Consider the following 576716-nt stretch of genomic DNA (forward strand, 5'->3'; position numbering starts at 1 on the left):
TTATCTAATTCTGAGAGTGCAAGGTTGAGATCTCCCACTATTATAGTTCTGCTGTCTATTTCTTCTTATAGTTCTCTTTTAAGAATTTAAATGCTACACCACTTGGTGCATATATGTTTAATATTGATATTGCTTCATTATCTATGCTACCCTTTAGCAAGATATAGTGCCCCTCCCTATCTCTTTTAGATCCACTTTTGCTTTTGCTTGATCTGAGACCAGGATGGCTACCCCTGCTTTTTTTACTTCACTTGAAGCATAGTAGATTCTGCTCCAACCTTTTACCTTTACTCTGTATGTATTGCCCTGCTTCAGGTGTGTTTCCTGTAAACAGCATATTGTAGGATTCTGGCTTTTAATCCATTCTGCTAACCACTTCCTCTTTATGGGGGAGTTTACCCCATTCACATTTATGGTTAAAATTACCTAAGTATTACTTGCCATCTTGTTAACTCCTATTTATGCTTTTCTTCTTTCCGTCCCCCTTGCATCCCTCCCTAGTATTAAACTTGTGAAAATAGTGTCCAGGCTCTTTTTTTTTTTTTTTCATCATATTTTTCAGGGAGTCCAATAATTCTCAGATTGTCTCTCCTAGATCTACTTTCCAGGTCTATTGTTTTCCCAAGAAGGTATTTGATACTTTTTCCATTGTTTCATTTTTTTGGTTTTGGTTGACTGATTCTTGATGTCTCCTCAAGTCATTCAATTCCATTTGTTCAATTCTGATTTTCAATGAAGTATTTTCTTCATTCACTTTTTTATATCTTTTTCTAATTGTCCAATTGAGTTTTTAAGTGAGTTGTTTTGTTTTATGACTTTTTTTTCCATTTTGCAGATTTTATTTTTTAGAGAGTTATTTTCTCCAACTCACTAATTCTGTTTTTCAAGGATTTGATTTCTTTTTTTTTTAAACAAAAATTTTTAATAGGCATATGTTAAAAATTAAGATAATACAAAATTATTAATAGGCACACATTAAAATTAATACATAACATATAACACAAAGATTGTTAATAGGCACATATTAAAATTAACACATAATATATAACATAAAAGTGTTAATAGGCACATATTAAAATAAACATATATAACACAAAGGTTGCTAATAGGCATATTAATAAGGGCATTTTGGGTGGCACATTGGCTAGAAGGCTGGTCCTGGCATCAGGAAAACTTCTCTCTGGTTGTTGCTCAGTTGTGACAGCCTTGTCCAGCCCTTGTTGTCCCCATTTGGCCTTTTCTTGGCAGAGATCTTACCTAGTGGATCCAGTGGATCCACTTTGTCAAAGGTAAAATGACTTGTCCAGGGCTAGGCAGGATGTGAGGCTATATTTGAATTCAGTTCTTCTTGACTCCAGGTCCTGTGCTCTATCTCTTTTTTTTTTTTTTTTTTTTTTTTGTGAGTGGGTTGGGGAGGAGACATTTATTTGGTCACTCCAAATACAGGATTTGGAGGCACAGGAGTCAAGGGCATGTTACAGTGTGCCTGACCATGGGAAGCACAATGGCAAGTGAAAAGAACATCGACTCTGAAGATAGAGGACTTGAATGAAACACTTGAGTCTTGCAGTGTATCCTTCAATTTCTCATCTTTGTTGAAGTAGTTGTAGGAGGAGTTGGGTTGAACTGTATTCTCTTACTTTACTATGTTGTCTAGTTTCTCTTTTTTCTACTTCTCTTGATTCCTGTTGTTGGAGATCAAATTTTTTGTTTAAGTCTGGTTTTTTCCTTAGAAACAGATGGAATTCCTCTGTTTCACTAAATGTCCATCTTCTTCCATGGAAAAAAATATTCAGCTTAGCTGGGTAGTTTATTCTTGGCTGCATTCCAAGTTCTTTTGCCTTTCGGAATATCTGATTCCAGGCCCTTCGATCCTTTAATGTTGAGGCAGCCAGATCTTGCGTGACCCTTATTGTGGCACCTCAGTATTTGAACTGTTTTTTTCCTGGCTGCTTGTAAAATTTTTTCTTTAGTCAGAAAATTCTGAAGTTTGGCCACAATATTCCTCGGAATCTTTATTTTAGGGTCTTTTTCAGAAGGTGTTCAATGAATTCTTTCAATGCCTATTTTCCCTTCTGGTTCTATTACTTCTGGGCAGTTCTATTTGATGATTTCCTGTAAAATAGTATCTAGGCTCTTTTTTTCATCATAATTTTCTGGTAGTCCGATGATCTTCAGGTTATCTCTCCTAGATCTATTTTCCAGGTCTGTTGTTTTTCCAAGTAAATATTTGACATTTTTTTCCAATCTTTCATTTTTTTGGCTTTGCTGGACTGATTCTTGATGTCTCAATGAATCAGTCATTTGTATTTGTTCAGTTCTGATTTTTAGTGAGTTATTTTCTTCATTAGCTTTTTTTACTTCTTTTTGTATATGTCCAATTGAGTTGTTTTGCTCTGTGGAATTTTTTTCCATTTCACTAATTTTTTTTTTTTTTTTTTTAGGGAGTTATTTTCTTTTTCCAATTCGCAAATTCTGTTTCCCTGCACTTCTTGGGAGTTTTTTATCTTTTCCAATTCACATTTTAGGAAGTTGTTTCTCTCTTGCATAGCTTCTCTTTCCTTTCCCCATTTCTCTTCTAGTTCTCTTTTCAGGTTTTTAATAGTCTCTTCTAGGAGAGCCTTTTGTACTGGGGACCAATAATTGTCTGGAGACTGTCTGCTCTTAGTCTCTTCAGGGTTGAAAAGCTGTTCTTTTTCTGTGTAGAAACTATCAATCATTCTTTTGATTTTTTTTACTCATTTTGTTAAAGACTGTAAGGTTTGCCTTCAGAGCCAGGAGGTTACCAGCTTCCTCTGCAGAGCAGTGAAAGGTATATGGACAGGGTAGCTGTCCTGCCAGCCGGCTACAAAAAGCAGGGAGGTACTGGAGTGCTCTGGGAAAGAGTTCTCCACTTGAAAGTAACTCAGGCCGGCAGGGCTGGGCTGGGAAAGTGCCCTGCAAAGAACCCCCACTTTGTGAGATAACGACTGCCCTGGGGCTAGACACTTAGCAGTGAGAGTTTCACTGCCCCAAGCCAAACCCTGCCCTGGGGCTGTGGGTATTAGCAGCTGAGCAGTGAATAGATTTGCAGGGACCGGAAGTGTCTGCCCCGAAGCACAGTCAGCTGGGGAGGGTCTATTGCCCCAGGCTGAGCCCCCCACTCTGCCAATCAGAGGCTGCCCAGGCTTTGCCCCATGCCGTGCAGATTTGTAACTGCCCCCGCAAAAGCCCCGAACTGCTGGATGTGGCCGAAGGGCTGCGGTAAAGTCTGCCTGAGTCACTTCCGGGTTTGAGGGGTTACAGCCAGATCTCATTAGGTTCTGGCATTTTTTTGAGGACCCTTTGTTTCAGGCATTAATTTCTCTGCCAGTTTACTGCTTTGTAGTCAAGGCAGAGCAGTTAGCCTATAGCAGAGTCATCTCTATAACTTCTCTAGCCACAGAGATCACCCCCGCCCCTGGTCTGCTCAGGACGCTAGCCTCTCGCTGCCTGTGCTAGTCTGTTCCTGGCCCCTCAGGACAAACCTTTCCTGGTGAGCTTCCAGATTGACTTAGGCTGGTAAGTTGTAGTGCTTCTCATCTTCATGAATTTAAGCAGTGAAGAGTTATTTTTGAGGCTGGATTAAATAGTTGGTTATGAGGGGAAGGAGAGGAGCTTAGAGAGTCGTGTGTGCCTGCTCCGCCATCTTGGCTCCACCCCCAGAAGTCAAGGATTTGATTTCTTTATTCACTATATCTCTAAATGAGTCAGATGACTTATCCAGACTCTCTTGTCAAGCTTCCCTTTCCTTTTCCCATTTTTCTTCTAGCTCTCTTGTGAGAGCCTTTTTAATTACTTCTATGAGAGTCTTATGTGTTGAGGATCAGATCATATCTCCTTTGGGGGTTAATCTGGAGATAGTCTTTTTTTAGTCTCCTCAGGGTTTAAAGTCTGCTCTCTATCCATATAGAAGCTATCAATGGTTAGGGCCCATTTAGATTTTTTGCTCATTTTGTCAGAGAAGAATCAAAGAAGACAAACTAGCAAAACAAAAAAACAAATAACAAAAAACAAATGGGGAGGGGCTGGATGGTATTACCAAGCTTCCTCTACAAACTACGAGGGAGATGAGAGGGGCACTAGTAGGATTGCAGTGACTGTGCTGCATCTGCACTCTGAAACTCTGAGATTCTGAGAGTGTGCTGAGACACTGTGGGTGGGTATGGCCAGATCCTGAGAGCTGCTAGCTTTTCGGGGTTATAGTCTTCACCCCCTGTATTTTTAGCTTCTCTACTTGTCTACTGGCTTGCTGCCAGGGCAAAGTATCCAATACTGTAGTAAAACTCTCCCTGCAGAGATGACTGAGATCACATCCCACCTCTTCTCAGTGTGAGCTGCCTGCCATGCTCTCACTGCCCTGCTTGCCCTCAGCCTGTGCCCAGTTTAACTGTCCCCACCTTTGAGCAAAAAACAGACCTTTTCTGGCAAATTTCAAGGATGTCTTCTGTTGGTAATTATTTGTGTTTTCTTTTTTTTCAGTCAAAAACTAATTCCAAGGCTTGTCATGAAATAAATTCTCAGAGAAAATGCAGAGCTTAAGTAGATGGGTGCTTCCTCTCCACCATCTTGGCCAGAAGTGATTTGAATTGTATCTTGAAGGAAATTAGAGTGTGGAAGTATGGAGTGAGAGAAACACAAGTAAAGAGGATATATTCTATACTTCAATGAGAAGGCATGGACTTGAGAGATGGAAGAAAATCCTGTGAGGAAAAACAAAAATAGTATCTCTAGATCATAGAGATTACAAAGGAGGAGATGTATATTTGAAAACCAGAAAGATAGAAAGAGGCCAGATCGGGTAGATTTTTAATCCTAGAAGTGAGAAACAATTATTGGAAGTGAGTAGAGGCTGAAATATTCAGATTTGTCTTTTAGGAAACTCATATTTATGATGATGTGAGAGTTGCACTGAAGTGAGGCAAATTTGAGACAGGGAGACCAAGAAGGAAGCTGTTGTGACATTCCATTTAATAAGGCCTAAAATAGAGTTGTAATTGTGTGACTTGGGAGAAGGGGAGGGATGTTGTGGAAATTAAAATGACAAGATCTGGGAATTGATTGTATTTATTATATAAGAATAAAGAATAGAGAGGCAGCTACATGGTGCAGTGGTTAGAGCACCAGACCTGAAGTCACTTAACCCTTCCTAGCCATATAACCCTGCACAAGTCACTTAACCCCAATTGCCTCAGAAAAAGAAAAAGAAAGGGAAAAAAAGAGTAAAGAGTAGATTGTGACACAGAGGTTGAAAATTTGACTGGCCAGAAGGATGATGATGCCTTTGACAGTAATAGAGAAGTTCAAAAATATTGCTTGGGCTACCAGCACTTAATGAATTTCATTTTTGATATCTTGAGTTTGAGATATCTAAGGAACAACAAGCATATTTACATCCAGATAGATGTACACTGCTTTATACAGATCATATTAACTCAATATCTATTCAGCTGAGTTTTAAGCTCCCTTGAGGCAAGATGTATGATACAATGCAAAGAAAATTGGTTTGACCCATCTGGTTCCTGAAGGTAAGAAAATCAACTAATATTTCTGTGCCTTAGTTTACTTACATTAAAAAAAATCTGGATGATAAGGTAGCCTGGAGTTCTTGTGGTGTTATAATTTGTATATAACTTACCTCCTCCATTTGGCAAAAATTCTATAGGGACATTATAATCCCATAGTTTCTAAAACCATGATTTATTCATTATAAGCCCTCAATAAATACATGTGAAATAAGTGCTTTCTTAAGCCCCTTTATTTCGCTTGTAATTTTTTTCAAGAATATTTACAATTATCTAGCATATTAAGACTTTAAAAATCATTCTTCCCAAATGAGTAATTTAAATGTGACAATATTTAAGCAATCATAAATATACAAATATATGTATTATGTTTATATACATATATGTGTGTATATACATGTATATGTGTGTGTGTGTGTGTGTGTGTGTGTGCATATATACACATAAACAAACCTATTTTATAGGTGAGCAAACTGATGGTCAAAGAGTTTGAGCAATTTACTACTTTAATACAATTACAAGATCTTCATTCCGAAATTTTAAACCAGGTCCCCTAATTTTTAATGTAGGACTCTTTTCCTATCTACTAATGATTTTACACATATACCTTTTTTTTTCTTGATCTGAGATCTTGATCTAAGTCCTTATGATTTTTCAACAGTGGAAAGTTCTTACTATTCACCAAACAGGCAATTTGGCCTATAACTTCTAGACTTAGAAAATTGTTTAGAATTTTAAGAATTTCAGCAACTTATCAGTGTCCATATATATATATATATGTTTAAGGCCAGAAGTGAATTCAAATTTTTCTCATTTCATTTCTAACTCTCTATTGAGCCATATTGCTTTTCTGCACTATCTCTTTAATTAAGACAATAGTCAGTCATCATCTTTCCTTTGCATATTTAAATGCTACCAAAGGAATAGACAATCACAAGAATCCAGTAAGTAGCTACCATGAATCTATCTTTGTGTTACAAAGAGAGAAGAAAATATATTTGGTATCTTCTCATATAATGTTGAAAATCAGACTTGATGTACCCCAAATAGCAAGAAAATCATATAAAATCAATATATCAGCAAGTGTTGTCAGAAACTAAATTGTTTCTGAAAGATAGTACAATTGCTTTGGATTTTGCATAATTTTGTAGGGTGGTAGATAGATCGACAGAGATGATGTCAGTTAGCAATAAATACATAGTAGGAGGAACTTGTTTATGACCATTTATTAAGATTAGAAAGGAAATGTGGGACTTATTTTCTTTTCTCTCTACTGCTGGCCTGCTGCATAGCCTGTATATTGGCCTTCTTCCAAATTAAATGGGCCAAAAAAGTTGTATAAACCAAAAGAAATGGACAGGGCCAAAGGAATTTAATAGGGAAAAAAAGTTCTAATTTCTAAAATTTCAGTAATATTTAATTGACTGTTACTATCAAAGGGGAAATGATATAATCATTAACATTAACATCAATGGGCCAATCCTTAATGGCACTTTTTAACATATTGCAATTGATTTTTCCTTGCAAGAAAAATGTGTATAGTTGAAAAATTCTACTATATTTCCATATATTATATTGGCTTGAAAAATATGGGGTTTAGTGTTTTTCCAACAAACCTATATTAAAAAATAAATATTATATTGTGAGCTATATTTTGCCTTCCAGAACTTCTAATCATAAGTACTTTATTTCATTTTTTAAATAAACAAAACACTTTATTAGACTGTTAACTTTGGATTCATAAGACCATCATCTTAGGGATAGAAGGGATATTTGAGGTTGTTACAGATTATAGATAAGACAGTTGAGTTCTAGAGAGGTCAAATGATTTGTCCAAAGATCACAGAATTAGCAAGTGTCTGAAGTAAGTTGTGAACCCAGGAACATCCTATCTTTCTGACTCTTGGTTAGATCAGTGTGAACTCAAAGGCATTTTGTGGAGTTTGTAAATTTATAATTGTGAATTTATAATATTTGCATGATATTTATCAATACCTCCTTGATCCTTTAATATTGTGTTGACACAATAATGCTTTTTTATTTTATTCACTGTTTTGAAATTATGTCACATTTGTACATATACTATATACATTTCTGTATTATACCTCTTCCTTTCCCAAATATTGGAAAAGAAATGTGTGATTTGTGGGATGAAGTAATCAAAAGCAAACACTTTTGAGAAGATTCAGGGTAAACAGAGATAAAATAGAATAAACTGGTAGAAATACAGTTAGCAATAATAATTGTAAAAATAATTTTGAAGAAAGTTTCTCTGATAAAGGCCTTATTTCTCAAATATATAAAGAACTGAGTCAAATTTATAAAAATTAAGTCATTCATACAGTTGTCAAGTGATCAAAACATGGACAAATTTCAGATGAAGTAATCAAAGGTATCTATAATAATATAAAATATTCTAAATAAATTCTAAATTCTAAATAGGGAAATGAAAATTTAAACAATTTTGAGGTGCTATCTTATACCTATTAGATTGCCTAATAGGACAAAAAAGGAAAATGACAAATGTTAGAGGGGATATACTTGAAATGAAACATTAATGCACTACTGATGCAGTTGTGAACTGATTCAACCATTCTGTAGCAATTTGGAACTATGCCCAAAGGTCTATAAAACCATACCCCTCTTTTCTAGTAATACCACCAGTAATACTGTATCCCAAAAGATATTTTACCAAAAAAAAGGAAAAGAAACAATAGATACAAAAATATTTATAGAAGCTCTTTTCTGCAGCAAAGAATTGGAATTAAAGGGATGACCATCAATTGGGGAATGACTGAACAAAATGTGGTATGTGATTATGATGAAATACCATTGTTCTATATGAAATGATGAGCATGATGCTCACAGAAAAACCTATAAAGGCTTCCATGAGCTGATATAAAGTGAAATACACCATGTGCAAAGTAACAGCAATATTATAAGATGATCAGTTGTTAATGACTTAAACTATTCTCAGCAATGAGACAACGCTGAGGACCTTAGGATGAAAAATGTTATCCATACCCAAAGAAAGGACTGTTGTCTCAATATGAATTGAAAGATACTATTTTTACTTTGTCATCTTTTCTTGATGTTTTTAATTATTTGGTCTGTTTTCTTTCACAATATGACTATTATGGAAATGTTTTACATGGCTACATATATGTGTGTGTGTGTGTGTGTGTATATAACCTATTATCGAATTGCTTGCCTCCCTCAATGAGAGGGAAATGAGGAGGAAAGGAGAGAATCTGGAACTAAAAGTTTTTAAAATGAATGTTAAAAATTGTTCCTGTAACTGGGAAAAATAAAAGACTACATTTTTAAGAAAATGTGTACCTTACCTTCTTTATGTAATTTCCCTGCAGTGGACTGCCATTATCAACACATTGGAGATATTAAATATCTACTATTTTCTAGCATTGTGTGCCTACAAATACAAAAATGAAATAGTTTCTTTCCTACTGAAGCATATATTTAATATTTGAACCACATGCATACATCATCCTTGTAGACTATAGTGTAGATACTAGAAACTGGATTGTGGAATAAATTAGAATTTGTTACTGGTATAAAGAAAAACTCCAGAAATTCAGGCTGAAAACATAATTAATAGAAAAAAATATGATGAGGAAATATTCTGGGAAAAGAAAACTCAGGATAAAATTTCTAAAGAATAAATCAATATTATTTTAAGTACATAAAAAATCAAGCAGATGGGAAAGAATAAAATATATAGGTCATTAGGGCAGCAAGGGTAAATAAAAGAAATGAACAAAAAGTTAAATTAAGAAAAACTTAATTTGAGTAATTGGAAAGGAAATAAACATCTTTAAACAAAAAGTTCAAGTAAATGATAATAAAATTAAATAAAAGAGAATTCAATAATTTAATGAATTATTACATAATTCATTGAATTATTAGATCCAAATTAAAAGAATATAAAAATATGAAACCTAATGTCAAAAACAAGTGAATTGGAAAAAATAGATGAAGGGAGATAACTTCAGAAACATTGAATTACCTATGAATCATGAACAAACACACACATAACACACACAGAGACCTGGATATCATGTTATATGATGCCATAATGATGGAAGAAAACTGTCCTCTGTTAAAAAAAACAGGCTCTGTTAAGGGAGGCTCAGAGAGCCTTCACAGCCTGTTCTGACTACAGTCCTCTTCTCCATTTGAAAGTCTGCCTCCATGATATTTCACAAAATCAACACCTGTTACAACCATCTAGAAGTAATAGTGCTGCTTGCATTCCTCAGTGTGCAGACCATGCTGTGTGTGTGTGTGGGGGGGGAGTGGGGGGAGGGAAAAACAGCAAAAAAAAAAAAATGGGGAATTGTTAAAGGACGAGTCAATTCTCCAAGAGTCTCCACAGTTGTGGATCATAACATCTGAAGGAATTGCAAGGTAGTCTTTGCTGACACAAGTGTTGTGGACTGGAAATGGGATAAATTGGAGGCAGAGGGAAAAGGAGAGAAGTCAGACAATGCAACCAACTCTCAGTCAGAGACATCAGAGAACAGCAACTGCCTCTCACTCTCATATCTTCCTCTCACAAGAGGAGATCAATTCTACAGTCTGGTTTGGATCTCCAGCAGTCACTGTCATATGACTCCTGTGTATCCCAACAGTTCTCCCATGTTTCCAACAGTCCTCAACAATTAGAACATAAATGCAAAATAGAAAAAAAAATATATCTAGGCAAACTCTAGAACTTTTGGGTAAAAAAAAGTAAAATAATATTAGCAGATAATTAGAAAAAGATACAGTATGAGAGATTGACATCCAGTATCACACAAGATTATATAGCAGAAGGCCAGAGGAACTTAACAATGTAATATCCCAAAAGAAAAAAAAAGATTATGACCAAGAATATTTTAATTCTGGGAAGTCATGTCTAATCCTATAGGAAAACATATAACCCTTTATGCAGGATTTATACCCATTCAACTATTGGGCTGATTACTTGCTCCAATATACTATTATTATTACACTATTATTATAAGTAAATGCAGAAATAATCAGTATATCCCAGCTAACACATACATAAGCTTAGTCATACTTGCTTACTAATGCATTCCATATCTTTGAGGAAAAGATTGGAATTTTTTCAAATCTAGCATGGAGTCAAATGAATAAGGGAATCTCATATATTCAGATTCTAATCTCCATTCCTTGAGGTCATTGGTTTATTCAAGAACATTGAAACGACTGAAGTAATTTCCCACATTTGTCTCCTTGTGATGCATAAACCTTTCCTGTTGAATCTCTGTTAATCTCAAAAGGATGAAATTTTAACAAGTTCTTTTAATGCATAATCACTGTTAAAATATGTTGAAAAAGTGTTAAGATATTATTTTGGCTTAAAATAAAGCTGGCTTTCTATGAGAAAAAAAAAAAAAAAAACCAGGAAACTTTTCACTCACCACTAATCTACACACTCTCACAGACTGTTAAACTGGCAGTTCAACAGCAAATTTGCTGCAAAATCTAGTTTCCTTTCTGTTTTTCACCCTCTCCTTTCATATCAAAGAGGGTAGCAAAGTATCAAGGTCCTCTGAAAGGATTCAACTCTTACATTGTAGATGATGCAGATACATCCATCTTTCAATGTTAACTTGTTTTTCTTCAGGCAATGACAAATACACAATTGAAGTTTTTTGGTTAGTTAACTCTTGCTACTAATTTCTTCATATAGGTCTTTCAGGACTGCCTTTTCCACTCATTACTGAGATTTCTCACCTGATCATTCTTGACAATTCTAGGCAGGGTCTTCACTAATTTCACTGGCTGAAATCAGTAACTTTTCTGTTATGATGAAGAAAGAAATCACTAGTTCCCCTTTTTATTAGCAATAAAAGCTTATTCAGTAATCAAAATTAGCTATTCTATATCTATATCTACAATATATGTAGATATATTCCATGTATCTATATTCTATATCTATTTGTCAACCTATCAGGAGCAAAGTTTCTTGAACTTTCTGAACTGTGGATTGTGACCCCATATGGAATCTTATAACTGAATTTGGGGCTGTGAAATTATGATTTATTATCAGTAAAAGTTTAATCTGTATACCTATTTTATATATCTTTATACTCAAGGTTGTATCGAAATTTCTTGGGCAAAAAAGGGTTGCTATTGGGAAAAAAAATTAAGATGCCTTGATCTAGCGAGTTTTTTTCTTTTTTTTTTTTTACCTTTTAAGCCTTAACAAAAATTGTCTGAAGGATCACAATGTCCTACAATCACTGACTTTTCTTAATCCTTAACCTGGTCCTTTAAAATGGTCTTGGAAAACTGTTTCTTCTCATTTGAATTTTATACTTTTTTGATGATGACTTTTGTAATTTCTTTTACAAAAATACTTTTATAATTTCTGTCATTTAGTCATCAAACTATTCACTTATGAAAAGGAAATCATTGTACATTCTTTATATTAATACAAAAGTCCATTTTCTGCCATTTTGATAACCCATGACACTGTGAGCTAGGCTAAGTTCTTATGCCCTAAATGGAAGAGAAAGTAAAATTGTTTCTTCTAAATTAGTGTTTAAAATGCAACCAAAAAGAGAGAAGCTCAAAATCTTGATGTGTTTTAATTCTCTTTTATTTTGATTTAAGAGAGTAAAAAAAAAAAGGTAGGAAAAAATAAAATGTTATGGGGAAAAGGGCTGAAACTTATTATTTCTCATAATTAGGGCATATCTGATTTAGTATACAAAAGAATGGGGGTTTGGATAAAAAATAGGTATCCGAAACACACACAGGAACTTGAATGTACCCTTTTTAGAATTACACAATTCTAAGGTGAAAAAAAGATAGATAAGAAAGAAATTAAGGGCCTGCAGAAAAATTGGGAAAATTAGATAGCATTATTCTTGGGTAAGCCTACATCAGATAACATCAATGATAAATAGCATCAGAACAAAATGAAATTAATGCTATTAAATATATTAAACAACTTTAATTCATGATATTTAGATAAAATGCTATTCCTCCACTCCAGTACTCATCATGATAATCATTATATTAGGTCATAATGTTGTCAGCATTGGGCAGTGGGAATTTTTCTAAACCCATTTGCCATACTTCCCTGTATCCAGGATTTTTTCAGCCTCCAGGTAATATGGAGGTAAAAGCAATGATTCATCTCTGTATCAGCCAAATGCTATACTGATGATACTTTTTTACTCTTCAAGGGAAACCAGTCCAATTTACCAAAAAACAGGGGCTGTTCTACTAAAATTACAATATTTTAATAAGAATTGAATGAAAATCATAAGGAATTCGAACATTTCTCCACTTGTATTTCACCTTTGGCCATATTTTAAGATTTTAAGAAATCACAAAAGGAGCAAAATAGAAAAGATCAAATGGTAAGTAGGGAAATTCCAATCTGTACAAAAATGAAACTATGTGGAAAAACAGAAATATTATGCATATCCTTTACTACAGATAATTCAATAAAAATCAATGTGATAAATTTGAAGGATTCATACTCAGAGACTAATATAATCCCAAAGAACGATTAAATAAAAATAAATCATAGTAACCATAAATAATGCTATGAAAGAAAATTCTAACTATGAGACAATAAACCTAAAGTTATGAAATATAATCAAAGAAATGCTTTGGTAATCAGGTAATAGAGATGCTATGATTTTTAGCTCTAAGTGCTTTCAGCAACAAAGAAAGAAGAGATCAATAAATTGGACATACAACTAAGTAAACATGATATCATATAGTATATTCAAAAGGTTAAGAATATCTGGGTTAAAATCCCACCTCTGACACTTATTACATACGTGATATGGGACTTAACATCCCAATATCTCAGTTTTCTAATCTGTAAAAGTGATTGTATTACATGGTCCTTGAGACTCCTTCTAGTTCTAGATCTGATGAATAAAGCAACAGACCCAAAATGAATGTTAACACAAAAAATTAAAATTCTGAGAATCAAAGAAGAAAAAAAAATTTTTTTTTTGCCAAAGAACAATTAAGTTGATAAATAAAACTAGGAGCTATTTTTTAAGAGAACACTATTGATAATCTAACGGCTAATTTAATTTTTTATAGGAAAGCAAAAAGGCCATAATCAAAGCTAAAAAATTAGAATTCACCAAAAATAGGGAAAAAAAGTTAAAAGAAATTTTTTGTAAAATATTTCATTAGATTAAAATCTAACAAGATTAAATACTTAATAAATATTTACAAAACTATAAAATAAAATATTCAAAATGACAGGGAAAGTTATAGGACATTTAAATAACCCAGTTACAGAAACTACAATTGAATGTCATAAATGAATTCTCAAAATCAAAAAAGGGCCATTTGGAATTAAAAGTGAATTATAAAACTATAAGAAGTACTTAACACAACAGCATAAATTATTTAAACAAGAGAAAAAGAGCATTTTATCAAATTCCTTCTATGAGAAAATGAGTTTCTGGATAAGCAAACCAAAGAGTAATAAAACTGGGAAAGAAAACCTACAAATCACTTTTTCTACTGATTATTATGTAAAAAATATTTAATTCCATTATTTTCTAAATAGAAAAGAGGCCATAACATTAAATATATATTTAAAAACTATGATTACTTTGGATTTATACTAGGAATTCAGATTTGTTTTAACAATATGGACAGAGGGGACAACTAAATGGCATAGTTGATAGAGCACCAGCCCTGGAGTTAGGAGGACCTGAGTTCAAATGCAGCCTCAGAAACATAACACTTCCTACCTATGTGACCTTGAGTTAAACTGTTATTTAACTCCAATTGCCCATCAAAAACAAATAAGATAATAAGGAAAGGGGAGTAAATAGATCATAATATAATAAAAATTATAATAATCATATTGTTGTATCAGGACATAGCAAAATGTTTTTGAGAAAATGCAAACCTTATTTATGGTAAAATCACTGAACAGTATAAGAATAAATGATTCATTTTTTAATATGGTAAATATTGTCTTCATAAAAAGAAGAGCCAAAATTATCTGTAATAAGGAAACACTAGAGCCTCTTTCAATAATCAAAAGTAAATCAAGAATGGCACTTTTTGCAACTTTTTATTTGAAAACATTCAAATTAAAGAAATGAATATTGGCAAATGGGAAACAAAATTTTTGCTATTCATGTGATATGATGTTTTCTTTAAAGAACATTAGATATTCAATGAAGAAAATAACAATTTCAATAAAGTATCATGATACAAAGTCATAATCATCAGCCTCTCTCTCTATATGTATATATATATATATTAGTAATAAAGCCTAATGAGAAGGATAGATAAGAATCCATTCAAATTAATTAATAAAAATATATAAAACATGGAAGAGTCATAATATGAAGGTACAATGAGACATTTCATGAATTAAACTACAAAATATTCTTTACTGAAACAATTGAAGAGAAATTAATTGTCATGGTTGATATGCCAATATAACAAAAGTAATGATATTATTTAAATTAATTTTTCAGATTACAGTCATTTCAATCAACCAATGAATTAATTTTACAGCTAGACAAAACAATAGCAAAATTTGTCTAAAGGAATAAAAGATAAATATTCTAAAGGGAAATAATGAGAAAAAAATGAAGGTGAGCTAACTTTTTAGAGGAGGTTTTTAAAAAGGCAAGTTGACCAGTGTAACAGATTAAATAAACAAATACCAAAAATTGTTAAACCGAATAACATTGTGTTCCATAAACTCTTTCCTGTAGGTAAGAACTCTGTATTTGAAATACAAAAAAAACCTAAGAAAACTCAAAAGCTTCTTATACCATATGTTACAATAAGATCTAAATGAGCACAAGATAGAAACATCATTTAAAAATATAGAGAACATGATATCTTTGACAAATATAGCTGAGAAAATAATTCATTAACCAAGGATAAGAGGTGGATCATAGAAGATAAAATGGGCAATTTTAATCACATAAAATGAACTTTAACACAAGCAAAATCAATGCAATGACATTTAGAATTGAACCACTTAAAGAAAAGATTTGAAACAAATATTTCCAATAAAGATCTTATATCAAGGGTTCATAGCTAATTAAGACATTTATGAGCAAGAGCCATTTTTCAACTTATGAGTGATGAAAGGATATAAACAAAAAGAAATGAAAGCAATGGATAGCTTTTGTGTGAAAGAATGTGAAGGGAGGCTCTAATTAACTAAGAAAAATGCAAATAAAAGCAATTCTGACATTTCAACTTAAACCTATCATATTGATAAAGAACACAAAAGAGGAAAACGTCAAATGCTAGAAGTTTTGTGGGAGATCACTAATGCAATATTAGTGGCATTATAAATGTGTAATTATTCCCTAAAAGACACTAATTTTTGATCCCATGATACCAGTACTAAATATATATTCTGGCGGAGTCAAAGATATGGGGAAAGGACCATATGTTTAATATTAATAATAATATTGGTACTTTGTGTTTTAGTAAAGACCTGGAAATAAAGTATGTGACCACCATGTGGAAAATGGGAGAACAAATCCTGGTATATACATATAATGTAATATCATTACACTTTAAAACAATGAATGTGAAGGATTCAGAAAAAATAAGGGGAGGGGAGAGAGGAAGTGTTTGACAACAAGTGAAACAAGTATAACATAAGATCAGTTTAGCCTATTACTAGAATAATGTAATTGAAAACAAATTTGAAAGGTTTCAGAGATTTTCTAAAGAATTTCAATAAAATATTCTATACTTCTCACTAAAGGGCTGAGAATATTTTAATGTTCCAGTGATGATTCAGAAGAGACTTTAGTCAAGTGTTGTCATTTTATTCAGGGATTATTTCTCCCCCCCACACACAATTATAATGATAGCATTCTGGAAAGCAATTGATACATATCAGAAACCTTGGCCAAAACCACACATCTACTAGTAAATGATGATGAATATGACCTGTTTAGGGAAGATAAATGAGAGAGATTCTAAGAGAGAGGAAAGACAAACAGAAAGACACATACACATACACAAACACACACAGAGAAAGAGAGAGGAAGGGGGGAGGGAGGAAAGAAGAAGAGAAGGAGGAAGAGGAAAGGAGGGAGGGAGAGGGACAAGAAAAAAGAGAATATTGGAAAGGGAAAGAAAGAGAGGAAGAGAAAAAAGACAGTTGAGGAACATTTAGATAGAAGATCAGACACAGAGACAGAAAGAATGGGGAGAGTGTTAAGCAATCTTAATAGTGGAAGACTCCCAGAAATTAGTGGTGGTAGTAATAATGGTAATGACTTAGCAATTTTATAGATTCCATAAGCCACCATCCTGGGTTTCTTGTTATGTCCCCAATGGGTATTTGGATATGCTTTGCTTCCTGCCTTGTCTCCTTCCCTGAGGGCTTTTCTAAAAGAGACATCAATGGGATGTTGGGATGTGGGAACTGGTTTATGATTATCTTATTTAGGTTCCATTTTTAAAAATAATTGATTTTTATTTTCAAAAATATATGCAAACATAGTTTTCAACATTCACCCTTGCAAAAATCTTCTATTCCATTTTTTCCCTTCCTTCTCCCCACCCCTTTCCCTAGCCAGCAAGTAATCCAATATATGTTAAACATGTGCAATTCTTCTATATATATTTCCACAATTATCATGCTGCACAAGAAAAATCAGATCAAAAGGGGGGAAAATAAGGGGAAAAAAGCAAGCAAAGAACAACAACAAAGGTGAGAATACTATATTGTTTTTTTTTTAATTTTATTTTATTTAATAATAACTTTGTATTGACAGAATCCATGCCAGGATAATTTTTACACGACATTATCCCTTGCAATCACTTATGTTTCGTTTTTTCCCCTCCCTCCCTCCTCCCCCCCCCAGGATGGCAAGCAGTCCTATATATGTTAAATATGTTGCAGTATATCCTAGATACAATACATATTTGCAGAACCGAACAGTTCTCTTGTTGCACAGGGAGAATTGGATTCAGAAGGTAAAAATAACTCGGGAAGAAAATCAAAAATGCAAATAGTTCACATTCATTTCCCAGTATTCCTTCTTTGGGTGTAGCTGTTTCTGTCCATCATTTCTCCAATGAAACTCAGTTAAGTCTCTTTGTCAGAGAAATCCACTTCCATCAGAATACATCCTCATACAATATCGTTGTCGAAGTGTAAAATGATCTCCTGGTTCTGCTCATCTCACTTAGCATCAGTCCATGTAGGTCTCTCCAAGCCTCTCTGTATTCATCCTGCTGGTCATTCCTTACAGAGCAATAATAGAGAATACTATATTGTGACCCACATTCAATCCCTATAGTCCTCTTTCTGGATGCAGATGGCCCTCTCCATCATGTCTATTGGAATTGGCTTTAGCTTCCTTTATAAAAGTGATCTTGCTAAAATGGCTACCAGAAAGAGTTTCATGATCATCTGTAGAGGGTATGGAGGTTGATAGTTGGTGGTATAGAATATACAGTGTTAGCAGTATGGAGTAGCTCTTTGCTACTTCCTTCCTTCCTTTCCATTCACCATTCACTTCTCCTAGTTGCATGTAATTCTGATCCCTCCTCTTCCTGCCACTTCACTTTCTCCCCTAGTTTAAAGGCACCTTCCTCTTTGGGGGCGTGTAGGTAAATATTCCAAGTTGTAGACTATTGAAAATTATTCATAATGACAGAGATTACAATTTTAGCATTTAAAAAAATCCCATCTAGATCTTTTTTTTTCTTGTTAGTTATATTGAACAGAGGCACTTGACAAAGAAAAGTAAAAGGTGTAAAAATATTATTTCATCATCAATGATTGTGAAGTGATTCTTTAAGATGATTGACCTATGCTCAATAACACATAGAAATTGTAAAGGATTTTGATGGTAAGTTGTTGAGAAACACAGATTCAGTCACATTTCAAAGGAAGTTTGAGTCCAAAGTAGAATTCTACATGATTTACACAGGAAATTTGAATCAACACTACAGAATACAACTACCTTGGCTATATTCAAGTGTGATAGATAATAGCTAAGGACTTGCTAAAAATACTAATTGGTCATGAGATGTTAATCTTCCTTCTGAACTATTACTGAATAGCTTGTTTATTTAGCTGTTCTGATAGGGTCCTTTATTTTCAGTGATAAAACTATACCCTAAAATAAGAGTAATAGTATACATCATAAATAATAAAGTTACTGTATAGTTAGATGGATCTAAATTTTCTGAAATTCTGATTAGCTAGGGATATGAAACCTTTGATAGTTATATAACCTACTGTAGGAAAATCATTTAAAGATGTTTGATGAAAATGAGCATCAAATCTTTCATGCCTTCCCTATATTTTTTGAAATAATAAAAAAGATCAGGTGAAGATTATTTTCATAAATATTTCTTAAAGAGGAGATAAGAATTGGGTCAGTTGTTTTGATCACCTTGATTGAATTTTTTTGAAAGAAAACTGTCCTCAATGCTTCCTCCATAGAAGTACTTCTTTCCCCTCATTTAGATAGATAGAAAATTGGTACCCTAACATTTGCTAACTTATGTCATTTGTAGTACAAATTTCTTTTGTGTGTTCTTGGAATGGTCCAATTCTTTTTCTTGTCTTCATCTTGTTGTGTCATCTCCACCTCCTTATATAGCACTTTGGAGGCTGAGTTGTTAGAGTCCAAATGTGATAATTCCTCTGTCATTGATGATAAAACTTGTTATAACATTTTAGGTAAATTCTTTTTTTGGACTGCGATCCTACTTCCAGTTTCATCTATATATTTACAGATTATTTTGGAATGATAAAAATTAGGAAAGTCTCCTTCCTAAATTCTGCAGTCTTGTTTTCCCCTCCACTATTCATTTTTTGAGGGAATGAATGGATAAAAATCCCATTTATTAAGGGCTTATTATGTGCAAATAGCTGAAGGGTACAAATAAATAAGACCATTCCTACTCTCAAGTAGAAAACATCCACAAAAATTTTACAATAGTTTATCACAATATAGAGATGACCCTGTGATTCTATAAGGTATACCAATAGACTACAAAGTGTACCAATTTCTATTGTGTTGGAAAAGCTGATTCCAGGATCAGACTAAACAGAATCTGATGTCTGAAAATGAGTCTTATGTGGAATATATCACTAGTTCATTCATTAGGTAAGGAAATTGTCATCCCAGTTAATCATTGTGCTTTCAATGGACTGGTGACAGTGGAGGAAAATAATTTGAATCTAACGTTCCCTTTCTGGAAGCAAAAGGCAGGAGTTACAAAGATGCAATGTTCAGCTCAACATACAAGTAAAAAATGCCACCTTAACAATTAGAGCTATCCCAAAGTGGAGCTTTATAAGGGATGCTTACATAATCATTTTCTTGGGTATTTTTTTAAATTTTTATTTAATAATTACTTTATATTGACAGAATCCATGCCAGGGTAATTTTTTTTTTTACAATATTATCCTTTGCACTCGTTTCTGTTCCAATTTTTTTCCCCTCCCTCCCTCCACCCCCTCCCCTAGATGGCAAGCAGTCCTTTATATATTGGATATGTTGCAGTATATCCTAGATACAATATATGTTTGCAGAACCGAACAGTTCTCTTGTTGCATAGGGAGAATTGGATTCAGAAGGTATAAATAACCCGGGAAGAAAAACAAAAATGCAGATAGTTCACATTCGTTTCCCAGTGTTCTTTCTTTGGGTGTAGCTGCTTTTGTCTGTCATTTATCAATTGAAACTGAGTTAGGTCTCTTTGTCAAAGAAATCCACTTCCATCAAAATATGTCCTCATACATTATCATTGTTGAAGTGTATAATGATCTCCTGGTTCTGCTCATTTCACTTAGCATCAGTTCATGTAAGTCTCGCCAGTCCTCTCTGTATTCATCCTGCTGGTCATTTCTTACAGAACAAAAATATTCCATAACATTCATATGCCACAATTTACCCAGCCATTCTCCAATTGATGGGCATCCATTCATTTTCCAGTTTCTAGCCACTACAAATAGGGCTGCTACAAACATTTTGGCACATACAGGTCCCTTTCCCTTCTTTAGTATTTCTTTGGGATATAAGCCCAATAGAAACACTGCTGGATTAAAGGGTATGCACAGTTTGATAATTTTTGGGGCATAATTCCAGATTGCTCTCCAGAATGGTTGGATTCGTTCACAACTCCACCAACAAGGCATTAGTGTCCCAGGTTTCCCGCATCCCCTCCAACATTCATCATTATTTTTTCCTGTCATCTTAGCCAATCTGACAGGTGTGTAGTGGTATCTCAGAGTTGTCTTAATTTGCATTTCTCTGATCAATAATGATTTGGAACACTCTTTCATATGAGTGGTAATAGTTTCAATTTCATCCTCTGAAAATTGTCTGTTCATATCCTTTGACCATTTATCAATTGGAGAATGGCTTGATTTCTTATAAATTTGAGTCAGTTCTCTATATATTTTGGAAATGAGGCCTTTATCAGAACCTTTAACTGTGAAGATGTTTTCCCAGTTTGTTGCTTCCCTTCTAATCTTGTTTGCATTAGTTTTGTTTGTACAAAGGCTTTTTAATTTGATGTAATCAAAATTTTCTATTTTGTGATCAGTAATGGTCTCTAGTTCATCTTTGGTCACAAATTTCCTTCTCCTCCACAAGTCTGAGAGATAAACTATTCTATGTTCCTCTAATTTATTTATAATCTCATTCTTTATGCCTAGGTCATGGACCCATTTTGATCTTATCTTGGTATATGGTGTTAAGTGTGGGTCCATGCCTAATTTCTGCCATACTAATTTCCAATTATCCCAGCAGTTTTTATCAAATAATGAATTCTTTTCCCAGAAGTTAGGGCCTTTGGGTTTGTCAAACACTAGATTGCTATAGTTGACTATTCTGTCTTGTGAACCTAACCTTTTCCACTGATCCACTAATCTATTTCTTAGCCAATACCAAATGGTTTTGGTGACTGCTGCTTTATAATATAATTTTAGATCAGGTACAGCTAGGCCACCTTCATTTGATTTTTTTTTCATTAATTCCCTTGAGATTCTCAACTTTTTATTGTTCCATATGAATTTTGTTGTTATTTTTTCTAGATCATTAAAATATTTTCTTGGAAGTCTGATTGGTATAGCACTAAATAAATAGATTAGTTTAGGGAGTATTGTCATCTTTATTATGTTTGCTCGGCCAATCCAAGAGCACTTGATATTTTTCCAATTATTTAAGTCTGACTTTATTTGTGTGGAGACTTTTTTATAATTTTGCTCATATAATTCCTGACTTTCCTTTGGTAGATAGATTCCCAAATATTTTATGGTATCAACAGTTATTCTGAATGGAATTTCTCTTTGTATCTCTTGCTGTTGGGTTTTGTTGGTGATGTATAAAAATGCTGAGGATTTATGGGGATTTATTTTGTAGCCAGCTACTTTGCTAAAATTATGAATTATTTCCAATAGCTTTTTGGTAGAATCTCTGGGGTTCTCTAGGTATACCATCATATCATCTGCAAAGAGTGATAGTTTGGTTTCCTCATTGCCTACTCTAATTCCTTTAATATCTTTCTCGACTCTTATTGCCGAGGCTAGTGTTTCTAATACGATATTAAATAATAATGGTGATAGTGGGCAACCTTGCTTCACTCCAGATCTTACTGGGAAAGGTTCCAGTTTTTCCCCATTGCATATGATGCTTACTGATGGTTTTAAATATATGCTCCTGACTATTTTAAGGAAAAGTCCATTTATTCCTATGCTCTCAAGTGTTTTTATTAGGAATGGATGTTGGATTTTATCAAATGCTTTTTCTGCATCTATTGAGATGATCATATGGTTTTTGTTTGTTTGGTTATTGATATAGTCAATTATGCCAATAGTTTTCCTAATATTGAACCAGCCCTGCATTCCTGGTATAAATCCTACTTGGTCATAGTGTATTATCCTGGTGACGATTTTCTGTAATATTTTTGCTAATATTTTATTTAAGATTTTAGCATCAATATTCATTAGGGAGATTGGTCTATAATTTTCTTTCTCTGTTTTCAGCCTACCTGGTTTAGGTATCAGTACCATGTCTGTGTCATAAAAGGAGTTTGGTAGGACTCCTTCAATCCCTATTTTTTCAAATAGTTTATTTAGCATTGGAGTTAATTGTTCTTTAAATGTTTGGTAGAATTCACATGTAAATCCATCTGGTCCTGGGGATTTTTTCTTAGGGAGTTGATTGATAGTTTGTTCTATTTCTTTTTCTGAGATGGGACTATTTAGGATATTTACTTCTTCCTCTGTTTTTTTGGGCAAGCTATATTTTTGGAGGCATTTTTCTATTTCATTTAAGTTGTCGAATTTATTGGCATAAAGTTGGGCAAAATAACTCCTAATTATTGCTCTAATTTCCTCTTCGTTAGTGGCGAGTTCTCCCTTTTCATTTTTAAGACTAACAATTTGATTTTCCTCTTTCCTTTTTTTAATCAGATTTACTAAGGGTTTGTCTATTTTGTTGGTTTTTTCATAGAACCAACTCTTAGTTTTATTAATCAATTCAATAGTTTTTTTTTTTTTTACTTTCAATTTTATTGATCTCACCTTTTATTTTTAGAATTTCAAGTTTAGTGTTTGACTGGGGGCTTTTAATTTGTTCCTTTTCTAGCATTTTTAGTTGCAAACCCAATTCATTGACCTTCTCTTTCTCTATTTTATACAAATAGGCCTCTAGAGATATGAAATTTCCCCTTATTACCGCTTTAGCTGCATCCCATACATTTTGGTATGATGTCTCATTATTATCGTTTTCTTGGGTGAAGTTATTAATTATGTCTATGATTTGCTGTTTCACCCAATCATTCTTTAGTATGAGATTATTTAGTTTCCAATTATTTTTTGGTCTACTTCCCCCTGGTTTTTTGTTGAATATAATTTTCATTGCATCGTGGTCTGAAAAGGATGCATTTACTATTTCTGCCTTACTGCATTTGAGTTTGAGGTTTTTATGTCCTAATATATGGTCAATTTTTGTATAGGTTCCATGAACTGCTGAAAAGAAAGTGTATTCCTTTCTGTCTCCATTACATTTTCTCCAGAGATCTATCATATCTAACTTTTCTAGTATTCTATTTACCTCTTTGACTTCTTTCTTATTTATTTTGTGGTTTGATTTATCTAATTCTGAGAGTGCAAGGTTAAGATCTCCCACTATTATAGTTTTACTGTCTATTTCTTCTTGCAGCTCTCTTAATTTCTCTTTTAAGAATTTAGATGCTACACCACTTGCTGCATATATGTTTAATATAGATAGTGCTTCATTATCCATGCTACCCTTTAGCAAGATATAGTGCCCTTCCTTATCTCTTTTAATTAGATCAATTTTTGCTTTAGCTTGATCTGAGATCAGGATGGCTACCCCTGCTTTTTTGACTTCACCTGAAGCATAGTAGATTTTGCTCCAACCTTTTACCTTTAACCTGCATGTATCTCCCCGCTTCAGGTGTGTTTCCTGTAAACAACATATTGTAGGATTCTGGCTTTTAATCCATTCTGCTAACCACTTCCTCTTTATGGGGGAGTTTACCCCGTTCACATTTATGGTTAAAATGACCAATTCTGTATTACTTGCCATCTTGTTAACCCCAGTTTATGCTTTTCTCCCTTCTTTCCCCTTTCCCCCCTTCCCAGTATTAAGCTTGTGAGCACTACTTGCTTCTCACAGCCTTCCCTTTTTAGTATCCCTCCCCCTGCCTTAGAGTTCCTCCCCCTATCTTACCCCTTTCCCTCCCAGTTTCCGTATTCCCTTCCGCTTAGCTTATTCCTTCCCTTTTCACTTTTCCCTTCTCACTTTTCAATGAGGTGGGAGAAGTTTCACCATAGATTGAATATGTCTTAAGATTTTTCACTTAAAGCCAATTCTGAAGGCAGTAAGATACCCACTATATTCATCCCCCTTCATTCTTTCTCTCAGATATAATAGGTTTCCTATGCCTCTTCATGAGATGTACTACCCCCACTTTACCCTTTTTCTGGTACAATGTCCTTTCCACATCAATTTCTAGAACAAGGTATACATGTATTCTTTATACATCTATATAGTCAAAATATAGTTCCCAAGATTAATCTTTACCTTTTTAGATTTCTCTTGAGTTCTATATTTGTAGATCAAACTTTTTGTTAAGTTCTGGCTTTTTCATCAGAAATAGATGAAATTCGCTTACTTCGTTGAATGTCCATCTTCTTCCCTGGAAAAAGATGCTCATTCTCGCTGGGTAAGTTATTTTTGGTTGCATACCAAGTTCCTTAGCCTTTCAGAATATCATATTCCAGGCTCTTCGATCTTTTAATGTGGATGCTGCCAGATCCTGGGTGATCCTTATTGTGGCTCCTTGATACTTGAATTGGGTTTTTCTAGCCGCTTGCAATATTTTTTCCTTCATCTGAGGGTTCTGGCCACTATATTCCTTGGTGTTTTGATTTTAGGATCCCTTTCAGTGGGTGATCGATGAATCCTTTCAATGTTTATTTTTTCCTCTGTTCCTATGACTTCTGGGCAGTTCTCTTTGATAATTTCCTGGAAAATAGTGTCCAGGCTCTTTTTTTCATCATGTTTTTCTGGGAGTCCAATGATTCTCAGATTGTCTCTCCTGGATCTGTTTTCCAGGTCTGTTGTCTTCCCCAGAAGGTATTTCACATTCTTTTCCATTGTTTGATTTTTTTGGATTTGCTTGACTGATTCTTCTTGTCTCCTTGAGTCATTCAATTCCAATTGTTCAATTCTGATTTTCAGTGAAGTATTTTCTTCACTCACTTTTTTAAAGTCTTTTTCTAATTGTCCCATTGAGTTCTTTTGTTCTGTGGAATTTTTTTCCATTTCGCCAATTTTGTTTTTTAGAGAGCTATTTTCTGTTTCCAGTTCACCAATCCTATTTTTCAAGGATTTTACTTCTTTATCCACTCTCTCTTTAACTGACTTCTCCAGGCTCTTTTGCCAAACCTCCCTCTCCTTTTCCCATTTTTCTTTTAGCTCCCTTGTGAGAGCCTTTTTAATTACTTCTATGAGGTTCATCTGTGCTGAGGAACAGATGATCTCCTCCTTTGAGATCCCTTTGATGATCCCCCTCCTTTGGGGATTCACCTGGGGACTGTCTGTTTTTAGTCTCCTCAGGATTTAGAGTCTGCTCTCTATCTGTATAGAAGCTGTCAAGGGTTAAAGTCCTCTTCAGTTTCTTGCTCATTCTGTCTAATAATCAAAGACAAACTAGCAAAGAAAAACAGAGAAAACTGGAGTTTTTCTTTGGGGGAGGGGCTGGGTGTGTTACCGAGCTTCCTCTCCAGACTGCGGGGGGCAGCAGTGAGGCACTAGCCCGACTGTGCTGCGCCTGCGCTCTGATATCCCAGAGCATGCTGAGTCACTGTGGGGGGGGAAGGGTGGGTGGCCAGGTCCCGGGAGACTCCAGCTGTTTGGGGTTGTATTCTTCACCCCCGGTGTTTTTAGCTTCTTTGCTGGGCTGCTGACTTGCTGCCGGAGCAAAGTATCCAAACCTGTAGCGAAGCTCTCCCCGCAGAGACGGCTGCGATCACTCCCCACCCCCTCTCCAGTCTGCTCCTGTGCTCTCACTGCCGCTGCCCTCAGCCTGCGCCCGATCTAAAACCGTCCCAGCCCTCCAGTAAAGACAGACTTTTCTTGGCGAATCTCAAGGATGGCTTCTCTTGGTAACTCTTTGTGGGTTTTTTTTTTACTCAAGCATTAATTCAGAGGCTTGTAATGAAATGGATAGTGAGAGAAAGCGTGGAGCTTACACAACTTTGTGCCTCCTTTCCACCATCTTAACCGGAAGTTCCATTTTCTTGGGTATTTTGAAGTACACCAGTCTTTGTAAAATATGACTGCATGGCCAGTAAAATCTATTTCAAATCAGATTCTGTTATTCTATGAATCTCTCAGTTTTTAAACTATCTAAATAAAAAAAGGATGTAATGATTGCTACCATAGATGTGAGATGTTTATCTCATGATCAATGAGTTGATATATAATTCAATTCAATCAGCCAGTCTTATTAAATATCTATTAAGTGCTAGGCAATGTATTAGGCACTAGAAACTGGAGAAATTAAAACTATGCTATATCACTTAAAATTGATCCTACTTTACAATCAACCCACTTCCCCATATTGTCAAATTTCATATCTCAGTTAAGTTAAAAAATATAGTCCCTTCTAGTCCAGAATTAAAAGTGAGGGTTGAATAATGTGATCATGCCTAACCCTCCAGGATATTTGCCTACTAATCAATTTAGCCTGGGACCTTTATTTTGTTTACCTGTATATGGAAAACAATACAGGTAGAGCTGCTCACAATAGATAATTCTACCCTGTTCTCTCTCCGACTGGGGAATGGCTAACTAGGTGGTCCTGAAAGGGGTGGTTCTGATTTTCTAGCAAAGATTATTAGGGGCATCTGAATCCCATAAATCAAACATTTCTTAATTGTCAGGATGTCAAGCTTACTTGTACTTGAAGGCTATCCAACCAGAAACAGCTGTAGTCAATTATGACATTCTTCAACCACCTAGAACACCTCCATTCCTGCCACTCAATGAAGAGGATTTTTCTTTTTACTTCCTGGTCATTGACCTAACTGTGAAGTCCAATTTGACCCACTTTTTTAACAGGCACATATATCACTACTGATAAATTAGTATCTTGCTAGTAGAAAAAAACGCTTCAGTTTGTCTCAGTTTTATTTTGCTTGCCATAAGATCCAAAATCAAAAATGAAACAGTTCTCATCTTCTTATAGATTCAGAATGTAACAGGACATTAATTATACTGTGTATACACAGTAATTTTAAGAAAAAAGGAAAAAAAGGGGAAAAATAAAAAAGGATAAAAAAATAAAAAAAAATTTACAGAAAAGAAAAAAAGGAAAGCACTAGGAAGAATCAGGAGATGTTTCATATAGGTGTTGGGAACTGATCTAAACCATGAAGGAAAATTCTAATGATTCCAAGAGTGAAAAGGAAGAGGGAAAATTATAGGCATGTGTGCAAAAGAATAATGTGTAGCAAGTAGATTAATTGCTTTGAACAAATAGTACATAAAGTTGTGAAATAAGCGAGGAAAGATAAGTTGGAACCAGATGGTAAAAGGTTTTAAATTTTAAAGAGAAAAGTTTGCAATTTATCCCAGAGGCCATAGGGAATCTATTGACAATTCATAAGTAGTAGAGTGAATTGGTCAGATAATTTATCCAATAGTGTGGATGCTAAAGGAACCACAAGTTAAAGAAGAGAGAGAGGAGACAAGGAGAACAATTAGAAGGATACTTCAATAGTACAGATGAGAAATAATAAAATACTAAATTATACTAATAGGGAGAGATTCAAGAGATCTTCTAGAGGAAGAAGCAAGAAGATGAGTAACTTATTGTATATAAAGGAGAAAGAAGAACTGGAAATAATCTTGAAGTTGTGAACCTCAGAGACCAAGATGAATGATGGTGTCCTCAACAGAAATGACAAAATTAGGAAGAAACATGAACTGAGGGAGAGAAGGGTTGAGTTCCTTTTTGCCCATGTTAATTTTTAAGATACTTCTGAGAAACCTTCACTCAGGAAGTCTCAAACTTTTCAACACTAAATTTTCAAATGATCTATTCCTAGTAACTGTCTTTATCACTCCTTGAATTCAAAGATCTTATTACTGATTGTCCTGGTAAAGACTTCTCATGAGTAATGATAAATAATTGTCAGGTCTTTAGTATGGCATACCTCTTTTTCCTCCCCATACTGATTTCCACTATAATATAAAGGCAATTTTCATATTCCTATAATTATTTTAGCTGTTTTCTATTGTATTTCAGATGTAGAAACATTACAGTTTAGTACTGAGGTGGCATAATGGATAGAGTGCTAGGTCTGGAGTCAGGAAATCTCATCTCCCTAAGTTCAAATATACCTCAAAAACTTAGTAGCTGTGTGACCCTGAACAAGTCACTTAACCCTCTTTGCCTTGGTTTCCTCGTCTCTAAAATAAGCTAGAGAAAGAAATGCCATGTCCAAATATGGAATATATATATATATATATTATAGGTCTTTAGAAGAATAGCCATAGGTTATATAATATAATAAATAAGACAATGTCAAAGAATGTTCCAAAATCTCCTCTGTTCTTTTGTCACATATCAAAGAGAACCACATAAACTAATAATGAGAACCTATAAATATTCAAAATAAATATTCATATTTTGGCACTATTCAAGATTCTTTGTTCTTTCCAAATTAAGGAAAAAATCCCTATTTGCATTTCACATTGAGATATGTTCCTTCCTTGGGAAGGGAACTTTAAAAATCAGTTCCTTATTTTTATTGTCTTAGTAATAAAAATACATTCTATTTTTGCCTCTTGCTCTCAAACAAATATTACCTGAGATTGACTCTCAATTATTTTTGATTATGTGTGTCATCAATGGCTACATGATATCAGGGAATAAGGTAGATCTCATCCAATTTGAATGCAGCCTGAAAGAAAGCTTTATCAAGTTCAGTACTTTCATATTATAAGTAAAGAGTTGAACCACAAAGCTGTTAAGTGTTCTGTATAAAGTCAGGAATAAGTGGCAAAGGCAGGAATTAAATTTAGGGCCACTAATCTTTAATCCAATGCTATTTACTCCTCCCCTTGTGCTTTATTCTGACTCAAAGATTATTCCCAATAAAGTAAAAGATAAAAAAAAAAAGATTTCAAATGTAGGCTTATATGTCATTGGAGGGGCAGGAAGTACTTCATTTCTGATAGATTCATTACAGCAACTCATGAAACAGTGTAATATAGACTTGGAAGGCCTGCTTTGACTAAATAAATAACTTATCTGTGAAGTAGTAAATTTATTATGGATATATATATATACGCAAATATATTTAGATCAAAAACAAAGATAATCTTCAGAATTATGTTATTAATAATTTCTAATATAATAGGATATAACATGTATATAGTTATAGTTTTTATTTTAAAATTTGAATGCTATATTTGGAAAAAAATATATATATTGATATTTCCTACATACTGTTGATGATTTTAGATTACTTTTGGCAATTTAATCATTAAAAAGGATTTCTAGAATAAAAGGATTTTAAAACTATTGACTCTAATAACATTTTGGGACTTTAATTTTGATGCCAATTATTTAGGCTATTTCTGTCCCATTTCTCCAACTAATTGAAAATTGACTGCATGAGGTTACCTTTATTTGGAGACTATTTTTTACACTAATATTTTTAGCCTACTGGTATTTGGAAAATGATTCTTTTGCAATATTTTAAAACTATTATTTTTTGTGCTTTCAAATATAGTTGTACTAATTGAATACATGAAATTTCTTAGCTAGTAAAGTCAATGAAACAAATCTCTGGTATTTCCTTCATGCAGATTCACTGCAACTTTTAAGTAAAAAATAAAGATAAAATTTCCTAATATTAGTTTAATTCAACAAATATTGATTAAGCACCTCTTGTATGCAAGGCATAATACACTTAGAGAGACATAAAAGTGATATATGGCATAACTTCTGTTCCCAAAGAGCTCAAATATAGAAAGGAGGTGGATGTTGGCAACGATCAAAAGCTGTAAGGAACCTAATAGACTATCTAATGCAACAGTCATTTTACAGATAAGGAAACTGGTGTTCAGGAAGTATAAATGACTTCTTCAAAGTCACATAGGTAATATTAAAAGTGTGCTATGAACCACAGTCCTCTGATGTAAGAGCTAGTGATCTTTCTGAGAAGATGTACTGAAAAACTCCAGAAAGACATTTTTTTTTAAATTAGATATCCTAATTTCACCCTGGGTGGAAGTGTTGGAGCTGATCACAGGATCAGTCCTCTCACTGGCAATGAAGTTTTAATCTCCTATTTTCTATTTTGGGGTAATTCACCTTTAATTAAACAATCTGGTAGACTGTGGTTCCTACAAATTTACTATGTTAATTTAGAATTTAGTTTGGATTCTTTAGTACAGAATTTGGGAGTTTAAGAGACCTGCCAGCCTCAGCCTCCCCAGTAACTGGGACTTCAGAAACATTCCATTATTTATTTTTTTTTAAAGGAAAAAAAAATAGTTTGCAAACTATAGCTCAGAGAGCTATATTTCAATTCCTGGAGAAATTTAGAAAATATCATGAAATATAGGGTTATTAAATAGCTACAATAGAAATGTGTGACAGAGAAGCATTGTGGTTTCCTTCAGAAAAGGTCATTCCAGCTAATCCACACTCACACCCTCCTCAACCTCACCCCACCCCATCTTTTTTATTTTAACCACATTAATAAACTGGTTGATCAGGGCAATATTTCAGATAGAATCAACCTAATTTTTAAGAAAGTATTTCTGAAAATTTCTCATTTTATGTGAAAAAATGGAAGACATGGACTAGATAATAAATCAGATGGTTTCAGACTGGTTGAATGAGAGTAGTTTTAAATGGTTCCATCTTAATTTGAGGAAATATTTCCAATGGAGAATTCTAAAGAGCTCCAGAAATATATGTCACCCTGTGCTGTTTACCATTTTTATAATCATTTCTGTAGTACCATATCTGAGATGTTCTCCCAACTAGAACTTGTAATGTTGAAATGTGTCTACAGAAGTTGAATGCTATGACAAGTTTGAAGGGTTGCCCTATGGGGCCATTCATACTCTTTTCATATATATATATACTATATTCTTAAAATTATAACTCAAGACCTTCTACTTGTGTTCTCCATGAATAATTATCCAGTAGATAAAATAACTTTTAGGAAAGTAATTTTCTAAGAAAGCATAATAGAAACAATAGCTACAAAATTTCTCTCCCAAGGAAAGCTGGAATACACTGTCACAAATATTCATGACACCTGTGGGAAGAATGAGTATTGTACATAATGTTTGGACATCTGTTTGCTAAGATAACTCAAAATTAGGTCTACAGGGAGAAGAATTCTTTCCTCTACAGAATTTTCACAAATCTTTCCCTTTGATGCAATAGTTTTGCTGGACAATTTGTTTAACTAGATTCATAGCATCTACCTGCCTTCAAAAATTAGCTCTCTATTGCCAGTTCATTTTTTGAATTTGTAGCTACTTGATCACTCAAATGAATGTCTTTATATTTGTGTTTGCTGGAGTACTCATCTTTGCTTCATCAGTTGTGCATTGAATTTTCTTGAATCCAAAATGATCGATGTAGTATCTACCTTTGCACAAGTTGCCATTAGAGGTGGTTAATGAAGGTGAGAGGTAAATCTCTTCCTCACACATAGGAGTCTCCTCAACACAATGTTTTAGATCAACTTCCTTAAGCTTTTCAGAGTTTATCTCTGAAGAGCCCTCCCCTATGGGTATTATTAATTTCTTTCACTCAGATGCTCATAACTTCTAAAAGGATTAACAAGTATCATTTCATTTTTATAGTTAAATATCTTGTTATTGTATTAAAACTCCATCATCTTTGGCTAAGTCCTGCCACTACATCAACTAAGCTGGGGGAAGGAGGGTTTGCATCCACCTTCCTTACACATAGCTGAAAGTGAAAATTTCATGCATTGTAGTTGATGCAAATGTGGAGGGCCAGCTAACACTGTGTAACAAACAATTCATGATTTTGGACATCATGGTCTTATACTTGGGTTTTAAAAAATCACCTCCACAAATTCAAGATCAAAGAAATATGGTTTAGACCAAGGTTTCTTAAACTTTTTCCACTAGTGACTGATTTTCACTTGAGAAATTTTTAAGTAACCTATATATAGGTATATAAAAACCCAGCATTTACAAAGTAAATGAAATGTTTACTGCTAATAAATCATAAAGAAATTTATTTTAAAACACTTCTTTTAAATAAATATAATTTTACCATTTATTAAAGATGAAAACAAATTTGTATTCTAAGGAACGGATGTGCTTATTTTTACATAATTAAATCTCGGAGGAATATTTGATACCTTTTATGTTGTCAAATTTTTCATGACCCCCACATTCAGTTGTCTGACCCCATATGTGATCACAATCCACAGTTTAAGAAGCTTTGGCTTAGACCACACACACAAAGAAATCTATTTATTTTGGTGCATTAACAATCAATTTATGTCAGCAATGGGAAGTGGCATCTAAAAGAAGCTAATTAATCTTGGATTATAGTAAATGAGACATACCTACCAGGAACAATGTAATACCCTTGACTTGGCTCTGGTCAGACCATACTTGACATATTGTGTTTAACTTAAGAAACATATCCAGAGGAGGTCAATTAGGATGGTGAAGAGTACCCTTTTAGCTCATGTCATATGAGAAAATACTCAAGGGAGTTTTTTTTAAGTCTAAATGTATTTGAAAGACAACTAATTAAAAGAGGAATAGGACTTGTTTCATTTGGTCTGGGAGAATAGGAGTAGTAGATGGAATTTCTAAATATGAAAATTTAGTTTGGGTATCAGGAAAAAAACCCATAATAATTAGAACTTTAAAGTGTAATGGGCTGGCTCATATGGTAGCAATTTGCCATCCTATACATATAATCCTGTAAATACAGGATGGCCACTTGCTGAATATATTAAAGTGGGGATTTCTTTTAGGTATAGGTTAGAATTTAGAGCTATAGAAATTATGTTAAACTTTCAGATTCTATAATGCTAAAAATTCAGTTAAATTATGATGACTCCTGACTGCCTAGATACTACCATTGTAGTGCCACTTTCTTTCTATCCTACAATTCTATCAAAAGATAAACTATTATGTGCTTCCTGTGAGTCAACAATCAATGATTATGGAAATCAGACAATAAAATCTCTCCAAAGGTGTTAACAAATTAAACATTGCCTTCTTATTAGGTGATGTGATGGTTGAATGGGGTTATTTAACATATTAGTAATTTCAGGGAATTTGGGAGAGCAATTGGACAAAATGATTTATTTAGTTCACTTTTGAATCTTTAGTGTTAGAACTAAGCAGCCTAGGGGAAATTTGTTTTAATTTTAAATAGTCTCTAAAGAATTGCATTTGCTCATCACTTATCACAACATAGATGCAAAGAGAACATGGATATATGGAAATATGTTTAAAAGGAGTGCACATATTTACCTATATCAGATTGCTTGCTGTCCTGGGGAAGGGAGGGGGAAGATTCGGGGAAGAAAAATTTAGAACACAAAATTTTACAAAAATGAATGTTGATAACTATTTTTACATGTATTTGAAAAAAAAATACTATGGAGAACATGGATAATCTCTAATCAATGTAGCAGCATACTGGAAGAAATTTACCTGAAGAAAATTTAATACTGTGATTCTATTGCTCAATTTAAATTTTTATGTGGTGGTAGGGTTGTTCCGTATCATCTAATCTTTTTTCTCCTTAATTTGGAACTATAATGTGTCTATATGAAATGACTCATACAAACACACATACATTTGTACATATTGGTGAACACATAGTCAATATGAATATTATTTTATTTTTATTTTGCATTTCCCTGCATCCCCAGATGTGTTTCTTAAAAGTAAATGTATGTAAAAAATATGTTAAAAAAAAGGATGAAATAATGTATTTAGGTGACATAATCACATGTATTTGAATTTTAAGAATAAATATTGTTTCAGAAAAGTGAAAATGCACCCATTCTACCCAGCAAATAATTAAAGGAATAAATTTATCTACCTCCACCCACCAAAATGTGACCCTTTCAGTTTGTGTGGGATTTCCTATTTCAGATATGCAATTGTTGATTTCAGTCAATAAGGTTTAAAATTAATGCACAGAGAAACGCCAACATGAGAACAGGACCCCAAATTTAGATCCTCACAATAGTCTCAAAAAGTAAAGTTTAAGCTTTATAAGAAAAGAGAGTCAATACTGGGGAAGCTGGGTGGGATTGCTATAATCTATTATTAAACATTCATTGACTAGCTGCATTGCCCTAGGGCTGTATAGAACAGAGAATCAGACAAGGTTTCTACTTTGCAACAATAAAATTATACAATCTTATCCCTCGGTATTAGGGGAAAGATTCACGTTAATGTCTGTGGTTGAATCTTGCAGTCACTTAAGATTTTTTGGTCCAACGACTAAACGGGAAGAATGAAGTACGGTCTTCACTAGGAGATGAAAGGATGAAAGGATGAGGGGTCGGGGGAAAAGATACTATCGTATTGCCCCACTGACTTTTTGGTGGTGAAAGGGGGAGGAAAGGACAAAATCAATGTGGGGTAAAGGGTGAATGATATTCCATTTACTATAGACTTATCTTCTCAATGTGCAGTCTGAATTTCTTCCCATTAGCGATCCAGAGACTGTGTAAGGATCTGATGGGGATGGGGATTCCCTCCTGGACAGTAGTCCACTTCCGGAAGCTCCGCTGGGGGATAAGGAAGGGGAGTCGCTCCCCGACCCCCAACCTCCAAACCTCAACAATATATGGGCGGCTACTAGCTTCAAGACTCCTTTGTGATTGGGGCGGGGAAAAGGCTAGGGAAGAATGAGACAATAGGGCTTCCCTTTAGCTTCACTAGAGCTTGCCCATTGGGACTATGGTTCCTGTTGCCTAGTGAGCTTGGGAAGGCGGAGTTGATTCAGCTATAGGGACCCAGAACGCTAAAGGGAGTGAAAAGGGGGTCTTAGAATCAAGTGGCTTAGAAATCAGGGAGGAAGGAGGCAGAGGAAAAGATTGGGGGAGAAGGACCTTTGGAAACAGATTTGAGGCATTATTCATTTATTTTATGTATCAGACTCTTTGTCCAGAGCCTATCAGAGGTGGAGATGGGATTCGGGGGCTAGGAAGCAAGGTACTGAGTTAGTCACAGCTCGATGTCAATGGCTGCTGCTGCGGCGGCGGTAGCAACCACTGGGCAGAAGAGGTGAAAGAGGGGAGACTCTCTCTTTCCGAGAAGCCAGATGTGCAGCAACAGAGGCAAACGCCCTTGCCTCCACTATTGAGAGGATGAAAATCCTTTTGCTGATCCTTTAGTGACCAGGTTTCCTTACTCCAGCCCGAGAGTAGTTGTAGAGACACGGAGCTCTTCAAAGGCTATTGCTAGTCTCAGCCCCTCCCGCACCCTAGAGCTACAGATAGCCTTTTTTTTCTCCCACCCTCTTCCTTCCTCTTCCACTCCCCCTGGGGAGCAACGGCCAAGCTGGGGGCGGGGTTGTACGTAGAATAAGGAAGAGAGGGCGACTGGGTCCGTGTAGCCGTGGTGCCTGTGGGGGGGAGGGGAGGAGGATTGAGAGGAGGGGGGAGAGCTGGGTGCGTGGTGCAGCCGTCTTGTCCTCCTCCCTCTATTCCTCCTCCTCCTGCTCCTCCTCCTCCTCCTCCTCCTCCTCCTCCTCCTCCTCCTCCTCCTCCTCCTCCGCTCTCGGTCAGCGGCGGCGGCGGCGACGGCGGTAGCAGCAGCACCAGCAGCGGGGTCGCGGCGGCGACGGGGCCCCCCCTCCCCCCTTCCGGGGAGCGGCGGAGGGATGTGGGGCTTTGCAGGAGGAAGGCTTTTCGGCATCTTTTCGGCCCCTGTGCTGGTGGCGGTGGTTTGCTGCGCTCAAAGGTAAGCACCCGGGATGGAAGAAGAGCTGAAGCTGTTTGGTTAGGCAATGTGTGTTTGGGGTGGGATGGGAATTGGGGGGGGCTAGAGGATGCATTCTGACCCAGGATCTTTGTGTCTCTACTCTCCTATGAAATACCCCCTACCCCTGCTCCATAGTGTGAACGATCCTGGAAACATGTCCTTCGTGAAGGAGACAGTGGACAAGCTTTTGAAAGGCTACGACATTCGCCTAAGACCCGACTTTGGGGGTAAGTGGTACTTGCGCTGCTACTGTGGAATTAACCTACTACCCTTTGATATTGGAGTGTTATGGGAGTGAAGATGGTGTGTGTGTGTGTGTGTGTGTGTGTGTGTGTGTGTGTGTGTGCTTGGGGGGGGGGTATCTGTAAACTCCACTGGAAAGCAGTAGGATTTGGGGTGGGAACTGATAGATTCCATTCTTCAGATGTCTCCTCCCCTGCCCCCATCCCGAGATACAGACCAATATATACTTGCAGTACCATCGGAGGGTTTTTACTTTGTCCTGCTTTTCTGCAGGTCCCCCAGTCTGTGTTGGGATGAACATTGATATCGCGAGTATCGATATGGTATCCGAAGTCAACATGGTGAGTACCTTTCTTACTCTAGTTGTTTCCTCAACAAACGCATCCCCGGCAAAAATGTGCTCGAGGCCTCTGCTACCACTTTTTTTTTTTTTCTTTCTGGACTGACTGAGAGGTCCACAGGGGAGCTTTGGCTCTGTTCCGTGTATTCTTCATTGTTTGGCTTCCCCTACCTTCCCCCCCCCCCCCCCGTATCTTTCTTTGCTGGGTGACTGATCTGTTTGGGTTGCTTTTGAAAGCCCAGGGTAGGTGGGGTTAGGGCCAGGCTTTGTGCTGACTTCACTTTTCAAACAGATAATGCTTTAAGTTGGCAATGACTCAGGTTCTAAAAAAATCACTTTTCCCCTACTATATTTCATTGTCCACCTGAAAGGTGGATTCCTTTCAAAGTTACTTGATAATTTCCGTTTGTCTTAATTAGCTATCTTTAGAGGCTTTCGATTATAGGGGACGAAGAAAAGTGGAATGTGGGGAGATGGTTTCCAGTGTTACTTCAAGTCGGGGATTTTGGCTCTCCGTCGTTCCGGGGTGGGGGTTAGACTTCGAGAAATGGGGTGTACATTGAAATCCTGGGAACGAAACTTGTAGCTCGGACAGCCGCTGTCCGAAGTGCTGATAGTCACCCACCTGCTTCAAAACAGGCAAGCTAATGCTGCAGAACGAGTTTTCTGAAAGAGCAGCTGCTGCCAGGAGGGAAGCCAAAGGCGAATTAGGCGAAGTGTCACTTTAGGTTTATGTTCATGCTAACAGAGGTTTGAAGGGGGGAAAAAGCTTTTCAATGTCTTGACCCGTGGAAAGAGGGAGCTTTTTGCTGCTGATCTTAGCTGTCTGTGTGGAGTTGATAAAATGTTCTTCCATTTGGAATACTTTGGAAAAGCAAAGAAAGAAAAATCCTTTAAATTTCAAAAGCACTTTCTAAAATGACTTTAGAAAAAGTTAAAACCTTTGTATCAGAGACTGTTTATTTTTTCTCCTCTTAAATCTGAGTGATATGTCTTTTGGCAGAATCAATTTAAGCATTGTAGAAACTTTGATTGCAGACATACAAAGAGTTGAGTAAATAGGGAGCTACTTCCTTAGAGATATCCACCGGACTCTAGCAATGGGAATGTGTGGTTAATTAAAATTTTTGGTCCTAGGTAAACTACTTAGCTTAGTGCATTGAGTTTCTAAGAAATATTATTATGAAAATTTTCAGAAATAATTGAATATTCCAAGATTCACCAAATACTTGATTGTTTGATTGGAAGAAGTTTAAGTTATGATTTCTGGTATTTTAAAAAGACATCTGTTTACTGTAGAAATAGCTATAAATAGAACTTGAAATTCAAAGTTGAAATACAATGAACATCTTAGAGAAGGAATCAAAGGGATGGTATGAATTTCTTATTTTAATGAAAAATGGTGCATGCATATTTTTGCTTTTAAAAACCATTTTCAGTTTAACTCATATGTAATTTGGAGTTGAATTTCAAAGAACAGATTAATATATTTATTATTTCTATTCTATGATGTGCATTTTAATTTATATTTCCTATTCTCTAGAGTTATCAGTTTCATATATGATGTAACAGTGCTTGGGGATGAATAAAAATAGTGAATTGTTAACCTTAAGGTCAAGGAAAGACAAGTATGATTTTCTTTAAGCCTTTAAATCAATGTACAATATTAGCTAATAGGAATCGAAGAAAACAATCTATATAGTTCTTCTGATGAATTTTTAAAAATTGATCAGTTATTTTTACAACCAAATTATAAAGCATGCAACTATAAATGTTCCAAGTTTTCCAGGAACACATAAGACAAAGATAAAAAAAAAAAGATATGTAATATTAAACATGACAAAGGGTCTTTAGTAGATTTTTATATTTTAATCCAATTAATATATATTTTTTCAAATGTTCATATTATGCTACTTTTGCAAAATTAACATATGTGCATTATGGTATAATATACCAGAACTACATCTTTAAGCTACCTATCACATCCTTCTGCTTAAATATTTGAATGAATATTTGATTCACATATGATAAGAAGATGATAGTACTGAAGGCTGAAAGACACTTCCATAGGGCAATTCCAACAATCTAGCAATCCAGCAACTTCTTTTGAATCACTTATTGATTCTTCCATGTCATCTAGATAAATTACTTTTTTTGACCTTATATCTGCTTGTGATAGTAACTTCTATATTCAGATCCATCAACAAATGTACTTAGTACAAATCACAAGTGAATGTACATCATCTGATGATTACCTTTTGCTATAATCTGCATAGCATGAATATGTATCCACAAAATGCTTGTGAAGGTTTCCACTTTACTCAATTAATGGCAAGAATTTTCAAAGGCAAAGAATCTTTCAAAGAAAGCATGTTTCAGAGAAACATTTCAAAATGTTTCAAAAAAACAATATTTGTGATGGTATGCAAATATTCCTATTGATAATGGGAGGATTTTAGGAAAGACATTAGGTATTGAAGCCCAAAGAAGATAAAAATTAATATCTCCTTTAAATTCAGTTTTGATGAAGTTGACTGGATTTGAGCTAATGTGACAGAACATTCATCTATGCTTATGGAAGTTAAGGATTTGTAATTGAGAAGCTAGAACTTTTAATTGTGACAGATGAGTTTGGGGTGGAAGATAAGTACTCTATATAGAAAAATCCCATATTTTGAAAACCATCCATCAGCATTTTAACAGTAATCAATCATATGTCTCTTATAGTTTGTGATTCTAAGACTGCTCTTTCCTAATGCCAAGACAAGACAAGAGCTTCAAAATGAAAAAAAAAAAAGTTGCTGTGTCTAGATGATGTCAAAATAAAATGACGGCATAATCATAAATCTTAAGTTAGAATGCATCTTTAAAGTCATCTAAACTGCTACCTTATGCAGAAATCTCATCCAAAGCACCACTGACAGAAGTTTACTTATTTTCTGCTTAAATATATCCATTGATAAGAACCTCACTACTTTACAAAGCATCCCTTTCCAATCCACTTTTGGACAACACTGATTATTTGAAATGTTATTTATGTATTTGAAGTTGGGGGAGGGGAAGATTGTTCAAACCTGTGATTTTGTAGTATAACTAATACCTATTGTGGAAATCCCCCATTACTGCATTTTGATTAATCATTTACAAATTATTGTCTTAGAGAATGATCTGGGGACATTGAGAAGTTAAACAATTTGCCTATGGTCACATAGCTAGGACATATCAGAGTCAAAACAGGAACTGAAATTTTCTTGACTCCAGAGTTGGCTTTCTATCTACCATATCATGCTGCTTCTTTGCCTTACACAATGTAAAACCTAAATGAATGTTTGTGAAATTCAGTCAAAAATATTTTTATCATATTACATTGCATTTTCTCATAGTTCTAATCATTTAGTTTAATATAATCAGTTGATAACCATTTCAAATTCTTTGGTTATACAAAATATGTTGATTCCTTTCCAAAATATAGCAATCATTCAAATATATGAAAATAGTTGTCACTTCTCCTTTGCCTATGAAAACTCTGTTCTGATGTCATATTATATCATGGACATTTCTCTGGATTTTAAAGGCTACCTTTGTGGAACATAGTCTACAAATCCTACTAAGCTAGAAAGCCTTCAAATATGGACCTTTTACATACAACACAATAATAATATTATAGCTAAATTTGCAAAGGATCATCTCCAGTTTGCCTATGAGGTAATATATATGTCATGTATTGTGGAGTACTTGTGATGTGTATCAATGGAGGGAATATCATCACTCTCATGCCAATGGAATCATAAATCCATGAGATATTGGTGTATTGTGTCATATATATTTTTTAAATTTTCTGAAAGAAACTTTCCCAATTCATTCAAGATTTCTTTATGTGACACATGCTTCTAATAATTTAGTATATTGATCACCAATCTCTTAAAATGTAGTATCCAGAGCTGAAGACAATACTCTTGTTGATACAACTGTAATAATTCAGAATACATGAGGATATTATCTCACTTGTCCTGGAATAAAGTATCACTTTTAGTGCTGTCCAGAATTGTATTAGATCTTTTAGCAGACATGGCACATTGTAGCTTCCTATTGATCATACAGTCAAATAAAATTTATAGCTCTTTTTCATGAGAAGTGATGAAAAGCAGTAACTCTTCTATCATGTATTTAGTCATTTGATTTGTTAAACCTAACTTCAGATCTTACACCTGGCCATATTATACATTTAAATTTTAATGATAAATATAAAAATAAGAGCACAACCAATTAAAGCATTATATTTAAGTTAATTAACTACAATACATAAAATACCACTTTTCCTCAATTATTCCCTTAAATTTTTACCAAAATCTTTTGTCCATTCATTTACCTTATTTTTTTCTCTGGCACGATCATAGTATAAATTCTGTATAGGTTCTGCTGTTTTTTCACTTAGCATTATTTCATAAAGATTTTTTTCATATCCCTTTGTATTCTTTATATCTGTCCATATTAACTACATTATAATATTCCATTATTTTAATGTGCCACAAATTAATTAACCATTTCCATCATTGTGGGCATGGAGATGGCTAGGATTTGTTTTAATTATAAATAATGGTGCTATGAAAAACATTCAACTATTTTTTTTCTTTTTTGTAACACTTTCATGTTGTATTCCTAACAAGGGAATTGTTGAGTCAAAGAGTATAATGGTTTGAATAGCTCTTGATATGTAATTCTAGGTGGATCAAAAATGATTCTGTGAGTTTGTAATTCTTTTAGCAATGAATGAATATATCTATTTCTCCAATTCTTAACTTGCATTATGTCAAATAACTTTTTCTTTTCTTTCTAATCTGATAGATATGAGACAGTATCTCAAAGCTATTTTAGTTTTCATCTCTTTGAATATTACCAAGAATTTATGATGAGCATTTTGTTCTACTTATTATTAATAATTTTTGTTCCTCCTCTTTAAATCCTGTGTTTATGTGCTTTGAGTACTTATACATTAATTATGAGAATATGTTGTGGTTCACAAAAGTACGTGTTTAGTGACAGAATTATAAAGACAGTTATGTAAACACAAAATAAGAAAAATTAGTTGCATTTAAAAATAGCATATAGGTTAGCACTAGTCTTAAACACAAAGGAAAAACATTAGAATTAGATATAAATATATGGAATATTTTTAAATGAATTAATCCATCAATAAGATCTTCAAATTTAATTCTTTGTCAAGTATATTGCCAGAATTTTTATCTATGGCATTCTGGTCTTCTTTTTTTTCTTTTGGTCTGTTTCTGCAATTTATGAGATTTGAGGAACTCCTAATATGGAAATTTCATTTCCTGATTTAAATTGTGAAATAATTATAATTTATATATTTAGAGAGTTGTTTAGGGAAATGGATAATTAAGTAGGCTTACATATAGACACATAGCTAATATATGTCAGAGGAGGATTTGAATTCAGTTTTATTTTTTTAAATTCCAAGGCTGATCTTCTTTTCTCTAAACCATATTTCCTATATTTGTCTCTCAGAGCTTAATAATGTATGAAAATAAAAATAAAATGTGATAAGTTTGGCCCAACAGCCTGACATTTTTATCAATGTTATTATCTTTTTTTGTGTGCTCCAAAATTAACTGTTTAGGAAACCAGTATAAAGCTTTTGTTTCTGAAATCAACCTTTTCCATCTTTGAAAATTGGAACAACAATTCAATAAATATTTATTCATCTAAAAAATTATGTCCTAGGTGTTGGCTATAAAAATAGTTATTATTTGTGGAACTTATTTTGGCATAACGTCAAAGGAAAATGAATTAACACAGCTAAAATACAAATTAGAATATGATTGAGCACTTGGTGGCGAGATGTTAAAATAGAATGGCATAAGGGAAGTGTTCTTTTAATCTTTTTGAGCTTTCTGTCTTCTCTCTTGTTCTCCAAACATTTTTTATTAATACACTTATCATTAGTTTTAGTGTTATGTAGATATCATCAAGAAGCATTTTTAAAAAAATGTAACCATTCCAGAGGCTTGCCACAAATAATTACCTAGAATATAAGAATCCCATATTTCTAGCTCCTCACATATTTGCTAACCATTAACTTTTTCCTTTCCTCAAAAATAATATAGTTAATAACATAGCAAAAACAGTAAATGTTTTATGCACATACATGCATTTGTATACATAGGTGGGTCCTACCCCCAATTAAAGATTATTTAGTTTTATATAATCTTTGGATCTCTTAGTATTTATAAAATAAATCTTCTACCCTTTAAAAACTCAGTAGCCCATTAGTATTTTTTAAGTGCCTAATGGATTTAGGACAAATTGTTCATTCCTTAAAAGTAATCAGGTGGAAAATTGAAGGAGAGAAGTTATTTTTCAATAAAAACAATACATTTTTCTTAGTAATGGGCTAAAATTTTTAAATTGAAATCATGTTTATTTTTAATTGAATTGCTGACCTTTGAATATTTTTCTAGTTATTCGTTCAAAGCAGAAACTGATCCTGATAACTCTTTACATAATTAACTATAAAGTCTTCAAGTATTATCCTAAACACAAATTGTAGTAATATTGACACTTAATTTCTATGATTTAACCAAGACTTAACATACATATATATATATATATATATAATATATATATATAATATATATATATATATATATATATATCATATGATTAGATCCTACAAATTCAGCTTTACATTGATGATAACATATAGAGAGGATTTAATTTTTTAAATAATAGGTATGTTAGAAAATACTATCTTTTTAATTGTGAAGCTTCAAATACTCATATAATATAGTTCTTAAGATACTTAAAATGAAGCCATTTTAACTATTTCTTTCCAACTTATTATGTTTTTTCCTATAAAAGCTCTTGCTGTCTGCCTCATTTTGTCTGTCTTTCTGTCTCTGTCTTTATCTCTGTCTATCTGTCTCTTTGTTTCTCTCTTTCAATATAGGTAAATGTATAGCATTAACAAATGTGATTTTATGAATCCATTTAAACCAATGAATGGCAAAGAATGCATAGAATATTTTTTAGCCAAGAATGGCATCTCTATAAAGTGGAACTTTTTGGCATAATATCAAAAATATTGAAATGAAGTTAAGAAACTATAGTATGACTATTGGATTAAAACCTATACATTTTGTGTTTGTTTTCCCTAAAGAATGAATAAGGGGCTAGAGAAACTCTAGAAAGGGAGATGAAGGAACTCCCAAAAATGAAAAAGGCACATGACATTTCATTTGAAATTATAAAAATTATTAAAAAATTCTAATGTCATAGAATCTTGAAACATAAAGGTGGAATTAATACATACAAATTCTCCCAATTCTCAAAAAATAGAACTAAGGATTTCTCCTTCAAGTAAGTAGCTTCAGAGAATGTAAAAGGAGCTATATATTCATACAGCAAGTACAGATTGCAAAAAAAAAAAGAAGAAGAAGAAGAAGAAGAAGAAGAAGAAGAAGAAGAAATACAACTGAAATCACATTATCATTCCTTGGGAGATGAATACACAATGGATTATTAAATGAAGACAGAGTTTGTTTTATATATATATATATATATATATATGTATGTATGTATATATATATATACACACACACATATACACACACATATATATATATATATATATATTATATATATATATACATGTATGTGTATATATAAAATTATTATACATATATAATATAATTAACCTTTGACAGTATTGTACATAGTGCAACTTGAGCCTTTATGCTTAGATAAAATGCCAATTTGAAGTCATTCTTTTTCAGAGGCAGAATATAAGACTGGATATACCATTAGTCTGATCTAATATGTCAATTCTTCCATTTACTTTACAAATCAGTATATGTCCTAATGAAGAGAAAAAGCAAATAGTTATTTTGTCTCAAAAGATGAAGCACTTACAATCTAGTTTATTGTAGTCCATCATTCACAGAAATGCCAAAATAACCTTTTCAAATGAAAGGTCTGACCTGTCACTTCACACAATTTCAAATGTGTAGGATAAAATGCATGTTCCTTTTTAGCCTGATTTTTGAATATTCTTTACATCCTTTCTTCAACTAGACCTTTTCACTTTTATTTCATAGTTCTGTTCATTTAGTTTATCTTCCATTCAAACTCCCTACTTATATCTATCTGGTTTAAGCCTGAACTGTCATGCTTCTGCATTGGTCAGGTTTTTACCCATATCTGGAATGTACTCCCTTTTCATCTCTGTTTGTAGAAATACTTCTTTTCATTTGAGGTACAGTTCAGCTATCATCTAAAATCATGAAATGTTCTTGTTCTTCCCAGAAGAAAATCGTTTCTCTTCTCATATTTTTCTATATTTCTATTTCCCTTGATTTTTCCAGTCATTATCATAATGTATTTTACATTTAATTGTGTACTGTAACTTTGTGTTTAAAAGACTTAATCTAAGATGAATTTTAGGTTTTCTATGTGTATTAAAATTACTATCTTTGAGTATATTCATATGTGTTCCTTTTATGCCACCCTCCTTATACACTGATATACTTCATTCTCTCTTCTCCATTGTCTGTACTGTCCCTGAGGCTTTTGTTTTTGTTTTTGTTTTTTTTTTTTTTTTGTTTTTTTTTTTTGTAATTCTTTTATTTATTTATTTGTTTGTTGTTTGTTCATTCATTCTTTTATTTATTTATTTGTTTGTTTGTTTATTGCTGATGGACAGGGGTAAGAGAGAAGAATGAGCTTGGAAAAAGAGATATAGGAAAGAAGAAGATTGAGGAGTTTAGTCAATCATCTTTCCCTGGAAGCAGAGGAACCTGGTGTAATTGTAGATTTTTTAAATGTATGGCTCTGGAGAAAATTGATTGCAGAAACTTATCCATGCAAGCACATTTCAGTCAATAACCATTATTTAATTTGTACTAGCTGTCTACTTTGTGCCTAGTACTGTGTTAAGCTCTGTACCAAGAGGAGCTGAATTCCAAAAAAATTTCATGGCAGGAACAATAATGAATGAAATGAAATGAGGAGTCCACAGTTTCTGTTTCCAAATCTTCTGGGAACTTATTTACTGTCTAGCTTCAGGCAAGTAACTTAATGCTTGGTGCTTCAGTTTCCATCTTTGGAAAATAAGGATAATAATACAAGACTTGCAAATGCTTCCTAACCCATTGTGAGGATTGATAACATAATGATGTCATAAAGTGCTGAGCTTTACAGAGAAGATCCTATAAACAGGAGCAAAAAAAAAAAAATTAACATTTTTATTTTAGAAAAGTATTTCTTAGCACACTCCTGCCAGATAGGCATGAGCCAGATGCATAGAGTTTGACCACGAATTATTATGAGCATTTTAAAGGTGGAAAATTTAATTAGTTTTCTTGTTATGGGGAATAACTCTGAGATGACTCAGCAGCCTTCTAGAAAACTGTTCCTGACCCAGCTGTGTGGTTAGAAACTGCTTACACCGAAGGTATTTCAATGATGATGGGGGGGTGGGGGGGAGGGAAAGGGGATAGGAATGGAGAGGGAGATGGAGAAATGCATTGGTATGTAGAACTTCTAAGCCGTTGAATTGAGGAACTGAGACAGTAGGTGGTTTATTGAGGACATTACTTTTTCACTGGAAGTATGTTTCATGCATAAGTTATGATCATACATCAATGTTTGTGCATTGATAAGAAAGCTTATAATGAACTTCAGAGATGGATGAGCATAATACCTTATGTAATAGGCTCTTTGTGGAGAGAGGTTTAGGTTTAATATTAGAAAGAGGGAATGGGGGAACATGAAGAGGAAGCTTTTTGCCTTTCCCCTCGGGATGTTACAAAGCTTTTGCTACTGCATCTCTTTGAAGATGAAACCTTGGTAGATATTCAACAAATACTCATTGAGTTGATTTTGTGGCACAAATTTTGCTTATTTATATTTAATTAAGAGACATTTGGTAAATAAATCATTTTTCTGTTTTAAATTGTAGGCACCATTCTGGAAATGTATCTGTTTTCTTCCCAAGGCCAACTAATTTCTTTTTCTTTAGGGGTAGTAAATAAAATGAGGTCACATAAACAGCTCTTGTCTCTTGAGAAACTTGTCAGATGAGGTACTTTATAAAGCAGTTACTTTCTTTTTAAAATGGTATGATGTTGTAGTCTACAATTCTTTCTCATGACCATCTCGCTCTTTAGAGTGTGATATTCTTGAGGCCAGGGATCATATTTTTGCCTTTCTTTTTAGGCCCAATACATTGTACAGTACTAAGTTTATTGAATTTGGTGATTATTTATAGAATTCTGCTAATTAGGACAGTGTTTGGAGAATGAATGAAAGAGCTTTTTTATGACAAACACAGAATTCATCCTCGTAGTGACACAATTTTTACAATCAAAGTTACTTTATTAACTCTTAGAAAATTTTACTATTGCCCAATGCATATTCACATCAGTCCTTGGTTTACATAGAAGAACAAAAACAAAGGCAAATTTGGATTGAAATTAAATATATATCATTCATAGGATCATAGGATTTTGTGATTTAGCATTGGAAGGGATCTCAAAGGCCACCTATTCCAACCTCATCATTTTCATAGGTGAGGAAATTGAAGCTCAGAGAACTTAAGTGAATCCTCTTCCCTACACATATAGCTTACTAAGTGTTACTTATATTTATATTCATATAGCATCACATAGTATAGTATATAGATAGTATGACATGGTAAAATATATATACTATACATACATATATATGCAATATTGAAGCATTCTCTTTCTCTTCTCTTAACTGAATTCCCAATTATTAAAACATATTTCTGCTACCTTTCTTTCATTTTGAAATTCACATATTGATGGTAATAAAAGTAAATAAATAGTTGGAAAGTTTTTATTCTGGAATCTAAATAATTTCCCATCATGTGTTCACTAGCATGTTGACTTTGATAGTAGAAGCAGTGTGGCTATAGTGGATAGAATACTAAATTTGAAGTCAATCCTGCCTCTTGACCTTTAATAGCTCTATGTAACTTTGAACAAGTAATAGGATCACAAATATAATTTTAGAAGAGAACTTTAAAACCATGTAATTCAAAATCCCCAATGTATAGATGAGGGAATGAGGTAAAAAGGCCCAATCACTTTAAGTTCCAATGACTGCAATTTAGCACTCCAATTTCAATGTTCCTTTTTTCTCCCTGAGGCAACTGAGATTAAGTGACTTATTCAGGGTCAGTGAGCAACGAAGTATAGAATGTCTAAGTTCAGGTTTGAACTCAGGTCCTCCTGATTTCAGGGCCTGTGTTCTATTAGCTGCGCCTTCTAGCTGCCACAGTTTCATTGTTAGTTGCCTCACTGCTTCAACTACATTGTCAAGTAACTCCCAAGAATTTATCAACTAAGATTCTGACAACATGTCTACTCACAAATATAGCAGATTCCTTTTTTATGTTGAAGTTGAAAGGCAGGAGCAAAATTTTCCTTATAGACTAGGTTCTCTGTTAAATTATAGTGGATGTTGTTATTGATATAGGTAAAGGTGCTTTGACCAATGGCATATTACATTTTGCATAATAATGAGACATTATAACAAGGTCCTTTAGAATTTTTTGGTGTCAGTATTTTAGGTGGCTGACCCATTTTTGTCTTTAAATGCTCACAGTACTTTCACTGTTATGGACATTGAATTCAGTTGAAAGCCTGAAGCATTTCCAACAGGGTGCAATTTATGTTGCTATTTTCAAAAGGGAGAGTAGATAGTCTAATTTGCTTTAAATGATAGATTTTTGTCCCTCCTTTATATTCAGAACATTCTGTATGCAAGTGGGAAATATTTTTATTAAAAATTGTTTATTTTTAAACACATAAGTAAGCTTATCTTCCATAAAGCAGTGTCTCTTGGCATAATTAAACAGTACCTAATATATATGTGTTATACACACAGACTCACACACACACACACACACATATATCATATAATAGAAAGATTAAATATGAATCTGTTATAATTACCTGTTTACTGTTGGAGTATGAGATAGGTTTGCTAATTTCTAAAGTTAGAAAAACAAAACAAAACTTTTCACTTTATGACAACTTGATTAATTAATCCTAAATAAAGGCCAAAAGTAACACAAGAAAGCTTCTTTTTAGAAAGATGGATATTTGAATAGTGATAGTTTTGATAGTGAAGAAGGTGTAAAAATGTCTACTTTTGTTAGAGTATTATATTCCTGATATTCCTAAGAATCATTGCATGATAAAGTGGGAATACATAGCAGCTTTAAGGGGGAAAATAGCTATTTACAAAAATGATATGATGTGATAAAAATTTATTGTGTGGCCACCATGTGCCTTAAACTGGGCTAAGCATTAATGATATATAAAAGATAAAAGATAGACTTTGCCTTCAAGTAGTTTACAATCTAGTGGAGGCACACAAAACATAAAAGGAAACCTAAAAGAGGGAAATGATGATCTGATGATGGTAGTGATGGTGGTGATGGTGGTGGAATTAAAAAAAAAAAAACAGGTAGCAGAGCAGCTTTAGTTTCAAACATAAAGGAATTTGAACTTAAACTGAGGAAATTCAGGGCATCTCACTATCCTTCAAGTCTGTAATAATCAAAAGTAAGTTACTGTCAAGCTATATCTATTCAAAACTTAAATTGGCACTGGATAAAGAGTAAACAGTTCTATGGATTATTTCATTAAAATATTAATTTAGTTTCAAAACAAATAAATTTTTACACTTTGAATTTTGCTTCTTGGAACAAAATATATTGAGAATTTATCATGCATTGACATTAAAAGATAATGATGTTTGTGTTACTATGAATGCCTATATATTATACATACATACACACATTAATTAATTATACATATATATCAATATATATTAATTAATATACATATATAATATGTGTATTAAATAGCTATCAATTTCTAAACTTGGGAGTAATATATTTCTCATATTTTAGGGAAAATGATTATTTTTTGCTGTGTAATTCACACATGTATAATTGTTTCAGTTCAACATTACATTTTTTTTTGTTTTGTATTTTATTTTTTGAATAACTCAACTTGAAAAATGCTCACAATGGTAATCAGTTCCTGGTACATAGTCAGTGTTTAATATAAATTTGATGGTTGAATTGAATGAATGAAGAGAAAGTTGTCTGGGTCATGGATAGTTTTTTCTTTTTTCAAAGTTGGATGGATTTTTTTTGTTTCTTGTTCTTGGCTAGTTTTCTCATTTTATGAAATCAGATGATTTAAAAGATTTTACAAAGAAAACATTTTCAGGACTGTTTTATTACACTATTTTAAACATGTGTTTTCATATCTGATGACAAATATTCTTCAGAAAAAGAATATATGTAGAAAGCTGAGTCTAAAATCTATAGGGTTCTTTCTGGGATCTATATCTTAGTGTACTGCTTTATTGATTACACATACATACACACCCAATTTGTTTAATTAAATTGTGTTAGAGAAACTCTCTAATCATAAAGTTGTCTTGGTATATAAATCTCCTCAGATGGGGTCCACAATGGATTAGATCTCTTAAAAGAGATTTCATTTACACCAGATTTGATAGAGCTGTTTCCCTTCTTTGTGGCTATACATAATCTATTAAATAATCATCAATTACAATTAATAGCCTAAAAGTATGCAGATGGAAAGGATATTGAAGTCAGAAAACCTGGCTTTAAATCCCAACTTTTATACATGTCTATGTGACCTTGGATATACTACTTACCTTCCCTGGACCTTAGTTTACACATTTATAAAATATACAAGATGGTTTTCAATCCTTGATCTACAATTATGTTTGGAGAGTTAGTAATTATAACCCTTAAGAAAATTGGAATCCATACTTGCCATCTAGGGGAGTGAGTGGAGGGAAGGGAGAGAAAAATTGGGAACACAAGATTTTTCAAGGGTGAATGTTGAAAATTATCCATGTTTATGTTTTAAAAATAAAAAGCTTTAATTTTTTTTAAAAAGGAAAAAAAATAAAATTGGAATCCATAATCTTTGGTTTGCTCTGCAATTGGCCACTCAAACTTCCTAGGATTATTTCTGTACTTTTTTTTTCTGGCATGGAAATGTCTTAAACATTGACAATATACAGAGAAAAATATTATCACAAATGGACTGATAGAATGCTTGATTAAGTCAACATATAGTGGTTAAAAGCATAAATTTACTTAATAATAGCAAGCAATATTTCTTTAGAAAAGGAATAAATTTATTTTATGAACTTGGATATTTTATCTTTTTGTAAAACCTGTCTCTCTCCCCAACTTCCCCATTTTTGTTACTGAAAAGTCTCAGAACTCCCTGTCATCAGAATTGGAATTCTTGAAGTCAGCATTAACTTCATTTCTCATTGTTTTACTTCCCCTTACCTCTATTTAGTCACCAAAATTTTGTCCAAGTCTATTTTTTTCCAAGCTATCATTTCCATTGTACCAATTCATATACCCATGACATTTTTTTGCATGCATTCTTTTAATAGTCTTCTAAATAATGTCTGCAATCTTCAATTGGTCTCAGCTTCCAGAAAAATATTCTAAAGCATATATGTGATGATATCACAACTCTATTTAAAAAACCATAGGTTGTTACCCATTACAGTGGGATAAAATGCTTACTTCATCTAGAATTCAAAGCTTTCATGAATAGGGCCAATTTATAATCCTTCCCTTTTTTAGGTGATCCCCATCCTTTCCCTGAGACCTATGCTACAATCTACCTAGTTGTTGTTCAATCTTTTTAGTCATGTCCAGCTCTTTGTGACTCCATTTGGGGTGGCTTGGCACAGATACTGGAATGAGTTTGCCATTTCCTTCTTCAGCTTATTTCATAGATGTGGAAACTGAAGCAATCAATGTTATGTGATTTGCCCCGTGTCACATAGATAGTAGGTGTCAGAGTCCAATTTTGGCTCCCTGCCTAAACATATATATCCTCATTATCCTTGCAATTCTATCTACCAGGTGGATTGAGAGAACTTAACCAAACCCACCTATGAAAAATCCTAGCCTACTCATCCATTGCTCACATAGGCTGAATAACATTTATCATCCACATCAACCCCACTATGACTATCCTAAATCTCATCATCTACATTTTCACCACGTTCTCCAGACTCTAGATATATCTTATCTTCTCCTAGAGATTATTCTACCTAGAGAATTCTCTAATTCCTATTTTCATTCTGGCCTCTCCCTTCTCTCTACCACTGTTCATTGACCTTACCTCTTTTTATTCCTTCTTTCATCTCACGTTTTCTTCACCTGCATGCTTACCTTCACATTATCTCTTACCTTCTTGTCATGGAATCATTCCCTTAATTGAGTTATAATTATTTGTATACATCTCATTCTTCTGCTAAATTATAATTCATTTGAGAGTTAGCGTTTGCATAACTGTCAATGTCAATTCTTTAATGACTTGTGAGTTTCTGCATGTGGGAATTACCCTTTGTGGGAACTTTTTGTTCTTGTTCTCTGTGTAATTTGTAGTCCTATAATGTTGTTTGAGGTATAGTGAGATTAACTGACTCACCAGTGGTCTCATGTATATTTAGTAAATATCAAGAGGCAGAATATGAATTAGCTTGCCTGATGTTAAATCTACCCCTCTATCTATTACATAGAACATAAGATTTTCTTGCATAAAAGAGGTAAAGTTTGTTAAATTTCTTTCCAACTATAAATCTATTTTTAATTTTTTTATATTAAGTCCAAACTAGATATGTCTCTGTAAAATTTTACTGAAATTTCTGTTCTCATATTTTTGTATTCAACAGTTTTCTAAGAAAGTGATTTAAACATATATCCATTCTGGAGACTTCTTGTCCCCAGAATATTTTTTAAAGAACTCTGGAGAAAATGAGGTCATTACTTGTAAATGGTTATATCATATGGATAGATTTGGACACAGGAATGTTTTTGCCAGCAAATAATATCAATAACTTGATTACTATGTCTAAGTTTCTTAAGGGTTTGTGATAAGACAATTAAAATCCCTCTTAGGAAAAAAAATATGTAATCTGTGATTCCTAGAGATTTTTCTGGACTTTTAACAAGCTCATGTTAAGAATAATCAGTAAAGATTTTTGGAAAAATATGAATAACTTCTAGATTATTCCATTAGTCTTTCTTTCCCCAGGATTAAAATGTAGGGATATATTTTTAATCTAGTAATATGTATCTTTCTGGAGAATCAAGGTCTACTTAGTACAAGAATGAAAATTACTGACATTAGGTAACTAAAATGCAGCTTGGAAACTCATCTACAAATACAAAAATATGTATGAATAAATTTCAAGATGAGAATAATAATGATATTGATTGAGGGAAAGCAGGTTATAATACTATATGATATTCAGTAATAAGGGTACTTTAAATTAGTTTCCATTGTCCACTTATCATAGCTCTTCAAAATATAGTAATGTACTCTCTGTAGCCACTAATAGGAGAAAACCTCCATTGCTTTTTCTATTGTGTTGGGTGAACTGAATTCTTCATTCCTATCCAGACAGGCACAAAGTATCTTTGAAAATTTAAACTACAATAATCTCCCTATAGAAAGATATCCAGAGAAGTGCACATAATTTGGACCTAGAAGAACTAAATTCTAATTTTACTTCAAACATTTACTAGCTATGTAATCAGAGTGCTTCACTTTTCCTTTAGAATTTCTCTCTCTCTTTCTCTCTCTCTCTCTCTCTCTCTCTCTCTCTCTCTCTCTCTCTCTCTCTCTCTCTCTCTCTCTCTCTCTCTCTCTCTCCTCTTCTCTCTCTCTCCTCTTCTCTCTCTTTCCTTCTCTCTCTCTCTCCCCTCTTTTTCCTCAGTTACCCCATAATAGTAACACCAAGCTTATAGATTTAATTTGAGGATCAAATGAGATGAAACTATATAAAGTACTTTGAAAACTTTAAGGTGATTTATGTGCCAGTTATTATTGTTTGGAATATTGATGATAATCACAAGTACATTAGATGGATACCAGGAATATTTTTTACTTAATATTTTGGGGTAAAGACAGACAGAAACAGAGAGTGGGGTAGAGGGGTTATTTCATTTTATACATAAAGCAGTAGGACTTCCTGCACAGGAGTAATGAAGAGTTGATTACACAGTAAATTTATATCAATAGACAACTAATTTGTATTATTCCATCCTCTACATATGTTTTTCCTCAAGAGTATGAGATTTGCACTTGAATTATCTGGCTAATTGCTTTAATTCTCCACTAAGTATCTTTTCTGTATACTTTGAGAATAATACACATTAAATTCCATGGAGAAATACATTGGAGCAGGAATCATATTTTATCATTTAGTCACCATTACTTTGCCATTAATTTGTTGTGTGACCACGGACAAGTGGTAACCCATGTGGACTTCAGTTTATTGAACTGTCAAATGAGAAAGCTAATTCTCATTATCTCTAGGACACCTTCATGTTCTAAATTTTACAATTTTAAGTAAATTGCATGCTCAAAAGAAGGATTGTAAATTAGACCTCCTAATAGTAAACCCAGAATACAAATGTGTTGCCTCTTTTTATGAAATAAAATTTACCAATATTATTTGCATATATAGAGCCATATATGGCTCTTCCTGCCTACAACTTTGTGGCCGGTGATAGGCACTTGAAAGATGTCTATCTAGGATTGGAAGTTCAGCTGGTGGCCATGGAATAGTGTTTCTGTTCTATCTACTTATAGTGCCTAAGGCTGTAAACATTCCATTATTGTGAATGTAATTGAGTTAATGGTCTTTGCAAAAATACCTTATTTTCAGTAGTTGAGAACAAGCTGTACATTTCTTTGTTAATTTAACCTAGTCTATGATCATGAAGATTTGTTATAAAAAAAAAGTAAGAGAAACAACCAGGCTCAAATTTCTGCATTTGTGTTGGAAAGTTATCATCTCCCTAAAGGTTCATCTTTGTGTCTATGTGTATGTGTTTATGTGCACGCGTGCATAAGCGGATCAGAATTGAGGATATTAATTTATGTTTGAAACGTGGAGTAGAACATCAAAATCCTTCTGATGTCATGATAATATCATGCCATTAATTAAAATATGAGAGAAATTAACTTAATGGAAGTAAATGTCTTTGGAGGCACTATATAGTGTGTGAAGCTATAGATTTCCTCTGGTTTGCGCTTGATGTCATTTAAATTTATGGAGTTCTGTCTAGTATTGCATCATTGTTATTCTATTCTTGATTATTATGCAAAATCTAATGAAATTAAATAGAAGATATATGTAAATAGAATCTTTATATAGATACACAAAGGTAAATATGTGTAGTATACATATATGTGTGTATATATTTGTATGTATGTGTGAATATATATGTGTGTATTTGTAAGTATGTATGTATATTTAAATCACATACTCTCTTTTAGGTAAATATGAGCAGTAGATAGAGTGTTGCCCCTGGATTTAAATCTTACTTCAGAATCACTAACTGTGTGAACCTGGGCAAGTCACATCACCCAGTTTGCCTTCATTTCAAAATGAGCTGGAAAAGGAAATGGCAAACAAGGACAGTATCTTTGTCAGAAAAAAAAAATTCCAAATGTGATCACAAAGAGTCAAGCACAACCACACAATAACAACAGTATCTGCCCTTTTTGGCCTTGCTACCTAATATTGGAATTTAGTAGCATGTGTGGGAAAAAAAAAGAGCAAAATCCACGATTCAGGGCATTTTCTCTAAAACACTGAAAAGACTTTCCCTCATCATGTTTCATTCCAAATCTCTAGTTTCTTATAGACAGAATTGAGATCTAATTCTAGTACATTTAAATAGTTTGAGAGAGAAGTCAAAATTGGAAAGGGAAAGGAGAATTTATATGAATCAGGTTACTCTTGCTTTTATGAACAATGTTTCTCTTAATAGTGAGATATTTCATTCATTGGAGTGTAATTATTTCTATCACAACTTCATTACTTAAAGATGATATAGTTGTGGTTTTATAGATCAGAGTAAATCATTCCTTCTTATTCAGGAACAAAGAGTCAATGGCAAAATTTTTAAAAGAAATTTTGAAATGTTTAAAAGATACTTATTCCATTTAGTGAAAATTATATTAAAAATAAGCTTTTTAAAACTAATAAGAATTGCTTGTTGTCTTAATAGTGGTGAGTAATTGCTTTTGTTTGTTTTTGCTGGAATTCTTTCAGTCATTTCTTAGTTACCTAGTTTGGAGGCAATGGAGGTTTAAATGCCTATGGCAAAGTTCATATATGAAAGATAAGATGACACTTTGTCCTGAATTTGATTTAAATAGCAAGCCCTGCATCAGAGTCACTACCTGAGAACCAAATAGTAGTTGTCGAATGGGAAATATGACTAATTTGCTAATGTTAAGGAGAAAGGGTCAATAAGACCCATCAACTAAAGAGGCAGAAATGTCCTGGGTTGTTTTCCAGCTGCCTATCTGAATGACATTTATCTCCTTATATGAGATAGGTAATGACAGTTCTACCTATCCACTTCTCTCCTCATTTATCTTTCTTGGCTTTTGAATGAGGAGAATGGAGACCTCAAAAGTCAACGGGCTCAGTTTTTTTTTCTTTCTTTCTTTCATCATTTCCCTCAAGAGGATAGTGTTTGAAAGGAGGAATTATTTTTCTATTTTAGCAACCATTAGGAATATTGAAAGCAAAATTTGCTCAAGTATGACACTCAATAATACAAGTACCTATTAGTGGACATTTAATTTCTAATTCCTCAGCCTTTGCCCAGAACAAAATTTAATTATTTAATATCTGTACAAATAGAGAAATTAAAAACTTTGCTAGGCTACAGTATTAATAGAGATTGTCAGTTACCTAGAGAGGCAAATAAATCTCATACCTCTTGAACTTAGCTTTCTAGGACCATCATTATGGGAAATGTGTATGTATATATGTAAGCTTTTAAGGGATTATATTTGTGTTGTGTGTGGTAAGTGAAAGTAGACAATAAAACAGAAGTATAAAAACAAATGCCCCATGAATGACAGGTAAATTCTGAAAAGAATCAATTAATATAAAAGTAGAAATGTATTAAAGTAGAAATCATGGAGATGATGCTTGCAAATAATTGGTTTTGCAAAATACATGATGAGACACTATATTTGATGCTTCAGAGTGAAGTGCTGTGACTCTTTTACACTTACTGTAACAAGTTTGTTCAAAATAGAATGTGTCATATGGATAAAGCAATCAAAGGATTAAAAAAGTACCTTGTTGTTTTACAGTTTATCACTGTTTTAATCATATGTCATTTGTCATTCTTTTCCCCTCTGACCTGGAAAAATAGGAGTTACAAGGATGCAAGAAAAGGAACCATTCTCTCCTAGACCCACTAATGATCTAACCATTTAATTACCCATTTTGTAGATTTTCTAAGACCAAATGGCTCCCCCACAGCAAGTAGTGTAGAACATACCAGCTTAAGCCTGTGGGTTTAGGCAAAATGAAATATTTTTAGAATTAGCCTATATAAAACATATGTAGAAAGATTTATATGTTATTTAGGCTAATTCTAAAAATCACATGTAAAAAAAGTATGTGATACGCTTTAAATACAATGATTTGATATCTTTTATACCAATTTCCTATATCTATTTAGAGATTATGCTCCAGAGTTCATTTTATTAATCACTTGAAGTATTCATCTTCATTCTACTCTAAACACAAGTCTTTTGGGATTTAAAAACTGCTAAAAGGACAAATGAGCCAAATGAGCTCATGAGCATTCCTTCTTCATCTCCTCTCAAGCCATCCATGACTCCCTCTACCTCCACTTTCTCAGCTGAAAATCTTGCCTCAGATTTTGCAGAAAATAATCAAGACCATTATTTTCCATTGGATCTTTTTTTCTCTCTTCTTCCTTGTCTGGATCACTCAGGAATCTTTTGCCACTATCTCACTATTAAGTGACCTTACTCATTGCCAAGACTAATCTCTTTTGATTAAGAGATCTCATTCTATCCCTTCTCCAATTTATTGCCCTTTGTTATTCCAATACTTTAACGTATTTTCAGTCTTTCTCAGTTTCCTGGTTTATTCCATTCTCCTTACAAACATTTCCATGTCTTCCTCATCCTGAAAAAAATTCTCTCTTCATCCTAACATCTCTACTTTCATTTTGTATCTCTTATGTTCTTTGCAGTTAAAAAGGTCATCTTCAATAATTGGTGCCTCTATATTTCTCTCTTCCTGTTCTCCTCTTAACACCTCACAGTCAGCTTCCAACATTATCTTTCCATCAAAACTTCTCTCCCCCAAATTACTAATGATCTCTTAATTGCCAAATCCAATAATTTTCTCTCTATCTTCATTCTCCTTGATCTCACTGCAAACTTTAATAGTTGATCAGTCTCTCTTGATACTCTCATCTTTTTAGGTTTTCTGATACTCTTCTGGTTCTCATTCTACCTAACTTCCCGCTCCTATTCTTTCTTCTTTGTTGTATCCTCTTCTAGACCATGCCTTCTAACTATAGGTATCCCTAAGGGTTTCGTCTTGAACCCTCTTCTCCCTCTATGATACACTACTTGGTGATTTTATTAGCTTCCATGAATGTAATTACCAGCTTATGCTGATGAATCTCACACCTAATTATCTTATCCAGAACACTATTCTGACTTCCAGCTGTCTTATAGATATCTATAACTGAATGTCCAATAGTCATCTTAAATTCAATATGTCCAAAATGGAACTTATCTTTCCCCTGGCTGATCTGTCACCAAAGCCTGTCAATTTTATCTTTATAACATTAGATTGAAACAGATATACTTCCTTCTCTTTTCTGACACTGACATCATTCTAGGACATACCCCCATTATCTCATTCATGGACTATTGCAACAGCCTACTGGTGAGTCAGCCTTTCTCAAGTCTCTTCCTATCCTAATCCATCCTCCATTTAGCCACTGAAGTGATTTTGTGCCACCTCCTCCCCTTTATCAGTAAATTGCAATGACTTCTATAACCTCTAGGACCAAAGACAAAATGCTCTTGTTGACTTTCAGAAACCTTCATGACATAGCCCTACTTTTGTCCTTGTAGTCTTTTCACATCTTACTTTAAATAAATGTACTCTTTGATTCTGTGACAATGGCTTCCTGGATATTCCACAAACAAGAAACTCCTGGCTCTGGAAATTTTCTCCACCTAATCCTGTATGCAGTGATCTCAATCCCCTGTATGCAGTGACCTCCCTAGTTTCCTTTAAGTCTAAATTAAAACCCTTTTTTTTTTTTGCTATCCTCTTTTAGTTCTCCCCTCTGTTTATTACTTCCTATTTATCCTTTTCCAGGGGTCCTCAAACTAAGGCCCATGGGCCAGATGCGGCAGCTGAGGATGATTATCCCCCTCACCCAGAGCTATGAAGTTTCTTTATTTAAAGGCCACAAAACAAAGTTTTTGTTTTTACCATAGTCCGGCCCTCCAACAGTCTGAGGGACAGTGAACTGGCCCCCTATTTAAAAAGTTGAGGACCCTTGCGAGTTTATACCATTTGCTTTGTATATATTTTGTTAAACTGTTGTCTTCTCCTGTTATAGTGTTAGCTCTTTAAGGACAAGAAATATTTTGTTTCTTTTTGTATCCCAGTGCTTATTACTGTAACGGGACATAGTAGATGCTTAATAAATGTTTATTGATTGATTGCTATTATGGAGAAAGTATTTACAGAAACTTCCTTTCCCTTAAAAAATGCTTGTAGATGTGTGAAGAAATCTTTTGCTTTCTATTTCTTGCTTTTATTTTGCTTTGTTTGCTTACAAAGTTCTGAAAGAAGTCAGATTTTTTTCAAGTTAACCTATGTTACTATCTCAAAATTTAATGTAGGAAAAATATTAGAATAAGTGAAAACTACACACTCTTTTTACTTTTCTCTAATTTCTTTCACTTCAGAGTTGCAAAAAATAAATATAAATATTTCAAATGGTTTCATTACTAGATTAAAAATGTCAGTATGACATAATGAAAGGACTGTGAGATTTGTAATAAGGATAGTTGAGTTGAAATCCTGCTTTTGAGATACTGGGAAAGTAACCACTTCTATGTAGCCCTCATTTTCCACATCTATAAACTTGAAGGTATTGGACGGCATAAGAGTAGCTGGATTTGTAGATTTGTGAGTTTCACAAATCATTAATATCAGTTGTCACATCTTATTTGAACAATAACCCTGGAAATTAGCTACTACAAATATCTTCTTCCTTGACAAAGAGACTGAGCTTTGTGAATATAGAGTATCTTGGGCACTTTCACACAGCTAGTTAATGACAGAGATGGAATTCAAACCCAGGACCCCATTGTTGCTACATTAACATTTTTTAGCTACATCATGTTATTCTAATGTCCCTTCTAAACCTAAAATATTTTATTATGATGATGCTAATTAAATAATTGTGATTTTTCAAAAGGCAACTGATGAAATAATCAGAATATTTCTGAGAGAGTAAGGTAAGGATAGAAACAACTAGGGACAGGCGTGGGCCATTTTAAAGCTAATTGTTTTATTGGCATTGTTGACATAATAATAGACCTTATTTATAACCATGCTTGCATTTTGGTGTGTAGCTTGAATGGAAAGTATTAGTGGCTGTCATACAAACACAAAGTTTGTGAGATAGGAGGAATCTGACAAATGGTCATCTCTTCTGACAATTTCCATGTACTGCCTCTTATCTAGTATTCATTTTCTGTCCTGAATTTATTCTTTATTCTGATTATCCCTTGCTTCAGCCCCACTTTTCTGATACTGAAAACAAAGTCTGATACCAATTCAATTTGGAGACTTTGGTATATGAGCATTTGACTCCTCATCCAGGGCCATATCATTTCTCTAGTAAGTGATCACCCTTTCTTCACCAAAGTGTTTGTCAAGTCACAGTAGAGATTGTCTTTTGTCCAGGTAGTATATGATGTGTTTCTTTTTGTAAAAGGAACTTATGAGTCATCTGGAACATAAAGAGAAAGAAAAGGTAAGAAAGAGATAACTTAGGTGGGGGATAATTAAGAATCACATAATGACAAAAATTAGTATAGGAGAAAGATAGCAAGAATGTGACAAATATCTGTATTCTAAATACCAGCTGAATGACTGCTAGAAACATGAGATCAGGAGCCTTGAAAAAGACTTAGTTAAAAATAACACTTGTTCATATTTATCTTGAGAAGTTTAAATGTGTTCCTTTATTTACATAATGATATCATTGACATATAATTTAAATCTCAGATCTTTAGTCAAAAACTTTATTCTTTATTCTCTCTATATTTTAAACTCCTATTGGAATTAATTTTATACTATATATTTGAAAATTTGTAATAGAAAATATGTATACTGGTTCATAAATATAGGTAAAAAACTCCATCTCTTGTTTGAAGAAGCCCACTTCTTTGCCTTTGAAAGTAAAAGGAAAGAAATAGCAAAGAGAATATTCAGCCCAATGCTGTATAAGGAGTGTTGAATCAAACTACATCTTAAGGATACAAACTAAAAATGAAATAATACTTTTCCAAATAAGATTTTATTTTCCTTTGGAATGCAATATGTAAACAGATTAGTATACACATGATAATTTGAAAAGGAAAAATTGACCATTGAAACTTGTAGAAGATCCTGAAAGACTTTTCATAGGATTTGATGCAGGAATTGAGGTTTAAAAAATAAGGCTTCCAACAAGTGGAGGTGAAATGGGAGTTCACCGCAGTCACTGGGGAAAGATTGGATGAAGATAGATATCAGAAATAGGTTCTTAGATTTGAGGAACACAAAATGAATCAATTTGGCTGGAACAATAAACCTAGAAATAAATCTAGAAAAGTAGCCTGGAGTCAAAATGTGATGGAATTCAAAATGTTAGGATGAGGAAGTGACATTTTCTACTAGAGGCAATAGGAAGACACTGAATGTTGGTGAGAAGGGGAAAAGATTATCAGATATCCTTTGGGGGATTGTTTTGGGAGTTATGAGAGCATGAATGAGAAAAAAAAAGGAGAAAAATAGAATCCATGAGAACCCTTGAGCCCACTTCTTTAGGCTCGGGAATATTAATGTTCTGCATATTGTTTCTCTTCTTTCCAATTGCACCTATGAATGATACTTGATGCTAGTAGTTCATGCATGTCTATAGTATTCAAATTCATTTTAAATATTCATGCTGTTAATTTTATTTTGTATCAGAATTGATTCACACAGGGCAGCTAGATAGCACAATGGATAGAGCACCAGCTCTGAAGTCAGAAAGACCTGTGTTCACATCTGGTCTCAGACACTTAACACTTCCTAGCTCTGTGACCCTGGGCAAGTCACTTAACCCCAATTGCCTCAGCAAAAACAAAACAAAACAAAACAAAACAAACAAAAGAATAGATTGACAGATTCATTATAATCAAATCTGCTCCACAACCAATCTTGGAAGAAATTGTGTTTATGGGCAAGGAAAGGCAGGGGAGAGAAGAAAACAAGCAATAATTAAGCACTTACTATGTACCAAATACTGTGTTTTAGTATTTTATAAACATTATCTTATTTGATCTTCATAATAATCTTAGAGAGTAATTGCTATTATTAATCCCATTTTAATTAAGGAAACTGATTAGAGAAAGGTTAACCTAGAGTCTCACAGCTAGTGGCTGAAGTCAAGAATTGTCTCTAAATCCTGCATTTTATCTACTGCACCATCGAGCTGCCTTTATATTACTTTTACAAGGATACCCAAAGTGTTTTAGTGGTGGTAAGGTCATTCCTTTAGACATGCATAGGCACTTAAATTATTAGCAAATGCAATAAAGAAATGATCTTGATCTCAGATATACTGATATCAGGGCTCTGGTCATCTCCGCTTTGCCAAATAGTTGAGAACTGGAGGTATTCCTCAGCAATGAAATAGGATCTTAGTGGGCAGGTCACAAAGTGCAATGTTTCAAAACAAAGAAGAATTAGTTACAACTTATTAAGGAGGGCTAAATCTATTTCAAAGTATTTCACAGAGATAATTCTTAGAAAAGCCATCTGACACTAGAAAGACAAATAGCCACTGTTCTAGAAACCTAGGTGAAGAATGAAAGGAGAGAAAAAAGGGATAAGAAGACCATCACCATGGAACAGGTCAAATAATAGAATGCTGGTACAAATACACAATTCAAAAAAAACAGCAAAAATAAACATTATTTTTTCTGTTTTTTTTTTTTTTTCCACAAAGACTAATACAAATTTTAGGGAATGAGAAGATGAAATAAAAAGGAGCATCAAAAATAAAATACAGGAAAAGGAAGGATATTGTGTCAGTTTTAAATAACTTATTTCATGACCTTCCAGATTTAGAATTTTTAGTGTTTTTTATTGTTATTATTTGTGTTCAGTCATTTCAGTTCAACTCTATGACCTTGTTCGGAGTTTTTTGGCAACGATCTTAGAGTGATTTGCCATTTCTTTTCCTAGGTCATGTTATGGATAAGAAACTGAGGCAAACAAGCTTATGTGACTTGCCCAGGATCATGCACAAGTGTCTGAAGCCAAATTTGAACTTAGGAAAATGATTCTTCCTGATTCTCAGCCCAATTCTCTATTCACTGCACCACCCAGCTCCCCTATTTTTCTGTTTCAATCTAAAACTAATCTGAAGTCTAATCATTTTTCTATTACTTTTAGGTCTTATTTTGGAACCATAAAAATCCACCTCAGTGAATTCTGAATATGTTAGCTGCATATTTTTAATTTAAATATTAAAATTTAAAAATCCATGGCAAAATGGTTGATTATATTCTCAGCTGATATTTAAAAGGATATTATTTCATTTAAAAATAATATATAATTAAATGTATTATATTTGTGGCATTAAAAATACTATGTAGATTTCCATGGATTCTTTATTTTTCTCCTAAAAAGTTTTTTTATCAGTTTGTTTATCTACATAAATGAATATACAATTATGGGCTTTTAGATAGCAGCTAAGTGGCTATGGGCTAGATGGTGCAGGAGATAGAGTGCCTAACTAGAATCAGGAAGACTTGAATTAAAATTTGGGCTCAGTCATATACCAGTTGTGTGACTCTGAGAAAATGACTTAATCCATTTATCTTGGTTTCCTCATCTGTCAAATAAACTGGAGAAGGAAATAGCAAACGACTCCAGAATTTTTGTCAAGAAAATACCAAATAAGGTCACAAAGAATCAGACATGACTCAATAACAATCCTTTCTTGTAAACTGTGATTACTTAATTTCGTTATTATGGACACTTGAAGTTTATACCAGGAGAGTGTAAGTTTTGGCAGGTCTTATCAGGTAATAAAAATTTGATTCCATTTTAGAAAGTCTGTGATGCAAGAATCAGAAGAATTAAGTTTGTTACTGTTTATTGCTTTTCTTCTTTCATAGTCTCTTGCTCTTACTTTATAAGGTTTCTAGGTGGAACAATGAATTGAAGAACTGTGCCCAGACTTAGAAAGTTCAAATATGACCTCAGACTTTCATTGGCTATGAGATGCTGAGAAAGTTAGTTAGCCTGCCACAGTTTCCTTAGTTTTAAAATTGAAATCATATCTTATAGGTTTTTGATGAGAATTAAATAAAGTAATATTCGTGAAGTGTTTAGAACAGTGCCCAGTATGGAGTAGTTGCCTAATAAATTCTTATTCAATCCTATTCCTCTTTCTCCTTCTGCCAAAAGCCAGGTAGGTAATAAATGATTGACTTGCCTTAGTGATAATCCCATCTTCTAAAAGGTGAAGAAACCAGTAAGAAGTTAATTCTCTTCTAGAGAATTTTTAAACTAATGAAGAAGATTGGGTATTGGGATTTTAAAAGTTATAGACATTTGTAGAATATGATTTGAATCCTAGATAGAAAAAAGAATAAATATGAATATAATCTAATATCAAACCTAGATTTCAGGAAATCAAAATTCATTATTCAGAGAGAGGATAATAGGTTCTTATATCTCAAAAGAAATTCTAGAAATATGTAATGTAATCATCCAGAAATAGATGTAATGGTTAAAACAAATCAATATGGCTATGTAAAGAAATTATACCAGAGTAACCTCATTTCCTTTGTTCAGGATTACTAACTAGATAGATAAAAGAGACTGTGTGAATATAATTTACCTGGAATTTAACAAAATCTTTGATAACATGCTTTGTGCTATAATTGTGGAGAAAATAGAGTGATATAGATTAGATACTGAAAATCTGATGGACTGAGAACTGTTTATATATGGTAATATTCAGAGTAGTTGTTAATGATTCAAAGCTATAATGAGGATTTCAGTGGAAAGGCTATGAATCTCTGCTTACCCCTATTCTATTTAATCTTTTTTATCAATAATTTGGATAAAAACATAAATGATGTATTCATAACCCATAACCCATAACAAAAAGGAGTGGAAGGTCCAACGGATGCTAAAAAGAATCTTGACTAAGACATTAGGGTGAATATAATAAGATGAAAATCAATAGGTATAAATATAAAGTTTTGCACATGAGTACAAAAATTCAAGTCCACAAAAATAAAAGAGGGGAGACATAGTTAAGAGCAGTTATTCTGTAAAAGATATAAATTTTAGTTCACCACAAGTTCATTGAGTCAGCAAGATAAAGTAATGTCCAAGAAAGCTAATGAGATATTGGACTGAATTTAGAATGATGTATCTTCTAGTAATAAGGAGGTGATAGTATCTCTTCAATTCACCCACATCAAGCATCATCCAGAATATTTTATTTAGTTCTTAGAATCAACGACATTAATAAGTTTCAGAACATTCAGATTAGTGAATGAACTTTCTTCCATGTCTTCTGAGAATTGTTTGAAGAGTTTAGCCTATAGAAGAATCAGGGTCATGATTGTTGACTTCAAGTATTTGAAATACTGTGATATGGAAAAGGAATTGTAAATTGTTCTCTTTGGTCCCAGGGACACAGAACAAAAAGTTATGGGTGAAATTTGCAAAGAGGGAAATTTAATCCTGATTTCAAAAAAAAAAAAATCCTAATAATTAGAGCTGTCCAAAAATGAAGTAACTTGTCTCAGTGACAAGGAACCCTGCAAAACTCATTTAGTAGAGTGATGGATCAAAATCAAGATTACAATTAAGTCAAGATGGAGGAAATTAAGATAGTAAGTATAGGTGACTGTTTGTAGGAGTTGGACATTAAATGGGACAAGAGATATGAAAGTATCTTGAGGAGATGGCAGGGTAAAATAAATGTTTTTAAGAATGAAAAAGACATGCTTATGTCTTTAGATATATTATCATCTCTCTTCTTTGTGTGATTTTCTTCATATGTAAATACATCATATGTATATAAACATTAAAACACAAATATAAAACCTCAGATTTTGGAGATATCTTACAAAAATCCATAAGATTATTTTCAATATTAGTAATTTATGAGTTTTCACATTCAAAAGATGTTATTGTTAACAGGTGGCAAATTATTGTCTTGTACCTATGCCAATTATGATTACAAATTTAAAAGCATGTGAAAAGCAGTAATTGAGTAGTGAATGGTGCCTAAGTTTAATTCTTTAGTCAACTCTTGATTACCTATTCTAATTGGAGTCTTAGTACAGAGAATTATACTTATACCACTAAGGTTTATGGTGTGAGTTCTAAATTGTACTGGGGTGAGTAGATTGGATTCTATACTTAATTTGACACCAATATGGTGAAACCCTGGAAACAGGTGGCCATTAGTTGCCTAAGGAGGGGGAGGGAAATAAGCCCCCAAAAAGAAACAACAGGTCAAAGCTGCTATGCCAATCAGTCATAAAATCAGGCCTATGGTTAGGTACTAGACTTTTAGCCTGAGTGTTATATGGATAGCTGTAGCTAGGTGGTACAGTAGATAAATTGCTAGGCCTGGAGTCAGGTAAATCTGAAATCAAATCTGGCCTGAGGCACAAATCATTTGGCCCTGCTTACCTTAATTTTCTTATCTGTCAAATGAGCAGGAGAAGGAAATGACAAACTACTTTACTATCTTTGACAAGAAAATACCAAGTAGGATCACAAAGAGTGGACTGAAGAACAACAAGAAATCTAAAAAAAAAAAAGTAACCATCTTAGAAGAAAAAGAATAAAAACTTCACTTTGGCAGTAAGACATAATTATAAAGCTAACAATTTTGTTTGCAATTAATCTTGAAAATATGTAAGATTTGCGAAATTTTTATGATTTCTGGGATTTTTTTTTAAAGTTAATTCCGAATGAATTATAAACACAAAATGCTGTCCATCTGCATATATTTAGATAAACTAGAATTCTAGTTATTTTCTGTTCCTTCTCATTTCCTACATCATGTTATTTCCTTAGAAGCTTTCTACCTTCCATCCTTAAAACATTTCCTGAAATTTTCCTTACTTCAATAAAACTTTTTGACTGTTTAATTCAATATTTTTCCTCTATTGTGTATTTCTCCCTGTTCATTTATATTAGTTCTTTTATTGGAATAAGGAAAAAAAATTACAGTTCTTTCATTTAGAAAAAATATGTTAATATTTTCAATTGTCTTACATATCAGTAATGGTCTCTAGTTCATCTTTGGTCACAAATTTCTTTCTCCTCCACAAGTCTGAGAGATAAACTATTCTATGTTCCTCTAATTTATTTATAATCTCGTTCTTTATGCCTAAGTCATAGACCCATTTTGATCTTATCTTGGTATATGGTGTTAAGTGTGGGTCCATGCCTAATTTCTGCCATACTAATTTCCAATTATCCCAGCAGTTTTTATCAAATAATGAATTCTTTTCCCAGAAGTTAGGGGCTTTGGGTTTGTCAAACACTAGATTGCTATAATTGACTATTCTGTCTTGTGAGCCTAGCCTTTTCCACTGATCCACTAATCTATTTCTTAGCCAATACCAAATGGTTTTGGTGACTGCTGCTTTATAATATAATTTTAGATCAGGTACAGCTAGGCCACCTTCATTTGATTTTTTTTTCATTAGTTCCCTTGAGATTCTCGACTTTTTATTGTTCCATATGAATTTTGTTGTTATTTTTTCTAGATCAATAAAATATTTTCTTGGAAGTCTGATTGGTATAGCACTAAATAAATAGATTAGTTTAGGGAGTATTGTCATCTTTATTATGTTCGCTCGGCCAATCCAAGAGCACTTAATATTTTTCCAATTATTTAAGTCTGACTTTATTTGTGTGGAGACTTTTTTATAATTTTGCTCATATAATTCCTGACTTTCCTTTGGTAGATAGATTCCCAAATATTTTATGGTATCAACAGTTATTCTGAATGGAATTTCTCTTTGTATCTCTTGCTGTTGGGTTTTGTTGGTGATGTATAAAAATGCTGAGGATTTATGGGGATTTATTTTGTAGCCAGCTACTTTGCTAAAATTATGAATTATTTCCAATAGCTTTTTGGTAGAATCTCTGGGGTTCTCTAGGTATACCATCATATCATCTGCAAAGAGTGATAGTTTGGTTTCCTCATTGCCTACTCTAATTCCTTTTATATCTTTCTCGACTCTTATTGCCGAGGCTAGTGTTTCTAATACGATATTAAATAATAATGGTGATAGTGGGCAACCTTGCTTCACTCCAGATCTTACTGGGAAAGGTTCCAGTTTTTCCCCATTGCATATGATGCTTACTGATGGTTTTAAATATATGCTCCTGACTATTTTAAGGAAAAGTACATTTATTCCTATGCTCTCAAGTGTTTTTATTAGGAATGGATGTTGGATTTTATCAAATGCTTTTTCTGCATCTATTGAGATGATCATGTGGTTTTTGTTTGTTTGGTTATTGATATAGTCAATTATGCTAATAGTTTTCCTAATATTGAACCAGCCCTGCATTCCTGGTATAAATCCTACTTGGTCATAGTGTATTATCCTGGTGACAATTTTCTGTAATCTTTTTGCTAATATTTTATTTAAGATTTTAGCATCAATATTCATTAGGGAGATTGGTCTATAATTTTCTTTCTCTGTTTTCAGCCTACCTGGTTTAGGTATCAGTACCATATCTGTGTCATAAAAGGAGTTTGGTAGGACTCCTTCAATCCCTATTTTTTCAAATAGTTTATATAACATTGGAGTTAATTGTTCTTTAAATGTTTGGTAGAATTCACATGTAAATCCATCTGGTCCTGGGGATTTTTTCTTAGGGAGTTGATTGATAGTTTGTTCTATTTCTTTTTCTGAGATGGGACTGTTTAGGATATTTACTTCTTCCTCTGTTAGTTTGGGCAAGCTGTATTTTTGGAGGTATTTTTCTATTTCATTTAAGTTGTCGAATTTATTGGCATAAAGTTGGGCAAAGTAACTCCTAATTATTGCTCTAATTTCCTCTTCGTTAGTGGTGAGTTCTCCCTTTTCATTTTTAAGACTAACAATTTGATTTTCCTCTTTCCTTTTTTTAATCAGATTTACTAAGGGTTTGTCTATTTTGTTGGTTTTTTCATAGAACCAACTCTTAGTTTTATTAATCAATTCAATAGTTTTTTTACTTTCAATTTTATTGATCTCACCTTTTACTTTTAGAATTTCAAGTTTAGTGTTTGACTGGGGGTTTTTAATTTGTTCCTTTTCTAGCCTTTTTAATTGCAAACCCAATTCATTGACCTTCTCTTTCTCTATTTTATACAAATAGGCCTCTAGAGATATGAAATTTCCCCTTATTACCGCTTTGGCTGCATCCCATACATTTTGGTATGATGTCTCATTGTTATCGTTTTCTTGGGTGAAGTTATTAATTATGTCTATGATTTGCTGTTTTACCCAATCATTCTTTAGTATGAGATTATTTAGTTTCCAATTATTTTTTGGTCTACTTCCCCCTGCTTTTTTGTTGAATGTAATTTTCATTGCATCGTGGTCTGAAAAGGATGCATTTACTATTTCTGCCTTACTGCATTTGAGTTTGAGGTTTTTATGCCCTAATATATGGTCAATTTTTGTATAGGTTCCATGAACTGCTGAAAAGAAAGTGTATTCCTTTCTGTCTCCATTACATTTTCTCCAGAGATCTATCATATCTAGCTTTTCTAGTATTCTGTTTACCTCTTTGACTTCTTTCTTATTTATTTTCTGGTTTGATTTATCTAATTCTGAGAGTGCAAGGTTAAGATCTCCCACTATTATAGTTTTACTGTCTATTTCTTCTTGCAGCTCTCTTAGTTTCTCTTTTAAGAATTTAGATGCTACCCCACTTGGTGCATATATGTTTAATATAGATAGTGCTTCATTATCCATGCTACCCTTTAGCAAGATATAGTGTCCTTCCTTATCTCTTTTAATTAGGTCAATTTTTGCTTTAGCTTGATCTGAGATCAGGATGGCTACCCCTGCTTTTTTGGCTTCACCTGAAGCATGGTAGATTTTGCTCCAACCTTTTACCTTTAACCTGCATGTATCTCCCCGCTTCAGGTGTGTTTCCTGTAAACAACATATTGTAGGATTCTGGCTTTTAATCCATTCTGCTAACCGCTTCCTCTTTATGGGGGAGTTTACCCCGTTCACATTTATGGTTAGAATGACCAATTCTGTATTACTTGCCATCTTGTTAACCCCGATTTATGCTTTCCTCCCTTCTTTCCCCTTTCCCCCCTTCCAAGTATTAAGCTTGTGAGCACCCCTTGCTTCTCACAGCCCTCCCTTTTTAGTGTCCCTCCCCCCGCCTTAGAGTTCCTCCCCCTATCTTACCCCTTTCCCTCCCAGTTCCCGTATTCCCTTCCGCTTAGCTTATTCCTTCCCTTTCCACTTTTCCCTTCTCACTTTTCAATGAGATGGGAGAAGTTTCACCATAGATTGAATATGTCTTAAGATTTTTCACTTAAAGCCAATTCTGAAGGCAGTAAGATACCCACTATATTCATCCCCCTCCATTCTTTCTCTCAGATATAATAGGTTTCCTATGCCTCTTCATGTGATGTACTACCCCCACTTTACCCTTTTTCTGGTACAATGTCCTTTCCACATCAATTTCTAGAACAAGGTATACATGTATTCTTTATACATCTATATAGTCAAAATATAGTTCCCAAGATTAATCTTTACCTTTTTAGATTTCTCTTGAGTTCTATATTTGTAGATCAAACTTTTTGTTAAGTTCTGGTTTTTTCATCAGAAATAGATGAAATTCGCTTACTTCGTTGAATGTCCATCTTCTTCCCTGGAAAAAGATGCTCATTCTCGCTGGGTAAGTTATTTTTGGTTGCATACCAAGTTCCTTAGCCTTTCGGAATATCATATTCCAGGCCCTTCGATCTTTTAATGTGGATGCTGCCAGATCCTGGGTGATCCTTATCGTGGCTCCTTGATACTTGAATTGGGTTTTTCTAGCCGCTTGCAATATTTTTTCTTTCATCTGAGGGTTCTGGCATTTGGCCACTATATTCCTTGGTGTTTTGATTTTAGGATCCCTTTCAGTGGGTGATCGATGAATCCTTTCAATGTTTATTTTTTCCTCTGTTCCTATGACTTCTGGGCAGTTCTCTTTGATAATTTCCTGGAAGACAATGTCCAGGCTCTTTTTTTCATCATGTTTTTCTGGGAGTCCAATGATTCTCAGATTGTCTCTCCTGGATCTGTTTTCCAGGTCTGTTGTCTTCCCCAGAAGGTATTTCACATTTTTCTCCATTGTTTGATTTTTTTGGATTTGCTTGACTGATTCTTCTTGTCTCCTCGAGTCATTCAATTCCACTTGTTCAATTCTGATTTTCAGTGAAGTATTCTCTTCACTCACTTTTTTAAAATCTTTCTCTAATTGTCCAATTGAGTTCTTTTGTTCTGTGGAATTTTTTTCCATTTCGCCAATTTTGTTTTTTAGAGAGCTGTTTTCTGTTTCCAGTTCACTAATCCTATTTTTCAAGGATTTTACTTCTTTATCCACTCTCTCTTTAACTGACTTCTCCAGGCTCTTTTCCCACTTTTCTTCTAGCTCCCTTGTGAGAGCCTTTTTAATCACTTCTATGAGGTTCATCTGTGCTGAGGAACAGACGCTCTCCTCCTTTGGGGAATCACCTGGGGACTGTCTGTTTTTAGTCTCCTCAGGATTTAGAGTCTGCTCTCTATCTGTATAGAAGCTGTCAAGGGTTAAAGTCCTCTTCAGCTTCTTGCTCATTCTGTCTATTAATCAGAGACAAACTAGCAAAGAAAAACAGAAAAAACTGGAGTCTTTCTTTGGGGGGGGGCTGGGTGTGTTATCAAGCTTCCTCTACAGACTGCAGGGGCAGCAGTGAGGCACTAGCAGGACTGTGCTGCGCCTGCGCTCTGAGATCCCAGAGCGTGCTGAGTCACTGAGGGGGGGAAGGGGGGGGGGCGGCCAGGTCCTGAGAGACTCCAGCTGTTTGGGGTTGTATTCTTCAGCCCCGGTGTTTTTAGCTTCTCTGCTGGGCTGTTGACTTGCTGCAGGTTCCAAACCTGTAGCGAAGCTCTCCCCGCAGAGACAGCTGCGATCACTCCCCACCCCCTCTCCAGTCTGCTCCCGTGCTCTCACTGCCGCTGCCCGCCGCCTGCGCCCGATCTAAAACCGCCCCAGCCCTCCAGTAAAGACAGACCTTTCTTGGCGGATCTCAAGGATGGCTTCTCTTGGTAACTATTTGTGGGTTTTTTTCAGTCAAGCATTGATTCAGAGGCTTGTAATGAAGTGGATAGTGAGAGAAAGCGCGGAGCTTATGCAACTGTGAGCCTCCTCTCCGCCATCTTAACCGGAAGTCCGCTTATGTCTTTAGATATATTATCATCTCTCTTCTTTGTGTCATTTTCTTCATATGTAAATACATCATATGTATATAAACATTAAAACACAAATATAAAACCTCAGATTTTGGAGATATCTTACAAAAATCCATAAGATTATTTTCAATATTAGTAATTTATGAGTTTTCACATTCAAAAGATGTTATTGTTAACAGGTGGCAAATTATTGTCTTGTACCTATGCCAATTATGATTACAAATTTAAAAGCATGTGAAAAGCAGTAATTGAGTAGTGAATGGTGCCTAAGTTTAATTCTTTAGTCAACTCTTGATTACCTATTCTAATTGGAGTCTTAGTACAGAGAATTATACTTATACCACTAAGGTTTATGGTGTGAGTTCTAAATTGTACTGGGGTGAGTAGATTGGATTCTATACTTAATTTGACACCAATATGGTGAAACCCTGGAAACAGGTGGCCATTAGTTGCCTAAGGAGGGGGAGGGAAATAAGCCCCCAAAAAGAAACAACAGGTCAAAGCTGCTATGCCAATCAGTCATAAAATCAGGCCTATGGTTAGGTACTAGACTTTTAGCCTGAGTGTTATATGGATAGCTGTAGCTAGGTGGTACAGTAGATAAATTGCTAGGCCTGGAGTCAGGTAAATCTGAAATCAAATCTGGCCTGAGGCACAAATCATTTGGCCCTGCTTACCTTAATTTTCTTATCTGTCAAATGAGCAGGAGAAGGAAATGACAAACTACTTTACTATCTTTGACAAGAAAATACCAAGTAGGATCACAAAGAGTGGACTGAAGAACAACAAGAAATCTAAAAAAAAAAAAAAGTAACCATCTTAGAAGAAAAAGAATAAAAACTTCACTTTGGCAGTAAGACATAATTATAAAGCTAACAATTTTGTTTGCAATTAATCTTGAAAATATGTAAGATTTGGGAAATTTTTATGATTTCTGGGATTTTTTTTTAAAGTTAATTCCGAATGAATTATAAACACAAAATGCTGTCCATCTGCATATATTTAGATAAACTAGAATTCTAGTTATTTTCCGTTCCTTCTCATTTCCTACATCATGTTATTTCCTTAGAAGCTTTCTACCTTCCATCCTTAAAACATTTCCTGAAATTTTCCTTACTTCAATAAAACTTTTTGACTGTTTAATTCAATATTTTTCCTCTATTGTGTATTTCTCCCTGTTCATTTATATTAGTTCTTTTATTGGAATAAGGAAAAAAAAATTACAGTTCTTTCATTTAGAAAAATATGTTAATATTTTCAATTGTCTTACATATCATTAATATTTCCAACTATGTTTATCTAAATTTCCTTTCAAATAGCAATTGTCTCTGGATAAGGACAATGTCTTCTAATTCCCTTTATGTGTGTGTTAGAATACTGAATATAACATCTCATTTTTATTTAACACTTTAAACATTTACAAAGCATCTGTCAAAATAACTGTGTGGAATATGCAGTAAAAAAAATGATATTGTCCTTGTATTATATATTTAAAAAATAGCAACAACAAATTTTGGAGAAGGGACTGTTCTGGGGAAACACATATTTAAATACCAGAGTTAGGATCTAAATTCAGTTTTCCAGAGTGTTTTCCATTGTACCATGGTTCCCATTTCTCTTCTCTATTCTTCCCTGCCTTTCACCTCTCCCCATTGTGGGTAAGTATATGTGTGTGTGCATACATATGCACACAATTATAATCGACATGTTTATATTAATGAATTAATGTGTGTATATGTGTTACATATACTAACATTAGTATTTTCACATTATTATACAGTTTCACTATTGGATTTTAAAATATTCTACTCTGTATAACATTTACAAATTTAAAAGCATGTGAAAAGCAGTAATTGAGTAGTGAATGGTGCCTAAGTTTAATTCTTTAGTCAACTCTTGATTACCTATTCTAATTGGAGTCTTAGTACAGAGAATTAGCATCCACAGATAATCGAAAAACCTCATTTTAGCAAGTGGTTTTCACCTCTTCCCTTTACCAGAGTCACTATTGACTAATTTGAGTTCCATCTTTTTTTCTTTGCCTTCTTTTGGATGAAAGTATTTTTTGATAGTAAGGTTATCATGAGTTAGATAGTGTGAGGAAGTATTGATATAAAGACACTAAACAGCCCTTACATAATTAAGAATTACTATATTCATATAAAATGAACCTTGAGAATATACTTTAAAAATTACTATGTGAGTTTCAAAGTTTTGAGTTGATGATCCTGATTAATTCTATTGAATTCTACTGTTGTTAGGAGGCTTATGTTGACATTAATTCCCAAAGAAGTGATTGAAAACACTGATAACTGAATTGACTAAAACAGCAGTAAAGTAGTAAAAAAAAAAAAAAAGTTTTGAAATATCAGTAAATGTCCATGTAGTATGTCTAATTTTCTTAGAACTTCAACTGATTGATTGTGTTACTAAATATAATTAGAGAACCTTCAAGGCATTGAATATGACAAAATGCATTCCTTTGTGTTTTTAAACACTATCCATCATTTTGAAAACTTGACTCTGTGTAACATAATTTCTCTTCAGATCTTGTTTTGGTTTTAGAGATTTTAGCTTTTTACATCACCAAGAAAACATATGAATGGGAGGCAGCAACTGATGAATCTTCTTTGCCTCATTCTATGAACTGTCTGTTACATATAGTTTTTCATCTGTAAACTATCTGCTTAACAAAAAGCTCAAGTAAAACATAGAAGATATTTTAAAATGTAGCTCCAAGTTTTGTAGAATTAATCATATCACATATATAGGTTTTGTGGCTATTTACTTATGATATGATCAATCCAATAATTTCTCTGTCAGCTCTTCATTAAAAAAACAAAAATGGAGAAATATTTGTTATACATTATTGTAGTGATTAGTAGATTGGTAGGCAGTACTACAGATAGAGATACAATAGCCTATTCTGGGAGGGAGAGGGAGAGAATGTTATTATATATACAATATTTCATCCTTTAAAGGGCCTGACATAGAAACTGTTTAATTGGTATAAGGACTATTGCTTTTGCCCATTACTTTGGATTTGTCTGACCCTCATGAAGTATATTCATTAGTAAATTGCCTCCTCAACAGGAAAATCTAGATCTATGATGACATTGTTCTTTGATAAGCAGTTGTTGCATGCTTACTGTATGCAAAGCAGAGCATTGGTAGAAAATTTGGGGAGAGAAAGAAACAGTGAAATTATTTCTTTTATGAGTCTAATAAAGAAAATTGTCAGGTACCTAAATTGATAGTGAAATACGGAATTATATTTGAACTGATAACTTTAAATATCTGATAACGAAGTTAAAACTTGTGCCTAAGTATCTAATTGATTCTCCATTTTTCTTCTCTGCTAAGAATATGAAGAAATCACTAAATTGTGCTGTAAGAAAATCTTTCATAATAGTTTCCTTCTTCAGAAGGCTCTGAGGATGAAAAATCTTTTGATAATATTCTCTTTCTCTAATAAATGTGCCCTTTAAAGATATAGAGATGCATTGCCATTTTTCTTGTCCCTTTCCATGTAAATTTTCAAATATCACATTTCCAATTATCTTCTTGAAAACCCCTGAATGTAATTAGGGATAGCCTTTAAAGAAACATACTTGGAAAGAGAAGAAAGAGTGAGGGAGAAAAGAAAAGAGGGAGAGAGAAAGAAAAAAAGGAAGGGAATTAGGACAGAAGGAAGAAGAAAGAAAGGAAAGGAAGCAGGAAGGAGTGGAAAGAAGAAAAGTAGAAGGGAAGAAGAAGGGAAGGAGGAAAGGAAGGAGAAATAAAAGAAAGAAGGAAGGGAAGAAAGGAGGGACAAGAAAGGAAGGAGGAAGAGAGGGAGGAAAGGAAGGAAAGATGGAGTTAGAAAAGAAGGGAGAAAGGAATATGAAGAAGAGACAAAAGGAGGAAAGAAGAATGGAAAGAAGAAAAGAAGAAAGAAGAAGGAAAAAAGGAAGGGAGAGAAGAAAAAAGAAAGATCTTTTTCCAACATTCACCCTTGCAAAACATTGTAGTTCCAATTTTTTTTTCTCCCTCCCTTTCCCTCCCCTAGACAGCAAGTAATCCAACATATGTTAAACATGTGCAATTCTTCTATACAAATTTCTACAATTATCATGTTGCAAAAGAAAAATCAGATCAAAAAAGAAAAAAATGAGAAAGAAAACAAAAATGTAAGCCAACAACAACAAAAAGTGAAAATACTATCTTGTGATCCACACTTAGTCCACACTGTCTTCTCTTAGTGCAGATGGCTGTCTCCATCACAAAAGCATTGGAACTGGCCTGAATCACCTGACTGTTGAAAACAGTCATGTCCATCAGAATTGATCATTATATAATCTTATTGTTGCTGTGTACTGTGTTCTCTTGATTCTAGGCACTTCATCAGTCCATGTAAGCCTCTCTGTGTCTTTCTGAAATCATCCTGCTGATTGTTTGAAAGATCCTTTGTGAGGGAATAGCGTTTATGATTTAATAATGCCATTTCTATTTAGCAGAGTGATAATTTTAAACATTAAATGAAATGGTTTGAGTTTTTCAAGACACCGAACCTATGGAGAATTCTGTTTCATTTTAGTTGATAGAAAAATACCATCATCTACATGCTAAAATACTTACATTAATAAAGACAATATTGGATTTGGAGCTAGAAGTTCTGGGTTCTAATTCCTTCCCTACTATTTTGTACTTTTGTGATATGGAAAGACAAATCACTTGTCCTCTCTGATTTATAGCTGGAAGGAATATTAAAAGTCATCTAGTCCCCACCTACAACTTTCATTTTACAGATAAGAAAACTGGGATTGTATTTATTGATCACTTATTGTCAAGAATTTTACATATCTCTTTATAGAAATGATTCTTACTGGTTTTGTAATTCTATTTCATGGATGTTTCTGGCTGATACTCAAGATAGTGAGGCAGGCATGATATATGGATCTTGCAGACCCAGACCCACATCAAATATTGGTGTGATTTAGGGACATCAAAAGGAAGAAATTCTGTCTTGTCCGTACCTTTATGTAGATTTTCATAGAAAAACTGCACAATGAAACATGACTGGTCCTTAATGAAATTGTGAAGAAGGTAACTTTTCTTCTTGCCACTCCTTCATAGGAGTCCTATCTTTTCTCCCTGGTAGATATAAGTACTTGGTGCCCTTTTGTTCTCCCTTGACTACTAAAACCTGTTAGACATTCTAAGGTAAAAATGAGTTAATGCCAGGTTAAATGGCTGCTTCATTCAAAGTCTTCTAACAAAGCTCACAGCCTTAAAATTAAATGTATTAGAAGCTCACCATGTGAAACTGCAAACCTCATCTATTATGGAAAGAAAACATTTGTAGAATATACTATCCTATTTTTCCTTCTTAATCATTCCACAGCAAAGTTGATTTTTTCCCCAAAACACTCTCTCTCTCTCTTCCTTCCTTCTTTCCTTTTTTCCTTCTTTCTTTCCTTTTTTCCTTCCTTCCTTCCTTCCATCCTTCCTTCCTTCCTTCCTTCCTTCCTTCCTTCCTTCCTTCCTTCCTTCCTTTATTCCTTCCTTCTCACCCTTCTTCTCCTTCTCTTTCTTACTCTGCCCTTCTTTCTTTGTCACTGTTTCTTGTGTATCTCTCTCTGCCTTTCCTCCAAAAGTCATCAGCCTCAATTTGATTACAATCATACACCACAATGCCAGCATAAAACTTATTTTCCTAAATAGTTTTTTCTTCTAGAAAGAAAAAATACCTCTATTTTTCACATTAGAGGGCTAAATAGCTAATTGTATTAGGACCAGTGTCTGCCTGATAGAAGATTGCCTGTCTATACTTCTTTTGTTTTAATGAGTAAACTTTCCCAGGCACAGGGCTTGGAGACTAGATAACATTTAACTTGAGGCCATTATCTTAACATTATCAGTTTTACTAATTTCTAAACTGGGGATACATAATGTCTATTCTGGCTAACTCATGATTATCTGTAAATATTGAATGTTACAATGGTTGGGAAACTTCTTAGTACACTAAAATGTTATACACATATAAGGTAATTATAATTGTAATATAAAAGTATGAGGAAAAAGACAAAATTGAAAATCTAAGGATACCAATTGTGAGTTTGATGCTTTTCTTTTGAGAAAAATAAGTTGCTTTAGTAGATGAAAAAAAAAATCCACTCTCCTTACTTACCAACATTCTATAATTCCTTATAGGTTTAAAACCAATCTGCATTAATTAGAGAACATTGAGAAATGAAGGCTAATTATTTTCCAATCAGAAATCCTCATAATGAAAGGTATAAAGCTATTTTATGGGGGGATAAGGAACTAGGAATGGGATTGAGTTTGTAATGAGGAACCTTTCCTTCAGTTTAATTTAATCAAAATTGAGAGTTAGTCCGAGAGGTTACCATGTTGTTTAGAGGAATACACTCCAAAAAATGACTTTCTCTTTGTTGGCATATTTGGCTCTTCTATTTTGAACATGATCCTTCAATTCAATGCAATTCATTCCATTCCTTTAGTGTAAGTAGCTATCTTATAAGCCTACTATGTTAAGAACATTATGCTGTTGCCGGAGAATTTAGCAAATTTATGGTGATAAATGAATCTATGGTGATGATGAAAGCTTACTAAGACCAGGTGTAGAAATAAACTCATTAATATTTAATATTAATATTTTCCACTTTGAAGTTTTATGGTTATTTAGTTCCCAATGGGCTCTAATAGATATGTAGATGATTTGATTTTTAAGAAGCTCAGAGAAAGACAATGAATTATAATTCTAAATGTAGCATCTTTGGAGGGAGTGTCAACATCCATGAAATCATAGATCCATTGAAAGATCAAAATAATGTAACCTTAAGGCATTCTGGGAATGAGGAAACCCTAATCTCTTAAGATACATCATTCTAAAAAGCTTTTTGGAAAATAGCAAAGCGACTTTTCAGTGATAGCTAGTAAATTGACCCACATTTCTAAGATCTCAATGTTTAAAATCTCTCATTTTTCATAAATATGAATAAAAATTGAGAGTACAATGAAAGAAAAAAAATTATTAAGTCAACTCAAAACATTGTGCAAATACAGAATATACTGGGATAAAGGGAAAAACAAAACATTTCTTTAGGGAGATTATGTTCTTGGAATGGAGAGTGGTTGTAGAATTTATAAGTTAAAAGTATACACAAGAATATAAAAAGAATACTCATACCTAAAAAGAACAGGAAAAGCCTCAAAAAGGAAGTAAGCTATGCTTTCAAGGAAACTAAGCAGAAATGAGAAGAGCACGTTTTGGGGTGTGACAGGAGCAGGTGGCACATGTGTAAGGCCTGGATACTTCACTAAATTACAAAACTTTTCTCCTGGGACCATAACATCTTGATTGCTTGTAGCTTGCTTTATCTTGCCAGCCTCAAACCCAAAACATGCTTCATTCAGGCCATCTTCCCTGTCATATTACAAAGGGTAGGAGTTAAAATCACAGTCCCTGGGTTCAAATTTTGTTCTATTACTTACTACCAGGGTTAACTCTGGCAAACTGCTTAAGCTTTTCCAGCCTTAGTTTCCTTAGAAAATGAAGAATTAGACCACATGACCTTTCTTGTCATTTCAAACCCTACCCTTTGGGAATGAGAGAAAAGTGGCAGGTGAGGTGAACAAAATCAGTAAGCTTAGATAACATGTTTTTAGGAACTTAGTTCTAAAAGAGAAAAAGCAAAACTGTAGATATTTGAATATTTAAAAATCTTCTCTCTAAAACAATTTAAAAGGATGGGGATAGTATACCATGGAACAAATGTATGATTTTATATCAGAAGAGATGAGTTGAATATTAAATTCTGTCTCTTGCTCCCAGTTTTCCCAAGGGTGGCCCACTTAACTACTGTGAGTCTCAATTCCGTTATTAATAAATGACCACTAGCATCCTTTCAAGATTTAAATTTATGTTAATAAAATTAACCCTTTCTACAAATACATAGATAGCGCATTTGACTTGCAAAGCGGAAAGCACTGTAACAGTTTCCCCTGTAATTTATGGGATAAATAACTAAATGGGCATCAGTTTAGCTAAGATTGGTATAAATTATTGAGGATTAATTTTTTTTAAGTTGAATTACTTAAGTATTCACCAATCCCTCTACCCTAACCAAAAAAAAACAATCACTGACGTCAGAGTTCATCTAGTATAACCTCATCATTTTATAACTGAGGAAAATGAGGCCAGATAGGTTGAGTCATTTTCCCAGAGTTATAATGTTTGAAGAATAATTTCAACTCAAACAACCAGTATTTTGCTTTCAATCTAATATTTACGGCAATATAATATGCTACCTTCCAAACTTGTATGGTACCATAAGAGCATTGTTTGAATCACTTAGTTTATGGACAAAGGATGTCAGATTTTTCAAGATATTAAAATGCTTAAGGCAGCTATTTTCCCAACTAATATCTAATCTTGCAATGTTAGCTGCATTGATTTTATTTGTGAAAACACTAAAGGTGATCATTTTTGCCTTTTATGATCTCTTTAGTTTTGTGTCTAGTTAAAAATTATTCTAGTATGTATTAATTGTAAAAAATAATTTTGTTGAAAACGTATGTATTTAGATTATTTATTCGTTCTGAATATACTATAGGGTGTAACATAAAATATGATCTAAACCTAGTAAATCAGAATATTTGCTTTATTTCTCTTGATTGCATGGATGTGAATGGAGCTAGAAGACTGTCCATCCCTTATCCTTTATTAAGGCCACATAACTTACTCCCTCATTCTTTTCCATTCACATATCTCTAGTGGTATCCTTTATAATGTTTCTTCTGTGTTGTACCACATTGGCAATATTTTATGTCTCACACATTGCATATATTTGTTAGCATGTTTGTGTTATTAATGAATACTTGAAGACACAATCTTCTGGTTTGAGTTTTCTTAAAGCGTAGAGGAAAAAAATGATTAAATGATGCAAGATGGTGATAAAAAAAAATTTAACCAATTTTTGAATTTTCCCAGTTTTAGTATCCTTGGGTTTATTATTTCTAAAAGTGTTATATCTTTATGCTTGCATTTAAATTTTATTATTGTCTTAAATATAATTTATTTTCTTTTCAGTTCTTGGTATTTTGCAGGAAGATTAAAGACTTTCTAAGTTTATTTTGCTGATATTCTGATATATTAATGATCAAATTTTTGGTGGTTGTTTTTTTTTAGGATTCTTTAAATAAACTATCATATCATGCACAAATAAAAATAATTTTCATGATTATTTTCTCAACTTTTTTTTCCTTTTCTTTTTGTGACCTTTACTATTTTTATCAAAATTTCAACTATTGATGAAGGTGGTAGATCCCCTTGAATTATAATTGACCTTACTGAGAAAATTTCCAGTGAATCTCACAAATGATATTTGTATTTATGTGCACACACATTTATGTGTATGTATCTATGTGTATGTCAAAGACACATACATACATGTATGTATGCCATTAAAAGGTTTTTTTTTTCCTAAGTATTTCAGCATTTTGGGGGATGGGGGTGAGGTCATCAGGGTTAAGTAACTTGCCCAGAGTTACATAGCTAGTATCTAGTGTCTCAGACTAGATTTAAACTCAGGTCTCCGACTCCAGGCCTCATGCTCTATCCACTGTGCCAATAGCTGCCCCTATTTTAGCATATTTAATGTAAATGAGCTTTGTATTTGTCAGTTTTTTCTCCTCCATATATGAGACAACTAAATGATTCAATGGATATTTCACAAAGGTTGAAGGTAGGAAGACTCAAATTCCAATCCTCTCTTAAACACTTGCTAGCTATGTGTCCCTGGGAAAGTCATTAATGGCTTTTGAAGTCCCCTCTAATGATAAACTTTTAAATTTAATTTAATTTTTATTTATTTTTAATTGTTTTATTCTTATTTTTATTAGAATTAATTTTATTTAATATTGTACTAAGCATACTTTTTATGAACCCCATTTTGATATTTTCAATCATGAATTTATATACAATGTACATTTACGTGTATACAAATATGCATATAATAACATAAGCTGTAAGTGTACACATGTATATATGCATATGTATGTGTGTATGTATTTGGCATCTGTTTGGATTTTTGCATTATATTGATTCTTTTGTTTTGTCTTGTTTTTCCTCTGCTTTGTATCTTCCTGGTTTGAATATCATAAATCTATTTGCTTCACAGAAGAAATTTAAAAGACTTTTTTCCCTTATTTTTTATGTTATATAATATAGGGATTATTTGTTTTTTAAGTATAATTCTGCATTTGATATTTATTTGGTCCACAGTTCCATTTGAGAGTCCATTTCTTGCATGGAAAAGTGCCTTTAAAAAAATTGTCTTGCTGAGGATTTTTTGTTTCCTTATCTGTAATTTTGGTATTGTATATTTGGTAAATATGCATCCATTCATCTTTTCTAATTTGTTTGCATATAATTGCCTATAGTAGCTTTTAATGATTTTATTTTCCCTATATAATTTAAATTAACCTTTATAGCTTAATTTTCTTTTTTTATTTATTTTTATGTTTTAAATAACTTTTTATTGACGGAACCCATGCCAGGATAATTTTTTACAACATTATCCCTTGCACTCACTTCTATTCCGATTTTTCCCTTCCACCCCTCCACCCCCTCCCCCAGATGGCAAGCAGTTCCATACATGTTAAATATATCACAGTATATCCTAGATACAATATATGTGTGCAGAACCAAACAGTTCTCTTGTTGCACAGGGAGAATTGGATTCAGAAGGTAGAAATAACCCGGGAAGAAAAACAAAAAATGCAAACAGTTTACATTCATTTCCCAGTGTTCTTTCTTTGGCTGTAGCTGCTTCTCATCATGGATCAATTGAAACGGAGTTAGACCTCTTTGTCAAAGAAATCCACTTCCATCAGAATACATCTTCATACAGTATCGTTGTTGAAGTATATAATCATCTCCTTGTTCTGCTCATTTCACTTATCATCAGTTCATGTAAGTCTCTCCAAGCCTCTCTGTATTTATCCTGCTGGTCATTTCTTACAGAACAATAATATTCCATAACATTCATATACCACGATTTACCCAACCATTCTCCAATTGATGGGCATCCATTCATTTTCCATTTTCTAGCCACTACAAACAGGGCTGTCACAAACATTTTGGCACATACAGGTCCCTTTCCCTTCTTTAGAATCTCTTTGGGGAATAAGCCCATATAGTTTAATTTTCATAACTTGCTTCACAATTTTTTCAAAATAATTATTTAATGACTCATTTGCTTTATTATTCTTTAAAACAATATTTGTTTAAATTATTAAATCAGAAGTCTTTTTTTATTTTTTCACTTTATTTTCAAAACTTTTCTATTTTGACTTGGAATTTAATTTTTATCATCTTTATGTGCTTAATCTATTTTCTTGTATTAATACAAATACTCAAAGACTAACTTTTTTAAAGGAATATTTAAACTGTATCCATGAGTTTTTGTTTTTCTCATTACAATATTATTTTTATTACCCTTTTTTGTTTTTCTTTTGATTTGTTATTTGATCCACTGTTAATTTGGATAAAATTGTTTAATTTCCACTTAAACCAATGTCTTTCGCTAATATTTAACTTATATGTCACCATATTCGTTGTGCTATGGTCTATTTCAAAGGTTATAAATATTTCTCACTTTCAGAATTTATTTATGAATTATTTTTATTCATGATCTTTGTTTTGTGTAATGGGCTAAAGCTCGAGTTGATGCACTGAGGTCCCAAGCACGTGAAGCTAACTAGTAATTGGACCATACTCTATTAATATATGCTTGGAGAAAGAATGGCCCCCATCCACTCTTTGTGCAAGTCCTGATGTGTTGTATAGGAAATGACATAGGACGATTTTGGTGAGTGGAGGCAGAGGGGCAGGAAGAGAAGCAGAGAGAGTCTGCTGACTAGATTCCTATCACAGCTGCTCATATTGCTAATACCCCTTCCCCTCCATAGAGAATAAAGATCAAAGATTTTCCCTTAACCTGAATTCCTGATTCTGGCTGATTTTAAAATATGTGGTCATCACAGTTTTGCCCTGCCACAAGGTTGAAATGTGATGATGAAAAATATACACTCTAAGATTCTCCTTCAATAATAATTACCAGTTACATTTAGTTATTCTAACTAATTTAGTTATTGCAAATCTGTAGTGGTTATTATAACTTGGATTGCTAAAGCACCTAATTTCATTCTCTTCCTTCATATCACCTTTTCTAAAATAGAAGTTATTCACTAGGTCCTTTTGGGTTGATTTTCTGTTCATAGCTATGGGTTAATTTTATGTGAGACTTCAACTTCATTATTAGCTATCCCATCTCCTCCCCTGTGCTATGGTAGTCCACTATTCAATTCTTCTTAATGCACTATTATTGTCATTTTAATTCTCTTGTCTCTTCCCTTAATCCCATTTTTTATATTTGAATGACTTTAATGAATTATTCCTCAATTTGAATGTTGTTGCCTCATTTTTCCTATTGTTTGTATCTTAGTATCTTTGATGACTTCTAAGCCAGCTCAAATTAAGATGGGATGGTAGTTGTATTTTTCACTTTGTAATTACTGGATTATTTTCTTACTCTTTCTATTTGTGAAAATAGCTGATTTTCTCAAAAGAAAAATTTGGAAACCATAAATTTGTTAAATTTTCATGTTTTTCTCTGATGTAAGATTATGCTCAAAAAACAATATTACATTCTCTTGAGGATGATTTTTATTGCTTTCAATATATTATATTCCAATTCTCCCTTTGCTTTCACATTGATGGTAAGCAGTCCTTACAAATGTGATCTTTGTTCATTATCAGTCCGTTTTTGGTCACTTACTATTTTTTCTTTTATCTGGGGTGTTGGTAACTTAGCAATCAAATTGTTTGATAAATTAAAAATAAGGTTCTTTTTGAATGTTAATATGGAATGTATTTACCTATTCTGTGCTCTTTAGTTCCAATATTTGTAGATCTTGCTACGATATTTTGTGACTAAGCCATTTTTAAAACTTTAAGTCATTGCTTTTAGTTACTCTTAAAATATTTTCTTCCTCTGGCCTTATATTTGGAGAGTCTCTAAGCTATATTTTAATTAATTGTTCTGTATAATATTATCTTACAGATATTCATATATACAGTTTCAGTTGTTTTGGGGGAATTTAGTCAATGAAAAGGTTTTATCTCCTCCTATACTCCTGAATCGAGTAATTAGATCCTGTTCCAAACCTAATTTCCTGGGCATTTTATGCTTATATGAATCTTCATTAATAGATTAGGACTAAGAGTTTTTTGCAGACTTCATTGTCCCTAATAAGAACTCTAGTATTTTGGATCCTCTGGGTCATTTTCAGTCAGGAGACAGTAGGTTTCTAGTCCTCTAAAGCATTATCATATCCTTGGCCAGATGCTATGGTTAATTTCAGATCTATTTATTAAACTCGTGTTGACTTGCCTGATAAAACCCTCTTTTACTGCCCATGTCTTTTAACTTTCTCTTTGTGATACTCCTACAATAAGTGAAGGAGCTTACTCTTGTTCTTCTATTTATCAATTGATTGTTATTCAAAGTTATACAAAGTTTAGATCTTTTCTAGAACTATAATCTTATTTGAAGATCAAATACCCTGGTTTTTCCTCACTTCAAATGTCTCCTTCCATGTATTAGCTCCAATCACATTAACTTCCGTGCCTATTGTCATGAGAATATCACCTTGTTTTGTAAAGAATAAATTTTTCTTGGCTCATAATTTGATAATTACAGGATATTATGAATAATCATAATCTTGACCAGAACTTTTATGCTTTCTATCAAATAATACATTTGGAAATAATTACCTTACTGAGTAGTCAAATTACAAAATTCTTTTTATGTCCTATAGGATCAAGTTTGGTGATAGGGATTTCTATCCAGGAATTATAAATCTACTTTTGGAAGAAACATGAATGGATATAGACAGAGTATCCTCCCTTTAGCTCTTTAGGGGAATTTAGATGTCATCTAGAACATTCTCCTCACTTTATAGATAATGAATCAAACCCAGAGAGGTTAGTTTTTTTTGTTGTTGTTGTTGTTGTTCAAACTTATACAAAGAGTTACATTAGCTATGTTTTTAAGCTAGTTGCTCTGACTTATACATTTTTCCCTATAACATACTTCATTCCCCAAATCACCTTATTTTCATTCATTCTTAAAAAGAATTTGAAGGAAAAGATAAAATTTCCCCTGCCAATCCTTCATCAGCTCTTTTCATTTGAAATAATACTTATATCCACAAAGGATAAAATATGTACATGAATTGTCATAGCAAGAATCATTTGTGTCTGAAATCATTGGCCTACTTAATGAGAGCAGGATTTTTTAAGAGAAAGGAAGATACATACTGAAGAATAGGTCTCAGGACAGCTTTTTAAAATATATATATATAAACATCCAGACATTTATTCAATATTGTATTTCTCATATGCCATGTGAGAGCCCTCATTTTCCAAGTTAACTTTCAGAGATTTCTATCCAATAGATCAGAAATTGGATCAATGAACCTAAGAAAGTTTGGAGAAATCATCTGAACAATAACAGTGTCCTCAAAATAAATTCAAAATAAATTGTCTTCTGGATACTATAGGGACATTGGAAGAGAATTTGGACATCATGTAATCTAAACCCTTAACAGAATCTGAGATCTAAGGAGATAGCCATTTACCTAAAATCACATAGATATCAAGAAGCAGAGACAGAATTCTAATTCACTTCTTCAGATTTCAAATCTAGTGCTTTTCTGCTGTATCATACTATTCATTCTCTTTGGAAATCTTTTCAGAAATCTAAAGATGGAAAGGTGGTAGCAGGCCCAAAAAAATAATGGAATTGTTGTGGTGTTAATGGTAATAACATTAATAATAATGAGATGATGATGATAATGATAATGAAGTGTGGGGAGAGGAAATTTTGTCACTTAGTCAAGGAAAACTTTTTTTTTCCCTCACACTAGGCATATCTAAAAAAAACCCAAAAACTTCTAGTTGTGTATTGTCTCTATCATATCTGTGTCAGCAAGTTAATAGAATGTTTCACCTTCAGTTCTCTGATATTGTACCTTAGACTTCTGTAATAGTGAGACATGATTTCACAATGAAGTATATTTTGGGATATACCAGCATGGTAATAAATTTAGTTTGATTATGCATGGTAGTGATAAGGTTTACACCCCCTCCACTTTCCTAGGGGCAGAGGGAAGGTGGAAAAGAGAGAAAATAGATTTTTTTTCATTGAACAAAAGTTTATATATGCATATCTTTGAGAAAGTTTTTAGACTTTCTTGGCAAAAATGTGGTTCTTAGAACTTGTTATTGTGAAATACATTGAAGCAGGATTGAGAAAATGTGACTTTATTTCCTTCCTCTTCATTGGATTTATTTTCCAGCTATTACCAGCTCAGTTACTAGATGATGAGAGTGGCCTATCAATACTTAACTTTCCTCTCTATACTTTATTTTCCACTTTGGTAAAGTGAGTGATTTAGACTATATATACTTTAAAATGCCTTCTGGTTTTAAAATAATATAAGATGACAAAATTTGTTCTCATTTTTGTCTACAGAAAAATATCTATAAGAACAAAGGATAATGAGTTATACTTTTCGTATAAAGGAATAACTGTTTTTTTTCTTTTTACATGTAGAATTTTCAAATAAACTATGTCATCTAGTTTTTGCCATGATAGTACAGATTTGATTTAAATAGACTTATCTTTGTATAAAGTTGTGGTGATAGGAGAAGATGGAGAGGAATTAATATAAGTGAATGTTTCGAGACAGGAAATTTTAAGGTGTTCTTAAACAATGGTTTACAGATCAGCTTGAAAGAACTTGAAACTTTGTGTGGAGGAATGTGGAAGTAAAATGAGAAAATTAACCTTATTCCCAACAACATTCTCTGGTGGTTCCTACAAAGTTATCTTGGATAGGAGCTGAGATCTAGTCAGAGTAAGTAGTTAGAGTAAGGTAAATTATTTCTCAGTAGTAGAACAAAAACAAAATAGCAATTGTGTACAGATGCTTTAAGATAGGCTTCAGCTGGAATGATGTCTAGTGGGTGATTTGACTAAGGTGAGCAAAAAGAAGTGATGAGAAAAATGTGTATGTCTGGTTGTGTATGTATAGTTTCTTTACCTTGTCATTCTGAATTCCCTCCATTATTAATCGGAATTTTTGCTTCTTATATTCTGTAAATTTGTGCCTGTTCACTTTATGTTTCTTGACTTTTTGTTTAGCCAGAATGTGGACTTTCTTAAAACATCTTTTTCAGAATACAAAGCAAATAAATCCTTTGGAATTTTAAAAATTGATAGAGATCTTTGCAATCATTTAAAATATTATAATCAGATTTCCCTCTATTTTGGTGTTTTGCTTAAATTTTAAATGAGAGTAGAATTGTAGTAACTAAATCAAAAGGTAGTTATCCTTAGGACTTAAGGGAGTGGAGTTATGACAGTGGAGTAAAGTCAGGAAATTTCTCAAGCTCTTCCAGTTTCCCATGAAAACCATATGATACCAAGCCTCTAAACAATCTGATGGAATGAAATCATTTTCCAGTCAAGATAAACTGAAAAAACTTCAAGAAAAGTCAGTACCACTAAGATAAAAAAAGGCGTTCAGTTCAGCTCAGATAGATTGTAGGAAATCCAGTGACAGGGTTTTAAAACACAAAAATCACCAACTAAGACCCTCAGTCCTGGCTCAATAGAGAAGCAAATCATTGGAGCAACTTCCAGTCCCATCTCAGAAGGCAAACTCTGGTAAACCAGGGCTGCACCTGAAAAGGGCTGGTAAAGCTAACCCCAAGCAAAAACAATGCTTAAAGCTAAGGTTCAGAGTTGCACAGGAAGCTTGAGACAGTGCCCCTTTTACCCCAGGAGCAGAACTCAACTATAAAAGTAAAAAAAGAGGAAATGCTAAAAGAAAAGTAAAGAAAATCAGTAAGAAACAGACCATAAAAAGCTACTGGTGTCAGGGCAGATAAAAACACAAATTCAGATGGGGACAGAATGTTCACAGAGAACTTCTTAGAAGTGTTCATAAAAGACATTAAAAAGCAAATAACAGAGGGAAAAGAAAAAATGAGAAAGGAAACAAAAGGTATGCATGAAAGAGCAGCTTGAAAAAGGAAAGAAAAAAAAATGAAGAAAACTTCTTAAGCAGTAGAATTAACAAAATGGAAAAACAGAGATACAAAAACTAACTGAAGAAAATCACAATTAAAAACTAGAACTAATGGAAGCTAATGACTTTATGAGACAGCAAGAATCAGTGAAACAAACTTAAAAAAAAAAAAAGAAAGAAAAAAAAAAAAGAAAAAAATGGAAGAAATGCCTCATTGGAAGAACAACCAACTTGGAAAATAGATCCAGAAGAGACAGTTTAAAAATTATTGTCTTACCTGAAGACCATGACCAAAAATAGAGTCTAGATAGCATTATTTAAGAGATCATTAAGGAAGAAGTCTCTAAAAACAGAGGGAGAGCTACTGAGTGAAAGAATCTATCTATCACCTTCAGAAAGAGATCCCACATGGAAAACCCCAAGCAACATTTTTGCGAAACTCCAGAACTACAAGCCTAAGGAGCTGCCAGACAAAAATATCTGAAGCAACAGTCACAATTACCCAGTATCTGGCAGCTTCTACAATAAAATATGAAGGATCTGGAATACCATAATCCATAAGGCAAAGGACCTAGGGTTGAAACCTGTACTCAGTATCATCTTTCAGAAACTTTCAATCATTTCTATTGAAAAAAAAAAGAGAACTAAATAGAAAATTTAATCTACAAACACAGAACTCAAGAAAAGCATAGAAATATAAACAGGGGAAATATATTATGTATCAAGAAACAAGAGTCAAGATTACCCAGTATCTGGCAGCTTCTACAATAAAGTATGAAGGGTTTGGAATAACATAATCCAGAAGGCAAAGGACTTAGGGTTGAAACCCATATTTGATATCATCTTTCAGAAACTTTCAATCTTTTCTATTGAAAAAAAAAACACAAAAAAACAGAACTAAATAGAAAATTTAATCTACAAACACGGAACTCAAGAAAAGTATAGAAAGATAAACAGGGGAAATATATTATGTAAAGATAGGAAAATAAACTTTGCAGCTCTTGAGAACTGTACTGTCACTGAGGCATTCAGAAGAGGGCATCGCATGGACAGAAGGTGTGGTTGTGAATGAACTCTGATGTGATGATATCAAATAAAAAGATATTAAAGGGTGGGAAAAAAAGGTCTGTACTGGAAAAAAAGAGGAAAGAAGAGGTATAATGGGAAAACTGGTTCACATGAAGAGGTGCAAAAGATTTATTACAATCAAGGAAAAGAAGAGAAGGAAGGAGCATTTTATGATGCTTGATCTCATCAGCTTTAGCTCTAAGAAGGAACACCTTAATAATTCAGTTGGGTATAGATATTTAGCTAACCCTATAATGAAGTAAGAAGAGAAAGAGAAAAAGAAAGGGGAGGAACAGGATTAATGGGAAGGTAGAAAAATTAGGGGAAAATGTAAGAGAAAAGTTGATAGAAGATAAGGTAGTGGGTGGAGTTGATTAAAGAAAAATACATGACTGAGGACAGGGTGGAAAGAGACAACAAAAAATATATACAAGGGAGAAAATCTGATGGAGGGAAATAGAGTTTGTGGTCATAACTGTTAATGTGAATGGGATGAACTCTCCCATAAAATGGAAGAAAATAGCAGAGTGAATTAAAAATCAGAATCCTACAATATGTTGTTCACAAGAAACACATTTGACACACAAAGACACATATAGAATAAAGATAAAAGTTTGGAACAGAATTTATTATACTTTTTCTGAAGTAAAACAAAACAGAATTAGTAATTTTGATCTAAGATAGAGAAAAACTAAAAATAGATCTTATTAAAAGAGATAAGGAAGGAAAGTACTTCTTGATAAAGAGTGCCATAAACAATGAAGTAATAATAATACTAAATTTGTATGTACAAAGTGGTAGAGCAGAAAAATTCCTAGAGAAGATTTTAAGCTAGTTACAGGAAGAAATAGACAGCAAAACTATTCTAAGAGGGCCTTCCCCTTTCAGAATCAGATTGAATCTAACCACAAAAGAAACAAGAAAGAAATTAGGGAAGTTAATGGGATCCTAGAAAATCTAGATATGATATATGTCTAGAGAAACTTGAATAGTGACAGAAAGGAATATGTCTTTTTCTCAGCACTATTTGGCACCTAATAAAAATTGACTATATCCACTTTTGTAGAAAGGCAAAAATAATAAATGTTTCCTTTTCTGACCACAGTATAATAAAATTTATATTCAATAACGGACCAGTAAAAGATAGACTAAAAAGCAATTGGAATTAAATAATCTAATTCTAAAGAATGAGTGAATCAAACAACAAATCACAGAAACTATCCATAATTTCATTCAAGAGAATCTCTATAATGAGATAACATATCAAAACTTATGGTATCCAGCCATAACTGTCCTTAGAGGAAATTTTCTTTCTATATGTAGTTCATTAATAAAATGGTTAAAGAGGAGATCAATGAATTAGGCATGCAACTAAAAGAGCTAGAAAAAGAACAAATTAAAACCCCCCAATTAAATACCAAATTAGAAATTCTAAAACACAAAGGAGAGATTAATAGAATTGAAACTAAGAAAACCACTGAACTAATAAATAAAACTATGGAAGTTTTTTTTTAAATAAAACAACAAAATAGATAAACCTTTGGTTAATTTGATCAGAAAAAGGAAAGAAAAAAACAAATCACTAGCATCAAAAATGAAAAGAGTGAACTTATCACCATTGAAAAAGAGATTAAAGCAATAATTAGAAGCTATTTTGTCCAACTATGTGGCAGTAAGTCTGACAATCTAATTGGAATACATGAATATTTACAAAAAATATAAATTGCTCTGGGTTAACAGAAGAGGAAATAAATTACTTAAGCAGTCCCATTTTAGAAAAAGAAATTAAATAAGATATTAATGAATTCCCTAAGAAAAAAAATCTGCAGGCCAGATTAATCCATAAGTGAATTCTACCAAATAATTAAAGAAAAATCAATTCCATTACGATATAAATGTTTAGAAAAATAGAGGACTCCTGCCAAATTCCTTGTATGACACAAATATGGCACTTATACTTAAATCAGGAAGAGCCAAAACAGAGAAAGAAAATTACAGACCCATCTCCCCATTTAATGTTGATGAAAAAAATTATATAAAATATTAATGAAGAGATTATAGCAACTTATCAGCAGGACAATATGACCAAGTGGAATTTATACCAGGAATGTAGGGCTGGTTTGGTATTAGGAAAACTGTTACTACAATTGATGATATCAATTACAAAACAAACCAAAATCATATGGTAATCTCAATAGATGCAGAAAAAGGTTTTGAAAAAATACAGCACTCTTTATTATTACAAACACTGGAGAGCAATGGGATAAAGAAAGCTTTCCTCAAAATAATAAACAGCCTCTAAAACCAACAGCAAGTATTATTTGTAATGGAGAAAAGTTGGACACATTCCCAACAATATTAGGAGTGAGACAAAGGTTTCCTTTATCACCACTATTATTCAACATTGTACTAGAAATGTTGGCTTCAGCAATAAGAAAAAAAGAAAGAAAAGGAATTAGAATAGTCAATGAAGAAATAAAACTATCACTCTTTGCAGATGATAAGATGACATACTAGAAAATTCTAGAAAACCATCCAAAAACCTACTGAAAACAATTCATAGTATAAGCAGAGTTGTAGGATATAAAATCAACCTACAAAAATCATCAGCATTTCTATATATTAATGACAAAGCCCATCAGCAATAGATAGAGAAATTACATTTAAAATTACTAGATGAAATAAAATATTTGGGGTCCACCTGAAAGATAAACCCAAGCACTATATAAACAAAATTACAAAACACTTCTCATACAAATAAAATCAGATCTAAACAATTGAAAAAATATCCATTGTTTATGGCTAGGCTGAGCTAATAAAATAAAAATGATGATTCTGCCTAAATTGGTCTTCTTGTTCATTGTCATACCAATGAAGCTGCCAAAACATTATTTTATAGAACTAGAAAAAATAATAAAAAATTTCATTCAGAAGAACAAAAGATCAAGAATATGAAGAGAATGGAAAAAAAATAAAAAGAATGGTGGCTTAGTACCAAACCTAAAACTATATCATAAAGTAGCAGTCATCAAAACCATTTGCTATTGGCTAAAAAATAGAGTTGTGGATCAGTGAAATAGATTAGACACAGTAATCAAGGTATATAGCAATCTAGTATTTGATAAACCCCAATCTTTAGCTTCTGGAATAACTCACTATTTGAAAAAAACATTGCTGAGAAAACTGGAAAATAATATGTCAGAAATTTGATATAGACCTACATCTCATATCCCATGCCAAAACAAAATCAAAATGGATATATGATTTGGACATAAAGGTTGATGATATAAAAAAAAATTAGGAGAACAAGGGATAATGTCCTCTTTAGAGAAAGGAGGAATTTGTGATCAAAGAAGAACTAAAGAATATTATGAAAGGCAAATTTAGTAACTTTTATGACATTAAATTAATTTTTTCACAAACAAAACCAACAGAAACACGATTAAAAGGGAGATGTAAAGCTGGGGGGAAAATCTTTACAGCCAGCATTGTTGGCAGAATTGTGAAATGAGCCAACCATTCTGAAGAGTAAACTGAAACTATGTGCAAAGGGCTATAAAATGGTACATATCCTTTGACCCAGAAGTGCCATTACTGGGTCTGTATCTCAAAGAAAGCATAATGGAGGAAAAGGATCCATATGTCCAAAAATATTTGTAGCAGCTCTTTTGGTGGTATCAAAGAATTAGAAAATGAGTAGATACCCATCAATAGTGGAATGGCTGAACAAGTATTGACATATGAAGGTAATGAAATATGCTTGCTCTATAAAAAAAAAAAAAATGATGAACAAGCTGATTTTAGAAATGCCTAGAAAGATTTATATGAACTGATGCTGAGCAACACAAGCAGAATCAAAAATACATTATACACAATAACAATAAGAATGTGTGGTGATCAACTGTGAAAGACTTGGTTGTTCTCAGTGGTTCAATGATTCAAAGCAGTCCCAATAGACTTTGGGCAAAGAGTGCCATCTGCCTCTAGAAAAAGACATAAGGAGACTGAATGTAAAGAGATAAGGAGACATGCTATGGTCCACTTCTTTTTTTTTCTGTTTTTTTTTATATCTCTCATGGTTTTTCCCTTTTGTTGTGATTTTTCTCTCCCAATCTGATTCATTAAGCAATGTATGTTAAAAAATAAAATTTAAAAAGGAAAAGAAAACATTAAAAATGAAATATATCTTTATATTTATTTGGAAAAAATTTTGAAAACTTTTAAAAAAGCTATCCTTGTGTGTATGTAAAAAAAGGAAGTCCATGGTTCGTGTCACAACTACTGATTTCACAAATCTAGTATCTTTAACAGAGAAGAATGTTAAAGAATAATTTTGATAAAAATTACTATAATAGTCCCCAAAATCTCTTTTTATGGTCCCCTTTGAAATCCTTAATATTCTTCTTCCAACTCGGCATTTCAAATTTGACCCTTTTCTGAAACTTTTCAGATTGTAAAAATTCCTTGAAAGAAACTTACAATGCCATAATATATTATGTCTTTTTTCCCCCTTGGCTATTATTTTGCTTCTTCCAAACTGTTATGTCAGAAGTGTGAAGCCAAATAGATTTGGATGCTATTAGATATTCCATCTCTCCATTCTTCCCTCTAAAATTTCTATATCATTGAATTGTATTTTTGTGTGAAGGTCAGAAATGTAGAATTCCTCTGAAAACACTTAGAAATGACAAGAACTTGGCATTAAAGACTGTGGCCATTGTAGGGATTATTGTGCATGACTTTTGACACTTTTCCTCTTTTTTTTACCTTCAAAATTCATGTATTTGAGAATTGGTAACACCCTATAAAAATAGAATAATTTTATTCTATTTCTTCTTGTAAAGTGAGACCTGGAGTCAACTCATTCTACATTAGCTCTTCCTTTCTCCTTGTATAAGTTAAGATTTGTCTGAGTTAAAGGACTATTGGTTTTTATTATCAATCGTCAATCTATCTCTAAGAAAACTATTTAATTCCATATTGGTAGCAAACTAAACTAGATCTTGTTTATTTTGTATCTGTTCTGGAATGTGGAAGAATAAGAACAAGTTCTGATCTAGAATCAGAAAACATAGAATGAAATTCTGATTCTGATATTTGATAACTGTGATCCTGGATCAGTAGTTTTAGTTCTGAACTTCAGTTTTATCATCATTTCTATATACACATAAAGAAAGTTTTCAACATTTAATTTTGTAAAATTTTGTGTTCCAAATTTTTCTCCCTACCTCCTTACATCTCCTGTTCTCAAGATAGCAAGCAATCTGATATAGTTTAAATATATGAGATTTTTTTAAACACATGGGAAATATTTTTCATATTGTGCAAAAAAAAAAATCAGACCAAAATGGGAAAAAAAACATCAGAAAGAAAAAACAAACACACAAAAATGAAAATACTATTATTCCATATTTAGTCTCCAAAGTCCTCTCTCTGGATGTGCCTGGCACATTCCATTATCATCACAAATCTATTGGGATTGTCTTAAATCACCTCATTCTTGAAAAGAACCAAGTTCATAATATTTGATCATCACATAATTCTGTTGCTATGTACAATGTTCTCTTAGTTCTAATCATTTCACTAAGCATCAGTTCATGTAAATCTCTCTAGGCCTTTCTGAAATTATCTTGCTGGAAAAATGATATTCCATTACAGTTATATGCCATAGCTCATTCACCCATTTTCCAACTAATTAGCATCCACTCAGTTTTCAGTTCCTCATCATTACAAAAAGGGCTGCTGCAAATACTTTTATACATGTGGTCTTTTCCCCTCTTTTATGATCTCTTTGAGATACAGGGCTAGTAGAAACACTGCTATATTAAAAGTTATGCACAGTTTGAGAACCTTTCAAATTGTTCTCCAGAATGATTGGATCAATTCTCAACTCTGCCAGCAATGCATTACTGTTCAAGGTTTTCCACATTCCCTCCAACATTTATCATTATCTTTTCCTGTCATCTTAGCTAATCTGAGAAATAGAAAATGGTACATCAGAGTTGTCTTAATTTGCATTTCTCTAATTAATAGTGGTTTGGAGCATTTTTTCATATCACTACATACTGACTTTAATTTCATTGACTGAAAAATTATCTGTTCATATTTGATTATTTATCAATTTTGGAATGGCTTGTATTATCTACATATTTTATAAACCTTTATTAGAAATCTTAGATGTACACATTTTTCCAGGTTTACTACTTCCTTTCTAATCTTGTCTGCATTGGTTTTGTTTATGCAAAACCTTTTAAATTTAATGTTATCAAAATTATCCATTTTGCATTTCATAATGTTCTCTAGTTCTTCTTTAGCCATAAATTCTTTCCTTCTCCACAGACCTAAGCGGTAAATTATCTCTTGTTTTCATTTGTTGCAAAATGGGAATGTTTTAGAGATACAATATTCTTATGTTGTTGAAAAAATTCTGGAGCAATGTCGAATACAGATAGACTATAAGCTGCATTGGAATGCCAACATTTTATTTAAAAATATTAATAACTACTTTAATGTAATTGTTTTAAACTTTCCAAAGCACTCTGCAATTATTATCTCATTTCAGCTTCTTGTTAAACTTTCTAACTTCTATCCCTATAGCTAGTCTTTTCTCTCTCCATTGGTGTTACATAACCATAATGTGTGTGTATATAAGTGGAAATATTAATCACAAAAATTAGAATATAGGATACAATATAAATAAACACACACATTAGAAACTTACAGATCTGAGCATGTCATTGTTATGTTAAAAAATACTTTTACCTTTTACCTTTTTACCTTTAAAATAAAATAAAATAAAATATAAATACTTAGTCTTCTGTTTATGTTTCTTCAAGATCTTTTTCAACCTACCTTTCTAGCCTTGATTTATTCAAATCTCCATCATGGAGCTCTTCATGCCAGCCATGAATTGCCCTCTGAACTCCAATCTGATTGGTCAGATCTTCTGTTCTAGGCATGTGATTAAGCCAATCCTAATGCATGTGAACACTTTCCCTTCAACTTCTCTCTCTCTGTGTTCTTGTCACTATTTATCTTTTTCTCTGTCTCTGTCTCTCTGTGTGTATCTTCATCTCTTTCTATCTCTATCTTTTTCTATCTTTCTGTCTCTGTCACTGTGTTTCTGTGTCTGTTTTTGTAACTCTCTGCTTCTATCTCTATCACTGTGTCTTTGTCTCTGTTTCTCTCTGTCTCTGTCTCTCTATCTGTCTGAATCTCTTTTCTATCTCCTCTTGTCCTCTATCCCCTTTTCTCTCTAATTCTAGGAAGCAAAACCTCCATACATCATTATCTGATATCTAAAACTAAATATGGTAGCTCCTTCCTTAAATTTTCCTTTGCCTTTTGTTTAAACTTTTCCTTTCACCTTATGTCTGGAAGTAGAGCAGTAAAAATAACATGGGTTCTCTAGTCAAAGATGTGACTTCAAATCCTCAGAATTCAGATTCTTCCAATTCTGGGCTAGTATGTCAGACCCAGAAGAATGGGAAATTCTCAAGCATGAAATTCTGAAGGCATAAAAGAAAAAAAGATCTTAATTACTGAGCGAAAACAGGTATCAGCTGAAGATACTCATGTGGATGCACAGGGAACTCAGCAACAATAGATGTACATATGTAAACAATATGATGAAAATAAGGAAAAATAACAGTATGTGTATGACAATCTGGCTTTCTTCTGCAAGAATAAATTGTCAGGAGTACTAAAGCGCATACATAATGCACTGAGACTGGTTAGGAGATCTAAGAATGACAAAAATAACTTTCTTTTGTTTTATTTTAAACAATTATAGGTAAAAAGAAGTTACAAGAAATGAAGTAGGTGAAATAGATGAATGAAATGGATGAGATGATGATCAATGAAAATATTAGATAGAAGAGTTATTCAATTTTCACTTTGTTCTTGGCTTTCATTTAGTAGTTGCTGTGTAAATTACTGCAAGGGACAGAATTTAAAAATGACTAACCCAGATAGTTGATACTTAAGCAAGGAGGTAGCAGTTGACTACTTAAAATGCTCTTGGTGATTTCACATCTCCTGTCCCAGATGAAGTTCATTTTTAGTTGCTATAACCACAAAGAACATTTTTTTCAGTTTTTTTCTGATTTGCCACTACCATGAAGGAGGCCTTATAAATGGAAAATGGATTCCCTAAAGTTGATGAAGCACTCTTGTTTGAAGATGACATTATGCTGATTGCCCCGCAACCTAGAATATAACAAGGCTTTCTCATTCAGATCAGTGAACACTCAAAAGAGATTATCCTAAGAATTCATCCAAGAAAAATTAAATGAATGAAAATACATATTTTCCAGACTATGATATACAATTGGAGGACCAAACTATTGAGTTAGTATATCATTATGTGTACCTAATACAGGCACTACTGATAGAAAATGGATAGGAAATTGGACTGCATTTACAGTAGGATGTAGTGTTTCTAATCAAGCCAAGTTACCCAAAGAAAATCATCATTTAAGACAAATATTTTCTCAGTGTTTCTGGATAGTTATAAACATTTGAACACCACAAATTTTATGTCTTTAGTCACTGAAAGGCCAATTGAGAGTTATCAATGGAGATACTTGAAAGTATACTATAGCATAATTCTAGCTATGATCAATTAAAATAATATAAGGAATTTTTTAACATTAGATCTGTGATTTCATCAGTATAGGCAAATCTTTATGAAAACAGTTGATATTAAGGGAAATCAGTACCTTTCTGCAATACATAAATGTAAAGGCTTGCCTGGAATTTTGAGAGGTTAAAGGACTTTTCTAGTATAAATCAGTAGATATTAGAAGTGGGCTTAAATCCCAGTCTTCCTGTCTTTTAGAATTGTTCTTTTTTCACTACTCTGTCCTCATGGAAGAGAATTTTCATTCCCTGCTTCTTATACCCACTCTTCACTTCCCAAAGGTTATGAGTAGGCTTTCTGCACCTTAAACTTTGATATAGAAGTAGCATCACTTGGATTGGAAGAAATTCAACAATGATGATTCTTATAATAAGATAGAAAATTACCACATCTGACACACTGTCCTATAACTATTCTCTGTAGATCCCTAGAAATTGCTATCCACCCTGAGAACTTCTTTGCAGTAGAAATAGAAACCTAATTTATTTTTGCATGTAGACATAAAAATCATAACATCTACAGCTAAAAAGGTTTTGTGATGAGCACTACCAATTAACCCTAAATATCACAGGGTCTTTCCATTATCCCTTGAAGTTGACCTTCTTTATATGTTGTTATCCCAATATTAGCCTTGCTTTTCTATTATAATTCCAACAGTTAGCCCACTGCTTGGCACATTATAAATACTTTAAAAATGCCTTTTTAAATTCATTCATTCATTCATTTATGTGGTTGCTGTGCCATTGGTAGCATTTTCTCACTCAGATAAGAATAGGAAAAGTACCAAAAAAAATTAGCCAAGTGAAAGTGTTCTGTTTTCAAAAGGGGAGGGGAATAGTCTTCAAATTATGGATCAATATACATGATTCCATATTTGTGAAAAGGGTAGAAGAAGAAATGGTTAGTGAATCTTTAGAAAAAAAGTAACTTCTGATTACAAAGAGTAAGCATGGCTTCCTCAAGAACAGATCATGGCAACTGATGCTAAGTGAAATGAGTAGAACCAGCAGATCATTATATACTTCAACAACGATACTGTATGAGGATGTATTCTGATGGAAGTGGATTTTTTGACAAAGAAAAAATCTAATTCAATTCCAGTTAATCAATAATAGAAAGAAGCAGCTACACCCAAAGAAAGAACACTGGGAAATGAGTGTAAACTGTTTACATTTTTGTTTTTCTTCCCAGGTTATTTTTGCCTTCTGCATCCAATTCTTCCTGTGCAACAAGAGAACTGTATGGTTCTGCACACATATATTGTATCTAGGATATATTATAACATATTTAACATATATAAGACTGATTGCCATCTAGGGGAGGGGATGGAGGGAGGGAAGGGAAAAGTCAGAACAGAAGTGAGTGCAAGGGATAATGTTGTAAAAAATGACTCAGGCATATGTTCTATCAATAAAAAGTTACAATAAAAAAATTACTGTAGACAAAAGAAGAAAAAGAACAGATGCAATCTTTTATAGCTTTCATAGGCAATCTTTTAAAAAAATAATCTTCTGGAGTAGGAAAGTGATAATCCTTCTATATCCTGACCTAATCATATCACATCTGCATGATAACAAATCTTGGGCATCTCATTTTAAAAATACTGAAAAAACTAGACAGCTTTCAGGGGTGGACAAACAAAAAAGTAAAGGATTCCAGTAGTATGACTATTGACTGAAAGATCTGAGGTGTTTATCACAGTGAAGAGAAGACTGATTAGATGTCTTCAGAGTATGGATTATCACTAGTTATCTATGTATTTTGGGGGGTAGATTTCTTTTGGAGCTTGGATTGGACTAATGTCATTACTGAGGTCTTTTCAAACTCCAATGTTTTATTAAATGAATTTAATGAAATTTATACTTTATAGGTAATGGAAGTTGTATGACAAAGTAGGTAGAGGACTAACCTTAGAATCAAGATTTGTTTTCAAGTCCTGCCACTGCCTCCTTTACACTGTTTGTGTGACCATGGGGGAAATTAGTCAACTTTTTAGTGCCTTGCACAACTCCATAAAATTGACAGTGGGTTAACATTAACTGAACAATCTTGGCAAAGGGAGTTTTAAAAGTGGGAGTTCTTTACTCTAATGTAAATGTAATTCTAAAATAGCAACATCAAAATACAAAATATCACCATCATACAATTTCTCTTCTATTTGTTTTCTTTATTTATAAGGGTCTCAAATACAGACTCCTCTTTCCTCCCTCTTTCTCCCTTCCTCCCTTTCTCTTTCTCTCTCTTTCTCTGTCTCTGTCTGTCTCTGTCTGTCTCTCATAAAAATGAAAGGATCAGCATGGTGCTTAGTTGCTGAAAGCTATTTTATAATTTGTACTCTTTGAGCCCTTAGGGGAAAAATCAATCACAATATTACATTTTTAAGATGAGATTTTCTGTTTCCTTTTGTGAGTGCAGATATCGATCTGCTCATGTGAAGTCTGTGTTAAGAATATTTGTCATACAAGAAGGTGGTGAAGTTTGGCATGCTGCAGTTGTCCATCTTAATTGAAAAGCAGTTTCTGTTTTCACTACTTGAATGGGTATGAAAGTTTCCTTTAAAAAGATTATACCTTTGTTCTAATTATCCAGGTAATATGATTTTAAGATGTAATGCAAAATGTAATTTTGATCTTTTAAAAGTGTTTTATATAGAACATAATTTTATGCTCTGTAAGTTAGTCTTATAAATAGAGAAAATAACCTACGAACCTACAAACATCTTCATCAGTTCATTAACAATGGAAATAGTTTAAACAGGTAAATACACATTCTTAGGATAAACCTAATGAAGAGTGCAGTGTTGTATAATAATATGCCTTTGGGATTACTATCAGCAAATAGTCTTGGAAGAAAAATGTAGTTCCATGGTTTAGTAGATAAAACAGTGATTTCCCCCAAGCCATCCACCACCTAAATATTGTTAGACCAAGAATATTTTCTGTGCTTTTGGAAACAGTAATAAAATAGCCTAATTAAGTTGAGACTTAGAGGAAACTTGGAGGGCAGATGCCACAGAGAAGCAGTATGTGTTTTGGCTTAGTAATAGAAGGAATTTCCTACTTGGAGCTTGCAAAAATGGAATAAACTATTTTATAGAGTTGTGAGTTCCTCAGCACTATATATCTTCAAGCAGAAAGTGGATTGCTTATTTGCCATCTAAATTTGTGATAGAATTAAAAGAGTGCTGGATTTGGAATGAGAATCCCTGGATTTAACTCTTTGTTGGAGTGCAACTGGGTACCACACTGAATAGTGCACTAGACCTAGAATCAGGAGGACATGAATCCAAATATAGCCTCAGACACTTAGTATCTGTGTGACCCTGGGCAAATCTGTTAACTTTGCCTCCCCCTCAAAAAAAATCCTCCTTGCTCTGCCACTTTCTACTATCTTTGTGTCCTTGGATAATTAATTTCCCCTCTTTAGGCATTAGTTTCCTCCTCTATAAAATCCCCTTCCTAAACAGCAGGGTTATTATTAGGATCAAGTGAGATACTATACAAAACATAGTATGCAGTATAAATGGCAGTAAATATTGTCATGGATATATTAGTACTGATTCATACTTAATGTATTCTGTGAAAAAGATCCCCTTCAAGATGCTCTCAAATGCTATAATTCTATGAAACTTATCTATAAGGCTGTTAAAATTCATTCAACTTGGTGATCCTCTGGAGTGTTAGCATTGGATTCAGCACTTAGAGATTTATAGACTTCGTTATTAGAACGTTTGCTAAATATAACATTCATTGTGCTGATTTCCCTGGCTCTGAATGTTCTCTGTTCTGATCCATCCTACACACAGCTGCCAGGGTAATCTTTTTTGTTTTTATTTTTGTTTTTTATATTTTTAAAATTTTGTTTATTTAATTATTTTTAGCATTCTTTTTAAATTTTGAGTTCATATTCTCTCCCTCTTTTCTACCAAGACCTCTGTGTACTAAAATAGCAAGCAAAATTATATCAGTTTATACATGTGAAATCATGCAAAACATTTCCTTATTAGCCATATTTTTTTTTAAAAGAGCAGGGGAAAAAAGGGAGAAAATTCTACTCCAATTTATAGTTTATCAGCATTCTCTCTGGAGGTAATTAGCATTCTAGAATTTTCTTGGATCATTGTATTGATCAGAATATCCAAGTCTTTCACAATTGATCCCCATTACAGCACTACTGTTACTGTGCACAATGATCTCCTGTTTCTTCTCACTTCACTTTGCTTCACTTCTTTGCCATGTCTTTTTTTTGAAACCACCCAGGTCATCATTTCCCAACAGCACATTTTCCCATCACAATCATATGCCACAATTTGTTCAGACATGCTGTAATTGATAAGCACCCCCATCATTTTCCAATTATTTGCCTCCACAAAAAAAGATGCTATAAATATTTTTTGGTAAATTTAGGTTTTCTTTCTTTTTCTTTGATCTTCTTGGGATACAGACCTAGTAATGGTATTGCTGAGTCAAAGTACATACCATTTTATAGTTTTTTGGGCCTAATTCCAAATTTTTCTCTAGAGTGACTGGACCAGTTCACTATTCTACTGACAGTTCATTAGTATATTTATTTTTCCCTTGTCCTGGGATCCACCATTTGTCATTCCTGATAGGTGATATTACAGAGCTATTTTAGTTTTCTTTTCTCTAATAAATAATGATTTAGAGCATTTTTGTATGATTAGAAGTAGTTTTGATTTCTTCTTCTAAAAACTTCTGTTCTATTCTCAGTGTATGTTTGAGAAATTAGATCTTTATTGAGAAACTTGCTATGAAAATTTTTGATATTAGCTCATTTTCTATAGTATCTTTTAGCAAAATGTCATTTCCCTGATTTTCTCTATTAATTGGATTTATTTTTGTTTTTGCTTTGTTTGAGATCATGACGCCTTTTTTTTAGTTTAGCTGAAGTATATCAAATTCTGTTCTATACTTTATTTTAATTCCATGTGTGCTTTTTGTTTCAAGAGTATCTCTTATAGACAACATATTGATAGATTCTAGTTTCTAATCCATTTTGCTGTCCACTTCCATTTTATGACTGATCTCATATTCATATTCACAGTTATATGAATATGTGAAATAGACTCATCTATTTTGCTTCTAATGATTGCCTCCCCCTTATCTGTCTTCCTTTTTGTCATCACTTTTTTTTAATCTCCTTCATAAGTGAGGTTCAAGTATTGTCTGCTACACACACCCCATCCTATCCCCACTCTTTCCTCCACTGTAAAAATTCTTCATGGGATAATCTTTTATTAACAGGATTTTACTTATGCCATATTTTCTGCTCAGCAATCTAGAATACCTTCATATTGTTTCACTTACCACAATAAAACTTCCTGGCCTAGCAATCAAGGTCTTATTCTCATTGGTTTTCTGTTCTTAATGGACTTCTTCCATTCCAATTCTTTTATTTTTCTCCATGTGGCTCCAAAATTTTTATTTCCCTTCCAAAGCTGATTTAATTCTTTGTCTTTACTATTTCTCTAATGCTAAACTCTCATCATCCCCAAATCTGTGTCCTTCATTTCAGAGAATTCTCCCCAACTTACTATCTATTTCTTCTTAATCCTTTCTTTTGCATCTATGTATTTCCCTGAATTATATTATATTATATGTGCTTGTGTTTTGCTTAATATTTATTCTGCATTACTTTTTATACATGTTTTCTCTTTTTAGCCATGTTAAAAAAATCTTATTCTTACTAAGATTCCAATGACATATCATCAGTAAGCAACTAATACATACAGTGGCATTGAGATGAAAGTCTAACAGATTCTTATTATTAACTTGTAATCAATGGGTGGCTGGAGATTGATTTTTATTAGATATTCAGGTAGATACATCTTTGGAAGTGATGTCTTCCATGAGCCTAATAAGCATCATAGATATAGATGCAGAAAGGACTTCAGAGACTATTTAGTCCAACCTTCTCTTTATACAGATAGGGAAACTATTTCATGAAGCCTTTTCTGTCAGATGCCACCTCATTATTCCCTTCTTTGCTTCATGTCCTATCTGTATTCAGCATTAATTTTTAAACATACTTCATGCATTTTTCTTAGCTTTGTGGCTGATTCATGTATGTATAACGTATCTCCCAATTACAATGTAAATTCTACAAGAGATAGGATCTTATCTTTTGCATTTTAAATATAATTAAATACAATGTACTCTTTTTAGAATCGAAGCTCTGAGAGTACTTTTTAAATGAATGAATGAATAAATAAGCAGTAGCAGATTGTATAATATCATAAATACCTATAAGAAAAAACTAAATTTTAAAAAATATATGTTTCCTAGTTAGTATTTTCTAGCTTATTGAAAATCCTCATAATAATTAATTTCTCATTGTGACATCTTTTGTTAAAATTGTATTTCTACTTAAAGAACTCATAAGTATTTTTGTAATATCTGAACTGCTTCTTCTCATGAAGTTGATTTTTGCCTTGGGGGGGCACTGCCCTGCTTCTCACTATATCTTTTTGGGAGCTAATTAAAATTTTGTAAAGGTAAAGCTTCACTTCTATGTAACTCAAGTAGAGTCAGTGAGAGGGAGGTGCGTTGCCTATTTGCTTAGAAACAGCATTTGGTTGAAATTCAATCAAAATATAATGGTTCAAATGAGATTCCTTGTTTCATATGTTTTTCTCACTTATTGGTGAATCCAACTAAGTTTATTTCCTACTCATGAAAAATGTTTCTACAAGTGTCTATATTCATGTTTCTCAAATGATTGATGTTTTCATTTTGGTAGAGATTGTTCCTTTCCCCCAGTGGCTACTAGAAATATTTTCTTTTTCATACATTAGGACAGTACAAACTAAATGCATGGGTGCTGTGTGGGAGGATTTATATATTCCCTTTTGTAGCTCTATTATGGATTTAGAAATGAATCCAAATTCAACAATTATGTCACTATTGTAGATGTAGAATATAACTAACTAAAAATAAGTATTTTGAGTCTTTTTGTTGTGTGTTGGATCAGATTTGCTACATCAACTCTCTTTCTCTAGTTCTGGATATTAACATTTAACAGATGAAGTTTCTGACAGCTGAAAATAGGAGAAAATAAACATGACTCTCCTGAGCTGGAAACACATGGTATAATAAAGTTGAGCTCAGTTGAAGGAGAATATGGCCTCTTGAATATTATTCATCTCATGTCCTGACTCTCTTCTCTCTCCAGTGTATTGTATCCTTTATTCTCTCATGTCTTTTATTACCTGCTCTGTTTCTTTCCTTTTTTTATGTTCTCTGTTTTCCTCCTTTCTGCCCTATTTTTGTAGGCTCTCTTCCACTGTTTGTGCATCATGTTCCCTTGTCACTGTTTTGTTTATATTCAGGATACAGGTAGCAATGAAACTTGTTAGAATTATGATTCTTGGCGAGTTGTAAGACTGAGACTGCTTAGATGCTAATAAATTTCATTCTGGTATTCAGATTCAGAACACAAAATAAAGCAAAGCATGTGCTATAAACATATAGGCACATTTCTTCTTCCAACAGGAGATACACCAAAAGCTTTCCCTAAATTGTACTTCTGTGAAATCTTTGTGGAAATATTTTAGGGTTTGTTTGTGGTATAATTTTTCTCCCAGCTTCAACCTCCTCCCACCCACTTTTAGACTTGTTCCTAGTGTGGAATAATAGCCAGTAGTATTCGTCATGTCTATCCATCTGTCTACTCCTTTTCCCTCCTGTGATGACAATTATCTGGCAGTCATAGAGGTTAACCTTGCAACTTTACTGCTGCCTACACTGTGTTTTGCAGGTGAGCTATTTATTAGACATTCTGGTTCTGCAAAGAGGCTATATTAGTTGACTTGCTTTTTTTATGGGTTTACTTGTTCAGATATAGAAGGATACAGTTCACTTCATAGTGGTACTGAGGTGAACCAAAAGGAGAAAAAAAAATATCACTATGTCCTGCTGTTAGATTAAGCCTGATTGTCTCCCACCCACAGTTTGCATAATTGGACCCAGTGAAATCCATGAAGGAAGCTTTTTTGTAGGTTTATCTTGGGTAAAGAGAAAAAAAATTCAATCTTTCCTGTTCCCTGAAAGCAGAATGGGCCATCTTTTCTTACCACTTGCTTTCTCAATTTTAAGAGTACAGTGATTTTTTTTCAGGCTAGGTGTACTGTGGGATATTTCCTTAGAAGCATAGCAATACCCTTTAAATGGCTTCATTTCACTTTTCTACATTCCTTTAAAAGAAGGAGGTTGAAGCCAGAGGCCAAGTGAATGTGGTAGAGAAGGGTGAGTAATGGAGAGAGGGAGTGTGTGTGTGTATGTGTGTATACATATACACATGTGTCTGCATGTGTACATACATATATGTATATTGTGCATATATATACATATGCCACACATGTAATTTTTTAAAGAAAGGTTTTCTCTTCTCACTACAAAGCACACCTTCTTTAAATCTCAAAAGAAAATGGAATCAATTCCATCACTGATAAAATATATCTCTAGATATTGTTAGTTTTCAAAAAATCACAGTCTCAAGGAAGGTGAGTTTTTGGTTCTGAGGCATTTTCTCTCTACTCATGGATTAAATAATTAAATCTAAAAACGTGTACTTCCCTAGCATTTTCCACTCAAGTTAACTAATGTTTTTCTATTACCATAGCTGTCTGATGAAGACTGAGTGGGGATTTAATATAAATTGGGATATAAATGTATTCAAAGTCACAAAATTTTTTATATCACCTTTTATAAAACTTGGGATTTCATTTCATCTTTTATATCATTAAAATAAAAAAAATTACATTTCATTGTCCTTTTTCATTGAAGTGAGTGAAGCATGGCAAATTAAAAGAACACGAATGTTGTGGGTGTGGCTCTATAACCAGTGCTTTCTTAGTTGAGGTTCCATATTGGAACAAAATGAGGTCCTCACAAATCACTGAATATTTAACAAAGGAGAAGTTTTATTATACCCTAAGAAAGCAGAAAGAGACAATGACTGGAAGGTCCTGCTTGGCTCCATCTGGAAATGAGAAAGGTGAAATCAGTCATCCAAGTATAGTGACTTTCACGTTTTCTGGTCCCTAACAAGTGTGAGAGGCAGGAACTTCCATGATTGGTACATTTCATGTTCCTAGATGAGGAAGCTGCATCAGGGAAGCTGGGGAAAATCAGGGTGCATGAAGGGAGGCAATTGTGTCAGGATCAGGGAAGCTGCATCAGGAAACCCCTGATTCTACTACAATGAGATTTCTCACTAAAATGGGTGAATGGCCAAAGCTATCTATTAGAGCCATTTAGCAGGAAAAGTCCTTCAAATACCTCAATCTCCCTCGGTAGAAGTCTATTGATTCTGCCTGTCAGAATCTCAAGAATCATAATGATTGAGTTCTCCCAATGCATGTTATATGACTATAGCATTATTCAGTAAGCAGCTGATGGTTGGATTTTTTAGGCTGATGATGGATTAAATAAAGGGAAAACTGTGAAAATAATGTATAGTGCTAAATCTCCTCCTGTAGTAACCTTTCCTAAATTAGAGCTGATGTGAAACAAAGCTATGTGTGATACATACATTTGTGAGTGTGTGCGTGAGAGAGACAAGGAGAAGGGGGAGAGAAAAAAGAGAGAGAGAGAGAGAGAGAGAGAGAGAGAGAGAGAGAGAGAGAGAAAGAGAGAGAGAGAGAAAGAAAAGAGAGAGAGAATGAGAGAAAGAACACTATACATCTTCAGAATCCTCCCTCTGTGATTTCTGTCTGAGAGATTAGGAGACAAATCAGTTTTGAATTGGGTAAATTTAAAATATGTGTATGAATTTCTCATCTATTCCTTAGGGAAGCATTGGTGCTGGAAGCCATTTGGGTTACAATGCCATTCAAGCATGTAAGAAAACAGTAAGATATACACTCTTACAGGGTGAGGGTGAGGAAAAGGGTGCTTACTGTGATTTGAATGAATTCTTGGAGACATAAGGTGTCCTTTGCTGCAGAGTATTCTTGATGTAATTAGCTATTTAATTTCTTTGTGAAATATTTTTATCTGAAGACAATATATTTAATACATATTTTTATCTGAAGACAATATATTTAATACACACTTGTGTGTGTGTGTGTGTGTGTGTGTGTGTGTGTGTGTGTATGTAATAGATGTATACATGGAGATGGAAAAGAAAAACTACCTTAATATTGGAGAACTTGATAGTGTCCTTCAAATGGTAATATCAGATTCTCACTTACTAGTACATAAGTTTTTTTGTTTTTGTTTTTGTTTTTTTTAAATATCCATTTCATAAGCAGGCCATCTGCCACATTGACAGTTTCAAGGACTTGAATAAAGTCATGAAGATAATAAATAAGTGGTAAAGGAAGGGAGATAGTACCCTGATATTAAATCTTTTTTTCTTTAGCCTTCTTTCCATTACACCATAGAAGCTTAATACTGCTTCAAGATCTTTGGAGCACCCTCCATTTTTTCTTAATCTTATGACATTATGTTGCTTAATGTATTAACAATGGAATAAATGTCAAAAATGTAGCTCAAGAGAATGAGTCACAGAATATTATTTAATTGTATGATTTCCTTTTGGTTGTCATGAAAATATTTCCTAAAACACTAGTAAAAGTGTTTCAGTTACATTTCCTCATAGTAAACTTATTTTGGGAATACAACATCCCTGAAGGTTTTTAGCTTCTAAGAATAGAAATCAATTCTATTCTGTAATCTTTTAAAAAAAGAAACTTAATTACCTATTATTACGGTTCTTCTTCCAATAGATTCACTTAGTCTTTCTGCTTTTTGAGGTTAGGACATATTTTATCCTGTTGCTATTTGTGCTGCCTATTGTGAACCAGTATTGTAGAAGAATCTCTGAGAGGAAAAAAATCTCAATTGTATGAGTTAGATTTTTTTTAGACTATCAGGGATCATATCTTTCAAATCATAGAGTGTTTATTACTTCTTGAACTAACTTTCACTGATGGTATTCAGACATAGAATTCCCCATGAAACTTTTCCTGTTCTGTCCAACTGCTAGTGACTTTTCCCCCAAATTATTATTGTTTTTTTTTACTATTTACCATTATTATTAGTTCATATATGTTTATACACATACATTCTATTTTCTTTAATTCTTTAAAGTCCTGAGACTGGAGTCTCAGGTTTTTTTCATTTTTTGTTTTAGTAATCCCATGACATAACATAGTTCCTGGCACACAATAGGTACTTAATAAATATAAGCTGATTGATTTTTCTCTGTTGAATATAGGATGTGGTGGGAGGGATTGCAATATTTAACAGGTTGATCTAAAATGTGACTTCTAAAATAAATACCTAAGTCCTTTGATTTCCCTAGGAGTCTAAGATTTTTTCCCCTTTTGGCCAACTAATAGTGATATAATTTGAATAATTCATTTTACATATGTTATTTCATGTGTTCATCTTCAAAGCACTGCAAAATCGATTTAATAAATATTGTTATCTCCATCTTATGGCTGAGAAATCAGGTTCAGACAAGTGATTCATAAGTAGTCAAGATTATTTTTCACTGTGATAAATTTAGATCAAATCTAATACTTCCTCTAGAAGGATCTGGACATGCATAAACTTTGGAGATTTGAAGGATTTTTTTGGCTCATCTTTTAAGGCAAATAAATGTCACATAATTTGGGTTAGGATGGAACTAAAAGGAAAATGTAGAGTGGGGAAGTGGAGAGAATATAGACCTAAGAAGAATAAATGAAAGCTTCCTTAGGCTCTATTGAGACACTGGCAGTTCTCTCCCTCTTCCATGGATTATTGTTAGCATAGTAAGTGGCACAAAGTTGATTATTAGATTACAGAAGGAAAAATAGAGTCATAAAAGTAACTTCTGGCACGTGTGTGTGTGTGTGTGTGTGTGTGTGTGTGTGTGTGTGAAAGAGAGAGAGAGAGAGAGAGAGAGAGAGAGAGAGAGAGAGAGAGAGAGAGAAACATATACATATAGTTGTTGCTCTTAAGTCTTTTCAATAGTTTGACTCTTTGCGTCTCCTTTTGAGGTTTTCTTGACAAAGATACTGGAGTGCTATGCCATTTCCTTCCCTAGATTGTTATATAGATGAGGAAACTAAGGTAAATAGGGATAAATTATTTGTCCAGGGTCACATTGCTAATAAGGGTCTAAAGCTCAGTGCTTTATCCTCTGCAACATGTGTTAGCAGTTATTCATATTCTCCAGAGAAACAATAATGTATTTGATACCTGTCCAAAACAAATATTAATTTTTACTACAGACTTTTCTTTTAATAAATTTTATTTACTTAGAATTTTTTCAAGAATTTCAATTCATTTAGATATTTGATGGATTGGATAAACAATAAAAACTTTATTTAATGTAATATAATGATATTTTACTTGGTGGATTGGATAAATAATAAAAACTTTATGTAATGTAATATAATGATATTTTACTTGGAGCCATAGATTTTATAACTATCAATTTATTATGGCTATAAATAGCAACTATATTATAATTTATAATTATCAATTTAGGATCAATTATACAAAGTTTTCAGATTTAGCAGGCTATTAGTCATTTTCAGAACTAGTACAAAATATTTTATTGTCATTCCTCTCTTTGGTCTGCGCAACCTACTTGCTTGGAGAAAGTCAAACTTTCTCCATGTAGTCTCCATACTATAAAAACTAGAGTACAGAGTTTGGAAGAAACTCTTATGGGCATAGAGAGTTCTAATACATAGGTTCTAGTGCTGGTCACTACTTAGTAATATAATCCAATCACATTCTGAAGTCCATAAACTTTAAAATCAAGAAAATAGAATTATGGGGGCATCAAGTGGTACAGTGGATAGAGCACTAGGCTTGGAATTAGGAAGATTCTTCTTTCTTCTTCAAATCCAACATGAGACTGAGTTAAAAAAAAATTAAGAGCTAAAAAACCCAAAAATATTATCTGAAAATCCCTCTTTATTTTACACATGAATGAATTGAGGCTCATATAGGTGAGCTGGAATGTACAACTTATTAAAAATATAATTATTGAAAGCTGGTTTCAAACCAAGTCCCACATTCCAGGTAGAATTTCCTACATGTACTCATAATACAGACTTGTAGTTAGAACATATACATGCATTTTAATTTTGGGCAAAGATGTTCTTGGATATTTGTATTAATATTTGTAAATTGGTATATAACAGGAATTTTTAACTAATACATGTAAAATTACATTTGGATTTTGATCTCATGTGTTTGCAGCCCTGAAAATAATTTCTTCTGGCATAATCTGAACTACTCTGCTCTGTCACCATTGTAAAAATGATCTGAATATGAAATATTTTAGTACTGTCTCAGGGGAAAAATAACTCAGCAATCTAAAAGAATTAGTTGTTCTAGTACAGTAATCTGTATTTCAATCCAAATTATAAATACAAGGGCCTTATTTCAATAAACTTTTGGCCAAATATTAAAGTAGAACCAAAAAATAAAAAAATAGTACCATAAAGAATCAGCTCTGGAAACTCAATGTAATGCAGTGGTGAAACTTGAAAATTCAAAACAATGCATTTTAAGAGGAGATATGAGCAATTTCAGGGAAAAAAAATGATTGACTATATTGTCATAGAGTTGAAAGGGATCTTAGGGATAATAACTTTCAATGTCTTCATTTCATAGGCAAGAAGACTATTTGAATAGATGTAATGGCCATACATTATTAAAGAGGCTATAATTTTCTAATTTTACAAAATACTAGATCACAAGTTATTGGCATGATTTAGTATTCTACAAAGCTACATAAAAAATACTCAGGCATTGACAGCAATATTGTTTTAAGAACAACCATCAGTAAATAAATCATTTTGGCCATTTTAAATATCCAAATTAACTATAAAGGACATATAAAAAAGATCCTACTTGTATCCAGAGAAAGAATTGATTAATAAAAGTATGTATAAAATGATTTTTCAAACAAACACATATAAATGTACTTATTTTTGTCTGATGGTAGCCATTTCTAGGGAAGAGATGGAGCTGTGGGAAGAAAAAAAAATAAATTTACATGATAACTTAGTTGCATATTTTAAAAGAATAACAATTAAACATAGTAGATTTGAAATTTCATGTATAGTCATTCTTTAATATATTATGTTATGGAAATGCTTATTTTATTCCATAAATTAAAAATAAATAAATGTGTGTGTGTGTGTGTGTGTGTGTGTGTGTGTGTGTGTGTGTGTGTGTGAAGTACTAGAGTAGCTACATAGTGCAGTGGATAGATTGCCTGGTGTGGGTCTGGAGTCAAGAAGAGCTGATTTCAAAGGTGATTTCAGATATTTACTAGACTTAACTCTATTTGCTTTAGTTTCTTCATCTATAAAATGAATTATAGAAGGAAATGGCAAACCACTCCAATATCCTTGCCAAGAAAATCTTGAATGGCGTCACAAAGAGTCAGACAGGACTGAAATGACTGAATACCATCAACATAAAAAGTACTAAAAAGGAAATAAAAACATTTACATTTGATTCTAAGCATTATTTCTTTTATTTTGTATTTCCCAACAATGTAAAAAAGACCATTCATCAAATAGGAAATAATTATTAACATTCTTAGCCAAGGTTGCAATTAAACATTCCCAGGTATAATAGAGCACTTTTGACATCTAAAGGCATACACACACACACACACACACACACACACACACACACACACACAAGAAATGTAGGACAGGGACCAGTGCTTGCTTTGTCATTTAATTATTATAAAAATAATAGTTGCATAAAGAATTTAATGTCTTGTAACTATATATTTACTTCTTTATCCAAAGTATAATTTTGTATATTGGTAACATTATCTTTAAACAGAGACAGATACATATTCCAGTGGAGAGAGCTCTGAGAATTGAATCAGGAAGATCAGAATTCACATCCGGCTTTAAACTTCATTTACCACTTCCACATTGCATCTTTCCCCATTGTAGCTTCAATATATGGCAGGTCTGCATAAGAAATGAAATGGGAATTTGGGGGGAGTCTTGTGGAAGCTGTAGGCAACACATGCAAGCCAGGAAAAAGTTTAGAAACTCAGAAACGCATATATTTTATGCATCAGGAGATGACAGAAAAAGTTTGGAAACTCAAAAATGCATAATATACATATAATATTAACATAATTTATCCATATATATGTCCAATAATACATAATAATTCAGACTTCAGTTATGAAGGGAGTGTCAAAAAATTTTATAGGGATCTTTCAGATTGCCTCAGAGGCATGCCCCTCACCACCCAGCTCTTCCTATGATGTGGAAAGGATAACTGTAATTAACTGTGCGGCCCTGGACAAGTCAAGTCTGGACAAGTCTGCCTGCTTCCGTTTTCTCACTTGTAAAATGGGAATAATAGTGACACTAATCCTCTTAATGTGGGGATAATATTTGTAAAATGCTTAGTAGAATGCTTGACTCTGCCTGTTCGTTCCTTTCCACATAGGTCTGTCTATATCTATATATTTATATCTATAATTATGTCTATATCTAGAATTGGTCATTTCTTGGATTGTGCTACTATTGTTACTTTATAGAAGCAATGCATTCTGTTCATATCTCTGATTCTTTAGCAAGGCAGAACATACATGTCTAATGCTTGCAGCAAGGAACCTAAACAATTCAGTTTGAGTTTTGCTGGTACTTTATGGTTTGTGACATGTTACTTAATCTTTTTATGTTAAAAATTGTCTTTTATCTCTAAGCAGGTGTGATGAATAGCTTTACAGACAGAATGCATGAGTGAATTAAGTCATAAAATGCTTTGAAAAATTAATGCTCATACATATATAGTTTAGGGCATTTAAAAGACTGCTGAATTATAAAAAAAATATGAAATATCCTTTTAAAAATGAAGTCAAAGCCAATCAATTTTCAGGCTGAAAAAATATTTAAGACTGAATATATTAAACTTGACCTATCAGCATATCCAGCAAAAAAAAAAAAGGGCACTGCTTTGAGAACGACTTCTTAATCTGAGATCTGGAAGAATCAAGAATACAACACAGAGAAGAACTCAGTCTAATGACATTGCCCAACAATGGAATACTGATAATCTTCCTAGATTGTATGATTCTTCTACTAGGTCATGCAGTGTCTTAGTTTTATAAAGAAAAACTTCTAGAAATCTCTGTATTTCTGTGTGCTCTTTACTGGGTACCTTAAGAAGATATAGATGCACTTTCCACATGGTCCACAGATAATTGGTCTGTAATCAGACACAGTCTTTTGCTTAGGTGGCACTACTTCAGCACTTTTCTAGATAAAGCTGTTCTTGATATGAGTTGTCTCTTACATAGCAAAACATAAATTCCTATACCCTTTTTTGTTTTGTTTTTATTAAACATACTGCTTCCAATAGTATATTTTGCTGGTTAGTTATTGACATCAACTGGTTAATGCTATCAAAGGCAAAACAGCTTCTCTCATTGAGCAATATTAATGTCTTAATTTCATAAGTATTCTAGTTCTGATGCTGTTTCAACATCCTTCTTGGGAATAGGCCAATATAATATAAAATAGCATTGTTGATATTTTATCTTGGAAAATTGTATGAAAATTTCTTTTATCTACAGTATATTTCTACAAACTATTAAGCATAACTGTATCATTGAATGCATTGTTAACGCCAGATTGCAGCTGTCTGAATACCTTTAACTCATAAACACCTATAGTGTCTGTCAGCACTAAGAGTAAATATGGAATATTGGTAGTCTTTTAAAACATTCACTACAGTAATGTGTTTCACACTTGTCATCATATCCTTTTGTAAATCTTTATTAGTGGTACTAGAAGATTTCAAATTATAAAATTAACATAATATAACAAAGAGGCTCAAAATCAATTCACATATGACCATCTTCATTGTTGTTCAGTCATTTTAATTGTCTGATTTGTCATGATCCCATTTGTATTTTCTTGACACAGATACTAGAGAGGTTCTTCTTCAAATAATTTTACAAATAAGGAAACTGGGGCAAACAAGATTAAGTGACTTGTCCATAGTTATTATGTAAATAAGTGTCTGAGTAAGTGTTTGAGGCTAAATTTGAGGCACTGTAATCAAATGTGCTACCTTTCTACTCTTCCTTAGTGAAAAGTAATTCTTCAATCCTCCATGCCTGTATAATGAGCAGGGTTCTTTAAAGCTTGAGAGAAAAGAGATGCTGAATTTCTGAATTCCATTTTCTAGAGAGGAATCACATTCCAGACTCTTTATAAGAAATAAAGTAGAAAGTCTGCAATGGTGTGACTTGTCCCTCAAAACTGGCAGTCAAAAGATCAGTTTCCCTCTTCTCTCAAGCTCTTATTTATAGGCAAAGATAATTAAACTTTTCTATCTCTGCTAATGAGAAGAGTCTTTAGCAAATGGCCTTTGAACCATTACATTCAAAACGTTCTTGAATCCCCAGAAATAAAAATATAGGCAAAGGTATGGGTGTAAAGTTTACCAGACTGGTCTGGCACATGTTGAGCTGGAGTTGATAATAGGACATGTAGGAAGAGGTATCTAGCCAGAAGCTTTATTTGTAGTTCAGAAACTTAGCAGAGAAAGTCAGTCCAGGTACTTATTGGTGAGATAGGTACCTTTACACAAAGAACTTATAATTAAAGATCCTTGAGGCCAAGCATTGTTTTGTTTTTGCTTTCTATAACTACCACAGCCTCATACAAGTAAGCATTTTGTATATATTTGTGGATTTATTAATTACTTAAATTCAGGCTATTGACTGAATATCAGGGTGAGATTGATTACATTTTTTTTAAAAGGGTAAGAGGAAAGAATCTTTGAAATCATTAGAAAAACCATTATAATATAAAAAAATATGAAAAGATTAAGAAGGATGAGAATAGTCTTTTGCTCTGTTGCATTTTTCTTGAGGTGTAGCAACCAGAATTGAACTAAATATTATAAATGTAGAATAAAGATGGCTTTTATGCTGATGTGGGATATGATTTTTTCTTCTGTTTTTCTTCCTATCACAATAAAAATATTACTAATCATAGTAGTACAAAGTAATAACTAACATTTAACAATAATTGTTTACAAAGCATGCCATATATCTTATCATTTTTGATTTTCATGACATTCCTGTGAGGTAAAAAGGGTAAGTATGATTATTCCCATATTATGGGAATATGAGGAATATCAGACTTAATAAGATTAAATAGCTCAAAGACATATAGATAGTAAATAGAAAAGACAGCATTTGAATTCAGGTCTTCTGATTCCAAATGCAGTTCCCCCCCCCAGTATTCACTCTTGGTTTTAATTGTGGTGTCCTTACATGTAGATTTTGTTCTCTTCTTTTTAATTTATTTATTTGCTTTATTTTGATTTTACTGCATAAGACATGGGGAACCTTTTTGTTTTAACTGCCTTTAGAAGTTTAAGAATGTTACCAAAATTTTTCTCGTTTTATATTCACCTAGTATTATGACAGTTTGTAATTTGATTATCAAAAAAAATCTATGGGTGTTATTATGATATATCAAGAAATATGATTTTCTGCATTGTTATCAAAATCTGAAATCTAATTGCCTAAAATGTCCATATTATGTACAGCAATCTGTATAATTCCTGAGGTCATTATCATTGATCTTAGTTTGACAGATCTTAATTTTTTGGAGCTGAACATATTTATGTGTGCCCTTTGATATTTTTTCTGCTAAGTGCAATGCTAATATCCTACTTTATGGAGACATAATTGGACATTATATAGTGTAGTGAGATGAGCACTAGATAGAGGTTGGGAAACTTATGCTTTAGTTTTATGTGTCAATTTCTCCAAGTTGCATTTTCCACATCTATAAAATATGTCATAATATAGTTTTTAAAAGTTCTTGTTTGATCTGAATTCCAATTTCTATTGCTTTATGACTTTTTAAAATTAGGAGATTTTATGCATTCATCATGAATTATTAAAATAATTCCAGCCTCCCCCTTCCCCTAAATTGTATTATTCTGTATATTCAGAGCACTAGGCGAGGTTCATTTTCTCTCATTTTATTGTTATCACCATCACATAGTGTTTTACATGACTTCTTATTAGATGGTGAACAGATGTGACCCCAGTTACCATCTGACCTCAAAAACACAAAAAAGAAGAAATTACCTTTGCTCTTAGTGCCTTAGTCAACTTTTCCAGAAGATGAATGAATAAACTGCTCCTTGGGTACTTCTTTTTTTAAAAAAAATTTCCTTCTATGATGAATAAGAGGCCTTACCATCTACCCTTTGGACAATTTCTGGATGGATTTGTTCATGTATTAGGATAATCCATTCTTCATCTCCTATATAGGGCCTATATTATTTCACTTATTTGCAAAAGCATTTGCATCAAAATCTAAACCTTTTTTTTCCAACTGCAGAGTTTCTATGCAACTGATCTGAATTGTTTTTATATAAAGAAGTTAAAATTAATTTTAAAAGATCTATCGTATTTTTAAATTCAATTAATTTAAAAAAATATTATGTTTGCTATGTGAAAAAAAACTGTGTAGAGCATTGTCACCTAATGACAATATTGAAAATGTAAATTAGAAGGAAAATGATATTTGAAAACTCCTACCTCTAAAGTATTAAAATAGAACTTTATTTAGAATGTTGGAAATATTAAAGTTGACGTGGATTTTAATATACTACAGATGAGTCATTGCTGTCCCAGCAGCACAATACAGAGAAATTAAAATCTAAAGGCTAGATATTAACATCACTTGCTAGCTAAGGACAAGATAAAAGAGAACAATACATTAAAATCAGTGATTAGGTGAGAATATTGAAGAACAGCAATAATAGTAAGTGCACAGTTTAAAAAAATATTCTTTGCTTGTCTTCTTCACTGCCTAGGAAAATATGTCAATATTTTATCACTCCTGAAATAGCTTCCTCAATTATCAGGCATTTATATGTTGCATCAACTTGGGTGTGTATTAGCTGCAGAAGATAACACATAAATTTTCAAAGCAGAAGAGAAGTAAAAGATGTCATTAGTAAATGTGTAGTTGAAAGAGAAGAAGGTTTGGTTACATGGCCAGAGTGAGAGCTATGAGGTGTGCTTTCCAAGTGGTCACTATTATCTTTGTGAAATCAGGAAAAGCAAGGAATGCATTTGTAATCTAGAGTTGTGCAAAGACATCAGATATCAAGCATCTATTAAAGCCAAGCATATTGCTAAGCAATGAGAATACAAAGAAAAGGCAAAAACATACCCTGACTTTAAGAAGCTTACATTCCACTACAGACCATTTAGACATAAATTGATATTATATGTTAATTGCAGTGTGACTCATCTATGGAGGAAGACAGTAGACTTAGAACTTGTGAAAGGCTATAGGAATTAGTACTTGAGTTGAGTCAAAGTAATTTAAAGAGTCAAGGGTTAAGAGGGAGGCATTCTCAGTCTTTGGGACAACATTTGCAAGGCACAGAGACATGAGATAGACTATCATGTATAAGGAACAACAGTTAGTTCAGTATGACTGAATTGAGCAGTACATTGATGGGAAATGATGTGTCTAAAGATTAGAAAAGTAGGAAGGGAACAGGTTATGAGAAATTTTAAATAACAAACTTAGGAGTTTATATTGTAACTGAGAGACATATTTTACTAGGCAAGAAGGATAACATGGTCAGGCCTATGCTTTAGGGAAAAAATATGTATGTATATGTATATATGTTTTGTTTTGTGTGTGTGTGTGTGTGTGTGTGTGTGTGTGTGTGTGTGTGTTTTGGAAGGTTGTGTGGATGATGGGTTGAATGGGAAAAGATATAGGATCCAATTAGAAGACTACTGTAATAGAATTGATGAAAAGTGATGAGGTCATAAATTAAAGTGGTAGTTTTGTGTATTTATAGAGACAGCAGTATACTCAAGAAATATTGGAGGGGAATACATGGCAGGATTTGTCAACTAATTGGATAGGTTTGATGATCTAGGAAAGAATGGAGCTCAGAATGACCACCAAGTTGCCAATCTAAGGGTTTAGAAGGGGGATGATTTCCTTGGCTTTTATAAGGAGTTTAAGACTAGAGGAGGATTTGAGGAGAAAGTTAATGAATTTTATTTTGATAGGTTGAATTTGAGAAGTCTTTGGGGCACCTATTTATAAATACTCAATAGGCAGTTGATAATGCAATATTGGAGTTCAGAGAGCAACTAGGATTCAATAGATAGAGATCTGTAAATCTTGTGCAAAGAGATAATCATTGCATAGATGGGAACTGATGAGATTGTCAAGTGAGAGAATATAAAAAGAAAAGAAGCCTAGTTCCTGAGGAACTCCCAAATTGATGGGCTTCATGGCTGAAGATACTACAAAGGTAAGTAAGAAAAATTGGTCATATTGGTAGGAGAATAAGAAAAAAACAAGCATAAAAACCAGAATAGAGATGATGCCCAGGAATAGAAAGTGATTCACAATGCCAGTGTTGTTTCAGAAATTGAGAAAAATTAGATTGAAAAGAAGCAATTAAATTTGGCAATTGAGAGATCAATGGTAATTTTAAAGACAGTAGTTCTAGTTGAATGATGTTATAATCCACATTTCAGAGGCTTTAGATGACATTGAAAATGGATATACTGAAGGTTTTTTTAAATGAATTTAGCTGATAAGGGGAGAAGAGATAGAGAATTATAAAAATATCAAGAAAAAATCATGAAGGAACATGATAAGATATAGTGAAGTTTTTTAAAAGGTGACATGGATGGAGAGAGAGATGGGGAGAGAGAGAGACACAGAGAGACAGAGACAGAGAGAGAGAGAGAGAGAGAGAGAGAGAGAGAGACAGAGAGAGACAGAGAGAGGGAGAGAGAGAGAGAGAGAGAGAGAGAGAGAGAGAGAGAGAGAGAAAGAGGAGAGAGAGAGAGCATAAAGAGATAGAAACAGACACAAACACACAGAGACAGAGACAGAGAGACAAAGGGAAGAGACAAAGACCAGAGATCTAGAGACTAGAATTGCACAGGATAGACAAGAATTGATGGTTATATTCTGCACTACATTCTGCATCAAAATCCATGAAAGCATAAAATCACAGAAGTATTCATTTGAATTACAATTTGAATAGAATGAAGGGTTTTTTTTTCTCTTCAGTAATACAACAGGCTAATATTATACATAAAAAGGTAGGGATCTTGGAACATCTATTGCCAGTTCAAGTCCTTAGCTGTTGTATTCCTGCCTTACAGTAGGCACTTAATAAATGTTCATTGACTGACTGACAAGGTCATAAATAAAAAGCATATTTCTTTCCTGCTTTGGACTTCAACTTACTTACCACGTCTATATCCAACTTGTGTTACTTTAGCAAAAAACTGACTTCCAAAGATTTTGGTATAACATAAGGAATTTCCTTCTCAGTATGTAGTTGTATTTGATTTCATCTATACAAACACACATACACACATTTAGCAAGCAATTTGCTTTAATATTGTCTGATGATAATGATGTTAATAATGATTTTTATTTCTGTACTATATGCTTATCCCGTAGTCTTAAATATAATTTGTAGTTTAACCTGTCTCCATTATTATACTGACATAGCCTTGCTTAAAATCAAAAGTTATCTCTTGATATCATTGAAACCAATGACTTATTTTACAAATTCATCTTCCTTGACCTTCCTGTGATATTTGATATTATGGGCCATTGCTTCCCTCTGGATGCACTATTCCATTGACTTCTATGACACTGTCTTTTCATGATTTTCTTATATCTCTATCCACTAGTCTGTTTCTTTCCTGCCCTCATCCTGTTCTTGATCTCTGCAAGACTTTATTATCAATTCTCTTTTATTTATCTGTGTCCTCTCCCTTGGGTATTTTCTCAACTCCAATGGCTCAAATGATCACTTTTACAGAGATGATTTCTAAATCACTATCTCTCCTACATAAATGTTATCATGGGGTAAGTCTTTTTCCCTCTTTTCCTAAATGTTCTGCTTGCATCTTAATAGCAAAATATTCAAAACTGAATTCTTCATTTCCATCACAAAACTTGCATCTTAAATTCTCATTTTCTGAGCAGAACCAGGAGATCATTATACATTTCAACAATGATACTGTATGAAGATGTATTCTTATGGAAGTAGATTTCTTTGACAAAGAGACCTAACTCAGTTTCAGTTGATCAATGATGAACAGAAGCAGCTACACCCAAAGAAAGAACACTGGGAAATGAATGTAAACTATTTGCATTTTTGTTTTTCTTCCCGGGTTATTTTTACCTTCTGAACCCAATTCTCCCTGTACAACAAGAGAACCATTCGGTTCTGCACACATATATTGTATCTAGGATATAATGCAACATATTTAACATGTATAGGACTGCTTGCCATCTAGGGGAGGGGGTGGAGGGAGAGAGGGGAAAAATCAGAACAGAAGTGAGTGGAGTGGATAATGTTGTAAAAAATTACCCTGGAATGGTTTCTGTCAATAAAAGTTAGTATAAAAAAAAGAGAGAGAGAGAAAGAGAGAGAGAGAGAGAGAGAGAGAGAGAGAGAGAGAGAGAGAGAATGAAGGACAAACAATTGTCTGCAACCTACCCAAAAATAAATAAATAAATGAATGAATAAATAAATAAATTCTCATTTTCTCATGATAGCATCATCATCTTACCATTTACTCAGACAAATAACTTGACTCTTTCCCTGCATTCACTCTATGTAACCAGTCATTTGTTGAATCTTGTTGATTCTTAATCTAAAGCATTTCTGGCATCCTACCCTTCTGTTTCATTTTCACTTCAGTTATCATATTTCAAGTTTCTCATTTTTCTTGCCTAGCCTATTATATAGTCTTCTAGCCCCCAATTTGTTCTCTTACTCCAGTTCATCCTTCATATTACATCCTAGTATGAAACATATTAGTTGACTATCTTTCTAATGTGCTACTATAAACAGAGTATTCTATCACTAAAGTAAAAAAACAAAAATAAAATTCAAAGGCTTCTTATTAACTACTAAAAAAATTCAAAACTGGAACTAACATTCATGGCCCCCAAAATATAGTTATTACCTTCCTTTTCAAACCTATAACATATTGTCTTTTCCTCTTCCCATGTTCTATATTTTGGCTAAATTGAACTCTTATTCATTTAAATTGCTCTCCTTTCTACATGTCTATGCTAATCTTCCCCCCCTCATTTTTGGAATGGATTTCCTCACCCCCAGCTCTGACTTTGAAAGTTTTTTCACCTCCTTCCAGGAGCCAACTCAGGTGCCACCTCCTCCTGATAAATGTAACTGCTGTGTTTGTCAGTGATACTTGAAATATTGGGAAAATGAGAAGAATACCACAGAGGAGAAGAGTCTGAAAAATACTGGCAAATGAGCTTGACTTTGAATACTATGGAAAATTCTAGAACAAACCATTGAATAAATATTTCTTGAAGATCTACAAAAGTGATTGCAAAAAGGCAGAATTTCATTCAGAACAGGACATACTGGCTTCTTGTCCTCCTTTCTTGATAGGCTTACTAAAGATTAGTATATTAATAAAACACTCTATATACACTTTTCTTAGAATTTAGCTACCATTGGATATTGTCCTTCAGAGTATTTTGGTGAAAAATATGTACAGATGTGAACTTGGTATTAATAAAATTAGCTATTCTTAGAACTGCTTGGATAGCTGGAATTAAAGTGTAAGTCATTAACAATTCAATGTCAGCATGTCAGAATACCTCAATAGTGTGCTTCAGACACATCTGGCTCTGTGCTATTTAAACTTTGTTTTTTTCATCAATGACTTAAAAAATGCAAATGGCATGCTCACTAATTTTTAGAAAACAAACATTGGAAGGATGATAAAAAAATTTTATGACAAAGGATTTTTAAAAAATTCTTGGTAATTTTGAATATTGAAGTGAATCTAATAGGAAAAATTTTATAGAGATAAATGGTAACTATTAAATATGGGTTCAAAAATCAATCTCAGAAGTCCAAGATTGGGATGGGGCAATGTATGTTTAGATATCAATTTGTCATACAAGGATCTAAGGGTATTAATATATAGCACAAACTCAATATGAATTGGCTTTTTGTTGTAACAACTAAAAAATAATAATAATAAAAGCTAATATCCTAGTCTTTGTGGGAGGCAAATCATTATTTCTAGATTTTTTGAAGGACTATTGTGTTAAAGTAAAATCAAACGTGTTCTCTTTTGCTACAGATGGCAGAAACTACCAATGGGTGAAAATGACAAAGAAGTGCATTTTAATTCAGTACAAGGAATATACTCTGTTAGAATTGTTCATAAATGAAAGGGGCTGACTTGGAATACAGTGAGTGCTACATTTTTGTAAGTTTTTGTCCAGTGACTCAATGACCATCTAGTAAAGATATTGTAAAGAGGATCAGACAAATCTTTTCTAATTCTATAAATTCTGAAATTGTCTCTTTAGATGTTGTTATATTCACTTTATCCTTCAGAGGTTTTCTTAATGGCCCCCAAAAGCTACTCATAATTTTTTGACTGATATCCTTACTGTTCTTATTAAAGATTTCAGAGTATATATTTTTTTAAATCTTAATTTGCCCTAATTATAGTAAAAAAAAAAAAAAAACAGGAACACTGAGCTGAAAAACAGTGATTTTAATTTATTTTCTAAAATCAATGAATAAATAACAAGATATCTATACATCTACATCTATATAAATAACAAGATGAAACATTTAAGTGGATCACCAAGAGGACTTGATATTAATATTTTCTTCCCAAGTGAAAAATTTTCCTACCTTTTTAAAAATTTAATTATGGAGTTAGCAAATTAATATATGGTATTAGAGAGCTGGTTGTTAATGTGGCAAATACACACTTTCCTTCATATATTTTTTAACCTTCCACTCTCCCACCCCATATGACACTGTTTGTGGAGAGGATTGAACACAGTATTATTTTTTAAAGTAGTTTTGATGAACCAGCATCAAAGTAAATGAGAAAGAAGTTAAAGCAGGGCAATAGCTCAGAAAACATGATGCTTATTACATATTAATGTACAGTAGCTATTTCTGTTCACTTTATCGTAAAGAGTACTCATTCCCATTGGAATAGGTAAGGTTAATGTTTTCCCTTTGTCAAAATTTTTTTTTCCACTAACATTTTCTTTTGAATCTCAGGTAATTTTGATGGTATATTGACTTTTACTCTTTAGACTTAGAAATGTTACATTTACAAATAATTTGGATCACAAAGTGAAAAAAGTAGAATAGTCATTGGATGCCTTAGCCTATTTGCAGAGCTGCTTCTGGGCAAAGCTGGGAATTGATCTAGGCTTGTCTTTGTCCCCTGTCTCAAGCTCCCTTTTCTGAATCTTTGTCCTCTCTGTGAATATAACACTTTCCTTCTGCCTTAAGCACCTAGTGCTCTCCTACTTTTTATTTCCTATTTCCTGAAACTTTCTCAGAAAAGGTTTTGAGAAGCTTACTAAAGAGAGAATGACTGATAATGACTAATGATTTGTTGATAATCAACCAAAATACCTATAGATATCTATGATGGATATTTATAGGTATTTATATCAGGGGAAAGGGAGAATATGATCTGCTTAGCATAAGTTAAATGAATGAATGTTTAATCATGGAATTTTAAACAGCTAGGTAGAAAAGAGTTTTCTCAATAAGACTTTAACATCGCATAGAATCTTATCAGGTACTTAGTTGTTTTTTCCTGCTCTTGCTATCATGGATTAAAATTTCTTTTGTAGTTTATACTGGATGAAAAAGAGGTTTTGTGCCAAAGAAGAAACTGTCATGCAAAATAAAGGATTTTTTTTCTGAATAGCCTTATGACTGAAGATGTCATAATAAAATTAGATGATATCATTTCCTAAGATATGACTTGGAGGGTTGCAATGAGTGTTTGAGGTGTTTCTTCAAATATGTAAAACAGAGACTAATGCAATATGATCCATCTCTTTGATGTGACATTTTAACCCCCCCAAATACTGCCCTTTGTTCAAAAACAACATAAATTATGTAAATAAAATATTTGAGATGAGTAACAGAAATATCATAAAGAGTAAGATATAAAGAAAATACAAGAACCGCTATAATGGAACACCTTCTTAATAAATAATAAACTATTATCTGAGTGAAGTTATAATCCCTTCTGAAGGTTTTTTAGAAAAGTGATACCATTTTAGGAATAAGGCATTGATTTTGGGGGAAATCATTAGATCCCAGAAAGAAAATTTTACATGTGGAGAAACTTAGCAGATCCTAAGAAGTCTTGAACTATGACATGCCATTGAAGAGGTTGTGCATATTGAATAATTTATAGTAAGTTTAGTTCTATTAATAAATTTAATGTTAATGAAATAATCAGGAATCTGTATCCTCCCTATTTACAGAGTATTTATTTTATACATATTGACTAGAGTGTTTGGCTATATAAATTCATTGACAAAACAGTAATTTTACTTGGCTTTATTTTACTTAAAATATATTGTCTAAAATTATTTTGTGTTAAAAAACCTATATTGTAAATCTGGTCATAGCAAAAAGCTTCTATTTGTACTTCATTTGATAGCAATGATATATAGATGATTCATTGTTGTTATCTTGCCAGAGGAGACAATAAATGTTATTCTAGTATACTAACATGAGAATTTTTTTCTGAAGCTTTATTCAGTGTAATTCAATCAAACATTGACCAGACATAGAACAAATGGTTTGAAAGAGAAATTCTTGGTTATAGATGCCACAAGATAGTAAATAGCAGGTTAACACTTAAAATCAAATTATTTCTTCTTTGAAATACAAACTTCATGAAATAGATGGTTCCAAAAGCTCCATGGAAGTCTTTTTTTAAAAATTTAATTATTTGACTTGATTCTTTTCAAACAGATGGTTTCCTCAGTCTTATTTTCTTACTATGTAAGAAAATAAGAAAGGGGTGGGGGGTGGGGGATGTTTCAAAATCTGCCTAGTATTAAATTATTCTCTTGTTATTTAGGCCCATTAAAAAAAATCCTGAATTTGAAATAGAGCCCAAGAGGGAAAACAAACAAAATGAAGTTTGTAGTGTTCATATGTTCAGTCAATACATCCAAATCATTTAAAGAGTTTTACATTTTAATATCCTCAGTTGCAGTATATACCTGAAAAGTATCTTCAAAATATTTTTTCTCTAGAGAATCATTGAAAAAGTTTTTTCAACTGAGGATTTCTTGGACATATTGGAATCTACTCCTCTCATTTCACAGAAGAGAATAAGTGAGATCCAAGGAAAAGTAGATTGTCCAAGATTATGCATTTTGTTAGTAATTGAGCAAAAAACTAAAAATGAGGTCTTAGGGTCTGAGTCCAGTGTTCTTTCCACTATTCAATGATGCTTCTAAAGCATCTAAGATAAATAAATCCTAAATGGAATTAAGATTTTAATCCTTTGTGACTGCAAGTATCATTTCACTAAATTTTTTGTTTGTTTCTGATTCATATTTCTGGTCCAAGGCAGAGTAAGGAAGGAGTCCTCTGAAGTTCTCCCAAATTCCCCTCTTATCAACTAAAAAACCACCTCAGAATTGATCCAGGAGCAGGAAAGCAATTTACCAGTCTGGCTGGAAGGAGAATGAGGTGCAAGAACAGCAGCAACAACTGACAGCCAACCTGACAGCAGAGGGTCTGCATCAAGGGTCCAAGTCTGGAGCAATTAACCAATGAGATTCCACCCTTCTGCAAGTCAGCAGCCTCCTAAGAAAGTGGGCAGTCTGGGCAGGCTAGCAAAGCCTCACTCCTGTGACCCCACCTCCATGAAGGCCTTAACCCCATTGCTAATGTATTGGTAAAGCCACACCCCAGACTGGCCAACAGTAAGTAAAACCCTACTAGAAGCCAGACTGTTTTCATAGCAACCCAACTGCAGGGTCCCACCCCTGGAGCAGACCAGCAGCTAAACCCTACACCCTGAAAAAACCAACAGGGAGGCCCCACCTTCCAGTACAAGCCAGAATGGAAGCCTTCAGAAAAAGCTAGCAGTTAAACTCTGAAGCCCAGTGAAAGCCAACAGTACAAGAAACTAGGGAATAATGCAGGACCAGAGCCCAACTTTCAAAAAAAAAAAAAAGTCACGAAAAGGCAGGAAAAAAAAAAAAGCAAAGTTCACAAAAAAGAGCTTGAAAGGTACTTTGGTTATAGAGAGGATCAAGGCATAAAATTACAAGAGAATAGTATTGTCAAAATAGTTACATGTGAAGTGTCACAGAAAAAATGTAATCTGGTCTCAGGCCCAAAAAGAATTCCTGGAAGAGCTTTAAAAGGATTTTTAAAAGCAAACTGAAGAAGTGGAAAAAAAAATGAGAAAAGAAATAAGAGTAATGCATGGAAATCATGGGGAAAAGTCAACAGCATGGAGAAAGATATATAAAAATTTACCAAGGAAAGCAATTCCCTAAAAAATAGAATTGTTAAAATGGAAAAGGAAGTACAAAAGCACATTGAAGAAAATAATTCCTTTTAAAATAAAATTTAACAGTGGAAACTAAAGACTATGAAGCATCAAGATAAAATAAAACAAAATTTATTTTTTTTTAAAGCAATAGAAGAAAATGTGAAATTTCTCATTGGAAAAGCAACTGACCTAGAAAATAGATCCAGGAGATATAATATAAAAATTATTGTACTATCTGAAAACCATGATCAAAAAATAAAGGCTGAACAACATCTTTCAAGAAAGAAAACTTCCCTCTTATTAGAATCAGAAGGCAAAACTGAAATTGAAAGAATCCATGATCACCACTTGAAAGAGATCTTAAAATAAAAACTCCCAAGAAACATCATAGCCAAATTCCATTGCTCACAGATCAAGAGAAAGTGTTACAAGTAGCCAAAAAGGAACAATATAAACCTTGTGGAGCTACAGACAGGATTACACAAGATTTGACAGTTTTCACATTAAAGAACCAATGTTTGGAATGTGAAATACCAAAAGGCAAAGGCATTAGGATTACAACTAAGAATCACCTACCCAGAAAAAAATGAATATAATCTTTCAGGATAAAAAAAAATAGATATTTAACAAAATAGACAATTTTCAAGTATTTTTAAATAAAAGACCAAAGCTAAATTAAAAAAAAAAAACTTCCAATATCAAATTCATGGAAAATATAAAAAAGTTAATAAAAACACAAATAAGAAAGAAAACATAAGAAATTCAATAAGATAATTATTTTTATTTTCTATATTGGAAGATCATATTTGTGACTAATAACTTTGTTATTAAAAGAGCAATTAGAAAGAATGTAGAATATAAGGTAACTTTGTTGGAATGATACACCAAAAACTAAAATAAAGGGGTGAGAAGAAAAATTGTATTGGAAGGAGGGGGGAGATTGAATGGAATAAATTATCCCACATAAAAGAGGCATGAAAGAGCTGTTCTATTGAAGGGAAAGATGTAGGAGTTGGAAGGGTATGACACCCAAAACAAACTTTTCTGTCATCAAAATTGGCTCAAAAGGAGAATAAAGTACACACTCAGTTGAATTTAGAAATCTATCTATCTTACCCTATAAGAGAGTAAAGGGGAATGGAGATAATAGAAAGTGGAGGTAGGACTGATAAAAGGGAGGGTATGTTAGTAAAGTAATATATTGTGAGGAGGGAAAAGATGAAGAGAGAGTAAAAGAGAAGGGGAGATAATAAAGTAAAAAAAAAAAAATTAGCATGGAGGGAAATACACAGTTAGTTAATGTAACTACATATGTGAATGAACTCACCCATAGTAGAATAGATTAAAAACCAGGATCTTACAATATGTTGTTTACAACAAACATATTTGAAGCAAATAGATATACATGGGATAAAGATAAGGAGCTGGAGTAGAATCTATTATGCTTCAGTTGACTCAAAGAAAGTATAATTAGCAATAATGATCATGACAAAGCAAAAGCAAAAATGGGTCTAATTAAAAGAGATGAAGAAGAAAACTGTATCTTGAACAATGAAGTCATATCAATACTAAACATAAGCCAAGTAGCATAACATCCAAATTCTTAGAGGAGAACTTAACAAGAAGAAATGGACAACAAAATTGTACTAGAAGAGGGTTTCAACCTCCCTCTATCAAAACAAGATAAATCTAACCACAAAATAAACAAGCAAGATTAGTTAAGGAGGTAAGCAGAATTTTAGAAAAGTTGAGTGTGATAAACCTTTTGGAGAAATTTGAATGAATATTGAAAGGAATATATCTTTTTCACAGTGCTACATGGCACCTACAAAAGAAAATTGACCATGTGTCAGGCCATAAAAACCTTACAATCAAATGAATCTTTTTCAGATCATGATTCAATGAAAATTATATGTAATAAAGGACCATGGAAAAATAGATCAAAAATTAATTTGAAACTAAATAATCTAATCCTACAGAATGAGTGGAATAAATAACAAATCATAGAAACAACAAATAATTTCATCCAAGAGAATGCAACTTATGGGATGCAGTCAGAGGATTCTTAGGGGAAAATGTATATCTCAAACTTTTTATATCAATAAAATAGAGAAAAAGAAGATCACTTAATTGGGCATTCAAGGTAAAAAAAAATCTGTAAAAAACACAAATTTAAAATCCCAAATATGAAAAGGAAATTAATAATATTAATTTAAATTAAGAAAACCATTAAACTAATATACAAAACTAGAAGCTAGGTTTATATTTAAAAAAAACAACAACAAAATGGACAGATCATTGATTAAATTGCTTATTAAGAGGAAAGAAGAAAATCAAATTACTAATATCAAAAATGAAAAGGGTAATTCATCACCAATGCAGAGGAAATTAAGACAATTGTGCCAAATTATATGTAAATAAATTTCACAATCTAAATGAAATGGATTGTTTACAAAAATTTAAATTATCCCAATTAACAGAAGGAGAAATAAAATACTTAACCAACCCAGTCTTAGAAAAATATTGAATCCATCAATGAACTTCCCAAGAAAAAATTCCTAAGACCAGATGGTTTCACAAACAAATTCTATCAAACATTTAAAGAACAATCACTTCTAATGCCATCTTAACTGTTTTGAAAAATAAGCAAATAAGGAGTCCTATCAAAGTCCTTTTATGAAACAAATATATTACTGATAATCAGACCAAGAAGAGCCAAAACAGAGAAAGATAATTATATACCAGTTTCCCTAATGCATATTGATACAAAAAATTTTAAATAAAGTTCTATCATCAGGATGATACAAAATGACCAGGTGGAATTTATACCAGGAATTCAAAGCTAGTTCATTATTAGAAAAAACTATCAGCATAATTTGACCATATCAATAATGAAACAATGGATAGAGTATCAGCCCTGAAGTCAGGAAGAATTCAAATCTGGCCTTAGACATTTAACACTTCCTTGCTGTGTGACCCTGGGCAAGTCACTTAACCACAATTGCTTCAGCAAAAATAATAATGTAATAATGATAATGATGAAACCAACCAAATCATAGGATTACCAAAACAGAAGCTGAAAACATCTTTGATAAAATACAGCACCTATTCTTATTTAAAATGTTAAGAAACATAGAAATAAATAGAGCTTAGTTTAAAATGATGTGATATTTATCTAAAGCTATCACTAAGCATTATCTGTAATGGGGATAAATTGGAAGCCTTCCCAATACAATTGGAGTGAAGCAAGGATGCCCATTATCACCTCTATTATTGAATATTATATTAGAAATGTTAGTTATAGCAATAAGAGAAGGAAAGGAAATTACAGGAATATGATGGGTAATGGGAAGGAAAGGAAATTAAAAGAATATGATAGGTAATGAGGAAACCAAACTTAATACTCTGCAGATGATATGATGAGAAAATCCTAGAGCATCAATTAAAAACTACTTAAAATTATTAATAACTTTAGAAAAGTTGCAGGATATACAATAATGTCTTGCTACTGTCCATTGTGGAAAAGTTTAGGTAGAAATTATATTACAATAAATCATCATATTAATTTAGTATATGATAAACCGAAAGATTCAAGCTTTTGTAACAATAACTCATTTGACAAAAACTGCTAGGAAAACTGAAAAAAACAGTATGGCAGAAACTAGGTATAGACCAACATCTCACACTGTATACCAAGATAAGGTCAAAATAGATACATGATTTACATATAAAGGGTGTTAACAGAAGCAAATTAAGAGAACTTGGAATAGTTTATCTGTCAGTTTTAAGGATAAAGCAAGAATTTAGGACTAAGGAAGAGATAGAGAGCATTACAAAATGTAAAATAGAGATAATTTTGATTATATAAAATTAAAGTTTTGTGCAAGCAAAACCAATTCTACCAAAATTAAAGGGAAAGCAGAAAATTGGGAAGAAATTGCAATAAGTATCTCTGATAAAAGTTTCATTTCCCAAATATGTAGAAAACTGAGTAAAATTTATACAATTTACAATTCATTTACCAACTGAGAAATGGTCAAAGGATATAAACACGGAGTTTTCACACAAAGAAATCAAAACTACATATAGTCATATGAAAAAATGCTCTTAATCACTATTGATCAGAGAAATAAAAATTAAAACAATTTTGAGGTGCTACGTCACACTTTTCAGACTGGCTAATATGACAAAAATTTTGGATGTTGCACAGGATGTAGGAAAACAGAGGCACTGGTACATTGTTGGTGGAGTTGTGAACTAATTCAAACTTTCTGGAGAGCAATTTGGAACTGTGCCCAAAAGGCTATCAAATTGTGATTCCCTTTGATCCAGCAATATACTCCTAGGTCTATACCCCAAAGACATGCAAAAAATGCAAAAAAAAAAATCTTTATAGCAGCATTTTTTTGTGTGATGGCTAAGAATTAGAAATTAAAGGAATTCCTATCAATTGGAGAATGACTAAAGAAGTTGTGATAATATAATATTATGTGATGTAATATTATTGTGCTATAAAACATGATAAGCAAGATGTTATCAGAAAAATCTGTAAAAATTTATATAAACTGATGCATAGTGAAGTGGACAGAAATAAGAGAATGTTGTACACAGAAACAGCAATTTTTTTCAATGAAAAATTGTGAATGCTTTGGTGATTTACAGCAATACAATGATCCAAGACAATCCCAAAGGACTTATAATGAAACATATCCACCTCCACAGAAAGAACTGATATTGATTGAATACAGACTGAAGCTTGACTTTTTTTAGTTTATTTTTTAAATTTTATTCATCTTTTTGTATTGGAAATATCTTAGATAATTCCATATCTGATTGCCTACTGTCTCAGGATGGAGAAAGGGAAAGAAGTAGGGAGAGATAGGATTTAGAGGTCAAAATTTCAAAATAAAAGTGTTAAGAATTGGGAAAAAAAGAAAATTTGTGATATATCTTAAAAACATATTAATTTTTAAAAATTTTATCCCTTACTCATTTTCTGGCTTGAGAGATTTTAAGGCAAGTATTTTAAGAAGAAAGAGAAAGTTAGAAAAAGAAACTAATACCTTAACTATCTTAGAGAATACACACAATATCATATAACCATCATCCATCATAGATGCATAAACAGAAATACATTCGCTCAACTCTTATTCTTTTATTAAATCTTTTAATTTTCAAAACATATGCATGGATAATTTTTCAACATAAATTCTTGCAAAACCTTGTGCTCCAGTTTTTCCCCATCTTTCCTCCACCTTCCCCTTGTCCCTATTGGGCAAGTAATCCAATATATGTGAAACGTGGTAAAAATATATGTTAAATCCAATATATGCATCCATATTTATATAATTATCTTGCTGCACAAGAAAAATAAAATCAAAAAGGGAAAAAATGAGAAAGAAAATAAAATGCAAGCAAACAACAATAAAAAGAGTGAAAATACTATGTTGTGATCCACACTGAGTTCCCAGAATCCTCTCTCTGGATGTAAATGGCTCTCTTCATCATAAGATTATTTGCAAGTGATCGGGGTCATCTCATTGTTGAAAAGAACCATGTCTATCAGAATTGATCATTGCATAATCTTGTTGTTGCTAGCTCAACTCTTATTGATGAACATATATGTAGGTCTATCAATTAGACCATTTGGCATGGGTTAATATCTTCCATTATATGTTTTGAACAATTTGGGGATTTTACTTAGACATATTTTCCTAAGAAATCGTCCAAGAAATAATACCCTATATAACTTTTATAATCATTACTTATTCATTACATATTAACTAGTCCTGAATTTAAGATGTTCTAGTCTAGTGAAATTTTATCTCGTTCTTCAGTTATGGGGCTCCTACTTACTGTACACAACAAAAATATATTGAGGGTTTTTTTTTTTTTTGGATAGAAACATTAAACAATGACTGATACTTCTTCCACTTCTTTGTACCTCTGCATGACATCTGTTGTCATTTTTTTTTTTTTTTTGCTGAGGCAATTGGCTATAAGGGACTTGCCCAGGGTCACACAGCCAGTGCCTGAGACTAGATTTGAACTCAGGTCATCCTGACTTCAGGGCTGGTACTCTATCCACTGTGCCACCTAGATGCTCATCTGTTATCATTTTAATTGTCTCTAATTTGCTTGTAATAATTGCCTCAGGATATCAGAGATGAGTGCCTCTCACCAGTATACTTTCTATTCTTCTTTTTCAGAATGTATAGCTATCTTCTAAATCATCTTCTTTATCTATAATTCTTTATTGATCATCTTATCTCTGTTAAATGTCATAGAGCATGTCATAAGGTTCATCCAATGCAACAACAAAAAAAATCAGGATTAGAGGAGTAACTTTGATAGCCATTCATATCATTGAAGCCACTGGCATCAGTTGCCTTTTTAAATAAAATTGTACAAAGGAAAAATTCAAAGAAGTAGATTACTGAATTTCAAAACTCACCATATATGGTAATGATGACAATAACAATATTAGGAGGATTAATAACTAAGATGAGGATAACTCTTTAAAGGGGCATCTAGGTGATACAGTGGATAGGGTACTGGGATTGGAATCAGGAAGACTCATTTTCACAAGTTCAAATGTATCCATAGACATTTATTAACTGGGTTATTCTGGGCAAGCAACTTAATTTTTTTGCCTGAGTTTCATCATCTGTAAAATAAGCTGGAGAAGGAAATAGCCAAGCTCTCTAGCATCCTTGCCAAGAAAACCCAAATGGGATCACAAAGAATTGGACACCACCAAGCAACAAAGATGTTTTTTTGAGATTTGAAAAGAACTTGTAAGTATCTCATTTTATCCTCACAACAATTCTTTGTGCAAGATGGAATAATTATCTTTTTTTTTTTTTTAATAGATGAGGACACTTAGGCAGAGGCAATGAGACTTGTTCAGGATCACAATAAGTGTTTGAGGCTGAATTTGAAGCCAAGTTTTCTTGCCATTAGACCCAGGGTTCTGTCTACTACGCCATGAAGTAGTTTAGGGTAACATGATTAGCTCCACCAAAAATCATTTCATAGCCACTTTGAGATGCCACTGTTTTAAGAGATTTTGAATTCCATGTTTCTTAATGGGTTGAATTCAAATCTATTTCCAACTTCTGATTTTAGTGGTTCCTCCCTGGGACTTCCCTACCTTGAAGAAATAATATCCCAAACAAAAAACACTGAAAAAAAAATCTAGTATTCTTTAGAATTTCAAATTCTCAAATCTCAGAAAAACAATTTATATATATAATTTCATTATGTCTCTTTTTTCTTCCTCTAATCACAAACATCATATCTTCCTTCTGTTCATTTTTTCTGATATACAACACCCCTCCCACCCACTCTCAACTCAGTATCATTTGGCAATGGGGAGTAGAAACTGATTCCAAAATTAAGCTAAATTAGATTGGTTGGAAGGGGGCAGTCAGAAAGGCTAGCTTACAAAGTCCAAAAAAATGTATTTTAAAATCCATAGAAAATATAGAGAAAATTCATTCCTACCAAATATGTAGTTATCCTCACATCACAAAATTGAATCTTGTTTATATCTATAATAGAAAAGCCTTTGGTTGATACATATTAAAACAAATTATTCAATTCCTTTGTAGAGACAGGAGAGAGGGAAGTTTTCCCTCAGGAAAAAAATACATAACTATTATTGAAATTAACTATCAATAAATAGTCATTTATAGGAGCTCAATAATATTAAAACATTAAACACATTTTCCTTAGGAATATAACACTTGCCTATGCCTGACTGTAGTTTTTTTTTTCTTTTTTTTTTTTTGAAGCTCATTTTTTTATTATTTATTTTATTTTTTAATCTTTTTTATTTTATTTTATTTAATAATAAGTTTATATTGACAGAATCCATGCCAGGGCAATTTTTTTTACAACATTATCCCTTGCACTCGTCTCTGTTCCAATTTTTCCCTTCCCTCCCTCCACCCCCTTCCCTAGACGGCAAGCAGTCCTATATATGTTAGATATGTTGCAGTATATCCTAGATACAATATATGTTTGCAGAACTGAACAGTTCTCTTCTTGCACAGGGAGAATTGGATTCAGAAGGTAAAAATAACCAGGGAAGAAAATCAAAGATGCAGATAGTTCACATTCATTTCCCAGTGTTCTTTCTTTGGGTGTAGCTGCTTCTGTCCATCATTTATCAATTGAAACTGAGTTAGGTCTCTTTGTCAAAGAAGTCCACTTCCATTAGAATACATCCTCATACAATATCGTTGTCAAAATGTATAATGATCTCCTGGTTCTGCTCATTTCACTCAGCATCAGTTCATGTAAGTCTCACCAGTCCTCTCTGTATTCATCCTGCTGGTCATTTCTTACAGAACAATAATATTCCATAACATTCATATACCACAATTTACCCAACCTTCTCCAATTGATGGGCATCCATTCAATTTCCAGTTTCTAGCCACTACAAACAGGGCTGCTACTAACATTTTGACACATACATGTCCCTTTGCCTTCTTTAGTATTTCTTTGGGATATAAGCCCAATAGAAACACTGCTGGATCAAAGGGTATGCACAATTTGATAACTTTTTAGGCATAGTTCCAGATTGCTCTCCAGAATGGTTGGATTCGTTCACAACTCCACCAACAATGCATCAGTGTCCCAGTTTTCCCGCATCCCCTCCAACATTCATCATTATTTTTTCCTGTCATCTTAGCCAATCTGACAGGTGTGTAGTGGTAGGTCAGAGTTGTCTTAATTTGCATTTCTCTGATCAATAATGATTTGGAACACTCTTTCATATGAGTGGTAATGGTTTCAATTTCATCATTTGAAAATTGTCTGTTCATATCCTTTGACCATTTATCAATTGGAGAATGGCTTGATTTCTTATAAATTTGAGTCAGTTCTCTATATATTTTGGAAATGAGGCCTTTATCAGAACCTTTAACTGTGAAGATGTTTTCCCAGTTTGTTGCTTCCCTTCTAATCTTGTTTGCATTAGTTTTGTTTGTACAAAGGCTTTTTAATTTGATATAATCAAAATTTTCTATTTTGTGATCAGTAATGGTCTCTAGTTCATCTTTGGTCACAAATTCCTTTCTCCTCCACAAGTCTGAGAGATAAACTATTCTATGTTCCTCTAATTTATTTATAATCTCATTCTTTATGCCTAGGTCATGGACCCATTTTGATCTTATCTTGGTATATGGTGTAAAGTGTGGGTCCATGCCTAATTTCTGCCATACTAATTTCCAGTTATCCCAGCAGTTTTTATCAAATAATGAATTCTTATCCCAAAAGTTAGGATCTTTGGGTTTGTCAAACACTAGATTGCTATAGTTGACTATTTTGTCTTGTGAACCTAACCTTTTCCACTGATCAACTAATCTATTTCTTAGCCAATACCAAATGGTTTTGGTGACTGATTGTAGTTTTAAAAATAGCTAACTACTGTATAGCTACTTCTTAAAATTCTCATTTAATTTTTTTAATATTTCAGAATAAATTAAAAATGTCCATTTTAAAACTGATGAAATGCTATGAAGTCATACTGAGATTTTAGCACTAAAGTCAACCCAGAATATTAAAATAATAAATTTATAATTCTCTAATATTACTCATCCAGAAAGTACCCATAGCATTTTCTAGATCATATACCTTGTTAAAAATTATCTAGGTTTCCTAACAAATGTTTGACATTCTAAAAGAATCTAAGACAAAAACGCATTGAGCTTCTTTTGTTTTACTTCATAATTCTAAAGTTAATGTTCCCAACTTTTCTTTAATCCTTATTCCTGCCCTTTGCAGGTACAGTGAATATCTGCCTACTAAGGCTTATTGACTGGAGCTTTCCCATAGACATTTTTAAGTGAATTCAGATTTCATTGTGTATTTATTTGTTATTTGGACATCAGAAGGAGATTTTTTTCTGGCAAATCACTTACATCTAAAAAGAAAATACATTTCTTCATCTTCTTTTCTCACTTTGGAATGTAGTAAAAGATATTAAAAACATTAGCAAAAATAATCAAATATCTATTTTCTCCCCATACTAGGATATTGTTGGGACATATGCTCTTGTTTTTTTTTTCCCCCTTGTTTATAGTTTGAAAATTTTGCTTCTATTTTCTGTTTATTCTCTTTCTTTCCTCCTTTCCCCCATCTCCAATTGTTTTATATCTTGACATATACCTTGACATATAACCATACTTGGTTGCATCCTTTAAAAATTTATCAAAAGAAAAATTTTTTGGATTTAGAAGAATAAAAGATGTAGAAGTGTAAGATGCATGAGTGTAAGGTATAGAAGATGGAGGGAAATGAATAATTTTACTAGGGTCCTCAGATATATTTTTGAATTCTTATGAACAAATTATTTTATTTTTAGTTTATTGATATTTTGGGTACTTTTTTTCATATTACAGTAATCATACTCTTAATTCTTAAATTTTCTTTCATACACTGAGAAATCTATGCTCAAAGAGCTAATTCAGTTTTAATTGATCAAGGATGTACAGAAGCAGCTACACCCAAAGAAAGAACACTGGGAAATGAATATAAACTGCTTGCATTTTTTTTCTTCCCGGGTTATTTATACCTTCTGAATCCAATTCTCCCTGTGCAACAAGAAAACTGTTCAGTTCTGCACACATATATTTTATCTAGGATATACTGTAACCTATCTAACATGTAAAGGACTGCTTGCCATCTGGGGGAGGCGATGGAGGGAGGGAGGGGAAAAATCGGAACAAAAGTGAGTGCAAGGGATAATGTTGTAAAAAATTACCCTGGCATGGGTTCTGTCAATAAAAAGTTATTTAAAATAAAATATAAGAAAATAAAATAAAAGAAATCTATGCTCCAAAATCAATTGTGACCTTCTTCAAAAAAGAATCTCATTTCTTTATTAGTATCTATTCCAAATATAGAACCTAAAAAGAGAAACATGAGCCATCTTACCCACTGTTTTGCAGAGGTGGGAGCCCTATGGTTATAAAGCATTGAATACATTTTCTTTATATGTATTGATTGATTTTGATGATTTTTCTCTTCTTTTTCCTTTTTTCCTATTAAAGTATTTTCCTATTAAATTTCCTATTAAAAGTATATATACATATACATATATGATGCTTTCTAGAAGGTGTAGGGAAAAGACATTTAAAGAAATTTAGGTAATATAAAATAATACAACACTAAAAGTTTATTAAAAATAAAATATTAAAAATAGCTTCTTGATGGTGAGCTTTTTTCACTTATGTCTTTTTGCTTAATATAATATCATTTTTAGAGAGACTGAAATCTTCTAATATTTTATGAACAAGAATCACAAGTTTCATTCATATACATTTTGTTCTAGGTAGTCTGTTTTCAAGCTGATATGATATATTTTACCTTAGCAAATATAGTCTTTTTATATTCTGTCAGGGGTCCTCAAACTTTTTAAATAGGGGGCCAATTCACTGTCCCTCAGACTGTTGAAGGGCCAGACTATAGTAAAAACAAAAACTTTGTTTTGTAGGCCTTTAAATAAAGAAACTTCATAGTCCTGGATGGAGGGGATAATCGTCCTCAGCTGCTGCATCTGGCCTGTGGGCCATAGTTTGAGGAGGGCCTCTGTGTAGGATATGAAGTTTTAAATAGTCTCTTGATTTCAATAACTTTGGTAAAGAGGTTTTTCAACTGATTTTTTTCCTACAAAATATCAGAAATAGCATTTTTTACAAAATATATTTTCCAAAAGTCTGTCAACAGTATATGCCCAGAGCCAAATATATGTTGACCATTGTACTGGGCAATGTGAAGAAAAAATGAAGTAGAACACATGATTTCTGCAATTATAAGCATACAAGAGATTTATAATATTATCCCTGAAAACATGAACAAGAAAAATGCCTGGTCTACTTCCATCTTTTTTTTGCACAAGATGTATGATTTTTATTTCTATAGGGAGCTCTCATTATTAGTGCATACTGACCAATTGATCATGAAGAATTAAGATATTAAAGGACTTGGCCTGGGTCACAGTCTGCTGTATCAGAGTTGAGCCTTGAAACCCTACAGTCCTGATGCCAAAGTTTGCCTTCAGCTCTTATTTCCAGATACATATCTTTTTCAAAAGTATGACTTCTTTTATTCTAGAAAACTTCAAATCAGGTCTTTATAAAAAATTTTAAAAGCTAATATGTAGCTGATATCTGGTAGTTGTTTTGTTGTTGTTGTTGTTTGAAGATCATAATTGATTTTGGGGCATAGATTTCTCAGTATATGAAAGAAAATTTAAGAATTGAGGGTATGGTTACTGTAATCTGAAAAAAAGGAGGGACCTAAAATATCTATAACTAAAAATAAAATAATTTGTTCATAAGAACTCAAAACTATACCTGCGGACCCTATTGAATTCTTTGTTGTTTCAAAAATATGCCAAAAAATCAAAAACAAGTTGCAAAGTTATTTCTTCAAATTTATTAATTATTTCAGCCACTCTATGAGGCAGGTTAATAGAACATTTTCAATCATATCTGACTCTTCATGACCACATTTAGGGATTTCTTAAAAAGATACTATAAAGATCTGCCATTTATTTCTCCAACTTATTTTATAGGTGAGGAAACAGAGGCAAACAGGGTTAGGTGATTTGACCATGTTCACACACCTAGTTAGTAAGCATCTGAGACCACAGTTGAACTCTGATTTTCTTGACTTCAGGAGTGGTGCTCTGTCCACTGTACCACCTAGGTGCCATTGATTAATTCAACTATATTACTGGGCGAGGGGGGAATCCATAAATTTGAACTTTTAAGATAAAAAAAAATCGACTATAAATTTGAACTCTAAGTGCTGTGTATTATATTAGAAGTTACTCTATTAGTTTTTGATAGATTAGCATAGATAACATTGGATAATCCTAATTTAGCTGTCATTTGATAATGCTATCATGTCTCCTCTCTATAGGTGTCTTCTCACTCCTTGTGAGATTTCCTAATGAGTAAGATTGCCTAATGAGTAAGATTATTGCACGATCTTTTTAGAAAAATTCTCAAATTCTAATCTTTTTTCCTTCCTTTTTAATGATTATAAATAGTTTTTCTTCCACTTGTTTTCTTCCTTATAATTTCTGATTCCTCAAAATCAGTAACTTTGCTATAATATCTGAAGAAAGTAGTTTGTTACAGAAATCCTGAAAGCTATATAGATCTATAGATACAGAAGGAGGTAGAGAGGGAGCGAAGGAAAGAGGGAGGGAAGAATAAAGGAAGCAAAAAGGAAGGAAAAGAGGAAGTAAGGGAGGGAGGGAAGGACAGAAGAAAGAATAGAGGGAAGGAGGAAAAGGACAAAGCAAGGAAATGGGAAGTGAAGAAGGGAGGGAAGTAGAAAAGGATGAGGAAGAGAGAAAGGGAAAAATAACTATCAAATTACATCACCACTTTGGGCTTCCATTTTCTCATCTGTTAAAGAAGGTATCCTAAATGATCTTTAAGGCCCATTCAAGCCATAAATTTGTGTTCCTATGCACTTTGATCCCATGCTTTCTTTTGTTCCAAAACCTGAAATCTCCCTTCATCTCTTAAAGGGGTTGGGAGTGAAGATTTTTCATTAACTCCTTCCTTCTTTTGTCTCCTAATGGAGAGTTAGGTCCTAGAAGATATCTTCTGGAATGTTGACAAAGAGTGTACTTTTCAAATCTTGAGTCACTTCCTAATAATAAATTTTGTACTTAGAAGGAGAAACCAACTTATATTTATTAACTCTATCAGGAGATGCACTAAATTATTAATTATGATCTAAAAGAATAATGCACTTCAATAACCATCTGACTTTGTTGTAATGAACGTTTTTATCACTTAAAATGATTGAGATAAAGAATTCACCCATGTGTTTTTGGTGAACGAAATCTATATTACCTTTATTAATTTACTTTATAGAAAGTATAGTAATAAAATAATCAATTCTCAATTCCAATTGTTTGAGGAGTAAATGTAAACTACTCTATGCCTGAAAAGTTGTTTGAATAAAATAATATGCTACTTGAGTATAATGAAGGAGTACATTCTAAATAATACATTTTCCCCAAATCCTAAAAATAACATAACCTTCAAATAAATTATTGAGTAGTATCATAGATACCATTTTTTTGGCTTTAGTGGACATCTATATCTATCTATATTCATATATGTGGACATGCGCATATATACATGTGTGTAAGTATGTGACACTCAAATAACTACACACACACACACACACACACACACACACACACACACACACATTCTTTCTCCCAGGCTGTGGGTGCAGGCTTAATAGTATAACTGTGAGTTTTTTTGTTTATTTGTTTTTATGAATTTGTTTCAGTTGTCTGTGTGAAATTAACAGTTTAAGGTCTGAGAAATTTAAACTTTGCATGTTCTGAGATAGAACAAAAATTATATGCAGCCAAGCCCATTTTTCTTTTAAGTTTATTGTACAGGCAATTATATGCTAGTTTAATTTATATATGATGTCTTTTTCTCCTAATATTTTATCTTAAAAGAAGAATTCTTTGTGTGTATATATATATATATATATTATATACATATATATATATATATGTGTGTGTGTGTGTGTGTGTGTGTGTATCACAGTGATATGTCACTTTTCCCCATTTATTATCTTAGGTGATTCTTATAATCATTTCATAAAATAAACAAGCCTGGCTTTATAACCCCCTCCCCATTTTACAGGGGAGATTCACAGAGGAGAAGTGATTGGAATGAGAGTATTCAGCTAGCAAGTAGTAGAATTGGGATCCAATTATTTGTCTTTTCACTCTGAGTAATTGTGTGTGTGTGTTTTCCATTTTATCTCATATTTATTTTCTAGGAAATTGAATAATTCTAAGTTGTATTCACTGATATGTTCAGCTATGTTGGATTCATTTGTTATGATATGAATAAAGACGTAGGTTCTGTTGGGATTGATCATACTGGGAACACATTTGACACCTGTTTTGAAAGGATTCATACCTCTCCTTTAATCTCATATATTCCAATGTGTATTCTTTCCTCAAACCTCTCTAACTATGTCTTCTACTTCTATCCTTCTCAGCCAGGACTTTACTTCCTAGTTTGATTATAAAATTAGAATCCATCCATTATGTGCTATTTTCTCCAAACTGAACACTCAAAATCCCTCTACATCCAAGTACACAGTTAAGAGGCCACATGAATACTACAGCACTCTAAGTACACCCAGACCATATTAAAAATGTAACTAAGAAAATAACATTATCTCCCTAAAATTATTCTTCCCTTAAAATTTCCAGTATCTAGTGAGGATACCACAATTCTTTCAGTCACCCAAATCTTTGTAACCTTAGATTTTCTTAACTTTGTTGATTCCCTCTCCTTCATGAGTCTCCAAATTTAATCAATTGTCAAAGTTTGTGAAATCTACCTCCATAGCAACTCTCACATTTATCATGTCTTCATTTATCCTATCATCACCTTTTTTTTTAGCTTCCTCATCACTTTTTCCCCAGACTATTGCAATAACCTATTCATTATTCTCCATGCTTTCAGCATTTCTCTTCTCCAAACCATTCTTCACATGGCAACTAAAATTATACTCTATTCTGAACATGGTTTTCCCTGCTCATGAATCTTTACTGGCTCTCCATTACGAATAAAAGAAAAATTGTTCAGTATGTCATTTAAAATCCCTCATAATCTGGCCCCAGATTAATTTTCTAGAACTGTTTCATATGATGCCCCTTTCAGCATGCAATGTTTCAGGCAAATTTATCATGTGAATGCCTAAACTTCTCATCTTCTCCTGTCTCCCAAATCAGGAATATACTCCTTCTTCTTATTTAGGCCTCGTCAAATCCTTCATTTATGTCAAGACAACTCAATGCACCCCCCTAAGAAAATCTTTCCTTATTTTCATGAATGCTAGTTCTCTCTCCTAAGTTGTTTTTCTTATATTTACTTATCTCTTCTGTTTTGTTGAATCCCCAGCAGAATGTGAGCTTTTTGTAAAAGCTGGACTATTTTTATTTTTTTTCCTTCTCTATTCCCATTCTTTTTTTGGACATATACTGTCTTGTGATCCTGGACAAGTCATTTATACTGTTATACATCAGTCAATTCTTTATGGCTTTTTTGATCTTCCTTAATTCTTCCCCCACTTGACTTCCAATTTATCCTATATATAGGTTGCTTATGTGATGATGTCTGAATATTGTCACAATCATTAGACTGAGTTTCTCAGGACAATTGCTGCCTTTTGCCTTTCTTTATATCCTAGTACTTAGCATAGTGCCCAGAATATTGTAAGAGTTTAATAAATATTTTTGACTGAGTAAATGACTTACCGAACAGATGCAAACCTACAACATAGAGGGAGATTTTTAATTTTTGTTTTTAAATGGGAATTCCCTCTGCTAAGAAAAGTACAGATCTAATTTTTTAAAAATAGGTAAATGAATGAACAAACAAATGGGACCAACCCTGTGTCTTACACATAATAAATGTTTGTTTAATGCTGAATTATTTCAGTGTATTTCTAACTCCTCCTAATTCTAACTCCTCCTAATTCCCACACCCACTAAGGAAAAATGCCTTAAGAACAAAGATTCTCATGTTCTTTTCACTGCCTGCTCAAATGTTTACTAAGTATCACTGGAATTGAATTGAATTAGAATTAGAATTTCTATCAATTCTATCAGAAAAAGCAAGATGTTTTCTTAACTACTGTAGTTGAAATTCATTAAACTTGAAAGGTTGCATGGTTGATTGCCTTATCTCAATGGCAGTTGCTTTTCTTCTTCAACAGTGGAGATGCCATGGTGATATTGCTGCATGCAGCAATTAGGTGTAATTATTGTGGGGTTCTATCCTGAGTTATCTTTAACAGAAGTATCTGTAGCCAAAAATAGGCCCATTTGTTTTCTGATGCAGGTGTAACATCTGTGGAAAAGCTCCTGGCTGTGTAATGTGCAGCAGCAACACAGTGATTAAGAAAATTTGTGGTTGGACCCATCTACTGATGGAGATGTATTATAGTTGAACATTCTTATTTGGACAGGCATTCTCATTAGCACCACTCAGAAGAAAGCCAACAGTCTAGCTCTGACTAGCTTACTTTATAGTTCAATGAAAAGAACTAACCACTTAATATGTTTGAAGATTGTAATTTTGAAGTGCATGTTGCCTTTGTTGAAAAATATGGATGATGAAGGGGCACAGATAAGATTGTCAAGTAATCTGCATTTCTAGAGAGTGCACTAACTTTTGTTCTAAATCTTCAAGTCAGCTGAAGAGATAGTTTTCTGATAATTACCCATATCTGCATCTATGCCACAAAATAAATGAGATATTTGAGGCAATTCTATCAATAATTTATATTTTTTTAAAAGTCTCATCACTTGGGAGGAAATGGAATAAATTAGCCAATTATTCTGTCTACATTGGTTAGATACAATCAACAATTGCTCAGATCTTCATCTTTTTAAAATAAATATGATAAAATGTCAAGACTGATTTTGAAAATTGAATAGAAAACCGTCTTATTACTTTAAAATAATTCCTATATTTTAAGAATTGATGAGAACAACTTGTTTTATTCACATGAGCTAGTTATTCATGAGAAGTACAGGAAGAAAATAAAAGACTAAAGTTCATATAATTTAGGTTTTAGGCTTTACACTGAGCAAATGATATAATCAGTTGTGGACTGTGTAAAAATAAAATAAAATTATTTTTTATAATTTTATTACATTTATTTATTAGAATTTTAGAGCACATTAAAAATTGATATCTATTATAAGATTTCTTTTCTAGTCCACGTTTTTCCTTGACTGCTATCTCTTTCCCCTTCCCCCAAAATTCTGGGCATTTCTGAGATGTTTGGAAAACAGAGAAAGCCTCCCAATCCCCCATCTCTTCCCTTTAGGTTATCTATCTGTAATTCCAGTTATTTGTATCTAATTAAATATCTTGTATTGTGACTTTTTATTTTAGAAATGGAATAACTTGGGGAAGCAGGGAAATGATTCCAACTGTTTTATTAGATCTAGATTTACCTAGTCTCATTTGGGATTTTAGCCCAAACACTTTAGTGTTTTTGCTCCCCCTCTCCATCTTTTGAAAAAAATGTATTCTTCAGATTGCAAAGGACAGCTTCTAATTTATAGTAAGTTGCATATTCTTTTCTTATTGTGCTCTTGGGTTTGTAAGCATCTGTAAAAGTGGGGTGGGAGTTTTTGATGGGTTTTGGGTTCATGGCTTCTACAAACAAAAACATCATAAGAAACAGCAAATTTGTTAGAGGTTCTTGGGGGGAAGATTTCTGTGAGCTTTTTGAAAGACTTTCTTTCCCAATCTCCCAAAAGAGAGTGCAATGAATTTTAGAAACAGCAATAAAAAAATTGAGGCTTAATCTTAATTTTAGGAAGGGAGAGCTATGGCTTCTTCTATGAATTCAATTGAATTTAATTTCTCAAGCACTTATTAAGTACCTATTATATGAAAGACATTATACCAAACACTGGAGATAAAAAACCTAGTATAAAACTTGCCCTGCCATCCAAAAGTTTATGATCTACTTTTCTCTATTTCTGAGATGACAAGCTAACTCAGGTCATCCAGAGCAACCAAAAACAAATCTTTAAAGCTTCTCAGTTCACTTGTCTATCCCTACCTTAGCACTATAGATTTTAATTACATTGGATGTTACCCTCTCTATTGCCAATGGTATTTTTTCTTCAACTTTCTCAATGAGCCTGATATATCACAAAATTTTGTTTAGAATCCTCATTATTAAAGAATTCTGGCCATTGATGACTGCCAGGATTAATAAAGGAAAGTATCCATATAGTAAATCTGCCACTATGTTTGCCAGAATGACTCAAGGACTACTATGGTAAATTAGGAATTACATCTGAGACTTCTGAGTCAGTTTTTAATCCTCACTCCACATCACTTAATTTTATTATCACACACCTCTTCTTTTATAATATAGCTAGCATCTACTTTTTAAATTTCTATTGTGATGGCTATGATCTAGGTATTAATCACACTAACCCAAAGTCTTGATGGTCTTTCTACCTCTAATTTCCATTTCCACCAATATACTCTGAACATTTTTTTTGTAAAAAATATTTTTCTCAAGAATTATTTTAAAACTCTCATTTTAAATACCATTAACTGGCTTTCTCATTATTCTCAGTCTCCTTTGTTTGATCTTCATCCATCCAGAACACATCTTCTAATGCCACTCAAGATGACAGCCTCTTATCTTGACTCTTTTTACTATTTTACTGGATAATCTCATCAACTCCCATGCATTTAATTATCTTCTCTATGCTAGAGATTCTGGTATTTACCTTGTGTTCTTTAAGCTCTCTGTAGACATCCAGTCTCATACTTCCAAATATCTTTCAGACATCTCAAATTGGAAGCCCAGTAGTCATCTTAAATTCAACATGTCCAAAACAGAATTCATTATCTTTCCCAAAGAAATCTTTCTACCTCCTACTTTTTCTATTGTTGTTGTTGTTTTTCTCTTGTTCTGGTAAGAGAATCATGATATCAGGGAGGTGATGCCATAATATGAAAGTGAGTGACTGAGGAAGGGCTTGCAAAGACACTAACCTCACTTTCTACAGAATCATCTGGGTTCAGTGGCTAGATATAGATCAGAATGACCAGAAATGGACCTGAAGGAGACCTTGGCCTTTACTATAAAAGGTAATATCATCCACACAGTCTCTCAGGCTTATAATCTAGATGTCATTCTCAATTCTTCACATTTACCGCTACCCCCTTCCCATATCCAGTTTGTTTCCAAAGTATGTTGATTTTTACCACTATTACATCTCCCTAAAAATCCCCTTCTCTCCTTGGACACTGTCACCTCCCTGGGGAAGGCCGTCATCATCATCTCATCCCTGGACCATTGAAACAACCTAATTTTGGGTCTACCTACCTCATCTCTTTCCTTATTCCAATCCATCTTCCATTCAGCCGCCAAAATTAATTTCCTAAAGTAAGATCTGACTATTCCCTTACTGAATAAATTCTAGTAATTCTTCATCATCTCCAAGATTAAGTACAAAATCTTCTGTTTGGAATACAAAGCCCTTCATAATCTAACTTCTTTCTACCTTTCCAATCTTTGTACTTTGTACTTGATGCCATGTACTTTTTGATCTGATACCAAAGACCTTCACCAACAAACTCTTTATGCTTTGGAGCATTTCTTTGGCTATATCCCATTCCTGAATAGTTAGTGTTTCCTCTTCATCATAGCCTTCTGATTTCTCTGGCTTCCTTCAATTCACAATTAAAATTCAAATCTTCTATATTAAGTTTTTACCAAACTTTCTTAATTCTAGTGTCTTCTCTCTCTTGTTGTGTCATTTTTCAGTTTATATCTGACTCTTTCTGACTCCATTTGGGGTTTTCTTGGCAAAAATTGTGAAATAGTTTGCCATTTCCAACTTCATTTTACAGTTCATTTACGGATAAGATGACACCCTCCTATCTTCTGTCTTTCTCTACTATTTCAGTGGAGGATTTCATCAATTTATTTTACAGATGAGGAAATTGAGGCAGGCAGGATTAAGTGACTTGCCTTGCCCAACGTCACACAACTGGAAAATTATATTTTTTTTTTTTACCAATTTCCCCAAGTTTCATTGAAGAAAGAGATAAGGACTAAAGCTATCATTTCATCACTATAAGAAACTCCCTTCCCTCAATGAAGAACAGAAATTTATTTGTAGTTTGTTGCCTAGAGCAATGGTGGCAAACTTAATTTAAGTTTTAATTTAATTTAAACAGGGCCACTAAACCACAAATAAGGCTCCCTATGGGTCACATATTGATTTTAAAAACCACATATCAATATAACCTGTATAATACCTTAGTATTCCATCTGCTCCAGTGGGAGTGCCATGGGCCTCATACAGTTTATACATGGACATGTGTTTGACATATCTGTCCTAGAAGTTCACTGACTTATCCAAATTTTATACTTAGTGTGAATCAACTCCTCTCAACCTCAAGTATATACTATACCAGGCAACTTGGCAATAAGGAAAGTACAATTTAATTATGAAGTATTATGAGGCAATTTACAGCATTATTGTATACTTTTGAACTATTAGTGTCAAATAATAGTAGAAGAAAAAGAAATCAATACCTTTGAAAATTCTTTTGGTCTGTGACTGTTTTTAACATGCCACTTATCTCTAGACAGTATGGTCGAGAATGTGTGTTAGATTAAGGCTCAGAGTTCTAGTATTTGTTGTCATTGCTATGTATTTGACTTTGCTTAAGTCTTAATGTCTTAATGTCTACATTTGTAAAATGAGTGGTTGAGCCAGATGACTGATAAGGTTCCTTTTAACTTTAAACCTGTGGTCTTAAATGCTTGAATTGCTAATAGTAGTTCCACTCTTTCATTGCCACAACATACCTTTCTAAGTCCTAGGGCAGAGATGAGAGCATCCTTATAAAGTTGGTCATTGGGCTATCTTAAAGATATTTGCATAATTTATACATATTAATCCTCTTTTGTTAAAATGAATTCAAGTTATATAAACAATTAAACTTAAAAAAATAGATACCTAAATTGTAGTATATTCCTAAATTAACAATGGACAACAGTTACGATGTGTATTAGTGTAAAGTGGCATTGCATACTCTGCTCAGCATCAGATCATGTAAACTTTTTTAATGGACAAAATATTACATAGATTCAAATACACTATGGGCTAGTTCTCCTGAAATATATATGTATCTATATACATACAGTAAAGTAAAGACTAAAGTAAAGACTAAATACATACAGTAAAGATTAAAGAATGTATCACCACTATTCTAAAACTGTGAGATCTGGATTTGTAAAGGCTAATCCAGCATTATAACAGGGTTTGCTCTTTCTTGGTTATTCTTTAATGGAAAAGGCTTAAAATCATTTCTATCCCTTGACTTTCTAGCTGAGACCATTACCGTGGTGATCTCAAAAAGACAGCTTATGATTTTCATTATTAATGGCACTTTACTTCAGGGAGAATTCCCTCTTATTTTTAGAGGTCAACAGTTATTTGCTGATGAACCTTTTTTTCTTGACAAATAAGATTTATCATCTACCTCACCCCTATTGTCCTACATTCCTCGGTCTATTGCCCCCTTCCTATCTCTCTCTTTTTCTCCCTCTCCCCTTTTTCCCTCTCTATTCTTCCCCTTTCAACATATTTGGAAGGCTACCTATAACTAAACACCCAGAAAAAATAAGTTTTTATGTTAAAATCTGCCATTGTCAAAATTCTGAAGGCATTGATAATTCATTTCCTTTATAAAAAAAAAAGAAAAGTAACTCATATTCTTGAATAAATGAAAAACATTCTATTACCTGGATTCTCTGTAAGTTTATAACAGTCAAGTCTTAAACCCAATGTTTGTTTCTTTCCTTTTCCTTTCTATTCCCATCTCATTTTATTTTGGTTTCAGGTGCTACTTTATTTTGAGCAAAAGCCTTCTAGTGTGACCAGTTAAGGACTATGTAAAAATAAAATGTGGTCATTTCATTTCCAGAACATATTAAAGTTGATGTTTAATCTGGATTTTAGGAGGAGAGAATGATGGATTTCATTAAATGAGGACACTCATTTCAAATCAATTAACCTGCATTAATCTCCTGTTAGGTGCTAGGTACTATGTTAGTTTTGGGGTTACAAAAACAAAATACAACAGGCCCTGTCTTAAAACAAAAAAAAGGAGGTTTAAGTCAAAGAATAATTAAAATGATTCTCTTAGCAATGTTTTTTCAAGACTATCATTGAATACAAAGAGGAAGGAGTCTTTCCATTTCTGTTGTTTGAATGACAATTTGGGGGCATTCTGACAGATAGAAAGCATTTCTTGTAAATATTAACAAAGACTTGTCTCCATTTCTTTCATCTTCAATTTTTCCTTTTGCATTACTGACATCTTGCCTTCATGTGTGCTGCGTGTTCTACTAATCTGATAAATACACATATACACACACCTTGCTTTAGATCATAGAAAAATGAGACCTTAAAGAAAAGCTAGTGTTTGCAGTTAAAAAAGCAAAGCAAAACAAAACAAACACAAAAAAAACAAGCAAGCAAACAAACACAAACCTTGAGCTCAAGCTGCCTCAATCAGCTACTAATTCTTATATTCTTGGGCAAGTCATTTAAATTCTCATCCTTTGTTCTTCAGTCTGTAACATGGGCATAATAGAACTACTGAAACAATCAAATAGGACTGCTGAAAATAATAACATATGTAAACCTTAAAGTGCTATATAATTTGTAGTTATTAGTCCAAAATTTTCATTTTATATATGAAGAAACTTAGGTCCAGAGTAATAAAAGTAAGTTCATTAAGATCATATTTGTGGGAGAACTTGAATTTAAAAACGGATCTCAAAGTGTCTCCTGTCATCCCTTCAAGACATCATCCAATCTCAATCTTTCCATTTCTCTGCTAAACTTACCAAAGGAGCATTTTGACCTTCAGCCTTGTCATACTTGGTTCCCATTAAGTGACTGAGGAGGTGATCTAAATCAAGTATATAAATCTAGCCCAATGCATCATCATGACATAAGATTTTCTAGGTATTCCAACTCACTCAGGAAATAAATTTCATTAAGCTTTTTGCCTATTGAGACTTGCTATTAGATCTAACATTGAGCTAGTCCATGCATGTGTCCTCTCTTTTCCATTTCCACTACAACCCCCCCAAAATCAGGTTTGTATCACTTCTTATCTGGAAAACTGAAATAGCCTCATAACTATCTTTCTTTCTGTAGTCTTTCTCTCTTTTCTAATTTAATAGGTTTTTAGTGACCTCTGATTAATTTAATGACTTCTAGAAATTCAATCTTCCTTATACCCCATCTTGTACATTCTCTTCCTTTGGCTTATCAAACACTATTTTCCCTAAGCTTTCTTTCTATTTCTCTAACATGTTTTTTATTTCCTTCTGTGGGTCCATTTATTTCTTCTGCCCTCTTATTTACTTTTCTTCTTTTTTTGCTCTTTCCCCATATAATCTTATCCATTCAAATAGCATCATTTTATTACCTTTCAGAAGATAGCTCTAAACTTTGTAACTTTGTGAATTCACACCTCCCTTAAAGCTCTTAGGGCCAGAGAGCACTATGGGAGAAAACCCATAATCCCATTCTCTCAGAAGAGTCAGATATAAAGCCAGTAAAGAGAGATCTATTCCAGAATATATTCCACTTGGCTGGCTGGTGGCAAAAGAAGAGTTTTCAGAGGAAGAAGCTACGGGTCGAGAGTTCAGCGGACAACCAGATTCATCTTCATCTCACACCACTGTGGTTGGTGGCTGGGTTCCTGCACTCCCCCCGCTGAGACCCAGCTGGTCTGAAAGACTCACCAGAAAGCTAGCCGAGCCAAAATGTTGGAGTTCAAATGTTGGAGTTCTTGTTCTTCTCAAAACACAGCCAGTTTAGCTTAGAGCCCTCTGAATGTCTCCAAATCCAAAGGTTTTGTCCTTCAGCTTCTGCCTCTGCTTTCTTCTGCCTCCAGCCAGCACAAAGATGGAATGAATCTCTTGTCTCCTTCACTTGGGGCTCGGCTAGCTTTCTGGTGAGTCTTTCAGACCAGCTGGGTCTCAGTGGGGGGAGTGCAGGAACCCAGCCACCAACCACAGTGGTGTGAGATGAAGATGAATCTGGTTGTCCGCTGAACTCTCGACCCGTAGTTTCTTCCTCTGAAAACTCTTCTTCTGCCACCAGCCAGCCAAGTGGAAAATATTCTGGAATAGATCTCTCTTCACTGGCCTTATATTTGACTCTTCTGAGAGAATGGGATTATGGGTTTTCTCCCATAGTGCTCTCTGGCCCTAAGAGCTTTAAGGGAGGTGTGAATTCACAAAGTTACAAAGTTTACTTTGTGAATCTGGCAAACTTGTGAACTCCAATGAGTAAAGGTATAAACACAAGCATTGTACTAATAGTTCTACTTAGTACCTTGTTTCAGGTTCTGGCCCAAAACATCTTCTTGTAAGATCAGATCAACTCTAATGAGTTAGCAGTTTGTAAAGATTCCAACACCTATATTTTTATCTAGATGCTATACAATCCACAATTTTATATAAAATATACTTAAGGAGATTATATTGTCCTATTTCTGTAAACAAAGCATTTTTAACTGAAGAATTTGATAGGATGCTAAATTGTCAGTGTTTAAATTGAATTTTGTAGATAGACAAACCCAGCCATCTAACTTGACTAGTTCAATAATCATCATTTTCAACTGACCTCATTTAGAAATAAATTTTCAAGTAAACACCTAGTTTTTAAAAAATCAAACTATCTATCTATCTATCTATCTATATACATACATACATACATATATGTCCTTGTGGACAAATGGTTGATGATAAGGCAAAGCAAACATTATTGCCCCTACTCACAAAATACTGTTGAGAAAAACAAGAGGGAAGACAAAGATTAGTGTTCTTACATGTAGGTAAAATGCAAAAGACTACAAAAATGAACAAAGAACTCATCACAGACATTTCTTGGGTTGCCACATTTTGACATAGAAATATATGTTTCATTACTTCATTATATGTTTAATGATGAAAATTCTCATTCTCCTGTCCTCTGAGCTGATATAGACAATATCACTTGTACTATAGTAGCAATATTTGGTTCTGGGAAAAACATTTTTTATATAGCTAATAGCAAACTAGTATCCAGAAATAAGATAGGTAGGCATTTGATTGACTGACTGATTAATTGAAAGACTTGGGAGACACATGAGAAGTTGGACTCGAAAGACTGTCACGTGAAAGATGTAATAGATTTACTCTTTTATAGTAAAATTAGAAGCATTTCTTGCAAGTTTCAGATAGGAAGGTGTTGACTAATCTGAATGAAAATTCTCATCACTTAAAGCTGTCCTGAAAAGGAATGTGCTGCTTCAAGATTAAAAAGAGGTCTTAAAGAGAAATATATTTCAAAATGATGTCTACCTACATACAAATTGGACTATGTACAAGCCTTTGAGATTCTTAGAAAATATTTATCATAATCCATGTTTTCAGACCCAAAAATGTTGTGCTCTCTAATCCAAACAATGATTCTTTCCTCAAAAATCACAGATTGTCCCATTTACCTAAAACTGAAACAAATTTATAGGAGTTCTAGATATATTTGTATATTTGAGACAAATGTTTTGTTCTTTTGGCTTTTTCTGAGGTTTGAGTAGTTGAAATATTTACCACATAGACTTAGAGGTAAAGGCACCCAAGGGACCATCAAGTTTCACCCCCTTGATTTTACATGAAGAAATAGAGCCACAGAAAGATACCATCACTTGTTTAGCATCAAGCAATTATTAAGTATTTGAAGTTTGATTCAAACCCAAATATCCCTCACTCTTAGGTTGATCACTTTCTCTATTAGTAAATGTAGCATCTGAATAAACATAGATAACCACGAAGAAATGAGTCTCTAATAATCATGTTCTGTAGCAATTATTCTTACTATAAACTTCTTAATAAATGCCTTTCTTAAAAATTAAATCAGTATGACTGATAATCACTAATACATATATCACAGAAGACTCATGAGCAATATTATTAGAAACCTAAGCCTCTTGGTATTACCCTTAGAACACTAAGGAATAATAGTAGTAGACACTCTGTGACCATGGTGGGGAATATACAACCCATGAAATCATTTGGCTTGACCTTGTCAAAACAACCTCAGGCAATGATAAGCTGAATGCTAGGAATATCACCCTCCTACTGCTTAAGTTTTTAAGTTGATAATTTTGTATGGCCTAAGAATGGTATTATAAATATCCAGATGGTCTTTGGCAGAAAACAAGTCCCTACCCCTTCCCTACAAGAATTCATCATAGCCATTTGGAGTTGGAGATGAGGAAGTAGTTTTAGAAAAGATGGTATTCTATGGTTCTACATGTGAGTTTTTACCTGAGTAAACAGGGATTAATAAGATGGTATGCCTTGTGTTAATAGGATAATGGATTTAGAGCCAGAAAGAACCTTATAAGTCAAATCCCCTCATTTTACAAATGAGAAAACTGAAGTCGTTACAAAAATTGCTTTATTTATTTATTGAAAGAGAGAGAGAGAGAGAGAGAGAGAGAGAGAGAGAGAGAGAGAGAGAGAGAGAGAGAGAGAGAGAGAGAGAGAGAGATGCAAATATGGAGAAAATCTAGAACTGTTTTTAACAGTTTATGATAAGGCTAGGGCATAGAATCAAGATATTTATGATCTTATATATGTGATATTATATTAATTCTCTTAACTTTTTACTTAACCAGAATATGTTTTAACCTCACTATAGATTACCTTAATTTACTACTCATTTAATATTGCTAAATTGTTTTCAATTATGTCTGACTCTTTGTTACTGACACATATAAATATTTTTTGGTCCAAATCCTGGCGGTAGTGAACAAATTTATATGAAGATCATCTCTATCTCTGTCTCTGTCCCTTTTGCTAGGAAAAACATGACATCTTTTGTACCTTGACATCCTATTGTATCCAAGAATTCATCTTGGAATTAGTTTCCTTAGTAAACAGATTCGATATTCTTAGCATTTTCAGAAACACATTGAATAAAAATTGAAAAAAAGCATTAGGAAAATATGGTCTAGAAGTTACCATTCATCATGTTTTGCATTTTTGGCTTATTAGAATTTATAGTGCAGGTTGTATTTATTAATCATACTAATAATTGTGTAAATGTGACCTGATTGCATGCCTTTCCAAGCTGCTGAATCTATCTCCCAAACTTCTTGAAAATTGTTAATGGCCTAGATTTTTAAATCTGCATTTTAAATGTTTGTTAAATTGAAGATAAATTTCATTAATGGAAGTTTCTCTCACTTTTCTTATTTTTCCTATCTTTTTTCCTGTTTCTTAATAAGACTTCCTGTGGACAATACTCTTTCTTATATGTTATCTTCTGTATCCTGAAATTTCCTATCCTTACCTTCCACTAAAGTAGGCATATGCAGTTTCTTTTTTTTTTTTAATTTTTTATTTAATAATTACATTATATTGACACTCGTTTCTGTTCCGATTTTTTTTCCCCTCCCTCCCTCCACCCCCTCCCCTAGATGGCAAGCAGTCCTTATATGTTGGATATGTTGCAGTATATCCTAGATACAATATATGTTTGCAGAACCGAACAGTTCTCTTGTTGCGTAGGGAGAATTGGATTCAGAAGGTATAAATAATCCGGGAAGAAAAACAAAAATGGAGATAGTTTACATTCGTTTCCCAGTGTTCTTTCTTTGGGTGTAGCTGCTTTTGTCCGTCATTTATCAATTGAAACTCAGGTCTCTTTGTCAAAGAAATCCACTTCCATCAAAATATGTCCTCATACAATATCGTTGTCGAAGTGTATAATGATCTCCTGGTTCTGCTCATTTCACTTAGCATCAGTTCACGTAAGTCTCGCCAGTCCTCTCTGTATTCATCCTGCTGGTCATTCCTTACAGAACAATAATATTCCATAACATTCATATACCACAATTTACCCAGCCATTCTCCAATTGATGGGCATCCGTTCATTTTCCAGTTTCTAGCCACTACAAACAGGGCTGCTACAAACATTTTGGCACATACAGGTCCCTTTCCCTTCTTTAGTATTTCTTTGGATATAAGCCCAATAGAAACACTGCTGGATCAAAGGGTATGCACAATTTGATAATTTTTTGGGCATAATTCCAGATTGCTCTCCAGAATGGTTGGATTCGTTCACAACTCCACCAACAATGCATTAGTGTCCCAGTTTTCCCGCATCCCCTCCAACATTCATCATTATTTTTTCCTGTCATCTTAGCCAATCTGACAGGTGTGTAGTGGTATCTCAGAGTTGTCTTAATTTGCATTTCTCTGATCAATAATGATTTGGAACACTCTTTCATATGAGTGGTAATAGTTTCAATCTCATCCTCTGAAAATTGTCTGTTCATATCCTTTGACCATTTATCAATTGGAGAATGGCTTGATTTCTTATAAATTTGAGTCAGTTCTCTATATATTTTGGAAATGAGGCCTTTATCAGAACCTTTAACTGTGAAAATGTTTTCCCAGTTTGTTGCTTCCCTTCTAATCTTGTTTGCATTAGTTTTATTTGTACAAAGGCTTTTTAATTTGATGTAATCGAAATTTTCTATTCTGTGATCAGTAATGGTCTCTAGTTCATCTTTGGTCACAAATTTCTTTCTCCTCCACAAGTCTGAGAGATAAACTATTCTATGTTCCTCTAATTTATTTATAATCTCGTTCTTTATGCCTAGGTCATGGACCCATTTTGATCTTATCTTGGTATATGGTGTTAAGTGTGGGTCCATGCCTAATTTCTGCCATACTAATTTCCAATTATCCCAGCAGTTTTTATCAAATAATGAATTCTTTTCCCAGAAGTTAGGGGCTTTGGGTTTGTCAAACACTAGATTGCTATAATTGACTATTCTGTCTTGTGAGCCTAGCCTTTTCCACTGATCAACTAATCTATTTCTTAGCCAATACCAATGGTTTTGGTGACTGCTGCTTTATAATATAATTTTAGATCAGGTACAGCTAGGCCACCTTCATTTGATTTTTTTTTTCATTAATTCCCTTGAGATTCTCGACTTTTTATTGTTCCATATGAATTTTGTTGTTATTTTTTCTAGATCAATAAAATATTTTCTTGGAAGTCTGATTGGTATAGCACTAAATAAATAGATTAGTTTAGGGAGTATTGTCATCTTTATTATGTTCGCTCGGCCGATCCAAGAGCACTTAATATTTTTCCAATTATTTAAGTCTGACTTTATTTGTGTGGAGACTTTTTTATAATTTTGCTCATATAATTCCTGACTTTCCTTTGGTAGATAGATTCCCAAATATTTTATGGTATCAACAGTTATTCTGAATGGAATTTCTCTTTGTATCTCTTGCTGTTGGGTTTTGTTGGTGATGTATAAAAATGCTGAGGATTTATGGGGATTTATTTTGTAGCCAGCTACTTTGCTAAAATTATGAATTATTTCCAATAGCTTTTTGGTAGAATCTCTGGGGTTCTCTAGGTATACCATCATATCATCTGCAAAGAGTGATAGTTTGGTTTCCTCGTTGCCTACTCTAATTCCTTTTATATCTTTCTCGACTCTTATTGCCGAGGCTAGTGTTTCTAATACGATATTAAATAATAATGGTGATAGTGGGCAACCTTGCTTCACTCCAGATCTTACTGGGAAAGGTTCCAGTTTTTCCCCATTTCATATGATGCTTACTGATGGTTTTAAATATATGCTCCTGACTATTTTAAGGAAAAGTCCATTTATTCCTATGCTCTCAAGTGTTTTTATTAGGAATGGATGTTGGATTTTATCAAATGCTTTTTCTGCATCTATTGAGATGATCATGTGGTTTTTGTTTGTTTGGTTATTGATATAGTCAATTATGCTAATAGTTTTCCTAATATTGAACCAGCCCTGCATTCCTGGTATAAATCCTACTTGGTCATAGTGTATTATCCTGGTGACAATTTTCTGTAATCTTTTTGCTAATATTTTATTTAAGATTTTAGCATCAATATTCATTAGGGAGATTGGTCTATAATTTTCTTTCTCTGTTTTCAGCCTACCTGGTTTAGGTATCAGTACCATATCTGTGTCATAAAAGGAGTTTGGTAGGACTCCTTCAATCCCTATTTTTTCAAATAGTTTATATAACATTGGAGTTAATTGTTCTTTAAATGTTTGGTAGAATTCACATGTAAATCCATCTGGTCCTGGGGATTTTTTCTTAGGGAGTTGATTGATAGTTTGTTCTATTTCTTTTTCTGAGATGGGACTGTTTAGGATATTTACTTCTTCCTCTGTTAGTTTGGGCAAGCTGTATTTTTGGAGGTATTTTTCTATTTCATTTAAGTTGTCGAATTTATTGGCATAAAGTTGGGCAAAGTAACTCCTAATTATTGCTCTAATTTCCTCTTCGTTAGTGGTGAGTTCTCCCTTTTCATTTTTAAGACTAACAATTTGATTTTCCTCTTTCCTTTTTTTTAACAGATTTACTAAGGGTTTGTCTATTTTGTTGGTTTTTTCATAGAACCAACTCTTAGTTTTATTAATCAATTCAATAGTTTTTTTACTTTCAATTTTATTGATCTCACCTTTTACTTTTAGAATTTCAAGTTTAGTGTTTGACTGGGGGTTTTTAATTTGTTCCTTTTCTAGAATTTTTAAATGCAAACCCAATTCATTGACCTTCTCTTTCTCTATTTTATACAAATAGGCCTCTAGAGATATGAAATTTCCCCTTATTACTGCTTTGGCTGCATCCCATACATTTTGGTATGATGTCTCATTATTATCGTTTTCTTGGATGAAGTTATTAATTATGTCTATGATTTGCTGTTTCACCCATATGCAGTTTCGTTAACAGTTCTAGTTTACAAATAGGCAGAGATTAATTGCATTTAGTTTTAATCTGTAAGGTCCAGAAAGTTACATAACTCCTCTAAATCTTGTGAGAATATGTATCATTTCCATATGTTTAATTCACACACCAACACCTCTAGCAAGACCAGTTGGCTTTTGAGATACATGCCATTTGTGTGATATTCTAAACTAAAGATGGAAGCACCACAAATGAAAAATCATCTTCTCTCTCTGCCATTCCAAGAATGGCTTACATGTGTTTTTCTCTCACCTGATCCTTCTGCTTGCCCATATTTCACTGATCACCAGTAAATCTATTTCTAGACTAATCTACTCCCCTTTATTTCCAATTCTGATGATTTCTTTCTATTGATATTAATTATCTCCTGTGTTCCTTGGGAACTATATGACCATTAAAGCATTAATAATGCTTTATGTATGAGAAGTATTTGCACTTACAGTCTACTTACATTTTCTCACTCAATATTTATGAATACTCTATTTTCAAGATTATCCAATTGAATCTTCAGCTGGAGGTCTTCAATTTAAGTTTAGGGAATTTTTAAAAAGAAAATGCCTTAAAGTGAAAGACTTATAGAACATAAGCCTTTTTAATGGTTCCTGAGCTCTATTTTCTAATTTTTACCTAAATGTGTGATGTGAACCCGAATCATGTTAAAAGAATATATATAATATATATTCATATATACTTTGCAAATGAATAAGTAGATTCATCTAAACATTAAGTAAATTTGTTTTATTGTCTTAATTGCCAGCACAAGGGTAATTATTATTACTAATGCCTGTATTTATATAGTATTTTCATGGTTTGCACAATCATATATATATATATATATAATCTCTTATTTGATATATGTGCTGTTTAGATTATTTTAAAAATGTACTTATACTCACTCTCAAGGAACCATAAAACAATTCACAAAATTTTGTTATTGCTAGTGAAATATCCTGATTCCTTTGTTTTTCTTTAATTTCCAAGAATTATGCCTTTACTTAATTCAGTGACACCATGGTATCCTAAGTAAATGAGGAATTTCTTTAAAACTTGGATATAGGGTTAGCTACTCAGTGGAATAGCTGGTTATTATTTGAGAGCTCTAAATAGATTTTCCCAAACTCTTGTTAACTTTTTTATTATTGCTTGAAATTTTAAATTCTATTGGTAGATTCTATCCTTGGTCTCAGAAATATCTTTCCTAGTAGTAGTAATTAGAAATACATTTTATATAGTAAATAACTAAGAAAAAAGGTATAGTTACACAGACTTAAATGGAAGACACTTTAATAATAAGAGTTAAAAATGAAAGAAAGACAGGAAGAAAGGAAAGGAAAAGAAAGGAGAGGAGAGAAGAGGAAGAAATGAGGAAGGGAAGGAGGGGGGGGGGAGGGAGAAAGGAATTTTATCTACTTTGCAGTTTTCAAAGGATTATGCATTTATGGTAGAATGAAAGCTTAAGAGCACTTAGGTTGGTAGACTAGAAGGTTAGATCTAAAATTAGGAACACACTTGTATTTAAATCCTTCCTCAGATACTAGTTATAGGACTTTAGCCAAGTCACTTAACCTCGCTATACCTCACTTTCCTCATTTGCAAAATAAATTAGATGATTTTTGAGTTACCTTCCATCTTTAATCTATGATTCTGTGAGGTAATGGAGCTTAATTTTACATCTGAGGAAATTGGAGATCCAGAAAGTTTAAATAACTTCTCCAAATTTATACTGATAAGTAAATATTAGAACCAGGTTTAGAAGGCAAGTCTTCTGATTCCAAATCTATCATTCATACTGTACCATTAAGCTTAATTAACTGCCTAGGTCGATGAATCAAGGGGAAAAAATTGAAGGGAAACAGAACTGTTTTTTGTTGTTTTTTGTTGTTTGTTTGTTTTGTTTTTTTGTATCAGAGACAGAAGAAAAAGCATGCTATTTACAGACTGAATAAGGATCGTATTGGCCAAATGAACTGAGCCTAATGCTTGACACATTGTTGTTTGTCTTTCATCTTCTAGGATGGCATCACGATCTTGTGGTCAGGTGTTTGGCTGTGACTAATTAGTCCAGTATGAGCTCAAAATATTCTACCATAGGTGTCTTATAAATAGATTGTTAGAGCATTTGGGATAGAGCTGTCACTGAATTTACGGATCTTTATGCCAGTATGATTCTGCACCTAGCTGGTGCTTAATAGATGCTTGACTAACTGACTATATGTTTTCATTATATGCAATTCTTTGCAAAGTGTCACATAAAGATTCAATATTTTTTCTTGTTATTGTTTTCCCCTTCCTTTTCCAATTTCCTCTTCTATTAATTATTGGTATAGTGGGAGAAAGGGCAAATATTTCCTTCTAACAAAATCACATCATTCAGTCATCAGTGAATGGAAAGAAAGGAAAGGGAAAGAAGGAAGGATGATTGGTTTTATACAAAGCAAGAATTCTTTGTGAGATCAGATCTGGGCTAATGAAAGATAATACCACTTTCCCAGCCACTCCTTTGCAAAGCAATTCTAAGTTTGCTGGTACATAGTAAGCACTCAATAAATACTTGTTATCTGATAAGGATCATAGAATCTTAGAGATGGAAATAATCATACAACCTCTACCTAGATATAAATTCCACTGTCTTTAGAACACATAGACTTTTAAATATATATGATAAATATATTTCAGTATAATTGATTTCCTTTGTAATTTTATACATTTAAATGCATTATTTTATGAAGGGGAAAATAGTTTTCAACAGACTGCCAAAGAATTCTATAACACACACACACACACACACACACACACACACACACACACACACACACACAAATTAAGAACCTTTGTCTAGAACATGTCTGACAAGGGATTGAGTACCCTCTACTAAAAAGCTATACATGACAATATCCTAGTTATAGATAGGTTTCTCAATACATACAGAGCCCATTTCTTTCCTCACATTTGTAATACTTAACTTTATTGAGTTATTCCTAATATTGAACTGAATACTGGTTCCTTATAGCTTCCACTCATTAGTTTCAGGTGTTTCTTTCAGATTAAGATAAAAATTCTCTTTTAAATATCATGATATAATTGAATATGCACTGGACTTGGAAATATAGCTTCAAATTCTGTCTCTGACATGTCCTACTATGGGACCTTAGGCAAAATATTTCTACTTCTAGTTTATTCATCTGTTAAAATAAAAGATAAGACTTGATAGTCTCTAAGGTTCTTTCTAGGTATAAAATCTTATCCATAACTTATGAGTAACATAACTTCTAGAACATATAAAATTGATAGTGCCCTCCCTCTTGAATATCCTGGCAAATAACCTCAATTCCTTCATTAGCTTAATATTCAATATCTAGACCTAAAATCAAACTGTTTGAAAGATAGAAGCATTCTAGTATAGTAGATAATGTACTTAGCTTCAGACAGAAAGATTTGAATCTAAATGTCTGCTCCTGACTTCTACCATGTCATTTTACTTTCTGACCCTCAGCTTTCTCATTTATAAAATGAAAGGGTTGGATTATGTGCCATTTATGAGTCCCTCCTGCTCTAAATCTATGATCTTGTGATTTCTATGCAAAATTTAAAATCAACATAATGGAGCTAGGTGGTGTAGTAAATAGAATGGTAAGCCTGGAATCAGGAAAACATAGCTTCCTAAATTCAAATGTGACCTGAGGCACTTACTAACTGTGAGACCCTGGGGTCAAAAAAAGTCAGATATAACTGAACTACAACAAAGTCAATCCAACATGTTTCTGTTTCTAATTTTCCTATTTTTGAAAGGATTACTAAACTGTCTTTAGCCTAAATTTAGTAAAGTAGTTGATAAAGTTTTTCATGCTACTCTCATGGAAAATTTGGAAATATTGAATAGCATAATTATCTGCATTTGGAGCTGATGAAATGGCTGAACTGGAAAAAATAATCTTTAATGGCTTGATGTCTATTTATGAATTCATTGGAAGGAAGGAGCTTGAACCCATGTTGTTCAACAGCAAAATAAAACAATACCTTGGATAAACATATAGATAAGATGTTTATGAAATTTGCAATTTACACAAATTTGGAAGTAATAGAGATAAGATTCAAAAAGATTTTGATAGAATAAAACATTGTAGAAAATCTGATTAAGAAGAAATTTAACTGGAATTCATTTTAGTTGTTTTATTTTTTACTTGGGTTAAAAAACTTAACAAGTGTAAAAATAGAATTATACTAGATTATTATGTTTTTTTTTATATAATTTGAGATTTCATTGGCAAGTCTTTTTGGCTTCAATGTCACACTGTTGACTTATAAAAGACTTATAAAAGACTCGCATGAAGTCCATTAGAAACCCAAATCTTTTTATATAAAATATTGTCAAGCCATAACTGTCCATTTTCCTATTTATTCAGCTTATTTTTATAAAATTTAATTGTCAGACTGTACATTTATCTATAATACTTTATCTTATTAAATTTTTAGCCTTTCAAGATCTTTTTAGATACTGATTCTGTCATTTGATGATTTAACTGTACTTCTGATATCCTCATCATTTGAAAATTTGTTCTACATTTTTCCTCAAGTTCAGCAATAAAAATGTTGAACACTCTGTGTTCAAGGACAGTGCTTTGGAGAACTCTGTAGGAGATGCCTTCTAGTGGATAATGAACCATTAATAAGTCTTTCTCTCTGCCTAGTCTATTATTCAGTTCTCATCTCTTCATCTTGTCTAGGTAGATAATTACCATAAGAAACTTTATTACTAAAATCTAACTATATTTAGAGATTTTTGCTAATCTAAAAATTTTATAATCCCATTAAAAAAGAAAATTCAAATAATGTTATTCTGTCTATAACTTGCCACAAAACCAAAGCTATTAAGTAGGATAATCCAAATTTGAACCCGATTGCCTCCTGTCTTGCTCTTAGGAGGTTTCTACACCTGTAAAACTGATATAACAATATCTGTAGTACCAATGTTGTAAAGTGATTTTGGTGATCAAGTAAGATAATGTATATAAAGCTTTTATATCACTCTCATCTTCTGAACATGAAACCAAAGGTCACTAGAATGGTGTTAGTGTTTTTGGCCCTGCTTCTTCATTTTTAATTCTTTATCAGAATGATTTATTATTTGGTAATCAGAAATTCTTTCTTAACATTCTTATTTTGACAGTTTTACTTTTAGATTCAGAAATCATTAGCTTATACAAGGATTTACCTTAATATTTTGAATTTCTGCTTTTGAACTCTAATATACATATCTGATTATATTTCATATTCCCCTCCTTATGTATCATGAACAAAAAGGTGATTAGGCCACTTTCTTTCATTGATCTAGATTAGCTCCTGTTTTCTTTATTCCTTCTAAATTCAGAAAGAAAAATTCTATTTTGCTAGAAACTCTGACATCCAGAAATTATACAGATAGTTGAAGCCTCTCATCATAACCATATTCTTCCTTCATGCCAATTTTAGTGTTTTGTTTTAGGAATTCCACTTTACTTTGATTTTCATCTTCCCAGGTAGTCTGTAATGTATTCCCAGCAAGTCAATAAGCATTTATTAAGTTCTTATTATTTACTAAGCAATGGGGTATAAAGAAAGCAAAACAAAAACAAACAAACAAAAGTCTATGGCTTTCATAAACATAAAATCTAATAATAAAAAAAAACTGTATAAAAACAACTAGGTACAAAGAAAATATATCCTAGATGAATTGGGCTGATTCTTAGAGAGTGGATATTAGCCCAAAAAAGGATGGGATAATTCACATGAGGCCAGACCAATGAAAATGCAAGGAATTGAGAGATAGAGTATTTTCTTGTGTGTATGTGATGTCAGTATCTCTGAATTTTAAAGAATTGAAGCGTATTGGTGGAAGGTAGAAGAGATTGGAAGGGGGGAAAGATTGGAAAGAAAGGGTGGGAATTAGGTTATAAAGGGCTCTAAAAGTTAAGCAAATTTTATATAGCCATTGAAGCTTATTAAACGGGGAGGTGAAAGGGTCAGATCTGCTCTTTAAGAAAATCACTTTGCTAATTGACTGGAGTAGGAAGAGCCTTGAGTTATGAAAACTGTAATCATTGTAATCATTCAGTTCTGAGGTGATTATTTCTATTTGTACTTCCATTTATTTTTATTTAGATTCTCTTGACTTTTTATCTCCTTAGTTTCATGAATCTCTTCAGTGACACATATTACCTTGATACAGTCTTTAGTCCAGTTTATGCCATTTGATCTTAAATATTCTTAAAACCAGCTTAATTTTCATAACAATATCATGAATGAAATCAAGAAAAGATCCCTAAATTAGAGAACACATGAATGTTTGTTATTGAGGCCATCTTAATATTATCTAATTTTTTTTCTTCATGAAATTTGTCAACATTTTGGTTTTTTAATATTGTCTTTTAACAGTGAATTGAGGTGGTTGAAATGGTCCTTGAGAAAGATGACATGGAGTTTAAGAGATTGAATTGGTGGACTAGCTCCACAAGGATAGAGTCTAGTGTTTTGATGATATTTTTCTATTTCTTCATTTTCTAGTTTAGTGCTCTGCATATAATATCTTACATTGACATCAGTTTGTTTAAATAGTTAAAGTAAAATATCAGTAATGACAGTGTACCTGGATTGGATCATAGGAACATAGATAGTACTGGAAGAGTCATCTAGACACTTTAGTTCAAAATTCTCTTTTTACTAATGAGGAAACCGGGACCCAGAGAGAGAGTTATTTGTCTAGCATTATATCACTAGTAAGAATATGTGGTGGGACTTGAACCCTTAGCTTCCTGATTCCACAATATATTGTCTGAAGAAGAAAAAAATGTGGTATTTTCCTGAATGACTGGGAGACAAGGGATACTAACAACCAAAGAAAATTCCTAGAATCCACTATTTCAGGAAGATAGAATAGTATGCATATATTCAGAGGTGGATCCAAAAGGAGAAGAAGTGGAGGAAAAGGAGGAGGAAGAGGCAGAGGAAGAGAGGGGGTTTTCATTTGGTATTTTCTAAGTAAGAAATAGGATGCTTCAATTAGAGAATAGCAGTCTTTCAGGGTTATTTTCATTTGTATTTCCTAATATCCTGCTTTCTTCATTCTGCATCAGTTAATAATTAGTTACCTAGATTTCTCTGCATTCTTTGAATTAATGATTTGAAACACTTTTACTTTTACTTTCCAGAGTAACATACATCTGGTACTAATCTAAAGTCTTTCTCTCAAATCTTATCTTACTTGATCTCTTCACAACTGTAGACACCAGTAATCATCCTGTCCTCTTGAATAGACTTTCCTCCATCTGTTTTTGTGAGAGAGCTCCTACCCAGGGCTTCTCCTTTTAGTTTTCTCAGCCCATCTAAGTCTGCATTTGGAAAATCCATTTCCTAGCCATGCTGCTCACCATGACTGTGCCCTCCAAGGTCCTCCTTAACTTCTTCCTCTCTGTTATCTGTTTGGGAATCATATGAACTCCCATGAATTCAAAGAATCATTACTTGCTAGAGATAGTTTCTTTCCATGCTTTGTCATTTCTGCCTTCTCCAGTTCTTTGTTTAAATTCTGCCTTTCTCACTGCATCACATTGAACTTCCTGTAGAGTTAGAAAGCTCAGAAGGGAAACTTGCCTATTATGAACAAATATATAAAACTATGAAAAGAAAAAAAATGAAATTAATAAAGCTAGGAAGAAGAAACATCTTAGAATGGAAAGGAATACTAAATTCAGAACAAAAAGGTAATTCCAATATGAGAGCAATGTCCCATCTGAATTTCTTTCTTGCACTACTGATTCTGTTTATTTAGGAGGTTTAGACCTTTAATTTCATTTGTGAAGAGAGCTGTCCATGGAAACACTCTATACTCCTTCAAAGCTGCCATTCTTCTGTAATTTATAACCTTAAGAGTTTCTTGGGACAGTGGGTAAATAGTTTGTCCATGATCAAACATCTTTATTTGACAATAGCAGGATGTAAACCTAAAGCTTCCTGACTCCAAATCTGCCTTTCTTGAAACTACACTGCAATGTATCTGGCAGCATGCTGTGTTCCTACAATTACTTTTAAATGTCACTATAGTACACTTGATAGAGTGCTCAGCCTGGAGTCAGGAAAAGCTGAGTTCAAATACAGATGCAAAAACTTAATAGCTGTGTGATCAAGTCACTTGATCTCTCTTTGCTTGAGTTTCCTTCCCTGGAGAATAGAAACAATAATGGCATCTAATTCCTATATTTGTTATAAAGATCAAATGAGATAATATGTAAAATGCTTAGCACAGTGCCCAGCACATTTTTAGTTGTACCTGACTCTTCAGGACCCTTTTAAGATTTTTTTAGTCAAAGATACTGGAGTAGTTTGCCATTTCCTTTTCTAGCTCATTTTACAGTTGAAGAAACTGAGGCAATTTTAAGTGATTTGCTCGGGGTTACTTGGTTTCTGAGGCCAGATTTGCCTCATGACAAGTAGTCCTGCTTACTCCAAGCCTGGCACATAATAGATTCTTGATAAATATTTAATGAATGATTAATCAAGCAAAAGCACAAAGGCAGTTTAAGCACAGAAAGGCATTTTGAACACTATTCAGAGAGCTTAGGATGAAAACTTTTTTTTAAATAACTTTTTATTGATAGAATTCATGCAGGGTAATTTTTTACAGCATTATCCCTTGCATTCACTTCTGTTCTGATTTTTCCCCTCCCTCCCTCCACCCCCTCCCCCAGATGGCAAGCAATCCTTTACATGTTGAATAGGTTACAGTATATCCTGGATACAATATACGTGTGCAGAACCGAACAATTTTCTTGTTGCAGAGGGAGAATTGAATTTAGAAGGTATAAATAATCCGGGAAGAAAAACAAAAATGCAAGCAGTTTATATTCATCTCCCAGTGTTCTTTCTTTGGGTGTAGCTGCTTCTGTCCATCTTTGATCATTTGAAACTGAATTAGCTCTCCTTCTCGAAGAGATCCACTTCCATCAGAATACATCCTCAAACAGTATCATTGTTGAGGTATATAATGATCTCCTAGTTCTGCTCATTTCACTTAGCATCAGTTCACGTAAGTCTCTCCAGTCCTCTCTGTATTCATCCTGCTGGTCATTCCTTACAGAACAATAATATTCCATAACGTTCATATACCACAATTTACTCAACCATTCTCCAATTGATGGGCATCCATTCATTTTCCAGCTTCTAGCCACTACAAACAGGGCTGCCACAAACATTTTAGCACATACAGGTCGCTTTCCCTTCTTTAGTATCTCTTTGGGGTATAAGCCCAGTAGAAACACTGCTGGATCAAAGGGTATGCACAGTTTGATAACTTTTTGAGCATAGTTCCAAATTGCTCTCCAGAATGGCTGGATGTGTTCACAATTCCACCAACAATATAGGATGAAAACTCTTAAATTTTTAAACCAAAAAAATGTGATCAATTAAAACAATCTCTTCTAATACTGTAATTTATTATTTCTTTTTCCCATGATTTATTTGTTTATCTGTTTGATTTTTTTTTTTTTGTTAGCACATTTGTGATTTCATTGATGTCCTGAGGTCCAGGTGAGGAAACTACTGATGCAGGGTAATACTTACTTTTCCATTTATAGTCTTTAGAGTGCTGTTTAAAGGCAATGATAACAATCATAATAGCTAATATTTACATAATATTTAATGTAATATTACATACATTTACAAAGCACTATTTTTCTTCACTTGATCAAAGCAATGCAACAGATGGATGCTAAATACTCTCCTCGTTTTATAGATTAGGAAACTGAGAAAAGCGATTTGATCAGGGTCATATAGGAAACATTTTTCAAAATCAAGGCTTCTACCCAGGATTTCCTGGTTTAAAGGCATAACTTTTTATAGCTTGTCATCTCTATAAATGAAAGGAAATTGAAAGCTGTTGTTTGAAACCTCTATACCATTTCAGCTGACTTAGCACAACCTTATTATTCCTAGTAATAAAAAAAAAAATTACAGCAAATGGCTTTCTTATTAAATAAGTTTTTATTCAGTATATAAGAATAAAATTGATCAGAAAATATGATTTTTTTTTAAATCAGCCTTAAGCCATTTGCCTTAATACTAAGAAAAAGAGAGAGAGGGATAAAGGAAGAGGGAAGAATGGAAGTTGGGGGACTTCCATAAAGGGAGAGATTATTTTACAGTTATTAGAGTCTTATTATTAATCTGTCATTGCAAGGGTTCTATAGGAATATTTAAAGTTATAGTCTTCTGTGATGACCACGTATATAAAAACAGCCAGAGTCAGGAATTCAGGTTAGGGGAAAATTGTCCATCTTTATTCTTAGTGAAGGTGAAGAATGATCGAAGGTGAAGGAGAATCAGAGGTGAAAGGGGGATTGGAGGTGAAGGGCGGTTGCGAATAGCAATGTGTGCAGCTGCAACAAGACGTCAGCCAGCAGTCTCTCTTTCCGCTTCCTTCTTCCACCCCTTTGCCTCCACCCACCAACATCATCATTTCCTGTACAACACATCAGTACTTGCATAAAGAGTGGGCAGGGGCCATTCTTTCTCCAAGCATATATATTAATAGAGTATGGTCCAATTACTATTTAGCCTCATGTGCTTGGGACCTCAGTGCATCAACTCGAGCCTCAGCACATTACATCTCCCGCTTTCTTTTGTTTTAGAACACAAGTGGTCATGCCATCTCTGACTCCTCAGGGAGGTCAGAACCCCCAAGGGGAGGTGATCACACCCTCCCTGACTTCTCAGGAAAGGAGGTGATCATGACCCCCCTGACTTCTGAGGGAGGGAGGTAAAAGCACTAAAAAGGAGATAATCACGCCCTCCCTGACATCTCAGGAAGGGAGATGAAAAGCACCAAAGGGAAGTGAGGATTGCTAGCAGGTTTCTGGGCTCAAGGGTCTTATTATGCACAAACCCATCAGCATGGAAAGTATTACACAAGCACATAGCAACAATGCAGAGGCTATTAGTGATGACTCTTCCCACAGTCAGTGCAGGCTTGATGTGGTGTAACAAACATGAACTGTACATGCAAGTAATGGTATAACAAACAATATAAATCAACATGGTGTTGTAAAAAATTGCCAGAAGTCCTAGAAGGAGGGTATGTAAACAGCAGTCACATATACGCCTTCTTCGGTAGCCAAGAGATACTCCAAAACCAATCTATTGTCCATTGCTTCACATGTTAGGGAATCCAATGATTCCCCCAAGTTTTTGAAGTCCTGCAAAAATCTTTTTATGTGTTAGGGAAATCCAATGATTCTAGCAGATTTTGAAGTCCTGTATCAGTCTTATCATTTCTCAGAAAATCCAATAATTCCTGAGGGCTTTCAAGTCTTATGTCTCAAAGAATCTAATGATTCCTAAAGGTTTTCAAGTCCTACAACAATCTTATGTCTCAGAGAATCCAATGATTCCTGAGGATTTTCATGTCCAACAATCTTATCATGTTTCAGAGAATCCAATGATTCCTGAGGGTTTTGAAGTCCAACAATCTTCTATATCCATGAGTCAAACGCCATAACTGCCACGCTCTTTCAATGGTGAGCACAATCACCAACAGAACCATCCGATATTTCTAGGTTTCTAGACCCTAGAAATATCCTTCGTTTCAAGGGTCTGCTCCATCTCTCTGTGATGGACAAGGCGAATACGGCTTGTTGGCTCCCATCTGATTCCTTCTCCTCCTGTAAAAATACAAGCAAACCCTCTTCCTCAAGAAGTTAACTTTTCTAATTTCCTTCTATTACCACTTTCTGGATCTCTCCACATCACCTGGAGCTTATCTAAAGATAGTGGAGCTGTTTGCACTGGACACTGCCCTGTTGTGTTAAAAGGCCTGTAACCTCCCCAACTATAATCCTGATTGCTTTTCTGTTGGTTGATGACATCAGAGTCCTGAATTTCTAAAGACTCTCTGGGTGGAACCTCAGTTGCTATCATGCCCCACCTATCTTTTGATTGATACTTTGGAGCTGGGCCCTGCCTCTCATTTCTCTGGGTCAATCTACATTCAGAGGCCCAGTGAAAGCCTCGATTACATTTTGGACATGGGGTTTTGAGTTTTATTTTCTCACCTTGTCTTCTCATTCTTTCTCCATTTCTACAATGAGCTCTCAAATGTCCATCTTTTCCTCACTGAAAGCATCTATGAGTCTCTCTGGAAGTCCCTTGCCAGAAGGGACCATGTCTTCTGATGTTGGGATTTTGGGAAGTCTGCATCATAGCCTGGCTATAAAAGGCATTTGTGCCCACTGTGGCACAGCATCTTATGAGCTCCTCTAAAGGAGCATCCTTGTGCAGTTGTAGTATAATTCTTCTGCAACCTCATTAGCATTTCCTTTAGCAAGTTGCCTTATCAAAATGTCTGTTACTGAATTTTCCCCATTTGTTCTTGTGATAGCTGTCTGCAAATGTCACACAAAGACAGCAAAGGGTTCATTTGGCCCTTGTGTTATTTTTGTGAAGGCCTCACCCTTGTCATCTTCATTGTGGAGAGAAGCCCACACTTTGATAGCATTAGCAGCAATTTGCTCATATGCTGCTATGGAATAATTAATCTTTACTGCAACATCTGCATAGGAACCCACACCTGTTAGTAGGTCATAGGTGATTGCAGCTTGGACTATTTTGTTGGGCTTATATCCTACAGCGCTCTTTCAGAAAGCCACAAGTAGTTTTGTCCACGTTCTAGGCATACCCTTGCTATCGATTTCTAGTCATTAGAGGTTAAGATTTCAAAAGCCAAATTCTGTAATAACATCTTAACATAAGCTGATGTAGCCCCATAAAGAGTGCAAGCCTTTTCAGGTCTTTGAAGATCTCTATATCAAAAGGAGCGTATCTTCTACTTTCTTAACCTGAAGAAATGAACTGTTGAATTACAGGAAAAATATAATGTTGAAATTCTGATACATCTCTCCCTTCTGCCTTGACCTTAATTAGTCCCTTTTGCAATCTAATCATAGGAGCAGCTGGATGCTGGGGGGGAGGTACTGGTGCTGTCACTGCTCCCCCCACTACTACTTCTCTCTCCCTCCATCCCAGAGAGTGGAGTTGACAGAGGAAAGTCAATTACCTGCTCTTTAGGTGGGGCTGAAGCTGCCTTAGATTCACCACACCATTGAGCCTCACTTAAGTCTCCGTGCCCTGTGGGGATATGGTCATTATTCTGTTCATTATCTTCTTCCTTTATCTCAGGCTTCCCCATTTGGCTATTCCTAGAGCTTTTTTCTTTTCTTCTGTAACTTATCCGATTTCTTAAGGTCAACTGTATTATATTGTATAAATAGAATGCCTCAATGGAAATTGAATGAGGACCATTTTTGTTGTAATATGCGGAGAGCTGTTGCCCAATTAATGTCCAATTATCTGGAGAGATTTGCTCTTCCTCTAAGAACCAAGGGGAGGTGCATTTTAATGTACCCAGAAGTCTAGCTGTCTGTTCCCAAGTTATAAGTAGTCCTTGATCTTATATCAGCTTAAGCATGCTTTCTATAGTGCCACTCCTGGGTGAGGGTGGGGGTGGAGGGGGGGTTGGGGTGGGGGATGGAGAATCTTTAGCTAGCATCTGTCCCATTTCAGCCAAAAAAGGTCACTAGTTTAGTCTTTAAGAAAATAAGTTCCCTGTTTGTCTATTATACTCACCTAAGTTCCTGGTCACTGGAGACTTCTTCAGTGAAAGTAGGGTCCTTGGTTCCCATGCTTGGGCGCCAAATGTGATGACCACGTATTTAAAATCAACCAGAGTCAGAAATTCAGGTTAGGGGAAAATCATCAATCTTTATTCTTAGTGAAGGTGAAGAAGGATCGAAGGTGAAGGAGAATCGGAGGTGAAGGGGGATCGGAGGTGAAGGGGGGTTGCAATAGCAATGTGTGCAGCTGCAACAAGGCACCAGCCAGCAGTCTCTCTTTCGGCTTCCTTCTTCCGCCCCCTTGCCTCCACCTACCAAAATTGTCATTTCCTGTACAAAACATCAGAACTTGCACAAAGAATGGGTGGGGGCCATTCTTTCTCCAAGCATATATATTAATAGAGTATGGTCCAATTACTATTTAGCCTCATATGCTTGGGACCTCAGTGCATCAACTCGAGCCTCAGCCCATTACAGTCTTCCACTGCTGCACAGATTTTGAGAATCCCTGACCTGAGGAATTTCCTACAGTTTCCAAGTATCACTGTATCACAAGATACAAAAGAGAGGATTGCATTCAGAATCCTTTACTCACATAAGGGACAAGCTTGGAACAGTCAGAACAGTACATAGAATGCCAGGCGAGCTCAAAAAAGCAGCTGTGCCCTTTGGAAATGCTTTTTATTTTGAGTTTTCGAACACATCATGCTTAGATTAAGGCAGCTTCCTTTGTTCATTCATTCTATCTCCTTACTGGCAAAGGCACTGGTCTTAAATGCAAATGTATTTCTCATTATGGGCTCTGTAGACTTTTCTTTCTCCTTGTGTTCTCTAGTAGGGAGAACAATGTTTTAACTTCTATTTAAGGCTCAGAGTGATGATGATCTGGGCTTTTTGTAGAATTGTTGAGTTTCTTTGTCTTATGGGAAATTAAAGAGAATTGGTCCCTATAATGAATGCTCTTCCACCCTCACAAAGGGTGGGTGATCAGGGTTATATCAATGTAACTTAAGGGAGAAAAAAAAAAAGAGAAATAGGCCATTTTCCCTGTTTTTAATTTTTTCATCTACTTACAGAAAGAGAAGGGTCCATGTCTAGCTGATTAAAATTATGAAAGAATCTGATTTCACTTCCCCTATAATGAATTATATCTAATACATTTCCACTCTTTTAGAAAATATTCTTACCTCCATTATTTTATGCCTCAAAAAATTATAACAATTGCAATTTACCCATCAATTTTTAAATGATACTGTCAATTTACTAAAAATGTACACCATCAGGAGTGAAATCTGGATGCTTTTAAAGAGTGAGCAAAAAAGTTCAATTATACGAGCCCTAAGGAAGGTATGTATTATATATCTAAGGCCAGGAAGGACTTTTGGAATCTAATAATAATGATAACTAACACTTACATAATGCTTACTATGTGTTAGGCACTGTGCTAAGTGCTTTACTAGTATTCTCTCATTTGATCTTTATAACAGCCTTGGGCACTCTACCTAGTGCCCTACTTACCTGCCAGGGGAATTCCCTTTGTTTTGGGGAGATAGCTGGATGTCACAGTGGACAAGCATTGGACCTGGAATTAAGAGAAACAATTAGGTGGTGCAGTAGATAGAGTGATGTATCTAGAGTCAAGAACTTTCTGAATTCAGATTTGACCTCAGATACATGCTAGATGCGTGACCCTAAGTAAGTCACTTAACCCTGTTTACCTCAGTTTCTTCATCTGTAAAATGAGTTGGAGAAGGAAATGGCAAACCACTCCAATATCTCTGCCAAGAAAACTCCAAAGGGGTTCACAAAGAGTGAGACATGACTAAAATGACTGAACAACAACAACAAAGTTCAAATTTAGATCAGACACTTATTAGTTGTGTGATCCTATCAACTCACTTAAAACTCCTGGCAAGTCACTTAAAATTTCATATGCCTAAGTTTTCTCACCCATAAAATAGGAATAATAATGGCATCTACTTCCAAAAGTTGTTGTGGGGAATAAATGAGATAATAATAATAAAGTACCTAGCATGTACTTTGCATATAGTAAGCCCTTTGTTTCCTTCTTTTCGTACTGTGATACATCTGCTGAGCAGAGACAGAGAACAAGGAAAAAACCCAAATTCTCCAATACATCTTGAGTTAGAATGAAGCCTAGAAATGTCTAGTTTGAGCTTTAGTATCACAACTCTTACTCTTTTTGCTTTTTGGTTATAAGAATTAATCTTTTTTTTTTTTGGTTAAGTGATTTCCAGAGTTACACAGCTACTTAAGTATCTGAAAGCATATTTGAAATCAAGTATTCCTGACTCCAGCCCCAATGCTCTATCCACTTCCCTACCTAACTTCCCCAGAACTAGACTTCTTATAGCTATTCTTCTGACCCACTTTTATACATGAAATGGTATAATAGCTTTCTAGAAATGAAGCTTTTTTGTAAACTTTGTCTATTGTTGGTCACTTGATAAAGATAGATTTGATCAACATGGATTAACAACTGCTGTATGATTACCTGAAGGAGAGTGAGATGGGAAATGAATCATTTCAAGGACACACTGGAGCGTCATTTAAAGTAATGTATCTTTGGTGCCAGATGATAGTAGCAGACATATGATGCCAGACAGTCATGTTCAAATATGGAAAGACTTGTCATGAACACAATCATTGTGTTAATATGGAGGAGATGAAATGCAGCTGCAGAAAGCACCAGGCAATAGTAATCCAGGAAAGCGTGCAGTAGCAGTTAGATGTCTGCTGTTTTATCTATATCTATGCCCTAGGAAGGAAATGCCTCTTCAGCAACTTTGAATATAAAGGAAAACAATATTCATCTGTATATAAGTAGAGAAACAAACCATCTGTCTCTACTCTTCAGTTGAATATTATCATGACAGTTTCCCCCCCAAATGTGCAGCAACGAAATGATTGTCCTTCCTAAAAGAAATCTTTTGAGTTTTAAGTCTTTTCATGTTTTTGAGGCAGCATCCATATTGGCAGGAAGGAGCTGGGGTTGCAGTCTTTACTGACACATAACTTGGTGTGTGATCCTGGGCAAGTAACTTAATTTCACAGTTTTCAATGACTCTCTAAAATAAGGTTCTTAAAACTTTATTATTTCATGGACCTCCATAGAAATCCGATGAAAATTATGGACCCCTTTTCAAATTGATATTTAGATGTATTAAATAGAATTTTTAAGACTATTCATCTATTTATCTTCATCATCATCACCATCATCATCATCCTTATCAGCTACTTATCCATGCTAAGAAGTTCATAGTAATTAGGTTAAGAACCCTTGCTGAAATTATAACTTAGGCACTGCAGTTCACATTAGTAGAAGGAATTTTCTCATCAGAAAGTGCCCATACTTGCTATCCCTCCTTCTACTTTTTGAAGTTATGTTTTATCTTTAGGGCAAAAGCTATAAACATTTGCACTGATTTAAAAAAAAAAAAACTTTTATTCTCTTGGTTTTATTTTTCTTCCTTTGAAATAATAGTTTACATGTTTGGGGACTTTGTTTAGACATTCTTTTTCTTTTCTCTGTAAGTTATTTATGTGAAAATAATTCATTAAAAGGAAAACAAAAAAGCTAGTCTATCTTAAAACTTCTTTACCTTGAACTTATTGGAATTTCAATATTTGAAAACACAAACATTGAAGTCCGAACATATATCATCTCTATCTGTTCTTCTGTACTAAAGCAATCAAATCTATAAATTAAAAAAAAAAAAAAAACCTATCTATGGCAGAAAATAAAGAACTATAACAAAATCACAGGTCTGTTCATATATGCACACCCAAATGCATCTCAGTGTGTATATTTTGAATGTACATTATGTATTTGATGTCTCATATCATGCTTTTTCATGTTCAAATCATGTTTCTTTCATGAGCTTTTCCCTGCCCACATTAGTACATACTGATTTGTTTTCTTATTGAAAACATATCTAGTTATTCTCTGTATTAATGGTCACTCCCTTATCTTAGAGTCTTAATTTTGTCTCTCTAATCTGAAATGGAAAGTAACTCATCTATATCTATATAAAATCACTATATAGAAAATAAAATAAAGTTTATATGTAAAAAATATAAAAAAGTCACAATAATATATATATAAAAACTTATATAAAATATAAGCCCAGGGTCACTTATAAAAATCATGATGAGCTACCACGGAAGGAGTTCCTTAGAGGTATTGCTAACTGTGCTATATGAAATTATCCTATCTTATATTGTTATCTGAAACAATTAAATGACTTGCAGGGGTCCTCAAACTTTTTAAATAGGGGGCCAGTTCACTGTCCCTCAGACTGTTGGAGGGCCGGACTACAGTAAAAACAAAAACTTTGTTTTGTAGGCCTTTAAATAAAGAAACTTGATAGCCCTGGGTGAGGGGGATAATTGTCCTCAGCTGCTGCATCTGGCCTGTGGGCCATAGTTTGAGGACCCCTGAGTTAGTGGATAGAGTGTTGGTCTTAGAATCAGGAAGTCCTGAGTTCAAATACAGCCTGAGATACTTACTAGCTATATGACCCTCTGTAAATCACTTAACCTTGGTTTGTCTTAATACTCTGGAGAAGGAAATGCCATATCACTCCAGTATTTTGGCCAAGAAAATCTCACAGACAATATTAGTGTGCCATCATCCGCAGAATTACAAAGATTTAGACATGACAAAATAACAATATTGATATCTAGTGTGGGTTAATCTGAGTTTCAGTATAATTTAAAATTTTCTGAATACAAGGGCCCCAAATTGATATTCTTCATCCCAATGATTTAGTATCCCAAGTTATCTCTTGCTATATGACCATACTGATCAACTGATCAAGGTCATGAATGACTCTTTAATTGCAATGGCCCTTTTCCATCAGGATTTTTTTAAGTAGTTGCTATTTTCCATCATGTCTTTCTGGATCTTGTTTTCCCTTGTTTTCCTCTTACTTTAGTTTTCCCTTGCATTGCTTTTGCCTTGGTTCTTGCTTAAATGGGCATTAACTCCTAGTCTCTTTCATAACCTCATCATTCCTCTATTACCCCCTAACCTCACTGTTGCTCTACTACCCCCTAAAAATGAATGTCCCTAAAGGTTTTAATCTAGACCTATTTCTCCTTTTGCTATCTCTTTCAACTAACCCATTGGCTTCCCTGATGCAACTTATTATTCTAGTTCAGATGACTATAATGTTTATATATCTATCCTTAATTTCTCCTATGTTTCATATTCTTTGCTATATATTTCCACCTGAATATTCTTATCCCACCCTACAAACAGTGTGTCCAAAATTGAATTATTCATCTTTTAAGCTAAGTCTATCCTTCCCGAGACGACCTTTTCTATTTTACTGGTGATGGTAAACTAAGATATATGGTGATAGTTTAAGGGATACAGTAGTGAGTGCCACCTTAGAATGCTTTTTTGTGGATGCTTTTCTGTCTACACTTCCAGATTTGTATATTTCTAATTGGGCTGTTTAACCTCCTTTTAAGTGTTCTAAAATTTCACACTGAATGGCTTAAATTTTCACCAAAAAATGTATTAAACACATGTGATTCATGAAGAGAAATATAATATTAAGAGGTATGTCCTATAATGTTTCCTCTCTGGACTTTCATGACACCATACTGTTCTATGAACTTAATGTATTCCTTCAGGAGCACATTAAGTCCATGTAGATCATGACACATAGTTAAGTACTGTTTTCTTCTTGGATTTGTATATGCTCCTGGCAGACTGCATTACACACAATAGGAAAACTTCTGATTAATAGATTTCAATCTTGGCTGCTAATATCTTTGGTCATCTTCTAGATCTAGACCAGATATTTCCAATGATCAGATTTTTGTATTGTTTGCTTTGTTTTAAGAAAATGGAACACTTGCAGAAAACGATATAATCCAGTGTGGGACCATTTCTATGTGTTGTTGAGGTAGAGTGAAGAAGTAGGCCATGGCACTTAAGGAGATTGGGGAATTGGGAATTTAACACAGCATCAACTAGTATATTGAAGCCTCTTCATATCAGGGCAGGAGTTGAAAGAAGACAGGAAGATAGTGAGTGAATTTCTTGAGAAAGAAGGAAGGATGACTAAGAATCAATATAAAACATCCATTACAATTTGAATTGGGTAGAAAATTGTGATACTAGATGGAGTAGAGTCTAAGTAAGTCTGGGTTGGATATAAGATCCAAAAGGGGAAATAGTTTGAAAGACAGACAGAAAGATAAGATAAAGGCAGATTTTTTTAGGGGCTATACTGCTTCCTTATTAGAAGATTACATAAGGAAGAAAAAAATTCACAAATATATGAAGAAAAAAAGACAACAACAATTTGCTAAGGAACTGATCACTTTTTTAAAATTTTAAAAATGATCATTAGTTTCTTACCTTTCCTATCAGTATCTTTGTTGGCCATCTCTCCCAGGTTATTAAAGGATTAAGACAGGTCCTTAGGAACTTTTGTGAAGCTCTTAAATTTTTCTGTGACAATTTATTTATAATCATACAGTAAAATTTAAAGTAGAGTAATGGCTTCTATATTGTACTATCATAAAGTTTCATTCAAAATGGCACTGCTTCTAACACCTTCCTCCAACTCCCACAAAACAAACTAAAAAAAGTAAACAATCAATACTTTTTAATTCTTTGTAACAGCACAGTTGAAATCATGACCTAAACATAAATATAAACTTAATTTCAAAATTTTAGTTTTATTTTTCAAGATGAAGTCCCTATCAAACCTTCCCCTACCCCACTTTTCATTATGAAATATTCATCTCCATTCTATGTGGATTCTCTTTAAGTATTTTTTTTTTTGCTACAAATTATCCTTAAATAACAAGGCCTTCATTTCCAACTTAAAGTGATAGGCTTTGAATTGAGCATGGTGACATTCTATATTGTTTAAGGAATGGTTGAGTTAAATATGGAAAGCATCATGAACAAGTTGGCCATTAGATGTTGAGATTTCTTTTGACTGTGGATGTAATAGAATGGATGGATGAATGGATGGATGGATAGATGGATGGATGGATGGAATATTTATTAAGCAATTACCATGTAAAAAAAGTATTGTGTTTTGTGCTAGAGATACAAATAGAAAGATAATATAGTCTATGATCCCAAGGTACTTCTCTGTTAAAACAGGGGAGGTAACTCATAGGAAAGGTTTCAACTAAAGGTCATAAATAAAAAGTCCCATGGTATTTCAGGTATAGCAGTGAGTAGGAAAACCTGAAATAGTCAAAAATATAAAATTCCCCTCAATCTTTTATGGTCCCTTTTATCATCATAGGATACTAAGAAATATCTACATAAGTAATGTTGGTATCCTTCCTGTACAAACTTTGTCTAGGTACTAGATAATCAAATCACATCTAAATGATTAATGCCAATTTAAATAAAACCAGATGATATAAAGCAATTATTAACTTTAAAGGAACTTAATAGGCTCTCCCAGAAGAGAAGAACATAAGTTAGTAGGTTTCATTATGAGCCCAAAGTCAACAACAAATATAATTTCATGGGATGTTTCATCATTATCCTTGTAATGCTAATGAGTAAAACAACAGACTTCAGTTGAGATAATTGCATCTTATGTACCACCTTCTGTTGTAGATGATAAAGAAGCATAGCAGTTTTGTTAATAATTTGACAAGAAGATTCAGTGGCTTCAGTGAGAAGGTTGACACATGAAAGAAGAGTGAAACACTTGTTAAAAGAATTTTTAGGATCAATTATCAAAGGAGACCAAAGACTTATAGGCAGTCCAGAAGACTTCTCCATTTTTAAAGAACTTTCCTTGAGATTTCACATCAAATAATATATAAAAAAGAGAAATGATTACATTCTAAATAAAAATAAAATGACTAATTACAGAATAAATTGTCTTTCTGAAGTCAAATCATTAACTAGTTAGATTGAATGTTAACACAAATTTCAAATGAAGCTAAAGAATGAACATCAGAATACAGTGCGTGTGATTATAATGACACTAACACACAGCTTTTTAAAATTAGGCTTTTAATTCCCCCAAGAAAGAAACTGATAAAAATGAAGATTATATGAATGTGTGTGTGTGTGTGTGTGTGTGTGAGTGAGTGTGTGTGTTGTTTTCCCAGGTAGAGAGACATGCTAGTCAAGGGCACTGATTTACAGCATAAATTCATTATCATAAAATATAGATAAGACTTTTCCTTCTTCAGTCTATTCTCCACAAGGCTGCCAATGTGATATTTCTTTTTCAAATTTTTTTTATTATAGCTATTTACAAGATATATGCATGAGTAATTTTTCAGTATTACAATTGCAAAACCTTTTCTTCCAACTTTTCCCCTTCTTCTCCCCACTCCTTCCCCCAGAAGGCAGGTTGACCAATACATATTAAATATGTTGAAGCATAAGTTAATTACAATATAAAAAATTCAATATGCAATATATTGTGTAAATACAGTATATATGTCCATACCGTTATTTTGCTGTACAAAAAGAATCGGACTTCAAAATAGTATATAATTACCTTGTAAAGGAAATAAAAAACGCAGGGGGACAAAAATAGAGGGATTGGGAATTCTATGTAGGGGTTCATAGTCATTCCCAAGAGTTCTTTCACTGGGTGTAACTGGTTCAGTTCATTACTGCTCTATTGGAACTGATAAATCTCATTGTTGAAGAGGGCCACGTCCATCAGAATTGATTATTATATAGTATTGTTGTTGAAGTATATAATGATCTCCTGATCCTGCTCATTTCACTCAGCATCAGTTCATGTAAGTCTCTCCAGGTCTTTCTGAAATCATCCTGCTGGTCATTTCTTACAGAACAATAATATTCCATAATATTCATATACCACAATTTATTCAGCCATTATCCAATTGATGGACATCCACTCAGTTTCCTGTTTCTGGCCACTACAAAGAGGGCTGCCACAAACATTCTTGCACATACAGGTCCCTTTGCCTTTTTTAAAATCTCTTTGGGATATAAGCCCAGTAGTAACACTGCTGGATCAAAGAGTATGTATAGTTTGATAACGTTTTGAGCATAGTTCCAAATTGTTCTCCAGAATAGCTGGAGAATTCTAGCCATTCCACCAACAACGTATCAATGTCCCAGTTTTCCCACGTCCCGTCCAACATTCCGCATTATCTTTCCCTGTCATTCTAGCCAATCTGATAAGTACGTAGTGGTATCTCAGAGTTGTCTTAATTTGCATTTCTCTGATTAATAATGATTTGGAGCATCTTTTCATATGGCTAGAAAGAGTTTCGATTTCTTTGAGAATTGTCCTTTGACCATTTATCAATTGGAGAATGGTTTGATTTCTTATGAGTCAATTTATCAGAACCTTTGACTGTAAAAATGTTTTCCCAGTTTATTGCTTCCTTTCTAATCTTGTCTGCATTAGTTTTGTTTGTACAAAAACTTTTCAATTTGATATAATCAGAATTTTCTATTTTGTAATCAATAATGATCTCTAGTTCTTCTTTGATCATGCAATGTGATGTTTCTTAAGAAAATCTGACCACATTATTGCTCTGTTCAAAATCTTTCAGTGATTCCCAAAGGTGGTACAGTAGAAAAAGTTCTAACCTAAAGTCATAAAAACCCATCTACTTTTTCATATCTAGCCTCAGACAAGTATTAATAGTGTGATCTGAGCAAATAATCCTATTTGCCTCAGTTTCTTCATCTATAAAATGAGCAGGAAAATAAAATAACAAATTACTCCAGTGTCTTTGCCAAGAAAACCTTAAGAGAGATCACAAATTGGACAAAACCGAGAAGCAACAACAATTGTATCAAAAATAAAATGCAAATATCTATATTATATAGTGAAACATCATCATAATATAATTCCACACTACCTTTCTAGGCTTATTAAATATTATTCCTCTTATTTTACTCTTTAACTGGCCTACTTGCTAGTCTTCAAATATCTCCACTATTTCATGGTATAGGCTGTCCACCATGTAAGGTATTTACTCTATCCTCACCTTTGCATCATAAATCCCTATATAATTTCAAAATTTGACTTAAAAATCATCCCCATATATGAAACCTTTCTTGATTTGCCTCCAGATGTTCTATTCTGTAATTATCTATCCTGAAATTACTTTTTGTACAGTCAACAGGAGATTATCTATAAATATTTAACAAGTACTTACAATGTGACAGGCATTGTGCTAAGCCCTGTGGATACAAATATGAAAAAGACAGATTATATCCTCAAAGAATTTACAATCCAAGGGAGGGGGAAAAAGCATACTCTCCCTGCCTCCCCCGCCAAAAAAAAAAAAACACAGAAAAGGGGTAAGTGGAGAAGGTATTTTGCATGGAATGTGGTAAATTAGCTAAAGAAATACAAATGAGTTATGCAGGATGAGAAATGAAGAGATATCTTTCTCTGTCCCTCATTCTAAAATTAAGGTTTAAAATAGGATTAAATTAAAGTGGGTCTTAAATTAGATTTTTCCCATCAAGTCAGAGAAGATGTGAATACTGATGTGAAGTGAGGATCAAGGCTTAATAGATCTTGCAAGTTGGTAAGATTGCCCTATAATGTGTTTGCTAGGCATATAGTCAAGAAGCCAAAGCAGTCCAAAATATGGACAGCAAGCCTACACTTTTTATTTACTTATATATTCATGTTGTTATACACAAGCATGCGCACACACACACACACACACACACACATATGCACACACAGAGTAACACAGTCTCTGAAGAGAGCTAGCACATAGAACCAATACATAAAAGAGGATTGCCAAATGATTAATTATAAATGGTACCATCACAAAATAGTGCAAGATACTTGGTTAGAAAATGAGCATACAAAGAGCTTTGTGTTAAATCTAATTAAGCTAGATCATCCCTAGAGAATTCATGGATGAAAAAAGAATGAGGGCAACACACAAATATGAAGCCAAACAAATCTACATCATTTCTATCATGATCTCTTTTCATCAGTGATGACATTGGAATGCATTTGGGCTCCACGATCTACTTGATAGTCTTGCAATATGCAGAAATAGTAATAGGAATGAAGAAGATGAAGCAAAAGAGATTGACTTGTACAGAACTAAACTCCCATAGAAGAAATGTATGCTGGAGGTAATGCAATTTTAAAGACACTTTGGAGTGAATTTTCAAAACTTATCAAAAAAAGGAAAATGATAGAAAAAGATGACAGATTTATCTTTAAACAAAGAAAACTTATGGAATTGAACCTAATCATAATCATTATCTGCCAAAAACAACTGTGCTAGGAAAATAAAAATGTATATTTTAAGAGGTGAATATGAGGTGATGAAATCTGTGTTCTTTTTTCCAAACTAAATATATAACATAAAATACAAGTTTAAGGTCAGAGAACTTTACTACCCTGGATGCCCTCAGAGGTCTGATCTATTTTCTCTTATACTTACAATCAATACTTAATACCATATAGTAAGGTATTTACAATAGCACACAAAGAAAGGAGACAGGATGTAAGTTGAGTCTTTATGGTAATAGTAGTAATTAAGAAAGTTTGCTTGTTTCTGGGTGTGTACATGTGGGAGAAGGTGAAGGCACTGACTGTATCTAAAGTGACCAATCAGTATATTAGCTAATCTGGCAGAGAACTTTTTCTTTATATCATTTCTCATATTTTTTAAAATAAGTTTCAGAATAAGCAAGGAAGCTAGAACACACTAGCTTCAACATTAGATACTGTTGGTTTTGTTTTAAGTAAATACAATTCAATTTAACAATGATTTATTCGAGGTCTACTCTCATCCATGATTATCTCTTGACAGATTTAATTACCTTTTAAAGGGTGGATATTTACTGAAGTGAGATAGAAAGCATTGTACTGCATATGAGGTAAATAAAGATAAAAATGAAACAATTCTTTCCCACAAGTAGTTTATACACACACACACACACACACACACATACATACACACACACACACACACATACACACATACATAGTATGTGTGTGCATGCATATACACACCTACATGCATATATATGCCTATATTCTAAGAGTATAACTTTAATATATATTCTCTAAGAAAACTTCAATATTAACATTATGAATTAGTTGTTTTGAAAATAATTTTCATTTCAGATTTGAAATGTTTTCTACTAAAAGTCTTCCTTTAATTACTCATTAAACTATTGAGAGAACCCTGAATTCTTTTTTTAAATAACTTTTTATTGACAGAACATATGCATGGGTAATTTTTTACATTATCCCTTGCACTCACTTCTGTTCCAATTTTTTCCTTCCCTCCCTTCCCTCCCTCCCCTAGATGGCAAGCAGTCTTATACATGTTAAATATGTTGTAGTATATCCTAAATACAGTTCTCTTCTTGCATAAGGAGAATTGGATTCAGAAGGTAAAAATAACCTGGGAAGAAAAACAAAAATGCAAGTAGTCCACATTCATTTCCCAGTGTTCTTTCTCTGGGTGTAGCTGATTCTGTCCATCATTGATCAATTGGAACTGAATTAGATTTTCTCTTTGTTGAAGATATCCACTTCCATCAGAATACATCCTCATACAGTATCATTGTTGAAGTATATAATGATCTCTTGGTTCTGCTCATTCACTTAGCATTAGTTCATGTAAGTCTTGCCAGTCCTCTCTGTATTCATCCTGCTGGTCATTCCTTACAGAACAATAATATTCCATAACATTCATATACCACAATTTACCCAACAATTCTCCAATTGATGGGCATCTATTCATTTTCCAGTTTCTGGCCACTACAAAAAGGGTTGCCACAAACATTTTTGCACATACAGATTCCTTTCCCTTCCTTAAGATCTCTTTAGGATTAAGCCCAATAGTAACACAGCTGGATCAAAGAGTATGCACAGTTTGATGACTTTTTGGGCATAATTCCAGATTGCTCTCCAGAATGAGAATTCTGAATTTTAAAGAATATCAGTAAACTGCATGTATGGCAAAGTCCTAATGCAGAAAAACATTGACTATGGTCTGGTGACATATTTTATATCTACTATCCAAGGAACAACTCACTAAGTTCAGAGATTCTCATCAAATAGAAAAATGAATTTTTTCTGATCATGGTCCTGAAGACCTGGAAGTAAATTAGAGAGAATATGTGAATAAAAGAAGTAATTAGAGGATGAAGTCAGAGATGCTTGGAAGCACTAAACTATATGAAATGCATTTCCCCCTATCATCAAGTTTTATATGCTTACTGCATTTGGAAGATGAACTCTACATTTGGTAGGATGTACCCCAAACACTTAGGTCAATTGCTTAGCCATTCTTGAAGAGTAATGGGCTAGGGAGAACATCAAATGGCTTTAAAATCAAGAGATGGTATAAATATTAGGACAACTATAAATTTTATAGGTAATAAACTTCTGGACTTCTGGGCACATAGTAATCCAACCACTGTAAATCATATAGGAGCTTGAGATAACTCATCTAAACTCTAGTGGAGATAAAACAGCCAAATCATATTGCCTCTATTGAAAGGGTTCCCAAGAATCATACATTCAAACTGAAGGAAAGCAGGTGATGGATGGGAATGATACAATAACTATTATCTCCCTTTTTGTAGATGTGCCTTTACTATAAAAAGTTATTTACTTCATGATGGTAAGAAATCACTCACTTTTTCAACTTTCTGCTGGTTATCTTTAATTGTCATATTCTTTCTCACCAGGAGAATTCTCTGCCCTAAAGTACTTTTAAGAGCCATGCTTTGACGAATCCAACCATTCTGGAGAGCAATCTGGAATTATGCCCAAAAAATTATCAAATTGTGCATACCCTTTGATCCAGCAGTGTTTCTATTGGGCTTATATCCCAAAGAAATACTAAAGAAGGGAAAGGGACCCGTATGTGCCAAAATGTTTGTAGCAGCCCTGTTTGTAGTGGCCAGAAACTGGAAAATGAATGGATGCCCATCAATTGGAGAATGGCTGGGTAAATTGTGGTATATGAATGTTATGGAATATTATTGTTCTGTAAGAAATGACCAGCAGGATGAATACAGAGAGGACTGGCAAGACTTACATGAACTGATGCTAAGTGAAATGAGCAGAACCAGGAGATCATTATACACTTCGACAACGATATTGTATGAGGACATATTTTGATGGAAGTGGATTTCTTTGACAAAGAGACCTGAGTTTCAATTGATAAATGACGGACAAAAGCAGCTACACCCAAAGAAAGAACACTGGGAAACGAATGTGAACTATCTGCATTTTTGTTTTTCTTCCCGGGTTATTTATACCTTCTGAATCCAATTCTCCCTATGCAACAAGAGAACTGTTCGGTTCTGCAAACATATATTGTATCTAGGATATACTGCAACATATCCAACATATAAAGGACTGCTTGCCATCTAGGGGAGGGGGTGGAGGGAAGGAGGGGAAAAAAAATCGGAACAGAAACGAGTGTCAATATAAAGTAATTATTAAATAAAAAATTTTAAAAAAAAGAGCCATGCTTTGGATACATAATTATAGGCTTAGAGAATCTTGAAATTGACAGCAAAACCAGAAAACAGCTTTTCAAATTGTTACTTACTGGAAATCCCTACTTCAGGCCCCTTGAAAAAAAGAGTATTTATTCTTCAGCTGAAGAAATTTAATGCAGGTCTTTAATATTATATGCCATTTTTTTCCTGTTGAATCATTCAGTATAGAGACATTTTAAAAAAGCAAATAATAATATGATCTTAATATTGATTGAGAATAGTGACAACTTTGTGCACAGTGCCTTCCAGAGGTCAGAACACAATACAACTTGGTTCTAGAGTTTAATCCTATATTTGGAAATATAAATGTCCCAGAACTTAGGATAATGAAGAACATCATTATTTAGTGAAAGAATGGTCAAACTTGGGAAGCAGTAAACATAATTTGAATCCTACCTGAAACACTCACCAGCTCTCTGACAAAGATTACTTGATCTCATAAAGCTTCTATTTCCTTACAGATTAAATAGGCAAACTCATACTTGCTTTACCTATTTCCTAGGGTTATTTTTAAGGAAAAGTTTTTCAAAGATTAAAATCCTTTATGGAGATATTATTATTGTTATTATAATTATCACTATTATTACTAATAATTACATATATTTACTACTTTTACTATTACTATTACCACCACTACATAGCTCCAGTCTGTAATTCTACTGCTGTATGATTTTGAATCACTTAATAGTTTTCCTATCTGTACCATTATGCTCTCAGGGTTAATAGAATTAAGATACTTTTTAAAATCTTTTAAATTATTTCAAAAAAAGATATTTTGAATAAAGGTAATTTTCACTATCAACACATTTACTAGGCCATTTCATTTAATTTCCCTTTTACAATGATATCATTAAATGTGAATGTTTATATATGTCTCTGTTTACTCTTGCTATTTTTTATGTGTTGGTTGATGGATCCTTCATTACAAGAAGACAAAGAATGGGTTATTTTTAGTTTCGAGCTATAAAACTATTTAGCTGCTTGCCTTGTTCTGACTGAAGTGAATGAAATTCTATCATACCTCACCTCAGCCTGAAATTTGCTGAAACTATATCTTTGAAAGAAAGAAACATAGCTAAGCTAAGCTGTATAAGTGTGATACACTTTTCATTTTTACTCTATGTTGGGCTTTCATACTATGATTTTTGGCCAAAAGCTTGGTAACTAAGATATTATGCAGAAAGAAGTTTGAAATTTTTCACTTGAATTCCACTGAGCTTTCTCCTTATTTATTCAGTATCACTGCACATCTTGGTCTACTTATTCCCTGGACTTAGGTTGGCTAGCAAGAGCTTCTCATTGATAATGGCTCAAAATTTTGTTGGAAAAACTAATGCTACCTTTTAGTTGTGTAATCTTGGACTTGTTTCCCATCTTTAGCTGTCAGTTTAATCATCTGTAATATTAGTGAGTTGATCTAGTTGATCTCTAAGGCTCTGTGCTATCCAAATACCCTATGAATTGTCTATACAATATTGCCTTTACTAAGCTTATTGCATATAGTGATTTAATTTAAAATGGTTTAAAATCATAGAAGCACAACAATTTTAAGCTGAGAAAGCAATAAGAGATCAAGATGATATCATTTAAAATTGTTTAACAAATTTAATATTTTATATAGTGAAACATATCCTGTCACAAAGTCTGATTGTGTACTTGTCACTTTTTCTTTCTAGATGAATAGATTCACTTGTGTTTAGTGAACAGTGATCTTCTTGAATAGAAAAATGGCATTACCCATCTGTTATTGGTTCTTTTCCTTACATGTAGACGCAAAGTTATATACAGAGACAAATATGCACATTATATATAAACATTTATTTACATATATATGTATATACATATATATGATAAAACTTTTATTGTCAATTTCAAGAAATGGGATATTGTAGTTAATTGAATTCTGTGACTAACTGGATTCTGTGTTAGCCAAAAAGCCTTTTTTATTTTATGCTTATTCTTGAAAATATAAAACACATTTCCTTTTCTTTCTAAACAAGAATAATGAAATGATAAGAGACTTGTATACCAAACTTAGTGATGCTTTGTGTTGAAAACTTAATTTAATCTTAGAAAATCTTATACTACTCTTTGGTCATTATTCCAAATGTGAGTTCCCATCCTAGAATTATGGCCGATAAGAGATTGGCCTGTATCTGTACAAGCCTTGGAAAGTATACTTTTCTGGCAAAAAAATAATAATAATAACTTTTTGGTTGGTTTGTTAGTTGTTGATAGTGGGTTTTTGTTTTGTTCCACTTTTGTCACTTAGCTCTTTAAAATAAATAATAATTTGAAACAATGGCTATGAATTCTGTACCTATATCTGACCAAAACCAAAACTATATAATGGGATGACGAGTTTGGATTAGTTATATAGGACCCTCAATTTTGTAGGGGACCTCTAGCAGTGGTTGAAATTAAGGTTTAAGTCCTTAAGAAAGTATCATCGTTGTTTTTGCTAACAATGTCAACATTCTTTTAGTCTGCTTCCCTGAGAAACTTATTCTCCCTTAGAGAATCCCTTCTATTATATCTTTTTTTTTCCAGCACTCTCTTGGTGTTATTCTCCAGTCTCTCTACACCCATTGCCAACTCTTGACACATTCATTATGGCATATCTTGTGAGCATTCTTTAGTGCCTTAAGAGTACTTTGGTACTTTGGCCTTAGAGCCTCTTCCCTTTAAATATTTAGAATTATCCAGGTAATTTGTTGATTAGGATGATAAAAAAGAATGTTTTAATTAATTAAATTTGATCAAACTTATTAGATTCCCACACCAAAATGTTGAATGATGCACTAAACATTGTTTGCTCTCACATCAGGTAAGTCAGATTTGTCTTTATCACTTGAGATAATAAGAAACGAAGCAGAGCAATCTCATACAGTGAGAGAATTAATGAATACAAGAATTATTGACATTCAAGTACCTGTTTTTCTGGACTTATCCTTTTCCCTACAAGTTTGGCAGTAGATGAAAAGACTGAAAATAATTTTGTGTTAAATTTTATCAGTGAATGATGGGATTATATGTCATTTAACTTCTGTAATCATCTCAGTTGCAAAATTAAGAAGCTTTCTAGAATATCTAAGAAATACTATTATATGCATGCATCACCTTTTCCTGTATGATTGTATTCAAAAATGCATTTGCATCCATTGGTAAGAGGTAGATATAAATGGGAAGGGCAAGGAATTTGATACAAACATATCATAGGTGGATCACTTTGGTAATGAAGACCCATGGGATATATATTGTGATTCACTACCATCAAAAATCATACCAAAATGAATAAGACAGCTAGCACAGTCTTTTATGAGACAAGAAGGAAATGTCTGCTTTGAAAAGGACATTTGATGGTCTGCAATGACACATGCTAAGCATTATGAGACATGGAAAAATAAAAGTTCCTATACTCAAGAAGCTGACCTCCTTGGGAAGATAATATAAAATGGTGCTTATAAAATTCTGAATGAATGTTGGTCAGTAATAGTTGATTTAAAAAAAAATCAAATGAGGGAAAGGAAAAAGAGAAAGAAAAAGGGAAGAAGATAGAGAGTTGGTGAGCGATAACAAATCACTGATAAATACAGCGTAAGACAGAGAGACAGTTACTGTGTGTGTTACAACTGTCTGTTGGTGTGGGTGTGAATGTGTGTATATGTGTATGCATGGGTGACAGAGAAGGGGGGAGAGAGAGAAAGAGAGAGAGAGAGAGAGAGAGAGAGAGAGAGAGAGAGAGAGAGAGAGAGAGAGAGAGAAAACTTTACCTAGGATTTGAAATATAGGTAAGGCTTGGTTGGATAAGCAGAGAGGCTAGGAAGGACACCCCAAGCACCTGCAGAGCAGTGTATGTCAGGATTGGTCAGAAATATAGGTAAGGCTTGGTTGGATAAGCAGAGAGGCTAGGAAGGACACCCCAAGCACCTGCAGAGCAGTGTATGTCAGGATTGGTCAGAAAGCTGACCTAATTAGAATGGAAGATGCATGTTGATATGTAAAGATGAAATGTATATAAGTTAGAAGGCAAAGAAAAAGCATTAACCTGATGTGAGAAGGTCAAGATATGTAATAAGTAAAGAAATAATCTTATGGAAAGATGTGGGCAAACGCTGCATAAAATGGGTAACCATGGATGAATTATCATCTATGTCAGTGGCTTTACACTTAGAAAACCACAAATTAATATTATCTGTATAATATTATATTTTTAATTTATTTTGCTATTTAGGTGGCCACATGTAATTCATGGGCCATATGTCTGGCATCTCTGACCTTACTTTGGGAACAACTATAGTCATGAGGACATATCCCTTTGGATTTTCAGATTTGGTAATAGATCTTAGAGAACATTGACAGGTAAATTATGTAGTTTTCAAGGGATTCACAGTTTCTTTAATGTGTTTATTTCCTCCCACTACATCCTGGACTGTCTCCAGTCATCCTGATCTGTTTCTTGCCACTGGATCCAGATGATTCTAGAGGAGAGAATGAGACTAGTGACTTTGCACAGCACTGACTCACTTAAATACAATTTACTTGCAAGTCAAGACATCACATTCCTGATAACATTGGTCCTCTTTGAGAATGAAGGACAAACAAAAATAATACTGAGGCAGATCATGAACCAGCAATTTCTTCTCCTGTGTAGTTCTTGCCCATCTGTTTCCATTAATCCTTTGTACAGAATCTTCCCACCATGGTAAAAAGCTTCCTCTAAATCTTGAAATATTTTGCAAATTCTCATTTAACATTTGAGCTGGCTGTCATCTCAAAATCCTGCAACATGATAAGCCTAACTTCTTTTCCTGTCACCTAGATCCTCGATGGGTAGAGAGTCAAACAAACTAAAAACTGGAAAAGACCCTAACTTAAAAATAATCAAGGTCTCCCACTACATCCTGGATTGTCTCCTGTCATCCTGATCTGTTTCTTGCCACTGGATTCAGATGATTTTAGAAGAGAGAATGAGGGTGGTGACTTTGCACAGCACTGCCTCACTTAAATCCAATTTACTTACAAGTCAAGACATCACATTCCTGATAACATTGGTCTTCTTTGAGAATGAAGGACAAACAAAAATAATAACAATCCTTGATAGTGTCTTTTATATCACTTAATACATACAATGTCATTTCTGTAAATATAATGCAATCTACACACACCAACCATACATTATTTCACTACTGTTCATTGGGCAATCCATGAAATAAATAAAAATGTATCTGATCTGATTCAATAATGAGGATATGAGCAATATTGAAAGTCAAAATCATTGTGATCTTGTTGTCAAGTCAGATTATGAATCCCAGCTCTGATAATTACTAACTATATGATCATGGGAAAGTCACTTAATTGTTTTGACTCTTTCCAGGAATAGTGGTAGATAACTATGATATTTGAGTAGCAAGTCTGAACCAGATCTGGTATTATTATGGCGATCCCCATCCCCATACAGTGGGAAGGACACTAGGCTTCCTAAGGGAGGGCAAATTGGCACAGGTTGAAAATGCAGGAGGTCAAAGTTCTATGACTACTGTACTTCCAGTTTGGTAGAGATAATGAGACCCAGTCTCAGAAAAATAAGCAAATAAAATCTTCAGTTTCTCCATAAAATGGGGAGGGGATAATAGTTACATTACCTCTCAGAGCTGTTATGTAGAAATTTTTTTTTACCCCTTAAAAAACTCCATAAATGTGGACTATTATTAATAAAAGCAAACTCCATAAATGTGAACTATTATTAATAAAAGCAACCAATTGGAAGACTATAGTATGCAAACTATCCATTTATTAAACCATATATGTAACATATTTCAGTAAAGTCATGCAGTAAAAGAACCCATGCTTTAAGATGCATCTGGTCTAAGTCATATATACTTTTTATATTCAAGGCTGGTACTATTAATGGTGTTGTTCTCCATGAGTAAGAGTGTTGGCAGAGACCAGTATATAAAAAGCATCTTTTTCCACATTCAATATGTGGGAAGTCTGTAGTGGTTTGTGCCCACAGCTGCTATTTTCTAGACATTTTTTACTTTGCCCTTTAGACTCATAGGCTGCCTAACAGCTGTGCTCAAAAAGGTATACCCCAACTCTAACTGATATATATCATTTTGGTGCTATTTTCTAGCATTTAATACTACATAATTTAAAGTACATTGAAATTTGAATATTTAGTTATCTTTTATAAACAACCTAGTACAAGTCAGCGCTATGGGTAGTAATAAAGTGTCATATGTTGGGGCTTAAAATTTACTTATATAGAAAGATAATACAGGAATGATTAGTAAATGTGAATAAATGTATGGTGCTGACTTTAAGTGTAAGGAATTCAGAAAGAGGAGAGATCAGTGAATTCTAAAGTCATAAGTGAAGGTATGATGGTCATGTTGAGACATAAACCTTGAAGGCTAGGTAGAATTTAGCTATTCAGAAGAAGAGAGGGAAATTTTAGATATAGAAAGAGCATTATGAACAAAAGCAAAGAGATGGGAAAGAGCATACAGTATTCATGATACAATGCAGAGATCACCTTGTTGGAACACAGGATGAATGTTAGAATCTAATAGGAAAAATGATATCTTATGTATAGGGGTCGATTGTGGGTGGTTACTAAAACCAGACTGAGAACTGTAGATTTGAGTAGGCAGTAAAGAGTTACTGTGGTTCTTTTAACAAGACAATAATATTTTCTAATAAAATACAGAAAAGACTTAAGAGTAATAACATTCTCATTACATCGTGGGTTCTTTGGGGACAAAGCAGACCAAGAGAAATCTAGTTTAGCCCCATATTTAGCCACTGGACAGAAAGCATAGACATTAGAACACATCCACAGAGGGCCAGTCCATTCCAGTGGGATCAATTCTGTTCCCATAAGGCCTGACTACTACATGAACTATATCTTATTTAATATGTGAGACTAAATAGGATAATTGGCAAGATCTAGAGAGCAAGTAAGCAGGTCAGATTTGACATTCATCAGCTAAAGACTTTCCTCTGAAATTACCCTCTATTTATATTTTACATATCTTTTGTATAGATATTTATATGTTGTTTATCTCAATCGAATATAAGCTCCTTGAGGATTGAGACCATGCATTTGCTTTTGTATCTTCAAAGCTTAGCATAGTTCTTGATACATAATGAGGGAAGAATAAAAGTTTATTGAGTCACTAGCTGAAGCGAGCATATAGTATGAGAAGTATGATCAGTGTGAACAGTAAGAATTCATTCTTCTAAGGTAGCCAAGCAAAAAGAGATAAGGGTGAAAAACATGTGTAACGGATATACTTTGAGATTTTGAATTTGTGTCAGATAGGGGATAGAATGACTGCTGTAAAGAACAAGTTGGGAATGAGAAAAGGCACCAGGCATGCCCATCCAATAAAACTATTAGAATGGGACTGTCTTTCTCAGAAGAGGCTACCTACCTTCTCTGGTTCAAAGCAATCTCTTTCATTGGGAAAGGTTCTTAAACTGATGACTGGGTACAGCAAAATTTTAAGAGTGAGATCAGATGGATTTCAACATGGTCAGTGAGGGATTGTTGGAGCATTAGTAGCTAGAGGTAATGCATGCTTACCCTAGTGAAGTGACAAAGACAAAGAAGAAGAAATTACAAATTTAAGAGGCATTTTAAACAAAGAGATGATAGTATCTTAACCCCATCAGTTACAAGTCATGTTCAGCTTCTTTTTTTGTCCTCCTGAGCTCTTTCTTCCCCAGATAGCTAAAGATCAGGCAATTCCCCATTCAGGAAAGTGGCATGAGAACAGATCTGATCTATATCAGTTTTCATCTTTGTTAGTGTTTATAAGGAATACAGGAGAGGTGTGACTGGGACTCTCATCTGGTCTCTCTTAAATAAAGGTTCAACTGAAAGTCAAGCCAGCTCCATGTACTCATAGCCTCAACTCAATATCTTTCTTTCATCCTCCCATCCATTCCCTGCACATAATCTTTCTCTTTCTCTTTCACTTAATCACTCTCTACTCACTCTCATTAAATCTCATACTTACTTATCTCTCTGCTCTTCCTCATTTCATGAAATTTATGAATGATGAAACCACCTCATGCTAAACAGACTTAAACTCACTCTTTTCTTCCCTCAGTATATACAATTCCCTCATTGCTTTAGTTTCTCTACTGGAATATGCTAGTTCTTAGTCCCTATTTCATCTTTTACTACACCTAGAAATAATTTCTTTAAAGAATACATATTGATATATTTTATTTTTAGATCATTTTCATTCTCCAATATATCCCACTCCTCACTCAAAGAGTTTCTCATTCAAAGAGTCATTCTTCATTACAATGAATAAAAACATAAGGGGGAAGGGAAAATTAAGAAATTTCAGTTCAGTCATTTTTTAAATTTGAATCCAACTCTGTGGCTTCATGTCAGATTTTCTTGGCAAAATTACTGGAATGGTTTGCCATTTCTTTCTTCAACTTATTTTACAGATGAAGAAAGAGAGGCAAATGGAGTTAAGTGATTTGCCCAAGGTCATAGAGCTGTTAATTGTCTAAGGCCAAATTTTTAACTTAGGAAAATAAGTCTTTCTGATTCTAGGCATGACATACAATTCATTGAATCACCTATCTGCCCTCAAGAAAAACAACAACAACAACAGCAACAACAAAAAAAAAAAAAAAAAAAAAAAAAAAACTAAGCAAATAAGAAGAAGAAACGGAGACCCAAGATTGCTAAGTCATTTATATAAGATTGAATAGGTAATCATTGTCAGAAACATGATTTGGACTGAGGTCTTCTTACTCTTGAACTACTGTACTTTTTTTCCCCCTGAAGCAATTGGGGTTAAGTGACTTGCCCAGGGTCACACAGCTAAGTGTTAAATGTTTGAGGCCAGATTTGAACTTAGGTCCTCCTGACTTCAGGTTAGTGCTCTATCCACTGCACCACATAGCTGCCCTGAACTGCTATACTTTATTCTGGGCTACAGTGCTTTGAGTTTTTTCTAGGAAAGAAAAAAAGAAAAGTGTTACTTTTTTTTTTTTTTTTTTTTGCAAGGCAACTGGGGTTAAGTGACTTTCCCAGAGTCACACATTTAGGTTTGGTATTTTATGCACTGTGCCATTTAGCTGCCATCAGATAAAGTTACTTATTCTTTACATGACAGGTGAATATAATGATCAGAAGAGCTCATATATGTAAAGTGTGTTATAAGTCCTAAAACACTATTTACATGTAAGCCATGCAACTACTGAAAGTCTTCCCTATTTTAGGTTCTCAGGTTCCCTATTATCTTATTTGCAGACTAGGAGAAAAATAAACCTGGGTGATCAAGAATAGAGTTTATGAAAAGAGCACTAAATATGGAGTCAGAGAATCCTGATACTGCCTCCTTGTTCTCTGAAAAACCTTGGACAAAAGCTTACTGGGTCTGTTTTCTGATCAATAAAGTGAAGAGGCTGCATGTGATTGCAAGGGAACTTTCTAGTTCTAAATCCTATAATTTCTAAGTGTTATCCTTTAATATTACAAAGTAACTTCTGTTCTCTAAGGAAAATTATTTTTTGAGAGCTAATATTCTTGGATTTTTGCATTCAGAAACATAGATGATGAAAACTCAAGAAAAATTTTAGTAGAGAAAAAAATTGTGTGTGCAATTCATTTGAAATGACTTTTTGTTCAATCTTACATGGGTAACAGAAATGATACAATGTTGCCATTTTAGATCATGAAATTAAAAAATGGAAGCAAGTTCAATACTTCTATCAAATCACTGTATATTTTGAATGATAAAGATTTTACAACTTTAAAGGTGAAAAGAAAATAAGCAAGTAAATCATGAATCTGATCAAATTACGACATGCTAATTATTACATCAGTTATAAATTATAAACTCTGATTCTGATTAACATAGAATAGAATTAATTGACATCATTGGTTATGTTGCAGTGAATCTGGCATGCAAAGAAACAAATTTGTGTAGAGGAATGTGTTTTTATATGATGGATAATTAATTCTACAGTGACTGAATTAAATCAGTACTATTCCTTGAGAAAATCAGTAGAATTGCTTCAAATGTTAAGAACACTCTGTTATTGTCCTCCCCCACTAAAAATAGCCCAGCTGTTAGCTGTATAAGGCCATTTATACATGAAAACCTATATTTTAATATTTTACATTACTCACAAATTCAAGAAAATCTACAATTAAGTTGATACAAATTGTATGCTAGTCTAGCCAGTGCCTGGATAAAGCAAGACCTTCCTCTGCTTTGTCACCATCTGGATGCCACATAAATGTTATTTTCAGTAATGTATATTCTGCCCCATTGTATGGCCCTATGGGCCATAACTCATTTGACTGTGAATAGCATGGAAGAGAATATTTAAGTTTCAATACACCATAAATCCCAGCTGAGGGAACACACCTGCCTTATTAAAACAATGTTTTTCCTTTTGAATAATTTACTATTTCTTGTTTATTTACCAACTTCCACTATAAAAATTGGGCATTTTAACAATCAAATCATCCTTTCAGTGCTTCTGTTGGCACCATAGACATTTCACCTTCCCTTCATGCAGACCGAAATTGTCCATGTTTATGCATGCCATGCATACACAAGCACTGAAAGGTAATAATTAGGAACATCTGTTTACATTTACCAAGAGCAGATGTTTGATGAATTAAAATGAGCATAACTATCACTCAACATCATAAAGAAATTGAATTTATAAAAATTTTCAGAACACTGGCAGGCAGCTAAAATTTCTACCACAATTTATTTCTGCTCTTCCTGAAAAATGCTTATGTAAAATTCCCTTCTAAAGTCATTGAAAAGGGAAAGTGGTAGGTAGAACTATGAAAATATTCCTGTGGATCATTTACTACACATTCTATGCCATAAGTTATTTTTTTAGGTTGATGTTAACTTTGAGTGTTGACCCATGGGTAACAATGCTAATTAACAACTTCTACCATTAGTCAACAAAGCAGGGCTTATTTTAGCTTGTATCAGCTGAATCACCTGCCCTTACAACTTCTGAAGAAATCTGCATAACTTTGTTGACCTGTATCATCTATAAAGGGTTATATTTTTAGATACTCAATGTATAAAAACATTTTGTCAAATCATCATCTTATAAATGCTTTTTGAAGTCTGCTTGTAAAGATTGGCATTCAAGCCAGAATGCTTCTTCAAGAAATAGAATGGCAGATAAATTTTAAATTATATTCTTATGAATGTTTTCGCACATAAAAGATACTCCTTATTGCACTTAAGGCAAGCACAAAAACAAAAACTTGTGTAGAGGAATGTGTCCTTATATGATGGATAATTAATTCTACAATGACTGACTTAAATTAGTACTATTCCTTGAGAAAATCAGTAGAATTACTTCAAGTGTTAAGAACATCATGTTATTGTCCTCCCCTGCTAAAAATAGCCCAACTGTCAGCTGTATAAGACCACTTATATATGAAAAACTATATTTTAATATTTTACATTACTCACACTGAAGTGTGAAAATCTACAATTAAATTGATGCAAATTGTACTTCAATATTTTGGACATTCAGAAAAAAAAACAGAGATTACTATAAATCACAGCCATTTCATTATTTCATTTAAACTATACAAAGTTTCTAGAAAAAAGAGTTTATTAATCAAAATTTTTGAATATACTTTAAAGTTTCAAGGCTAATTTTATCCAAAATTTTCCAGGAAAATGAGTAAACTCAAAAATCAGATTTAGCTTACATATTTTTTTATCACCATTTATTTTGAATTCACAGCAATGGTATAGATGTTAAAAATATATGTTCTTTTGTTTGATTAAATTTAGTTGTTTTAAGGGTCATGATTTTCCCTTTATTTGCTGGGGATTTGAGAAGGAAAGCTAATGTTTGTATTGCTCACCAAAAGAAGAAAGAAAAATTGGAGTATCTTTAAAAATACAGAGAAGGGAAAGGAAATAAATTGGGAAGAAAACACAGCTAAGTAGGACAGCTTTGAAAGTTAATGTGATGGATTTGTTACTTTAAAAAAAGCAGGTTCTATGTAATAGAAATTTAGAGTTTTATATATAATGTTCTACTACTGTTTTATTGTATATGTGGAAATATTCTCCTTTTTGTATTCATTAAATAGAGAATAAAAAATATATAAAAGTGTATTGTTAAAAGAAAAAAAGCATAAATATAATTATAACTTTCTATATGAAATTTTGTTTCAAGTAACATGATATGATCATAAGATATAAAAGGCTGCTGTTAAGTGTTATTTTAAGATAAAATTTTAAAATAGAAATGCTTGGATCTATATCCTAACTTTGAAGTTACTAAAAGATGTAAATATGGTATGGTATAAGAAGTTCTTTTCTTGGAAAAAGAAGACAAGGGGTCAAATCCTGGTTCTGCTATTTATTATCCTTGTATAAAAATTATTTAACTCCTCTCTGTTTCAGTTTTCCCACTTGGAAAGTGAGGAAGTTATAGCATATGATCACTTCCAACTTAATGGTCCATGTTCTGGTTGCAAACAGTGTTGGCGTCTGACAACAATCATTCACTCTCTCAATAACTATCTATTGAACAACCAATCCATGCTGGACATAGCAGAACATAAAACAAATAAAATAATGTGGTATCTGGCAACCAAATTGTTGCTTGTTGGAAGTCAAAGCTTTGAAGCAATGGCAATATGGGATTCAAATTTCAAAATAAGTGCTATAAGCAATTTGTAGTATGAGTTCAGAGAAGGGGGAAATTCAAAGTTACTACAAGTGATGTGAATTAGGAATGTGTAAGAATGGGATAGGTGGAAAGAAAAATATAAAATTTTCTTACTAGTGGTGTGGCTAAAGCACTGGACTTGCAGTGTAAAAGACCTGGGTGAAAATCCTACCACAGAAAAACTTTACTGTGTCTCTTTTTCCTCATCTGTATTTGGGAAAAATATTAACCTCCTCATAGGGTGTTGGTAGGATCAAATTGAAATGAAAGCATTTTGCAAATCTTAAAGTGCATTATCATCATCTTCCTCACCCTCACTCTTCTCCTTATTATCATCATCATTTTGTAGGGAAAATAGTATAATTATAGGCATAAAGTCAAAACTTGAAGACGACATGTTTCAGAGATATTGAAGAACCTATTGTGGCTGGAGAAGAACTTTATGTTGAAGAAGAGGAGGAAGAAATGAAATTGAGTTGGGTAAGATATAGCCTGTTTCTGTAGAGCTGTGGATGTTAGATTTAATAATATTAGGGAATTCTCTTTCACATGAAAGAAAACTCTTAATATAGCTTTACTTTTGTAGTCAGAAATTATGAAACTTGTAATTTGGGGGAGATGTGAATGAAAATTATAATTTTATACAACACTGAAGAGTAAAATGTCTTGGATTTAAGCAATCCCCCAAATCCCATTTTCTCCAAAATCTTTCCCTAATCAGAGGAAAGGTCCATAATTCCCACTTTATTCTTTTGTTGCTGTTGAGTCATTTCAATTGTATCTAACTCTTTGTGACTCCATTTGAGGTTTTCTTGGCAAAGATATTGGAGTGATTTATCATTTCATTTTCTGATTCATTTTCACAGATAAGGAATTGAGATAAACAGGGTTATCCAGTATCACACAGCTAGTCAGTGTCTGAGGTCAGATTTCAACTCAGATTTCCTGACTCTAAGCCCTGAATTCCAACTACTGAACCACTTAGCTGCCCTTTACTTTATTCTATCTTATCTAAAAATAAAAGACATTTGCTCCTTAGGTGCTCATCATCTCTGTCTTTGTTCTAGCCTGCACTATATTTCTTTCTGCAGCAATATTGCACTTCTTGACTTCTGTGTTTCCAGTAGGGAAAAAACTGTTTTGTGAAATGTCTTGCATCAATAAGCAACAAAATGCTCCTGATGACAACAGTGCTTATCTGAAGAGTTAATCACTATCATAAGTCCTATTTTACACTATATGATTACCAATATTGATAATGATGTTTTAGTGCTGCTAATATAACAAGCTCTTATAAAAAATACATAATTAAAAATATTCTATAATGAGAGGGTTTTCCCTTTTAGACTGAAAGAACTTGGAAATGTAGAATTGCTTAGGTCCTATGACCATTGACAGCAAAGATTTCCAAATTTCTGACTACGGCATTTATTAGATTATAGGGAAATACTCAGAAAATGCCTACAGAGACAGAACTATTGTTGACTTTATGACTTAAGAGTCATCGTTACTATCCCAATGCCTAAGGATTTTTAAAAAAAAAAAAACTTTATATTATAGCTCAATGCATTTTCCCCAAGGACTTACATAACATAGAAGAACATAGACTCATAAGGAAAGCAAAAAATTAATCTGACTTCCCAGAGCTTCTCTGTTCTACTACAAATAGGTCTCTTTTGCCACCTGGCTCTCTTTAATTCTCTTTCTAAAACAAAGAGCCCAAACATCTCAGTATAAAAAGCAACTCAAAGGCACAGGCTCCTTGACCCTTTCAATGTTCCCTATAGGCAGCCAAAGAATGGTAAAGAGGCTGGCACATTTTAATAAAGTTATTGGTAAAAGCTTTTATTTTCTTCCTTGGAGGTAAACTATATTGCTTTGTTGATTCTGGCAACAGTGTATATATCTAAAGCCAGTCCTCCTTCATTCTCTCCCAGGAGGAGGCAAAGGTAGCCCTATTTCACCATGTTCTTTGGGGAGAAACTAGCTAATGGCCATAAAATTCTGTCCTCTTTTTGTCATTCTGGGGTAGTGACTATCTAATAGATTTTTTTTTTTCTCATCAATGATTATAGTTACAAAGGCTTTATGTATTCCACTTTGGCACAATTTGCTTTGTCTTTTGACCAGGCTTCTTTTATTCCCTTCTCCTAAATGGTTTATTTATCTTAATGGTCATTCCATTATTTGTTCTTCCTCTCTTTATACTGTTGGTACTTCTAGAAGGAGTTAATTATAAGTGATCTATACTCTCTTCTCTTGTGGCCTTTGACCCTGGACAAAAGGTTCTACTTAGCTTCATGAGAATTGAAAGCTTCCCTGTAAGCCAAGTTAATAAATGTTCATTCCACTGAACTCCATGAGTCAGGATTTATATTGCCTGGGGCATTGCAACCCAAATGTTACTCCTATCAAGGTTATATTGACAATTTTTACCTGATGCCAGGTAAATAGAATGTTTTATTACTATACCAACCCTCATTCTCTGAATGTTTCTTACATCATTGCAACATGCTCAACTAGTGACTTCCCCCTGAATGACATACAAACTTCCTACTAAAAGATGGACTACATAATACTGGTATCTTAAAATATATTTATGTATACACATCTGCTCTTTCTGATTCTCAAATTATTAGCTATGACTTCTTCTTGGGTCATAGTATCATTTATTTCAAGCTGGAATTCTCCTCAAAATTACCATATCTTTAATTTTGCAGATGAGGAAAGTCAAACCGTGAGATTTGGGGATAGTAAATTATAGAAGCCAAATTTGAACCCAGATCTTCTTATTCCTCTGGTTCATAACTCAAGGTTATTTCCTTTGTTTTATGCTGTTTTTCCATACTTCCAGGGCATCTTTCTTTTACCTGTACTATCCCCCTGCATTTTCACTTGAGCTCCCAAACCGGATGACCAAGCCTCCTATAGAAGAATCATTGTTCTACAAAACTTGATATAGTCGTATTTCAGGAGATTAAAGTCTCTATCTTCTCCTGACTCAGCATTAGCACTTAGTGTTATACGAGTTCACTGTTGTAATCTTATTGCTGAACCCACTGGTATTATTAGATTAGATGATCAAAAGGACTACATTAAATGAATGGTAAGCCATATATTGCTGCTCCTTAGGGAACAGCACTCTCCAATTTCCCAAAAGATAAATGGCTCTGGGACTTTTCTGACACCCTAGTGGTTTTGAACAGTCTTCTCAGTGAAAGAAAAAATTAGATCATCAGTAAAACTAACATTGAATGTGCAGGAAGAGACTTGGGTTTATTTACTAGTTATTTATTTACTAGTCATATGATCAAACAGATCAATTTACCTATTTGAATTTCATTTTCCTTGTCTATAAAATAGGTTAATCATATTTATATTTACATGGTACCTTCTGGAGTTGTTGTCCAGAGAGTACTTGTAACATCTTAAGAGATATGTAATTGTAAGTCAATGTTGTTATTCTTCCCAATCAACTCTTATTCTTTAATCAGTAATAATAATCAGTAAATAATCACCAACCCAATATGACAAACAAGAAGAGGATATTATAGATATTGGCTGGTTTCCCATCAGTGTACATAGAGAAACAGGACCATCTCTGTCTTGTCTTAGAAGAGAAAGAAGAATTGAGTTTATAACCTATTTGTTAGAGAGAATTAAGTAGGACATTAAATAGAGTGATGAGCCTGAAGTCAGAAAAATAGGGTCAAAACTGGTCTCAGAAGCTTACTAGTTTTGTGACCGTGGGTGAGTTACTTAACTTTGCTTCAGTTTCTTCAATTGTAAAATGAGGGTAACAGTAGTACACACCTCCCAGCATTATTATGAGGATTGCATGAAATATTTATAAAGCACTTAGCATAGTACATAATGCGTATTCCCTTCCCCACTTCTCTTCCTCTCTTCCAGGTAGTCATTCATATTCTATAATTAGAATAAAACAACCAAATATCTAGACACAGGATACTCTTATGTGTCAGTCATCTTGTAGTCTCTTCTACGAGAAGAGAGTAGTCTTGTTTCACATGTACTTTAATGGTTTTGTTAAGTTTTTAAGTCTATCTAACTCTTTGTGACTCCATTTTGGTTTTTCTTGACAGAGATACTTGAGTGATTTGCCATTTCCTTCTCCAATTCATTTTATAGATGAGGAAACTGAGGCAACATGATTAAGTGACTTGCCCAGAGTCACACAGTTAAGTGTCTGAAGTCAGATTTGAACTTAGGAAAAGAAAATTCCCTGTCTCCATCTCTGGGTTTCTATCCATGGTACCGCCTAACTGTATTCCAATGGGAACCAGCTAATACCTATATAATTTCCTCCTTCTTTGTTGTTATGGACTGATGACTGTCTACTGATTTCTTCTAAGCCAGTGACTATATAAAAAGACCTTTACAAATAAAGACTTTGTCTTTAAAAAGTCTTTAAAAAGACTTTAAAATATTTTTTTTCATTATCATCTAATTGTCTAGTTGAATTAAATCCAATAAACTCATCATGTAATAACTGATTGTATAAAGCAATGGACAGAATGTTGGGCTTATAATCAGGAAGAACTAAGCTCAGATCCCAAAACCTACTATGTGCTGTTATTTTACTCACTGAACAAGTTACTTAACCTCTGCCCTAAACATTCTTTGGCATTTATTTTTTAATTTAGGAAGTTTTCCAGACAGAGGAATTCACATATCTATTGTTCACATATGAGCATGTTACCAAAGCAAAACAAAAATAGGATCTGCCTTCAAGGAGCTTACATGGCTTTCAGTTAGTAGAAAGAATTTATAAAAACTATTTTTAAAAATCTGGTTGAAGTCTAAGCATAGTGGACACTATATCATGCAAGGAAATCTCACTTCAAACTATTGATCCATTGCCTCTACCTCCATGAAAACTGCTCAACAACTGGTCTTAAAGTCTTGGACTTCCTGATCCAGGAAGAACAGTTTTTGTTTCCTCTATTCTTAGAACACTAATTGAGAAATAGAAGATTGAGGCAGCAGCACTGAGGCCATCACTGAGATGGATGATCACCATTCATGGTCAATTGTAGGTAGAATATTTCATAAGCAACTATACTACAGCTATTCATTAGACACTCAGAACTTACAGAACACATTATGGGCTTCCATAATATGTCATTGCTTATTTACAACTCACCATTATCAGCAGCCAATGAAATCTGACATAAATGTCCCAGAAGGACTGGAAAAAGTCTCAGAAGATGGTATCCAGGAGCCAGATGTCAATTTTTTAAAAGTAGAATCAACACTGCCTACTTTTTTGGTAGATTTTATACCTAAAACTCCAAGCAACTTATCATAGCATATATCTATGCCAAAGGCTTCTCCTCAAGGACACGCAAAGCAAAGAATATATAGAAAGTCTCCTAGCCAATCAGACTACCCAACAGTGTACTTTTTTATCACCAAAAAATCTTCTATCATCTCCTTATTCTTTGTTGTTTTTTTTAAGCATACAACTCAGTCACCATAGTACAATAAGCCAACGTAAACATCATTCCATAAGTTCATTCTCTATATTATATGCACCATATAGATAGTCTTAAAGGGTCTCCTTTTTAAGGCCATTCGCAACAACTGCTGCTTTCCTATCTCATGAATTAAATCTCAAAATATAAGTAAGGTAGAACAAATCTGTCTGAAGTAAATATTGATCTATAGAACCACACTTGAAACTGTATGAACAATTGAATTTTCAAAGTGTGGGTGAGCCAAAAGAGAGAAGATTTCTTGGTTTTAATAGTAATATTTAGTGTTCTTGAATTTTCTTGGAGGAAAAAAATAAAATAAATCACATATAGTTTAAGAGGAAAAATAGACCTCAGTGTCCAACAATTCCAAACCATACCTATTGAATCCACACTGTAACATATTTGGGAATTGGCCATGCAGCCTCTGTTCAAACCATTCAAATGAAGGGAAATTTCCACTCACAAGGTACTACATTCCATTTTTGGGTAGCTCTAATTGCTATGGAATTTTGGGATTTTTTTAACCTTCTTGCCTAATAATAGCAAGGTGAAATTATCTCCCCTTACTCTGTATTCTGCCCTCTGTGACCAAAGAGAACATCTAAATCCTCTTTTATAGATCAACCTTTTAGATTCTCCATAACTCCCCCCTCAGCTCATCTGATTCTTCTCCTCTCGAGGTGAAATGTGCCCAGTTTCTTCCTTATATGATATGAACCTTGGATCTTTCTCATCCTAATAGCTTTTCTCTGAATGTTGTCTAGTTTATCATTGTCCTTCCTTCCAATTCCAGTAGTCTGTGAGCTGTGTTATCTGATTGTTATGGGGAAATTACCTAAGGAAAACTGTAAAAGTTTATGAAAGTTTTCATCATTATTCAGTTTGCATCTGAAATGTTTCCCTCTAATTGAAGATTTAGTGGTCAAATAGAGTTCTCTGTAGCTACACAAACTAAACTTTATGTAGCATAAACAACATTACTCAAGTTTCTTCTTAGGGATGAAAGGTCATATGTAGTGAAGTTGCCAAATGTGGAAGAAAAATGGTATTCCTGAGGAAGTGTCAGTTGGGTCTCTACTATTTCTCCCAGGTACTCAAGCATTTTTATAAATTGATAGATTGAAATAGGAGTAAAACCTGAACATTAGTTATGATTTGTAACATTGTACTCCTAACTTTCCAATATGTAAGCCTTCTCTATCATTGCCTTCATAAAAATATTCACTAGAAGATATAATTGGGATTAATTGGAAAATATTTCTGCAAAAACTATTAATCTATTTCTAATTATACTACTTAAAAATTTCATTGTATACTGTGACTTTTAAGTGAATATGGATCTCATTTAGATGGAGATTTCTAGGGCTACATACACAATATCATCCATAATCAAGCACATCTGGAAGACCTCAGCATCTAAGGGTCATCATTTTTTTTTCATTTTTTGTATTTGAATTTGACTTAATATGCTCTATGATAATAGCAAATGCTATCACTGACTCTGTCTTTATATTTTATGCCTCAACTGATAAAATAATCAAAGTGTAGCTGATCAAAGATATCTCTTACATTTTTAATGAATTTTGTGTGATTTTGACATATGTTGGAAGACTCTTTGAGGAAGAATTTTATTTTATCTAAATAGCTACATGCGAAAAAAAGAAGAAATGTATAGAACACAACTGGTATCTAAACATGGACAAATTAGAACAGTATTGTCTTCCACAGATCTTGTTATACATTGATCTATTTTAGATTTAACATTTACTGCAACCCCCGGCTCTTTCATAAGACTTAATCCACTCTTTCATGGAACTTCACCCTAGAGCTAGGCTATTCTAACTAAACTTTTTGTACAAGCCAACTAAATACAACCTAATTTACTAAATCTAACTAGCATGAAACTAGGCTACACACTCATTCATCTCAGACATCTTAGTGTTGGACTCTACTAAGTCAATATATTCTCCCTCCTCTTTCCTTGCTGTTCCTTTGCTTCTGAAAGCCATGATAACCAAGTAACTTATGCTTCATTCTTGTGATGACTCAAACCAAAATTTCTTCCTGATCATCATGCTTCTATGAATATTTTCTCCCCCCCCCACTTTGAATGCAAGCTTCTTGGGACCAGAAACTATATTACTTTGGTAGTTGTATCACCAGAGTCTAACACAGTACCTGGCACAAATAGTTAATGTGTATTGTTTTTTTTTCATTCATTCATTTATGATATGCAGTTGAATAGTCAAATAAAATAACTGCTCCAAATACAGTGAATGTATTTTCAATAGATGCTACAAATGTCCAAAGAATGTAACCAAAAATAGCAAGATAGAATGGTCTGAATTGACTTTTAGAAATTATCTCACACACATATTATTACATTGATGCTATGTATTTGCAAATCATGGAATATCTTAGTGTCAAAAATATTAATGTAGATGTTTATCTAAATGAAGAAGTGAATGAGAGAAGAAATCGGATTGTAAATCATCAGTAAAATATTACTTAGGTGAAGTGATGTAGAGGACGTATTATAAAGGATACATCAGATAGAGAGAAGGAAGAATAATCAGGGCCAGATCTCAGACTCCATTCATACCAATGCAATCTTGGAGGACTAATGGAAGGAAAATGTGTGGAAAATTTACAAGAAGACATTCAATTCCACAGAAATGGATGAGCTGCAATCTGTAGTTTTATATGGAGAAACCACATCAATGATCTTAGATACATTTACATATTAAAGTACTGGAACTTTATGTAACATATAAATAGAGAAATTTAATATTTTGCCAGTCTAATAGTGTTGAATATTATCTAAGTGAGCATGTCTAATTTATTTTAGTAACAATCTTAGATCCACATTTGCTAAAAAATTAAAATGGATTTTATAATGCACATATAAAAAGTTAGATATGGGTTCTAATATAACCCTACTTTACTCCCTGAGTCATCCAGGTTCATATTGAGCATGACAGCAATGAGTTTGTCAGTTAGCATTTATTAAATGTCTACTATGTGCCAGGCACTGTACTAAGCACTACAGCTATAAAGAAAGGAAAACAGAAAATAAAAACAAATAAATGATAACAAAATAAACAGTTCTTGTTCTCAATGAGTATAGTTTAAAAAGTTAGACAACACAAAGAGCTAAATACAAATAATATATAAATTGGAGATAATTAATAATTATCTGATAATCTGATATTGGAGATAATATCAGAGAAAAAACATTAGTATTAAGAGGGGCTGAAGTTTTAGCAAAAGGTGGAATTTTAGATAGGACATGACAGATGATCATGAAACTGATAACGAATAGAAGGAATGAATCTTAAAATCTAGCTCCTCTCCACTTTTTTTATATCTTTACTACAATGCCTAGATTCACTGCCTCCTGGTTAATACTTCGGTATCAATGAAAAGGCAAGAGGGGGTTATTTCAGTCACTCATGGGTGGTGGGTGGTAAAAATGTTTACTCCTGTTCTTGTGGTGTACTATTCTTCTCTGCATGCACTCAAATGATCTTTGGCTTCTTCTTGTGCATGGCTCCATAAATTGTAGTGTTTGATCCACAATCTTGTTGCCCTTTGCTTTTCCATCACTGCTAAAAATGAAACTGATAGTGGATTGTGCAGCTGCTTCTACTACAGGTAAATATCTCATTGTCTGCAGGAGAAACCTTGGGGAAAAATCGTTGACTCCAGGGTCATCTTTTTCCCTCACTCATTTTCCCATTTGCTTTTCCCCAAACTTCTGCTCTTCTCTTCAAATTCTATGTTTCTTCTCCATTTGTCTCTTGTGACTTCCAAGGTGATGTCATTACCTACTCATATTTATGCAGAATCATGAGAAATGTAGTTCCTGAAGAGACAGGGCCATGATTCATAATTATGGTTCTGGGATCAAACAATGAAGATTGGGGATAAGGGAAGGATCATGGGAAAGATTTTAGATGGATGTCTAAGGGAGAAATCTTGAGATTTCCTGCCTGCACAAGAGAGTAGAGGAAGACCTCAGGAGCTTAGAGTCAAGCTTTACTTTCACTGAAGTCAGATTAAAAGCACTATTAAAAGCACAATAATATGGTGGTAAAGTGGGAGGTGGAGGTGTAGCTAAACAATAATATTTGCTTGGATATTCTCTTCAATTATGGTTAACCCAGGGCAAGGACCCCATCTGCCTTAATGTCTCTGCAAAGACAACACAATTCCAGCTCAGGAAACACATTACAAATTAGATATTGTCAACATTTTATTTGCTAATAAATAAAAACAACCTTATTTCTGCTGACTTCTGGCTTTTCAAAATTTAGATTTGTATATTAAATGACCAAAGAAGAGAGCTATAGTAACTAGCACACTAGAAAACTTGGTGACTTTCTTCAAAAAAAAAAAAAAATTGTTCTGGGGTTGTGCACAATACCCAGCTAGAATTCAATATAGAATGATTATTTACCAAAATTACAGACACTTAACATTATATTGGGAATTCATTTTTCAAGCATTTTAGATTGCTTCTGCAAAATAAAGCATATTCTTCTTTGGCATTTGGAATATGATAGGTGGGAGGCACCCTTTGTTCATGAGAAACATCAGAATATCATGGGAAGAACACTAGCCCTTGAGCCTAAGGGATGGTGTTCCAATTTCACCTCTGACAGTCTGTGACCTGTGTAACTTTGGCCACCTCATTTAATTTTAATGCATTTAATGCTCTAATTTGAGGCTTTGTAATATTGTCAAAAGAAGAGAGACCTGGGATTCAAATACCATACCATTCACATTGACTCTGTACAAATTGCTCATCCTCTGTTTTCTCATTTGAAAAGTGAGGAAGTGTGACTACATGGTCACTGAAGTGCTTTTCACATCCAGATCTATGATCTTAACCTATGTATTACAGGAGAGCACCACGAAACAAGCAGATTCTTTTTTTTTTCACTAACATATATATATATATATTGCAATTCACATAAGGCAAGGCAACATCTATTTTTCATGGGCAATATGTGCTATTAGTTGTTATGTTACAGGCTAGAGATGGGGCTCTTTTTGTTTTCAGAGCAGACTGAGGTCAAGATTTCTAATTATAATAACAAATTGCATTTGTTCCAGAAAAAAAAAAAAAAAGCTTTCTGTCTCTCTAGAAATATCTATCTTTCTATCTATCTATCTAGGTACTGATCTCTATTCATATCTCCATCTTTTTCTGTCTATGTATCTCTATCTCTCTTTTTCTATACATGCATTTATCTACCTATCTATTGCTTTTTTTCTGTGTATCTATACACCTCCCTGCCTATCTACCTATCTACTTATCTCTCTTTTTCTATGTATCTATCTACTTATCTCATTCCATAAATGTCTTTTTGTCTATGTATCTATCTACTTATCTCTATTCATGTTTTTCTATGTATCTATTTATCTCTATCCATATATTTCTTTTTCTATGTATCTATCTAGTTTTCTATCTACTTATTTCTATCCATATCTCTCTTTTTCTGTCTACCTATCTCTATCTTTTCTGTCTATCTATCTATCTTATTTATCTAATCTATCTAGCCACATTTCTTTCCATCCTCTCTATCTTCATATCTATTCACCTTTATCTCTATTATTTTGTTTATTGCTCTGAATGGCATCAAAATTCCTATTGAAGAAACAGGAAAATCTCTTGTGTAGATTAGCAACTTACATTCTTAAAGAGATGCCTAGGGCATTGAGAGATTAAATGAATTTTCCTAGGTCATATGGGTCTGTTTGTATCTGAAATAGAAACAAACCCCCAGTCTTGTTGATTCTAAGGCCAGTTTTCTATCCACTATGACATTTGACTCCTATATTTCTTTTTTAGATGTTTATTTCTTTAAAATTTTAACAGCAGCATATAGACTATATCAAATGTATAAATAGTTTTTCAGTCCCTTAAAGCCCATCAAATCACAGGTTTTTTGCCAATGCAATCTCATAGTAATCATTCTATCTAATGGAAAGTGATAGGGGAAGGGTAGTTGACAGTGCAATTTTAGAATTATAAAGGATGTTTAAATTAGCTATTATTGTGTGTATTTTTCTATAGGTGACAAAGATCCCCATCCCACACCCCCTCCACACCCCCCCCCCCGCAAAGATCCAAGAGTCCTATCCAAATACTAAAGTCCCAAGACTATGGACCTATAGCCTGAATTAATTTAATATTTATTTATATGATTTAGTGATTACTGCATTAAGGATCAACTCATAGGTCGTCAAAAAAAAAAAAAGAAAGAAAGAAAGAAAAAGAAAGAAAGAAAGAAAGAAAAGAAAGAAAGAAAGAAAGAAAGAAAGAAAGAAAGAAAGAAAGAAAGAAAGAAAGAAAGAAAGAAAGAAAGAAAGAAAGAAAGAAAGAAAAAGACTTCAGGGGGCATATTATAGTAGAGGAATGAAGATGTTAGAAAATATATGCTGACTATGAGTCTCAGGGAAGAATTGATATACTAGATTATAAACATCCATTTTAAACACTGGATATCAGTTGCTAGGGTTCCCCAGTATAATCTTAATATCAGCAGGGCTTCTGAAGGAAGGCACCACCACCCAGAGATTGTATAAGCTCCTCAGAATAATTCTCCATCAACTCTACCCTGAGAACACCATACCTGAGACATTTTGCATCATAAACTTGCTGAACCAGATGCAAATGTGGGTATCCTATGGTTTTCACAGCTGCAGGTAAATATTGAAATTTGGTTTAGAGGTTGTATTACTTTCTCAGGATCAAGTTAATTTGTCTTTTTTGTTTACTTGGGAATCTTTCCAATTACTTAATCACAGAATAATGAGCAATATTTCCACTTTTAAAGAGAATATATATACAGACATATTTCATTTTAATGTGGTAAATACCACTGGATTCCCAGAAACTTTTTTTATATCTTAGTACAATATGTAAAAGATTAAATATATAAGAACTGCTTGAATCCTGGTTATTCAGAAGAAGAAAAACCACTACTCAGCTTTTCAGAAATTTGGATTTTGAGAATATGGACTCTTGAATATTTGATACAAAGATGATCCACTGATCTATCCTTGCTGTGAGAGAGATTATGTGTAACAGTGAATGGTGACCTGCACTGGTACTTAGGAACACCTGGGCCCAAGTCCTGCCATTGAGATATAGTAGTTTGTGATCCTAGACAGATAATTTAAACTTTGTATTGCCCTCGGCAAGCAACTCTCTAAATCTCCACAGACTGATGAAGGAAGTTTCCATATTGGAAATTCCTAGAAAGGAATCTATACCAAAAAAATGTATATCTATGCTTCCAGAGCTTTACACTGTTTCCTTCCCCTCCCCAAAGATGGATGCCTTTTCTCTATTCTTTCTCTTGGGTTCTGCAATTCCTGCCATTAAATCTCTTCTTCTAGTATTATCCAAATAAGCATTCACATCCCATTTCATCCCCTTGAAACATATGAGAGTAATGGGAACTCAAGAGGAGACAGAGAGGTGGGGGTAGGTTCTACAGTATGGTTTCAAAGGGAATTGATTGATGCTATTATTAGTAACTGAAATGTGAATAAATAGACCTATATAAACTGGTAAGAAGTTAGACATTCTATGAAATGTTATTGCTTTTATTAGAAATTTATGCAGAGTTTCATAAAATTCATATGGAAATATACTATATATTGCATATGTTATATTTAATATACCATATATGGTTATGTTACATGGTTGATTGTTGTCCTTTATTCTCACAGAGATCCAAATTGACATCACTATATTAGAGTCAAGTTAGTGTGTCCAGCTATGACTGATGAGATCAATAAGAGCTAGGAAAGCTATGTCACAGGTCAGACATAAATAATAATATGAACATTTGGGGTAGTTCCTCTACCTTTGTACATTTAATTTTTCTTCTTAGCTAAATCAATTCAGCTTTTTTCATAGATAGAGCACAGTACCTTCCCTGATGAGCGTATGCTGTGCTAGGTGATCCTCTGACAATATCTCTCATATTATACAATCAATTCTAAAATTCTTGAGAGACCTTGAGAATGTTTTTGTATCACTTTTTCTGACCATCTAGTGAATGCTTGCTCTGTATGAGCTCTCCATAAAATACTCTTTTTGGCAAATGTACATTTGGCATTTAAACAGTGCAGCCAGTTCAATGGAATTGCACTCTCTGCAGCAGAGTTTGAAAGCTTGGCAGATTCATTAAAAAAAAAAAAAAACTGTCTGGTATCTTATCCTGCTGGGTGATCATTAGAATCTTCCCAAGACAATTCAAATGGAAGCGATTCCATTTCCTGGCATGGTGCTGATATACTGTGCAGATTTCATAGGCAAACAACATTGAAGTCAGCACAACAGTCCTGTAGACCTTCAGTTTGGTAGCTAGTCTAATACTTTTTTTTCTCCCATACTTTCCTTTGGAGCCTCTCAAGCACTAAACTAATTCTGGCAATGCATGTTTCTTTTTCATATCTATTTTTTAAGGAGTTATATGCTTTTCCCATTTCATCAAATCTATTTTTTCAGGAGTTTTCTTCAGATTTCTGTTTTTCCTTTTCCAAACTCTCTTACAAAGTCCTCATTTCCTTTCTCCATTTTTCTTCTAACTTTCTGTTAAGATTCGTTTTGAATTCTTCCAAGAGAAACTTGTGAAATGGGAACCAACTCATATTACCCTTTGGGGCTTCATCTGGAGATGATTTTCTTTTAGGGTCCTCAGGATTAGATCCTTCTCTTGCCATCTAATCTGGAAAATTTTGTATGAGCAATGGACCCCCGTAACCTCTCCACACACACACACACACACACACACACACACACACACACACACACACCTTGTAAATCTCAGCTAGAATAGAATAAGCACTAGCTGTTTTACCATATGATGACATTCTTTATCAGTTGGAACTTCAGCTAGGGAGTGACTGATTTTAACCTGAGATAAGTGGTCAGTGACTAAAGCATTGATTGATGATGCTCTGTTGACACTATGAAAGTGTTCAGTCCAATTCTCTAGGATCATGTCCTTATCACAAAGCAATGTGGCTCCATCATTACTGAGTAGTTGAAATGTGCCATAGGTCTTTGGCCCATAAAAAGCCTTCATTACATCATAAAAAGGCTTTGGATTGTTATTATCAGCATAAAACAGAATTTTATCTGCCTTCTTATCTGCATCTCTCTGTTTCCATTGTACTTTACTTTTGATGGAAATTAATACTACCTGTTTTTTTTAATTTTAAAGCTTTTTATTTCCAATAGTTTTTATTCCACTTCCATAGTTTTTAACATTCACCCTTGTAAAACCTTGTGTTTCAAAGTTTTCTCCCTCCCTTACCCTCATCCCTCTCTTAGACAGCAATTAATCCAATATATATTAAACATGTGAAATTTTTTCTATACATATTTCTACAATTATCATGCTGCATAAGAAAAATCAGATAAAAAAGGGAAAAAATGAGAAATGAAACAAAATGCAAGCAAACAACCATAAAAAAGTGAAAATGGTATATTGTGATCCACATTCTGTCCCCACAGTTCTCTCTCTGGGTGGAGTGGCCTTCTCCATCACAAGACTATTGGAACTATACTGAATCACTTCTCTGTTGAGAAGCCATGTCCATCAGAATTGATCATTGTTTAATTTTGTTGTTATTGCATACAATGTTCTCTTGGTTTTATTCACTTCACTTAGCAACAGTTCACATAGGTATCTCCAGGACTTTCTGAAATCGTCCTGCTGATCATTTCTTATAGAGCAATAATATTCCATAATAGTCATATACCATATATTCAGCCATTCTCCAATTGATGGACATACATTCAGTTTCCAGGGCCTTGCCACTACAAACCATTTTTGCACATGTGGATCCTTTCCCTTTTTTTATGATCTCTTTGGGATATAGGTCCAGTAGAAACACTGTTGGATCAAAGAGTATGCATAGTTTGATAACCCTTTGGGCATAGTTCCATATTGCTCTCCAGAATGGTTGGATCATTTCACAACTCCACCAACAATGTATTAGTGTCCCCATTTTTCCACATTCCCTCAACATTGATCATTATCTTTTCCTGTCATCTTAGCTAAACTGAGAGGTGAGCAGTGGTACCTAAGGGTGGTCTTAGTTTGTGTTTTTCTGATCAGTGGTGATTTAGAGCATTTTTTCTTATGACTAGAAATGATTTTAATTTCTTCATCTGAAAATTGTCTGTACATATCCTTTGACCATTTACCAGTTGGAAAATGGTTTAAATTCTTATCAATTTGAGTCAATTCTCTATAAATTTTAGAAATGAGGTCTTTATCAAAACTCTTGGATGTAAAATTTTTATTCCCAGTTTATAGCTTCCCTTCTAATCTTGCTTGCATTGGTTTTGTTTGTACAAAGATGGTTTAACTTAATATAATCAAAATTATTCATCTTCTATTCCATAATGTACTTTAGTTCTTTAAGCATAAATTCCTTCCTTTTCCACAGATCTAAGATGTAGACTATCCTTTTTTCATCTTATTTTCTTATAGTATCACTCTTTATGTCAAAATCATGAATTTACTTTGACCTTATCATGATATAGAATGTTAGATGTGGGTTAATACCTAGTTTTTGTCATAATAATTTATAATTTCCCCAGCAATTTTTGTCAAATAGTGAGTTCTTATACAGAAGTTGGGGTCTTTTGGTTTATCAAACACTAGATTACTATAATCATTCACTATTGTGTTTTCTGAACCTAACCCATTCCATTGATTGACTACCCTATTTTTTAGCCAGTACTAAATGGTTTTGATGACCATCGCTTCATATTATAATTTTAGGTGTGATACAGCTAGGCCACCTTTATTTACATTTTTTTTTCATTAATTCCCTCGAAATTTTTGACCTTCTATTCTTCCAGATGAACTTTGTTATTTTTTCTAGATATGACATACTACCTTCTTAAAGATGGATGAACTATCCTGCTTGTACGTCTGTGGAGTTCTTGTTTTTCATTTAGTAGCTTCTGAATTTCCCCAATATTTTCATTAACCCAGTCGACATTTGTGAGTGTTCTGACCCAGGTGAGCAAATGCAGTGCTATACATCAAATCTCTGAAACCTGCCCACACATTTTCTGCTCCACTGTTACCAACTTTAAACTTTGTTGGTTTAGATTACCCTCCAAGTAGCAGCCCTGCTTGTAGTGGCTAGAAACTGAAAAATGAATGGATGCCCATCAATTGGAGAATGGCTGGGTAAATTGTGGTATATGAATGTTATGGAATATTATTGTTCTGTAAGAAATGACCAACAGGATGAATACAGAGAGGCTTGGAGAGACCTACATGGACTGATGCTAAGTGAGATGAGCAGAACCAGGAGATCATTATACACTTCGACAACAATATTGTATGAGGATGTATTCTAATGGAAGTGGATTTCTATGACAAAGAGACCTAACTGAGTTCCAATGGATAAATGTTGGACAGAAACAGCTACACCCAAAGAAGGAACACTGGGAAACGAATGTGAACTATTTGCATTTTTGATTTTCTTCCCGAGTTATTTTTACCTTCTGAATCCAATTCTCCCTGCGCAACAGGAGAACTGTTTAGTTCTGCAAATATGTATTATATCTAGGATATACTGCAACATATTTAACATATATAGGACTGCTTGCCATAGTGGGGGGAAGGGTGGAGGGAGGGAGGGGAAAAAACAAAACATAAGCGAGTGCAAGGGATAATATTGTAAAAAATTACCCTGGCATGGATTCTGTCAATACAAAGTTATTATTAAATAAAATAAAATTTAAAAAAAAATAGATTACCCTCCAAATTAGAAATAAACTGTTCCCTTTCAGAGAAGTATTCTAATCTGTTGGCATTTATCATTCTTGTAGTCTTTTAGCTTTGGAGTCAATGCTTTTGTTCAATGCAAATATTCATCTTGGAGAAGATAAGTTTATGATCAGTCCAGCACTCTGCACCATAACACCTTCTTCACTCACACATCCTGTCTGTCTCTTCTCCTTACAATCACATAATCTATTAAATGCCAATTTTTATTGTGAGAGTATATACATGAAATTATATTAGTAAATAGAATATTGTGCTGGTAATAACAAGGTTTTGAGATATATAAGTATTCAGTAGTTAGTTGCCAAGCTATTTCCGCTTCCATTGTTCCTAAGGATTCCCTGCTATATCTGGTAATCTGAGCCTTTTCTAGCAATAGTCACTTAGTTTTTTAAGATTGTCTTCCTTTGGCAATTGATGATAAGGGTCTCTAGGTCTTCATAATTTTTTTCTTTGATTTTAGCAGGGTTTGTCATGGTGGGATCATAGATGCTAATGAGGTGTGACATTTTCCTCTAAGTGACAATTATATTGTTATGAGCCTACTGTTCTTCTGGAAAGCATATATATATATATATATATATATATATATATATATATATATATATATATATATATATATATATATGTTTACTAGAGTAGTTGATTGCAAAACTTACAACAGTTTCATGACACTCCCCTTCACTGCAGCCACTTCAGAAAAATGTGTATCCAGCTCCAATTTCAGTAAGATGGCTTTCAATTTGTCAACCTTGTTTTACTCAAGGCTGCTATTTGGATGTAATACCTATTGACTTCTCTTGCAACAAGAGGTATTCATCCAAGTGTACTGGATTTTGTGTTATCTATAAGTATACCCACATTCCATATACCGATGGTGATTGGAATCAACTTTGCAGATGTTTTTGTACTTTTTTTTTTTATCATTTCAATCACATCATGGGTTCCCTGCCTGCTGAAGTAATCAGGCCAGGCACCTTTTCTAGTCTCTTCCTCATACATGGAGATGAGTAGTATTATCCTTAAAAGGCTTCTCAGTCACCCAGGGGTCTGCCAAGTCCCAATGCTACTTCCAGGGAGAAGGCAACCCTATGGCTTGGGCCACTGATGTACAGGCTTGCATCTACAACTCCCAGTGTATCCATACCTGGCTACTTTGTCATTCCCATTGCCACAGGACTTTGTGATAGGTAGAAATTATACATGCTATGATGATGTTTTTTGATTCATGGAAATATCGAGTTTAAGTAAGCCAGAGTTGTTCAAAGTTGTCAGTTTCACTCTTTCTTCCAGAATCATCACTATCCAATGACAGGACAGAGTCAAGACAACTGGTGATGATTTGAGATGCAGTAGATGACCTTGATGTCTTTGATGTCTAAACAAGCCCTAAGTGCTCCACAGCACCTGCTTCACCTGCCTTCATGGCCATTGGAACAAAAATTTCTCATCTGCCTATTCCATCAGAGAAAGTCTTAACATGTTTTCCCTAACTTACTGTATGGTTTGAGAGACCTTGATTACCCTCAACGTGGTTTAGCCAATCTGACGAAACAGTTACCAGAATATGGCCACTGTATATGCTGCAGCTTTTTGGAACCATAGATGAGAGGTAGGTGAATCAGGTGGCCACTAAAGTTGGAAAGCAGCTTTGTAAAGTGCTAATTAGCTCTCATCCTTGATATAATATATAATAAAATGGTATATATAGAATATAAAATACAATATAGTATATATTAAAAATACAATCCATTACACTAAAGCATTATTGGTAGAATTATGAATTGACTCATTCATTCTGGAAAGCAATTTTGAAGTATGCTCAAAGGGCTGTAAAACTGTATATATTCTTCAATCCATCAGTCAGGTCTGTATTTCAAAGAGATCATAAAAAAGGGGAAAAGATCCACAACTGTAAAAATGTTTTGTAGCAGCTCTTTTTGTGGTGGCAAGCAATTGGAAATTGAGTGGATGCCCTTCAGTTCAGAAATGTTCAGAAACCAATAAACCATGGTATACGAAAGTAATGGAATATTATTGTTCTACAAGAAATGATGAAACAAGCTGATTGTGGAAGAGCCTGGAAAGACTTAAATAAACTGATGCTGAGTGAAGTGAGCAGACCCAGGAGAACATTGTACATAGTAACAGCAAGACTGTGTGATGATTAGCTATGAAAAGCTCAGCTCATCTCAGCACTTTTCAGCAATGCAGTGAGACAAGACAATTCTAATAGATGTGGAATAAAAAATGCTGTCCACATTCAGAGAGAGAATGATGAAGACTAAATACAAAACAAAGCATACTATTTGCACTTTTTTCCTCATGGTTCTTTCCTTTTGTTCAGATTTTTCTTTTACAACTTGACTAATATGTATAATCTATATCAAATTGCATACTATCTTGGGAAAGGAAGAAGTAAGGCAAGGAGGAAGAAAAAATTTGGAACTCAAAAGTTTACAAAAGTGAATATTGATTCCCCAACTGATAAATTCCCCAATTGATGATCAAAGGATATGAACAATTTTCAGATGACAAAATTAAAGCCATCTATAGTTATATGAAAAAGTGCTCTAAATCATTATTGATTAGAAAAAATGCAAATTAAAATAACTCTGAGACACCACCTCACACTTCTCAGATTGGCTAAGATGACAGAAAAAGAGAATGATAAATGTTGGAGGGGATGTGGGAAAAGTGGGACACTAATACATTGTTGGTGGAGTTGTGAAATGATCCAACCATTCTAGACAGCAATCTGGAACTACGTTCAGAAGGCTATAAAACTGCATATTTTTTGATCCAGCCATACCATTACTGGGTCTGTATCCCAAGGAAATCATAAAGGAAGGAAAAGGGCCCATATGTGCAAAAATGTTTGTAGCAGCTCTTTTTGTGGTAGCAAATAATTGAAAAAGGAATGGATGCTCATCAGTTGGGGAATCAAAGTTGTAGTATATGATGGTAATGGAATATTGTTGTTCTTTAATAAAAAAAATTGAACAAGCTTATTTTAGAAAGGCCTTTAAAAATTTACACAAACTGATGCTGAGTGAAACAAGCAGAACCAGGAATACATTGTACACAATAAAAGCAAGAATGTGTGCTGATCAGCTATGAAAGGCTTGATTCTTCTCAGTGGTGCAATGATCCAAAGAAATCCCAATAGACTTTGGACAGAAAATGCCATCTGCATCCAGAAAAACATCTAAGGAGACAGAATGTAAATCAACATATGCTATGTTCACTTATTTTTTCTGCCTTTTTTTTTTTTTGTCTCTCCCATAGTTTATCCCTTTTGCTCTGATTTTTCTCCCCCAACCTGATTTATAAAGCAGTACAAAAACAAATAAATAAATTTAAATAAATGAACACTTTTTTTAAAAAAATGAGAACTATCTTTACATGTAATTGAGAAAATAAAATATTATTGAAATAAAAATACAACTTTTTCCCTAAATCGATAGTTTCTTATACATTAGTTTTTATTCAGAACTTAAGTTAGTGGTTGTGGAATAGTGAGAGAAACTGGTTACCAAGGAAATGATCTAAATCCAATTTCTCTGACTATTCCAAAACTACCATTCTTAAATTGAGACTAAAAACTAATGTCCTCTGAGATCCTTTTTGAAAGATTTAGCATCCTTTTTTGTCACATATGGGAAAAGATGCTAGAAAGAACAGGGATAATGTCATTACATAGGAAAAATGAAAATTAAAGATCAAAGAATTATAAAATCCTGTAAAATGTAGAACTAGAAATGGCTTTGGAGACCATTTAGTCCAATGTCTTCATTTAGCAAATGAAGAACTTGAGTCTCAAAGAGATTAAGTGAATAATTAACATTAACTTAATTTTGGCCCTGATTATATTTCCTCTTGTAAAGAAAAATAATTTTCAGTTTAATAAAATCCCTTAATTTTGCATATTATTCTTTGCAATGACTTAAGCTGGCATTTTGTCCTAATTTTTTCCCCTGATTGTGGCCACTTAACCTCAACCTGAAGGTTCAGCTCTATCCCTAACTTGGAGTATAGTACAATTGGTTGTAAACATAAGGAGCTATGGAAAAATAGTTCAAGTGGCTTAGTATTGCACCCAGCAATGATAGATATTACATCTTGACTTTGAATTCCCATTTTAATTATTGTTCTTTTGCATATTCTTTATGAACAGAACTCTACCTTGTTGTACCCCAACCCCGGAAGAATGTGTCTCTTTCTTGTTTCCTTCTGTCTGATTCTAAATTGGTATTCCACTCATTATCTCATTTCCAAAATAATTGGGGTCCTACTTTGATCTATTCAAGAAATAAGTAAAAATAGGAGTCTGCCTACAATACGGTGTTTGTTGTAAAAAAATTAAAAGCAATATTATTGTAGAATTTTGCAGTGGGAGTAAAATGCAGTTGTCCTAATGGTAAGAGATATAACAATGTAGTTACCATTCTACTGTCTAATTGACCCCATTTTTAAAGTCTAAGAACTAAAAGGCAGAGAATAAATTTTTAACTTAAAGGGAGATCAAAATATAAAGAGGACTATAAATTTAAAGGAATAACAGCAACTGTGTTGCAAAATTGATTATGAACTGACTTTCCTAGTGTAAGTGGATCCATGAATTTTCACTGGGATTCAGATGCCTCCATCTGGACAAAGTCACCTAGATAGGGAAATAAGTTATCTCATGAACACTGATCTTTTTAACTTCAGTTTTTCTCCATGAGCTTTTATAATGGTGAGTCTTGTGGTTTCTGAAAAAATTAAAACTGTGAGTTGCCCAAAGGGCAATGGAGGGACCTATTGTGGCTGTAAATAGACTGAAGGTGACAATTTAGTCAATAATGAGCTGCACGGATAAATCAATTGAACAAGCATTTCTCCATGTTATTTCCTTATTAGATTGTGAGCTCTTTGAGGGTAGAAACTGATATTTACATTACTTTCTATCCCTAGTAGGTACTTATGGCATACAGTAGGTACTTAATAAATACTAACAAAACTCCAGGAATAAAAAGAACAAAATAATGAAAAACAATTCCTATCCTCAAGGAACTTGATTCTTTTGAGGAATAAAACTTATGAATAGGTAAGTAAATATAAAATAACAGGCAGCAAGGTGTAATGAAGAGAGAATCAGCTTGAGAATCAGGAAGATCTGTCTCCCAATCTTGTTCTTGATATATTGAACCTGAAGGACTTTGATCAAGTTATTTAAACTCCTAATGATTTAGTCAATTCTCTAAAACTATAAAGTATGGAATAGTTGCAGATTTGTAAGAAAGTTTCTTACAGGGAAAGGCTCATATGAATGAGATAATAGCAATAAATCTCTCTGTGTTTCTTTCTCTTTCCCTTGTATCTGTCTCAATCTCCCAATATTTTTCTCTTCTCTATCTCTCTCAGGCTCTCTTTGTCTCTATCTGTTTCTGTCTTATTTTTTCTGTCTTTGTGTCTCTCTTTCAAACTCTGTCTCTGTGTCTGTGTGTCTATGTATCTCTCTGTGTATCTGTCTTTGTGTGTGTTTTTGTCTTGCATACATGTATGCATATATGTATGTATGTGTACATACACACATTTGTGTCTGTCTCTGTGTCTGGAACAGAAATAGAGACAAGCTAAGTAAAGGTACATAAGAGGTACTTTTAAGAAAAGCCTGAATAAAGCCAAAGATTCTAAAAATTGATTGTGAGGAAGGATGGCATTCCAGGTATGCAGGGCAGTCTGAACAAACATATAAAAAGGAAATGGAATACCAGGTTTAAATACCAGTAAGTAGGACTCTGGTTGGCAATTACAAAGTGCATGAAAGGGAATAATGTGAAATATATCTGGAAAGGGAGCTAGATTATTAATGCACTCTGTAAATTATATCATCACAGAGATTTGTAACTGGAAAAGTAGGTCATGTAAGTAAAAATGAAGATCAGTAGATGAAAAGTTCTTGTGCTCTTTTTGGTGCCACATTCTATAAGATGGTATAGAGCTAGGACTCCAACATATTAGGTGGTTGCAGTAAGAAATGGATGGAGGTTATACAGTCAATCAATTAATTAACATTTAGTAAGCACTTAATATGTGCCAGGCATTCATTGTACTAAGTTCTGGGGATACAAAAAGGTGCAAAAAGCAATCATTGCCCTCAAGGAATTTACAATGTAATTGGGAAGAATATAAATATATACAAAGGTTATATCTAGACTACATATAGAATAAATAGAAGACAATTAACAGAGGGAAGACATTAGAATTAAAAGGAGTTGGGAAAGATTTCCTGTAGAAAATAGGATTTTGTTTGGGAGTTAAAGGAAGCAAGTAAGTAGAGATACTAGAGAGAACATTCTAGACATAGGAGACTTTCAGAGAAACTGTCCTGAGCTAAGAAATGGAGAATCTTGTTGGTACAACAGCAACAGGACTGGTGTGAATGGATCAAAGAATCCACTGAATAAGAAAGTGTGGATGATTTATGATATAAACCACTTTAGGGACTATACATGTATAAGAACACAAACACCAAAATATATATATTTAAATGAATACCAAAGTTATCCATGGAGAAAAAGGAATCTTTGCTTTTGTTTTTCCTTCTGTCAGAAATTCCATCCCAGATTCTCAAAATCTTAACGATTTGTAAAACCCAGCTCAAATATCACCTGTATTCTGAAGCAATTGTTCTTGATCATTAACATACAACCTTTAGTAATAATAGTTTGCATTTCTATAGCGCTTCATCTTGTAATCCTTTTTTATTATTTTATTGTGTTGCACTTCTCTTATTAGATTCAAAATTCATACTGGTCAGGGACCATGCTATTTATCTTTTACCTTGTGACTTTTAGCACAAGATAAACAATCAAAGAACACTTGTTGACTAAATTAAGCAAGAAAGACTCTTTAGGTCACTGGTGTCAAACTCAAATAGATATGGATGCTAAGGATCCCTGAGGGCTACATATGCACTCAGAAAGCCAAATGTATTTATATATTTCTTTTTTAATAGTACATCAACACATTAAAATGAAATAGAAACTACATTTTCATCTGTTTGAGGCCACATTCAGGAATATTATGGGTCTGGTGCCTGTGATGCTTCTGCTCAAGGCAATTCTGTAAGACAATTAATTTGCAGAGAAGATGAAAATGGCACATGGATAAGGGAGGAAGGGATTTCCTCACCTAGACTTCTGTATATTAGTAAAATTGGAACTCCAGTCTTTACCCCATCACCTGAATTAAGATGAAACCAGAGGCATGTGTGAGTATGAGTTGGAGAGTGGAGATGGGGAGGAACATGCCAATATAGAAAGGGTAATTAGATCTGATCTGCTTAGGTGCTTAATAATGGTAAATTATAGGCTCTGCAAATAACTACAAACTAGTAGAGATGGAATGTTGTGGAAGGTTTTTTTTTTTTTTTTAACCAACTTCTGTTTGTCTAAAAGAAGAAATGGAAAACTACAAACTATACCAGCATATTCCCTAAGAAAACCCCAAGTGTTGTCACAAAGAGTCAGACACAGCTAAAATGACTGAACAACAACATGGAAATGAATCCTAGCAGAGCTATAACCAGCAATTCTAGACCTGGGACAAGTGATATAGGGGGTTAGGGTGCAGGGCTAGATCTTGAGAAGAAATTTCCTAATGATCAAGATTCTGTAGAAAATTTGATGCCACAAGTATATATTAATTGAAAAAATGGAGTACAGGACAATTAGTCTTATTCAATTTATCTTAGGAATTATCCAACTATTCCTATTATTTCCTTGTGCCTTCTCTAACATTACCTTTTTGTCTCACCTTCCTGTACTTCACACAAATATCTTTTCTACATAATTAGCCTTTTTTCAGAATTTCCCAATTAATCCAAGTGATAAATTAAAAAAGAGTAGTTACTAATGAAGTACAAACTGGTATTTTAATTTTAGTACCATAAGTAAATAGCAGCTTCAGTCTAAAGCTAAGTTGGGAGCTTCAAGTTTTTCTATTTGAAATCTTATTTAAAAGACAAGTGACTTCAGAACAATTGTTATATCTCTAAGACCCCAGACTGTTGATGGGTGTGGTGAAAAAAATAGCCAGTAAGATGCTGATTCTATTTGAAAATTAATCAAATTCACTTTTTAAATTAACTAAATTCATTTTTTTTCCTCTTTGGCAAAAGGTAGGTTTATTTAGGAAAAAAAACTTACAGATAAAATGAAGAAATACAGTAGACATCAGGAATAGTAAATATGAAATAGAGTTGGGAGGGCACATAGCAAGAAAGGAACTTTAATAATTAATGTTGAAAAAGACAAGTTCCCTAGTGGAACTTACAATTAGCCAAAAGATGATCTATGAGGTGGAATATACTGTTGACTGGCAGGCTAGTGCTAAAAGGAATTTAGCACTTTAAAAACATTAGTTAGTATAAGAAGGAGAGGGATATGAAGCAGTGGGGGAATGAGAGGAGAGACTCCATGAGACATGGTGGGGTAGAGAGAGAGATATCTCAGGGCAGTCTTTGTAATCAGATTTCTCATCAATTTTCACCTTGATATTTTCAAAAATAAATGATTACATCTTGTATTTAACAGTACTGTTTATTAATATCATTCTTGTATTTCTTGTCTTAATATATGATACTTCATTCTTCAATTATTCTGGGACTTTATAGATGTTGGGGCCATTGCAAAGATCAGGGCAGATAGCAATCTACTTATGACTTCTCATCCTGTGTGATTCTTATTCATGCTTTTTCATCAATATTCCATCAAGGATGCAATCAGTATGTTCTATGCTATACCCTAATATTTAGTTTTTTTACATTTCTACATTTCTGAAATACTAATAGAGCACTCAGGCTGTTTAAGTGAATAGATTGAACAAAAGTAGAAATAAAGAAGATGACTTTACAAATAAAATGTATTTTTATAAGGACTTATCCTTGTTTATAGATCTGTAATGATTCCTTATTGAATCAAATCTAATTTAAGATATGCCTTAATGTGACTTCCATAATTTGCCTTGATCTATTTGTCCAAATGTGCCAGCATGGAATGATAGGAGTCACCTATCCAATGGGTCAGATTCCTGAATGTGTAATTTACAAGCTATAACTCAGAAATCTGTGATCTTATATAGAGCCTCATCAATAAAATGGAGGCAATCCTGCCTATGACTGCTTGCTTCATAGAATTATTCTAGGAATTTGATCAAGATCATGTATGTAGCTTCTTTTATAAACTGTTCTAATTTTTTCCCACTATGTCCAAGAAAATGTGATCTGCAGTAATCTAATTGGTCATGTCTTATAAAAATGTCATTGTCATGCCTGTGTACAGAGTATAGTTTATGATGTTTTGAGGGCTCAGCATTTTTTTTTTTTGCTCATCTTTCAAGGCCCTGATTTAAGCCTATTACTCTCCATGAAGTTATTCTGGACTACTTCTTGTTCTCTAACTTCCATCAGTTTTAGGATATGCATACACACACGTACATCTATGTACATATATGTATTAGTGTATGTTCTTTACTTTTTCATATGTATTAATAAGAGCATGTTGTATATTCCTCAATATTAACTAGCAAAGTGCTGAATCACTTAAATATACATATCACATATAGTCATCTTTTTGCCAATTTTGCCTTGTAGTACTTTGATTTTGTCCATATGTATGATTTTACCAGCATAAGAAAATCCTTGTACTAATGTTATTGTCAATTCTTCTCTAAATCAGTCTTAGGATAGCAAGAAATTGAGTGACCCTATGGTCACAACAGTTAGTATGTCTCAGAGGTAGAGGACTTCAACCCAAGTCATCCCAACTTGAAGACCAGCCTTCTGTCTACTAGACCATGTTCCCTCACAAATTCCTAGAGAATTATATATATATATATTTTTAATTCTTATGGTTCAGAACTATGTTGTAGATATTTTACATACACTCAATTCAGTGATAAGAAACAGGTATTGAGAAGCTTACTTACAATAATCTTACAATCCAAGTAGTTTCATTTCCTTTGACATTGCTTGAGCTCAGATATTTCATTGTAACTCTCAAAGTCTTTTCTGACTTCATCAATATTTAAAGGTAATGTTGTGTTGAACAGTCCAAGTTTAAATCTTGTCTCTGACTTGGTAATTGTGTGAACTTGCACAAGTGATTTCTGTTTCCTTAGCCTTAATCTTCTCATCTGTAAAACTGTTTTATATATATATATATATATATATATATAAAACAGTTTTATTGGACATGTAATTGGTGAAAAATAAAATATTAAATTAATAAGTATTGCTATTGCTAAAACAATGGGATGGATTCTATTTTTTTGTATAGATTTTTGTCTCCTCTTGTTCTATTTTTTTCTTACTCTATCAAAAAACAATCTCGGGGAGTAATCTTATACAGAGGATTCTTTTTGAAGTGCTCAAAAATCTTTTCTTTGGGAAAACCCCATTTGACCACACAATTGAATTTGAATGCATGCATACACACACACACACACACACACACACACACACACACACACACATACACACTGCCTTCTCAGGTCTTCCCTTGTCTTCAGCTCAACCCTTTTGATTCCCCATTTATAATGCTGTGGAATTTGACTTTAAAACAATAACACAGGTGCCATATGAGAAGACAGGAGGCATAGTAAGTATATAAAGATGGGAGAAATGGGGAACGTTAAAAAGAAAAATCTCAGAGTAATGTTTTAGATCATGATGTATTTGAAGACAGGGTTTGTATTCGCAGGTTCCACAGAAGAGTGAAAAAGACAAAAAGTGAATTGAAGGAAGAGAAAAGTCAGATAAAAATTTATCTGACTTGGATTTTTTAATGCTATTTCTGCCTGAATTTAGAGGTAGTTTCAAGGGAACATTTTAAGTTTCTTCCCAGCTCTGTGATTTTACCATTGTTTTCTATCATCTTTATGTTCATACTCTTATTTTTGAAATGGCTATCTGTGTAGTCAATTTTTTATATTAGTTAGCGATAGGATTTATACACCTGGACACAGTTATTAAAAATTATCATTGAAGTGATAGGTGGAAATAGATTGTACCTATTATTAATTTTTACTTTATCCAATAAAATCAATTTCTTTGACATTGTTTTAATAATTTGTAATTATTTATAATAACATTGATATTTGTATCATTCTTCATCTATTTCTTTTTTATATTTTAAGTTAAAATTTTAAATTAAAAATCCATTTACTCTCTCCCATCTTTCCCTATCCCCAAGTTGAAAGGAAAAATGTAATATTATATATAGTCAAGCAAAACAAATCCTTCCATTTGCCATATTCATATATATATATAGCTTCACCTCTTTGTCAAGAGGTACTAGGATATTTCACCAAGGATCCTCTGACACCGTAAATGATACTTGCACTGATTGATAAAAGTTCTCAAGATTTTTGAAGTTTTTAAATTTATGTTGTTATATAAATTGTTCTTCTGGTTCTGTTCACTTTAGTTCAGTTCATACAAGTCTCCCAAGTTTCTCTAAAACTATTCCTTTCTTATTTTCTTTCAGCACGATAGTATTCCAGTATTCATATTTCAAATTTTGTTCAATCATTTCTCAATCGGTAGACATTCTCTTAGTTTCTAGGTCTTTGCCACACTCAAAAAGAATTGCTAGTAAGCATTTTTGTACATTTGAGTCTTTGTCTTTCTTTTTAAAATCTCCTTCCCACATACATTTTAGGTGACCATAATGTACATTTATTACAATGTCAATATACCTTTAAAATAACTAAATTTTAGATAAATATTTTAATCAGAGATTAATTGAAGTTTTTTTTTCCTTTCTATTCCAGGATTATACCTTGACCATGTATTTTCAACAGTATTGGAGAGATAAGAGGCTAGCCTATGCTGGGATCCCTCTGAACCTCACACTTGACAATAGAGTGGCTGATCAGCTGTGGGTCCCTGACACATATTTTCTAAATGACAAGAAATCATTTGTGCATGGAGTGACAGTGAAAAACCGAATGATCCGTCTTCACCCTGATGGAACTGTATTATATGGACTCAGGTCTGTCTACCATCGGTTAGGATGACTTCCTCACATGGTTATTGTTCCGTTAAATAAGGTTATTAAGGTGGGAGGTTTGGAGAAAGGGATTTTCAGGTAAATTAAAATACTTACATTAAGCATATCTATTAAAAATTTTTACACAAATTTAAAACTTTGAATATGATAGTTATTACTATTTATATTTACAGTGATGGAAAAATTGGTATCCTTAGGTTCATTTTATTCATTTAAATTATTCTATCAGGAAAAACATTATCTTTCTGGCCTGAATTTCCTTAGCACAATCTCTAAAGTTTTTCATCAATGTTTTAGTTGTTACTTTCAAAATTCACAGTTCCATCAATGAAAAAAATCTGTGAGTTCTCAATGCTGTCTTTAAAAAAAAAAAAAATTGATTCTGTGCATTTCCGTGAATAGCCAGGTTTTCATGTACATGCAATTTTTATTTCACTTTCTTCTTTGTTTAGAGTCTACAATTCTGTCAAAAGGGGAAAATTGATCTGGGTAGCAGTTATTTGGAGCAGGAGATGAAGGAGAGTAGAATCCAGATTTATTATTTTATCAGTGTATGGAACTCTTTTGGGGGGACTCCTTTTATAAATGGAGTTCAGCAACTGTTGTTTATGTAGAGCTTTAATGAATTGTTTGTGGATGTTCATAATCTGACACCTGGAATTTATGAGATTAAGGACTTGAACTCAGGTTTTCCAAAGCCAGCACCCTATGTCAGGTTGCCTTTCTAATCAATTGATATTGCTTTCCAATATTCATCTAAAACATTTTTAATGAACATTTTCAAACCTTTCTATTGATTATGGCTTGAGAATAACTTTTCTTTTATAAATTTCCACAAAGGTGACTATGATTTCTTTAAGTAAAATCTTCCCTTAGGATTATTTGAGGTATACTCATGGGTTATAAGCAGATATATTTGGAGTGTTCTATGAAAATCACCTTTAAAGTTTACAAACTTCAAAACCTTTGAGAAGTCACTCTGAAGCTAAGAATCAATATGATCAACATGTTACACTCCATTAATATTTATTATTGTTTTTAAACATTAACTATATGCAGGTTATAAATGTTAACCTTATCCTTGGGGAGGAAAGGACACAATACGAATTCAATATTCTTACCTTGACTACTAGTATAAGATGGTCACCAATAGAAATTTCCTTATATGGGGATATATAGGAAATGAGTTCTGGTGCTAAAGGCATCATTACAATTATAAAATGTATGGTAGAAAATGTAATGAACTTGGAGTAAGTATACATGGATTCCAATCCTGTCTCTGACATTTATTTCCTGTAGGATCTTTCACAAGTTACTTAAATAGCACTTAACACAGTGCCTGGCACATAGAAGTCATATAATAATAATTTCTCTTATATGATTCTTGTGGACAATATAAAAAGATGTGAACCAGATGACAGAATATGTGTTTATACACAAATACATATATACATATATGTATATAAATGCATACATACACAGATGCTTTTGGAACGATATAAATGCCGAAAGCCATCTGAGATGCCATTTTCCCTGAATGTGGAGGTGAAATCAATTTACAGGCAGGTAGATAAATCTCATTTATGTTGATTTTATTAGTAGTTAGCTAAAATGAATCCATGGTAAAACTAAATGATTGCTAAATTCATAGAATGGAGTAGATTCTTTGTAATCTGGTTTTCTGGATGAGGCATTGACTCATTGTTTCTGGAGTTTGGGGATTTTTTTTTTTTGATAGACATTGATTGAATGTTATTCTTTACTAAAGTAGATTGTAGCCTTTTGTTAATATTAAGATTTTATGGCCAGCAAAGCTATTAAGTATTTAATTTGAGGCATGTGGAATTACCTTTGAAAGCTTGTGTTCCCTTAGTTACATTGTTTCATTACTTAGTTACATGGTGATAAGTACTAAATAAGAATAGTTTAAAAACAAAGAAAAACTACTATAGGCCAACAAAAGACAATACATTCCTTCCTATGAATAGATATTTTATTGACATACCAACCATAATCAAATAAGGCCTATATTCCTCTGTTTTAATTGAATATAAATTAATATAAGAGAACATTTCAAAGGATTTATTCTTGCATTTTAATAAGAATTAGCTAAAATTTAGCCTTCTGAATCTTGCCTTATGCATCTCTGCTTCATCTTATCTCTCTCAAACAGACAGAGGAGTGGTTCCTGTTCCAAGAGGAGTGGTCACTATTATCTGTAGTCATCATTTATCACAAGAAACTTTAATTTTCACTATTTCTCACTGATATCTATAAAGATCCAATAAAACATAAAAATAACATGCCTTTGGGCATCTGTAGTGTATCTATGAGCAGAGCTTTCAGGGTCAATTCCTTGATAATGAACTTGGAATAGTTCCCTGTAAACTGAAGAAATTGATACAGGTTTTTTACATCCATCAAGACTCCTTGACAATAACACTAAAGACACTTGCTTGAAATCACACCCTTCCCTGATAGTGTGTAAGGGCCTAAAAAATTTGGTTGACTCTGGTACATTTCTAACTTCAAACACAAGTATATACCCACAAAGAAGGGTCATCAGCATAGCACAAATCATGATGTTCAGGAATTTCAGGGTAAATTAAAGTGTCATTCAAGTAATTCATCATAAAAGAACTACGGAAGAAAAATGCTGAGAATTGGTGAAATTACAGGACCCAAGGAGCACAAAAGTATATTCATCAAGTCTAAATTAGGTCTGGAAGATTATGTCCCATTCAGATCCATAGCAGAAAGAGATTATCAATCAATTTTTATCAAGTATCAATCAATTTTTCTCAAGTGCCTACTATATGTCCAGACACTGTGGTAGCTGCTAAGAATACAAATGAAGAAGAAAGAAGGAGGAGGAAGAGGAGGAGAAAGAATAAAAGGAAGAGAAGGAGGAGGAGAAAGAGGTGAAGAAGAAGAAGAAGAAAGAAGAAAAAGAAGAAAGAAGAAGATAATAGAAGAAAATCCCTTTTCACAGTGAGCTTAAAGGGTTTTTTCCACTTGAAATTACTTTATCATTTCATTTTACATAGTGAAACTATAATGTTAAATCATTTTAAATTCATTTTTATCTTCAGTTCCAAACTCTCTCCCCGTACCTTCTACTGTCCCACACTTCGAAAAGAAAAAAACACAAAATTCATTTCAAATATGTATAGTTCAAATATGTATGAAATAAATTCCATCATTAGTCTTGTCCCAAAAAAATAGGAGAGAAAAAGAAATATAACACAGAAAAGAAAAGAAATAAAAGATGCTTTAATTTATGCCGAGTCCACCAATGAACTTACACACACACACACACACACACACACACACACAGACACACACACGTATATAAGTTCACAAATATATGTGTATATAGCGTAGTTAAATATTAGGGGAAGTGGAAGAAATAAGTGTGTAATGTTTATTATGTGCAAGGTATTCTGCTAAGTGCTTTATAAGTATTTTGTTTGATTCTGTGAGATAGAAGAAAGAACACTTGCAATTAGAGAAATCAGTAAAGGCTTCAAACAGAAGATAGTGCTTGAGCAACATCTTAAAGGAAGAGAGGGACTCTAGGATTCCTGTAAGGAAAAAAGCATTCCAAATGGCAGGGAACAGGTCTTTGATAGAATGTTGTATATGAGGATTAAAGAGACCAGTCTGACCACAATGAACAGTAAAAGAAGAGATATTTTTCAATTAACCTTGGCTAAATAGTTTGGGATCAGAATGTTTAGCATCTTTAAAACTATACAAAGGAGTTCATATTTTATCCTGGTGGCAAGGCAATAGAAAGCTACTGGTGTTCATCAAGTAGGAAAGTCATATAATCAGATCTGGATTTAAGAAATATTACTTTCCTGTTATTACTTATCTCCTATTTATTTTACATATTAATTGTTTATACTTATTTATTTGCATGTTGTTTTGTTCTTTAAACTGTATGCTTCTTGAGAATAGGACTGTTCACTCTTTTTATATCTGCAGCACTTAGCACAATATCTGGCAAATAATAGGTGTGTAATAAATGATCAGTTGACTGATTCTGGAAAAACTTACAATAGTCACTAAGAAACAGTTTTTCACATATAGAGTACCTGAGAAATCTTCCCAAGGCAAAATTGTGGATCAGAGTTTTGAAAGACTTAAGGTAGAGACATCAAGTAGCAAGCTGTTGCAATAACCTGGATAAGAAATAATTAAATGAGATTGTGTTTCTCCATTGAAGTTCACTTTGGTATTCTAGCTCAAATAGTCCCAAGAATCAGCAGTGAAGGACAAGGAGTTCTTTTCTAATCCTTGATTGTATAAAGGAATTGATGCAGTCATAGGTTGTTGCTGTTGTCTTAACAATGTTGACGTATTAATTAGGAAAATTAATGGCCAAGTTAACTCTTATTTCATCTTTAGAGACAAAGGGACAAGACCTGAGAGAGCAATAAATGTGATCTGATGGAATAGAGATTTTATGTTTATATTAATCACAATTGTTGGAGGCAGTGGGAAGATAAGATATTGTCCTTAATAACACCAATATAATCTAATATTTTATGCATACAAATTTGTGGTTCTTAACCAATTGCAACTGAGGGAACAGAAAAGTGGCATGTTGTCAGAATCTTCCTAGTAATCTAGGTTAAGGCCCCAAATTTACACAGTTACAGATTGTTTTTAGTCATATGTATCACAGTATAGGGGCTTGTATGTCTTGCACAAACCACAGTAATCAATCAAGAAACATTTTATAAAGCACTTATAATATGTCTTGAACTGTGATAATATCAAATCAAATCAACAAGTGTTTATTTAGAGCCTATTATGTGCCAGGCATTGTACTATGAGCTGGGGATTAAAAGAAAGGTGAAAGACAATCTTTACTCTTAAGGAGCTCGTAGGTTAATGGGAGAGATGAAATGAGAATTAGCCAGATATTGGATAAAACAAAGAGAAAGAATTTGGATTAAGGGGGTTGTGAAAGATTTCTTATAGAAGGTGGAATTGGACAGGGGCTTGAACAAAGTCGAACCCTTTCTGCTATAATTCATAGGGAAAAGACAGGTCAAAATTCAGACAAATTATCTACATGCTTCATGTATTTTGGAGGTGAGAGGGAAGGAGGCTTCAAAATTAGATGCCTTCTCTTAAAGCCAAATTCTCAGCTGAATAATCTGAACCTGGATAGCCACTTTGTTTCTTAGAGTTTGTGTAATATAGTCTTCAATTCTATAGCAGTGTCTGCAGAAGCATCCATTTGTTCTTGAAGAGGGTTAAAGGGATTTGTCTAAACTTATATGGATCATGAGCATAAATGGCTATCAATCAGAAATACCCCTCAGATATCTCAAAGATGTCATCTGACTAAGTTAGTTGATGGCCAACCAGAACTGCTTCTTGCAGTGGTACCTATGAAGTATAGTATAGAAATCATAGCATGTGTTGGCTGCAGGGAAAAGTGGACCAAATAAGATGGGTATTAACCAAGGGTAAAAAGAAGTGATGACATTATACTGGGTTAATGTACCAAGGAGGTTCGATTTCTGAGAAAATTGGAATGGATAGTACAGAGATTTGAGGTTAAATGATGTTAAGATGTTCAATCAAAGTACCAAAGAAGTTCCAACCCCTAAGGAATAGAGGAAGTAAATGAAATGCAGGAAATAATGGAGTTAAAGCTACCTAATTTGGTACTTAATGTTTCCTTCTGAAATGAATGAGTTGAGATGCTCCTATGACCAGCTTTGGATTTTCTCAGTTTCTTGGCCTTGGCCTTTTTTGCAGAAATGTGTCTGCATTTTTGTGAGCATTGTTGTTATAGTTATATGGATCTATCAATACTTCATTTTCAAAAATATTTCTTTGGATAATATTGATCTTCATGTATGAATATCCTTGAGAAGATTGCTCAGGTACTTTATGTGAAAAACTGTTTCTTATTAGTGACTATTGGAAGCTTTTCCAGAATCAATCAACTGATCAATTAATAAACATTTATTACACACCTATTATTTGCCAGATATTGTGCTAAGTGCTGCAGATATAAAAAGAGTAAAAGGCAGTCCTATCTTCAAGAAGCATACAGTTTAAAGAACAAAACAACATGCAAACAAATAAGTATAAATAACTAATATGTAGAATAAATAGGAGATAAATAATAAAAGGAATTCACCAGAATTAAGAAAAGTTGAGGAAGAATCCATCTGTAATATTCAATTCAGTCTCTTTGCCTCCCAAGCTTTATATTAGTCTCACATTTCTATAATATTTTGCCATTACTAAGTCCTTTATTTATATCATCTCACTTATATAAAAGAATGTAGCAATTTATTCTATTTGACTATACTGTAAGTCCAATATGGGACATTGGACAGCATTCTTGTCTCACAAGCAGTTAACTGCTAACAGGCAGGTTTTGATTCTAAGGTACAATGAGAAAATCTGGGGATAAAAAGAAAGGACATAGTTGGAGTAAGTAAAATAATATCTGAGAAAATCATTTTAGTGGGTGTCTTAAACATGAGGTAGAGTGAGGAGAAACTTTTTTTTAAATAACTTTTTATTGATAGGATCCATACCAGGGTAATTTTTTACAGCATTATCCCTTGCATTCACTTCTGTTCCGATTTTTCCCCTCCCTCCCTCCACCCCCTTCCCCAGATGGCAAGCAGTCCTTTACATGTTGAAAAGATTACAGTATATCCTAGATACAATATATGTGTGCAGAACCGAACAGTTGTCTTGTTGCACAGGGAGAATTGAATTCAGAAGGTATAAATAACCCGGGAAGAAAAACAAAATGCAAGCAGTTTATATTCATTTCCCAGTGTTCTTTCTTTGGGTGTAGCTGCTTCTGCCCATCTTTGATCAATTGAAACTGAATTAGTTCTCTTTATCGAAGAGATCCACTTACATCAGAAAACATCCTCAAACAGTATCATTGTTGAGGTTTATAATGATCTCCTGGTTCTGCTCATTTCACTTAGCATCAGTTCATGTAAGTCTCGCCAGTCTTTACTGTATTCATCCCACTGATCATTCCTTATAGAACAATAATATTCCATAACATTCATATACCACAATTTACTCAACCATTCTCCAATTGATGGGCATCCATTCATTTTCCAGCTTCTAGCCACTACAAACAGGGCTGCCACAAACATTTTGGCACATACAGGTCCCTTTCCCTTCTTTACTATCTCTTTGGGGTATAAGCCCAGTAGAAACACTGCTGGATCAAAGGGTATGCACAGTTTGATAACTTTTTGAGCATAGTTCCAAATTGCTCTCCAGAATGGCTGGATGTGTTCACAATTCCACCAACAATGTATGAGTGTCCCTATTTTCCCACATCCCCTCCAACATTCCACATTATCTTTCCCTGTCACTCTAGCCAATCTGACAGGTGTTTAGTGGTATCTCAGAGTTGTCTTAATTTGCATTTCTCTGATTAATAATGATTTGGAGCATATTTTCATATATCTATAAATAGTTTCAATTTCTTCATCCGAGAATTGTTTGTTCATATCCTTTGACCATTTATCAATTGGAGAATGGTTTGATTTCTTATAAATTAGAGTCAATTCTCTATATATTTTGGAAATGAGGCCTTTATCAGAATCTTTGATTGTAAAAATGTTTTCCCAGTTTATTGTTTCCCTTCTCATCTTGTCTGCATTCGTTTTGTTTGTACAAAAACTTTTCAATTTGATATAATCAAAATTTTCTATTTTGTAGTCAATAGTGATCTCTAGTTCTTCTGTGGTCATAAATTCCTCTCTCTTCCACAGGTCTGAGAGGTAAACTATCCTATGCTCTTCCAATTTATTTATCATCTCATTCTTTATGCCTAGATCATGAACCCATTTTGACCTTATCTTGGTGTACGGTGTTAAGTGTGGGTCAATGCCTAGTTTCTGCCATACTGATTTCCAATTTTCCCAGCAATTTTTGTCAAATAATGCATTCTTATCCCAGAAACTGGTGTCTTTGGGTTTGTCAAACACTATATTATTAAAGTTATTGGCTGTTTTGTCCTTTGAACCTAACCTATTCCATTGATCAACTAGTCTATTTCTTAGCCAATACCAGATGGTTTTAGTAACTGCTGCTTTATAATATAATTTTAGATCTGGTACAGCTAGGCCACCTTCATTTGATTTTTTTTTCATTAATTCTCTTGAAATTCTTGATCTTTTGTTTTTCCATACGAAGAGGAGAAACTTGAAACAGGGATTTCAGTTAGAATTATGTGTTGCCCAAGCAAGAAGTGAATGAAGACCTGAAATAGTTTTGTGTCCACGTAAAAGGAGAGAATAGGTCATATTTGAGAGATGCTGTGAAGAAAGAAACTAAAAGATTAGCCAACCGACTGCATATCTGCACTGAGTGAGAATGAGGACAAAATGTTGACACAAAAGTTGTGACTCTAGATGACTAAAAAGATGGCTATACGCTTAACAGAAATAGGAAAGCTAGGGGGAAAGAGTAGATTTTGGGGAAAAGATAATGATTTATATTGGACATATTTGGATTTATGTGCTGCTGCAATGGCCAATTCGAAAAATTCATTTAAGTTGGTGATGCAGCAGTGGAGCACAGAAAATGGACTGGGTGGAGATATATATATATATATCTGGAATTTATCAGTATGGAGATGAAAATTGAAATGATAGGTATTTCTATGATCACCAAATGAAAGAAAAAAAAAAAACCTAGAACAATGTCTTCAAGGACACCCACTGTGAATGGATAAGATAAGGATGAAGATTAGCAAAAGAGACTGAAAAAACAGGAAGAGAGAAAGAAAAGAACCAACAGAATGTAGAAGGTAAAGAAGGGGAGGAAAGGAAAGGAAGAAGATAGTTACATAATAACTTTATTACATATTTAAAAAGGAATAATAAGTTGCTTATGAAATTTGTAGTTTGTGTGCAATCACAGTGTTTTCACTTTTTCAGTGTTGCTGTTTATTTTATTTCATAAATTACAAATAAAATAAATAAAAATTTAAATTAAAAAAAAAAAAGAAAAACCAAAAAGAAGTGAATATCCAGGGGGAGAAAGTAATCATTAGAGGCAAATGCTTGAGAGTTCTATGAAAGATAAGTTTGAAGAAAGGACACTAGGTCTGGCATTGAAGAGATCATTAGTAGCAGGTAGATTAGGAAGTGATTGATTGACTGGCATAGAAATACTTATCAATTTATCAAATTCAATATGAAATGATATGTCTAGTGCAATATGCATTTGTCTTTGTGCTAATTAAAATTTTTATAAGGAATTTGTATAAAATCATACTCAGGAGAATTGTACATAGCATAAAACTGAAAAAGACAGGTAAGCTAGCATGTCATAAAAAGAGCAAGCTCCATAAAAGGATAATGAAAGTCTAGAATTATGGGTCAAAGTCAAAAGAAGATATTAGATTAGACACTTGGGTTCAAAAATTCAACCTTACAAGTACAAAATGGGAAAGGCATGGCTAAATAAAAATTTACATGAACAAGATCCTCATTTAGAATACTCCAAGTCCAACAACAGGTAATCAACAATGACATGGCAGTCAAAAAAAGTAATCTGGAGCTATCCAGATCAATGGAAGTATAATATCCAAAATTAGGAAGATGGTGGTCTGGCTGGACTCTGCCCTGATTAATCTATATCCAAATTATCATGTTCAGATTTTGTTGCTTTATTGTCAGAGGAAATTTATAAGCTAGATAAAAATTTAAGGATAGTCTAAATGGTGAGGGTTCTAGAAACCATATTACATAAGGTTGGGATGAAAGAAATAGGAATGTTTAGTATAGAAAAGATATAAAAAAGAAATTATAGCTTTCTTCAAGTAGCAACAAATAACAACTGACATTTAGATAGCACTTTAAGGTTTACTAAGTACTTTATATGTACTATTTAATTTGATCCTCACAATAACCATGTGAGGTAAGTGATATTATTATCCCTATTTTACTAATAAGAAAACTCAGAGGGGGAGATTTTAGGTTACATGCAATCTCATGTTTGTGTGTATTCTAACACATTCTGGTGTCTATCATATTTATGTACATGTAATTTTCTCCCTCCTTTCCTTAGACTGTAGACTCACTAAAAGCAGGTACTTTTTTTCTTATGAATCAGTGTCTAGCAATAATACACACTTAATTTTATTTAATTGAATTACAACTGCAACATCATTTCTATTAGATGGTAAACTGATGACAGAAACTGTACTTTTTTCTTCTATGTATCCCCAATAGTTAGAACATGATGTTCAAGAATATAATATATATATATATATATATATATATATTTTTTTTTTTTTAAACTGAAACAGAGCACCATGGTACCACTGAAATGATTGCAGAAGTCATGCAAAGAATTGGTTGAAGGGATACAGCTGGGTACAGTGATAGATCCATTATCTTTATGCAACTTTGATGTCCACTAGCCCTGCAAAAATCAAGCCAACCATCCACAAAAAATTACTGAGTTGACCTTCATTCCAACTTCCATGCTTCAGCCAAACATTGCATAATTGTATATTGTGTTTTTTGAACAAGAACAATGATGATGGCTTTCATTTAGATTTTACTAATAAACAGAGGGTGATATGTGGCTATGGATCTAGTTTCCCTGATATAGGATAGTATATTACCTCAGATTTGAGATTACATATTTAAAAAGGAATAGTAAGTTGATTACGAGATCAGCACTCTGATGTTACTGCCAAATAATTGATTAGTTATTCACTGATCTAGTACCCTACATTGTTATTAGACTACAAAGAATCCTGAAGATGATCTGGTCTAGAAATTCAGTAATTTGCTGAAAGTTAAACAAATAGTTGTGCAGCTAAGACTAGAATCTCTTGATTTCAGATCAAACATTCTTTCTACTATGCCACAAAGCAGCTTAAGTGTGTGTGTGTGTGTGTGTGTGTGTATGTATGTACAATTACTGTGCTAAAACATATTTTTAAATATTTTAAATTTTTGAAATTAATCTCAAACAAAAGGGCTAGAAACCGGATGTAATATAAGCACCAACAAGGGATAAAGAAGTGACGTGTGATTTCATTGATATTAGGAATAGTCAGGATAGTCCACCTAATTAAAAAAGAAGTTAGCATATCCTCAACAATCTGTAGTTTTAGACAGCTGCCTATATCAGTGTTCTTAAACTCATAAAGAAATAGAAACCACTAAATCTGCAATCTGAATATTAATGCTGAAATTATCCATGTTCTATTATATTTTTCTTTTTTTAATGTGTTCCAATTATGTTTTAATTCTGATAAACTCACCCTGAGGAGTTTTACAGACTGTCACCCAACAGTCTGCATGTTGGATATTTTGGCTTATATAAATCATTTAGAAGTTAAGTTATTTGACTGTAGTCTCATAGCTGTTATGTATCAGAGGTAGGTCCTGAATCCAAGGTTAGTTCTACAGCTACAACACCAGGGTCTTTGAGTATGGATCCAAAGAATAATTAAACAGATGAAATTAAGCTATTCTCTAGGGTGATGTAACAATAATAACTTTTATTTGTATAATGCTTTAATGTTTATAAAATGCATTTCCTATAATCCTGTAAATAAATGAGTTGGTACAAATATTATTTTTTGCCAGAATGTAAGCTCCTTAAGGTATTGAGAGAGAGAGGGGAAAGGGACAGGGAGAAGAAGAGGAAGGCAGAAAGGAAGAAGGAAAAGGAGAGGGACTGAAAAGGCAAGAGAGAGAGAAAAACACATACACACACACACACACACACACATACACACACACACACACACACACACACACACACACACACACACAGATTTTAATTTTGCTTCCAAAGTGCCCAGCACAGTGCTTAAAATTTAATAGGTACTTAATAAATGCTTACGGATTACAACTGAGCAATACACCAGAATTCCTCACAAATACTTGAATCTAGTTTTACTGATGCAATACTGATTTTTGCCTCGCACGGGGATATTGATGAAGATGTCCCAACATTAATCTATATTCTCTTAATTTCTTATCACAATACCTAAAGTAACTTTTCTCACTAAAGTTAGTGAACTTCACAACCCTGTATATTTTTGGAATTGTTCTTTTGGGGATTTAAGTTTAAATTTAGGAATTGCTATTGCTTTGGTCCTAGAAATGAGGAGATAAGGATGGAATGGTTTCTGGCCTAAGAAATATCAAGTGAGTTGTCCTAACTCTCATATAAGAGTTACCCAATGATAATTCACTTGATATTTCTCTCTGTGTATAAGAGACAGACAGACAGACAGACAGATAAATAGACAATTCTATACTCATTGGTATACGACCTCCTCCCTCCCTGCCAAGGGGTCTTCTGCAAAGCCTTGAAGGGGAAGGGAAAGTCTGCAGAACAGTCTACTTATATTAAAACAAGAACTGGCTATGTACACATATAGACATGTATCTCCATATATGTATTATATTGTATGCTTTGTAAATCAGTACATTTCCTCTTATGTCATTTTTTCTACCATTAACCCCTGAGCCAGGATACTAACATAATAATACTACAATTCAGCATATTCCTATTACTGATTTACTCTGTTACCTTGACAGTCATCTATCTCTTTTGGTCAGTTATAGATACATCAATAGAGCGATAAATAGACAGATAGACAGATAGGTAATAGATACAAATCTATATGTATATACCTGTTTTTTTTTTCTTTAAAATCTACCAAATTGACTTAATAGTCAGCATATTTCCTATGGCTTCTTCAACTTGAATAATAAATACTTGGTTTAGAACACTCCGCAATATGAACCATTTGGCTCCAGGCCCTCAGCTCCAGCATCTGTTCTCCTGGGTAGTTGGCGCACAAAACCGACGAGTATTAAAAACCTCTAAGGCCAGGTGGACTTGGCATTTGAGAAAGCAATAACAAAGATGATTGTGTTACTATTTTAGTGAAGAAAATATAGCTAAAGATTATTTTTGTTTACCTTTTCTGATGATGTCATTTGCTAATATTCTTATGCCATGACTATTGGCAAATCCATTGTTCAAAAAACTCCTGAAAAGGTACTATTATACAGTAGTAGAGGATAAAGTATGTAAAGTATAGAATAAAGTGCTAGACTTAGAGCCTGAAAGACTTGGGATCCATTCCTATCTCAGATATGCATAGTTGTATAAATGTGAACAAGTCATTTAATCTCAGTTTATTCATTTGTAAAGTAAAGGAATTTGACTCAATCACTTCTAAAACACTAACTTTATATCTGTAAGATACCCCTTAAAGGCTTCAGGAGACTCAGAGGCCAGATAAAGTCCATTTAAAAATCATATCTTTTTTTCCCTTGTTGAAAATTAGAGAAGAATTCTGTGAGATCAGGTCAGATTTGGTGGCATATACTTGTAATCATTAAGAGTAGGGAGGTTGAACTCTTGGATAACTTTATCTTAGACTATTCCTAGTGTGTTAAGTCAAACAGGGCCTGCACAATGTCCAGAACCAATATGGTGAGCCCTGGAGTAGATGATGACCTGGCTCCCTAGTAAGGATAACCTAGCACCCATTGATACAGAAAGAGTGAAATCCCTTGTTGATTAATATTTGTGTCCATAAGTAACTATTATTCTTTCATTCTGTGAGATGGAGAAATTGTTAAAAAAAAATTTTTTTTATAAGGCTTCAGAAAAGATGGAAGGGTCCTGAGAAATTATCTAATTCAATTCCCTCACTTCAAGAATTAAGGAACTGAGGCCCAGAAAGGTTAAATGATAAGTTAAAGTCACAACAGTTAATTAGTAGCAGAGAATGTATAAGATTTATTACACATATGTTTCAGAGAGTTTTATCAGAGGAAAACTGCCATCCAATAAATTGTCTCTTTTTTTTATCTTTCCAAAGATAGCAAGCACCTTCTCATTACCAGAGAAGTGAAGATATGATTTCCTTTATAAGTCACAGTTGATTCAAAGATTTTTTTTTTTTTTGGATGCTAATGAAAAAGGAGACTAGACTAGACAGATAAAAGAATATCTCATGCTTTCTGCCATACTCTAGTAGGTATGCCAATGGCCAGTATATCAGGTGGCAAGCAGAAGATAAAGAAGCCCACATTAAAAGTCTTTTTTAGAGATGTTGCATTCTTATTCAGCTCAGAATTTGCTAGAATTTAAGGCTGAGTGGGTTGTACCTGAATGAGATGAAAATAATCTATATCATTGTAATAAGCCAAATAGAAATTTATTGATTTTGGAATATTAAGCTAAAAGTATGGTATTGAATGAAAAATTGGGAAATGTTCTGTCACTTACATAATAGCTTAATATCACTTTGAGTATTGTATATTACAGAACATAATTCAACTTGGCATAGATATTATATTTGCTTAGAAAAATTCAGTTTCAGCTAGACTTCCTAAATAGTCATGCTGTGTCCCACTACTCCTTGAAAAAATAGCAACCTATAACTTGTAGACATTTCTCAAACCTCCTGCATCTCCAGTGGATAAGGATGGGGTACATATTACTTTACTGCCAGTTCCCATTTCTCATTGTAGGTATGGTAGTTTATGAAGGATATAGATTGTATAGAGGTCATTCAGAAGAAGGCAAATGGCAAATTTCTAAAGACTGTGCTGTTAAAAGTTCAGCTGAAGGTGTGGGGTATATTTATAGTAATAGAAAACTTGGGAATTCTGGGACAAATTTAAGTTTTCAAGTATTCAAAGTAGTAATGGGGGGAAAGCTTGTCCCCAGAAGATAAGATCTATGAGAAGATGCAGAGTGAGGTCCCAATTAATGTGAATAATGAATTCCCTAAAAAGATAGCATTATTCATACTCAAGTAGCATTATTTTCATCAGAATGAAAAGCTGGTTTCCACATCAAATAGGTATGCCATTGTGTTGGGTAGTGAGATCATAGCCAACTTCCTTTCTTGCCATTAGAATTGGGAGAATTGAGTCAAGAAAAACCTTGTAGCTCTGGTCACCTTTACATATCACTGTGTCATAAACTCCAGGTGTATTATCTTGATCCTTGCTAGGATAATTCCCCCTCCTTTTGAATATTGCCCCTCTCCTTGCAGTCTCCTATCCTTCACCTTCTTATCTTGACCCCAATCCTGTCAAGATTAAATTACCATCCTTTCCTGGAATTATGGGTTGTCTGCCCAGCTAGTATCCTCACTTCTCCTTATCTGCCTTTGTTTCTGCTATAAGATTGCATTTCAGGTTATGTATTCTGTTTGCAATCCCTAGTTTGTTAAAATAAATATAAGTCCCCTGCCTCTGATCCTCAGGCTGAATGCTTTGGACAAGAATCCCATCTGTCAGGCTAGTCTAAGACTTTTCACAATAAAAGATTAAAAAGCAATCTCTGTCTTGTTCACTCTTTCATGATATATATAATGATAATGATTATAATGAAAAGCAGTATGGTGACTTAGAAAGACCTGGGTTCCAATGCTTATTCACAGACTAGATATATGACTGTGGGCGTGTCAGTAAACTTCCCATTTCCCCAAGCAAATCTCTAAATTGAAAACTAGAGAGGAAAAATCAGTCTGCATTTGCAGAAGGCATTTCCATACCAGGGACTCCCTAAAAGGTGACATAAATAAATTGATGAGTTTATAGCTATTAGTGCCCAAATTAGTGCAATTGAGTTGCAAATTTTGTATTAGCTAAATTCTGACAGGTGGGGCAAATATGAGAATCACCTAAAACCGTTTTTGGAAAATAGATGCCCCATGACAGATAGCTGTGCTGAAATATCTTCATCAAATGGTGAACACAAATAACTTCTTAGTCTCAGCATATTCCCATTCAGCGATCCTGTCATCGATCCAGACACATAAGAACAAAATATAAATATGAATGGCAAACTTCCTTTTAGAACAAAATAGATGACATAATATTAAGACGTTCTAAATATATAAGTAGAATCAGAATCCAGATATGAGTGGTGAGTATCTGATCGATGAAATTGATTGAAACAATGATCACTTTGGAAGCAAAAATTGACAATTTAGGGCATAATTTATTTAGAAAATGAATCCATCATGGATAATTTTGAACATGCATAGAGACCAAAATAATTACAAAATGATTGGAAGCAGTTCACTAATAAAGAAAATATAATATCATATAATAAATGAGTACCTTGCTCCTCTCCTGCCATTCCCAGCCCTAATACAATGTCTCTTGTTTCTTGTTGAGTCGTTTCAGTTATGTCCAACTCTCTGTGATTCCACTGGGGGTTTTCTTGGCAAAGATACTGGAAAGGTTTGTCATTTCCTTCTTCAGCTCATTCTATAGATAAGGAAATTAAAGCAAATAGGGTTAAGTGACTTGCCCAGAGTCATACAGTTAATAAATGTCAGAAGCAGATTTAAACCCATGTCCTCCCGAATCCAAAACTGGTGTCCTATCCACTATACTGTCCTATAATGAAAAATCAGAAAAACTGTTAGTTAAAGCAGGGAAGAAAACTAAGAAATATGGACTTTATATCTGACAATTTAAATTAAAGGGTATCTAGCAATATACTCAGATTAATAAAAATACTAAATTTCTATGTTAGTTTCATTTTCTTAATTCTCCTTAACTTATTCTTTTTAAATACAATTTTTAATCTGTTTTAATTCTATAGTTTAGAACATTAAATTTCTGTGGAAGATGTGTCTGCCATGAGGTGTAACCTTGTTTTTCTATAAATTGGTTTCACTACTAATAGGAAGACGTTATTGGCCCTAGCAGTAATATTTTCCTTTCCTTTCTTGTATTGTAGAATTACAACAACAGCCGCATGTATGATGGATTTGAGAAGATATCCCCTGGATGAACAGAACTGCACTCTGGAAATTGAAAGCTGTGTGTATATATCTGTGTTCCCTTTAGTTCTCTTAAGTGGTTTAGGACAGTTTCCCTTAGTGCTACCATACTAATTATTTTCCATTCATCGACAGATATAGTTAAAAGTCTCAAAGGAATAGAGAAGGCTTTAATTTCTCTTGTGGCTATTTCTGGGGGGTAAGAAAATGAGGCTGAGAGGTGTTATTAAGCAGTTCTCTATTCCAATCTGATTAGGCACACAATTTGTTTTTCTGAAACATAAGCAAGCTAATGCTCCCCATCTTAATCCATTGAGTTTTATGAGCAAACAAAGCAATTTGCTTACAAAATGCTGTAAAATGCATGAGTCACATTGCTTTGGGTACTCTTGGGATTTAGATTGGGGGGAGGGAGGGAAGATTACCATTAGGAACTCAACTTTTATATGTGGTTTCTGTAGTATAGTAATGTATTTCAACTTAAACATGATTCAGAAATTTTATAATTTATTTTGGAGTGCCTTTGTGAGAAGGACAATTTCTGCACTAATAGAAAAAGAAATGGACCCTCTGCTCTGTGTGTCCAGAGACTGTTGATTAGCATTATGTAATGCTATTTTCCCCTTGAGTAATTCATAGATAAGGCTACTATTTTGTCCAAATTGATTTAGACTTGAAAATATTAATTCTTAATTGAGGTAAAAATGAGTATGATTTTACAATCTAATTTAGTGTATACTTGATGAGTGGCAAAGATGCACTTCTATATAAAGCAGATTGGAGAAATAATTCTTTGGCTCATATAGATAGATTTTTTTTTAAATTTTAATTTAAAATAGCATTTGTTTTACAATGTGATCTTGGGAATGTCACTTAACATCTCTGCTTGCTTGTTTTATGTCGAGGTTTGTATCAAATGACCATTAAGGTCCATTCCAGGTCAAAATCTAAGATTCTGAGATCTTAAGGTTATTGGACCCACATTATAGGCTTGTAAGATTATAGTCTTTATAGTATCTTTGTATAGATTGAGATATTATTGTCAAAAGATCACAGTATAGAAATTAAGTAAAATTTGCATTTAAAATCTATAATCTCTTCAAGGAAAATGAAAATCTGATTATACTACTAAGATATTAATTAAATCCCAGCTTCTTAAACTACATTTTACAACTTCTTATGGGGGTCTTATAACTGAATGTGGGGGGGTCATAAAATTATGATTTATTATCACTAAATGTTTGATTTGTATATCATTTTATATACTTATAAATCTGGGGTTTTATAAAAATTTCTCAAGCAAAAAGTGAATCGAGTGAAAAAATTTTAAGAAGCCCTGATTTAAAGAGTTATATTGATAAACTGAAGTTTGGGGAGGAAAGTAACCAGAATAATTAGGGGGTGTTAAAATTACTTCATATAATAATAACAACAGAAAGGATAGTTGTTTAATTGTTTTTTGGTTGTTTTTCACTCATATCTGATTCTTTATGACCCCATTTGGGATCTTCTTGGCAAAGATATTAGAGTTGTTTGACATGTCTTTTTCAGCTCATTTTACAGATGAGAAAAATGAGGCAAAACTGTGTACAGTTACACAGCTGGTGGGTGTCTGAGGTCAGATTTGAATTCAGGAAGATGAGACTTGCTGATTCCAGGTCTAGCATGCTATCCACCACCTAACCATCCTGATAGAAAGAGCCTTTATGTAGTGTTTTACAATTTACAAAGATTTTTTGTTTATTTTCTCTCCTTCCTTATCCCAATTAAAGATAGATATAGGGACTAGATTTGTGATTTCACAACTACAGAGAACTCTGTGTATGAAAACTGCCTCTACTTATAGAGTTTGGCTTCTTTTACCCAACTTAGAACCTTAGAGAACGGCTGGCAAACTATAACACTCTGAATGCAACCAAAGCAGATTAAAATGTAATTGGAAAATATTTAACAAAATAAACATACAAAAGAACATAGATAACATTAATATATGGTTTTTTAAGTCAATATGCTGCCTTCAAGGATCCTTAGGCATCATTTAATAGTCCTTTTTTATTGGAGTTTGAAAACAAGTGACAGATTAAGAGATCCTGTGTTCCACATACCTTGTGTGTCTGAGTGTGGGGAAAGGGGTAAGCAGAAAGGAATAAGATTTAAATATAGGTATTTCTGCTTCTAAGACCTGCACTCTATTCATTAAGTCATATTGTCTTCTCTCTTTTAAAACTCCATAAATAGTAAAACTATTTCAAAGATGAACTAGATGGAAATGAGAAATGATTTTTTCAGAACCATATAGCTGGCAAATAAGAGTGCTGGAGCCAAATTTCTCAGCTCAGATCTCTCTGCCTCAAAATTTGGTGTTCTTTCTACTTTTCAGGGGAGAAATAATTAAACTTCTATAGATGTAAATATAGAAAAAGAAAATTCAGGAGTCGATAGAGCTATCTTCAGACATTCGAAGGGTTGTATAAGGGGAAATTCTTTTTTTTTTTTTTTTTCAAAAATGCTGGTAATAATAGCTAAGCTATACCTGTTTGTTTGTTTTATTTTTTTCTGTTTGGGGAGAAAAAAGAGGAGGAGAAAAGTCAGGGAAGGGAGGAATATAAAGCAGGATAATATTTGAACTATGCTAGTCACCATATTCAAAATTATAATAAAAGAAATTTTAGTTAAACATAAGGAAAACATAATAACTTCATGTAGATCAAAAATTAAACAATCCATTTCTTTAAGGTATGAGATTCCCATTAATGAAAGTGTTCAAGAGAATTGATGACCTCTTTGTCAAGAGTATTATAGATGGTTAAAAGACTTGTACTGAGTAATGCACAGGTCAACATGGTTTCTAATGTTCCTTGCAATGTGAAGATTTTAAGGTAATATTATTTAGACCATGTTCTAGAATTTTTCTATAAAAATAATAAAAAATAAATACATGCATAAACATACTTTATGGGAAAAATTTAATAACTAAAAAGACCAAAGAAACCAATACATGTTTTAGTGAATTATGAATGAATTTTATTCAAGAAAACCTGGTTTTAAATCCTGACTCATGCTTACCAGCTATGTACTCTAAGCAAGTAAATTCACCTTTTGGGGCCTTATTCTCCTTATCTATAGAATAAGGAAATATGTTTTAAATTGAGATGTTAATCTGTTTTATATCTTCCACTCCTTTGGCAATAAAGCCTAAGAATCCCTTTCAAAAATAATATTTTTAATTTAATAGAATGAAACACACAGGATTTCAAAAGAACCCAAATGAAAATAAAGATTTTTTTTTCCACTGCAAATTTATGGACTTCCTGAAATCTACCCACAGTCTATGAACTTGAGGTAAGGAATCTCTTAGGCTAAAACATCCATTTTATCTCTAAAACTATGTTCTAATGATATGTCAATTTATCCCAATTCCTCTAAAGAAAAGTCACCATCAATTGTTTTTTGTTTTTAATTTTTAATGTGTGCTTCCTCATTGGTGATAGTTTTGAACTACCAAATTTAATCAATCCTTAATGCTAAGGTACAATTTCTTATCACCTATAACAGAATTAACAAAGTCCTTATTGATAGTTTAGCCTTATCAGAATCATAGGAAACATTTACTCTGATTGGTCCAAGTTAGCAATTATGCCTTTTCTCAACCATAGACCATCTTTACTTACTTGATCTAGTTTGGGAAAATGCATTTCCTAGCATCCTGAATGTAAAACTTTTAATCACCCTTTAAAAATCAGTGCTTTATGCTTCTCAATGTCAGGAAAATTTAATTATGCTTCATATATCTAATAATCTCAAGTTATTAAACATTGCATTGTAGAAAGTCTAAGTATCTTTAGCTTTTGAACTTTTCAGTGTTTTGAGATGTCTCCTGTTTAGATGTGCTACTTTTATCTAATTTTCTTATTCACTGCTATTATTAAAATCAACAGTTCTAAACCTAGGATCAGTGAACTTAAAAAAAAAAAGATAACTGTTTCAAATTAACTGATCTCCACTGAAATCTCATGTTTTTTTTTTTTTTTTGCATTTAAAAAAAATTATTTTGAGAAGAAGTCTGAAAACTTCATCAGAATGCCAAAAGGATCTATGAAACAAACAAACAAACAAAAAGAAGTTAAGAACTCCCATTTTATGTTTTGCAGAACTTCACATGTATCTTCTCAATAGGGAATGCCAGTAGGAAGGGGAAGAAGAGAGAGAATCTGGAAGTCAAAGTTTCACATAGAAATGTAAAAAAAAAAAATATTTTATATGTAAGTGGGGAAAATAATATACATATATATATATGTATATATATACATATATATACATATATATATAATTGTTATTATATGTAACATATATTTTAATTCAGTATCTTCCTAGGAAGCTTCCATATAATTCCTATATAATTTCATCATTTATCTATGGAATATGCACAGTTTCACAAGATTTAGAAATGGCAATGCTCCTGGAGAAGAAATCCAGTTGAATTTCCTTATTTTGCAATAAAGGAAAATTGGACCTAAAAACTGCATTAATTTAGCCATGGTCACTACAGTGAATAGTCCAACTGGAATTTACACCCAATTCCTGTGGTTCTAAATCCAGAGCTTTCCCCAAGATACCAAATTCTATTAGAGTACTTAGAGAATAATCTGAGTCTATTTAATTGCTAATTGCTTCACCCTGTTTTTAGTATAAAACAGATAAAATGGTAATTCAACAAAGTCAAAAGAAAATGTGACATGTAAATGATTTATATATATATATATATACATATATATACACATATATACATATATATGCATATAAATTAATTTTATATACTGACACACTGCATAAACTTTTACTTTAAAAAATAATAGTAAAAGGTGATTCAGTGAATAGTGTTGGAGTCTTGAGTTCAAATCTGTCCTCAAACACTTATTAGCTGTGTGATTCTGGGCAAGTCACTTCAACTTGTTTGCCTCAATTTCCTTATCTGCAAAGTGAGCAAACCAGTTCTGTATCTTTGCCAAGAAAACTCCAAATGTGGTCACAGAGCTAGCCATGACAATAGCAATAAATGGCAATAGGATTGAATTTATTTTTTAAACAATTTTGTCAGACTAAGACTTAATACCTCTGTTTTTTTTGTTTTTTGTTTTTTGTTTTTTTTTTTTTTGTTTCCTTCTTCTTGGTAGATGGCTATACAACAGATGACATTGAGTTTTATTGGAGAGGTGGGGACAAGGCTGTAACAGGTGTGGAAAAAATTGAACTTCCACAGTTCTCCATTGTAGAACACAGACTGGTCTCAAAGAATGTTGTCTTTGCCACTGGTGAGTTCTCCCTACATATGTACTTTCTCGAATGGAAGAGTAATAGGGCTGATACCCATCTACACTTTTCTTTATACAATTTTCACTTATTTGTGGCTTTCTCACATTGACTAGGGCCAGCTAGGTGATTTAGTGGATAGAGCACTGGGCCCCAATTCAGGAAGAAATGAGTTCAAAATCCAGCCTCAGAAACTCATGCACTGGGTGACCCAGGACAAGTCACTTAACCTCAGTTTGCCTTAATCCAGTGAAAAAGCAAACAGCCTCAGTATTTTTGCCAGGAAAACCCCACAGGTAGCTAGATGGCTTAGTGAGTAGAGTGCCAAATCTTGAGTCAAGAAGATTCATCTTCCTATATCCAAATCTGGCTTTAGACATTAGCTGCATGACCCGAGGCAAGTCATTTACCTTGTTTGCCTTAGTTCCTTTACTTCATTCAGTAAATGAACTGGATTTCACCATTCAACTATTAATTGATGACATTTCTATTTGTGCCCTTTCTCTTATTATTTCCAGTTATGTATTAAATGTTACCAGCTTACAGTTTTTTTTTTCAACAAAACTTTTATTCATGTGGTTTGCATTCATATAACAATTTTGAAGGATCAATTCATTAAACTAAAGGTGAAGTCAGATTCTTAAGGAAAGTTTCTATAACTTTAAGAGACTTTGGGTGTAAATATGGCACATGCTGTCAGATCTGTTTACTGTTCTGATTTGTTTTGCTGAACCGTTTTTCTGTTTTATTCTTTTTTAAAAAATTATTAGTTAAAATATAGACTGCATTCAGAAAGGAAGTTACATAAAATAATTGTTAAAGAAGATATTGAAAATTTGAGGGTAATATAATTTCTCTACTGATAAAGTTGTTTAACTAGGGGAAGCAATTTTGCCTGTTATTTTGACAGTTGACATTCTTTTGTTTTTCTGCCTTGAATGTGGACATCAACTTCTGCTCCTCAAAGAGTATTCAAGTGTTGGTAATGTCTACACATTGACAGGCTAGGAAAAGCTTTGTTATCAGTGAATTAATACTCTTTGAAGCATTGAAAATAAGAAGTAGACAAAGAAGGGAAATAGGTTGCCCCATGTGATGAGGATGGAAAAAACATTGGATGTTTACATTGTCAAATTCATGCAAGCAAAGACTGATCTGGTATATCCCAGTTTTGTTTTTTTTTTTTTTTTTTACATGGAAGAGCTATCAACTATCATGTCCCAGTTTTATACGTACAAGTTCTAACCATACTTGCCTAAATAACCATAAACTCAAAACATTTTTAATAAACAGTTTTTCTACAGTCAATAAAATTCCCTTGTGATTAACTAAAAAAAAATTGTCAGTTATTAAAATGATGATTTAATCTATTTCATGAACCAAGTTGGATTAGCATATGACCTGCTGAAAACACAGGGAGATTCTGATTGTGAAATAGATCCAACCCATGCCTGCCTCAGTCTGAAAAACTGTAATCATTAGGTCACTAGGGTGTACTTAGAGAAGAATTCTTATAGTTTTTTCATGCAATGTAATCAGAAATATTTTATTAGGTGGTTGTAAATGATGTGAATTCTTATAAAGGGTAGCTGTAACCAGGAAGAGTTTCATATTACTCAAAAATAACCAATTCGTTCTTCCTACCATTAACTTCCACCCTCTCTTTCCCCAACTTTAAATATTTATCATGGTGAAAATAAATATGGTGGGTACAATGGATTGAATGTTGGATGGGGTATTAGGAATACCTGATTCAAATTGGGCTCAGACTTTTTTTTAAACTGAATCAGTGATTCAACAGTGCAGAGAGCCTCTCATGTAAAAACTTTTTTTACCCAGTTGGCATATAATATTAGAGAGTTTCCTGCGTCACAGAGGTGATAAGGGACTTAATCAGGTCACATAGTCATCATGGAAAAGGCAGGACTCAAAACCAGGCTTTTCTGGTTTCAAAGCTGGTTCTCTATCCTCTGTGCCTTGCTTCCTTTCCCTTGAATATGACTCCTTAAAATACATAAGTGGATAAAATCTGCCTATTCTACAACTGTATTTCTTTTTTTTTTAATTTTTATTTAATAATTACTTTATATTGACACTCGTTTCTGTTCCGATTTTTTTTTCCCTCCCTCCCTCCACCCCCTCCCCTAGATGGCAAGCAGTCCTTTATATGTTGGATATGTTGCAGTATATCCTAGATACAATATATGTTTGCAGAACCGAACAGTTCTCTTGTTGCATAGGGAGAATTGGATTCAGAAGGTATAAATAACCGGGAAGAAAAACAAAAATGCAGATAGTTCACATTCGTTTCCCAGTGTTCTTTCTTTGGGTGTAGCTGCTTTTGTCCATCATTTATCAATTGAAACTCAGGTCTCTTTGTCAAAGAAATCCACTTCCATCAAAATATGTCCTCATACAATATCGTTGTCAAAGTGTATAATGATCTCCTGGTTCTGCTCATTTCACTTAGCATCAGTTCATGTAAGTCTCGCCAGTCCTCTCTGTATTCATCCTGCTGGTCATTTCTTACAGAACAATAATATTCCATAACATTCATATACCACAATTTACCCAGCCATTCTCCAATTGATGGGCATCCATTCATTTTCCAGTTTCTAGCCACTACAAACAGGGCTGCTACAAACATTTTGGCACATACAGGTCCCTTTCCCTTCTTTAGTATTTCTTTGGGATATAAGCCCAGTAGAAACACTGCTGGATCAAAGGGTATGCACAATTTGATAATTTTTTGGGCATAATTCCAGATTGCTCTCCAGAATGGTTGGATTCGTTCACAACTCCACCAACAATGCATCAGTGTCCCAGTTTTCCTGCATCCCCTCCAACATTCATCATTATTTTTTCCTGTCATCTTAGCCAATCTGACAGGTGTGTAGTGGTATCTCAGAGTTGTCTTAATTTGCATTTCTCTGATCAATAATGATTTGGAACACTCTTTCATATGAGTGGTAATAGTTTCAATTTCATCCTCTGAAAATTGTCTGTTCATATCCTTTGACCATTTATCAATTGGAGAATGGCTTGATTTCTTATAAATTTGAGTCAGTTCTCTATATATTTTGGAAATGAGGCCTTTATCAGAACCTTTAACTGTGAAGATGTTTTCCCAGTTTGTTGCTTCCCTTCTAATCTTGTTTGCATTAGTTTTATTTGTACAAAGGCTTTTTAATTTGATGTAATCAAAATTTTCTATTTTGTGATCAGTAGTGGTCTCTAGTTCATCTTTGGTCACAAATTTCTTTCTCCTCCACAAGTCTGAGAGATAAACTATTCTATGTTCCTCTAATTTATTTATAATCTCGTTCTTTATGCCTAGGTCATGGACCCATTTTGATCTTATCTTGGTATATGGTGTTAAGTGTGGGTCCATGCCTAATTTCTGCCATACTAATTTCCAATTATCCCAGCAGTTTTTATCAAATAATGAATTCTTTTCCCAGAAGTTAGGGGCTTTGGGTTTGTCAAACACTAGATTGCTATAGTTGACTATTCTGTCTTGTGAACCTAGCCTTTTCCACTGATCCACTAATCTATTTCTTAGCCAATACCAAATGGTTTTGGTGACTGCTGCTTTATAATATAATTTTAGATCAGGTACAGCTAGGCCACCTTCATTTGATTTTTTTTTTCATTAATTCCCTTGAGATTCTCGACTTTTTATTGTTCCATATGAATTTTGTTGTTATTTTTTCTAGATCATTAAAATATTTTCTTGGAAGTCTGATTGGTATAGCACTAAATAAATAGATTAGTTTAGGGAGTATTGTCATCTTTATTATGTTCACTCAGCCAATCCTAGAGCATTAATATTTTTCCAATTATTTAAGTCTGACTTTATTTGTGTGGAGACTTTTTTATAATTTTGCTCATATAATTCCTGACTTTCCTTTGGTAGATAGATTCCCAAATATTTTATGGTATCAACAGTTATTCTGAATGGAATTTCTCTTTGTATCTCTTGCTGTTGGGTTTTGTTGGTGATGTATAAAAATGCTGAGGATTTATGGGGATTTACTTTGTAGCCAGCTACTTTGCTAAAATTATGAATTATTTCCAATAGCTTTTTAGTAGAATCTCTGGGGTTCTCTAGGTATACCATCATATCATCTGCAAAGAGTGATAGTTTGGTTTCCTCATTGTCTACTCTAATTCCTTTAATATCTTTCTCGACTCTTATTGCCGAGGCTAGTGTTTCTAATACGATATTAAATAATAATGGTGATAGTGGGCAACCTTGCTTCACTCCAGATCTTAGTGGGAAAGGTTCCAGCTTTTCCCCATTGCATATGATGCTTACTGATGGTTTTAAATATATGCTCCTGACTATTTTAAGGAAAAGTCCATTTATTCCTATGCTCTCAAGTGTTTTTATTAGGAATGGATGTTGGATTTTATCAAATGCTTTTTCTGCATCTATTGAGATGATCATATGGTTTTTGTTTGTTTGGTTATTGATATAGTCAATTATGCTAATAGTTTTCCTAATATTGAACCAGCCCTGCATTCCTGGTATAAATCCTACTTGGTCATAGTGTATTATCCTGGTGACGATTTTCTGTAATCTTTTTGCTAATATTTTATTTAAGATTTTAGCATCAGTATTCATTAGGGAGATTGGTCTATAATTTTCTTTCTCTGTTTTCAGCCTATCTGGTTTAGGTATCAGTACCATGTCTGTGTCATAAAAGGAGTTTGGTAGGACTCCTTCAATCCCTATTTTTTTCAAATAGTTTATTTAGCATTGGAGTTAATTATTCTTTAAATGTTTGGTAGAATTCACATGTAAATCCATCTGGTCCTGGGGATTTTTTCTTAGGGAGTTGATTGATAGTTTGTTCTATTTCTTTTTCTGAGATGGGACTGTTTAGGATATTTACTTCTTCCTCTGTTAGTTTGGGCAAGCTATATTTTTGGAGGTATTTTTCTATTTCATTTAAGTTGTCGAATTTATTGGCATAAAGCTGGGCAAAGTAACTCCTAATTATTGCTCTAATTTCCTCTACGTTAGTGGCGAGTTCTCCCTTTTCATTTTTAAGACTAACAATTTGATTTTCCTCTTTCCTTTTTTTAATCAGATTTACTAAGGGTTTGTCTATTTTGTTGGTTTTTTCATAGAACCAACTCTTAGTTTTATTAATCAATTCAATAGTTTTTTTTTTACTTTCAATTTTATTGATCTCACCTTTTATTTTTAGAATTTCAAGTTTAGTGTTTGACTGGGGGTTTTTAATTTGTTCCTTTTCTAGCATTTTTAGTTGCAAACCCAATTCATTGACTTTCTCTTTCTCTATTTTATACAAATAGCCTCTAGAGATATGAAATTTCCCCTTATTACCGCTTTGGCTGCATCCCATATATTTTGGTATGATGTCTCATTATTATTGTTTTCTTGGGTGAAGTTATTAATTATGTCTATGATTTGCTGTTTCACCCGATCATTCTTTAGTATGAGATTGTTTAGTTTCCAATTATTTTTTGGTCTACTTCCCCCTGGTTTTTTGTTGAATGTAATTTTCATTGCATCGTGGTCTGAAAAGGATGCATTTACTATTTCTGCCTTACTGCATTTGAGTTTGAGGTTTTTATGTCCTAAAATATGGTCAATTTTTGTATAGGTTCCATGAACTGCTGAAAAGAAAGTGTATTCCTTTCTGTCTCCATTACATTTTCTCCAGAGATCTATCATATCTAACTTTTCTAGTATTCTATTTACCTCTTTGACTTCTTTCTTATTTATTTTGTGGTTTGATTTATCTAATTCTGAGAGTGCAAGGTTAAGATCTCCCACTATTATAGTTTTACTGTCTATTTCTTCTTGCAGCTCTCTTAGTTTCTCTTTTAAGAATTTAGATGCTACCCCACTTGGTGCATATATGTTTAATATAGATAGTACTTCATTATCCATGCTACCCTTTAGCAAGATATAGTGCCCTTCCTTATCTCTTTTAATTAGATCAATTTTTGCTTTAGCTTGATCTGAGATCAGGATGGCTACCCCTGCTTTTTTGATTTCACCTGAAGTATAGTAGATTTTGCTCCAACCTTTTACCTTTAACCTGCATGTATTTCCCCGCTTCAGGTGTGTTTCCTGTAAACAACATATTGTAGGATTCTGGTTTTTAATCCATTCTGCTAACCGCTTCCTCTTTATGGGGGAGTTTACCCCGTTCACATTTATGGTTAGAATGACCAATTCTGTATTACTTGCCATCTTGTTAACCCTGGTTTATGCTTTTCTCCCTTCTTTCCCCTTTCCACCCCTTCCCAGTATTAAGCTTGTGAGCACCACTTGCTTCTCACAGCCTTCCCTTTTTAGTATCCCTCCCCCCGCCTTAGAGTTCCTCCCCCTATCTTACCCCTTTCCCTCCCAGTTCCCGTATTCTCTTCCACTTAGCTTATTCCTTCCCTTTTCACTTTTCCCTTCTCACTTTTCAATGAGGGGGGAGAAGTTTCACCATAGATTGAATATGTCTTAAGATTTTTCACTTAAAGCCAATTCTGAAGGCAGTAGATACCCACTATATTTATCCCCCTCCATTCTTTCTCTCAGATATAATAGGTTTCCTATGCCTCTTCATGAGATGTACTACCCCCACTTTACCCTTTTTCTGATACAATGTCCTTTCCACATCAATTTCTAGAACAAGGTATACATGTATTCTTTATACATCTATATAGTCAAAATATAGTTCCCAAGATTAATCTTTACCTTTTTAGATTTCTCTTGAGTTCTATATTTGTAGATCAAACTTTTTGTTAAGTTCTGGTTTTTTCATCAGAAATAGATGAAATTCGCTTACTTCGTTGAATGTCCATCTTCTTCCCTGGAAAAAGATGCTCATTCTCGCTGGGTAAGTTATTTTTGGTTGCATACCAAGTTCCTTAGCCTTTTGGAATATCATATTCCAGGCCCTTCAATCTTTTAATGTGGATGCTGCCAGATCCTGGGTGATCCTTATTGTGGCTCCTTGATACTTGAATTGGGTTTTTCTAGCCGCTTGCAATATTTTTTCCTTCATCTGAGGGTTCTGGCATTTGGCCACTATATTCCTTGGTGGTTTGATTTTAGGATCCCTTTCAGTGGGTGATCGATGAATCCTTTCAATGTTTATTTTTTCCTCTGTTCCTATGACTTCTGGGCAGTTCTCTTTGATAATTTCCTGGAAAATAGCGTCCAGGCTCTTTTTTTCATCATGTTTTTCTGGAAGTCCAATGATTCTCAGATTGTCTCTCCTGGATCTGTTTTCCAGGTCTGTTGTCTTCCCCAGAAGGTATTTCACATTCTTTTCCATTGTTTGATTTTTTTGGATTTGCTTGACTGATTCTTCTTGTCTCCTCAAGTCATTCAATTCCACTTGTTCAATTCTGATTTTCAGCGAAGTATTTTCTTCACTCACTTTTTTAAAATCTTTTTCTAATTGTCCCATTGAGTTCTTTGTTCTGTGGAATTTTTTTCCATTTTGCCAATTTTGTTTTCCAGTTCACCAATCCTATTTTTCAAGGATTTTACTTCTTTATCCACTCTCTCTTTAACTGACTTCTCCAGGCTCTTTTGCCAAGCTTCCCTCTCCTTTTCCCAAGCTTCCCTCTCCTTTTGCCAAGCCTCCCTCTCCTTTTCCCAAGCTTTCCTCTCCTTTTGCCAAGCCTCACTCTGCTTTCCCCATTTTTCTCCTAGCTCCCTTGTGAGAGCCTTTTTAATCACTTCTATGAGGTTCATCTGTGCTGAGGAACAGATGATCTCCTCCTTTGGGGATTCACCTGGGGACTGTCTGTTTTTAGTCTCCTCAGGATTTAGAGTCTGCTCTCTATCTGTATAGAAGCTGTCAAGGGTTAAAGTCCTCTTCAGTTTCTTGCTCATTCTGTCTAATAATCAAAGACAAACTACCAAAGAAAAACAGAAAAAACTGGAGTCTTTCTTTGGGGGAGGGGCTGGGTATGTTATTGAGCTTACTCTACAGACTGCAGGGGGCAGCAGTGAGGCACTAGCAGGACTGTGCTGCGCCTGCGCTCTGAGATCCCAGAGAGTGCTGAGTCACTGTGGGGGGGGGATGAGGGGGGGGGGGGCGGCCAGGTCCCGAGAGACTCCAGCTGTTTGGGGTTGTATTCTTCAGCCCCGGTGTTTTAGCTTCTCTGCTGGGCTGTTGACTTGCTGCCGGAGCAAAGTATCCAAACCTGTAGCGAAGCTCTCCCCGCAGAGACGGCTGCGATCACTCCCTACCCCCTCTCCAGTCTGCTCCCGTGCTCTCACTGCCACTGCCCGCCGCCTGCGCCCGATCTAAAACCGTCCCAGCCCTCCAGTAAAGACAGACCTTTCTTGGCGAATCTCAAGGATGGCTTCTCTTGGTAACTATTTGTGGGTTTTTTTTCAGTCAAGCATTAATTCAGAGGCTTGTAATGAAATGGATAGTGAGAGAAAGCATGGAGCTTATGCAGCTGTGTGCCTCCTCTCTGCCATCTTAACCAGAAGTCCTCTCTACAACTGTATTTCACTAGGCAAGGAGATAAAGTTTACTATATCATCAAAATCATAGATTCTTTTAATGTTGGGAAATATTCAGTAAATATGATAATATATTATATTTATATAATAACTTATAATATACAAGGACATTTTGCCTATACAATTTAATTTGACTTAATTCCATTTAAGAAACATTTAAAAGTCATTTTGTGCTTTGTATTTTACTAGCAACTAGCTAGGAATTTAAAGTAATAAATATTTAGTTCATAATATGTTTGTGCTCTCCATTTTTGTACCTTCCACTAATTTAGATCAAAATACATTCGTGTTTTCATCTATTACTATTGTTGTCCAGGACCTTTAATAAATCATCAGTGAATCACCACCCAGCCTACTGGACAACTTCTAAGCCCCTCACCACAGCCTAGATATCAACACAGCATTTAAATTCTCCATCTGTTATTCTTCAGGCTCATCTGGTGACTTTTCACATCATACAATTCCTTGATGAAGATTTGACATGACTTCTTGGAAGTCATCATCAGAATTATGCTGAATTTATAATGATATTAATAACTATAATCACAAATATTCAGATACTGGGCTGGAATTTACATCTGATAAATTAGAATAATTTTCTAACCAATATTGAAAGCCATTGCTATTTAATAATAAGACTAAAACATTAATTCAAAAATTGTAATTTACAATGGACACATTTTCTAATCAAATAGCAGTACAAATAAGTTGGGAAGGATGTATAACTGCCTAAATACATTCAAATCATTTATATACTCATTACAACGTATTCATTTATAGCAAGTTTTTCTAAGATGTCCTGGGCAGGATTTTCATCATAGTAGTAGTAGTGTATATTATAGATCTAGAACCTTAGAATCATCTAATACAACTGCTTCATTTTAGAGATGAGGAAACAAGCATATTAATGTTAAATGACTTGCCCAATATCATAAAAGCAGTCAGATTCAGAAGCAATATTTAAACCCACAGAAGCATTATATATATATATATTCTACCTATTTATTACAGAACTTTGCACACCATAGATATTTAAGAAATATTTGACAAATTAATCTGAATTGCCAATTAAAAAATAATAATTGAGATTACTAGCTAGATCATATAAATCAATGCATTTATTAAGTATCTTCTGTGCACTAGCCATTGTGCTAAGCACTGGAGATACAGACAAAACAAAAATAAAAGTAGCCCTGACCAGAGCAGAAGACAAGTACCTACATAAGAATACAAAATAAATACATTGTAGTCAAATCCAAGATCTAATGATCTTTTGCTACTGCAAAGGAGGGCTCCATAAGTTTGGACAATTAGAAAAGGCTTCCTGGAGAAAGTAAAGCCTATTCAGAATTTTGAAAGAAGAGGGGTATTCTATGAAGCAGAGGGAAGAAGAGAATGTATTTGAGGCACTATGGAACAGTCAGTAAAAAGGCAAAAGAGATGGGAGACATGAGATGTTAAGTGACATAATGAAAGAGAAGCCCAATATGGTTGAATCACAGAGTGCAGAAAGTAGAGTCAATTCAAGGATAATTCTGGAAGCTATTAGAATTGGTTGTTAAATTTTCAATATGAATATTCACCCATCTAAAATCAGCAAATGCTACAAATCAGAGTTTTGTTGATTGTCTAGACTGAAGGAAGTGATGGGGGAAATGTTAATAATGTACATTAAATTTTAAAGTGTGTATGTGTGTGTTATTTCCTTTCTGAGGATTAGGTATAAAGCATTTACTAGCATACATCTGGGACTAATATATTTTTAAGTTGTTAAGATAATTTAAGATCAGGTTATTAATTGTTTTAAAAGCCAAACAGAGGAATTTTTGTTTTATTTGAGATGAAATAGGAAGTCACTGAAGCAGTCATGTAGCTCAGGGAAGCTAAAATTAAACTAAATCCTAAGATACTCAGCTTCTCTTGTAAAAAAAAATGTGTGTGTATATATATATATATATATATATACACATACATATATATATACATATATATACATATATACACATATAAATGCAGAGAGAGAGAGAGAGAGAGAGAGAGAGAGAGAGAGAGGGGGGGGGGAGAGGGAAAGGGAGAGGGAGAGGGAGAGGATGGACTAGAGTTAAGCAAAAATATTGTTTTGTATAGTTATTTTGTTTTTTCAGTGAATATAACAGCATATATTGGGAAAACAATACCTTTTTGATTTATTTCAAAATACTTCTATGATATTTGAAGAGAAAAGAAGGAACCAATGATGAATGATAATGAATATTTTTATTTGCCACATTAAATTATTATCTTTCAGAGACCAGGCATCACATTTATTTTTATTTACTATTTCAATGAGAAGTCCAAATTGCTATTTTCTATAAATTAGAATATAATAAGCACTGCCTATGGTTAATATGAATCTATGCTCTAGAATCCAATTTGCAAAATCCTACTAGCTCTGGTTTTCAGTGAAATTAATAGAAGACATATACTTTACAGGCTTTGTAACTTCTAGCTTAATGGGCTTTTACATACAATAATTTTCCTAATATTTTTTAGTAGAAGACTATTGCTTGAATTATTATCAAGCATAAATATATATATATATGTATATATATAATAAGTATAGATATATAACTCACATAGAGACTCACGTGTGTGTGTGTGTGTGTGTGTGTGTGTGTGTGTGTGTGTACATATAAATGAATGTGTTTCTTCTCCAGGAAGTCCTTCCCCTAGCCTATCCTTAAAAATAATTAGGAGAGACTTTATAGGTTATTTAGCCCGTATTTCTACCCAACTACAAGAAAAGCAAAATTCCTATGCACCGAGCTAACAGAAACCAGTATATTGCTTCTACAAAGAAGCCACTCAGGTCCAGGGTCCATAATGGAGTTCAATTGTCATATCTTTCTGATGTCCTATTTTGAGGAAACTCCTTTTCTGTGCTCAGAATTTCTTTATTGGGGACCTAGATTCCTCTTGGCCTATAATCCTTTCACATTCAGAGCAAGGAAAGTGCCTGCCTGACTCCTTTGGAATTACTTTTATAGCCTATATCACATCTATTAAAAAAAAATCTTCAGTGATGTGTAATCTTTATCTTTGTGAGATGTATTTGATTCTTTCAACTAGAAATTATTCTGATCCAATGCAAGTGAAAAACACAGTAATTGATCCAAGTTGTATTGTTCTATTTTGTTTTAGCTTTGTGTTGCAAAAACAATGTGACAAAAAATGCTGAAAATATTGATATGGTAGCTCCTAAGTTAGCTACAAAGACATTCTCAAAGAATCATTAGTGATAACATTACTAGAACACATGCATACACTCCCAGTGAGATTTCTTTGAAAATCAATGCTAATTCAAATATAAAATACTGTCAGAATTTAAGCTTCATGAAGGAAGAGTTCATTTAATTTCATCATTTTATCCCAAGTATCTAGGAAAGTGTTAGACACATAATATGCATTTATAAAATAATTGTAGATTTACTAATATATTCCTATTCTTTAAAATAGTTGCTTTCTAAAATTATGGTTAATATAGTCCAGAGTTCAGAAAGTGGAAGATTTTAAATTCTTAGGGATATGGAGCTATGGAATTTTAACTGTTCAATTTATAAAATTATACATTCTTAAAAGTCAGTGGATGTCAAGAAATTATCCAAATGAATCCTTGTCAGAGAAGGCATATCCTCTACAACATCCCTGACAACCTCCATTCCAAATTGTAACAGAGGCACTTTTGAAGAGTTCCATTAAGCAGTTCATCCTTTCATTGCATATGAAATCTGCCTCTCTGGAACTTCTATTTGCTGCAACTAGATATGTCTAAGATAATTTCTTTTCATATTAGTGCTATTAAATTTTATAAACTGCAATTTAAACAACACTTCAGATACAGTTTAGTTTCTTTAGCCCTACCAATCAGGTATCTAATTAGAGGAGACATCTTAAGTGTCCAAATTTTCTGGTTCAAGGAGTGTTACCTTTTTTTGTTCTATAGACTCCTTTGACTATCTGGTGAAATTTCTGGAACTCTTCTCAGGATAATTTTTTTTTAATTCCTAGTTGAAAGAAATGCTAAATTTATTTTATTTTATTTTTTATAATATTTTTTTATTGACAGAACCCATGCCAGGGTAATTTTTTACAACATTATCCCTTGCACTCACTTCTGTTCCTATTTTTCCCCTCTCTCCCTCCACTTCCTTCCCTAGATGGCAAGCAGTCCTGTATATGTTAAATATGTTGCAATATATCCTAGATACAATATATATGTGCAGAACCAAACAGATCTCTTGTTGCACAGGGAGAATTGGATTCAGAAAGTAGAAATAACCCAGGAAGAAAAACAAAAATGCAAATAGTTCACATCTGTTTCCCAGTGTTCTTTCTTTGGGTGTAGCTGCTTCTGTCCATCATTGATCAATTGAAACTGAGTTAGGTCTCTTTGTCAAAGAAATTCACTTCCATCAGAATACATCTTCATACAGTATCTTGTTGAATTATATAATGCTCTCCTGGTTCTGCTAAAAATGCTAAATTTTAGTTAGGGATTATAGACTCTCTTCTCTAGCTTCACCCCCAGAAATCTATTCAGAGACCTAGTTTAAGAACACGCAATCTATTGTAATGCTTTTACTTCACAAATTAGGAAGCCCATAGAAATTAACTCTCTTGCTCAAAGTAATACAGATAGGTAGTAGGAAAGTCAGAAAAAGAATCCACATTTTCTGATTTCTGATTTAATTGTCTTTCTACTATGCCATTTGAGGGATGAGGAAGAGACTGTGAATTGTATTATTATATGGAAGAACTAACAAATTAGATGAATGAATGAAGCATTTATTAAATGCTTAATATGTACAAAGCACTGTATTTTATGCTAGGATGCCCTTAGAAAAGTAAGGCAGTCCTTGCTCTCAAGGAGTTCACATTCCAATAAAACAACACATATGGAAGGTTTCATCAAGTCAGATGAAAAACTCCCATGGCTCTTCACATGCAGTGGTAAAGCAGATGGTAATGCTTTTCTTGAATGTCATCTCCATTGCTAAAATCATATCAATTCTGATACTGAATCATTTGACAATGTTAAGAAATGTAGTGACAGGGATTTTATTTTCTAGAAATCTGCATTTTCACTAAGTTTGCTCTCCTGGACACTGAACTGGGAGCATTATTATTCTGAAAGTTCTTGTGTTCAGGATACTGGGTTGTATCTGTTGGAGTCCAAAGAGAATGGTGGTCAAAGGCATAGTGTTGTTTTGATTTGCTTCTCATCTCTCTTTCCAATTCCCCTGGTTGCTTGCCCTCTGAGTGGCAGTTGGTTGACATTTGGCAGTGATGGCTCTTCCACATGAGTTGCTTTCCTGGATAATGTCTATGTGGGCTGAGCTAGAAAGTAGGACTCGTTTTCTGGGGAAAGTTCCCACTGCTGTGATTTTTGTGCCTAACTGCCTATTGGTGGCATTTGGTCTGCAGCAATTGTTGGTGGTAATGAGTAAAGTAGCCTTCTTCTCCACAATAATTTCCCCCCTCAATGATGGCAGCAAGGGCTGGATTGGAAGCAGGTTTGGTGGCAGATACCTTTGTTTTGGTCTGACAGAAGAACTTAGGAATATGTCCAGAATTTTGCTTAAGTCCATTACTTTGGTTCAGCATCTACTTTGGCATCATCAAATATCTGCATTGGCACATTCACATTAAAGCTTCTGCACATTTCTCTTGACATTTTGAAACAGGATTTAATGCACTAATGCACTGCAGTATCAATTTCACAGTAGCAGCCTTAACGCATCTCTATCATAAAGCATTAACTTCTGCCAATGGAAACTTTGCTAAGTTTTCTGTGTAGTTCTGGGATGTGCATTCTATCCTGACAGTGCTTTTAGGAGGTGATGTTGTTCAATACTCTGAATTGTTTTTTTTTTTTTTTTTTTGGGGGGGGGGTCTCAGAGTACTTAATGATAATTCTTATTTGTTTAGAACTTGAAAGTTGCAAAACAATTTCCTTGTAATGATACTGGGCTGTGATATAGGAAATTTAAATAATGTTACATACATGTTATAAGTGGGGAAACTGAGACCAAGGAGAATAAATGACTTTCTGAAGTCATGGAACTAAACATGCCTGAGTTAAAACTCTAACCCAACTCTTCTAATTCCAAGGCCAATTTTTTCCTCTATACTAATTTTTCTCTGTTCTAAACTGTTTTTAACTGGTCCCTGATTTTTGTATCTATTTTATTATTGTCTAAACAAGAGGTTATTGTCTATTTAAACTTCTGTTTATGAATGTCTTAGGGTGCCTGTCATAGGATACCTAAAGGGACACTCAGAGAAAAATATTTTAGGGACACTGATGCTTCAACTTATATTCCTTAACATACAGAGCTTCTCTATTATGATACTCTCTCACAACACTGCTGCAGTTTGTTTTATTCTTATCACTTTTAGTATCTTTAAATCTAATTGAGTTAGAAAATTTCCAGGGTGTGAAGGCATTTTGGAAATGAGAATTATTCCTGGTGACACAAGATCCAAAATAATGACTTAAATCTCTGTGTTTTTCATCCATACTAAATGCAAGAATCAACTACAGTATGATCTCAAAACACAAAAGAAATTATCTTGATCTTTAACTGTATAAATAGGAGCATGGTATCTAGACAATAGAGATGACAATCTGCTCTTTTCCATTGGGGTAAAAACCATATTGGAGTACTGTGTCTACTTTTGCATACCAAATTTTAGAAAGGACATTGATGAGTTGGAACAGATTCAGAAAAGAACCAACAGGATGATATGATGTAAAAACAGAAGATCCTGTCAAATGAAGATTCATCTAAAGGAGCAAGAAATAATAAAAGATTTTGGGTAGTGGTGTGTGAGACCTGCCAAGTATTTGATGGGTCATCATAGAGAAAAAGAATTAAATAATAATAATTATTATATATATATATATATATATATATAATTATATAATTATTATTATCATTATTATTGCCTTAGAGGACAAATGTAGAAATAATATATGAATCCTGAAAAAAAAAATCTTATTAGAAAGTAAAAAAGGGAAAAAAAATTCAAAACAATACAGAAGTTGTAGAAATATATCAGGAAATTGTGTTTTCTTCCTTCAATGACAATCTTCATGTGAAACTATGAATGGGCACTTGTCTGGAATTGTGTAGAAGCCATTCTAGGTAAGGTATAGGATGGATTAGATGATGTCTGAAGTCCTTTTCAGTCTTAAAGATAGTTAGGCATTATGCTAAATAATTTTATAATAAATTATCTCATTTGATTCTTTCAAAAATCAGGTGGGAACAGAGGGAAGATATTACCCCTATTTTACAATTGAGGTAACTGAGGCAATGAGAAGTTATGTGACTTGTCCAAGATCACAGAGATGGTAAATATCTGAGTCCACTAATTCAGGACTTCCTGAATCTGAGCCAAGCATTCCCCCAACTGTGTCACCTAATGTTTTGAGGTTATATAATTGTGGAAATTTTCTTCCTTATTTATCAACAGCACATATCCCGGCAATATAGAATAGAATCTACCATGCTTTAGCAGGTAGACATCTGTTTATTTGTTCTTTAATAGTTCAACACAAAACTTATTCTATAGAGCAGATAATTAGCTATTTGCCTTCTTTATATGTGGTTCATGAGAAATTGAGGGTGGGGGGATCATTAAAAAAATAACAATAAAGTCCTTGATGTGAAGGTGTTCACTGAAATATTTCCCATAAGAAGGTGTGTCTCAAAGGAATTTTAAACCTGATGGCTTAGCTCATGAGGATCTGGAGTATATTTAAGATATTTTTTAAAAGGTTACAGAACTTATTTCTTTCTTCAAGCTTGCAAACTAAAGTCTAGTGGAATCACTGGGGATACAGAAAATAAAATTTGAGAAAATAAAGCCATTATACATGGTTTCATCTCATAAATACATAACAAAATGATATTTATTTATTCATCAGAAGTGTTTTGAGCCCCTAGGATGTGTAAGTTGCTGTGTTGATCACTTGGGGGAAGGGGTTAGTTATAAAAATGAATAAGAGCTAATCAAGTATTTTATAACACAGTAGAAAAAAACAGAAAAAAAAGTATAATAAATAAGACGCAAGACAGAATAAAATAACACTAGGTCATAGTATTTTTATTTGACAAAAGGTTTTATAAACAGCAGTCAATAAACTTATGCTTAGCACTGAGGATATGAAGAAAGGCAATAGAAAAGCTCTGCTCTCAAGGAGTTCACAGTCTAATGGAAGAAACAACATATAAACAATTATCTACTACCAACATATAGACAAGATAAATTGGAGATAATTAAGATAGGGGAAGCACTAGAATTAAGGGGGATTGAGAAAATCTATTTGAAAAAGTTGGGATTTCAGCCAAGATTTGAAAAAAAGTCAAGAAATCTGGAAGAGACAAAGAAAGAGAACATTTTTGCATGGAGAACAATCTGGATTCAAGAGATGGAAAATGTCTTGTTAGAGAATAATGAGGAAGCTAGTGTTAGCAAAAAGAAAGATGTATATTCAGGAAATAGTTTATAGTTTGGTTTGACTTAAGGAAAATCTCTAGGAAATAGTGAGAAATAACTCTGTATAGTGGAGCTAGGACCAGATCATAAAGGACTTTTATTGTTATGCACAGGAATTTGGATTTTATTTGGTAAAATGATAAAGATCTATAAATCAAGATGACCAAACAATTGGATGACATGAGTCAAATTCTTCTTTAGAGATATTAATCTGGCAATGGGATATAGAAGGGAGAGAAGTGAGATGTGGAAAGACCAGTTAGGATTCATTTTATACTGATGAAAAGGAATGGGAGCCTAAACTAGGCTGACAGTAGTAGAAGTGAAAAGAGAGATATAGATATGGGCATTTTGAAAGTGAAATATATAGAATATGATGAGGAAAAAATCAAATAATGGTAGTACCATTAATAGAAAATGAAAAATCAGAAAGAGAATTCGACTCTGTAGAGAATATAAGCAGCATAGATTTCCACATATTTAGGTTGTTCAGCAAATATTCAAATGGAGGTCCTTAAGAGTGTGCTGGAACCAGTTCAAATAGTAATGAGGGTGAATTATTAAATTCTGTATTTACACCTAGAAAATGGTAAGTGTTAAAAATCAAAGCCTTCTTTGTTGTTTTGTTGAAATATAATTGAGAAAATATCAATAATATAGATTTAACTTAAAATGTGTTATGTAGCCAGTTGTTAAATATTTATCAGCATACCCTTGGAAGTATCCATCAAGCAGTTTGACTAGTAATTGGGCAAAACATCAGGTTCAATGGTATAGATTTGAAAATCATTTACATAGAAGTGATCACAGAATCTGGGAGGATCCTATCTGGGGAAGAGAGAACTCTAGATATAATATATCCAGTGGTTCTTGACCCATTTTCTATAGAGTGTTTTTTTCAAGATTTTGATAACTATTTCAACTATTTGGTTTCCTTTGTAATACAAATTATCTTATGCATTTAAAAGCATTATTTGATAAAAAGATTTTTATGTTTTGTCAAACTGTCAAAAAAGGCCCTGTGTCACAAGAAAAGGTTAAGAACTTCTGGTCTGGTAGAATTCCCACATTTTATATACAAGCGCAAGTGGAGCATACCTGAAGTTGATGCTGTTCTAGTGGTAGAGAACTGAGATATGAGAATTGATGTAAGAATCCCCTCTGGTCTCGGGACAGGTCCAACAAAGCCAAAATCTTAGGGGCAAAAAAGGAAGTTTTATATTTCACTAAGAAGCTCTCTCTTAGCAGACAAATCTCTTAATGAGGAGATTTGCAAAGAATGTGTTAATAGAAACCTATTTTATGAGCAAATTTTGGGGCTGGAGGCAGTTTGAGCTGATTATTAGACCAAGATCTCTCATTGAATGAAATCACTTTGAAGGTTTTTTCCAGAATTTGGAATTTCCTGAATAGTGATCCAGCTACCCAAAAGACCAATGGGGAGGGAGGAGAGGGGAAGGGATGGAGGAGGAGGTGATTTGCCCAAGATCTTCAGTTGAATGATGCTGCTTATCTTAAAAAAGGCCCATCTGGAAAATAGGCTCCCTCCCAGTCTGGGAAACCCCAATCTCACTTTTTTTTTTAAACAGATCAAAGGGGACACAGTTTCAGAGTGATTATTTTACAGATTAAAGGGGACACAATTTCAGAGCACCCCACAAAAGTTATCAAAGCTTATAAAAAGAAAAAGACTAAGGAAAAAAATCTTCATCAAATAACTATATATAGGGAAAGAAGAAACACAAGTCTGATGCAAAGTGAAAAGTCACAATCAGAACAAAGAATGAAAACAGGAGAATGTGTGATATATACCAGGGCCTTCATAAATGCTTATTGATTAATTGAGGGACTTGATGAGGTGAAATCTAGTTTTGGGGGTTCCAGGTTAGGGAACCAAAAATATGATGAGGTTTAGGTTTGGGGGTTCTCTTTCAGGGAACCAAATGATGAGGTCTAGATTTAGAGAACCAAAATGAAATTAGGGTTTTGGGTGGTCAGGGAGTTAGATGATAAGTTCTAGAGGCAGGTTTGGGGTTCAGGGAACCAAATGGAGAGGTTTGGCTCCCCTACACTCCCTTGGGATTCAATGCAAGGGTAGAGAGTTTTGGGAAATCTGCTTTGGATAGCACAAAGATTCTTTGTAAAGGAATTTACAAACCTGAAAACCTAGATTGATAAGAAAAAAAAAAAAAGGTTTATTATAGGGATTGGGAAGTAAAGTTAGAAATCCTGACAGAGAGGCATAAAGTCTCTTTAGGGAAATAGGTGAGGATAAAGAGAGGGTAGCATAGGAAAAGAATATTATCCAGTGGGCAGAGGCCTCCTTGGCATAGCAAGCATGGCAAAACTGGCATGTTTAGAACCTCTGCAAAGAAATGAGTTTTTAATTGCCATTTTTATAAGGAGATCTTTGGCTGCAAGGGAGGCCTGCTCCCCAACCCAATGAAGCTGGTGGGTGGAGTTGAAATGAATAGAAGATCTTTAATTGAATAGAGTTGGAATTCTTTTAGCTCAGGACTGAACCAACCATTCCTAGATAACAGAATGAAGTTGTTTATCTTGTTCCCCCCTGAGGCAGAGTTGAAGGAGAAGTTTTAAGGCATAAGTTTTAAAGATAAAGAAGAGTAACAGACACCACATCACTAATATGGAAATATGTTTAAAAAGAATTGCACATTTTTAACCTATTTGAGTTTGCTTGCTGTCTTGAGAAGGGAGAAAAATTTGGATATAAAGTCTTACAAAAATGAATATTGAAAATCCTCTTTACATGTATTTGGAAAAGCAAGATATTATTGAGGGGGGGAAAAGAGTATCAGATTGATGGCAGGAGAGAAGATTTATAGGGAATGTTCTTTTAGAATCAAGTTTTTCTGAACTTATTTGTAGGACAAGAAGATTCTAATGAATCTTTGTGAGGTTGTAACCTTGAGGCATAACTTAAGAGAATCACCTTCTCAGAGGAAGCAGGAAGGAAGAATGATCCAGAACAGAAGTAGAGAGTTTTGGGGAGGAGAAAGAGACAGTTCTCCTGGGACAGAAAGGAAAGAAGCAATGCTATAAGTACAGGAAAATTTGAGATTAGAAGAGAGAATTGTAAGGAACTCTTGTCAGCTACTTTTGATTCATAGAATGGATCAAAGAAAAGGATGGCTAGTAAGAATTTTTTAAAAAACACACTTGTTATGTGTCTATGTATTGTAAACCAATTCTTTTTAAAGGATTATATGTGGGAAGAAAACATAATAAGATGAAAAGCGTTATTATGTGCATATAGATGTATGAATGTTGAGAAATAGCAAGGGTAATGAACTCAGTGCTTTCATTTATCAAAGAATTGTAAAACGTCAGTGTAAAGTTAAGGAATGTGTTTTACTAGGGTTAAGTATCTCCCATCTTTAATCCTTCTAATTTTTAGAGTTTTTCATTGCAAAATTGTAGGGTCTTTGTATCTTTGTTAAGTGCCCCCACCTTATTAACTTTTGCACAGCTGTTTGGGCTTGGTGTGTGTGGGTGGCAGCAAAAAAGAAACCATTTGGCTTGGGGCAGCTCTGGGCCAAATCTATCTACAGACAATGAAGAAGTAGAAGAACAGCCATTAATTAAAGGGATAAACAAGACATTTGGCTTTCTTTTGCAGCCTTCTGTTAAAAGCTTTTCTTTAAAAAAAAAAAAAAAAGTTTTCCAGAGGGATATTTCTCAGTTTAGTGTTTAGCCTTAGTAGCATTTCCTCATTATTACATTAAAAATAGACTACATAACAGCATTTTCCTCTCAAGACACTATTGGTTCTCTGTAAATACCATTTGCCAGACAGAAATAAATTGTATGGTTGTGGAGTATTCCACAATCCCTGTGGCTCCAAAGATATGTTTTAATCTCCATGGCAACAAAGGCAAACGATTTTGTTTGCCAATCTCTCTCTCTCTCTCTCTCTCTCTCTCTCTCTCTCTCTCTCTCTCTCTCTCTCTCTCATTATAAATAATATTTTTGTGTTTTTCATAGGTGCCTATCCACGACTTTCATTGAGCTTTAGGTTGAAGAGAAATATTGGATACTTCATTCTTCAGACCTACATGCCCTCCATACTAATTACAATTTTATCATGGGTGTCATTCTGGATTAATTATGATGCATCAGCAGCAAGAGTTGCTCTCGGTATGTGTTTAAAAAATAGCATTATAATTTAACTAATTTTTTCATTATAGTATTGAGTGATTTCAGAGACTATAGTTCACTTTTAGCATTTTGACGTCTCATGACACTAACTTTGTGGACATAATTCTGTTTTTTTTCTTCAATCAAAAAGCTCACACATGATTCCCTTGATGGGGTAATTTAATTAAAAAGGCTTAAATGTGAATCTTCACAGCCATGATAGGGAAAATATACCTCTAGATTGTTTTCATCATAAAATATTTGTTACTAATTTTTATTAGGCAAGGAATTGTTATTACCTTTTTAAAGGGAAGCCTCTATCCCTGGAAGGGGACCTGATCAATTCCACATTTAAAAAAAAAAAGTAAAATGGAAAATAATTAAATATTACAGTAATATAATTGGAATTGTACCGCTTAACGAGCATTATAACACAGCATCTAATTCTTAGTGCTGCTCTCTAACAGTTATTCTGCTCATTTGGTCACCATATTACTTTATAGAAAATATGAATCAGAATTTTTATTTATAACATTTTCTTAGATCCTTAAGGAAAAATATAAAATAAAATTATGCTTAACCTATAAAATATAGAACACTCCTCAGTGTTCTACTTTAAATACTTTAAAGTTCTACTTTAGTTACAACTGAGATAGCAAAGCTCATAAGCAACAGACACTGATGAAATGACTTTTAAAGTATTTATCTCCAAGAAATACAGTACAGAAATGAAATCTTACAGCAATTTTCTCATTTTTCCTTTCTCTCTCTAAACAGCATTGTTTTTAAAGCATTATAAATATATAGTTATTTATCGTATTCCTTCAGTTAATCAGAGAAGAAGAATACAGATTGCCCATTGTTCAAATGCATTTGTGTAGTCTTGAAAGACACTTAATCTGGCATGGTGAATACAGGACTATCCTTTGAGTCATGGTTCAAGTACTTCCTTTGATAAGCCCTATCTTTGTGATCTTAACTTCTCCCTATTCTAAATGATTCTTTTATACTGTTTCTGATTTTTCCTGATCCCATTTGGAGTTTTTTTGGCCGAGATAAGGAAGTGGTTTGTCATTTCCTTCTCCAGCTCATTTTACAAATGAGGAAACTGAGGCAAACAGGAGGAAGTGACTTGCCCAGCAATTAAATGTTTGAGACCAGATTTGACCTCAGGAAGATGAATCTTCCTAACTCCAGGATAAGTATTCTATTCATGGCACCAGCTAATTACAAATGAAAATCTTCATTGATAGAGTTGCCTACATCAATGACATCACAGGCTTCATTCTGAAAAAGCAGGAATTGGATGGTGATAGTAAAAAGATCATAGGTGAAAAATCTTCCATTCCTTTCATTTTTCCACTCCTTCCTTCTCCCCTCTGTTTCAGAGTCAGGAGAACAATTTAGAGATCCCAAACTAATTTTACTATGGTCAAAACTCTTAAGCCAGGTTCTTCCTGAGTTCAAATCTGACCTCAGACACATGCTAGCCTGTGTGACCCTGAGCAAGTCATTTAATCCTGTTTGCCTCAGTTCCCTCATCTGTAAAATGACATAGAGAAGGAAATGGCAAATCACTTCAGTATCTCTGCCAAGAAAAGCCCAGATGGAGTCAAAAAAGAGTTGGATACACTGAAAATAGCAGAACGGCAACAAGAAAAAAATTGGAGATTAAGTAAAACTTTTCATTGGAAATGATGTTATGTATATATCTATGTAATTTATGATATTTGTCAGTAATATAATTATATTGTATATAATATGTAAAATATATAGTACTTTAAGGGTTGCAAAATGCTTTATAAATATCATCTTATTTGATCCTCTCAACAACCTTAGAAAGTGTTATTATTATCACTATTTTACTGAGGCAAATAGAGGTTAAGTGACTTGCTTGAGCAACTTATTAAATGTGTGAAGCCATATTTGAAATAAATTTTTTCTGATTCCAGGTTCAGAGCTCTATCCAATGTTACAACTATCTAAATCTAATAACCATAATAATATCATCTAACACTTTTAAAACAATTTTAGATTTTATATATTATTTTCATTTATATATTATGTGAAGTATTCCCATGAAATTCTCACAGGAAAAAGGTAGATTGCATACTTTAAGGATCTGTGATTGATGTGGAGATTTCCTTCAGTGATATAGGTCTCAACCCATTTGTGACTTATTAGTAATAATAAACATTTATATAGCACTTTAAAATTTGCAGATCATCTTTCCTAAATAATCTCATATGATCTTCACAACAATCTAGTGGGGTTGAGAACTAAAATATTAATTTTCCAATTTTATAGTTGTAGAAACTGAGATAGGGATTAGGAAAATTGTCTAAGATCACATGATTAATAAGTGGCTCATTTATGATGCATGCATTTTTTTGGTTTTGGTTTTGGTTTTGGTTTTTTACCATACAACTAGTCTTTGAAAGTTATTCTATCATTTAAAAAAAGGATCAGCATACAATTAGCATAGTGATGATCATTTCAGAACCCATATAGACTGGGCCTTGGACAACAACCTATGGTCCAGGATTGGCCCTATACTTAAAGTCTTTTCAAGTTGTTTCCACTTTCCAGATCTTAGCTTTGATGAACCTGGTTTGTTGTTGTTTTTCAGTCATTTTCAATCATATCCAACTCTTCCTGTTCCCATTTGGAGTTTTCTTGACAAAGATACAGGAATAGTGTACCATTTCCTTCTCCAGTCTTTTAATAGATGAAAAGTTTGTTTAGTGACCTAGGGTCACACAGCTAGTAAGTGTCTGAGGCCAGATTTGAACTCAAAATCTGCCTTCCTGTCTCCCTTCCTGGCATTCTATCATGCTGCCTATGAAGAGCCTATGATCTCTTCCATACCAAGAGAAAATTGAGTAAAATTTAACTTAAATATAGTGAAGTCTACGTTCTTTATGAACTATCAGTTGGAACTGAAATTATTTTTCTCTTTTCTTTAGTTCTGTATTTTTAGCAGTGATGCTGAAGGCAGAGACACAAAAGCTTTAACTGCAAAGTAGGAGATGTAGGCTCCATTCCAAAATCTACAAATGTCTCTATGGGTGGCCTTGATTCAATTACTTTACTATCGCAATCTATGAAATAAGAGACAATGATGATTATTGCCCTCTCTGAGCAAATATTCAACCAATTATATTAATATACTTAGAAATATAAAATGCTTTTTTTCCCTTTAAAATAATGGACTTTATTCTTTACTTCTCCTTAGTAACGTGAAAGGTGTTCCATAGTGGGAAGAGAGAAAATAATGCACTAGGTTGGTAACTCTTGGCAATGCGCCTCAAACTACTTGCTGAGCTTTAGGAGTATGGTTACTAGGCAGTTATGGCAGCTTGCCTGTCTATGTCCTTATGCCCTTCTCTCAAACTTTTCACATAATTGCCCAAGTCAACATATTCTGGGAAACATGGCTGTAGTATTTTTTCTTTAGCTTGATATAAGCCTTAAGTCACAAGTGGGCCTGCCAGCAAATATTACAAATATGTAATTCTGTCTACACAAAGGCTGAAACTTAAAAGTAAGAGAACTTTCCATTCTTTTTTTTTCCTCACCTGTAAAAAGGGAGTAATAACATTTCTATCTACCTCATAGGGTTGTTATGAGAAAAGCATTTAATATACAAATACTATATACAAATGCATGTTATTATGTTGCTATTGTTATTATTGCTATTACTGTGCTTGAAAGGAGATATAGTTAAGTGCTTTCCTAGATCCTCCCCTCCCAATAAATACTGAATTAGATTAATCTTATATGTAAGAAAGGAGTAAGCTACTTATTTTTGAAACATTTCAAAATATGAGAGGGAGAGAAGAGGGAACTCCCTTCATAAGTCCAAATGACGTTTTCTATAATGTAAATAATTTTGCCCTATAGCAACCAAAAGTAAGTGATCTTTCTGTTCATGGTCTTAGAGCTGGACTCCAATTGCTTGGCCAATTATAGGTCCCAAGCCAAGCCCCTTAGTGGTCATTGTTTAGGTCCTTATTGATTCAGTGGGAATGTAAATAGTAGTCCTTTCTATTTTCCCCTCTTCTCCCAGATGCATTCATTCATTTATTTGTTTGTTTGTTTGTTTATTTGTTTATTTTGATTAGGTGAAAGAGGCTATTCTTTGCCTCAATTTCTACCTAACCTTAGACACTTGAATGGGTGCAGTCTCAGTCAAACTGAGACCTGTTGAAGATGTTAGCTTAAAAAGGCCAAGGTCTCCCACTGCATCTAGAGTCATTTCCAGTCTTCCTGATCTATATCTGGCCACTGTTCACATCTGGAGGAGAAAGTGAGGCAATGATCTTTCACAGGTCTCTCTCCCTATGTATATCATAGAATCATCTCCTTTATATCTTGGTCCTCTTTGAGAATGAAGTACAAACAAAAAGAAGAAAGTCAGAAGCAGAATTTGAACCCACCTGTTCTTGATTTCAAAACCCTGGTAGTATACCACTTCATTCTAAGATACTTTTTAGACCAAAAGAATAATTCTATCATCAAAAACTGAATGGCTTTCTTACCCTCTCATCAGGAAGTTTAGTTTAAGCTAAGTAAGTTCACTTTTGTCCATTAACTGATTGTGGCATTAGGTGAATCAATTTACTTCACTTCTTTTATTGGATAACAATACCTAAAAAATCTTTTCATTTTTAAAATTCAATTTTTTAAAGCCTAATAAGACTTACATAAACTGATGCTGAGTGAAGTGAACAGAACCAGGAGAACACTGCAGGGTAATAGCAAGATTGTATGATTATCAAATATAGAGTTAGTTCTTCTCAGCCATGCAGTGATCCAAGACAATTCCAATATATTTGTGATGGAAGATGCTATGCACATACAGAGAAAGAACTATAGAGACTGAATGCAAGTTGAAGCATACTATTTTCACTTTTTAAAATTTGGTTTGTTTGGTTTTTTTTTTTGGTTTTTCCTTTTTTTTGATACTTCTTTCACAAGACCAGTGTGGAAGTATGTTTAACATGGTTGTACATGTATAAAATAAAATAAAATCCAATTCTTCTGTGATTCCAAGCATTTTATGAATATCTATATAATACCTAGACCTGTGTTTGGTAATGTGCCAGTTTTGAAAAAAGGATAAAGTAAGATGTCTGGCCTACTCTTATGGTATTCTTGGAGAGTCAAGATTCACATGTGTAAAATAATTCACAAATCACAAATTTTTAACATGAATATATTAACATTATTACATGCCCAAAGTGTCAAGCAATTCTATTAACATAGGAAATGCCATCATATTTGGTTTCAGAAAAATTATTTTTAACAGATATTTATTGGGGACTTACCATAGGTAAGGCATTGATAGATGCTATGAACATTACAAAAATAAATTTGTTCCCTTCAGGAATTTGGATTACCCTTTGTTATTATCTTGCTCTATATAAGTAGGGAATTATGCTTTACAATCAAAATTGTTCAACAGATGATATTTCTAGTGCTTTCACCATATGGTTGATAGCTGTTTCTGTTATTTTCTGATAATCCAATTAATTTAATAGGCATTTATCAATCAGTAAGTTTCATTTTGCCTTTGTTAAAAATCTTTGCAAAGTTTGCTTGATACAATTTTCCTTCCTTAATTTTTTTTTCCCCACTCAGACTTTTAGATACTGTTATGAGATCTCTCATTTACTTCCATTTATTTTCAGTTCTCCCAACTCTTCACATGTGGCACTTTCTTCACTAGTGTCTTTCACATTTTCATCTCTGTTTTCAGGATTCTCTTCCATTTATTGTAACATATTGGTATTATGGAGCACAGTTCTGTATGCAGCTTTCTAAGTGCTATCTTCCCTAGAGTAGAGATGTCATTTCACCGCTCCAAATGTTATAATTCTGCCTACACAGCTCCAAATGACATATTTTATGCTGTATTGCATTTCAATCTCACCTACTAACACATGAGCCAAATAATATTCAACCCATCATTTGAAATGACTCAAGCTATTTGGGGATTTTTTTTTAATGTAGGAAAGATGAAACCCAATGTGTCAAAACTTCAGGAACTTACTTTCACATTTCTTTTATAGGAATTACAACTGTACTGACCATGACAACAATCAACACTCATCTTCGAGAGACTTTGCCCAAGATCCCTTATGTGAAAGCCATTGACATGTACCTGATGGGATGTTTTGTTTTTGTCTTCTTGGCCCTCCTTGAATATGCCTTTGTTAATTACATCTTTTTTGGAAGAGGCCCTCAAAGGCAGAAGAAGCTGGCAGAAAAGTCTGCAAGGGCAAAGAATGACCGCGCAAAAAGTGAAACCAATCGGGTAAGGTTTTTTCTATTAATTCAGTCCTTGAAACAAATTAGATTAATCTACATGCTGTCCTAGTGTACTCCATAAATTACCATTCTCATATCCACAGACTTAGGGAAGTATTTGGTAAATTATAATATTAGTTAATATTTATTTCTCACAAAAATGTTTCCAGTTAAGCCACTCAAGAATTATATTAGGTCAAAAGAAAGCTTGTTATAATGGAATCAACCCTGGGTATGGAGTTATAGGAGCTAAATTCAAATTTAAGTTTTGGCAACTTAGTAATTGGGTGAGTTTAAGAAAGTTGTCATTTTTTTTTCATCTGTAGAAGATTTATAAGAAGTTTATTTCTACCCTAAATTTATGAGAATGCATTATTTCTATGAAAAAGAAAGCATCACTAGTATGTTCATCAGGGAAAGTGATGACTCATGAAATAACATCCTTTTCACTCAAAAGAATTAAACATTCAGTTATAAAATCATGAATTCATTTCTTTACAAGGAATCATAACTTGTCATTTTGCTGTATCGGTTATATATGTTGACTAAAAGAGCAGTTCAAATGACACAAAAATTAGACATTTTTGTCAATTTAATTATGAGTAGTAACTAAAAACCATGCTGCCAACTGTTTTATTCCTATACAATCTCAATTATCCTATTGTACAGAAAGAGAATATCGGTCTGTTAGATGATCATAGAAAGACCCTCTAGTTTCCAGCAATATCTCCTCATAGTAGTAGGAACATTCTTCCCTTTTATACTCCTTGGGTACAGTCATAGTGAATATACCTTTGGTGAAATTTAACTTCAGACTCATAAACAAAAAAATAGTTAAGTTATGTCCCAAGACTTTCTCTCTCTCTTTCTCTCTCTCTCTCTCTCTCTCTCTCTCTCTCTCTCTTTCTCTCTTTTTTTCTCCCTCTCTCTCTCTCTCCCCACACACACACATACATACTACACACAACACTGCACACTCATTCTGTATATATGTCTCTCTCACCTACTTACTGTAACTACTACTTCTCTTGGTTGTTGCTATCTGCCTTTCTCTTCCTTATCATGTTAATATCTACTACTCTTCGACTTTCAAGTTTGTCACAAAGTGGAGATCTGAACAGGCAGGCATGCTATCCATTATGGCTACTCTAAGACCCTAACATAGCTCTGCCAAATCTTAAAACTGCATAGTATTTCATAAATAGCCCTATAATTGCTATCTGAATAAATCTGAGAAAAACAAGAACTTGAGCAAAGCCAAGTTCAAACTAAATGAAAGCCTCTAAACTCTCTTCCTCTTATAGTCAATACAGGATGGTGCAAGAACACTTCTTTTTCTTCCCTTCCTCATATATCACTGTGGTTTCCACTTGAATTCAAATTTACTTAGTGTTAAACTAATTTAACTGGAGAAAATTATCTTTATTTAAGATTATTTATTCTTTCTTTCCATCCCACTCCCACCCCCATCCCACCCCACTTCAGTAAGGGTCATTTACTTTTGCTGGATCTGTGGATGAGATTGTTCAGTTTTGCAACAGGGAAGGAGTAGATTAACATGCTTAGTTTTACTTTCTAGGAACTAAAAAAGGAGCAGGGTACATATTTTCAGCTGTTGTAGCAAATCCTTTCTGAAATTTCACAGTGAGTATTATCTCAAAATAGAAGAAAGCTAAGAAAAAATAAGTAATTTGAAGTTATCCACCAAAGCACAGTGGAGCAGAGAGGACTATAGTTGGAGTTTCTGATATCTATTTTGAACCCAAGGAATGACCATTTGCAATTCATAACCTTGCACCAGATTAAATTGAAATTTGTATGCTAGCAGTGTATTTACAATCAGGCTTATATGGAATATCTAAATTGACTGGTGTCTGACTGTGGACATAAAATATCATATTAAATCAAGACATGCTCATGCTGTTTCCAAGGAAACCAGAAATGATTGGAATAATCCCTGGTTCTTAGATTTTCAACTCTTCTATAGCCTCCTTTGTTATAGCAGATTAGAAATGTGTTTTCTTTCCTCTAAAGATATATTTAGAATAGGCAAATGCAGCACATTCTGAGTTTGAAGCTGTTAACAAAAAAAAAAGATAAGGACCTTTACTGACAATTAGTATTGTTGAAGACATGCTTTTAAGTGTAAAAGAAACATATAAATTGGAAGTAAGATATACTTGTAGAGTCTTTTCCTTTATGTTTAAATTTTTTCTTACCATATTTGTTTGATACTTAAAAAAATTATTTAAATTACCCATAATTTCTTAAGTTTATAATTACTATTTAGCTCTAAAGGTTCTAAAATTGAAACATAAATATGTGATTTAACCAACTTGACAACTTTATAAGATGTGCTTGACTTTCCCCCCAAGTCAAGCATTTAGAAAACTGAGTCAGGTAACTATACCTAAGAACTCAGTAATAATATTTAAACATTAAAGTAAATCTTCTCATCAGTTATCATTCCAGTGAAATTTAAAGAAGTATAGGGACTGGGAGTGGACACTATAATAATATCATTGAAATATACATAAAATATACATTAAAATAAAAAATACAGAACTTTTGATAAATATTTTACATATCGCTTTTCAAATTCTCTCAAAGTTTTGTTTGTTGGAGCTAGTTTTGTAATGGGAGAATTTGAGAGAAATGGGGGCATTAGCATCAATTTAGTATGCCACCCATCTTTTGCAGATAAAACTAAAGTTAAAGGAGAATAAGAGATTTCATCCAGGGACATGAAACAAGTTAAATGCTGAGCCAAGCCTACAGCCAAGATCACTTGATTTTCAATTCTTTGCTCTTACGTTACTCTTTTTTTATTATCTGCAAAAATCCCCTTTTAGACAAGTAGATAAAGATAGAAGATTCCATCAAATTTATCTTTTCCATAAGTCACTTTCCATGGACTTACTTTATAAAAATGGATAATTGTCCATTTGGAAGTCCTGCAGTATTCTTAAGTTAGTTTCAATTCCTCTTTGACACAATAATAAAATTATTATTATTATTGCTAGAATTTATTTAGCCCTTTATTTGCATCATTCTTTACATATATTATTTCACTTGATTCTCACAAAATACTAGGAAGGAGGGAGGTGCCATTATTGTCTCCTTTTTGCAGAAAAATAAACTGAGGCTGAGAGAGGTTCTTTGATTTGCCCCTCATCACAAAACTAAAAAGAAAAAGAATAACTGTGTTAAATTTTGAACCCAGGTCTTCCTAACTTTAAATCCAAATATTTTTACACAATGCCACCTATCTGCCCAAATTGCTGAGTGATTATGAAAGTGCCTAAGATATAATCCTCTAGCATTTAATAATCCTCAAAGACATTTAACTACAAAGTTCTGTTAATTCATGATGAGATTCATTAATACTCAAAATTTGTCTTATCTCTGTTGAAATATGATAGTAAGAATCTATCTTTGGCCTTGGAGTCAAAGCAGAATTCAAGTCTCATGTTCTTTGATTTTATGCTCTTGGATTGGTGGCTCCACAATTCAAAAGATTTCTAACAAATTATTAATATCTATTTGCATTTGATTTTTTATATTACTTAATGTTTAAGAAGTTTAATCTGAGTATATTATTGTTCATTATGCCCTTGTGGGGTTTGAACCTCATTAAATGTCAAAAAGACACAATTCTTACTCAGAAAATTATAATTTCAAGTGGACCAACAGACATAAGAACTGTGCATTTTATCAACAGAGCAGCATGTATTTTCCTATCTGGTGAACTATATATTTTCTGTTGTGAAATAAAGTTTTATAGTAACACCTCAAAAAAGTTGGAAGGTAAGTGGAGGATAAGGAAATAGGTGAATCTGCTAAAGGATTCTGGAAAAACTTGGAGAAAAATATTCTGACACAATCTCTTCTTGATGCTCTATTGCTTACAACAGGATTCTATAAGAGCAGAAGAGAACAATAACTAAACCAATAGCTAAATGTAATAAGAGGAGAAATGGATTAAATTTCTATTAGCCAAGATAGCAGAGTAAGCAGTCAATTACTGTAACTCTGCCATTTTCACCTTTGGGCAGCTATAAAATACCATCCCAAGACAAGACCTAGAATAGCAGAACCAGTAAGGGGATAGGGAGAAACATTCTTTTGGCTCAGGAAACCTAGAAGATGGGCAGGAGAAGTCTATCTCACTCAGATAAAGAAGAGATGCAGTTCAGGACAGGAATCTCCCCAATAAACCAACAGTAAGCCCTGCCTCAGCAAACCAGCAGGAGACCTGAGACCCAGTGTGGTAAAGTGCGGGAATACCAACATTAAAACTCCTTATGTGTCTTAATATAGTGATGGGTGCCAGTGAGCTCCAGGTCTGGCAACCATTATTGTATTTTGGAATAGCCCTGGACAAATAGGTAGCCTCCAGAAGCCAGACCACTGTGTGCTTCAAAACAGCCCTGGGCAAACAGACAGCTTCCAGAGACCAGATCCACCAAGTGCTTCAGTGTAGTCCTCAGAAAAATATACTGGATCACTAACCCTCAGCACATACCTGAAAACCTCGCCAGGACCCCAGCTCCACACCAGATAAGCTGTCAGATACCTACAGCACAGCACCAGACACTCAGTTTCCAGGTCCTGTGGGTCTGCTACAAACATTTTTGTACATGTGGATCCTTTTCCCTATTTTATGATCTTTTTGGGACACAGGCCCAATAGAGACATTACTGGATCAAAGGATTTGAAAGGTTTGATGACCCTTTGGACATACTTCCAAATTGCTCTCTAGAATGGTTCAATTAGTTCACAACTCTATCAACTATGTGTTAGTGTCCCAGTTTTCTCATATCCCTTCTAACCTTCATCATTATCTTTTCCTGTAATCTTAGCCAATCTGAGAAATATGTAGTGGTTCCTGAGTTGTCTTAATTGGCATTTCTCTGATCAATAGTGATTTAGAGCATAAAACTAAAAATAGTTTTAATTTCTTCAAGTGAAAATTGTCAATTCATATCATTTGACCATTTATCAATTGGGAAATGACTTATGTTCTTATAAATTTGAGTCAAATCTCTACATATTTTAGAAATGGGGCCTTTATTTGAACCTTTGAATGTAAAGATTTTTTTCCCCAGTTTTCTGCTTCCCTTCTAATCTTGGCTGTATCAGTTTTGTCGGCACAAAAACTTTTTAATTTAATATAATCAAAATTATCCATTTTGTACTTTGTATTGTACTCTAGTTCTTCTTTAGCCATAAATTCCTTCCTTTTCCATAGATCCGAGAGGTAGACTGTTCTTTGTTCTTCTAATTTGCTTATATTATGATTCTCTATGTCTAAATCATGAACCAATTTCGACCTTATCTTACTATAGGGTATTAGGTTCTGGTCATTGTCTAGTTTCTGCCTCCAATTTTCCAACAATTTTTGTCAAATAGAGAGTTCTTATCCCAGAAGCTGGGGTCTTTTGATTTACACAATAGGAATTTCTTAGAGGAAATTAGTTTTAAGAATATTACTAAAATCTGAAATAACTACCAAGAATCATTAAGTGAGCCATTGGTATTTCTATAGTCTGTACTACATTCCTACTGTTGGTTATCAAGGGAGGCTGATGATTGTCTTCAGTACAGGCCATTTATTCATGAGATCATAGTTCTACAACTGGATGGAACTTTGTGGAAGGTGATTATCTTGTCAGGCCCCTTTGTTTTACAAATGAGGAATCTGAGACTTGTCTTCACTCTCTACTATATCATCAGATTTAAGTACTCTTGGCCATAACTAGTCAATTTTAGATGCTTGCTATTGGAAATCCAGCATTCACATTCACTTCTTGACTGAAACTTCTCTTTTTTTCCCCAAGAGAAATTCAGTGGTCTTTTTTATTGTCCCTTTGAATTCTCCAGAATATTTGACACTATTGACAATTTTCTTATGAAAACCCTCTTACTCCTCCTGTTCTTCTTACTATATCTAATTATGTTTTTGTCCAGCTCCCCTTTTTTCTAGCAGGTGACATGGGTGTCCTCTATTCCCCAAAATTCTGTTCTTCATTCTCTTCTATTATCTATCTTCTCTCTCAGAAGTTTTATTCAATCCTATCTATATCTGAAAAGGAATATTTTCTACAGTTTATTCAATGATTCATCTCCCACATACCTCTTGAAGCTCTCCATTGACAGGAAAATCAGTATTCCTAAGAAAATCCATTTCACGTTTGTATATTTCTGAATTTGAGAAAAGTTATTTATATTATGTGCAGGTTATATATTAATTACATTTCTATCATTTGGATTTATTTTATGTTATTTACATTTTCTTTATAGTTAATCTGTATGAAACCTATACTCATTCCCCCTAAATTCTGGTCTCTGCAAGCAAAATTTATTCCTTCCATAATAATATTATGATTATACTCATAATTTATCTTATTAAATATTGGGAAACAGCTAGCATATACTCTTTTTTTAATAGCTTTTTATTTACAAGTTATATGCATGGGTAATTTTACAGCATTGACAATTGCCAAACCTTTTGTTCCACTTTTTCCCCTCCTTCTCCCCATTCCCTCCCCCCAATGTCAGGTTGACCAATATGTGTTAAATATGTTAAAGTATAAATTAAATATAAGTATACATATCTTAACAGTTATTTTACTGTATAGAAAGAATCAGACTTTGAAATAGTGTACTATTAGCCTGTGAAAGAAATAAAAAATGCAGGTGGACAAAAATATAGGGATTGGGAATTCTATGTAATGATTCATAGTCATCTCCCAGAGTTCTTTCAGAGTTCTTTCACTGGGTGTAGCTGGTTCAGTTCATTACTGCTCTATTGGAACTGATTTGGTTCATCTCATTGTTGAAGAGGGCCACGTCCACCAGAATTGATCATCATACAGTATTGTTGTTGAAGTATATAATGATCTCCTGGTTCTGCTCATTTCACTCAGCATCAATTCATGTAAGTCTCTCCAGGCCTTTCTGAAATCGTCCTGCTGGTCATTTCTTACCGAACAATAATATTCCATAATATTCAGATACCACAATTTATTCAGCCATTCTCCAATTGATGGGCATCCACTCAGTTTCCAGTTTCTGGCCACTAAAAAGAGACCTGCCACAAACATTTGTAGCATATACTCTTTTTTTTTTTTTTCCCAGTGGTTAAAGAACTTTTTTTTTTAATTTAATAATAACTTTATATTGACAGAATCCATGCCAGGGTAATTTTTTTACAACATTATCCCTTGCACTTGCTTCTGTTCTGATTTTTCCCCTCCCTCCCTCCTTCCCCTCCCCTAGATGGTAAGCAGTCCTATATATGTTAGATATGTTGCAGTATATCCTAGATACAATATATGTTTGCAGAACCGAACAGTTCTCTTGTTGCACAGGGAGAATTGGATTCAGAAGGTAAAAATAACCCAGGAAGAAAAACAAAAATGCAAATAGTTCACATTCGTTTCCCAGTATTTCTTTCTTTGGATGTAGCTGCTTCTATCCATCATTTATCAATTGAAACTGAGTTAGGTTTCTTTGTCAAAGAAATCCACTTCCATCAGAATACATCCTCATACAATATCATTGTCGAAGTGTATAATGATCTCCTGGTTCTGCTCATTTCACTTAGCATCAGTTCATGTAAGTCTCTCCAAGCCTCTCTTTATTCATCCTGCTGGTCATTTCTTACAGAACAATAATATTCCATAACATTCATATATCACAATTTACCCAGCCATTCTCCAATTGATGGGCATCCATTCAATTTCCAGTTTCTAGCCACTGCAAACAGGACTGCCACAAACATTTTGGCACATACAGGTCCCTTTCACTTCTTTAATATCTCTTTGGGGTATAAGCCCAGTAGTAGCACTTGTAGCATATACTCTTAAGGTTTTCTCTTTTCTAGGAATAACAATTGATTTGTGAATGATATCCTTTCTCATCTATCTTGTTCACTCTTCTCTAGTTCCATAAAGGTAGGGATTAGGTCTTCTAAAATTTTCTAGGCTTTGATTGCCTAGAATTTGACTTTGTACATAGTAATCACTTACAATGTTGTTGTTGAATTAAATAATTAATGATATTGTCCCTTAGCAAAACTATGTGGTTAAATCAATGTATTTAAATCAACTTAAAATTAAGTTCCTGCTCTATATAAAGTTTTGTGCTTGGTGAGATGAAAATATAATGCTCTTTGCTCATATGGAGTATATAATATTGTAAGATAGACATGAAAAGTATAAATACCACAGTTTCCAAGAAAAAAGTAATTAAAGCTTCATATTCTTTATTTCTGGTTCATTAGATTCATTCTTATCTCTGAAAGACGGTGCTTCACCCTACACATACACACATTTTTCAGCAAGGTGGCAGAAAAGAAGTAGAGATTATAAACAAAATATTTTTGGGAGACCTGCTAAAGCTATAAATCATTAGAACCATTCACAGATGGTTTGAATAACTAGACTTGCCAAGTATTCCTTTCCTTTCCTTTAAAGAGACACTGGCTAATTTGGAAACTTTTTCAAAAAAAAAGGTGCTTTTTATAATCCATTGAACTATTATTTATAAAGTGGTTTTACTATATAATTGTTAATAACATTAGCAGAAAGAAATTGTCATTGATAGTATTTCATTTTTCAGTTTTTTTTAAATTGACAATGACTAGTAAAATTCTAGATCTTGTATGTATATTAGCTTGGACATAATTAAGGCAAAATCTCTGCCCATTGAATTCTCTTTATAACATTCCCAAATGGTCATGCAATGTTTCCTTAAAAGCTCTGAATGATGGCTTCATCTTTTTTTTTTTTTTTTTTTTTTTTTTTGCTTGTAGTAAGTTTGTTTATTTTTAATACATATTACTTTTTGAATCCTGTTGGGAGAGAAAGATCAGAGCAAAAGGGAAAAATCATGGGAGAGGTAAAAATAAAAATAGAAAAATGAAGTAAACATACAATGTGTTAATTTACATTCAGTCTCCTTAGATTTTTTTTTTTTTGGATGCAGATGGCACTTTCTGTCCAAACTCTTTTGAGATTGCCACTGATCACTGAACCACTGAGAAGAACCAAGCCTTTCACAATTGATCATTGCACATTCTTGCTGTTATTGTGTACTGCTTTTTTTGCTCAACATCAGTTCATGTAAATCTTTCTAGGCCTTTCTGTAATCAGTTATTCATCATTTTTATATAATAATACTATTCCATTACCTTCACATACCACAGTTTGTTCAACTATTCCTCAATCGGCGGACATTCACTCCTTTTCCAATTACTTGCCACCACAAAAAGAGCTGCTAGACTTTTGCACATGTGGATTCTTTTCCCTCCTTTATGATTTCCTTGGGATATAAACCCAGTAATGGCACTGTTGGGTCAAAGAGTATGAATTTGATAGCCCTTTAGGGGTAATTCCAAATTGCTTTCCAGAATGGTTGGTTTATTTCACAATTCTACCAACAATGCATTAGTATCCCATATCTCCTCCAACATTTATCATTATCTTTTCTTGTCATCTTAGCTAATCTGAGAGGTGTAAGGTGGTAACTCAGACTTGTTTTAATTTGCATTTCTCTAATTAATAGTGATTTAGAGCATTTTTTCATGTAACCCTAAATGGCTTTAATTTTGTCATCTGAAAATTGTCTGTTCGTATCTTTTGACCATTTATCAATTGGGGACTGACCAACTCTTTACTTCACAAAGCAATCCATTCTATTTCCTGACCAATTTAATTATGCAAAAGTTTTTGTAGGGAAAGAAGTTCATATAAGTTCTTTAGAGGTAAAGATGGCTTCTCTAATTTTGAACATGTATTCCTAATTCTCCTCACCTAGATTCAAAAGAAATACTTTCCAAATCCTCTTCTCTGGAAAAAAAAAAAATAAGACTTTATCTTCTCATCTTTCCAGGCTGAAAGTGAAAGGGCACTTTGTGATCCAATTTCACTATTGATAGGCAGGGGAACTCTGATCTGCTCCATTTCTCACCTGGGTCACTGTATCTATCTTAAGGCTATCCCACTGAACTATGGTCCCAAGGACTCACCATATTATTGCTGAAATTAGTATGAATGCCTGATCAGCCCACTACAACTTAGAACTCACTAACTTAAGAGATTGGTCAGCCTCAACCTTTCTGGGAGCTAGAATCACAGGAGTGCAACATCATGCCTAGCTCTTTAAATATTTAGGCAATAATTAAAGGAAAAGAAAGATATGACACATAATTTAAAATGATTTTAATTAGGCCTAATTAAATAAATTATTAACATTAAAAAATGCACAAGGCAAAGACATCATTTCCAAAGGAAATGTTAACATTGTCACTCAGTTACAACAAAAGCCCTCAAAACCCACGTCAAACTTCTTACAATTGATCTTCTGGCCAGAGAGAAATATATTCATGAAGGGAAATGAGTTTAAAAGATAAACTCATTTGTAGAACAGCAAGAAGTTTGGGAGATTATAAGCAAGTTTATAGAAAGCTTGGCAAGAGGTATAATTAATCTAGAATATACCTAAAAATGGAACTGGAAGAATAATGAGCTTTTAAAAATAGAAAAAAATCTGCCAAAATTTCTTTAATTTCTCCATTGATGAGAGTAAAGCCACCATATTTGGATTCTTCATCATATCATAATATCGTTAACATTATATAAGGAAGAGAAATGTCATGAGAATAACTGAACTGAACCAAACATATACAGAAAAGGCATGTGCCAAAAAAAAAAAAAATACAGTTTGATGATACCAAGAGATTTGTTCTTAAGATATCTTAAAGAAAGGAAAAATGCTGAGTATTGGGGAAATCACTAGAAGGAAAAGGCAGCCTAACATCATAATTATTAATCTAAAAGGCAAGATTACATAGCAGATCTAGCTTTGGATTCAGAAACATGTAGGTTCAAATTCTCCTTCAACTAATTTCACAGAGTCCAAAGCAAATCTCTAAGATTATAAATTGCAGAAAAGATAATAACTATCAATAGTATTTATATAGAGTATTCCAAACTCTAATAATGACATCAGAAATCTTTAGGAAGAGAAGGAGGAAAAAAATTATCTAAACACGTTTTAAGAATATATTTGATGGAGATATAGGAATGAAACAGGACCTTGTTCTTAAATTATATTATATAGCAAACTATATCTTTACAGACATGTAGTTGATAAAATTTGGGGAATACAGATTCTGCTATGCATATTGCTCCGTGATTTTAGAAAGTATTTGATTTGGTAAAAGTGAAATCCTCCTTTAGGTTTTTCTACAACAGGGAAAATCATAGATTGTGATGACCACGTATTTAAAATCAGCCGGAGTCAGGAATTCAGGTTAAAGGAAAAATCTTCAATCTTTATTCTCAGTAGAGGTGAAGAAGGATTGCAATAGCAATATAGGCAGCTGCAACAGGAAGCCAGCTAGCAGAGGTGAAGGGGGATTACAGGTGAAAAGGGGATCAGAGGTGAAGGGCAGTTGCAATAGCAATGTGAGCAGCTGTGACAAGATGCCAGCCAGCAGTTTCTCTTTCTGCTTCCCTTTCCACTCCCCAGCCTCCACCCACCAAAAACATCATTTCCTATACAACACATCAGGACTTGCACAAAGAGTGGGCGGGGGCCATTCTTTCTCCAAGCATATATATTAATAAAGTATGGTCCAATTATTATTTAGCCTCACGTGCTTGGGACCTCAGTGCATCAACTCAAGCCTCACCCCATTACAATAGATAGATACATACATACATATATACATACATAGATGTTTACATATATGTGTATGTGTGTCTGTGTGTGTGTGTATGTGTGTGTGTACTTGTATATATGTATATATTTTGAAAGCATACAAGGTTACATGGAATCCAATATTCTATCATTTTTTCAGAGTCTTCTTTGGTAAAAAATAGTTTTGCCAGAAGTATTTCTTACTACCAGTTAAAACTATTTTCTCTAAAATCATCTAAAGATCTCCTCACTGACAAATCTAATGGCTTCTTCTTGATTCTCATCCTTCCTGATTCCTTAGCAGCATTTAAAACTATTAAATCTTGAATTCCCTCTCCTCTCTGATTTTTAGTGATATTGCTTTATCCAGGTGGACATTTAGCATTGCTAAATGCTCTTTCTAAGTTTTCACACGACTTATCATCCGTGCCCAGAGTCTCCAAGAGTGTGTTTTAGAACCTCTTATGTTTTCTTTTTATATTTTATCAGGTGATCTCATCATCTCCCATGGGTTCATTTGCTTCTTTAGACCAATGATTCCCAATCTATACATCTAGTTACATTCTTCCAGTCCTGTTTCTCTCCTGAATTTCTGCTCCACATCACAGTTCCTATGGAACATTCAGATTAGATGTTTCATGGCAGTCTCAAATGCAACATGTTCAAAGCAGAACTCATAATGTTTCCCTCTTCTAAATATCCCTATTACCGTCAATAGTACTACCATCCTTCTGGTCACACAAGCAGCATGTGTAATCTGTTGCCAAATCTTTTCCATTTCACCTGAAGAACATTTCTCTCATGCATACCCTACTCATCATTTGCACAGCTATTTCCCTAATTCAGGTTCTTATTACCTCCTGCGTGAACTATTAACGATAATCTACAATTTGGTCTCTCTATTGAAAGCCTTTATTCATTATATTTAATCTGCCACTTAGCCACTCACATGAATTTCCTAAAACTCTTATCTGAACATATTTCACACACACACACACACACACCCACACACGCACACACTCTTATGGTGACTTCCTATTACACTAAGATCAGTTATATTTGACATTAAATCTCTTCAAAATCAAATGTCTTTTTAAGTAGGACTGGATCATATGTAGAAAATTGAATAGGGCTTTTAATGACTCCCACTTTCTAGCCATGTTTTTAGTATCAATGGTCTTCTAGTAATGCTGTATGACATGGAATCATGAAGCGTCACAATCCCTGAAGAATCAAAATGTTTTCAATCAAAGAGCAGATATTTAACAGATATAATTGAGGATATTACCAATGCAAAATAGTCCAGGTAAAGAAGTATAAGAGATACTAATGTGATATAAATAGAAAAAGTGGATGAGTTATCTTGTGAGAGTACAAGATAACAGAAGGATAACTTATGAGCTCCATTGGTACACAAACAATATCAACAGGCATAAAGGAAGCCCAAGCTATGTTGAGTACACCCCTGCAGTGTATTGGAGGACATGGATAATAAGAATCACACAGAAGAAGAGATGTATGGATAATAACCTGCATTATTAAAGGAAATAACCTCATTAATCAGATTATAGATCCATAGAAGAATTAATTTATCATGTCCCCCTAATGTCTTCTCTAGTTCCTTCAGCTCTTCCTTGTATGAGAATGTTTTAAATGATAAAGAAGAAGAAAATTGAGAGGGATAAGAAAATGTGGATTAGTTGTGATTGACACTATCTGGAGGAGGAGCCAAAAGGATGAGACTGCTGATCTACTGATAGTATTAGAATATTTCCACACTTTTTGCTCTCCATTCTCTAGTTATTGTTCAGTCTTTCAAGGTTTCTGCTAAGATATAGGGCCCAGAATGGAACATATATGTAAAACAGAATCAGTATCTCCTTTATTCTGAATTCTGTGTTTTATTTTAAAACAGGTTAAGATTGAATTAACTGTGAAGTCATAAATTGCTATACGGACTCACCTGATTCTTACAATCCAATAAAAAACAGTATTCAAGTAGGCTTTAAATGGTTCTGTTAATTACATTGGAAAACTCAATATGTATTTCCAAAGAAAATTAATTTTCCAGTCATAGAATTGACCCCATTCATGGCACTATTATACTATTTTTTCTACATTAAAGAAGGCTTGAAACTTCTTATGTAGCAAAATCTTTTTTTTTTCTCTATTTTCATGGTACAAGGATTTTAAAATCTCCTCCTGTGTGCAAAACATTAGAGATTCAAGGACAAAACAATAACAGAAATCTCTTCTCTTATCCAAGTGGGAAAACAAAACATTGGCATAGATGAATACAGTATAATTTCAGGACATAAAAGTGCTATTAGGGGGATCAGGAGAAGCCCCTAAGTTGATCTTTTAAAGAAAGTCAAAAGCTAAAAATAAGTAGACAGCACATTCTAAGCATTTAGAACAAAGCCAATATAAAGAAACTGAGAAAAGTAGAGATAGAATCCTCCTTTGGGAGGAAAAAAAAAAAACAAATAAATCATGTTTGCTCAAACACAGTGTATAAAGAGAAGAAATGTGAATTAAGTTTGGGAACAGAAAATGAAGCTGGACTATGAAGGGATCTGAACAATCAAATAAAGACTGTGCATTTTATCCTATCAAAAGAAATCCAAAAAGCTTGTTTGGCAAGAAAGCATGATCTATTCTGTACTTTGGCTTATTGATGAAGAAGAACTAGGAAAAAGGGCTAAGACTGAAATCCGGGACACCACTGAGGAAGCTGTTGCTTTTTATTGTCCAAGCAAGGGTAATTAAAGCTGAGATATGATAATTATGTCATAGATTCTAAGACTATAAATTTTAAAACTGAAAGGAATCTAGGAAGTCATCAAATCCAACTCCTTCATTTTATAGATAAGGAAACTTAGGCACAGATAGAGTAAATTGTTTGTCCAGAATCACATAGTTCATAAGTTTTGGCGGTAGAATTTGAATCTGGGTCTTCCTGACTCAGTCCAATGGCTGACTGAAGATAATAGCATATATTTGGGAGATATTGTAAAGGTAAAAAATAAAGAAAAAAATTATTTAAAGTTTTGATAAATATTTAGCAAATCTCATTATCATTATGAGCAAATCACACTGATGGTGTTATTGGTATTTTTAAGTATCCTTAGACTCATTTTTAAATTCACCCTTTAGTAATTCTTTAAACTTGGGCAAAGCAGCTTACTGTTTAAACATTTCTATTTAAAATATAGCCTATTTTTGAAAAGCATCATTGATGGCTGTAGTTTATTAAGTCCCCTCACAGTGATAATCCAGTGCATTTTCTTCACATTTTCATCTCAAAATAATTCAAGCCTAGAGAAATGGCTCCTTGTAGTGTTATTTATAAAGTATCCTTTACTTCCATTTTTTCTGCTGGAAGAAGTTAGGAGTTAATGGAAGACACATGCATATTCCCTAATCTCCTCCCCATTGAAAAAGTCCTGACATCAACATGAACTCTCAATCTTTCTTTCCTCTAAAGGTTCTTCATTCTTCCTGGGAGTGGAGGGCAGCCAGCCAGCCAATCAACACCCTTTTCCCTAGTGTACCAGAGAGGAGGGTTGGGAATGTTGGCAAACTGAATGTTGCTATTTCTAACCAGGCCTGTAATCACAAGTTACCAAGAGATTCGTTTTTTGAAGAAATTGATCCCTCAAAGATATTAAAATAAATAAAAAAAAATTGGTGTACCTATGGACACTCTCTTGATAGTAACACACACACACACACACACACACACACATATATATGAGAGAGAGAGAGAGCATTTTATAAACTTCAAAAACTTTCAAATGAGATAGTATAAATAAAGCATTTTACAAACTTTAAGCTGCTATATAAATATGAAATTTTTGTATTACCTCATTTGGGCTTCTAAACAAAGCTATTGTTGAGCATGCATATAGCTTGAAATGGGTTTGTGCAAAAATATATGCTTCATGTATAACAAATATTAATAGTTATATTTTTTCAGTAGTGTGACAGAAAATAAAAAAAAGAATAAAAAAATGAGAAGTATATATTGAACCACAGCATTATTCCCATTTCTTCTTTACACTTTATATATATATATATATATATAGATATAATATTCCCCCCAAAGGTCCCTTTTCTCTACTCTCATACAGACATCACATTAGTTCAGGCCCTCACTATTTCAGTTAGTAAATACTTATTAAGAGTCTATTCTTTGCTAAGACTGAGGATACAAATATGAATAAAGATAGTCCTCTAAGAATTTATAATCTGATGGAGGAAGACAAAAAATACCAAATGAAAAAGAGCTAGCAAGGGAGAGTGTGGGTAGGGAAGGTACCCAATCAAGGGTATGATTGAGATGCACATTTAGTTCATTGAGATGAGAAATAAAGAGATATCTGAGCTGAAATCTCACCTTTAATAGAGGTTTGGAGTTCATAACCTATCCTCTGCCACTCTGTAAAGATTAGCATATCATGTTAGTTAATGATGAGGTTGTCCCAGTAGTGAGGTTCCTAGGGCATAATGGAAAAGTCAGTGGGAGAAATCCTAAATTAGTGCACCCAGGGCTAAACCTAAACCATTATAGTATACTGAATTCCTAATTGAGCTACTTGCCCATCCCATCCATCCCTCCTACAACTGCCAAAGTGATTTTCTGAATTACAGATCTGAATATGTCTCTCTCCCACTCAAAAAATTTCAGTGGCTCTCTATTATCTGTAGCATAAACTATTAAACTTCTCTCTTTTAATGTCCTTCACAAGGTGGCCACAGCCTCTCTTTTCAGGCTCTTTATACGTTATTTCCCCTTATTTCACTTTATGGTCCATTCAGACTACCCATAGTTTGTTCTTCACATATGGCACTTTAACCTCTGTCTCTCTCTTACTTTATACAAGCTTTCTCCCTCCTTCTATATGAAACCTGTCCCAATCTTTTCAAATGCTAATGTCCTTGTTAATTACCTCATTTTGAAATACTTCATATTTAAGAGTATGTAATTATACATAGTCATTTTTTATATATTCATATATGTGCATATTATCTTCTCTGATGTTTAGAATATAAACTCTCTAAGAGTAGAAATGGTTTCTTTCCGTTTATATTTACATTGCCTAGCACAGAACCTGGCACATAAGTGGCATTTGATAAATGTTTCTTCATTAATTAATTTGTTTAAAAATGGCTGAACAAACTAATATATGAAAGTAATGAAATATTATTATACTAGAAGAAAAGACAAATATGAAGAATTCATAGAAATATGGGAAGACCTAAATGAATAGTTATAGAGCAAAGGAAACAAAAATGAAAGAATAGTTCACACAATGACACCAATAATATGATTGAAAACAACTTTAAAAGGCAGCTAAGTTCTGATTAAATGTAGTAACCAAATTTGGTTCCTGAGGATGGAGGATGAAAGATACTTCTTTCAGTAAAGAGGGTAGATGGGTGTTGTAGATGTCAATGACGACATACACTGAAAAATATAATCACTGTATCAATCTTGCTTAACTAATTTTCTAAGTATAGTAGCATGGTGTATTGGAATGATTATGTTATTTAAAAAAAAGCAAAGGCATTGAAAGGATTTTATTTTAGTAATTCCACTAAAAAGGTTTTTTTTTTTTTTTTTTTTTTTTTTTATTGGATTTCTGGCTCAGTATGTTAGTAGCATGATAAGATAGAAGAACATAATACAATCTTTATAGACAATTAGAATGTAACTAATTAGTGTACATAATTGTGATATTTATAAGCCCAGAATATATTGAGAGTACTAACAGATTAACTTACTTTTGCAGATATCTAAGACCTCTATCTATTTAAATACCCTTTGTAATCTTTCCCACGTTTGTCCCCGCCTCTTTCCTCTCCCAATACTACCATTACTGTGAAAATTAAGAAAGGGAACAAGAGACTAAGAGATATTTTGTGCTGTTGCCATGAAATGTGTCTCCTAAATAATTTTTTTAAGTCTCCAAATGTTTCTACTGGAATATTACATTGTATCTAAAAACTTATTGCTCTATCACATTGGTATATTATTTTGATTGCATCAAGCCCTACAAAATTATAAAATCTCCTTATAGAATACATAACAGTACAGAAAAGATTAGTCTAACTATCCACATGTCAAAACAAAGTGGATGGAAATTCATTTTGACTTTGAGGTGCTGCTAGATTTATGGACCTTTGCAATGTCCTTTCAATATAAATTGATGTTGTGGATGGAAAGTGAAGTAGTTTAAGTAGAAGGAGGTGATAGAATTGGGTTTAATTAGACAAAACAAATGATATTTTCAATAAATTCAGACTATGTGACAGTCTGTCAATATGAGTCAATCCATAAGTATTTATTAAGTGCCTACTTACTAGAAGATATTGTGCTAAGCCCTGGTGATACAAAAAATAAATAAATAAATAAATTGCAAAAGACAGCCCCTGCACTAAAGGAATTCAAAATATATTGGAGGAGATAATAAGCAAAAAAGACATGTACAAACACACTATGTTTGGCACAAATAGAAAAAAAAAAAAACAGAGGAAGGCACTAGAAATAAGAGAGATTGGAAAGGCTTCCTAGAGAAAGTGAGATTTTAGTTAAGACGATGAATAGAAAAAGAAAGCATTCTAAGCATAGAGAACAGCCAGAGAAAATGGCCAGAAACAAGAGCTGAAATGTCTTGTTAATGGGGCATTAAGGAAACCAATATCTTTGGATGGAAGAGTATCTGGAGGGGTACATTAAAGTTTTAGAAGACTGAAAAGGTAATGATGGGCTTTGAATGCCAAATAGAATTTTGTGTTTAATCTTGGAGGTGATAGAAAGCAACTTCAATACAAACAGTTAATGAAGTGCTATATACCTGCAAATCACAGAACTTAAAAATGAGCCCAGAAGAATTGAAATACACATAATTCAAAGAACATTAGGGCTTATAATGTGTTTAAATATGTTGCAGCAAATTTAGCAATAACAACTTGCATAAGAGAAGTTTCATAAAATAAAGTAATATAAATATGTAAAACAAACAAACAACAACAAAAAAAAAAAAAAAAAAAGCATGGGTGAGCCTTGAACCAAGAATAAAAGATCACAAATGAATAGTTGGAGTAGTAGGAACATTGAAACCCCTAAGAACTGAGAGAACTAGAGCAATATTACGAGCAGGGATATTGTGAGGCTCAATTGAGATAATATATGTAAAGTATTTAGAAAGCCTTAAAGCACTATATAAATACAGATACTGTTATTGTAGTTGTTAATATTGTTCTTATTATTATTATCTTTATCATTATTATTAGCCTACATATACTAGGCCTCCAGCCTAGTGATAACTTCATTCCTTTATCCTTCAATTGCACTCCTGCTGATCTCAAGCAGTGTTTGTAGAGCGATACAGAGGTATATAGTAAATATCTTAAAACAAGATTGGGAATTGTATGCACATACACTTTTAAGTATAATCTGCATTATTAACACTTTATTAAGTTGAAAAAAATAAAGCAAATAATAAATCAAGCCCCAATTTGGTACAATTGTCAATTTCTGAGATATAAATGCTCCAAGTCAACTCTTACAAGTCAGTTAAAACTGGCTCTAGCACAACCATGATGATGAAGACTGTATTTCTTTTTTAAATTGCATTTATTTTATTTTGAACTTATGAAATAAAACAAACATTTCCTTAACATAGTAGAATGGGAAAAAAAATGATTATATGTGAAACAGCATGTATTTCAGTTCTGAGTGTCTAAGCTTAGAAATTACATTCATGTAGTAAAGTGAATCTAGAGAAACAGTAATGGGAATGAATACCACTTTGGAATAAAACAAAAATAGGAAAATATATCAAAAGAACTGCTAAGGTTTCCTTTGGATGGTGGGTATGATAAGGAGTGATGATATTTTGAAGATTTGACATTTAAAATAGACTGTTGTTCAGTCATTTTTTCAGTCATTTCTAACTCTTTGTAGCCCTGTTTGGAGTTTTCTTGGCAAAATTATTGGAGGTGTTTGTTATTTCCTTTCCTGTCTCACTTCACAGATGAGGAAATTGAGACAAAAAGGGTTAAGTGACTAATCCAGAGTCACACAGCTAGTAAGTATATTTGGTCAAATTTGAACTCAAGAAGATGAGTCTTCATGACTTCAGGCCCAGCATTCCATCTAGTGTGCCAACAAGCTGCTCTACTCAAAACAGAGTGTACTTGTTCTTTTTTCCCCTAAGAGTAAAACTGGATCAAATAGTTGCCTGTTGATTTTCCCCTAAATATAAGAACAAAATTTTATTAAATAAAAATAGGGATAAAGACTAAAGTTCCTTTAATCAATGAAAGTTGACATATTCTCTGCAATTTAATCTTACCTGAGGTTATATAGCCATTATGTATCAGAGGCAGTACTTGAATCCAGATCTTTGTATCGCCAAAGGCAACATCTATTCATTCTGCTATGATGACTTTTTAATAATTGAAACATCCTAGGAATGAAATTTCATAATGTAATTCATTCCCTATCATAGGAAGGCTTCATGGGATAGCTTGATTTCTGAGATACTATTGATAAGATTCATTCTTAAAGTGGGACAGTGGAGAGGATTTGCATCAGATAATCTAACATCTCTTCCTACTCTATGAAGATAAGAATTTTATTATGCAGGGCAAAAATCAGTTAATGAGTAAAAAATAACTTTGAAGGCAATATTTGCTTTATTGCTGTAAAAGTTAGGAAAATACTATCTCTGTGTTTTCCAACCATATAAACATATACCAGGTCTTTTATATGGAGGAATCATAGGGTTGTATATCTCAAACTGGAAGGGTCTAACTCCATCATTTTGCAAAAGAGAAAGGATGTAAAAACTCAGGGAAATTAAATTACTTGACCAAGAAGATAGTACCAGAGCAGGATTCAAACCCAAGTTTTATGACTAGAAAAGCTTTGTTCTTATCCCTATGCTATATGGCCTTCCTACAAAAGTATTCAGGAGCTGAAAAAAAGTGTAATCTTCCCAATATAGTAAAAGCCTATTCCATACCACTTTCCCCTCTAAAAATAATTTTAAAATAAAAAAAAAAGCCTGTGGTCTACAGTGAAGAGAGGAACTGAATTCAGTTCTAGATCACTACATATATCATATCATCCTTGTTCCACAAAACAGGCAATTTACTATGTGGTTTCTAAGAGTCTTCAATAATAGCTTCTCTGGGATGAATATTTCTAGACAACCAAGTGATCTGTTATAATTTCTCTAGGAAATATTTCAATAAATTGAGTCCCAGAACAAATGAATGTTTCGAAAAATACATATCAATAGTATTCTGGGTAGCTGAAATAGTGTCACTATGAAGGTATGTCAAGGCATTTGAGATTCTACTGAATCATGAAATGAACTAACCATACTGTAAGAAGCATGTTGAGTTTAAAATGCTTCATCTAGATTATTACTGCCTTGATAGGGGGAACATGAATCTTTACTTTGAGTATATCCATATCCTCAAAATCATCTTGAAGGTGGTTCAACCATTGACCATACTGGACTACATCTTTTACTTGTGGGTTTTGAGCTAAAAATGCTGTCATTTTTATTTTATTTGATAATAGATTTTTATGTGATAGCTCACATGCCAAGTTCATATAGAAATGTACTAGCAATATATAGGTTAAAGTATCTTCCACTTAGCTGTACAACAGGTAAGAGAGGTATCTGAACTATAGTAAAACACTTTTCTCTTAAAAAAAGGAAAAAGCTACTTTTCCAATATAGAAAAAAGAGAGCATAGTTGCAAGAAATTTAAAACCCTTTTAATAATCTATCACATTTCCAAATATATAAGTATTTAAGGAAACATTTCAAAGAAAATTTATAAAAATGAGAAATGTGATCTTCAGTTTTCTAATAGTTCTTTGCATTCTTATTCTAGAATTTCAATCTGAACAAGTTCTTTTATTTATTTTCATACATAAGATTTTTTCTTAATCAAGACAGATGTCTAAAATGCATTTAAAATTCTAGAAATAACATTTTCAATAAAATGCAGCACTGAATAGGACATATATAATTTCCCATGATATGCTCAGAATAAAACAAATTAAGAGCCTACCCTGTGTTTGTAATATGGAAATTAAATTTATCGGCACTTGAGTTGTCTGATGATGTAACATCTTTTCCTATTAGGTGGATGCTCATGGAAACATTCTATTAACGTCACTTGAAATTCACAACGAAGTGAATGAAGTTACAGGTGTTGGAGATTCCAGGAATTCAGCAATATCCTTTGACAACTCAGGAATCCAGTACAGGAAACAAAGCATGCCTCGAGAAGGGCATGGGCGACATATGGGGGACAGAAACATCCCGCACAAGAAGACCCATTTACGGAGGAGGTCTTCGCAGCTCAAAATAAAAATCCCTGATTTAACAGATGTGAATGCCATAGACAGATGGTCAAGAATCGTGTTTCCATTTACTTTTTCTCTTTTCAACCTGATTTACTGGCTGTATTATGTTAACTGAATGACTATACTTGGTTTTTCACAGACTTCACTTAACACTGAGTGAAATATTACTCTGCCTGTCATTTTTATACCTATATATAAATACACACACACAAACATATATATACATGTGTAAATGTATATATATGTGAACTTTCTCAACATACATATATAAATACACATGTGTATGAAATGTATGTGCATATGTTTATTATATACACAAGACTATGTAACTATGTGTATGTAATACAAATACACATACATGTATACATTCAGCAGCTACAGACAATTTAACACAGAATGCATATCAAAGGAAGTGGGTCCATTTTTTTTACTGAAAGGGACAGATATCATCTAAATATTCACCTTAAGAATGAGGGAGTGTTACATAGTATCACCCCTAAGTATGTCTTAAGTTATCATAAATTTGACATTTTCAGTACTGATTTTCAGAACCTTGATTCTAAAGCTAATGTACTCTTCAAAAACCCATCCAATGGTACTGCTAGTTTAAAATGAGTCACTTCTCTTTCATTTCATAGGCTTTGTTTTACTGAGCTAAGTTTTCTTTGCTCATTTGGATTATAGGGTTTCTTTTCATCTTCCATGCGTGTCATTTTTTCAGTGATCATTGACTTGGATTAAATAATCACAGAAAGAAAGCTGTCCTGTTGTTTAAGATGCTCATATTAACATGCTCAAACTCTCATCTTTTGAAAAATCCATCCATGGTGAAAGAAATCTCATTTGTAAGTATTGTAATACGCACTTTGGGGGTGGTTTTTGTTTTGTTTTTGTTTTTTGTTTTGGTACACTTGGACTGATTCCAGCTTAGTTGTACTAAGGGGAAATTTTTTAGCACATTTTGGTATCATTTTAGTTGACATTTTAATTACTGAAAATTTGTTCTGTATCTCATCGATTTTCAAGACTGATATTCAACAGAAAGCATAGAAGTCTCAGGTTATTTGTTACTCTAACATGAAACAGTCTAGACTTATTTTTTTTAATTTGTGTTCATATCATCCAAAATTCTTAAAACATTGTATGTTACTATAAAATATATTTGCATAATATGCATACATATGTATATTTTATGAAGACTTTCTTTCTTATGCTTGCTACTGTGGCAGCATGCTATGTCATATCTTTTCTTCATGTGATGTGACTACTTTTTTATTATCTGGAATTAAGACTTAAGCAACAAAGCTTCTACTGTTAAAACATAAAAATCAAAACATATATTCATGGCCTTTATTTCCATGTCCAACATATGCCATAAGGAGCCCATCAAAACACTCCTGGTACAACTGGGATGCTGCAATCAGCAATCAGTAAACTAACTAATGCATGGCATTTCATCATCAAATACATGCAGCCATTTTTTTTTTGGCCAACATTATCGACCTGACAAAACAGCACGCTCATTTTTTAGTTTCTTTCTGAATCCATCTCCTCATCCTATCGACTTTTTAAAGCTAGTAGATACAAGTCAAGGTGCACTGATTTCATAGATGCAACCTTAACTTGCTATTTAGACAACTAGATCTTTCTAAAGAAAAAAAGATGATATATTTTTTGTAAACAATATTTCTATCACAGACATCCATAAATGGACATGACTATGGTCCTATAAATAGGTGTCAAAGTGGAATTAAGCATTTGGAGGAAAAAAAAATGCAAAATGTGCAGGAAAGAACTGCTAAATTTCTTTTTGAGATGAAACCTATCCATATATTTCCTGGCTGCTGTTGTCTCAAAATGTTGCATATACCCCAGCTGCCTCTGTTCTGTCCAACACACAGAAGCAGTCAGCCAGATTCTTGTCCAACTTTCTAACCCTGGATTTCATTTCAATATTGATAGGACCTATACCACCTGGGATATTACAAGGATGTATAAGTTGCCCAGTATTACTTCTGTGGGAGTTCCCTTCAGTGGTCATTACAACCTTTGATTTGAAGGAGTAGATAACAGCTGCTAGTTTCACTCTGGGATTAAATAGAATACACAAAGTCTAATGCTGAAAGCAAATATTAATTTTTTTTCTTTACCCTCCTTCTCCTTCATCCCCAGTTTTCTCCACTCTTCTTCCTTCTCCCTCCCTCAAAACAAAAACAAAACACCATCAATCAGATTTTCTCTTGTTTTAATTTTTATGGAGGCTAAACAGGTTTTACAGATATGTGCTTATTAGGGTTTTTCTTTGGCACTCTCAGGATAACAATATGGATTTATAAAATATGAACAGTATGGGAAAATCTTGTGAGTGGCCTTATCCATTGAAAACATTTTAAAGAAAAGAGATGTTGCTGAAGATCATATCTTTTTCAACACTTCCGCTATTTTTCTGTGTCCAATGACTCAAGGCTGGAGCTCCACACATATGAGGGACTCGAAATGCAAAAGGATGTGAAGAAAGCAGTTCATTGTGGACATTTGGAATCTTTAAATGCACAATGTGTACTGTTCAGAACTATGCCATTAATTCTTTGAGGATGGGAGGAGAAAGAAGAGAGGGTGGGGAGAAGTTAAAATAGTTGCATATGTGAACTTCAAGTTCATGAACAGCAATGACAGAGAACCTTCAGACCTCAAAAGATCTCCTGCAATCCACTTTACAAGTTTTCCTTGGTATAAATTTGCATGGTAGGTAATAATAGCTTTTGAGCTTTTTATATGCATTTGGCAATGAGATTGGGATTCACAACTTTGTAGACATTGCAACGAAGTAAATATAATGGCTATACTACATATTGTATTTGTAACTATATATATATACATGCATACATGCATACATACATATATTCGATAAAACCTTTTTCAGATCCATGGGCATGTGTTTGCTTTACCCATTTCTGGGGCAAACAATGTTTTTTTCTGACAAAAAGAATTGTAGAGTCTGCCTAAACTTGTTTTCTAAAGCAGCAGAAAAATTTGGGAATGAGCATTTTTTTTTTTTTAACCATCATGACCCAGACTAATTGAATTTGTTTCCCAACTCTTTTCTTTAGGTCTCTAGACCAATATGGCCTCTCATGAACCCACAGCAGCTGTTCTAGTCATTGAAGAAGCTGTATAGATGAGGCTAAAAGCTAGAACTCTAGAGTTAAAATTTGATTGATTTTAAAGCCTCATCAAGGGTTGTAAAGAAAAGGTTGGTGAAGGGACTTGTATAATTACTTTTCTGAGAATTTGCAAGGAATTTTTTTAAAAACCTCAGATTTCTAAGTAGGCTAATATCTTTACAAAAATGTTCACAAGTCCTCAAAATATACAATAGAGTTCTTGTGAAGTATGTTATTACCCAGACTCACCTATTCTTGAGTCAATTCATAGTCATCCAATTGTACTACATTACTTCAGTGAGTTTGGGTATTCCATTTGATGGTGCAGATCATAACTCACCTATGACTTCTTAGCCTATGTGATTCTCACCCATATCATTCCATAAATCCTCCATCTATGATCCACAGCATGGTTAGCCGCTTAAGTGGGTGTTGCTCTTGTTGCCCCTAACCAGCATCTTAATGGGGTTTCACTGACTGGACCATAAGTCACTTATGTAAATCTCATCACTAAAATCCCAGAGTCTAATGTGAAGTTAGGAAATCCCAAATAATGTTAAGAGGAAGTCCTGAAGTTTCAGTCAGTTGTGTTAGAAAAACCACAACTAAATGCCCTTTACTTTTAGGCCTCTGCCTTATCCCTGTGCTGGGTCATCTCTATGTAGCGACTCTCACGAGACCCTACTTTGTCAAACTTTGCTTATAAATGTTTTCAACTAAACACTGCAAAGGTAACGCCAGACTGGCTGGATACCTTTTATAGGAATGAGCGTGCTGCAGGTCTGGGTGCACTATTTTGGGTGCCAATATTCCTATTTGCTTTCTCTGGGCAATCTGGCCTTGTAACAATGTTTTAAGCTGAGCAAGTGCCCAACTTTGAATACAAACTATGCCATAAATATTATTTGAATCTGGTACCTGATTTATAACACTGACCTTTTAATGAAAGCAAATTGGGCCATAAATTCAGTTATCTTATTATCCCTTTTGAAATTCACTCGTTATTTCATCAGACTGGAAAGTAATATCTTTCAAAGTGATTCCTTACTCCCACTCCTATCCCCAGGACACTAGGATGCCCACCAGATAATTACCTCTTCTACCGCACTTCAAAGGCAACATGATGTCCTTAAAAAATCATATTAACTTGCCTGGACAAGTGGTTTATTCTCAGAGACTAGTTTGCATATCATGCCTCACCCAGGACTAGCCCCATAAGTGTGCTCTCATTTTCATTTCATATTTCATTTCTACAAGTCTATGAGGGCATCCAAGGCAACTACAGGACTATCCTGAGTTACAGCCTGAAGAGTCTGAAGTAGAAATAGATAAGTGTGTTGTGATAGCTAACTCCTATGTTAATGACATCCCATTGTAAAGATAAATTAAAGCCCAGTTTTGCTTAAGCACATTTATGTATATATTCTTTTGTATTATTTGACATGAAAAAAAAAAACAGCAAAACTGAGTGATAGACAAAACATGAGCAATGTTGATGAATGAATACTAATTTATTAAAAAAAAAAAAAAGGACTAAATGATGACTTGCAATGATTCATTTGGGGAGAGGGAATTACTATTTAATTCTTTTTTAACTTTTTTGCTTTCATGTTTAGGTTTGGGGTTTCATTAAAAGTTAGAGGAATATATATACAAACTTACCAGGATTAGAAACAAATCTTATATACGTATTGTTCCTCTATAGCTACATGGGAAATATATTCACAGTGACCATCTAGTTCTCTTTCTGTCTTTAAACAAGGTTTAGCAGAATAAAAAGGTTTACAAAAAATACAATGGATAAAACTACTTTTAAGAGCAGGTCTATGCTGGTAAATATTTAACTGGCTCTCCAGAAAAAAAAAAATACTCTTCAATTAAGTTTAATCTAATGTATCAAAATTCTCTTCATATCTTTCTTAAATCTAAACAATAACACAATAAATCAGGCCCTGATTTATGCACTTGCCAATTCTGATTTCAGAGGTATACTCACATTGCAAATTTAACAATTAGCAGAGTGGGTTGGGGTACACTCCAGGATACCTCTGCTTAAGACTGTCTTCTGAATTTTAATGATTGTCAGATTAGTGAAGATTTCCAGAGTAAATCTGCAATGCTGAAATAAATATTTTTCTTCTTTTAATTTTATCTCCTCAGGAGTAAGAAATAATAGAGGAATATAATATGTACTGAATAAAACACAAATTTATCATCTTAATGTTAGAAATCTGCCCAGATCTCTACTCTTTGTTCAAAGAAATAAGGATATCTCAATAGAGATAAGTGATAGATAAAGATTAGATAATTAAAAGTTAGAAAGAGATTAATTTTTTAAAAGAATATTTAGGTTCTTGAGAACTTATGGAATTTATGCTTCAAAGTATTCTTTTGTGAACTAAATAATAGAAATTTCTATTTTTTTCTTCACGCTAACATTTTTTAGGTTATGCATATGTAAATTTTGCACATTCTTAAATTCTGAAGGCCTAAAATTCTGTAAAGTACTGTTCAGGATTAAGAAAGGAAAAACAAAATTATTCTCCCCATTATTCTGTAATATCATTATGTTAACTTAATTGCAGAATTTCTTCATCTACCTTTATCCAAGTTGATATAATTATCAAAATCAGAAAAGTTGGAAGAAGTAAGAAGGAAAATTTTCTATTTTTCCTGAATGTTCTGAATCTTCTGAAGAACTTATGATTTTCAAGTTTCAAGGAGAAAAATTCATTCATAAACATACCAAGTTCCATTTTTTTAAAAATGCTTCTTCAATAAAGTAATTAAATTATACATTGAATAGCAATGAAAGTTGTTTTTTTCTTCCACTTACTACTATTTTCTGTAATTTTCTGAATGGATCATTTGACAATTATTTATCCAATTGCTTTATCCTAAATTTTTGCTAAAGATTTTTAAGAGGCCCTTGGGCAACAACAAGGCCAAATCAAACAGTACTTAAAAAATTGATTCAGGCTATTCACTGGAAGGTCAAATACTGAAGCTGAAACTTAAATACTTAAGCCACATAGCAAGAAAACAGGATTCACTGAAAAATGTTTTGTTTTTGTTTTTTTCCCCTGTGTTGGATAAGTCTGAAGGCAGGAGGAAAAGAGGACAGCAGAGGATGAGAGGGATAGATAGTGTAATGCAAACAATTAGCATGACTATGGATAGATTTTGAGAGATAATGTTAATAGAAAGATAGAAGGCCTGGTGTGCTATTTTATGGGATCACAAAGAGTCAGGTGTGATTTAATGACTGAACAACAAAATTATCCCAAATTTCTAGAAAATAGGCATTTTCTTTAATAAAATCTAAGCAAATTTTCAGCTTTCTTTTCATTCTCTTACAAAAAAGAAAACTGCTAGTTTATTTTCAGTGGGAAAAGATTGAGTTGAACTAACTAATAATTTGAATCTTTTTTCTTTACACATAAATAAGTAAACATGGGAAGATTTTGTGTATATAGTACATACACTTACATATATAAGTTATATATAATACATGTACATATGCATATGCATGTATATAAAGGCTAGGCTTCCCTATCTCAAATGGCTTGAAGTTCATTAGCGATTTACAAGTCCAAACCCACTTTCAATTCATTAGTTTGACCACCATTTCAGATCTTGGTCAGTTTATCCCTCCATAGACAATCTGGTCTTCACCTATCTATATCCGAAATTCATCACACAGATGCGAGACAGGTGGAAAACTGATTAGTTTAGTCCAATGAAGTGCAGAACTCCTAAACTCAAGTGTTCTACTGGCCTTTACCTCCCTGGTGCTGGGGATTAAAGGAGTGTTCACCATGTTCAGCTAGCAATTTAGTATATTTTGTAACTGATTCTAAAGAGATATCTAATATTTTTCTTTTAATAAACTTTTTTTGGGCTTTTTAATTTTTGTTTTTGTTTTTTCATCAAGAAGGCAAAAGAAAGCATGGTATGAAATATTAAAGGAAAACCAGAATGGTAATAGATCTTCAGATCATGACATATAAGAATTAATTTAATAAAGGTGATATTTAGTCTGGAGAATACAAGAAAAAGAAAAGAATACTTGCCTGCAAGTACTTGAAATGCTATTTTATAGAAAGAGATTGAACTTAGTCTACTTGAACCCCAATTAAAAATAGGAGAAAGCCAGTACAAGTCATAAAAAGGCTTTAAAATGAGGATCTATTTAATAACATTCAATCCCATTGAAAAATTGAATGGACTTCGTCAGGATGTCATGAGTTCCCTCACACTAGATGTCTTCAATATTATGAACAGAAGAGTTCTTTTTTGGGAATGGATTGAATTACATGCTTTATGAATTACCCTTTAACTCTGAGTTTTTTTTGGATTTTGTAATGAAGTGCTGGGAGATTAAAATTTTTTTTCTGAAAATTGATTAGAAAAACCAATGTGACCATTCTAGAATGGATTTATGCATACAAAATAGGTAACTGAGTTGCAGCAGCAATAGCTACTCATACTATGTCATGCTGCTTTTTGAAATTTTCAAAAAAGAAGGCTATGTTATTAATTATATATGATTGTGCATCATATATAGTACATACAATATTATGCATGATTGTATATAATTAATTACAATAATACATAATTTAACCACCAAGAAATGCCATCCTCAATCTAATAACCACATGGATCCATCAGATACATGCACCAGTTTTACCAATGGCAGGACTATCACCACTGCTCACCTGAGGATGGTGAACATACAAATCCTTAAAATACACTTCTCTCAAACTTTTTTGTTCAGTCATTTTTTTTTGTGTTTGACTCTTTGTGACTACTGGGGTTTTCTTATGAAAGGACTGAATTGGTTTGCCATTTCCTTCTCCAGATCATTTAATAGATGAGGAAGCTGAGGCAAACAAGGTTAAGGGACTTCCTCAAGGTCATTCAGCTAATGTCTGAGACCAGTTTTGAATTCAGAAAAATGAATCTTCCTGACACCAGATCCAATGCTCTATTCACTGCACCACCTAATTGCCCAAACTACATCTTAAATAGTTCTTAGAGGGTGAGACATATTGCACTGATTCAATATTGATCTAAAGATATGGGTATTGATCCAATGGTCCTTGATTCTGAAATAAATAGTAAAATTATGAAAATCTTGATTTGTTTCTCAATTTCCACTCTTCATTTGACAAATCACATTATCTTGCTTAAATAAATTCAATCATAACATTTAAATGATATACTTTTTGTTTGTCACATGAATTAATATAATTGAAAAGAATTATAAAAGAACTACTGCATAGAAAAAGTATAAAGGAGCAATTTTATATAAACCTCAAATTTTTCCCAGCTAGTATGCTACAGAAGAATAAGAGAAGGATATCATATTTGGAATTCCATTGGAACAATGTCCAAACAGTCAGAAAATAAGGATGATGTGCTGCAATTTGGGATTAACTTCTTGACATAATAAATTGAAAGTTAAATATTTACTCAGAAAAATGCAAACCAACCTATATAGCGAGTGGACTTGTACCCTCTCATATTGATCATGTATTTTTCTCAGAAAAAGGGTACTGTGGGACAGTGTAAAGCTTTTTCATAAATTGGGGGGGGGAAGGTACATTATTTAAACTTGTGTTTGAGAGAGCAGTAATCCTCCATAAAGGCTGGAGATAGATCTTTCATCATCAATGCTTTTATCATTATTTGTAGTTTTAATGAGTCAAATCATATCTCAACTCTTTTGAGTAGCCCTAGGTTTGTTATGCAATCAAGATACTAGATTCAGCATGAAAATCCAGATTATAAATGGCAAGACACAAAACCAAAATCATTTAGTGAACCTTTTCTAAACTCTGAAGTAGTCATGCAAACACAAAAGATCTCCAGCAAAAAAAAGTATAGTTTGCTAGCTTTGGTAACATACTCCTCCCCGCCCCCCAAAAAGGGGAAATATCCAACATTTCTAAGGGGAAAAAATATTCTCACAAAAAAAACAAGTGAATTATCATGAGTTCCAGCAGCTTTCAGGAAGATGAATATCCAAAATTTATTAGAGATATTTGGAGGCAGTTCATGTTTCAAGTAGGGATTAGAATACTATCTTTTCCAACTCTACAGCTTTATGATTTTAATCCAAAACTAAAGTGAAAAATTGAATTTCAGAGTTATGATCTATGCTAAAAAAAAAGGTTTTATTTCTAGGTCCCATCTACTTAAATATGATAATTATTGGTGAGGATGCCTCAGATAATATAAAATCCTCTGACCAAAGGGCATATCTATTTGGTTTTAAAGTGGCCCCAGATAAAAACTTCAGAGGAGTTCTTTGACCACTTGAGGGAAGCCTGAAAAAAAAATTCAAAATCTATCCCAAAAAAGACCATTTTCTGTTACTTCATTTTATCAGGGCAGGTGTGCTGCCATTTAACATGAAAATTTCTAGGAAGAATGATGTGAGTAGCTTTAGTGGAAGTTTTCAAATACTAGCCAGGCACAAATCAATTGACTATTTCTAGTTGATGTGGGGAAGAAGTATCTTGTTTGACATAAAATTAGGTATCACCCTGTTCCTGATCATTTTGTAGTGTAAAATCAGAAGTATAAAAATTGAAGGACAATGGGCTTATCTTCCCAGAATAAGATATAACATGACTACCCCAATATAAGCAGTTCAAGGATATGTTCACTGCTATCAGGACTTTTTATAGAGCATGGAATTCTGTGATTAAATTTTGTTTTCATTGCTAAGATTACCTTGAACTACTGTGAAAAACTAATCAAACCAAATAAAGACATGCTAGGAATTCTTAGAGAAAAATATCCATGGGCAGAGGTAGTATGGCCATAATATGTGGCATAGTAATTATCAGATTTGGAGTCTTAGAATTGGGAGAGCTAGGTTCAAACTTCCTAGTCACTTAATAGCAATTTGACCATTAGAAAAATAATTTGACTTTGCAATACTTTAGTTTCTTCATTTTTATAATACCTGCCTCACAGAATTGTAAGTGAAGTGCTTTGCATATCTTCAAACATTATATAAATATAAATAGATATTGCTCATTTATTGTCCCACTTCTTCTCCTAGAAACCCTATGTCATTTGTGAAGGAAAATAATGAAGCCGTCAATGCCATAACATCCTCCATTGACCCCTAACTTGTCGTTTAGGTATTTTCATTAGCTGTATCAGTATAATATAGTGAGAAGCCCAGTGGCAAGATTTCAATTTAAATCATAGCTTTGTTACTTTGTAATTCCGTGATTTTAAGTCCCCTAACCTCTTTTATGCTCAGTTTCCTCATTTATAAAATGAAAACTTGAATTAGATTATCTTTAAAATATTTTTTACCTCTAAATCTTACAGGAGGACTCTAACATTATTTATATATCTGAGAGGAATTAATAGAAGATGTTGTTTGAAAGTAGTTGGAAGACAATCTGAGTACAGTTGATCTGTGTGATGTCTCAATGGTTTTGTGGGAATTTATAATCTTGGTTTTTATGACCTGGTGGTTGGGAAAGCTTACCTCAATATTTACTTTGATTTATTAAGAGTAGTCTAGCCAGCATAAGTTAGTAAAAACAATTGCTTCAGCACATGAACCAGAAACATGTATTCATGAATCTAGATATGAATATGAAAAGAAATTACCATTCCTATAATACATGACTTGCCATGGAGGAGTGATAGATCAAGAAATGAGCCTTGCAATGGGGGGATCGTTTATGGACCCATAGTGATTTGATAAGTTTGCAAATTATTACTCCCCTCCTTTATGTTGGCACCAACTTTGCTGTGCAGAAGTCATCAACAGCATTTTTTATTATAGCTTTTTATTGACAAAACATATGCATGGGTAGTTTTTCAACATTGACCCTTACAAAACCTTCTGTTACAACTTTCCCCCTTCTTCCCCTACTCCCTATCTAGATAGGTAGTCTAATACATGTTAAATATGCTAAAAGCATATGTTAAATACAATATATGTATACATATTTATACAGTTATCTTGCTGCTCAAGAAAGATCAGATCTAGAAAAAAGGTAAAAAAACCTGAGAAGGAAAACAAAAATGCAAGCAAACAATAACAGAAAGAGTGGAAATGCTATGTTGTGGTCCACATTCATTTCTCTCTCTGGGTGTAGCTAATTCTCTTCATTACTGAACAATTGGAACTGGTTTGGATCATCTCATTGTTGGAGAACCACTTCCATCAGAATATATCCTCATATAGTATTATTATTGAAGTATATAATGATCTCCTGGTTCTGCTCATTTCACTCAGCATCAGTTCATATAAGTCTCTCCAGACCTCTCTGTATTCATCCTGCTGGTCATTTCTTACAGAACAATAATATTCCATAACATTGATATACTACAATTTATTCAGCCATTCTCCAATTTGGGCATCCACTCAGTTTCCAGTTTCTTGCTACTACAAAAAGGGCCGCCACAAACATTTTTGCACATGTGGGTCCCTGTCCCTCCTTTAATATCCTTTTGAGATAAAGGCCCAGTAGAAACACTACTGGGTCAAAGGGTATGCACAGTTTGATAACTTTTGAGCATAGTTCCAAATTGCTCCCCAGAATGGTTGAATGCATTCACAATTCCACCAACAATGTGTCAGTGTCCCAGTTTCCCCATATCCCCTCCAATATTCACCAATCTGAGAGGTGTGTAGTAGTATCTCAGAGTCTTAATTTGCATTTCTGTGATCAATAATGATTTGGAAGACCTTTTCATATGACTAGAAATAGTTTCAATTTCTTCATCTGAAAATTGTCTATTCATATCAATTGGAGAATGGCTTGATTTCTTATAAATTTGAGTCAATTATCTCTATGTTTTGGAAATGAGGCCTTTATTAGAATTTTTTACTGTAAAGATGTTTTCCCAGTTTATTGAATAGCATTTTTTAAAATGCAGGATATATGGAAACTAGTTAAAGCCCCATTTAAGTCTTAATACCATTATTTGGAAGAAGTCTAAAACTCTATTACAATTCCATTTGGATCAAAAGAACTTAAAGTACCTCCAACATTCCAAAAAGTGAAATTAAACTAATGAGAATAAAATATCCCCCCAAACCCCATAACAGCCAATTTAACTTTTTCATAACATAGCTTCAGAAGTTGAAGAGTATTTCCCCATATCTAGTAACTTCAGAAAGCATTTTTAAGACTAGAAAATTTCATAGTAATTTATTTGCAACTAGATCATATCAAAGAGACAATGTTGCATAATAATTAGAGGACTGGCATCCGTAGGAGGGAAATAGTTTCACTTTCTGCTTTCATACTAGTTGTGTAATCTGGACAAATCATTTAATTTCTCAGAGTAACTCTTTAAAAGACTATAAGTTACAGAAAAGGTGCTGATCAGCCTTGCATAATGAATCTCCTCATCTGGGAGTTTCCTATATTAATGAAACCACAGATCTATCACTGTCCCTACCTCTATGACAGATATCATCAATATAATCTGACATAGATGCAAGATAAGTATATATGTATGTATACTCGAGGTGAAATACCTATTGTCAATGAAGAACTAATCCCATTAGTAGAGGGTCAGCATTTGATGAGCTTTTCTTCATTCATAGATTCATTGAATATAATCATTCAATATCTTCCAGCACTGTTTTGTGACTTCCTCAGCTCTGTTCACCAGTGTGTGAGTAGGAGCAATGGAGGCAGATGGTAGAAGAGAGTAGGATTGTTGCCTGGCAAGGCATGAGTAGCTGTACAAAAACAAGTACAATGGATTGAAGAATGGATGGTAATGTAGAATAGAATTAGTACACTCAGGGAACAAAACTTGGGAAAATAATAATACAGTTTGGGAAAATACTGAGGGGCAGGAAAATTAGAGATCACTGTGAACATTAAGAATAGGTTTAGAAATATTAAGTCACTGGAACAAATGGAATGATAAAAGATTATGGCTAAATAATCAAATGTCAGGGTTCAAGGACATAAACAAATTGAAGACCTAAGAATTTAGAGCATTTGAGACCCAAGAAAGAACTGGTGTGGAGGAGGAGACTAGGAACCAGGCAATGAATTCCTGAGAATAGAGGGAGAGGATGGTATTTCATAGCTACTAGAATCTGGAGTGGATAATAAGTTTGAATAATGAAAATCTAAAACGAGGTGGAGTTGTTGAGCACTACAAGGTATAGTGGAGTTGAGGAAGAATCTTGAAGGGGAAATGTGAAGAAAGAAGTATTTTGACTCAAAGATGAGGTTATATGTTTGTGTGAGTGTAGATGTGTGTAGGAAGAAGAATGTTGCTATGGTAAAGGAAGCAAACAATATTATAAAGTTTGGCTAGCAATGCAGAGTTATCACAATGAGCCACGTCTAAGTGAGTCCAGATGGAAAGATTAAACAACAATTAAGTATTTTAAGAGGCAGAAGTGAAAAAGGAGTACATTCCAGACGTGGGGAAATATATAAAAGCATGATTAATCAGCAAAGTGATGTGTATGAGAAATAGTAAGAAGGCCAGTTATCTGAATTATAGTTTATATAGCTAACTGATATAATGGGTAGAACTGTGGACTTAGAATCAGAAAGCCCTGATTTCAAATTCCATCTCAGACTCTTGATAGCTTTGTGACAAAGTCACTTCAGTGTTCTCAACTATGAATGGGATAGTAATATCACCTACTTAACAGAATTGTTGTGAATCACATGAGATAGCATCTGCACACAGCTTTCTGATTGTTAAAGTGCTATTATAAATGTTAGTTATTATTTTAGAGCATATGAAGGGCAGTAATGTATGTAATAAGCCTGCAAAGGTAGGTTGGAGTTATGATGGTCAGGATTTTAAATTCCAGAGTGGAGTTTGTATTTTCTCCCAAAGGTAATACAGAACTATTGAAATGTATTGAAAAGTATAATAAAATGGTCATATTCATGTTTCAGGAATATCTCTCTGAAAATGTGAAAAATAAGTTGGAGACAGAAAGACCTGAGACATATAGAACATTTAGAAGGTTTTTTTTTTTTTTTTATGATAGTCTAAGAAAGAAATCTGAAGGTTTGAGCTGGGGTATTGATCTTGTTAATAAAGAGAAGATAACAGATTAAAAAATATCATGTGTTAGAGTAGGTAAAACTTGGCAATTGTTGGATATGTGTGGTGAGGCAGAATAAGGAATTAAGAACAACTCAAAAGTTTTGAACCTTGGTGACTGAAAAGAGAGAGGAGGGTTTGAGAAGAAAGATGTATTTTAGACATGTAAAATATGAAGTTTCTGATAAAAATAATAATAAAATTAATATTGAACATTAAATATAAAGTTTAATAGTAAGAGAACCATTCACTTAGGACTTTTTTTTCTCTTTAAACTCCACTGAACATAATAAGAAGAAGAACAAAATATCAACTACAATAGCAATCTTTTCAAAGACCAAGTCATCATTCATATTATGACTGAATCCAAGAGGCAATAACCAAGTAAGAGAATGCTGCCTAGAAAGATACATAGCACATAAAGAGCAGAGTATTTGTCTGCTCCGGGACTACTATAAATAGCTATTGAGGCTTATAAAGACTCCTGAAATATTAACTAATTGATTTATGGTAATACCTCTGACTTAATAAGGACTTGATCAGTGTGATGTTATTGTTCCTCTGAATAACAATAAGGAATGGGGTAGTACAATTTTTTAAGTTAGCCCTTTGTACTCAAAATTATGATAATGATCTGCTTAACAGTGTAGCAAGTGGTGCTTGCTACCATAGGAAGGCAAAATACATCAGAAAACATTAGAAATATCAATATCCAACATGTTAAAAATGCTTGGGTGGAGATGGTGGACAGCTAAGTGGTTCAATAGATAAATCATAAGACCTGGAGTCAGGAAGACCTGAATTCAAATCCAGTCTCAGATAATTGATAGCTATGTGACCCCAGGCAAGTCACTTAATCCTCATCTATCTCAGTTGCCACATCTTGCCTCAGTTTCTTTATCTGTCAAATGAGCTAGAGAAATGGCAAATCACTCGAGTATCTTTGCCCCCAAAAAAGCCACAAATGAGGTCACAAAGAGTTGGACACAACTGTATAATTAGAAGTACAGATATCATTGACTGATAAAATTAGCAAACCCAATGGATATAGGAAATGCATCTGATAAATTAATGCTTTTGTTATGCTTCAATACTACATCATAATGGAAATTTCCCAAATTTAGGCACAAATTTCCTGCTGTTTTTTGTCAACATACCCTTGCTTCTAAGCTATTTAACATATTGTAAATTGATGAAGAAAAACTGAAAGAAATAACTGCATTCTTAATCTCAAATTAGATGAAGATGAGAAGTGGCTTACATATGAATAGTAAAAAGCTGAAGAATATAAAGACACTGAATTTTTTCATTTAAGAAAAAAACTCTAGAAGTGCTATTGAAACTGATGAAAAAATAGTTCTAATGTCTTACATGATTTTCAAAAGATAGAGGTACTTAGAATTTAATTTTGAAAATGAATAAACTATATATTTTTTAAATTTAGTATCAATGTTTGATAAATAATTTTAACATTTTAGACCATGGGAAAAAAGAAGAAAGATGTGGAAATTTTCCGCTTATTAATTTGATACCAAAAAATATAACAACAACTCACTCAAAAGTGAAACATATTTATGCATCATTAACATAATAAGCAAGAAAATATTCATATCAAGTATGAGTGATTAAAACCCTAACTTATTTGCAATGCTAGATAATGGCAAGTCTGGATAAGAGCTAGGTATCATGATTGGCCAAATACTTCAACACAGTGTATGAATGATTAACAAAAGCATTTTGCCAGTCTCTTCTTTGAGGCAAACTTCATTTCATTTCTCTATAAAGATATAATACATATTTTTTTCTTAACAAGATATGAGATTACCAGTGACCTCTCCACATATTGGCCAATTACATGTTTATATTCATGATATGAAGTGTTATCACTTAAAGAGATTTTTAAACTTTTTCTCTCTCTTTATATATATATGTATGTGTGGTAAATATACATATGTACATGTGCATATATACACACATGTATACACACACATACATATATATATATATATATATAGAATGTGTCTGCTCTATTACACATTAGAGTTTAAACTTTTTGAAAATAGAGATTATATTTTATCAGAACTTGATCCCTCCAAATTAACAACTCCCACTTAAACAGTGCTTTTCACACTGTACATACAATGTTTACTTTTTTGCATTATGTTGTATTGTATTGCATTACATTATATTATTTGAATTATATCATATTTGAATTACATTAGAGGAATAACCTGGGGAAGACTAGATCTGTGAATCATTAGCTAGTTTAAGAGTCTAAGAAGTGGAATTTTTGGTCACTGCCAATGACTGACTTACTGGGAAAGACAACCTTAGTATGACATCTAACTTTTAAAAGGTCCTTCATTAATTTTCCCATCTTTGAATTATAATAACAGTTAATTAATTATGCATAACTAATATGCATTTTCTGACCATCAATTAATACTCAAACATTCAAGTCTCATTTATCACAGGCAGATTATCCAAATTTCAAATTCAGAAAATCTTGCTTTTATACTGTTGTTAGCATTGTCAAGATTGCTGTTGAATTAAATACTATATTGAAATGGTTAGGATTTTTATTTACTCTAATGTAATAATGTAAAGAAAAATAATAATGGTCAGTTTTTATACAAGATTACAAAGAACTTTGCATATATCATGTTGTCTGATCTTTGTAACAACCCTGGAAAGCAGGAGCTTACTATCTTCAATTAGAGAAGAAACTGAATCTGGGAGAAGTAAAGTGACTTATATTGCTAGTACTCTCCCTTTTAGCAGCCTTTTGGTCATACTGAGTTCTAGAGAATTTTTAAAAATCAAAATAATGATCTCTCTTCATGAAGCAAGTTATGAATGAATAGAATCACAGAAGACTAATTTTGACTTATGTTTATCTTATGTTCATTTATTGAACAAGTAATTAGCAAATGGATAAATTTTCTATTGAGTTATTAGCTCTGGAGTCAAAAGACTTGGATTTAAATAATTTCTCTGTTACTTCCTTAACTGTATCACTTTGGGCAAGTCATTTAACTCCTTGAATCTGAGTTCCCTTAATTGTAAAATAAGGCAATTAAATTAGTTTGCTTTGGAGGTCCCTTCCAGTTCTAAATCTAAGGACTATTTATATAGTCCATATAAAATAATGAAAATTTTATTCTAGTTCCTAATTAAATGGCAGAGTTCTCAAAGACTCCTCCTCAATGAAGAACAAATGATGAGTTTCTCTTTTGCCAGAGCAACTCCTTAAAAAATGTTCTGGAGGGTTACAATGGATAGAGCACCAGTCTTGAAATCAGGAGGATCTGAGTTCAAATCTGGCCTCAGATACTTAAAAACTTCCTAGCTGTGTGATCCTGGGCAAGTCACTTAACCTCAATTGCCTCAGCAAAAAAAAAAAAAAAAGTTCTGTGACACTTTCAAGGGATATAAATCTGTCCTTGTGGACTGAATGATGGAATCTGAACTCCTTAAAATATGAAAGAATGACAGCACAAAATCTAAATACAATATTACTAGAGGGAACATTTCATTATTTTGAATAGAGTCTAGCCTCCTATAGTTGGTATTTAGAGGTGTGGTATCTTAGGGAAAAAAGAACAAGGAAATTTGGGTTCAAATCTGGGTTCTGCCTTCTGTAGCACATTGGCGAGGTAAACATGGCAAATCACTTAATTCTTTGGCATTCTAGGCAACTTTCTAAGGCTTCTAAAGAAAGTACCAATCTGCTGATCTACATATTCTTTTTATCGAAACTACAAATGCAGTTTTTATCCATATGGAAGATACAATGAAAGGTACAATGAAATAATTCGTTTTTAGTTGTTTTCAATTGTCTCTGACTTTTCATGACCCCATTTGCAGTTTGTTTTAAGCAAAAATACTGAAGGGGATTGCATTTCCTTCTCAAGCTTATTTGATAGATGGGGAAATTGAGGCAAACGGGGTTGTCCTATGTCACAGAGCTACTAAGTATCTGAGGCCAAGGTCTCAAGGTTCCATTGTACCACTTAGGGGCCTCTATCAAGTTATAAATTATTTCCAGAGTTATGGGCAGCAGGTTTGTCTAACTGAGTCGACTTGAAAATTTAGACTTTCCGAAGTATGGAACATGATAGAAGCATTTTAGACTTATATTTCTTGGTCTATTCCTTGGATTGAAGTATTACTAATTTCCTTTTACATGGGAAATTTGTTTTCATCTGTAACTCAACAAATTATTTGGGAGAGGATTATCTTCCAAATAAGATTGTGTGTGTGTGTGTGTGTGTGTGTGTGTGTGTGTGTATGCGCCAATGTTTCCTTACATTATCAAAGTAATTTAGAGTTGGCTCTATTTCACCATTGCTTTGTTGATGCATTCATACAGGCCTAAAAATTATGTACTTCATAATCATTTTCTTATAATGAAAATAAAATCTCATTAAAGTTTGCAAAGCACTTTCTATATCTTTGCTCTCAGACTCACAACAATCCTATGACTTATGTTTATCTTATGAAAGAGAATAGAGCACAAGGAGAAGTTAAGTGACTTAAGGCATAATTCAAATGCAGGTTTCCCAATAACAAATCTGCCTTTATCCATTTTACTATGTTTCATCAAATATTTTATAAAGAATAATTTTCTCCATAAACCCTTCTATTTCATATAACTTTGAGCAAAGGTACTCAATCACATTCATTTTTACTTTACCTTGTCAAATATAAACAATAGACTGACAGTTTGAAAATTGTGTTATCTATTTAGTTGTTCTTTATTCAGTCTTACCTCTGAAACACATTTCTCTAAATAAATTATTTCAAGTGTCATTCCACTGTACATAAAATATATACTTTTGGGAGGAAATATTTTACCACAAACAGTATGTGTTCACTTCATGCTTTTCAAGAAATTATTTGTCACATGAAGTAATAGGTCCAATAAATGTATTAGTAGGAAAGTGGTCCTATGGTGTGTGAGATCTGAAATAACTGAAGAAACAAAGATTTGGTTTTTTGAGCATATTGATTTATTAAGCAATGTGTGCCAATTGAATAATAAATTGGGACCAGGCATCTTGAGCTTGGCACTGGACCCCAAATATAGGGGGAGACCAATTATACATTAAAAGAAATCAACTAACAGGATTTAAAGCAGAATATGAGACTAGGTAATCTGATTTTTTTAATTGGAGAAAAGATTAGGAATTTTCTAAATTAAGGATAAGTAAGTTTCAGGACTTGGGGGTGAGGGGAGAAGAGTGAAGAAAAGGTGGATTTTTCTGGATGTGAATCAGGATGTAACTTAATTGTCATGATTAGCAAGCTATTTTTTAGGAAATTTTAAGGAAATTTTTAGGAAAATAAAACTTAAGTCTTAAAATGGAATGAGCTTTAGAAGATAGAGGTCAGTTTGATTCACACAATTCCCATAATTTTCTCTGTTTCTAGCCAAAAATAAAACGGGTGAAGCGGGGGGGGGGGGGAGGGAAGAGGGGAGCGGGGAGAGAGGACAGTATCTAATATCTAAGTACTTAGTTTAACTAAGTACCCCTTAGTTCAGGTTCAGTGGTGGGAAGAAATGAGGTAAGTCACTGAACATTTTCAAAAGGAAGTTGATTTTCACCCAACACAACAAAGATATTCATCAATGATAATTATGAGGCTTATCTTCTCTGAACATGATTCTCTTCCTCGTCTTCATTTTATTATCAGAAACATTTCTGGTCAGTAGGGCAGGGTAATCTTATTTTCCTGGGCTTTAAACTTCCATCCAATTTGAGAAGCCGAAGTTCCACATAGCTGAGACTTTTCATGCCCTTAGATTCCCAAGAAGCTAAATCAGGGAAATTAAAGCCAATCAAGTTCCAGAATCATAATTGTTATAGGCCTGCCTCATGTTAGAGGTGTGAGCTGTGTCAGGAAATATAAGGTGAAACACACAGGCTAATAAGGGCTCAGATGAAGGTTTATTGTGGTGGTGTTTTTTTAGGTAAAATCTCCCCACATTACAGGTGACAGGGAAAAAGCTAAATTAGGAAAATGCTCATGCTATCAAAATAGCTTCTTGAAAAATTCTGTTAACTTATCAAAAACAACAACAACAACCTACTCCTGAATTTCCTCTGCATGCACAGCTATTGCTAACCCCCCCCAAAAAAAAAAGCAAAAGCAAATTAAAACTCTATTCCTGTTTCCTTTCTGAAATTTCCATTTGAAATCCTTGCCCTCTTTATTGGATTGTAAGGTCCTTGAGGGCAGGGATTGTCTTTTAATTCTTTTTTTTGGGGGGTGGGGGAGAATCCCTAATGCTCTGGACAGTGCCTTGCTCACAATTGGTGCTAATATTTACTGATTGATTGACAATTAGGAAGAAAGAAGAGAAAAGGTAAGAAAGTTCTAGAACTGGGAGAATCTTTGGGTTCCAGAGATTGTATGAAATTATAATGATACTATATGTTAAATGATTCAAGTTAAAATACCAGAGAGGACTTCATTCTTTTCTGTTCATCTGTTTGTTAGCCTCCTCATGTACTTTCCTCTTCATAATGTGATATTGTAAATGGAGAAAAGATCAGCGTACATCAAAAATGGACCACCCACACATCAGAGGCTCTGTACTCTTATTAACTTCTTCCTGATTGGTGTCAAATTGCTCTTTATTGCTTTGGGTAACTGGGTAATGTCTGAATTATGCAACACCACTTCCTCAGGACACATTAACAATGGAATCTTCTATGAGAGAAATGGGATTTTTCAAACCAAAGATATTATTTCCTCAGTGCAGAACAGACTATCTATAAAAGGTGAAACAACTACAGATGATTTTGCTGACAATGAATGGTTAGAGGCATAATCTTTTCCCTTACTCCAAATTTTTAAACTTTTATTATGCTACAATTATGAGGTGATAAATGGAATCCATTTCATTTCATCTTGCACACAATTATCTAGCATGGATATTTTTCTTCAAATAGAAATCCATTACATCAGTTCTGCAATAATAGTAGAATTTATCATCTTTTGTATATTAACAAATCAAAGATTATTGGATATAGTGATTGAAACAGTGACACTGATCTGTTGACAATCTTAATTTTGAAAATAAAGATTTGACTAAATAACATGATTAGGTAACTAATTCAAGATCAGATTGTTTCTTGTTTTGAATGATATTAATAAAGCTTTTCCACTAAATTTGTAGGAAAGAAAATTTGTAGCTCCCTGTTGAGTGAAGCAAAAGAGATAATGGAGTTCCTAAGTAATACACAAACAAGCCATAGGGTTCTATGGCATGCAGCATTACATTATGAATGTGTAGTGTATTGAAGTGGGTGAGGGTCCCAAATTAGGAGTCACATAGCCTGAGTTCTAATTCTGACTCTACCACTTAACCATTTATCTAACTTTGGGCAAGTCAAATAGGCCCCTCTTTGAGATTAATCATTTTCTCCATCTGTAATATGAGGGGATTGATCTCTAATGTTCCTTTCAGCTTATTTTATAATCCCATGCTTGCCCAGTAACTTACTTTGCATTTTACACAATGAACCATAGTATTGGAAGGAAGGGTCCATTGAAATCTCCTGATACTGGGGTCTCAGGTTAGCATGATGTATTGAAAGGGATCCTGGATTTGGACTCTGGTTTTGTGGGTTCAAATACTTCAAAGAATTTTGTTAATGGACATGTTTTATCCATCTTGATGCCCCCAAATAAATGAGATGGTTCTTAGCTAAAAATACTAGGAATTTTTCTACTTAGTTTTCTGGAAATTTTTCTCACAACACAACTTTAGAGTAAATATTATTTAACCTTATCCAAAGATGGGTAAACAGATTCAGGGATGTTAGAAAATTGATAGCAAAAATAGCAAAGATAAAAAAAGACTCAGGAGTATATGAAGTAAGTTGGTATATTTATAGTTCTTGCAAGGAACTTTTTTTTTTGATAACTTTTTATTGACAGTACATATGCATGGGTAATTTTTTACATTATTCCTTGCATTCACTTCTGTTGAGACTTTTCCTTTCCCTCCCTTCACCCCCAAACCTAGATGGCAGGCAGTTTTATACATGTAGAACAAATCACTTTAAAGTTTTTCATGCATTTTAATCAATCACCATTTCTCTTAGAATGCCTATAAAAATAATACATAGAAACCAGAGAGGCAAAATAATGGAGAACAATGAATCTGAGACTTCTTAAGAACCTAGGTTCTAGTCAGTCTTTTCAAAAATCACTGCAGGTTTGTACCAGGTGCTGAATATGCAAAAAAAAAAAAAAAAAAAAAAAAAAAGGACAAAAAAGGCAAAAGACATTCTCTGAACTTGAGCAGCTAAAGGGAAGACAACTAGCAAACAAGTGTGTAGAAACAATCTATGTACAGGTTAAATGGGGGGCGGGAATTAAGAGAAAAGTACTAGAGTTAAGAGGGGTTGGGAAAGATTTTCTGCAGTAGGTTTTATTTGAGACTTGAAAGAAGCTAGCCACAAGAGAAGGGGTAAATGAAGAGAGAATTCCAGATATGGAAGTTAGAGAAAATAGCTAGAGTTTGAGATGTCTGAAGGGCAATTTGAGATGAGAAATGGATGGGAGGTCAGGAGAGAGGATAGTTCTGGAGAGGTTAGTGGCTTTGACCACTTGCAAGTTGTGGCTGTAGGTAAATCACAAATCTCCTTTGTGGGCAATCTAAAATGGAGAGACTTACAAGATAGACAGCTCAGACCAGATTATTTAATTTAAAGCATCCTTTATTGGCTGGCCAGCCAGTGACTGACCCCCAACTAAGACAGGCTAGTAGACATCAGCCCCAAACCTTTAGTAAGGTACATTTTTAAGCGTGTTTACCACTTTGTGTAGCCACAAAGGTACAGCTTTGTTTGTTGGCTCTGTTAGGCACACACTTCTTAGAAAGTCTGGGACTTCTCCTGCTTCTCGGAAAATCTAGGGTCTCATGAACTGGGGGATGGGGCCCAGTCTGAACATTACACTTCCCTTACTTTAGTTTAAGCAACATTTTCCTAGCCTGAGGCCCCTTGACCCAGGGATGAGAGGGCCAGTCTTTTGTTCATTTCAAACCTATAGAATTGTATTTCCATATAGGGACAAAGACTTAGAGAAGGATCATATCAGCTCACCAAGTTAATTGCACAAAGCAAAATACTGGGCTGCTGAACTGATAAAAATCATCCCAAAACAAGAAGTGGGAGAAAGGTACTGCAAACACTGAGTGCACATGCTTAATAAGTTCCATGATATATTGAAACAATAATAGGGAAAATTGTGATGTGGTAGGGATACCCATACATACTATGGGCTATCACTAAGCTCTGTGATAGTATATAAATAGAAATGTAAGACAATATCTGCTATCAAGGAGCTTACATTCTAATAGAAAAGACAACATATAAATGTTTTCTGGTTGGTGCTTCACCTTTTCTTTCTTTTCCTTTTTTTATAGGGTTGAGGGGGTACATCTATCTTTCTATGTTGACTGAAGAACAAAAGGAGTTAAAAATTTTTATTTTTCCCTTTCGTAGGTAAAAATCATTAGAGCTCTGAATTGGGTTAGAGTACATGATTCTAGTGAATCAATCATCATTTATTTATTTATATCAGTACTTTAAAAAAAATTTAAAACTATCACTTTGTAGGATCATAGATTTAGAACTAAAAGGGAAGTCACAAACTCCAATGCCAAATTTTGTCTTTCACTCATCTTTATTTCTATAAAATCCTGCAAAACCGGTCTTTTTGCTATTTCTCTTACACATGTTATCTTCTAACTCTGTCCCTAAAATGGGTTTTTGGCTTCTTTCCAGATTCAAATTCCATCTTCTATAACAGATATTACCTGGAGTCTCCCTCTTCCTACCATGAATTGCATCCCATATATATGATAGATATATAGATGGATGGATTAATGGATAGATAGATACACACACAGACAGATAGAAAGATATGAATGCAATGAATTGTAAAAGCTGTCTCACAAGATGGGGACAGTGTTCTAAAAAGTAAAGCTTGGCTGTATCCCAGGGCCAGATTTCTTTCTCCAGAGATCATGTGGTTTAAGAGGAGTGGGACCTTTTCTTTGTGAGATTAAGTTGGGGCCATGTTGGCATTGAAACTCCCATAGAAGGTAATTTAGTAATCCTAAAGATGTGGTTGGATTGAAAGTTTTTCCTTATTTATAACTTAGAATGTGAGGTCATTTGTCCTGATAATCAGGACAAAGATCCAACCTATAGGGAGTGTTACCCCAAACCCCTACATAATTCTAGTCTGTTAACTGGTCCTTTCCTTTCCTTGCCTAACTGCTTGTGGGGAGGGATGAAACTTGGTTCACTTTCTTTGGGGTCTCTGGGAGCAGCCTTTGTTTCAGTTCAGTGATCACCACACAAGTAGCCAGGGGTTCAAGTCTAAATCCTTTATTGACTCCTTCAAAGTCTTGTCTCCTTTCCTGGGGTCTGGATAGCTTTCTTAGAGGTCTATCTTTCTCACTGGTTCTGAGACGTGAACTCCTGCCACCAGTCTTTTGCTTCTGATTTCTGAATCTCCCGGAATCCAAAGGTTTGTGCTGCAGCCTCTAGCCACCACAAAGGTGGACGATGGACTAAATTTGTCTCAGCCTCCCAGAGCTTCTAGTATGCTTGTCTTTTCTGGCCCTGAGAGTTTCTAGTTTAAATGCTCTATATTGAGTATAAACCAATCATTATATCAGTAGGAAACCATTATTTGTTGTAGGATTAAATCAATGCTAAACTAGATTTAACCATTGTTTCCTCAATTCCACTTAGTACCTTGTTTCAAATTCTGGTCCATAACATCTCCCACTTTCTTTTGTTTTTAGAATATAGGTGGTCATGAACTCCCTGACTTCTCAAGAGGTGAGAACCCCCAAAAAGGAGGTGATCACACCCTCCCTGACATCTTAGGAAGGGAGATGAAAACACCAAAGGAAATAGGAAATCAAATTAGATTAGCGGGTTTCTGAAGGAGCTCACTTGAAACAGGTATACATAAATATATCAATATGGGAGGTATTACACATAATTACATAAATTACATAAGAACATAGTAGGACTGGTTAGTAGTGATATAACAAATAACATGAATCAAAATGAGAAATTATACATGTCCATAAATCCTAGAAATAGTCCAAAAGGAATCTATTGTCTATTACTTCATGTGCCAAGAATCCAATAATTCCTGCAAATTTTGAAGTCCTGCAATAGTCTTATGTGTTAGGAAATCCAATGATTCCTGATGGTTTTCAAGTCCTGTTACAGTCCTTATCAACAATTTTTTATCTCAGGGAATCCAATGATTCCTGCTGGTTTTAAAGTTCTGTAACAGTCTCATTATCAACTATGCTCTTTCAGGGTCAGATTTTTTTTTTAGGTCTTCTCCTTTGTTTCAAGGTTTTTCTCTTTTTCTGTCTCTCTCCAGGTGCTCATTGGCACCCATCTGATTCCCTCTGCATCTGTAGAAATAGAAGCAGTTAATCTCCCAAGCAGTTAATCTATCTAGTCCCTTCTATTTACCACTTTCTGGATCCCTCCAAATCATCTGACAATTACATTGGAGCTGCTCACACTGGACACTGCCCTTCTTTTGGGTTAAAAAAGCCTGTATTCTCCACAACTGCTATCTGAAAGGGTTGTGCTATTTGAAGGGGGTTGTGCTATCCACAACTTTGTGCTATTTGATTGCTTTTTTGCTGATCAGATTTTGCTGATCTGCTTTGCAGATTGCCAGCTGATTGCTGATGATTTTGTTGAGATCAAAGTCCTGAACTTCTCAAGGTATAACCTCAGCTGATCATGCCCCACCTGTCTTTTGTTTGATATCTTGGAGCTGGGCCCTACCTCTCATTTCCCTGGGTCATTCTACATTCTGAGGCCCACTGGAAGCCTCAGTTGCATTTTGGACATAGGATTTGGGGTCTTCTCTGAGTGACCCTGTCTTCTCACTCTATCTCTATACCTACACTGGGCTCTCAGATGACCAATTTTTCCACACTGAAAACATTGATGACTCTCTCTAGAAATCTCTTGCCAAGAGGGATCCTGTCTTCCCATGTTCATCGTAGTCTGGGTATAATAAGCATTTGTGCCACTGTGGCACAGCGTTTTATGATCTCCTCTAAAGGAGCATCTTTGTGTAGTTCCCATATAATTCTTCTGCAAACCTCATTAGCATTTTCTTTAGCCAGTTGTCATCGTAATTCTTATAGCTGCATTTTCTCCAAGGGTTCTTGTGACAGTTGTTTGCAAAATCAGCAAAAGGTTCATTAGGACTTTGCTCTATTTTTGTGAAGGCTTCCCCTCAATCTTTTCCTGGGAGGGAACCCCAAGCTTTTATAGCAGCAGCAGCAATTTGCTAATATGCTGCTATGAGGTAATTAATCTGTGCTAAATTATCTGCATGCTAACCCTCACCTGCTAGTTCATCAAAGATGATTTGTACATTAACTCCAGTTTGCTTATTACTTTGGGCTTGTATCCTGCATAATTCTCTATACTTTGAAAGCCACAAGTTTTGTCCAGGTTCTAAACACATCCTTGCTATGAATTTCTAGTTCCTAGGAGTTAAAATCGCATAAGCCAAATTCTCTAATAATATCTTGACATAAGATGATGCAGCCCCATAAAGAGTGCAACTCTTTTTCAAATCCTTATTTTTTTCCAGATCAAAAGGAGCGTATCTTCTCCTTTGTTGACCTGAAGAGTCAAGCTCTTCAATCACAGGTATGCATTTATTAAATCAGATATATCCTGTCCTTCTTTTTTTACCCTTAACCAGTGCTTTTTGTAATCTTGTCATAGTCTGCTTCACAGGTGCTGATTGTGTTACTGCCTCTCTCCCTCCTCTTTCTCCCTCCACCTATGAAGGGCTAATTGAGGGAGGTTAGGTCAGGGAATGGGGAATGCCCTAATTTCTCCTGCTCTGAAGCACCACACTCAGAATTGTATTTAACTCCATTCTTATCTGATTCTTCATCCTTTTCATCTAGTTTATCTGGATCCTTCCCCTCCTGCTCTTTCTTCTTTTTACTTATTCTATAATTTATATAATTTCTTAAAGCCAATTGTATTAAGTTATATTTATAAAGTATTTCTTTGGAAATTGAGAGGTCCATTATCATTGTAGTATTCATATAGTTGCTCTCCTACTAATTTCCACTTGACTAGATCTAATTCTTTTTCCTTAGAGAACCAAGGAGATGTGTACTGTACTGTTTCTAAAAGTTCAATGATTTGCTTCCAAGTTACAATCAACCCTTGGTTTTTTTATAAGTTTAACCAAGCTTTTGACAAATTTTCCTTTTGGTAGAGAAATCTCCTTTCTAAACATTTGTCCCATTTTAACTGGAATATTACTTTATCCCTTTACAAAGTTTCCTTCTTGTACTCAGCCTAATTTCTGGGTCAGGGAGACTTTTCCACTGGAATCAGGATCAGAGGCTTTTCCACTGGACTTAGGATAGTGTCAGCCCCATGTTTGTATGCCAAAATGTAATGTTCTTCTTAGTTCGGTTTCTTTGGGGGTCTCTGGGAGCAGCCTTTGTTTAAGTTCGTAATCACCATACAAATAGCCAGGGGTTAAAGTCCAAATCCTTGATTATCTTCTTCAAAGCCTTGCCTCTTTTCCTAGGGCCTGGTTAGCTTTCATAGGGACCTAGCTCTTTCCTTGGTTCCAAGACCTTGAGCTCCTGCCACCAGTCTTTTGCCACTGACTTCTGAATCTTCCCAAAACCAAAGGTTTGTGCTTCAGCCTCCAGCCACCACAAAGGTGGACAATGGAATGAATCGGTCTCAGGCTCTGAGAGCTTCTAGTGTGCTTGTCTTTTCTGACCCTGAGAGCTTCTAGCTTATATGCTCTACACTGAGTATAAACCAATCATTATTTCACTAGAAAACTATGATTTGTGGTAGGATTAAATCAATGCTAAACTAGATTTAACCATTGTCTTCTCAATTCCACTTAGTACCTTGTTTCAAATTCTGACCCATAACAGAGGGAGATGCCCTTTCTCACAAAATTGCAATAAAATTCCTTTCTGCTTTTAGCTTGAGAAATCTCCTTAATTTATTTGATTTATTTGAGCCAGTGGTCTTTGTCCCACAAAGATACAAAGATAGCTACATAGATCATATAAATAGAAGGTATCTCTGGTATAAATATATATGCACATATATTACATATCTATCATAGCTACTTGTATAATACATATATATGCATATATGCATATTACATATATATGTAAATGTTTATCTTGTGGTTAATACACATAGCTATTTGTATATCATCTTTACTAGACTGTGAGTTCCTTAAAAGCATGTTTTTGCCTAACTTTTATTCCCCAGTGAATACTGAAAAATACCTGACACACACAGGACCTGAAAAATAGTAATTAAAAATGCTTATTGACTGACAGAATAGTTAAATTGAATGCTAGAAAGGTTAAGTGACTGGCCTGCTACCACATAGTAAATATCTTCGGCAAGATTCAAATTCAAGTTTCCTAACTTGAATTCTAATACTCAATTCACATCATATTGGCTCTATTGATACCACATTTTGATCTGAAAGTCTGTATAAACAAAAGACGCATTGCCTGGCCTGGTGACCTATCTTCTGAATGGATTCTCTGACTTGAGCTCATATAGTCCTTGGGTAATCAATATTCAATAAATCTATAACAGGGCAATTCAAAAACTCTGTGATTTGGGAGAATGTACTAGAACCCTCCCTCTCATGGCAAAGCCTTGAGAATAAACTCACAATATTTTTTCAATCATTTTCAATCATGTGCACTCTCCATAACTCTTTGGGGTTTTCTTGGCAAAGATATTGGAGTGGTTTATAATTTCCTTCGTTTTTATTTCTTAACTTGATAATATTTTATTTTTTTCCAATCTTTTTTAAATAAAGTTTTCAACATTTGATTTTAGAAGACTTTGAATTCCAATTTTATTTTCTTCTCTTCCCCCTCCCCAAGATGGCAAGCAATTGCATATAGATTATATACATACAATCATGTAAATTATATTTTCACATTAGTCATGTTGTCAAAGAAGAATTAGAAGAAAGGGGGAAACTCATGAGAAAGGAAAAAATAAAAAAAAATTGTATAGTTTGAACTCTATTCAGACTCCATAGTTGTTTCTCTGGATATGGATAGCATTTTCTATCATGAGTCTGTCATTTCCTTCTCTAGCTCACTATAAAGTTAAAGAAACTAAAGCAAATAGGGTTAAATGTCTTCCCAAGATCACAGAACTAGTAAGTATCTAAAGTCAAATTTTAACTCAGGAAGCTGAGTTTTCCCAATTTACCATCTAGCTGTCCTCCAACTCATGGTACAGCCAGTGGAATATCAGAGAAGACCTTTAATAGAATGTTTACTTTTTAATGAGGATAGAACCTGTTCTATGATTTTCTTCCTATAGGGAACTCATCATGATGAAGACATTCCCTTCAATAAAGTAGAAACCCTGACCCCTCCCCAAAAACCTCAGACATTTTTCTCCTAGGGTACAAATCATTTTGTCAGGATTTGAACTTAATTCTTTCCCACACTATGACTAGCTCTTTATTAATTCTGTCACACTGATATTATTATAATATATAGGACGAATAGGTTTCTCTCATCTATTTTATGTTAATTTATTCTGTCTTAATTGAGTTTGCTTTCTGACCTACACATCTTATAGGTAAACATACAGGTATGGTTTGCCATTTCTTCTCCATGTCATGATGAGGAAACTGAGACAAACAGGGTTAAGTGACTTGCCCAAAAAATTTAAGACCAGATTTGAATCCATGAACAGTATAATAGTAGGGATGGCTTAGAGAAGTCATGATGTTATTGGCAAATTCAGGGGACTAGATTTGTAATCAGAGGACCTGACTTTTCAACTTATTACTTGTGTGACCTTGAGGAAGTTATTTTATTTTTAGTACCTCAGCTTTTCTATTTTCCAAATGGAAATGGCATGGACTATGGACTAAATGACCTCTCAGATCCTTCAAGGTCCAAATCTGTAAATGAATGAAGAAATGACTGAATAAAAAGCATTTATTGAGCATTTATTATAAAGTACTGCACTAAGATGGGGGATACAAATGAAGTAAGACAATTGTTTCCTTCAGGGATCCCTTGATGATGGCTGCAGGGGTTCTGTTAGAAGCAAGGCTTGTAGACTTATGGGGCACTGCTATTCCCAAATCCGTTGGGCTTAAGATTCTGGGCTATCACCATCTGATTTGGATAGGGAAGTGTTCCATCAAGGTATTGTCCATAATTTGACCTGCCAGAGACATGCCTCTTCCTTTCTCTCTCTTTGGTATCTTTCTGTTTTAGCGAGGCTGACATGTTTGCCTCAGTGACACATGGCCAAAAGTTGGTGATGACAAAAAAAGATAGCTATCCTGGATGATAATTGAATGACCTGCCTGTATTAGAGTTAATTTTAGGAGGTGGGATCCTACTAATCCCTGGACTCCTGATTTACCTTGGACTATTGTTTAATAGAACCCAAATCATCTCTTATGAATACCTGTCTACAAAATTAACATGGTATAGTGGTTAAAGTACTTACAGTCGGGAAGATTTAAGTCCAACTTCTGACACTTACTATCTGACCCTGAACAAGTCACTTAAACTGTATTTCCCTTGGATTGAAGTGGAGAGAATTCTCTACCCTTAGAAGATCAGGGGCACTTCAAACATTCTCATTATAGGCCAGAGCAGGAAGCTGAATGAAACATCTGCAAATTAAAATTTGGTTCAAAGTTCACATGCATACATAAGCCTATTTTCTGTTTGCATATCCATTGAGATCATCTCATAAAAGTAATCTCCTTGATGTGAAATTCCCCTTTTTCATTAAACTTGCAGGCTTATAACATTGAGAATGCAGACAACAGTTTTGACATTCACAAAGATGTAGTTTTAATTAGCATGTTGATTACTAGATCTGAAAAGCCAGATGCCTAAATATCATGAAAGGTCGAGTAGAACAAATCCTGATAGTTTTCATCTTTCAATATAATAAGCACTGTTAAATTGAAAAGAGATTTTTTAAAAGACAAGAATCCTTTGGGATAACTGAAGTACCAGGAAAAGAAAAAATTCCTATTTTTATCCTGGAGACTATAAGGAATGGAAGACAATCCCCATGTCTTTTATGACATCATGCACATTATTCTTTTCAATTTGTAACTAAGATTTTATCATTATAAATTACCCTTTCCTTTGAGGTTGAGAATTTGACACTATAAGAAAGAAATCCTGCTTTCATTCAAATGAGTTAAAGAGGCATTTTAAAGAAAAGATCATTCATTCAAAAGGATTCCATTTTGGCTTTGTATAGGGAGTGTTCCATAAATGGTGCTTGGAGCTATAATTAGACAAAGCAATTGCTAAATTAGGAAATCCTTTCTGCCATCTACACCTGCAGGGGAAAAAAATGGCAATTTCTTGTTCTGGAAGTACTAACTATCCTATAAACTAATTTATCTGGGTCAAGCAGACTTTGCCTGGAGTTCACATTAGAATGAAATTAACTATTAATTTAGAATAACTAACTAGAAGCCTCTGACTCTAACCCTAAGCCGAAATTTATGGAATTCCCAAATACTTCTCTTATTACAATATCATGAACTTTAATACTTGGTGAGGAAGGAAAAAGAGGCAAGGTCCAAATCAGCCTTGAATTTCCTGTCCAGGTAAAACGTTAATCTTTTAGGAATTTGGGGATCTGAATATCTCTGAAGCAACTAATAATCCATAGACCAATATTTGTAATGTAGTTTTCCCCTTTAACTTTAGAAAAATGTTTCTAAAAAATTAAAATTCTCCAGTAAGGGAAAATGCTGTTTTTTAGGTGGATTGCCTTTCATTGGATGCCTTTAGAAACAGACTGGATTAAAATGTTTGTGGCAGCCCTGTTTGTAGTGGCTAGAAACTGGAAATTGAATGGATGCCCATCAATTGGAGAATGGCTGAGTAAATTGTGGTATATGAATGTTATGGAATATTATTGTTCTGTAAGAAATGACCAGCAGGACGAATACAGAGAGGCTTGAAGAGACTTACATGAACTGATGCTAAGTGAAATGAGCAGAACCAGGAGATTATTATACATTTCAACAATGATACTGTATGAGGATGTATTCTGATGGAAGTGGATTTCTTTGACAAAGAAACCTAATCAGTTTCAATTGATAAATGATGGACAGAAGCAGCTACACCCAAAGAAAGAACACTGGGAAATGAATGTAAACTATTTGCATTTTTGTTTTTCTTCCCGGGTTATTTATACCTTCTGAATCCAATTCTCCCTATGCAACAAGAGAACTGTTTGGTTCTGCAAACATATATTGTATCTAGGATATACTGCAACATATTTAACATATATAGGGCTGCTTGCCATCTAGGGGAGGGGGTGGAAAGAGGGAGGGGGAAAATCGGAACAGAAGCGAGTGCAAGGGATAATGTTGTAAAAAAAAATTACCCTGGCATGGGTTCTATCAATAAAAAGTTATTATAAAATTTAAAAATAAATAAATAAATAAAAGAAACAGACTGAATTGTCACTTGTTGGTTTTATTATGGTGAAGATTATTTTTATGTATGTATTACAGTCCATTTTTAACTCAAAATTCTGTGGTGCTATGTATGATTCAATGATTCAGAAAGGGAGCTCATTGTTAAAAGGAACCCAAGGTTTATCCTTGCACTAAGGGTATGGCAACCTTTTGTAATGCCTATAATTTCCTTCTTTTTCTGAAAGTCTATATTTTAGATGTTTGGTTGTTTTTAATTGTTGCCTTTTGCACCCTTTTCATTTATAATAAATGTTTTATAATTGTGTCAAATTGGAAAGCTGTTAATTTCTTCATATAGAACTCTACTTTGATAAAAAGAAAAAGAGAATCCAGCCCTTATCTTTCCCAAGCCAGTTTTCTGTAAAATAGACCATACCACCTCAGCGATTTAGGTATTTATTAGCTTGTTACATACAATGCAGAGGGATTTAGCTTTACCACATTCTCATTAAACTTAGTTGCTCTTGCCTGCCTCATAGTTATCCTCTGGAATGGCACTTTTGTGTGGCTGCATATCAGCTCCAAAGACTTTGCATGATCTCTATACCTACAAAGGGATCCATCCTACATTGCAGTATACATATTTATGGGAGTCTCACTTAAGAGAGGTCTATTGAAAGAAAACACAAACACATTATTATTGAATAAATACACATGTTGAGAATGGGGACAAAGTAGGTAGGTAGAGTTAAAGAACAGTAGTTCAAGAAAAGAATCTGGAGGGTTGAGAAAATGACAAATTGAACGGAAAATCTGATGAGTGTTCTACCAGGCTATGTTAATATAAGTATTCTTTGTAAAACAAGCAATGTAATTATTCTGCTCTACTTGGCACTGGTCTCATTTGAGAAAGTGGGATAGTGTTGCTGTTGCAGCTGTTTATAACACATGTAGCATGCTAATAAGCAGGGCATTTTTGTACATGCTAGGAAAAATTGGTTTGTGGGGGAAAGGAAACTGTTCATAAGGGAATATATTATAGAAATGTGGTAGGAATTAGCTGGAGGATTGTTTTCCAAGACTACTTTGTAATTTGACTCATTGAGTATTTCTTTTGAATTCATTAAACATTAATTAATTGCCTACTAAGTGCAAGGCTCCATGCCAGGCTCTGGAAATACAAGATAAAAATCAAAACAAAGCAAAACAAATAGACAAAACCTAAACAGGACCCTGCCTTCAGGAAGCTTACTTTGAATGGAGAGAGATGAAGATAAACTGGAAAGAGGGATGATACCCTCATGGAGGCAAAGCTATTGAGGAGGAAGTTGAGGTCAGAGTAGAGAGAACCTAAATTCATCCTGGGGTGAAGTAAGCATGACTGGGGCCTTTCATGAAATGGAAGCCCATACTAAAGATTCATTAGTTATGATAGCAGACCACAGTATGATGATATCTCCAAGGAGGCAAGATTGAGGAAAGAGAATCAATTGATCTAGAAGAAATGAGCACATATGTCTGTATCCTTTCATGAAATGGAGTTTTGGCTAAGATCTCCCCAATTCTAGGAGCATATCTCAGGGCAAAACTATCTCAAAAGAATGCCAACTTTAAATACAAAATATTTGACTCAAACACAAAATACTATTTGATCTAAATCTTTATTGAGAACAAAATAAAGCTGTAAGTCTAACATTTTAGCAAATTTCTATGTTGTCTATGAGAGTAGCCAAGTATTACAGTAGATAGAAAGCCAGAATTGGAGTCAAAAAGATTCATATTACTGAGTTCAAATCTAACCTCAGACACTAACTATATGATCTTGGTCAAGTCACTTAACCCTAATTGTCTCAGTTTCTTATGTTCTCTTTTATTGTCCTGACTCAATTTCCCTAATTGTATTGACTCAGTTTCCCTAAATTGTCCTGCCTCAGTTTCCCTGAACTGTCTCAGTTCCTAATTGTTCTGGTCAATCTTGGAACACCATCCCTCCCTCCTAATCATGATGATCCAGATAAGGAGAAAGACCTTCTATCTTAGACATCATGACCCCAGATCTTCCCAACTTATCAGAATGTCTCTCCCAATCCCAGAATGTTGCGTGCCTCTCCCCATTCCAACTAATCATAATGTTGGGTACCTCTCCCCTTTCTGTAATCCCAGTTTATCAGATGTCCCCCATGCCTCCCCAATCCTGTCAGAACCAAATCCATAATCGTGTTCCTGCTCTCAGTGCTTTAACTCTGCCCATCTCTGTCTCCCCCCTGTATATATATGTATGTATGTCACCTTGTTTACTGGATTCTTGGAGACGATAGTCTCATTCAGCCTGGGACTAAACCATGGATCCATTTGGTCCCAGTAAATCTCTCTCCCTGTCAAATAAAATATTAAATACTCTCTAATCTCTATCTTGCCTCAGTTTTTCCAACATTACACTTAACCTGTAAAATGAGCTATAGAAGGAAATGACAAAAAATTCCTGTATAATTACCCAAAAAACCCAAAGGGGTCATGAAATCAGACACAACTAAAGTAAGTTAACAACAATAGTCTTGTCTATAATGAAGATCATTAAGAGTTGTTAATTACTGGGAAAGATCAAAAGTTTAGTAGTGGTGTTTGTTTTCATAGTTGTGTCCAACTCCTCACGACTCTGTTTTGAGTTTTCCTTGCACTCTATTCACTGTACCACCACCGGAATTGATAGAAGGACAGAAATGACAAGTAGTCTTTTGCTCATGAATTAGGACAACTGGATCTACCTCCATTAAGAAGGGTTCATTCTAAACATTGAATTGGGATCCCCATGGGATAAATTAACACTTTGAGACAATTCCACTATTGGCCTTCAATTTCTTTCTATCTTTGTTGCCCATCTACCCCCCACACACCTCATGGATTTTCTGAGATCCCCATGAGCTTTGCCACAAAGCAGATGAATGGCCACCTGAATTCTTCTTTCCCTTTGCCTTCACACTTCTTCCACTTGTCAGGTAATCCCTCTTGGCACATACCGTCAGTGTGAACAACTATCTTTTAAAATCAAGGCACATGTGGAGCATCATTTTGACAGACCTGTCACTGAGATGGAATTTCCTGTAGGAACTGACAAAACTGGTAACTGGAATAGTTTTTCAGGTTGTCAATCTAAGGCCATCTTTTACCTGTCATCCCATCCTAAAAAACAAAAAAGCAAACACATAAAGTAGAATATTAAGTATTTCTTCCCTTTAATTTAGTTTTTTTCTTCTTTCAAGAATTATGACTAACAATTTATTGAATTTTTCCCTTCAGAATGTTTCTTACTGTTGTCTACATAAGCCCACTGTGTTTTAAATGGGCTGCTTAGTTTTCATTGATTGAATGACTGATAATAGCCACTAACCTAAACCTCAGTAGCTCATTGTTTAGGTTCTGATGGTTTAGAATGAGTATAAATAGCAATTTTCTGTTCTGGCTTGAAACTTTGAGGGTCTTCTGCTCTCAGACCAATATTTTTGTGGCATATGGCCATCTTTTGTCGCAATCCTTATGCAGCACTTTATCATTGAATGGACATAGTCTCAAACAAAATAAAGCCTGGAAAAGATCTTCATTTAGAAAAGCCAGGATTACCCACTGCATTCAGAGCCATTGAAAACCATGGAGTGAGTGAGGCTAACAACTTTGTGCAGTTCAGACTCACTTAAATTCAATTCATGTGTAAGATAAAACATCACCTTTGTAATGTCATTAGTCTTCCTAGAGAACTAAAGAGAAACAACAAACAATGGGATGTGTATCTTGTGCAAATAACCAAATATCAAATAATGTATTCAGAAAGAAAAGAATAGAATGTCAGGATTGCTTTTACAAATTATTTCAGTTCATTCATTTAACAAATAGTAAGTGCCTACTGTGCCAAGTACTATGTTACATACTGGGAAAATAAAGATAAAAACAATAATTCCCCTACAACAAGGATTTTCTAATCTATTGGAATTCAGAATAGTAACATGATCTAATTTCACAATTTATATTTAGTACTTATTAAATTCCACACACAGGGAGAAGATTTGGAAAAGCAAAGAAGAAACCATTAATAGCCTAAAAATATAGGATTTAAGAGCTATAAGTAAGGCCCCTAACTGATTCCTGAGAGCTAATTGTTAAATTTTCAGAAATTGGCAAATACTGCAAATCAGGAACTTGATTTGTTATTTTGTTGGTTATCTAAACTTAATAAAATGTCAATCATTCATATTAAACTTAGAACTGTGCTCTCTTTGTGTATTGCTTTCTACCCTACATGCTCCCTTCCTCCCTTACCTTCTCACATGTAGTGGGATTTGAAGGAAAATAAAGATTTCTATAACTGTACACATGGCAGCAAGTCATCTGAGGCATGGGGAATAGTCAACACTAAAGTACATGCAGAGAGAGGGGAAGGATAGGATAAGATATGGGAAATGGCCTACTGGAAACTTGTACTTTAAGTTATCAATCAACAAGCATTTATTCAACATTTACTGTATACTAGGCACTGTACTAAATGTTAGGAATACATATTGTGGAACTGAGGCAATTAATGATTTTTACTATTTGATTTGCTCATGCTCTCCTACTATCCAGAAGAGGCTGGATTGACCTGGAAATCAGAATCAGCCAAGCAGTAGGCAAACTGAGCAATCCTTAATCTGAGTATGTCAGAAATCCTTTGTTGTGTTGCTTGATGAACTTGAAACTCCTTTGGCTGTGCTACAGAACCAAGTCAGACTGGCTCATGTTGACCCCAGCCCAGTGGCCAAACCTGATAAAGCCACAATACTGCCTGAAAACAGTCCAACCCAGAGGACCAATGGCCAAATTTGATCAAACCACTATGAACTTACTACTCCCTGTTTTGTGATTTTTGCTTTTATAACCCTTTCTGACTACCCCAACTCAGACTTAACTGGAAATATTATGCATGTCTTCATGTTCAGGAGGAATAAATCCACATATACAACCCAATTCTGTTTGTCTTTCTAAAACCAAACTCTGGAGAAAAAATTGACATTATACAAACAGAAAGAAAATGTCTGACCTCAAGGAGCTTACATTCAAATTGAGGAAGACAACACTTAAAAGAAAATTGAAATTTGAGAGGGTAGGGGAAATAAAGGAACTCAAAATACAATGTAGAATCAGTAGTAGAGTTTTGAGAAGAATGAGGATAAAGTTTACCTGGGCAACTTCCTTAAAATGAAGTTTCTAGGAGGAACCAGAAACTTTCCTGCATGGATTATTTTCTGTGGAGAATCAAGAACACAGTGACATGCAAGTGAATTGGATTTTTAAAATATTTAATATTTTTATTTCTCCCAGTTTCATTTTTTTTAAACATTGATTTTTAAAGCTTTGAGTTCCATAATTCTCTCCCTTCCTCCCTACCCTCAACCCCCATTAAGAAGGCACACATGATGTTATGCAAAACATTTCTATAAAAGTCATATTATGATCTCCACCTTCCCTCTCCAAAATGAAATTTAAAAAGAACATACTTCGATCTGTATTCAGATACAATAAGTACTTTATCTGGGAATAGAGAGCATTTTCCGTTTTAAGTCCTTCAGAGTATTTATGAAACATTGTGTTGCTAAGAATAGCAATGATTACAACTGATCATCCCACAACATTGTTATAATGTATACATTGCATACTTGTTCTGTCACACAATACATTTCATTTTGCTTGAATTCATGGAGGACTTTCCAGGTTTCTCTGAGAGTAGGCTAGGCTACTCATCATTTTCCACAAAACAATAATATTTCATCATAATCACTCATAAAAAATTTCTCATTATTGCGGCAGTTAAAAGGAAGTTCAGTTATTTGTTCAGTTATTCCCAAATTGATGGGCATCTCCTTAATTTTCAATTCTTTGCCCTGAGAAGAGAGCTACTATAAATATTTTGTACATATAGATCTTTTCCCTTTTAAAAAGAATCTCTTTCAGGATCCATGTCTAGTAGTGGTATTGTTTGGTCAAAGGATATACATGATTTTTAGCCCTTTTAGTATAGATTATATCATTTGATTATTTATTAATTGGAGAATGATTCTTATTTGTTTAGATAAATCTGACTCAGTTTTCTATACATTTGAGACATGATGTTTTCATCAGAGAAACTTGTTTCAATTTTTTCCCCAATTACAATCACTAACTATATCTCATCCATTATGCTATGCTCTCTCTTTTCACCCTCACTATCATCAAAAGTGTTTTGCTACTGACCAGCTCCTCCCAAATACCCCCTCTCTTCTATCATCTTCTCCCATCCCAAATTCCTTTCCCCTCCTACAGGATTCCTACAGGATAAGATAGATTTCTATACTCATATTGAGAGAGTGTTATTTCCTCTTCAAGCCAATTTTGATGAGAGTATGGTTCACTCACTCCCCTTCATCACCTCCATTATAAAAGCTTTATCTTTCCTCTTTAATGACAGATAATTTTTCATCATCTCCTTTTCCCATTCTCCCAACACATTCCTCTCTCACACCTTAATTTTATCAACTCACATATGTGCCATCTATTTATCTATCTTCCTTCTAACTGCCGTAATAATGAGAAAATTCTTATGAGTTACAAGTATCATTCTCCCATATAGAAATATGAAATCTATAAACAGTGACAAGTGCCTTATGGTATCCCTTTCCTAATTACCTTTTTATACTTCTCCTGAGTTTGATATTTGAAAATCAAATTTTCTATTCAACTCTTGTCTTTAATGCTTAAAAATCCTTTATTTCATTGAATGTCTTCCCCTCACCCCCCCACCCCAAGCATTATATTCAACTTTGCTGGCTAAGTAATTCTTGGTTTTAATTCTAGCTCCATTGCCCTCCAGAATATCATATTCTAAGCCTTTAATGTAGAATCTGCTGAATTTTGTATTATCTTGTCTATGGCTTCACTATCTTTGATGTTTGCAATATTTTCTCCTTGACCTAAGAATTCCAGAATTTGGCTATAATATTCTTGGAAGTTTTCATTTGGGGATCTCTTACAAAAGGTGATTCATAGATGCTTTTAATTTCTATTTTACCCTATAGTTCTAGAGTATCAAGACAGTTTTCTTTGATAATTTCTTTTTTATAATTTTAAAAGTTCTTTTTAGCTTTCTATTTTCAAAATATATGCATAGTTTTCAGAATTTACCCTTGCAAAGGCTTGTGTTCCATTTTTTTTCTCTCTCTCTTCCTTCTGCTCCCTTCCCTAGATGTAATGGGTTGAGATTTGCTTGAGTTGATGCACTGAGGTCCCAAGAATGTGAGGTAAATAATAATTGGATCATACTCTATTAATATATATGGGGAGTGGAAAGGGAAGCGGAAAGAGAGACTGCTTGCTGGTGTCTTGTCATGGCTGCTCACATTGCTGTTGCGATGGCCCTTCACCTCCGATCCCCTTTTCACCTGCAATCTGCTTCACCTCTGCTGGCTGGCTTCCTGTCGCAGCTGCCCATATTGTTATCGCAATCCTTCTTCACCTCTACTGAGAATAAAGATTGATGATTTTTTTCCTTTAACCTGAATTCCTCACTCCGGCTGATTTTAAATACGCAGTCACTACACCTAGAGAACAAGCAAGAACAAGTAATACAATATATGTTAAACATGTGCAATTCTTCTGTACATATTTCCACATTTATTATGCTGCACAAGAAAAATCAGATCAAAAAGTAAAAATGAGAAAGAAAACAAAATGTAAGCAAACAACAACAACAACAACAACAAAATGAAAATATTATATTGTGATCCACATTAATTCCCCACAATCCTTTTTTCTGAATGTGGGTGACTTTCTCCATCACAAGTCTACTGGAACTGGCCTGAATAACTTCATTGTTGAAAAAAGCCACATCTATAAAAATTGATTATCACATAATCTTGTTGCTTTGTACAATGTTCTCTCAGTTCTATTCACTTCATTTAGCATCAGCTCATGTAAGTTTTTCCAGGCCATTCTGAAATCAGCCCATTGCTCATTTCTTATAGGACAATAATATTCCATAACATTCATATACAATAACTTATTCAGCCATTCTACAACTGATGAGCATCCACTCAGTTTCTACTTCCTTGTCACTACAAAAAGAGCTGCTACAAACATAGTTGCACATGTGGATCCTTTCCCTTTGTTTATGATCTCTTTGGAATACAGGCCTAGTAGAGATATTGCTGGATCAAAGAGTATGCATAATTTGATAGCCCTTTGGGCAGAGTTCCATGTTGTTCTCCAAAATGGTTGGGTCAGTTCACAACTTCACCAGAAATATATTAGTGTCCTAGTTTTCCCACATCCCCTCCAACATTTATTGTTATTTTTTTTATCATCTTAGCCGATCTAAGAGGTTTGTAATGATACTTCAGAGTTGTCTTAATTTGCATTTCTCTGATCATAGTGATTTAGAGCATTTTTTTTCATATGACTAGAAATAGTTTTAATTTCTTCATCTGAAAATTGTCTGTTCTTATACTTGACAATTTCTTGAAAAAAGACTCTTTTTTATTATGGTTTTCAGATGAAGGAATAATTTTTAAATTCTCTCCTGGATCTATTTTCCACGTCAGTTGTTTTCCAAAAAGACATTTCATATTATTTTCTTTTTTTATTATTATTTTGGTTTTGCTTTATTGTTTCTTCATTTCTTATAAAGTCATTAGCTTTCATTTGTTTAAATCTAATTTTCAAGGAATTACTTCTCTCAGTGAGCTTTTGTACCTCTTTCCCTTTTGGCTAATTTGGTTTTTTAGGGCATTTTTATCCTCATTTGCTTTTTGTATTTCCTTTTGCATTATTCTCAATTCTATTTCCAATTTGTCCTCTATTTTGATTTTCAAAATCTCTTTTGAACTCTTCCATGGCCTGAGACAAATTCTTATTTTTCTTGGAGGCTTTGGATGTAGGAGTTTTGACTTTATATTCCTCTAAATGTGTGTTTTGAGCTTCCTTGTCACTATAGTAACTTTCTATGGTCAGCATCTTTCTCTATTGCTTGCTCATTATCCCAGGTTATTACTCAGCTTTTAACTCTTTGTTAAACTAAGCCTCCATTTCCAGTATGGAAGGTGCACTACCCCAAGCTTTAGGGGGTTTGTGCAACTATTTTTAGAGATCCTTCTAGGGACCTGACCACAAGCAAACTTTTCTGCCCTGGAATTGTAAGGAAGGTCCCTATTCTACTATGGTTTATAAATTCCAGTTAAAGAAACAGTCCTTCCTCAGTGCCAGTAAAGAGACCTCTTGCGAGTTGAGGTTCCAGAAACCACCAGTGCCACCACTACCCATGTCCACCCCTTATTTGTTGGCTTCCCATGGTCCCCTCACCCCACTGAGAAACTTTTTCTAACAACGTTGCAAATTGTCTTTAATGTCTCTGGACTGAAAGGTCTAGAAACCACCAGTACTGCTGTTGATTCAGAGGCCCCAAGGCCTATTCCTGCTTTACTGGTACCTGGACTGGGGCCACAGCCAAGGTTTTGGCTGTGACCTATGTTGGGACTGCATGCTGGACTCTCTACCTGGTGTCATAGACTTTTCCAGCTTGCCTTCTAAGTTGTCTTTGGCTGGAAAACATTTCATATCATCTTTTAGTGTGTTCTGACATTTTAAAATTTTGTTTAGAGTCATTATTTAAAGGAATTTTGAGGAGTTTGAGGGAGAGTTCAGTGAGTTCCTGCCTTTACTCTTGGCTTTTTTCTAAATGAATTGGATGAGGGAGGGTTGTGCAAGTACACCATCCTCACTCTCTCTCCAAGAGCTATCAGAGTCCAATGGTAAGAAATAGATCAAGTTAACTAGAGATGGCTTTAGATGAAATAGGATACCTAGGCTTTTTTTCTTTAACCTTTAATCATGTCAGTTTGACAGAGGCAATGTCCAATCAGTAATAGAAGCTAGGTAATAAATGAGTCAGAGAAAAAGAGAGACAGAGACAGAGACAGAGACAGACAGACAGATGCAAAGACAGAGACAGAGGAGAAACAGAAAGAGAGACAGAGATTCAGAAACACACACAGAGAGACAGACAAGCAGACAGAGCAAGAGAGAGAGAGAAAGAGGAGTAAGAGACAGACAGACAGAAAGAGAGACAGAGACAGACAGACAGAAAGAGAGACAGAGACAGACAGACAGATGCAAAGACAGAGACAGAGGAGAAACAGAAAGAGAGACAGAGACAAAGAGACAGACAGAGAGAGAGAGAGAGAGAGAGAGAGAAAGAGAGAGAGCAAGAGAGAGAGAGAGAGAGAGAGAGATGGGGGAGGATTATGGTACATGAGAGAAAGAAGGAAGAGTTAAAATTAAACTAATTCATCAGATGGTAAAACAAACATCATCCTTTTTGGTAAAGATGAGGGACTAATACATACATTGCCAGCAATGGCATTATGTGGAATGTTTTTCATTAATTTGGGGAGGAGTAACACATATATTGAATACAAATTCAACATGGAAAGACTATGTCATAGTCATACCATAAAAATACCAATAATCTTTTTTTTGTTGAAAAAAATTAATTCCAAGTCTTTAAGAATGGAGAGTTGGGGAAATAAGAAGTGCCATTAATATACAAAGAAAATTTGGAAGAGAAATAAACTTGGGGAAAAAATGAAAAAATATTTTAAATGTATTGAGATTGAGAGAGTGGCAATAGGTAAAATGGTTTACCAATTAACTAAAAATCTAGGGCTTGAGATCAAGGGAGAAATAGAACTTGGAAATAAGAAATTTCTGTGTCATCTCCATCTTGATAATAATTGAAGACATGTTACCTGATAAAGTCACTCAGGGATAATGCTATGATGCTGTTATCACTAGACAGTTCTCCACAGGTAAAGTGAAAACTGAACCTTGGTTCCTACTATACAGTGTGTGAATTTCAAGCATGCTATGAAAATATATGTATATGTGTAGCATGTATGTATGTATTTACATACAAACATATTTATGTGTGGTGATATAGTAGAAAGCCCTTCAATTGTTATATACCTCAGTTTCTCTTCCTAAAAGAATAGTTTAATTTCAGAATTACTTCAAATTACTATTATCTATCTACTATAGAAATTTGTTCTTAAGATTAATATTCTATTTGTAATGAGGCTTTATTACATACGCCCAAATTACCTAAGATGGAGTCAACAGCATACTTACTGTTACATATCATAACCCCAAATGGTCATTGTTTGGGTTCTGCTTAACTCAGATGGAATGCAAATAGCAGTCATTTCTGTTTTGGCCAGAAACCTTGAGGTCTTCCCCTCCCAGACTGATTTATTTATTTAGATTTTTTTTGAGTAGGTGAAAGAAGGCATTCTTTGCCTCAATTTCAACCTACCCTTAATCACTCAATAGATGTAGCCTCAATCAAACTGAAATATGTTTAAGACATTATCTTAAAATTGGCCAAAATCTCTCTGCATCCAGGGCTATCTCCAGCTATCTGGAGATCATCACTGGACCTAGATGACTCTTCAGGCAGGAGACCTTAGTCCAATTCTCTTGTATGACATGGCATCACGTCATTGATGCCACGGTCCTCTTCAAGAATGAAGAACAAACAATAAGAAGATAATGGATCATTTAAATAAGGGGTTTTAAAATTTTTGTATGTATATGTCATGGATTCATGTGGCAATCTAGTTAAATCTATGGATTTCTTCTCACAAAAATGTATTTTAATGCACAAAACAAAACATTTAGAATTACAGAGGAAACTAATTATATTGAAATAAACATGATTTTTTTCTTTATCAAAGTTCATAGATCTATTGCTCCCTTGGGATATTGAGGAACCTAGATTAATTTTTCTAATATCACTACCTTGCCCCAAAGAAATCAAAGTAAATGGAAAAGGACTTATGTGTACAAAAATGTTTAATAGTTACTTTTGTGGTGATGAAGAATTAGACATTGAAGGAATACTCATCATATGGGGAATGGATGAACAAGTTGTGCTATAAGATTGTGATGGAATACTATTGTGCTATTAAAAAAAAAAGACTAACATAATGGTTTCAGAAAAAAGAACTCATTTTCCCTCAAAGTTTCTATTAATTCTAGGACTCCCTTATCCCTTTCCAAAACATTCACTGAGTTTCTTTTCCTCTATTTTCAATATTAATTTTAGTGAGTTTTTTTCAAAAATGCAAATATTTACTTAATGTTATTAAAGAAAATATGCAAACAACTGAAATTTGGGGATGAATACTAGAATTTTAACTTAATACTATGTTATAAGACAGTTTGAGTTTCTGTGAGACAGGCAGAAAATCACTGTGAACAGTTTTGTTGTAAATGATAGATAATATACCCTACATATTTATAGTATGGATTGGATTTCTGTTATATTTAAAATCAATAACATTTTTAGAGTTGGAAAAAAAAATTATAAACTCATGCAAAGTGAAGTGAGCACAATGTAGAGTATATTATACACAGTAATGGAAATATTTTAAGGAATATCAACTGTGGAAGATTTAGATATTCTGATCAGGGGCAGTGATCCAAGATAATTCTAAAGAATCAATGATGAAAAATTATGCCCACTTCCCGAAAAAGAACTGACAAACTCCTAATGCATATTGAAGCCTAATGTTTAAACTTTCTTCATTTTTCTTGTCTTGTATTTTGTCTGTGTTTTTGTTTGCAATATGGCTAATATGGAAATATGTTTTGAGTGATTTTGCATATATAATCAATATCAAATTGCTTATATTCTCCAGGAAAGAGAAGTGGTGAAAGAGAAGGAAAATTTGGAACTCTAATTTTTAAAAAGTATGTTTAAAAATGTACATGTAATTGGAAAATATTTAATGAAATAAATAAAAATATATTGTGGGATGGTGGTGGGAAGTGTACTTGATTACATTTTAGAGAACACATGGAAAGTTTTCATTTTAATTGCCTTTACCACAAGCTCATGCCAAGGCATATGCAGAGACAGGGACTGAATCACATGAGTTTTGGTGTGACTCAAATGGCCTCCCCATCAAATTTGACTGAGAAATCTGAGTACTAGAATGGAACATTTATGGAAATTCTTTTAAACTTATAATTAAGCATCACTTTCTATGCTAATTAATTATTTTAAAATACATTTGGATATCAATACCTAAAAGTAAATGAAAACTTCACAATGTCTTACATCATAGTATTCCAAAATCACAAAAATTTTAAGTCACAAAAGCATATATTATGCCTTAATATATTATATTAATATATTGCTTATAGCTAATATATTGTTTATAGAGAGGACAATTAGCATAAAGGAATGTTATATTTGTTGACTGAAAAAGGAATTAGTGAAAAAATACTTTATTACTTAGGATTAGGAATAGATCCCAACCTCTATATCTCCTGCCTCTGTCCACAGCTTGACCAGGTGCTTTCAGAAAGTACAAATTGCCAGTTATTTAAGACTTATGTAAGTCACCACAGTTAACAACAATTAAAATAAATGCTTCCATAGCAACAGAACAGCACACATAGTCTATTGCTGAGAAAGATAATAATGGTCCTTTCAAAAGAATCATTCTTACAATCTAATTTACATCACATCAGTTTATTAATTCCACTAATCATAAGGCTAGCTAGCCTTTGTTTCCTTTTATGGGATCATTTTATATAATTACAAAATATCTTGATTGATTCAGTCATTTATTTGAGAATAATTCTTAAATGATGCCAGCTGTTAGTTTGCATGAATTTTCATCCAGAAATGGAAATATACATATATATATATATATATATATATATATATATATATATATATATATATATTTAATACAAAAATGAGTATTAAAAGGGAAAGCATTATTCAGTATATTATGCATAACACTATACTTTACAAATTTTTGTAGACATTCACATTCCTTCACTCATTAGATCCTCACAAAAATATTTTACCTGGTTTAAGAGAAGAGAAAATTATTATATTTTTCTCCTTTCTTTTATTATGAGCCCCTTTCCTCTTGTTTTTCTTCTTCTTTTCTTCCTCTGTTCCTCCTTTGTGTATCTTCTTCTGATTAGCTTCCACTTTTTAGTAATTTGTATATGATTGATAAAGTAGGATTTTTACCCCTTGGCTACTAGTATAAAATTTATCCATGCTAGGATACACAAAAAGTCATGATGTTAACTGCATTCTTCTTAGTAAGAATATAATACTGAGAGCTAACTGCATTTCTAGTCTTGGCATAAACTATCTTTATTACTATGTTTGAAAACTTTAGAGGATCATACAGTTTGGATTGGCAGGATGAAGAAACTGAGGCCCATAGATGTAAATAGTCTTGTCGAAGGTCACACAAATAGTTGCAATGCTAGAAAAGATTTCTGGTTTCCTCCCTTGGCAACCAATTCCCTTTCCATTAAACCACATTGGACAGCAATGATGCTGACATTATTACTCAGTTGTGGTAAGGATAAATGAAATGGTGTACTGTGTTTTTGTGACACTGCTTTTTCCTGCTTTTTATTTAGATATTTATCTTTGTCACATCCTAATTAGTATGGATATACCTTTGGGCTCTGTTCTGGGTTATTTTCTCCATATATGTCCTTTCTTCAATCATTCCAGTGGGCTCAAGTATCATTTTTATGCAGATGAATCATAGATAGAATGATGGATGGATAGATACATAGATACATAGATGTGTGTATGTATGTGCATATATGCACTCTATTCACTCTTTTCAACCCAAATCCTGAATAACTTGCTTATTGGGCTTTGCCAATTGTATATCCTATATACATCTCTAATTGTACATGACCAAAATAGAACTAATTTTTATTTCTTCCTAACCTAATTTCTTCCTAACCTCCTTATTTCTGTGAAGAATAACATCATCTTTCCAGTCACTATGATTTGCAACTTAGGTATCATCCTTGACTCTTAATTCTTCTGTAACCCACATAAACCAGTCAATTGCCATGTTTTGTCTGTCCATTATGCCTGCACAACAATTTCTCACTTCTGCCCCCTTCTATACACACACACACACACACACACACACACACACACACACACACAAAACTTTAGTTGAAGTCTTCATCATCTCTTTATTGCAATAGCATCTGAATTGATGTCCCTGAATTGATGTTGCTCTATTTCACCTTCCACACAGCTGCCAAAGTGATATTATTAATTAGATTTTGAGACTTTTTACTTATTTTTCCCTTTCAAGAACACTAATCTAGTCAAAGTGCCTACTTACTGTCCCTCACAGAAAACATCTGTTTCCCCTCTCTGTGCCTTTTTATAGGCTGTCTCTCACCCTTAAAATGCATTCTTTACTCAATTCAACCTCTTAAATTTTCTAAATTTCTCTAAATCTCAAGTCAAATGTTGTCTCCTAAATGATACTATTTTGATCACCCTTAAATAGTTGTGCCTACTTCCCACCAAAATAACCTTGTATTTTGCTTTTTTTAATCTATATGTTCTTTCTCCAATAGAATGTAAAGATTTTTAAAGGGGACCCTTTCATTTTTGTCTTTATGTTTCTAGTATTAACACAATACTTGGCACATAGAGTATATAGTAAATGCTTGCTGAATGACAGGATAATTAACCTGATTAAGCTCCTATTTGAAGCCTATAATTAAATCTTTTCATTTCTTACGCATAATAGACAACATCTAAATTTAAACATCTGAAAATTTCCAAACCAATTGATATATAATCTTATACTTCTGTATCCTTTAGCCCAGCAGTGTAGCAACAACAAATTTGTCTCCTAGTGTTTATCACATTTAACTTAATACATTCTGTTCTCCAGCTCAGCTAAATAGAGAAATTGCTCAGTATTTTATATGGATGTGTATGTATGTATCTAGATAAATGGATAGATAGATAGATAGATAGATAGATAGATAGATAGATAGATAGATAGATATTCTGCCTAGTTACCAAGGGAAAGGTGAAATATGAACATATGAAAAAAGGATTTTGTTTCATTTTCACAAAATGTTACTTTCACCTTCTCACCAGTTGCCATCCAGGAAAGAATTGGTACAGACATATATTTGTCTATTAAGAATATATCTGCATTGACAGCAATGGAAATGCCTTTTGGTACATATTGTCTCTTGTATCTTCTAAAATTTCTAGAGAAAAACCTTCATCAAGCTGTGTTTTAGACACCTTTAAAATAAGCAGAAGTTCTCTAAGACAGTTTTTGGCTGAGTCATCAGACTTTTAAACTATCATTATATTCTACCATGTATTTAATATAGAATGTGTATATTCTTAAATAAAATCATGAAATATTTATAAAATGAAATAAAAGGTACAAAAATTATGCCATGGAGATAAGATTCTAATAAAGTAAAAGAGGCAGTTATGTGAATGGAAATCAGACAGCACCAAATTTTCTAATCTATACTCTAGGTTTGAAAGCTGGGAGCTTCTTTTTTATTCCTATCTCTTGGATTCACTCTTCCCTGCCCCAGGCCAATGGGTTAGCTGACTGAAAACTAAACTAATGTGAGTTTTTTTTTTTTTTTGTGTGTGTGCCAGTTATTGATCCCAGAGGCATTCACTTTATGTATCTGGAACAAAGTGACTGACAGCTAAGGATTAAACAGCAGAGGGGTCCTACAGAACATTCATAGGACTGAGGGAAATTAATGGATGGATAAAAAATGGATTTAGAATTTATCACATACAAAGCATTCAAACTATAAATAGAAAAACCAAGATACTTTTTTTTTCTCTCAAGGAGCTCATATTCATATATAAGAGAATTTAGCTGCAAATTATATGGAAAGGTCCCTTGGTTACAGATGCTAATAGATCTTATTCAATGGCATTTCTACTGGTCAAATCATATCCATTTCTAATTTTGAACCATGCGATCGTGCCAAGGTCTTTATTGTGAGAACTTTCTTTTTTTTGCTCTTTGGAAGTTATGGTTGCTAAGGCCAGCAGATTCTACTTACCTGTTGCTGCCAGGTTGCATTTCTGTAATGGTATGGGTGACTGTACTAGATGCAAGACCATTTGTCTGAAAGATGCTCAAAGAAATTTTGGGCTCACATGCTACATTGCTGGCAGTTAGTCAAAGGTTGGAAAGGTGGTTCTCATATCATGGTCTGGAAAAAGAAAGGAAATCAGGAACAACAATACTGGAAACTACAAACTGAAACTATGATTGTAATTTCTGTTATATTAATGAAAAAAGTGAAATACAGAAAAATTAAATAACTTTATCAAGGCTATATGACTAGTTTATGATGGGAATAGAATTCAAAACCCTACCCATGGGCCTGTGAGGAAGCAGAAGATAGGTCATGACTAATGTTTTATATCCCAGAACAACAAAGAAAGAGGAAAAGAAAATATTGATAGCAACTTTTTCATGGTTGCCCCAATTTGTAAACTGAGGAAGTATCTCTTATTATGGACAATTAAACACAGTTATATATGGGAAATGATGTGTGCTATGAGAAATTATGAAATGGAAAGTTTCTGAGGAAACTGGGAATCTCTGCATTGATACACAGTAATGAAAGTAGAGCTATATGAGCAATTTATACGATAAAAATAACATTATTTAAAAAGACAACTTTGTCAGAACTTTGATCATTGTAATCATAAATCACAAGACCAAAAGAATGAAGGTGAAACAAGTCACTTTCCTCCTCATTGATCATAAACTTCAAATTCAAAGAGATGTACATTTTCAGACAGTCAATGTGAGAATATATTTTGTTATACATTGAAATGTCTTGAAAACTTTATTTTTCATTTAAAAAGAAACTTGCTTATGGCAGGAAGAACAGATTAAAAAAAAAAAAAACACAATCAACAATATTTATACCATGATACAACACATTAATTCAATATAATTTATTACTATGTGGTGATACTGCTCTGAATTTAATTCAGGCACTGAACCACACTGCTGAAAAGAAATGGTAAAAATACATTGCTTTATCTTTTTTCTTAAAAAAAGAATTTAAGTATTTCAATGTACTGCTTTGACTGAGCAGGATTGCTATTGATATTGCTATTATTGGTAATGAATAGGAAATATTTATTGGGAAAACATGCTAAGTGCAAATGTTTTAAAGTGCTGCTCTTGTATTGCTAAAACATATATTTTGTTTAATAAAATTTTCATAAAACAAATAGTAGATGCAAACTCGGCTCAGAGTTAAGAAATGTCTTTTTGTCTTGGCCTAACTCCTAGATAGCTAAGAGCAAATTAATAGTATTTTAAAGGATGAAACTACACAAAGCATAAACAACAACAATAACAACAACAAAAGATTTTCTTGTGATGATCCCTTTTGCTTTTTCTTCAACTTTACTAGTTTTAAGGGGGAAAATGTTTGAAATAAGGGTTTAATTAATTAACTGATTGATTGAAGAGTTCATATTACTTGTCTTGCATATGTGTGTGTGTCTGCCTCATATTTAGAATATAGAAAAGACACAAAATCAAGGATATTTATTTTGAATATGAAAATCTGTTGGCCATCATATGAACATGTATAGAGAAAGGAGAAAATATAATTTCTGGCTCCCAGGAGATAAAATATTTTGTAATGAAGAACTTCAGAAATAGCACAGAATCTCATGATTAGAAGGGATCTTAGTGGTTACCTAGTCAAAGTTGCTTACACATCATCAAGAATGTTTTCTATGATTTTGTTTTTATTATTTGACCTTTGTCCTTGAGGAAGATCCTGACATCAGGGAAGTGATGCCATGACACCCAAGTGAATTGTATTTAAGTGAGGGAGGGCTGTGCAAGGTCACCTTACTCACTTTACCCTCCAGAGCAATCTGGCTCCAGTGGCCAAATATAGATCAAAATGACTGGAGATGGCTATGGATGAAATGGGAGACTTTGATCTTTTTAAGCTAAGATCTTCAACAGATCTCAGTTTGACTGAGGTCACACCCCTTCAGTGATTAAGGCTAGGTAGCAATTGAGCCATCTAGTCCAAAAAAATCTAAATAAATAAATCTGGGAGGGGAAGATTGTCAGGATTTCTGACCAAAGCAGAAATCACTACTATTTACATTCAATCTAAGTTGATCGGGACCCAAAGAAAGACCAAAGAGGGCTTGACCTAGGACCTATTGATAGCCAATGAGAATCAAACTGATTTTGGTTTAAGACCTGGCATTTAAAAAAAATATCTAGCCAGAAAACCCCAAGATAAATTGCTATCTAGCCTTAATCACTAAATGCAGCTGTTGATTTTTCATGAAAAGATACCCACTAAATTCTAAGGCAATCAATTTCACTTTGCATGATTTTCTCTTAAATGGAGCCTAAACCTTCTTCTCAGCATTCCACCTATGGCTCCTAGTGCTGCCCTTAAAGGCCAAAAAGAATAAGTCCTAGTCTTCTATCTCATGACAGGGATTCAGAAATACTTGAAAATGTCCACCAAGTTTCCTGCTGCTGAGCTTTTTCTTCTATAATTTAAACCTTTCTAATTTTGTATACTCATCCTTTAATGATCTGGTCTTGAAGTCATCCTCTCTATGGGATAGGAGAAAGACTGATGGGTTTAGTATCAAAGAATCTTGACTCAGATCCCAGCTCTGCCCACTAATGAGGTGTACCACTGATCAATACATATCATTTCTCTGGGTGAAAAAATAACCCAGTTAATTCAATGGAAAATGAGGAGGATAGACCAAAGATCTCTAAGATTCCAATAACCTTATCCTAATAAACCTCCTACATACTGTCTTAAGCTTTTAAATGATCCTTGCTAAAATGTACCCAACACTGAAGAACTTTGTGTGTACTTCATATCCTCATGTGAGATGTAATGGAGGAAAAAATAAAATTGGAATCAGTAACACCTATGAATGAATTCCAATCCCAAGTGACTTTACATTGTGGAAGTCACTTAATCTCAAGAATCCTCATTGTTGTCATCTGTAAAATGGGAATAATTGCATTTAACCCATAGGATTGTGCTAATCAAATAAAAGAACAGTGATAAAGCTCTTTGTAAGCCTAAAATAATATATAAAAATCAACTAGTCTTACTCTTGTCTGTCTTATCTCCAAATTATCAATGTCCATCCTAAAATAAAAAAGGAACCTAATATGCCAGATGAAGTTAGAGCAGGATGGAAATTACAGTGGGGAAAGGCCTAGTTATCAAGTGCAAATAAATCATGAAGTTTAAGTATTATAGAAGGTAGTGTGTCTTATGTAATTTAGAAACAGTCTGAAAGAACTTGAAAGAGCTTTGGCATTAAAAAAAAGATGTCACAATTTTTTTAATGCAAAAAAATGTTAAGTCGGGAAAATAAAATCACTTACCAAAGATAAGGACAGCATTGGTGGGCATATCTGTGCAACAGGATTTGCTAGATAGGCTCAAGCATATGTTTATTTTTCCCCATTTAATGGTGTTTTATTTTTCCAGTTACCAATTTTTTCTAGTTTCTACCATTTAAGATTTTTATTTCAATTTTTTTCTTCCTCCTCTCCTGAAGTGAACAAGCAATTTATAACTAGTTATACATTTATAGTAATATTACACATTTCCACATTAGTCATGTTGTGAAAAAAAGAATCAGAACAAAAGGTTAAAAAACATAAAAAAGAAAAAAACAACAAAAAAACTGAAAATAATGTGCTTCAATCTACATTCAGACTTCATAGTTCTTTTTCTGAATGTGGATAGGATTTTCCACATTTTCCACTATGAATCTTGTGGAATTGTCTTAGATAATTGTATTGCTGAGAAGAGATAAGTTCTTCAAATCTGATCATAACACAACATTGCTGTTACTAGTGTTCTGGATCTGCTCACTTCATTCAGCATCTGTTCATTTAAGCCCAAATTTTTCTGAAATCTGCCTACTCATCATTTCTCATAGAATAATAATATTCTATTACAATCATCTACCACAATTTGCAGACATATGTTTCAAAAAGAAAAGTGATACTCAAGAAGAAAACTGTCACTTTTTAAGTTTATATTTTAAAGTAACATTTAGTAATTAACCAAAAATAAGTGCAATTAAGTTTTAGTTTCTTTGATGATTAAAAATCACATCTTTTATGGTAAACAACAAACTTTTTTTTTCTATAAATAGATAAACAAATAAAATTCTTGCATTTGCTTTCCAATTAAATGTGCCTTTGATGGCAAGTGCGGGTGCTCACAAAGACTAAGAGCTAGTAATTATAGACCTTTAACTTGGAAAAAGGTGGTATTTTCAATGTTTTTGAAGTAAAATATTGCTACTACAGCTCCCAGAGAAAAATTGTTAAGTAGCAGGCTAGTATAATCTCCAAATGGGAAAGAATTGTTTAAGCAAAAATGATTAACAGATTGAAAGTTTTCGACTTTGAACTGAAATTCAAGATAAGTATGAAGAATTTAAGAAAGCAACTTAATGGTTTCAATGAATGAATAGGTGTAGTTGAGTGAATGAATAAATGGGGGGAGAGGAGAAATGAATGAAAGAAATAGCATCTATTTATTGGTTTACCATATTCCAATCATAGTGCTTTGGATTGGAGACACAAATATAAAAGTGTAGATAGTCCTTACCTTCAAGCACTAAGAGCTCTAGTAAATAAGTACCTAGGGCAAAATTCAAATGCAAAACTCCTTATTCAGTCATGCACAAAAAGCACAAAAAGCACAAAAGCAGGCTATCATACTGAACAAAGGTATCCAATGATTCCAGGAAATATCACTTTGTTCCCCTAGCTAGTCAAACTTTTAAAAATTAAATTCAACAAGCATTTCTTAAGGATTTATTACTATCAGACCCTATATTAAACTTGTGGGTATCAAACAAAAATGAAATATAATTTTTGACCTCAAACAACTTAAGAGTCTGATTTGGATGAATGAATAGTTGTTCTACCTTACACATGTGTAGATGTCATGAGGCTTAATGGGCTTTTTCTTTTCTCCCTCTATAGTATTTCTCTTGATGAGCTCATCAAAATCCATGGATTTAACTATAATCTCTATGCTGATGATTCTGAAATCTGTTTAGCTTCCCCAGTCTCTTTTTGTCCAGCTGTTTTTTCAGATGTGCTCTTCTCTTTGTGATCCCATTTGGGATTTTTCTTGGCAAAGATTAGAGTAGTTTGCCATTTTCTTATCCATCTCATTTTACAGATGAGGAAACTGAGGCAAATAGGTTTAAGGGACTTATCCAAGGTCATGCAGCTAATTAGTGTTTGAAGTCATATTTGAACTTAAGATGATGTCTTCCTAACCTCCTTCCTAAACTCAAGCCCAGCACTGTATCCACTGAGTCACCTAACTGCCTTCTCTGCTGCAATTAGAAGGCAGCATCTTCAACTGCCTTTCAGAGATGGATGTCCATTATACATCTTAAACTTAATATATCTGAAACAGAACTTATTGTTTTTTTTTCCTCTAAGCCTCCTCATCTCTTACCTTCCTTATTGTTAGACAAAACTATTCTCCCAATTTCTCAAATTCATAACCCAGTTCATAACTCCTCTATATCTCTCATCTCTTCATAGACAATCTATTGTCAAGATCTGTGGATTTCATCTTTTCAATATCTCTTGTATTTTATGTATGTTTGTATGTGTATACATTTTTGTATTTATATATACATTTATATGTGAGTGTGCATGTACCCATTTTTCTCCTCATGCTGCCATCATTCTACTGCAGGCCCCCATCATTTCACACGAATTATGAAAATGGGATGCTGACTCAATTCTTTCTCCTCTCCAATGCACCTCCAATCAGCCACCAAAGGATTTTCCAAAAATACAAGTATTGAATGGGTTGTTTTCCTAGTCACAAATTTGAATGGTGTCCTATGTCCTCCAAGATCAAATACAAAATGTTATGCTTGACACTCGCAGCACTTAAAAACCTAGTCACTTTTCTCTTTCCAATATTCTTACACCTTAATCCCAATGATGTACTCTTTAATCCAATGAAATTAACTTCCTTGTTTTTCTATAAATGAGACACTTCATCTCTGTTTGTCCTCTGTACTTGGAAGGCAAGCCCTCAGCATATCTACCTTTCCTAGCCCCAAATACCAACTAAAACCTCATCTTTTACAGAAAGTCTTGCCCAACCTTTTTAAATTCTAGTGTCTTCCTCCTTTTAATCATTTATTATTTATCTTCTAAATAGCTCCCTTTATATATATTTGTCTGCAAGTTGTCTTTCCCGGTAGATTATAAACTTCTTGAAGGTAGGGACTGATTTTTGCCTCTTTTTGTATCCTAGTGTTTAGCACAGTACCTGGCACATAGCAAGCACTTAATAAATGTTGGGGTGAGATGGCCAAAATAGAATAGAAAATTATTTAGGCAGTGTATAATATAAATTGAAAAATTATAAAAATGAATTAAATAGAAATAAATATTGAGTTATATTTTAGGATCATAAAATCAAAACCTCTGATATGGAGAAATGGATGACTAAAGAAAGGTATAGAGAACATTTGTTTGGTATAACCTATGAGTGAATTTAGTTAGTTGTGAGCTCAATAAAAATCTTAACAGCATGACAATCTTCTTCCAAGCTGCCAGTATGATTTTCCCTAAGCAAAGATGTGACCATGCAATTTCCCTACTAAATAAGCACTAGAGGTTCCCTATTGCCTGTAGTATCAAATATAAATTCCTCTGTTTAGCTTTTAAAGTCCTTCACAATCTGGCCTCCAACATATATTCCCAGACCATTACCATCACTCCCCTTTTCTGTACTGATTCAGCCAAACTGTCCTTTCCCCAGTTTCTCACTAGTTTCACTCCGTGCTCTCTCCCCCAACCACTTGCCTTTGCCCTGAATATACCCTGAATATACCCTACTCCCATTCTGTAATGTGCTCCTTTGCCATCCCTGACATCTCTTGAAACCATGAACTTCTTCACCTAGCTCTTCCTGAACACCTCAACTACTTGTGTCCTCTCTCAAATACTTTGATACCTTATATTTATTTGTACTTATTCTCTTTATTTATTTATTCCGTATATGCTTTTACTTTTACTTATAAGGAGAGTACAGATTGCTCCATTGTTTGATTTTTATCTCTGAAATTTAACATTGTATTATAACTGTCATATAGCAGTCATTAATTTTTTTTTGATTAATTGACCTATTAGCAAAATCAAAGCAAACAGAAATGCTCTATGTGATCAATTAATAGAAATGTAGTATCTCCAACAAAATAGATGATTATGCTATTTTATTCTACAGCTTTCAGACACCATCTAGTATAGGCGTTCCTAACCAGAAGACTATTAGCTCACTTAAAAAATATTTTCATAGTGATTTTTAGTGTAATTTACTTCCTTTGTATTACTAATGCTTTAATTTTTGAATTTCACTTTGATAAGAGGTCTAAAATGCTAAAATAAGTCTATAAATTACCTATGATGTGCTAGGTATTGTGAAATGCTGGGGACACATAGAAAGGGATAAACATTAAAAGGTTAAGAATTATTCTAGATTTTTGTATTTGGTTCTGAGAAGCACATTTAGAAATAACATTAGTATGCTGATGTATGTTCAAAAATGAGCAACTAGGATAGTTAAGAGTCCTGGAAATTGTATCATATATATAACAGGTGCAAAGTCTTGGAGGTTTTATTTTAGCCTACAGAAAAGATGAGTTGCTAGGTAGAAGAGAAGTCAGAAGAGACTAAACTACTTCTGATCATCCCCAGAGAACAGAATTGAAAACAATGGACAACAATTAGAAAGAGATTTTAAAACAATACAAGAAGGAAAAAATATGATAGCAGTCCAAAAGTGGCATAACAACTCATAGTCATCTAATACTCTAAAGTTCATAAAGTACATGACTTCTAACAACCTGTGGGTTATATATTTATGATATATATCCATTTTACAGAGGGATTCCTCATACATTTAAATATAAGAGTTTGAGATTAAAACATCTTTTCCAGACTTGAAGTGCAACATATTTTTATAGTTACACAAATTGCCTTTAATTTTAGCTAATTCAAAAGCTAAATAGGCTTCTTCTGAAGGGATTTTCCTTGCATTAAAAGGCTCTTAACTGCTTGTAAAAGATATTCTAGTGGAGATTCTTGTTCTGGTGCAAGAAGAAAGGTCTTACCTTTGAGAATATTTCCAAATTTAATTTCTATTGTTTCAAGAAAGGATAACAAAGACAATACATTGTTTCTGCTGAAAGCTTCCTTAGTCTTGGGCTTCTGAGAATAAATAAGAATAACTCAGTTAAGATAAATAACAGATTTCCTGAAAATTAGAATGAAGTGGAGAACTCAGTGATCACCAACGGATAATGAGAAATTTTTTTAAAAAGATCAAAATATTGAAAAATTAAAAAAATTTAGATATCTACTATCAAAAACAAATATACTTGAAAACAGATCAAGGAGTGATAATTTAAGAATCAATTGAATCACTTAAAAACAATACTAAAACAAAGATGATTTTAAAAAGTATACATATTTAACGTGTATCAGATTCCTTGCTATCTTGGGAAGGAGGGAAGTAAGAGAAGGAAGGAGAAAAATTTGGAACATACAGTTTTAAAAAAAAATGAATGTTGAAAATTATCTATATGCTTGGAGTGACTTACATGAACTGATGCTTAGTGAAATGAGCAGGACAAAGAGATCATTATATCCTTCAACAACAATACTATATGATGATCAATTCTGATGGTTGTGGCCCTCTCCAACAATGAGATGAACCAAATCTGTTCCAATAGAGCAGTAATGAATTGAACCAGCTACACCCAGTGAAAGAACTCTGGGAGTTGACTATGAAACACTACATAGAGTTCCCAATCCCTCTATTTTTGTCTGCCTGCAATCTTGATTTCCTTCATAGGCTAATTGTACACTATTTCAAAATCCGATTCTTTTTATACAGCAAAATAACTATATGGACATGTATACATATATTGTATTTAACTTATACTTTAACATATTTAATATGTATTGGTCAACCTGCCATCTGGGGGAGAGGGTGGGGAAAGGAGGGGAAAAGTTGGAGCAAAAGGTTTTGCAATTGTCAATGCTGAAAAATTACTCATGCATATATCTTGTAAATAAAAAGCTATAATAAAAAAAGAAAATTAGCTATACATGTATTTGAAAAAAAATACTTTTAAGAAAAGAAAACAATAGCAAAAAAATGGATATTTTTGGTAATGGAAAACTTCTTGAATCTTTTAGAACTAGATGACAAAGAGAAAATAGAAGAATCCACCAGTCAATTGACTGAGGTTCAAAGAAGACGACAAAAAATTGGGATTTCAGATCAGTGTCACAAGATATCTCAAAAGAATTTCCAGGCAAGAGGAAATAGCAAAACTACACTAGTGGGAGAGCTCAACCTTGCTCTCTCAGAACTAGATAAATCAAACCACAAAATAAATAAGAAAGAAGTTAAGGAGGTAAATAGAATACTAGAAAAGTTAGGTATGATAGATCTTTGGAGCAAAGAAAGGAGTACACTTTTTCTCAGCAGTTCATGGAACCTATACAAAAATTAACCATATATTAGGGTATAAAGACCTCAAAAAAATGTAGAAAGGCAGAAATAGTAATTGCATTTTTTTCAGATCAAGATGCAATAAAAATTACATTCAATAAAAGGCCAGGGGAAAACAAACCAAAAAAATAATTGAAAATTAAATAATCATAGACACAATCAATAATTTCATCCAAGATAATGACAATAAGACAACACACCAAAATTTGTGGGATACAACCAAAGTAGTAATAAGGAGATATTTTATGTATTTTATATTCTATATCTCTAGATGTTTACTTGCATAAAATAGAGGAGAAAATCAGTGAATTGGGCTTGCAACTAAAAAAGCTGGAAAAAGAACAATTTTTTTTAAAAAAATCAAACACTAAACTTGAAATTCTAAAAATAAAAGAAGAGATTAATAAAATTGAAAGTTAAAAAAAAAACTATTGAATTAATAAATAAAACTAAGAGTTGGTTTTGAAAAAAAAAACAAGATAAATAAATCTTTAATTAATTTGGTTAGAAAAAGGAAAGAGGAAAATAAAATTGTTAGCCTCAAAATGAAAACAGAAAACTTTTCATAAATGAAGAGGAAATTAGAGCAATAATTATGAGTTATTTTGCCCAACTTTATGCCAATAAATTTGATAATCTAAGTGAAATGGAGGAATACCTACAAAAATATAGATTGCCCAGATCAACAGAAGAGAAAATAAGTTACTTTAGTAGTCCTATTTTCAAAAAGGAAATAGAACAAGTTATTAATCAACTCCTTAAGAAAAAATCTCCAGCACCAGAAGGATTTACATGAGAATTCTTCCAAAAATTTAAAGAAAAATTTATTCCAATACTATACAAACTATTTGAAAAAATAGGGAAAGAAGGACTCCTACAAAATTCTTTTTATGATACAGATATGATACAGATACTTAAACCAGGTAGGATGAAAACAGAGAAAGAAAATTATAGGCCAATTTCCTTAATGAATATAGATGCAAAAATCTTAAATAAAATATTAGCAAAGAGATTATAGAAAGTCATCCTCAGGATAATACAGCATGACCAAGTAGGATTTATACCAGGAATGTAGGGCTCATTCAATATTAGGAAAACTATTAGCATAATTGACATAATTTCAATAGATGCAGAAAATGCATTTAATAAAATCCTACATCCATTCCTATTAAAAAAATTCACTAGAGAGTATTGGAATAAATGGACTTTTCCTTAAAATGATCGATAGCATCTATTGTAAACAATCAGCAAGCAATATATAAGGGGGACAAACTAGAACCATTTCCAATAAAATCAGGGGTGAAACAAGGTTGCCCACTATCACCATTACTATTCAGTATTGTATTAGAAATGCTAGCTTTGTCAATAATAGATGAAAAAGAGATTAAAGGAATTAGAATAGGTAATGAGGAAACCAAATTATCACTCTTTGCAGATGATATGATGGTATACTAAGAGAATCAACTAAAAAACTATTAAAAACAATTGACAACTTTAACAAAGTTGCAGGATACAACAATACATAAATCATTACCATTTTTATACATCACCAACAAAGTCCAACAGAAAGAAATACAAAGAGAAATTCCATTTAAAATAACTATTGATGGTATAAAATATCGGGGACTCTATCTGACAAGGGAAAACCAGGAACTATATGAACACAACTACAAAACAATTTCCACACAAATAAAGTCAGATCTAAACAATTGGAAAAATATCAAGTGCTTTTTGATACATTGAGTGAATGTAATAAAAATGACAATACTACCTAAATGAATCTATTTATTTAAGGCTATATCAATTAAATTCCCAAGAAGCTATTTTACTGACCTAGAAATAATAAGAACAAAATTCATCTGGAAGAACAAGAAGTCAAGACTTTCAAGGGAGTTAATGAAAAAATGCAAAGGAAGGTAGCCTAGTTGTACCAGATCTAAAACTATATTATAAAGCAGTGGTCATCAAAATCATTTGGCACTAACTAAGAAATAGACTAGTTGATCAGTGGAATAGGTTAGGTTCACATGATAAAATAATCAATACAGCAATCTAGTATTTGATAAATTCAAAGGCCCCAGTTTTGGGGATAAGAATTCACTATTTGACAAAAATTGCTGGGAAAATTGTAAACTAGTATGGTGGAAATTAGGAATTGACCCACATCTAACACCACATACCAAGATAAGGTCAAAATAGGTTCATCTTGTAGACATAAAGAATAATATTATAAACAAATTAGAAGAATATAAAATAGTTTACCTCTCAGATCTGTGGAGGAAGAAGGGATTTGTGACCAAAGAAGAAATGGAGATTGTTATTGATCACAAAATAGATAATTTTGATTATATTAAGTTAAAAAGCTTTTGTACAAACAAAACTAATGCATTCAAGATTAGAAAGGAAGCAATAAATTGGGAAAACATTTTTACATTCAAAGGTTTTGATAAAGGCCTCATTTCTAAAATATATGGAGAATTGATTTTTAAATTTTTTTTAAGAATTCAAGCCATTCTTCAATTGATAAATGGTCCAAGGATATGAATAGACAATTTTCCGATGAAGAAATTGAAGCTATTTCTAGTCATATGAAAAGGTGCTCTAAATCACCATTGATCAGAGAAATGCAAATTAAGACAACTTTGAGATACCACTACATACCTCTCAGATTGGCTAAGATGATAGGAAAAGATAAGGATAAATGTTCGAGGAGATGGGGAAAACTGGGGCACTAATACATTGTTGGTGGAGTTGTGAATAAATCCAACCATTCTGAAGAGTAATTTGGAACTATGCTCAAAAAGTTATCAAAATGTGCATACCATTTGACTCAGCAGTATTTCTATTGGGCTTATATCTCAAAGAGACCTTAAAGGAGGGAAAGGGACCCACATGTGCAAAAAGATTTGTGGCAATTCTTTTTGTAGTGGCTAGAAACTGGAAACTGCATGGATGCCCATCAATTAGAGAATGGCTGAATAAGTTATGGTATATCAATGTTATTGAATATTATTGTTCTATAAGAAAAATCAGCAGGATGATTTCAGAGAGGCCTGGACAGACTTACATGAATTAATGCTAAGTGAAATAAGCAGAACCAAGAAATCATTACACATGGCAACATGACAATCAATTCGTATGGATGTGGCTCTTTCCAACAATGAGATGATTGAGGCCATTTCAATAATCTTGTGATGAAAAGAGCCATCTACACCCAGGGAGAGGATTATGGGACCTGAGTGTGGATCAGAACATAGCATTTTCACTCTTTTTTGTTTTTGTTTGCCTGCATTTTGTTTTCTTTCTCATTTTTTTTCCTTTTTGATCTGATTTTTCTTGTGCCCAAGATAAACGTACCAATATGTATACATATATTGGATTTAACATGCATTTTAACATGTTTAACATTACTTGCCATTTGGCGAGGGGCTGGGGGGTAGGAGGGAAAATTTTGGAACATAAAGTTTTGCAAGGGTCAGTGTTGAAAAATTGTCCATGCATATGTTTTGAAAGTAAAAAGCTTTAATAAAAAAAGAAGAAAAGAAACTTTATGATTTTTAGACTTAGAGGTGGGAAGATGATGGTAATGTCAGTCAGTTGGCAGGCATTTCCTAAGTGCTTTTTAGCTATTTGCAAGATATCTTCATAGTAAAATAAAGAACTACTAATTCAGAGCAAAATGGGCATCTTAGTTTATGTTCCTTTTAAGGTTTGAGTTTTAAGAGACTACATTATGGGGAAATTGTATAATTGCTTAATGGTCTGTGGATAAAGTGATTTTTCTGTGACAGTGATTTGTCCATCTTGTTTTCTTAAATTACTTTAGCCAGATTGAGATAACAAGGAGCTAATATATGAAATTTTTAAAAATTGTAAACTTGAAAAATATGACCAAGTGCCAATATTTTCACAAAGAAAGAATAAAAATGAATCCATGTGTCTCAATTACATACAGCTTGCTTTTTAAGTATCTAGATATCCCAGAAGTCTTAGTGGAGTTGTAAGCTTAATAGAGCTTTAAAAGACAACAATTCAACATAATACTTTCTAAACTTTTCTCCTTGTCTAGGTCCTTCCGTGAGCTTCTTTCTTTTCTCTTGTGCATTGTTAGAAATACTTCACTGAAATTCTTTTCTTTATTTTCTTCTTTTGTTGAGGCTGTCATTACCACTATCCTCCCACTTGGACTTCTAATGCTATCTTCTACCCTGCTCCCCAATGAAAAAGAAAAAATAAATCCCTCTTAAGAAATATCTGTAGTCAAGTAGAATAGATCCACAGAGTGGCCATATCTGAAAATGTGTACTTCTAATTCATCTATACTGTCTGCAGATAAGAAGCATGCTTCATCATTGGTTCTGTAGGGTTGTAGTTGGTGATTTCATTAATTGGAAAACTTTTAAACTCCATCCTTGGCTCCTTCTCCCCACTATCCTCCATTACATTCTTAATTCTGTTCATTCTGTATCAGTTCACATGATACATACAGATACATTCTGATACAGTTCATAAACATTTTTTCCATGTTTCTCTGAAATTTCTATTGCAAAATAATAAACAAAACCTATTCCATTACATTCATATAACATCATTTGTTCAGCCATTGTCCTCATATTGATTCTTTGCTAAAATGAAAAGTTATACTTTGAATATTTTCGTTCTCTGATCAGGGATCTTGTTTTTGGCTTTCTTTATATCTTCCTGCTCCTAACCAAATGCCTAAGTACTGAATAATCACTTAATAAATGCTTGTTGTTATTGTTGATACTGCTGCTGCTACTGTTCTCTCTAACATCAGCCAATGGTAGTATTACTATTAATGGTTTCATCATTAAAAGTTATGCATGATTTAGTGATTTTTGAAGTTTAGGTCCAAATTATTTCTAGACCAGTAGGTACACCTCCACTGACAACACTGTATGTCTGTCCTCTCACAGACCCCTCAAAATTGTCATTTTCCTCTTATTTTTGTCAAGCCAATACTTTTGAAGTAGAACTTTTGAGTTGTTTTAATTTGTATTTTTCTTATTGGTGATTTGGGAACTTCCCCCCCCCCTTTTTCATATGTTTTGATTCCTTCCCTTGAGTTGCTCACATCTTTTAACTAATTATCTGTGCTTCATGTTCTTATATCTTAGAATCATTTTTCTATATATCTTGGATGTCAGACTTTTCTCTAAAAAACTTGTGGCAATGATTTTTCTCTTCAGTTAATGGATTTCTCTTCTAATTTTAACTGTGTTAATTTTGTTTGTCTATTTTGTTTTCTGTCTTTCTTATTGCTTGTTTGATAAAAAAAATCCTTTCTGTATCCTTAGTTGTGAAAAGTATAGCCTCCCTTGCTTTCCTCTCCCAGGTATATTTCTGACTTAATGGACTTCAACACCATAACTCAGTTGTAGGTTCATCTTCCTTAATTCCTGTGCACTCCTCACTTTGAAACTCCATCTGTCCCTATGGCCTTCTCACTTTGAAACAAATTTTTTTTTTGTCTTATTAGTCCTTTTTTCCCATTGATCATTTTTCCCTAGGACTTCATCGTTTTCAGGAAGAGGCCCATGAAACTCAACCTTCATCTTTTTTCTGGAGGTGTTTAAGTTTATAACTTTCCTATCTTCAACATTCGTATAAATTGATGGATGCCTTCCCCACCAATCCTTATCCTAGCCCCTCTTTTCCACCCCTTTGAGGACTGTTTTCAGGAATTAAAATGTAAGTTTACTGAGAGTTTTTGCATCCTCAGCTCTTAACACAGGATGTGGCACATGTTAAGTGCTTTATAAACGCTTACTACCTTGCTGATTTGTCTTACATCTAATTTACGAGGTGACTTTTTTATAACTGAAGCATGTTTCCATTTGTAACTTATTGTAATACACATTATTAGATGTTAATCTAGACATAATTTTTGACAATTTGCTTTGTAGTTTTTTTTAGTAATTTTTGTTCAACAGTGAGTCCCCAGGTGGTTGGGGACTTTATATTGAACTTTATACTGTACATATGCATTTATATCTTCTGTGTATTCTATTCTATTGAGGAATTTTTCTCTTAAAAAAAAAAAAACTAGAACCACATACTTTATCCGATGATTGTTGACTTTGTCGTAAAATTTGAGATCTGGTATCTTTTCATTCCCACTCCCACATCTTTCTCCCAACCCCCACCATTTTCTTATTTAATGTTATTGATTTTTGTTACTCCTTATCTTATTTGAAAGATCTTTAATGTTTCCTATATTTATTAATATGTTTGTTCTTGGTTTTAAACAGATATTTTTATCATATTAAGGAAAGGTTTATTTATTCCCATGACTGTTTATGTTCTAATAGAAATGGTTTTTGAATTTGTCAAATTTTCTGCATTTATATCTACTGTTTAATTACTATATGGTCTGTTATGCTTATGGATTTTTCTAATATTAAACCAATTCACCATTAGTGGCATAAATTCAGGCTAGATAGTAAAATTAACTAATATTCAGTACTTTAAATAAATATTTATTAAGGTTATTGGATGATACTTTTCTTTCTATGTATCATCTATCCCTGGTTTAAAGTATCAAGGTCTTAACTGTATCATAGAGAAAATATGGCATGGTAACTTTTTCTATTTGTGCATAACTTTATGTAATATTGGAAGTAATTATTTTTGAACAGATAAGACTAAATGGCCTCTGGGTCAATTTCAGCTCTAAATAAATAATATTATATCCTATGAATGTTTGATAGAATTCACTTATAAATTCATTTTGTTCTGGGGCTTTTTTTTTTTGGAGTTAATGTATTACTTGCCCAGTATTTTTTGTACCCTTAAGATTAATTTATTTAAATTCTTTTACTTTTTTCTGATAAAGTTTTCAAAAATACATTTGCAAATATCTATTCATTTCATTTGGACTTCTTTGGACTTCTCCATCTTGACCCAGAAAGAACTTCATCCTGGAAGATCACTTTAATTCCTAGAACTAATATCTATATTTTAAAAATACCCTTTGTCCCTAAGGCCCTTTCCTTCATTTGGAGAGTAAAGAGCACTCCTATATCCACTTAAAGAGAATGAACAGACCATCCATGTCTTCATGAAATTGGTCTTCATCATGCCCCAGAGCCAGCTACTTCTTTCAAACACTTATTTTCAGCTTCCATTTATGAATTCTTCTCCATTAGAATGTAAATTCCCAGAGGTCTAGGACTGTTATTCTTTTTGTTTGTATTTGAATTCCCAGTACTTTTCAGTATCTGACACATAGTAAACTCTTAAAAATGGCTGATGATTAAACTTATCATTGGCATGTAATTGGGCAAATATATCCTGAATGATTTCCTTTCCTTTTCATTTGTTGTGAATTCTGATTTTGAATTTTTGATATTGAAATTTGTTTTCTTTATTTTAAAATCAGATTAGATAATGGTTTATCCAATATATTAGCTTTTGCAAACAAAAAATAAAAGGAAAAAAATTTCTAGTTTTATAAAATTTATTTTTTAAATACTAACTTTTGCTGATTTTTTTTCATTTTTATAGTTCCCATATTTGTGTTTAGTTGGGTTTTATTTACTTTTCTAGTTTTCAATTGTTCATGCCCAATTAATGATTTAATCTTTATCATATTGATGAAAGCTTTTGAAAGATTACTTTCCCCTCAAAGACTGTTTTGACGTCATCCTTCATATTTTTTTTTATTTTGTCTAACTGTTTTCATTTTATCTCATGCATTTTTTCATTTGTGTGTGTGTGTGTGTATGTGTGTGTGTTCTCCTCCTTCCAAAGAGTTCTCTTTGATTTTGTATTTGTTTCCCCTGAACTTAGTAATAAAACTTGGTATGTAGCATACAATTAAGAAATGCCTTTTCATTCATCTATTCATTCACTCATTTAATTTCTGATAGATGTTCTTTTCCATCTTTTTTCCTTACTTAAGACCACTAGAACAGAACAAGATCATTCCTAGGGTCTCTCTTTTATTTAACTCCTTCTGTGACTCTGAAATGTTTTTGAAGGGACAGTTGTCGCTTAACCTTATATTGTAATATAAGTATTTCTTTATTGCTTAATCTCTTTCAAGTGCATTTTAGTATTCTTTTGACTGTTGTGTTTTTACTTAATAATTTCTATTCAGCTTAGGTATTTTATCTGCAGGGATTAAAAGTTCTCTATTCCCCTAAAGATCCATGTAATCCTTATAGAATTATATCTCTCTTATAGTTTAAGCAATTATTGATTTTAAGACGTTTAAGACCTTTTTGCAATATCATATTCCAAGATGTCTTTTTCATGGTAATTGCTGACAAATCTTACCTGATTCTGACTGCAGTTCCTTGACACAACAATCTATTTTTGGATTCTTTCAATATTTTTTTTTTTAAATTTGATTTGAAGACTTTAGATTTTGACAATTATATGCCTTGGAGTTTTTAATTGGGATCTCTTTTTTCCTCATAAATTTGATGGGGTGCAGCTTCTAGGGGAAATGTCTCACTAACTCTAGGGTTATTGTTCTAATAATCTATTTGTCAATAATCCTAAAGTTTCCTGGCTTTAGGAATACTATATAATATAGTCCTACAAACATTGCTGACTATTACATAAATAATTTGTTGGTCACAATAACAAAACAACTGAGACAATAGTAAATAGAAACCCCCTCAAACCTACCTATAAGCCAATAAGTGACATGAAGAGCCTACTCTTTCTTTTTCCTATAAATTTATCTCTTTGCTCCTGGTGCTTTGCTAAATTCTTTTGGAACTTAGCCCACCTCAATTGGTGTTATAATTATAATAAATTTTGTCCCTTCACATGTAGATGGGTTTAAGGCTTCAAATCTTTTTGAGACACCTTGTAACACCTTGTGATCTGATACCCCAACCTTTTGGATTCTCCTTTGAACCTCAACATTTGGTAGCCCATATGGGGAGAATCATCTCCCCTGGCTTAATGCCTCCTTGTCAAGATAAGGCCCCATTCTTTTCTCTCTTGATCCTATAGTTGGGACACCATAAACTTTTGGGAAAGGCTTGTCCAAAGGGTCTTGAGTTGTACGCTCAGAAAATTTTCTTTGACTGGGGATGCCCAGACTTGGAAATTCTTGTGATTTTTGGCACAGTTTCATTCTAACTAGGGAACCTTTTACACATTTTCACCCTCCCTGGAATGCCGGAGGAGAAGAGGCATTATAAGAATAGAAAATTTATGGCTTTTGGAAAAGATTGGACAGTTCTCTTCCATATTATTTCTTTTTCTGTGTCTGTGTCTCTTTGCAAAATGTGTCATGTTTGTTCTGTAAGGTAGATTTTATTACCTGGAAAGATTTAATATGTAGCAAACAAGAAAAAAAAATTCAATACTATGATTAGAATACCGAGAATGATTTCTTTACATCCTTAATTCCCACCTTAAAAAGGGGACCCCACTTTTGGCCAAGCTGGGGTATATAGAAATAAAGTCAGGTAATTTAAATTATAGAACCACTAAAAAAATCTTGGCAGATTCTCAAGGTTTTGAGAGCAATAATTAAGGAGTGTGGCAATTAGTCATTTTAAGATTGCAAAAATAAAAATAATTCCTGAGACATTGGGTATAATTCCCAGAATTTACCACATTCTGAAAGAAGAGAATAAAAAAAAATAAAACTAGGTAAATAGCATTTTTTTTGCTAACCCTTCCTTAATTTCAATCTTGTCCAGATTCCCCTTCTGCTACATTGGGAAAGGGAAATATGATTCATTTTACATAAAGGCTAGGTAGAGACTGAAAAGAGAAAACACTGTAGAGAGGGGTCCTCTCTACAATCTTGATCATTCAGCATGCTCCATTTCCAGGAGTTCTGAGTGTATCTAAGTTGTGAGGATTGCTAACAAGATCAATATAGCACATGTTCCTCTCTTAGCCCCACACATCTCAAGATCAGATTAGGAAAAGAGATTATTGAAAAATAGTAAGGAAACTCAAATTCATGCCCACCTGTAGAAATGGGGGAAGTAGCAACAGCAATGGGCCTCATATAACTTTGCCTAAGCACTTCCTCAACTGATTCTGGAGGAATGTGGGTGGAATGGGGGTCAGGTCCCATGATCAGCATTCCCTGAACCCTGGTACTTGAAACTACCATCAAAGGGAGATCTGGCACCAGCCACTTCGGCCTTCAGCAGGTTCTGTTCAGAACTGCCTAGAAAGAATCCTGGTGCCCCTGGCAGCACCAAGCATGGCAGTGTGAGATGAGGGATCCAATCAGTTTCTGAATTTGGTAAACCCACGTTCTCAGTTTCAGTTGCAGAAATGTATTAGTTACATAATTTATTGCAAATTATATCTCTGCCCAGTTTTCTGATTTTTAAAGAGAAATTATAATGGTTGTTGTGAAGATCATGATTACAAAAGTTCGTAGCATAAAACAAATGCTATATGAATGTTAAGTGTTTTATTAGACATAATTGCTTCATATTTGATAACTTTATGTGAATTTTTAGATTCAACCAACATATAATGCCAGTATTGAGATAAATGATTTTTGTGTATGTGTGTAAAGTAATTTAGAAACAAATCTAACTAAAATAAGGTTACCACACCTGGGGTCCCCAGGACTAGAAAGATAGTGCATAGAGAAAAGAAAATTCTTTCTCTTCCTTTCCTCTTTCCTCCTTTCTTGACTGGAGCAGGGATACATGAATAGAGGGGTGAGAGGGAGGGAAAGAAAACATGTGTTGATTTGCATTCAGTCTTCTTAGTTCTTTTTCTGGATGCAGATGGCATTTGCTGTCCAATGTCTATTGGGATGGCTTTGGATCACTGAACCACTGGGAAGAACCAAGTCTTTCGTAGTTGATCTTCGCACATTCATGCTGTTATTGGGTACAATGTATTCCTGGTTCTGCTTGTTTCCCTTAGCATCAATTTATGTAAATTTTTCCAGCCTTTCTAAAACCAGCTGTTCATCATTTTTATAGAACAATAATATTCGATTAACTTCATATACCATAATTTGTTCTGCCATTCTCCAACTGATGAGTATCCATCAATTTCTAATTACTTACTACCACAAAAAGAGCTGCTACAAACATTTTTGCACATGTGGGTCCTTTTCTTTCCTTTATGATTTCCTTAGGATACAGATGTAATAATGGCACTGCTGGATCAAAGTTTTATAGCCCTTTGGGCATAGTTTCAGATTGCTCTCCAGAGTGGTTGGAATATTTCACAACTCCACCAACAATACTTTAGTGTTCCAGCTTTCTTGCATCCTCTTCCAACATATATCATTATCTTTTTCTGTCATCTTAGCCAATCTGAGAGGTGGGAGGTGGCAATTCAGAGTTGTTTTAATTTGTATTTCTCTAATCAATAGTGATTTAGAGCATTTTATCATATAAATATAGATGACTTTAATTTTGTCATTTAAATTGTTCATATCTTTTGACCAGGTATCAATTGAGGAATGATTTATGTTCTTGTAAATTTGACACAGTTTGTATATATATTTTAGAAATGAGACCTTCTTCAGGAATACTCTCTGTAAAGATTTTCCCCAGCTTTGTATTTCCCTTTCAATCTTGTTTCTGTTGGTTTTGTTTATGTAAAACCATTTTAATTTAATATAATTATAGTTGTCCATTTTACTTTTCATAATATTTTCTAGTTCTTCTTTGGTCATAAATTCCTCCCTTCTCCCAAGAGCTGATACATAAATTATTCCTTGTTCTTCTAATTTGTTTATGGTATCATTCTTTCTGTCCAAATCATGTATTCACTTTGACCTTATATTGGTATGGAGTGTTTTAAAGGAACTTTAATTAAAACCTACTATTAAAAATAGATTTTTGTAATATATTTTCACTGACAGTATTAAAAGGAGATTTAAAAGTCTGAAAACTTTAGGAAAACACAAAACCAATTCCTTGCTACTTTAAAAACTCAGGCAGCAAAGAATCTGCTTTTTCATTATCTGCAGTCATAAATCTGGGGGCCCTGTCAATAAAAATTGGTATTTAACCTTTTCCTGGCTCACAAAAGATAAATAGTTTGTGTGAATTAGAAAATAAACAAATGATAATTCAGTTTGTATATAGAATTAAGATTTAGGGAATCTCATAAACTGAAGTTGTCGAAACTTATTTAAGTGAAGGAGAAGCTGAAAGCTTCCCTGAAAATTTTCAAAATTGCAAGAAATTGGAATAAACAAAAACTAAAATAAGATAGAAAGTTTATTTAGCCTTGCTGAATAAAATTTTAGAAAGTTTTGTAAATATAATTTAGGGAATTAGGTATTTCCACTTTTGCTAGAAAATTAAGAGGAAATGAGAGCTGTTACTTATGAAAATTTTAAGATTTTTAACTAAGTTATTTGGAGTTATTGTCAACATGTTAAACCTAAAATTGGTAATTACTGTATGTGGAACAAGAGGGATGAGATGAAAACCATATCAGTTCACCTTCAAGTATGAGGGTGTGCCGCACCCTTTCCCCTCTTCACAGAATGGAAACAAACAGTACAGACCATGGAAATTGATAGTTGAGGTAGACAACAGCAAGCTGAGCCCCTTCTCTAGAGTCTCTGTCTGCCCCTCTTAATTTGTAAGCTTGTCAGCTTTCTTGAAACTATCAGGGTAAGCAAGATCATCAACTCTGAGAAGTGAATTTGTTTGATATTTATAGTTCCCAAACAAGGAATATGTTTGTTAAGAATTCATAAGCTTATTTACTATATAAAAATGATTGATTTCTAATGATTGGTCCTTGCACCAGGATGAATTTAAACTCAAGAAAAAGAAAAGAAAAATGGGTTAAACAAAATCTGCTATGTGTGTGAATACTGGTATACTTTTAAAAATAGACATAGCTAATTGCTATTAGACATAAAATCTCTTGGGACTGTTATTGATATGGATCATCAAGTCAGAAAATACCATTTAAGAGTTATGCCATAAGTTACTCAAAGAGATGCCTTCCTGAATGATCATAGGTGGATGTCTTATCTGGGCAAGAACTGGGAAGACAATCTTAGCCTCTGTTCAAGGTGGGATCTTTTTGACTCGGTTTCCCAGTTCTATTTCTTTGTTTCCCACCTGATTATTCTTCAGTCTAGCTATGAGGTGGAATTATTATTGCATGATTGGGTATCAAACAGAGCTAAGGATGCTTTACCTTGTCATGTAAGTGCTCTTGGGCTGAAGCTTGAAGGGTCTGTTTTGAACACAATCCTCTCTTTGGGTGTAGATGTCTCTCTTCTTCAAAAGATCATTGAACTGGCTTCAATCTCACTGTTGAGGAGATTCTGATATTCATCAGAACTGATCATCATATAATCTGATTGTTGCTATATACAATAATCTCCTGGTTCTGCTCTCTGGTTTCTGCTAAGTGAAATACTTAGCATCAGTTTATGTAAATATCTCCAGGCCTCTCTGAAATCATCCTGCTGTTCGTGGAAAGTGCTTTGTAGTTAATCATGAAGTTTCTTAAACAATTTCTCTTTTCACTTACCTCTTTCTTCATTTACTAAAGGTTTATCTATTCTTCAATGTCCATGGCAAGTTCCATATCCTCCATAAGATACTCCCCTATATGATGTCTTGATTCCAATCAATTTTGTCAAAGAACACCTACTATGTGCTTTTTATGCATTCAACACATTGAAAGAAAATGGAAAACAATCCTCAACCACCAAGGACCTCACATACCATTAGAGTTATTCTTAAGTAATTATGATATTTATAATATGTTGCACCCATTTTTGATGGCACATATAACTCTGTAATTATCCTTCTGTGTCTCTGAGTAGAAAACTTCCTAAAGGGAGAAACTGTTATATCTCTTTATTCTTCTAGTCCTTAATGAAGGACTGTGGGCATAGCAAATATTTTATGCTTTTGATGTTATTTGGCTCAATTTGTAGGGGAAAAAATTAAATTCCCATCTCAATATGCTTAAGAAAAGGTGACCAAAATACACATACACATACACATGTAATTTAATAGATATTTTAACTTATTTTCTGAACTTTATTTAGCTGCATGTTAGACACAAAATTTGTCAGTTATCCTAAGAATAAGAAAAAGGGAAGAGCATATTGGCATTTAGAGAGACATCTTGGAAATCATAAGTGCAAGAATTTATTCCCTACCTAGATTTGGGATAGAACCCTTTATTTCTTGCTGAATCTGTTTCATCACATATTGTAACAGAATTAGGAAAAGTTGCCTTCATTGATTTTTCTTTAATAACTTTGAAATCTGGAGTTGATACCCATCATAAAGGAACTATTATTATCAGTACAAATCAAATAAATGGGATTTCTTCCTCTCCCTAATTTTTGACCTTAGAGACAATAACTTTATCAAAGCAAAACAAAACAACAAAAACTGAGTGAGGTACATAGAAGGTGTGATGGGCAACATATAGCAACTACTTCCCATTTTATATATTCCAGTACTTATGACAGCTTCATTTCCCCCCTGAAATCTAATTGCTAATTTGAAATGCCAATGACTATAAAATTTTGCAAACATTTTAAGATGCAAATTATATATTATGCCAGTGATCTTAACATGGCTTTATTTCTCACTGCTTATGATTAAATTTGGAGGTAAGATTTCCAAATTAAAGAAATTTAACCTTTAAGGGAAAAAAATGTCAGGCACAATAAATTGATGAAATATCATTATGGCATGAGTATATTTAATTCAGACCACTACTTTAAATAACAAAATAATGAGGTTTTATAGTGACTCTTACTTGTCTTAGTGAATCTAACAAGGTACTAGATATATAATAGGCACTCAACAAATGTTCCTTAATCATTTATTGACATAGCCACCAAAATAGTATTCTATGATACTAAATAAATTTGAAGATTTTTATGGCAAGCCTTATTAGAACAACCATGTATTTTCCCCTCAGTAAAGTCCAAAAGGTTTACTTCTCTCTTTGACCTTTCTCTCTTTCCAGTGCATCATCCATTATCATTTTATCCCATCCATCCATTATTATTTTCCAATGCCTCACTCTGGCTAAGTCAATCTGAAAGGTAGTATATGTATTAGAAAGAACATTGGACTTAAATTCAAGAGGTTCATAGATTTGAATTTTGCCTCTGATAGTCTACATTTTAGTAATTGTGAGCAAATCATTTAACTTCCTTAAGTCTTACTTTTTTTCAATCTGTAAATAAGGATAATCATCACATCTTTTGTATTTCTCATAGTGTTGTTACAAGGTTTAAATGAGATGGTGAATGTAAAATACATTACAATCCTTAAAGCACTCTATAAATGTTATCATCTTTAACTATATATTCTCAGTTCTATATTCAAGGAAGTAAAAGAAATGATATAATCCCTCTCCCCTCCTTAGTAGCATGGAGGACATGCTGTACTTTAAAAATGTATGGTAGGGCAGCTAAATGGTGCAGTGGATAGAGCACCAGTCCTGAAACCAAGAGGACCTAAATTCAAATCTGGCTTCAGATACTTAACACTTCTTAGCTGTGTGACCCTGGGAAGTCACTTAATTCCAATTGCCTCAAAAAAAAAAAAAGTATTGTAATATCTGACATTTATAAAGCTTTTAAGATTTTACATAATCCTTTACATATTATCTCATTTAATCATTTCAATAACTCCTTAAAACAAGTTTCACAAGCATCATTTTCATTTTATGGAGGAGGCTACAAGATTGGGATATTTCACCTATTTTGCCTATGATCTCATAGAGCTAATAAGTAATCAACTTTGAAGCCACGTCTCTCCTGAATTCAAGTACAGAATTCTTTCTACTATGCATTTTGGTCTCAATAGGAAACCTGCAGGCCTGGGAGTCAGGGGTATGCTAGTAAAAATTTAACAATGTGCTGTTATGTGCGTGTGTATTGGGAGGGAGGGGATGTATGCACACTTTTAAGTTTAATCTGCTTTATTAACATATTAAGTCTAGACAATCAATAACACAATAAATCAAACTCTGTTTTTTTTTTCCCCAGATGTAAATGCTCAAAATGATAACATAATTATCAGTTCTCAAGTATAGCTGGCTCCAACACATCCCTTTTGGAGGTGTTCTTTAATATATCTTCAAGGTTGCTACAAGTCAATTTCTTTTTAAAAGATCATATGTTCAGAAAAACCATGCAGAAGAGTGTGTAAGGAATTAGGCCAGCATTGAGGGTTCCATTTGATATTTTCAGTACTGGTTATATAAAGGTAGCCAGTTGCTGTAGTAGATAAATTGGTTCTAGAGTCAGAAAGAGTTCAAATAGAAGCTCAGACACTATTGCATGACCCTTATTCTCTGCCTACTTCAATTTCCTTATCCGTAAAATGGGAATAATAATAGTATTTGACTCAGTGACTGAGAAGATGAGACAATATTTGTAAATCACTTTGTATTACTTAAAGTGTTATATAAATGCTAGTTTTATTATATATACTTTAACATATTCAAGATGTATTGGACTACCAATCTAGGGGAGGGAGTGGGGGGGAAGCAGGGGAAAAAATGGAACAGAAGGTTTTGCAAGGATCCATGTTGAAAAATTACCCATGCATATGTTTTATAAATAAAAACCTATAATAATAAAAAATAAAAAATATATATAATTGCTAGTTATTACTTTTGTGCCTGTCAAATCTGATCATAACTAATTTCACAAAACTATTCTAGGACTAGAAAAATCAACAAATATACATTAAAATTTTATTATAAAATCCATCTTTGTAACTATGCTGAAAAGGTTATCAAACTATGCATACTCTTTGATCCAGTAATGTTTCTACTAGGTCTGTATCCCAAAGAGATCATAAAAAAGGGGAAAGGACCTACGTGTGCAAAAATGTTGGTAGTAGCCATTTTTGTAGTGGGGAGAAACTGGAAATTGAGTGGATGTCCATTCGTTGGGGAATGAATGAATAAGTTATCATATGTGTATGTTACCTATTATTGTCCTAGAAGAAACAATCAGCAAGATGATTTAAGAAAGGCCTGCAGAAACATGAATTGATGCTAAGTGAAGTGAGTAGAACCAAGAGAACATCGTATACAGGAAAAAGAAGATTATGTGATGATCAACTCTGATGAACTTGTTCTTTTCAAAAATGAGGTGATCCAGGCCAATTTCAATAGATTTGTGATGGAGAGAGCCATCTGCATCCAGAAAAAGGGGTATGGGGAATCAATGTGGTTCACAAAACAGTATTTTGAGCTTTTTTGTTGTTGTTTGCTTGTTTTTTGTTTTTTTTTTTTTTTTCTTTCTCATTTTTCTTTTTGATCTGATTTTTCTTGTGCGGCATGATAAATTTGGAAATATGTATTGAAGAATTGCATATATTTAATATATATTGGATTACTTGCTGTTTAGGGGAGGGGTGGGGGAATAAAGAGGGATAAAAATTTGGAACAAAACGTTTTGCAATGATGAATGTTAAAAACTATCTTTGGATGTATTTTGAAAATAAAAAATTATTGTTAAAAAAAATCCATCCTTGTTCCATGAAGTTGGGAATTCTTTAGGTCAAATCAGATTTCTCTCATATACTTACTGATATGTCAATAGTGCACATCATTCATTACATCATGGATATGAACAACCTCCCAAGATCAGAAAAAGTTAGATTGTGATACTTAAACTATGTTACACTGAAGTTGATCTCTTCTTCTAAGTCACCCTAAGGTTTTTGATTTCTCACTATATTCCTAGAAAAATCTGATGTTCTCAAATTACTTCCCTCTTTACTTCTCAAAGAGGTCAGGGAAGATAAAAAAGTAAAGTTCTCATTCTAGGAAAAATGTAATTTGGGTTCATATCTTATCTCTTGAAGTTTAACCAAAACTGCTTCAATTATTTTCATTTTTATTGAAGCCCGAAGATAGGTGACAGAAGTTGATAAAAAATCAATCTAGATATATCTTAAATTTTTCCAACCACTCTAGTCCATTTCATAGTGACTTTTTAGAAGATGGGATCATCTTCCCCTCTATCGCAGATTATAACATTTGTAACAGTTATAACACTTAAGTTACTCATTTTTTGGGGAAAAAAAAAGCTAAGAAAACAGTGTGACTATACAGACATTAGAAATATTTTCTTCTAATCAGTCAAGATCCTCTTCCTCCTCACTCTACCTCCAATTAAGAATATAAGAGGGTAAAGCCTATCACATACATGTATAATCAATCAAAACAACTTTCCATATTGGTGATGTCCAAAAAAAGATTTTTTTTCCTCTTCATTCTTCACTTTGAGTCCTTTATCTTTCTATAAGGAGTTGGGTAGCATGTTCATTGTTAACTTCTGGAATCTTAGTCAGTCATTTCACTGATAAGAGTTCAGTATGATAGTTTTATATTATGTGCATTTACCATATGTTCATTCATTTCCCAATTTATGGACATTCTTCCCTAGATTCCAATTCTTTGCCATCTTAAAAAGAGCAATAAATAATTGTATATACCCTTAGAGTACATTTTGCTTAGAACTAATCCCTCTCCTAATCTAACCTTCCCTTAATTCTCCTTGTCGTCCTTCCTTTTTTTCCTATTTAACTGTTCATATATCTGTAACCAACTGTGTCTTCCTTGTTTTGACCAGGTCAAATGGGAGTGGGATTTAATCCTCTCTACCAATTCTCCTTGTTTTTATACATCCTCATTACATGAGATAATTTTCCTTAAGCTTCTCTCCCATCCCCACCCCCATCCCCAGGTATTTTCTTCTCCCCCTCTCTTTCTATTTATTTAACATCATCAAGACATATCAGAACCACTGCCAACATGTTTCTAATTGGATTTCCTTTATGAGCTCTGATAATAAGGAACAGAAGGGAAAAATGATTTGTCATTTCTCCATATTTGAAAGTAAGCACATTTTCGTTGTTCTGTCCTTTACCATTGTTTGTCATTTCACTTTTTAAAGCTTTTCTTCATTCCTGTGTTTGTACTTCAAAGTTTCTCCACAGATCTGGTCTTTTCATTAGGAATATTTGGTAGTATTTCATTAAAAATATTTTTTTCCTCCTATAGCATTATACTCAGTTTTGTTAGGATAGTTATTCTTGGCTGTAAGTCTATATCATTTGCCTTCTGGAATGTCAGACTCCAAGTTGTTCTATCCTTTATAATGGTAGTTGCTAAATTGTGTGATGCTATAGCCCCTTAGTACCTAAGTTCTTTTTTCAGGTGCCCTATAGCATTTTTTTTTTTTGACTTGGAAGTTTCTTCCTTCTGTGTAATCTCCAATCCAAGAATATTCTTATCTGCTCTCTGGCTCTTCCCGAAATGCTCTCCTTCCTCATCTCTACCTACTGGTTTCCCTAGCCTGTTTTAAATCGAATTAAAATCCTATCTTCTACTGGAAGCCTTTCCCAAACCCCTTTTAATTCTAATGCCTTCCTTCTTTTGATTATTTCTTATTTTGTCCTTATATAGGTTGTTAATGCTTATCATATCCCTCTTTAGATTGTGTACCCCTAAGGACTGGCTGTATTTTGCCTCTTTCCATAGTCTCAGAGTTTAGCACAATGCCTGGTACACAGAAGGTGCTTAATAAATATTTATTGATTAGCTGACTGATATAGTCACTTGTAACACCTTCTCTCCAAGGAGAGATTTCTCATTAAGAGGAGGAGATAACAAGTGTGGGTACTCTCATTTCTTTGAAAATATCCAAGATGGGCTATTAAGATAAGATTAATACCTTTTTGTCCCCTTCAAATGATGTTGGTCAAGGGAAACAAATCTGGTTCAGAACAAAAGCTGATTCCCTGGCCTCTAGTGCTTTTTTCAAAAAAGAATTCTGAAATCCATTGAGAGTGAACTAGAGCTGAAAATGACCTCAAAAGCCATTTCAACTTCCCTCAGTTCCAACCTCCCCTTCCCTCCTCCACAACCTTTTAAAGATAATGAAATTGAGGTTCTGGACACTTGAGTAAATTGCCTGAGATGGTACAGATAGTATTATTTTCTTACCTTATTCTCTTTAGTAATTCTTTTTTTTTCTGTCCTAATATTTTATTTAATCCTCAGTCTTTATATTTATTTATTCCTTCTTCAGTCATTTTTTGCTCCTTGTAGAATTAAATATTCAAAAACGATCCAGTTTTAATCTCCTCTTACAAACAATTTCTATGTTATTATCTAGTGGATCTCACTCTCTTCTTCCCCTCTCCCCTTCTTTTGTTGTAATCATCAACTTCTGAGAGAAGTACTGAGGATGAAATTTCCTTATGTCCCAATTTGTTTTGTTCAGTTCTACTCTCTGCTCTTCTTGTGATTATTTTCTTTCTCCTTTGCAATCTTCCCTCTGGGTCTATGCCCTGTCATCCTTTTAAATGCTGGTTGCCCCTAGGAGTCCTGATTTCATTTGGCTAAGGCTATTGGTTCTTCATGGAACAACAACACCCTTTTAGAGGAGTGGTTTTTCTGTTCACTGAATTAGTAGACAAATTATAAGTAAGCACTTTTTTTTCTTGTTCGGTTTTTTACCATTGTTCATCATCCATCGCAGCATATTAACTATTCTCCAAAGAAGAGTGTTTAGTAGGGGACCCTCTCATCATTTCTTTAACAATATTTCAATCGCCTTACCAATTCCACTGCAGGCTTCTTTCAGAGAGACTATAAATATTATTTTCCCTTTTGTTTTTCATAGATATTATTTGGGTCATTTTATCACATTATCCTCTACCTTTCACTTCCCTTCCAACCTTTCAAAAGTCCTTCTGATGAGGTGTGAGAATTGGAGTGGGACAGCCTCTCTGGTCCCCCAGGTCCTATGCGAAAGAATTCACAAACCCTAAATCTGTGGCAAAATGAATTTTATTTCCCCTAAGAAGATAGCTTGCTAGGAAGTCAGCATTCTTAGTGGTCAAGGAATAAGCAAAAGTGGGATACACTGAGAAGAAAATATCCTCAACAGTGGGCATGATCTTGTTAAGACATCTGCAAAGATGGGGGGTTCGGAGTTGTCTTTTATTAGCCTTCTTAAGCTTCAATTCAATTGAAAATTGAATGAGATTACTTAACTGAGAGTTTGAGCCACTGGGATAAAATAGTGATTTTCTTCTTTTAAAATAATATAAAGGTTCTCTCTGGGAGTGAGTTTCTTGGGGAGGTTTTCTGAAGGCAGCCTTAGTTTCGGCGAAAAGTAATAATCACCCCAAATGCAGCCAGCTGGTAAAAATGCAAACATTTATTTTTTCCTTCCAAAATAGCCCAGTTAGTTGATGTCTATCTCTCTGCTTGGTTCCAAGAGCTCTTGCAGATTATCCTTTGCTTCTGCCTCTGCTTTCTTCAGCCTCCAACCAGCACAAAGATGGAAAATGGAATGAATGAATCTCTCTTGCCTCGGAGAGAGAGGGCTTATGGGCTTCTTCCCAGAGTGCTCCTCTTGGACCCCAGTCAATGTTCTGAAGTAACTCTCTCTAACCCGAAGTAACTCTCTTCCGAGAGAGGGCTTCTAGCTGAACTCACTTGATGCTCCCCTTTCAATCTAATTCAGCTGAACTCTCTCCAAGAGCCTTTGTCTGTTTCTTATATATGAGAGAGTGGGATTGTGGGATATCTCCCAGTGTGCTCTCTGGCCCTAAGAGCTTCAAGGGAGGTGTGAATTCAGATATCTCATACTAAACCCTGAAATCTCCCAAACCTGTGAACTCCAATGAGTAAAGGTGTGAACACAAGCATTGTATCAATTAGTTCTATTTAGTACCTTGTTTCAGCTTCTGGCCCAAAACATCTCCTTGTAAGATCAGATCAATAATCTATCAACTCTAATGAGTTAGCAGTTTGTAAAGATTCCAACAGAGGACCATCAGGCTGGGATCTCCAATTGAAGGAGATCACTTAACTGGGAGTTTGAGCCACTCAATGTTGATTATGCCTCAGGCCTAGATTTCCAACCCCAATCATCCTTCTCTTACAGATTAGAGGGGAAATAATTTCAGGGCCCCCTCAAAGGTTAAAGGAGGACAATTTACATCACATTCATAATCAGAAAATATATGATTCACTTATAATGGGCCTCAGAATTTGATTTATTGTGTTTTAGTGGCTTCTATATTACAATTTTTGTTCTTTTATTAACTTAACTATTACTTATGTTATCCTTATTAGTTGCATTCATTTACATATCTTGCATTTTTACTGTTTGTAGTATTTGAAAGTCAAATAATCTCCTATCTAGTGTTTTTGGGAGGGGGGCAGGGAAGAGGAAGAAGGGTTGAGGACAGTAATTCTCCAAATTATTCTATTTTGTTTAATATTGATTTTTTTTTTGGTCATTAATGATTAGATTCAAGTTTGAAGTATGTCATTATAAGTTGCATCTTTGTTTTCTTTGCCTTTCAAAATATATTATTCCATTCCCTTCTATAGTTCCTGATGGATAGGGAATAGTCTCATCTTATTCAAATTTAACTTTTCTCTTTACATTTCAAGATCCTTCTCAGAGCCTCTAGCAGAATTGGAAATGACAACTTGTGTCTGGGGATTTGCATCATGTATTTTTTTTTTCCTTTCAGCAAATGATCTGTAAATTCTTTTGACTTGTGTTTTGTTTTCTGGGTTGATAAATTTAAGACAGTTTTTTGTATTGTTTCTTGCATTTAGTGTCCAGATTTTTGACTTAAATATGCTTTCCTGAGAGGTTACAAAATATTTAAATTTTTTATGTGAATCTTTTCCTTGAGATCAATATATGTTACCTGTATGTAGACTATATATTCTTTCAAAATTACTGGGTTTTGCTTCTTCTGCATCATCTTATTCTTCATTACATTTCTATTCATAATCTGTTTTTCTCTCTGGTTTTAAGGGTGGGAATAGCCACCATAGATTCATTTTTTTAATTTGATAATTAGTAATTCCATATTCTTCTGAGAATACAGAAGATTCAGTTTCATCAAGCATCAATTTGCTTAATCTTCTAATATTGATTTGGAGATATTTGCAATATTTGCCTCATGTGGGACAGTAGCAACCACTAAAATAACCAGAAGTCTGAATATGAGTGCAGGAAAATATTTCTTTCTTTTTCATGAGAAAGAGTGCAGTCTCTGACACACAAAGCCTGGTTTTAGAGAGAAACACACTTCAGGCAAAGGGCATACCTTTTTATTCCCAACAAGAACTTCCCTTTCCAATCCCCTGGATTCTTTCCTCATTGGCTGAGGTTTCTAAAACACAGTTTCTTAAAAAAAAAGAGAGAGATAAGAAAGGCTAAGGCAATCAAATGTTTAACAGAATATGGTGTTTCCCACTCAATTCAGTCTCTGTCCCTAAGGAATTGACATTCTTACATTCTTTTGGGGGAGATAACCTTCACTCTCAACAACTGTCCTCCAATGTCCCTTTGGGTTTCAATTTTCTAATATTTTTACAATTTAATTTTTATATGTTGAAAGCAAATAAATCCATTTTTCACAGCATTCTTTTAAAAAGCCTTATTAACAATTTTTCCTTTGTGACTTCAATGCATTCTCTATTGATTTATTTACTTATAATCTAGATTTTTTATTAGAATTTTCTGAGATCTTCCTGATGTTGTTGAGGTTGGGAAGGAACCCCAAAAAGGTTGGGAGTTGCAGATTGGTGTTTCTAGGTACCCATCTCCAAGTATTGAACCATCTCCAAGTCATAGGGCAAAGTTTACTTTAATTATAACGCCAATTGAAGCAGGCTAAGCTCCAAAATAATTTGCGAAAGGACCCAAGAGAAAGGAAGCAGATTTATAGGACAAAATTAATCAAAGCTTCATGTTATTTGCTAATTTTATGGCTTACAAATAGGTTTGAGTGGTGATCTATTTACTGTTGTCTCAGGAACTTGGTTATCATTGACCAACATATCACTTAATCTGGTAGGACTATTCTGAGTCCAGAAGACTTTGAAATCATTGATAATCTATGGATTGTCACTGACAGACAGGTTGTTAGAACAGATTGTTAGAACAATAGCACTCCAAGGTTGGGGTGGGGGTGGGGAACCTTGGAATCAAAGATTCCAAAGCTAGAAAACTTTAGAATCACTGACAGATTTTTAGAACAGAAACACTCCAAAGTCAAGGAGACCTCTTTACTACTGCTTCCCCTAGAAGCTATACTCTTTTAATGTTTCTACCTTTATCCCCTCCCCAGTGCACTTTTATCATTAATTTTCTAATTCTGTCCATTTTAATTAAAAGATAAATCCTACTCTTTCATCTCCTCCCAAGTTAGGGAATTCACTTTCACTCAACTTTAGAATTTACATAAGTAACTTCCTTGAGGACTGAACTGACTAGTTATATTCCAATTCTCTCTCTTTCGGGCCTAGTACATCCTCATGTGCAGTGCCTTGACTCAGTTCTCTCCATTTTTAAAATTCTTCTGGTTGTACTGAATCATGACTAGTATTATTTGGATGTTTGGGAAAGGTAGATTGGATGATAGATATGGGCAGAGTTTCTGACATTTTGGAGTTTCCTAAACTGGAGGTTATCTGAGCAAAACCAAAGCCCTATCCTCTTAGATGTGGGTTTTGGTTTTTGTTTTTTGTTTTCCTCTCTACATAAAGGTCTACATAAAGCAGATACTGGGTTAAGGACAGGAGTGACATATACTGGCAAAAGACATAAGTAAGAGAATTACTGAGTAATTTCAGAGCACAATTTATTGGGTTACTTGCAAGTCCTAGAACATTGAGGCTAATGGGACAGGCATATTCAGTGATCACAATAAGGATTAGCATTCTCCATTGTTAATTCCTAATATTGTTGCATTGTTTTTTTTGGTTTCTTATCCTGTGGAAGCAATGGTTTATTTCTCTATGGCTCTATCTCTGGGAATTAATCTTTTATTTTGTGTGTCATCATCATTATTTTTTTTTAATTTAATTAGGATTGGAAAAAAATGTCTTGTTTTAATCTTGGACAACCTTCTATTAAAGAATGGTAGAATTATAGAAATGCTCATGTATAGAAGCCATCAACATTTGAAACAGAAAATAGGGAATAAATATTTATATTATGCTTACTACATGTCAGACACTGTGCTACGTGCCTTTAGAAACATTATCTCGTTTGAGCCTCACAACCACTTTGTGAGGAATATAAAGCAAATGTTAAGTGGCTTGCTCAGGACTTCACTCACAGTTTCCTAACTCCACTGCACTACACAGCTGCCTCAAATAAAATTATGCTTATTATTGAATGCCATGTCATTTGAAGAGAATAAGATAACAATATTTTTCATGATCTATTTTTCCATATGATTCTGTAAAAGTAACTTTGCAAACAATTTTTAAAGAACTAGCCATGGCTACTCCTGCCAAGTCTACCCCATTATTTTTTTTCAGTGCCCAGAAACACACACAAAACTTGTTCTTAAAGCTGTTGCTGCTTCTGATCCCAGTTACTGAGGTTTCTTCCTGAGGGGGGAAAAAAATTTCAAGCATGAAGATAACCATTCTTCTTAAACAATATACTATTAGCTATTAAGACAACTCTCTTATTAACTCAAGTATAAAGGTTTCTGGAAAACATCAATAGTTAAACATATCTCGGTGCTTCTAAAGATGCCAAAGGAAGTAAAAGGAAAACTAACTGAATATTATATAACAGATTCATCAGATCCCTTATCCTGATTAGTGTTACTCTGGGGAGATAAAACATTATAAAATTAAAGCTGTTCATTCAAAAATTCTGACATCTTAAAACAGGGAGAAAAAATGTGTTTTAAAATGGCTTGACTTTGTATCCCTTCTTCAAGGAGGAAAATACTCTTCTGTTTTGTTTTGTTTTTAATATGTTGTAATTTTGTAAATCAAGATGACTTGCTTTTCAATCTTCCTAACTTTTCTTGAATTAAGACAGTTTGAACACTGGATACAGTTTTTAAAGTAGGGCTCCTTATCTATCTGTCATCTATTCATGAGCATGTTCTTCTGGGTTTCTTTGGCCTGTGACTTCTTCAGCAGTGTCTGGCTTGGATGCAAGAATTTCTGGTTGCACACCATCTCCATCAAATATAATATCTTTAGGATTTGGTGGAGGCGGGAAAAATTCTTCATTTGGCAAGATGTGCTGGAAAAATGTTTGAGCCTGTTTAACAGCATGCTCACTTCCCAAAAAACAGTCTGGTCCAGAGCAGATGTACATTTTTGAAGGTAAGTCACTATAGGAGTCCCTATTAATGCCTGAAGAATCTCTCATGTTGAAATAGAGGGCCCACAGAAGATTTGGCTTTTCTGGTTTCCTTTTGTCCAGCTCCACTTCAGTATATGGGGTGAATAATTTTTGTACAACAAATTCTAAATCTTCTCTGGCTGTTTTTTTTGAGGATGCACAAGTCAAATGGACAAGATATGTTCCTTCCATGCATGTCATTGTTGAAGAACACAACTCAATGAGCCGGACAGGAGCAGACCGTGGGTCTACTGATGGCATTGTCAAAATGGAAATGTGCTGATCAGAATCTGCCTTCAGTACAGATCGATCGTGATCAGCACTGCTCTGGATATCTGCTTATAGGTCACATTTGAACATGTTTTCTCAGAAAGGCAACTATCTTCAACAATAAAATATTTAGCATTTATTCTCTGACCAGTACGATCTATGATTGCCTTGCACTTTCCAGATTCTTTGTCTACTACAAGGCACTGTACTACATGGTTAAGACAATATGTTCCACCAAATACTGCACACATTCTACAGAAACCCTGGGGTATTTCTCCTTGACCATACAATGGGAACAAAAAGGGAGTGTTGCCATATTGCCCAAGACACTGAAGAAAGTTCCTTGTTTCTCTGAGGCCGTCTAAGGTGCTGCTGGATGTCTCTGACATCATTGCCATGGAATGAAGAACAAAGTGCCTCAGGTTGGGTGTCAGTTTTTGAGTTTTTAAGTATTCTGAAAAGGTACTTTCCTCATAAGCTTTGTATTCATCAGGGTGCTGTTCATAGTCTAAACAAAATGTCAAAAATTTCATCAGCATTCTTTTTTCTACCATAGTGAGTTTCTTGCTATTAAAAACATCTGCTCTGGAGCAAGGTACCTGTAGCACATTCTCTTCTTGATATCCAAGAATTCTAGTGACATTTTTGAACTCTGCATAACAACTAATGTTTGATTTGATTAGAAGGTCAATTAACAATCCTCGAGAATAAAGAAGCTTAGAGGTCAAATCAATATTAAATTTCCTGTCTTCTTTAATAATTTGGGAGTAAGTAATTCTATTTTTCTTGGGTGCAGAAGCAATATCTTCTATGATTGGAACATTTTCAGCTTTTTCCTGTTCCAAGGCTGACTGGCTAAATTCTGTATAGTTTTCATGATATTCTTTCTCTAGCATCATGTCTACTCCAGGGCCTTCTAGTGCAGTCTCTGACTCATTGTGTGGTAATGGTAATTCAGATGTATCAGAGTAAGCTGTGTACATTGAGATTAGAGGGTCATTTGGTCTAGGAGACATCACAGAGACAGGATTCTTCTGCAAAGCACCAACTTTTTCAAAGTGTTCATCTGAATCCTGACTGACATAACAAATGACTTCTACATGTTGGATGGTCTGATCCTTCTTTGTAAGAACAATGGCTTCTTCGGTTTTCAATATTAGCTCTTGACATGCTGCCCAATCTACCCCAACATCACTCTCTTCCTGAAATTTTTTTATCCAAGATAATAGTCCTGAAAAATTGAAACCAGCCCAGTTTCCTCCATAATAACTTCTTGAATCAACATGTAGAACACTTTGGCCACTTCTTGAACAAGCAGCTGCAACAATGGACTCAGGCAAACCAGTTCCTATAACAATCACATCGAATTCTGAAGGGAGTTCATCTGCCATCTTAAGAGGGAAAGAATCACATCACTTATAAATATATCATAAAAATTATGCTAATTAGCAAAAATCATATACAACTTAAAATGTACCAATAAATGGACTTACTGTTAATCAAGCAACATGAAATCATTAATTTGGACTATTAATTCACAAATAAAAGTAAAAGCATCAGCAACAGCAGTAGTAACCATGGTGGTGATGGTGGTGGTGGTGGTGGTAATACTGTTGCTGGTGGTAGTGTGTAAGAAAGTATGTAAATTTATTATTGTCAAGAACTCTTGATTTGGAAACTCCCTCTACTCATGCAGCTTTATATAAGAGCTGACTATGGTAATAAGAAATTAAATGACTTGCTCAGGAGTCACATTATGTGTCCAAGGCAGGCCTTCAAACTAGTTTTTTCTAATTTCATGCTGGACTTTTCATTACTTTCATCACAACATTGACTCTCTGAGACCATCTAAGGTGCTGCTGGATGTCTCTGAGGTCATTGCAATGGAACAAAGAACACATTGTCTCAAGTTGAGTGTCAATTTTTTTAGTTTTTAAGTTTTCTGAAAATGTGTTTTCCCCATACACTTTGTATTCAGAAGGGTGCTGTTCATAGTCCAAACAAAATGCCAAAAATTTGGGAATTTAGAGTTTAGGAGTTCAGAGTTTCCATAATAGCAATAATAAGTAGTTGTAGCAGCAGTAATAATAATAGTAGTAGTATAATGAAAATCAGGAAACTAGTTGGCAGAATAAATGATGTTGGGACTTAGAGCGAATAAGATTTGAATTTAAATTTATCTTTAGATACCAGCTGTCTAACTTTGGGCAAGTCATGTAACCTCTCTCAGTCTCAGTTTCATCTTACCTTCCAGGGTTATTGTGGGGATCAAATAAGATAAAATTTGTAAAGTAGTTTGTAAAATTTAATCCACTACATAAACATCATTTAGGAGAATTCAACTACTGGATGGATTCAGTTTACATTTGTACTAATTATGAAAAGAAAATTGTCAGAGAAATAAAATATTTATTTCTTAAACTTTTAAAAATTCTCTGCAAATAATTAATTCCATTTAACTAGGAACTTTGTTGCATAGAATTTGAATATTATAACTTATCTTTGTCTCTTTATTACAGTTTTCTATGTGGGCATCTTTGTTGCCTGAGAATTTGATATGTCTGTGTGACATAGAACATATAAGCAATATGCAAGCTCAGAGAACAAAGTGGCTTATGTGGCTAGAATGAAGGTCATTTTTAATGTCACACTGATATCTCTTGTAATATATATATATTTTAAACTAAACAAAGACCTCCAGCATGCTCAGTGAATCCTCTATGGTAAACATATAAGAAAAATATTAATGGTGATGATGTTAAAAATGGACAAAAATAATTCAATCAGATATTGAAGGATAGTTTAGTGAGCTGAATTAGAGAACTTCAATATATATAAGAAGTCTATCAGTATATATTAGAAAGCAGGCAAAATTGCAATATTTTCATGTATCTTAAACATCAGAACTAGTAAGAACTTACTCCTTTCACCTTGTATTCTGTATGAATTTTATACTCTATCATATGACTTAAAGATATTTTCAGACTAAGACTGTATCTATTTGTAATATTTTGGGAAATCAAACTGCTAATATTATTTTCAAATCTCCCACTTTTGCTTGATGCAGTAGTATAGCAAATGAAATCCTCTTGTGAATCTTTAGAGGGAACTCATTATATACAGCCCCAGCAACCTGCGTCACTTCTACTTTAAGAGTTAGAAAGAAACAATCTAAACATTAAAGTAAAAGAGTAAGATCTCACTCTATAAAATCACATACTGTGAAAGCCTATCTTCTGTAAGGCATTAAATAAATAGGCACCACAGGACTGAATGGGATCAGGTGAAGGTTTCTCAAAAAGTCTCAAAAGAGACTTCAAAAAGATGGAGTGGGTCAGACCCTAGGCCTTAAGTTCAGGAAGTCACATGGCCCATGGGAAGTAGACAGCATTGCTCACCATTGATCAATGATTACTTCCTTTTCAGTCCATCTAATGATGGACTCTGCTTGGTAATCCAAGGCTAAAGGGTGCTGCCTAGTGAGCCAGGAGGAAATCCTATAAACAGCACAGAGTCTGGATGACTGTTGCGTGGGGGAGACCCTGCTTGGGGATACAAGCCTAGATACTGGCTCTGAGTATTACAGGATCTCAAGTGATGAAACTAGAGCTGCTGTCTCCAGAGGGAAAGCGGAAGCAAATCTTGGGAGCAAAAAAAAAAAAAAATCTAAAATACCAAGTTCACTTGATGAGATATTGCTGTTTTTTGTGGGGAAGGGACGTTCCTCTTCCATGTAATTTGTGTCTGTGTCTGTGTTTGTGTCTTTGTGGAGAATGTCTATGGCATGTCTCTTCTGTGAGCTAGATTTTGTTTAAAGAAAGAAAAAAAGGCTTGGGTTTTTCCTATGGACTCCAGCTCTAGCTAAGCTGAGGTGACAAAAAGTTAGCTAATTTTTGAGTTTGGCAATTGGTTACTTAAAGATTAGAAACGGGCTTAGCATAAGCTATATGGGTGTTAACTACTTTATTGCATTTACTTACTTCATATTTGGTAACTTTATATGGGTTTTTAGATGTGACCAACCGTATAATACTAGCATTGAGATAAATGAATTGTGTATGTAATTTGGAAATAAATTCAACTAAATTAAGGCCTTCATGAGGAGGATAGAGTATAAGATAAAGGGATACTTGGAAGGAGAGGTGAATGAGTGAGATAGAAACTATGTACTCAATCAGTTCAGTGAAATTTGTTATTTGAGATATGATAGTTAAAAGTTTTATAAAAATTTTAATCTCTTTGCACTGACTATGTTTACAGAAGAGTTTGGGAATTTGGGAGGGAATAAAAAACAGAAAAGTGCTAGGCTGCTTTTAAAACAAACAGCTTAGTCTGAAAGTTTTTTCTGATTCACAAAGGAAAAAATAAGGAGCAAAACTTTATCTTCAATGGGTTTGCATTTTAAAAGCCTGGGGAACCTAGCAGTGGTCTTCAAAGTGAAGTCCAAAGAATTATTGGGGTCTCTGAAACCCTTTCAGAGGGTCTACAAATTCAAAATTATTTTTTATTTCTAATATAGTAAATAGCTATAAATATAACCCATGTGAACAAAAATTTTTTGAAGAGATCCTCAATAGTTTTTTTTTTTTTTTTTAACAACATGAAGATACTGAGAACACAGGTTTGAGAACCACTGCACTAGAGTATGCAGTTCTGAATGGGGGAAGGGGAGGGAGAAGGGGAAGTAAAAGAGAACAAAGAAAGCTGATGTCAATCAAAGAAAGTAAAAAGACAGGAAGTGAAAAGGAGTTTCCTTCTGGAATTCCTCTTAAATTATAAATTTATTTAGCTTCTTAAAACAAATTTGTAAGGTTATCATCCCTGAGAAATAAGTTGTTTGCATTGCATAGGTCCTAATGAAGGAATGAGTTTACGGATAATCTAAAACTTTGTTAAATAGGAACAATTTATAACCATTGACTTGTACATCAGGAATGTTGAGTTTAAGGGCACCTCCTCAAATATCAAGATGATTTGTAAATTTTATATAATGAATCTCTTACAATTATATGAGATGATTACTATTAAATGGTATGTGCTAGAATTGTGAGTTTGTTTACTCTAAGCACAAGGTCTTAGAAATTTGTGTGCAAATAATGAAACATTACTACTAGAAACTTAAATCTGCATTTGATTTGAAGTTTTAAAAAAATAGGTTATTAAAACAAAGTTCTGGTAGCTTACATAGGGGTTCATATGTTTGTATTCCCTAATTTGATGAAGTATGTTACTTTCTAAAATGTATATTGAGTAATTTGTAAAAATTATGAACTATACTTTAAAATTTTATTGGCTCTGCTGAACATATGTATAAATTTTATGAAATTTGGTCCAAAGTTATTTAGATATTAGCTATATTGTGAATCTGAAAGTTTAATTTTTTTTAAAGGTGATTTTTAAAAAAAACAAGGACAAGAAAGATTGATTTGCAATTTGGAACTATGCTAAAAAAGCTATCAAACTGTGCATACCCTTTGACCCAGCAGTGTTACTACTAGGCTTATATTCCAAAGAGATTTTAAAGAAGGGAAAGGGATCTATATGTGCAAGAATGTTTGTGGCAGCCCTCTTTGTAGTGGCCAGAAACTGGAAGCTGAGTGGATGCCCATCAATTGGAGAATGGCTGAATAAATTGTGGTATATGAATATTATGGAATATTATTGTTTGGGAAGAAATGACCAGCAGGTTGATTTCAGAAGGGCCTGGAGAGACTTATATGAATGATGCTGTATGAAATGAGCAGGACCAGAAGATCATTATATACTCAATAACAATACTATATGATGATCAATTCTGATGGACGTGGCCCTCTTCAACAATGAAATGAACCAAATCAGTTCCAATAGAGCAGTAATGAACTGAACTAGCTATACCCAGGGAAAGAACTCTGGGAGATGACTATGAATGTCTACATAGAATTCCCAATCCCTCTATTTTTGTCCCCCTGCATTTTTGATTTCCTTCACAGGCTAATTGTACACTATTTCAAAGTCTAACTCTTTTTATACAGCAAAATAACTGTTTAGATATGTATACATATATTGTATTTAATTTGTCTTTTAACATATTTAACATGTATTGGTCAACCTGCCCTTTGGGGGAAGGGGTGAGGGGAAGGAGGGAAAAAGTTGAAACAAAAGGATTTGCAACTGTCAATGCTGAAAAATTACCTATGCATATATCTTGTAAATAAAAAGCTATAATAATAATAAAAAAAGGTCAATGAAATGGGAAAAAAAAAAGATTGATTTGCAAAAGCAATTGATAGTTTGAATAGAACATTCAATTAGAATATCACAAGGTAAAGTATAAACTTTTTTAAAAAACTTTTTAATTAGTGTGCACATTAAAATTGGGGAAATTACTGTAAATTACATGAGATTCCTATCCATTTTTGTGATAGGCTATGTTCTATTTATTTGGCTATCACTTATGAAAATTGTGAAATTATTAATTAAATTACTTGGTGTTATTGTTGTAATATTGTATAGAGGGCCACAGATAGTGGGGGAATTCTGGGTAAGTTATAAGACCCTTCAGCCTAGAGGGAACCTGCTGACAAAGTCTGGTTTGGCCCCCATATCCCCTAAGGGCTCTTACCCTTCCTGAGAAGTCAGGCTCTATGAAATTGGGCCTGTTCTTAGCTGGCATGCTAAATCCTGAAAGGGACTTAACACCTAAATGAGTTAGCTCTAAGAAGTAGAAGAAGTAGGGTCAGGAAGTATGGTGGAGTTGAAAGAGATACCATGGGGAGTAGGGGAAGGGAAAATGGAAAGATATGTGAGGTTGTAATGTGAAAATGTAACTCACCCCCTGGGTGTAGCTGCTTCTTAGAAGTGAGAGAACAAACCCACTCATTGGAGCTCACACCCTTCCTGCTAGTTAAATGAAATTACTTTAAGATTAATTGCTTTTATTGTTTAAAGGAATAGCTTACACTTACATGATGCTAATAAGTGAATGTTTTTATTTTTCAAGTTTATGGCTGCTTTAAGCAAGGTCATTTTTGATGCTGTATCAAAAATTTTACTGCTTAGCAATACAAGAAACTTTTAAGAGGCTTGTTACAACTGCAATATCTCTGAAAATGATTTTTTCTACCAAGGTTTCCATCTGTCTTCAGCAAATTATTTAATATTTATTTAAGTGCATAATGGTCTCCTTGTTTAAGGAATATAATAGCAAATATGATCTATAGCTTTCTTGAAATACCTAGAGCAGAATTTTAGTTTTGACTGTGTTTTCCAGGTACATTTGCTAAGTAATGCACAATGATTTATCAGACTTTTTTGTTTGTTTGTTTTTATATAGACATGAAGTCCCTGATTGGTGAAACTTGATATTGAGATGAAATTTCTTAGAACTGTAACTAAAATTGTTTTGAATTTTGAATTTGAATATGATTGCCTGATGGTTCAATAAATAAGTAACTCAGTATTCCAGAGAAATGCCACAAATTACTCAGAGGAATGCCTTCCAGAACTATTGTTATAGGTGGACATGTTATCTGGATAAGATCTGGGAGGACAACTTTAGCATCTGCTTAAGGTGGAATTCGTCTAACTTAGTTTCCCAATTCTGTTTCTTTGTTCCCACCTGATTATTCCTGAGTCTGGCTATGAGATGGAATTATTACTGTAAGATTAGTTGTCAGATCTAAGGATGCTTTATCCTGTCATGTATGCACTCTCAGATTGAGGCTCTGAAGAATCAGTTTTGACTGATTATAATATATTATGATCATGTTCCTGCTTTTTCCTCTTATAGCAAATTTCTGTAATCAGAGCAAGTAGTCAGTATAAGACATGAGGCACAATGCAAGTATATAGATGACATCTTGATTTGCAGCCCAGCCCTGGAAGCTTCTCTGGCTACTGCTATAAAACCCTTAACTTTCTTGCTTCCTGGGGTGAGAGTTTCTTTGTCTGAAGGCCCACTTTGCCTAAGTACTTGAGTCATCTCTCACCTCCTATTTGCTCACTGAAGGGCACAATGTCCCACCCATTGCCCCAACTCCTTTGAGGAAACAAAAGCAGGAATTTGGGGAAACATTCTTTGATAACTAACCTAGGAAAAGCTGTCTGGATGAGAGGCATTCATGATAGCCTCATTTCCTCCCCACCCCTAGCCTTCCTCTGAGTGGGGTTCCTGGTTATTGTCCCTAGTAACCCCCATATTAACTCTACTTTTTTTTTTTTTTTGCTCATATTTAGGCCTTGCATTTTTAATCTACATGTGATAGCTGTTTCTTCCAAACTCTAAGCCATGAAATTCCAATCACTTGGTCAACCTGAAATTACCTGTTACCTAATTCTGACATTCAGTACTCAATACGGCTGCCATCACCTACATGTCATTTATCTTCCTTCCTCAGTTCAGACCCCACTGGGCAAGGCCAGCTCTATGCCCTTGGTCAGCCTGAAGCAGCTCCAGAAGATGAGAGCTTCGTCCCTTTGTCCCAAATGAATCTGGACTGCTTGAGGTGGGAATGATGGGATAATGGCCCTGAGCCCCCCAGGCCTCCACAGTGCTGTAGTTCTATGGCTGCCAGATGCCAGTCTGTTGGTCTGTGGTGACAGGATTTCCAAGACAGATAGTGGGAGTTGATGGAAGCTGGCTCTCTGAGTCCTGCTCTTTGCTTTAAGTAGCAATATCCTGTCACCTGCTTGCTTATGCACTTAATCACTAGAATAGTTCAAGATTTCTTAGCTAAAGTGGTTCCAGAAAGCTTCCACTGATGTGTGGGGGTTGGTTCTAAATGGTAGTGGGTAGGGTACAGTTAATACTGAAGAAAGGGACCAGACTAAAGGCCCAGATAACAAGGATGTCCAAGTGGAAGAAATGTATCAGGATTGGTGTGAGAAATCTTCAAACACATGAAAAAGAGAAGAAAGTGAATGGGACCAGGGGAAGATTTCTCAAAAAGTCTATGAGATAGAGTGGGTCAGATCCTAAGCCTAAGCTTCAGGAAGTCATGAGACCCATAGGAAGTGGACAGTATTGCTGACCATTGGTCAATGATTTCTTCCTTTTCAATCCATCCAATGAACCCAAGTCTTTTGCTATTTAACCAAATTCATTATTTCTGGCTCACTGGGCCAGGCACAGTGATGGAGCTAAGAGGCTCTGGGTCTGCTCAGTAGGTGTGTTTGGGCCTCTCCTGGCAAGAACTGAATAAATGCTTCCTGATTGTCTCTGAAGATGCCTCTGAGTAGTCAGTTTAGGTAAAGGGATCTAGTACCCATCCCACACAGGACTTATATCTTAGTTATAGAACTTATAAATTGTGGGCCTTTATGGTGTGGTATTTTAAAGTAGATATCAATCATAATATCATGATGAATATATTGTTTTGGAAGATGATACCACAAGTAGAGACAATGTCATCTGTCATTACAGAAGATAATGGTAAACTTGGCACTTTACATGTTTGAAATAAATACCTTCCACTTTCAATACCCAAAGCTGAAATTTCTGAAAGTCTGTAAGACATTCACTGTGATAGGTGAGGGAAACAATGAGACTCCCACAACTGGATCTGAAGGAAGAAACAAAAAAAAAAAAAAAAAATTCAAATTTACATTAAGTGCAATGGGAAGTCAATGACTAGGATTAATAACTTGGAGATTTCTTGGATTTTTAGTTAAGGGAGTGGATGCATGCATATAAAACAATATGCATGCATATATAAAACAAAACAAAAGATCCAAGTATAGCTCATTCCAGAGAATGTATTATCCTATCTCCCATAAAATGCATTTGAAAACAGTGGCTAGATAGCAATTTTGCAAATTAATTCTCATTATGAGTTTTATCATTGTAAGAAATAAATAAAAATCCAGAAAAACCCAAAGCATTAGCTAATCATCTAGGAAACATAGTAAAAGGGAAAAACAAGATAATTATTTAGCAAATTCAGACTAAAACTTGTCCCTCCTGTTGCTTTCCAATTCAAAGAAACATTGATGAAATAGCAAAGCTTTGACAAAATGTGACTTCAAATCTCAAGTTAATAATCCTTTATTAAACACTTTTATGGAAATATATAGTTTGAAAGATATCCTTTTAGTTTCTTTAGAAACAAAATATACTGTCTTTATAATCCTTTCAAAAGATAGTTAGATCAAGAAAAGAGGAAAAAGGATCTTTCATTAGATGAAGAGGTAAGATAACCAGAGAACACTTTCCAATCTAAGAGCAGTCTTTTCAGTCTATCTCCTGAAGGGATTAGACTAGATTTTACTTAAATGAACAGATAATTTCTTCCTATGAAGGGTGTGGTAGAAGGTTAGATTCTAGATATAGATCTGTGAGAAAAACTCTATTGATTCCTAGAAGAGAGTTATCCTGGTGGAAGGATATATATAATTGCTCATTTCTGGGCTGTTAACTATTTTAAAGCTATTTTTTCCTTGTTTACAAATCCTATAAATGCTGCATAAAATCTTTGAGGAGCAAAATCATATAAGAAGGTATGGGGGACTATGTCAAGTTAGAGATTTCCCTTTCTAAACTAGAAGTAGCTTGGATACAGATTGATATCCTAAATTATACGAAACTTTCTACAAACTGGTGCCTACATGGAGAATATGGCATTTGCATTCATATTTTTTTTTTCCTTCCAGCCTATGTGCTGAAATGGAATGGAATGGAAGTAATATTGGGTATTACTTTCTCTCTGCCACAAAGCCCTACCATTTTCTACTTCTACAAATTTATCCACATTGTCTCTCCTTCTCCTAAAATTGTCTTCCTGGACGTTCTTCCGGGGCGGAGCCAAGATGGCGGAGCAGGCACACACGACTCTCTAAGCTCCTCTCATTACCCTCATAACCAAATATTTAATCCAGCCTCAAAAATAACTCTTCATTGCTTAAATTCATGAAGATAAGAAGCACTACAATTTACCAGCGGATCCGGAAGCTCGCCAGGAAAGGTTTGTCCTGAGGGGCCAGGAACAGACTAGCACAGGCAGTGAGAGGCTAGCGTCCTGAGCAGACCAGTGGCGGGGGTGATCTCTGTGGCTAGAGAAGTTATAGGAATCACTCTGCTATAGGCTAACTGCTCTACCTTGATTACAAAGCAGTAAATTGGCAGAGAAATTAATGCCTGAAACAAAGGGTCCTCTAAAAAATGCCAGAACCTAACGAGATCTGGCTGTAACCCCTCAAACCCGGAAGTGACTCAGGCAGACTTTACCGCAGCCCTGTGGCCACATCTGGCAGTTCGGGGCTTTTGCGGGGGCAGTTACTAATGTGCACGACAGTGGGGCACAGCCTGGGCAGCTATAATCGGCAGTGTGGGGGGCTCGGCCTGGGGCAATAGAACCTCCCCAGCTGACTGTGCTTCCCCGGCAGACACTTCCTGTCCCTGCAAATCCATTCACTGCTCAGCTGCTAATACCCACAGCCCCAGGGCAGGGTTTGGCTTGGGAAGTGAAACTCTCACTGCTAAGTGTCTAGCCCCAGGGCAGTCGTTATCTCACACAGCTGAGGTTCTTTGAAAGGCACTTTCCCAGCCCAGCCCTGCAGGCCTGAGTTACTTTCTGGTGGGGAACTCTTTCCCAGAGCACTCCAGTACCTCCCTGCTTTTTGTAGCCAGCTGGCAGGACAGCTACCCTGTCCATATACCTTTCACTGCTCTGCAGAGAAAGCTGGTAACCTCCTGGCTCTGAAGGCAGACCTTAAAGGCTTTAACAAAATGAGTAAAAAAATCAAAAGAACGATTGATAGTTTCTACTCAGAAAGAGAACAGCTTTTCAATCCTGAAGAGACTAATAGCAGACAGTCTCCAGACGATTGTTGGTCTCCAATACAAAAGGCTCTCCTAGAAGAGACTATTCAAAACCTTAAAAGAGAGCTAGAAGAGAAATGGGGAAAGGAAAGAGAAGCTATGCAAAAGAGTACAGAAAAGGCACATAACTCATTAAAAGAAAAATTTGATAAAGTGGAAAAAGAAAACAACTTCCTGAAATGTGAATTGGAAAAGGTAAAAAACAGAGTTTGCGAATTGGAAAAAGAAAATGACTCACTAAAAAAAAAAAAAAAAAATTAGTGAAATGGAAAAAAAATTCCATAGAGCAAAACAACTCAATTGGACATATACAAAAAGAAGTAAAAAAAGCTAATGAAGAAAATAACTCACTAAAAATTAAAACTGAACAAATAGAAATGACTGATTCATTGAGACATTAAGAATCAGTCAAGCAAAACCAAAAAAAAATGAAAGATTGGAAAAAAATGTCAAATATTTACTGGGAAAAACAATAGATCTGGAAAATAGATCTAGGAGAGATAACCTGAGGATCATCGGACTACCCGAAAATTATGATGAAAAAAAGAGCCTAGATACTATTTTACAGGAAATCATCAAAGAGAACTGCCCAGAAGTAATAGAACCAGAAGGGAAAATAGGCGTTGAAAGAATTCATCGAACACCTTCTGAAAAAGACCCTAAAATAAAGATTCCAAGGAATATTGTGGCCAAACTTCAGAATTTCCACACTAAAGAAAAAATTTTACAAGCAGCCAGGAAAAAACAGTTCAAATACCGAGATGCCACAATAAGGGTCACGCAAGATCTGGCTGCCTCAACATTAAAGGATCGAAGGGCCTGGAATCAGATATTCCGAAAGGCAAAAGAACTTGGAATGCAGCCAAGAATAAACTATCCAGCTAAGCTGAGTATTTTTTTCCACGGAAGAAGATGGATATTTAATGAAATAGAGGAATTCCATCTGTTTCTAAGGAAAAAACCAGACTTAAACAAAAAATTTGATCTTCAACAGGAATCAAGAGAAGTAGAAAAAGGTAAAAGGAACTCTTGAGAACTGTATTTCTGTTGTGAATATACATAAAAATCATATGTATTACCGATATAACATAAAAAAGGGAAGTAGAAATGGAAAGGGGATAGTGCCAGAAAAAGGGAAGAAGGGAGATAAAAAGAGGGAAACTACATGCGACAATGAGGCAGAGGAAACCTATCATATATGAGGGAACTTAGAGAGGGGGAGGAACATTGTGTGAATCCTACTCTCATCAGAGTTGGCTCAAAGAGGAAACAATTGACATATTTGTTTTACACAGATTCTTCTCTCACTTCATTAAAAAGTGGGAGAGGAAAAGGGAGAAGGAAAAAGAGTAATAAGGGAAGGGTACAAGAAAGGGGAAGGGATTCCAAGGGAGGAGGGAGGGATACTAAAGAGGGAGAGCTGTGCGACGTTAGTGGGACCAATAGGGAAGAAGGGAAGGAGGGCAAGAAAAAGAAAAGTATAATCTAGGGATATTAGGATGGCAGGAAATGCAGAATTGGTTATTTTAACCGCAAATGTGAATGGGATGAACTCTCCCATAAAGAGGAGGCGGATAGCAGACTGGATCAAAAGTCATAACCCTACAATCTGTTGTTTACAGGAAACACATTTAAAACAGGAAGATACATACAGACTAAAGGTAAAATGCTGGAGCAGAATCTATTATGCTTCAGGTGAAGTCAAAAAAGCAGGGGTAGCCATCCTTATATCAGATCAAGCAAAAGAAAAGATTGATCTAATTAAAAGAGATAAGGAAGGAAACTATATCTTGCTTAAGGGTATAGAGAATGAAGCAATATCAGTATTAAACATATATGCACCAAGTGGTATTGCATCTAACTTCCTTAAAGAGAAGCTAAGAGAGTTGCGAGAAGAAATAGACAGCAAAACTATAATAGTGGGAGATCTCAATCTTGCACTCTCAGATTTAGATAAATCAAATCACAAAACAAATAAGAAAGAAATTAAAGAGGTAAATAGAATATTAGAAAAATTAGGTATGATAGATCTCTGGAGAAAACTGAATGGTGACAGAAAGGAGTATACTTTCTTCTCAGCAGTTCATGGAACCTACACAAAAATTGACCATATATTAGGACATAAAGACCTCAAAATTAAATGCAGGAAGGCAGAAATAGTAAATGCTATTTTTTCAGATCACAATGCAATAAAAACTACATTTAACAAAAAGTTAGGTGTAAATAGACCAAAAAGTAATTGGAAACTAAATAATCTCATCTTAAAGAATGATTGGGTGAAACAGCAAATTATAGACACAATTAATAATTTCATTCAAGATAATGACAACAATGAGACATCATATCAAAATTTATGGGATGCAGCCAAAGCAGTAATAAGGGGAAATTTTATATCCTTAGAGGCTTACTTGAATAAAAGAGAAAAAGAGAAGATCAATGAATTGGGCCTGGAACTTAAAAAGTTAGAAAAAGACCAAATTAAAAACCCCCAATCAATTACTAAACTTGAAATTCTAAAATTAAAAGGAGAAATTAATAATATAGAAAGTAAAAAAACTATTGAACTAATAAATAAAACTAAGAGTTGGTTTTATGAAAAAAACAATAAAATTGATAAACCTTTGGTAAATCTGATTAGAAAAAGGAGAGAGGGAAATCAAATTGGCAGTCTTAAAAATGAAAAAGGAGAACTTACCACTGATGAAGAGGAAATTAAAGAAATAATAAGGGATTACTTTGCCCAACTTCATGCCAATAAATTTGCTAACCTAAGTGAAATGGATGACTACCTCCAAAAATATAGACTTCCCAGATTATCAGAGGAGGAAGTAAATTGCTTAAATAGTCCCATTTCAGAAAAAGAAATAGAACAAGCTATTAATCAACTCCCTAAAAAAAAAATCCCCGGGATCAGATGGATTTACATATGAATTCTACCAAACATTCAAAGATCAATTAGCCCCAATGCTTTATAAACTATTTGAAAAAATAGGGAATGAAGGAGTCCTACCAAACTCCTTTTATGACACAGACATGGTACTGATACCTAAACCAGGTAGGTTGAAAACAGAGAAAGAAAATTATAGACCAATCTCCCTAATGAATATTGATGCTAAAATCTTAAATAAGATATTAGCAAAAAGACTACAGGAAATCATCCCCAGGATAATACATCATGATCAAGTAGGATTTATACCAGGAATGCAGGGCTGGTTCAATATTAGGAAAACTATCAATATAATTGGCCATATTAATAATCAAATTAACAAAAACCATATGATCATCTCAATAGATACAGAAAAAGCATTTGATAAAATCCAACACCCATTTCTATTAAAAACTCTTGAGAGTATAGGAATAAATGGACTTTTCCTTCAAATAATCAGTAGCATCTATTTAAAACCAGCAGTAAGCATCATATGTAACGGGGACAAACTGCAACCATTCCCAATAAGATCAGGAGTAAAACAAGGTTGCCCGCTATCACCGTTACTATTTAATATTGTATTAGAAATGCTAGCTTTGGCAATAAGAGTTGAGAAAGAGATTAAAGGAATAAGAATAGGCAATGAGGAAACCAAATTATCACTCTTTGCTGATGATATGATGGTATACCTAGAAAACCCCAGAGATTCTACCAAAAAGTTATTAGAAACAATCTACACCTTCAGCAAAGTTGCAGGATATAAAATAAACCCACATAAGTCATCAGCATTCTTATATATCACTAACAAAACCCAACAGTTAGAGATACAAAAAGAAATTCCATTTAAAGTAACTACTGATTGTATAAAATATTTAGGAATCTATCTGCCAAGGGAAAATCAGAAATTTTATGAGCAAAACTACAAAACACTTTCCACACAAATTAAGTCTGATCTAACCAACTGGAAAAATATTAAATGCTCTTGGATTGGGCGAGCAAATATAATAAAGATGACAATACTACCTAAATTAATCTACTTATTTAGCGTTATACCAATCAGACTCCCAAAAAACTACTTTGATGAATTAGAAAAAATAACAACAAAGTTCATATGGAAAAACAAAAGGTCAAGAATTTCAAGGGAATTAATGAAAAAAAAATCAAATGAAGTTGGCCTAGCTGTACCAGATCTAAAATTATATTATAAAGCAGCAGTTACTAAAACCATCTGGTATTGGCTAAGAAATAGACTAGTTGATCAATGGAATAGGTTAGGTTCAAAGGACAAAACAGCCAATAACTTTAATAATATAGTGTTTGACAAACCCAAAGACACCAGTTTCTGGGATAAGAATGCATTATTTGACAAAAATTGCTGGGAAAATTGGAAATCAGTATGGCAGAAACTAGGCATTGACCCACACTTAACACCGTACACCAAGATAAGGTCAAAATGGGTTCATGATCTAGGCATAAAGAATGAGATGATAAATAAATTGGAAGAGCATAGGATAGTTTACCTCTCAGACCTGTGGAAGAGGGAGGAATTTATGACCAAAGAAGAACTAGAGATCACTATTGACCACAACATAGAAAATTTTGATTATATCAAATTGAAAAGTTTTTGTACAAACAAAACAAATGCAAACAAGATTAGAAGGGAAACAATAAACTGGGAAAACATTTTTGCAATCAAAGGTTCTGATAAAGGCCTCATTTCCAAAATATATGGAGAATTGACCCTAATCTATAAGAAATCAAACCATTCTCCAATTGATAAATGGTCAAAGGATATGAACAGACAATTCTCAGATGAAGAAATTGAAACTATTTATAGACATATGAAAATATGCTCCAAATCATTATTAATCAGAGAAATGCAAATTAAGACAACTCTGAGATACCACTACACACCTGTCAGATTGGCTAGAATGACAGGGAAAGATAATGGGGAATGTTGGAGGGGATGTGGGAAAACAGGGACACTGATACATTGTTGGTGGAATTGTGAACACATCTAGCCATTCTGGAGAGCAATGTGGAATTATGCTCAAAAAGTTATCAAGCTGTGCATACCCTTTGATCCAGCAGTGTTTCTACTGGGCTTAAACCCCAAAGAGATACTAAAGAAAGGAAAGGGACCTGTATGTGCCAAAATGTTTGTGCCAGCCCTGTTTGTAGTGGCTAGAAGCTGGAAAATGAAAGGATGTCCATCAATTGGAGAATGGTTGAGTAAATTGTGGTATATGACCGTTATGGAATATTATTGTTCTGTAAGGAACGACCAGCAGGATGAATACAGAGAGGACTGGCGAGACTTACATGCACTGATGCTGAGTGAAATGAGCAAAACCAGGAGATCATTATATACCTCAACAACGATACTGTTTGAGGATGTATTCTGATGGAAGTGGACCTCTTTGATAAAGAGAGCCTTAATTGATCAAAGATGGACAGAAGCAGCTATACCCAGAGAAAGAACACTGGAAATGAATATAAACTGCTTGCATTTATGTTTTTCTTCCCAGGTTATTTATACCTTCTGAATTCAATTCTCCCTGTGCAACAAGAAAACTGTTTGGTTCTGCACATATATATTGTATCTAGGATATACTGCAACCCATTCAACCTGTAAAGGACTCTTGCCATCTGGGGGAAGAGGTGGAGGAAGGGAGGGGAAAAATCGGAACAGAAGTGAATGCAAGGGATAATGCTGTAAAAAATTACCCTGGCATGCGTTCTATTAATAAAAAATTATTAAATTTAAAAAAAATAAAAAAATAAAATAAAATAAAATTGTCTTCCTTCCTATAGATCTGACTGCAGTAATTCCTACTCATGGAACAACTTAAATATTATTTTCTCCATGGTAGACCTCCACATCTTCATATCTTCTCGTAAAGGAGGAAACATCAGTAGCAATAAGAGTAGAGTCAGATGAGATAGATTTTAATCTAACAATGATATTTACTTCCTAGATAAGTCATTTAACCTCTCTGTGGCTCAATGGATAATAAACAAGTTGTCAATTTTCTTAACATAAGCTAGCATATGGCTTTGTACATAGTAGATAAGCAATACACATTTGTGCAATTGATAAATTCACCAGCATTAAGGTTTCCAAAATCTAACAATTTTTCTTAAGTATGAGGCTTGCAGATCAGAATGCTGACATTAACTTGGATCTAGAGTTCTGGATTCCTTGCAAAGGCTTTTGTCAGATAAGGATTACTAACAGAGAACTTTATATTTCTGTAAAAATGTAACCTTTAATTAAGTTCTAATTGCCATAATAATCTGAGAGTGAAGAAAATGCTAACAAATGGAGTTATCAGGAAAGAGTCCCTACAGGATTTAGCATATCATTTGAAGATAGAGTTAGGTTATAGAGGCTGAAGGAGGAATCAGGTCTACAAAATAGAGAATCCTTTGCTGGCATTATACAGTAATATGCTTATGGAAGAGACAAGAGAAAAAAGATTGCAATGAAGTCTGCAAACAAGCTGATATTCCAAGAGAATAATTTCTCCAAACAGGCACTGATTGTTTCTTTTGGGACAAACTTCCACTAAGTAGAAAGTAGTGATTAATACCACAAGGAAATATGGTTTTACAAGGGATGAATAGTGTAACATAAACTCAAAGGTAAGATGCTGTCATATCAAAAGTAGAAGATGATGAGGGAATAAGCAAAGAATGGCCCTGATCCCCCTACTCAAATGATCTCTTCCCCTTACATTCCGCTGTTTCCTTTGTAAATACTCATAAGATTATTAATTTAGAGTCCCTAGCACCTAGCATAGTTTTTGCCACAAAGGAAGCCCTTAATTATTTTTTGCTGACTGATTTATTAATTGATCATGAAAGATATAATGAAAATTTCAATTGTATAACATTAAAATTATGCATAAACAAAATGTTAGGTTGAATAAAAAAAGAAATATTGTGTAGGAAAATCTTTGCATCAAGTATCACTGATAAAATCTGAAATCTAATTTATATAAGGAATTAAATTTATTAGGCCAAGAACTATTCACTTAGGTGGTACAAAAATGTAAAGTTTTCAAAGAATTTAGAACTATAAATAGTTCTAATGATGAAAGCATGCACCAAATTGCTATTAGTAAGAAAACTGAGAATTTAAAAAAAAAATACAACTCTATTTCATACCCTGAAAATGAGTAGAAATGAAAACAAAACCAACAACAAAACAAGGTATATTTATTGTTAGAAGTTGTGTTGGAAGGCAAGCATACTACTAATATGCTATTGATAGAACTGTAAATTGGTCTAATTATTCTAGAAGCTTAAGAAAATGTCTAGAACTATGTAAAGAAACTGTCTAAATTCCTCATACCCTTTGGCTCAGGAATCTCCTGTTGACCATATTCCCAAGGTGTTCAATAATAGGAAAAAATAATCTGCTTTATACCAAATATGGGAGCAACTGTATCAAAGTAGTATCAAAGAAATAAAAATAAAGTGTCAGCTGATTGGGGTAGCTAAATATGATAAAAAAAAATATCATTGTGTAGTAGTATATTCTAAACATGAGGCATTTGGGAAAAAAAGGAATATTTGCATGAACTGATGAAGAATGAAATAACTGAACTATATATATATATATATATATATATATATATATATATATATATATATATACTATTAAAAATAAAATGTAGGAATGTAAAAATAAAATGTAAAGGAAGCCCAATTGGCCAAATGTTCCCAGAGAACAAATTATAGTCACTTTTTCTCAATATATCACATGAAGAATGTTGTATTATGTTGCCAAATAGTCACTGCATTAGATGTTTTCTTTTCTTATAAAGAAGATTAAATTCTCAGCATAGTGTGGATAGGGTGGACATATTTTCATAAATAACTATGATACCAAAACAAAAAAAAATCAATTGAACACTAATATATATATATATACATACATGTAAGTATATATATATATATATATATATATATATATGTGCATCTTTATTGTGTGAATATACAGATACATCTAGATTCTCTGAATTTGCCTACACACACACACACACACACACACACACACACACACACAAACATACCATGTATATATATAGAGAGAAATATAGATATATATCTTTTTCAGGAAGGTACATATAAACTTGTATATACATACACACACACACACACACACACACACACACACACACATATATATATATAGAATCATAGGTAGATAGATGGATGGATGGATAGATTTGGTGATTTAAAAAATTCTCAAGCATGCTTTCAATGATGACAGATTATTTCCATGTTAGGAGCATATCATGAGACAAGCACAAAGATGATTTTCCTGTTTCAACTTTTGGGCACATCAGAGATGATGAATTTCCTTGTTTCATTTGGCTATCTGGTTGTTATTGTTGTTTGTTCTTTGTTCTCAAAGTGGTCAATGGCATCAGAAAGGTAATACCATGACATTCAAGTGCATTGGACTTAAGTGAGAGTGGGCTTGCAAAATTACCAGACTCACTTTCTCCTCCAGAGCCATCTGGGTCCAGTGGCAGGATATACATTAGAATGACTGGAGATGGCCCTGAATGACTTAAACCTATTGTAGGTCAGTCAATGAGCGCTACAATGATTTGGGTTTAAGGCAAGGTTTCTAAAGAAAAGAAATCTAGTCTGTGAATCCAAAAGTATCTTGCAAAGTTTCAGCAATAAAAATTTACTTCCTTTGACCAGAGCACCTGCAGATGAGGATATGATATGCTACATAAACAGAAGGAAGGGAAGGGAAGGGAAAGACAAATAGAAGGGAAGGAAAAGAAAAGGAAAAAAAAAAGAGAAGGAAAGGGAAGGAGGGAAAGGAAAACAAGAAAAAGGAAAGGAAGCGATAGGCAAGGAAGGGAAAGGTATGGAAGGGAAGGGAATGAAAGGGAAGGGAAAGGAAGTGGGAAAGGGAAGAAAAGTGGGAAAGGAAGGAAAGTGGAAAGGGAAATCAGAAGAGAAGGAACAGAAAGCAAAAAGAGCTATGTAATTCAATGCTAAAAGGAGTTATCATTTTGATAGATGTGATAAACCCTGATTTGTCCTTTGGTGCTTCTCTTCTTCTGTCCCCCTGGATAAAAAGAAGAGCCAGTTTTTTCCCTCATCTTCCTTCATCTCACAGTATACTGTGGGAAGTAGTATTCTCTGTATCTAGACTTTCCATAAAATAATAGGTGAAAGAGAAATTTTTCCCCCTACCACTATGCTCCTAAAGAAGTATAGACTCCTTTTCTGAGCTGCAATGCCTTTCCTGAGAACATGACCAAATATTTTTTTCTAGAAGTAGAGGTGTCAAAGCTTCAAGATAACTAATGAGCTTGAGAGATCCAGAGAGTAAAGTAAGCACTTATATTAGAAAAGACCACTACCACAAAAGTTTAGATCCAAGACTTGTCCTAGATTTCCAGAAGACATAGACTTTGAAAGAGACAGTGAAGAGCTGCAGTTAATTATAAATTGCTGATTCAGTAATGCTGGAAACTACTTTATACTTTCTAAGAGATTGCAATTGTAAATTATTCAGTCCTATTTTAAGTCATTCTGCCAATGTGCAACATATTTTATGCTTTTAGTTTTTCTTTTGTGGGTAGGATATAAATATCTATCCCACACCCTATTTACAGTGTACATAAAATATCTTTCTAATCTCTCATTGTAGGGAGAACTAAGACATAAGTCAACACCTTAGTTTTAAATAATTTGTTCCTGGGTAGAGAATTCAAAGAATAAGAGAAAAGGAAGTCTATCCCTAATCAAGAAAGATTAAGATGCCCCAATATTAAACCAATTCCCAACTGATTGCATAGATTAGAGCAAAAAGATTCCTTGGTGGAAAAGTTAATGGGCTCAGGGCCCTAGCTTCTTGGTAAATGTCTAATCAATTTGAAGGATAATAATTCTTGGATTATTCAAATCAAAAATATATCTGAAAAAATCATACTCACTATTTTACATTTATACTTTATATATGTTTTCTGTTGACCTCTGTGTTGTACAGTAATAACAGATTTAACTTCATCTTTTCATGCTTTTTCCTGTCATTTGTTAAATAAGGCAATATATCAGGGAAAGTTTTTATCTTAGGATCCAACTTGTTACCAGTAACATTTTTGGTATTAAAAAGACTGTTCTCTTTTTTCCAAAATATTGCATATCTTTGTGTGTGTACATTTAAAGGGGGAACCTATTACTGAATTATAAAAAAAAAAAGAACTGAAAAAAACTTATATTAAAATTTTTATAATTGTATACTCCATTCCTCTTCATTCAGAATTTTGTTTGTACTTGAAAGCAATTGAGAAAATAGTTTTAGAAGTAAAAAAAAAATGACATTTTCCATAAATGAAAAAGATATTTAGTTCCATGTAAATATCATGATATTAAAATGTCTTTAAAAAGCAATCTTGTTAATAATGAAAAAAAACTTCAATTAACCTAAAGTTCAAAATCTGGTTTTTGAATGTCGAAACATTAAAATAGCTATGCTTCCCCCCACCACCACCATCTTTTTCTTATTAGTATGTTTAGAGAACTCTAGAAATTAGACAATATTTTCAAATTTGGAATCCTAGATATTTTCTGATCTTTAATCTAAAAATCAGTTGCTTCTTTAAAAAGCCACCCACCTGTTCCACTTTTCACCAGAAATTAAATAGCAGAGATCTGTAATGAAATCTCACATTGCCAAGGTTATTTTATGCCTTATTTTAAATAAATAAATAAATTATGATAGCACATTTACAGGTATTCCATGGAATATCTCTATAAATAATATTGTTTCATTTGTTAAAAAATAATCAAAATAATCAGAAGAATTTGGTGTCCTTCATGTTTATTGCTGTAAAAAACCTGCCTGCTCATTTGCAAAATTACATCTAAATGGCATGGAAGTGCAGGTAACTCAGTTATTCAATGAAATTCAACTAGAAATCTCTTAAATTAATAGAAACTTAAATTGTGTGGCAATTGTCCCTAAAATGGACACAAAATATCAGTATGTAAATAATGTTCTTAGAAGTAACTGGATATCCTATACTATAAGTACATTCCTATCATTTTTTTTCAGAAAATGAATCTAATGTTGATACCCTTAAATATATTCTGTTCATTTGTTCAGGTATTCTCAAAATGATGGTACTTTCCTTATTTCCAACACTGATATCACAATATGTGATGCTACAAATATTTTGAAATATATAAGATCTTGTTCTCTTTTTTATTTTTTTCATTCCCATCCTTGGAGAAAATTCTTAGTACTGGTAACACTGAGTTAAGCAACATTAGCCATTTCATCAGTTTTATAACATAGTTCCAGTTTTTATCAGAATAGCTGAACCAACTTCCAGCTCTGTCAGCAATGGGTTTGTTTTCTTTAACCTCTTACATTATTTCTATATTTTACCTTCTTTATCAATTTGTTTATTATGAGGTAAATCCTCAGTTATTTCGATTTATATTTCTATTATTATTAGTGATTTCACATTACTATCAATTATTTACAGTTATTCTAAGAGCTATTTGTTCATATCTTTTGAATAAGTGAGCATTTATTCACTAGAATACACATGGTTCTTGGTCTTATATAATGTTATTCATAATTTGGAGATCAGAATTTTATAAGATAACTTTGCAAATGTTTTTTTCTCTAATTGGCAGTTTCTCTTCTTTTTTAATTATTTTCAGGCCATTCTTGCAAAAATGTTTTAATTTTTTATATCCAAAAAATTCTTATTTTGTTTTTTTTTTACATTTTAATAGTATTTTATTTTTCCAAATACCTGTAAAAATAGTTTTCAATATTCATTTTTCTGTTTCTTTGTATTCTAAATTTTTCTCCCTTCCTCTCTTAACTCTTCCTTCCCCAAGACAGCAAGCAATCAACAGATTAATCAATAGATTAAATATGTGCAACCTTTCTAAATTTATTTCTATATTTCTCATGGTGTACAAGAAAAATCAAAGAGAAAAAAAATGAGAAAGAAAAAAAAAACAAAAGTAAAAATACATGCTTTGATTAACATTCATTCTCTATAGCTCTCTCTCTGGAAGCAATTGACATTTTTCATCCCAAGTTTTTTGGAATTGCCATGAATCACCACATTGTTGAAAAGAGCCAAGTCCATCACAGTTGATCATTACATATTCTTGCTGTTACTGTGTACAATGTTCTTCTGGTTTTGCTCACTTCACTCAGCATCAGTTCATGTAAGTCTTTCTAGGATTTTCTGAAATCAGCCTGCTCATCATTTCTTGTACAACCATAATATTTCATTACCTTAATTCATAACTTATTCACAGCCATTCCCCAACTGATGGGTATCCACTCAATTTCCAGTTTTATACTCCTATAAAAAGAGGAGCTGCTATAAACATTTTTGCACCTGTGGGTCCTTTTTTCTTTTTTTATTATCTCTTTGGGATACAGATACTGCTGGATCAAGGGGTATGCACAGTTTTATAGATTTTGGGGCATAATTCCAAATTGCTCTCCAAAATGGTTGAATCAGTTCACAACTTCACCAAGAATGCATTAGTGTTCCAGTTTTCCTATTTCCCCTCCAACATTCATCATTATCTTTTCCTGTCACTTTAGTCAATCTAACAGGTATGAGGTGTCTTAATTTGCATTCTTTTAAATCACTGGTGATTTAGAGCATTTTTTCATGAGTAGAGCTTTAATTTCTTCATCTGAAAATTGTCTATTCCAGACTCTATATGTTTTAAAAATAAGACATTTATCAGAAACACTGGCTGTAATTTTTTTTCTCCCAGCTTTCTGCTTTCCTTCTAATTTTGACTAATTGGCTTTGTTTGTGCAAAAACTTTTAATTTAATGTAATCAATATTATATATTTTGTATTTCATAATGTTTTCTAGTTCTTCTTTGGCCATAAAATCCTCCCTTCCCCACAGATATGACACAAAGACTATCCCTTGCTCTATTAAATTTGTTTATGTCTAAATCATGAACCCATTTCAACCTTATCTTGGCATAGTGTGTTAGATGTTGGTCAATGTCCAGTTTTTGCTATACAATTTTCCAATTTTCCCAGCAATTTTTGTCAGATAGTGAGTTCTTATCCTAGAAGCTGAAGTCTTTGGGGTTTTAAAAAACTAGAATACTAACTAATAAAAATGGTTATTTAGATTACTTCTTTATAATTTAAAACTATTAATAGTAGGCTACCTTCATTCCTGCTTTCCCTCCCTACTACATTTCTTGTGATTTTGACCTTTTGTTTCTGTGAATGTATTTTATTATATTTTTGTCTTGTCCTACCAAGTAATCTCTTGGTGCTTAGCTTGGGATAGCATTAGTCATAAATTAGTGTAGTATTATAATTTTTATTCTATGAATAGAGTTCAATCATGTAGGATGACTTCTCCAATTATTTATTTTACTTGAGTGCTCTTTTATTTCTGCCTTAAAATAGTTTCTACAAATCCTAAATAAACTCAAATGGCTTCCTGTTACCTCAACTCTTCTGTTTGGCACTAAAAACCCTTGATAACCTAGACCTAGCCTATCTTTCCAGCATTATTGCAAATTACTCTTCTCAACAGATTTTGAGGTTCATCCAAATTGGCCTCCTTGTTGTTCCTCATCTATGCAACATCATCTTCTCTGTGTCTTTTCGCTTGTTGTTCCTGTCTCTGGAAAGTCTTCTTACAGTCATCTTTTATAATTGCCAGGTCCCTTCAAAGTTCAATTGAAGCACCACTTTATATATGAAGCCTTTTTTGATTCCCCACAGTTGCTATTGCTGCCTACCTGAGGCTTGTTTAATATAACAATTAATCAATAAACAATTATTAAGTGCTTACTATACTACACTAAGGACTGCACTATACTAAGGGACTATACTAAGTACTGGATATACCAACAATGGAAAAAAAAAAAAAGGCAGTGCTTGCCCAGAAGAAACTTAAGCTGGATTGTTTTTTCACCATATATCTACCAAAATGCCCTTTGGATCCTATTAAATATGAGCAGGTCTCAGCCATGATTTACTCTATCCAACAGCCATCTTTTTATCATTTCCCTGTAGATAATCCAATATCTTTTCCTCTCTCTGTTTCCCAAATTTTAACATGTAATCAAATTAATACTATAAGAAATGTTTCCTGTTACTAGTGTTACCAAAAAAACATTATTACAGGTCGATGAGATGTGTTACAACTGGATTTATTTTTCCAAAAGAAAGGAAAATGTATGTGGGAACTCCTAATAGCAAGAAGCCTGTAGGAAAAGTCTTGGTATTTATATTATAGGGAAAAGGGGAAGTCACAGGATGGGGGAAATCAATCAATATCCTCCCAAAGAGTAGAAGAAATTATGAAAAAGTAAAATACCAAGAGCAGGATTCTTTTGGGAACTGCTATTATGACGCTATGATAGTCTGCTTATCTATAATGATCCCAGCTGCAGAAACAGTTTCTCAGTCTGGTGCAGATTGACTGGTATAATATTCTCTTCTCTAAAATATAATGTTCTCTGGGAGCAGGTTTCTTGGGGGGCTTCTGGGAGCAGCTTTCCTTTCAGTTCAGAATAATAATCACCTCAAATTCAGCCAAGAGTTAAAGTCCACATCCTTTATTGTTTCCTTTTAAGTCTTGTCTCCTTCCTTGGGCCCGGTTAGCTTTCTTAGAGGCCTATCTCTCTCCTTGGTTCCTGCCGCTAGTCCTTTGCCTCTGCCAACTTCAGCCTCTAGCTCCCTCCGAATCTCCAGCCAGCACAAAGGTGGAATACGGAATGAATCTGACTCTGCCTCTAAGACTGGGCTTGTGTCTTCTGATTTATGAATCTCCTGGACTGAATTCTGGCTTGTGAATATCAAAGTGCATTCTAGTTGAGGCTCCTAGCTTATATATGCTCTCTTAAAGGTGTGAATCTTATGGAACTGTAGTAAGTACTAAGTACATCTAGAGAACTGTTAAACACTCCCCTAAATAACCATTGTCTCTATCAATTACACTGATTTAGCACCTTGTAAGAATTCTAACAGACTGGTGGCTGTCTTGATTTCCAAGGACACATATAGAATCCACCTTGGGAAGAAAACAGCAAATTGTATCAGCTAGGGGTAGAGGGGTAGCAAGAAGAGCTTCATCCTTGAATGTTTAGGAACTCTTGCACACTCCTGGGACCCCTTTACATTAGCCTATGGCGCCATTCACAATGTCTTTGACTTTCAAACTAAAACATTTTCTACATAATCACTTATCAAATGCTTTACCATTCATTTGTTCAAATATTCACTCATCAATTCATTCAGTTACATATCTATATATGTCAATGTATATCATGGTATCTGGACTATTATAGAAATTCAAGAGGAAGGAATGGGAGAGAGAGAGAGAGAGAAAGAGAGAGAGAGAGAGAAAGAGAGAGAGAGAGAGAGAAAGAGAGAGAGAGAGAGACCCACCCAGAGGGACAAAGAGGAGGAAGAAGAAAGAAATAGCATTTATTAAGCACTTCCTATGTTACTGACACTGTGCTTGTTGATCTTCGGATTGTTTGACTTATTTATTCAATTTCTATCTGACATTGGATTATTTTCTATTTTTTAACATGCAGAGTTGATATTTTTAGGAAATATTCATGCATTTTATTTAAGTATTCAGTTTGGAAATATATCATTGTTTCTGACAATTCTCTTTATTTCTTTTCCATTGTGAATTTCCCTTTTATTGTTAACTTGGCTTCCTTATCTTTGTCCATCTGTCTATTGATCTCTGTATATCTCTCTCTGAATGTGTCACTGTTTCTGTCTGTCTGTCTAATCTTACTGTCTGTCTCTCTCTCATACATATACACATACAATTAGCTACTAATATATTTTATAGATATTTTCTCATAACCAACACTTTTTTATCATCTCATATTCCTTTTGTTTTCAGTTTCATTGACCTCTTTTTTAATTTTAAGATTTCTGGTTTTTGAAGTTATGGGGAGGGATACTAATCTGTGTATTTTCTAGATTTTTTTCTTTTATTACTCAATGCATTGACTTTCTTTTGTCCATGTATTTAGTGGTGATTATTTACTTTTAAATTGCTTTAGGTGAAATAAATTTCGGCATGTTGTTTCATAGTTATTTTTCTTTTTTATAATCAATTCAAAATTATTTTTATTCTTTGACTCATTATTTTGGGTTACCTTTTTAAGTCTCCATTTTAGTCATTATTCTTTATTAATATTTCTTTTATTGATTAAATATTTATTGCTTTATGATGTTAGAAGGCAGTGTGGGGTACTGGTTGGAGAGCTAGACATGAAACCTAAAAGATGTGGATTAAAATCTCAACCCACATGTGGGATCTTGGAGAAGCCACATGAACTTCTAATACTCTAAGTAACATTCTCAGACTTTTAAGTTACAAAGTGCCAATCTGCATTGGTAGAGGGAATTTGCTCATCTGAGAGCTCTCTATGACAATTAAAATTTATTCATTTATTCTATAAACATCTATTAAGCCATGAGTCACCAAAAAGATACCCTGCATTTAAGGTACTATGTGGATTAAATCTTCCTCAAAGGAGAGTTCACAAAAACCCATCAATGTATTTACGTTTAACAGTTCACCAAAGGACACACTTAGTATAAAAGTGTTTAAATAAATAGCATAGTAATGATAAAATATGACCCTCAAGTGTATCTTGAGTTCATTCTCATTTAAAGTCATATACCCTGAATGGGAAGAATCATCCTCTATAAGATCTATGTATGATCAAAGAACTTTTAAGGAGAGGCAACATATACCCCTTAAACTGAAGCCTTATGATATTTTCTAGTGAACTTATTGCACTGCTCTTAGCTAAAACTACTCCTTCCAAGTGATGCTCTCTTCTATGACTTGATGGTCATTGCATCTCAAAGTTCTGTACTTGGTATCTCTGCTGTTCTTTCATCACATCTATACTTCATCTGATTTTTGGCTATACAGATATTTTCAGGATTACCTAATATTTCATCTAACAATGATTAAGGTTCCTGTTAGTTAATAAGCCTTTCCCCTGGATATTTTTTTTTTTTTTAGTGAGCTCTCTCAGATTGGTCTATGTGAAGCTCTTTCCTTTAAAGATTCTGCACTAGAAAGTAATGGAAGCCAGGTTAAAACCTAGTGTTCTCTTCAACTCTTAACCAACTCTTCTCTGTGCTTTCCTCCATTTCCTTCTCTGAGTCGCTCAATTCAGTTTTCATGCAACAGGGTCAGAAACCCATTTTATTTCTTAGGCTTTCTCATATATTCTTGACTTAGCTAACATCTCTGAGAATACATTTTTCAACCAGAAAAGACATTGAGTGATATTTGAGTGAAAAAACTACTCTTTATTTCCCTTAACATACTGTTTTGATCTTTGCAAATAACAATAACTGAATAAATAGAAAAAGGTGGCAAATTTTTTCTCACTTTTATCTGTCATCATACTACAGATTAGTTTATCTCAAGTACTGTTACAGATATTTCAATTTTTTTTTTCTTCCTTTTTTAATATTAGGAATTATGCCTCTTTCTAATTACTAGCAACATTTTATTCCCTGGAATTCTAGAGTTTTGACAATCATTACTAAGCATTTTGATTTGGAGATTTCTTTCTAGAGATTATCCTCATGTTCTATTTTTAAAAATTTTATTTATTTTATTAAAAAACAGAATAAGAAAAAAAAGCAGAAAAGGAATACAAAATAAAACAAAACAAAACAGAACTTTGTCATGTGCCCAGAAGAACAGCCGTTCAAGAAAGGATATATAGTAGTAAAATAAATTATTTTCATGAGTATCCATCTTTACTTTCTTGTAGGTTGTTCTTTTGTTCTCTGCTATGCATCTTTTTTACTTTATTCTTTTTTCTCTCCTTTCATTCCCCTATTTCCCCAAGAAGACTATAGTTAAGCAAGGATATATTTATATATACATACCGTGTTTCCCCAATAATAAAACACTGTCTTATTATTTTTTTGGACAGAAAAACACCAGAGGGCTTATTTTCAGGGGAGGGCTTATTTTAATGAACATTGACAGCAATTTTAATAAACAGGTAAATGTGAACAAAAAAAGTATCTTTATTCAATAATGATCATGTCTCTCCTCCACGGCACTGCTCTCAATGGCGCCAGCAAGCAAATCACTGGGGAAGAACAGGATGAGGCGCTCACTGCTGCAGCTCTGATTGGATGCAGCTCGGAGCGCAGTGTGCGTTTCACCCGACGGGGGAAGGGAAGCGGGGGAGGGGGGAGGGGGACGGTGCATACAGAGGGTACCGTAATGTAGCGTGTAGCGCAGGGGATCACCTTCACTACAGTAGCAATCTCAATAGGGCTTATTTTCGGGAGAGGGCTTATTTTAGAGGAATCTTACACAGTAAGGGGAGGGCTAATTTTCGGGATAGGTCTTATTATTGGGGAAACACGGGTATATAGATACACACATACAGACACACACACCTCCCCCACATTCACATACACATCTTTCCTATCACTACTAATTCTTTGCTTTAATTTTGTCCCTTAACTTATTTTGCTATTACTCCTCATTCATGGATCCTTCCCTTGTCCTCTCCTATCTTTTGCTTCCCCCTCCACCCAACCATCCCTCCTCACTTATTTCCTTAAAGATTTTTGAGGGTGCTATATTTTTCATGGTATATATGTAGTATTGGCCTATTTAATTCATTCCCATTGTGAGTAGATTTTCATAACTATGAGCCCTCCTCTCCCTTATAATGCCTCCATGACTATTCCTCCTCTATACCTCATTTGTATAACTTAATTATGATTTTTATTTTAATTCTGTCCAGTCTTTCTTTTGAGCTACTTAATTGCCAATATCAGTCTTAAACACATGATATACATTTCTCACATGAAAACATAAGCAATTTATCCATGTTAAATTCTTTGGAACTGATCTTTGATGTTGGTTTTTTTTTTTTGTTAAATTTTCTATTGAGTTCAGCTTTGGTTAATACAAATTCCTATAAGTCTGTAAACTTGTTGAATGTCTATTTTTTCCTCATTCAATATTATAGATAATTTTGCTGGATATGATTTATTAGCCACAGGCCTAGTTCTTTTGACTGCCAGTATACATGATTCCAGGTTTTATATTGTGGCTGCTGATAAATACAATTCTAATTGTAGCTTCATATATTTGATTTTTTTTTCTTATTTCTTACAAAATTGTCTCTTTGATCTAGGGGTTTTCAAATTTGGCAACAATATTGCTATGTGTTTTCCACAAATAAAATCTCTTTGAAGTGATGATCAGTGGCTTTTTCTATTTCTACTTTCCCTTCATGTTCTATAACCTCCAAGATAATTTTCTTGGATTATTTCTTGCATTATTATATCAAGGTTCTTTACCTGGTCATGGCTTTCAGCTAGTCCAATTATTCTTAAATTTTCTCTTCTTGATCTGTTCTCCAGATCTGTTGTTTTTATTTTAAGATGTTTCATATTCTGTTCTATTTTTTCATTCTTTATACCCTGCTTTTTTTATTTCTTGGTCTGTCATAGCTTTATTAGCTTCCCCTTGCCTAATTCTAATCTTTTTAAAGAGTTATTTTTATCTTTGAGACTATGTATCTTTTTTTGTAGTTGGTTAACTTTCCCCCGCTAATCTTGTTTTTCTTAAATGATTTTTATTTACTTAGTTAATTTTTAGTTTTTCTCAATTTCTTTAATTTGATTTTTTAATTCTTTTTTTTGAGTTTTTCTATGAATTCTTTCTGGACAGAGAGCCAATTAATCTGACACTTTGGGATAGAAGAAGCTTGTTTTACTTCAGTGTCCTCCTATGAAGATGAACCCAGATCTTTCTGTTCCCATAATACATTTCTATGACTGTGTTCTTCTTTGCCAATTCATTTTTTTAAATAGTTTTAGAATGAAAAAGAGGAATTTTTATTTCAATCAATCAATATGTTTCTTTTTTATTCTTTTTTTATTATAGCTTTTTTTATTGACAAAACATATGCTTGTATAATTTTTCAACACTGACCTTGCAAAACCTTTTGTTTCAACTTTTCCCCTCTTTCCCTCCACCCCCTTCCCTAGATAGCAGGTAATCCCATACATGTTAAATATGTTATAGTATATGTTAAATACAATATATGTATACATATTATACAGTTGTATTGCTACACAAGAAAAATTGGATTTAGAAAGAAGGTAAAAATAACCTGGGAAGAAAAACAAATCATTTTTTTTTAAAGAAAAAAATATTAGTGTAAACACTTCTAATCTGGGGATGGAAGGGATAAAGGATGGTGCCTCAAACTTCACTTCAACTCTTCCCTTTAACCTGGAATGCCAAACCAAGAGCTCCATTGTCCTGCAAGTGTCCACAGCTAGCAGCATCCCTGTCCCATTGCTTTTGCACTCACTCACCAGGTGTGCTGGTTCCTTCCCTTGCAGCAGAGCTGGGCCTGGCATTCTCTTTTCTGTCTCCATTACATTTTCTCCAGAGATCTATCATATCTAACTTTTCTAGTATTCTATTTACCTCTTTGACTTCTTTCTTATTTATTTTGTGGTTTGATTTATCTAATTCTGAGAGTGCAAGGTTAAGATCTCCCACTATTATAGTTTTACTGTCTATTTCTTCTTGCAGCTCTCTTAATTTCTCTTTTAAGAATTTAGATGCTACACCACTTGGTGCATGTATGTTTACTATAGATAGTGCTTCATTATCCATGCTACCCTTTAGCAAGATATAGTGCCCTTCCTTATCTCTTTTAATTAGATCAATTTTTGCTTTAGCTTGATCTGAGATCAGGATGGCTACCCCTGCTTTTTTGACTTCACCTGAAGCATAGTCGATTTTGCTCCAACCTTTTACCTTTAACCTGCATGTATCTCCCCGCTTCAGGTGTGTTTCCTGTAAACAACATATTGTAGGATTCTGGCTTTTAATCCATTCTGCTAACCGCTTCCTCTTTATGGGGGAGTTTACCCCATTCACATTTATGATTAGAATGACCAATTCTGTATTACTTGCCATCTTGTTAACCCCAGTTTATGCTTTTCTCCCTTCTTTCCCCTTTCCCCCCTTTCCAGTATTAAGCTTGTGAGCACCACTTGCTTCTCACAGCCTTCCCTTTTTAGTATCCCTCCCCCTGCCTTAGAATTCCTCCTCCTATCTTACCCCTTTCCCTCCCAGTTCCCGTATTCCCTTCCTCTTAGCTTATTCCTTCCCTTTTCACTTTTCCCTTCTCACTTTTCAATGAGGTGGGAGAAGTTTCACCATAGATTGAATATGTCTTAAGATTTTTCACTTAAAGCCAATTCTGAAGGCAGTAAGATACCCACTATATTCATCCCCCTCCATTCTTTCTCTCAGATATAATAGGTTTCCTATGCCTCTTCATGAGATGTACTACCCCCACTTTACCCTTTTTCTGGTACAATGTCCTTTCCACATCAATTTCTAGAACAAGGTATACATGTATTCTTTATACATCTATATAGTCGAAATATAGTTCCCAAGATTAATCTTTTGTTTGTTTTTCAGCCCACCTCATTCCCACACAGGGCTGAGGAGCCTCAGCTGGTGTTAACACCAACAAATGTGCTCTAAATTGTAATTAGCTCCCACAATCCAACCTAGCATAAGTTAATAATGGGATATCAGCCAATTCAGCATATAGACTGTACCAGTTTTATATAAAAATTTCCAGTTTCATACTCCACTCACTATTGAGTGTGACCTTCCATTCATTCATGCATTCACTAATCCAACACCACCATCCAAGGACTTCAAGCAAAATCATGGCATGGATTTAAGACTGAGAAAGCCTTCGCACAACAGCATCATTACAGGTTCACTCCACTAATGAACTGTTCACAATTTATGACATAAAATGGAATCTGGGGCCATGATTCTTATCTTCTATATTTGTAGATCAAACTTTTTGTTAAGTTTTGGCTTTTTCATAAGAAATAGATGAAATTCGCTTGCTTCGTTGAATGTCCATCTTCTTCCCTGGAAAAAGATGCTCATTCTCGCTGGGTAAGTTATTTTTGGTTGCATACCAAGTTCCTTAGCCTTTCGGAATATCATATTCCATGGGCCTGGCATTCTCAATCAGCTGAGGTTTCACTCTGTCTTCCAAGACCCAAACTCCCAACTATGCACATAATCTTGGAAATGAAAGTTTCTGTGGTTCCTTCTGAGGCTCCTGTAAAAGCCAGCTAGCCCCAGGGATCCCCTCTAGGGGTTTCTGCTGAGTTATCCTGGAAGTGTTTGCCCTTCACATAGGTTAATCCCTGGGCTGAGGATGTGTTCTGCCCAAGTCTTCTTGAATTTTCACCAGTTTATGTTTGCAATGAGGTACAAATTTGTTCTATATATGGAGGAAATCTCAAAAGCTTGAAATTTAATGACCTAGTCCACCACCTTCCTTCCCAGAACCCTTCCCCCTCTTGTTATATTTTAATTTTGCTCTCTGTTTCAAATACTTGTGTATTTTTCTTTTGTAATTTCCTGACATTTTTTCTTTTATAACTTATTAGTTATTTTAAAATTTGTTTCTTTTTAAATTTTGAGGCCCAAATTCTTTCCCTTCCTCCCAGCTTCTCCCCAACCAATGAGAACACAAGCAATCTAATACCCATTATACATGGGAAATCATCTAAAATATTTCCATATTAGTCATATTTCCAAAAAAGCAAGAAAAATAAAGTGAGAAAATTATATTTCAATTTGCATTCAGATTTCATCAGTTTTCTTTCTGGAGGTGGATACTAATTTTTCATCATGAGTTTTTTGGAATTCATATAAGTCTTGTCATGTTTTTCTTAAACCACCCTCCTCATCATTTCCCATAACAACATAGTACTCCATCAGAATCATATGCCACAACTTAGTCATACCCCAACTGATGAGCATCCTTTTGATTTCAAATTCTTTGCCATCACAAAAAGAGCTGCTATAAATATTTTTATAAATGTCTTTTTCCTTTTTTTCTGATCTTTTTGAAATGCAGATATTATAGCCCTTTCTGTATATGGTTCCAACTGTTTTCCAGAATTGTTGGACCAGTTCATTATTGTACCAATAGTTTGTAAATATATTTATATTTTTCCACATTCCCTCTAACAATTGCCAAATCTGAGAGATGTGAGGTGGCATCTCAGAATTGTTCCAATTTGCATAGTGGTTTAGAGTATTTTTTTCAGCTGACTAAAGATAGTTTTGATTTCTGAAAAAATACCTGTTTATATTTTTTTGACATTTTAGCAATCAGAGAAAAGCTCTTATTTGATAAATGAAGCTTATCACAGAAACTTAATATAAAATTTTCTGATGTTACTTCATTGTCTATGGTATCTTTTAGTAAAATATGGTTTTCCTGATTATCTCTTTTAATTAGGTATATTATTGCTTTTGTTTTGTCTCAGATCATGATTGCTATGCTTGCCTTTTTTTTTAAAGTTCATCTAAAGAATATTAGATTCTGCTTCAGTCCTTTATTTTATAATTCAGTAAAGTGTGTATTTTATAATAAAGTACTGTTGATTTCTGTTTTTTAATGCATTCTGCTTTCTACTTCTGTTTTATGGGTAAGCTCCTGCTATTCACATTCACTGTTATGACTACTTTGTATTTCTCTCCATCCCATTTTCCTGTATTTTTTTTTCTTTTTATCCTGTCCCTTTTCAAAAGTTGATTTGTTTCTAGCCTCCTTTAATCTACCTTTCCTTTTATCATCCCCTTCCTTTCTCTGTATTAAGATTTTCTAGTTTCTACAATAAGCTGCTTATTTTCCTATCAAGTTGTTATTGCTGCTGCTGCTGTTATTTATCAGGACCTATACTGCTTCCTTAATTTCTCTTACTGGGGCCTTCACTCACTGTAAGAGACTGGAGATCAATTAGTTCCTGTATCCTCAGGTTCTTCTCATAATTACTACAGAATCATTCACTTCTCTAGTTTTAGCCTGAAATTTCCTTTTACCAGAGTATTGATTTATTTTTGAGAATTACAGAGTTCTGAATCACTGCCAAGGGCAGATTCTACAAACAGACTGGAGAAGATCCACTTAATAGATTATTGTTTTCAAATTGTTCTCATTTCTGCAAGTGTTGGTCACACTATCACAGGGAACCCTTAGCCCTCAGTCACTCCTTAGTTTGAGAGTAGAGGCAGCAAACATGTAGGAAATAACATCACAGAACCTTCAGTTTTTGCTCTTAAACTGTTAGCTAAATGAAATGAGTAGAACCAGGAGATCATTATACATGGCAACAATAAGATTATAGGATGATCAGTTCTGATGGACATGGCTCTTGTCAGCAATGAGATGATTCAAACCAGTTGCAATGGTTTTGTGATGAGGAGAGCCATCTGCACCCAGAAGGAGGACTGTGGGAACTGAATGTGGACCACAACATAATATTTTCATTTTTTGTTGTTGTTTACCTGCATTTTATTTTCTTTCTCATTTTTTCCCTTTTTGATCTGCTTTTTCTTGTACAGCATGATATTGTGGAAATATGGATAGAAGAAATGCACATGTTTAAAATATTTTGGATCATTTGCCATCTGGGGAAGCGGATTGGGGGAGGGAGAAAGAGAAATGGAACACAGGGATTTGTAGAGATGAATGTTGAAAATTATCCATGTATATATTTTGAAAATTAAAAGCTTTAATTAAAAAAAAAGAAAAAAGAAAACTGTTAGCTTTTAGCATCGAGTTCATTCAACCTTCAGCATAGAATGATGATGAAAACAGACTAGCATCAATGACATAATAGTCCTTTATTTTTTTTTTCTTTTTTAAGGGAACTATTTTGTGTGATTTAAAAAAATATATACAATTTTTTCCTCTTTTGTTACTTACTCCTTTTTTACTTCAATAGTCACATGTTGGTAGAGAGAATTGTCTCACTAATATTCTTTCCAATATACTGTTGTTAATATGATGCTATTACTTTCATTTATATAGCATGTTAAGGTTTAAAAAGCTACTCTTCTCCAATAATTCTTAAAACTAAGTAGTGCAAAAATGCAACTAGGTGGCTCAATGGATAGAGTTCCAGGCCTGAGTATAGGAAGACTCATCTTCCTGAATTAAAATCTGGCCTCAGACACTTATTTGTCATGTGCCCCTGAGCAAGTTACTTAACCCGGTTGCCTCAGTTTCCTCATTTGTAAAATTGAGCTGGAGAAGGAAATGACAAATCCTTTCAGTATCTTTGCCAAGAAAACTCCAAACACTCAGCTAGAATCAAACATGATTGAAAAATGACTGAACAACAAATAAAGTAGTACAAGTATATTAATTTCTATTTTACAGATTAGGAAATTGAAGATCTAAGCTGTTAAGTGACTTGTGCATGATCATAGCTGGTAAATGAAAAAGGCAATATTGAAACCCAAGTCTTCTGACTCTGATTCCAAGACTCTCCTCTACAGCATGTTATCTTATTATCATATTACCTGTTCTTAGTATTTCCATTTACTAAATGGAAATAACATTTGAGAATTTTGTGATTCATCACAGGGAAATTTTTCATTTTATCCAGAACACACATAAATGTTGCATTAAGAAAAATATTTTCCTATTTTATAATTATTTCAAAATAATAAGTTAGCCAAAGGACACGCTTAAATGCAAAGACAATCAAATAGCATAGTGATGACAAAAAATAACCCCCCCAAAATTTTGATTCATTCTCATCATATAAGACAAGAAATTTGACAGAGTGGTGTCAAATAGAATTGACTTCCAGCAGCATATATATTGACTTAGAAAACCATAAATTATAGCAGAATCAGAGTCAGCATTATTGCCTTAGCTCTTCTATAACATCCTCCACAACAACTTAGAATGTATAACAGACTGGATTCTGCTTAGGAAATGTCACAACGAGTCACGCAGGGCAGCTTAGGGAGAAAGAGGCCAATTGACATAGTAGCAGTAGAAGTGGGCAGCAGAAGCAACAGCACAAGGGAGCATTCCAGTGTCCAGGAATAATAAGGGAACTGAATACCAAGGCAGGAAACTTCTAGGCAAAAAGAGATCCCATGGGGTATGAATATTAACACTGGGACCAGGAATGGCTCAGTTCCGGACCACAATTTCCATTTAAAGAAAATTAATCACAATCCTAAGGAAATGGAAGCCCTGCCTATTTAACAACAACAATAAAAACAAGTTCCAGAACCATAAGTAAATGGTTTTGAGCCTAAGAGCAGAGTAGAGATTCAGTATAACCATTAACCTCACACATAAGGTTACAATAGAATAAACCAGGGGAAAAAACCAAAACCAAGAAGGAATCAGTGGTTCACTTATTCTGAAGATTCTTCCAGTTAGCTAAAAGTGATTAAGCCCAGCAGCAGTTTAAAAAATTCAATATACAAGTCAACAGATCAAAATCTATGTGAAGAACTTTTTGAGTGAAGAGCAGGGTACCAGTGAATAGACTTTTCCCCAGATCACATCATTTTGGAAGTATCAAAAATTTATAGATCCCAGGATGAGCTGTGAAAATAGCAGAAAAATATAGAAGACACAAGTTTAAAAGACACTCCACCCCCACATCCCCATTTCAACCTTTTGAAGTGAACAGAACTCAACCTAACCTAAGATCTAAAATCAAGAATAGGTTGAAAAAAATAAGCAAACAACAAGACAACACAACAATAAAAAGCTACTATGGTGATGGAGAAGCTCAAGATACAAATTCAAAAGAAGACAATAACTTAAAATATAAGTGAAGTGTCACAAGCCCAACATGAATTCATAGAAGAATTAAAGAAGGAAATTATACATAAGAACAAAAAATGAAAAAGCAAATAATACTATAATGAAAAAAAAAGAAATGATAGCAATACCTTAAAATTATAAAAGATAGCAACTTAGCAAAAGAGATAAAAAATTCTGAAGAAAATAATTTTTCAAAAATCATAATTGGTTAAATGATAAAAGAGGTATAAAAACTCAATGAAGAAAATAAATCCTTTTAAATTATCCAAATGGAAACTAATAATCCCATGAGACAGCAAGAAATAATCAAGCAAAGTCAAAAGATTGATGAAAGAAAAATGAGAAAGAGCTCTTTTGAAAACCAAAGACCTGGAAAGTAGGTCAAAGAGAGAATTTAAAACTCATTGGACTACCTAAAAGCTATCTATCCTAGATATAAAATTTCAAGAAATCATAAAGGAAAGCTGTGGAAATGTCTTAGAAACAGAGGACAAAGTAGGAATAGAAAGAATTTATTGGTCATCTCCCAAAACAAAAATCAAAATGAAAATTCCCAGAAATACAGTTAAAATGCAGAACTCCTAGGTCCAGGAGAAAATACAAGCAGCCAGAAAGAAAGAATTCAAATACTATGGAGATATTATAAGGATCAAGGAAAAATACTGCAAGTAGTCAGAAAGAAAGATTTCAAATACTATGAAGCCTCCGTAAAGATCACATGAGACTTACTAGTTATCACAATATTGGAATAGAGTCAGTGCCAAATAGCTTATTATAAAAATATCAGAATCTTGGTTATCTAACAAATGCAAGAAAAATATATTTCCTTGGTGCTTGTAAATTCAATCAAAGGATTTTAAATTAGTAAGAACTAAGTACCATTGAGAGAAGCTACAATTCAATCAGAAGATTATCAGCTGAGACATTCAAAATTTCGTTGGAAACAAAAGGTAAGAAATATAGCTAGTGATACAAGACAAATCAGAAGTTCTAAAAAATCTTTTTTTTTTTGCATCAGTGAAATTTGGAATGAAAGATATTACTATAATATTTGATTAGGTAGAACTTATTTGAAAAGAACAAGATAAGTAGAATGGTAAGGTAAGGTAGCACATATATTAAGAAAATAGAGTAGAAGCACATTTGTATGAAAATCAATGAAAGAAGAAAACATCAACTATCACTAGCATATGGGATAGTACATTTAGATATTAAAACAAAATAGATGATGAATTGAGGAAATAAATTGTTAGGGGCCAGAACTCTGTATTTAAAACAAGGATTCTTACAAGGTACTAATTCAGTGGAATTGATGAGATAATGGTTATCTAGTTTAGCATGGTGATTAATCGTTCTCTAAGTTCAGTATGATTGATTTAATCTCACAACAGTGAATGGTTTCTTAGTGATATAATGATTAGTCTATACTCAAAATAGAGCATATAAAGCTGTGACAAGCTCAGCCAGAGTGAGAGCCAGAGACAGACTCAGAAGGGCTTGGAGAGAGACTTAGAAGAGCAGATTCATTCACTCCATCTCACACCAACAGGCTCTCCTCCTCTTCTCAGCTGAAACCAAGACTCCAAAGGCCTCTAAGAAAGCTATCCTGGGCCCCAGGCAAGGAAACTAGACTGTGAAGGAGATAATAAAGGATTTGGACTTTAACATCTGGCTATTTTTGGGTGATTACTGAACTGAAACTTGAAACTGAACTGAAAGAAAAAAATTCATAATTTAGATGAAGGATAGATAGGATTCTGTAAATTAAAGCTTTCCAAAGGAAGTGGGTACAGGAGTGAGAGATTTGAAATTATAAAGACAAATAATAATTTTTAAAAATTCACAGGGTCTTTAGACATCTACCAAATTGGAAGAGCCTACATGAGTGAAAACATATACTCCCAGGCAATCAGCAAGACAAACCAATATGGCCAGAAGGCCTCAGGAAGCTCCTTAGTGGAGGCACAGTTTGAATCTTGCCTACTCCCAAATGAATCAAGCCCTAGCTTTGTCAAATTTTCCTAAATTATCTTGGAGATAGACAGATGGGGAAAGGAGATTCAGGGAAGAATCATGATACCCATTTTTTCTATACTAGTTTAGCAAATTTGTAATAAAAGGAAATTACACTAATCTTACTCGATATGAACTTAATGAAAACAATGGACTTGTTTAATCAACACTTTATTTTCTAGATGATTACCAGTCACATATTCAACAATGCATTCTAGAATTTTTCCTTGGAACTAAAACCAGATTTATTGGCTTTTAATTTTTTAATTCTAATATCCTTTTAATGAAAATTGGGACAATATTTGCCTATCTGACAATTTGTTCTGAATTTCTTATTCTACATCTTTTAAATATCAGTTCTTTCAGGAATCAAGAATGTAGTTCACTTTGGCCAGATGATTTGAATTCATCAAGAGCAGCTGGGTGCCATTTTGGGTATCAGTCATTTTTATTTTCAAAATCATTATAAAGTCATTACTTCTTTGCAGAGAAAAAAAAGAAACAAAATAAAAACTGAATAGGCTCGACTTTTTGTGTAGTCACTTGTTCTATCCACCTCACATAAATGTCTTAGCCATTGCTTGATCCTCCTTCCCTTTTTTCAATACAGCCAAAACGACACTAAAATTTCTTTGTCTTTAGCTTCCCTGAAACTGATATGTATACACAGAGAAAGTATGTTTTTATAGATTTTGTATGATCTATACATAATGTAGGAAGCAAAACAGAACAACTTACAAAATAAAATAATTTTTGAAAGAATTAAAAACTTTGATCAATACACTTTCCAACCCAAATTCCAGAAGACTAATGATGAAAGATGCTACTTATAATGGGAAAGAGAGGTGATAGGCTAAAAGTGTATTAATGAGACATATATTTTTTGGATATGGTAGATCTTTTGGTTTGCTTGCTTTTAAATTGACTATGTTCATTTTCTATCAGGATTGGGGGCTTTTTTCTTTCTTTCTTTCTTTTTTTCCCATAGCAAGTAGAATCAGGAAAAAAGAAGCAAGACATATTGTTTTAAGAAGGATAAAGAAATTAGACTCATTCAAGCATTTTAAAAGGTACATGGAAGAAAATAAAAGGAAGTTCAGATAGAAACACAGAGTAGTTTTTAAAAGTTATGTCTTTTGTTACATAAACTGATGCTGAGTGAAGTGAACATAATCAGAATATTGTACACAGTAGCAGCAAGATTATGTGATGACCAACTATGATATACTTAGCTGTTCTCATCAGTGTGATGATCCAAGACAATTTCAATAGACTTGAGATGAAAAATGCCATCTGTATCCATAGAGACAATGTGAATTGAAGCATAATATTTTCACTTTTTTTGTTTGTTTGTTTGTTTTTATTTCTTATGTTTTCCCTCCTTTTGGTGTGATTTTTCTTATACAACATGACAAATATAGAATTATGTTTAAAAGGATTGTATATTATAACTTGTATCATATTGTTTGCTCTCTTGAGGAAGGGAGGAGGTAAAGGAGGGAGGGAGGAAAATTTTGGAACACAAAATCTACAAAAATGAATGTTGAAAACTATCTTTACCTGTGTTTGGAAAAATAAAATATTGAAGAGAAATAAGTTATGTCTTTCAAATGCTGGAAGGGGTGTGGAAAAAATAGGGAGACTATTGCACTCTTATCAGAGTTGTGAACTGGTCCAACTTCTGGAGAACAATTTGGAACTATGTACAAAGGGCTTAAAAGCTGTGCAAACTTTTGAACCAGCAATGCTACTACCATGTCTGTATCCGAAGAGATCAAGGAAAACAGAAAAGAACACACTTGTTTTTAAAAAAAAATACACATACACATAGTTATTGTAGTTGTTCTTTTTGTGTTAGCAAAAAATTGAAAATTGAAGGAATCTCCATCAACTGTGGAATTGCTGAATAAGTTATGCCCTATGATTATGACAGAATACAAGTGAGTTATAAAAATGATAAGCAGAATAGTTTCAGAAAAATCTGGGAAATCTTATATTAACTGTTGCAAAGAGAAGCAAGTAGAATCAGAACACAGTACTCAATAACAGCAATATTGTAAGAATGATCAATTGTGAAAGACTTAGCTACTATGATGAAGAAAATGATCTAAGACAATCCCAGAGGATCCATGATGAAAAATAATATCCATTTCCAGTGAGACAAATGAAGAATTCTGAGTATAGATTGAAATATATATTTTTTCACTTCCCTTATTTTTCTTGGAGATTATTTGCATATTTTCTTTTGCAACATGGCTTCCTAAAATATATATTTTGCAAGATTTCACATATATAATCTATGTCAAATTGTTTGCTTCTCAAGAAATAGAAAAAGGAGTGAGAATTTGGACTCAAAAGTTTAAAAATGAGGGAAATATTTAATAAAATAAATAGAAAAATTTTAAAAGTTTAAAGTCATATCATTTTAGAAAGAAAGCTGTGATTACAAAAAGCCACAAACTTCATCAAGAACTCCTTATAAACTAACTATATTCCTTTTTACTCTGGATATAATATACTTAGACTGTGGAAAATCATGTCAAAGACTATCTCATCCTCTTCTTGTGCAAAAGATGGTTATATATGAGCTGGAGAAAGGCGGATTCAAATTTACTTGAATGAACCAATGAAGAGTTAATGATTTAATAAGACCCTTGGTTAGTTTCTAATGGAATACCAATGGACATTGCTTGGACTTGGGTAAATGCAAAAGTAGTATTTTATTGAGTAACAATATCCTGACTTGAAGTGAAAGATAAGATGCCAGATACTTTAATGAAGAACTAGTCACAGTTAGTCAAACATGTTAGATTAAGTGTGAAGTCTTTAAATGAATTGGAGTGACATTGACTGGAAGAACAGTGGGGCAATTTAGTCATACCTTTTGGGTCTTTTACAAAATGGCAAATCAGACCAAGACTGAGAGATATGTGAATTCAAAAATTTGAAATTCTGAGAGTAGAGAAATTATTGGGTTCTTATGAGCTGAGCTGGAAAGAACTCAGAGCCTAAGGGTAACCAGCAAATGAGAGAGAGAAAGCAAGAAGTCACACAAAAGTGACCCTGAACTGGGCCATCAATCTCACAACCAGCCCATTTTTCCTACTTTCTCACACTCTAGGCCAACCTACAACAAAAATTTATTTTACCATCTACTTCCTCCATGTCCTTATCAATAGAAATGGTAACATACCAATGGGCTTCTTTACCCAAACAATTCTAGAATCTAAATTTTTTCTTAATGACAAAAAGACGTAGTGGTTAACTTAAAATAGATTTGGAAAAATAAAATTCAGAAGACAAAAACTCTGCCTAAATTAGATATCTTCCTGAGGGTTTGGAATGATTATAACTGTACTCCTAATTTTTCATCTCACATAAATTCTCTAAACCAGTAGCAGAGGGAATCCAGTGGCTCTGAGCAACCATTATATTGCCCCAGGCTTAAAAGGAGCTAATTATTCTAACAGGGTTGTTACATGAGTTAACATTTTTATTTGGGACTTGAATAAAGGCAGAGAAGGGAAGCTTTTCAAATTTTCAAGTGACACAGCTGAGAGGGACAGCTAACATTCTGACAGTTGAGAGAATTAGCATACAAAAGATATTAACAGATTAGAGAGTTGGGCTAAATATAATAAGATGAAGTTCAATAGGGATAAATGTAAAAATTTTACTTTTAGGTTATTGCTTGGGCTTGGGCCCAACTTGACAAGCACAAGAAGTGAGAGAACTGTTTAGACAGCAATTTATTAGGAAAAAAAGATTAGGAGTTTTTGGTGGGTTTTATGATCAATTTAACAGTGGTGCATGTTGATTGACAATATGAGAGGAACGACTTCCAGGAATAAGGATGAGATGACTCTACTGAACTCTCTCCTGGTCATATCACATCTGGAATAGTGGTAATTTCTGGGTGCCATCATTTAGAAAGGGCTTAAATTGAAAAATATTCTGAATTAAACATACCAGAATATCAAAGTCCTAGATGTCATGATATAATGTGGATAAAGAAGAAAAGAGTAGGGAAAGAATATGGGGATAGAGGTGGGGGAAGAGCAAGATAATAGGGGAAGAGAAAGGGATAATGATAGCTGTCTTCAGAAACTCAATAAAAGTGACATGACAGCAAAAAAAGAAAACCTTAGACTGTTCTAAGGAGAAATCATGTATAGTATGGAAAAAGTGGTATTTCTCCCATATTTTTCATTAGTCAGACCTTATTGGGAGTATTTTTTTTTACTTCTTCATTTCCTACCTGCCTGTACTCCTCTGAACTTCACCATTGCCCTCAAGAACTTCATCATCTTGCAAGATCACATCAACCCTGGAATTCTCATTTAGTACTAGTGCTCCCTGGCACTGGAGACCCAGCCTCCCTCAGACTGGAGAGACTGGAAAGTGAGAGCTCCTCCCAAATGCTCCATTTACAGAAGGAATTAAGGACAGTCATATCTATTTTTCCTCCAACCTGCTACAACCCTCTGGACTTCACAGGTGCCCTGAGATGCACCTCCCCACCAATATTTTCAGGTTCTTTTTCTTCCATTAGATTGTGAGAATCTTTAAGACATTGATTCTAGTCTTTCTTTTTGTATCCCAAGTATTTAGCACAGTGCCTAGATAGCAGCTTAATGTGTTTATAGACTGATGGTTCTGGGTATAATGGTTTAGGAAGAATATTGACAAGCTGGATCAAAACTGGAGTGGTGAGAGGAAATAAAGGGATTAAATTGGGAATATTTAGCTTCAAAATCAGAAAACATAGAAGGGACATGATGACTGACTCAACTATTGATAAGGAACATGATTTAGGCTATCTCTGCCTGGTCTCAAAGTTTAGAATTGGGAGCACTGGAAAATAATAGCAGAAAGGTAGATTGTACATAATAGCTTTCTAACAATTAAAGCTATACCTAAATAGTATGAACTGCCTCAAGAATAGTAAATTCTTCCGGTTAAGATGGCGGAGAGGAGGCTCACAGCTGCATAAGCTCCACGCTTTCTCTCACTATCCACTTCATTACAAGCCTCTGAATCAATGCTTGACTGAAAAAAACCCACATATAGTTACCAAGAGAAGCCATCCTTGAGATTAGCCAAGAAAGGTCGGTCTTTACTGGAGGGCTGGGGCGGTTTTAGATCGGGCGCAGGCGGCGGGCAGTGGCAGTGAGAGCATGGGAGCAGACTGGAGAGGGGGTGGGGAGTGATCGCAGCCGTCTCTGCGGGGAGAGCTTTGCTACAGGTTTGGATACTTTGCTCCGGCAGCAAGTCAGCAGCCCAGCAGAGAAGCTAAAAACACCGGGGCTGAAGAATACAACCCCAAACAGCTGGAGTCTCTCGGGACCTGGCCGCTCCCCCCTTCCCCCCCCCCCCCCCCCCACAGTGACTCAGCACGCTCTGGGATCTCAGAGCGCACGCGCAACACAGTCCTGCTAATGCCTCACTGCTGCCCCCTGCAGTCTGGAGAGGAAGCTCGGTAACACACCCAGCTCCCCCCCCCCAAAGAAAGACTCCAGTTTTTTCTGTTTTTCTTTGCTAGTTTGTCTTTGATTATTAGACAGAATGAGCAAGAAGCTGAAGAGGACTTTAACCCTTGACAGCTTCTATACAGATAGAGAGCAGACTCTAAATCCTGAGGAGACTAAAAACAGACAGTCCCCAGGTGAATCCCCAAAGGAGGAGATCATCTGTTCCTCAGCACAGATGAACCTCATAGAAGTAATTAAAAAGGCTCTCACAAGGGAGCTAGAAGAAAAATGGGGAAAGCAGAGGGAAGCTTGGGAAAAGGAGAGGGAGGCTTGGCAAAAGAGCCTGGAGAAGTCAGTTAAAGAGAGAGTGGATAAAGAAGTAAAATCCTTGAAAAATAGGATTAGTGAACTGGAAACAGAAAACAGCTCTCTAAAAAACAAAATTGGCGAAATGGAAAAAAATTCCACAGGACAAAAGAACTCAATTGGACAATTAGAAAAAGATTTTTAAAAAGTGAGTGAAGAGAATACTTCACTGAAAATCAGAATTGAACAAGTGGAATTGAATGACTCGAGGAGACAAGAAGAATCAGTCAAGCAAATCCAAAAAAATCAAACAATGGAGAAAAATGTGAAATACCTTCTGGGGAAGACAACAAACCTGGAAAACAGATCCAGGAGAGACAATCTGAGAATCATTGGACTCCCAGAAAAACATGATGAAAAAAAGAGCCTGGACACTATTTTCCAGGAAATTATCAAAGAGAACTGCCCAGAAGTCATAGGAACAGAGGAAAAAATAAACATTGAAAGGATTCATCGATCACCCACTGAAAGGGATCCTAAAATCAAAACACCAAGGAATATAGTGGCCAAATGCCAGAACCCTCAGATGAAGGAAAAAATATTACAAGCGGCTAGAAAAACCCAATTCAAGTATCAAGGAGCCACAATAAGGATCACCCAGGATCTGGCAGCATCCACATTAAAAGATCGAAGGGCCTAGAATATGATATTCCGAAAGGCTAAGGAACTTGGTATGCAACCAAAAATAACTTACCGAGCGAGAATGAGCATCTTTTTCCAGGGAAGAAGATGGACATTCAACGAAGTAAGCGAATTTCATCTATTTCTGATGAAAAAACCAGAACTTAACAAAAAGTTTGATCTACAAATATAGAACTCAAGAGAAATCTAAAAAGGTAAAGATTAATCTTGGGAACTATATTTTGACTATATAGATGTATAAAGAATACATGTATACCTTGTTCTAGAAATTGATGTGGAAAGGACATTGTACCAGAAAAAGGGTAAAGTGGGGGTAGTACATCTCATGAAGAGGCATAGGAAACCTATTATATCTGAGAGAAAGAATGGAGGGGGATGAATATAGTGGGTATCTTACTGCTTTCAGAATTGGCTTTAAGTGAAAAATCTTAAGACATATTCAATCTATGGTGAAACTTCTCCCATCTCATTGAAAAGTGAGAAGGGAAAAGTGAAAAGGGAAGGAATAAGCTAAGTGGAAGGGAATACGGGAACTGGGAGGGAAAGGGGTAAGGTAGGGGGAGGAACTCTAAGGCGGGGGGAGGGATACTAAAAAGGGAGGGCTGTGAGAAGCAAGTGGTGCTCACAAGCTTAATACTGGGAAGGGGTGGAAAGGGGAAAGAAGGGAGAAAAGCATAAACCGGGGTTAACAAGATGGCAAGTAATACAGAATTGGTCATTCTAACCATAAACGTGAACGGGGTAAACTCCCCCATAAAGAGGAAGCGGTTAGCAGAATGGATTAAAAGCCAGAATCCTACAATATGTTGTTTACAGGAAACACACCTGAAGCGGGGAGATACATGCAGGTTAAAGGTAAAAGGTTGGAGCAAAATCTACTATGCTTCAGGTGAAGTCAAAAAAGCAGGGGTAGCCATCCTGATCTCAGATCAAGCTAAAGCAAAAATTGATCTAATTAAAAGAGATAAGGAAGGACACTATATCTTGCTAAAGGGTAGCATGGATAATGAAGCACTATCTATATTAAACATATATGCACCAAGTGGGGTAGCATCTAAATTCTTAAAAGAGAAACTAAGAGAGCTGCAAGAAGAAATAGACAGTAAAACTATAATAGTGGGAGATCTTAACCTTGCACTCTCAGAATTAGATAAATCAAACCACAAAATAAATAAGAAAGAAGTCAAAGAGGTAAATAGAATACTAGAAAAGTTAGATATGATAGATCTCTGGAGAAAATGTAATGGAGACAGAAAGGAATACACTTTCTTTTCAGCAGTTCATGGAACCTATACAAAAATTGACCATATATTAGGACATAAAAACCTCAAACTCAAATGTAGTAAGGCAGAAATAGTAAATGCATCCTTTTCAGACCACGATGCAATGAAAATTACATTCAACAAAAAAGCAGGGGGAAGTAGACCAAAAAATAATTGGAAACTAAATAATCTCATACTAAAGAATGATTGGGTGAAACAGCAAATCATAGACATAATTAATAACTTCACCCAAGAAAACGATAATAATGAGACATCATACCAAAATGTATGGGATGCAGCCAAAGCGGTAATAAGGGGAAATTTCATATCTCTAGAGGCCTATTTGTATAAAATAGAGAAAGAGAAGGTCAATGAATTGGGTTTGCAATTAAAAATGCTAGAAAAGGAACAAATTAAAAACCCCCAGTCAAACACTAAACTTGAAATTCTAAAAATAAAAGGTGAGATCAATAAAATTGAAAGTAAAAAAACTATTGAATTGATTAATAAAACTAAGATTTGGTTCTATGAAAAAACCAACAAAATAGACAAACCCTTAGTAAATCTGATTAAAAAAAGGAAAGAGGAAAATCAAATTGTTAGTCTTAAAAATGAAAAGGGAGAACTCACCACTAACGAAGAGGAAATTAGAGCAATAATTAGGAGTTACTTTGCCCAACTTTATGCCAATAAATTCGACAACTTAAATGAAATAGAAAAATACCTCCAAAAATACAGCTTGCCCAAACTAACAGAGGAAGAAGTAAATATCCTAAACAGTCCCATCTCAGAAAAAGAAATAGAACAAACTATCAATCAACTCCCTAAGAAAAAATCCCCAGGACCAGATGGATTTACATGTGAATTCTACCAAACATTTAAAGAACAATTAACTCCAATGTTATATAAACTATTTGAAAAAATAGGGATTGAAGGAGTCCTACCAAACTCCTTTTATGACACAGACATGGTACTGATACCTAAACCAGGTAGGCTGAAAACAGAGAAAGAAAATTATAGACCAATCTCCCTAATGAATATTGATGCTAAAATCTTAAATAAAATATTAGCAAAAAGATTACAGAAAATCGTCACCAGGATAATACACTATGACCAAGTAGGATTTATACCAGGAATGCAGGGCTGGTTCAATATTAGGAAAACTATTAGCATAATTGACTATATCAATAACCAAACAAACAAAAACCACATGATCATCTCAATAGATGCAGAAAAAGCATTTGATAAAATCCAACATCCATTCCTAATAAAAACACTTGAGAGCATAGGAATAAATGGACTTTTCCTTAAAATAGTCAGGAGCATATATTTAAAACCATCAGTAAGCATCATATGCAATGGGGAAAAACTGGAACCTTTCCCAGTAAGATCTGGAGTGAAGCAAGGTTGCCCACTATCACCATTATTATTTAATATCGTATTAGAAACACTAGCCTCGGCAATAAGAGTCGAGAAAGATATTAAAGGAATTAGAGTAGGCAATGAGGAAACCAAACTATCACTCTTTGCAGATGATATGATGGTATACCTAGAGAACCCCAGAGATTCTACCAAAAAGCTATTGGAAATAATTCATAATTTTAGCAAAGTAGCTGGCTACAAAATAAATCCCCATAAATCCTCAGCATTTTTATACATCACCAACAAAACCCAACAGCAAGAGATACAAAGAGAAATTCCATTCAGAATAACTGTTGATACCATAAAATATTTGGGAATCTATCTACCAAAGGAAAGTCAGGAATTATATGAGCAAAATTATAAAAAAGTCTCCACACAAATAAAGTCAGACTTAAATAATTGGAAAAATATTAAGTGCTCTTGGATCGGCCGAGCGAACATAATAAAGATGACAATACTCCCTAAACTAATCTATTTATTTAGTGCTATACCAATCAGACTTCCAAGAAAATATTTTATTGATCTAGAAAAAATAACAACAAAATTCATATGGAACAATAAAAAGTCGAGAATCTCAAGGGAATTAATGAAAAAAAAAATCAAATGAAGGTGGCCTAGCTGTACCTGATCTAAAATTATATTATAAAGCAGCAGTCACCAAAACCATTGGTATTGGCTAAGAAATAGATTAGTGGATCAGTGGAAAAGGCTAGGCTCACAAGACAGAATAGTCAATTATAGCAATCTAGTGTTTGACAAACCCAAAGCCCCTAACTTCTGGGAAAAGAATTCATTATTTGATAAAAACTGCTGGGATAATTGGAAATTAGTATGGCAGAAATTAGGCATGGACCCACACTTAACACCATATACCAAGATAAGATCAAAATGGGTCTATGACCTAGGCATAAAGAACGAGATTATAAATAAATTAGAGGAACATAGAATAGTTTATCTCTCAGACTTGTGGAGGAGAAAGAAATTTGTGACCAAAAATGAACTAGAGACCATTACTGATCACAAAATAGAAAATTTCGATTACATCAAATTAAAAAGCCTTTGTACAAATAAAACTAATGCAAACAAGATTAGAAGGGAAGCAACAAACTGGGAAAACATTTTCACAGTTAAAGGTTCTGATAAAGGCCTCATTTCCAAAATATATAGAGAACTGACTCAAATTTATAAGAAATCAAGCCATTCTCCAATTGATAAATGGTCAAAAGATATGAACAGACAATTTTCAGAGGATGAAATTGAAACTATTACCACTCATATGAAAGAGTGTTCCAAATCATTATTGATCAGAGAAATGCAAATTAAGACAACTCTGACCTACCACTACACACCTGTCAGATTGGCTAAGATGACGAAAAAAATAATGATGAATGTTGGAGGGGATGCGGGAAAACTGGGACACTAATGCATTGTTGGTGGAGTTGTGAACGAATCCAACCATTCTGGAGAGCAATCTAGAATTATGCCCAAAAAATTATCAAATTGTGCATACCCTTTGATCCAGCAGTGTTTCTATTGGGCTTATATCCCAAAGAAATACTAAAGAAGGGAAAGGGACCGGTATGTGCCAAAATGTTTGTAGCAGCCCTGTTTGTAGTGGCCAGAAACTGGAAAATGAATGGATGCCCATCAATTGGAGAATGGCTGGGTAAATTGTGGTATATGAATGTTATGGAATATTATTGTTCTGTAAGAAATGACCAGCAGGATGAATACAGAGAGGACTGGCGAGACTTACATGAACTGATGCTAAGTGAAATGAGCAGAACCAGGAGATCATTATACACTTCGACAACGATATTGTATGAGGACATATTTTGATGGAAGTGGATTTCTTTGACAAAGAGACCTGAGTTTCAATTGATAAATGACGGACAAAAGCAGCTACACCCAAAGAAAGAACACTGGGAAACGAATGTGAACTATCTGCATTTTAGTTTTTCTTCCCGGGTTATTTATACCTTCTGAATCCAATTCTCCCTATGCAACAAGAGAACTGTTCGGTTCTGCAAACATGTATTGTATCTAGGATATACTGCAACATATCCAACATATAAAGGACTGCTTGCCATCTAGGGGAGGGGGTGGAGGGAGGGAGGGGAAAAAAATCGGAACAGAAACGAGTGTCAATATAAAGTAATTATTAAATAAAAAATAAAAAAAAAAGAATAGTAAATTCTCATACAATGGCATCCATAAAGCTCAAAGGCCACTTGTGAGAATGATTTGGGGGGCACAGGTTAGACTACCTGATCTCTGAGTTTACTTCCAATTGAGATTCTAAGATTCTTAATTTGAAATAAATGTACTAGAAAGTCAAGAGGGCTCTACTAAGTTTGTGGAGAAGGACTTCCTAGACTTTCTTGCACACAGATTTGGAGGAACAAAATATATAGCATAATCAATTACTACATAAGCTGGAGTTATAAATAACAACAGCTGATAAGAACTCCTCAGCAAATAAATCTCCCAAATGCAGTCTCACTGAAGTATGCTGTCATCTTTAATGAGCCATAGATTACAATTATAGACACCAGGGAACAATTTAAAATGTTTGCCAGAGAAGTGAAAATGTGGAAGAACGAGACTTGAATTATGCTGAATATGATTTTATTTTTAATGTATATGAGGTGAATCAAAGGTTAGATTCTATTGCCCAGTAGTTGTGTTAAAGGAAGTCAAAGAAGCAAAGGGGGGCTGAGTTAACACTTTCCATAATGATTATGGTGATGATTTTAGATCATTGTAGCATTCAGATTAAGTTTACATGCAATCAGGAGGCCTGAATTGTCAGGCTCAAAGGGTATCCTTTGTTCAGAACTCCAAATCAATTTTTTCTCCATTTGAAAGAATAATCCCCCATATTTATCATGGTGTTCTCTTCCCAATGTAAATATCAACTGTTCCAAATATCCCCAGAATATCTCACTGTTTCCTTCAACCTCACCCTCTCAACCAGAGGGTTGAGAATAATAGGAGAATAATAACCTTTACTTTCATCAAGCACCACTTGGTTTGAACCTTTCTTAAACATTTACATTTTATTTTATGTTTCCTTGTGCTCATGTCACTTCTCAACTAGTTCAAACTCCATTATTATCAGTTCTTAGCTAAACCTTTTATTTCCCCTAGTACGTAGACTTTTTGCACACAATTGAAATCTACTATTTGTTTCCTTGAATTGCAATGTCACAAATCCTTGACCTTATAAGCAGGGGAAAAGTGATGTTTCATATTAGTAAAGTAAAAAGAGCTTATGCTTTGGGGTAATAAGTAATATCAAAGTATAGGTTAGCTAAGTGGCCCAGTGGATAGAACATAGGGCTTTGAATCAAGAAGCCTCATTTTCCAAATTCATTAGCAAAATATTAGGTGTCATTTTTGCCCTTCTGCCAATTCTGGGCAGCTAGGTGGTATAGGGAATAGCGTGCCAGACCTGAAGTCAGGAAAACTCACTTTCCTGAGTTCAAATCTTGCCTCAAAGACTTTTTAGTTTATGTAACTCTGGACAAATCACTTAAACTCTGTACACTTCAATTTCTTCATCTGTAATGTGAGCTGGAGAAGGAAATGGCAAACCACTCCTGTATCTTTATCAAGAAAACCTCAAATGGGATCACAAAGAGTTGGATACAACTAAAATTGTAATGCCGGAGAAACTGAGGCAGGAGAGAGATTAGAGAGTTTTTAATATTTTATTAATGGGAGAGTATAATTGACTGGACAGGACTCTCATCTCAAATTATCCAGTCAGATAGAGATAAAGATACACTGGGACCAAGGAATCCATGTTGGTCCCAGGGCTGGAGGAGACTGTCATCCCAAAGAATCCAGTGTCCAGCATACAGCCGCCAGCATACAGCCTCCAGCAATGAATGGAGGAACCTCAACTTCTTAAATACCTTTTCTCTAAAGAAAGGAAGGGATGAGAAGCATGGGAAAAACTTCTGTCAGGATAGGGGAGGCCATAAATCCTAAAAACCCAGAGACAGGATGTCTGAATACAAAGAAGTAAAGATATCAGTGAGGTATCTTGGAATTTTTTAGAGGGATATTGTAAATTCTTGAGTACAGAAAAGAATCAGGAGGTCTATTCTCTTGTTTATCTTGCTAATTTATAACCTTAGAGCAAATAGTCCTCAGTCTTAATGGGCCAGAGGGGGATTTACAACTAAAGAGATTGAGATAGAACAGTTAAGGAAATTGAGACAAGGGAAACTAGTACAGGGAAACTGAGTCAAGACAGTTAAAGAGACAATTATAAAAGTTCTATTTTCTCTGGTTTGAAAAGAAAAGGGCAATATAGGGGATTGTTGTTTGTCCTTTGTTCTCCAAATGTAAAATGACATCAAAGAGTTGATGCCATGACATGAAAGTGAATTGGATTTGTGAGGTAGGGCTGTGCAAGGTCATGTTTTATTTTCTCCTTATTAGTTCTCCAGAACTATCTGGGTCCAGTAACCAGATTAGGAAGACTGGAAATGGCTCTGGATACACTAAGAGACTTTGGTCTTTTTAAGCTAAGATCTTTAATATTTGATTGAGGCAACTGCCCATTTAGTAATTAAGGCTTGGTAAGAAAGAAAAGAGAAAAAGAAAGGCCTTTTTTTAGGTTAAAAAAAAATCAATCTAGGAAGACTCTCAGGGTTTCTGGTGAAAGGAGAAATAATTGCTATTTAAATTCATTCTGAGGCAATCTGGACCAAAAGCAAGAACCCAAATGGGCATGGCTTGGGACTTTTGTTTTCCAATCTATGAGAGCCAGAGTGATTTGGATTTAAGGCATGGTTCTTAAGGAAAAAAATCTAGCAGGTGAACCCCAAGATATGAAAGAAGTAAAGAAGGAAAGTAAAGGAAAGTAAAGTAAAGGGAGGAAGAGAGAGAAGAAGGAAAGAAAGGAGGAAAAGAGGAAGGAAGGTTATGCCCACTTTTCAGTGAGGAAGCTCCTACCCACAGAGGTTGTTTGTCCTTCATTCTCAGAGATGACCTTGAGATCAAGGAGGTGATGCTAAGACAAGCCTTGGACTGGTTTCCAGAGTAGTTGTGGACACATTCTTATAAGCATGAGTTAAGTCCCTTACCCTCTCGCTGCCCCCAGATAATTCACTAAAATAACTTTTCTGAACAGTGAATTCTCTATATAGATGAAATTAGAGATCTGGACAAAACAAGATGATAAAGAAGAATAGATGCATGAGTCAATCCTATTTTTTTGTCAAGGAGAACAGAGGGGAGGAGGGTATGACTGCTTCCAATTCCTGGCTTAACTTATAGAATTATTAATATAGATCTGAAATGGAACCCAGGCACTATCTGGTCCAACACCTTCATTTTGTAGATAAGGAAGCTGATAGCCAAAGAGATTGCTATTGAGGTCAACTACATAGTAAATGGGAGAATTGGGATTTAAACCCGAGTTCTCTCAATGCATTCCTGTGCTTTTTCCTTCATATCATGATGCCTCTCCAGGCAAAGGAGTCTGGCCCTCCCTATTCTCTTTGCCTTCTCTCTCATCCTCCAGAAAGACCTTTCCCAGAACTGCTATAATAACTGACTAAATGAATAAGCTGGGAGTTACCTTTTGTTTTCTTTGTCTTTCCTGATGAGAAGCCTGATTAGCAAGTTTACATGTGCAAGAAGTTATTAGTGAGTAGGAAGAGCAGTACTGTCCCTCGTTAATCCACAATTATACATAATCATGAGTTGACAGAATCTGGGTGACTCCAGTCTAGAACTACATCATTCTGACAGTTCTTTCCCACTGTGCTTTGTATTAAACAGATAAGACAACTCTTTTATCTATTAATAGTGCCTGGAGTCAAGGCTGGGGGTTACATTGAACAGGATGAGATTTGGGTCCTACAGTCAATTTCTACATTGGACACTGACTAACTTTTTTATCCATGGCAACTCACTCAGTCCAAAGTTTCTCATCTGTAAAATCATTCCTGGGATATAAATGCTATTATGACCATTTTACAGATCATAGAACTGAGGCTGATAGAAGTGAAGTGATTTGCTCAATGTCATGCACCTAGGAATGTCTTTCAGACTCTATTTATAATGTCTATTGCTGCTGCTTCCTATATCTACTTTTCTGCTATATTCACACTGAATAACCTATCATTTCTCAAATAGATCTTGTTCTTTCCCATTTTCATTTTCTTGTGCCATTCCTTCCATCTGAAATAATTGCACAATAAATCTTTGCTCTAACTCCTAGCAGTGCCATCCTACAAACTCAAATGTTATCTCCTTCATGAACTCATGAACTCTTTCCCAATCACTAGCTCCTGGTGAGAAATCCTTATACTTGATTTCACTATTACGTCTATATATATTACACAGACTTTTTTTTTTAATTATGGTCATATCTTTTATCTGTTAGATTGTAATCTCAAGGTCTTTTTATCACCCTTACCTTAAACATAGAAGGCAATGAATAATATACTTTAATGATTCATAAAAACACTGAAGGGGTGAAATAGTGGGAGAGCATAGTCCAGAATTGGGTTCAAATGACCTTGACATGAGAGTTTTTAATGATCAGTCAGATTTTTACTTTATACCTCCCTCTCTCTCTCTCTCTCTCTCTCTCTCTCTCTCTCTCTCTCTCTCTCTCTCTCTCTCTCTTTCTCTCTCATTATAGAATATATTATATATAGCATATATGATATTAGGAATATAGGGATATCTAGGAAAATATAGTAAAGAAGAATAAGATAGAATAGAAATTTGTGGATGAGATTTACAATTCTCTGTCTGTCTTTGTCTCTCTGTCTCTGTCTGTCTGTCCCTCTATCTCTCTATCTTTCTCTCTCTCTTCCTCTCTCTCTCTCTCTCTCTTTCTCATCATAGAATATGATATATATATGTATATATATGTATACATATATATAGCATATGTGATATTAGGAATATAAGGATATCTAGGAAAATATAGTAAAGAAGAATAAGATAGATAGAATAGAAATTTGTGGATGAAATTTACAATTCTCTGTCTGTCTCTCTCTCTCTCTCTCTCTCTCTTTTCTCTCCTTTTTGGGATCATTTTTCCGTAATGTAATGTTCCTAAGAAAATGGATCAGAAAAACCTGAGATCAAGTACAGCCTTAGACACATAATAGCTATGTGATACTTGGTGTGAGAAGTAAAATTGTAAGGTTTTATTTCCACAATTGAAAGTTTCAGTCTCACAGACTCTTTTTCCATTGCCATGTTAGAAAAGAATGTGATATAAGTTTTAGGTTCAGTACATCCTTGCTGAAGAGAATTAAAGAATGCCTTAAGTCAGCAGAAGTAACTGCAGGTACTGGATGGGTGCAAATGACCTGGCTTTTATACTCCGGAAAAGCTAAATTTTTAATGGAACATGCTTAATAAGCCTTATGTATATTAAGTTTTCCTCCCTTAAAGAAGAGACATCCACTGCTTTTGAACAGATGATGATGTGGCAAAGGGAGGGGCAAACATGGAAACATATCAAGGAGTATATGTAGTGGGAGTGTCATGAAATATTCTGAGGAGGGGATGAGGAGGCAGGACAAGAGTACAGCATGTAAGTGCTAGTTCTGGCCTCTGCAAACTGCATTTTTGTCCTCTCAAAGGGGTATAACCTGCTTCTTGAGAGAACCACAATAAAGTCTTCCTCCACTCACTCCAAGAATTTGGAGCTGAGGTTTTCATTTCTAACACTTGGCAATTTAGCTTGTTTGCCTCATTTTTTATGTGTTAAATGTGGATATTAACAGTACCTGCCTTCTAGAGCTAATGTGAGGATCACATAAGATAATATCTGTAGACTGCTTGGTACAATGCCTGGCTTACAGTAAAGATTATATGAATATTAGCTCTTGTTGTTATTGATGTTATTACTAAAAAATCTTGATAGAATGAGAAGATAAAGAGAGGAAACATCATAAGAAAATGGAGGTATCACCACTGATTGATTCTGTGTGTGTATGTTATGTGTCCCCATTCTTGAGAGACAGCCTGCCACAATATCTAGAAGTCTCTGAGTTCAAGTCTCAACTTGGAAACATACAGGCTATATGACCTGTATTTATTTTAACTCTAATTTCCTAGGCTGTTATCTAAGACAAAGTTCTGACATCGATACCTTAGCCATCAGAGGGAGCTTCTTTATCCTGGACGTTCCATGAAATCATAAAATAATATACACACATATTATATATATATATATATATATATGTATATACACACACAGAGATATATACATGTACATATATATCTAACACATCTATGTATTTATATTTTCTGACTCTTAATATAAAAGGAAAAAAGATATGTGATAACTAGTTAATTTTATTAGTGTAAGCAAACTAGATTATTTATTTATTTTACTCAGATCTTATATTTTAGATAACGTTTCCCACCTTATCCTCCAAAATACAAAGTGAGGTTGGAATTTGGGTACTATATGATTCTATATGATTGAACTATCCATCCCAGTGTTTATGTGCATGTTTATGCATGATATTTACTTTTAAGCAGAAGTAAATGATGTCCTTTTGTCTCAAGTTAAATCTGACTTCTTTTCATATCTGCATAAATACATAAACCTGATAGATATGAGGACTGCACAGCTGAACCAGTTACCTTCCATTTGGTTTTCTTTAATGTGTTCAGAGGGGTCCTTATTAAGAAAAAAAATTCACAGTTTGATTATAAACACTTTTTTTCTCTCTTTATGCCTTCTGTTTCTATATCATTCAAAGGTACTTCATTGGCATTAAGTTAGTTAATGGCCTGGAAAAGAATGTAATGTAAGCTGTGAGAAAACTGCAGACCATATAAAGCTGAGAGGTGTAACAACTGCAGAAATACATTTTTAAAAATGCATTTGGATTTCGACAACTAGGAAAATTTATTTAGCCAAGAGAAGATGATACACTTATGGATCCTCAGTAAGGCCACAGAAAATAATACCAGTCAGACCCAAAATTGTAGGTTGGCTATCTTGAAAGTATTTATGAAGAAAGCTTTGATAATAACTAGCAGAGAATTGATTCTTGAGCCTTGATGTAATGCTATATAAAAATAAAAAGGCTAGTTCTATTCAGATGCATAATCTTTAAAAAAAGAAGTTCATGCAGGGTAAGATAGGTTCTAGTAGTAATTATAGGCTGAGTGGAGAAAGACCACAGCTGGAGTTTGGAGAGGATTCAAGTCACACAGTGACAATGATACATGGTCTTACAAATACCAAGGCGGGGACAAAAACCCAACACTTAAAGAAAATAAGCAGTCGAAGCTTGGACCCAGATGAAGAACTAGATAAGGTTTTATAAGGTAACATTAAAAATGTTCTTCTTTCCAGTGTTACTAGGTCTCATAATTCTTAGTCTGTTAAAGAGTATTTTAAGAAGCATCCAGCAAATAGGGATAATAGTGGAGTCAAGAGGCAGTCAGTTAGCATTTCTTGAGGGCCTGCTGTGTGCAGAGTATACAAATAGTCTGAAGTGCTGTGGGACTAGAGTTGTATCTAGCATAAAGCAAAAAGGGGCTATGCTCAGGGTGCCATCTTTTGGGGGAATGGGGTTCACTTCCTTTTGTCAATGACCACCATCCTCACAATGTAGTCTACTATCAATGTAACCCCTTCTCCCATCATCCCTAGCAGACAAGTACCATGATGCTCCTTTCTCAAGCCTATTTCTTCCCAGAAACCTCCCCAAAATGAAGAGGACAGGTTACCTTGATTCATCCAAATCCTCTGAGCTTCTATCACTGCCTTAATCTCAACTTAATTGGTCTCAGGAGCAACAATTCCTATTTTATATGAGTAAGATAGAAATGAGACAGGAAATACCATCTTTTGCACTTAACCAGAGCTAGAGGCATTTATAATCTACCTGGAAAAACAAATTAAAGATAGATAGAAACACAGATAAGCAACTGAAAACCGACATACCAAAGGAAAAAATGTACCTTAACACAAACTGAATTCATGATTATTTAGAGGTACAGAATGAATGGGTTGTATTTAAGTTAATCTACAAAGGTTTCCCAGAGGTGAGATTTTAACTGGGCCTTCAAAGTAATAATAGAAATGGATTAAGTGGAAGTTGTAAAGCACCTAATAATTGCACATCAGCTGATTTTAATTGAACATTTTCTCTTTTAAAAAAAGTAACTGATATAAAATATTGAAGGAGAAGATATTATAAACGAAGGGATACATCCTCTATGAGAGCAGGGAGCATGGTCTAGGCATCTTGGAATGGCTATGGTATAATATGAAGGAAAGACTTGAAGTTAAGAGAAAACAAGGTTCAAATACTGAATCTAAGAGTTTACTCTCTGATACATTTTAGCATCAATTTTTTTATCTATACAATGGGCATAATGCTATCTCTAGTTTTTGTATCACAGATCTGGCTATGGATTTTTTTCTTCTTTTAGACCGCATGTTTGATTAATTGATATGGAAAACTCCCAATATTAAGCTTTCTTTACCAATTCAGATCAGCTCTTTCTCTGAAATTTCTAATCTTACAGATTTTTCTGAGATTACTGAGGATAACTTGCCCCGATCTCACAGTCAGCATGTGTCAAAGATAGGATTTAAACAGGTTTTTCTGATTCTGACATTGTAGATACACATTTGGGTGGATAGACAATGCCACTTGTGAGAATAAAGTGAAATAAGATACATGAAGCATGCTGCAAACTATTGAGCTATATATGCCAATTAATATTATTATTTGTGTTCCACACAGCATCATAGTGCTTTCCATATAATAGATACTCAAATACCTTTTGAACTGAAAAGCCCTTACAGAAGCAGGAATTAGCCAATTGAGGTAAATGGACAGTGATGGAAGATTTGAGTGCTCTGATGAAAAATTTTCCAGAGAACCAAAGAAAAGCTCAGAGCTCAGTCATGTGCTTTGATTTGGTGACTAGTAAAGGTTTTATTTGAAATTTCCTTGGGACAGATTTAGGGGATTCAATTAGATCGAATGGGCATTTCATTAAAAAAAAATGAAAGAATCGAGATGCAGAATGTAAGCTCTATGCACTCATCCACCTTTTCCTTTATTCTCCAATCATCTCTCCTGTTCAAACCCTTTCATCTCCAGGAGATCTAATGTTAGAGTCCTGACAATAGCTCCACTCCATTTGAATAGAAAATATGGTTTCCTGAGTTCAAGCAGCCAAAATTCAGGTTAAAAGAGATGCCTATGCCAGAGAACAAAAATTCTGCCCTAGATAAAGTGTAATATTTATGCATTTAGGATAGAGAATGACTCCAGAGATTAACTGATCCAACCTCTTAATTTTACAGATAAGGAAAAGTTAAGACAATTTGCTCCCAGTCCCAAAGTAGTAAGTGGCAGAGAAAGAACTTGAACTCTAGTCCCCTGGCTTAAAACCTGGCAAGCTTCCATCATGGTACAGTGACTCTCCTGAGGATACACCCTGGAAGAGTTCAAGCAATTTAAATAATTTGCAGCACCACTAGAGATGTCAGTATCGAGCTTTTCAAATTCTCTGAGGGAAGTTCACCTCAGGCCAAGTAGGACTGTTAGCAGGTCTCTTGCCAGACTTGGTAAAAATACAAAATTGAATGGTTAAGAAAATAAAATTTCTACTTCAGACTTCGATTGTTTAAAAGTATGGTATCTTTTCTCTAGGACATCCTTTTATCAAGAGAGATGCAGCACATTATAAAAAAAAGTGTGTGTGTGTGTGTGTGTGTGTGTGTATATATATATATATATATATATATATATATTATATATATATATATATACACACACACACACACACACACAAAATACATATATATATAGTCTCCCCTAGGAATTTGGTTAGCTTCATTGAGAAAAATGGCGGTGTTATCTGGTGATGACAACTGAAAATTTGATATAATAAATTTGACAAGCTATTATAAATTTGTAATTACATGAGAAGAATTGCTTATTTTCCATTTTGCTAATGGTTTCAAAGTTCTTTTGAGCTAGCTACATATTTATTGCTAAGCACTAGTCTTCTCTGTACATGGTATAGGTACTTAGGTTGAAAAGGAGATAAGAGTGATAAAACTGGAATTAAGGACCTTAGTTCAAAATCTGCCTCCAAACCTTACTTGTGATATAATCCTGGGCAAGAAGCTTATCTTATATATACTTTGTTTACTACAAACTTTTTTTCTCTCTGATATGCAAACTTTCAAATAATATTTACCTACCATCAGTTTGCTTTCTCTCTCTCATAACAAATCCCCAAGATATTATTTTGTCCCAATCCTGATAATTAAATTGGTCATCTCTAGGGAACCTACCCAAAATTAAAATTTAAGAATTCACTTTCAGAAGAATATTTCGGATATCTTTCCCTCCTGCAGGAGCACATCTTCCTTTCTGCTGAATGGAGCTGTGTCTCTGTGATCTCCAACACAATGCTGCCTTTATGTGAGTTATACTTTTAGGGTGTCTGTCTGAGTTGTGTGTCTGCTTCCCTTTTTCTCTCTTCTCTTCCCCATTGTTTGCAATAAAGCTTTATACTGAGCTAACTCCCATAGTTTTACATGCTATTTTCAGCACCTGAACTCATTAAGGGATTGTTTTTCTTGGTATCTCTAGTTGGCTTACTGATCTTTCTTAAAGATAAACTGGTATCTATATGAGGAGTTAATCTATTGACAACTGTACCTGTACTGGCAGGTTACTATGAGTCCAATTGTAGAAAGGATCAATAGGAGACCCTTATATCCTTCCAAGAAGGATTTCCTTTCAACAGAGGATGGTCACAAAATACTTTTTTATACTACCTCTGTAATGTTGGGCAAATCATCTCAAGTCCTTGGGGTTTAGTAGCATACATCTGTAATATGAATTGGTTGAATTGGATGATTTCAAAAGTTATTTCCAGCCCAATTTATCAATGACCCTAGGAATCCAGGACAGATTTTCTCACATTCCTTTTTCTCTTCAAAAATATTTGCTAGTTTTATTCATTTTATAACTGATGTAAATCTCTGTTTATAGAATATAATGTTTCTTTTATAAGATGATCTCTAAACTCCTTTCTAGTTCTAAATCCTATCCCCAAATTCAAATAAGCTTCTGTCATGTTCCAAAAATAAAAAAAAAAAATAAACCGGTATTAATGGCTTATTTGCATGTTTCATTGTTAAAAATATAAATTAAATGCAGCAAACAACTTAAAATTCAAATAGAAAAACAAGTTTTCTTTCTAATTCAAAATGTTATAACACCAAAAGAAGAAAAATAAAACCTTCATCACTATGATTCCACAGTTAAAAACAGACATCTAAAACATGGCAAATTACATGCTAGGCATTCCAAAGTGTTGATAGAAAAATATCCTAGAGGATTTTAAAGTTGTCGCTCAATAACAGGACCTAATGTGAAAATTCTCTAAACCCTAAAGCACTACAGAAGTATAAATAGTAGGAGGAGAGCAACATCCCCCTCTAGGGACAAATTCCCAATAAGACTTGCACTGGAAAGTTAAGTCCTCCAGAGGATGGCAAATTCTACTGAAGCAGCTTTAGAAGTAACTCTGAGAAGACTGGATTTTGAGTTCCTTCATTTGCTGGTGATACTGGTAGGCTCCCATTAATATCAACCAACCAAGTTTCAATTAGTTTTCATAAAAGAGTATTTTGTAAGAGAGCATAGTAAAAATAGCTGGTAAATATATCCTTCCCCTTTAAAAACAAAGAAACAAACAAATAATTTTGGAGTGCATTTTCCCACAAATACACATACAATCCTAGGGAGGAATGAGCTTAAATTTATAATATAATGGTGGGGAAGTACATTTGTAGAGAATTGACATGGCCAACTGGATTATTTGAATTTCTTTCTTGAATTCCTAATTCAAGAAATTCTTGTTCTTAAAGGTGGCTACTGTTCATTTTCCTCTACATCTAACTAGGTCCTTGTTTGTCTGTGTTTGGGGTTAACGGATGTATTGTCTGGTACTGATCCATCCGTTGAGTTGGTATAATCAATGCCCATAGGAAATGTAAAAGAAAGAGAGAAATTAAAGGGATTCTGAAAGGCTTTAGTTGGAATCTTCCTTTAGGGAAGATTGATGAGACTTCACTTCTGCCTGGGCCCATCACTTGGCTAAAAATTGCTAAAGTTTCTCCCCAGAGATCTTCCAGTGATGTGGTCAGGTTATTTGGTTAGTTGATTATGTTATTTTTTTCTTGATCCAGTTCAAGAAGAGTTAATACCTGATGGAGGGATAAGAGAAGCAAACAGTTTTATAAACATATTTATAATCCTAATGATTGGTGGATTGATTGATGGAGGCTGGGGGGAACTCCTTTTCTTAACAGCGATGGCTGTATTTATTGTTGCTGTTGCTACTATTGTGGTTTTGTTGGATTTTTAAAATTTGTTTTTTATTTATTTTTTTAATTGATGAATCACATTGGGAAGGAAAAATCAGAACAAAAGGAAAAAACTATGGGAGGGGAAAAAATAGAAAAAGAGAAGGGAACATAACTTGTGTTAATTTGCTTTCAGTCTCCAAAATTCTTTTTCTGGATGTAAATGGCATTTTCTGTCCAAAGTCTATTGGAACTGCTTTTCATCACTGAACCTCTGGGAATTACCAAGTCTTTCATAGTTGATCATAACACATTTTTGCTGTTATTGTATAAAATGTATTCCTGTTTCTGCTTTTTTCACTCAGCATCAGTTCATGTAAATCTTTCCAGGCTTTTCTAAAGTCAACTTGTTCATCATTTTTTATAGAACAGTAATATTCCATTATCTTCATATAGTACAACTTGTTCAGCCCTCCCCCAATTGATGGGGAATTTCCAATTCTTTGCTATCACAAAAAGAGCTGCTACAAACATTTTTGCACATATACGTCCTTTTCCCTCTATGATTTCCTTGGGATACAGACCCAGTAATGGCACTGCTAGGTCGAAGGGTATGCGCAGTTTTATAGACCTTTAGGCATAGTTCCAAATTGCTATTCAAAATGTTTGGGTCATTTCACAACTCCCCCATCTCCCTCCAAAATTTATGATTTTCTTTTTCTGTCATTTTAGCCAATCTGAGAGGTGTGAGGTGATGCCTTATGTAGGAAATCTTTAGGGTTAATATCATGTTGTTCTGAGTAAAGGCAGACCTGCTCCAGTCAGCTGTGATATGGTTACAACTAGGCTCAGGATCCAGGGTTTTGCCCTTTTTCAGGAACTGGGTACATGATCTTAATCTTATTCTTGGGTATATTAGACACCCGAAGAATGGTTTTGACATTAACATTAATTCTGACATTAAAGAACAAATAAGAAAAACAAATCTTATGAAAAATAATTCCATGAAGCAAGATTGTTTTATAATTATCTTTTTTTTTTCGATAAAATAGTATATAAACTTTGGTCTTGCAACTAATAACCGGGCTTCTTCAAGAGCTACCTGCCTGGCCTGGTTACTTCTCCCACAACACCTGGTTACTTCCACACCTTTGCTGCAGGCAGCAACCTCAGAGTTGTTTTAATTTGTATTTCTCTTATCAATAATGATTTAGAGCATTTTTTTCATAATGGCTTTAATTTCATCATCTGAAAATTGTCTCTTTATATCTTTGACCATTTATAAATTCGGGAATGACTTGTATTCTTATAAATTTGATAATTCTTTATATATTTTAGACATGAGACCTTTATTAGACATACTGGTTGTAAAGATTTTCCTTCAGCTTTGTAATTTCCTTTTAACCTTGTTTCTGTTGGTTTTGTTTGTGCAAAATCTTTTTAATTTAATTTAATCAAAGTTGTTCATTTTGTCTTTCTTTAGTTTCAAATTCCTCCCTTCTCCAAAGATCTGATAGGTAAATTATCCCTTGCTCTCCTAATTTGTTTATGGTATCATCATTTATGCCCAAATCATGTACCCATTTTGACCTTATTTTGGCATGGGATGTGAGATGTAGTGCTATGTCCAAATTTCTAACATTATTTTCTAGTTTTCCCAGCAATTTTTGTCAAATATGAATTCTTCTTCCAGAAGCTGGGGTTTATCAAATACTAGATTACCATGGGCATTGATTATTGTGTTGTGTGTATCTAACCTATTCCACTGATCCACCACTCTATTTCTTAACCAGTACCAAATGATTTTGATGATTGTTGCTTTATAAAATAGTTTTATGTTTGGTACTGCTAAGTCACCATCCTTTGTATTTTTTTATTATTATTAATTCCCTTGATATTCTTGACCTTTTGTTCTTCCAGATGAATTTTGTTATTATTTTTTCTAGTTCTATAAAATAATCTTTTGGCAGTTTGATGGTATGGCACTGGATAAGTAGACCAATTTAGGCACTATTATCGTTTTTATTATATTAGCTTGGCCTACTCATGAGCAATTGATACTTTTCCAGTTGTTTAGATCTGACTTTATTTGTATGAGAAATGTTTTATAATTGTGTTCATATAGTTCCTAGGTTTGTCTTGGCAGGTAGACACCCAAATTTTTTTATTTTGTTAAGTTTAATTTATCTTTCTATCTCTTGATGAACTTTGTCAGTAATATAAAGAAATGCTGATGATTTGTGTGAGTTAAGTTTCGTTATTTTGGTAAAAATGAACATTAGCATCCCAAAGGGGAAAATATAGTAAGTTTTCTTTCTTTTGATTTTAAAAAAAATCATTCTTGCTTGTCCAAACTGTGATATCTTTTAGAGTTAGTCATCCTATTTGGGCACTAGCCCAAAGGCAATTTTGTATAAAATTTGCATGGCTGTATGAATTATATAACTTAAGGGTAGAATGCATGTTAGAGACATTGTTGAATTCTAACTGCTTCACTAACATTCTTTTCTTCACTAAATATTTTTAAATGTCATGGTTTCAAGGCATTGTGGTTTATACAACAATAGTCCATTTTACACTTTGCCCTGCTAGAGGTCTTACAAAGAAAGAAATGGCAAGCCTAGATGTGGGAATAAAATGTAGGAGATACAGGATAAGGAAGTATCAATAGAATAAGACAGTAACAAATGTCACCTTAAATATCATCCTAAATTTGCTAGCCTGTAGAGTTGACAGGGCCAAGAGTGATGGTGGAAACTTGATTTTATTAAACTCTGGAACTGGAGTTCAAGACAAAAGCACTTGAATGGAAGCAATGAAAATGACACTAGAGAACATACATTTAAGCATCTGGATTTCAACTGGTATTTAGTTGTTATTGTGTGTAAGGATGTAATGAAAAAAAGTATTTTTAGGAAATTACTGAAAAAAATGTGGCTAGTAAATAAATTTAGCTCACAAGCTGTTTTGTGATGCGTAATTTTTTTTATGGATGGAAAGAAATAGTGTCCTGCTAATATTTAATGATTAAAAAATCAAGACAATGTTGATTTTAGAGATAAAACATTACATAAAGTAAGAAATATAAATGATTTTGCTTTAACATTAGGTAAGATCTTAAAGGTTGAGTCTCCTATGTTATCTCCTCTAAATCAATCAATTCCAGTGGCTCCCAATAGCCTTCAGGATTAAATATCAAATTTTATTTGGTGGTCAAAGACCTTTACAACCAAGACCCCTTCTACCTTTCTAGTCTTCTTCCCACAACTCACTCTGGCCTTCTGGATATTACCTGAACAAAATATTCCTCAAAATCATATATTTTTAATAGTGCTCCCTCATATCTAGAATTCCCTCTTTCCTTAAAGTTTTGGCTAAAGTTCCACCTTCTGTAAAAAATAGTTTTCAGATTCTCCCTTAATGCTAGTGGCTTCCTTCCATAGATTATCTCAATTTATCCTGAACATATTTTGTTTGCACATAGTTTTCTGCACATTGTCTCCTCCATTAAATTGTGACCTCCTTGTGGGAAGGAACTGTTTTAGAACTTTTTTTGTATGCCTACCTCTTAATATAGTGTTAAGAAAATAACAGGTGCTTAATAAATGCTAGTTGATCAACTCTATCTGTTGTTCGAGAACTTAAATTCAATTCAATAAATAATTTTTAAGTGAATATAGAGACAGAAAGAAAAAGCTAACCTTGCTCTCAAAAAGTATACATTCCAAAGAGGACACAATGGATAAATAGACAAATTTAAGGAGAAACAACCTTTAGCATCCATGGAGTTTAGAACCAATTTCTTTGAGAAGCAACTTCTTTGTTGTTTCTTGGAGAAAGCCAAGTATACTGTGAAGTCCAAGGGAGGAGAGGTGTATTTCTGGCATGCAGGGAGCCCATTCAAGAAATACAAAAGAGTTTTAAAACTATACTGCCTTCAAAAGAACACAACAATCATAAGTTTATTTTGGCTCTCTGTTTCAGGATTGAGGATCCAAAGTCAATAAAAAAAAAAAAAAAGACTGCCCTCAAGGAGACTAGCTTACCATGTTAAAACAGTGCCTATAGTAATATAGGATATATCATTAAAAACAAAGCTAACCATACTAAAATGAAATACTATACTTTTCAGTAACATTTGTATTAAATACTGAGGGATCCACTTGTTTTACAGTACTAGTCAAGATCCAGGAGGGAAAAATAATTCTAAAAGTTTTGTAAATACAACACATTTCTAGCTCAATTTTTAAAAAATGCCCTCTCCTCAACTCTTTAGTAGAAGCAAAAGTAGTTTAATAAACGAAGTTAGGATTTCTAATGATTTGTTCCTCATGAATGATTATCCTCCAGAGACTGTATGGCCTAAAATCAAAACTTCATAATATATTGTTGAGCATACACTTACACTTTGCTCATCTAAAGATATTCCAAGGGTTAGAAATATCAGTTGCATTGCTTTATGTCTCCAAATTAAGGGAATGTTTGTTTAATTATATACCTGTTTTCTGAAAAATTTTGGTAGGAGAAAGAGCATATGGACATTATTAATATGAAAGGCATTGATTAGGGGAAGTAACTGATCATTTTGATGAGCTTATGGGTGGAAATGGCTTTGTTTGGAACCTTTGATGGTCTATTCCTCTCCCAATAGGACCCAATATGACCACTCACACCGTTAAGAGGATAAAGGAAGGAGATTTATTCATTGGGAACTCTTCTTTGTCACCTCCCAGGAAAGAACTTTCAGTGTTGCCTCCAAGATGGAATGGCTAGGCTTAATGTTGGCCTACAAAGGTAAACTATCAGACCAACTTAACACTTTTCAGAAGCTGAAGTGGAAACTTTTCCTTTTTACTTTTTTTTTTTCTAAAGTACTTTCTATGGCAATGGATAGTATTAGCCTATGTGGGAAGAGGCTAGGTCTTTCCCACTTAACCAAGAACATCAGAGAGTAGTGATGGGGTGAAGGAAATGTTATTCTATACCCTATATCTACTTTGTTACCTTAAGTGTTTTTATGGAACCTGTAATCCCACATTTGTGGAATCCTAGACCCAAACTATCACAAACAATATTCAGAGATTTTACTAATTAAAATCTGATTGGAGCATAGTGGGCCAACAAGCTCTCAAATTGAATGTTGTTTGTGTGAACCTCCATCTTGGGAACTTTAAGCCATAAATTATATCTTTAGCTGACCAGGAACAAAAGCATAAAACTTTTTTTTTGATTTAGACCAGTTGTAATCCAGGAAGATGTCATATTAAAGTTTTCCTCTTTTCTACCAGGAGATGCATTGAGAGGAATTAGGCAGGCCTTACTACCCAAAAAAAAAAAAAAAGATATGAAATGATTAAAATGCAACTCTAGGAAATCAGGAAATAAAAGATACTCTAAAATAAGCTTTAATCTAGAATGTTAAAACCTAGAGTGAATATTCTATTTGGATTGATCAGGTCTCCCAGTTTTAGGTTTCAGTGAATTCATCCTACTTGAATGTTACAATTTGTATAAAAATTGTGAACTTCTCTGGTTGAGTTTTAGCACTAATTTCTCTTTTTCAATCATGTAGCAAATATGTAAAGGAAAAGGAGATCCATCACAAACAATGTGTTTATCAGTGCAAGTGAGAAAAAGGTTATAAAACTCATTTAGGATCAGGTCTAGGAAGGAAGAAGTAAGTAGATCCTGCAGTCCTTTAGGATTATTGCAAGTATTACATGCAAGGGGAAGATGTTTCAACTACATGGGAAGGCAGAGCTGCATTGCTGAAGACTGCTAGACTACTGGATAAAGAAAGAAGGGGAGTGTTGAACAGTGGTACAGTCTGGTAAGGAAGTATTCCCAAATAGGTACTACCATTGAATTGTAAATTATCTCCTTTGGACAAAAGACTATCCTAATTATGTCTTTAGTAAAAATGCTTGTAAGAGGGCTCCTTCTGGAATTATAACCACCCTTTTTTGTTTAGGATCCACACAGAAAGGCCTATATGGATGAGAAAAGCAGAATGTTCTTTGAAAAGCAACTCCACTGATAGTAGTCTCAAAAGTCACATTTTTGCATTGTCTTAGTGAGTTAATTATACTCCCCAAAAAATAAATAAATAAATAATAACAACAAAAACCACACAACCCTTAGGCCAAGGAAAAGAAATATTGACTAAATATGAAGGTCAAGTTAATGTATTCTATGACCCCTAGAGACAGAGGACCCTAAAGAAAATTTCATTATTTTTAATTTTTCTTCATTCTGAGTATAACAAATACTAATTAAAATGGGCACTCCCATACTTACAGAACAGAAAACAAAGAAAATTGTACATGAAACTGTGGATCTCTTTTATGCTCTGTATTTATTTCTCTTTAATATATAATAGATTCAACATTTAATTTTCAAAACCATTATATTTGTCTATGATTATAACCTTCCTTCTGTGCATCTTTTAAAAAGATGTTGTAATGAACCTGTTTTGTCTTTTTTCTCTTTGCTAGACTTTAACTCCCTTTCTAACTCTCACTTCATACCCGAATTAGAAAAAAGAAGAAAGGCCTATATCAAATATGCAAAAATAACTAAGAAAATTTCTATATTTGCTTTATCTAAAATGGATTGTCTTATTTTTCAGCTTTAATCTGTCATCACTTGTCAGGAGACATGTAGTATGATTCTTCAAGAAATTATGGTTGATCATTACATTGACTAGAGCTCCTAAGACTTTCAAAGTTGTTTTTTATTTATAATTTTGTTGTTATTGTATAACTTGTTCTCTTGGTTCTGTTTTTTTCACTCTGTATTAGTTCATAAAAGACTTCTCTGAAGTCTCTTAAAGCAACTCTTTTATCATTACTTATCATAGAAAAATATTTTATTATTTGCACATTTTTTTGTCCAACTATTGACCAATGGATGAGTACCATGATAATTTCCAGTTCTTTCTGACTACAAACAGCAACAGCAACAAAAGTTCTTTGCTATCCTTTGTTAAGCAAGTCTAGTAGTGATATCAGTGGATCAAAGGGTATGACATAATTTAGTGAATTTTAACATAGTTCCAAATTACTTTCCAGAGTAGCTCTACACAATTCCAACAGTTCATTGATATAATTGTTTTCACATAGCTCTGCCAACATTTGTCATTTCCTTTTTTTTTTCAAAATTTGTGTCAATGCAGTGGATATAATTTAGACCTAAGGATTGTTTTAATTTGCATTTATCTGATTATTTGTAATTTGAAATATTTTATATAGTTATTATACCTTAACTTTTAAAGTCTTCATATTCTTTCACTGTCTATTGGGGGAAAGCTTTTATTCTTATAAATTGAAATCAATTCCTTATGAATATTTGGGTATGAAATTTTTATAATAGAAACTTGCTGCCAACATTTTTTTCCAGTTACCTGTTTCTAAGTGTGCTGCTAAATCTTTAACAACATACTCTTGAGAAGGTTTACACACACACACACACACACACACACACACACACACACACACACACACAGAGTTTATATTCATGAAACACTTTTAAGTTCAGACTGTATTACTAATATTTTCTCCATCACTTTCTTAAGTCACGACAATTAACAAAACAACAAATCAAACCCTCATTTGTAGTGTTTACATTGTAAATGCTCACACTGAAAATTTAACAGCTGACTCTCAGGAGTTGGCAAGAGTTGGTTCCAGAACACTCTTGCCAGGTTTCCTTTCATTTTAGTTTTATTTATTTTGTTAATGCAAAAACTTCTTAATTTTATGTAATCAAAATAATCTTTTACCTTATGTAAGTTTCTATTTTTTGTTTGGTCATGAACTTTTTTCCCTATCTAAATATCTGAAACATGATTTTTATCATTTATTTATAATGTCAAGTTTTATATCTACTTCAGTACTCATTGTAAATTTATATTATTATATGTTGTGAAAAATTAATTCATACCTACTGTTTACAAGATTGATTTTTAGTCTTTCTACTAATTTTTGTCTCTTAGTGAGATTTATCCTAGTACCTGGAATTTTGGGATTAACAGAGAACTAAATCATTTTCTTCCTTTGCTTCTTTATATTTTATACCAAATCCATTCCACTGATTATCACCTCTCTATATTTTAACTATTACCAAAGCATTTGATAATTACTGAGTAGTAGTTTACAGTTTTAGATCTGATACTACTATATTCTGTTTCCCAATTTTTTTCATTATTTTTCTTTAGATTCCTTTTATTCTTATAATTTTTAGTCATAATTATTTGATAGTTTGGTATGACACTGAATAAAATACTTAGGCAATTTTTTTACTATATTGACACAACCTACTCATGAGCAATTAGAATTACTACAATAATTTACGCCTTTTAAAAAAATTACCATAAAATTATTTTGCAGTATTATCTGTATCATCTCTTGTACATCTGAGATATTTTGTTCCTTCTTCCTTTTTCTCCCATTCTCTTTAATATAGTTCCCTGCTTCTTCCACTTCCTCCTTTTCCTAAGACTATCAAAATATTTTTTGATTTTCTATTTGTTTTATACAACTCTTTCTTATTCTTGGCAATATCATAATTCTGAAAGGACACATCCATTCATAAAAGGGAAACAATTTATTCTCATATAGTCTATTTCTATTAATAAAAATCAATTAACTTTTCTGTTTTTTTTTTATATTTGCATTTGCTTTTCAAAATCTCTCTGCAATTCTACTTCTTCTATTAGAAATAAATTAGAAATGATTAAAAATCCTCAATCTAATTTAAGTTCCTTCCCCACTCCCCTGAAAGATTATACTCATTTTTCTTGTTGGTTTAATTTTGGTTATAATCCTTTATCTCTTGCCTCTTGGAATATTCTAGATTCTCCTCTTCATTAAAGTTGCAGCTGCCAAATCTTGTATGATCTTGACTCTGATAAATGAACTATTTCTTTTTTTAGCTGCTTGCAGTATTTTCTTAATTAAAATCTTTGAGTTTTAGCTGTGGGATTCCTAGGAATTTCCATTTTGAGGCTTCTTACAGGAGGTGACAAGTATAATATTTCTATTTTTATCTCTTAGTCTAATAGACTGTGACAATATTCATATCATTTTAGTGAAATATGTTATCTTGGCTTTGGGGAGATGATTATTTTCAGGTTATCTGATGAAGATCATATTGTTTCTCCTTTACCTCTTTTCTAGATTTATTGTATGGATTTTATTTTCTTATCTCTTGGGATCTCATGGGGTCATTGCTTCCTGTCTCACCAATTTGAATTTTCAGGGAATTTAGTTCTTGTATAAGTTTTGTCAGTATTTCTTCAACAGTATTAATTCTTCTCGTCATTCTTTTCTTTCTATCTGTCATTTCCTTTATCATTACATGCTGTGTCTCTGCTTTCATTTCATTCAGGCAATTTCATAGCTGTGGGAAGGATATACCTTGCTCTGATGCTTGATCTGAACTTATTATGAAGTTACTTCTTTTCTCCTGGGTTAACACCTGCTCTTGTCTTAGTTCAAATTATTTCTGTATTATATTCAGAGTTTTCTGTTTTTTACATCTCTATCATTGATTTCTGGATTGGAACTTTATATTTGGTTCAGATTTTCTTCCCTCACATTCCTAAGGTGAGGTAATCAGCACTTGCTTCTTTCTGAATGCATTGGCAAGATTAACTCCCAATCCCACTCCATTCCTCTTCCACAGAAATTATTGAGTTGGGGCTCAGCCTTTTGATACCTTTACCATAGTTTTGGTCTTGGCTTCTTTGTTTCCTTCCTAATTCTTGCACAGTTCGAAAGCTAGATTTAGTTCTTTCACTTACTGTAAGCCTGATAGACTTAAAACAGATTTTGTTGAGGATGCTGACAGCAGACCTCCTGGAAGATCTTAGATGCTTTGCTTCTCAGGTGATGCTCTGGTCCTTTCTGGAACTACAACTCAGGCATGGGATGTTTGGGCATTGGGTTACCTGGGAGCTATACAACCTGAGTCTAGGTATTGAGTACCTGGTACGAATCTTTCTCTGCTTCTTGGTGTACCTTGAGTAGATCTTCCCAGACACTGTACAGTGAGCTTTTTTGGATGCTGGTCTGGCCCTTCTCCTGCTATGTTACTTTTGGGGTTGACCAGGTACTAGGAACTGTGTACCCTGAGAGCTGATCTGGTCCCCAATTCTCTGTGCCTCAATGAATACTGCTAAAGTTTAGTTCCCTGGAAATTCAACTACCTAGGTTTTGTTTGTTATGCTACCTGGGGCTAGTATCTGGCTCTGGGTCTATGGTTTTCCTTTTGTTTGCCCAGGTTTATGTCTCTGATTATAGCTTTTTGCATGAGCCTCTAGAAGTCTCTTTGTGTAGTGTGAGACTAGATGGAGCAGCTGATATTTTCTCTTTTGGTCTTTTTATTACTACTTCTATTGGTGCATTTTTAGTTTTACTGGTGTTTGTTTTTTTGGAAGGAAACCTGACCTTCTATAGATATTAACACTCCATCATTTTCCCGGATTTGTCAAGGATCCTTTTTTATGGATATTTTCTCAGTCCTCCTGCCCTTCTGGATTAGATGCATTTGGTGAACTGTGGAATGAATGAACTAGATTCTGGGCTTCCCATCCCACACAGATTGGCACATTCTCAAAGGGTCCTCATATCCTCACATCAACATATAACTATAACTTTTCTGGGGATCTAGAGCTGAAATCAGAGTCTTGATATCCATACCGCATATGTGCTGCTAAAACACACTAGACACACTGTGTTCAAGTGCCAAATTCTTTTTTTTTCCCAAGTGACTCTGAGAAGTATACTTCTGAGGGTCCTCTAATGAGAGTACTACATTCTTACTTTTATCTAAACGTTAAGAGGAAATGAGATACATGAACCCATAGCAATGTATGAGTATAGGTAGGAAAAGTACAGTAAAACTGAAATAGTTACTTTAGCAAAGTTGCAGGATACAAAATAAATGCACATAAATCATCAGCATTTTTATATGTTAACAATAACAGCAAGTGATACAAAGAGAAATTCCATTTGAAATAACTATAGATAATATAAAATATTTGGGAGTCTACCTGTCAAGGTAAAGTGATGAACTATATGAACACAATTACAAAACACTTTCCACTTATGCAAATAAAGATAGCCTAGCTGTATCAGACCTAAAACTATATTATAAAGCAGCAATCACCAAAACCATTTGATACTGGCTAAGATAGAGTAGTCATTAGTAGAATAGGTTAAGTTTACAAGATACAATACTCAATGACTATAGTCATCTATATAATCTTTGATAAACCCAAAGACACAGACTTCTGGGATAAGAATTCACTATTTGACAAAAAATTGTTGGGAAAATTGGAAATTAATATGGCAGAAACTGAGCTTTGACCCACAACTAATATGCTATACCAAGATAAGATTGAAATGGGTTTAGTTCCCACAGTCCTCTCTCTTCATAAAGAGATTTAGACATAAAGATTGTCATTATAGGTACATTAAAAGAACAAAAGATAGTCTACCTCTCAGATCTGTGGAGAAGGAACTAGAGTACATTATGGAAAACAAAATGGATAATTTTGATTATATTAAGTTAAAAAATTTATACAAACAAAACCAATGTAAACAAGATTAGAAGGGAAGCAATAAACTGGGAAAATTTTTTCATTCAAGGATTCTAATAAAGGCTCATTTCTAAAATATATAGAGAATTGACTCAAATTTATAATAATTCAAGCCATTCTCTAATTAATAAATGATCAAAGGATATGAACAGATAATTTTCAGATGAAGAAATTGAAACCATTTTAGTCATATGAAAAGTGCTCTAAATCATGATTGATCAGAGAAATGCAAAGTAAAACATTTCTGAGGTACCACTATACCTTTCAGATTGGCAAAAATGACAGGAAAAGATAATGATGAATATTGGAGGGAAAATTGGAACATTAATATATTGTTTGGTGGAGTTGTGAACTGATCCAACCATTCTGGAGCAACTTGGAACTATGCCCACAGGGCTATCAAACTGTGCATACCCTGTGATCCAGCAGTTTCTCCAAGGGCCTGTATTTCAAAGAGAACATAAAAAAGAGAAAAGGATCCATATGTGCAAAAATGTTTGTAGCAGCCCTTTCTGCAGTGGCAAGGAATTGGAAATAAGCGAATGCGCATTGGTTGGAGAATGGTTAAACAAGTTATGGCATATGAATGTTATGGAATATTATTGTTCTATAAGAAATGTTTAACAGGATGTTTTTAGAGAAGCCTAATTTAGAGAGGATGATTTTAGAGACTTACATGAATTGATGCTAAGTAAAGTGAATAAAACCAGGAGAACATTATACACAGCAACAGCAAGATTATATGATGATCAATTCTGACAGATGTGGCTCTTTTCATCAGTGAGGTAATTCAGGTCAGTTTCAATGATCTTGTGATGAAGAGAGCCATCTACACCCAGAGAGAGAACTATCGGAACTGAGTGTGGGTCACAACATAGTATTTTCACATTTTTTGTTGTTGTTTGCTTGCATTTTGTTTTCTTTCTCATTTTTTCCCTTTTTGATCTGATTTTTCTTGTGCATCATGATAATTGTGGAAAGATATATAGAAGAATTGCACAAATTTGACATATATTGTATTGCTTGCCATCTAGGGAAGAGGATCTGGGAAAGGGAAGGAAGCAAATTTGGAACACGAGGTTTTTCAAAGGTGAATGTTGAAAATTATCTATGCATATGTTTTGAAAATAAAAAGCCATAATTAAAAAAACTGAAATAATTAATGCCACATTGAATATCACACAAACATATATTCATTCCCATTCATCTGCCACTTTGGTTTTGGTAGAGGAATTAAGAGAACAGTAAGGAGTATTCACCTCAGAAGTAGAGAAAAAAATGAGAGACACAGAAAAAAAGAAATACACCCCTATTCCCCATTATTCCTTTATTCTTCCATATGAGGTTGCAGAAAATGCTGCTCAGAGAATGGGGTTTCAATTTAGCTCTTTTGATGCTCTCATCATCCTAACTGTCCAAAGTGCAGTCAACAACAATATCAACATCATATATTCTAAGCAATATGTATACTCTAGGCACTTTAAGAATTCTGATATTTGGAGGATGAGAATGAATTGTAGAAGAGAGATTTGAAGGAATCCTCATTGACCATTCTAATAACATTGCTTTAGATGTAGATATGTGCAATTTTTATCAGAAAATCAGTGGGAGGATGCAGATTTTTTTTTTTTTTAACAAAAGGGGTTGGGGAAATAGATGCTCTCTACAGTCATTTGGATCAATGGATAACTTTATTTTAAAGATAAATTCAATTTGTTTAAAATAAAATAATACTAGTTATTTGGGGAAAAAAACAGTGCAATATTTGGATCAGGAGACTGTGGAGATATCCTGGATATGTGTTCAAATCCAGACTTTGTAACTTTCTATCATTATGGTCTTGAACAAGTCATGTAGCCTTTTTTGAACTTGTTTACCTAACTGGGAAATATGAGGGTTGGATTAAATAACTTCTAAGGTCTCTAAAGCTTTGATGCTCTAAATATTTAAATATTATAGATTTTGATTACATTGTGACCCTTTCCTTTATGATTTTATTGATTCCTTGGTTTGATATTAATTCAGCAGCTGCAAGTGTTTCTTATTTTCCAAGTACCTATCCTAAACACAAACAGAATACAAAGGTTAGTAAGAGCCTAGTCAGAATCCCAGTGTTTGTTACTGTTTTTTGAATTTTAAAATATCTGGCCACTCTTTCTAAGATTTTCATTAACTCAATTTTGAAGAGGTATACAACTAGAACAGGGCATGGATTTATCTATAAGATAACTTTGCAGTAGGTTTCAGTGTCAGGAAGAGTAGTTTTCATTGCTATGTTGAAGTCTGCAAGTTTTTTGGACTTTTCTTTGGAATAGATTTTCTAAGCTTACTTCTCCCCTCCCACCCCTCTTCCCTCTTGAATCACTGATAGCTTTGTTACCAACTACTAATGTAGGGGTAGTTCAAGAACAGGGAATTTAGCCCCACTATCAAAATGACTGCCACTCGAAAACCCCATTCGACTTCCATGGAACTACTGAGCTTTCTATCTTATTGATTCTATGTCTCAAACTCTGAAATTGATTCCTCCCTCCGAGTATATTTATAGATCTGTGAAGACTATTGATTTTCTTCTGTGTGTCACAGCTCTTTAGAATTTTTCCCAAAACAAGCACAGTTTCTGAAATCCAGAAAGTGCCTGGGCTGCTGTTACAGCTGTGTTGTGAAGAAAGTGAATGATGTTTGGATTGAGCCAGACAAGAAACATCTTTTGAATTAATTTAGAATGTTAATAAAGGATTTATGAGGTAGCTTAAACTGTGAAAAAAGATACTCAGCATGGGACTTGTGTTACCATTGATCTTTCAACATCACTTTTCCTTTTTCATTTTCTTTGATTAGTACTAATTCCACAGCTTCAACTAAATTGACCTCACCATCAAACACAGTTAGGCCAATTATAGAATATGTAATAGCATATTCCACAATAATGATTTGCTTATTTAAGAGTTCAAATACTTCAATTTTTCAAAAAATATATATTATAGTATAAAATCTCCCTGGTTTGGGGTTGGGGGGAAGACTTTGATAGTTATAAAATCAAATACATCAACATGTTTCTGTTATGTGTATGCCTTTTCCTCCTGTTGTCCCCACAATGTTGTTGTTGTTGTTGTGTTTTTTACATCTTTATGTGGAAACTTCTATATCATCTTCTTGTATGTCTGAATTTCTAACATAAGCAGATTCCTAACATCCACTATGTGTGATTTTGGAAACTAATGAGATATGCCTAAGAACTGAACCTTCCCTATAAAACGCATAACTCTTACCTGCCAATCTTGGTTGTCAAAATGATGAAGGACCCAGGTGTCCCTACTTGTGGAATGAAAGAGACAGAAAGTTTATGAACAAAGATATACTACAGTAAGAAGGCAGCTGTCCATTGCTGACTCCCTTCCTTCTGTTATGACCTCAAGAGAACTGCACCTCAGGTCCAATGATTTCACTGGCTGTATTCTTGGTTGCCTCCTGTCCTAAATGAATCCTTCAAAAACAACAATTACAGTACATTTTTATTGATAAATTTTTGCCTCAACATCATAATCATTTCTTAAAAACAAGAAAAATATAATATTGCTTCATTCTTACCCTAGTTCAAAATGAATTGTCTTTTGTAACAAATCTAGAAAAAATGTCCCCCAACTTTCTTTTCTCCCCCCACAATAATGACCTCTAATGCTGTTATAACATTCCATCTTAATGCATGGTTGTATCATTGATTGGTCTATCAACTCTAGATGACTCAGACCTTAAATGTTCCCTTGAATTAAATCATCTCCAACAAAATTCCATTGCTTTTAGCATTCACTGTACAGTTTACTTGAAACCTCTTTAAATATCAAGACTACTACAAAAAAGACTTGATATAGAGAGTGGGTTTGATTTGAAAGGTGATTTTTTTTCCAGTCAACTATTTTTATGAGCAGTTTGGGGCATTTTTTAATTCTTAAGATCAGAGATCAAATTGTCCCATGTTTGTCTTTCAAGTTAAAAGTCAAGAAATGTACACCTTTTGAGTGAGAGGAGAGAGTAGAGTCAGGAATGTGCTGGAGTTAACTCAACCCAGAATGTTAAAATTTCAGTGTATTTATATTTAAAAATCACAAATGCTAAAAATTAGTACTTGATATATATTTTTCATTCTCTAGACTTAAATCATGGGAAAATGTCAATGATGAAAGTCAAACTTAAAATTTGGGAGTACACATTTTTTCCAGAAAGGGTTACTAACCTTAAATTAGAACACATGACAGTGATTTCTCTTTAGATTTCTTCTATTATTTGCTGATCCACAGCATAGCTGATATTTCATCTTCCCTTTCTATTTCATGATACAACCCTTCAAATAGCTGAACAGTTATGGTGACTTCCCTTCTGCCTAGTCATATTTTCTGTTGGTTAAATACCTCAGGCTTTTTCATAAGACATTTTCTCCTAGTGTCTCATCACCCTGGTCATCCTCTTCTTGATACTAACTAGTCATTCAATTCAGTAAAGTATCCTACTCTGCCAATAGCTTTTAGGAAATTGGCTCTATTATCTAAGCAAGATCTAAAGAAACCCTTTCAGTTTTGCATCACCTACAAATTGAAGAAGCCACACAGATCTTAATCAAAATCATTAATAAAAATGTTAAAAGAGCATAAGGCTAAGGAAACATTCCCCGGGGCATTTGGCTAGAGGCTTCTTTCAAGTTTTACACAATTAATGACTATTCTATGAGACCCATCACTCAAACAGATTTGAATGCACTTAGGTGTACTATCATTTGATTCATCTTATCACTAAGAAAAATTCTGTAAAGTGCATTGCTAAAATCTAAGTACAATATATTTATAGCATTCCAACAATCTACTAGTGACATTCCTTCAACATTTCCATGGATCAATAATCTTCTCAATCTTCCATTGATGCATATGACTACCATCTTGTCTACATCTAGCAATTCATTTTCTACAAATGATCCATCTAATATCCTGGGGTTGTCTTGATATTGGACAGATATAATAAAAATAGTCATCATTTATTAATATCAGATGTTATTTTAGGTTCTGGGAGCAAAAAAAGAAATTGTTTCTACATCAATGAACTTAGAATCTATGTAGGGATAATAAATGTGGGAAGGAAAATAGATGAAAAAGTTTGGCTACATATAGATATGGGCATAGTATATATCAGTGAAGTCAAAAAACTAAAAACAGATCCTGTGAACAGCATATTGACTTATATTGACTTGAGAAAATCACAAATTAACAATATGGTATATTTTTTTTTAGTGTTTTAATAAAATTAAAATTGTGTGTGTGTGTGTGTGTGTGTGTGTGTGTGTGTGTAAAGAGAGGATATGGCCATATAAGTAAATACAGAATATAGCTCTATCTATTTATCTACACATACAGGAAATTTAAAAAAGAAAAAAAAAGTAATTTGGAAAAGTAGGAACACTAGCAGCTGGGTTACCTTAAAAGGCATTATGTATGCAAGAGCACTTCCTTTGAAGGAAACAAAGGTTTATATGAATGGAGGTGACAAGAAAGTGGTTAGTGACATGGGATTGGAGCTCATAATAAAGTTTGGCTGGAATTACAAATGTAGTATGTACCAGCAACATCAAGTTTGACTAAGAATGGATCACTGTGGGCAACATAATGACTAAGAAAACCACAAATTAGCAATATCTTTGGTATGTTATTTTTGTATTTATTTTATAAAACATTTTCTAATAATATCATAATGTGGTTCCATGCTCACTCTAGAGTGTTGCATGCCAGCAGCATGCTAGACACTTCTGATCTATAGAGTGTGTAACTTGGAGACAGGAAGGCCTGATTTTGAATTTTGCCTCAGACACTTACTATCTGTATCACCCTGGACAAATCGTTAACTACTCTCAGTCTGAGTTTCCTTTTTTATAAATTGGGCCTAATAATGTCACCTCACAAGGTTGTTGTAAAGATCAAATAAGATAATGCATATAAAGTGCTTTGTAAGTCTTTTTTATTATATATATGTTGCAATATATGTATAGTTGTATATATAATTGGAAGATATATTTGGCATACATATTTGCAACATATGTTTTGCAATATCACAGAGTTGTTATGAAGAACAAATAAGAAAACATGTATTAAGCACCTTGTAAACCTTCATATGTATTTATATATATGTATACACATATACATTCATATATCTCTATATATTTGCCTAACCATGGATGCTGATGTATCACCAAGAGAGAAGGTATAGAATAGGAGTTCTAAACTACTTAACTGTAGATACAACAGAGTATAATGAGTAAAGTACTGGACTTGGGAGTCAGGAAAAAATGTTCTGCTTCAAACACTTACTAGTAGGGCAACTTTATTTATCTGAGTCTCAGTTTTCTCATTAGTAAAATGAAAGAATTGGACTCAATGCCTGATACAATCTCTTCTAGCTCTAAATCTGTTAAATTACTACTTACAAAAGTAGTATAGGATAGACAAAAATGAAGCTAGAATGCAACTTATACTTTCAAGAAATTTATTATCTAGTGAGGGGAAATGAGTTATTCCCATATATGAGAAAAATATAAGTGAGAATATGAGGTATTAATGAAATGAAAACGTCAATAACAGAAGGATTTAATTTTAGCTAAGAGAATTATAGGGGACCCATGTAATAAGTTAACACCTTAGTTTGGTCTAGGAAGAAAAAACAGAAAATAGCTATATCAATCAATCTATTGACAAGACAGCACCTCGTACAGTGCTAGGTACTGTGCTAAATATTGGAGATAAAAATAAAAAACAAAAATGGTAATAATAAAAATAAAAACAAAAACAGGTGCAATTTCAAATTTATACCCAACAAGTGAGGATGAGCCAAAATGATCCGTGATACAGGTATATTTTCCAAAGAGGAGGAAAATATTTTGCTAGCAGTTTTTACTACATTTATCACTATCTAATGTAAAAAGGGATTTTCCCACAAAATTGGATGTCCTTTGAAAAATAGTCAGGGAGCAACAAGTCAGAATCTGGAGTATGCTCCAAATGTTTACAGAGCTCCATTGCTGGGGTAATGTGAAAGAACATATTTCTCAAATAAGATTGGCTTTAACTTCAGGTAGGACCTAAGCTTAATGAGTACCACCTGTTCCTACCACATGTTTCTCACATTAGAAGATGGGGATTCAAACCAATTTTTACTGATAGTTTAAAATCTTATGCTTTCCTATTATGTGCTTGTTTATCAACATAATGGAAGACAAGTTGCAATTATGTTCATCAGAACTTAGAAAATTATTGATAAAGTTGGTAAAAAGTAAAAGGTCTCATTTGGCAGAGACTTCCATGGTTGTTTCCTATCACCATGCAAATAAATCTTTTTGTTTAAAAAAAGGTTTAAAAATATAGGAGTCTGTGTTAGTCAGCAATCAAAATGAAAACCATTTGTTGTTTTTTAGTCATAAGACATAAAATCCCATATTCTAAATACCACCCTGAGCCACATTTTATTCTTAGGAAATGTCATCTTCATTCAAATGAACTAAGACTATATAATTATTTTTCCATCTGAGAGTCAGGATAAAACACACATGTAAGAAATTTGAAAAGGGAGGGATAAGATACAAATAAGCAACCACATAAACATAAAGGGAATTTTAAAAGTAATAATTTTGAAGGTTTTTTAAGTCTATAATACACTATCAGAGATGGAAAAGGAATCAGATTAAAGAATGTTGCTCTTCAAAATCTTAATGTTTGAATCATTAAGATTCTATGTTTGAATCATAGAACTTAAAGGGAAGAAGAATCTAAGGGATCACCTATATCTTTTCTTATTTTTACAAATTAAGAAAATGAGTTCTAAAGAGATTAGCTGTCTTGCAACAAACAGCATCATAAAACCTCCTACATGAGATGAGTAATCTCTTGCAAATGGAGAGTCATGTGGCAGTGGGTAAGGAACGGACTGTGGATTCAGAAAAAACACAGGTTCTCTTCTCTAACAATATTCTTATATGTGACTCCCTTAACTCTATATCCCTGGCAACACTTGAAAATTTTAAATTGTCAAACAGTTGCTGATCTATCTTAGAAAAGGGAGATTTCTCACTGACTGTTCCCTGAAACAATGTAAACATGATTTTTTTTTTGTTTTTTAAATCACTTTTGGCCTAACAATCCCCACAAGGGATAAAAACAAAACAAAATCAACAATAGAGGATAAATATTGTTTAGATCAATGGTCTCTAAAGTGGAGACTTTTATATTACAAAGAGAATGTGATATAACCCAAAGCATAATCAACCAATGAGAAAGTGAGAAAATGGATAGCATCCCATAACATCTCTATTTTTCCTGCACTTTTATACCTGGCTAGCTGGTTATTCATTTACTAAAAAGTCTTCTGTAAGGGCATCTTATTATCTGATCAATGGGTCTTCTTAGTCACTTACTCTACCTATCTATACCATCAGATGGGTTTGGAAAAGCAGAATCTCAGCTCTTGGAATCCTCAAAGCTGCCTTTTGAAAAAGTCTGCTAGCATGATATTTGTAGAAATATGTATAGAGGAATTACACATGTTTAACATATTATTTTTTATAATATATGATATATTGGATTACTTGCTAACTGGGGGAATGGGTAAGAGAAAGAGAGGGAAAAAATTAGAACACAGAGTTTTGTAGGGTAAATGTCAAAATTTATATATATATATATATATATATATAAAAGCTGTAATTAAAAAAGAAAAGAAAATAGGCTGTCAGATGATATCTACTGTATGTATGATAGCATCAAGAAACCAGTTATACTGAGCTCCACAGTTCAACTCATCCAGCTGGTAGGATCCTGGGACACCTTACATAATGCCAGACTGGGAGGCCATTTTCAATACTATTGCCTGATATTTCAGCACCCTCTAGCACATCTCTGAGAAAGAATGAAGGACTGCCAACTCCAGAGTAATCACTCTGGATATGGTTTAGGTTGGAGTCACAAAGGACAGAAGAGAATACTTATAGGATGACACTGAGGCTCATTTGTGTGGAGGGCAAGTAAAGGGCGTTGTATTTGGGACATGAAATGCTATGTACTACACAAGTGTGAAAGTACCTATTTCAACCTATGTGTATGGTACCAGAGCTGGGTCTAAAACACTGAGAGGAGCTGGTGACAGCCCTACCCCAGAAAGCTTTTCAGGTCATTCCATTTCCAGTCCTTCCCTCAGGAACAGGTTGCTTGAACCCTTAGACCCACACTCTGCAAGGGACCCAGGTATCATAATTCTCCATCCTCCATCCCTAAAAGGACCTAGATTTCCTGATCTCCCATCTCCAGTTTGGATGCTGATATAAGAAAACAGAATCATAGGATTTAGAAATGGAAAGAATTTTAGACCATAAAATATCAAGGACAGAAAAGACCTTAAATCAGGGACCATCTATCTGCAATCTCAAGCTATTTTATTATCTTTGTCCTTCCTTACTCTGCTACACTTCCCAGAAAAGGTACTTTTACTCAGTCCCTTTACTTAGATAGTAGCATACATTCAGTCCTCAGAACACTAAAATTCTTTCCACTTCTACCATTCTAATGAAACTCTGTTTTCCCCCTAAGGTGACCAATGACTCCTTATTAGCAAATGTACTGGACTAGCATTATTCTCTTTGTCCTGCTAAGCAATAAACAACTCCTCCATCTCCTTCTTCCTCATTAAGTATACTTCCTAAAACCTAGTATTTCCATTAGCTTTCCCTGATTAAGCATAATTTTTACCCCCAAGGCCCCATTAATTTTTTCATAATCACAGCAGATTTTCCCAGGGACCACTAAGGTGTTTATTTATGTAAATATTCCACCTAGAGATCATCCTCCATCTAATATCCCAAGCAGAAAACACATTAAAAACTGATACTTGCGCTCTGCCTACACTTTTATTTCCCAAACTCATTGTTTAAATAAGGATTCCTTCTGTGATTTTAAACTTTAGCAGGATAAAGTATATACCTGATATCAGAATACTACAGGAACAAGAACCAAAAGAGGCTTTTCACCTCACTTACCTTAGTCAACTAGCTATCCAAATCCTAGCAGGTACTGGAGAGCTCAGAAAACATGTTATAGGGACTTTTTCTAATATTCTAATATTCCTGACAATACCTCCTTTCCAATTTTTTCCTTCCAGATGGCTACTCATCTTCATTCCTACCAATTGAAGAGCTATCTTCCACGAGTGTACTAATAAATATTTAAAAATACCTTTCTTCCTCTCTCCTTTTTCCCCTCTCCTTCCCTCCCTCCCTCTTTTTTTTCCTCCTTCCCTCCTTCTCTCTCTCTCTCTCTCTCTCTCTCTCTCTCTCTCTCTCTCTCTCTCTCTCTCTCTCTTCCCCCCCCTCACTTTCTCTCTCTCTTCCTGAGAACAGTTTAAATTTAATCTGCATTAACAATTTAAAACTAGACAATCAACAAAATAACACATCAATCACGATTTGTAGTGTTTGCTGATTTCTGGAATGTAAAGGCCTACACTGAAAATTTAACAATAGGCTCTCCCTATTCCAACCCTCAGGCTTATTTCCCTTTTCCCTACAGTCACTCTAGCACTGGATTTCACATGGCCTTGGCTGGTCACATTGGTGTATAAATTGTAAATCACCAATTATCCTTCCAGTAAGATTCAACTATGTGGTGCAACAGGTAGAGAATTCATCATTGAATCAAAAAGACCTACATTAAAATACTGCCTCAGAGATTTACTTGCTATATGACTCTAGAGAGATCACTTGACTTCAGTCAGCCTGGTTTCCTCATCTTCTAAATGTAGATAACACCTAAATACCAGGGTTTTTATAAAGATAAAATGAGAAAATATTGGTATGTTTCACAATCATTAAAACATTTCAATAATATTAGTATTATTGTTGTTATTATCATTATTAAGATAGAAAACCACCAGCATTTACCTTCTGCTCTATGACTTAAAATAGAAGCAAATATGCCTGGAAGCCATAATGATGATACATCATGGTATGCTATTGAGTGCTCATAATGACAATTCTGATAAATCATGAAAACAAAAAATTTTATGTATTCACTTATCACATTCAGGTGCCAGAAGGCCCAACCAAAATGTCTCAATCACACCTAAGCTCAAATTCTGTCCCAAATTGCATTTAAGTATCAGAGGACTCAGTAAAACCAGGTACTAAGAAGTGTTCTGGCTTACCTACCAGATTAGATACCACTTGGGAACTAGATAGCACAGAAACTTCAAAGTTTCCTTCTCTCCCAGTTTCTCACTAATGCTCACTTTTCTTTTATCCAAATTAACTGAATTTTCTATCCCTTCCAGGAAGCAACCTAGAATACTTACTCTATTGACTTTTGAAACTTGATTCCAATTTCTCAACCTTTGTATTCCAGCCCCTTCCTTTGCCTTCTCATTACTTAGTATTTATACCACTTGAATGACAGAAAAGTCAGCAACTATAATTCTTCCTATAACATAAAGTATGAACTGACCTTGCCACTTTACACTAATGTATACTGGATTTTTACCAATTATGCTCTCCAAAAAGACAACCAGGTATCACCATGTGACATACCCTTGTACTCTCAATACTAACACACATTTCTACCTATGCTGTAGCTGAACAATTCTATATGTATTTTCTCTATCAATTAGAACATGAGTTCCTTGAGAGCATGTTTTGATTTTCTGTTTGTATTCCCAATCCAAACATTATTCCTTATCATAAGGGCTTAGCACATACATTTCATACTTTTTCATTCTTTCAACATCAAGGAAGTATATAATATATTTTGGAAAGAATTCTATCAATAAATATTGAAATAAGAAATAATTAAAATGATAATGTTTGTTTACCCTAAAAATTCATTTATATGAAATATCTAATTTTCTAATCACTACATATGAGCTTTTCTATGATAACATCAAGATTTCTTCATATTTACCATTGTGGGAGAAATTCACTTTGAGAGAAGCTCTTCTTCCTCAGTGCACAACAAAATAGGTTTTCAAACTGCCAAAAAGATCAAATGAAATTTGATTTCCTGTAGCTTACAGACATTTTCTTTGATCTTTGGGGCTTGTTGGCACTGCCATTTCTATGATGTGAAGTTGTTCCTCTGAGCATTTTATATATTAACTTCCATCAAAATTATGTCTTGATTTCCCACATTCCTTTATGATACCTTTCTCTTCTAGTGCTCTGGTGCCAGTAATTTCTATAATGACTGTCAATAGATTTCTTAATTATCAAATGATATTGCATTAAGCCATTGACATAATGAGCATTAAGCACTGTTAGACAACAGGATTTTTTTTTCCTTTAAACAAGCTAACTTATGAAAGGAAGACAATTCTTAAAAGCTCTACTAAGAATTAGGTAGAAGTATGATTGCCTTTTTGACCATTTCTTTTTCCTTCCTATATCATATTCTCTTTTCCATTCTTCTTTAAATTTTATCAGTAAATAAAAATGAATAATGAATAATTCTAGTCCTTAGAATCTGACCAAAAACAGATTGTTAACCAATATTCTCTTTAAAATGTGTTGTATTTGGAATTAAGCCACATTATAGAGCCTTAACCACTTCATTCAGAGATATCAAAGGATATTAGATACTAAAGAATATAGCTTACATTTTGTTAAAAAATCATTTTTTTATCTTTTGTTTTTATATCACCTAAATTTCTTCTATATATCCTACTCTCAATCTTTTCATAGAGCTATCCCTTCTAAACATCAATTTTTTAAAAGAAAAAACAGAGGGAAGGAGGAATCATCAACTGGCTTTTGAAGTTTTTGATGAATCCTGTGGCAATTTAATCTCACTTTTCAATTGTTATTGCCAAACTGTGGACTATACTTCTATGCAATTACATCCATGTCAGAACTCACTATTGTGCTCTCTCATATCTTAGTCATATCTTAGATCATGCTTATCTGGACCTGTAGATCAGACTGATATCCTGGAAAAAGATCCTATCTTGATAGAGAATACTTACAAGGCTAAATAAGACTATGTTTCTGAATCAGGATCATATTATGTTCTTTCTGAAGCTGCACATTTATGGGGAGCATGTTAATGTTTTCATGGAGAACAGTTAATGATGAAAGGGGTTTAAAAGTGCTTTCATGCAAAGGAAGATATTTGTATTTGTTGTCAAATTATGTAAGATATTGCTGCTGAAGAACTTTGCTTTAATATAAATTCCTAAAATAGGTATACAGAGAAACACCATTTTCAAATGGAATCTTGGACATTTTTGGAGAAAATGATCTATGGTGTGGATATAATAATTTGGATCTCTTGTTAGCCAAATGGAATGATGTCTCACTTGTGTGGGAAGAGCAAAATAAAGTCCCTTTCTTTATTAAAAATTAGGAAAATGTGATTATGAAGAAGCATAGTTTCAAGGGCATCCAAGGGACAGACTACCTTGTTGGAGACTTTTAAGCTAAGGCATGATAGATAGCTCAGCTAATTTGTATATATATTTATTATTAAAGAGAGTAAAATTAGGGAAAATGTGAAGTTATATAAACATTTGGAAACTGAGATATAATTGGAAAAGAACTAGGAAAAAATTGGGGAGTTGTGACTTTTTAAATGAAAGGACATTCACTAAGAGAAGGCTCTCATTAAAGTAATTGTACTGTATCAACTATTTTATTGGGGTAATATCCTAATTTGCATCTGAATAGGATTTAAGTGAGGCAGAGTTATAGAATTTGTCAGTCACAGTCTTTCTTCCAGAGTGGTCAGAGTCTAGTGGCAAGGCAAAAGTTGGGACAATGACTTGGAATGCAGGGAATTTCCTTGACTTTTTTGATGTCTGACCAAGCTCTAAGAGATCTCTAAGATCTAAGATCTCTACTACAACACCTGCTTCATCTGCCTTCATTGTACATCAGAACAAATTACTTTCATCCACTCACTCATTCCAGCAGGCATCTCAGGTCTCAGCCTGTCAGTTATCCTCAACCTTGGTTTAGCCCATCCGCTGAGATATTATTTTTTGTTGTTGTTTGGTTGGTTTTTGCTGAGGCAATTGGGGTTAAGTGACTTGCCCAAGGTCTCACAGCTAGGAAGTGTTAAGAAGTGTCTGAGACCAGATTTGAACTCAGGTCCTCCTGACTTCAGGGCTAGTGCTCTATCCACTGCACCACCTAGCTGCCCTTGCTGAGATAGTTTTACCGGGATGTGACTACTGCATGTGCCACAGCTTCTTGGAAAAAGGTGAGAGTTGATCATCAAAGGATGAGGAGCCCTTAGAAAAGCCCTCATATACAAATCTTTCACATACCCAACTATAAACTACAATAAGAACAGTAGAACAAGAGTAGGGAGGACAAAGCAAAGAAGCTAAAAGACCGTTTGTTTGGCACTCTAGCATGTAGAAGGAATTGCTTAGAGAAGGTTTCAGCTGAATGATTCCTGATTGATTGGAGAGAATTTATGTCTTTGGCTAAGAGCCCTACTGAGAGCTATTGCTCTTCAGCACTACCTAGAGGTGAAGAAAGATAAAGGCTTTTATAAATTCTTTTTGCTCTCTGGTGCCACCTCTGGTTTAGAAAGGAAAAGCAACATGACTCTGAAAGTGCTTTGAGTATCCTAAAGAGAGTTATGTGAAGGGGGCTCTATTCTACCTGGACAATACAACATCTGAATCAGTGTATAAATGGTAGGGATGTTCTACCTAGCATAACAATAGCCTTTTGATGAGTTTTGTAGTATTCTGACTTAAATAGACCTGTTATTCACATTAAGAGCTAACATTTTCTAAATGCCCTTTTAATGGTGATTGTTAATTGAAAGAGTTTTAAGGGCTATGTTCCAGTGGAGAAGAGAATTTCTCTAGGTAAAAAGTAAATCAGGCAATCAAGCCGTTTTATGCACTGCAGATGCTCTCGAACAGACCAGTAACATTGTAATCTATAGTCCAGAGTTATGAGTTGCCCTAAGCACATGTTGTTTCCTCTTTCTTGGTTTCCATAAACAGTTATTTTAAGTATGTGTCCTCTCTACCATAGCTAATGAGTGTTTTGGTGGGAGAATGTGATCTGGATTTATACAGGTGTATTGTTTTGTATTGTCTTGTAGGTTTATTTCCTTTTATATGTTGCATCCATAATAATATTTATTTTCCCTCATTGTAAAATAAATAATTATATTTAAGATCTAAAAGTTTCATTATTATGAGTACTTTGTTATATATACATAGAAAACAAGAACTAGAGTGGTGAATAAAGGAAATACAATTCCATTCAACTGGGTTACCCCCAGAATCCCTAAAGACTTTGAATATAACTGTGTGATCTGGGTCTATCTTTGGGAATTATGATTTCAAGCCAAATACAGAGAAAAGTGAAGTTATTTGACTTTGAAATTTCATTCCTTTTTACTTTACCAACTTATTTTCCTTGTTGGTCAATATTAAGTCCAGAATAGTAGCTACCAAATATTAGAACTATTCAGGGGTAGGTTAGTATAATAAGCATTAACATTCTATAATCAGGACATTTTCCTAGGTGAGAAATGTGAGGTCATAATTTCTATATAGTTTAAGTATTAATTATATTTCAGTAATGACCCCATTTTTTTGCCACTGTCACATTATGTAAGGAGGAATACAGAAGACCTTTGGAAGATATCACAGATTAATCTATTATCCCCATTATACCTTGAAATCAGATTTTTTATTTATTTTACTTTCTCATAATTCCTATCCAAGAAATCAGAATTGCTGATTTCACAAGTGCTAAGAGTTCTGATAACTGCATATAGTCTCTAATTTGAGTATTTGGTCATAATAGTTTGTTTTTCCATTCATAATTCTATGTAATTTTCATTAAAGGGATATGTTGGGTGGTTGGCATCATATTACTCAGAAAAAGAATTCATGAATTGAACTTCATCACTAACATAGTGGGGGGTTTTCTAATAGACAATCCCCTGATGACAAAATATCCACAATAGTGTAATTAAACCAGCAGGGCCCCTCAATAGGACCCTAGCCTCCAGAGAAGTTAGATGACAACATTGACATGAGCAGAGAGAAGCAGCCTCATAGAGAGGAAAGTCCCTTGGGTCCAATTTTGGCTCTAGTTTTTGGTACCTCTCTGACTTTGGGCAAATCTTTTGCTATATTTTCACAATTTATAATATGAAGAAGCTGGAGTCCTTTAAAATGCTCTTAACAGTTCTTATCTAAAACATAATCTTGTATTCATATGGACTTTTGAGCATGGGAAGAATAGGGGAAAATTAAAGTTTCCTAATATTTCTGTCAAAAACTATACTATAAATGTAATTCAGACTAAATGTTAAAAACTTAAAAAGTATGTAAAGTTCAAGAATTGGACCAGCCAAATTCCAACAGTGCCTTGGGACTGAACAGGGGTGCCCCAGTTCTAAGCACATTGCTTGGAACATAGTAGGTACTTAATAAATGTTTATTGTCTGACTCACTGATTGCTAATTAGCAATTGGCAAAAAATCCATCTTCTGCTGCTTCATAATATCCCTGGCTTGAAAAAAATAGGGAAGCCTTATTTCCCTAAGTTCTATTGATGAGTCATTTTACTTAATTTTTGCTTAAGAACATTTATAAAGAATCACCTGTAGAGGAGCAAATTGTCTCTGCTTTTTTGGTAGTCTTCATAAATTGTGTTGTGAGTGATAATGTGATTTTTCTATGCCAGGAAATGTCATAACTATAGAATGTTAATGCCTATTATGCTAACCTACATCTGAATAGTTCTAATATTTGAAAGCTACTAATCTGGACTTAATATTGACCAACAAGGAAAATAAGCTGGTAAAGCAGAAAGGACTGAAATTTCAAAAATAAGTAACTAATCAAATTTCATCATAAAGCTTGTGATAAAAGAGAGGGAAGTTGGGAATAGGATCACACTATCATGGAGTTAAAGCTAGAAGGATTCTTATAGGGCTCACAAAATTCCTGAGTGATTGGGTGTAGCTCAAACCAGACTGAAATGTAATTGGGAAATATTTTTTTTAAATAAATAAAAATGCAACACAACATAGATAATGTTTGTTGTGATTTTCTAAATCAATATACACCCAGTAGGGAATCCCTTTCAATTTTAGTTTGATACCACTAATCTAGTCTATTCCTCTAATTTCATAGGTATTGATTGGAAAGAAGGCCTTAGATTAAAGTTACAAAGGTAGCAAATGTCAGGTATGGGATTTAAAGCTGAGTTCTCCGATTTAGAAGCCAGTACAGTATACCACACCCAATACTTGATTACATTATAATAAAACACACACACACACACACACACACACACACACACACATACACACAGAGTCTCTCCTAGATTAGGGAAGCACATATTTCAAAGAAATAAATAAGGTTTAAATATCTTAATTTTTTTTAGAAAAAGGAGTGAGGGAGTGGGAAACTCAAATTATCAAAATATATCTATTAGAATAATATAATGAGTAGGAAAATTGGTAACTACCTTTTAAAAATGATGTGGCCACATACATAGGAAAATTATATACCAAATTTACTTTCCAAAAGGAAAATAAGCAGATGGAAAGAATTAAGGGCAAACAATTAAGGAGGAATACAAAAGTTTAACATGGCTCTCTAAAAGTCAGGAACACTAAAGCTAAGAATAAGCCATGTTGACTATTGATGTAAAGGATATCAAAAAAGGCAATTAAACATTTTTGGAGGAAAATAAATAGCTTAAAAAGGGATAGAGTCATTGCTCAGAGTACATGGGTCAATGATAATGCTCTTTTGTGAAAAGCCTAAACACTTTCAGTTTCTTATCACATCCCTCCTTCCCCAATTTTCTTCTAGGAAGTAGATGATGCAGTAGATAGAGTGGTAGTTCTGGAATCAAGAAGACCTGACCTCAGATATATCCTGATTTTGTGACTTTATGAAAATATTTTAACCTTTCTTCCTCAATTCTCTTGAAGAGAGAAAGATCTTTGGGTAAACAAGGATGGAATGAAAATGTTTAGTAAAAGTAGAAATTAAAGATAAGAAAAGAGCAAGAAAGAAACTTGCTGTTCTAAATGAATTCATGTGATTAGGTTTGGATATATTCCTCTTACCAAAAACAACTATGTGAATGCTCAGCTGTAGTCAATGATCCTTGGGGTAGTAGATGAGAAGACCTTAATTCAAATTCATAGTCTCTTGGGTTCAAATATTTTAAGGGTTGTAATATAATTAAGTGGGCAGCTAAAAAGCTCAGTGGGACAGAGCACTGGGCTTGGATTTGAGACAATCTGAGTTCAAATCCAGCCTCAGATATTCATTTGCTATATGGTTCTTGGTTAAAGTCACTTAAACTTTGTTTGCCTTAATGCATTGGAGAAGGAAATGGCAAACTCCTCCAGTATTTTTTGCTAAGAAAATCCTATGGGCAGCGTTGGCAAAATTGCAGGACTGGACTTGTTTTGCTGGGTCCCAGACGTAACGCCTTCTTTAAAATATAGCTGCTCAAGAGTTACCAAATTCCATGTACTGGAGATCTTTAAGCAAAGGTTGAATAATTTACTCATTGGGGAAATTACAAATCAAATTAATGGCTTAGTCTAGGGGACGTCCAAGTTCTTTCCACCTCAAAACTTCTATGAATGAAGATAACTTTAATGGTTCTTTAACCATTAACTTATTTACTTTTATTCCTAACTCCATGTCTCTTCTGACCACTGGTAACTGCACTCTCCTTTAATTACTAACTGGATCTCAGTTCTGACATCTATCACTTTATTACCTTTACATCAATACTACGTATCTGTCTAGGAATATAGTTGTTTTTTTTCCTCTAAGTTTGTGTTAAAAACTATAAACATAAATTTTAATTATAGATGCGCTACAAAGATATTTCTAAAAAACTCTCATAAGAATTCTTGCTCAAAGTAATTTAAATAGAAATATTTATATTCTATACCAAAGTTATAATTTGATTTTTATCAGGAATTCAGAATAAAACCCAAAAGTTATAATAGTGGAACTTTTCTTTCTCTCCACTTTCCCTCCAATTTCCTTTTCTATAGCATGAGTAATAATGACTCTTTTAAAAAAATTTTTCTAAGAAGATATTGATAAATATCAAGTGATAAATCTAAAAAACAAAGCTCAATTTACCCTATTTGAAAATAATAGGAATGGATTAGGTATATACAATTTGGAGAAACAAAGAAAAAAGTATGAGAACACTTTCCGTTTCTTATCACATCTCTCCTTCCCCAATTTTCTTGCAGGAAGTAGATGATGCAGTAGATAAGAGTGTTAGCTCTGGAATCAAGAAGACCTGACCTCAGATATATCCTGACTTTGTGACTCTATAAAAATATTTTAACCTTCCTTCCTCAATTTCTTCAACTGTAAAATGGGAAAATAATAATAAACAGAGTATTGTGAGGATTTAATGACATGCTATTTATAAAATGTTTAGCATATTACATGATACATATTAGGTAAAGCATAAATTATTTCCATTCCTTCCTCTTCGTGTTCTGAAGTAAGCCCAAATTCTATGTAGGTAGCTAGAAATAAATTGACACCAATCTAGGACCAAGGAAGGAGCTGTATAATCAATTTAATATCTCGTGCTGACTCACTATTACTAGCTTATGAATATGGGGAGAATTCTGGTTGATTATAGTTGATGCCCATATACACTCAAATACAGCTGGTTGAAATTAGAAATTTAAGAAAGAAATAGAAAAAGGCTGCAAAAGTGATTCTGTATGGATTTGAATCATGGAATATAATGATCTATGAATAATTAAAATATAAATATCTCAAAGAGAGATAAAATATATATAGTTGGGACTATAACATGTTATCAAGGACATTTGCAAATTGGCACAAAATAGAGAAAGAAGCAGCTTAAAGACTGGTGTACTGGGTAGATCTTCTCCAAAGTAAAAACATAGACAAAGACTGCACAGAATATGGAGTATAATGATTTAGCTCATCATAGATAAAGTAGAATCTACAATGACAAAAAATACCCATCCATTATTAAAGTATGAAAGTAGGAGGAAAAGAAATGGCATTCAATATGGAGATGACTTTGCTTCCATATCCATTTTGTCCTTTAGTTTTATCCCTCTTGATTTCAGTGTCAAATGATCTGGCTCATGATATCTGAAACATAGCAGCAAGGTTTGTGTTTCCAGCTCATTGATGGTTAAACCTTGGATAGTAACTGAATTTAGACTGTTGGCACTTGTTTGCTTTCCATGAAAAATGAGTCTCAAATGATGCCAGCAGCTTTCCTAATGGAAAGGAAATTACCTCTGCTTATTAATAATTCTGTTATATATGCAAACTTTGTATAAATAGCACAAACAGTACTCCATATTTTCAAGAGGAAAAAAAAATCTTATCCTAAAACCCCAAAGGCTACAAAAGGAGTTCAACTGTAATTGATGTTAGTTATACATTATTTTTTCCTTTTGTTTTTTTCTGCCTGGATGTTAGGTCTGGCAGCTTGATAAAGAGTTCTAATACTGTTTCCAATATTGATGCACCATAATGGGGCCATTTGCAAATTAAGTGATGGTAGAAAAAACAGCAGCTCATTTTGTGTAATATTTGACAATATCATTTACATCTCCTGACTTTATTAATGTAAATGACATCCAATTTAGTCCTCATTTCAGTCATCTGGTTCTTTCAGCTTTCTGAAAAAAATGGTGGACATTAAAAAGCACTTGGCAGGTAAGCCTTTTAAATGCACTGTAGGTGGTACTGGAAAAGAGGGGAGAGAAAGAGAGTAAAAAATAGAATAAAGAAAGGAAAATAGGTAACAGGTGTGTTTATAAGGTAATGAAGCCCTGTTATCTTAACAAACCTGCCAAAACTTACACTCTTAAAAAGAGTGACCTTGGAAGCTATATAGCTTTCTTAGAGCATTTTTGTAGCTTCTCTAAGGAAGAATTTTCAATGACTGGGAAGTTTCAGTACTTTCATCTAAATAATCTTGAAGATGAGCAAAATTTTATTTTTGGAAACTGCTAACAGCCATCTGTTGTCACCTATTTTCACCTATTTTCAGTAAATCAGCCATGAACAAAGATGTTTTTAGTTCAAAAAGAATGAGGAATGAATGTCAAATAATAAAACTCTTGGGGGATTTTTATTTCAGATATGCCTTGTAATCAGGCAAGTTATGAAGGAAATTTTGAGGGTTCTTAATACCCTAGATTTCCCCATTCCAAGAGGCTGTGTACTCACTGTATTTAAAAATGGGCAACTTAATCCCACCATGGGATATCTCTCTATTAGGTTTCTTTTCAGCTTCAGAATAAAAATTTTCCCCAGGAAAATCTCTCTAAAAAGAAGATTAAAATGAGGAGGAAGAGGAGAAGGAAAAGCAGCTTAGATTTGGCTTATTTCTAGGTTTCCTCAAATATAAGTGATAAGGTCTCTAATTTCTATACTAACATTCAGCATACAATCTGTAAATCAGATATGGGACAGCTTTTATTTCCTTACAGAAAATGTATGAAATATAAAGAATCCATAGCATGCAATAGTAAATATAAGAAACTTAAAACACTAAGTAGTAGATGATAACTAGTATCTTCCAAAATTGAAGGTATCCTCACAAGGAAGAAGTATTCCTCATTCATATCAGAATTCAAATGGCTAAGTAATTAAAGGCATTATTATGTAAGGCTGACAAGTTTCAAGTTTCTCAATCCATTATGACACGATTTTACTCTAGTTTCAGGATTTTCTTGCTCTTTTCCTCTGAGAAGTGTATTTTTTAAAGAAAGATCTCCCTGTAGGTATCTGGTATCTAACTCTCAAATCCAAGGACCCTCAAAGTTGAGAATTTATTCACAAAGCTGTTACTTAACAGGAAATCTTCCTATGCTTGTTAGAACACTAGATGCTATGATCATATTGCCTAGGTGATTAAAAATCATTCTACAGAAATTAGAATCCAGAAATGGTTTCTTTCAACTTCTTTCTCATGTAATATGCAATCACATATTGTTTCACTGGCATGTGCTTTTACTAAAGTTCATTATATCTATTTCTAAAAGCAATAAGGTGAAGAGAGAAACCTCCTTTACTCCTATCCATTGCTTCCCTGTGATCTGAAAGTCAAAAGGAGACAAAGTGATAAAAAGTGGTTCCAAAGATAAAAACAGTGGTGCTAAATAGCTCTTTCTTAAAAATCATAGGTAAGTTGATCCATCAGAGAAGTGTCCATGCTTTAACAAATATTTTCAAGGAAATTCTGGTCACTAAGGATTAGAGAAATTCATTGTGTCAATTGAGAAGGGAGCTGGAATGTATGTCAATCTCCATGGGAGGATTCTCTTTCTGATAAAGGTCTGGGATTTGCAGTCTCAGGTTGATCAAGTTGCATCAAATTGCATCAGAGAATCTTTTGATTATCCCCATACAAAAAAGAAATTTAGCATTTATGAAAATGGCTACAACTTCCAATGGTATAGTTGCCCTTTGGCAATATAACCTTTGGTATCTAATGGTGTAAATGTTTAGTAAAAGACAAAACTACTACTATTACTAGTGACAGAATAGCAATTAACAAATTAATCCACCATGACAACTAAGTACAAAATATATGCTTTGAACAAAAGCAGTATCATTGATATAAATATGCATCTCATATAATTTGATGAGGACAGTGTTCATTTTAATGGATGAATTAGGGAATATGAGTGAAAAAAGAAAAGATCCATTCTTTATATATATTATAACTTTTTATCTTAAAACTTAACTAAGACTTTCAGGATACTTTTTACCCTAAGACTTTGGGGTCATTATATTTTAACCTTTTTTTTCCTTATGTACACATAAAAAAGTGAGTGATCAGTATTTGTGATTACTATAATTTAAGAGGGCATTTTGCTAACTGTGAAAAATATTTCCCTAGATCTTTTGGATGACTGATAAAAGGGATGGAAGCAGAATTTAATTCAATAATTTGATAACAGTAATTATATTTCAAAAGATATGTAATTTGAAAATGTGAATGCTGTCTCTACCAGTGCAAATTCTGACTCTTCCACAACTTATTGACTGAACATCTTGTTTCTGGGACTCCCAAAATTAATCATATATTTTCATTCTTTTGGTGATGAGCACCTTGGAATGCAGGTAGACTGGTTCTCAGGCAAAAGATTTACAACATGTCACCAAGCATTCACTTGGAGCCTTTCCAGCTTGGTAGGACCTACTATATCTTATACTCAGTTGACATGATGGATGAATTTGTTAATTGTTATTCTGTCACTAGTAACATCAGCAGAAGTTTTGTCTTTTACTGAACATTTACAACATTAGATACCAAAGGGTAATATACCATTGGAAGTTGTAGCCATTCTTCATAAATCAATGTCTATAAAAGAAGCACTATAGAACATGACCCAGAGACATTTAATTTCTTTCCCCACTAGCTGGAAAGAGGGCTTTCTTAATCTCAGTCCCTTAAAAGAAGCATATAGAAATAGCTTATTTAATAGACGAGCCATTGATTAGCTATTTATTTTAAGCTTTTGAATTATTTTTAGGATGTGGTATATTAATACACACTGCATAAGGTTTGTGGAATACCACATTCCAGTACCAAGAAAAGTAGTAAAAATGCAAAACAAGACACTAAAGCAAGTCAGCTTCACGAAAGGAAAAATGTTCAAAAAATTCAAGGCAATCAAAAAAGATGGTAGAAGGTGATCAGGTTTTCATTGCATTGGGCATGTCCTGGTGCCCAAGAGGGAATTAGACATTCTCTTTCCTAACCAATAAATACTGGGGTTTTTTGGTTGTTTGTTTTTATAGATTTCTTATTTGAAATTAGCAGGACTTGGTACTGGAAGAAAGGATGGAAGAAACTGGACCTGGGGGTATAATGCTGATTTATGGTGTTGGGGAAGGGAAATTGGTAGCTGGTTGGTATTTAAACATTCAACTGTAAGAAAAGTGGCTTTGGGCTTTTACTACTGGTTTTATTTTTGACAGAAAGACTCAGGATTTTTTTTCCTTAAGCTTTCTGGGGATATTTTCTTTTAGCAGATTGGAGAGACTCTTCTATTCCTTACAATAGGTCATAAAAATAATGAGATGATTTACATCATTTGATTAACACTATGAGAAAAAGAATTTTTAAAAATCATAACTATTTTGAGAGAGGACATTTCATGGAAGATATTTCTTCTTTGGAAAAGACATGGAAATTTCACTTTTCAAATTCAGTTATTTAATACAAAGAAAAAAAAGGCTGCTTTTACAGCAAAAGATTAAAAATAGCTATTAATCCACGCTAGTCTAACTAAAAAGATGGAATGCCTCTCCTTCAAACTTCTCTAAAATAATTATCTCTAGGTTAAAATCTCAAATATGACAAGTTTGAGGTCATAATCTTTGAATGTTATTAGCAATTGAAAAAAATGGCTTTACCAAGGCCTTCATATAACTTTCACTTATGATTCAAATTTAAACATGAACATACCAGTCTCCTAATATTAGCTGGGATTCTGCAACAGGAAATGATCAATTTGTTAACCTGAATCATAGTGTCTAACTATATTGTTAAGATATGCTTTGTATATACAGGAAAGAACATTATGTTGGCAGTGAGGCAGAAAACCTGGATTCAAATATGTTCTAATTGTTAATGAGTAACTTTAGAATTCTAATCATCCCCCATAGTAAAGTCAAGGATTCATCAGTTTCCTTATCTGTAAATTGAGGATTTTGGTCCCCCTTGGGACCAACAATGGTTCCCCAAGGTAATTTTTAGCTCTCTAAAGTAATGATTTTCAAAGGAGCATCATGACACTAGTGTTCTGGAAATTTGCTGGTAATATTGTGAAATTTTGAATTTTATGCTACTGCATTTCAAAAAAAATTGGTGTGATTAATTTTGTTTAATATAAATTCTACGTACCTAGCATATATATAGTATGTTAAGTGTAGAAGTCACCAAATAATTATTAGATAATAATTTGTAAATTTGTAAAGTCTTATTACATAATATTTTACAAACCTTAAAGTGCCACATAAATACTAGCTATAATTATTATATATACATATTAATCTTAAAATAAAATAGATCTTGAATTATTATTTTTCAAATTACAAGTAAAGATTATTTTCAACATTCTTTCTTGTAAGATTTTGAGTTCCAAATTTTTTCTCTCCTCTTACCGTAACTCTCCCCAAGAAAAGCAATATGATATAGATGATATAAACATATAGATGATATAGATATAGACATGTACAATTATCTTAAACATATTTCCATATTTGTTGTAAAAGAAAAATCAGGAAAAAAGGGAAAAACCACAAGAAAGGAAAAGCAAACAAAAAAAAATTAAGTATTTAAGTATTTTAGTTAAATATAGTTAGTGAGATAACTATAGGCTAGTTAAGTATATTAATGAGAGTACTTTCAAGAAAGGAGAAACTTGGATATATTTCAAATTATCAGGGAAGACCCTATCCTATAAAGATTTAATATTAGAGGGAAATGATGGTGGGGGACAATGCTGGAGAAGACCTGAAGGGATGGGAAGGGATCTAGGACACAAGGGCCTTCTCCTCAGGCCTGGGATGGAAGAGCAGATAGTAGAGTATGCTGTTAGGAGAATATTAGATGAGAAGAAGGGAGGAGAGAGACATGCAATGGTGTAGGGCTTCTCCTCTGCCAGAACAGGCAGAAGTCAGCCTGATGAGAACAATCAAAACATGGCATGAACAATCAAATTCCAGGACAGATATTCAGGAAGTTGCAAAAAAGCCTCCTGAGAATTATTGATCTTTTTTTAACTTCTAGTAATTCACATGAGGACAAATAAAATCCCTGAAGGATTCTCAATTCAAATGCTCTCACTATATCCCATGGCCTGTTTAGTGCCTTAAGTGCAGAAGGTTGAAGGCCTGGAGGCTCAATGGCTCTGAATAAAGGTGCTGCCTTGGAGGCAGGGTCTGTCATGATTCAGGTGGCTAACAACAGTACTAACAGAACTGGCATCATGGACAGCCAGCAGGTAATTGTGGCCCCTTTCCTGCCACTAGGCTGTAGAATGAAGTGATCATGTGTTTTTAAGCAGGAATACCTCTAAGAAAACACTGACAGTGCTTTTTACATGGCAACTGTTTTATTGCCCATGAAGTTAGATTGGTTTATGAAGCCTTAAGAAGTAATAGTAATATTGATTCTGAAGTTACAAGATAAAAGACTCAAATTATTAAGAAAATTCCTCAAAACTCATGTCATTGAAGATATTAAAGAAAGATGGGGATCAGAAAATCTTTTTTTTTTTTTTTTAATTTTTTATTTAATAATTACATTATATTGACACTCATTTCTGTTCCGATTTTTTTTCCCCTCCCTCCCTCCACCCCCTCCCCTAGATGGCAAGCAGTCCTTTATATGTTGGATATGTTGCAGTATATCCTAGATACAATATATGTTTGCAGAACCGAACAGTTCTCTTGTTGCGTAGGGAGAATTGGATTCAGAAGGTATAAATAATCCGGGAAGAAAAACAAAAATGCAGATAGTTCACATTCGTTTCCCAGTGTTCTTTCTTTGGGTGTAGCTGCTTTTGTCCGTCATTTATCAATTGAAACTCAGGTCTCTTTGTCAAAGAAATCCACTTCCATCAAAATATGTCCTCATACAATATCGTTGTCGAAGTGTATAATGATCTCCTGGTTCTGCTCATTTCACTTAGCATCAGTTCATGTAGGTCTCTCCAAGCCTCTCTGTATTCATCCTGCTGGTCATTTCTTACAGAACAATAATATTCCATAACATTCATATACCACAATTTACCCAGCCATTCTCCAATTGATGGGCATCCATTCATTTTCCAGTTTCTAGCCACTACAAACAGGGCTGCTACAAACATTTTGGCACATACAGGTCCCTTTCCCTTCTTTAGTATTTCTTTGGGATATAAGCCCAATAGAAACACTGCTGGATCAAAGGGTATGCACATTTTGATAATTTTTTGGGCATAATTCCAGATTGCTCTCCAGAATGGTTGGATTCGTTCACAACTCCACCAACAATGCATTAGTGTCCCCGTTTTCCCGCATCCCCTCCAACATTCATCATTATTTTTTCCTGTCATCTTAGCCAATCTGACAGGTGTGTAGTGGTATCTCAGAGTTGTCTTAATTTGCATTTCTCTGATCAATAATGATTTGGAACACTCTTTCATATGAGTGGTAATAGTTTCAATCTCATCCTCTGAAAATTGTCTGTTCATATCCTTTGACCATTTATCAATTGGAGAATGGCTTGATTTCTTATAAATTTGAGTCAGTTCTCTATATATTTTGGAAATGAGGCCTTTATCAGAACCTTTAACTGTGAAAATGTTTTCCCAGTTTGTTGCTTCCCTTCTAATCTTGTTTGCATTAGTTTTATTTGTACAAAGGCTTTTTAATTTGATGTAATCGAAATTTTCTATTCTGTGATCAGTAATGGTCTCTAGTTCATCTTTGGTCACAAATTTTTTTCTCCTCCACAAGTCTGAGAGATAAACTATTCTATGTTCCTCTAATTTATTTATAATCTCGTTCTTTATGCCTAGGTCATAGACCCATTTTGATCTTATCTTGGTATATGGTGTTAAGTGTGGGTCCATGCCTAATTTCTGCCATACTAATTTCCAATTATCCCAGCAGTTTTTATCAAATAATGAATTCTTTTCCCAGAAGTTAGGGGCTTTGGGTTTGTCAAACACTAGATTGCTATAATTGACTATTCTGTCTTGTGAGCCTAGCCTTTTCCACTGATCCACTAATCTATTTCTTAGCCAATACCAAATGGTTTTGGTGACTGCTGCTTTATAATATAATTTTAGATCAGGTACAGCTAGGCCACCTTCATTTGATTTTTTTTTCATTAGTTCCCTTGAGATTCTCGACTTTTTATTGTTCCATATGAATTTTGTTGTTATTTTTTCTAGATCAATAAAATATTTTCTTGGAAGTCTGATTGGTATAGCACTAAATAAATAGATTAGTTTAGGGAGTATTGTCATCTTTATTATGTTCTCTCGGCCAATCCAAGAGCACTTAATATTTTTCCAATTATTTAAGTCTGACTTTATTTGTGTGGAGACTTTTTTATAATTTTGCTCATATAATTCCTGACTTTCCTTTGGTAGATAGATTCCCAAATATTTTATGGTATCAACAGTTATTCTGAATGGAATTTCTCTTTGTATCTCTTGCTGTTGGGTTTTGTTGGTGATGTATAAAAATGCTGAGGATTTATGGGGATTTATTTTGTAGCCAGCTACTTTGCTAAAATTATGAATTATTTCCAATAGCTTTTTGGTAGAATCTCTGGGGTTCTCTAGGTATACCATCATATCATCTGCAAAGAGTGATAGTTTGGTTTCCTCATTGCCTACTCTAATTCCTTTTATATCTTTCTCGACTCTTATTGCCGAGGCTAGTGTTTCTAATACGATATTAAATAATAATGGTGATAGTGGGCAACCTTGCTTCACTCCAGATCTTACTGGGAAAGGTTCCAGTTTTTCCCCATTGCATATGATGCTTACTGATGGTTTTAAATATATGCTCCTGACTATTTTAAGGAAAAGTCCATTTATTCCTATGCTCTCAAGTGTTTTTATTAGGAATGGATGTTGGATTTTATCAAATGCTTTTTCTGCATCTATTGAGATGATCATGTGGTTTTTGTTTGTTTGGTTATTGATATAGTCAATTATGCTAATAGTTTTCCTAATATTGAACCAGCCCTGCATTCCTGGTATAAATCCTACTTGGTCATAGTGTATTATCCTGGTGACAATTTTCTGTAATCTTTTTGCTAATATTTTATTTAAGATTTTAGCATCAATATTCATTAGGGAGATTGGTCTATAATTTTCTTTCTCTGTTTTCAGCCTACCTGGTTTAGGTATCAGTACCATATCTGTGTCATAAAAGGAGTTTGGTAGGACTCCTTCAATCCCTATTTTTTCAAATAGTTTATATAACATTGGAGTTAATTGTTCTTTAAATGTTTGGTAGAATTCACATGTAAATCCATCTGGTCCTGGGGATTTTTTCTTAGGGAGTTGATTGATAGTTTGTTCTATTTCTTTTTCTGAGATGGGACTGTTTAGGATATTTACTTCTTCCTCTGTTAGTTTGGGCAAGCTGTATTTTTGGAGGTATTTTTCTATTTCATTTAAGTTGTCGAATTTATTGGCATAAAGTTGGGCAAAGTAACTCCTAATTATTGCTCTAATTTCCTCTTCGTTAGTGGTGAGTTCTCCCTTTTCATTTTTAAGACTAACAATTTGATTTTCCTCTTTCCTTTTTTTAATCAGATTTACTAAGGGTTTGTCTATTTTGTTGGTTTTTTCATAGAACCAACTCTTAGTTTTATTAATCAATTCAATAGTTTTTTTACTTTCAATTTTATTGATCTCACCTTTTACTTTTAGAATTTCAAGTTTAGTGTTTGACTGGGGGTTTTTAATTTGTTCCTTTTCTAGCATTTTTAATTGCAAACCCAATTCATTGACCTTCTCTTTCTCTATTTTATACAAATAGGCCTCTAGAGATATGAAATTTCCCCTTATTACCGCTTTGGCTGCATCCCATACATTTTGGTATGATGTCTCATTATTATCGTTTTCTTGGGTGAAGTTATTAATTATGTCTATGATTTGCTGTTTTACCCAATCATTCTTTAGTATGAGATTATTTAGTTTCCAATTATTTTTTGGTCTACTTCCCCCTGCTTTTTTGTTGAATGTAATTTTCATTGCATCGTGGTCTGAAAAGGATGCATTTACTATTTCTGCCTTACTACATTTGAGTTTGAGGTTTTTATGTCCTAATATATGGTCAATTTTTGTATAGGTTCCATGAACTGCTGAAAAGAAAGTGTATTCCTTTCTGTCTCCATTACATTTTCTCCAGAGATCTATCATATCTAGCTTTTCTAGTATTCTGTTTACCTCTTTGACTTCTTTCTTATTTATTTTCTGGTTTGATTTATCTAATTCTGAGAGTGCAAGGTTAAGATCTCCCACTATTATAGTTTTACTGTCTATTTCTTCTTGCAGCTCTCTTAGTTTCTCTTTTAAGAATTTAGATGCTACCCCACTTGGTGCATATATGTTTAATATAGATAGTGCTTCATTATCCATGCTACCCTTTAGCAAGATATAGTGTCCTTCCTTATCTCTTTTAATTAGGTCAATTTTTGCTTTAGCTTGATCTGAGATCAGGATGGCTACCCCTGCTTTTTTGACTTCACCTGAAGCATAGTAGATTTTGCTCCAACCTTTTACCTTTAACCTGCATGTATCTCCCCGCTTCAGGTGTGTTTCCTGTAAACAACATATTGTAGGATTCTGGCTTTTAATCCATTCTGCTAACCGCTTCCTCTTTATGGGGGAGTTTACCCCATTCACGTTTATGGTTAGAATGACCAATTCTGTATTACTTGCCATCTTGTTAACCCCGGTTTATGCTTTCCTCCCTTCTTTCCCCTTTCCCCCCCTTCCAAGTATTAAGCTTGTGAGCACCCCTTGCTTCTCACAGCCCTCCCTTTTTAGTGTCCCTCCCCCCGCCTTAGAGTTCCTCCCCCTATCTTACCCCTTTCCCTCCCAGTTCCCGTATTCCCTTCCGCTTAGCTTATTTCTTCCCTTTCCACTTTTCCCTTCTCACTTTTCAATGAGATGGGAGAAGTTTCACCATAGATTGAATATGTCTTAAGATTTTTCACTTAAAGCCAATTCTGAAGGCAGTAAGATACCCACTATATTCATCCCCCTCCATTCTTTCTCTCAGATATAATAGGTTTCCTATGCCTCTTCATGAGATGTACTACCCCCACTTTACCCTTTTTCTGGTACAATGTCCTTTCCACATCAATTTCTAGAACAAGGTATACATGTATTCTTTATACATCTATATAGTCAAAATATAGTTCCCAAGATTAATCTTTACCTTTTTAGATTTCTCTTGAGTTCTATATTTGTAGATCAAACTTTTTGTTAAGTTCTGGTTTTTTCATCAGAAATAGATGAAATTCGCTTACTTCGTTGAATGTCCATCTTCTTCCCTGGAAAAAGATGCTCATTCTCGCTGGGTAAGTTATTTTTGGTTGCATACCAAGTTCCTTAGCCTTTCGGAATATCATATTCCAGGCCCTTCGATCTTTTAATGTGGATGCTGCCAGATCCTGGGTGATCCTTATTGTGGCTCCTTGATACTTGAATTGGGTTTTTCTAGCCGCTTGCAATATTTTTTCTTTCATCTGAGGGTTCTGGCATTTGGCCACTATATTCCTTGGTGTTTTGATTTTAGGATCCCTTTCAGTGGGTGATCGATGAATCCTTTCAATGTTTATTTTTTCCTCTGTTCCTATGACTTCTGGGCAGTTCTCTTTGATAATTTCCTGGAAGACAGTGTCCAGGCTCTTTTTTTCATCATGTTTTTCTGGGAGTCCAATGATTCTCAGATTGTCTCTCCTGGATCTGTTTTCCAGGTCTGTTGTCTTCCCCAGAAGGTATTTCACATTTTTCTCCATTGTTTGATTTTTTTGGATTTGCTTGACTGATTCTTCTTGTCTCCTCGAGTCATTCAATTCCACTTGTTCAATTCTGATTTTCAGTGAAGTATTCTCTTCACTCACTTTTTTAAAATCTTTCTCTAATTGTCCAATTGAGTTCTTTTGTTCTGTGGAATTTTTTTCCATTTCGCCAATTTTGTTTTTTAGAGAGCTGTTTTCTGTTTCCAGTTCACTAATCCTATTTTTCAAGGATTTTACTTCTTTATCCACTCTCTCTTTAACTTTCTCCAGACTCTTTTCCCATTTTTCTTCTAGCTCCCTTGTGAGAGCCTTTTTAATCACTTCTATGAGGTTCATCTGTGCTGAGGAACAGACGACCTCCTCCTTTGGGGAATCACCTGGGGACTGCCTGTTTTTAGTCTCCTCAGGATTTAGAGTCTGCTCTCTATCTGTGTAGAAGCTGTCAAGGGTTAAAGTCCTCTTCAGCTTCTTGCTCATTCTGTCTATTAATCAGAGACAAACTACCAAAGAAAAACAGAAAAAACTGGAGTCTTTCTTTGGGGGGGGGGGGCTGGGTGTGTTATCGAGCTTCCTCTACAGACTGCAGGGGGCAGCAGTGAGGCACTAGCAGGACTGTGCTGCGCCTGCGCTCTGAGATCCCAGAGCGTGCTGAGTCACTGAGGGGGGGGAAGGGGGGGGCGGCCAGGTCCTGAGAGACTCCAGCTGTTTGCGGTTGTGTTCTTCAGCCCCGGTGTTTTTAGCTTCTCTGCTGGGCTGTTGACTTGCTGCAGGTTTCAAACCTGTAGCGAAGCTCTCCCCGCAGAGGCAGCTGCGATCACTCCCCACCCCCTCTCAGCTCTGCTCCCGTGCTCTCCCTGCCGCTGCCCTCAGCCTGCGCCCGATCTAAAACCGCCCCAGCCCTCCAGTAAAGACAGACCTTTCTTGGCGGATCTCAAGGATGGCTTCTCTTGGTAACTATTTGTGGGTTTTTTTCAGTCAAGCATTGATTCAGAGGCTTGTAATGAAGTGGATAGTGAGAGAAAGCGCGGAGCTTATGCAACTGTGAGCCTCCTCTCCGCCATCTTAACCGGAAGTCCCGATCAGAAAATCTTGATGACAATAATGAGCTCTTCTGATTTCCTATAACTTCTCACTTACAATTAACTGTACCATCCAGTCATCCAGAAGTGACAAAAAGCAGCTTAGAGAATATTTCTAAAGAGAAGAAAGTATCTTCAAGTTATGGCTTCAAGTTATCTCAGAGGACTCCTAAAAAAAACCATGTCTGAGAAAAATGCAGAATACATTATAAGTAAAATTAGAGCTGAAAATAAAGAAAATCCAGTATAGGAAAGGGAAATAAGCCAAGAAGATATTGAAGAAATTTGGAGTCATATTATTATGATGCACTTACAAACCATTTTAGATATACCATCTTTAGAAGAAGTCTTGGGTCCAATATAAGGAATACCTCAGCATAAAACTATATACCACAAGCAACAGAAATAAACATGGAGTAAGTATATTGCAAAACAAAGTAGACAATCTTCATCACTGAGTATTATCTGCTAAGGGAAAAAGATCACCGATGAAATAGAGTTTTCCTGCTGTGATGAGGAAACTGATCTTGATGAACTTCTTGCTACATGAATAGTTTTCTTTCTAATGGATCATCATCAAGAAAAGCTTGAAGTGCTGTTGCACTTAACAGGCCTTCTTAGAGAAGTAGCTGGACTACCTAAGGAAGAGCCATATTGCAAGTCCTGGGGATGGGCAATTGCTACTTTGCCAATTTGCTCCTATTGTAATCAGATAAGTACCCAAAAATTGATGAACAGAAAGTTTCTTCCTCTCAGGTTGAATTTACTAAATTTCTGTAAAATATTTTCAAAGAAAAAAGTTTACCTCTAAAAAAAAGAAAAAGTTAAGGTTTCAGAGGAATTTTAATTTTATTCAACTTTTATTTAATCTTATTACAATTATTTTTAATTAAAATTTAATCTAATTTGGAATTCTAAAATTTTATTAAAGTTAATTTAATTTTAAGAACTCCCCCCCAAAAAATAGAAAGTCTGAGTTCTATAGCCTTAGGTACTAAGGGATTATCAAGTAATATTAAATGAAGCCATATACTGAAGGACATGTTAGGCAATTTGTTTTCCCTGTACTGTCCCAAAATAAACTTGTTACAGACATAGAAAGGTCCCAAAGTAGTTAATAATACTAATGCTCACTGTTTATTCTGGGGGATCACAAGGAAATCAGTAGGTCTCAACAGAGAAGAAATGAAAAATGGAAGCATGATTTGTAACCAAAAATATTCTGAGCATCTCATTTGAAAGAACTAGAAAATCTATGACAATATGTGCCAGAAGTTAATGTACTTTTTAGTTAATATAATTTTAAGTTAATGTAATTTTTCTGTTTCAGTTGTGTTTCTTAAAAAAAAACTGTTTTATTCTACTTTCATTTTTTATCCTATCTTCTATTTTATGGGTGAATTTATCCTATCACATTAATTCACTATTATATGACGATTAATTGTATATTAATCCCAATCCTATTATACTTTTCCTTCTCTTTGTTTCCTTCCTTTATAAAGAAGAGAATGGTGAAAAAAGAACAATCTCCATTTCAGTGCTCTATGTTTAGTGTGATCCATTTCTGTTCTTCTCTGTCCCTCTTTTTATCCTGTTCCCAAATCCACTAACAGGTTTGTGTCATTCCTTCCTTCTTTTTTTCTTCTTCTTTCTCCCTCCCTCCATTTACTTCCTTCCTATCTTCTTCCCTTCCTTTCAACTTCCTTTCTTCTTCCTTCCTTCCTCTCTCCCTTTTCTTCCTCCCTTCCTTTCTCCCTTCCTCCATCCCTCCCTTTCTCCCTTCTTCCATCCCTCCTTCCTCTTCTTCTCTCCATCCCTTGTTTCCTTTGTTCCTTCCTTTATCCCTTCCTCCCTCCCTCCTTTTCCTCTTTCCCTCCATTTTCTCTTTCCCTCTCTCCCTCCCTCCTTTCCTTTTCTCCTTCTCTCCCTCCCTCCTTCCCTTCTTTCCTTTGTCCCTCCCTCCTTCCCTTCCTTCTCCCCCTTCTCTCCCTCCCTCCTTCCCTTCTTTCCTTTGTCCCTCCCTCCTTCCCTTCCTTCTCCCCCTTCTCTTTCTTTCCTCCTTCCCTCCCTCTCTCCCTCCTTCTCTCCCTCTTTCTTCAAATTATTAAGAAAATTCTTCAAAACTCACTGAAGATATTAAAGAAAGATAGGGATCAGAAAATCTTGATGACAACAATGAGCTCTTCTGATTTCCTGCAACTTATCCCCTTACAATTAACTGTACCATATAATCATCCAGAAGTGAGCAAAGAGATATAAACAATAGTTAATTCATTTATATTCCATAAATAAACATATTATTGAAGCTTTATTTTCCCTCCAATTGTATACTATAAATATTACTAATAGGATCCATCAGACTCTAACTCATGCTAGATTATTTCTTGAAGATGTCAGAAAGGTTCAGCACAATTAAGTAAAGGTTAAGATCATTTCTCCATTCTACTTCTTTCTTTCCTCTTCTCACAGTGTATCCCTTTATTATTTATTTTTTTTGAAACCATCTCAACAAAGCTGGCCCATATCCATGTCTCTATTTATGTAGGCTTTCTAACTGTTCAAATAATGATAAAGTTTTTTTAGGATTTACTTATATCTTTTCTCATATAGGAATGTAAAAAGTTTAACTTTATTGAGTTTTTTACTCAATTATTCTTTTCTGTTTACTTTCTTATACTTCTCTTGAATCTTATACCTGAATGTCAAATTTTCTATTCCGTTTCATCTTTTCATTGGAAAGGTTGAAGTTCTTTTTTCATTAAATGTTAATTTTCCCTCCAAAGGATTATATTCAGTTTTTATGGATAGATTGTTTGGGTAATCCTAGCCCCTTTGCCTTCCAGAAGGTCATATCCCCAGCCCTCTGCTCCTTTACTATAGAAGCTGCTAAATTTTATGTGATCCTGATTGTAGTTCCATGATTCTGAACTGATTTTTTCTATCTGCTTAGCACATTTTCTCCATGATATAGAAGTACCAAGTTGTTTTTTCATTAATACAATTCACATTTTTTTCATTCTTTTGACTGTTTTACTATTGTTATTGATGATATTGTCGTTATTCCCAATAGACTCATTAGCTTCCACTTAGCCAGTTCTAATTTTTAAAGAAAGTATTTTCTTCAATGAGATTTTATATCTTTATTTCTATTTGGCCAATTTTGCTTTTTAAAATTTTTCTTCAGTGAATTTGTGTGCCTCTTTTACCATTTGGTCAATTCTGTCTTTTAAGGTAATATTTTCTTCAGTATTTTTCTCTGTCTCTTTATCAAGGTATTAATTCTCTTTTCATAATTTTCCTCCATCATTGTCATTTTTTTCCAATTTCCCCTCTACCACTTTTATCTCTTTTACTCTTTCAAGAAAATTTGTTGAAGTTTGGTCCAATTAACTTTTTTTGAGGCTTTGGGTATACCTGTTTTCACATTATTGTCTTCTAAGTTTGTCTCTTGGTTTTTCCTGCCATCATGACAGCTTTAGATGATCAAGCAAAATTTTTGTTATGTGTTGACTTTTTAGCCTATTTCTTTCGTTTGAACTTTATGTGAAGCTGAACTTTGCTCACATAGGGATGAGGAGGCACTGTTTCAAGTTTTTTCAGGCTGCTGTTTTTAGAGCTAGTTCTAGGGGTCTGCAATTTTTTGGTACTCCCTAAATTCTGTGACCCAAAAGAAGTATGGTCTCCTGCTCAGTGCTCTGATTTTTACCCACAAAGGGACTCTGCTCCTCTGCAGCCACAAGTCCTAGTGCTTCTTTGTGACCAACCACAATTGTTCTTTTTCACTCAGGAACTGAGTATGGGCAATAAAGTTGCCAATCAGTGCCAGCTGCATCCAGTTTCTGCTAATGGTTTGTTGTAATCTCTTTCTCAACTATCATCCAACCCCCTTACAATATTTTGGCTGAAAGCTCTAGAATTTGTTGCTGCTACTATTATAGCTACACCAGGGCAGCTGCTAGTGCAGCCATATAGTGCACTCTGGTGTCAAAGACTTCTGCAACTTTCTGAGTTGTCATAGGCTAGGAAAATGTTTCATCCTGATCTATTATTTGCCTTGTCACTCCAAAATTTTATTTGAGGCATTATTTTAAAGTTGCTTGAAAAGGAATGTTGAAAGCATTCAGCTTGCTGCTGCCTTTAATCTTGTCATTTTTATAATTTTTTTTAAAAATTGCAAATGAATGAAACAATTTTACTTTATTTAGAAATCTCTAGATGCTACTTAATTTCATTTCAAAATAATTAATGATATTCTATCAGCTGTATTTTCCTTTTGAGTTTCATCTGCTCTTATGTTTCCCACTGTATAATTTCTCTGAACGTCAATTTAAAAGTTCACTGAGAACTTTTATTTAAGAATGAAGAAGATTTATTTAGCCACATTTGCTCAAGATTATAAAACATTTTGAACTCAAGAAAAGATTCATTTTTTTTACTTAATTATGCAGATCACCACACTAAAAATTTTTAAGTGGCCATGAATGGGATGTTTTCTACTTTATTTACAGGAATTATAAACATTAATCATTTCACGGATTCATTAGGTACAGTTTAAAATTCAGGACTCTTTCTTTAATGAGAAATTTTAAAACTTATGCTTAAAGAAGGTCAAATAATGCTGAAATCAAATTCTGAACTTCTGAAACCAAAATGCTTTCATGCCTAAAATTTACTCTATAAATATTGCTTTATATTTGTTTTGGAGGGGTCCTGATATTTTTATTATAGCTTTTTTATTGACAAAACATAAGCATGGCTAATTTTTCAACATTGACCTTTGCAAAAAAAAAATCCAACTTTTCCCCTCCTTCCCTTTACCCCCTCCCCTAGATGGCAGGTAGACCAATACATGTTAAATATGTTAAAATATATGTTAAATACTATATAAATACACATATTTATACAATTATCTTGCTGCACGAGAAAAAATGGATTTAGAAAGAAGGTAAAAATAACCTGGGAAGAAAAACAAAAATGCAAGCAATTAATAACAGAAAGAATGTAAATGCTATGTTATGGTCCACATTCATTTCCCAGTATTCTTTCACTGGGTATAGCTGGTTCTGTTCATTATTGATCAATTGGATTTGATTTAGATCCTCTTAGTGTTAAGGATAGCCACTTCCATCAGAATTGATCCTCATATGTATTGTTGCTGAAGTGTATAATGATCTCCTATTTCTGTTCATTTCACTTAATATCAGTTCATGTAAGTCTCTCCAGGCCTCTCTGCATTCATCCTGCTGGTCATTTCTTACAGAACAATAATATTCCATAACATTCATATACCACAATTTATTCAGCCATTCTCCAATTGATGGGCATCCAGTCAATTTCCAGTTTCCAGGCACTACGAAAAAGGGCTGCCACAAACATTCTTGCACAACAGATTCCTCTCCCTTCTTTAAGATCTCTTTGGGATATAAGCCCAGTAGTAATACTGCTGGATCAACTTGATAACTTTTTGAGTGTAGTTCCAAATTACTCTCCAGAATGGTTGGATCCATGCACAACTCCACCAACAATGCATCATACACTAAAAAAATTTAATGATTAAACTGCATATATGTTATTTACTATGAAATTAAAATCATATAAATAATATCATGTACTTATTGTCATGTTTAATCAAAGTTTAAGAAGAACATTTTATTTCATCATATTAGTTCATCTTAAGATACCTCTACGTCAACACTTTATAACATTAAAATATTAAGAAAATGAAGAAACTTTGTCAAGAACAGTGCCTGATTAGTCTCATGAGACATAAAAATCCTTCTCTTAAAAGGGTTAATCATCAGATGTTAATGTAAGTACAAGTATTATCCACTGGATAGGAAACTTCTTATAGGAAACTTAACTAGTTCTTCTGAAGGATAAGAGAGAGACAGGAAGAAAGACAGAGATAGAGAAGCATTGACACACAGAGAGCAAGAAACACAAGAAACAGACAGAGAAAGAGAGAGAGAACTGAATGAAAAGCAAAACTTTGTAAGGTTAAAGGTTTACTTTATTTAACTTTTAAGAAAAAGTATGAGATCTCTTTTTTTAAATCTTCATTTTAGAAGAAAAGAATGGAAGCATGTTTTTCATGTATAATGTGTTTGAAGTCTACAATAATGGAATGAAGTTGATGTAGTAAAAGAAACATTATAATGGAAGGAGACAATTTCAGCCACTGAATAGCTCCATGATATTGGGTAGTCAGGAGAGGATTAATTCTATCAGCAATTTCAGCCTTCTGGAGTATGAAAATGCCTTTTTAATAACAAAATACATTGAGGGCCTCTGCGTGATGTTAATTGCAGCACAGTATTTATATTTGTTAAGCAATAAAATAGGTAATGATAAAAAGCTACTATCAAATCAGCAACACTTTTAAATGAATTTATGTTATGGATCATAACAACAAAATCAATTCCAAATGTCCAAGAAAAAAAGTCCTATTAGGCATGAATGAAGCATGAATAATATAAAAACACTGAGATAAAATCCATTATTTCTTCCTGTATATTTTGTTGGAGCCAAAAAAAATTAAAATGATAATGTTTGATGAACATATGGATGTGAGGACTCTTAACAATATCTTCAGGACTTTTCAATGGTTGGCAATTCAAAGGCCAGGGCATCTAGCTTAAATGATTTCTAAGGTCCTTTCAAGTTCTAAATTATTGTCATTGCTGTGAGTTTTTGCACATATCAAATGCATACGTATATCAAATACTGCCATTTTCACTTTTATTTCTGCAGTGTGAGAAGGTGGCATCTTACATTAGAAAGAGCATTGGATTTGGAATTAAGAGAACCTGACTTTGAACTTCAACTCTACTTTTTATTTATTATTTGACTTTGGACAAATTACTTAGCCTCTCTGAGCCTCAGCTTTCTTATTTGTAAAAAGAAATGTTGATATGTGGCAAAATATTTACAGTGGCACTTTTTGTAGCATTAAAAATCTGGAAACAAAGTAGAAACTAATAGATTGGGAAGTGACTAAACAAATTGTGAAATATGACCGTAATGCAATATTACTGCTATGTGAAAAATGACATATGTGTAAAGAATTTAGAGAAATATCAGAAGATAAATAAAGTGATACAAAGTGAAATATGAAAGAACAAGGAAAAAAAAAACTCAAATAGAAAGAGAAGAAAAAAATGAAAGGTTGTTCCTGAAGAGTCTATGAGAAATTGCATTCCTGAAGTCTATGAGAAAGTACATCTACTTCTCTTTTGTTGAGGTAGGAACTATACTAGTGGAATATCACGTACACTGTCAAAATCTGTTGATGTCTAGTTTTGATGCTTTAGTCTTTGATTTAGTTTTGCTGTGTTTTTTCTTTCTCTTTTTAATTCCTTGTTACAAAAGGTTCATTAAGTAGAGGAGGAATATAGATAGATAGATAGATAAAGACATATAGATATATATATGTATACATATTTAGAAATAAAAGTGATATACAAACCAACAATAATAATAAACATTTAAAATGTCAACTAAAATGGTGGGATTAGATTAAATTATCTCTAAGATTTTGTTAAACTCTACTTCTTTGTCCTTCTAATTTACCATATTGTTTCCCAGAAGTCATGTGAAAAATTTGATTTTACTAATAGACTGGCAATTTACAGAAAAATTTACAGGAAATTGATACTCAGGAAGCTAATACAAAAGCTTTATTATTATTCAATGCAGTAAGGGGTGGGGGAAGCATGTATACATGGTAAAGTGGCTAAAGTGCAGGAACTGAAGTCAGAAAGACTCCTATTCCTGAGTTCAAAACTGGCATTTGACATTTAATAGCAATATGACCCTGGCCAAATCATTTAATCTTGTTCATTGCCTCATCTATAAAATGAGCTGAAAAAGGAAATGGAAAACCATTTTAGTATCTTTGCCAAGAAAATAGAGTCACACTTGGCTCTCTTGAACAATGAAATGATTCAAACCAGTGCCACTTGTTCAGATGAAGAGAGCCAAATGTACCCAGAAAGAGATCGGTGGGAACTGAGTGTGGACCACAATATAGTATTCTCACTCTCTCGTTTGTTGTTTGCGTGTATTTTGTTTTCTTTCTCAGTTGTTTTTTTTTTTTTCTTGATCTAATTTTTCTTGTGCAACAAGATAACTCTATAAATATGTATACATATATTGGATTTAACATGTATTGAACGACCTGCCAGCTAGGGAAGGGGGTGGGAGGAAGGAGGGAAAATTTTGAAACAAAAGATTTTGCAAGGGTCAATGTTGAAAAATTACCCATGCATAAGTTTCATAAATAAAGTTTTAATAAAAAGAAAAAAGAAAATAGGGTCACAGAGTCAGAAAAGACTGAAAAACTATTGAACAACATGGCAACATAAACAAACAGAGGTTCATCGCCACAGATGTAAGAAATTTATTCAGCATAAGGAGGAGAGAAATGTGTGGGGAAAGAACATGCTCAAAGATGGATTTCTGGGAGGGGGCAAAATTACATAAACCCAAATAGGGCTTGAGTGAGAATAGGTAACTGGTGCCAGATGTTGGAACAGACATTCCTAATCAGACTCTGATGGAATAGAGAAGTTCTCGGGATCATTATTGATACCAAGCATGGTTAAAGCTCAGACAGGAAAAGTTTCATTACTGGGATCAGAAACTTAAGAGAAGATCTAAAGTAATTAAAGGAACCTGTAAGAGAATAACTCCGAGACTTCACCAGTCAAGACTTTTATCTAATTAGAAGCTGTGGAGCATTATCTTCCTAATGCAAAATTTACATAGGTCAAAAGAGTGGAAAAGTACAACCCTTCTTTGCCAGTATGCTTTATGGGCATTAGTATCACTTAGTCTAAATAACTCCATATTAGAGTTCTATCATTACAATTATAAATCTGCCTGTTCTACATGTCTAGAATACTCCTCTATTCTGATTACTGCCCTGGCTTCTTTTTTTTTCTTCCTGAGACAATTGGGGTGAAGTGACTTGCCCAGGGTCTCACAACTAGGAAGTGTTAAGTGTCTGAAGTCAGATTTGAACTCAGATCCTCCTGACTTCAGGGTTTGTGCTCTATCTACTGTGCCACCTAGCTGTCCCATGCTCTGGCTTCTTTTAAGTTCTGACTAAAATTCCACCCAAAGGAATCTTTTTCTAATCCCTCTTAATTTCAGTGCTTTTCCTCTTTTAACTATGTACTATTTATTCTGTATGTAGCTTGATTTGTGTGTGTGTGTACATACATATATGTATCTATGCATTTATATGTATATATATATGTGTGTGTATATATATATATATATGTTTGTATGTTATCTCTCCTAGTAGTTTAGAAGCTTCTTGAGTGCAGGGCCAGTCCTTTTGTATCTCCAAGACTTAGTATCCCCTGACACATAGTAGGCAGTTAAGTTTATTGTTTTTGATTGATTAAATTCTCACAATCTACCCTACTAATCATTATCTAACAACTGGTTAACACGAATCAATTTTAAAAATAGTGCCAGCTAAGAAATAGATCAGTTGATCAGTGAAATAGGTTAGGTTCACAGGACAAAATAGTCAATAACTATAATAATCTAGTGTTTGACAAACTCAAAGACCCCAGCTTTTGGGATAAGAATTCACTGTTTCACAAATACTGCTGAAAAAATTGAAAATTAGTATGGCAGAAATTAGGCATTGACCTACACTTAACACCATACACCAAGATAAGGTCAAAGTGGGTTCATGATCTAGGCATAAAGAATGAGATTATAAATAAATTAGAAGAACATAGGATAGTTTATCTCTCACATCTGTGGAGGAGAAAGGAATCTGTGACCAAAGAAGAACAGATTATTATTGATCACAAAATAGAAAATTTTGATTACATCAAATTGAAAAGTTTTTGTACAAACAAAACTAATGCAAACAAGATTAGAAAAGAAGCAATAAACTGGGAAAACATTTTTACAGCCAAAGGTTCTGATAAAGGCCTCATTTCCAAAATATATAGAGAATTGACTCTAATTTATAAGAAATCAAGCCATTCTTCAATTGATAAATGGTCAAAGGATATGAACAGACAATTCTCAGATGAATAAATTGAAACTACTTCTAGCCATATGAAAAGATGCTCCAAGTCATTATTATTCAGAGAAATGCACATTAAGATAACTCTGAGATACCACTACATACTTCTCAAATTGGCTAGGATGACAGGAAAAGATAATGCTGAATGTTGGAGGGGATGTGGGAAAACTAAGACACTGATACATTATTGGTGGAATTGTGAATATATCCAACCATTCTGGAGAGCAATTTGGAAGTATGCTCAAAAAGTTATCAAATTGTGCATACCCTTTGATCCAGCAGTGTTTCTACTGGGCTTTTATCCCAAAGAGATCTTAAAGAAGGGAAAGGGACCTGTATGTGCAAGAATGTTTGTGGCAACCCTCTTTGTAGTGACCAGAAACTGGAAACTGAGTGGATGCCCATCAATTGGAGAATAGCTGAATAAATTGTTATATGTGAAATGTTATGGAGTATTATCGTTCTGTAAGAAATGACCAGCAGGATGATTTCAGAAAGGCCTGAAGAGACTTACATGAACTGATGCTGAGTGAAATGAGCAGGACCAGAAGATCATTACTTATTTCAACAACAGTGCTATATGATGATCAATTCTGATGGACGTGGCCCTCTTCAACAATGAGATGAACCAAATCAGTTCCAATAGAGCAGTAATGAACTGAACCAGCTACACCCAGGGAAAGAACTCTGGGAGATGATTATGAACCACTACATAGCATTTCTACTCCTTCTGTGTTTGTCCGCTTGCATTTTTGTTTTCCTTCTCAAGTTATTTTTACCTTATTTCTAAATCCAATTTTTTCTTGTGCAGCAAGATAAGTGTATAAATATGTATACATATATTGTATTTAACATATACTTTAACATATTTAGCATGTGTTGGTCTACCTGCCATCTAAGGGAGGGGATGGGGGAAAGAGGGGAAAAGTTGGAACTGAAGATTTTGCAAGGGTCAGTGCTAAAAAATTACTCATGCATATGTCTTGTAACTAAAACGCTATAATAAAAAAAAATTAGTGCCAGCTTCCCTAAGGATTTCAGTACAGAAAAGTTGCCAAACTTAGTGTGAACTACATGCAAAAAAAGTAAGCAGAATTAGTAGGACATTATACAAAGTAATAGAAATATTATATGATAAAGAATTACAAATGACTTCACTATTCTCAGCAACACAGTGATCCAAGGCAATTCTGAAAGACTTATGATGAAGAATGTTATTCACCTCCAGAGAAAGAATTGATGGAGTCTGAAGCTTCTTTTTGTTAACAAAAAAAAATAATAATAATAATGGGCTGAAATGGATATGTGGAAATGAGCTGCTTTTGTTCAACCCTAACTTCCCTTTATGGTTTGAGAGTTCGAGGGCACAGCATCACCTTTATTGGCAAGCCAGATGGTTTCTCCCTCCCCTTCTCCATAATCCTTGATTACTGAGAAGAATCCAGGTTTCCTCTCCTCAGCTTGGGAAGAATGAAAGAATGCTCATCCTAGCATAAACAAGGTCTGGGGGATAGGGAAGTGTTTGATGGGGAAGGGAAGAAGGAGGGAGTCATAGAGGATGGCATTCAGGAGACAAAGTACAATAAGAACCTGTATTCCTTTGTTCAGAAGGGCTGTAGGTTCTTGTTTATTAGATGATTAATGAATAAAGGACACAAGGGGTGGTTATTCCTAGGAAGCCCCAAGGTTTCGGTTTTACCATGTTTCTGTGGGTGATTTTTTTTTTTCCCCGCTAGAACCTTCAAAATCTCCACAGGGCCTTGGTTATTTGCTCTTTTCGTTCTTGCTTGTATCTTGACAGGAAGTCTCTCGTTTCATTCACTGATTTTCTCAAAATCATCCAGCAAAGGCACCTTATTCTCAGAACCACCAAAATAGAGTAGACTGGGCATCCTTGTCCTCCCTACCCTCTTATCTCTAGGTCTAGTATTCTTCCTTCCCCTAATCTGTCTCCTGGTCTTCTTTCCAGGTCCAGAATTCCTCCCCTAAATCTATCTAGTCTTTCCATGGGGTTCTCAATGGAGAACTTACTTCTTCTCATGTCACTCTACCATGTCCAGACAGTAAAGAACAGTTTACATGATGTTGGCTGCAGCTATCAGCTGGAAAATGGCGGCAATATTTTCAAGGGTTCCTCGAAGAAACAGAGCTTGGGTATCTTCATCTAGGGTTGCTTCTTCAAGTCATCTACTTAGGGATCATCGGGATCATTCAATGGTCACAGCATCTCCATAGCATGGAATGGCCCTCGTCAAAGGTTTCCCAGGTGCTATGTAAACAGGTAGCCAAAGACACATAGGATGGGGTGAATGTTGATCCAGGGTAGGAATATTCATTGGAGGGCTGACAGCATAGTTGCTCCTACCCCAGCCTTAATGTGTTAGTTTTGCTGCAATTCCAAGAAGTTTTCTAGCAGAAGACAGTTCAAGGCCATTTTCAATGAGGTAAAATCTCTGTAAACACTGGGATAACTTCTCCTAGAACTTTTGCATTGTTTTGAGTAGAGTCTAGAACTTTGGGTGAATTAGTGATCTATTTTCTTCCTGACATTCAGAGTTAATTATTGGCATCTACCTTGGTGATTATTCTTCATGTTGTCATCAGGAGGACTTGGAACGAATCCCAAGAGTGGTCAGTCTCATCTTCCAAACATAACTTCCCAGTCTCTCTTATTAAGATCAGAATCAAGGAAATCTTTGAGTGGGTCATTCTTATACATGTGTGAGACAAATGCTAGACTCCTTTCCCCAAATTAACTAATCAGAGACATCTTCAAGTACAAAGAGAAAGCATTTATTTAGTCCCTGCGGGGAGAAGCTCAAACACCTGGGAAGCATCTCAGCTCCCAACATGTGCTCAACCTGACAATCCGGAAGCAGTAAAGCTGGTTAAATAGCAAAAGACACAACTCTTTTCACTGGATATATTAAAAGGAAGTAACCATCATTGACCAATGGTCACTTATGTTGTCTGCTTCCTATGGGTTATGTCACTTCCTGTCACTTCCTATAGTTGATTTAGGCTCTGACCTTTAGAGACCTTTAGGCCTAGAGATCATGTGATTGGGAATAAGGATCACATGACACAGGCCTAAGGTTTGACCTATTCTATTTCATAGATTTTTTTTTTTGAGAACATTCCATCTGATACCATTCATCCAGCCTTCTAGTGTTCTTCCAGCCTTGTTCATCCTTGGGACAGGCAGCTGCTAGGAGTCCAACAGAGAGCTTTAGGGGATTGCACTGACAACTTTAGCAAGGTCTTAGGAAAAGTCAGCCTAGTCTCTGAAGAAGGTTTAGGGGGTCAGAAATCTTTTGGACTGGATTTTGTCTTACAAGAAAAGCAGCAACAGAAAAAAACACAAATTCTATACTTTCATTTACACTAATGCCACTTATTCTTTGCCTAAAGTATAATTCAGGGCTGCTTTCTAACACAGAATAGCACCTTGACAGGGACAGAAGAGAATATACCTGTAATGACCGCGTATTTAAAATCAGCCGGAGTCAGGAATTCAGGTTACGGGAAAAATCTTCAATATTTATTGAAGTGAAGAGGTGAATAAAGATTGTGATAGCAAATATAGGCAAGAAAGATTGCGATAGCAATATGGACAGTTGCGACAAGAAGCCAGCTAACAGAGAGAGATGTGAGCTGAGCAAACCGTGGCAAGGCAATCCCAAAAGTCTCTCCTTCCCCTTCCTTTTCCACTCCCCTGCCTCCACCCACCAAAATCGTCATTTCCTATACAATACATCAGGACTTGCACAAAGAATGGGCGGGGGCCATTCTTTCTCCAAGCTTATATATTAATAGAGTATGGTCCAATTACTATTTAGCCCCATGTACTTGGGACCTCAGTGCATCAACTCAAGCCTCAGCCCATTACATACACCTCTCTTCTAACTCAGACTCTGAGTATCCTTCTTTTTGTAATGCACAGTACAGCCTGTTTTTCACCAGGAAAGTACTTCCTTAGTTCGGTATAACCCTTCTAATGTTATGCTAATGGATTTCTAAACACTGACAGAAGCTTTCCAAATACTATTAGCCAGTCTCTTAATTTCTTCCTATATGTGTGACCCAAACCACTAATTCCAACCCCATTTTCCAGAAATCCCATCCTCCTCCAATAGCCAGTTGCTTTATTGTAGTCTCAGAGCTGGATTAAAGCAAAGACTTGCATTTAGGAATTTAGAGGAAAATAGTACTTATGTTTTATTTAGTTTAGTACCCCATTTTATTATTATGCAGCACAGCAAACAGGGTGGGAAAAGCATATACATATACCCAAATTTCAATATAAACAGACAGGTTCATCTCCATAGATGCAAGGAACTTAATATAAGGGAGAGGGAAACATGTTAGGGAAAAAATAGTCTCAAAACTGGACTTTAGGTAGCAAAGCTATGTACCCTAAAACAGACACTAGATATGAGAGGAGACATTTTTAATCAAACCTAGATCTGGTGAAGAAGATCTTGTGGTCACTTATCACAGACTTGAGTGAGGCTCCGGTAGAGGGAATTTCTTTTTCGGGACCACAAACTGAGAGGATCTAGGTTAGATAGTTAACTAAGTCTGTAATGGACTGAGGCTTGAGTTGATGCACTGAGGTCCCAAGCATGTGAGGCTAAATAATAATTGGACCACACTCTATTAATATATATGCTTGGAGAAAGAATGGCCTCTGCCCACTCTTTGTGCATGTCCTGATGTGATGATAGGAAATGACGTTTTTGGTGGGTGGAGGCAAGGGAGTGGAAAGGGAAGTGGAAGGAGAGATTGCTTCTTGACACAGCTGCACACATTGCTATCGTGAGGGCCCTTCACCTCCAATCCCTCTCTGCTAGCTGGCTTCCTGTCGCAGCTGCCCATATTGCTATTGCAATCCTTGTTGCCCATATTGCTATCACAATCCCCCCTCATCTCTACTGAGAATAAAGATTGAAGATTTTTCCCTCCACCTGAATTCCTGACTCTGGCTGATTTTAAATACGTGGTCATCACATAAGTCAATAAGAGAAAAATGACTCAGTGATTGATGCTGCCAGTCAAGAGTTTTATCCAATCAAAATCTATGTACCTGACACAGGATTAACATAAATCAGGACAGCAGAAAAGTATAATCCTGTTTATCTTTACCTATATGCTTTATAGGCTTTAGGGTTAGGGTCATTTAGCCTAAGTGATTCCATAATGAAGTCTTATCATTATAACATCAAAAAAATAAAGGAAAGAGAGAGATAAAGACAAAGACAGAGAGAGACAGACACAGACACAAACAGACACAGAGATAGACACAAAGACAAAGACGGACACAGAAACAGACAGACACAGACAGACACAGACAGACACTGCAATGCTGAAGAAACTGAGCAAGACAGAGGCCAATTCAATAGTTTATTAAATGGAAAGAAATACTGGGACCAATGGATCCATGTTTGATCCCAGGGCTAGATGAGACTATCATCTCAAAGAGTCTAGCCCCAGTATCGGGACAGCAAGCTTTTTATAGAATAACAAGAACAATGACATAATGGAGGTACCTAGATGGAGATAACCTAATGGAGGGAGGTTACTGTTATTCTAATGACATTTAAAATGGATAAACCTTTATATTGTCAAACATTAAGAAGAAATGTCTATAAAACCTTTATTTCAAACATTAAGAGGGAAAGATTATAACTTGAGGCAGAATAACTAAATAGGACAATTGGAGAAACTGGGTCACGACATTAAAAAGGGAACTTTGGCACAACACAGAGACAAAGACAGACACCGAGACAGACAGACAGAGACAGAGACAGAAACAGAGACAGGCAGAGACAGAGAGAAAGATAAAGACACAGAGACACACAGAGTGAAAGAGAGAGAGATGGAGACAGAAAGACAGAGACAGAGAAAATGTGAAAACCCACAGAAGTCAGGAAACAGAATCTCTCTTTTTTTATTAAAGCTTTTTAAAATTTTCAAAACATATGCATAATATTCAATATTCATCCTTGCCAAACCTTGTGTTCCAAAATTTTTCCCTCTCATCCTCTCACCCCTTTCCCTAGACAGTAAATAATCCAATATATGTTAAACATTTGCAGTTCTTCTATACATATTTCCAAAATTATCATGCTGTACAAAAAGAAAATCAAATAAAAAAGGAAAAAATGAGAAAGAAAACAAAATTCAAGCAAACAACAATTAAAAAGTGAAAATGCTATGTTGTGATCCACATTCAGTTCCCCCAGTCCTCTCTCTGAGTGCAGATGGCTCTCTTCATCACAAGACCATTGGAACTGGCCTGAATCACCTCATTGTTGAGAAGAGCCACATTCTTCAGAATTGATCATGGTATAATCTTGTTCTTGCTGTGTAGAATGTTTTATTGGTTCTACTCACTTCACTTAACATCAATTCATGTAAGTCTCTCCAGACCTTTCTGAAATCATCCTGTCAATTCTTTCTTATAAAACAATAATATTCCATAGCATTCATATACCACAACTTATTCAGCCATTCTTCAACTTCAGCTTTCAGTTCCTTGCCACTACAAAAGGGCTGCTACAAATATTTTTGCACACATGGGTTGTTTTCCCTTTTTTATGATCTCTTTGGGATACAGGCCCAGTAGAGACACTGCTAGACCAAAGGGTATGCATAGGTTTATAGCCTTTTAGGCATAGTTCCAAATTGCTCTCCAGAATGGCTGGATCAGTTCACAATTTAACCAACAATGTATTTAGTGTCCCAGTTTTCCCACATCCCCTCCAACAATCATTATTATCTTTTCCTGTCATTTTAGCCAATCTGAGAGATATGTGGGAGTACCTGAGAGTTGTCTTAATTTGCATTTCTCTGAATAATAGTGATTTAGAGAGTTTTTTCATATAACTGTAAATGGTTTTAATTAACAGAATGTCTCTTTTAGAAAACACCTAATAGATCAGTGAAAAGTTTTGTAGTACTCAGAAGGAAAACAATTGAAAAAGAAGAAAGTCAGGTCATAATAGATTGTAAATGCCTAATAGAAACAATGTCTTTTCTCGTTGGAGTAATAACCTTCTTGAGAGTTTGCTCAAGTTATTTTTTTTATCCCCAGCCTAAAAGATGGCAAAAACTTAATAAATGATTTCTATTTGTTTGATCAATTGGTTCAATATTTGCTTAAAGGTTTCTATTAATAGGGGAATGAATACTGAAGTAGTCTCTTTCACTTTTAGACAATTTTAATTTTTTATCTGTCTCTATTTCTCTCTCTCTTGCTCTCTCTAGCTTTCTCTTCGTCTTTCTATTTGCAAGTTCAATTTATTGTTTGTGTCTATGCCTTCTGAGGTGAAGCAGAACACATCTAAAATTATTCCTATATGTCAGTCCTTTAAGAACCTGAAGACAGCTATTATATTCACTGAAACCTTTTCTTCTCTAAGTCAAATATCCCAACTTCCATATAGATTTATAAAAATGGATTTATGATTTTAATTCTAGGAGGCAAACACAAGAATGACTCAAATTTGGAGGGATGAAATAACATTAACAGAGTAATGGATATGTATAATTTCTTGGAGGTAATATTGTATAAGAAAAAGGAAGAAATGTGTAGGACGTGGCATCAGGAAAAGCATGCGATTGTATCTCACTTTTTAAATATACTAGGTCTTACCATAAGCATGTCACTACACATTTCTAATATCACTCCCTTCATTAGTAAGGTAGTGGAAATAATTCCAGTAGTTCTACTTCATAGGGTTATTTCTGGTTTAAATGAAATTATGAATGTAAATAGGTTAGCATCCCCCTTCAGTTTGGGTTTGTTTGGGACAAAATGAGGCTTTCACAAGTTATTGAACAGGAAGGTTTTTTTGATTTTTAAAAATATATATTTATATTACTCTAGCACAGCAAAGATATGCATCAAGGATTCTAAGAACTAAAGTTTTTTTGAGTATGTCCTCCTCTTCTCATATGGAAATGTATCTGGTCAGCAGGATAAAGTATGATGATTCCAGTGGTCCTCAGATATCCAGTATGTCATAGTAACCCCATTTTTTATATCTTTATGTAACTATGAAATTGCATCAAAGGATTCAGGGACCAATTAAGTACCATGGACAGCTTTGCTGTGCTTCCTTTTAGGGAAAACGAATCCTTGTTACTAGGAGACAGGAATATTGGTCCTCTCACAGAAAATAAGCATTGTAACCAGTGGAGTTATATCAAATACTAAAAATATTTTAAAACCTTACATCTAAAGCTAGACAGGTCATTCAAGGCTATCAAATCCAACACCCATATTTCCAGAAGGAATTAAATAATAGAGACATGATATCACTTTCCTATTGACCATACCAAGTTAGCAAGAGTCTGAATCCAGACCTCCCTGGTCTGGGATCTAAGTCTTCAGTGCCAGGTCCATTAAATCAGAGGTGTCAAACTCTGATAGAAATAGATCCCTAAGAACCATTTTTATTTAATTTGTTAAACATTTACCAATTCCATTCTAATCTGGTTCAAGCTACAGTCAAGAATTTTGAAGACCGCCTGTGACTAGGGGCTACAAATATGACATCTCAGCCTATATTACCTACACTTGTATGAAATCCATGAACTTAAAAAGCCAGTAACGGCTGAAACTATTTATGTGGATCTCTGGAGAAGTTCTCAGTCTTCTCAGAGATAATAGGGGTAATAAGGAATATAAACCACCTAATAATCTTCTGGAAATCTTGGAGAAATGATGTAGTGTAGTAGAAACAATGTTGGCACTGAAATACCTGAGTTTTGGTCTTTCTAATAACAAAGGAGTCTCCTCACTTCACTAAATGAAGAAGAGAAGGATAAAAACCCCTGAGTCTCACTGTCAAAATAAGACCAATAGTAGTGGTTATTTTCCTTTTGGTGGGAAGATTGAAAATCAATTAGCAGCCAATTTCATACCCCAGGAGATTTCTCCCTCACTCTCCCACATACTAGCATGAATCAGTACTGGTTTCCAGGTTGAGGTCTTTTTATACCTTTTTCAAATGCTTTTTTGACCAAGTTAAAAATCTTATAAAATTCACCATACTTTACTGGTTAATGTACTCAATCCCTCCTGCTACTCCAGTAGATCTGACCTGTTTCTACTTTCCCTGACTGTCCTTATTAAAAATATATCTCCTCATTAAAGCATGTTTATTTAATTTACCATTTCTTATATGAGCCACATTTCCTTCTTCTGGACTTCTAGTATACTGAACTTTAAAAAAATCATTATACCTGACATATGTGTGTGGTATAATATATAGATAGATAGATATACATACACATATTTCCATAAAAAGCAAAGCCAATGACAAAGTTTTATCTTGGTTATTTGCACTATCAACTGAGAACATATAAGGAGAACAACTATTAGTGAGAAAGCAATGAACAATAGAAAGAACTGGCTATTGAATTGGAAGCATCAGGAAACTTGAAGGAATATGATCATTTCATTGTAGATTTTATGATCGCCAGGGGGTTGGTTCATAGATATGAATCCTAAATTTTCGAACAGCAAACTTCAAAAAGGTCAAAGAAAAGATAATTATGAGCTTATAGCCTAAGATTATAAAAGGAAAGATAGGCTCAGCAAAGATGTCAGACTCTAAAAGGGACATTTTAATAATATAATTGTGAATGATATGTATGAGGAGTAAAAGGATATCTAAAGAGATGGATGTGACTTCAAAGGCAGCTCACTAATGAGATCAGAATAGGCCACATACAAAAGAGGGAAGCAGGGGTATACATCTAAAGAATTTTTTTGGTAGCATAGTCCTACAAAAATAGAGCAAAAATGAGAATATACAATAAGCTGAGGCTTATGGGAAATGTCAATTGTTTGACAAGCAAAATGCTTTTCCTGTCTTTTTTAAATGAAATTTTCAATGCAATAAAAAAGGAAGAGAAAAACCTACTTCTAGGGGAAATAGTGTAATGTTAATAGGCTGAAGAGAAAAAAGTAAAAATTATTCAGCTTCTGATACATTTCTATATTGGAGAAGACTATCTTAGACATAACCCAAAATGAGACCTTTCTCAGCATAATCACTAGATCCTTCCTTGCTGCCTGAGGGCATAAGGAAAAGGCTCAGCTTATGGAGGGTTGTAGTTTTTCCACAGATGTCCCCCTGCCCTGCAGACTGCCTTTCATGATTACTCTGGCAAAGGTGCAGGAAGATAAAAGTATTTTAGTAGTCAATTTATAGGAATTATCTTTTTTACTCTAGGAATTTTATCATTTTAATCCTTTGTTATTATTAAATTATTTTTATGATATTTTTAGAGTATATAACTATGTTGCATCTTAACCCTAGGGGTTTTAATCACCAAATTTACCTGAGTTAGGCCAGTCCCCAAATAGTCCTCTTTAAAAAAAAATTTAGGCTCTAGGGAGCAAAGGTATAAGTGGATGGGTGTGTATGGACTAGGGGGACTTGTGCGCTTATGGTCCTTGTAGTTTTCACTAAACTCAAGGTACATATCCCTACCTACTCCACCCACACAGTGAATTGTCCTTGGATTGTAATATTGTAGCATGTATCTATCTAGTGTCTTTTATAAGTGTTTTGAAAATCTGAATTTCTTTTATCAAATAACCTTGCAAATGTATTAGGAAAGACATATGATGAATATATTTGTTCATGACAGCATGGTAGAAGGTGTTGTTTAATTGGATTAACTCCTAGGATATATGGCATACAGAGCTGCTATCTCATACTTGCAGACAGAATACACGCTTCAGAGATAAAATGATTAATCCATAGGGAACCTTATAGACATACTGAGCCTCATTGACTTTGCAGTCTATAGCTATCATATTCAACTTCCATTCTCTTTTGTCTTGTTCCTAAGAGAGCTATCTGGGAACTTCATTATAAAACCAAGGATTCAGAAAAGGCATGGAATACCAGAATCTAAGGGAACTTTAAAGACAATCACTCCAACCTATTCATTTTATGGGAAAACTGAAACTCAGAGAGGCAGATTGAGTTTAATATAAAGACAGATTTCTGAACAATGAGAATTTCCTTTCAAAGCAAGAATTTCCTATGTGTATTCAACATTGACAAGGTCACATTAATATCATGCGCCACAATGGAATGATCTGCTTTTGGAGTTTTGGACCTTTTTGGAGGTCTCTATCCCTATGTAAAAATCTTCTGGAGATGTACAATTAGGTCCCAGTTGGTAAAAAATAAGTCAAATTCATACTATTTAAAGTTATAACTGGGTAAAATATGATAACTTTTCCCAGTCTAATGGCAATATGCAAAATGAATTTGAATTATAGAGACACTTCAGGGTATTATTTGCATTAATCAGGGACGGACTGTACAGGGGCTTCAGCTCAAAATAGGACTACTTGACATTGGGCATTAAAAGAAAACTCTATTCAAGTATTTCACATATTTAATAGTTCTATTATCTCATCAATTTTGAAGTTCTCTTCAATGATGACAGCAATCATCATATATAATCAATGTTTGCCCAACCTACATAATTTGTGTGCAATTTATCCCATAATTTCATGAAAGGTGGATTATTCATTATGCTGCAGATCTTCACTTTCTCCTGATGCAATGAAAGCATCCATGGAACATTCTGACTATATAGCTATCATCCCTTGCCTTTACCATGTAACCAGATCATTTCTCCCTAGCATCCTTTTTCTAGGTGACATCTTTTACTTTTGATCTTCTAAATTCATCATCAGTTACACATTACTCATACTCACAAAATAATTTCCCACTGCTTCCTCTGTGAAATTCATTTTTAATTCTTAAGACCATGTTGTACTCCCTGTCTTATTGTCATAAAACAAAACTGAGAGAATGTTTGTATTAAAAAGATGGATCTTTTTTTTTCTTCCTCAGCTGGGGTGGGGAAGAAGTTTTCCAAAGGTAATTTATTCAGCTCTTCTCTTTTTGTTCATCTCTGGGCCCATCTCATTACCCATTTATACTCTCTGTCCCTAACAGACACAATGATGCTTAAGCTTTATATAGTGTCTTATTTATTCAAATGAAAATGATATTCTGGGCAATATACTCTTGGCCTTTCCTATATGAATAATGAGTCCAGACCTTTTTTTTTTTTTTTTTTTTTTTTTTTTTAGCAGTTACAGATTTCTATCAGGAGGCTCTGGAATATTCTAGAATTTGATGCAAGCAGCACGATGTCATCCTTAAATAACATTTGGAGAACTTTACCATCCACAGAGAAACTTTCTTTAAGGACAACCTCTATGACAATCAGGAACACATTTAATGAGTTCTCCTTGATGTTCACCATCAGAAAATCATTGAGCGAAGTTATTTATTATTTTTTAAAAGAATTCTTGATTTTTTTTTCTGAATGAATAGAAGATAACTTTTTTAAAAAAGCCTTTAAAGTAGCATTTTGCTCTACAACATCAAATTATTTTTCATGACAATTAGCACAATGGCATCTTATATTCTCTTTGCCTTTCAGTCAATTGAGCAATTGTAAACATGGGAACCATAGTTGGAAATTAGTTGTGAAAACCTACATAATTCCTATTACTGTTTTCATCAAAGACATTCTCCACTTGTGGATGGATGACTCATAAAGATTTTATATAGATGAAAATTTAGAACTATTTGTTAGTAGTAATGTTTTCTCGAATATTTTTTGTTTTAAGTTTTCAAGCTAAATTGAAAAAAAAAAAGAATACCTGGGAATTTTGCAACTCAGAGATTCTTCAAAGAAGGTTAACTCATATAGCTAAATGATGTTCAGATGTTCTTGTGTTAAATTTTTAGTTTTTCTGTTTTATTCAGTTTTTGGAATTCTCATCTGCAGTTACTGAAAATTTTTGCTTCATTCATTTTTTTAAAGAATTACTGGAGTTAAAAAGTCAAAGGAGTTACTGTAAAAGATAATGAATATGGTATTCAACCCACTTTTATTTTTCTTCACAAAACAATTTCATAGAAGAGAATTTCAAGAAAAGTAACATTTTAAACTGTCTCATGGTAAGTGTCAGCCCTTCTTGAATAGCAAGAGATGGTATTCTATTTGAAAAGGGGAAAAAAACCAAAAATGTCAAGATCATCCATATATGGAGACCTCTGTACAACTAATTTCATTTTCTTGGCTGTTGTGCTTCCACCCACTCACCCAAATGGAACTTTTTTGCAAAGTAATAAGTATACTATTGAAGAACACAGACAAGATCTGGAACAACTGAGCAGTCTTAGTATGATGCAGAATTTCTTACATTTTCAAAGCCTCAGTCACAACATTTCAGAGGGGAGTTAATTACATCATTGTAGGAGACTAATGTCTTAATACTCAATACAAAGTACATGGAATTTGATTTTCAAGAAGTATACACAGAAGGAATTTTTAGGTTGTCATTGACAAAAAGGAATAATATCCTGTTTGAAAAATTTATTGTGAAACCTAAGGAAAATCAAGACAAGAAGACCTGGGATTACAGATTCTAACTAGACATAACTAGAAAAAAGCCAGAGACACTTTATTTCTTCTTTCTAAAAAAATAAGCTGGCAAAGGAAAAATCTTTTTGCCAGAGAAATCACATCCTAGAAAGCATTCCTGTGTGCCAATCGCAGTCCCCTGAATGAGAGTGTATGACACTGAACAAGGGTATAATGACAATTTTCCCTGGAGCATCACTACAGCTCTGCTCTTGGGCATTATGCCTAGCAGTGCCTCTAATGTCATGCAGGACTCCATAGCCTGTCAAAGTGAAGCTTGGCTTAGCAAGTTAAGTGAGACATGAAGCAATGACAGATGAAAGTTCAGATTTCTCTGCTGCTAGGCTATCACACACAGATGACTCCCCCTCTCTACACTGCAACTAGAAATAGGCATGATGATGTAAATATACCTTGAGGTACTGCTTTTGATCTGGGTGATGAGAACATTTCACTAGAGAGTATCCAGCTCTGCTGCCATTTAAAATGAAGTGCATGGAAATGTTACCTGGACTTTTGAACAAGAGGAAATGCTTTGCCACAAAAGTTCAACATTGCCAGGGTCATGTTAGCATCAACCACAAGGAAGATTTTGGTTGACAGGTATAAACCGCCTTACCTAAAAATCATTATTTGAAGGTTGGGAAAGGGAAGAATGAAGAAGGCAAAAGAACAGGTATGTTTCTACAAAGGGTATCCATCTGCTGGCTTCTCACAAGAATAAATAAATGCTGATAGCCTGGTGACAATCGAGAATGACTAGTTCTAGATAATTAGCAACTGTGTATCTACTTTTCCAGTAGTACATTTTCTCAATTATTTCCTCCATGTGAAATTAGTGTAGAAAAGTCTCTATCAGTTCATACTTTTTCTCAATTATTTCCTCCATGTGAAATTAATGAAGAAAAGTCTCTATCAGTTCGTACATGAAGAAACCCCACTTTATCATCTATATGTATAAGCATATATCAATATAAATTATGTATGTATATGCATTGTATTATATAAGTGTGAGTGTGGGTATGTGTGTGTGAGAGAGAAAGAGAGACAGACAGAGAGAGAGAGAGAGAAAGAGAGAGAGACAGACAGAGAGAGAGAGAGAGAGAGAGAGAGAGACAGAGAGACAGAGAGACAGAGAGACAGAGAGACAGAGAGAAGAACCAGTCCTGGTGCCAGGAAGAATTATATTCATGTCCAGCTCAGACACATACTAATTATATGACCAAGACAAATTATTTAACCTTGTAGTCTCTACTCATATCCCACCCTACACCCCAAATTCTTTAATTGTTGCTGCTTATCAGACATACATTAATAGAGAGAGTTTCTTTATTCTATATTGAATATATTGAAGTCTACAAGTATATGTATGTGTGTGTATGTTCACAAACATAAAAATCCAATGAACAGACAATTTTCAGAGGATGAGATTGAAACTATTACCACTCATATGAAAGAGTGTTCCAAATCATTATTGATCAGAGAAATGCAAATTAAGACAACTCTGAGATACCACTACACACCTGTCAGATTGGCTAAGATGACAGGAAAAAATAATGATGAATGTTGGAGGGGATGCGGGAAAACTGGGACACTAATGCATTGTTGGTGGAGTTGTGAACGAATCCAACCATTCTGGAGAGCAATCTGGAATTATGCCCAAAAAATTATCAAATTGTACATACCCTTTGATCCAGCAGTGTTTTCTATTGGGCTTATATCCCAAAGAAATACTAAAGAAGGAAAGGGACCTGTATGTGCCAAAATGTTTGTAGCAGCCCTGTTTGTAGTGGCTAGAAACTGGAAAATGAATGGATGCCCATCAATTGGAGAATGGCTGGGTAAATTGTGGTATATGAATGTTATGGAATATTATTGTTCTGTAAGAAATGACCAGCAGGATGAATACAGAGAGGACTGGTGAGACTTACATGAACTGATGCTAAGTGAAATAAGCAGAACCAGGAGATCATTATACACTTCGACAACGATATTGTATGAGGACATATTTTGATGGAAGTGGATTTCTCTGACAAAGAGACCTGAGTTTCAATTGATAAATGACGGACAAAAGCAGCTACACCCAAAGAAAGAACACTGGGAAACGAATGTAAACTATCTGCATTTTTGTTTTTCTTCCCGGATTATTTATACCTTCTGAATCCAATTCTCCCTACGCAACAAGAGAACTGTTCGGTTCTGCAAACATATATTGTATCTAGGATATACTGCAACATATCCAACATATAAAGGACTGCTTGCCATCTAGGGGAGGGGGTGGAGGGAGGGAGGGGGAAAAAAATCGGAACAGAAACGAGTGTCAATATAATGTAATTATTAAATAAAAAATTAAAAAAAAAAAGAATGGAAAAAAAAAACATAAAAATCCACACATATATGTTTATATGTTATGATCTGTAATTTCATGAGTTCTAAAGAAGTCACTCAAGGTTGTTAGAGGTAGATGAATGCATACACCTAATGCATACTTATAGTACAGAGTGATAAAAATATGATTCTGGTTATACAGGTACACACAGAGATATAAACATGCAAAGTAAAGCAAGTAGTTTTTTTTTTATGCCTTGTAATTATTATATCACTGTATCCTTTTGTACCATGCACATGTGTACCAACCAGAGGAGTATGAGGGTGAGATCACACCGTGAGAGCATCAAGGAAATAGGAACCCCTAATGATCTCTTCTGGCTTTGTCTCCTATGCTAAGCCTGGGACTACAATAATGTGATCTAAGTTACCTAACATACATAATACATCATGCCTCGACATATAAAGATAGAAATTGCATTTTTCAGAAACTGCTCTGAATATAAACTCCTATGCAATCCTTTTAGACGGTCCTAAAGTGAAAAGTTATTTCACTGGTTGTTCACTGCTTTTGCTCCTACAATTAGTACATCACTTAAAGGCTGGCCTTTGTCTATTATTTTACAAATCCATATGCCAGAGAAGCTTAATAATCTTTTCCTAAGGGCCAAAAGACTAGTGTTTTCTATTAAAAAGTACTGTTTTGATAACACATATTTAACCTATATCTTGGGGAGGGGAGAAAAATTTGGAACACTTAACTGTTACAAAAACAAATATTGAAAACTATCTTTACATGTATTTGGAAAATAAGATAACCCTGAAAAACAATTTTAAAGTACTGTCTTAATCTAAATGTTAATTGAAAGTCATCACAGAAGTAGACATTAGACTTGGTTCTGCTCTCTGATATCAACAGCTGAATCAGAAGACGCAGTCTCTTTTGTTATGAATAATCCATTCTATGATGATGTTTTCAGAAATTACAAAGTCTAGTTAATTAGTGAGGGAAAAAGTCTCCTACTGTTTTTGATAACAGTAATCCAAGGTTTTCATCAATATACTGCTAGAGAAATAGAACAATTCAATTATAATATAGACATTGGTAATATAATAAAAATATATAAAAATAACAAAATAAAATGGGCATTTAGTAGGCTGTACAGATAATGTGATTGAATATATTTAAGTCAGGGATTAATATTTTTTTTGTGTTGTCACAGTCTTTATCAGTATTGTGAAGTATGTCCTTTTAATATAAATTTATTTTTAATACACATTGCTTTATTAATCATGTTTGGGAGAAAAAAAGCAGAACAAAAGGGAAAAACACAGGAGAAGAAAAAAAGACAAAAAAAGTAGTGAACATAGCATGTGTTGATTTACATTCAATCCCCATAGTTATTTTTCTGGATTCAGATAGCATTTTCTGTCCAAAGTCTATTGGAATTGCTTTGAATCACTGAACCACACAGAAGAACCAAGTTTTTCATAGTGTATCATCATACATTTTTGCTGTTATCGTGTACAATGTATTGCTAGTTCTGCTTGTTTCACTCAGCATCAATTCATGTAAATTTTTTCAGCTCTTTCTAAAATCTAAAAAAAAAAAAAAGTTGATCGTTTTTAGTGAAAAATAATACTCCATTACCTCCATATCCCATAGTTTATTAATCCATTCACCAATTGATGGGTATCTACTCATTTTCTAATTCTTTGTTACCACAAAAAGAAATGTTACAAATATTTTTATAGATATGGGTTATTTTTTTTTCCTTTTTTATGATTTCCTTGGGATACAAACCCAGTGATGGCATTGTTGGATCAAAGGGTATGCACGGTTTTATAGCCCTTTGGGCATAGTTCCAGATTGTGCTCCAGAATGGTTGGATCATTTCACAACTCCACCAACAATGCATTAATGTCCCAGTTTTCCCACATCTCCTCCAATATTTATCATTATTTTTTTCTGTCATCATATCCTATCTGAAAGGTGTGAGGTGATACTTCAGAGTTCTTTTAATTTGCATTTTCTAATCAACAGTGATGAAAAGGCTTTTTTTTTTCATATGACTATAGATGGATTTAATTTTGTCATTTGAAAATTGTCTGTTTATATCATTTGACCATTTACCAATTGGGGAAGGACTTGCATTCTTGTGAAATTGACACAATTCTTTATATATTTTAGAAATAAGATCTTCATCAGAAACACTGGCTGTCAAGATTTTTTCTCAGCTTTGTATTTCCCTTTTAATCCTGTTTCTGTTGGTTTTCTTTGTGCAAAACTTTTTTTTAAAATTTAATGTAATTAAAGTTGTCCATTTTGCCTTTCATAATGTTTTCTAATTCTTCATTGGTCATAAATTCCTCCTTTCTCCAAAGATCTGATAGGTAAATTATCTTTTGCTTTCCTAATTTGTTTATAGTATCATTCTTTATACCCAAATCATGTACTCATATAAACTTTATTTTAGTATGGGGTGTGAGATGTAGGTCTATGCCGAGTTTCTAACATATTATTTTCCAGTTTTCCCAGCAATTTTTGTCAAATAGTGAGTTTTTACTCCAGAAGGTAGAGTTTGGGCATTTATCAAATACTACATTACTACCTTAATTATTGTGTCATGTGTATCATTGATGCACCACTCTATTTCTTAGCCAGTATCTAATGGTTTTGATGATTTATAGTTTTAGGTTTGGTACTGCTAATGCACCATCCCTTGTTTTTGTTTTTGTTTTTCATTAATTTCCTTGATATTCTTGACCTTTTGTTCTTCCAGATGAATTTTGTTATTATTTTTCCTAGATCTATAAAATAATGTTTTGGCAGTTTGATTGATATGGCACTGAACAAGTAGACCAATTTAGACAATTGTTATTTTTATTATATAAGCTCAGCCTCCCCATAACAATTGATGTTTTTTTCAGTTGTTTAGATCTGACTTTATTTGTGTGAACAGGATCTTACAATTATGTTCATATAATTCTCAAGTTGGTTTTGACAGATAGACACCCAAATACTTCATTTTGTATACATATATTTTCTCTTTTGATCTCTTGCTGATGAGCTTTGTCAATAATGTATAGAAATACTGATTTGCATTATATCCTGCAACTTTGTTAAAGTTGTGAATAGTTTCAAGTAGGTTTTTGGATAATTTTCTAGGATTCACTAAGTATATCATCCTATCATCTTCAAGGAGTGATACTTTTATCTCTTTGTTGCCTATTCTAATTCCTTTAATTTATTTTTCTTTTTGCTAAAGCCAACATTTCTAGAACAATGTTAAATAGAGTGGTGATAATGGGAATCCTTGTTTCACCCCTGATTTTATTGGGAATGTGTCCAGTTTTTCTCCATTACAAATAATGCTTGCTGTTGATTTTAGGTAGCCATGGTTTATATTTTAAGAAAAGCTTTCTTTATCCCTGTGCTTTCTAATGTTTTTCATAGGAATGAATAAGTGCTCTAATTTGTCAAAAGCTTTTTCCTGCATCTATTGAGATTGTCATATAATTTCTGTTGGGTTTGTTATTGATATGATTATGAGAATGGTTTTCCTGATATTGAACCAATTCTGCATGTCTGGTATAAATTCCACTTGGTCATAGTGTATTATCCTGCTGATAATATGCTGTTATTTCTTTGCTAATATTTTATTTCAATTTTTGCATCAATATTCAGTAGGGAGCTTGATCTATAATCTTCTTTCTCTGTTTTGGCTCTTCCTGGTTTAGGAATTTGGCAGAACTCTTTCTTTACTTAGTTTTCCAAATAGTTTACACAGCATTGGAATTAATTATTCTTTAAATGTTTGGTGGAATTAATTTGTAGATCCATCTGGCCCTAGAAATTTTTTCTTAGGGAGTTCATTAACGGCTTATTCAATTTAAGTAATTCCTCCTCCAAATTAAGTAATTTCCTCTTCTGTTAATCTGGGCAATTTACATTTTTGTAAATATTTATTCATTTCTGTTAGACTGTCATATCTGCTGCCATACAATTGGGCATAATAGCTCCTAATTATTGCTTTAATTTCTTTTTCATTGGTGACAAATTCACCTTTTTCATTTTTGATGCAGGTGTTTAGGTTTTTTTTTTTTCCTTTCCTTTTTCTAATCATATTAGAAAAATCATTTGGTTAATCAATTGGTTAATCATATTAACCAAAAGTTTGTTGGTTTCTTCATAAAATCAATTCTTAGTTTTATTAATTATTTCAATAGTTTTCCTAGTTTCAATTTTATTAATCTCTCTTTTGAATTTCAGAATTTCTCATTTGGTACTTAATTGAGGGTTTTAAATTTGTTCTTTTTCTAGCTTTTATAGTTGCATGCCCAATTCATTGTTTTTCTCTTTCTCTATTTTATTCATGTAGCTATTTAGAGCTACAAAATTTCCCCTACTAACTGCTTTGGCTACCTATCATAGGTTTTGGTGTGTTGTCTTGTAATTGTTATTCTCTTAGACGAAATTATGGGTTATTTCTGTGATTTGTTGTTTCACCCCTCATACTTCAGAATTAGATTATTTAACTTCCAATTGATTTTTATTCTACCTTTCCTTGGACCTTTATTGAATATAATTTTTATTACATTGTGATCAGAAAAGGAAATATTTACTATTTCTGCCTTTCTGCATTTGATTGTGAGGATTTTATAAGATGGTCAATTTTTGTATAGGTGCCATGTACTGACAAGAAAAAGGTGTATTCCTGTATGAGGATGCATTTTGACAGAAGTAGATTTCTTCAACAAAGAGAAAATCTAACTCAGTTTCAATTGATCAATGATGGACAGAAGCAGCTACACCCAAAGAAAGAACACTGGGAAATGAATGTAAACTGTTTGCATTTTTGTTTTTCTCCCTGGGTTACTTTTACCTTTTGAATCCAATTCTCCCTGTGCAACAAGATAACTGTTCGGTTCTGCAAACATATATTGTATCTAGGATATACTGCAACATATCTAAAATATATAGGACTGCTTGCCATCTGGGGGAGGGATAGAGGGGAGAGGGATAAAGTTGGACCAGAAGTGAGTGCAAGGGATAATGTTGTAAAGAAATATTTTTCAAAATCAAAAAAAAAAATTAAATAAAATTTTAAAAAAAGAAAGAAAAAAAAAAAGAAAAAGGTGTATTCCTTTCTTTCTCTATTCAATTTTCTCCAGAAGTTTATCATATCTAGGTTTTCTAGGATCCCATTAACCTCCCTAGCTTCTTTCTTGTTTATTTTTTTGGTTAGATTTGTCTGATCTTGAAAAGTAAAGTTTGAGGTCTCCCACTAATATAGTTTTGCTGGCTATTTCTTCCTGAAATTGGCTTTATATCTTCTCTTGTTTGTATTCTCTTCCACTTGGTGCATATCATTACTACTTCATTGTTTAAGGTACCCTTCATCAAGATATATTTTCCTTCCTTATCTCTTTTAATTAAACCTATTTTTTATGTATGAACATGTTGCACATTTTTAACAAATATTGGATTAAATGTCTAAGGGTATAGTTGAAGGAAGGGAGAGAGAAAAATATTTGGGAACCCACATTTTTGCAAGGGTGGATGCTGAAAACTATCTTTGCATATATTTTGAAAATAAAAAGCTTTAAAAATTTAAAACTATGTTTAGCTTTGCTTTATTGGAAATCAGAATTGCTACCCTTACTTTTTTTTTTTTTACTTCAGCTGAAGCATAATAAATTCAGTTCCAGTCTTTTTTTCCCATTGTTTAAGCAAATATATTATGGAAATAGAAGTATAAACATTGTTATATAATGTACCAATTATTCTATTTTTTTAAAATAACTTTTTATTGACAGAACCCATGCCAGGGTAATTTTTTACAATGTTATCCCCTGCACTCACTTCTGTTGTGATTTTTCCCCTCCCTTCCTCTACCCCCTCCCCCAGATGGCAAGCAGTCATTTACATGTTGAATAGGTTACAATATATCTTAGATACAATATATGTGTGCAGAACCAAACAGTTCTCTTGTTGCACAGGAAGAATTGGATTCAGAAGGTATAAATAACCCGGGAAGAAAAACAAAAATGCAAGCAGTTTATATTCATTTCCCAGTGTTCTTTCTTTGGGTGTAGCTGCTTCTGTCCATCCTTGATCAATTGAAACTGAATTAGCTCTCTTTATCGAAGAGATCCACTTCCATCAGAATACATCCTCAAACAGTATCATTGTTGAGGTATATAATGATCTCTTGGTTCTGCTTATTTCACTTAGCATCAGTTCATGTAAGTCTTGCCAGTCCTTTCTGTATTCATCCTGTTGGTCATTTCTTACAGAACAAAAATATTCCATAACATTCATGTACCACAATTTACTTAATCATTCTCCAATTGATGGGCATCCATTCATTTTCCAGCTTCTAGCCACTACAAACAGGGCTGCCACAAACATTTTGGCACATACAGGTTCCTTTCCCTTCTTTAGTATCTCTTTGGGGTATAAGCCCAGTAGAAATACTGCTGGATCAAAGGATATGCACAGTTTGATAACTTTTTGAGCATAGTTCCAAATTGCTCTCCAGTATGGCTGGATGTGTTCACAATTCCACTAACAATGTATTAATGTCCCTGTTTTCCCATATCCCCTCCAACATTCCGCATTATCTTTCCCTGTCATTCTAGCCAATCTGACAGGTGTGTAGTGGTATCTCAGAGTTATCTTAATTTGCATTTCTCTGATTAATAATGATTTAGAGCATATTTTCATGTGGCTATAAATAGTTTCAATTTCTTCATCTGAGAATTGTCTGTTCATATCCTTTGACCATTTATCAATTGGAGAATGGCTTGATTTCTTATAAATTAGAGTCAATTCTCTATATATTTTAGAAATGAGGCCTTCATCAGAACCTTTGACTGTAAAAATGTTTTCCCAGGTTATTGTTTCCCTTCTAATCTTGTCTGCATTTGTTTTGTTTGTACAAAAACTTTTCAATTTGATATAATCAAAATTTTCTATTTTGTGGTCAATAATGATCTCTAGTTCTTCTTTGGTCATAAATTCCTCCCTCTTCCACAGGTCTGCGAGGTAAACTATCCTATGCTCTTCCAATTTATTTATAATCTCATTCTTTATGCCTAGGTCATGAACCCATTTTGACCTTATCTTGGTGTACAGTTTTAAGTGTGGGTCAATGCCTAGTTTCTGCCATACTGATTTCCAATTTTCCCAGCAATTTTTGTCAAATAATGCATTCTTATCCCCAAAACTGGGGTCTTTGGGTTTGTCAAACAGTAGATTATTAAAGTTATTGACTGTTTTGTCCTTTGAACCTAACCTATTCCATTGATCAACTAGTCTTTTATTTAGCCAATACCAGATGGTTTTAGTAACTGTTGCTTTGTAATATAATTTTAGATCTGGTACAGTTAGGCCACCTTCATTTGATTTTTTTTCATTAATTCTCTTGAAATTTTTGACCTTTTGTTTTTCCATATGAATTTTGTTGTTATTTTTTCTAGGTCGTCAAAATAGTTTTTTGGGAGTCTGATTGATATAGTGCTAAATAAATAGATTAATTTAGGTAGTATTGTCATCTTTATTATATTTGCTTGCCTAATCCAAGAGCATTTAATATTTTTCCAGTTGGTTAGATCAGACGTAATTTGTGTGTAAAATGTTTTGTAGTTTTGCTCATAAAGTTTCTGATTTTCCCTTGGCAGATAGATTCTTAAATATTTTATACAATTAGTAGTTACTTTAAATGGAATTTCTCTTTGGAATTCTAACTGTTGGGTTTTGTTAGTGATATATAAGAATGATGATGATTTATGTGGGCTTATTTTGTATCCTGCAACTTTGCTAAAGGTATGGATTGTTTCTAATAACTTTTTAGTAGAATCTTTGGGGTTCTCTAAGTATACCATCATATCATCAGCAAAGAGTGATAATTTAGTTTCCTCATTGCCTATTCTCATTCCTTTAATCTCTTTCTCAACTCTTATTGCCAAAGCTAGCATTTCTAATACAATATTAAATAGTAAAAGTGATAGTGGGCAACCTTGTTTCACGAGTTTTGTCCCCATTACATATGATGCTTACTGCTGGTTTTAAATAGATGCTACTAATTATTTTAAGGAAAAGTCCATTTATTCCTATACTCTCAAGAGTTTTTAATAGGAATGGATGTTGGATTTTATCAAATGCTTTTTCTGCATCTATTGAGATGATCATATGGTTTTTGTTAATTTGATTATTAACATGGCCAATTATACTGATAGGTTTCCTAATATTGAACCAGCCCTGCATTCCTGGTATAAATCCTACTTGATCGTGGTGTATTATCCTGGGAATGATTTTCTGTAGTCTTTTTGCTAATATCTTATTTAATTTTATCTAATATCTTATTTATTAATTATTATTTATTATTATATTATATAGTATTATTATCTTATCTAATAATATCTTATTTAAGATTTTAGCATCAATATTCATTAGGGAGATTGGTCTATAATTTTCTTTCTCTGTTTTCAACCTACCTGGTTTAGGTATCAGTACCATGTCTGTGTCATAAAAGGAATTTAGTAAGACTCCTTCATTCCCTATTTTTTTCAAATAGTTTATAAAGCATTGGACCTAATTGTTCTTTGAATGTTTGGTAGAATTCACATGTAAATCCATCTGGTCCTGGGATTTTTTTTTTTTTAGGGAGTTGATTAATAGTTTGTTCTATTTCTTTTTCTGATATGGGACTATTTAAGCAATTTACTTCCTCCTCTGATAATCTGGGAAGCCTATATTTTTGGAGGTAGTCATCCATTTTGCTTAGTTTATGAAATTTATTGGCATAAAGTTGGGCAAAGTAACCCCTTATTATTTCTTTAATTTCCTCTTCATCAGTGGTAAGTTCTCCCTTTTCATTTTTAAGACTACTAATTTGATTTTCCTCTCTCCTTTTTCTAATTAGATTTACCAAAGGTTTATCTATTTTATTGTTTTTTTCATAAAACCAACTCTTAGTTTTATTTATTAGTTCAATAGTTTTTTTTTTACTTTCTATATTATTAATTTCTCCTTTTAATTTTAGAATTTCAAGTTTAGTAATTGGGAATTTTTAATTTGGTCTTTTTCTAGCTTTTTAAGTTGTAGGCCCAATTCACTGATCTTCTCTTTCTCTATTTTATTCAAGTAAGCCTCTAAGGATATAAAAATTCCCCTTTGGCTGCATCCCATAAATTTTGGTATGATGTCTCACCATTGTCATTATCTTGAGTGAAATTATTAATTGAGTCTATAATTTGCTGTTTCACCCAATCATTCTTTAAGATGAGATTATTTAGTTTCCAATTACTTCTTGGTCTATTTACACCTAACTTTTTGTTGAATGTAGTTTTTATTGCGTGATCTGAAAAGAAAGCGTTTACTATTTTTGCCTTCCTGCATTCCTCAAAATTATGAGATCTTTATGTCCTAATATATGGTCAATTTTTGTGTAGGTTCCATGAACTGCTGAGAAGAAAGTATACTCTTTTCTGTCACCATTCGATTTTCTCCAGAGATCTATCATACCTAATTTTTCTAATATTCTATTTACCTCTTTAATTTCTTTCTTATTTGTTTTATGATTTGAGTTATCTAAATCTGAGAGTGCTAAAGGTGGCCTAGCTGTACCAGATCTAAAATTATATTATAAAGCAGCAGTTACTAAAACCATCTGGTATTGGCTAAGAAATAGACTAGTTGATCAATGGAATAGGTTAGGTTCAAAGGACAAAATAGCCAATAACTTTAATAATATAGTGTTTGACAAACCCAAAGACACCAGTTTCTGGGATAAGAATGCATTATTTGACAAAAAATTGCTGGGAAAATTGGAAATTAGTATGGCAGAAACTAGGCATTGACCCACACTTAACACGTACACCAAGATAAGGTCAAAATGGGTTCATGACCTAGGCATAAAGAATGAGATTATAAACAAATTGGAAGAGCACAGGATAGTTTACCTCACAGACCTGTGGAAGAGGGAGGAATTTATGACCAAAGAAGAGCTAAAGATCACTACTGACCACAAAATAGAAAAATTTGATTATATCAAATTGAAAAGTTTTTGTACAAACAAAACAAATGCAGACAAGATTAGAAGGGAAACAATAACCTGGGAAAACATTTTTACAGTCAAAGGTTCTGATGAAGGCTTCATTTCTAAAATATATAGAGAATTGACTCTAATTTATAAGAAATCAAGCCATTCTCCAATTGATAAATGGTCAAAGGATATGAACAGACAATTCTCAGATGAAGAAATTGAAACTATTTATAGTCATATGAAAATATGCTCCAAATCATTATTAATCAGAGAAATGCAAATTAAGACAACTCTGAGATACCACTACACACCTGTCAGATTGGCTAGAATGACAGGGAAAGATAAGGCGGAATGTTGGAGGAGATATGAGAAAACAGGGACACTGATACATTGTTAGTGGAATTGTGAACACATCCAGCCATTCTGGAGAGCAATTTGGAACTATGCTCAAAAAGTTATCAAACTGTGCATACCCTTTGATCCAGCAGTGTTACTACTGGGCTTATACCCCAAAGAGATACTAAAGAAGGGAAAGGAACCTGTATGTGCCAAAATGTTTGTGGCAGCCCTGTTTGTAGTGGCTAGAAGCTGGAAAATGAATGGATGCCCATCAATTGGAGAATGATTAAGTAAATTGTGGTACATGAATGTTATGGAATATTTTTGTTCTGTAAGAAATGACCAGCAGGATGAATACAGAGAGGACTGGCAAGACTTACATGAACTGATGCTAAGTGAAACGAGCAGAACCAGGAGATCATTATATATCTCAACAACGATACTGTTTGAGGGTGTATTCTGATGGAAGTGGATCTCTTTGATAAAGAGATCTAACTCAGTTTCAATTGATCAAAGATGGACAGAAGCAGCCACACCCAAAGAAAAAGCACTGGGAAATGAATATAAACTGCTTGCATTTTTGTTTTTCTTCCCAGGTTATTTATACCTTCTGAATTCAATTCTCCCTGTGCAATAAGAAAACTGTTCAGTTCTGCACACATATATTGCATCTAGGATATACTGTAACCTATTCAACATGTAAAGGACTGCTTGCCATCTGGGGGAGGGGGTGGCGGGAGAGAGGGGAAAAATTGGAACAGAAGTGAGTGCAAGGGATAACACTGTAAAAAATTACCCTGGCATGTGTTCTATCAATAAAAAAGTTATTTAAAAAAAATAAATAAAAATAAATCTGAGAGTGCAATATTGAGATCTCCCACTATTATAGGTTTGCTGTCTATTTCTTCTCGCAACTCTCTTAACTTCTCCTTGAGGAAGTTAGATGCTATACCACTTGGTGCACATATGTTTAATACTGATATTGCTTTATTGTCTATAGTACCCTTTAGCAAGATATAGTTTCCTTCCTTATCTCTTTTAATTAGATCAATTTTTGCTTTTGCTTGATCTGAGATAAGGATGTCTACCCCTGCTTTTTTGACTTCACCTGAAGCATAATAGATTCTGCTCCAGCCTTATATCTTTACTCTGTATGTATCTCCTTGTTTTAACTGTGTTTCCTGTAAACAATATATTGTAGGGTTCTGATCCAGTCTGCTATCTGCCTCCTCTTTATGGGAGAGTTCATCCCATTTACATTTATGGTTAAAATGACTAATTCTGTATTTCCTGCCATCCTAATATCCCCAGATTAAACTTTTCTTTTTCTTGCCCTCTTTCCCTTCTTCCCTAGTATTAAACTTATTGGTCCCACTTGCCTCACACAGCTCTCCCTCTTTAGTATCCCTCCCTCCTCCCTTTGAATCCCTTTCCCTTTCTTGTACCCTTCCATTATTACTCTTTTTCCTTTTCCCTTTTCCTCTCCCACTTTTTAATGAAGTGAGAGAAGATTTTCTGTAAAACAAATATGCCAATTATTTCCTCTTTGAGCCAATTCTGATGAAAGTAGGATTCACACAATGTTCCTCCTCCTCTCTAAGTTCCCTCAGATATGATAGGTTTCCTTTGCTTCATTGTCACATGTAGTTTCCCTCTTTTTATCTCCCCTTTTCCCTTTTTCTGACACTATCCCCTTTCCATTTCTACTTCCCTTTTTTATGTTATATCAGTAAAATCAAATAATGCATATGGTTTTTATGTATACCCACAACAGAAATACAGTTCTCAAGAGTTCCTTTGACCTTTTTCTGCTTCTCTTGAGTCCTGTTGTTGGAGATCAAATTTTTTGTTTAAGTCTGGTTTTTTCCTTAGAAACAAATGGAATTCCTCTATTTCATTAAATGTCCATCTTCTTCCATGGAAAAAAAATACTCAGCTTAACTGGGTAGTTTATTCTTGGCTGCATTCCAAGCTCTTTTGCCTTTCGGAATATCTGATTCCAGGCCCTTCGATCCTTTAATGTTGAGGCAGCCAGATCTTGTGTGACCCATATTGTGGTACCTCGGTATTTGAACTGTTTTTTTCCTGGCTGCTTGTAAAATTTTTCCTTTAGTCTGAAAATTCTGACATTTGGCCACAATATTCCTCGGAGTATTTATTTTAGGGTCTTTTTCAGAAGGTGTTCGATGAATTATTTCAACATCTATTTTACCTTCTGGTTCTATTACTTCTGGGCAGTTCTCTTTGATGATTTCCTGTAAAATAGTATCTAGGCTCTTTTTTTCCATCATAATTTTCCGGTAGTCCAATGATCCTCAGGTTATCTCTCCTAGATCTATTTTCTAAGTCTGTTGTTTTTCCAAGTGAATATTTGGCATTTTTTTCCAATCTTTCATTTTTTTTGGTTTTGCTTGATTTATTCTTGATGTCTCAATGAATCAGTCATGTCTATTTGTTCAGTTCTGATTTTTAGTGAGTTATTTTCTTCATTAGCTTTTTTAACTTCTTTTTGTATATGTCCAATTGAGTTGTTTTGCGCTATGGAATTTTTTTCCATTTCACTAATTTTTTTTTTAGTGAGTTATTTTCTTTTTCCAATTCACAAATTCTGTTTCCCTGCACTTCTTGGGAGTTTTTTTACCTTTTGCAATTCACATTTCAGGAAGTTGTTTTCTTTTTCCATTTTATCAAATTTTTCTTTTAGTGAGTTATATGCCTTTTCTGTACTCTCTTGCATAGCTTCTCTTTCCTTTCCCCATTTTTCTTCTAGGTCTCTTTTAAGGTTTTTAATAGTCTCTTCTAGGAGAGCCTTTTGTATTGGGGACCAACAATTATCTGGAGACTGTCTGCTATTAGTCTCTTCAGGATTGAAAAGCTGCTCTCTTTCTGTATAAGAACTATCGATCGTTCTTTTGATTTTTTTTTTTACTCATTTTGTTAAAGCCTGTAAGGTCTGCCTTCAGGACCAGGAGGTTACCAGCTTCCTCTGCAGAGCAGTGATAGGTGTATGGATGGGTAGCTGTCCTGCCAACCGGCTACAAAAAGCAGCCAGATACTGGAGTGCTCTGGGAAAGAGTTCCCCACCCAGGAGTAATTCAGGCCTGCAGGGCAGGGCTGGGAAAGTGCCCTGCAAAGAACCCCTGCTGTGTGAGATAATGACTGCCCTGGGGCTAGATGCTGAGCAGTGAGAGTTTCACTACCCCCAAGCCAAAGCCTGCCCTGGGGCCGTGGGTATTAGCAGTTGAGCAGTGAGTGGATTTGCAGGGACTGTGCCAGGGAAGCACAGTCTGCAGGGGAAGTTCTATTGCCCCAGGCTGAGCCCCCCACTGTGCCCATTAGAGGCTGCCCAGGCTGTGCCCCACTGCCGAGCAGATTTGTAACTGCCCTCACAAAAGCCCCAAACTACAGGATGTGTCTACAGGGCTGCGTTACACTTACAGTAACAGAGGGGTTACAGCCAGATTTCATTAGGTTCTGGCATTTTTTAGAGGACCCTCTGTTTTAGGCTTTCATTTCTCTGCCAGTTTACTGCTTTGGAGTCAAGGCAGAGCAGTTAGCCTATAGCAGAGTTATCTCTATAATTTCTCTAGCCACAGAGATCACCCCCACCCCTGCTCTGCTCAGGATGCTAGTCTCCTGCTGCCTGTGCTAGTCTGTTCCTGGCCCCTCAGGTCAAACCTTTCCTGGTGAGCTTCCAGATTGACTTAGGCTGGTAAGTTGTAGTGCTTCTAATCTTCATGAATTTAAGCAGTGAAAAGCTATTTTTGAGGCTGACTTAAATAGTTGGTTATGAGGGGAATGAGAGGAGCTTAGAGAGTCCTGTGTGCCTTCTCCACCATCTTGGCTCACCCCCTCAGTTCCAGTCTTTTACCTTTACTTTGTATATGTCTCTTTATTTCAAGTATGGTTCTTGTAAACATGTTGTAGGGTTCTGTTTTTTTTTTTTTAATCTACCCTGCTATTTGCTTCCCTTTTATGAGAGAGTTCACACTGTTCACCTTCACAGCTTTGATTATCAGCTCTGTATTTCCTCCCATCCTATTTTCTTCCCTCTATATACTTTTGTTCTCTCTTTCCACCCTATCCTTAGTAGTGTTTTTTTTGTACAGTTCCCACCCACTACTTTATCTCCTATCACTCCTCCCCCTTCTCTTAGTAGTGTTTTTTTAACCCACCTCACCCAACCTTATCGTCTATTACCTCTCCTGCTTCTCTTACCTTTTTCCTTAGGGTTTCTGCTCTCCCTTTATCCAGCCCCTCCCTTTTCTTTCTTCTTTATCCTCCTACTTCTTTATAGCATTAGATAAATTTCTATGTCCAGCTAAATAATTAACTTATTCCCTCAGAAACCCTGAGTGTCTTCTCCACTCCCCTTACTTAATTTTACTTTTTGACCAAGCAAAAGAGGCTATTTTTTTTTGCCTCATTACTTATCTTGCCTTAAACCAGGTATTGCCTCAGACAAACTTAACCTTAGGAAAGAATTTAGATTAATAAGATGCCCCACTGCATCTGGGGCAATCTCTAGTTGTCCTGAGCTATATCTTACCACAGGATCCAGATGGCTCAGGAAGAGAGAGTGAAGCTCAGAAGGAGAAAAGTGATTTTGCACAGCCCTGCCTCACTTAAAGCTATGCACTTGCAAGTCATTACTTTACTTCCTAATGCCATATTCCTCTTCCCTAATGAAGGTCAAACAAATATATATATGTATGTATTTGACATTAGCTCTTGACAAGACTTTAGAGTAACACCCAATAAGAAAAAAGATGAAATCCAAGGGAAAAGACCAGTTATAAATAATATGCATTGAAAGATTCACAGTTTTGAGCTGATCTTTGATGTAAAGTTTGTCACCAAATGATGGCAGGCACTAAAAGTTGGGGTATGGTCATGTGAAGAATTCACAATGGCCATTCTCTCTGACAAAGAGATTTATTGAGGAGAATATGTTACAGACAAAATGAAGGGATACAATAGATGGGAATGGTAAATATGAAATAGAATTGGAGAGTATATACCATTACCTAGTAGAAAGGGAGCACCCCATGGGATTAGGGCATGCCCTTAGCTGTCATCCCATGATGCCATTAATTCCCCTCAAAAACAAAAACAAACAACAAAAACAAAGGAAGTGGTGAGATCTCAAACTGTCTACATTACTTATCTCTTCAATTTTGAAGATGAGAAAACTGAGCTCCAAATAAATTGCAGTTTGCCAGATCCAGAGCTCCTAAATTGTGCTATATTTATTTGCAAGAGTGATATGCCACATTTGCAGGATCCAGAAATTTTATGTATATAGTAACATTACCACTGATAGTGCTTTTTCCAGTATTTGAACAAGCAACTGAAATATTGAATTGTTTGGACCCAAATCCTCAAGCTCTCTATGGAAAGTGAGCCCAGCTTGGGTTTCATTTTGAAACACATCCATCTCCCTCAAATTTACTAAGGGATCAAGAATTCATAGATAAACCTCTGACTCTAATAGGGAAATCTCACCATGAGCTTCCCAGAGTTTTAAGTGTTTCTCATAGTATTTAGGAATTCTGTTTGTATAAGCATTAACATCCATAAAATGATAGAGCAACTGATTTTCTGATATAAGCAGAAAATAGCCTTTAATCAAACTTGATTTACAGCAGATAATGGAAACCAATGACTGTACCAGGAAAAGAGGCATGCTGAGAAAGCATTTTTTTTACAAGGGTTTTGATTTGATTTTGCTATTTCTAGGACTACATTCTGCTTACAACAGAAGAACTCAGATGAAGGCAGATATAAGATGCTCACTCAGGATGACATGAGGCCTCTTGCTTTCATTTCATTATGTTCAGCTATTGGCGGCCTTGCATTTTCCATGAAAGAAATAATCATTCTCACTGGAATGACCTTTTCTCTAATTTTCCTTCATCTGCAAATGATAGAGAGGCAGCATGACTGAATAGATAGGAGACTTGTAATGTAATCATTAAGTCCTGGGTTCTAGGGCTGCCTTTGATACAAACAATCTATCTCTGTGACTTTAGGTTAAGTCACCTCACCAAAGAAAGTGCCAAGACATTCTCTAAAATTATATACATACACACACACACACACACACACACACACACACACATTTATATGTATATTATACAATAAAATACCTGGCTCCTGGAAATCCAGCATATTAACACACATACACATATACATATACATATGTGTATATATTTATGAATGCATATATGCATATGTGTTTACATATTATATAATAAAATTTCTGTGCTCATGGGAATCAAGCATATCTTTATTTATATCTCCCCCCTCTTTCATATACATATATGTGTAAAATATGGGCCAACTCCCTGGAGGCCTTGGTTTCAGCCAGAGTCAGGATGAATTAAAGTCCTTGGTCTTTAGGGAGAGAAGGGAAGAAGGCAGGCAAGCTGCCACAAGGCTTGCCAAAGATGTATCATGGATGCTGGAGTCCAAAGTCACCAACCTCTCTCCTCCTCGTCCTGCTGCCAAGTGACTCTGGCCTCTCTCCCTCCACCCTCCACTTCTTGCCTCTGATTATCTTAATACCAAACATTCAGCAAGCATCAATAGTGAGAAGAGCCATTTATCCAAATATATGCAAATAGAGTCATTGTCTCACATTGAATAGGTAATTAGCCTTAAGTGATCAGTTGTCTGATTCAGACATATCTTTTTGGAGTTCCAGCCTTCTACATATATGTGTCTAATACACACACACACACACATGCACATATATGTATGTATGTATATATGTTATTTGTATATATCAATGAAAGGATTTCCCACTTTGAGAGTCTTCATGCAAATAAAATCACACATGCATACACAATTCCAGACCCCAAATGAGGAGATTATAGATATTTTTAGTCTGGGATTCTGATACTTCAAGTTCTTCTCAGATAAAAAGCCATCAAGTAATTTTTAGTATTCAGATTTTCATATCTTAATTTATCTCACTGAATTAAAGAACTCAGGATTCCTACTCATTAGCATTGTAAACTTCATAGTTGATAGATTTATGTAATCAAGTTTAACTTTTGATTCAATTCAACTCAACAAACATCATGTCTAAGATGTTTATGACATTTCTAAGTTCAAAGTCATTGATGATGATCCCCTGAAGGACTTATCTTTGAGCTTCTACAAAGCTTTAAAAATAATCAAACAGGCAAATGAAGATCTTGAAAAGCTTTGCAAGTAAGACTACATTCAATCTTATGTGACAAGTTTTGCTATCTTCAAGTAATTGGTTTAGAAAATCCACCCCAAAGGAATCCAATCAAACTGCCAAAGTTAGCAAAGGCAAATCACTAAATGAGATAGAAGCATTATTGGTTGATCAGAGAAGAAATATTAGAATCCAGAGTTAGGATAGCACTGAATCACACAAGCATTTAAGAAGCTGAATACTATATTTTATTGAAGCCTTATGAATCACCTTCATACATCATTTCATCAATAAATAATGTATTATTTATTTCAGTTCCTATCACTAAATTTCTTTCTATCTTCCTAATAGTTCTATCGAAAGCAATCCATAAGGCAAAAATCAAGGAGAATTACACTATAGTCTTTGTTCCTGAGCAAATAATTGAGGGTCCCTAACTGACAGATAAATAAGGGTAAAATCTGTTTCATAGGAGTATGTTTAAAGGCTAATTAGACAATATTAGTGGAGTATATAAAACATTATGCAAATATGAAATAGTATGATTATTAGCAATAAGATATTTTTATAAAACTATAATTTTTTTTTTTAGCCTAAGAACCCTGGATATAAATAGCACAATACTTTTTATACAGCTTCACATTTCAATACCTACTTAAGGAGATTAGAATAATGTTGACAACTGTAATAGAATAGAAAATATAGCATTTAAGGTCCAAAGTTCTTGATTCAAATTCCATCTCTGCTTCTTAAGTAGTATTCAGGAAAGTTATATAATTTCTTTTAGTTTAATTTTTCTTGATTCTAAAATGATAATGATAAGAGTGGTATTGTGTACTTAAGAGGATCATTGTGAAGATCAAACAAAATAATATGTATAAAGCACTTTGAAAATCTTGCAATCATAAAGGCTTACATATAAAGTTATCTATTATTATTTATAATTGAATGAATACTCCAACAGTCTATTTTTAATCCCACTAATTCCTTTCAATAATGGAATTTGTAGCATAAATGGATCTGTCTATCATGTATAATTCCACAAATTCACCAGAATGGATACACATACCATGCCGATGGCCAGGGATACCAAATGGCACATATAATAATAATCCCTTAGTTTATGCATTTGTTAGTTTTATATAGCTGATCATTCTGTTCTATTATTTGTTATTGGAGATGAATGTTGGAAAAGGAGATAAAGGGGATATATTTAAAAATGAAGGTGATATAAGCATATATATGTATATATACATATATTTGGGAGGTACATACACACACACATGCACATAAAATTCTCAAGCTGGAGTTTTAAAATTGAAGTTACATCCTAATCTTATGTTTATTCTAACATCTAGTTTCATCTTAATTTTTAATAACTGGTGACTTGACTTTACAGATAACCAATTGAGGAATGTCTTCCTTAACAATAACAAATTATTTCTTGTTTGTCAAAATACTCCACTTTAATTTTATCTATGTATTTATTTATATGTTTTTGTGAAGTTATCTATTGTCATATCTAGCACCTTCCAATTCTTTTCTAATTCATGATTATATGTGTGAAGACTGTATTATCCATAATCCTTTGCTTCTTTCCTTTCTTACTACTTAACCGAATTGTATAAAATATTGTTGTCTTCCCTTTTCCAGCTGTTGTACTAAAGTCCATAAGTATCAAAATATCTGCTGATTTCATTTCAGGATTTTATCATATTCTTTCTAGAATTTTCCTATTTCTTCATCCATTACTATTTAAATTGGTATGGAAGCTATTATTATTGTCAATGGGATTTTATTTTCATTGGTGAGTCATTTCAATTGTGAAAGACTCTTTGTGACCCCATTTAAATTGGGTTTTTTGACAGCTTCTCCAGCTCAATTTACAGATAAATAGAAGAAGCAAATGGGGTTAAGTGACTTACCCAGAGTCATATATATATATACACACACACACACTAAATGCCTGAGCCTAGATTTGCAATCACAAAGGTGAGTCAACTTGACTTCAGGCCCTGAACTCTATCCATTGTGGAACCTAGTTGCCTATATTTTGCAGACAACTAGCATGAATGCTAGAATATAAGATAACAGCAACTTCTTGCTGTCAAGTTTTTAAGGAGAAAACTGTGGCTAAATAAGTTAAGAGATTTACTGGCATCATGATAAAACCAACTCCATCAACTTCTTTTCATTTTTCCCAAGAAACACCTCTGAGCAATCTCTCCATTTAACTGCAACTTCTTTTTCAATTCTTATTTCATTTGTCCTGAGAATGTCAAAATGTGTAAGATTCAGTATGTTTACTCAATGGTCATTGGATAAGGTACTTACTTTATTATTGTTAAATGTTTATATATGTTCTAAAAACCAAGCAAGTCTATGTTATGTAAATTAAAAAAAAATAAATTCAAGCTAGTGAGAACTCTAGAGAATTGGGTGTTCATATAGAAAATTGATTTCTGAGACAGCTAGATGGCATAGTGGATAGAGCACCAGCCCTGAAATCAGGAGGACTTGAGTTCAAATCTGGCTTCAGACACTTAATATTTAAGCTAGTCATTTACCCTTGGGCAAGTCACTTTACTCCCAATTGTCTCAGCAAAAAAAAAAAAAAAAAATGATTTCTAAAGCATATTATCAGCTTTATGGAGACTTTCTGGTTCTGCCCAATCCTAAATCTAAATCTTTCCTGAATAGAATTTAGTTTGACTCTCAAGTTAAATAGGGAGTTGCACCAAAATATCTTATTAAACACTGAATAGATATCGATTATATCAACGTATATGATGCCACAGTAGACAACTCCTTCTTCATATAATCTCTTTTCAGTGATATCAAGATATAATTTTGACTTGATCAGTCTAAAATTTTTAACAATTGGCAAGGAAAGATAGAAATTAGTGACTTGGAGCATGGAGCTACATATCAAATTACACCAACTGGGGACAGCAACATTTTAAAATACCTTGGTCTACGTCAGGTAGAACAAATTGAGAATAAAGTTTTTAAGGAGAAAACTGTGGCTAAATAAGTTAAGAGATTTACTGGCATCTTGAAATTAAAGTTTAGTAAGAAGAATATACTAAAAGGAATTAAGAAATATGAAATGCTAATTTTAACATAAACTATTCTAACTAAAATGGACTAAATGATCAGGATCAGTCAGGATCAGTTGTAGTCTTGGGAAAAGAATATCAGAGCAAGTCAATTCTCAGTGAAAGCAATTTTTATCAAGAACAGTGAGGCAACTTTAGTCCCTTAAGGGACCAGCAGCAATTAGAAAAAGGGGCTCATATTTAAACAAATTTCTGAGTCAGGTGTCATGGGCTGAGTTAGTTCTTGCATGGGCTGTTAACTGCAAGGAACAGAAAAACAGGATATGGTTGCCTACATAGTCAGGTGTACAGGACTTGGGTCATTCTACAAATTTTAAAGATCTTGGTAAACAAAGTCAGTCACGTTTGCTCCAGTCCCCCAAAACAGCCTTTGTTATACGAAGTTTGCATTGTTGCTGAGCAAGTTTTCTACAGAGTAGGGTACAAGGCAATCCTATCAATAATAAATTCAGAAAGTGTTTTAACAACAATGTGTTTAAATTAAAAAGCACAGAGTCCATTATTCTAAGACTTTTTTTTTCTTTTTCTTTGTTTGCTGAGGCAATTGGGATTAAGTGACTTGCACAGGGTCACACATTGAGGAAGTATTAAGTATCTGGGGCAGATTTGGACTCACATCCACCTGACTTCAGAACTGGTGCTCTATCCACTGAGTCACCTACCTGCTCCTATGCTAAGACTTCTAAAAAAAAGTTAATACTTCTTTGCCAGAAAGAGGAATGAAATTGCACATAATAATTTTGTACAAAATGTAGAGAAAGAAATACTTTTGGAGTAAGCAAACATTTCACCAAGCAATCATAAAAGCTGACAACTAGTATCAGGTACATGCTATTGAATTTGTCGAATGTAATTGAAAATGGTTTACCTCTAGATGGTTTCTATAAAATTATAATGATCCAAGAGTATTATCAAAAGGCATTCCAAGGGCATATCAAACAAATGGTTGTGTTATAAGCAAATAGAGGGGTTTAAGACAGCAATGTAGGACCGGGTCATTGCCATCAGAAATTACAGAATGGTTCTCTAAAGAGCCTGGACTTACATGATTTGTGCAGTTTATGCAAGGAAACCATACACATTGTGCAACTTGTGAAGGCAGGATACAAAATTTAACAACTAAAATACATAGTAGGATATGACTTAGAGATTGGAATGGTACATTAGAAGTTCACTATCTTTTAAGGAATGACAGACAATGAATTTCCAAATAGAGAACTTAGAATATTAATTGATAAATTGTTCTGATACTAAAGTATTATCACAGACTGAACTGCAACTCAAAATTGCTTGAGTATAACACTGATCTGCAAGAACAGGAAAAAAACAATTTTTAATAGATGTATCTATAGAAAATACTCCAGATCTTCATGCTATGTAAAATGAAATGCTTTTAAAATATATTTAATAGCAGAAATCAAAATGTCATGTGAGAGTAGAATGAACCATATATTTTTATCATCCTTTCTACTATTCAAGTGGTATCATGGATGCTTTCAATAAGTCTACAAAAGAAAAGTGTATATTCTAATCATTTTATTCAATTCCAAAAAAGCAGGTTTTTAGCCATCTTTATAGTTTAAATAAAAATGAATAATTCCAAAATTGGGAGTTTGTCCCTGAATTGTTTCAATATTAACTACATTGCTTAAAATTAAAAAGGATTATTTTTCTATAATCATAAAACTAAAGAACTAGGAGAAGACATTAAAATCATCTGGGGGCCAGATAAAACATATAAAGTCTTCATTATATGGAGCCTACTGGGGTTGTTCCAAAGAGGCTTTCAGTAGAAGCTTTCATTCAGAAGATGAATTTTCATCCTAATAATCTTACTCAATTACAAACAAAATTTATTTTATGCATGTTTGTAATGGTTTATGCACCATGAAATATAGAAGAATATCAGGATAGTGATTTATCCCAAGACTATTTCTATTTGAATTCCAAAAAATGAGCAAAATGAATTATAAGATTAACAACTGGCTGACACTCACATAAGCCTATAAGTGTTGAAGAGCTTTATGAGAATAATATTATTTGAATCTAACAACATAAGAAGCAATATTCTGGATATAATACTCATTCTACAAGTGAAGAATTACATTGATTGAAAAATTTCTCTTGTACAGGCTGTGAAGTGACATTGGAAAGACTATAAAATTATTCCATCAACATATATGAAGTTTTCCAAAAATCTTAAAATTTCCATTAGGCTAACCTGAAAGCTAAGATAAAATATCCATTTAAACTATATTTTAAATTGCACTAAGATTTTTGAAACACTCTATATTTTAGGCAGACACAAATTGATAGTAAGATAGAACAGAAATTAACTGAAAGAGAAGAGCAGATTAGACTGTTTTATGGAAAAATGCAAAGTTGTTTTTTTAACCTGTTCTTCCTTTTTTTCAAATAATATTTTATTTTTTCTAAATATATGCAAAGATAGTTTTCAATATTCACCTTTGTAAAAGTTCATATTGCAAATTTTTTTCTCTCTTCCCCAAGACAGCAAGCAATCTGATATGTTAAACATGCATAATTCTTCTAAACATATTTCCATATTCATTGTGCTGCACAAGAAAAATGAGATCAAAAGGAAAGAAAACACAAGAAAAAAATTGGCAAGCCAACAATAACAACAAAAAAGGTGAAAATACAGTCTCCGTAGTTCTCTCTCTGGAAGCAGATGACACTTTCCATCCCAAGACTATTGGTATTATCTTGAATCACCTCATTGCTGAGAAGAGTCAAATCTGTCACAATTGACCCTTACAAAATCTTCCTGTTATTATGTACAATGTTCTCCTGGCTTTACATGCATCACTCAACATCAGTTCATGTAAATATTTTCAGATTTTAAAAAAAATCTGTTTATCATTTTTTATAGAACAATAACATTCCATTACTTTCATATATAATAACTTATTTAGCCATTCCCTAATTGATGATCATCCATTCAATTTCCAGTTTCTTGCCACTACAAAAAGGGTTATTACAAACATTTTTGATCACATGGTTCCTTTCCTTCTTTATGATCTCTTTGGGAAACAGGCCCAATAGAAATATTGCTAGATCAAAGGCCATGCAGTTTTACAGCCCTCTGGGACATAGTTCCAAATTGCTCTCCAGAATGGTTGGATCATTCACAACTCTACCAGTGTCCCAATTTTACCACATCCCCTCTCACATTTATCATTATCTTTTCCTGTCATCTTAGCCACTCAGAAATGTGAAGTGGTACCTCAGAATTGTCTTAATTTCTATTCCTCTAATCAATAGTGATTTAGAGTACTTTTTTCACATGACTAGAAATGACTTTAATTTCTTCATCTGAAAATTCAAAGCCTTTGACTGTCAATTGAGGAATGGCTTTTATTCTTATAAATTTGAGTCAGTTCACTGTAAATTTTAGGAATGAGGCCTTTATCAGAAATACTAGTTATACATTTTTTTCCCTTAGCTTTCTGCTTCCCTTTGAATCTTGGCTGCATTGGATTTGTGTAAAACCTTTTTAATTTAATGTAATAAAAAGTATATATTTTGGATTTCATAATGTTTTCTAGTTTTTTTGGCCATAAATTCCTCCCTTCTAAACAAATCTGAGAGGTAGACTATCCCTAGTTTGCTTATAGTATCTCCTTTTATATCTAAATCATGAACCCATTTCTACCTTATCTTGGGGTAGGGTATTAGATATTGGTCAATGCCTAGTTTCTGCCATGCTATTTTCCAGTTTTCCCAGAAATTTTTGTCCAATAGTGAATTCTTATCCCAGTCTTTGAGTTTATCAAACATTTATTGTCATTGATTATTGTGTCATGTGAAAAAAAAAAAAAGCATCACACTTAATGGGGTGAGGGAGAATTAGATTGTCACCTGACAAGGCCTTTTATGGTATTAATAACTGAATGTTTTATTTTTATTTTTCAAGTGTATAGCTGCACTAAGAGGTTTGTTGGAACAGTAAGTTTTCTGAAAGCAATTTATTTCTACTAAGGTATTCCATATGTCTTCAGCAAATTATTTAATGTTTATCTAAGTGCATAATGGTCTCCTTGTTTAAGGAATATGATAACAAAAAAACCTAGAGAAGAATTTTAATCTGATCTGATAATATGATAGGGTTATTTCCAAAAGTTTAATATATATATTTTTTAAAAATGAAAGGATTGTTAATGTTAAATCTGAAAAGTTCTTTATGTGGAAATAGGATATTCTGTGAGTTTTAACTGATTGTATTGGATCATCTTAAAGTTGTACCATTATTTAAAGGGACTCTGAGAATAAGTTTTTGCTTTTGTCCTTTTGAAAATGTTTCTGTTATGGACAATATGCAATTTAGAATTTTTCAATGCATTGAATATTTTAAAAACAAAATGATCTGTGTAATGTTGAACATGAAACCATCTACTAAGATTTGAAAGAATAGGCTGTGAACTTTCTAGGCTAAATCTCTTACTGTGATCCTTGAGAGCAAGATTCATCTGAAGCTTTAATTAATGAGAATTAAGAGATAACATCTCTTGGGACTGCAGTTGATATTATTTGGAGTTTTAAATTCAGGTATGACTGTCTGATAGGTCATCAAACCAGTGATCTACCATCTGAGAAGAATATGCCATAAGTTACTCAGAAGAAATTGTTACAGGTAGAAGTTAGTATCTGGTAATAAAGGTCCTTCATTAGGAAGGACCTCTTTTAGAAGGACAATCTTGGTCTTTGCTGGAGACAGGATCCTTCTGACTCTATTTCCCAGTGGTGGTCTTTTGAATGAGAACTTACTTGATTATTCCTGAGTCTGAGTTAAGGTGGAATTGTTAAAAATTAGGATAGTTACTTGAAGTAAAACTGCTTTAAGAAAATCATGTCTATGCTGCAACATATCCAACATATATAGGACTGCTTGCCATCTAGGGGAGGGGGTGGAGGGAGAGAGGGGAAAAATCGAAACAGAAACGAGTGCAAGGGATAATATTGTAAAAAAATTACCCTGGCATGGATTCTGTCAATATAAAGTAATTATTAAATAAAAATTTAAAAAAAATAAAAAAAAACTTGATACTTCCTCAAGGAAAAAAAAAAAAAAAGAAAAGAAAATCATGTCCCTCACTACCTAAAACTATTACTATTGTACATGTGAAAGGACATCAGGTAGGGAATACATTTGAGGCCCGGGATAATCACTTTGCTGATGAAGAGGCAAGTAAAGCTGGGAATGAAGGAGATGTTACTAAAGGAATGATGGTATTAATCCCTGCTTTGCCGTCCAATCCACCTTTCCCATCCTTTTCCAGGGAAGAAAAATTAAGAGCCCATGATTTGGCCACCTGAGAAACTGACATGGGACGATGGTTTTTCCAAGACAGCAGGGAGGTACTAACAAAGCAGGTATGAGGCAAATTCTATATTATCTACATCAAGGCAGCCACTGGAGGGTCTAAAACCTGTGTGATGCTGTGCTTACTATTTTTATGACTAATATTTTTATGACACATGGACCCAGCAATTGGTGGAGGGATGCCTTATCCATCCAAGGACAAATAAGGTTGTCTTATGCCACATGCAGGCCGGGGGGAGACCCCAGAATTGAGACTATTTCAGAGTATACAGGTAGACTTTAACAAGCTATCTACAGTGGGCCGCCTCAAATATCTGTTGGTCATAGTGGTCTACCTGACCTCATGGAACGAAGCTTTTCCCTTGTCCAGGACAATTGTCTCTATGGTGAGCAGAACTTTATTGGAAAATATAATCCCCAGGTATGGGATGGTGGAATGCATTGACTCAAATCAGGGCACCCATTTCACAGCAAGAGATTTTCAGGGTCTGATGCATGCCCTGGAGATCTCTTGGGAATTTCATACCTCTTAATATCCTCCTTCTTCAGGCAAGGTAGAAAGAGTGAACCAGGAAATAAAGAGGCAATTGACTAAATTGGGCCTAGAAACTGGGTTACCTTGGACTAGATGTCTTCCCCTGCCTTGCTTAGAATTAGGACTAAACCTCAGGGGGATACTGAATCACCATCTTATGAACTCTTATACTGACATCTATATCCTGGAGGAAGAGGACAAAAAGGTGTCCCTCTATATGGGACACCAAAAACTTGTTTATTAGAAAATATATCTTACAACTTGTTAAGCATTTACATGAACTACAATTTAAAGGATTTATTGCTCAGACCCCACCTCCAGAATTTGCCATGCATAAATACCAGCCCAAAGACTAAGTCCTGATCCAAATCTGAAAGAAGAAAAAATTGATCCCAACCTGGGAAAGACCTTTCCAAGTCTTTCTGACCTCCGAAGCCACAATAAAGACCCAGGTTGAACTCATCACACTCGAGTCAAAAGATGCTCCAAAAGAGTGGATTGTAGAGTCTGACCCTACAGATGAATCGAAATTAAATTTGAAAACAAGGACTCACTAACTTTGGGAGGGGATTTATGGACTCTGTGTGTGTAGATTTCTACTGGGCTTTTTGATTTGGGAACCAGTACCTGCCAGCACAAGGGATGAACTAGAAAAAAAAAATGATGTCTTAGAGAGACATTGTGAAAGTATCCTCTGATTATTTGAGGATAAGGAATGTGAAAGAATGTTGAAAAATTTTAATGAGAAACCACAGTAGGATATAGAAGAGGAGGGATTGTGTGAGGCAAGTAATGTGGTTTCTCAGAAACTATCTGCTAAAGTATGTAAAGCCTTAGGCCTCAGTTTCGATTTCCTAGAAATCACGTGACCTTGAAGAAACAAAACTTTTTGTATAGTTACAGAGTTACTCATTTCTAGTCAGCCCATTACCACCCCACCTGCCATATAAGGAAAGGTAACTGCAAGAGCCCATCTAGACTAAAAGCTTTGCATAAGGGGATTTTTGAGAGGGGTTGGATAATGCTTATTTATTTAACTGAGCTCTCCTTCTGTGAATTCAGCCTTCTTTTTCTGGACTTCCCAGAGGTAAGGACTGCCTGCTTCTAGCAAGATTCTAATAAAACTTTTCTACCTTCATTTTGAAAGATCTCCAAGTAGTCATTTTGGGTTAGAGTCTTCATACTCCACACTTTGGTAAAATTTAAATGGAAATTAAACTGCTAGAGCCATTTTAGATGAAAGCTTGATGACAAAAATTTTAAATAACTATAAATTCTTAGCAATTATCCATTTAAAGCACTGAACACACAAAGTAGGAGCATTAATGAGTTCTAGTTAATTGAATGATTGCCATCATCCAGGATTTCCTGGTTCCATTCAACGAACAAGGACAATAGTTCATATTTCTATATTACTTATCTACAAATTGTCTACAAATGCTTATAGTCTATAAACAACTCTATAAAGTAGGTTCCATTATTGCCCCCTTTAACAGATGAGAAAATACTCAAATTAGTAACTTCTCCAGAATCAAATATCTAGCAAATTGTAGAGCCAAGAGAGAAACCAGATTCTTTCTATTTTAAAGATAGTACATGCCACCTTGTCTGATATATATATGTATGTATGTATTATATTATGGAGATGAGAAAGAAGCTTCATATTGCCACTACTGCTCAAACAACAAATAAGAAAGAGCAACTACTGGGATCGCACAGGAAGTCAGCAATTTAAGCCATTATCCTAAGCAGTACATTAGCCTATTTTAAATTTTTAGGCCATATGTATCCTGAAAATGCAAGCAGATAGAAACAGAAATTCTACTGCTGGTAGTTGGAAACTAACTCCCACAACAATTCATCCACAAAGCCATATAATGATTGAAGAGACAGAAAGAAAGAGAGAGACAGAGAGACAGAGAGAGACAGAGACAGAGAGACAGAGACAGAGAGGCGCAGAGGCAAAAACAGAGAAATGAAACAATTTTTTGGAATATAACAGAATAGCATGGCAGACTGCTATTCTGAGTCTGAGTATTTATCCCTTCAGTTCATTCATATATTTTCTTTAATATGGAGGTATCCTCCAGAAGATTATATGGCTACACTCAGTTATCTTATACTTCAGCAAGGATTATACTACTAAAACATAATTTGTGGTGATTTTTGCCACGGTTATAAAGAGCTATTACATCCTTGAGTCTTACCTTCTGAAAAAACTTACTAAGTCCCATATGCTTTATTTTAATGCCTATTAATCAGGTCTAGAAAGCTAGGTGTCACAGTGGAAAAAGTGTCAGGCCTGAAATTAGGAAGACTAATCTTCCTCAATTCAAATCTGGATTCAGATATTTACTAGCTATATGACCCTAGGTTTGCCTCAGTTGCCTCATCTGTAAAATATACCAGAGAAGGAAATAGCAGCTTACTCCAGGATCTTTGCCCAAGAAAACCCCAAATGGAGTCATGGAGAGTCATACATGACTGAAATGACTGAACAACAATAATGATCAAGACCAAGTATCAAACATCTTATGCTCTGTCCTCAAGGGCAAAATGAATTTCCTCCAGAATGAACTTTCAGGAGTGGAGCCAAGATGGCAGAGTGAAGCCAGGAAACTGCTCAAGCTCTCCCAGTTTTCATTGAAAACCACAAGAAACCAAGCCTTTGAATAGTCTGACTGAATAAAACCACTTTCCAGCTAAAGATGGAACTTCAGGAAAAGTTAGTCTCACTGATGTGAAAAGCTTAGAGACAGAGTCTGAGAAAGCCAATGAGAAGGTCTTATTCACAACAGACCAGTAGCTGAAACCCTCAGTCCTGGCTCAGTAGAGAAGCACAGCAGGAGGGCAGCTTCTAATCCAAGCTCAAAAGGCAAACTCTGGGAAACCAGGCTGTTTCCTGAAAGAGCAAGCAAAGCTACTCCCTGCAAACATAAGGGAGCACTATGTTCAAAGACAAGACTGAGAGCCACACAGAAAGGTTGGACAGAGCTCCTTTTACCCCAGGAGTAGAGCTACAGCATAAAAGTAAAAAAGAGGAAATACCAAAAGAAAAGAGAAAAAAAATGAGCAAGAAACAAAACAAAATAAAACAAACAAACCAAAAAAAAAAAAAAAACCTGACCATAGAAAGCTACTATGGTGGCAGGGAAGACCAAAACACCAACTCAGAAGAGGACAAAAGGTCCACAAAGGAAATCTCAAAGAGTGATATGAATTGGTTTCAAGAGCAAACATGCTTCTTGGAAGTGTTCCTCAAAGACTTTAAAAGGCAGATAAGAGAGGTAGAAAAAAAAATGGATTCTGATTGCTGAACAATAAAAAAGGGATTAAGGGGTGGGAAAAGAGCTGTACTGAGAGTTGGCTTTAAGAAGAAATAGCTTACTCATTCAGTTGGGGATAGAAATTTATCTTAAAGATAAAGAAGAAGGACAAGAAAGAGGAAAGAATAGAGAGGGGCTGGTTAGAAGAGAGGTCAGAAACACGAGGGGAAAAAAGTAAAAAAAGGGAGGAGTGATAGAAAATATTGTAGTGGGTGTAGTGGTCAAAAATACACAAAACACTACTAAGGAAAATGTAGAAAAAGAGAACAAAAGTATAAATAGGGGAGAAAATAGGATGGAGGGAAATAGAAAGCTATGTGAATGTAAATGAAATGAACTCTCCCACAAAACAGAAGTGGATAACAGACTGGATTAAAAGCCAGAATCCTATAATATGTTCTTTATAAGAAATGCATTTCACATAGACAGACACATACAAAGTGAAGATAAAAGGTTGGAGCAGAATTTATTATGTTTTAGCTAAAGTAAAAAAAAAAAAAAAAAGCAGAGGTAGCAATTCTGATCTCAGATGAATCAAAAGTAAAAATAGGTCTAATTAAAAGAGATAAGGAAAGGAAGTACATTTTGATAAAGGTTACCATAAACAATGAAATAATAATAATATTAAATGTATATGCACCAAATGGTAGAGTGTACAAATTCCCAGAGACATTAAGCCAGTTATAAGAAGAAATAAACAGCTAATTTTTATTAACGGGATCATCAACTTTCCCCTCTCAGAATTAGACAAATTTAGCCACAAAATAAACAAAAAAGAAACTAAGGAGATTAATAGGATACTAGAAAACCTAGATAAGATAGACCTCTGGAGAAAACTTAATAGAGACACATACTTATACACCTTTTTCTTGGCAGCACACAAAAATTGGCCATGTATTAGGACAGTAAAACCTTACAATCATATAAAGAAAGGCAGAAATACTAAATGCTTCCTTTTCAGACTACAATGCAATATTAATTATGTTCAGTAAAAGGCCAGGGAAAGATAGACTAAAAACCAGATGGAAATCAAATAACATAATTCTAAAGAATGAGTGGGTCAAATCACAAATCACAGAAACAATCCATAATTTCATCCAAGAGAATGACAATAATGAGACAACATACCCAAACCTATGGGATGCAGCCAACCCAGTTCTTTGGAGAAATTTTATATCTCTACATAGCTACATGAATAAAATAGAGAAAGAGAAGATCGATGAATTAGGCATGCAACTAAAAAGCTAGAAAAAGAACAAATTAAAGATCCCTAATTAAATACCAAATTAGAAATTCTGAAACTCAAAGGAAAGGTTAATAAAATTGAAACTAAGAAAACTATTGAACTAATGAATAAAACTTTAGTTTTATTGGTTTTATTAAAAAAAACAACAAAATAGATAAATCTTTGGTTAATTGATTAGAAAAAGAAAAGAAAAAAATAAAAAAGCAAAATAGCTCCAATTGTATGGCAGCAAATCTGACAATCTAACAGAAACAGATAAATATTTACAAAAATATAAATTGCTTAAATTAACAGAATTAACAGAATTTCCAGAATTGGAAATAAATTATGTAAATATCCCATTTTGGAAAAAGAAATTGAACAATTCATTAATGAATTCTCTAAGAAAAAAATCTCCAGGGCCAGATGGATTTACAATTGAATTCTACCATCATTTATAGAACAATTTACAGAGCATTTCTATATAAATATTACTGATGAAGTCCATCAGTAAAAGATAAAAAAGAATTTCCATTTAAAATAACTGCAGATAAAATAAAATATTTGAGTCAACCTGCAAGGACAAACCCAGGAACTTTATGAACACAATTATAAAACACTCCTCACACAAATAAAGTCAGATCTAAAGAACTTGAAAAATGTCAATTGTTCATGGGCACACCAAGCAAATATAATAAAAATAATTGGTCTATTTGTTCAGTGCTATACCAATCAAATTGCCAAAAAAAAATTTATAAAACTAGAAAATAATAACAAAATTCATCTGGAAGAACAAAAGGTCAAGAATATCAAGGGAAATAATGAAAAAATAATTTTAAAAATGGTGGTTTAGTAATACCAACCCTAACATTATATTATAAAGCAGCAATCATCAAAACCATTTGGTACTGGCTAAGAAACAGAGTGATGGATCAGTGGATCATACACATACACATTGTAGCAGCTCATTTCGTGGTAGCAAAGAACTGGAAAAATGAGTAGATGCCCATCAATTGGGAAATGGCTGAATAAGTTATGGTATATGAAGGTAATGGAATATTATTCTATTAAAAATAAAGATGAACAAGCTGATTTTAGAAAGGTCTGGAAAGATAATGCTGAGAGAGACGAGCAGAACCAGGAATACATTGTAGACAATAACATCATGAATTTTTGGTGGTTAACTACAAAAAATTTGGTTCTTCTCAATAGTTCAGTGATCAAAGACAATCCTAATAGACTTTGGATAGAAAAGGCTATCTGCATCTAGAGAAAGAACTATGGACATTGTAAATCAACACTTGCTATGTTCACTTCTTTTTTTGTTGTTTTGTTTTGGTTTTGTTTTTTTCATTTCCCACTGATTTTCCCTTTTGATCTTATTTTTCTATCCTATCATGATTCATAAAGCAATGTGTATTAAAAATAAATTATTATTTTAAAAGGAAATAAAGAAGGAATAAAAGAGTCTAGAAAACATAGTAACCTGAGAATTAAAGAAATTTAAAATTTTTCCCTGAAGGTTTCACAGAATTTCAGTGTTTAAATGATCACAATACAATTGAAAATACACTCATATTTTCTATCTAAATAAAATCACTGATATGAGACCATAGGGGCATCTACCAGATGTAGCTGAGTATTCTAGAAATAGAAAAAGTCTTTTCTGCAAGATAATCCAGAGAATTGGTATTTGCCACTCAGTTATTTTACAGTTGCTTACTTTGTAAGATTGTGACGTATGTTTTCAAAACATACTTACTCAAAGTAAAGCAGAATGGAGAATATATAAGAAAAACACCTCTCATTTGGGTCCTTGGTTTTATGCCACTCAATGTTCATACTGTCTAAAATTAATGTCTTTGAAGAAGAAATACACATCATTAATAATCAACCTGCTGTGCCAAAAACACTAGAAAGAATATTTCTCAGCACTGGAAATGTCAGGACCCAGCCAGGTGTCAAAGCTAGCCTAGTCACCACAGCTTTGAAGAGTAGAAGTGACAGCAGCATAAGCTGGGATATTTTTACCTCTCAATATTACCACTAAGGTATTTTTACTACTTCTCCCCACAGAAACATGATCAGTATTGGTTGCCTCTTGGTACTCCCAATGCAGTATCATGATTACTACACCACAGCATGCTTTGTACTTCCTTTTTTCATACTTAACCTAAAGGGCATTTTAGGGATTATTTACTTCTAGGCTTCTCATTTTACAGTTGAGGAAACTAAGCCCAGAGAGAAGAAATGTTTATCCTAGGCTCAGAAAATTCTAAGATCATAGGTTTAGAGATGGAAAAGACTTTAGTTATCATCTGTCCACACATTATCATTATTATTATTATCATCCTGAGGACTGGAGGTCATAAATGATAGAATCATAAAAATGGCATTGTAGAGACACATAGAATCTACCTAATCCAATACCCCCATTTTAGAGATGAGGAATCAAGACTCAGGAAAATTGCAAATTAAGTGAATTTCTCTCAGTCACACAAACTAGTAAATAGCAGAAGCAGATATTCTATGCCCCAATCCAGCACTCTATCCATTATTTACATATTACTTCAGAAAGTGACTCACCAAAGATTATACAACCAGTAAGTATCAAACACTGGGATCTGATCCACCAGTCCTTTGCTTATAAATTTAGTGCCTTTTTTTTTTTCCATTTTACTATACCACTCACCAACTAAGTAACTTCTTTACTCCAATTTAGGCTCTTGGCCTTAGTGACTTGACACCCTTCTCTTTTCTCATGGGTAGAGTTCCAGATTCTGAGGAAAGAACCCGTGATAAATGAACATACTGAAATATTATTGTGCCACAAGAAACAATAAGCATAAGGAATTCAAAAAACCCTAAGGGACACTTTTATGAACTCACATAGAATGATATATCCGGCACCAAGAAAACAATGCACACAATGATACTATATTATAAATGAAGACATCAAAAGAGAATCAAACTCCAATTAATTGAAATCCCCAATTGGTCACTATTTGGGACCAGACTGATGACTCAGAGTGAATATAAATAGCATTTGTTTCGGTTTTGCCAGAAATCCTGAAGGAATTCTTCCAGATTTGACTTTGTGTTTCTGTTTTGTTTTGTTTTGTTTGTGATTAGGTAAAAGGGGCCATTTTTTTGTGTGTCATTTCTTATGTAACCTTAAATACTGAATAGATGGTGCCTCAAGTCATACTGAGTGAGACTATTGAAAGATCTTAGCTCAAAAAGGGCAAGATCTCCCAATGCTTCCAGAACCATCTCTAGTCTTTATAACTTGTCACTGGACCAGATGGCTCTGAAGGAAAAACTGAGGCAGATGACTTTGCACAACCCTCCCTTTCTTAAATCCAATTTACTTGCATGTCACGGCATCATCTCCCTAATGTTATGGTCCTCTTTGAGAATGAAGACAAACAACAATAACAACAATAATCTTGTTCCTGGATAATTGATGAAGAAACATAAACATAGCTACTGAATCTCAGTAGCAGGGATAGGGGACTGAATTTGGAATATTGTATACACTGTCAACTATTATCCCTTCAATTTGCTTGTTTCACTAAATGTTTTTCTTTATTTGGATGAGGGATTTTAAGACAAAATAAGATAAATAAAGACAATAATAAAACTTTTGTTTTAAAGAAGAGGAAAAAAGGGAACATTGATTTACAAATCCCATCTGGTCAGCCTCTTATAAAGTAGATAATCTGTTTCTTTCTCTGCCACAGAACTGTACAAAGCTTAAAGGACTTAATCTATTACCAAGGTCTAGTTTATCACATACTGCTTCTACTGTTACAAAGACCTTTGATCTACTGACAAAAAGTCTCAAGCTGCCTTGTTATATGGTAGGAAAGACCTTCTCTAAATTTTTTGTTTACACTATAACTCTGTAAAATGGTAATCATTTTCAAGAATATCATATTTATTATTTGTGAAAGGACAGAGTGAAAATTTTAATGATCCATTTAAATGCACCCTTCAGTGAGAAAAGGGTCTAAGCAATGTCATCTGAAGAATAGATTTTTTTAAAAAAAGAAAATTCTTATTCTATTCTTTTTTTCTAGATTTCCCCTGGAGTTGGTAACAGAAGGGGATTATTTCCATGGTGTTAATTGCTTATTCATTTTAGGAACTTGGTTGGGGAGTACAGAGATCATTATTTATGTTAATTAAAAAAGGATGGATGGAAGGAAGGAAAGAAAGAAGTAGGAAAGGAAAGAAGTAACATCCTGCCAAGGAATGAAGGTCACACAACCTGGCAAAGATGAATTTAAAGAACAGGCTACATTAATTGTTTTTACCACTTTTCAGTTATGGCACCAAAGTCTTGCTGAGTAAGGGATGATTTAAAAAAAAAGAAAGAAAGAAAGAGAGAAACCCTAGTTATCAAAGATTAATGGTTTTCCATTATTAAATAAATTGTAGCACCAGATAGTTTCAGTAACAATTTAAAACTCGAATTTAGTTAAATCTAACTTCTGCTTTACTTTTTACCTAACTTTTCTCATATTCAAATAACTTATAGAAAATAAATAATTTTAATGTTGTCAGCTTACCACAAAAATTAACACATTTTCCTTGAGCTTTGTTTAGAATATACTTTGGATAATGAAAAAAAGGAGAAACATAATAACAATTGTCTTGATTCTTCTTTTCCTATGTAAAGAAGAATCAATAATATTCTCTCCCTTATAAAAAAATGTATATATCATTAGTTGCAGATAGTGTATTTTGGTTTTGTATAAATTTTAAAAATATTTGTCATAAGCAAGTAAACAGTCTTGTTTCATTCCACTGGTGACTGGGAAAACTCAGAACTGCTGAAGATTTTTGTTTTACTTCTATTTTCTCCACTAACATGAAGTGTTGTTTGGTTCGCTTTTTTCAAATTCAACCATTATTTATTCTCTACTATGTAATAGGTTTGTGTGAGGACTACAAAAACAAAAATGAAATAAATCCCTGCCTTCAAGGAGCTTTTATTCCTATCTGCTGAAATTCAGTTTTATGCTGATAGTAACAATCTAAAGTGCTTTTATGATGCACTTAAGGCTATTTATGGTCAAAGACCTATGGTGCATCTCATTGCTCAGTGCTGACAGAGCTACATTGATTAGTGATTAGGAGATGATTCTTGAGAGATGGTCTGAACACTTCCATAGTGTTCTCAATACACCATAATCAATCCATGCTGAAGCTTTTGAGCATTTACCTCAGGTTGAAATCAGTGACCCCCTTGCTGAAGTTCTAGCTAAAGAAGAGGTTTTGAATGCTATTAGGCTACTTTCATGTGATAAAGCATCTGATTCTGATTCTATTCTGTTATGCCACAGTTCTCTTTTATTATCCTGACTCAGTTTCCCTAAATTGTCCTGCCTTGGTTTCCCTAATTGTTTTGCCTCAGTTTATAATTATTCTGCTCAATCCTGCAAAAACACCCCTCCCTCTTAATCAGAATATTTGATAAGGATAAAAGAGCTTATATTTTATAATATCAGAATGCCTCTCCCTATCCCAAGCTATCAAAATATTAGATACTGTCTTATCAACATATCTCTCCCCATCTTCGGGGTTCCTCCCCTCATTGTGTCATCTCATCTCCGGTGGCTCACCCAACTCTGTCAGAGTCCTATCCCGCTCTTAGCACCCTGACTCCGCTCCTACCTCAATCTACCCCCTGAGTCTGAGCCACATGTATATATGTCATTGAGCACTCACATTGCTGGATTCTTGGAGACAATAGTCTCATTCAGCCCTGGGACCAAACCATGGATCCAATTCGGTCCCAGTAAATCTCTCCCATTTAATAAATTATTAAATACTCTCTAATCTCTATCCTGCCTCAGTTTCTGTAGTATTACATTCCAGCTGACACTTATAAGATGGGGGGTCCATTGCTCATGCAAAAGCTGATTGAAATTTTCCATATTCTATGTCAAGAGGAGATTACACCCCAGGAATTCAAGGATGCCTCCATTGTCCATCTCTATAAAAGTAAAGAGAATAGGTTGTTCTATGAAGGGGGGGGAAAGGTCTTTCTCTTAGTCATTGATGGCAAGATTTTTGCCAAAGTCCTCCTTAATAGGCTGATCCAACACCTGAAAGAAGGTCATCTACATGAGAACCATTGTGGCTTCAGAAGGACCCAAAGAATGGTTGATGTGGTATTTACTACACAACCACACACTAGGGGAAATGCAAGGAACAAAACAGAGGACTGTATACAGCATTTGCAGATCTGACCAAGCCCTTTGATACTGTCATTCGAGGAGGGTTATGGAAAATTATGTCAAAATTTGGATGTTCAAAGCTCATCGGTATAGTATATCATTTTCATGATGTCATACTTGCTCAGGCTCTAAGAAATTGACCATGTACTCAAGCTTTCCCAGTTATCAGTGAAATAAAACAAGGCCATGTGCTTGCTCCTATGCTTTTTAGCATAATATTTTTAGCCATGTTGTCAAATGCCTTCAATGAGGGCAAATATGGCATCAAAGTCAGCTACCGTGCTGATGGTAAATCCTTCGAATTGAAAAGACAAGCCAAAACGAAAGTAGAGGGAGTATTAGTGCATGATCTTTTTGTTTGCAGATGATTGTACATTCAATGCAGCCTCTGAAGGTGTGATGCACCAAAATATGAATTGGTTCTCTTCTAATTTGGGCCTAATAATGAACACCAAGAAAACACAGGTCCTGCATCAGTCAGGACCACACCATCCATATGTGGAACCATCGATTACAACAAATGGAAAAGTTCTGAATGCTGTGGAGAAGTTCACTTACCCTGACAGTATACTTTTCAGGGACATCCACACTGATAATAGGGGTGAACCATGCATTGCCAGAACTAGCTCAGTGGATTAGGAGGCTCTCAAAGAAAGTATGGGGAATGAGAGGTATTATTACACTTACTACCAAACTGAAAGTTACAGAGCTGTTGTGCTGACTTCATTGTTGCATAACTGTGAAACTGGACAGTCTACCAGACCCATGACAGGAAACTGAATCGCTTCCACTGGAATTGTCTTAGGAAGATTCTGAAAATCACCTGACAGGATAAGATACTGGACATTGAGGTCCTTTCTTGAATTAAACTGCCAAGCAATCAAACTCTATTGCAGAGAGTACAATTCGTGAGGGCTGACCACATTGTTCTAATGTCAAATGTATTCTTGCCAGAAAGACTATTTTATGGAGAATTCACACAGGCCAAGAACTCACAATGTATTCAGAAAAAGTGATATAAGGACACAATGAAAGTCTCTCCTAGGAAATTTGTAATTGATTATCCAACATGGGAGATACTAGGATAGGATCACCCAGCATGGGATGCCCTCATCAGAGAAGGATTATGTGCACTATGAGCAAAGCAGAATTGAAGGAACTCAGAAGAAACACAAGATATGCAAAGTGAGAAAATCTACCCCAAGGTTCAAAGGTTTGACCTGTGACAGAGCTTTCTTAGCTCATGTCGGTTTGACTTAAAATTGGTTGACTACTCTTTGTCTCCAGGAATTTACAAGTTTTAAATTTTTCTATCTAGCTCCCAATCACTCCATTATTCATATGAGAGACTTAGCCAAAAATCTAAGTTAACTATACCTAAAACATTCTACTGATCCATCAGTCTATTAAACTTGTGACAAAAACAAAATAAAGCCAAAAAAAACTGAGCTTATTTTGATATGATCTGCTCTTGAAACCATGTTTGCACTTTGTAATTACTTTTTTTTTTTAGATGTCCATTTTCTTGGGATGTGTTTGGTTTAAAACCGTCAGATTCTTCAGACTTTTTCTGTTATTTCCTGTTTCTGTGTATCTTATAGCTGTTTCATGACAGTATATCATGATCCATGCCATGCTCACCATATGTGTTGCAGATAAAAGTGGTTAGTTGTCCTCCATTATGAAAGAAGGCCAAAATGTCAGAATCAAGTTAGTGTGTATGACTGTGGCTGATCAAACCAATAGGAATAATATCAAAGAAGCCAAGTGATGAGACACTGACCATACAGGAGGAAGGAATTGCTGACAATGTAGAAAGCTCTGGAGAGGTTAAAGAAGATAAGAATGAGAAAAGGATATATCTGTTAAGAAATCACAGGTAATTTTTGAGAAAGAAATTTCCTTACAGCACAGTAATTTGCTAGGGAGTTATACAATAAATGTCTGGGAGAAAACAGAATCAGGTAGTATAGACTGCACTTTCAGATTAGCAATGAAGATAGCAGAGCAAAAATAAAGATTTTTTAAGGATGTGGAAGACTGAGCATATTTGTAGGCATAAGAAAAGATATTACTGTAAGGAAAGACAGATATAGACAGAGATAGAAAGAAACATTTTTTTTTTAATTTTGCAAGAAAAATTCTCCATAGTGAAAGGAGGGGATTGGGGAAAGGGCCTAAGTAAAAGAGTTAGTCTTGGCAAATAAAAGGACTAATGCAATAGTCTGAGATTGGAGTAATTAAGAAGTGAATGGTTGAGTGTGTAGAGCAATTAAGATGTATAGGAGAAATGAGAGGGTTCATAATGCCACTCCAGACTCTCCTCCATTCATCTGTCAAATTAATCTTCTCAAAGTACAGATCTGACTATGTCATCCTCCCACATTCAAAAAATTCTAGTGGTCCACTGTATTGTGGAACATGCCAGATGGAACAACCAGTACTGGGGAAATTACAAGGAAGGAGCAACCTTAGAAGGTAGCCAGGTTCCTGTGAGCATTAGAAGATGGAGAAAGTTTGAGGAAGATGTTTAGGATTAAGGAGTTTGTTAGTAGTAGCATGGAAATCAAGATGTCATAGTAAAAAAAAAGAAGAAGAAGAAGAGGATAAGAAATGAGGAAGCAGAGCTCCAAACTTGATTAGGATAAAGAAAAATCATGGAATATATATATTTTAATGATGTTGAAACACATGGATTAAGAAGCTATAGATTAATTTACTAGCCACAGGAATAAGGAAGGACCAAATGCTATAATTCAAGAGCTTTTTATGGCAGTGTCTCTGCTGATTGTGGCTCCTAGAAAATTTCTTCTCAACTAATCTGAGCAAGAGGGACAGAATTTTGATAATAATAACAGTAAAGTAGATTGGGTGGTGAAGGAGCTCTCTAATATCAGGTAAGGCTCAGCTGATGTAGATATGAAATTTCTCCATACTCCTAGTATCCTCATACCCCTGTAATGAAGGGAGGAGGCTGTATCTTTTTCATCTTTTTTTTTTCCGGGGCCAGATTTTGTCCCTTAACAAATATTTAATGAAGAAATGCATTAATCTTTAATGACATTATGCTATCTAGCCTATGCACAGGTACAGTCAAGAAGGTTAACTCTGAAAGAAATATTGAGTCAACTTCAATATTCAGGATTCTTCCTGATTGTCCCTCCAAAATCCTGAATTTTGTTAAAGTCTGTATCCCCCATACCACACTGGGTTCTAGACAACTATTTCTCTCATTTTCCTTTTCCTCCCAAAACCTGATCTTAGATACCTCTCAAGTTTGAGTGACAGTAACAAACCAATTCATATCAAGATGAGAGTGACTGATGGAAGTTTAATTGTATTTTTAAAAATGACAATGTCTTCACCTAAAAAGACAAGTCTCTAATGGAATTTTGAGGCTAGCATCCCCTAGCACAGACCTTAGTACAGTATATAAGATACCTGGAACCCCAATCAATATTTCTAGATGATGAGAACTGGGATTAAGGTAGCTTTTTAGTGCATGACAAAACATGCCATTAGTGAAGAGGAAAGACAGTCTTGAACACATGTATGAATAGTATTTTGTCCCATGTATATCATAGTTATTCACATCCATTCATTTATTTCCCCCTTTGCAGAAAGGTCTGTCATATCCATCTTTATATCCTCAATGACTATCATATATATATACACATATATATGTATATATATATACACATATCTATCTATCTATATATATATTCACATATACATACATATTGCTTTTAAGAGAATTGCTGCATTGAATTCAACACAGTTCATAATTTTGCTGATTATGGTTTTTGATTCTGTGGTCATGGCACGAAGATCACTTGATCTTATACACAAATATGAGCATTTTTGAAAATAGCATATTTTCTTCAAATAGACTAGAGGCCTATTTATTATTTTTAAAATTAAAAAAAAAGTTTTGTTTTCTTTTGTTGTATTTTTAGAAATGACCAGATGGCTATGGAACTCATGTCAAGAGGTTCCTTTTAACAGAAACTGCAAGAATCCAGTAGCTCAAATGTTTCAGCTTCAGGTTGGAATAGTCTGCCCTTTCTTTAGATAGGGGGCAGAGGATGTGGGAAAAGCAAGGAATAACCTGACCCCTTATTTGATTATGTAAGAGAGAAGAAGTATAGATTTCAGCATGAACAGATGTCAATACTATGCCTCAGTGCATGGACTGTGTTTATTTTCCTTGGCCCGAGCTGAAAAGTTCTCCACTGTCTTGCTCCTAGTCACTAAATGGTTTGTTTTTGTCCTGACCTGAATCTATGATTTTGTGAGGAAAAGCTTCTCATTCTCTCCATGCTGAATGAACTCTGGTTGAACCTCACAGATGTTCAAGCTTTTCATTTTCTCCTCCAGCAAGACGTCATGGAGATTTTTGTGAGCAGAGTAATTACTATTACTCTGTTTAGTCTATTTATTTAGATTTCTTAGATGTTGAGGGTAGCTCTATATGAGCAATCTAAACAACAGCTTTTCAGTAGTAGACTTATTAGATTGGAATTTCAGTTTAAATCACTTCTCCCACAGCTGAATCTGAACATTTCTGTTTTGCTCCTCCTCCCTATTTGTTTGTTTTTCTCTCTTAAATTCTTATTTATCTAATGCTCAGATATGTCAATACCGGAATTTGACTTTCCCTGTCTTTGACTTTCCTAATTCATAATTCCAGTATGATTTTAAATGGCTGCTTTTTAAGAGTTTCTAGTGATCAGTAGAGAATTGATTTGAAGATTAGGGTTTCCCATTCAATTCAATAAATATTCATTCCTGAGAAATGCTAAGACAAAACAGTCAAAGTCCACAAGAAATTTCCATTCTAATTGGCAAGAAGGATAAGAATTCATTGCGAAAATATTATTGTATATTCAGCTCTTAGTAACCCCATCGGGGATTTTCTTGGCAGAGATGATGGAATAGGTTGCCATTTCCATTTCCACCTCATTTTGCAGATGAGAAACTGAGGCCAATTGGATTAAATGACTTGCCCAGAATCACACTGATCCTAAATGTCAGATACCAGATTTGATCTCAGGGAGAAAGATGTCTTTCTGACTCTAGGCCTGGAACTGTGTACCACCTACCTGCTCCCAATGTGTAAATAAATAAGCACATGTAAAATGATGCAACATAGAAAGATCAAAATTAAGAATACAAATATAAATACAAAGGAGACAATGTTAACAGCTGATAATAGGAGAAGAGATGATAAAAGGACAGTTTTATTAAGTGAATTACAAGCTATGTTGTCAAGAAATCTAGGAATTCCAAGAGACAGACTCAAGGAGAGAGGGCCTTCTAGACACAGGAGATTACTTGAGCAAAGACCTAAAGGTAGTATATCAAATGTCATGTACAGAGAATAACTAGAAAACACATTTGAGTAGAGAATTTCTTAAGAGACCTAACAGAAGTTATAGGGTGCATTACCTATACTAATAGAAAAAAAGATGAGTATAAGAATCATGTTGACATTCCTTTAAAAACTTTCTATAGGAAACCATCATATACTATAAATTAAAGCCCTTATATTAAGCATAGGATCTGTAAAGAGTCCATATATATGACAGTATATACCTGTGTAATCAATGAGTATGTGTGCAAAATCATCAATAGTTCACATTTTTTTAAAATTCCTAATATGCCTTAGGCAAATCACTGTGGTAGGAACTGGGGATACATATGGAAAGATACAATAGATGGTCCCTTAATGCTTTAACAGTATGCTATTTTAAATCTTTTATATAAGGTATCACTAAATTATAATGTATAAATTGACAATGATCATATCCCCCAATGTGATGTTTCCATCATTTAACCATCCATTCTTGTGAAACAGGCAGTAGAATAGCCTAATAATGCTACTGACCAATCTATATGATAAAGAACACAAAATGATGGACTAGTCAGTCAAATATGATGTAATAGTTGTATAGGAATCAGGGTTTTAAATGGATGGGGAGAAAGAATTTACTGGAAAATGGTCAATTAAATTGTACAAGTTGCCAAGTAGAGGAATATAACTAATGTAATAAAACTAATAATGATATTCATCTTGTCTTTCATGTCAATATCAGTTATTTCAAACAGAATCTCATCTCTATCACTTGCTATATATCTTTGTAACCTCTCAATGCCTGTTTCTGCATCTATAGAGGATAATAAAATTCACATTAACAGCTTTACAATACTGTTTTATGAAGAATGCTTTCTAAAAATAATACATGCAATCTATTATTATAAATGTATTTCTAAATTTAGTTTTATTAACACCTTCTGGATCTTTCAATAAATACATATGGTACTAAGAAAAAAATCCTTTCAATTCATTTCCTGCAATAGGCCAAAAGCCAGAGGGCACAGTGGTGGGATGAGATACTGCTTGTAGTTTAAAATTGTCCCTCCACAGTAATGGCAAGCTGACGTGAGCTTTTGATTTCCACTAGGGAAAAAGCAGCAAGTATCTGTTGTCATGAGAAAGTTCAACTCTTAACTAAAAACTGGGGGTGGGGGTGGAGATGACACACAGGTAGAACTGGATCTAAAAAGAAGATAGTTCAAAGTTTTCTATGAGATGTCAGCTACACTTTGAAGAATGATTTTTCACATGTCTTCTAAGATTTATCCTCCTAGATAAAAAACAGTCTGCTTTTAATCTACCTTCTCTCCAGTTCTCAGTGACTTAGTGCTATTTTTACATTATTTTTCTAGTATTCATATCTCCAGTCTTTTCTTCTGTTCCCCATCCCAACTCTTGGCTTTTTCCTGCTTACTTGTCTGCACATTATTATTTACTTCTCAGTTCAAAACTGGCCTGCAGCAAACTCTAATTTTCACAACTTCATTCCAGTAGTGGGCTGTGTTCAATTCCTTTCTTTTCTTTCAGTTGCCTTGGTTTATGCACTATTTTCACTCTTGTTGGACCCCTTCAACTGCCTGGTAAAGCCTATGCACCCTTTCACAAAATAATAGTTTTGAATGCATAAAATAAACTGCCCAAACACACTGTGTAAACAAATTACATAGGATTAGTGGGAGGATTAGTGAAAACAGAAGTGTATCCAAATTTAAAGACTTCCTTAAAATCTAACCATAAATGTCTCATGGGGGTAGGAGTGGGAAATGGGGGTAGGAGGTATAGATTAAGGATTAAAACCTCTGGCCTAGAGGTAGTTTAACCCTTTTTCTAAGATTAGGACCGTGTAATATAATGTGCTCCAATTTACCTCTGATTATGCTAACTAGTGTGGCAGAAACACTAATTAGACTTACACTTCTCAGTGCACACACTTTATTAATCAAAGCATACAAAAATGCTCTCTAAAAAGACGAGAACTCCAGCATCCAGACAGGGTAGAGCTTCCAGTGGAATTGCGAACAATGCCCTCTAAAAGCACTCTCCAACGTTCCCCACCGGCTATGTTTCAGAAGTGGCTTCTTTCTTACCCGCCGGGATGCAGTCTCTTCCTCTGCAGCCTGTGATGTCCCCCTTTGCAGAGGTCTTCCGGTCTGTTTTTAACTCTCCCTCAGCCAATCAGCTGCGCGCTTGAGACGCGGGCTTAGTTTGAGTCTCCTGTGCAGTAGGAGGGGGGAGCGAAAGCGCAAGAGCCAGCCCTAGGAAGGTGATCACAACTGGTGTCTTAGATCTGTTTCTATACTTTGGCCAGCCAAAGTTATTTCCCATGTAATTAGATTGTCAATTTACTTCAAAATTACTGATAAATTTATTTGTCATATTTATCATTGGTGGTCTGTTTTATCAGAAAATTCTCAAATGTTGATCAGTTTTGGATTTTTTTTTAAAGAATATATAGAAATTGCTTATTGTCACAATACACAGTTGTTTAATATTCTGTTGAGAAACATGCCTCCTCAAGACATAAAATTATTATTAAAGTAGTAGAACTTATTCTCACCCCAATATCACATGTATTAAATAAACATATTTATTTCTAGTATCTTATTGAGATGTTCAGTGACAACTACATATGAGCCTTTCTTGGCAAAAGTACTGCAATAGTTTGCCATTTCCTTCACCAGCTCATTGGAAATGAGGAAAACTGGATTAAGTGATTTAGCTAGTAAGTATCTGAGTTGGGATTTGAATTTAGGACTTCTTGACTCCTGGTCTCCAGCACTTTATTTCTGTACTACTCAGTTGCCTTATTGAAAATACTAATTATCTTATTGAAATACCAAAATTTACTCTTATGAAAACCCAATGTACAATTTTTTTCAACACAGTGTTTCTTTTGAAAATGTGACCCTTTAAGGAAAGGAAAAAGTTACAGGTATCTAAAATTCACTACTTCACTATTTTAAATGATTTATGATTTCACTGATTTCTGTTCCCTCTATTAATACAGATACAACTCCATATTGTTTTAGATACAAGACTTCTTAAATTTTTTTTTTCCATTCACATACCCTTTATGTCTGAGAATTCTTATATTACTCTGGGAATATAAATATGTAATATAGGATACTAAATCACAACTTTGTGACCTCTGCATTAAATTGCAAGATGCAGTATGGGGCTGCATACCATCATAGGTTAAGAAGCTGGGTTTTAGAAGAAATGAGAATTGGAAAGGCAAATAAAAAGAATTTGAATATTTTTCCAGTTTAAAAATGTTCAAAGGGAAGTACTAATTCTGTGAGTGGGATGGGCACACAGCCAACATCCTAAGGTTGGTAGAAAAGAATGAAATACCCTTGTCTCTGCTAAGAATGAGGGCTGGAGATGTTGGAAGATATGAGTAAGTGGGGTAGAGGAATAATCATTGTACCTAGTCCCATAGGATTAACTAATAGAAGAGCTGAAAATGTACTGACAAGTTCTGAGGCATGTTGACTCCAGCTTTCTCCTCAGGAGAGTTATTATACTTCCCTAAGAAGACAGACAACAGGAAAAAAAATAGAATCTTTAGAAACAGAATGTCAGTAGTGAAGGAAGTATTATATTAGTGATGACGTCTCTATTGTTGTCCTTCATAGTCAAAGAAAACCAAAATGTCACAATGTCAAGGTCAATGTCCAGTGTGTGTGACTGTGGCCAATCAGTCCAAGGCAAGCTCAGAAGATTCAACCATAAAAAAAGGAAGATTCAACCATAGATCAAGCACAAATAGTCTATATGAACATTTAGGATGGAGATATCTTGAAAATTTGTACATCTTGTGTTTCTTTTGAGCTACTGCAATTCTGCTTTGTTTATAGGTACAGCACCTTTTTTGATGCAGGCAGACCATGCTGGGCTGTACTATGCCATTGTCTTCCAAATCTCACAAAATGATACCAATATTCTTCAGGAAGACCTTGAGAATGTTCTTGTATTGTTTCTTCTGACCTCATGTGTGAATTTTCTGTAAAATAATCTTTTTAAATAAAAGTCTTTTAGGCAAACATAGGTTTGGCATTAGAAAAATGTGACCACTTTATCTGAACTGTGCTCTGTGTAGTAGAGTTTGAATGTTTGACAGTTCAATTCAAGAAAGAACCTTAGTATCAGGTACTTTATCTTGGCAGGTGATGACATCACACTAATAATGAGAGACTAGACAAGTAGAGCACCCAAACTGGAGAGAAAAAGTGATTTTGTTCAGATCTCAAGGCAATGAGTGTTGAAGAGGAAAGGAATTAGAGTAGGCAATGAGGAAACCAAACTATCACTCTTTGCAGATGATATGATGGTATACCTAGAAAACCCCAGAGACTCTACTAAAAAGCTATTAGAAATAATTCATAATTTTAGCAAAGTAGCAGGATACAAAATAAATCCCCATAAATCCTCAGCATTCTTATACACCACCAACAAAATCCAAGAGCAAGAGATACAAAGAGAAATTCCATTCAAAATAACTGTTGATAGCATAAAATATTTGGGAATCTACCTACCAAAGGAAAGTCAGGAATTATATGAGCAAAATTACAAAAAAGTTTTCACACAAATAAAGTCAGACTTAAATAATTGGAAAAATATTAAGTGCTCTTGGATAGGCCGAGCAAATATAATAAAGATGACAATACTCCTAAACTAATCTATTTATTTAGTGCTATACCAATCAGACTTCCAAGAAAATATTTTAATGATTTAGAAAAAATAACAACAAAATTCATATGGAACAATAAAAAGTCGAGAATCTCAAGGGAATTAATGAAAAAAAAAAATCAAATGAAGGTGGTCTAGCTGTACCTGATCTAAAATTATATTATAAAGCAGCAGTTACCAAAACCATCTGGTATTGGCTTAGAAATAGATTAGTTGATCAGTGGAAAAGGTTAGGTTCACAAGACAGAATAGTCAACTATAGCAATCTAGTGTTTGACAAACCCAAAGATTCTAAATTTTGGGATAAGATTTCATTATTTGATAAAAACTGCTGGGATAACTGGAAATTAGTATGGCAGAAATTAGGCAAGGACCCACACTTAACACCAAATACCAAGATAAGATCAAAATGGGTCCATGACCTAGGCATAAAGAACGAGATTATAAATAAATTAGAGGAACATAGGATAGTTTATCTCTCAGACTTGTGGAGGAGAAAGAAATTTGTGACCAAAGATGAACTAGAGACCATTACCAATCACAAAATAGAAAATTTTGATTATATCAAATTAAAAAGCCTTTGTACAAACAGAACGAATGCAAACAAGATTAGTAGGGAAGTAACAAACTGGGAAAACATCTTTACAATTAAAGGTTCTGATAAAGGCCTCATTTCCAAAATATATAGAGAACTGACTCAAATTTATAAAAAATCAAGCCATTCTCCAATTGATAAATGGTCAAAGGATATGAACAGACAATTTTCAGATGAAGAAATTGAAACTATCACCACTCACATGAAAGAGTGTTCCAAATCATTATTGATCAGAGAAATGCAAATTAAGACAACTCTGAGATATCACTACACACCTGTCAGATTGGCTAAGATGACAGGAAAAAATAATGATGAATGTTGGAGGGGATGCGGGAAAACGGGGACACTGATGCATTGTTGGTGGAGTTGTGAACGAATCCAGCCATTCTGGAGAGCGATCTGGAATTATGCCCAAAAAGTTATCAAACTGTGCATACCCTTTGATCCAGCAGTGTTTCTATTGGGCTTATACCCCAAAGAGATACTAAAAAAGGGAAGGGGACCTGTATGTGCCAAAATGTTTGTAGCAGCCCTGTTTGTAGTGGCTAGAAACTGGAAAATGAATGGATGCCCATCAATTGGAGAATGGCTGGGTAAATTGTGGTATATGAATGTTATGGAATATTATTGCTCTGTAAGGAATGACCAGCAGGATGAATACAGAGAGGCTTGGAGAGACCTACATGGACTGATGCTGAGTGAGATGAGCAGAACCAGAAGATCATTATACACTTCGACAACGATATTGTGTGAGGATGTATTCTGATGGAAGTGGATTTCTCTGACAAAGAGACTTAACTGAGTTTCATTGGAGAAATGATGGACAGAAACAGCTACACCCAAAGAAGGAATACTGGGAAATGAATGTGAACTATTTGCATTTTTGATTTTCTTCCCGAGTTATTTTTACCTTCTGAATCCAATTCTCCCTGTGCAACAAGAGAACTGTTCGGTTCTGCAAATATGTATTGTATCTAGATATACTGCAACATATTTAACATATCTAGGACTGCTTGCCATCCTGGGGTGGGGGGGAGGAGGGAGGGAGGGGAAAAAACGAAACATAAGTGATTGCAAGGGATAATGTCGTGTAAAAATTATCCTGGCATGGATTCTGTCAATACAAAGTTATTATTAAATAAAATAAAATTTAAAAAAAAAAGAAGCTGGGTTTTAGAAGAAATGAGAATTGGAAAGGCAAATAAAAAAAATTTGAATATTTTTCCAGTTTAAAAATGTTCAAAGGGAAGTACTAATTCTGTGAGTGGGATGGGCACACAGCCAACATCCTAAGGTTGGTAGAAAAGAATGAAATACCCTTGTCTCTGCTAAGAATGAGGGCTGGAGATGTTGGAAGATATGAGTAAGTGGGGTAGAGGAATAATCATTGTACCTAGTCCCATAGGATTAACTAATAGAAGAGCTGAAAATGTACTGACAAGTTCTGAGGCATGTTGACTCCAGCTTTCTCCTCAGGAGAGTTATTATACTTCCCTAAGAAGACAGACAACAGGAAAAAAAAATAGAATCTTTAGAAACAGAATGTCAGTAGTGAAGGAAGTATTATATTAGTGATGACATCTCTATTGTTGTCCTTCATAGTCAAAGAAAACCAAAATGTCACAATGTCAAGGTCAATGTCCAGTGTGTGTGACTGTGGCCAATCAGTCCAAGGCAAGCTCAGAAGATTCAACCATAAAAAAAGGAAGATTCAACCATAGATCAAGCACAAATAGTCTATATGAACATTTAGGATGGAGATATCTTGAAAATTTGTACATCTTGTGTTTCTTTTGAGCTACTGCAATTCTGCTTTGTTTATAGGTACAGCACCTTCTTTGATGCAGGCAGACCATGCTGGGCTGTACTATGCCATTGTCTTCCAAATCTCACAAAATGATACCAATATTCTTCAGGAAGACCTTGAGAATGTTCTTGTATTGTTTCTTCTGACCTCATGTGTGAATTTTCTGTAAAATAATCTTTTTAAATAAAAGTCTTTTAGGCAAACATAGGTTTGGCATTAGAAAAATGTGACCACTTTATCTGAACTGTGCTCTGTGTAGTAGAGTTTGAATGTTTGACAGTTCAATTCAAGAAAGAACCTTAGTATCAGGTACTTTATCTTGGCAGGTGATGACATCACACTAATAATGAGAGACTAGACAAGTAGAGCACCCAAACTGGAGAGAAAAAATGATTTTGTTCAGATCTCAAGGCAATGAGTGTTGAAGAGGAAAGGAAGATCAGCATGGCAATAAACTACCACTGAAAGGACCAGAACAAGGAAGAACAAAGTTACAATATGAGAAATTAAATCTGGAATTTACTGTTTTCTGACACTATGAGTTATGTGGACTGTGTTGCTCTGGGAAAGAGATTTCAATAGTCTAGGTATCCTGAGTTCTTTCCCTATTTGATATGTGGAGAGGGTGATATGAGAATGGGGGATTAACTGTGATCTCCGACTTGGATTTATCTAAAATTGCTTATATGAGGTCTTTGAATAAAGTAAAATTTAGTTGACTCCTATTTAAGCTGGGTAAAAGCTTTGCTATGGTGTGTGTGTGTGTGTGTGTGTGTGTGTGTGTGTGTAATAAAAGTAAAAAGGGATGTCTGACATTTTGAAAGGAAATAAGAAATAACATACACATATAATTAAATATAAGCTATGTGTGTCATCTTAAAAGGTAGGATAAAAGTTTTGTTTACCACATGTCAACTTTTTTGAGAGTCATAAACATTTTTTCCTCTGTTGCTAAACAGAGGAAAATTGATATAATTGAAAGTTAAATCGTTTGCAGAGTTTGAGGAAATTGCATTTTTCCCCTTCCTTGGTGATAAAAAGATAAAACAAAGATGATTGAATATATTTTTTTTCTGCAAATGATTCTATTTTGGGATTCCACCAGCATGAAAAATATCTGTGATCCAGCCCTGTCTGTGTCTTTTGTCTTAAACCGGAATTCTGAATCTCATATATTGCTAAGAGATACAAATGTGGTTCATAAACTTAATTTTCCAAATACAAGGAAAATGTGTCTTTGTTATAGCTGCATTAGGGAGTTGACTGTGGCTTAAAATATAATTTGCTCCTGTATATACTCAGATTATTTGTGTGGAATGAAAAGCTTTTGATTACAAATAATAACTTTCACCAACTCCTATTATTGTGAATACTTGACAAGAGCGGGAAAAAAAGACAAATCTGGCTTCTCTTATCAGCACTGGTTTTTGGAAGGACAGAGGACAGATTCAAGAAAATGTTTCTTAGTTAATTCAAATCAATTCATGGAATTATAGGGAGGAAAGTAAGTAAAAAGGAATCTTAGTGGTAGAAATCTTCACTATCCAAAGTTTGAATCTTTTATGATCTGTCCCCAACAAACTATCAATAAGTGAAGATTTAGATTGATTATCTAAGTCCATTCCATTAATGGCAGCAACTGAGGACGATTATCCCCTCACCCAGGGCTATGAAGTTTCTTTATTTAAAGGCCCACAAAACAAAGTTTTTGTTTTTACTATAGTCTGGCCCTCCAACAGTCTGAGGGATAGTGAACTGGCCCCCTATTTAAAAAGTTTGAGGAAAAGGTCAGTAACTGGTATATTGGATAGAAAACTGGACCTGGGACGAGAAAAAGATAAGTTCAAATCCAGCTTTTGGCACTTACTAGGTGCATAATATTGGACAATTCACTCTGTTTCCTCAACTATAAACTGGAGTGATAACAGCACCTATTTCAAAGGGTTTTGTGTTGACTGAATGAGATTGTATTAATAAAGAAGATAGTATAGTGCTTATCATGTAGTAGTGATTATATAAGTGCTTATTTTCTCCTCCCAAAGCACTTTGCAACTTTAAAGTTGCTATAAAAATGCTATATAATATTTTTGTTATTATAAAAATTGAGTAAAAGATAGTTCCTGCCCTACATGTACTTATAATCTAGTGTGAAGATGTAGAAGTGTATGTGTGTGTGTGTGTGTGTGTGTGTATAGAAAAAGAACATGACAAGTCCATGAGAGGGTACAAGTAAAGTCTGGCATGTAAAGGATAATGAACAAAAGATACTTTCTTGCTGAGAGTATCAGGGAAAACTTTGTTAAGGAAATAGTTTTGTATCTTGAAGAATACATAAGCACATGCCAGAACTTTTTTGGCAAAGGAAAAAGAGTGAGCAGAATCAAAGGGGAAATGAAGTAAGTATCATGTCTGGAGGTAGCTAATGGTTCAATATAGCTGACATGAGGATTATATTGAAGAGAATCATGTGAGCAAACATTGAAAAAATAAGCTAGTTGTTTTTCTTTTCCTTTTCTTCCTTGGCATAAGAACTACCATCTCTTCACTGGAATCTTTGTTCTCAAATCTATTATGAAGTCAAAAAATAATAAAAGATCAAAAAAGTTTATCCAATACAGTGTATGAAATATCATGCCTAAGACTAGCATAAGTCAAAAAGACATTGTCCCCATGGGAAGAAGACAAAAAAAGAATCAGATCTTGATGGCCCAAATACTCATACTACCCAGTGCTTTCATGAAAAATTTGGTACTTTGCAAAGAGCAAGAAGTCCTCTTAATTTGCAATAAATGGAGATTGAACACAAACTTTCCTCTAAAAACCATGAAGTTATTGTGGGAAAAGCAGCTCAGCTTGACATCAAAATCACCAATCCAAGTGCTAGACTGTGGAGTGAACAAAATGAGTAAACTGTTTGGCACATGTTTATTTGTGTTAACATCTCAAACTACCATCTGGGAAGAAAAAGAGTGAGGATTTATATGGCAGAAAGTAGGGATCCACATAAGGATTGGGAGAAAAAAGAACAGCATGAGCAAAACTGTATATACTTTTTCTTAGTATGGGTACTCCAACCATTGACACAGATCACTAATAATCTACAGTATAAAGTTTTGGAGAGTTGCTCTGACCTCCCCCCAAAATCACCCTGAAGCCAAACTGGGAATGAGCATTTCTAATATTAGCTAAACTAGTACTCAGATGAACTTCAAAAATTACCAATTACTTTTCCACTTATCATTCTCTTTGCTATCTCTATACATTTGGCATTATTGATTAGCTCTTTGTTCTATATTAAAAGCCTATCCAGGTGAGTAGAACATATCAAACCTTATGCACCAATGACATAATCTTCAAGAACATAGAATGATCTTCACTCTATGATGAAGCATCAGAGTAGGTCAGATCTATATTCAAAGGAAGATTAATTTGGCAGCTTTATAAATTATAGGGTGGTAACTGTGTGAATAAAAAGAAGTAGATTCAATGGATATTATTTTAATAAAGTTAATAATATGACTCAAAAGGAAAATGACTTCTTGGAGGGGATATGGGAAAATGGGGTCACTAATGCATTGTTGGTGGAGTTGTGGACTGATTTAAATCATTTTAGAGAGCAATTTGAAATCATGGTCAAAGGGCTTTAAATCTGTGCATATCCTATGCATATCCAGAAAATACCACTATTGGACCAGGTACCAAAGGGATTTTTTAAAAGGATAAAAATATTTTTCTATGCAAAAATATTTATAACAGCTCTTTTTGTAATAGAAAAGAATTGCAAATTGAGGTAAAGCCCATCATTTGAGGAATATCTAAACAAACTGTGGTATATGATTGTGAAGAATACAATAATGTTTACAAATGATGAACAGAATATTTTCAGGACAACCTGGAGAGATTTATGTGAACTGATATAAAGTGATGTGAGAAGAATCAGGAGACATTAGTAACAAAAATATTGTATGATGATCAATTGTGAATGATTTGGGTATTCGCAGCAAAACAGAGATCCAAGACAATTCAAAAGGATTTATGATGAAAAATACTATCTACCTCCAGAGATTAAAAAAAAAAAACTGATAGGATTTTACTTTTTTATGGTATTATTTTTGGTTTATCTGTTCTTTCTCAACATGATTAACACAGAAATATGTTTTGCCCACTGAACATGTGTAACTTACATAAAATTATTTGCTTTCTCAATGAGAGGAGAAAGAGAATTTGAAACTTTATTTTTTTAAATGAGCATTAAAATGGTTTTTAGATGTAAAACATAAAACATTTAAAATTGATAATAAAATATGTGTTGTCACTAGTTATATATGAAAAGTGACAGAGAAATAAGAATAAAAAATAACTGAAGTTTGAAGCATAAGTGACTCCAATGGTGTACCTATGAGAGTAGTAGGGAAGTAAGGAAGAGTACATTTAAGAATAAAGAAACATAATGTATGTTTCTGAGTCTAAAGTATATTGGATAATTCATGAGGATAGATATCTAAGTAAATGAATTCCAAAGATGGAAAATATGAGAGCCATGTGTTATTACTGCTGTATATTTTATGTCTACTCTGTTCCATTCATCTACCTTTTTATTTGTTAGTACTAAAATAATTGACAATTATTGCCTTACAATATAGTTTAAAATCTAATAATACTAAACTTCCTTCCTTTACATTATAAAAATTCCTTTGATATTCTTGACCTTGAATAATATTATTTCAATTCTGATTTTATTGAGAAAACTTGTAACTTATTTTCTTTATACTTTAAAGTTTTTTTAATAGAAATGAATGTGGTATTTTGCTTAA

General features: G+C 33.9%; 2 protein-coding genes across 2 annotated transcripts; one reads left to right on the forward strand and one right to left on the reverse strand.

Annotated features, from left to right (window-relative positions):
* Nucleotides 1–35890: 35890 nt before the first annotated feature.
* Nucleotides 35891–306891, forward strand: GABRB3 (gamma-aminobutyric acid type A receptor subunit beta3). The gene is made up of 9 exons (XM_051984644.1): nucleotides 35891–36073; nucleotides 36230–36321; nucleotides 36611–36678; nucleotides 230176–230396; nucleotides 247194–247276; nucleotides 252411–252548; nucleotides 273617–273769; nucleotides 279844–280088; nucleotides 301966–306891. The coding sequence occupies exons 1-9, from the start codon at nucleotides 35994–35996 to the stop codon at nucleotides 302302–302304; spliced, it is 1419 nt and encodes a 472-aa protein (XP_051840604.1). The 5' UTR covers nucleotides 35891–35993; the 3' UTR covers nucleotides 302305–306891.
* An 80491-nt stretch (nucleotides 306892–387382) lies between these two features.
* On the reverse strand, nucleotides 387383–389314 carry LOC127557847 (rab proteins geranylgeranyltransferase component A 1-like). The gene is given in 2 exon segments (XM_051991133.1): nucleotides 387383–387967; nucleotides 387970–389314. Coding segments are annotated over 2 exon segments (1920 nt in total). The 3' UTR covers nucleotides 387383–387392.
* Between the last annotated feature and the right edge of the window lie 187402 nt (nucleotides 389315–576716).

This window comes from Antechinus flavipes, chromosome 3, assembly GCF_016432865.1.
Source record: "Antechinus flavipes isolate AdamAnt ecotype Samford, QLD, Australia chromosome 3, AdamAnt_v2, whole genome shotgun sequence".
Lineage (NCBI taxonomy): Eukaryota > Metazoa > Chordata > Mammalia > Dasyuromorphia > Dasyuridae > Antechinus > Antechinus flavipes.

Excerpts from the sequence above, each read along its gene's own strand:
- GABRB3 (XM_051984644.1), top strand. The coding sequence starts at position 35,994 with ATGTGGGGCTTTGCAGGAGGAAGGCTTTTCGGCATCTTTTCGGCCCCT. Across the intron at positions 230,397-247,193 it reads ACTGTATTATATGGACTCAG|AATTACAACAACAGCCGCAT; the intron begins GTCTGTCTACCA and ends CTTGTATTGTAG. Across the intron at positions 273,770-279,843 it reads AGCAGCAAGAGTTGCTCTCG|GAATTACAACTGTACTGACC; the intron begins GTATGTGTTTAA and ends TTTCTTTTATAG.